The following is a 576,716-nucleotide window of genomic DNA, read 5'->3' as shown; positions in this document are numbered from 1 at the left end:
ATTGCCATTGGTGTGGCAGGTGCAATGCACCGTGGCCCATGGAGATAATGGGGTCCGCTGCATGGCAGCACTTTTTTAATCACTTTATTGCACTTTTTCACTTTATATTTCGCTGCTTTTCTAATAATATTTTTTTTAACAATAAAAGTTACATTTTAATTAATGTTGTGGTTTAATGTATAACTAATGCAACAATAACCCCAATAAATAAACTTTTTCCTGATTGCGGTTACTTGGCCTGTCAACTACAGTCCATATATGATTGTCATTCAGAGCTTTTAACTCTGTATCAATAGCCATTTTCCACTGTTCCCAGTCGTTGCTTGATTTTGCCTCTTCAATGTTTTGCGGTTCACAAAAGGCTAGATTAGTGTACTCCTCGCTATATCTCCTCGGGGGGAATACCTTTGTTACTCCTCGTCGAACTTCTGTTTTCCGGTTGAATATCCGTAATTACATTTTCTGTCTCAGACACGTTTTCTGGTGCCTGAACATCCAGTGTCACTAACTTTTCTTGTGGTTGCTGCTCCACTATTCCACTAGGTGGCGTGTTTTCGTGAAACACCAGATCTCTGGATGGGATAAGACGTTTGTAGTTAATGTCCCAAAGTCTGTATCCTTTACTCTGTTGGCAGTACCCAAGCATGATACACTCAACTGATTTGGTATCTGACTTACGTCGCATTTCTTTATGCCTTACAGCCAAATGCACGATATGGTTGACACTTGGCCTTTTACCGGACCACGCCTCCAGTGGCGTTTTATCTTTAACAGCTACTGTGGGCGCTCGGTTTTTAAGGTAGACTTTAAGGTACACTGATTCCGCCCAAAAACTTTTCTCCAGACCTGCGTCATTCAACATAGTCCGTGCTCGTTCAACAACTGTTCTGTTAGCTCGTTCACTCACACCGTTCTGTTCTGGTGTGTAGGCAATTGTTAATTGGTGCTGTATGCCATATTTTCTTAAGAATTCAGCTAAAGTCCTGTTGTCGTATTCTCCGCCATTGTCGGATCTCAAGGTTTTTAGTTTCAGACCCGTTTGAGTCTCTACAAGCTCTGTTGCGTCATCAATGAGTGTGAGAAAATATCTGTAGCCACTGACTGATTTCACCTCCATTGGACCACACACATCAGTGTGCACTTGAGCTAGGGGTGCGTCAGCTCCAGCTGTTGACTTGGGTAAGAGGAAACAAGTTTGCTTACCCTTTATGCAGCTCTCACATGTCGGTCTCTCCGAACTGTTCACAGTGATGTCACCATCCTATCAGAGAGCTTCTGGACGTTGTCATATCCCAGATGACCTAATCTCCTTGGCCACAGCTCTATGGATTTACTGTTATCTGAAGCCGCCATCGCATGACATTCTTCGGGGTCTAGAACATAAAGCTGGTTACACCTGGTTGCTGTTACAATTACAGCACCTTTCTGGTTTTGAACCACATATTTGCCCTCTGCAAATTTGATGTCGTAACCTTTTCTGTCAAAGATGCTTATAGTGGTAAGATCTGGTGCATACAGGACGTCTTGGATATTTGTGATGATGGTTTCACCTTTAATATTCAGGCGGATCGTGATAGTCCCAACTTTTGTTGCAGTAAGAACCTTTCCACCGATTCCTTTTACTATAACTGGATCACATGGTTTCAATGAACTGAACCAATCCTGATTGCAGTTCAAATGTCTTGTGGCCCCCGAGTCCATATGCCAGCAGTTTTTCTTATCATCATCATCATCAACATTTATTTATATAGCGCCAGCAAATTTCATAGCGCTTTACAATTGGGAACACACATTAATAAAACAATACTGGGTAATATATACAGACAGAGAGTTAAGAGAACCCTGCTCGCAAGCTTACAATCTATGGGACAATGGGAGTTAGAACACAAGGGCATGTGCTACATCATATTGCACAATGGACCAGCTAGAATGCAAAGGTAAAAGTATTGAGTGGGCTGTGTGTATAGCAATGTTGGTCAGAGGGTTGTTGTCTTGTGTTAGCTGTGTAGAGGGTGGTGATAGGGTAACCTAGGGAGATTAAGATGATGGTTAAGGACTATCATAAGCTTGTCTGAAGAGGTGGGTTTTCAGAGAACGCTTGAAGGTTTAAAGACTAAAAGAAAGTCTTACTGTGCGAGGGAGGGAATTCCACAAATTGGGTGCAGCCCGAAAAAGTCCTGTAACCTAGAATGGGAGGATGTGATGAGAGTGGAAAAGAGACGCAGATTTTGTGCAGAATGGAGGTGTCGAGTTGGGAGATATTTTGAGACATGCGAGGAGATGTATGTCGGTACAATTTTGTTGACGGCCTTGTTTGTTAGTAGAAGAAATTTAAATTGGATTCGTTGAAATACAGGCAACCAATGTAGAGACTGACAGAGTGGCTCAGCAGAGGAAGAACGGTTTGCAAGGAAAATCAATCTAGCCGCTGCATGCAAAATAGATTGTAGGGCTTCAAGTCTGACTTTGGGAAGACCAGTAAGGAGGGAATTGCAATAGTCGATGGGGGAGGTGATGAGTGCATGAATTAAGATTTTTGCGGTTTCTTGTTTGAGATATGTGCGTATTCTAGAAATGTTCTTTAGATGTATGTAACATGATTTAGATATAGAGTTGATGTGAGGAATAAATGATAGTTCTGAGTCAAGGATAACACCTAGGCAGCGAGGTTGCGGGGAAGGGGGGGATTTATGGCCATGTTTACAACAGAAATGTCAGACAGGAAGCTTCTGTTTTTGGGTGGGAATATTATTAATTCAGTTTTTGAAAGATTGAGTTTGAGTTGGCGAAAAGACATCCAAGATGAAATGGCAGAAAGACAGTCAGTAACGCGAGACAACACAGATGATGAAAGATCAGGAGAGGACAGATAGATTTGTGTATCATCCACATAGAGATGATACTGAAATCCAAAGGAGCTTATTAGTTTTCCAAGAGAAGTGGTGTAGATAGAGAATAGCAGAGGACCTAGGACTGAGCCTTGCGGTACTCCAACTGATAAAGGAAGCGGAGCAGGGGTGGATCCACAGAAATTAACACTGAAAGAGCAATTAGATAGGTAGGATGAGAAGCAGGATAAGACCTAGGGATTGTAGGGATTGTAGCGTTTGTATGAGGAGAGTGTGGTCAACAGTGTCAAATGCAGCAGAGAGATCCGGGAGAATTAGAAGAGATAATGTTTTTTTCTTTTTGCTGTGATCTAACCATTAACAACCTTGGTCAGCGCAATTTTTGTGTTGAGAGCGAAAGCCTGACTGAAGAGGATCCAATAGGTTGTTTGCTGTAAGACAGTGTGTGAGGCGAGTGTAGGCAATTCTCTCGAGAAGCTTGGAGGGGCATGGGAGCTGGGAGATGGGACGGTAATTTGCAAGAGAGTTTGGGTCAGAATTTTGTTTTTTTAAAATGGGAGTAATCACTGCATGCTTGTATAGTGATGGAAAAATACCAGTAGAAAGAGATAGATTACAGATTTTAGTTTCTTATGACTATCTCCTACATTCAATGCTGACTTTTTTTCATGCTTCTTCTGGTGCGTACCACTTGAAACTTCTAGTCTGCATTCAGATGCCTTGTGCCCCATCTTATGACATATGAAGCATTTGTACTTGGGCTTCTTGGACTTTGCACCTTCTGTGAGTAGAACGGTACTCTCAGCATTTACCTCGACAGGAATTCTCTGTTTGGACTGCAGCAGCTTAGCTCTCACGATTTCTGTTGTTAACTTGGTATCGTTGGACTTCAAATCTATTACAAAGAAATCATACTCTGGTGTGAGATTCTGCAGCATCGCCATTGCGACTTCTTCGTCGTCCACCTGTGCTCCCACAGATGCCAATTGCTGGGATTTCTACAGCATTTCCATGCTCTCACAAGTTCTCAATGTGTACGCATCAAGTTTATCCTTCTCATCAGACCTTTCTCCTCATCTGCATTTTCCAGAGCAGTCCATGTGTCACTTGCTGAATCTTTATAATTAATGATAGAATACACATACTTTTCGACAGTCATGGCTCTAGTCACTTCATCAGCATTTGGACGTCGCCTGGATCTACTGTGACATTCCACAACTTTTCCCCCATTAACCGCATTTGCATTGCAAATTTCCACGTTGCATAATTTTTAGAAACTTTTAATTTACCAAACTTCATACTGGTGCCCGTGCTGTGCATTTTTCTTTGTGTAGTAAATAAAGGACTATTCTTCAGAAATAAAAACTTCATTTTATTCTTTTGCACTTCTGTTATCGTTCTTTACGTTTAGGTGTTTACTTTAACACACATTGCCGGGCCCATGACCTGTTGGTTATACCTTCTGATGTTACTAAAGGTGTTCAGCGGTGTTAATGTGGATGTTAAGCTACAACTCTTTTGTAACTTAAACAGGATGCTGTTTATTTAAAGATGATCACAACATATGAATGTAGTTACTCACAGTTTCTTGTAGTACAGCAGTATTCAGCAGTAACTACAGTTGCAGCAATCAAGAAATACAGATTATATGAAGTACTTGCATTTGCTTGTACACTCTTGTAGATATACTGGTATGCAAATGCACTCATACATATGCAGATGCAGGTAGTTTACTTTCCTGCAGGGGCGCACGGAGGATTGTCAGGGGGGGGGGGGGGTTTCCCCCCGAGCCCCAAAAAAAAACAACCCGAGAGAGAGCTGCTGCGTTTCGTCAGGTCTGTCCTATACAGCAGCCACGGCGCTGTCTAAGAAGCGTCCGCGGCGGTGCTGTATACACTACAGCACCGCCGCGGATGCTTCTTTGACAGCGCCGCGGCTGCTGTATAGGACAGTGGCCACTTAGTTAGCGCAGGGGGGGTTTCTAGAGACTCAGAAACCCCCCCTGCGTGCGCCACTGCACAGCCCTGTTATTTATGTTGTGACAGACTCCTGTAAGTCTATTAGGGATAGCAGGGAGCCTCCGGTGACCATATAAGGGCTTTTGGGGGACTATTATTTGTGGCACGCAGCTCTCTAAGCTGCGACTGTCCCTTTTAGTGTCTGGAAAGTATGTGCGGCGTGAAAAGCCAAACTTTTGGGTTCGGAGGTCTGGGCATGCACAGTAGTGCAAATAGGACATTGGAATCCTGCCCCACTTCCTGTTTTTTCCTAGACTACCGGGGTAAGTAGCGTTGCTATGGAAACGCGCAGGAGATGGAGCTAAAGCATCCTATACACTAACAGTTCCCTCCTACTCAGCTCACTAGTTCCGCTTCTGCTTTCAGATCAAACAAGTGACGGCATATCATATTATAAGATTCCCATGTCACAGGTGTAACCGGCTGCCTTACACAACCAGATCCCGCTCAAATTTCTACAACTAAATCTGACTCTCCCTTCCTCAAAAAGAATATGAAAATCATCCTGGAATCTCTGCAGTAGCATTATTTAATTATTTAGTTAGGAGAGCATCTTGACAATACTCACTGGCTTCTCTCCCCTTTTCAAAACTATCCCCTGGTTTCTGACTTCCACCTGACACCTTAAACATTTGAAGCGTGGATTATTGGATCCGCCATAGCCAGAACATTCATGCAGAAATTTGCAAGATGTCTCCCACTTTCACTAGGTATCAGTGAACACTGTTACGAGCCGCGGTGGTGCCTCAAGCCGCGGCATTGCCTCGAGACACTGCGACTCACTGTGCCTGTCTGCCGCGTCCTGGTCGTTTCCATTACGACCGTGATGTCACTTACGGTATTCGCCCCGGCTGCTGCTAAGGCAACAGTCCGGATGCTTTCTTGTTTAGACGCCACGTCCCCGCATTAGGAGCAGCCGGGAGAGTGTGCAATCTATGAAAATGAATTAACTGCCTTCTGAGGCTGATTACACCTGCTGGTCCCCTGCTTTCTGATTGGCCATTCTGTGTATATTAGAAAGGGAGGGTTTAGTCTCCCTGCTGGTTATAGCATCCTGTGTATCCACATTTGCTGACCAGCTCTCTGTTCCTCTATACTTCTGTATCCTGATTGATCTCCCGTTATGAGCCTTTTGTTTGACTTCAGATCCTGCTTGAACTCCTGTGACCCGTGACCTTTGCTATTATTTGGACTATTCGCGTACGCAGCCTGTCCTGACTATTTGCCTGTCCTTTGGCTATTCTGCTTGCTTGTTACCCACAACCTCCGGGCCTGTACCTGACACCTGCCTCCAGTATTCCGGTTACCTTCTCCCTGCGCTGTAGCAATTTAGATAAGCTTTTACCACCTTTGAGATTAAGTCCTGGGGGCATCCAAGTACCTACGAACGATATCAGTTCTACGGGAGAGGTGGCAGCTAAAGGTGAAGACCTCGGTTAGCCTGGTTCTAAAAGCTCATGTATATCCGCAGTTCTAACAAACACGTAGCTTATCACCTATGCAGTGTTAACAGATGCAATGATTCAAAGCCATTTGCACATGAATAAAAGGAGGGTTGAGAAACCCCAAGAGCATTTGCAGCATGGTGTCCTTTTGACCAACAGGCTTCCAAAATAGCTTCCAAATTGCAGAAAATGCCAGAACAACATGCTAGCTTCTATTCCTCTAGAACAAACATTTAGGTAATTATTAAAGGTTGAATTTATAAGCAAATACGTTCATCTATCACCATCCTTCTCTTTCCCATGGCTCAGTAAGAAATCTCTATAATGATAAAAGGCAGGGGTGGAATTACTGTGGTAGCAGCGTGTACAGCTGCTACAAAGCCTGAAGGCAGTATAATCCTGACACAGCAGCAGTAGGGCTGCAGACAATTTCTCGACGCCTAAACAGTGGCGCACGCAGGGGGGGTTTCTGGGTCTCCAGAACCCCCCCCCCCCCCCCGCTAAAAAGTGCCCTACATGTCGGCACTGTAGTATACAGCAGCCGCGGTGCTGTTTAAGAAGCGTTCACGGTGGCGCTTCTTTGACAGTGCCGCAGCTGCTGTATGCTACAGTGCAGCCGAAACAGAGCTGCCGCGCAGGTCTCTAGGATTATTTTTTTTTCCGGGGGCGGAGGAAACCCCCCCTGACAAATCCTCCGTGCGCCCCTTCTAAAGGTGTGTTATTTATTTAGGTTGTAACTGATGTCATAGTAACTAGTAACCTGCTTCCTGTAGGTTTCTATAACAGTAGTCATGGACTGATCACTAGAGGAGCTTATGTAAGCTAGAGGAGGTGAGAAGCTGTCTGCTGCATGTACATGGGGGGCTCTTACAAAATGTTACTATGGGATCATATGTGGTATGTAGAAGGAGAAGAATGCCAATCGTTTCCCTTTTAAATACCTTTTCTTTGAATTCCTACTTAACATGGACACCCAAGAAGCCTTCAAAGCAAATATATCACAACTATCTGCAGATGTAAGAGCCACTGGGTGTAGTGTAAGAAAACCCCCAAAAGACTTACCTGCTTGTTTTGTCTCTAACCTGAGCTGTTGTGTAAGTTACAGTTAAAACAAACAGACTGTATAAAAATAAAACTATATTTGCAGTGGCATCCTTTCAGATCTTTTCTGACCTCATGGGAAATAGTAATACCAAGAGGTATTTTTGTGCTTTTGCTTGAAGATAAAGATAAGTAGAATCCAGTGAGATCATGTGACTGCTGCAGTGTTTTTAATCCCCCCGTGTAATTCCCACATAGAGCGCTGGCTGCTAACATGAAGGAGAAGCAGCTTCTTACAAGTGAAGCTGCTGCTTGTTCAAGTCAGTGTTATACTCAGAGTGTGTCACTTGGCTATAGTGTTACAGCCAAGCGCCACACTCCCAGGAGGGGAGAATGCAGCCCCCACTTCCCCATACTAAGGCAGTTATCAGGGGTGGAGGCGCAATGCTAGGGGTGGAATGCCACTTCCAAAGTCTGGCGAGGGCTGCTGATGTGTCCCCAGGGCTTGTGCCGGCCCTGATAGAGTCATGAAGAAGTATGTTATTCGTTATATTCATCCAATTTATTGTATATAAAGGACTAGAGGTGTCATGAATGGCGGGTTGTGGAGATCTGGATCTGGACCCTTAGCTTGCTTAGTAAACAAGAAGTAGCAGCTGGGAGCCTAGAGAAAGCTCCTGCTCATCTCGGCCGTACCTAGAAGAGTGGCACAGCTTCTGTGGGTACTGGTGGCCCGAGACACGAACTCAGAACTGGAGTCTGAAGCAGGGAACTCAGGGCTGGAATCTGCAGCAGCAAGCTCAGGGCTGGAACTGGTCATGGAACACTCTGGACTGAGACCTGAACACAGAGGCACACAGACCTATCAATGGGAGACTGAACTCACAGTGAAGTGTGTGAGATGGATGCAGGAGAAAGAAGCTGTGGAAGGACCAGGGGCACTTGGTAGGAGATACTGCAGTCAGGAACAAAGCACTTGGTAATAATGGTAAGAGATACTGCAGTAAGGACCAGAGCACTTCATGAAGCTGGTAAAAGATACTGCAGTCAGGAACAGTGCACTTGGTATTGCTGGTACAGGAGTTTGGGTCTCCCTGGCTTTTACACCAATCTGCAATCAGCAGTTTCTGGTTTAAGTAGAGCGCCCTGTGCACTGATAGGCTGGCTAAATCATGTGACTGGAGTTGCTGGAGACTTGATTGTCAGAATGGATCATGTGATGCAATCTAAGATGGCCACACCTATAAATCAGAAGAGCAGGAAGTGTTTGTTTACAGATAGTGACACAGGACTCAGGAGTATCATAGGTGGCCAGTAGGGGCCATGAGGTGACATCGCCAGGTAACTGGAGCTAACACCCCAATGTGTGACATGGGACTGATGCAGAGAGGAACGTACACCAGTTTGTGTAGCGTATTTTACATGAAATTGGTCTGCAAATGCCCAAATAGTGGGCACACATGTTGCATATCTCTGAGATATACTCACATAGGAGCTCATGCAGAGTTGGATGTAAGCAGGAAAAGAATTGCGCATGAAAAAGTGCAATTAAGAAAATATGTTCAGTCGGACAGATCTCAAGATGCATCCAGTTGTACATCTGTAGTACATGCACCATATTTACAAGTGCATATATTTTTGCACCACAATAGCATAGATATAGCATAGATATCTTAGAGATGTCAGTAGTAGTGTGAGAAGTAAAAGCAATAGTCGCATTACATTACACAATATAACAATGTATTGAAGTGTCATATACACAAGCGAGAATAGTGTATGGATAGTGCTATTACTAAATGCTAAAGTTACATTTACCATATAAAATATGAATAAATACAAACATTGGTAGTTTTCCCATTTAACAATCAAATGGGAATCTTCTTTCCTGCCACAGTCCAAATTGAAATATCAATTAAGTTATAAAAATAGATGGCTGCAACTTCATATATTATTGCAGCAACAATAATGAATTAATTACTATCAGTGGGAGGGGTCACTATGCAATACACAATTAGCCAATCAGAAGTGGCTAGCTAATGCTACTGAACATCATCATTGCATCTCATTGCACCAGCCTGCAAGAGATAAGCCTCTTGAAAGGTGTATAGGTGACAGATCTACCTCATTCACAATTAAATGAACAAAAAGATAGTTCAGATATAGTGGAGCCCAAGACTATTTTTACTAAGGTAAAAATATTGAAGGTTTTATCAGCCTCCTCTTTGTATGAGTCGCACCTTGAAACAATTATAGAACATTCATCCCTCACGTCCAGAGAAAACATGTGGTGACAGACAAACCATTACATGTTATTAGACCCCATTTGGCTGTTTTATTAAAGACAAAGCCCATCGGTAATCGGCGGTTCCGTAAAACCTCAGCATAGTAAACCTTACCCCTTAGACTAATTGTGATATATATATATATATATATATATATATATATATATATATATGCTACATTTACTAGATCTTCTTTCCATGACCAACGTTCCCCCAGATTATACCAGGGTTTCAAAATGTATATATACTTATTTTTATTTTATATAAAAAATTTATTTTACCTTTCGTTAATATTCACTATTCAACATTCTGATTTTATACTTGATACTTTTAGCCTTTGCAATCATTTTTTGCAACATTGCAAAAAAAAAAACAGCAAACAAATTGTTTCAATGTCCCTTTATTTAAAAACTGATGCAATGGGTTCATGGGAACTTCTCCCTCAACTCTCCTGATATTAAGAATACAACTTCTTGATTGGGTGGAATTTAAAATGTTTATTTTCACATTTTGACAAAATACAGAATACTAAAGGAGACTGGAAAATGTTTACATTTCACAATACATAAAAAACTATATACATATATAGATAGATAGCATGGCTCACAAGCGCCCCCTGCTGAATATTTAAAACATTAAAAGGATGAAAAAGATCAAGTGAAAAAATAAATACATTTTTAACCCTCAGTCCACCACCACCTAAAAGTGTAAAAAATAAACTTATTGCTTACAGAGATTGTGAATTTACATGATAAAAATAAGCATACTGTCTATTCTATTATAAGGATAAGTAAGAGACACATCAGCATTATTTGCCTTGTAAAAAGAAAATAAAAATAGTTCACCTATGTGACAGCAGCCTCTGACAATGTCCTTGTGACTTCACCAGAGGGCTGCGGTCACAAATATGCTATGTTTGAAGAACCCAAACGAAAGCTGGCCTACTTGTTTATATACAGGTTGGTAGATTGACACACACACACACACACACACACACACACACACACACACACACACACACACACACACACACACACACACACACACACACACACACACACACACACACACACACACACACACACACACACACACACACACACACACACACACACACACACACACACACACACACACACACACACACACACACACACACACACTTGGAATCATTAAGAAGTTTCTAAATTTCCAGATTGACCCAAATTGGGAAGAATCTAGTTATTTTAAGTGTTTTTTTATATTTCTTATTAATGTGAAGCCAGGATTTACAAGTATCATTGAATAGGATATTATGATAAAACTGTGTAGGTAACAAGGATCTTGGTAAATGTAGTAAAGTCACTGGGGAATATGGGTGGAATAATGCATTTTCCTGTGTTCCGTTTGTAACATGTTCATGTTGATGGAGCCAATCTAAAGTGTAACGAAACAAGGACATTTGTGTAAAGGAAAGTATGTCTGGCAATGCTAAACCTCCTCGGGCCTTTCCAAGTATCAGTTTATGTCTGGCTATACGATGTTTCTTGGATTGCCATATCAATTTCGAAAATAATGTGGTGCGTGTGTGTGTAAATCAGATCTAGTTAGGCCTAATGGGAGCATTTGACGTGGATACAGTGGCGGATCCAGGGGGGGCCGATCGCCCCCCCCCCCCTAGCAGGGGCTTGCTGCCGACAGCTACACACTGTGCAGGTCCATTCAGCAGTGACAGTGTGCTGCCCGGCTGCTCTGATTGTGTTTTAAACACAATCAGAGCAGCGGGACAGCACATTATCACTGCTGAACGGATCCGCACATACTGTGCAGCCGTCAGCAGCCTTAGCAGACGGAAAGGGGGCGGGGCCTAAATCCCCCCCCCTACATCGCCCGGGGTATAGTCATTTCCTAGATCCGCCCCTGCGTGGATAAGATAATTTAGTAAAGATTATGCTTTTAAATGTTAGCATTGCGGCCTAAGAGGGATAGTGGGAGATTATGCCAATTAAGCATAAGTGTTGATTTTTTTTGATAATAGGTGGTTAGTTAAAGGCATATAGATTATGTAATTTAGCAGGAATGTAAATTCCTAAATATTTGATTTTAGTGGGAGAGAATATGAACTGGTAGTCGAGCTCCACATTACACATATCATCGGGAATGTCTCAAAATTGATTTTGCAGCTCGCAAAAGAACTAAACCTGTGAATAGTATGGAAGATAGTGGGGATAGATCCATCAGGATCAGAGATCATGAGTAGCATATCAGCCGTCAAGAGTGGAAATTTAGTCTCACATCTCCGTAGATAAATGCAGCGGGTCTAGGTTCTAAGGCTAGTGCGCATAGTAGTGGGGATAACGGGCATCCCTGTCTTGTACCTCTCTCTACTACGAATGTAGAAGAAATTAAACAATAGTTTATTGGTTTTGTTAAGTGTTTATTTATTTTTTATCAAAGTAACATTAAATTAACCTGAAGTTATAGTCTCATCCAGCATACTTAACAGAAGGCATCAAGCACTCCAACAGCATCATTAATTTGCTCTACTTCTCACAAACGTTCTACTGTTCAAGCCAAACACCTCAAATTTAGACTAACCCATCCATAATACTCTTTTTCTGTCTTCCAATGTCTGTGTTCTTTTGCCCATTTCAACCTTTTCTTTTTTGCCAGTTTCAAATATGGCTTTTTATTTGCAACTCTGCCTAGAAGGCCAGCATCCCAGAGTCATATTTTTTACTGTTGCAGATGACACTTCTATTTTTGATGTACTAAATAATAAGGAAACCTCCAGCTCAGGCCCTGTAGGCATCTCAAATTGCAGAGTCTGCTGTACTTATCCTCTTGTGCATCTGGGCCTTCCGCTGTGTTTTCTATCCTGGTTAGATCCAAATTGCCATTTTCTTTCAAGACAGTAGTGGAACCTTTGTATGAAATCTTTAGTTTCTTGCCAATCTGACACATGGAATAGCATTGCTTTGCCATAGCAACATAGGCTGACGTGTTTCCTGAGAAACCCGTTTTGTTTCGGCCACATTTGAACCCAGAATAAAAAGTACTGTTAATGTGAAGTGCAAACGTTTAGGAGCAACAAAAGCTCAGCGGTAGGTCACAAAAACATAACGCAACCAACTCCACATTAATGCCCATGGTGTAGGAATGGGATGTTCAACAAGCACACATGGATGTGATGTTCAGGTGTCCACATACCTTTGGCCATGTAGTAGATCTATATATAGATATATCTACACACACACACTCAGTGGGATTTTCATGCACAAAAGTCTCTAAAACAGTGTTTCTGAACTCCAGTCCTCGCGCAGTCCTAACAGCTCATGTTTTGTGGATTTCTGTCTGTGGAACAGGTAGGATAATTACTGATCCAACCAAGTACAGTAAGTCACCTGTGCACGATTAAAGAAATCCTGAAAACATGAGCTGTTGGAGGGTTGGGGAGTGAGGACTAGGATTGAGAAACTCTGCTCTATAATTTGCAGAGAATGGTGCAGTGAGTTCTCTGGGCAACAATGCCTTGTAAATGAGAAAGGTCAGATAATGGTATGCAGAAGAGCATCTCTGAAAACACATCATTTTGATCCTTTAACTGGATGAGCTACAACAGTAGAAGACATGGCTGGGTTCCACTCCTGTCAGCTACGAACAAGAAATTGATGCTACAATGGAGTCATTCGAAAGAGGAAGACTTTAAAAACTTTGCCTGATCTGATGTATCTCAATTTCTGTTGCAACAAACAGATGGTAGGGTCAGAATTTAGCATAAACATCAATACATTCATCATGCCTTGTGTCAACTGGTGGTGGTGGTATAATGGTGTGGGGAATGTTTTCTTGGCACACATTAGGTCCTTTAATACCAAATGAGCATTCAGCCTATCCAAGTATTGTTGCTGAGCATGTATATCCCTTTACGGCCAGCATACCGTTCTATTAATGGCTACTTACAGCAAGATAAATTGTCTCCTCACAAAGCACACATCATATCAAGCTGGTTCCATGAACACAAGAAGTTCAGTGTGCTGATCTCACTCATATAGAGCGCCTTCCGGATGTGGTGGAACAGGAGATTTGCGGCATGAACGTCCAGCAGACAAATCTGCAGGACTGCATGATGCTATCACGTAAACATGGGCCAGAATGTCTAAGGAATGTTTCCAGAAACTTGTTGAATCCATGCTATGAAAAGTTCAGGTTGGTGTGTGTGTGTGTGTGTGTGTTTACACAAACAATGTAGTAGCAATAGGATTATATGATTTAGTTTAAAATGTACCCATCACTAGGTGGGCATCCTCCATGTCACAGTTCCTGCCTCTCCTGGGACAGAGCACAATGCAGTCTGAAGCTTGTATCAGAGGAGTCAAGCAACTAACATACAGATAGTGTGCACAATTACAGGTCCTGCAGGTGTTGTGAACTAGGGTACCTCTCTGGCCACATCTGGTCATTCCCCATAGTAACCTGTTACAGGGACAAAATCCACACACTCCTTAATAGCTTGAGGCCCCAGTAGCAAGGGAGCCATAGGTGTTTCTTCTAGGCCAGGGGTAGGCAACCTGCGGCTCTCCAGGTGTTGTGAAACTACAAGTCCCAACATGTTTTGCCAGTAGATAACCGGCAGATAGGTGGCAAGGTATGCTGGGATTTGTAGTTTCACAACACCTGGAGAGCCGCAGGTTGCCTAACCCCTGTTCTAGGCTATTCCCACAGGACCTTAATACATTTCCCAAGATGCTAATATTCCAGTTTTTAGCCAAGATATGCAAGAACTCACTCCCCCACACATTTCCTCACTCAAAAAACAAATCTGGCACATTGCAGCCATGGAAAAAAATCTATTATTTACAGGATATGGGCCACATATATACCAAAGTATGTCCCACCGGCCTCTTCTGCCCCTTTAATTTACTCTTCAATTCCTGCAAGGTGTGCAGGCCCTCCACACACACATCCATCCAACACACACACACACACACACACGGACTTACCCTCTCCTAGGTCCAGTAATATCAGGCAGCTGCCTAATTTTCCTAATATAAGATGGACAATACTATGGTTTTCTTACCCAACTAGCCTTGTACCCCCCTCCCAACCCCATATTCCACACCCTCTTATTCTTACAAATAATGGTTTTGATTTTACTGTTCTTGCTATTATGCTTGATATACTGTTCTGGACGCTTTGTCCTGATTTTATAAATTATTTTATTTCTAATCATACAAAATAAAAGAATTTTTTTTCGGGTGGGAAGTAAACACAAGACACTGTTTAGTAGGTGAAACACTAATTCCCCCCACCCCCGAACAAACACCAGCTGACAGGTTCAAATTCAAGCACTCCAGAGCCAACACCACTATAAAAAAATATGTTTATTACAAAATATTTATATCAATCTGCTACAATACACTTCAAACACTTGACATTTGCCGAGATAAAAAGAAAAGAATGACTAACAGCCATTCATAACAATTCATTAAACAGGCACCAAGCAACAAACAGAAAAGACAATGAAAATACCAGTTATGTCCTACAGATGGTAAATAACAAGAACATGCATTAAGTCAACATAACAACATGTATACAAACACATATATGCTTTCATGTTGGAAATGGATGTATATTAATATATCAAAGCTCAGCTTGGAACTTAGTGCAAGTTGATTGGCCATAACTTGCAAAGTGGCACATTTCAGAGTATCCACACACGCTGTATAGAGAAGGACGATACATAATTGTTTTGAAGCAATTAAGTCATGACGTGACGTGATAAGAAGAACACAGAATATTTTCCCTTGCTTGGGTTTTGTTTTTTTTACTGTATACCGCCACATGTAACAAGTTCATCAATAATTACTAAATCAGTAAAGACTTGTCTTCCTCATGATCCTAAGAAATTCTTGCTCATTAATTTCGCCATCTCCGTCGCGATCCGCTTCGTCAATCATTTCCTAATTAAAATAAATAAAATTATAACATGCATGGAAAGACCAATATTGCGTGCCAGCATGAATCTACACATTAACTCTAACAGTTAACACATACATTGAGAACAAAGGCTGCAAACGTATGTATCCTAGTTCATAAATAACACAGTGCATTGACGTCAATTGACAGGTCCTTGAACAGACCTGTCTATAGTTAATTCAACTCCAGAGGGGATTGCAACAGATTGTAAATCTACAGAGGTTTGCCGCAGATGCACTTCTAGAAAAAAATTTATTCCTCACTACTCACCAAGACAATTTAAAACATTATTTATTTTCCTGCTGACTTATGTTTTAAAATGTTTCTCCAAGATAATTCCTGTGTTAAATAAAAACTCTAATAATGCCAATATTTAAAAAAAAAAATCAATCCATACTATTTTTATTATTGTGACCTAGATGTACACATTCCAGTAGCAGTTTTCTAGCTTTGCATCTTTTCAAAATTGAGGTGGAAGAATGGAAGCCAGTAATGATGTGACAGTGTATTGCCACAATCTTTGCAGACAGTCTAACTTCCATTACCCAATGAATGCATCCAATAGTAGCACTAAACACTATGGAAGTGGGGGAACTTCATTCTCCACAACGAGCTGACAGACATCACTGCGATGTCCATGTGCACTCATTGCTGGAGAAACTCTGCTGCACACTGTGTGGAATTGAATTACCCCTTATATATCTTCCCTATGACAGCACAAAGCTGCTTGTTGCCTGGTAGTATCAGCTACAGATGTCTAACAGCTGATAACAAGGTACCACAAATTGGAGTTTGACGAGGGAGCAGGTCAGTTAAATAAACCCAAGGCTTCATACGAGAGTCCATTACCCAGAACAACCAAACTAAACAATATTACTCCACTTGAGGCCAGTCATTCCCGAACAGTCCAAACTAAAGCTCACAAGTACCATATTGTATAAGAAAATATGTATGCTTAGATCTAGTATATTTAATGTAAGATCCTTCTTTCATAGTAGACATATCATTTAATCTGGTGATGAGCAACTTTCAGGTGGTTAGAGAAGCCAGCGTCCGCATCATGTGACCTCCCCTGCACAATGCAGGAAGGTCACACAGCATATCTAATTAGAGCAGGAAGTGAAGTCTTCTCTTACATCAACAGGTAAACATTATTAGGCAGGGTGGCATTAATAAAAATAAGAATTTAATTGGCTTAACAACACTTGCTCAATGTCACATGTACCAGTAGCAGGTGCATACTGTCATCATTAGCAGTCCACATCTCCTAACTGTCCAGGAATCTGGAAAAAAGTTCTGATTTGAGAAGACTTTCCTGCCACCTAAGACTGTCCTGCCTAAATCAGGGCAGTTTGGAGTACATTCAAATAGTCTATATAGGTTAGACCGATTGCATAGAGATATCGCACAAGCTTCACTAAGTAGCCATCGTTGTACATGGCTTGCTGTCATAGTATAGCCTGAAGCTTCCTCAAAAATGTAACATGGAACCAAGGGCCACTTTTGAGGCACTTGCAAAAAAAATCATGTTGTCTATTACTGGGTTACAGCCACTGCTTGAAGTGTTTGCAGTGCTTATAATTTCAATATGCAATGTGTTGTGATAAATTACCTGTAGTTCTTCATCTGTAAGGTTCTCTCCCAATTCCTTGGCAACCCTCTTCAGGTTTTTAAAAGAAATTTTGCCTGTGCCATCATCATCAAATAAACGGAAAGCCTTCATGATTTCTTCTTTAGAGTCCTTCTCACTCTGATAAAGAAAATAGTAAAAATAAAATAAATAATAAGAGTTTTTATGGTATTTGAGAGGGAGCACAAATAAGTACTTACCATTTTATGAGTCATTAAAGACAAGAAATCTTCAAAGTCAATGGTGCCAGAACCATCTTTGTCAATGTCAGAAATCATCTTTTTCATTTCTTCCTTCTTTGGCTCAAAACCCAAGGCACGCATGGCAACCTGTAAGACAACAAAACTTAAATTATCCGAACAGATCAATATAAATCAAACATATTATTTGTTCAACATAGTTAGCATGTAACCCAACCATTTGAGCAAGTGGAGACCATCTTGATTATAAACACATTGAGGACATCCACAGTAACTATATTAAAGGGGATCTCCATCTAAAAGCACACATTGACTAGGTAAAATGTAACTATGGGCAGTACATAGTAAAATAGCCCATTCATTCCTTCTTCCCACAGTAATCAAGTCACTTCCTATGCAGAAGCAGGCCAACAAGCTACAATTTGAGATCCTGTCTCCCTATAAATGGCTTTAACTGTTCAATAGGCTGTGGGAGCTGTGCCTAAGACAGGTGATTGAACAAGATCCTTCCCAGTAGAACACATTAAAATCAATAAATAGCATAAATAAAACAGGAAGAAAATAAAAGTGGGTAGGGGATGGAGATAGGTGTATTCCGGTAGGTAGGAGTATCTACAATGTCCATCAGTGAAACCATGAGGTTCAGTTTAATTATATACTTTACTAATTGAACTATACTATTATTAATTAATAAACTTCATTTTAATTAACCCTTGTATTTTATTTTTACACTATAATTGTACATTACTAAAATATATAAAATAGCAAGTGTTTTTATTAATCCGTTTTCTTCTTAAAGCCCCCACCCCCCCCCCAAGTTTCTTGACCTGAAAGTTTAGGGGAGGTGAAATTATAGTGATCCAGGGACAGAAAACTAATCTACTAAATAGAAGGAGGTAGGAGTGTGTAAGTGTTTGTTTTCTCTTCAATTAGTCATATGTGTGCTACATGAAAAAACAGTCGGTATTTAACTTATGTGCAAAATAGAATACTAATTTGTACCCCTTGCATTGTAACATAGTTTTGTCCAGGAGACTGAAATAAGACGTTTCTCAAATTAAGATCCTTAATGAAACAGGCCCATAGTGTTCTTCTTATACACAAAGATTTACAGCTAAAACTTTGTTTCAATGCAGAGTTCTATTTTCTGCAGCTGCTTTTGGAAAACCACATGGCATCCATGTTGTTGAATACACAAGAACTGCAGAAAAAGATAACATCATCATGCAGATAAACTTCATGAAAAACGGGACAAAATATAATCCCACCTTCAGTTCCTTGACGTCAATAGTACCAGATCCATCAGTGTCAAACAAATCAAATGCTTCACGGATTTCCTGCTTTTGTTCTTCTGTTAATTCAGGTTTTGCACCAGTTTTCTTGCGTTGGACAGCACCAAGACCAGGTTTTCTTAATACAGATGCCTAATAAGTAAATAACATAAAAGGTGAATGTGATTTATATGAATATTACTGGACGTCTTTTTAAGTGATATTTTTTAAAAGAATAAACTGCACTGGAGTGGACTCGCCTCTCCCCAACACACTCAAACTGCCCTTCCCCCTTTCTGCCCTTTACTTAAGTTGGGTACACACTACAGAAATTTACACCAACTTTTTATGCCGATCGATTTTATATGCGATCGATGGTCCGATCGCTCGGTCCATGGACTGCATACACACTAGCCTTGTTTAGGACGATAAAGGGAAGAGCAGGCGTCCCTTTAGCGACTTTTTACAGCCATGTTGTCGTGAGCAATAACTGGAATTTCGTACTCACTGTTGTGGATCGGTCGGAAACTTATACACATTACACAATGGAAACGAGATTGGAACGAAAATATTTAATGGTACAACCAACCAAATGAGGCGACAATCGTCCACTTGGGCAGACTTTCGACCATCGTGTCACAACACACACTGACCCGACTTTTGAACGAGCGGCTGATTGAGACGATTATTGGACGAAAACTGTGTAGTGTGTACCTAGCTTTATTCCACTGAACTTCATTACATTGCTGCCTCCCCTTTTCTGATTTGTACTCATTTCCCTTCCTTGTTTATGATACACTGGCAGAAATTTGGATAGCCCATGTCAATTTATTTTATTCCAATAGGTCATCTTCTTTTGGTCAGCTTCATCATGCACTTGGTACAGTCGTACTGTGTATTAACTTTGTATCACAATGCATGCCCTGAATAAAAGTTCACAATATAGACAAAAAAAACTCAAAGGGGGCAATTCAATTCCCTCCAGAGTAACGCCGCGCTAAGTGCATTACCGTTAATACGGTAATTTTAACACAGATTAACAAACAGACGTTGAAATTGCTGTATTAGCGGTAATTATGCGCACTATTATCGCAATATCGGTAATAGTGCGCAGGCTGCATTACTTTTTATAGTAACGCAGCCCACAAGATCAACAGACATCTACTTAAATAATCTGTGCTGCTGCAAACATTCAAATGATCTAATAGACTAAAGTTTGTTCTATCTGCACCCACTTCAAAACATCAGACATCTGCATGAGCAGGATATGAAGATTGATAACAAATAGTAGAACATATGCAATTTGTGTCATATAGAGGTTCATTTGACACTACAATCTTCTTGCATTCACGTGACAGGATGCCTCATTACTACTCAGATTTAAAAATACAAGCAAGGTCTTCCAACAGCACAGTCTGTGGCTGTCTGCTGGTTTTCATTCCCATAAAAAAAAAAAAAAAAAAAGGGTTCAGATCAGCCAAATGCACCTTATAATGAGCAAAATAAATTCAAATACTGCCACAAACATGTTCTTTAAATCATAAACTCACAAAAATGTAAAAAACAAAAACAAAACATTAACTGGTCATAGTTTCCAAAACAGAGCTTTTTCACAAATTATTCGACTATGCTATATTAAAAGATATATTGAAGTATCTTTTTTCTATATTGAGGACATTTTGACCAATTTGGAAATATATATACTGATAAATCGATGGTGCATTCTTAGAAAACAACTTTAAAAGAGGATTCAATAAAAGAAAAAACAAGCAAAAGCTTTATACTAGTTTTTTAAAGTGACCAAAAAGATGTACATGCGTAAACTACTGACTGAAGAGGAGACATGCTTCTTAGATCTTTATAAATCCAAACAACACTATTACCGTCATGTCCGTACTCATTCTGAGACCAGGATACATTGGCCGTATAGGTGGTACAAACAAACGTGGAGGTTGCACTGGATGGGAAGTGCTAAGTGCTGATGATGAGGATCCCATACTGTCTTACTGTCATATACTGCTTGATGCAGGTGGTAAGCACTGTGCTTGTATCTCTTCCCTAGTGGTTTATTAAATCATGGAAACATAATGAGCTAACATCACTCACTGTGCTGGTGTCTACATTTAGCCATCAATATGTGGAACATTCAGCAGACATATAGGTTGAACAGTAATACTATATGAAAAAGATGGAGATTTGGGGACTTCTAATGTATCTATTGTGTTTTAAGCAAGTGGTATTTAGTAACTTTGAATTTGAATGCAAGAGCTTTTCCTAGACACAGAATTTATTCTAATTGTCTCAGCATTTTTCTTTTAATAATGTATGTACTAACTGTCATTTACCAGTTAGAGACTTTTATTGTAGCTTATATTTTATTATTTTTATACTATACAAAGAGGATGTACAAAGATATTCAAAATAGCTAACTTATCATGAACATAAGTAATATATTTATATATCTGATTTAAAGGAATGGAAAACCTGTAGCTTGCACATATAAGTGTTTGAAACGATACAGTAGCTAATTTGCTCAATGTAGCTATTAAGGAGTCACACAGACTCCATCCTACACACAACGTATACCCATCAGGATATGCAGATTGTACAATTGTAGCCCGCATTAAAACATACCATTTCCTGGAAAGCTGCTACCTTGACTGTATAAAGCTAGATAAACTGGTCTCCCAGATCTCAATCCTCCTTGCAGTGAGTGCAGGGACCGTCTGTTACTGGGTTACGGATCTCCAAACCACCAACACACGGTCACCCCTGGGAGCCGCCTCTAAGTGGAGCTCCCGCCCAGCGTTTGTGTCTATGAGCAGCCCGCCTACGGTTATGGAAGCCTCTGGATCCCACAACAATGGGCGCCAGCTCTACCCGCCATTCCAATAGAACGTTGGTAGAACAGACGCTAATTAGGACGTCTCCATGGCAATGCCCCGCCTCTCATTGCAGCATAAGCCCAGTGACACGAAGACTCCGCCCCTATCCTCGCAACCTAGCACATAACAACAGTAACGGGCAAACTCCGCCCCCAGCTGTCCACAGGGGTGGAGACAATTTAGGAGCTATGGAGGAAGATGGTCCCCAGCAAGGGTTAGCGAGTGGGTTGCGATCTGATAGACAGGTCAGTACCTCAGTGACAGGATTCAGTATGGAAAGCACTAAATCCATACTTACCTACTTTCTTCAGCTCTCTTCCGGGAGCCAGCCAGTGGAGGGGGGCGTGAGGGGGCGGGGCGGCCAAAATCGCGTCATTTCGGCCCCGCCCCCTGTGACGTCATGACGCAAATTGCGTCATTTGACAGCGGGGGGCGGGGCTAAACGCCGCGATTCATCGGGAATCGCGGCGTTTGGGATCTAATTCTGCCCACTTCACTAGGAAGTGGGCACTTCCTAGTGAAGTGGGCAGAATTCGGGAGATTGCCACACTCGCCCGGGAGTCCGGGAGACTCTCGCAAAATGCGGGAGTCTCCCGGACATTCCGGGAGAGTTGGCAAGTATGACTAAATCACAACACATAGAACGTTACAGGATTATCCCTATACAATGTATTTGTCACAACACTATTAATGTTATTATTAATGTCATTAAGCTAATTTTCGCTGTTAAGAGGAACCCAGTCTAAATAACGTCTTGATATGTTGTGATCTAGGATTTTTTTTTTTTACATCAGTTCAAAATAATAGTGCTTTATAAGGAAGTTAAGCTAAAAAACATATTTTTTTACTTCCTTACAGCAGATGTTGTAGACTGTGAGAAAGATTGCCTGCAAACAGGTGGTCTCTGCAAGGTGTTATAGTTGGTATTACTTTATTAAAGTAATTTGTGCTGTCTTGGGAACCTGGCTTCCTGTGCACTCCAAAAGGCATTCTACAACTGGGTACCTGAACAGACAAATAACAGAGCATCAATGGCAGAACTACAGCAGTCAAGGATACTGTAGCATGCAAACTAGCCCTGACCCCAACTCCACACACAATGAAAAACTCCTGCTATTTACAAAGCCCTGAAATATAAGCCTACACCTGACAAAGAGCTGGGCTGGGGAGCACAAACACAGGGAATACATTTTTTTTTTATTTAACAGAAATTTGATACAATATTCAATTACAAGAAGCTAGTACAGAATGATCATATATAATCTGAGGTTTTACAATTGTCTTAAAAGAACAACAAGACAACATGGGGAGGAAAATTTGAGACTAAGTCGGGGTGGGCGAGAGGAGGCAAGGAGGGCGAGGATAATGCCCAGTTATGTATGAGTCCTGGATGACATAGTGGTGGTGGTTTTCTCATGGGAAGGACTTAGGGGTATATTTACTAAACTGCAGGTTTGAAAAACTGGAGATGTTGCCTATAGCAACCAATCAGATTCTAGCTGTCATTTTGTAGAATGTATTACATAAATAACTAGATTCTGATTGGTTGCTATAGGCACCATCTCCACTTTTTCAATCCTGTAGTTTAGTAAATCTACCCCTTAGTAGATAAGGGATTGGCTTACATAGGTACGTGGAGTCGGGTAGGTTGATTTTGTTTGAATAACCATGGAGCCCAAACCTGAGTAAAGGTATTTTCTTTGTGGTGTAAATTTACATGATTTTTTTCCATGTGTGCCATGAGCCATAGATAGAACTTTAGAGTGGAAATGTGGGGGAAGTCTCACTGTTTCTTACTTCACTACAAGGCCTTTGGCTGCAGCCAGAATACAGGATTAGCCGAGTGCTTATCTGTGTTATTCCAGTTGGTGGCAGTCTGAGGGTTCAAGGGTCTTTAAGAATAGTTCACCAGCTCAGAATGTGCAGACCTTGTCCCAATAGGCTGGTATGTATTTTTGGGCAGGTCCACCAAATATGGCCACGTTCTGACCAACAGTATGGACTGGGGTAGAGTACCAATTAGTAGTACACTTTGTAGGCATTTTCTTTAATCAAAGTTGAGATTGAACTGGCCACTATCCTTTCCCTGATTGTTTCCCAGTAGGCTTCATTGGGGGGCAGATCCCTCTGCCACTTCCTCTTGTGCTTGCTTTGAGAACCCAGGACCGAATCCAGCAGTATTCCTTAAAGGGATGAGATCATACATCATCAGGTGGAAAGAGATAGATATAGGGTTTTTCAATCTCGGGTAGGTTTCTAAGGAGGTTGTCTAGGACCCCAAGAAGTGTCTAAATTGAATATAGTTGTGTGAGAGTTTGAGGTGATTGTTCTGTTGGGCACCAAAGGACAGCCAGTCAGAGAGGTCATAGGCAACATCAAAGGCTCAGGGGAAATTCAGAATTGTCCTACAATAGGAGTATCGGTAGGTATGTCAATTGTGGGTTTCTGCAGCTTCTACACATGTGCCTCTGGCTGCAAAGTGTAGGGTAGGAAAAATTTCTCAAGGTTGGACTTTGGAGAGTCCTCATATGATAGAAGTAGAGCTAAGTCTGAGGTAGTCTCTGTGTCCAGCCAAGACAAGCTGGTGGGTGGAGCAAATTACCTGGGAAGCCTCTGCCACCTTGATTTCTTGGTGTATATTCAACAAATATAGTCCCATGCAAGTCTGTTTTAATAAAGTGCCCCCCTCCCCACCAAAAGGGAGTCCCACTGTTAGACAGCCTAGTAATGTAGGGCCTGATTCATTAAGGATCCTAAATGAAGAGGATCCTTATTTCAGTCTCCTGGACAAAACCATGTTACAATGCAAGGGGTGCAAATGAGTGTTCTGTTTTGCACATAAGTTAAATACTGACTGTTTTTTCATGTAATACACACATATGAACTTAAATTTAAAGTTCATATGTGTGTATTACATGAAAAAACAGTCAGTATTTAACTTATGTGCAAAACATAACACTCATTTGCACCCCTTGCATTGTAACATGGTTTTGTCCAGGAGACTGAAATAAGGATCCTCTTCATTTAAGATCCTTAATGAATCAGGCCCGTAGTCTGGATAAGCAATGCTTCTATCTTAGCCCCTGGTGTCAGAGGAAGAGACCACTTGTTGTAAAGATGAGAGCCTCCAATTTTAAGTTTATTGATCAAGGTGAGTCCAGTTTTTTTAAAAAATGTGAGCGTCTCTTTTGGCATAGTAATCTAAAGAACTGCACTAAGAGAGCGTAATGGCAAATATAATAAAAGGTGTATTACTGCTAATGTACTTGAAAGGTGGACTCGTGATAATGTAGTAGGTGAAAACAAGGAGGCAGATAGGAATAATATAATATAATCAAGCAAATAAAAATGTGGTTACTACCATAGTAGTAAGGATCTTTTAATTCGAAGTATCTACGCTACTTCTGCATGAAAGAGCTATAATCATTATGCCCATGATGTGAGTTTGGGTTCACACGTTCTTTTACTTCTATCTGCCTCCTTATTGTTTTCACCTACTACATTATCACAAGTCCACCTTTCAAGCACATCAGCAGTAATACACCTTTTATTATACTTGTCATTGCACCCTCTTAGTGCAGTTTTTTCATATGTTATTTGATGAGGTGCAGCATATATACAGTAAGAGCGCCTGATTCCCCTGTTTTTTTTACAGTAATTTAAAGCCTAGCTATTACATAACTCTAACATTAGCCCAAACTTCAAATCTGAACCCCCCTCCCCCCCCCAAGCTTTAACCCTATATCTAACATAAGCTGCAGCCTAAAGCTGGGTACACACCTATGCAATCTTACTTCAGATGCAAATTCTGTAACAATTGCACCAAGTCCTGATGAGCATGCTGATTCATGCATACATACCTACACAATTTACCTTCAGATCTGTGACTGTACACTCTACAGATGTCTGCCTACACTGCTGGTCGTGAGTGCATACACACTTCCAATTTGCCCGACAGCGTTCAATCGTTGATCATGATTGTTAGGAAGTTTAGAAAACCAAATCAACAAATGCAATGTGTTTTGGTACAATAAAACATGATCCTGGGAGCGTACACACTCTTGCAGTATCTAGTGATCTGCATGATAATTGCATAGATGTGTACTCAGCTTAACCCAGGGGTTTCCAAACTTTTGCCGTTCGCGGCACCCTTAGAGTCTCCAAATTTTTTCAAGGCACCCCTCCAAAATAATTATTGAGCAGTCCTGTTTTAGAAGTAGTTGGGTCAAAAAAATTGAATAAGTATTTAGGTCAGGACAGAAATACTTATTTAGTTGTATGCAAACATGCCCCCTCGGCATCCAGACACTCTGCCCTCAGGCACTCTGCCCCCTCTGCATCCAGACACACTGTCCCCTCTGCATCCAGACACACTGTCCCCTCTGCATCCAGACACACTGCCCCCTCTGCATCCAGACACACTGCCCTCTCTCACACTGCCCCCTCTGCCCTCTGTCACGCTGTCCCCCCTCCTCTGTCACGCTGTCCCCCCTCCTCTGCCCTCTCTCACGATGTCCCCTCTCCTCTGCCCTCTCTCACGATGTCCCCCATCCTCTGCCCTCTCTCACGATGTCCCCCCCCCTCTTCACTGTCACGCTGTCCCCTCCTCTGCCCTATGTCACGCTGTGTCCCCTTCCACTGCCCCTCTCACGCTGTGTCCCTCTCCACTGCCCCTCTCACGCTGTGTCCCCCTCCACTGCCCCTCTCACGCTGTGTCCCCCTCCACTGCCCCTCTCACGCTGTCCTCCTCTGCCCATGTCACGCTGTGTCCCCCTCCACTGCCACTCTCACAATGTCCTCCTCCTCTGCCCCTGTCACGCTGTGTCCCCCTCCATTGCCCGTCACGATGTCCCCCCTCCACTACCCCTCTCACGATGCCCCCCTCCTCTGCCGCGCTGTCACACTCCTCTGCCCCTCTGTCTCACTCCTCTGCCACACTCTTCTGCCCCGCTGTCACACTCCTCTGCACCTCTGTCTGCCCCGCTGTCACACTCCTCTGCCCCTCTGTCTGCCCCGCTGTCACACTCCTCTGCCCCTCTGTCTGCCCCGCTGTCTGCCCTGCTGTCTGCCCCGCTGTCTCACTCCTCTGCCCTGCTGTCACACTCCTCTGCCCCACTGTCTGCCCGCTGTCTGCCCCACTGCCACACTCCTCTGCCCCTCTGCCCCGCTATCTGCCCTCGGTCTGCCCCGCTGTCACACTCCTCTGCCCCGCTGTCTGCCCCACTGTCACACTCCTCTGCCCCGCTGTCCAGTTCCAGCTTATAGTACTTACAACTGGTGTATCTTTAGCTCTTCCTCTGAAATTACTAGCTGCTGCAGACTGATAACTAAATGCCCACAAGCAGCCCAGAGCCAATCAGGGGCTACCATTGAATACGGCCAATCAGAGCTTGAATCAGTCACACTGGCTGCTCTTGGCAGCCAAACGTTTACCTAATGTTTCTAGTGTTACCATACTCCCTGATGGTGTTGCTAGAGTTTGCTAGATTTGTGCTAGTGTTTTGTTTGCATTGCAGTTTTCGGAACCCATTGTGTTCTATTAATTGCATTTAGGATAAAAACATTGGAGAAGTTTAGAGTGATCCTCTAAACAACGGTAAAAATGTTAGTATCAAATGCATGTTAAACACATTTGCATTTGTAATGTGTTTTTTTTACTAGCATTAAACACGTGTATGTGCGGGTATGTGGCAGATCTGTGGACCGTTTTGTCTTGCACATAAAGTAAGGAGGCATTTTACAGTCTACTGTTCAGCTAGGATTTCTTGTAAACACAGTAATGTCACTTTAAAATGATTGATGTTTGATTGTTTAGTTTCACCATGTAAACATATCGCAAAGAATGGCACAACACAGGAAGGACTATTTAGGTTATTCCTGGTCAGTGACCAATGTTTTGGTTCTACATTAGGATATTCTTAGAAATAGTTCATACATGGGACAAAATGTAAAATTGGCCAGAAATACGCAGACATAATTTTCACTATAAAAGGAGGCGCTCGTGCGTATATCTGTGTATATAACATTCCCTTCCTTATTGCCTTGTGTAATATCACTGCTCACAGTGACTAGGGGGTGGAGCCCACTGACGTTACTATCGATCAGCAACAATAATTTACTTTTTGTTTCTTTCTGGTATTCTGATACTTCCTGGATACAGTGGTCTTCCATACCTCTATATCAAATGTGTTTATTACAGATAGTGGTCCAAGTGAAAATTTAAAAGTGGCTTTATGTAAAATATAATGGGAATGTAGGTGAATGGAATTTGATAGTATTACAATGAAGGCAGTAGGAGAAGTGGCAGTATGGCGTACCACCATAGACACCCCCACTTCTATCTCTAGTTACAAATTATGTCAGTTATGCAGAAAAAGGTTATAACTATAAACTGTACTGGGGCCAAGCTAGCTTTCACCCCAGGAGAGTTGCCATAGTGATTACTGTTAGTGCAGAGCTACACGGATGTCATGGCAAATTATATCAAATTGTATTAAAACAAGATACATTTAAAACACATGCTAAATTATGCAATTTGTTTCTTTCCAAGAGATTCTTTTATCTGGCGCTATAGCAAAGACACCAAGTCACTGAAGATATGCCCAGCCTGATGTTTGTGCAGTCTGAAATAGTATGAAAATCTAAACACATGTTTAGAAATGTCCTCTATAAAGTGAGTCTGTCAGATAGCTAAAACACTTTATATTCACCACTTTGTGGCACATACGGAGCAATGAGTGGCTGATTTCCTCTCTTACCTCCAGATTTGCCTTTTTCACCGTTGTTGAATGGGGCATGTTCGGAGGAGCCATTGTGAGCTAGAATGGACAAAATGAATAATTACTATTCTGCACCCTCCTCTCTTCCATACGCCAGAGGTGGCAGAGCTGCATTATAAGAAACACCAGATATTATATTTGGTGCCAAGGATGGAGCACTGTAGCTCTATGTTAAGAGCCATATATTTACATCTAGCCTATTAATGTTCCTGGAAGATACACTAAGGAAGGGAAGAATTGAGCAGTTGGTTATCATGGCCAGGGAATAGACATTTAGCATTTCAGACATTGCAGGATGTAATCCATAAATTTCAATTGAGCTGACATTTATGGGGCACCCAGACCAATAAAATAAGTATAAAAAAACAAATATAAAAAGGGAATAAAATCCTAGTCCACATCTACTGTATATGAGTAGGGGACAGTAATCATAGTGTCTGGTCAGAGGAAGGGTAGATGTGTTTGTTTTAATGCAATTATATTTGTCTCTCTTTTCTTGAGAAGCATGGACATCAGATTCTTATACAGTAAGGGACATATACACAGAAGTCCTCAGGGGCTTTGGGTACAGCAAAGATCAGGGGCTGATCCCCCCGCCACCCCTCTGGTACACTGAAGCTGGAGGAGGCTCATTAAAGTCATAAATAAAAATACATTTAAAAAAATGCAATCTGAAGAAGGTATGGTAGCTGGGGGAGAGGTCTGCATAGTCAGATCCACGTGCAGACTACTGTTGAGGAGGCACAGAGCTGAAGAATCCAAGTTGCTGGCCTCCTGGGAGTGGGACAGCTGCTCAGATAGATTTGCCAGCATTGACACTCAAAGAGTTAATATTCACTTTTACACATTAGCCATTTCTAGCCTTTTCTTGATTTAAACCCAACCTAAAAATATTTGCAGGAGAAATTTGGGAACTGATATAGAAGGTACTTGTATAGACCCATCTCAATGCCCAAGTTACCGTCCGATTTCTTTACTTAATGTAGATATTAAACTTTACGCAAAACTTATCGCCAATGACCTAAAATCTCTACTCCCAGTCTTAATTCACTCTGATTAAGTTGGTTTTGTTTCTGGCCGTTAGGCTAGAGATAACACAACTAAAGTCATTAATTTGATTCAATAAGCATTGTCCTCAGATGCCCCAGCTTTGTTTTTATCCACAGACGCTAAAAAAGAATTTGATCGTATTGATTGGTCTTTCATACGGTATATGCTCTCTCATATTGGTCTAGGCCCATTAGCGCTCCACAGGATTTTGGCTGTTTACCACTCCCCCACAGCACATATTAAAATAAATGGGATGCTCTCGGAGCCGGTGTTGATTGGAAACGGTAGCAGATGGGGCTGCCCACTCTCCCCACTAATTTTTGTGCTCTGAATGGAAGCTTTAGCCCAGTCTATTAGAACAAATCCTGACATATCAGGATTACGGATAAGTGAGATAGAATATAAATTAGCTCCTAGCCATGGTTACTAACCCAATTATTTCAATCCCTAACTTGGTCAAGGAATTCCAACGTTTTGGTTCTCTATCTACCTCCAAGATTAATTACTCGAAATTGGTAATCCTTAATATCTCACTACCTTTCCATGTAGCCGAGGGTATCCAACATACCTTCTCCTGGATAGGTCGGATCAATGTAATTAAGATGAATATTCTTCCTCACGTCCTCTATCTTCTACAGACTCTTCCAATCCATATTCCTGATAAATGGTTCGTTGACTTACATAATCTGTTGAGAGACTTCGTATGGGGAGGGAAAAGACGCTGCTTCAAACATGATGTACTGTATCGCCGCAGACACCTAGGAGGTTTACAGCTCCCACTTTTTTTCCTACATACCACAATGCAGTCATGTTAAGAAGGATTGTGGAGTGGACAATCTTTAACAGTGAGAAACAGTGGATTGACATTGAGAGTGTAAATCTGCCCTCCCTGCCCTGGTTTACCCCGTGGCTTAGCAAATTACCTTCCATTATTGGCCCTACTATTTCAAGGTGTGCTAGACTCCGTTCACTCACTCACATATCCTCGCTTATCTCTCCTTTGCTTCCAATTTTTTACAATCCATTGTTTCCGCCGGGTGAGCAAGTCGGCCCATTCAAAACTTGGGCTCGTGTTGGGATCACGCGGGTCGGCCAGCTGATTAACTCCACGGGTATGTCTCTCTTTACAGTAATTCAAGCTAAATGGGAACTACCAATCTCTGAGATCTGGAGATTTTTCCAAATTAAACATTTTCTAACCACTGGACCTTCCCGCAAAGACATAACAAGAGATCTTACAGCCTTTGAATTGATCTGTCAGGCCTCCAGCTGCCCTCCTCATCTCCTCTCTATTTTATATACTTTTCTTATTGAAAATTTGTTTTAACTCCTTACCCAGATTTACCAGAGATTGGGAACAAGATCGGGGTACCCAGATTCAAGCTGCAGGTTGGCCAAACATTTTTGAATCTACCCATGCATGCTCTACTAGTGTATCAGTCATAGAAACTCATTACAAAGTCTTGTCAAGATGGTATAGATGTCCGGCCCAATTATCTAGAATCTACCAAGGAGTTTTGAATGTTTGTTGGAGATGCCAGGAGGCCCCAGACACACTTCTCCATATTTGATGGAAATGTACAGTGCTTCAGCCTTTCTGGACTCAGGTCATTGCAATCTCTACAGATATTTTGAAGGATGAGGTCCCTGATTTTCCTGCCTTTTGGTTGCTAAATAAAACTAACTCCGATTTCCATCTTTAAAAAAATCAATTTTGAAATATCTCATATCAGCCGCCAAGGCAGTTATACCGACCCATTGGAAGTCCTCCACCCCCCGTCCATCAAGGAGTGGTTCTACAAAATAGAATTTTCTAGATCAATGGATGAATTAACATTGTTTTCAGCAGATAAATTTGCAGAATATTATGCCACTTGGTGTCTCTGGCTTACATTCCTAGATGAAGGGAAACTAACATCCTTGACAAGTTAAAATCCCATTTCCACAACCTTTAATGTTTCATGTTTACCACATTCATGATCACTAACAAAATGAGGTTGCTCCTCTCCCTACCTGATCCTCCTCTCCTCTCTCTCTTTTTCTTCTCCTCGGACTTCGTCCGATTGTAGCTGTCTTGTTTCTTCTCTTTTTCTTTCCCTTTATTTCTCTTACTTTCTATTTTTCTTGGTTATTACTTCATTACTTTGTTACGTAATTATATACTTCAGATTTTCTAATGTTCTGTTCAATTTGTCTATGATGTTTCAATCCATTGTTAACTATTTTGTACACTTAATAAAGAAATAATGTAGAAGGTACTTGTATAGATAGCGTGTATTCAGAATATCTTAGGTCTCTTTATCAGATATGCAACTACTGTGTTTATGATTAAACTTCAAATTTAGAATTTCAAATAAAACATTTTCCTTTCAAACATTAATTTTCATGTTGTTAGACATAATAGTTATTGTTATATAACAGTCTCAACAAGATATGTGACCTTTAAAAATGTATTCTGTTTAAACATAGGTATTTTTTGCAAACAACACAGTGACTGCTAGAAAAATTCAAGTCCATGTGGGATTAACTGAATTATGTAACTTGTCATCTCCTGTAAAGACCTTTCTTGGACCTCTAAAGTGCAACAAGTTTATTTACGATCAAGATACCCATGAAAGTACTTTGACTTCTACTTCATTTCGACTTCTGGATAGTCTAGATCTGACCAGCCCAGTTGGACAACTTCTTAATGAAACAATTCAAGCTCATCATAAAGCATATAGAACTGGCACAACAACCCTGTTCTTCCTTATTGGAGCATGGAGCAATGCTGTACTCGAATGTCTTCACCAAGGACTCCCCTTTTCAATGATCGTTTCAGTAATGTTAGAAGGACTAAACTCTTGTATTGAAAATCTTGACTCTTTACACATACACCTCAATAATATAACCAATCAGAGTTCCATTAACAAGACCACTGTCAGGCATGTAAGCACTTCTGATAGCGATGACAGGTGTGCTTTTAAATGTTCGCATCCTCTCTCTAAAAGCAACAAGCACAGACAACTTACTGAAGCTAACGTTGAAGACTTAAACAGTGGGACAGATCACACAAGTAGACTCTCTCATAGCAGATACTTCTCCATCCAGAGCAGAAGTTACTGTCAGAATACCTCAACAATGCCAACCAGTAATCACTCTTTAGGAGCTCTGACTAAGTCTTTGAGTCATGGGAGTTCAGAAGCCATGAATCTTGTGGAAAAAGCTGTAAGTCATCTCTTTGATAATGCGCCAGATACATTCGTGACCAAAGACCTCTTTCAGGCTTCCCGACTTGATGTTTGTTTTTTAAGGGGTAAATCAGAAGTGCACTCAAATGCATCCTTTGGATATACAACTTTAGTCAGCTTAGAGAATGCTGCCATCGCCAAACAATTAGAGGGCAAACCTTTGCAAGTCCTTCTTTTGGATGGGGATCTGACTGAGAAGTATCGCCATTTGGGCTCTAATAAGGCAAACAATCTAAAATACATATCTGAGTTTAACAGTGAACAAAGGACCTCTGAAGATTCATGGATAAGTTCTGCATGTAGGAAAATTATTCAAGCTAATGCTGACTTAATTTTAGTCAGGGGAGATGTCTGTCCACTACTTATGATGCATTGCGTTCAGAGAAATATTCTTACTATTCCTCATGTAAAGCAAAATGTTCTTCAGGCATTTAGTGAGTGTGCAGGAGCAGATGCAGTGACCTACCTTACACAGATAAATCAGCACAGCGTAGGCCGCGGAGTCTATGTCAACATATGCACAAAGTGGAGCTCAGTGCTAGAATCCAGCCAAAGAATTGCTATTAACCTCAAAGCTTGCAGGATGAATCTGGTCACAGTTGTGCTAAGCTGCAGATTGATACCCAAAATGCAAGTACTTGAAGATCAATTTTGGGCCTGCTCATATAGATTACATCATGCTCTTCATGATCAAAAAGTGTTTCCTGGTGGAGGTGCGGTTGAACTTTTGTGTCTCAGTCATCTTAGAAAACTTGAAAGAAATGTACCCTTTAATTCAGACAGCAGAGGACAGTTTTCCTGTAAGTCATCATGGGTGTCTACTGATGCCGTACATTACAAGACTTCTGTTTTCAAGTGCCTTGCCAAAGGCTGGTATAAATATATTTATGTTCTTCTCTGTAACATGGGTAAATATTCTTCTGAGTTAGAAGCTATGACTTTCATAGACAATGAACTGCAGAACATTGATGATTCTTTTTCTCCCTCTTCATACATTTTAAATGAGTACTCAAAAAATAGTGGATTGGTTGATAATTTAGGCGTTGCCACAGAATGTAGAGAAGTAATGGTGTATGATAATGCTGTTCCAAAGGTGGAGGCGTGGCGCAGTGCCCTGCATCTAGTTCTCACAGTGCTTCAATCAGATGCAGAGATTATTACAGGATCTACTCCACAAAAGCAGATCATAAAGAGAGAATCTGTAAATGCAGAATATCTGTTCCTGTAGTTTTTCTTGTTAGAATTAAGTTTCATGTTTTGTAAGTACATCATGGTGATATGAACATCACAATATAGTACAATATACATTTTTATTTTTTGGCTTAAATAAAGTTATTTTCTATCGGTCAGTAGATGTGTGAAATATTTATTAACACGTTGGATGTAGAGACTTTGTTCATATAAAGATGTGTTTTACACTACAATCATTCTGCATCAAGAACCTCATATCACTACTCTGCTGATGGGTAACCTGCTCCTTCTATTATCTAACTGTAAGTTTGTGTCTTCCTGCTTGCCCCCATTCCCCTCCTCACATCATGAATACCTATCATCACTATCATAGTCACTGTCTCCCACATGATCAACCCATTCATCTCCTACTGATGTGAGAATTTAGATGATCTGATTGGATACAGGTTTGTCATGGTGCTGGCAGCTCCCAGGAAAGAACCAATTATCTGGGGTAGCTATCAGACACACAAAACGTTTGGCACAGGTACAAGCTGAAGTGAAAGGATTGTAGAACAGTGATAGTCAAAGGATTGTAAAACAGAGAATAGTGGAGGATGAAACCGAGGTTGAATGATTGGAGAAGGAAGAATTGTGATGTACAGTCAAACAAAACAAGCCTTCCAAGCACTAGCAGAGATATCCAAAACCAAATTTTGCTCCTGCAAAGGTTTGGTAGAACTGAGGGACTTTATAAAGGCTACAAACAGGCAAGATTACTGTTCTGATTGACTTGACCTTTTCACTGATTGCAGGGTAAAGAAAATTACAGTATTCTAGGTGAGGTGACTAGCTAGATGTTCTTAGCAGAGTGCTGACTACAGGAATTGAGAGAAGGTGTTTGTTGCTACAATTTTGAACAGTTTTCTGATGGCTGTCATCTGAAGCTAGTTTTGTGAATCCTCACATTAATTGTCTTCTGACAGCTGTCATCTGCAGCTAGTGTGAAGGTAATTCTATACCCGATCACTTCAAAACTAAGGACATCCCAGGCAAGCAGCAGACAATGACTCAATATATTAAGTTGCCCAGATCCTAGTCAAACACACATTAAACAGATACAGTATACTTACAGGTCTAAACAATAGCGTTTACCATTGTATATCAATAATCAGTAGCAGAGAAAGAATCTTACAATAAGCTAAACATAATACACAGCAAGGACCCAAGATCCAGCTCTACCCTTACAATCATAACAATCGGGACAATATTAGTTCAAATATAGACAACTGCACCATCAGGAAGGAATAGTCAAATCAGTGGTCTCCTCCGCTTGCACTACCAAGCAGGTGAAAGGTACACTCAATATAAATTTGGAATGTGTCATAAATGACAAGGACACTAGGGCAGCACAATGGCTAAGTGGTTAGCACTTCTGCCTTACAGCACTGGGGTCATGAGTTCAATTTCCAACCATGGCCTTATCTGTGAGGAGTTTGTATATTCTCCCCGTGTTTGCGTGGGTTTCCTCCGGGTGCTCTGGTTTCCTCCCACACTCCAAAAAAAAAACATGCTGGTAGGTTAATTGGCTGCTAACAAATTAACCCTAATCTGTGTGTGTGTGTGTGTGTGTGTGTGTGTGTTAGGGAATTTAGAATGTAAGCCCCAATAGGGCAGGGACTGATGTGTGTGAATTCTCTGTGCAGCGCTGCGGAATTAGTGGCGCTATATAAATAAATGATAATAATAACTTCTAGCTCAAGCTGTTTATGAAACAATGTAGTAACAAAATTGTACATACTTGTACACTACCAGTCAAAAGTTTTAGAGCACCTTCATTTTTTCAGTGTTTTCTTAATAACCTGAAATGGTCAAAGGTAAGCGGTAAACTGCTAGATTTTGAAAAAAAAGTTTAGGTTATCAAAAACTGAAAAAATAATGTAGATTTCAGAGCTTTAAAAAAGGACTTTTTCAGGAAACAAAGAGCTTAAAATATTACAGCTGTTCTGCAGCAATGGAAATACATTAAGCCTTGAAACTTAATACAAACAATTCCTATAGGTGTAACAACTTTGTTGATTACATGATTACAAACTGTCTGTATAAAAGCAGTGTTGGAACAGAATGTAATTACACCCTCTGAAGCATTATTTGGACAATATTGTATTGCAATAAGTAGTATATTGTTATCAAAATGGTGAGAAACAAGCAATTAACAAAGGAAGACATACAGATCATTATAACCCTTCAAAGTGTAGGTCTGTCCTTTAGAGAAATTTCAAAGAAAGCCAGGGTGTCAGTGAGTAGTTTCCTACACCATCTAAAGGCACTTGGAAACTGATAGGAAGAGGTCTGACAGACCCAAAGCCACAACAGAATCTTAAGACAAGTTTCTGAGAGTCAACAGCTTGCATGATAGGCATCTCACAGGACAACAGCTTCAAGCGCAGCTTAACGGTGATCTTAGTAAGCAGTTTTGAAAGGTCAAGTTGCAGTAAAAAAGCCATTACTAAGATGGCAAAATAAGAAAAAGATGCTTCCCTGGGCCATGAAGCACCAGTGGACTACTAAGGACTTGTAGAAGGTCTTATAGTCTAATGAATCAAAATTTTAAATCTTAAGGTTTTGTATGCCGTTGAGTAGGCAAAAGAAGGGTTCCTCAGTCTGTGACACCAATTGTAAAACATGGAAGAGGAAGTGTGATGATCTGAGGCTCATTTGTTGGATCCACAGTCGACATCTTGCACAGACTGACTGGCACCCTAAACCAAAAGGGCTACCACAGTATTTTGCAGCACCATTTAATACCCTGTGGTCTACGCCTAGTTGGTCAGGTGTTCATCCTACAAGGTAATGACCCAAAACAAACCTCCAGGCTATGTCAGAACTACCTTCAAGTAAAAGAAAAGGACAGTAGGCTTCAAAACATGGAATGGCACAGTCTCCAGACTTGAACTCCATCAAGTTGGTTTGGGATGAACTGGACAGAAGGGTGAAAATCAAAGTAACCTACAAGTGCAACACATTTGTGGAAATTTCTGCAGCAGTGCTGGCAAGAACTACCTAAGCAGTATTTGATGTCCATCGTATAAAGAATGCCACTAATGATTCGGTGGCTGCAAAAGGTAGATACTTTGAATAGTCAACAGTTTAGATAAAATTTTGTTAAAAAAAATGGTTCTATGATTTAATTTTTTTCTCCAATTGTTTATTTATACTATGCTTTAATTTCAGAGTGAGACATTAAACTGCGTAAATTTTAATAAAAACATTGGGGTGTTCTAAAACTTTTGATTGGTGGTGTAGATAGTGTCAAAATACCAGTGGCACTGGACCAAAAGTATGTATCAGAGGGTATAACAGCGGCATACAACATAATAACCAGTTCACTGAAAGTCTGCATAATTAATTGACAAGTAAAATATTAACTAAGTGCAAAGAGCATAAATTAATATGTTTATAGAATATGAGTGTAAAACATGCTTTTATGTTCTTTGCACTTAGTCAGTTAATGTTAACCTTGTCAATAAATTCTGCAAACTTTCAATGAACTGGTCTGTATGCCACCGCTTTACCTTCTGATACTTGTGTTCCAGAGCCTGATGAAATAGGACTGAGTGTGAGTCAAGGCAACAAAAGCCTGTCATGGTCTCCACCTTTAACAGCCCCTTTCCCATTAAGTCAGAAAGTGCTTACCACTTCTTGGTTGCCCTCAGGTCTTAGGCACTTAGGAGTAGTAGGAGGCTTATGGATCCAAAGAGTAGTCAGGGTCAAACGCAGAGGTCTGAATCGGGAAAAGATAAACTGAATGCAGATGTGTCACAGGAACAGCGTGACCACAACTATAATCGGCACAACAGAGCAGTGAGCTAATCAGGAGGCTTCTAGCTAGCCGGGCTCCCTAAACATTAATTTGCTGCACACTGCCCACATAGCTGCTTGGAGGCAACCGAGCAGCCAAGCAAGTACAATCATGGTGGCGCCTGTCTGCTCTCTGCACATTTCATTGGCCTTAGAAATATGTAACTCAAACTATTGCCTATCCAGGTTCACCTACACTCTCTGCTGGTGGGGAGCACCCTGCAAATCTTACACTGTTATTTTATGTATCATTTGCATGTAAGTGCAATTTTAATTGCTACTATGGTGTCTAATAATCTATTTAAACTGCATTTTCATTGTCATTTACAGCACATTCCAGATCTATTTCAGATAATGTATGTAATGGAGAGTATAACTGATTTAAACTAAATTAAATTAAACATCCCTAATTCACTTATTTATACATAACACACATATTTATTCATTATTATATTCATTTACAGTAACTTAACAGAAGTCTGTAATGATGAAAAAGTAATCCTATGGCATCTGTGTCACAAAACAGAAAAGATTGGGGAACACGGATCTATAGTATTGATCGTAACCCAGAAGACCAAACTAAATCCTTTTTGCTACATCCTTTTAAAATAAGGTGAAATTTATAACCTACACACTTCACTAAACATAATTTTAAAAATGGATATTTTAAAAGCAGTAAGACTATGTCATGTTGCACCACTAGATGGCAAACTCCTGATAGTTTACTTACATATACATCTTGTTTACTGTGTTTTTTTTAAGAGACCACTAAGTTTACGCTAAACATTGCACATAATTTGTTACTATAGTTTAACTTTTGCCATTTTTGTAAAATGTCATTAGATTCCTAATAGTATCTTGTTACAGATATATTCAGTAAGTAAACATGTACTCTTATTACTGCCAAATGAGAATGTGGTATTCTGAGGAGGATGTATAAAAGCACATGTTGATCTGACCATTTTTAAAACAGTGATGAACCACAAACCACTGTGTATGAAAACAACTTTGCACCTTCATTAAATATTATGGAGTTTAGCTGTATTTTATGTGCACTGGCAACAAACTCCACAAACCATACAAAAGCAACTTCTGCAATTTTTGGTATTACAAGTTCATAAAGTCACGTTAACAATTCTGGCATTGCCGCAAAGGAAAAACAGGCCATGTACTAAAGTCTAAAACATCTCTGTATCTAATTATAAAAATACAATGATGGTTGCTGCTTCTGCTTACAATGCCACACAGGCATAATTTTATTATTTATCAACATTTTTTTATGTAGCACCAGCATTCTATACAGCAATTTCAGTTTGGAATAAACATGGTAATAAAACACGCTTATCTAAATGCATACTACTGAGAAACATTATTTGTTGCAATAAAATACTGGATGTATTTACAAATCCTACCAAAATATACACAGGCGTCCTATTTACTCCTCTTAAAAATTGTAATGGAAGTTAACTCAGTAAAACTATAATATACAAATTATATTGATATATGCATTAATAACTGTAAACAGGGAGTTCTGATGTCATCACTTCAATGTTGAATAGGGAAATTTGTGTATTATAGGAAACAATGCACCCTCTATTGTAAAATCCAACTGATTTTACAAGTCAACTCAGTATTCTGTGATGTCTAAACGCATTCGTCTTACAGATTTGTGGTGTGGAGTGTATGGTGAGAGTGTAGGGCGAGAAGGGGAAGAGGTGAGTCAGGAAGATTCAGAGAAAGCAGGGGCAAATGAGGGGAGCCAGGTTGCTAAAAACAAGTCTGGCAGTAACATTAGATTCCCTTTGTCGAGAACATTACATCATGTTATGAGCAGAACCTGGGGAACCAGGACCCCCATTTTCAGAGAGTAGCAGTTATGTGCAGTAGTCTGTAATGCAGTGGGTCGCTTGTTGAAGACTGTGTCAAACTACAGGAGTTCTTTGACACTTAGGCGAACTACAGGGGTTCTTTGACACTTAGGCGGTTGTCACGGTTTACTGGGATACAGACCCCTGACCTGCCAAGACAAACACTCACCAGAGGCGCGAGTCTAACGTAGTGGCTGGCCTTCACTAAGAACCGCCGCAAGGTGGTATGGACTTTGCGGCGACCGCCACGCAGGTCGCGGTCCTCTGGTAGTGGGGCAGGTTCCACGGAGTTCGGAGAATCAGAGCTTGGTGGAAACAGAAATGACCGCTGAGATAGCGAAGCTGTATGGAGTACTGTGGATTGCAGGATGACCGCTGGGATAGCGGGAAGCTGTACAAGTTGCTGCGGTTTGCAGGATGACCGCTGGGATAGCGAGAAGCTGTACAAGTTGCTGCGGATTGCAGGATGATTGCAGGATGCTGTAAGGAATTGCTGGAGGAATTCACTAGGAACTGCCAAACTGAACCTAAGATCAGGCTCAGAAAAGAGGAAGAGACAGGTTTAAATACTGGAGGGAGATTCTTTAGCCAATAGGAGGCTCCGAAAGGCTTTAAAACAGTAATCCAAGATGGCGGCCGCCACCGGGAGTTTGTCGGAACGCCGGAGAGGTAAGCGAGCCGGGTCCCGGCTGGCGGGTACCCGGCGTGTGACAGTACCCACCCCCTCCTTTAAAAGGTGGACACCGGACACTTGGCCCAGGTTTGCCGGGAAACCTAGAATGGAATTTCTTCAGAAGGCCTGGAGCGTTGATATTGGCTGCACGGATCCAGGAGCGCTCTTCAGGTCCAAATCCTTTCCAATGGACTAGATACCAAATGCGACCTTTGGAAACTTTTGAGTCCAAGAAGTGGGTTATTTCGAAATCCTCATCCCGTTGGAGTTGGACAGTTGAAGGCGTAGAGGAGGACGTGGAGAAGCGGTTGATAATAAGAGGTTTCAACAGGGAGGCATGAAAGGAGTTTGAGACACGAAGATTCTGGGGTAACTGTAATTTAAAGCAGACTGGATTTAAGATTCGCAGGATCTTATAAGGACCTATATAATGGGGTGCAAACTTCATACACGGGATATTGAGGCGTATATTCTTCGTAGAAAGCCAGACTCGATCCCCGATCTTGAAAGCAGGAACGGCCCGCTTCCGCTTGTCAGCGAAGAATTTGTATCTGGAAGACGATCTCTTGAGAGCAGACCGGACTTGAGTCCAGATGGAAGAAAATTTTTGACGTACCGAATCCACTGCAGGCACCTGGGTGAGAGGGAGGGACGAAAGTTCAGGAAGAAGTGGATGAATTCCAAATACAGTGGAAAAAGGAGTAGAGGACGCGGACTCATGGTACGCATTGTTATGCGCGAATTCAGCCCAAGGTAGAAGGTCCACCCAGTCATCCTGGTTAGCAGAAGAAAATATCCTCAAAAAGGTCTCGAGTTCCTGATTGACCCTCTCGGTCTGTCCATTAGATTGTGGGTGGTAAGAAGATGACAGACATAAGCGGATACCCAAAACTTTACATAGAGCCCGCCAAAACTTGGAAACAAACTGTACTCCTCTGTCAGACACAATCTCGGAAGGACATCCATGAAGTCGGAAAATCTCCTTAATAAAATGGTTGGCAAGAACAGGAGAGGAAGGTAGACCCACCAGAGGAACGAAATGAGCCATCTTGGAGAACCTATCTACGATGACCCAGATAGTGTTGAATCTTTTGCTGGGAGGAAGATCCGTAATGAAGTCCATGCTAATGTGGGACCAAGGCCGAGAAGGAATAGGTAGTGGCTGGAGAGGACCTGCTGGGGCCTGATGGGAGGGTTTGGATTGGGCGCATGTACCGCAGGCAGCTACAAAGTCCTTTACATCGTTTTGAATAGTGGGCCACCAATAGTTTATGGATATGATCTCCAGGGTCTTCCGGGTTCCAAGATGTCCAGCGAAACGAGAAGCCTGGTAACAAGAGAGGATCCTCCTCCGGAGAGCGATAAACAAACGTCTTACCCACAGGTGGAGTACAAGGAGTAGAGGCAGACAATTGCACACATCTGGGGTCCAAGAGAGGGCGTTTAACGGGCTCCTCAGAGTCAGAGGTAGGATTGAGGGCCCGAGATAAGGCGTCGGCTTTCTTGTTTTTTGTGGCAGGTTTAAAGGTGATGATGAGCTCGAAGCGGGAGAAAAACAGTGACCAACGGGCCTGCCGAGAATTCATACATTGAGCAGAGTGTAGATACGACAAATTCTTATGGTCGGAGAAAATAGTAACCGGATACAGAGCTCCCTTCAGAAGGTATCGCCACTGCTCCAAAGCCACTTTAATAGCCAATAACTCCTTATCTCCGATGGTATAATTCCTCTCGGCTGGTAGGAGACTCCTAGAATAAAAGGCACAGGGATGGAATTTGTTTTGTTCGGATCTCTGGGACAGGATGGCCCCTATGCAGATATTGGAAGCATCGAGAAAGAATGGACGAGACGTCTCAGGCTGCTGGAGCAGAGGAGAAAGCGTTCTTTAGATATTGAAATGCCTGTAAGGCTTCGGGAGACCAGGATTTAGCCCTTTCTAAACCTTCAGTGTATGTTCCTTTAACTTAATTGGCAGATCAGGCAACACTCCCTATATTAAGCACCTGTGGTCAATACCACGTTGCCTGATCTTGGAGTCTCATTCCCCATGAGTCTCTGAAGGTGTTCCTGTGTTTCCTCGTTTATTCAGCCCTGCTGATTCCTGTGGTTTCCAAACCACTTCTACCTCTGTGGTTTCCAAACCACTTCTACTACTGTGGTTCCCATACCACAGTTTCCCTTCTGTGTATCATCGTGACTGTGAGCTGATTCCTATCCGCTGCCTCCGTGCACTACAGTCTTCTAACCACTTCAACTCTACCATGTATTATTGGGACTGTTAGCTGATGTCTATCCGCTGCCTCCGTGCACTACAGTCTTTCATTCACATCCACTCACCTGTTCATGATTGTGACTGCTAGCTGATTCCTATCCGCTGCCTCCGTGCACTACAGTCTTCAACCTGCAACTCGTCTGTGTTTCATCATCGTGACTGCTAGCTGATTCCTATCCGCTGCCTCCGTGCACTACAGTCTTCAACCTGCAACCCGTCTGTGTTTCATCGTGACTGTTTGGCTGATTCCTATCCGCTGCCTCTGTGCGCTTCAGTCTTCAGTCCTTGTCAACTCTCCCGTGTTTCCTTGAGTCTGCTGCTACTATTGCTACCCGCTACTCTCCGTGTTCAACAGTTCCAGTTCAACTCTGCTCTCCCGTGTCCCATCGTTACGGCACCTGCTGGTTGCTATTGGCTACCTCCGTGTTCCCGCAGAGACCCGCTGCTGCTACTCCTCAGCGCTACTCACCCATCTACTGCTGATCCGCTCTCCACGCTTTCCTGTGTTCCCTGCTGGTCTACCTACCTGTGCGCTGCACCTACTAGACCACCGCTTCACCCATCCAGGGACTTCGCATCCTGCCGGCCTCCTGCCGTTCAGGTATCTCTGCACTCCTGTCTGACTGCCTTCTCCTGAACCACGGTATGCATACTTCTCATTGACTGTGCTGTGTATTGCATACCTTGCTGGACTGTGTTGGTTCTCCTCTGGAGTGTGCTATCCGCTGAGTCTATTGCCATCATTGACTGTGTTATCTCGTGCTGGACTACTTCAAGAGACTTTCTATATTGGCAGTGTTGTTCAGTCATCTATACATTTATATTGTGCATATTACTGTGGATCAAAGTCAAGGTGCCCGTGTATATCTTGTGTTGCAGTCTCTCCCCGTGCACCTCCTCACATATATATTCAGTGGTACAACTTGCTGGTGGCAGACCACTGACCCCTGTTTCCAGTTTCACCTGTTCCAGTATCCTCTCACATAGCAGTGGTACAACTTGCTAACGCAGACCACTGACTCCACGGATACCTCCACTTGGATTCTATTCCTTCACTCAGACAGCGGTACAACTTGCTATCCGCAGACCGCTGACTCTCATCACCCCCTCGTTTCTGTTGGACATTCCTCCTCACTATAGCAGTGGTACAACTTGCTACCGCAGACCACTGACTACCTTCACGTGTCCTTTGTCCATACAGTTCCTCGTGTATTACTACCTCCATATTGCCAGTGCTGCTAGTCATAGACTTTCCTGAGCATCTCATCATCTGCTATTTCCTGTTCCGTGATCACCCTGCTACCAGAGTACCATATTACCACCTATACTGCTCTGGTAAGCCTATCACCTGGTGATCCCTGGGTAAAGACTCCTAGTGCCCGTGACACCCAGGATGAGCGGACTGGTAGCAACAGGTAGAACTAGGAAGGAGATTTGCTCTTGATGTAAAACTCCTACTTGAAGGCTGAGCAGAGAGGTGCGTTCAGTAATAGTTCCTCTAGGCATTCCTGAACCATCAATGGCCGTTACTACAATGGCCCTCTCCAGAGAAATAACGGGTAAGGCATGCCAGGGACTGAGAAATGAAGTTGCCTGCTGCCCCGGAATCCACTAATGCAGGAGTAGTGAACGGGTTCCCAGAGGCCAGGATGGACACGGGAAAGGAACAGGTTTTAGAGCCAGAACAAATAGGAGAGGATTCGGAAGACCCCAGCCTGACCTCCCCAGAGCAGGTTAGGGTTTGGCATTTCCCGGTCTCTTGGGGCAAGAATTCAGCAGATGACCCGTGTCAGCACAGTAGATGCAAAGCTTGTTCTTCAGTCTGCTCTCTCGTTCCTCCGGAGTTAGGCAAGAACGTCCCAATTCCATGGGCTCCACAGGAGATAATGGGTGTTGGAACCGATGTGCCATTCTGGAAGAAGAACGGAAGGAAGATTCCTTCTCTGAAGATCGCTCCCGAAACCTCAGATCAACTCTGTTGCAAAGAGAGATTAGGGCGTCCAAGGTGGACGGCAGCTCTTGGGAAGCCAGAACGTCCTTGACTTTGTCAGAAAGGCCTTGCCAGAAGGCGGCCACCAGGGCGTCATTATTCCACTGGAGTTATGAAGATAAGGTCCGGAATTGGATTACATACTGTGCTACGGAATGAGTCCCCTGTCGGAGGCGGAGGATACTGGAAGCCGCTGAGGAAACCCGACCGGGTTCATCGAATATTTTCCGAAAAGCCGCGATGAAGGCGGCACTATCGCTCAGAAGTGGGTCGTCTCTCTCCCACAGGGGGAGGCCCAAGCCAGAGCCTGTCCGGAGAGCAAGGATATAATATAGGCCACCTTGAAGCGATGAGTTGGGAAATTCTGAGGTTGAAGCTCGAAATGGATGGAACATTGATTAAGGAAACCTCGACAGGATTTCGGATCTCCCTCAAATTTAGTGGGAGTAGGCAAATGGAGAGTAGACGGAGCAGATGCAGAAAGGCGCTCAGAGGGTTGAGCGGCTACAGGAGGATCCACCCCGGCACGAGGAGCGGCGACTCGCAGGGAATCCACACGGGTGACTAGGGCTTGGAAGCACTGTAATAACTGTTGCTGCATTGCATCCTGTTGTTCTACTCGGGAAACCAAGTGCTGGAGCATGTCCCTTACTGAAGGTTCCGTGGAGGGATCCGTCATGGCCTGATCTTACTGTCACGGTTTACTGGGATACAGACCTCTGACCTGCCAAGACAAACACTCACCAGAGGTGCGGAGGCTAACGTAGCGGCTGGCCTTCACCAAGAACCGTCGCAAGGTGGTATGGACTTTGCGGCAACCGCCACGCAGGTTGCGGTCCTCTGGTAGTGGGGTTCCACGGAGTTCGGAGAATCAGAGCTTGGTGGAAACAGAAATGACCGCTGAGATAGCGAAGCTGTATGGAGTACTGTGGATTGCAGGATGACCGCTGGGATAGCGGAAGCTGTACAAGTTGCTGCGGATTGCAGGATGACCGCTGGGATAGCGGGAAGCTGTACAAGTTGCTGCGGATTGCAGGATGATTGCTGCGGATTGCAGGATGTTGTAAGGAATTGCTGGAGGAATTCACTAGGAACATCCAAACTGAACCTAAGATGAGGCTCAGAAAAGAGGAAGAGGCAGGTTTAAATACTGGAGGGAGATTCTTTAGCCAATAGGAGGCTGGGAAAGGCTTTAAAACAGTAATCGGGTCTGCGCATGCGCCGGAGAGGTAAGCGAGCCGGGTCCCGGCTAGCGGGTACCCGCCGTGTGACAGCAATCCACCCCTTATATAATACACCAGCTGTAAGAAAGATCTGAGACAAATGTTTACACCTGAGTTGATTGAGGGCATTAATGTACAAGACACTAACAGGGCTTCAGCACAGCAACATTCTGGTGAGTATAGATATACATTTTTGAACTTTATGATAAATGTGTCCAAATCAATGCAAAAGACTGACAAATTATTATTGGAAAATGCCACAACTAACATGTTTTTACTTCACAGCATAAACATATCTAATACTCACAAATTAATAGATTATTTCATAGTTCAATCAACAGGTTCTTCGCAAGGACAAGGGATGCCACGCTCACCAACAATACACCAACCCAGAGATGAGGAGGTAGCAGGTGAGTGAGCACCTTAAAATAAAATAAAACATTGTATAATCTGATTTGTTTAAATAAAAAATAAGTGCAAATCAGACATACTCACATATGTTGGGTTTAATTTTTACATACTTACACCTATATTATCATTTACAGGACCATCCCACTAACTTCCAAAGCCACTTTCTACAATAAGAACCTTCAGAAGCTATTGGCAATGCACCTGCAGAGGAAGAAGGCAACATGATCAATCTACATTTGGTGGACATTAAACCCACCCCACCTGCATCTCTTCAGAAAGCAAGCCACCTGGAGAAAGCATAGCCAGCCAAAGAGGAATCACCTCCCACACAATACGACAATCTAATTACATTTTGTAACACATAAACACAATTTATCCTTACCCAAACACAGCAGTTGAACCAAATCAATCAACTATTTAAAAGGGAAATTAAACACCTAACTATACATACCACTACTCACAATAGGTGCACAAATGTCATGGAGAGCATTGATGATAAGTTCACACTGATGACTAGCAATACTTTGTTTGACAGAATCAGAGAGCTCAACCTAACTGTAAAAAATGCCAATGCACAATTACACCAAGATTTCATGGCATGTTTGCCGATTGCCTCTACTTCACTTGAAACCATTATGGCCAGCACACCCTCTACTTCTCCCACGACTACTCCAGCAAGGCGCACTGTATGCACCAGGAAGAGGCGACAGGAGTGAAAGTGCAAAAGAGCCAACAAAATAGTAGTGGTGTATTATGTGATTGAACAATATTTTTAATACATTATTCCATTTATATTTTTGTGCATACAAATGTGCTTCCATGTAAAAAGTGCTTGGATCTTGCAAAAAGTTGTTCACTTATTGTGAAATGTAACAAGGAAGCAACCCGCACTTATGCTGATCAGTATTAGTCTTTTGTTGAAAGAGTGGGGCTGATGCAGTGCTTGCTGCAAAATAACAGTTATACCCCATTCATACTGCACCAAAATCCCGGGTCTAAAAACTCAAACGACCCGGGTCTTGGTGCAGTATGAATGGTACAAGTCAAAAATCCCGGGTCTAAAAACCCGGGTCTTCAAGCCGGGATTTATCGAGGGGTAATTCCCGTGTCGCACCCGGGTTGCCTGCACTATGAATTTTTTCAACCCGGGTTGCACAGAAAACAAGCTGATTGGCTGTTTGCCTGTCTCTGGAGGATGATGTCATCGGTGGGAGCCCGTGGAAGATTCGAGAAGGTGTTTAGGAGAAATGGTGGATGGTGGAGTGCAGATCAAGCTGAAGCAGAATCGGAGTTTGTTGGAGAAAATTGCTTTCATTTCACTAGTCACTATTAAACCAATCACCTTTCAATGACATCACCATTTTTCAGCCAATGAAAACTGCTCTGGTGATGACTCCCACAAGGGCACATCCTGTGAAACGCCTGGCGACGAATCCCCACCCAAGGTCCTGGCCACGCTAATCCGGAAGTCGCGGCCGCCATTACCCCCTTCACTTACGGAACTCAACAGGAAGAGGTGCCTGCTGGGAAGGAGGAGGAACTCAGAGAGGAGTGAGAAGCGACGGACGTACTCCCCCTTGTGGTGACCCGCTTGCCTGCTCCAACAGCCTGTCGTTTTTTTGTGCTACAAGCCCACTGGCCTCCTCTGTCCTAGGGGCCTGCTTGCCCTATGCTGTATCCGGGTGAGTGCCTGATGTTTCTGGCCCCCCCCGCTGTTTAGTCTCCCTACATGCTTTCCGAACTGCTGTAGTAGGAGTCCCCCAAACACTGGTGGTCTCAGCCGTACCCACCTCTTGTTGGGTTTCTAAGTCAGGTGTGGAACACTGCCTTATCCAATCACCCAATGCAGATCGAACGGGTTCATAGGGCCTTGAGACCACTCCCGAAAGATTCCAAACCTCCTCGTGATGTGATATTGAGACTACTATCCTTTAAGACCAAGGAACTTATTACCAAAGCGGTTCGAAATTCTTCTTATACTCTTTGCGAAGGGTCCCGTATCCAAGTTTTTCAAGATCTTGCCCCTTCAACGATAGCCAAGAGACGCGACCTCAGGGAGGTTACCAGCATCCTTAGAGAAAATGGATACAAATACCGCTGGGGTTTCCCTTTTCGTTTGATAATTGAAGTCGAGGGCCGTCAAGAGTCAATCCGAACACCGAACGAAGGAAAAGACTTACTCCGCAGGCTCCATCAGGATCGTGGGTGGAGATGCCCAGAGCTCCTCGCAACAACCTCCTTGATTTATAAATCTATGTCTCTGTTAGAGGAGACGTGAAGTAATATTGTGCCTTTACTTGCTCTGTTTGTATCTTCTTTTATTCTTCTAACAAATGTCAATATTTTCATGTTGCTCTCATAATTACCGTAGATATTGTTGTCTCTGGTTACAAGTTTAGCTTCAGTTTAACCTTATTATGTTATTTATGTACGGGCGGGGGACGTATCCTGTCCTCCTAGGCACGCACCCGCATACCTTGGGATTTTCTTAGCAGTTTATCTGGTAGTTTATATTTTACACGCACTCCCGAACTCTGTGCCTTGGTTCTGATAATTGAATAGGCAAACTTTGCCTTGTTTTTTAAGTTAATATAGCTTTTTAGGCACTGTCCTTGTAGGTCTCTCCTCTGCTATTGAGGCCTGTACCTACACCCTTGCCTTTCTTCTTTCATAACTCCTCCTTCCTTTACTCTTCTTTCCCTTCCCTTCCCACTCCCTGCTCCCCACCCCCCAACCCCTCCCCCCTGGTACTCCAGTTCGAGGGATAACATCTTTATTCTTTGTGTTTCTCCTAAGAATACCGATCATGACTCTTACAACACTCTCCCTTAATGTTAAAGGGTTAAACACACCTCAAAAGCGCTCTATGTTATTCCATACCTTACGAAAACTTAATGGTGATATAATTTTTTTACAGGAGACTCATTTCAAAGCGGGTGGCCATCCTTCCCTGTCCTCAAGAGGATATCCTGTTGCCTACTATTCCTCCCATTCTACAAAGAGGAATGGTGTTGCCATTCTTCTCCGCAGTTCAGTTCCGTTTGTCGTGTCAGCAGTTAAGGACGACCCTGAAGGCCGGTTTCTCTTCCTGACGGGAAAAATTGGTCATCTAGATATAACCTTTGCCAACGTTTATGCGCCAAATACAGGTCAGACAGCTTTTTTCACACACTTTTTCTCGGAACTACACTATTTCAGTAAGGGTTTGCTTTTACTCGGGGGTGACTTTAACACTGTTATGTCACCCCTCCTAGACAGATCCGCTTCCAGGCACACCTCCCCCCCATCTTCACATACAAAACATCTGCAAAAACAAGTGACTGAGGCCGGCCTATTTGATATATGGCGAGTGTTATATCCCTCTTCAAGGGACTACACATTTTACTCTTTTCCCCACCAAACCTACTCCCGGATTGACATGTTTATGGGCTGCTCAAACATCTTCCAACATATAACAAGGGCTGATATAGTTTCCAATACGTGGTCAGACCACTCTATATTATCGTTAACGGGTTGACCTTTTTCAGAACCCTCGGGGCAGAACCTCCTGGAAATTGAACGAGACTCTTCTTAAACTCCCCGGGTTTAAAGATCTCATATCTGATTCTATCACGAAATACTTTGAAATCAATTCAGACCCAGAGATTCAGATCTCCACTATATGGGAAGCCCACAAGGCAGTCATTCAGGGGGACATCATTCAGTTTGCCTCCTGCAGGAAAAAGGAACGTAACGTAACGCTTGATAAACTTACTCATCAACTTAAAAATTTAGAAACAACACATAAGGAGTCTAATTCCCATTCAGTTTTGAAAGAAATCCAAAAGACTAGGGGCGAAATTCAGTAAATTCTCGCAAAGAGAACAGAACGCCAGCTTAGATGGCTTAATCAAACATTTTTTGAAAAAGGCAGCAAGGCCGATTCTCTTTTGGCCAGGAGACTGAGAGCCAAACGGGGCTCCCAAATAATCAATTCAATCAGAAACAAAAAAGGGGACCTATCTTACGATCCTAGGACCATAAATGAAACATTCCACAAATATTATGAAAATCTGTATAACCTTCATAAGGACCAAACTTCATTTAAAGCCCCCCCTCAAGCCATCAATACCTACTTAGATAATTGTTCTCTTCCTTCCCTATCCTCCCGCCAGTCTTCTACTCTTAACGAGGCTATCTCCAACGAAGAAGTAATCCTGGCACTAAAGTCACAGAAGAACTCTAAAGCCCCCGGCCCTGATGGCTTTATGATGCTTTATTATAAAACATTCTCCAAAGAACTAATCCCTCATTTGATACATCTGTTTAACTCCATTATGACGGGGGGTAAATTCCATACGGAATCCACGCGCTCCACTATAGTGGTGATTCCTAAACCTAACAAGGACCCGACCTGTTGCCCCAGCTACCGTCCTATTTCACTAATCAACTCTGACGTTAAACTTTTTGCCAAAATTCTGGCAAATCGTTTAAATGCCTATTTACCAACACTGGTCTTCCCAGACCAAGTAGGTTTTGTCCCCACCAGGCAGGCTTTAGACAACACTAGGCATACTATAGACATCATCGCCCATATTAACCAGAATAAGATCCCGTCAGTGGTTTTGCATTAGACGCCGAAAAGGCCTTCGACAGACTCTCGTGGCCTTTCATGTTCAGCACGTTAAGTCATTTCGGTTTAAACGGGGCCTTTCTTTCGGCCATCCAGGCCCTATATCACCGCCCCACCTCATCGGTATTGACCAATGGGCTCCTATCCCAGGCTTTTTCACTAGGTAATGGCACTAGACAGGGGTGTCCCTTGTCCCCCCTCTTATACACTTTATGCATAGAACCTTTAGCTGCCGCCATTAGAAGAAACCTGGACATATCAGGGATTCAAATTGGTCCTCGTCATTTCAAAATCTCCCTATTCGCTGATGACGTACTACTAACACTCGCAAACCCCCTTATTTCACTCCCAAATCTTCTTAAAGAACTTAAAGAATATGGATCCTTATCAAACTATAAAATAAATAATTCTAAATCGGAAGCCCTTTCACTCCAAGTCCCTATCGTCACCAAAAATATTCTTGAATCTTCGTTCGATTTTCAATGGCGCTACGATATTTAGGGGTTCAGATCATGAAAGAATACAAACAGCTATTCCACGCCAACTACACCCCCTTATTTGACTCAATAAAAAGAGACCTGGCCAGATGGGACTCGCTTTTTGTCTCCTGGTTTGGTAGGATTAGTGTGATAAAAATGAACGTTCTGCCTAGAGTCTTATACCTGTTCCAGACCTTACCAATTCCAATCCCAGTTACCTTTCTAACGAATCTGCAATCTTCATGCGGTACATTTATCTGGAAAGGGAAAAAATCAAGACTCAAAAGGTCCTGCTTAGCTACCCAGTCAGGGGGATATGGATTTCCGCTCTTTGAGCGCTACTATCATGCAGTTAACCTTAGTCATATCATTTCCTGGCAGTCTGCCCCGGGGATCAAGAGATGGGTCGATCTAGAGAACGCACATACACCAGATCACAATCTGAATTCGCTCCCCTGGCTCCCTAGAGCTCAAAGGCCGGCCTCAGTGTACTCGCACCCCTCCATACAGTTCACACTCAACCTGTGGGACAAGCTCCATAGAAAGTGGGAGCTCACCTCATTTCCTTCTCCTCTTACTCCACTGTGGCATCACCCGGATTTTCCAGCAGGAAATATGCGGTCATTCTCGCGCCCCTGGCAAGAGGCTGGTATCACTCAGTTTACTCACATAATGGGAGATTTTGCTCCCCGCACTTTCCCGGATCTAAGAGAAAAAAAGGGCCTTCCTTCGTCCTTACATTTTGCTTACACTCAAATCCGAAGCTTTATTCAATCATTCTGTAGATCTTCCAAGCTACGTAGCCTCACTCCTTTTGAGAGGAGCTGTGTGTATAGGCCAGGAGATTCAGGTCTAATATCTCTGATATATCATAATTTTCTGAAACCAAAAACTGACACTGCGGAGTCATTTGAGATGGCATGGCTTCGGGATACTGGTAGAGCTCTGGATCAGAAGGGATGGTCCCGGCTACGGGTGAAAATCTCCAAAATCTCCATTAACACCTCAATACGAGAAAACACATTTAAAGTATATACAAGATGGTATCTAGTGCCTTCAAAGCTCCACATAATATATCCGGGCACTTCTGACTCATGCTGGAGAGGGTGTGGGGAGGTGGGCTCATTCTACCACATCTGGTGGACATGCCCTAGTGTTTCAAATTTGTGGTCCCAGGTGGCTGACCTAATGGCAAGAATCCTAGAGGTTGAGGTCTCACCTGACCCAATGGTTATGCTGTTATGCTACCGGGTCGAAGGCCTAACTAAACAGGCAGATAGACTTGTTCAACACATTTGTGCCGCTACTCGCCTACAGATAGCGAATGAATGCAGTCCCTTCATCCACCCAGCCTCCAAAGTGTAATCTCTCGCGTGTGGTACATGGCCTCTATGGAATACATCACCAGCCTTCTCCACGACAAAATTATAAATTTCAAAAAGGTATGGAAATTCTCGTATTCTTTTCATCAAGCAAATATGCCCGCTACTTAAAAGGCTGTTTCTTCAGAAGCTCTTACCAGGTCCTTCCCCCAACCCCTCCCCCCCTCCTCCTCTTTTTCTCCTCTACTTCTCTCTTTAAAAAATAAAAAATAAAAGCAGCATCGATTTAGAGTTCCAAGGCAGTTGAGTCTTCCAAAATCTTTGATTGGGTCAGCCTATTTCCTCTCCATGGGTTAACTTATTGCTTCTTTTTATGTTTAGGAATTTGTGTAACAATATGTCATTTGCCTGACTTTCTTCTCGTTTCTCAATTGACATGTTTTAGCCCTCATATTCAAATGTTTTTCTTCCCTGTTATTATCTGCTATATGGAACTTCTGTTTTTTTCTTTGCATGAATAAAGAGTTTAAAAAAAAATAAAATATAGCCTTAAGGTCACTTAGACCACTCAAGTATATCTGAAGGCAAATAATGATTCAACAGTTGGACTTATGCCAGTCCAATACAATAGCACAGAGTGAAGTTTCCTTATACAAAATTCATGTTTATCAGTAGAGAGATGGAGAAATGCAGATTATAGTAACATCAACTACATAGAATAGTATGGGGCCGATTCAATTCTGCCACGAATAACGCGGCATTAGCAGTATTACCGTTATTACGGTAAAACTGCGCATAATTACCCTTATTGCGGTAATTTCAACGCTGGATTTTTACTCACGGCTCCCTGAGACGCGAGATGAAATCCAGGTTAAAATGACCATATTAACGGTAATACTGTTAGCGCCACGTTATTCGTGGCACAATTGAATCTGTCCCTATGAGTGTTTAATTGTTGTTTAACATTCTTACTTTGTTTTTAGGGAATTCAGGGATTGGACTAATCTCCAGTTATCCTATTTGACCAATTTGATCAAAATTATCTTGAATCCGAAGTAATGTATTTTACTCAAGTCTTACCACTATGATTATTGAAACACAAAGACATCACTCTAATCAAATCCAACTTTCATAACTTAATTTGAAAGGGTCAGAACTTTTCAGGACACAAATGAATGCAGAGATAAGAAAAACAGATGCAAGGTCATGGACATATATAACACAGGTACAGGAACCAAGAAGCTAGCATGTCAAATGCAATCACTGGTAATGAGTGCATGACTTATAAAGTGGTGTATTGCAAACAGCTCACAGAGGAATACACAGCTGAAGTGCATAGCAGATCTAAGTAACCAGCAGGATGCAAGACAGATTTAACCATAACACCAATACAAATGAAACACCTATAAATCCATTTATCTAATATTTATTAAAGTTATTTTATCGTTTACCAATAATCATTGTCGATGCGATTTGTGTGGTTCCAACTCTCAAAGCGATTTATTAGCAAAAGCAAAAGAATAACAAATAAATAAGTACAGCCTATACATACGCTGCGCCCTGCTGGATCTAGCTTACAGTCATTCAATCCTTAAGTCTGTGGTCAAAGAGACTGCAAGCTGATTCCAAGGAGCAATATATATACATTTGGTGTTACAGTAAATACAATACAGATGACTTGGCTTGTTTTCATAGATTCAGGCTCCAGGACAGTCCAGTATAGTGTAGTTCATAGGTCAGTTCAAACGACACCCTCCAAGGGTGGGGGTCAGCTCTCAAATCAGATGCATACCAATCTTCCCGCCGATAGCTAGCTCAAACTGGTTTATTTACATTATACACACAATACCATTCTGATCACTAATTCCCTATATTCCATAACTAGCATACACGAAGTGCGATCTTATAGCTGATGGAACCGGATCACTAAGGATAAATGGATTAGAATGACACCAAACATGATATGTTTCCTGTAACCTGAACCTTAGATCTCACTAAAGTGCATATCACATTATAATATTTAACTATAAACTAAATAACATCTGTTCATAAATGACTGTGGGTTGAAACTATTATAAAATGAACTATGTACAAGTGAATGTGTAAGTGTATGCGTGCGTCAGGACCCTTTTTCATTATGTGACAAAGTAGGACTTAAATAAATGAGCAACCTAATTGATTGTATGCCTAGAAAGCCATTCACATATGCTCAAGCATTTAACACTTGCTAATAGTGTTCTCTGGTCGGGATTGGAACAACTCCATGAACACTCGGCTACTAATTACACTCCTAAACACAAGGTGCCTGATTCATTAAGGAAAGTAATGCTAAAAAAAAGGAGTAACTTTGCTCCTTGGCAAGACCATGTTACATTGTAAGGAGATGTAAATTTAAAATGTGGGGACAGATTATAGTTGAGGTAGGGCATGTCCTAGATCAATTTTAAATTTCACTGTTAAAATAAAGCTATCAAGTATTTGTGTGCAACATGACAAAACAGATAGTATTTAACTTATGTGAAAACTAATTAACTAATTTGCATCCCTTGTATTTTAACATGGTTTGTCCAGGAGAAAACCTACTCCTTCTTTTAATGACTTTCCTTAATGACTCAGGCGCAAGGTCTTCTCATTACACTATAATCACCTATGGGACTCTCTGGAACATGGAAAATCAAGTGTGGAATAGTAAAATGGTTAGACCACTTTCCTTTCCTCTCTCTCAATAGATATACTGTGCTTTTATGCTATCTGACAAACTTCTGTAGACTCATGCCAGCTAGCTCATATGGTGCAATCCTCACTTGTCATATTATAAGAGATTCCTAAGTGGCCTGTCAAACACATACAACTGCTCAGTGTCAATCTCCTCTGGCTGACTTTCACTGCTGCCTCTAGGATTGTAAAATATCCAAACTCTTCTAGCGCAAGTCAATAAGCTAAGCAACTAAACACACGGTAAATTATATGCCTTTGTCACACAAATGGGCAAGTATGGGAAACATCCTACCAAGATAACCAAGTGTGGTAAAAAATTATTGCTCGTCACGTGTGTTGGCTAGAAAAATGTGTCCTCCGAATGTGGATACACAATGCCAAATCTACTGTAACATTCATTAAACAGAAATTGTTTTACATTTTTAGAATGGATCTGTTAGAAGTTTCAAATCAGTCTCTCCATGCCATGCCAATTTACATTATGTGTAATGCTGTTATTTCTGCTTTTCTCCTAGTCCATGTATCCAGATGTAGCACAATAACTTTTCAGGAGGTCTTGCCGTATCTCTTTTGCTTAGTCTACTAATTACAAACTATTAGACTACACTTAATATTAGATGAGCCAACATATGATTACACTGTATACTCCTGGGCTCCATTTTCTTCTTTGTACAAACATGTAACATTTAAGGGCATATCTACTACAGGTACAGGGAGTGTAGCTGCTATGGGGCTCGCAGCTGAGGGGACCCGTCTGCCCTATCCAATATGCATATGTGACTTTTTCACAACTGGGTATTACAGGAGGGCTTTGTGATGAAACAGGGTTTCACTGGACTGAGGACTTTTTATTCATCACCTGTTTCTCACAGTTTATTGTACTTAATTCTTGGCCCAGTGTATTGATATTTCTTGCTATTAGGTACATTTTGACCTTGCTATTACCTGCAATATTTTATGTAGTAGAAATATAAAGACTGCTGCCATATTGTGTGAAAATAGCAGGACAGCAGAAGCCATTGTGCATGACAGGATGAAAAGTTGTGTTAACTAAGGAAGTTGAGTTAGCTAAGGTAATTACTATTTGTGTCCATTGTTATGAGGTGTGACATAGATCTAGACTGCTAGTATTCAGAACAATGTCTGAGTGACTCTTAATATAGCTAGTTGGCATCCCAAATTAGTTATCTAGGTCAACAGGTAATCTAAGAGGTAATTAGGTTAGAACTTCCAGATTATGTGCAATGTGTCTCCACAGTACTATACTGGCATTGGAAGAAGTATTAATATGTATCAATATAAATATTATTGTATCAAAATGTATCAAGGCTCAGATTGTGTAACTGTCACGGGCACTAGGAGTCTTTACCCAGGGATCACCAGGTGATAGGCTTACCAGAGCAGTATAGGTGGTAATATGGTACTCTGGTAGCAGGGTGATCACGGAACAGGAAATAGCAGATGATGAGATGCTCAGGAAAGTCTATGACTAGCAGCACTGGCAATATGGAGGTAGTAATACACGAGGAACTGTATGGACAAAGGACACGTGAAGGTAGTCAGTGGTCTGCGGTAGCAAGTTGTACCACTGCTATAGTGAGGAGGAATGTCCAACAGAAACGAGGAGGTGATGAGAGTCAGCGGTCTGCGGATAGCAAGTTGTACCGCTGTCTGAGTGAAGGAATGGAATCCAAGTGGAGGTATCCGGGGAGTCAGTGGTCTGCGTTAGCAAGTTGTACCACTGCTATGTGAGAGGATACTGGAACAGGTGAAACTGTAAACAGGAGTCAGTGGTCTGCCACTAGCAAGTTGTACCACTGAATATATATGTGAGGAGGTGCACGGGGAGAGACTGCAACACAATATATACACGGGCACCTTGACTTTGATCCACAGTAATATGCACAATATAAATGTATAAATGACTGAACAACACTGCCAATATAGAAAGTCTCTTGAAGTAATCCAGCATGAGATAACACAGTCAATGATGGCAGTAGAGTCAGCAGATAGTACACTCCAGAGGAGAACCAACACAGTCCAGCAAGGTATGCAATACACAGCACAGTCAATGGGAAGTATGCATACCGTGGTTCAGGAGAAGGCAGTCAGACAGGAGTGCAGAGATACCTGAAGGGCAGGAGGCCAGCAGGATACAAGTCCCTGGATGGGTGAAGCGGGGGTCTAGCAGGTGCAGCGCACAGGTAGGTAGACCAGCAGGGAGCACAGGAAGGCGTGGAGAGCGGATCAGCAGTAGATGGATGAGTAGCGCTGAGAAGTAACAGCAGCGGGTCTCTGCGGGAACACGGAGGTAACCAATAGCAACCAGCAGGTGCAGTAACGATGGGACCCCGGAGCAGAGTTGAACTGGAACAGATGATCACGGAGAGTAGCGGGTAGCAATAGTAGCAGCAGACTCAAGGAAACACGGTAGAGTTGACAAGGACTGAAGACTGAAGCGCACAGAGGCAGCGGATAGGAATCAGCTAGCAGTCACGATGATGAAACACAGACGAGTTGCAGGTTGAAGACTGTAGTGCACGGAGGCAGCGGATAGGAATCAGCCAAACAGTCACGATGATGAAACACAGACGAGTTGCAGGTTGAAGCCTGTAGTGCACGGAGGCAGCGGATAGGAATCAGCTGGCAGTCACAATCATGAACAGGTGAGTGGATGTGGTTGAAGCCTGTAGTGCACGGAGGCAGCGGATAGGCATCAGCTAACAGTCCCAATGATAAATGGTAGAGTTGAAGTGATTAGAAGACTGTAGTGCACGGAGGCAGCGGATGGAATCAGCTCACAGTCACGATGATACAGTAGATGGTAGAAGTGGTATGGGAACCACAGTAGTAGAAGTGGTTTGGAAACCACAGAGGTAGAAGTGGTTTGGAAACCACAGGAATCAGCAGGGCTGAATAAACAAGGAAACACAGGAACACCTTCAGAGGCTCATGGGGAATGAGACTCCAAGATCAGGCAACGTGGTGTTGACCACAGGTGCTTAATATAGGGAGGTTGCCTGATCTGCCAATTAAGTTAAAGGAACATACACTGAAGGTTTGGAAAGGGCTGCGCATGCGCAGTCCCTCAGGATAGAGGACGTCCACGGTTCCTAATAGTCCGGGAAGAAGCACTCACAGTCCGGTGAGTGACAGTACCCCCCCTTTTAAAGGTGGGCACAGAACGCCTGGAACCGGGCTTGTCCGGATTTTTGGAATAAAACTTCTTCAGAAGGGCAGGAGCATTAAGATCTTCAGCTTTGATCCATGAACGCTCTTCAGGACCAAAGCCCTTCCAATGAACGAGGAAACGGAGGACTCCTCGCGAAATTTTTGCATCCAATACCTCAGTAATCTCAAAATCCTCCTCCTGATGAACTTGAACTGGCTGCGGTGCTGAGGAAGGAGTCGAGAAACGGTTGATGATGAGAGGTTTGAGCAAGGACACATGGAAGGCATTGGAAATCCGAAGATTCTTAGGAAGAAGAAGTTTAACACATACTGGATTGATAACTTGAATGATCCTATATGGACCAATAAAACGAGGGGCGAATTTCATAGATGGAACCTTCAAACGAATATTTTTGGTAGATAACCAGACACGATCTCCAATTTTTAGTGGTGGAATAGCCCGCCTCTTCTTATCTGCGAAAGACTTATATTTGTTAGATGTCTTCTTTAAACAGGTTTTGACCTGAGACCAGATATTTTTGAAGGTCTGACAAGCAGTCTCCACAGCAGGAACTTGGGTGGGCGGGAGGGCAGGAAATTCCGGAAAAGACGGATGGTGACCGTAGACCACAAAGAATGGAGTTTTGGATGATGACTCATGGTACATGTTGTTATGGGCGAATTCAGCCCAAGGGAGCAATTCTACCCAGTTGTCTTGGTTGGCTGAAGAGAACATCCTAATAAAAGTCTCAAGATCTTGATTGACTCGTTCCGTTTGTCCGTTAGATTGCGGATGGTAAGACGATGAGAGTGCTAATCGTATGCCCAAGGTTTTACAAAGGGCCCGCCAGAATCTGGAAACGAATTGTACTCCTCTATCTGACACAATCTCAGACGGACATCCATGGATGCGGAAGATTTCTTTAATGAAATGTTCAGCCAGAGTAGACGAGGAAGGTAAACCGGACAGAGGGACGAAATGAGCCATCTTCGAAAATCTGTCTACCACTACCCAAATAGTATTGTGATTCTTACTTGGTGGCAAATCAGTAATGAAATCCATACTAATATGGGTCCAAGGCTTGGACGGAATGGGTAGTGGTCGCAGCAACCCTGCTGGAGTTCTGCGGGAGGATTTGAACTGAGAACATAAATCACAGGAAGCAATAAACTCTTTGACGTCTCTCCTCATTGAAGGCCACCAGTAACTACGAGAGAGAATCTCAAAGGTCTTATGTTCACCGGCGTGTCCAGAAAAACGAGAGGCATGGAACCACGAAAGGATTTTCCGCCTCAGAGTAGGAGGCACGAGGGTCTTCCCAAATGGTAGCATTTTGGTGGATGAAGCAGCCAGAGAAATACATTTGGGGTCTAGAATAGCATGGTTGGGAACCTCTTCTACATCAGAGGACGTCACAAAAGCTCGAGATAGAGCGTCAGCTTTCTTGTTCTTAGCAGCTGGTTTGAAGGTTATAATTAATTCAAAACGGGAAAAGAAAAGAGACCATCTTGCTTGACGAGGGTTCAAGCATTGAGCAGATTGCAAATATGACAAGTTCTTATGATCCGTGAAGATCGTCACCGGATGGCGAGCTCCTTCCAACAAGTATCTCCATTCCTCTAATGCAGCTTTGATGGCCAGCAACTCCTTGTCCCCGATAGTATAGTTTTTCTCTGCGGGCAGAAGACCCCGAGAGTAGAAGGCACAAGGATGTAATTTTTGTTGCTCCGAGCGTTGGGAGAGAATAGCTCCTAAGCCCACATTAGAGGCATCTACTTCTAGGAAGAAGGGGAGTGTCACATCAGGTTGTCGCAGAATGGGAGCAGACGAGAAGGACTCTTTGAGGATTTGAAAGGCTTGGAGAGCCTCAGATGACCATTGCTTAGTATTAGCCCCTTTCCGAGTTAAGGCCACAATGGGAGATGCAATGGATGAGAAGTCTTGAATGAAGCGTCTATAGTAATTGGCAAAACCTAAAAAACGCTGGATGGCACGAAGAGTAGTTGGCTGAGGCCAATGTAGTACAGCATTTACTTTGTCTGGATCCATCTTCAGGCCAACTCCGGAAACTATATACCCCAAGAATGGAATCTGGGGTAACTCGAATGAACATTTCTCCAATTTACAGAACAACGAGTTTTTCCGTAGTCTGGAGAGGACCTCTGCCACATGTTGGTGATGAGAAGGCAGGTCCTGTGAGAAGATCAATATGTCGTCCAGGTAGACAACGACACATACATATAATAAGTCCCGAAAGATCTCATTGATGAAACCCTGGAAAACCGCGGGGGCATTACACAGCCCGAAGGGCATTACTAAATATTCGTAATGCCCATCTCTGGTGTTAAACGCGGTCTTCCATTCGTCACCGGAACGGATTCTAATTAAATTGTAGGCACCACGAAGATCCAACTTAGTAAATATCCGAGCTCCCTTGATGCGATCAAATAGCTCAGTGATCAGCGGAATGGGATACCGATTCTTGATAGTAATGGCGTTGAGTCCACGAAAATCTATACAAGGGCGTAATGATCCATCCTTCTTTTTGACGAAGAAGAACCCAGCTCCAGCGGGAGAGGTGGAAGGTCGAATGAACCCACGCTGGAGATTCTCCTGTATGTACTCAGATGTGGCTTGAGTTTCAGGTAACGAGAGAGGATAGACCCGACCCCTGGGAGGAGTCTTGCCAGGTAGAAGGTCGATCGGACAATCCCAAGAACGATGAGGAGGAAGACGTTCAGACTGAGCTTTATCAAACACATCGGCAAATGAAGCATACTGAGGAGGGAGTCCCGGGGAGGAAGATGAGATGGAAGATTGCTGTACTTTAAGAGGAATAACTTGAGAGAGACAACGATGGTGACATTCAGACCCCCAAGACGTAACTTGAGGGGTGCGCCAGTCAATCTGGGGAGAGTGACATTGAAGCCATGGAAGGCCTAAGACAATCGGACTTGTCGTAACTGGAAGAATTAAAAACGAAATTTCTTCATGGTGTAGTACACCAATCTGAAGGGTTACTGGAGACGTACTCTGGGTGATGAGACCATTGATGAGACGTGATCCATCTATAGCCGTCACAGTAATGGGTGTTTTTAAAGTGATCACTGGTAGGGACCATTGATTCACTAGTGATTTAGAAATGAAATTTCCTGCTGCTCCGGAATCAATCAATGCCTGTGACTCAAAGGATTTGGTAGCAAAGGAAATCGTAACATCGAAAGCGCAGACTTTAGATTTCATAGACAATGGAGAGGACTCCAGGGACCCTAACTTCACCTCTCCAGAACTAGTTAGGGCCTGGCATTTCCCGATTTCTTAGGGCAAGAACTGAGCATATGTGTGGAATCAGCACAATAGATACAGAGTCTATTCTTTACTCTTCGTTTCCTCTCTTCTAAAGATAATTTGGAACGTCCTATCTCCATGGGAATCACAGAAGGTGAAACTGGACGAAATTGAGGGTTTAAACGAAGAGGTGCTTTAGCAGAAGTTGTTTTCTCAGATTCTCTTTCACGAAATCTCATGTCTACACGATGGCAAAGAGAGATCAAATCTTCTAGTGACGAAGGAAGCTCTTGGGTAGTCAGTGCATCTTTAATTTTATCGGAGAGCCCCTGCCAGAAGGCGGCAACTAATGCTTCAGTATTCCACTGAAGTTCAGAGGCTAAGATCCTAAATTGAATGACATACTGTCCTACTGTATGGGAGCCTTGTCGCAAACGAAGAATGCTGGAAGCAGCGGAGGTCACACGACCTGGTTCATCGAACACACTTCGGAACGTGGAAATGAATTTGGCACTATCTTGTAGAATTGGATCGTTTCTTTCCCACAGAGGGGAGGCCCAAGCCAGGGCTTGTCCAGAAAACAATGAGATAAGATAGGCCACTCTGGAACGATGGGTAGAAAAATTTTGAGGTTGGAGTTCAAAATGGACTGAACATTGGTTAAGGAAACCTCTACAAGTTTTGGGGTCCCCGTCATATTTTGACGGAGTAGGCAGGTGAAGCGTAGGAGCTGTAGACACCTGGGATGGCACTGGGGAAACGGAGGAAAGCACAGGAGCTTCAATACTAGCTGTAACAGTCTGTCCAGATGTTCCTTGGGAGGTTAACGATTGGTAACATTGAAGTAACAGCTGTTGGCGAGCATCCTGTTGCTCCACACGGCTGACCAGATGCTGCAGCATCTCTTTAGCGGTAGGTTCCGTATCTGGGTCTGTCATGGCCTGATCTTACTGTCACGGGCACTAGGAGTCTTTACCCAGGGATCACCAGGTGATAGGCTTACCAGAGCAGTATAGGTGGTAATATGGTACTCTGGTAGCAGGGTGATCACGGAACAGGAAATAGCAGATGATGAGATGCTCAGGAAAGTCTATGACTAGCAGCACTGGCAATATGGAGGTAGTAATACACGAGGAACTGTATGGACAAAGGACACGTGAAGGTAGTCAGTGGTCTGCGGTAGCAAGTTGTACCACTGCTATAGTGAGGAGGAATGTCCAACAGAAACGAGGAGGTGATGAGAGTCAGCGGTCTGCGGATAGCAAGTTGTACCGCTGTCTGAGTGAAGGAATGGAATCCAAGTGGAGGTATCCGGGGAGTCAGTGGTCTGCGTTAGCAAGTTGTACCACTGCTATGTGAGAGGATACTGGAACAGGTGAAACTGTAAACAGGAGTCAGTGGTCTGCCACTAGCAAGTTGTACCACTGAATATATATGTGAGGAGGTGCACGGGGAGAGACTGCAACACAATATATACACGGGCACCTTGACTTTGATCCACAGTAATATGCACAATATAAATGTATAAATGACTGAACAACACTGCCAATATAGAAAGTCTCTTGAAGTAATCCAGCATGAGATAACACAGTCAATGATGGCAGTAGAGTCAGCAGATAGTACACTCCAGAGGAGAACCAACACAGTCCAGCAAGGTATGCAATACACAGCACAGTCAATGGGAAGTATGCATACCGTGGTTCAGGAGAAGGCAGTCAGACAGGAGTGCAGAGATACCTGAAGGGCAGGAGGCCAGCAGGATACAAGTCCCTGGATGGGTGAAGCGGGGGTCTAGCAGGTGCAGCGCACAGGTAGGTAGACCAGCAGGGAGCACAGGAAGGCGTGGAGAGCGGATCAGCAGTAGATGGATGAGTAGCGCTGAGAAGTAACAGCAGCGGGTCTCTGCGGGAACACGGAGGTAACCAATAGCAACCAGCAGGTGCAGTAACGATGGGACCCCGGAGCAGAGTTGAACTGGAACAGATGATCACGGAGAGTAGCGGGTAGCAATAGTAGCAGCAGACTCAAGGAAACACGGTAGAGTTGACAAGGACTGAAGACTGAAGCGCACAGAGGCAGCGGATAGGAATCAGCTAGCAGTCACGATGATGAAACACAGACGAGTTGCAGGTTGAAGACTGTAGTGCACGGAGGCAGCGGATAGGAATCAGCCAAACAGTCACGATGATGAAACACAGACGAGTTGCAGGTTGAAGCCTGTAGTGCACGGAGGCAGCGGATAGGAATCAGCTGGCAGTCACAATCATGAACAGGTGAGTGGATGTGGTTGAAGCCTGTAGTGCACGGAGGCAGCGGATAGGCATCAGCTAACAGTCCCAATGATAAATGGTAGAGTTGAAGTGATTAGAAGACTGTAGTGCACGGAGGCAGCGGATGGAATCAGCTCACAGTCACGATGATACAGTAGATGGTAGAAGTGGTATGGGAACCACAGTAGTAGAAGTGGTTTGGAAACCACAGAGGTAGAAGTGGTTTGGAAACCACAGGAATCAGCAGGGCTGAATAAACAAGGAAACACAGGAACACCTTCAGAGGCTCATGGGGAATGAGACTCCAAGATCAGGCAACGTGGTGTTGACCACAGGTGCTTAATATAGGGAGGTTGCCTGATCTGCCAATTAAGTTAAAGGAACATACACTGAAGGTTTGGAAAGGGCTGCGCATGCGCAGTCCCTCAGGATAGAGGACGTCCACGGTTCCTAATAGTCCGGGAAGAAGCACTCACAGTCCGGTGAGTGACAGTAACACTACAGATACAATGTGTCAAATGTCTTAATGTCACGCAACCGTGAAGTGTCATTCCCTGATGTAATATTGTAACCCTTTGTAAAATGTGTCCAACCAAATAGCTAATTAAGTAAAGTAATTTCATTGTATAATCTAGGAAACAAAGACAGTATGTCTAATAGTTAAATAATTTAAGTGTCCATTGATAGACCCCTGCTGAAAGGGGGAGTATTGAGACATTTGACCCTACTCCCTTTGTAAACTATCTTGGAGGATCCTGGTGTACGTAATACCAGAACAAAGGACTCTGGGCCAGGCATTGCAATGCCACCAGAAGAAACCCTACCGGGACAGGGTCTGTGTGAGCCAGTATCACATGCTGGGCGACATAGAAACTGTCTAGCTAAATGGTAGCAGTAAGAATACGGGAGGATAAGACTCTGAAGGATACTGAGATTGTTATTTTGGAGTGCTGACTGCAAGAGGCTGCTGGAGCGTACACACTACCATTTACCCTGTACCTTGTACACGTCTTATGATGTTTTGCTGTCATAATAAAGCCTTATCTTGGATATATCCTGGTCTGCCCGGGTGAGTTGAATCCCACGGAGGGTAACCACCTTCCCAGCTAAGAGTGGTTTCCTCACACATGGGGGCCCTTACAAAATGGGGCACATAATGGTCTAGTTAGACCCCTGATAACATTGATTGTATATTTTCCCTGTCAACACTATACATATTGCTTCAATAAAAACTTAGTTTCAATAATAAGAAAATGCATTACAACCATGCAGAGTGAAACTAATTAGCATATCATTTAGTTTACCAAATACATTGTTTTAAAAACAGCATAACAGTTAGAATGCAAAAGTTATACAGCATGAATATGACATAATAATAATAATGAAAAAAGCCAATGCAGTCTATACGCCAAACCAACAAGCTACAATAAAAGCAAGCTGTAAACCCCAGAAGAGAGGAAATAGCTACAATAAATAGAGGAAAGCATTATAAGCAGGCAGAATGTTAAGTGATCACAGAACCTACACATATATAAAGTGCAGGCGCAAATGAATAAACTCAGTCCCGATTCAGACAAAGTTATATATATAGTACAGTGGCGTAGTGGTTAGCACTTCTGCTTTACAGCACTGGGGTCATGAGTTCAATTCCCGACCATGGCCTTATCTGTGTGGAGTTTGTATGTTCTCCCCTTGTTTGCGTGGGTTTCCTTCGGGTGCTCTGGTTTCCTCCCACACTCCAAAAACATACTGGTAGGTTAATTGGCTGCTAACAAATTGACCCTAGTGTGTGTGTGTGTGTGTGTGTGTTAGGGAATTTAGACTGTAAGCCCCAATGGGGCAGGGACTGATATGAGTGAGTTCTCTGTACAGCGCTGCGGAATTAGTGGCGCTATATAAATAAATGATGATGATGATATACTAACCAAGTCTAAAGGCCCTTATAATGTAAATAGTTTCCTATATTTTTCAAAATTCAATTCTAAGAACAATGGAGGAGGATAGAAATAATGGGCGAACCAAATTAAACATTATTTAATTAATAATTAAAACCTACTTGCCTATAGCATGCTCCAGTCCATGCATATCTCCTGTGTAGAATGTAGGTAACCTAAGAGTTGGATTATGGGTCTCTTTAACTATGGTTACCTTACCTTACTGCCAACAAAGAATAATTCAGCATGAGTGCTAATTAAATGGTCATCATGTCAAGAGTTAGCCAGTTGTGAGCCAAAATTAATCCCAGGAAGTTGCCTATGGACCACCAGTGACATATCTCTATAGCTGGATCATTGTAATACTGTACGTTCCATCAGAGATGCTACTGAACATTATAACTGTAATTGTAAGCAAGTAATTATATATCATGTAAATGTATCCAGAATACAAGTCTATACACAGCAGTATTTATTACCACCATGTTATTATAATATTGAGGATTAATGCTGTATATAATGTCAGGGGCTATTCAATAAAATGGATGTAATTCACAAAAATTTCATAAAATTGTCATAAGAGCAGAACATAATTATGTCAATTAGAAAAAAATTAATATAGACTCAACTGATATTACAACAGGGATTTTTTCATGTTTAAATAACATTTACTACTTTTAATTTATTTCAACAATTATTTTTATACACCACCTTTTAGAAAATTGGGAATTATTTAATGGCAATTTAATCCAAAACACATTTCTATGAAATGTAATGCTAGTTTTATACTTTGGTATTTAATGATATATTACTTTATTTTCAGCCTGCACCACCTATACCCCTATATGTGCACAGGGGTATGTGTACATATAGGTGTACAGAATTTCCAATTCTATACAGTTGTAACACAGGTTTCTTGTGTAAAGTGAAAGTTGCAAAAATTACATAACTTAATGTCAGCTAGGAATACCACATGTATAAATATTGTCTACAGTAGGGTCTCTGTATACTTTAATAATTTACCAATTTGTGTTTGCCTCAGAAAAAATATAGAAAACGTAGCTGCAAGTTGGGAAACAGTTCTATCAATTATAGCTACAAACTGGAACAGACAGAACTCTTTAAAGTGAATCATTCCAAATGACCATTAGTGATGTGATTCAAAGCACTTGCAGACCAAGATGGAAAATATAATGGTTCTTATTCAGGAACCACCATATTTAAGACCTATTGTAATATGTCAAACCAACAATTAAATTATAATTACAGCTTAAATGATAGTGCACAGCTGGTATTATGTACAAATAGACTTGAAATGTTTCCAAAAAGCTTGTATACATGAAAGCTAACAATCTGGAAAGAGTAAATATAATTTCCCAAACTTTAAGTCTATTTTTGGGAGTTCATGTTCATTTTGCCAGTCTGCTTTGTTCAAAGAAAAACAAAATAATACTCTACAAATGTCACCTTGACTTCTAGAGAGTAAACAGCTATATATACACCTATACAGAAAATGAGAGGTAAATAGAATTACCTCCCTAGCCAAATGTTGACATATCCCCCTATTTATTCTAAGAAACATTTTTCATATGAAAGTACTTTTTTATGTGCTTTTAAATTGCTCAATCAGGAGTCCAAGATTTGTTACATATAGATTCACTTTCTTTGTGTGTTCACAGACACACATACCTCAGCGTACTATTTTGTATAATTTATTGGTACAAACATACATGCCCCCCTAAATTATAGGAACACAGGTCTGCACTAGGAAAAATGATCCCCTTTATTCTGTAAATTGACCTTCCGGCAAAGCCTAAATATGACTTGCTTTTTTAGCCCTCCCCTCCACCCATCCTAGGAATGAGGAAACAAAAATCAAGCTCATGCGCCAATACGTCACTGCTGCCACCAGCTAGCTAGTGGCAAATTGGAGATCCCCCCTTTTTTTTGCTGCTGTTGTAAAAGAATTTGGTTTGTCTACTGCATGGAATATATGATTGTCATTATAAACAACTTGGCAAACTCATTCTCCAAGCCTACCACCGTCAGGAACCTGGGCGAACCACAACATCATCCACTTGCCTCTAATCACTCTCATCCCTTCTCCCTTGATTCAATCTTCTGTAATTGTTTCACCTAGAATAAAATATATTTACAACAAATATACACTGTATATATTTCCAAATTAAAGTTAAGAGTTATTAAATAGTATTTAATTAATTTATATGGTCTCAACAAAAAAGAAATAATTAAAAATGAGCAGAGGCACTTACATGAAACCAGTAACAATTATACTGTATAACACCCATGATGTGAGCGGCTGTGTGTAAACATTTCATTATCTGAAATCTATTAATAAAACTTTAATATACACTCTTTACAGTAATAGCTGCTTGCTATCAATATGATTCAGATCTACATTATCTAATATATGTTATTGCTTAATCGATGCTTCTGCATTACAGTAGCCACACACACATTTTCCCCACCAGTAGCTACAATTGTTATTACTGTTAGACAGTCGCGGCAGCCGCGGGCACCGCCGCGACTCGCTGTGCATCTTCCTGGCGTGCCGGCCGTCGCTATGATGACCGAGACGTCACTTCCAGTAATTCGGGTCGAGCGTTGTCAGGGCAACGGCCGGACGCCGAAACAGTCTGTAGGGCGCTCCGGCAGGCTGAATAGCCGGGCGCATGAGCAGTAGGTCTGCCTGTGGGCTAATTAATCTCTGTGACAGTAATTAGCATGGGGCTGACTCACTGCCGGTTATAGCTTTGCTGTCCCAGTCTTGCTGACCTGCTCCTGTTTCCTTGTTCCTGTCCTGTGGATACTTTGTTGGATCTCCCGTGTATGACCTCCTGCTTGGATTTGGACTCTGCCTGTTTTCTCGTGACCCTGACCTTTCTGGCCTGTACCTGGGAACCTGCAACCTTGCCTGTGACCCCGACCTCTGGCGTGTTAACTGACTACCCTGCTTGCCTGTGACCCTTGACCTTGGCTATCGTTTTGACTATCCGCTGCTTTCTACCAGTCTCCTGGCCTGCCGCTGTGGTCCTGCATTACCAACCCACACTACATCTGGAGCTAAGTCCTGGGGGCATCTGAGTACCGGTGAGCGCATCAAGCTCTAAGGGAAAGGCGGCTGCTAAAGGTGAAACCTCCGTCATCTAGTTCTGTGGGTTGGTGATCAGGCCAGCAGCCTATCATTTAGGTTATCTTATATCTAAAGTGCTCCTCACCCTTCTCAGATTGTAAGCTTATTTGGATAGTGCCATCTTTACCGTCTGTTTCATATCATTGTATGTAATTTGTTTGTGTAATGATCCCCTCAATGTACAGCCCTGCGTAATACATCTGCGCTTTAGAAACAAAGAGTAATATAAATAATATTAAATAAGGATTCGCAAAGAAATAAATTATTTTTTAATGCAGTATGTATAACAGAGACCGATAAATTCACAACTGAATGTTAAATGTCTCAGAAAAACAACATGAAATTAATTACTGTATTCATCATCATCACCATTTATTTATATAGCTTCTCTAATTTCGCAGCGCTGTACAGAGAACTCACTCACATCAGTCCCTGCCCCATTGGGGCTTACAGTCTAAATTCCCTAACACACACACAGACAAACAGACACACAGACTAGGGTCAATTTGTTAGCAGCCAATTAAACTACCAGTATGTTTTTGGAGTGTGGGAGGAAACTGGAGCACCGGGAGGAAACCCACTCAAACACGGGGAGAACACAGCTAAAGCCATGGTTGGAAATTGAACTCATGACCCAAGTGCTGTAAGGCTGAAGTGCTAACCACTTAGCCACCGTGCTGCCCCGTTCTTTAATGCAGTATGTATAACAGAGACCGATAAATTCATAACTGAATGTTAAATGTCTCAGAAAAACAACATCAAATTAATATACTGTATTAATTTTTTAATGTTATTGAAGTGATGCTGGGAACATAAATATTATAAGGTAAGCAAACTCAGAGGGCCTCATTTATTAAGGAACGTAAATGCTGTTACGTGCTGTGTTTTGCATTAAATAGCACTGCACATGCCCAGAAACAGACTATACGCCAGTGAACGCAAGTACATCCAATTAATCTTCCAGCACAAGCAACACTTTATACAGACTACGATTTCAGGGGTAGAATGGGGGATTGAGGGGGTGTATGCAAGTAGTCAATGTAAATAAGTGCACGCCACGGTCGAGCCCACACAGTGACGTCCGATTCAAGCTTTGGGCATCTCAAAGGTACATGTTTTCCTGTCATATCACTTGCACCAATTACAGGGCACGTATAAGTACCGTGTGATAGTGATGACGGTCACGTATGCATGTTAGAACATGTGTTTGCAATCAAGAGCAACTGTAAAAATGCATTTTATATACTGTGGACATTTAAAACATCCTGATAAATATTTTTCATGGGGAAAAAATGTATTTACATTTTTTTTCAGTTAATGACTATGGGCCTGATTCAATAGTGATCTTGGGCCTGATTCATTAAGGAACTTAAATTAAGACGTTTCTTATTTAAGTCTCCTGGACAAAACCATGTTACAATGCAAGGGGTGAAAATTAGTATTCTGTTTTGCACATAGGTTAAATACTGACTGTTTTTTCATGTAGCACACATATATCAACTTTAAATTTCAGTGTACAAATAAGCTATCAAGTATTTGTGTGCTACATGAAAAAACAGTCAGTATTTAACCTATGTGCAAAACAGAATACTAATTTGCACCCCTTGCATTGTAACATGGTTTTGTCCAGGAGACTTAAATAAGAAACTTCTTAATTTAAGTTCCTTAATGAATCAGGCCCCTTATCTTCTGCGGAAGTTGCGATGCGCATTTTAAGAACAAACGGGGAGATAAGAAAGTAATGATTCAACAACGGACGGAAGTTAAGAGATACGCCCATCTTAAGCCGTTTACGCAACGAAAAATAGTATGCAATGGATCTTAAGCAGTCAATTCATCTTAAGATTATCCACTTCTTAAGATCCACTTCTTATTTAAAGATAAGATGGTGTTACGTAGCGGCAAATTTGCGAAGGGTTTGTTTACAAATGTTTAAACACAATAGAGTGTATTTTGGAGAATTCTTGTAACCTAATTATTCGCATTAGAATTTATAGAATTATATTACCTGGGACAAATGATTTTAAAGTGGTATTGCTATAATATATTAATTGCAAACACACACCGTTCAGGGAAGGGCTAGAGCAGTGGTGGGATTCAAAAAAATTAACAACAGGTTCTATGTCCTAATGACCATTTTAACTATACCAAAAGATATACCGAAAGGTAGTCTAACAATTCACGCATTAAATACTGCAATAAGAACAGTAAAAGAGGTAAAGACAACTAGATTATGTGTAACGTAAGATTTTAAATATTAAATACCTCATAAACAGTTAGTGAAGATATTTCCATATTGCTGTTTGATTGGTGTCCTCACTTGCAATTTTCTTTGCTTTTATCCGAGCATCATCAGCTGTGTGATTTACCCTTAACCATCTTTGCACTGTAGGAGTAGGATTCCATTCCTTCAGCGGTAGGCCGATAAGACCGATAATCATAATGTTTGATATATTGGAAACAGTTAGCCGACTTTTCTTCTCAGAACATATAATGTTCATCTTTGAAAAACTTCTTTCTGCTTCTGCTGAACTTACAGCAATTGTTCTGACAATATTTCTAGCTCTTTGAACACTTTCAGGAATTGAATAGTTCTCGTTGCTTTTTAACACATTTTCCACAAAATCTCGATACTCATTAATCTCAATTTGGTAATTGAAAAATGTATTAAATACATGCAATTGCTCTTCAGCTGCTTTCCATGGAACTATTACTTCTTCAATATTCCAGTAATCTGGCTCCAAAAACTTGAGAAATTGTAATGTATTACTATCATCAAATTGGCTACAACTTGCTTTTAAATGGCCACAATCCATTAATCTTTTTTTTAAATTCGTTACAATGCCTTCTAAGAGTGTTTTCCGAGGAAGGCCAACAAACCGATGATTTTCTACAAAATCGATTTTTTTTTTGTAGCTTTCTGAAGTAATTAATTCATTAACCTTTTTTTCGTATGGACCCTTTTCTTTGTCAAGCATTTCAAATGCTTTAATAGATCGAATCACAAGTTTTTCAGCCTTTATTATGTCTGTATTTCTTGCTTGCAGTGCATTGGGAAGCAGAGAAATTTCGTTTAAAATATCAATCATTAATGCCAAATCAGTTAAAAAAAATATATTTTTAAGATGGGTAGCCATACCCAAGTACTTGGCATTTGAAGAAAAATAGTGATGTAGTGCAGGATAAGCGCACCACACAGCTAGGGTTGACCTTAAACTACAGGCAGCCCATCTTGGTCCCAAAATTCTACCAATCTTAATAATTTCAATTCCAAGTTGTTCGGATATTTTGGTAAATTCAATCTGGTTCTTATTGGTATTGATGAAAAATAGTATATATCTTATCAAGGAATATTTTGAAATGATTTACTTGCTTTATTTCCTTTATTGAGTCATCTAAAACAAGTTGGAGGCGATGGTTTAAACAGTGCCATATTATTATGTTTGGGAAATCTTTTGTGATCCTAGTGCTCACTCCAGATTTTCGCCCAAGCATAACACTTGCACCATCAGAGCAAAATCCGATTAAATTTTTTTGTAAGTAGTTCTTGGTAAGCCCAATTTTATGTAAGCTTTCCAGAACTGAAGAACATATTGTCTCTGCATCTTGTTTTTCCAATTCAACTAGCTCAACAAAAATTGTTGGAGATGAAACTGAGTCCTCAACTTTTTAACAGTATTATAACTGGTTTGCAAGATATAGTTGAAGCTTCATCAATAATCAAACATATTTTCTTATCTTTTGCAGTAATTTTAGTAAATATTTCTTTTTTAATTTCCTTGGCAATAAAATCTACTATTTTCACAGCAGTTTTACGTGAATGCAATCCTATTCCCATATCTAATCCATTTTTCATTTGCAGTTCGATCTCATCTTCTATGTCTGAAAATGGTTAACATCTTTTTGTCAGGCTGTAAATTGTATTAAATACTCTACAAGTAGTACTGAAATATTTTTTTATTCATTGTATCTACTACGTTTGTTATAGTATCCTGCTCACGTATTTTGAAGTTGTCTTTACAAATGTTATGAGCCTTTGATAAAAAATGTTCTTTCAATTTTTTCCTTAGAGAAGCTTGTTGTACCATTCTGTTTTTCCCTGATGCCTCAATCTGAAAACCTTTCCACTCTTTTGACACATGAACACTTTTCTCTTTTATGAAATCATATTTCGCACAATACTCACAACCTAACTTTTTGTTACAAATGCCCAGGCCTTCATATTTTTCTTTAAAATTTTTGTATTGTTGCACTGACCAGCATTCCGGAAGACTGTCTGCAATATTGGAGTTGTTGTGATTTTCTATTTCAATTGACGTGCTGCTTTCTTCACACTGGATTGGTTGTGCTAGTGACTGTGTTGAACCTTCCAAGGGCAATTCTGATACAACAGCAGAATCTGATTTTGTTTTCTTATTGAAAAAATCTCTCAAAGTATGTTGCCTTTTCATCCTTGTTTCAAGGGCTACATAAAAAACATAAAAAAAATTGTATATAATAACATTTATTTATGGACATGGAAGTAGAAGCATACATCTCAGCCTCACTCTAAGTACAGAAGTCATGGTCCCATGGCAGCATGATGAATCTTCATCATACTACTGCGCCATTTTGATTCCCCCCTCCACCACTACAGGCTAATTAAAATGGTTCCTCTCCTCTCTGGCCAGCCCTCAGCCAGCCCAGCAACCAGCCCAGCCATACTGGCTTCCCTCTCAGTCTCTCCCCAATTTGTGCAGCTACCTGGCAGCCCCTGAGCTAACCTTCTCCTCCTCAGCAAGCTAGCAGCAGCTAGCAGCAGCCTTCAGCCGCCCTTCCCCTCTCTTGCCACATTAAACACTGCAGTGAAAATAATGTGCCTCAAAGGTGTTAGTCTCGTTCCATATATATATAAAGAAAATAACAATCAGCTCTCATGTTGATAAAAGGAAAACAGTGCGATCCGTTACTTACATATAAGTTTAGTAGATTCCAATTCCGCCTGATGTCACCACAACGAAGACTACCGCACTGCGTGTCCAAACTTTACACCTTCCAAGTTTTTTCACAGTAGCAGTGTGCCCCAAGTTCTATTCAAATATGAAGGCGAGTGTACTCCTCACTGTTTAGCCCTCTTTCCGCCTCATAACCAAGCAGACGTATGTAGGTTGAAATATTCCAATTCTGTTCACTGTCACCTCGCGGGAACCATCAAAAACATATAGTGGTCAAATTAACCTCCAGAGATACCTGTAATAGCGCGGTATCCCAAATGCTGTTGCAGTGTAAAACAAGGGGTCTCCTCGTTAGTCACGCTCCTTCCTCTCACAGATCGAGCAGACAGATGGATCTTGAATAAAATAACTTTATTCTACATACAGATAATGACAGTTTACACGCTGTCATCAAAGTAAAACCCTGTTTAAAATGTCAAGTGCCAAAGTATCAAATGATAGCGGACCTCTGCGTTTCGTTCTATAAAGAACTTTTTCAAGAGCTATTAAACTGATTTGTCCAGGCCAGCAGGGCAAGCTGCAGTGCACAAGGTGTAAAGCCGCACAGCAGGCCAGCAAACGGTTCTGCCGAACCGCAAGTATTTTAGGAATCGGTTCTATAGAACTGGTGCGAACCGGCTGAATCCCACCACTGGGCTAGAGTGCTTTCATCACAGGGTAGGGAGGGGGGTGGAAAGGCCCACCACATCTTCCTGAGGAATGCGTGGAAAGACCACCTCATTAATTGCACTCATAAGAAGGGTAGATGTTAAAGTTTGGGGATACCTGCTACTCTCCTCATGAACTTCATTGTTACTAAAAATATATGGGAGTTAAGATCAGCAAGTTACCTTAGTGGTTAGCACTTCTGTCTCACAACACTGCTGTCATGAGTTCAAATACCAAACATGCCTCAGCATCTGTGTGCAGCTTGTGGGCTTGAATCACTAAGGAAAGGACCACGAAAGAAACTTTGGCCAAACCTAGCAGATGTTTTTAATTAGCAAGGGTGTCATGGAGTCTGAGTCTGGAATAGACCTCGAAGCCCCGCTCTAGACAGACTTACCCCCAGAGAGGTGCGGAGTATAACGGTAGAGAGGTATTCACCAGGGATCCCCGCAGGGGAATATGGACTTAGCTGATCTCTAGCCGCAGGTCGTAGTCCTCTTAGGGGGATTAGGGCAGGGTGAGATGGAACAGTGGAGGGGAGCAGGCCTGCTGGAAGATAAATGTAGAGGTTTAGGTGAACGGCAGTGAACCGAAGCGTTGAGGTCTTTAGAAAGCGAATTGGTGAGAACAGGACTGATTATGAGGCACAAGGTTCCTGCAACAATACCGCAGGTCTTGATCGTGGAACAGGTAACATAGGATACCAACTGAGAAGTGGAGAACTGCAGAGAACAGATGCACTGAGATCCCTGGGAAGCGAATAGTTTGAGGATGGGATCGATGATGAGGTACAAGGTTCTTGCAGTAATACCACAGGTCTTGATAGTGGAACAGGTAACACAGAATACCAATATGCAGTCTGGAGCCAGAGAAACCAGCATCCTAACAGGTAAGGGGACCTGAAGATCTGGCAACTTGGTAGAGAAGCAGGTACTTTAGATAGACAGAGCTGACAGGCAATTAGCCAATCAAGAGAATGCAAGAAGTTTTGAAAGACAAGGTGTGCGCATGCTCAGTTCAGACCAGCAAGTGAATGCAGTGAGTGAGAACCAAGGGAAACAGGTAAGAGCAGTGACCAGAATGTAGGTTAGCTGTTGCAATGTGTGACAAAGAGGTAGTATTAGGATAGTATTTAGCACATAAGGAAAGTAATGGTTTGTTTTCATGTAACACACAAACACTTGATAGCTTGATTTTTACTCTGACGTTCAAGCTTGATCTACTACATGCTCTACCACAATTATAAATCTTTCCTCATACTTTAGATGTATCTCACCCTTAAATGCAACTTTGTTAGGCCAAGGAGTATTTTTTATTTATGACAATGTTTATTGTGCAAAAATGAATCTGGCCCACAGGACACATTCATTCACATTATCTGCATGCTGCTCATCTATTACTATGAATGCCCTAACACTTGGAGGAGGGGGAGGTGATTTGGAAGGGACAGGTTCCTTTGAGATTAATGCAACTATTGTCTGCTAAACCTTTTCTTCATCTCCCGTTTTTATGTTATGTATGTCAGCTTTCCTAAAAATCTATGCAGCCAACACTTGAGCACCAGGGTGGCATAGTGGCTACCACTTCTGCCTTACAGCACTGGGGTCCCAACAATGACCTTATCTGTGTGGAGTTTGTATGTTCTCTTCCGTGTTTGTGTGGGTTTCCTCTAACATTGTAAGTTGATGTACAATATGCTGTACCCCAAATTTAAATCTGACCTCATATTTAACATTTACTTCCTCCTCCAATGCAACATAGTTTTGGTAAGGTGTTCATTTAGTATGGCATTTTTCCTATACCTTCCTTAATGATTCAGGCCCCCAGGGCACATTATGTGTATGCTATTACTAGGAATGGTCTACCTCTTAGAGGGTAGGGGGTTGTTATTTGAGGGCACAGGTTTCTTTTTGTGAAATGCAACTAGCGACTGCAAACCTTTTTTTCTTCATCTACTGCTTGTATTTTATGTACCCATTCTTTAAATAAAAATGTAATCTGGGCCAGAGTCCGAGTTGGGTTAGGGCTTCTCCTAGTTGAACTGAACTTTTTTTTTTGTGGTTTGGTTGGGCTACATGCAAAATTTAGAGTATTTTCCTTATGTTGGCAAAAATTTAATTTTTGCTCCCTCTGATTTGTGACATGGTTGTGCAAAGTTTCAAAGTGACACATTGGTAGTGCTTTCCTTCCCTTCAGGACTCAGGCCCTCTAGGTCACAGCATGGCCACGCAGTCATGGCATATTCATCACCTTGTAGTACTAGTGCTACTTAGGTACAACCTGCCCATCCTTGGACCTAGACTGAACCAGTGTGAAGTTTCATTATGATTACATTATCTGCCCACACACACATACACATACACACACACACACACACACACACACACACACACACTGCTTAGTGAAAGCAGATATTTTTTTCTGGCCTTGGGGGGGGGGGGGGGGTTCATATCTCCCTAGGGAATGTGTGCCCATGGGCTTGTTTGCCATTCTGGACGATGAACACTATGCTGTTTGAGGGCAAGTAAATAGCTGAATGACAGTGAAATAAGGGGAAACACTTTGCAAGTTACTTTGACTGTTTAAATTTTGACACGTGTTGAAGTTGCGTAGGGGATTTCAGTGGTAATATGTGGGCTTAATTATTAGTTCGTAACACACTTTCAGATGTTGCCTGAAGATATTATAACCCAGGTTCTGCAATCAGTGTAATGCTGTGATATTTAACTGGACTGAATATCAGGGCTTGTTTGCCATTCTAGACGATGAACACTATGCTGTTTGAGGGCAAGTAAATAGCTGAATGACAGTGAAATAAGGGGAAACACTTTGCAAGTTACTTTGACTGTTTAAATTTTGACACGTGTTGAAGCTGCGTAGGGGATTTCAGTGGTAATATGTGGGCTTAATTATTAGTTCGTAACACACTTTCAGATGCTGCCTGAAGATATTATAACCCAGGTTCTGCAATCAGTGTAATGCTGTGATATTTAACTGGACTGAATATCTATGTTTCATAGAAAGTCATTCCATTTCCCCTATTAGCAATAAGATCCTATCTAACAGCTGAGTTTATTTACATTCAGGTTGTCCTAATAAACTGGCTATGTGATCCTACAAAAACGTTTGCGCTGTAAAATTTGCCCAGTTCAATCCTTCCTCCTCTTAGCAGCAAAATAAACACAGACATACAAGGTACACCCAATACAAGTAGACCAGACAACAATGGCCATTAAGCACCTGGCTCATTATAGCTATTAATTAATTACTAAATGTAAGAGACCAAGTGCAGTTTGGGACTGTTGTGATGGTGTTTGAAGTGTTAATATTGTTATTAAGGCTAAGCTCACCTGTAACAAAAGGGTTTATTTCCCCACACCAGAGTAACATATGACTGATGGGTTCAAGTGATTCTCCCTCCACACCGAGCATGGGATTGTCCCATTGAGCTAATTCCAGGCAAAACTATTCCCAAAGCTAGAGTCTATCCTCTGGCTCTCCCTGAGACAAAGGCGATGTCTTTATATATCTCAGACAACCTTCAAAGAGGATTTATCAGAAAATCTACCTCGCCAGCAGGAGCTGGATTCTTTTTTCATAGACTACCGCCGCCTAATGATATTACCATCAAAAACCGCTATCCGCTCCCATTAATTACAGAACTGTTCGATAGGATCAGAGGAGCCAAAATCTTCTCTAAATTAGATCTCAGAGGGGCCTACAACTTGATCCGCATTCGAAAGGGCGATGAGTGGAAAACGGCATTTAACACCCGTGACGGGCACTATGAGTACTTAGTTATGCCGTTAGGACTTTGCAATGCCCCAGCAGTTTTTCAAGATTTTGTCAACGAGATCTTCAGGGATCTTCTGTATCAATTCGTGATTGTCTACCTGGATGATATTTTGATATTTTCATCTGACTTACATGTTCATCGTCTCCATGTCAAGACTGTTCTTTCTCGTCTACCGGAAACATTCCTTATATTGTAAACTGGAGAAATGCCTTTTTGAGCGTTCACAAGTTCCATTTCTAGGGTACATAGTTTCAGGCACCGGCCTGCTGATGGATCCGCAGAAAGTGGAGGCCATTGTCAACTGGCCATTACCTATTGGTCTCAAAGCTACCCAACGCTTTATCGGCTTTGCCAATTATTACCGGCAGTTCATTAAAGGCTTTTCATCCATTATTTGTCCTATTACAGCTTTAACTCAAAAAGGTGCCTGCAGCAAACCATGGCCTGTCGAAGCCATACTGGCTTTCAAGAATCTTAAGGAAGCATTTCTTTCGGCCCCTATACTGAAACAGCCAGACCAGGGGAGACCGTTTTTCATTGAAGTGGACGCTTCTTCGGTCGGAATTGGAGCAATACTTTCCCAGAAATCTTCTTCAGGAACATTAGAGACTTGGGAATTCCTGTTTAAGAAATTCTCTAGCACTGAATTAAATTATGGAATCGGTGACAAGGAATTATTAGCCATCAAGATTGCCCTTGAGGAGTGGCGCCACTTACTTGAGGGTGCCTTACATCCTGTCACGGTCATGACAGATCATAAAAATCTTACTTATCTCCAGGAGGCACAATGTCTTAACCCCCATCAAGCTCGCTGGTCTCTCTTCTTTGCCAGGTTCCAACTCATTCTTACCTTTCGTCCCGCATTCGAAAGGGCGATGAGTGGAAAACGGCATTTAACACCCGTGACGGGCACTATGAGTACTTAGTTATGCCGTTAGGACTTTGCAATGCCCCAGCAATTTTTCAAGATTTTGTCAACGAGATCTTCAGGGATCTTCTGTATCAATTCGTGATTGTCTACCTGGATGATATTTTGATATTTTCATCTGACTTACATGTTCATCGTCTCCATGTCAAGACTGTTCTTTCTCGTCTACCGGAAACATTCCTTATATTGTAAACTGGAGAAATGCCTTTTTGAGCGTTCACAAGTTCCATTTCTAGGGTACATAGTTTCAGGCACCGGCCTGCTGATGGATCCGCAGAAAGTGGAGGCCATTGTCAACTGGCCATTACCTATTGGTCTCAAAGCTACCCAACGCTTTATCGGCTTTGCCAATTATTACCGGCAGCTCATTAAAGGCTTTTCATCCATTATTTGTCCTATTACAGCTTTAACTCAAAAAGGTGCCTGCAGCAAACCATGGCCTGTCGAAGCCATACTGGCTTTCAAGACTCTTAAGGAAGCATTTCTTTCGGCCCCTATACTGAAACAGCCAGACCAGGGGAGACCGTTTTTCATTGAAGTGGACGCTTCTTCGGTCGGAATTGGAGCAATACTTTCCCAGAAATCTTCTTCAGGAACATTAGAGACTTGGGAATTCCTGTTTAAGAAATTCTCTAGCACTGAATTAAATTATGGAATCGGTGACAAGGAATTATTAGCCATCAAGATTGCCCTTGAGGAGTGGCGCCACTTACTTGAGGGTGCCTTACATCCTGTCACGGTCATGACAGATCATAAAAATCTTACTTATCTCCAGGAGGCACAATGTCTTAACCCCCGTCAAGCTCGCTGGTCTCTCTTCTTTGCCAGGTTCCAACTCATTCTTACCTTTCGTCCCGCATTCGAAAGGGCGATGAGTGGAAAACGGCATTTAACACCCGTGACGGGCACTATGAATACTTAGTTATGCCGTTAGGACTTTGCAATGCCCCAGCAGTTTTTCAAGATTTTGTCAACGAGATCTTCAGGGATCTTCTGTATCAATTCGTGATTGTCTACCTGGATGATATTTTGATATTTTCATCTGACTTACATGTTCATCGTCTCCATGTCAAGACTGTTCTTTCTCGTCTACCGGAAACATTCCTTATATTGTAAACTGGAGAAATGCCTTTTTGAGCGTTCACAAGTTCCATTTCTAGGGTACATAGTTTCAGGCACCGGCCTGCTGATGGATCCGCAGAAAGTGGAGGCCATTGTCAACTGGCCATTACCTATTGGTCTCAAAGCTACCCAACGCTTTATCGGCTTTGCCAATTATTACCGGCAGTTCATTAAAGGCTTTTCATCCATTATTTGTCCTATTACAGCTTTAACTCAATAAGGTGCCTGCAGCAAACCATGGCCTGTCGAAGCCATACTGGCTTTCAAGACTCTTAAGGAAGCATTTCTTTCGGCCCCTATACTCAAACAGCCAGACCAGGGGAGACCGTTTTTCATTGAAGTGGACGCTTCTTCGGTCGGAATTGGAGCAATACTTTCCCAGAAATCTTCTTCAGGAACATTAGAGACTTGGGAATTCCTGTTTAAGAAATTCTCTAGCACTGAATTAAATTATGGAATCGGTGACAAGGAATTATTAGCCATCAAGATTGCCCTTGAGGAGTGGCGCCACTTACTTGAGGGTGCCTTACATCCTGTCACGGTCATGACAGATCATAAAAATCTTACTTATCTCCAGGAGGCACAATGTCTTAACCCCCATCAAGCTCGCTGGTCTCTCTTCTTTGCCAGGTTCCAACTCATTCTTACCTTTCGTCCCGCATTCGAAAGGGCGATGAGTGGAAAACGGCATTTAACACCCGTGACGGGCACTATGAATACTTAGTTATGCCGTTAGGACTTTGCAATGCCCCAGCAGTTTTTCAAGATTTTGTCAACGAGATCTTCAGGGATCTTCTGTATCAATTCGTGATTGTCTACCTGGATGATATTTTGATATTTTCATCTGACTTACATGTTCATCGTCTCCATGTCAAGACTGTTCTTTCTCGTCTACCGGAAACATTCCTTATATTGTAAACTGGAGAAATGCCTTTTTGAGCGTTCACAAGTTCCATTTCTAGGGTACATAGTTTCAGGCACCGGCCTGCTGATGGATCCGCAGAAAGTGGAGGCCATTGTCAACTGGCCATTACCTATTGGTCTCAAAGCTACCCAACGCTTTATCGGCTTTGCCAATTATTACCGGCAGTTCAATAAAGGCTTTTCATCCATTATTTGTCCTATTACAGCTTTAACTCAATAAGGTGCCTGCAGCAAACCATGGCCTGTCGAAGCCATACTGGCTTTCAAGACTCTTAAGGAAGCATTTCTTTCGGCCCCTATACTCAAACAGCCAGACCAGGGGAGACCGTTTTTCATTGAAGTGGACGCTTCTTCGGTCGGAATTGGAGCAATACTTTCCCAGAAATCTTCTTCAGGAACATTAGAGACTTGGGAATTCCTGTTTAAGAAATTCTCTAGCACTGAATTAAATTATGGAATCGGTGACAAGGAATTATTAGCCATCAAGATTGCCCTTGAGGAGTGGCGCCACTTACTTGAGGGTGCCTTACATCCTGTCACGGTCATGACAGATCATAAAAATCTTACTTATCTCCAGGAGGCACAATGTCTTAACCCCCATCAAGCTCGCTGGTCTCTCTTCTTTGCCAGGTTCCAACTCATTCTTACCTTTCGTCCCGCATTCGAAAGGGCAATGAGTGGAAAACGGCATTTAACACCCGTGACGGGCACTATGAGTACTTAGTTATGCCGTTAGGACTTTGCAATGCCCCAGCAGTTTTTCAAGATTTTGTCAACGAGATCTTCAGGGATCTTCTGTATCAATTTGTGATTGTCTACCTGGATGATATTTTGATATTTTCATCTGACTTACATGTTCATCGTCTCCATGTCAAGACTGTTCTTTCTCGTCTACCGGAAACATTTCTTATATTGTAAACTGGAGAAATGCCTTTTTGAGCGTTCACAAGTTCCATTTCTAGGGTACATAGTTTCAGGCACCGGCCTGCTGATGGATCCGCAGAAAGTGGAGGCCATTGTCAACTGGCCATTACCTATTGGTCTCAAAGCTACCCAACGCTTTATCGGCTTTGCCAATTATTACCGGCAGTTCATTAAAGGCTTTTCATCCATTATTTGTCCTATTACAGCTTTAACTCAAAAAGGTGCCTGCAGCAAACCATGGCCTGTCGAAGCCATACTGGCTTTCAAGACTCTTAAGGAAGCATTTCTTTCGACCCCTATACTCAAACAGCCAGACCAGATCGTTTTTCATTGAAGTGGACGCTTCTTCGGTCGGAATTGGAGCAATACTTTCCCAGAAATCTTCTTCAGGAACATTAGAGACTTGGGAATTCCTGTTTAAGAAATTCTCTAGCACTGAATTAAATTATGGAATCGGTGACAAGGAATTATTAGCCATCAAGATTGCCCTTGAGGAGTGGCGCCACTTACTTGAGGGTGCCTTACATCCTGTCACGGTCATGACAGATCATAAAAATCTTACTTATCTCCAGGAGGCACAATGTCTTAACCCCCGTCAAGCTCGCTGGTCTCTCTTCTTTGCCAGGTTCCAACTCATTCTTACCTTTCGTCCCGGTTCCAAAAACTCTAAGGCCGATGCTCTCTCCAGGTCCTTTGATAATACTGGTATTCTCACTTGTTTAGACAACAAAATGATTCTAAATCCAATGCAAACAGTGGCCATTTCCAATTCTTCAGTGACCTCACCCCCTCCAGGGCGTTCATTTGTGGAACCTCATCTCCGCTCTAAACTACTATGTTGGGCTCACGAGTCCAAATTTGCCGGCCATGCCGGTTACAAGAGAACCAAAGAATTCCTCTCCAGATATTATTGGTGGCCTAAACTGGCTTCAGATGTTCAAAAATTCGTATCTGCATGTTCGGTTTGTGCACGCCATAAGGTGCCAAGACAAAGTCCTCCTGGTCTTCTCCTTCCTCTGCCTATTCCAGATTCTCCCTGGACCAGCATTACAATGGACTTCATCACCGATCTCCCTTTGAGCAATGGCTACAATACCATCTGAGTCGTGGTAGACCGCTTTTCAAAAATGTCACACTTCACTCCTTGTAAAGGTCTCCCTTCAGCCCCTAAACTCGCAGATTTGTTTCTAAAAAACATCTTCCGTCTTCATTGATGTCCTCGAGAGATCATCTCTGACAGAGGAGTACAATTTGTTGCTAAGTTCTGGAGAGCTTTTTGTAATAAGATTGGAGTCAGTCTCAAATTTTCTTCCGGATATCACCCTCAAACTAATGGACAAACAGAACGAGTGAATCAGGACTTGGAGTGTTTCCTACGGTGTTTTGCTTCTGATCATCAAACGACATGGAATGATCTTCTGTATTGGGCCGAATTCGCCCACAACAATCTTCTACATTCCTCCTCTGGGCGTTCTCCATTTTTCATTATCTACGGCAGACATCCCACTCCTTCTTTCTTATCCGAAGCTCCCTCTTCTCTAGTACCAGCGGCTGATACTCTCATCCATGATTTCTCTCAAATCTGGTCTCAAACCAAAGAAGCACTGTCTACTTCAGTACAGAGACAAAAGAAAGCGGCTGATCTTCATAGAAGAGTTACTTCAGTCCTGAGGGTAGGAGACCGTGTTTGGTTGTCTACGCGCAACCTTCGACTTCAAGTCCCATCCATGAAATTGGCTCCTAAGTTTATTGGTCCCTTTTCCATAGCACAAGTAATCAATCCAGTTTCCTTCAAGCTTTCATTACCTTCGTCTCTCAAGATTCATAACACATTTCATATTTCATTGCTGAAACCTCTAATTCTCAATGAATTTTTCAAGGAACCTGTTCCTCCTCCACCTGTCAAGACATCTTTAGGTGATGAATTCGAGATCGAGAGGATTCTGAAGAGACGTTTCTTCCAGCGCAAACCTCAATACCTGGTACACTGGAAGGGCTACGGTCCTGAGGAGAGATCTTGGGTCTCGGAGGCCGATCTCCAGGCTCCTCGCCTTCTTGCTAAATTTCTGAAGATAGTTAATCCTTCTCTGAGAGGGAGGAGGGGAGGGGGTACTGTCAGACGCCATCCCCGCTGATTCCCTGTCAGATGGGGAACGGACGTCTGACTGCTCTGTCGGCTGCCGCGGGACTCACTTCCGGGTACTTGGGCGCATGCGCCCTGTCCTCAGTTCCGTTGCTAGGCAACGGGACGCCGCTTCTCCTTCCTGTGACGCCTCCTCCTCTCCGCCAATCACTGCAGTCAGCCCTCTATTTAAACCTGTCTCTGGCGCCATTAGGGTGCCAGAGTAACAGGTTCACCGCCAGTGTTCCTGGCTTCCACACTCCCTTGTTTTTCCCTGAGTATCCTGCTTCCTGTTTACCATTGTGACCCGGCTTGGCGACCATCCTCTTTCTCTGTGTGACCCATTCTGTACCGTGACTTCGGCTTGGCGACTACTCTACTGGATTTCCCTTTTGTACCTGATATACCTGATTGCTGTGACCCGGAACCGTCTGACCTCTCTACGCTACACTGGTAACTGGCTAATAGGACCGCGACCTGCGTGCTCTCTGCTGCGAAGTCCAAACCTCCTTGCGGGGGTCCCTGGTGAACACCAGGGGGACGTTAGACTCCGAGCCTGTTTGACCAGTTGCGCTAATACCAGTTAGTGTCTATTTATCTTCAGCCTTCATAGACCTACAGCATGACACTCAGCAGGGGCAGAAGCAACACTTACAGCCCAATTAGAAAATAATTGCAGATTTCAAGGGTAAACACTTTTTTCAGTCAAAACTGTCGGGTGCTTGCATTTGTATATGTTTAGAAAAATGAAACATGCCTTTACTTTCATCACCAAATAACAATTGTATTTTTATCTTAGAGAATTTAAAAAGTGCGATATAAACCTTATTACAAAAAAGATTTTATCTTGCAAATCAGTCTGGAACCTAAAGTGGCCTGCCTCCATAGTTTCAGGAGGGCTGAGGATCTGATGGATAAACATGTAACATGGGAAAGTGCCAAAACACATAAGAATCTTCTTAATAGATATTAGATTGAAAAGCTTCACAACACTACCACCCACTAATAAAACAATTTTGGTTAAAATTTATAATACAAACAACATACACGTTATAATGCACATTACATATGAAAATAGAGATGCACTGTTATTGTGGAACATTAAATATCTTAAATACAAAGTTTTAAAGGCGCCACAATGGTGTGTAATGAAGCACAAAGTAATAATTCAAAACATTGTATATTTAACAACATGTATGAATCAGTGCACTGATATAAAATCAAATAACATTTTACATACATACATATAATTTAAGTCCTCAGGGACAGGCAATTGGGCATATTCCGTTTACAGAACTTTTGATGCAGTCCGTAGTATATGTGAGAGGTTCAAAGCAAGGCTGCTTGTGGTTATACCACGAGTATGCGTTGGTCAATTATCAAACAGGTGTCCCAATACATAAAGTCCCGTTTTACAAAATCACAAATATATGACACATATATCCATATGTATTCAATCCTGCGGTGAGCAGGTGGGTACGTTGATATGTAGGTACAGTCAATGGTTTTGCATGCATAACATCCAAGCCAGATAGTTTGCAGCTTGTTTATACAAACGATTGCTGATCCGTGCCACCCTGTGTGGTAAGGTGTCCCAAAGAATGCTGTTTTCTTTGCTGATATGACTAAGAGATTTCCTCTAATATATGGTCACTTAATTTTTCAGCACTAACCAGCATTTAAGGGTTTCTGCTATCAGTCTATCGTCACGGAGACACACTGGTTAATCGATGATATAACGAGGGATCGCTTACCCTGTAGTTGATTTTCCTAAAGTGCCGATCCTCAGTGTCTTTCCCTTCAGGTTCATGGGACTCTTCGGTCCGGGTAGATGGACGCGGCCGCGTCTTCTTCCTTGCTCATGCGCACTCCGCAACTTAGTGTTTCCGTTCCAGGAACGTCTCGCGAGCACAGCGGGATGGAAGCTCTGTTTGTCAGTGTAATAGTTAATGTCCGTTTTTACCTACGCGTTTCGCCGACAGGCGGCTTCGTCAGGGGTAGATGCATTCAAGTTGAAGAGTCATCCTATTTATATGGGTTCCTTTTTTCTAGATGATCCGTGATAGGTCATTTCCAATAAAAGGACAGATGTTAGGATGATCATTGAATGTAATTGTGTTCACATGTTTAGTAGTAGTACCATCAAGAGTAGTTAAAGAAGTACACATAAATAGACATTCGTATTCATGTTTCTTAAATATAGTACATAGCTTTACTTGATTTATACATAAAGATGTTTCAACGTGTATATTGGTTTTACATCTTACTTAGATGCAGGATATTTAAGATGTCTTGACCGTGGTTTTAGAGAAGGAATTATACGCCCATAGCCTATTATGGATTAGGGCCACTGATCTTAACCTAACCAGACTTCTCATTTCCTTCGGTCGAATACATTCCGCTTTTTTATACATATATATATATCCACAAATGTGTGGATATTTGGTAATGGTTGTATTTCGTGGATCAATCACAATGGGGTCATTTTTGTGTTACAATGTGATTAAAGGATTGCATAGATGGTGTCCTAAGATACCTCACAGGTAGAGTTTTGCAGTGTTTTAAAGAAATTTTGACAATTCAAAATCTATATTGAGACCATGTGGAACTAATGTTTTAACAGTATAGATCCATTTGGTTTCTTCTCTGGAGAGGCACTCAATGTAATCCCCACCTCTCCATGGTGGTTGTATCTTACATATTCCCATGAAGTTCAGAAGTGAGGGGTCTTTGTTATGATATTTGCGAAAGTGGTCCGAGACACTGTGGGCCTCGAACCCTTTTTTAATATTTCTGAGATGTTCCGAGATGCGTGTGTGTAAATTCCTGGTGGTCCTTCCAATGTATTGTTTCTTACATGGGCACTCTAGCAGGTAGATAACCCCCTTGCTGTCACAAGTGAGTTTGCTCATTACCCTATGTGTTTCTCCTGTGGATTCGGATATGAAGGTTTTGATGGATTTCGTATCCCTTTTTGAACTAGTTTTGCAGGCATGACATCTGTTACAGTGGAAAAAACCATTCTCGTTTTCTCCCAGTCAGGTATTTCCTTTAGTTTGTGTTTTCGGTTGTGTGCCGCTTTTCACTAGTCTCTGTTTTAGGTTATCCGCTTTTTTGTAGATAAAGTTTGGTTTGGCAGGGAGTATTTTTCTATGTTCTTCATCTCCTCGTAGTACATTCCAGTGTTTCCTAATGATTCCTTCCATTTTTCGTGAATCTTCACTGAACTTTGTTATAAATGGTATTTTGATGCCTGCTGATTGGGGATGTTTCTCTCTCTTTACCAGCAGGGTATCTCTGTTGATGTCCCTCACTTCCTGGCGTGCCTGCTCCACAAGGGTAGGGTCATATTGTCTCTCAAGGAATCTTTTCGCTAGAGTTGAAGCTTGTACATCATATTGCTCTAGTGTTGAGCAATTTCTCCTTATTCGTATAAACTGGCCCTTCGGAATGTTTCTTAGCCAGTTCTTGTGGTGGTTACTTGTAGATGGAATATAGGAGTTACAATCTACATCCTTTTGGAACGTTTTGGTTTGAATTCCTTCATTTTCTATATAGATGTGGAGATCTAGAAACTCTATATTCTCTGCACTGATGTTAGACGTAAATCTAATGTTAAGGTCATTGGTGTTGATATATTTAACAAAGGATTCTAGTTTTTCTCTAGTGCCCTTCCAGATGCATATGACGTCATCAATGAATCTGTGCCATATTAGTAGGTCCTCCAAAAAGGGGTTGTTATGCCATATGACCTTGTTCTCCCAGTGGGCCATAAACAGATTCGCGTAACTAGGCGCGAATTTCGTGCCCATCGCAGTCCCGCGAATCTGCCTATGGTATCCACCGGGGGCCCAGAAATAGTTGTGTTGCAAGATGAACATAATAGCGTCAATCACAAATACAATCTGTTCTGATGGTAGTTCGGATTCATTGGTCAGAATGGAATTTACATGTTCACATCCTGATTGATGTTCTATGATAGTGTATAGTGATGTTACATCACAAGTCATAAGTAAATAGCCCTTTTTCCATTCAATGCCATTCAGAATTTCTAACACATGACTTGTGTCTCTCAGGTAGCTTCTCTGTCGGGAGACCAATGGTTGTAGGAAGAAATCTATATAACTAGATAGATTGGTGGTTAATGAATTTATACCTGAGACGATTGGTCTCCCAGGGGGATTATCAAGAGATTTATGAATTTTTGGCAGTTGATACAGTACTGGGAGTCTTGGATTGTTAATTGATAAGAATTTTTGTTCAGTTTTATTAAGAATCCCATCCCTTGCTGCTTTGCCTAGTAGGATGTTTAGATCCTTCTGGTATTCATTTATAGGGTTGCATGAAAGACGCACATATGTGGATGTATCCCTTAGTTGTCTCTCTATTTCAGCATTATAGTCATCTGTGTTGAGGATGGTTATACCACCCCCTTTGTCAGCAGGTTTGATAGTAATATCCTGATTTTGTTCAAGATCCTTTATTGCCTTTCTTTCTGTTTTTGATAAATTGGAATTTTGGGATATTTTCTGAATTTTAAGATTTTCTATATCCTTCTCAACTAGTTTTTGGAACGTTGTAATGAATGGTCCTTTCAAGTGTTGAGGATAGAACACTGATTTTTCTTTAAAACTGGTATGTATATAGGGATCTGGAGGTTCCAATATTTCAGTGTGTATCTTTGGATTTCCAGTTTGGGTAATAGGGTCTCGCATGAAATATTTTTTGAGGGTGATCTTTCGTATAAATTTATGAAGGTCTATAAATGTCTCAAACATAACAAAGACCCCTCACTTCTGAACTTCATGGGAATATGTAAGATACAACCACCATGGAGAGGTGGGGATTACATTGAGTGCCTCTCCAGAGAAGAAACCAAATGGATCTATACTGTTAAAACATTAGTTCCACATGGTCTCAATATAGATTTTGAATTGTCAAAATTTCTTTAAAACACTGCAAAACTCTACCTGTGAGGTATCTTAGGACACCATCTATGCAATCCTTTAATCACATTGTAACACAAAAATGACCCCATTGTGATTGATCCACGAAATACAACCATTACCAAATATCCACACATTTGTGGATATATATATATGTATAAAAAAGCGGAATGTATTCGACCGAAGGAAATGAGAAGTCTGGTTAGGTTAAGATCAGTGGCCCTAATCCATAATAGGCTATGGGCGTATAATTCCTTCTCTAAAACCACGGTCAAGACATCTTAAATATCCTGCATCTAAGTAAGATGTAAAACCAATATACACGTTGAAACATCTTTATGTATAAATCAAGTAAAGCTATGTACTATATTTAAGAAACATGAATACGAATGTCTATTTATGTGTACTTCTTTAACTACTCTTGATGGTACTACTACTAAACATGTGAACACAATTACATTCAATGATCATCCTAACATCTGTCCTTTTATTGGAAATGACCTATCACGGATCATCTAGAAAAAAGGAACCCATATAAATAGGATGACTCTTCAACTTGAATGCATCTACCCCTGACGAAGCCGCCTGTCGGCGAAACGCGTAGGTAAAAACGGACATCAACTATTACACTGACAAACAGAGCTTCCATCCCGCTGTGCTCGCGAGACGTTCCTGGAACGGAAACACTAAGTCGCGGAGTGCGCATGAGCAAGGAAGAAGACGCGGCCGCGTCCATCTACCCGGACCGAAGAGTCCCATGAACCTGAAGGGAAAGACACTGAGGATCGGCACTTTAGGAAAATCAACTACAGGGTAAGCGATCCCTCGTTATATCATCGATTAACCAGTGTGTCTCCGTGACGATAGACTGATAGCAGAAACCCTTAAATGCTGGTTAGTGCTGAAAAATTAAGTGACCATATATTAGAGGAAATCTCTTAGTCATATCAGCAAAGAAAACAGCATTCTTTGGGACACCTTACCACACAGGGTGGCATGGATCAGCAATCGTTTGTATAAACAAGCTGCAAACTATCTGGCTTGGATGTTATGCATGCAAAACCATTGACTGTACCTACATATCAACGTACCCACCTGCTCACCGCAGGATTGAATACATATGGATATATGTGTCATATATTTGTGATTTTGTAAAACGGGACTTTATGTATTGGGACACCTGTTTGATAATTGACCAACGCATACTCGTGGTATAACCACAAGCAGCCTTGCTTTGAACCTCCCACATATACTACGGACTGCATCAAAAGTTCTGTAAACGGAATATGCCCAATTGCCTGTCCCTGAGGACTTAAATTATATGTATGTATGTAAAATGTTATTTGATTTTATATCAGTGCACTGATTCATACATGTTGTTAAATATACAATGTTTTGAATTATTACTTTGTGCTTCATTACACACCATTGTGGCGCCTTTGGATATCCCTGTTGTTTCAATCTTGTATCATGGAGGGATGAGGCCCAAACCCCCCCCCTTCTTCACAATCCTATAGGCAGCCTACCAATATCTTTACATAGGGAGCGCGGAACCCACCATCGTTGTTTTCTACAAAGTTTTAAAGTGTCTATTAAAGAGTAAGGAAATATAACTCTCAAGGCAAATAAAAGTCCACTATACAAATCCACACCAGTAAACTCCACTATAGACTCCTTACCAACTTCAAGTATGCATAAACCAGTCTTCTATAGTGGATTCTAATGAGACAAGTATATGCAGGTGTATGGCCCACTGTGGTATCAGATGACGAGATTTGATGCTGGGTCTATGCCACGCTGTTTACGGGTATCTGTCGTTTAATTAAATACTGACTAAAATATGTTTGCGTTTATTTCTGATTGCAATTTATTCTGAGATGCATTTGCATAGACATTCTTATTTTAAATTTTAAAAAAAGAAACATGATCCTTCGTGTCAGTTAGAAGAAGGTGTTTGCAATTGTTCGTTTAATTATGCTCATTAACACTAGGCTGCCACTAGTGACTGTATGTTTCTTTCCATCTGAACTATGCCTTAGTCATTAGACCAGCGGTTCCCAAAGTGTGCTCTGCGGCTCCCAGGGGTGCCGCGGCACTCTCACAGGGGTGCCGTGGCCAGGAAAAAAAACAAAACAAAAAACGTACCAATCCGGTGGCGCCCGGGACCCAGCGTCCTCCTCCCTCCTTGCTTCTCACTGAATGTCGGGTGTGATGCCATCATGTCCAACATATTCAGTGAGAAGAGGCAGGAGAGAGAGACGGATGCTGGGTCCCGGGTGCCGCCGGATTGGTAAGAAGACAGAAGAAAATACAGAAGGAATAGAAGAAAGAAGGCCAAGTATGGTAAGTAAAGAAACAGAAGAGAAATGGTGATAGGTAACAGCAATGGAGGGGCAAAAGAATGAAGGAGGGGGCAGAGTGAGGATGAAGGAGGGCCCAGAGTATATGGATGAAGGAGGGCACAGAGTGTGTGGATGAAGGAGGGTACAGAGTGTGTGGATGAAGGAGGGCACAGAGTGTGTGGATGAAGGGGGCACAGAGTGTGTGGATGAAGGGGGCACAGAGTGTGTGGATGAAGGGGTACAGTGTGTGTGGATGAAGGTGCACAGAGTGTGAAGATGAAGGGGCACACAATGTGTGGATGAAGGGGCACAGAGTGTGTGGATGAAGGGGCACAGAGTGTGAAGATGAAGGGGCACACAATGTGTGGATGAAGGGGCACAGAGTGTGTGGATGAAGGGGCACAGAGTGTGTGGATGAAGGGGCACAGAGTGTGAAGATAAAGGGGCACAGAGTGTGAAGATAAAGGGGCACACAGTGTGAGGATGAAGCGGCACAGAGTGTGAAGATAAAGGGGCACACAGTGTGAAGATGAAAGAGAATAGTGTGAGGTTGAAGGGACACAGAGTGTGTGCATGAAGGGGGCACAGAGTGTGTGGATGAAGGGGGCACAGAGTGTGTGGATGAAGGGGTACAGAGTGTGTGGATGAAGGGGCACAGAGTGTGTGGATAAAGGGGGCACAGAGTGTGAAGGTGAAGGGGCACACATTGTGAGGATGAAGGGGCACACAGTGTGAAGATGAAGGGGCACACAGTGTGAAGATGAAGGGGCACAGAGTGTGAAGATGAAGGGGCACAGAGTGTGAAGATTAAGGGGCACAGAGTGTGAAGATTAAGGGGCACACAGTGTGAAGATGAAGAGGCACAGTGTGATCGTGAAGGGGCACAGTGTGATGATTTATGTACATGTTGTTGTTTTATTTTGTTTGATCTTATTCCTCTGAATATTAGCTGTAAATTATTCTTTGACATAAATATAATTGAAAAAATATATAAAAATATTATTTTCCTTTTTATTTATGTGCATTATTTTTGTAAACAACTTACTAAGTATTTCTGTTCTGGCCTAAATACTTATTACGTTATTTTGACCCAACTACTTATAAAACGGGACTGCTTGGCAATTATTTTGGAGGGGTGCCTTGAAAAAATTATGGAGACTCTAAGGGTGCCGCAAACTGAAAAAGTTTGGAAACCACTGCAGAAGTATATCTACCACTGGGGTAGACAATCCCCTTTTCAACGGTGGGGTCATGAGTTTGATTCCTAACCCACTTTGTGGAATATGGCTAAATTGAATGTTTAAATTTGTATGGAGGTAAAACAGAGACAATCAGCTGTCCAAAATAAAGTGAATCCAAAGAAATAGAAAATATCCACAGATAAAAGCAAACAACAACTAAGTCACACAAAAAATGACAAACAAATTAGAGTACAACTATTATAATTATTATATTATACATCAATGAATTTACATTTCAGTTTCTTAAAACTGTGCATCTACCATGGATTTAGGGATAAAATAGTTGATTGTATAATTATTGACATTAATAAAAATAAACAAATAAAAATGTTTGTTATGAGAAATGTGTATAAAGGTGTATGTTGTGCATAGTTATTTGTAATTATGGTTATTTAAAGCAAAACTCAGTTTTACAACGGTTAAGTGTTGTGGCTTATTCGGCGCTGCTGGTGTGTGCAATTGTTAGTTTTTCTTAGTAACACTTTAGCTTGCCACTAGCACTTGACGTGCAGGCAATGGTGTATTGTTTAGGTTTTCGTTGTAGTCTATATCGGCGGTTCCCAAACTGTGCGTCGCGGCTCCCTGGGGTGCCGCAGCGCTGTCTCAGGGGTGCCGCAGGCCAGCCATAAAAAAAACAAACAAACACTTACCAATCCGCGCGGCTCCGGGACCCAGAATCCTCCTCACTCACGCAGCTGTCATATCAGTGACAGCTGCATGAAAGAGTAGGATGCTGGGTCCCGGCGCCGCACGGATTGGTAAGTGTTTCTGTTTGTTTTGTTTAGGGCTGGCGCGCGGCAGAGGGAGTAAAGTGAGAGAGGACAGAGGAGAGTGACAGAGTGACAGGAGAGGGACAGAGGAGAGTGACAGCATGACAGGAGAGGGACAGAGGAGAGTGACAGCATAACAGGAGGGGGACAGAGGAGAGTGACAGCGTGACAGGAGAGGGACAGAGGAGAGTGACAGCATAACAGGAGGGGGACAGAGGAGAGTGACAGCATGACAGGAGAGGGACAGAGGAGAGTGACAGCATGACAGAAGAGGGACAGAGGAGAGTGACAGCGTGACAGGAGGGGGACAGAGGATAGTGACAGCTTGACAGGAGAGGGACAGCGTGACAGGAGGGGGACAGAGGAGAGTGACAGCGTGACAGCAGGGGGACAGAGGAGAGGGACAGCGTGACAGGAGGGGGATAGCGTGGCAGAGGAGCTGGGACAGCGTGAGAGAGGGCAGAGGAGGGGGACAGAGGGCAGAGGAGCTGGGACAGCGTGAGAGAGGGCAGAGGAGCTGGGACAGCGTGACAGAGGGCAGAGGGGCAGAGGAGGGGGGCAGAGGAGCTGGGACAGTGTGACAGAGGGCAGAGGAGCTGGGACAGCATGACAGAGGGCAGAGGAGCTGGGACAGCGTGGCAGAGGAGCTGGGACAGTGTGACAGAGGGCAGAGGAGGGGGACAGGGCAGAGGAGCTGGGACAGCGTGACAGAGGGCAGAGGAGGGGGACAGCGTGACAGGGCAGAGGAGCTGGGACAGCGTGACAGAGGGCAGACGAGGGGGACAGCGTGAGAGGACAGAGGAGCTGGGATAGCGTGACAGTGGGCAGAGGAGGACAGCGTGAGAGGGGCAGTGGAGGGGGACAGCGTGTCAGGAGGGAGACAGCGTGAGAGAGGGCAGAGGGGGCAGCGTGAGAGAGGGCAGAGTGTCTAGATGCAGAGGGGGCATTTTTGCATACAACTAAATAAGCATTTCTGTCCTGACCTAAATACTTATTACAATTTTTTGACCCAACTACTTCTAAAACAGGACAGCTCAGTAATTATTTTGGAGGGGTGCCTTAAAAAAATTATGGAGACTCTAAGGGTGCCGCGAACTGCAAAAGTTTGGGAACCACTGGTCTATATAATGCACGTATTGTTCCATCTGCACGATGCCTTAGTGGTTAGACAATCCACCTTCCAACAGTGGAGTTATGAATTTGAATCCTGAGTCACTGCCTTATCTCTGTGGAGTTTAAATATCCTCCCAATGTTTGTGTGGGTTTCCTCCTATGTGTCCCTTATTGAAGAGTACGCTTGGTTTATGTATATAGTTTAACAAATTAAACTGTAATGCCTTTTATTTATACTAGCGTATTATTAGCCGTAAATAAAAAAAATATCAAACAAGGTATAGGCTAACTATTAGATATTACACATCAACTACTTCACATTGCAATTTATTACAACTGTGCATCCATCATGGTTTTTAAAAATGAAAAGTACATTCTTTAATGTGTGACATTAATATAAGAAAAATAAAAAAAATAAAAAATTACTCTGAGTGAAATGTATTGAGATGTATGTTGTGCATATTTAGTTGTGAGTACGGGTATTTAAAAAAAAACAATGCTTTTTCAACAGTTTAGTGTTGTTATTCAGCGCTGCTGCTATAGCTTATTTGGACTTAAACATGACCCTGATCTTCTTTAAGTGTTAAGCATGAATTTAAGAAAAACCCTAAGTACTTCTTTTTATCTATCCGATGAATCCGGAGGTAAACACCGACCCTCTTAAGTCACTACGATCTCCGCCTGATCTCCGCCCATTTCCTGATTTTTCCCAACCCTTTTTTCAGAAGTGGTTGGAGAACTTCTTAAGTGAAGTTAAGAAGGATTTTCATCTTAACCTAAGAAATTCTTAACTTACACAACGGATTTTCCTTCTTATCTCCCTTTTCTGGGCATGCTCAGAGTGGATTTTCGTATTATCTGCAAAAAATGGCAGATAAGATCACTAATGAATCAGGCCCTTATTATTAACAGGTGACAATAATGTAAACCTTAATTTATGTGTATTCTATTGGGGCTTTATATTGCATATAAGTCTTGTACATATCCTGCAATGTGTCGTATCTGTTTCAATACAGCAATAGCCTTATAAGCAGAACTTACCTACACCCATAAGAGACATTTCTTCAGATCTGCTTGTAATTTAATATGGATGTGCGTATAACCTCGCTTTCTGTTCATTGTGCGTGCCTTAATGAATCAGGCCCAGAATGTTTAAATTCACAAGTCTGACACCAATCCTGCAGACATGAAAATGCCGGTATTTCAATTTGGCCGACACTGATAAAATACTAAAATTGTGCTTGCCGACAGTCAAAATGCTAACAGTCACAATGCCGACATTAAATCAACAATGTGACCGGGTCCAGCAGCTATACATTGTAAATTAAAATTAAAAAGGAGCCAATAATAAACTTTCTAGTTTGACCAGAAATATAAAAACATTAAGGCCATACTGATCATGTTTATCTACATTCTATAAACAATTCTAATAATAAATAATGGTATGACAAACGTTCATGTGAATGGGATACACTAAAGTGAAACCTATTAAGCCCAAACCATGGGTAATGAATAGGTTCTTCGTCTACCTTTCTTGGACATAAATCTCTTTATGATGTAACCATTTTACCAAGCATGTAATAAATGAATGATCAGTAGAAGTGCAAATAGCATAGTCCCACTGATGAAATGCAAACCAGGAACAACAGTCATATGGTACAGCAGTCAATGGAGTCTCCATAGTAATAGAGTAACATGGCCACATGGTCACATAGCTCTACAGTAACATATAAACCATATATATGTTTAAAGCGATGGAGGACCTAAAGGGACCCAAACTTCAATTAACAAGTCAGCAGCTGCTAACACCATACCCTAATTAGAGTACAGGGAAGATGATTTCTATAACATCTCCTCTCACAAATATATCAGTCCAACACCTAAACAAGTGAAAGAATAAACACTTAAAAGAAGAAAAAACTATAGTCAGGAAATACAAACGTTCATATTATACCATTCAGATTAATAGCGACATTCAATCTTTTTGGTTGAAGTGAGTTGAATTGGTGGATCCAATAAACCTACTGCCCACATATTTTTTATATCTATCTATTCCATGATCATTTTTAGATGTTCATCCCCAGTAAGCTTATGGTGTGTGTGGCAAAATTCTTAGACACACTGTGTGTCATTAGTCGATTCTGCATCTGTGCTCATTGAATTGGTATTTGAGAGTTCTCATAGTTCTCCTAACATAATAAACATTACAGCTGAAGTAAATAAGCTATAAATTCCTTTAGCATGTAACCTGATCGCTCAGTCTGAGCCAGTCAGTCACCAATGTCGAAGTCGTATAATTGGATGAACGAAAGTATATTGGTTAATATTGTTTTGCCGTGCGATTGCGTTCCGTACGCCGCGTAACACAGATCCGTACGTCACGTAACGTGTGGCATGGTGCGATCGCACGGTAAAATACGCACGTACACACTCGCATTACATCATTTAGCTATTTATATAATTCATATTGGTTCCGTTACACTGTAATTTATGAGCAGATAGTATTTAGTTTATTATTAGTTTATATAATATGATTATATGTACACTTCAGTGTTATTTAAGGTTCAGGTTATAAGAAAGGTGTCATGTCTAGTATCATATTAAACCCCTTTTCACCAGCAGCTGTCCGGTGCATTCGGCGAAGAGATCGCACATTGCATACTCTAGTTATTGATGTTAGGGAATAAACATTTAATATGATACTGACCATAATATGCTAATAGACTAATTGTAACTGAAGAGTCAGGCGGGAAGAACAGAGCTCATCCCCTGGAGAGATGACACCCACCTTTGGATTCCTTAGATTGAACCAGCCTATGACCTGTTTACCCTGGACCCATCTGATGTCTGGACCTATAGAAGCAAGCCACGTCATCTCTATTGTTCACTCTGTAACACTGACTGTATATATAATCATAGCTGCACCCCCACTAGCCTCAGTCTACTCTGATCACAGTATTCAAGGGTGAACTACTGTCCACTGGTGCCCGTGGTTAGCGCAGCGTAGCGTTGCGGTATGTATGTATCTTTTGGTATTGGCTGTACTGTACTGTATCATAATATAATCATGTATTGAACTGTTAAACTTTGCATCTGATAAAATAAATCACTTTGTGCGCTAGAAACACAATACAATCGCTTGGGTAATGCTTATTTGAAAACAATAGAATTACTTTAATACCAAGCTCATTGTACATCACATAATGGCAGAGGAAATGGAAAGAAGTGAAGCAGGTTTTATGCCATCAACATTTCAAAACCTCTCTGCTCACCACATGCTGTGTTAGGTGGCTGTGTTTGCAATGGAAATTGCATAACACTTAGTGTGAAGGTCAAATAATTGGATGAAGGTGTTTCAAATGAATAAATATTAAATTAATTGGCTTTATGTGAAAATATATGAATAGTACACTACGGCGTGGAAGGGCATATTATGCAATATACACTAGCGAACACTTCTAAATATATTTACACTCACACTAACAAATACTAAATAGTTCACCTTGATAAAGTTCCAGCACATAGTCTTTTATATTCAAATGTAAAAGATTTAATAGCTCAATATAATAATGTTAAAACCACTTAATTGACATCTAAGGTTCAGGATAAAGGAAATCTATCATGTTTAGTGTCAATCCACTTTTTACCATCAAACATCCGTTACAATTGGATAAACGATCGCACCCTGCGTATGCAATTTATGGATGATAAAGGATTAATGCTCTAAATTATATTGTGTTTGGAATGCTTATTGGCTGGTTTGAACCAGTATTTCCACAGTCTCCTGACGGAAGACACGTAGACAACAGTAGGAGAGTTACCCCTACCCTTGGAGAGCATCGTTTGAAATGACCTATGACCTGCATTGCACTGAACTGTCTTAAATCTTGAATCAATGGAAATACACTATGACATCACCACTGTTTTTTATGTACCACAAACTGTATATAAACCAGACACAGTGACCATCATTCAGTCTGCTTTGACCACAGGCTTCAGGACTGAATGACTGTTTGCTGGATCCGGTGCGCTGTGCATGTATCAACTGTACTTTATATTATGCTATTGTCTTTTGTTACATCTCGCTATCGAATTTCTTTGTGCGTTGGAAACACATTGATCGCAGCAGACAATATTTATTGATAGCGACTAAACGAACACAACATTAGAAAACTGTAAATCATTACTATAAGCTTCAATCAAAATCATAAGGAAAAATGAACAACTCCATTTGTCTTTTTACAAGTTACCAGAGTGATTTACATTAAAGAAACACAACACATTTTAAAAGGGGTTGCATCTTTAAAGTGTAACCTTTGTATTTTGTATGTCATTTATAAGCTTGGGTTTTTTTTTCAGAACAATAGTTATCCTTTGCTTCAAAGAAAACTGTTTCAGTTTATGCTTTTGCTTGAAACACCCTACATATCACTTCTTCACATTTTATAAGTAAAAAATATTACTAACACCTACAACGTTATAATGGGTGCTACATGCTCTCAGCAAGCACAAGCACTCAGAAGCGGGTGGCTATGATTATAATGCCAACACAATTCTTGTGGTCTCTTCAACAAGTCCAGCCAAAGATTGGTTTCCTGTTGCTATTGGGTAATGGCTACTCCAGCAGTGTTTCTCTCTTAAGCCCCATACAACAGATTATGGGGCTCATATTGAGTTGAATGCGAATTGCGTTTTTGGCATATAATGCACTTTTTTACATCTTAACATGCACCAAATCCACTAGTTTCTGAACTAGTGCTTTGTGTTCATGCGCAGAAGTAATAAAGCTTATTATGCACCAAAATTGCAATTTATGTTTGATTCAACATGAGCCCCTACATATGTAAGTCGGCTAATTATGAATGTTGTTTCACCTACATTTTGATCAGTTTTATTATTCAAGATATCTATTTATAGCATTCAATTGTCTGGTATATTATACTTCAAATATCAGATAAAATACAGTATGTTTTCCAGTACAGATTAAGAAAGTACCGTATATACTCGTGTATAAGCCAAGTTTTTCAGCACATTTTTTGTGCTGAAAAAAGCCCCCCTCGGCTTATACTCGAGTCCCACTTACCTGGTCTCCGTTTTCCAGTCTCCCCCGCTCATCTGCAGGCATCTGCAGCCTCTGTGGATCACTGTCAGCCACCATTTTATTGTAGCCCGTTTTTGTGTGTTCATTGCACATGGAACAATAAAGTTAAATGAAAAGGAGCCTGTCAGTCAAAGCTAAAGACCGGGATATTTCCATCTAGCCCCGCTGGTCAGAGACACATGTGAGTACCCTGACTTGTCCACTGCAATTATTTGCAGCAGTTTTATAAAGTCCAATATTTTCATTTTTTGTCACCTATTAATAAGTGTCTGAAGATTCTTTTGCATAACTGTGACATCATTAAAAAGTCTAAAAACATCCCAAACTTCAAGTATAATAAGGGTTAAATCACACAAAGCAAATTGTATTGTTCTGTTAAAATGTTTCTTCCAGCAAACAAAATCAAACTTATCTTTATCTGAGCTATTATATCAAATTCTATTTAGTGTATGTGCAGCATCTTTTGCATTACTAAAGCCTAAATTACTGTACTGTTCTGAACACTTAGGAGTAACTGCTCATCACCTTCTAAAGGCGAATAAACTTAACTGGCACATGTATTTAGTATCCACAGACTGTCTCATTGATTTATATATTAATGATCTGAGTTGTCTTTAGTGAATGTTATTTATATCTGTGTTCACCTATTAGGCTTGATACCAAGTGCAGAGGATTTAGTTTAACCATTTGTGTACAATTTATTAGGATATGGGTATATATTATGTACTTATAAAATTTTATTGATGTTTAATAACAATAAATTTTGATATATTCATTTACAACCTCACGTTTGTATTATTGGGAGCCCAGTGTTAACGATATCCAGCACTGTTTTTATTTTTGAAACTTACCAGTAGCTGCTGCATTTCCCACCCTAGGCTTATACTCGAGTCAATAAGTTTTCCCAGTTTTTTGTGGTAAAATTAAGTGCCTCGGCTTATATTCGGGTCGACTTATACTCGAGTATATACGGTACTGGTATTTTGTGCTCTGCATGGAAATATATTCTACAATGCAGTGGAATACCAGCCAGAATTTATATCTTTGAAGACACACTGGCAGCTATTTCACCCGCAATGGCATGTCAGATAATTGTGTTACTATGATCCTCTTTACATATGGCAACCACACTACAACTTGGTAAAAAGTATAACTTTACCATAAATTAATAATAATGGGTTTACATTTCACATTGGCATCAACAACATAGAGAGACATTAGATATTCTAAAAATAATACAAAAACTGTAAATCTTATTCTGTTTAAAAACTTTTATCTGGAAAAGCTAAGCATTAATTCAAACATTTACCCAACCATTTGGACATTAGAAGCAATCTTGCATTGGAGTGTATATAAGATATAGCAGCTACAGTTTAGACATTGCTCTACTAGAGCCAACGGGACTTACATATCAACATCTGAAGAGATTAAAATTACTGCATTAATTAGTAATGAGGCTATTTATGATTTTAGGACCGCAGCAGATATCTCTGATATCTGCAGTCCCAGTCTCATTGTTCGCAAATCCAGTCCATATAGGTGTCTACTTATATCGTCATCTGAAGATGGCATTAGCCGTTGTAGACTATTGGGAGGGCTTCGCAGGGGAGGGATCTTTGGATCCCTATCACAGTCTAAAAAACTGTTCCGGGACAGCCTTTTATCGGAGCTGCTGTCCTGGCTGAACAATGTTAACAAATAGACATGTTTATAATGTTAACAAATAATTTCTTATCAATGCGATAAGAATTGATTAGTAACGTGAGAACATTATGATGGGTCATAAATAGACTCTTATAGCTGGTATAGTAGAGACAGTGTTAAATTGAAGTCAATAACAGGTAAATTAGAAGCTTTTCGTTTTATTAGAGTATTTTGCAGGAGGGACACTAGAGGCACTTTTCCAATAAATTTATATTAGGTATAATCACTTAAGACATTGTGACATTGAAGTCTATAAAACGTAAAGCTAATGTACTGTAGCATTTGGACCTACAAAAGGTACCGTAGAGGCACTAGAGGTACTGTTCAATTTTAGTCTATAGCAGGTACAGTAGAGGTAGTATGGGTTGTGTTTCATAACAGTGTATAGTAGGTACAGTAAAGGCACTGTTTGATTGTAGCATACAGCAGTACAGTAGAGGTAGAATGGATTGTGTTCCATAACAGTCTACAGTAGGTACAGTAAAGGCACTTTCCATTGTAGTATATAGCAGGTACAGTAGAGGTAGTAGGGGTTCTGTTACGGGTAGGGTACACAAGTGCAACAAAGTAAATGTCAGCACTTAACCTGTCGACATAAAAGTGTTGTCAGTCTAAATGCCAACACTTCTATTAAGCTGACAGGTTGACAATGTCTACAGTGTGATTGGTAACATGCACAGTTTCGTCAATGACAATGTCGACATTAAAAGAGTGATGCCGGTGTGTCCGCTGGCTATCCCCCGAACCCGCTGGTATTGGTCTTGTAATGTTGGTATAGTCATTGGCGACAATGTACATGTCGCGAATCACACCGTAGACATAATCAACCTCTCAGCTTAATAAAAGTGTCGGCCTTTATCCTGCCGACATTTTCATGTCGACAGGTTACTGTTGCAATTATAACCGCCACCGTCTGTTCCATAGCAGTCTATAGAAGGTACAGTAAAGGCACTGTTTTATTTAGTATATAGCAAGTACAGAGAGGTAGTAAGTGCACTGTTCTGCTGTATCCTGTAGCACGTAGTTCTAGTAGGGGTGCTTTTCCAAAATAATCTATAGTAGCTACAGTAGAGGCACTGTTCCACTGTAATCTATAGCAGGTACAAAAGGGGTAGTAAAGGTGCTGTTTAATTGGAATCCATTGCAGGTACAGAAAAGGCAACAGAGGGAAGGGGTAGGTATAGTAAAGTAGTGGTGTTCAGTGTCAGACTGGGACATGAAGAGCCCACCGGGGGAATGCTATGTTAGGGGCCCATGGAAAAGCGTGTGGTTGCCAATGCTTTGCGACGGCGCGCTGCTGAAGTAGCATGGCCAACCACCAGAGACTAGTTACTAGAGGGGGGTAATATAATCCTAAAAGAATAAAAACTAATTACATATTATTAATATATATATATATATATACACACACACACACACACACTTGCACTAACCTAGATCGAAGTGAATGTCATCTCTTCTTTATTTTCTCATCTGTCTTCTATCATTCCTTTTCGCAATTGCTATGAAAGCAGTGCAGGGTTTGCCTAGAGTCAGGTAGGGGAGAATGGTGGCAGGTGAGATACAGCAGCAGATGTCAGTCAGAAGTGAGGATAAATGTTTTGACGGGGCCAGCGGCAAGCACCGGGTGACTGACAGTGGTGAACAGTGCAAAAACAGGGAGGTGAAAGTGGCAGATGGGGAGCCCGGACACAGGGAAGGAAAGTGTGACAGATGGGGTGCCCAAACACAAGGAAGGAAAGTGTTGCAGATGGGGTGCCCAAACACAAGGAAGGAAAGTGTTGCAGATGGGGTGTCCAGACGCAGGGAAGGAAGGTGTGGCAAATGGGGAATCCGGATGCAGGGATGGAAAGTGTGGCAGATGGGGAGCCCGGATGTGTGTGTTACATGAAAAAACAGTCAGTATTTTACTTATGTGTAAAACAGAACAGTCATTTGCACCCCTTGCATTGTAACATGGTTTTGTCCAGGAGACTGAAATAAGGATCCTCTTCATTTAAGATCCTTAATGAATCAGGCCCGCAGTCTCCATTTGCCAACATTTGTGATACAAAATGGGTCGTTCTGAAGAGCTCAGAGACTTCAAGTGTGGTACCACGATAGGGTTCCACCTTTGCAATAAGTAGGGATGAGCGGGTTCGGATTCTGCTAATCCGAGCCCACCTGAACAGTGCGGATCCGAACGGGATCCGAGTACTGTTCGGATATTTCCGGCGGGCATAAAAATGAAAACGAGGCTCTGACGTCCACGTCTCGCGTCGGATCTCGCGAGACTCGGATTGCATAAATTCCCCGCTTGCGGCCGCCATCTTCATTCGGGCTGAGATCAGGGAAGAGGGAGGTTGTAGATAGTGTAGTGGTGCTCCTGTGTCCAGTGGTTAGTTAGTTAGTTAGTTAGTTTCTCCTGTGCTCTGTCCTGTTGAGTGGTGCATTTGTCCTGTGCTCTGTGCTGCTGAGTTCAGTGGTGCTTTGTCCTGTGCTCTGTCCTGCTGGGTCCAGTGGTGCTTTTGTCCTGTGCTCTGTCCTGATGGGTCCAGTGGTGCTTTTGTCCTGTGCTCTGTCCTGCTGGGTCCAGTGGTGCTTTTGTCCTGTGCTCTGTCCTGCTGAGTCCAGTGGTGCTTTTGTCCTGTGCTCTGCCCTGCTGAGTCCAGTGGTGCTTTGGCCATTGCTCTGTCCTGCTGAGTCCAGTGGTGCTTTTGTCCTGTGCTTTGTTCTGCTAAGTCCATAGTTATTTTAAAAATATTAAAATTACAAATTTACAAAAAATAAAAAAAAAATTATACAAAAATAATTACAAAAAAATCTAAAAAAATTATTTAAAAAGTATAAAAAAAATTCTAGAGCAATATATTGTTGCAGTCCAGAAATATTAGTACTGCAATACCTACGTTCACTGTTGTTGCAGTCCAGAAATATTAGTACTGCTCAATTAAAATACATTCACTCTTCTTGCAGTCCAGAAATATTATTACTGCTAAATTAAAATACGTTCACTGTTGTTGCAGTCCAGAAATATTAGTACTGCTCAATTTACCTTTGTTCACTGTTGTTGCAGTCCAGAAATATTAGTACTGCTACATTTACCTACGTTCACTGTTTTTGCAGTCCAGAAATATTAGTACTGGTCAATTAAAATACGTTCACTCTTCTTGCAGTCCAGAAATATTAGTATCAGGCATAAAACTACGTTCAATGTTACTGCCAAATAAAAAAAGAATGAAAATGCCCTGTCATCAACGAAAACAAGAGGTAGTGACGCGCTAGAACTCCACCCTCTATATGCTGCAGAGGATGAAGGAGCAGCAAAAGGCCATTCAAGCCTGCAGTGCACTGCAGTGCCACTACTAGATGGCCCACGTGTTTGTGCCGCCCACTTGTGTCGCTTAGCTTAGACATCCAGCTACCTCGGTGCAACCTTTTGGCCTAAAATCAATATTGTGAGGTGTGAGGTGTTCAGAATAGACTGGAAATTAGTGGAAATGATTGTTATTGAATGTTATTGAGGTTAATAATAGCGTAGGAGTGAAAAACAAACAAAAAAATTGGTTTTAGCACTTTTTATGCTTTTTTTACAAATAAATCAGAACCCAAAACCCTAAATCAGAACCAAAACCTTTCGTCAGGTGTTTTGGCAAAACATATCAGAACCCCAAAAATCAAGCTAATCAGAACCCAAAACACCAAAAGTGGCCGGTGCACATCCCTAGCAATAAGACAGTTTGTGAAATTTCATCCCTGCTGCACATTCCACGGTCAACTGTAAGTGATATTATTAAAAAGTGGAAGGGTATAGGAACAACAGCAACTCGGCCATGAAGCGGACGACCACGTAAAATCACAGAGCGGGGTCAACGACTGCTACGGTGCATTGTACATAAAAGTCGGTAACGCTCTGCTGATTCCATAGCTGAAGAGTTCCGAACTTCCAATGGCATTAATGTAAGCATAAAACCTGTGCGGCGGGAGCTTATTGGAATGGGTTTCTATGGCCGAGCAGCTGCATGCAAGCCTCACAACACCAAGACCAATGCCAAGCGTCGGATAGAGTGGTGTAAAGAACAATGGCACTGGACTGTAGAGCAGTAGAAATGTGTTCTCTAAAGTGACAAATCATGCTTCTCTTTTTGGCAGTCAGATGGGCGAGTCTGGGTATGGTGGACAGGGCCCTCTTAACAACATTATGGGCCCCCGGGTAAAGCAGTGCACCGGGGCCCTTATATATATATACACATTTTAAAAAAAAGTGATTATATATATATATGGGCCCTGCAGCCCAGGGGGCCCGACAGAGGCAGCGCAAAAACAAAAATCCTGAAAAAAAAAAAGAAGAAAAATACTTAGCTTGCGGTCAGCTGGCGATCTGGCTCGCAGTGCATGTCGGGCGTGACGTCATCACGCTCGCCCGACATCCATTGCGGAGCGCAGCACGGAGGAGGAGACCAGGGAGGGAGCCGGATCGCCAGCTGACCGCAAGGTAAGTATTTTCTTCTTTTTTTTTCAGGATTTTTTTTTGCGCTGCCTCTGATGGGCCCCCTGGGCTGCAGGGACCCCGGGCACCTGCCCATTGTGCCCAATGGGAGAGACGACCCTGATGGTGGATGCCGGGAGAAAGTAACCTGCCTGACTGCATTATGCCAACTGTGAAGTTTGGTGGAGAAGGGGTAATGGTATGAGGCTGTCTTTTAGGGTTTGGGCTAGGTCACTTATCTCCAGTGAAGGGCAATTTTAATGGTTCAGCATATCAAGTCATTTTGGACAATGCTTTGCTTCGATTTTGTGGCAACAGTTTGGGAAAGGCCCTTTTATATTCCCACATGACTGTGCCCCTGTGCACAAAGCAAGGACTACAAAGACATGGTTTCATGAGTTCGGTGTGGAAGAACTTGATTGGCCCGCACAGAGCCCTGACTTCAACCACATCGAACACTTTTGGGATGAACTGGAACGAAGATTGCGAGCCAAATACCTCTCTAAGCAAAAGGAAACTGACAACAGTGAAAACTGACATTCCCATACATCTGCCCTGACATATTGAGCCCATGAGAGAAAGGTTGAACCATTTTAAAAAAAATCCTCTTTTAGATGTAATTTGTTGCTGTGTAAGCATATGTTTATACACTTTGTGGCTCATACTGATTAATATATGTTTCTGTCCTTGCAAAAGTGTCACCAAGTTCAGCCATTATGTGCAACAAAATGCAGGTTTTGCAGGAGAATGAACCAATAGTATGCGGAATAAGTGAAACTGACTGTGACCCTCCTCATGCAGCCCTCCTCATTTGAGAGAGTACAGCCAACTGACAGCTGTTGTAACACATGTCTCCAGATCACAGGAAATATGTGTGTCAGATTAGCACTAGTAGTTATGTGTGTAACAACAATCACCTGTTGATCACAGCATTTGTCAGGAAACAGAGTATTAGTTCCATTGTATATATGCATTTCAGGATTATTTCAGATACCGTAAACAGAATTAAAAGGAAATGCCACCCATTTTAACACAATTATATGCCTCATAATAGTATGATGATTTGTACATTGCTTTTATTAACCCTCCTGCTATATTATAATGAAAAAATAATCACGTCACAAAACGTGTCCAAAAATGTAAAATTTAATATTGAGTGGAGTTCATTATTCTGGAAAAAACTCTGTATTATGGTGAATACTTCCCTTGTGTATACTTCCTTTTTTTTTTTTTTTTTTTTTACTAATATAAATTTTATTGAGAGAAAAATAAAGGCAGAATGATTAAACAATCATGTCATGAGAGAAGAAATAAGTAACAAAATACAATATAAAACTAGGGTACAATATTAAAAAGGGCAATGCTGTACGTGATCCAGAAACTTTAATAATAACATCACATAGAGAGGACCCCAAATAATAGAGAATAAGGCACGTTGTCTTTAAAATTTCTTTGAAAAATCTCCTTTAGATTGTAAGCTTGCGAGCAGGGCCTTATTAACTCTTTGTCTGTATTACCCAGTATTATATGTTATTGTAAACTAAATGAAAGAAAGAGAGAAGCGCAAGTATATCCTCTCTAAAGTAAAATACCACCAGAAAACTATATGGACATATGTTAAAATGTATTACACAATACAATATCATTAAAAACATAAAACTTATCAAATCAAATAAATTACATTCACATGTCAATAAATAGGACTAGTTAAATTATGATAAGTTGTATATTATTGTGTTTGCACCCATTTGTAAAGTGCTACGAAATGAGCTGGCGCTATATAAATAAATCTTGATGATGATGATGATAGAATAATTGAACCAATTTTAAAGTACTAAGGACATATAAAAAGATAACCTGGGGAGGAGGAAAAAGGGGGGGAGCAAGGAGTTGGAAAGAGCAAGGGGCTGGCTCAGGGGTCAGTAATAAATCCTATGATGGGGAGGGCTAGTCAGGTAAAACAGACTTTAAGGTGCCATGTAATAGAGAGTCATATGAGTTACATCCTTGCATATAGATTCGATTTGGATAAGGTGGCATAGGTCTCTGTCTCTTGAAAGTCAAGCCAACTGAACCAGATGGCACAATAATCCGTGAGCCCTGTCTGAGGATGAGAGAATTAAATCATCCATGTTCCTATAAAACTTGATTCTTGCGAACCATTATTTAGGTGTTGGAGGAGGATCTCCAATGGTTTGGAATTACTGCTTTTGCAGCACTGTTTAGATGTTTCAATAAAAAATGTATTTCTTAAATCAGGCGGTAGGTAAGGAGGTTAGGTTTAGGTTCTGCATAATTACTTTAAATATAGAGATTACCCCTTCCCAGAATGGTTGAAACCTTGGACATTCCCACCAGATATGTAGTGGCCTCCCAGTAACCAAGTTACTTCTCCAGTATGTGCTAAGAACTTCAGGGTACAATTTGGCAAGAAGGCTGGGCCACCTGTACATTGTGTATACTTTCTCTGTGTCATGAGCCGCGGCGGCCGCGGGCACCGGTGCGACTCTCTGCCTCCGATTTCCGGCGTCCCGGCCGTCGCTATGACGACCGGGACATCACATTCGGTGCCAGGGCAACGGCCGGACGCCAGAATTACCACTTTCGCGCCCCCGCCACTCAGTACAGCCGGGCGCGCGCACTATAGCCTGCGGGCTAATTAGGTCATTAATGTGTGTTGCAGGGGAAGTCCCTGATTGGCTGGCTCCAGTATATTAGGCAGCTTAGCCTCCCTGCCGGTTATAGCGTCCTGTTCACAGTTCTGCTGCCTGCTTGTTCTCTCTCTGCTTGGTGTTAAAACCTGTGACTGACTTCCCGTGTATGACCCTCGCTTGTTCCTGGACCTTGAACCTATGCTTCTGACCCTGACCATTTGCTTGAAAACCGGATTCTGCTCCTCTGCCAGTGCCCCTGACCTTTCGCTTGTCCCTGGATTCCGAACCTGTGCTTGTGACCTCTGACCTTGGTTTACTCTGCCTGAACCCCACGCTGCTGTCCGCCAATCACTCCACTCCTGGGTTCTCCTTAGCCGGTATACGATTCTCGACCCTCTGTCAGCCTGCGGCCAAGTCTGTCCCCACCACTAAGGGCTCCAGCGAAGACCAGGCTTTCGGAGTAGACTCCGAGTTTTATTGTGCTGGCTAGGGAGTTCACTCTGCTTGCCTGATGCAAACACTTATTGCTATTGTCTATGCATCTGTCCAGTGGTATTTGTTTAACTGGAACAGAATTTGTGGCACCATCCCAATTCCCTGTAGGGCACCAATCACCTGTGATGGCTCCTGAAGTTAATGTATTGGCAATGTAATGGCTTGCACTGAGATTCTTAACATAGTGAACTAACTCCACTCATAACAAAAATATAAAGTTTTGTTTGGTGTTGTTTTAAGGTTGTTTCTAACCTATATACTTTTAAGTTGCATATTTTAAATCATTCTATATTTACTACCTTAATTTAGCATCCTACTATAACACTCTAATACAATGTATAGCTTCATTTCTGCTGTTTGGCATTCTTCACAGCAGTAAATTTGGCTAATATAGACTTTAGTAAACTGCTCACTGTGAAATAGAAACATAAAATTTGATGTCAGATAAGAACCACTTGGCTCATCTATTCTGCCCATTTTTTTAAAATTATGGTAACCTCAAACCCTATTTGATCCTTAATTATTTGTAGGGATATCCTTATGTCTATCCCAAACATGTTTAAATTGCTCTACTGTATTAGCCTCTACCACCTCTGCTGGGAGGAGGTAGAGGCTAATAGTACTGAGCAATATAGTAAAATTAAATGGACACTTGAGTGTAGCATAAAAAACAATATCTCCATGTAATAAAACTCTACTGACAACAACATGCTATGGCCAGATTGCTGATGACAGCTGCACTCTTGCCTTGTAAGTTATTTATACAAATCTCAGCTTGGAATAAGTCACTTCCTTATTATAAAATCCCATATTTTTTCCATATAAATTCTGGTGGAAGTATTTATTTTTCATCTTCAAAATATAACCTGACTACTTGTATTTGTCATGATGTCTCTTTTTGAGGAAATGTTAACTATGTGTTCAACACATATTCCTAAAGGCAAATTGAGAGTCAAATCCAAAAAGTAGCCACTACCCAGTGTGTCATACAGTCTGAGCTCCACCCAGTAGTCATACTATTAATAATATTGTCTGGAGATAATGGTCTAATACTTCATTGCATATTCATTATCTAGTGTATGGTATTGAGAGTAGAGTGAACCTGAATCATTGACAAAAAGCGAGCCAATATTGATTTGCTAGCAGAAACTGGATCTGACTAAAAACTTTATTTCTCCTCCAAGTCCCATCCAGTATTGTTGCACATAATAAAGACACTATGTGATGTAATGTGATTACTCCCAATCCTCTTACTTCATTGTCAGTGACATTAGGAATACACAGATGGTGTGACTAAGTGAAAGTCCAAAGATGGGCTGTGTACAGACATTCCAGTGAGGTCAGAAAAATAACCTAATTCCTAAGAATTGAGTGGCCGTGTTGTGTGGGGTTTGGCAGCTAATCATATAGGATGTAGCTGAATTCTTAGGATATGCTCAAGTTAAACTTTTTTTTTTTTAAATCAGCAGGTAGAACTATTATTGCTGATGATTAATTTTATTATTGCAAGCAGGCTTATTTTTGCATTCAGGTTTCTGGCTTAAAATATATAAAATAGTATATATTGGTTAAATGTATTATTGAAGATAGGTTATTGAATGAATATAATATGTTTATTATGGTGTATGAATCAGAGTTAGGGTTTTGCACAAGAACTGTCCATGTAACATTTGACTTGTGACCTAAAAATATAAATCATGTATTTGGGTGCCACAATGATTAGCATTACTGCCTCATAGCCCTTATGCCATAGTTTGGATGTTTTCCCTGGGTTATGAGGACAATGCAGCAGGAGGCACTTCAGGAACTACTACACGCCAACACCAGGTATCCTTTTGCTGAAAAACGGTCTTGTACCTATCAAGCACTGACAGAACCTCCATTTACTACCTGGACCAGTTCTGGTGAGTCACACTATCCCTGTGAGGACCCATGCCTGGCACTCCATATACATCTAGGGGTATACCCCATACCCAGTCACAATTCTGGGGACATTACCAACTGTGACCAAAGTGTCCCCTTATATCAACTCAATTCTGCTTCTAACAGTATACCACGAAACCCGAAACCCCCCTTTATTGTACTCCTTCACAAAATTCATTGTGACAGAAGTACAATAAATTGCTGCCCCCTGGTTGCTATTTCAGATATGACATACTTGACTCCACTGAGCTGCCATAGTGGTCCCTATCCCTGTATGCCTAGAAATCTCACTAACATTATTGTCTGACTCCAGTTTCCAGGAACTTGTATCTCTCAGCTGATCTCCCCACAACAGGGCAATTTCAATCCATTGCTTCCACCCAGACGGGTGCTTCTACTTCACACTGTGCACTCTTGACCTTTGTCCCTCAACCATGGTCCCCAGACTGTGTGAATGTGACCTGTTACCTCCAGCCTGGGATCTGGTGGACCCTCATCATGAGCCCATAGACTGTTGTGCAGTGTTCCCCTCAGCCCTCTTCCTCACTTTCTTGTCCATCTCTTCATATTTCTACAGGAAAACTTGAACTTACCTCTGTGCTAATTATGTCTCAAAAATACAAGAAGCTGATTCACGGCTCCTCTGCTAACTTCTTTGGCATGAGAGGCAAACCTTCTGCCCCACAATTTGACCAATCTGAAGCTCTACATTCTACGTTGACCTTGGAAGTTGAACTTGATCCACAAATACAAGCAGTAATGACCAATATTCTTAAAGTAGTCAATACAGCATACAATCAAGAACTTTCTAAAGCTGTTAATGATTTAAATTCTGATATAGCCTCATTAAGTAACAGGACAGATGTATTTAAATCTAAAACAGATGAATTCTGTTGCTCACAGAATGTTTTAGATAAGGAACTGTCCCCCTTGTACGAGATGTTGGAGGTTCTGAAGGATAAACAAGAGAATTCTGAAAATCGTTACTGTAACAAAAATACCTGTGTACAGAATGTTGTGGAAGATATTTCCCTGTCAGAACTGAAACCTTTCCTCAAAGATTTGTTTATAGATATTCTACTGGAACTCTCTGACATGGACTGCCTCATGGACTGGGCCCATAAGGCTTTGAGAGCCAAACCCGCCTCTGACCAACCTCTGAGTGATATTATTGTTGGCCTGCACTACTTCCGCACCAGAGAATGGATTCTTATGGCTACTAAAACTACCTCCTCAATAGCCTTCAGAGACATGGATGTCCAATTATTGCAAGATCTAGGCCGTTCCACGATTTAGAAAGGCGTGATTTACAACCCATCACCAGAATTCTTCACCAACATAACGTTAGATATCGTTGGGGCTTCCCTTTTAAGTTACTAGTTTTTACAGCTAATTCTACACATTATATTAAAACCCTGGACCGAGGCCAAGACATATTAGCTAAATTGTTCTCCCTGACTCCTCTTGTCCTCCGAATGGCACATTGAAACCCAGATGTTCACTTCCTCCGATTCCTGAATGGTCTAGAGTCCCCTGATGTTCGAGCCGGGACATGTCTCTACCTTGAACCCACAACAGCGCCTCATCTCTTTTTCCATATACATGGGAACCTCCTGTTCCCGCATCTGGTGGAACACTGTCTTTACGCTGTTTCTTCTATGTTTGGGTTTCATTTTAACATTTTGAAGTGCCTTCTCTCTATTAATTGACATTTCCCTTGATTTATCTATATTGCTGTAGTTTATTCCCCTTCCTTGTCTTCACTCATTTTTTCTTCCATGCCTTCTTTACCAGACAAGTCTCCTGGTCCTCCTCCTACCCTTCTTCTCTCCTCCCTCACTCCCCCATTTTTTCCTGTTCTTCCCCAACCCTCTTTCCCTCTCTCCCCACCACACCTCTCTTTTGGAGGGCTTTTTTTTCTTGCCTCTTACTCTTCCCTCTTTCTCTCCTGTAGACATGCCCCAGCAGCTCTCCTTTCTTTTCTTCCTCCCCGTCGCCCCTGCCCCCCCCCCTCTCCCCCACTGTACAACTTACCCTGTTTTCTGGATAGTCATATGTTACGTACTATTCTTTAGACCTGCCTTTCCAGTCTTCTCTAGCTGTTCCTAATCCCGAAATGCTCGGGATCTTACTACATGCTTTCATCCCAAATTCGCATATTGTTCTGCAAAGTCTTTTTACAGTACTTTTGTACTCCCAAACCTTTCTTGCTTCAGAGGACTGTAAACAAAAAGGTGCATTGTGATTCTTATTCATAGTAAGGTCCCTTTTCTACATTCCACTACCTATACTTACCCAGGGGGAAGGGGTCGCTTTTTACTAGTGGTTGGCACTCTCTGTTCTTCTCTTGTCACATGAGTGTCTGTTTATACTATAAAGTAAAGACAAGATTCTTTCATCAGTAAATTGTTTAGACAGATTGAGACTGGCCCAGGGGCATGTTATATTAGGGGGTGACTTTATCATCAATCTGGACCCAGCCCTTGACAAGACCCCCCCCATCCCAAAAATTGGGTGTGGTACCATCCACAGTGTAACGGCCCAGGGACTGAATAGGAGTTCAGTAGCTAATAAGGAAAGATCAACACTAGCCGGGTTCGGTACACAAGCATTTAGTAAAGCGTTCAGGAAGAGACGTAGCCGAGGACAAGCAGAGGTCAGTACACGAGTAGTCGATAACTGAAGGCAAAATGCTAGATTACAGGCAGAAGCACAATAATCTGGCAAGGAAGACAGGAACAGGTCAGCCTTTTATAGGAAGTCAAGGGGATGAGCCATTACATGCTGGAACATCAGGAGATCAATGAAACTTCGCTAGAACACAGAGTAAATGCAAGGAGGTGTCCAGCATCCAGAATAGCTCAGTGTTACACTCACCTTTCCCCGTTCCTGCACCGCGATCACCGCATCTCTCTCTCTCTTCCGGGTTCGACTCAGCAGTCACATGATCGCGGTGGGGCAGGGAATTCAAACCTGCTGCTATGTAAACTCTGCTCTGACGGAAGCATCAGAGCAACTTCCTATGTTCCTGACTCAGTTGTGCTCCAGTGTTTCTACTCTTGTGTACCAGACCTGCTTGTGACTATCCCAGCTCTTACACCCCAGTGTACCAGACCCAGGCTCGCTGACCACGATTCTCTCTTCTGCCCTTGTGTACCGAACCCGGCCCTCCTGACCAAGTATATCTCTGCCTACTCCTGTGTACCGAACCTGGCTCTCCTGACTACGTATATCTCTGCCTACTCCTGTGTACCGAACCGGCTTGCTGACCACGATATTGTCTACATCCAGTTTCCGGCTCCTGTATTGCCTTTGGTTACCTCCCGCAACCTTACCTCTAGGGGCAGATTAGTGGACCGCGACCTGCGAGCCTCCTCAGCTAAGCCCATCCCGCCTTGCAGCGGTTCTTGGTGAACACCAGGGGGTTCGTTAGACTCTGCACCACCGGCCAGCCAGCGCTAACCTAGAGTTAGGCAAGTACTCTATATTTACATTATAGTTACGTTACAGATTACGTTACACTCAGTCAGCAGAGCAGCAGTCCACAGAAGCAGAAGCCTTGGGTTAGAATCCTGACAGTACTCCCCACCTTCCAGTACATCCTATGGATGTTTCAGGAGTTGGCTTCTTAGGATGTCTCAGGTGAAACAGTCGGGTTAATTTGGAAACATGGACTTTTTCTGCATACTCCCAAGAATTTTCTTCTGGACCATATCCCCTCCATTTCACCAAATATTGTAATATATTTCTGTGGATTCTGGATCCAGGATCTCTTCAACAATACATTTTTCGTCTCCCTCCACAATGACTGGTAGTGGTAGGGCCAAAATCTGACAAGGTAAGGGGTTGTCATGAAATGGTTTAAGCAAAGAAACATGGAATGCCAGATGTATTTTCATAGGGGCTGGAAGTTCTAAGCAGAAAACAACTTGATTAATTTGGGATAGAATCTTAAAAGGTCCAATAAAGTTTTGACTGAAGGTATCTGTTTGAGGTTTTTAGTGGATAGCCAGACTTTGTCCCCAACCTGAAAACTGGGTACCACTCTATGGTGTCTGTTGGCAGCTTGTTTGTATTTGTTCCTGAGCTTCCCTCAAATTTTCAATAAGCCTCTTTGGAGCTTCTTGTAAAGATGTGATTCTATCAGTCACGGTTGGAATTGGTGTGAAAACAGGGAGATTTGGATGGAATCTAAAGGTGGCAATGAAGGGCGTTTGGGAATTAGAAATGTGTTCAGAGTTATTGTAAGAAAATTCAGCAGTGGGCAGAAAATCCATCCAATCATCTTGAAGGTAACTAATAAAACATTGTAAATATTGTTCAAGCGTCTGATTAGCCCTTTCCGTTTTCCCATTAGAATGTGGGTGGAAAGCAGAGGACAGATTAACCTTTATCCTAAAAGCAGTGCAAAAACTCTTCCAAAGTTTAAGTGAACTGAACACCTCGATCAGTGATTATATCATTAGGGATGCTATGAAGCCTAAATATTTCCTGAATTAAAAGCTCTGGGGGTAAATGTATCATAGTGCGGGTTGTACAAGTCGCCGGAAATCGTCGAGATGACAGTTTAAATTTAAAGCGGCGCTGCCTTGTAAAGGGAAGTTTCTCTTTACAAGGCAGCGCCGCTTTAAATTTAAACTGTCATCTCGCTGATTTCCCGCGACGTGTACAACCCGCACTATGATACATTTACCCCGTGTAGTCTGTTCAGCAGTGGGTACTCCTTTAACAGGAATAAAATGAGCCATTTTAGTTAAACGGTCCAATACCACAAGGATTGTTGTTGTACCTTTCGAAGGAGGTAGATCAACTATAAAATCCATAGAGATAGACCTCCAGGGACGAGATGGGACAGGAAGAGGTTGTAGTAAACCCAATGGTGAGGTGCAAGGAGTCTTGTTTCTGGCACATGTCATGAAGAAACATATCTTTTAACATCTCTTTTAAAATGTGTCCACCAGAAGGAACGTGCTAACAATTCTTGAATCTTATGTGCTCCTCAATGTCCAGCAGGTTTGGAATCATGGACTAATTTCAATACTTCAACAGTTCTGCTTCGCTGACTTCCCAGGCTTCTCTCTCCAAGTGTACCAGACCCAGGCTTGCTGACCACGTATTATCTCCACTCCAAGTGTACTATACCCAGGCTTGCTGACCACGTATTATCTCCGCTCCACGTGTACCAGACCCCGGCTTGCTGACTACGTTTACATCTCCACTCCAGTGTACCAGACCCAGGCTTGTTGTACCATGCATTATCTGTATCCAGTATACCAGACCTCGGCTATCCTGGCCACGGAGTGGTTAATACTACCTTCCAGTTCCAGTGTAATCGTGAGCTACCTCCTACATCCTTACCTCTAGAGGCAGATCAGTGGACCGTGACCTGTGATCCTCCGCAGCAAAGCCCGCCCCGCCTTGCGGCGGTTCTTGGTGAACACCAGGGGGTTCGTTAGACTCCGCACCACCGGCCGGCCAGCACTGATCTAGAGTAAGGCAGGTACTCCATATTTTATACCTACAATACTGCATTGTTGTACACGTTACATAATTGTTACAATTATGAAATATTAAATTAACATCTAAAGAAGGATTCTTCATACGAGAGAGTAAAAGCCACTAGCCCCTAAGAATTTGTGCTCAGGTAGAATAGTCTTTCCTGAGTTTTCTTCTAGATGAGGCTCAGAAAACATTCTTGAGAGTGCATCTGCTTTGCCATTTCTGGATCCAGGTCTGTAGGTAATTATGAAGTTAAAGTGAGTGAAGAATAATGTCCATCTGGGACAATTGTTTAGCAGTGCGTAAAAATGCGTAAAAACCTTCAAGGTGTCGCTATTCTGAAAAATAATTCTTGATGGCCAGTAATTCCTTGTTTCCAATATCATAGTTTTTTTTCCGCTGTCATTTGGTAAGAAAAATAAGAACGAGGATGCAACAGCATCTTCTCACCGATACGTTGAGAAAGAACTGCTCCCACTGCGAATCAAAGGCATCCACTTCGATAATAAAGGGTAATTCAGGATTTGTATGTATCAAAATTTGCGCTGATGTGAAAAGAGTCTTAAGTTGGGTAAAAGCTTCTTGAGCTTCAGTTGACCATTCAAAAGGAAACATGGTAAGTTGGTAAATTGCTTAATAGGAAAAATTATTCCAGAAAAGTTTCTTATAAATTTCAGGTAAAAATTGAACCGTTGAACTTCCTTTTCATTCTTAGGCACAGGTCAGTTAACAGCTGCATCTATCTTATTGGGATCCATGCTCAGATCATCAGGAGAAATTACGTATCCTAAGAATTGAATTTTAACTTTTTCAAATTTACACTTTTCCAATTTGATGTAGAAATGGTTCTTCTGAAGTCTTTCGAGTACAATATGGACATTTTTGCAATGTTCCTCCAGATTATCGGAGAATAAAAGAATTCCATCCAGATAGGCAACAACAAATTGGTCTAATAGATCTCTTAAGAGATCATTGATGAAATGCTGGAAATTTGCAGGGGTATTACATAGACCGAAAGGCATGACCAAAGACTCAAAATGTCCATATCTTATCCTGAAGGTGGTTTCCCACTCATCCCTTGCTGAAGAAGATTGTATGCCCCACGTAAATCAAGCTTCTTTGCCTTCTGTAGCCTCTCAAACAATTCAGGAATTAAAGGAAGTGGATAACAAATCTTGAATCTTATTGAGTTCCCTATAGTCAATACAGGGGCGTAGAGTAGAATCTTTCTTTTTGACAAAGAATAAGGTGGCACCAGCAGGACAAGTAGAATGGCGAATGAAGCCTTTCTTTAAATAAAGGATTATGAGTAGACCACTAGTGTATTCCCAGAATTATGGGAAATTTAGGTGAAGCAATCAATGAAAGCTTATAGCCTCATGATGCCCTGGTTCAATGGACATTTGTAGCTTGATGGTTTCATGAGTTACTGGCCCAGATGACGAAGGGGATCCATCTACAGTTTCCAGATTTACGGGAGCTTGTTTACTTCTTGATTCAGTATAGCTTCAGCAGTGGCACATCGATTAGGATCATCAAAAACTTGCCCCATAGCAGCGACAAAAGTGTCCAGATCTTTCAGGATAACACTCTCTTGCTCAACATAAGGAGAAACCCAGGCTAGGGCTTCCCCTATTAGGAGATTAATTTTGAAGAAGATCTTCATCTTATCATTATTAAACGGTGTAGGTTTCATCTGAAAATAAATGCTGCACTGGTTTAGGAAGCCTCTGTATAAGTGACGATCACTACTGAATTTTGCAGGCAATGGTGGACGCAAAATTTGTGCAGCAGCAATGTCATTCTTTTTTAAATCTTCCTGCAATTTAGCTCTTTGTTCTTGCTGAGTTTTAACAACGGTTTGTAGTGCTCTGATCTTGCTCTGAGAAATGCAGGCAAACTCTTGCAACACATTTATTTGGTTCTTCAGAGTTTTTAGCACAGCTTCCATCGCAGGCTCCATTTTTGGGCCAGATTATTCTGTAATGGTCTGGAGACTGAATAGGAATCCAATAGCAGTAAGGAAGGCAGGCCACAAGAAGATACACGTAGTTGTCAGGCACCGTTCCAGCACTCACCATCAGTGCCAGGGACGAACGCCTTCCTCTGTCGGCAGCATGGTCTGTTGCTAGGCAGCTGGACGACGGCCTCTCTCCTCCGGATTGCCGTGCGCATGTGTGTCCGTCTCGAGTCACTGTTTCCTAGCAACGGGACTCTTCTTTCTACTTCCTGTTGGCAGTCAGCTGTTTGGACCGCCTCCTCCACTGCCACCAATCAGGGATAGGGTACCTCTATTTAAACCTGCGCTGCACTAGGTAGACGCCAGCATCTATGCTCCAACATTTCAACCTGTCTCCCTGCTCTCTGACTGATCTCCTGTGTACCGACTCGGCTGTCCCTGGTTCTGCTTCTGGATCTCCCTTCGGCCTGATTGCTCCCGCTGTATCTGACATTTGGCTTGCTGACTCCAAATTGCATTACCTCTTGATACCACATTTGCCAGTACGGAATGACCTCTGCCTGCATGACCACATCTGTTCACTATCCACTCCACTGATAGCTAACTTGGAGGGCCGCGACCTGCACGTCCCTTGCTGCAAACTCCAATCTCCTTTGCAGTGGTCCCTGGCGTAGACCGGGGGCGTGCTTAGACTCCGCTCCTCCTAGCTTAGTAGCACAAATATCAGCAAGTGGCCTTCAGTCCCTGTCACTCATCACAGAAGTAGAGGACAAGCAGAGTTTGGGTCACGAGTAGTCGATAACTGAAGGCAGAATGCAGGAACAGGAACTAGATTACAGGCAGTAGCACAATAATCTGGCAAGGAAGACAGGAACAGGCCAGCCTTTCATAGAAGGTCAAGGAGAGGAGCCATAACATGCTAGAACATCAGGAGATCAATAAAACTGAGCTAGAACACAGAGTGAAGCCAAGGAGCTGTCCAACATCCAGAATAGCTCAGTCAGCAGAGCAGCAGTCCCCAGAAGCCCTGGGTTCGAATCCTTCATCAACATTGGCTTTGTCAGTTCTGCTGAGGCAGCACAACCTATAGGACACCTTGCACCTTAAAAATTCCACATTGAGAGATTATACGCATTTTACAGCTCCTCGTCGCATATACTCTTGTATTGACATGATTCATGTCTCCCATTCACTAACAGCTCTGAACATTCAAGCGGGTAACACTCCATTGTCCTGGTCTGATCATGCAGGTGTGAACATTCTCTTAGATCTATTGCAGCAGTATCATTGCCCAAGCAGATGACATCTGAATGATTCACTGTTGTTAAATGAGACAACCTTCTCTGGCATAAAATGGCAATCTCTGATTATTTTCAGGAGAACACATGTCCAGAGATTGGGAAGCTCATGAAGCCACTATATGTGGTCAACTTATTAGTGTTGCCTCAGCAGCTGAGAAGCTTGCTGCCGAGCAACGTATAGCTACGCTCCTAGCCCAACATCAGCAAAACTCTGATCTCTGCCTGCTCTCACAAATTGAATCACTAAATGGATCAATTAAATATCAAGAAATACTGTGCAAAAACAGTTCAGTTGAAAATGAATAGGCAAAAATGTCATACATTAAAATAATTTAATTGACCATGTTTATAAATATTCTCAAAACAGCTTCTTGCAAGCACAAGTGCCTTATTAGATCCATTTTTTTTGTTGAATCCTCTTACCTTTTCTAAATGTTACACCATGATTCTACTAATAAGCTCTGCCCTGTGTTTTATGGGTCTGGCATAATTGTGAAAAAAGTCTTTTACAAACAATTTTCAGAAATACCCCCTATGTAATAACTGCATGTTTTCTATTCTTTCAAGAGTTAATTAGTTAAAATTGTAATATTTTAATATTGTCTATTAATACTGTAATGTAGTGTTTAAACCACTTGCTGGCAGCCTGATACCTTGATTGTAATGAACTATTTAAATATGTATATAAGTCCGGTGTCTGTTTAATATAACAATTACGAAACAGTCTGTCTTTAACATGTAACTGCCAGTGATGAGCAGGGAAGAAAGAGGTTAAAGTATTTGAAAATCAATGAACACAAGTTTTTAATTAAAAAGTTTCTTCTAACAAAGCCCCCAAGTCAGTGAAGACTATCAGTCTGGCCTTTGCCAGGGTTTTCCATTATTCCCAAGCCAATTTACCATTTACCATTTATTTCTTATTGCTGTCGCCATCTCAGGATGGCTATAGTCTGGGATCTGAGATTAAAAAACATTTTTATTATTTAAATACAGCATTTGTTTTTATTTATTTTTTGTTAATAAAGTTATTCTCATATTTTCTTTTTTTGCCAACTTGTTCATCCGCTGATTTACCCCATACTGGCCTGGTGCGTGGTAAGACTCCTGTCAATACTGCCAGCCAGTTTTGCCATTGCTCATCTGCCCTAGTGATCTTTTAATGGTAAATTGGGAGATAGAAGATTTTCTATTGCAGCCATAGAAAATCTTCAATGACTCCCAGTGATAATAAACATACTCTTTATTACATTCCTGAAGATAAGAAACTTAAATTAATAAAATAATAGTCAGTGAGACTTGTTGAGAGAGACAAGATTTTTAGCTTTTGGAAGAATATAGTTTAGTAAGTGAAGAAGACCAGTCAGGTAAAGAGAAGTGACAGGCAGAGTAGTATAGACAGAAATAATATCAGAGGGAGAATCAGTGATTGATGAGATAAAGGAGGGTAATAGTCAGTGAAGTATAGTTGAGATATGAAGGTAGTGTAGAGAACTCAATAGACAGCATCCACCATCAGGCCTGTAGGAAGAACTTCAGCTACAATCGGCTATGTGTCCATAAGGACAAGACTGCCAGCTACACCTCTTCAGAGCTACTGCCACTAGGACCAGAAGGATACCAACCAACAACTTCATTCTATTAATTCTGTATTCAACAATACAGGTACATGGAACTAACAAAATTACATCCAGAAAAATATTAATCACCACATGTAAGTCCTGGCCGGGCGAATCACTGCAGAGCATTGCTGTCTATAGATATTTATTCACCTGCAGTTAACTGGCTTCCAGTGAGCTGGCTTTTACACTCCTGAATCATCTTCTTAAGTTAACCTCCCTAAGCTTCTCTTCTGTTATCATCACCCTAAGATGGCAATAGCAGAAAGAGGATAAGGGTGACACATGTACCGCTGCAATCCTTTTTAAATAGGCCCCCCTGTTTGTCTTTATCACCCAGTTACTGTTTTATTACTGTGTTTGTTCCCAATAGTAAAGCGCTATGGAATATGCTGGTGCTATATAAATAAATGTTGATGATTAATAGGCTTCCCCCATTTCTTAACTTTTCTTTATTTGACAAATAGACCCCAAAGTCTTGTTTTATGACTTTTATTTGTAAGGCTGGCGCTATATAAAAAAAATAATTTTAATATTAACAATAATAATAAAGCCCGACAAAGCTCTGTTTCCCATTACAATCTGGCTGTACCAATATGCAATTTGTGGAATTAAACCTCATTAATCAAATTGCTTTTTTCCTATATATTGTGAGCTTACAAGCAGTTGTTTGTCTTGTTTTATTTTATTTCCAATTGCAAAGCGCTGTGGAGTATGCTAGCACTATATAAATAAATATTAACAATGTGCAGAACATTTGTTAATATTACACAATCTTATGTGACAAAAAATATTTTGCTCCTGCTCTAGACTGATAAACAGGAGGTGTGCTTTACTGACATGCATGACAAGCGACTGCCATATACATTACAGATAACAGTAGGCCTGAATAGCTCCATGCAGGAGATATGGTTGTGCTCTCTCTCTACTCTACTGCCTGCTGTTCCTTTGCAGAGTGTTTAAGAAAGTTAGCTGAATAATAAAAGATCTGGCAGGCTCCTGCAGTGCAAACCCCCATCGCCTCTCCTGTCTCTCCCTCCTCCCTTGATTGCCCAGCAAAGTAATTCGGTGCTGGGGGAGGGAGCTGAGTGCTGAGATGTGACTGGCAGAGCCTGTCTAAGAAAATACCCAGGAACACTATACTGCTTCTTACAGTCCATTCGGTTCCTGGCAACGTGCTTTCATTTAGCTTCCTACACTTGTGGGGCTGGAAAAAAATGTGCTGGTTTAGAGACTGCTCACAACATCACTGAGAGACTGTTGCTGTTAGTTGCCCTGAACTTAGCAGGAGGAGGAAGAAAAGGAGGAGGAGGGCTTCACCTATATAAATAAATAAGCCCATTCTGACATAATAAGTCCTGATGGTAGAGGGCTGGATCAGAATGAAGAGAAGCTTGCACAGAGCCCCCAGCTCCAGCCACCTCTGCTCACATTTATAAAATAGTTGCTGCACACACATCAATGTGGAGCATGGGTGACACACTTCCAGGCTAACAGGAGGCAGAAGTATTGTTGGAGCCACAAGACACTGCATCCTATGCTCAGATCTCATACTGACATCATGCGTCTACAGTAGAGTGGCTTCTGAGCTCAAGAAATTTGTGTGTGTATCACTGGATAGAAATAACTAAAACTGGGAAAAGTTGGCTCTACTTCCAGCTGCAAGTAATTGAATGAACAGTAAGGAGGCCCTGACGAGGGAGAGTCGGTGACTGGAGGACTTTCGTCTGAGCCACTGCTACCTGCTGGACTTTACTGGACCAGTGCCACTCACCAGGAAGAAGGGGGTGCTCACTTAACATTGGAGGTGGGGATGGCAGCAGGGAGCATCACCACCCTGCCAATAGGGCCAGAAGATGGGGACAGCAGCCCCTTTCCCCCTGGAAACTTCAAGGACCCCAAGAGACTCTACTGTAAGAATGGGGGCTTCTTTCTAAGAATCAACTCAGATGGGAAAGTGGATGGATCCCGGGAGAAGAGTGACTCGCATAGTAAGTGTTCTGTATTTAGAGAGACAGACTCCTGTAATGCTGTTAGAGATTATGTAAAGTTCTCTCACCATTACTAAAATGACATATTCTAATGTGATTAAATGTTACAGAAACTGATTGATAACATAAATGTATCATTTTAAGAAACAAATATTAATAGTAACGTGTACTTACCACAGTAATGTGGTTAACGTGCCTGCCCCCTGTTTAGTAAACATTGCTCTGGGTCACCACATCATTCAGTGGAATGACCTGTCTGGGACTCTGGTCTCCAAATTTTGGCAGATGCCTGAATGCAGTCGCACATGAAACAGATAGATAGATGATAAAAAAATTAGATACAGAGATCATCTATTGAAGTCATTGGTCAATTACAAATATGCAGAAGAGAAGCACATAATGTTTTGCACCAATAAGCAGATTTGTATGCCGTGTATATAGACAGGTGTGTGCCTCCCAGGGGAGGGCTGGCAAATTTTATCCGGGGGTCAAGACTTGACTCAGTAGCTTATAAGGAACATTTTAAAGGAAAAATACTGCAAGTGGCCCAGTGACCCAGCCCAGGGTAGCCCACTATGGGACCGGCCCAGTCTGCCCCTGGTGTCTCCATTCCGCTTTTTAAGTGCATCCATACAAACAAATTTGTAGATATAGGCCCTGATAATGATGCACATGTTGTGAAAAGTAAAGATGTCATGTCTACTGTAAATTGTAGACCACCTCCTAGAATACTACTCATTGCAGCTTCTCTTATGTTATAAATGAGGAATGAAAGTAAGGGGACATGAGGACTGTACTTACTTCATGTGTCGTACTTGTACATTTTAATGTTTGAATTGCATTAGTTTATGTGTGCATATAAATGTGCTTTCCTGTATAAAATGTACCTAGATGATGTAAAATGTGTGAAATGGAAAGTAATGGCTGGTGCCTGAACAGCGTCACTACAGAGGAAACACGAGACTGGTTTTGCTTGTCCAAAAAGTTCAGATCCTCTAAAAAGTCACCTGCTAAACCTTGAATTCCAACCTAAATGAGCACCCAGCGCGCCTTAAACTTCATTTCAATTTCTTGTCCCGCTAACCAAAGACTTGTTTTTACATTTTGCTGCAGAAACAGGTCTATTACTGAAGTTAGTCTATATTCATAGAACAACCCAATCCGCCCAGTTCATCTCATCAAAACTTGTACCACTAAAGTTGTTGCCACCTTGATGCGCTAACTGAGGTGCGTACCTGTACAAACATGTGCAAAATAAATACACAGAAATAGGCATATAACATCACACCTTCCCCTCTCCCTCTCCATCCTCCGTCTCTCCCTCCTCTTTCCCCTCTTCTTTACCAGACTCAGAGACCAAGCATCAAAATTGGTCCTTTTTAATTAATATCGTGCTTACTGTGTATTTCGTAATTGCTTATTATTTTCAAGTGTAATATATTGCACTTGTGTTTCTGATTTATTTGTTCTCGTTTTGATGCTACTAATACAAAAAGTTATATGTAACAAAATACCATTTTCCCAGCACTGCAGCATCTTTCTAATTTTTCTGTGAAGGCTGTTACAAAACCTTAATCTCTTATTATAAACATTACCTTGTTCATATTGAGGTATATTTTGTATTGTTGTCTTGCAGTCATTTGAGTGGCAATTATATGTATCAGATACTATTTAAAATATTGGCAGTGAAGAAGATAAGTAGAAACAGAGGGGCCCATTTATAATTATTATAATTATTATTATTATTATTATTATTATAGTTAGTATTGTTATTGTCATTTACTTGTATAGCGTCACATACCACCCAACTGTCCCAATTTAGGTGCGACAGTCCCGATTTGAGGAGTCTAACCTGCACCCCATAGATCAGGACTTTTTTCCATATTCTATGACAAAAGAACAGGCAGGAATATTTGATAAACATGCGCCCCATGTAAATGCCAACGCGGTTATAGCTGTATATAGCATTCAGGCCTACTGTAAGTAAAATCATATTTAATATTAATATTTATTTAAGCAAGTTACCCCCTATTCTCCATGTATAGAGATTAGGTTGTACCAGGTGTGTGACCTGTGTCACACACCTGCCCCTGATCAGTATATACCAAGTATATGCTTTAGTTTCTGTTCTCAATGCGGCTGCCCGACTCATCTTTCTCTCACGCCGCTCCTCCTCCACCTCCCCTCTCTGTCTTGCCTTACACTGGCTCCCCTTTCCCTACAGGATCCTTTTCAAACTCCTCACCACCATTTACAAGGCTCTCTCCCAGTCTACTGCCCCCTATATCTCTAACCTCCTCACCATTCACACCCCTGCCCGCTCCCTGTGCTCGGCCAATGACCGTCGCCTCTCCTCCACTCTGATCACCTCTTCCCACTCCAGAATCCAAGACTTCTCCCGAGCTGCCCCCCTGCACTGGAATGACCTCCCTCGCTCCATCCGTCTCTCACCCATTCTGTGCTCCTTCAAACGGGCACTTAAAACTCACCTGTTGCTCAAAGCCTACCAACCATCCACTTAACCCTTACCTTGTTGTCCTTCACTAACCTCCTTCTCTCGTTCTCCTCTCTCTCCCCCAGCCCCGCCTTTCTCTCCCTTACTTTAATGGCTCCCTCTTGTGCCTGTTTGTCCACCCTCCCTTAGGATGTGAGCTCATATGAGCAGGGCCCCTCTCCCCTCCTGTCTCCTTACCTGTTCTTCTGCTCCATCTTCGCCCATATGTCTGCCCGGAGTTCTGAAGTACTGGTACTTTGTGTTTATTGCTCTGTACTATGTCATCCTGTATAGTCTTCTGTTTGTATTATGTACAGCGCTGCGGAAACCTGGTGGCGCCTAACAAATAAATGATAATAATAATAAAAGTATGTAATATCAGTGTCACCTGTGTATAGACATCAGTGTGTAACAGGTATGTGATATTGTTGTGACCTGTATATAGTGAGCATTGTGTATGATATCTGTGTAACCTGTGTATAGTGATCAGATTGTATCAGGTGTGTCATATCGGTGTGACCTGAATATAGTGCTCAGTGTGTATCAGGTATGATATTGGTGTGACCTGAATATAGTGCTCAGTGTGTATAAGGTATGATATTGGTGTGACCTGAATATAGTGCTCAGTGTGTATAAGGTATGATATTGGTGTGACCTGAATATAGTGCTCAGTGTGTATAAGGTATAATATTGGTGTGACCTGTGTATAGTGCTCTGTGTGCACCAGATGAGTGATATTGATGTCATCTGTGTATAGATATCAGTGTGTACCAGGTATGTGATATCAGTCTAACCTGTGTATAATGAGAAGTGTATACTATTTATGGGATATTGGTGTGACCTGTGTATAATGAGAAGTGTGTACAAGGTGAGTGATATTGGTGTGAGCTGTGTATAATAAGAAGTGTGTACAAGGTGAGTGATATTGGTGTGACCTGTGTATAATAAGAAGTGTGTACAAGGTGAGTGATATTGGTGTGACCTGTGTACAATGAGAAGTGTGTACAAGGTGAGTGATATTGGTGTGAGCTGTGTATAATAAGAAGTGTGTACAAGGTGAGTGATATTGGTGTGACCTGTGTACAATGAGAAGTGTGTACAAGGTGAGTGATATTGGTGTGAGCTGCATACCTCCCAACTTTAGGTGGGACAGACAAAATCTGAGGGCTCAGTCCCACTGTCATGATCAAGACAGCTTTGTCCTGCCGGTCAGAAAGTTGGGAGGTTTGTCCTATTCACTGCCACTCTGGCGAGCAGCAGTGAATGAGCAGCTGCCACTGGAAGTTGGGAGGTATAGTGATCAGTGTGTATCAGCTGTGTGATAGTGACTGGTGCAAGGTTTCACAGCACTCTAGGCAAAATGTCAGCCTACCGCCCCTGCACTCCCCCAATACTGTCTCAGCCCCTCACAAACACTTAACTTTTGAAAATAAATAGTTACAAATTCTGCTTTTATTATTCATGAGCAAACACAGGATGTGTAGAGGGGGGCTTCCATGTCATGCCACCAGAGTGGGCATGACCATCATGTAAGGGGAGTTGCAATAATTCTATAGACACCGAGGCCTCTCTACAACCCATTCCTATCCCCATCAAATACACGGTAATGCTGTGTGCACTACTGTTAGGTGCATGCAGTTCACCCTTCACTAGCAGAGCAGTGTGAAGCATTACATACTTCCCAACTGTCCTTGCAGTGGGTACAAAGTCCTGACTGAGTCGTACAGTCACCCAAAATCTGGAATGTCCCACCAGAACCAGAACAGTTGTCAGACTCTCCTGCCCTTTCCTACCTGTTCATGAAGTTTTCCCTACCTGCGGCTGCTGGTGACTTAAGTTGCTGCTTTTCTGGATCCTGGGATATTGTTGTCCTGTTTGGAAAAAGGATAGGTACATGAAATATGGAATCTTTAACATTGAATGAACCCTCTGAGCCTCCTTCACCCAAATCAACAGCGTCCAAGTTTAATAATTAGGCCCCCATCCCCGACTTTAAATTAATATCATTACATTCAATAAATAGACCTATCTCCCCCAACCAGCTTTGATATTAAATTAATATTATTCCCATTTAATAAAAAATGAATTTCTCTCCAATGAGCCTCAACATTAAATTAAAAGTTTTCACATTTTATAAATTGATCTATTTCCATCCCAAACAGTCCTGACATTTAATAATTAGTATTCATATTTAATACATAGCCCTCCTTCTCCACAAACTCTGTCCCTCCATTCATTTAATAGCTCCCAAATCATCCCAGCACTATAAATGTATAGTGCCATCACCCCACATTAAATATCCACCAGCATAACTACATTATTATAATAAATACCCCACTCCCCACTATCAAATAAATAGCCCCCACTGATAAATTAACACTTCCCACCCAACAGTAAATGATTAACCCCTTGCAATCGGGAAAAACATAATACCTAATTTTTTATAGTTTCTATCATTAAATAGCAATGCACTGTATAATTGCATATAGTTTGAATAATACGTAAATGAAATAGCATTCTAACATGTAATTGTATAAATTGTTTTGTGTAGTGAAAAGTCACCTTAATATTAAATTAATAGACCAGGGCACCATCCCAAACATTAACCCCCCCCTCTCTCCTCCCCCACACTTACCTGCTTCCATATGGATGTCAGCAGGGGAGAACATGCATGCCCGTCTGGTCCTGCAGGCCACCATAGAGTTCATATTTGCCTTACCTGGGGGCAGGGCTTGTCTGCTTCCAGGGGCGGAGCTTGTCAGCACAGAGGAGCGCTGCTGCCTCTTATAGATGAACGTAAGCCTGACATGGTCAGGCTCAGGACAGCGAACCAACACAACCGTGCAGCGGTCGGTGGCTTAAGAAGTTACTTTAATTAAAAACTGTTGACGCCGCATGAAAATAAAGTCTTCTTTTCAGTGTCCGATGGCCACCTCAGTGGCGCACCCCCGCCACTCAAATCCCGACGCCCTAGGCAGCTGCCTAATGGTAACTCCGGGTCTGTGTGTGATATCTGTGTAGTCTGTGTATAGTGATCAGTATGTATCAGGTGTGTGATATCTGTGTTACCTGTGTATAAAGCTCAGTGTGTTCAGAGGAGACTTATATAAATTCTTAGCATCCCCTCTAGAATGAAACCCACCAAAAGGAGCACAAACAAAACACCATAATAATATTCACTTTGTAAGCTTAATAAGTGATGGGAATAAATAAGTAAAAATATAATGAATCAAAGCAGAGCATAACAATGTAAAACAATCATCGAACCATTAAAACAAAAACATTATATATCCCAAGTGCGTTCAGAAATAGGTATAGCATGAGTTGAATAATGAAATGGTTCATACATAAAATAAACATTAATCAATAAACACATTAGACCTGATGGGAATGATTTAGAACAGTGGAGATAACAGTTTATATTTTTGCTTTTCCTCAAATGTTTTAATATTTTTTTTAGCCAATGTAGGAAGTTCAGATGATTCACATTTTAGTATCTTGTCATCCATTTCTGTGCAAGCAGAGAATTGTTATCTCTTTGTTCAGCATATTTTTTCACCAGAAAAGCTATGCAACAATATTCCTGAGTATTGTTTTGGTAATGGCCCAAGGAATTGAACTCTTAAGACACTGTCGAGGGTATTCAATTGTTAGCGTGACGGGTGAAAATCCCACGCTCGAAAAATATTACCGTTAATACAGTAATTACTCGCTGAATTACAGCTCGCAGCTCCCTGAGCTGCGAGCTGAAATCCAGCGAGTAAATTACCGTATTAACGGTAATTACGCGCAAATTACCGTAATATTTTTTAGAGCAGGGGATTTTCACCTGTCTCGCTAACAATTGAATACCCCCCTGTATGACTTATTAGCACATGACTTTAAAGTACTGATATTCTTTGGAAATGTTAAATGTGGGAGCAGCACTGCTCAAAATAAAACAGCTTAAACTTGTGTGTACTGATGTAAAAAAAATATAAAACAGCAATATAATAGTCCCTCCCAGCTCTCCTTGTCTCCATATGCTACACTTGTCTAGATCATACTTGCCTACCTTTTGGCAAGTTGTATCCGGGAGAGGGGCGTGTCTAGAGGGCGGGAGGGGGCGGACCAAATGCAGCATTTTGGCCCCGCCCCCTGCGACAAATATGCCTTTTTGTCGCGGGGGCCTGGGCCAAAATGACGCGATTCCCCGTGAATCGCGTCATATTGGCCCCGCAATTGCGGGACGCGGGAGATTTGCCAGGTCTCCCGGGAGTCCGTGAGACTGACCTGAATTTCGGGACTCTCCCGGACATTCCGGGAGAGTTGGCAAGTATGGTCTAGATTAGTGTTGGGGAACTTTTTTTAATCAGAAGGCCCATTTTCAAAGGATCTCATAAGGCCGCATGTTGTATTACAGGTTGATAAGGGTATACATTCAGTATTTATGCACAAAAATTATACATATTCTGTATATATAGATAGTGACACCTATCTACTGCTCCAATATCTTTGAAATGGATGATTCACTTAGTTTTAGTTTGTTCGGTCCCTAAAAGCCATACAGGTTTTTTCAGGTGGCACATTCAACTTATTGTTAATCAAGATGCATCTGGAGTCTGAATTTTAGGAATATAAACATCATCATCATCATATATTTATTTACATAGCACCGCTAATTCCACAGCGCTGTACAGAGAACTCACTCACATCAGTCCCTGCACCATTGGAGCTTACAGTCTAAATTCTCTAACATACACACACAGACCAAGAGTGTTAATCTTACACAATTGGGCCTGGCTGTAAACCCCAGACCAGGTCTAGCTAATCCGTGGTTCTCCATGTGTTTTGAAACTACAAGTCCCAGCATACCTTGGCTGGCTATCTGCCGGCAAATTTTGCTGGGGCTTGTAGTTTCACAACACCCGGAGAGCCACAGGTTAGCCAGGCCTGCCCTAGACTGTCAAACAAGTAGGCTGATCTTCTGATAGAGACTCATAGGGGCATATTCAATTAGCTTTTTGATTCGCGGTAACGCGTGTTGCCGCGAAAAGTGCGCGTTCTTGCGGGTATTACGGTACCGCATTAACGCGGATTTTCGTTCGCAACCCTATGGGCTGCGAATGAAAATCCACGTTATAGCGGTACCGTGTATTACGTTTCGCGGCTGTTCCGGCGCGTTACCGCGAATCTAAAAGCTAATTGAATATGCCCCATAGTATTGATACATTAAACTTAACTAGCAATTACCCTATCATATAAAAACATCCTGAAACAAATAACAAGTATTTATTGTTTGCTGTTATGTAATATTGAATCAGAAAATGTTATGTATGGTAGGTGACATTAAACTTAAATAAATAAATATAGATCAACTAAAAAAAAACAGGAGATAAACAGAGACTGATGGCATTATTTCCACTAACAACATTTTAAGTAAAGAAAACCTACCGTATTAGCTAGGTACCATTACATGGTACATGGTTTGTTCGGTTACAGACCAAGAAAACAAAACAACACATCACCTGATATCATAAGCAACATCAATGGAGAAATCAATAATATTTTTAGTCCAGATACAGTATACATATACTATTAGGGTGAATTTATGAGAGGATGCTGTATTGAGTTAGTGTGCTTCCACTCTCTGTACTTCCCTAGGAGGTATATGCCACTATCGGGCACATTTACACACTGATAATACCTTCCTTTCTGCGCCTCGCTTCTGCATTGGTAAAAAAAAAGGTAAAACAGCCTACTTCCCCTATGTGGACTTTCCTCTCAGTGAATTAAATGATTGCTTTTTTTCCCAAATATACTGCTTATTTTACTGTCATTTAGCTAATATTGGACTAGGAAACATTGAAGTATTAGAAGTGCCTTATGTATGGATTTTTTCAATTGCAATACATTGATTTATTTGTGCCAATCTACAAGTTTATGTTGTGTACCTGGGATACCGATACAGCAGCCCACTGACAGCTGTAGTAACTGCCGGCTCCAAGGTTTGATGAAAGAACACAAAGTTAAAATTTTCTTATGTGTAGCGATCTCTAATTTTCACAATTTTGGTCATTGTCATGATTTTGATGCCAAAGCCAACACACAATTTTGACTAGTAGCCTCTAAAAAGCACCATCTGGCCATGCAAAGCAATGTACTGCGACATAACCCAGGTGTAGTAAGATAATGTCACAACAGAGGAACATGATTTTAGTTCTTAGTAGCTTTATACTGTCCTGCCATAAATTGACCCATTTTCTTGTTAATAATAATTAAGTGGACCAGTATACGTTGGTACGCCATACCGCCACCTCTCCAACTCAACTGCTGTGATTGTAAAACTATCCAATTACATTCACTTACATTTTCATACTGCCACCAGAGCCGGATTAACAAAATGGGCTTTCTGGGCTATAGCCCAGGGGCCTCGGGCAGTTGGGGGCCCTAACAAAGATTTTTAGTGGGCAGTGTTTTATAATTGTTGGGTTTTTTTTTTCATAACACAGGCCTGTGATCGGATGGGGACGCCCCACCCTTGGGCTGGGGTGTGGGGTGGGAGGAGAATTGTCTGCAGAGGGGGCAGGGGCCTCACAGTACACTTAGCCCAGGGGCCTACATTGCTTTAATCCGGCCCTGACCGCCACTCCTAAAGTTCCTCTTCGACCACTGTATATGTACAGTATATATACACATATAAAGAGAGCGACAGAGAGAAAGAAAGAGAGATAGATATATGCATTATCTATATAAATCCAAACTGTTAACCATTACAAAGTATATTATTGCACTGAATGATTTCTTGAGTAGAACTTATACATGACTGCTTTAACAATGAATCTATTGATGAAAAAGGTAATGGTAATACACCATCTGTAATAATATTAGATGACTGAAATTGTGTAATTATGGAAGATTACTGGTCATTTACACTTAAATAAGACCAAAATATTTCCTTAAACAGGTTTCTTCAGTTTGAAGCACATCTTGCAAAGTCAAGAACAAAATGTTCCCAAACAAAATCAGGATCAAAATTAGGTGAACGATTTAGAGAATGGGCCTGTTAAGACCAAATAAATGATTTTACCTGTTGCCGTGGTTAAGTACTCTGACAGGAAGCTATTATATAAAATTGGTCCTAGATTTGTGTTTTTCAAACAAGTCTTCCTTGCACATGTCCACATACATGATAATCCTAAAAGACCCTGTGTTCAAGTCTGTCAACAAACCATCACTATGGTTTTTGTGTTCAGGATAACCTTAAAGGAGAACATGTGTGTTAGCCTGTAGCATAAATAGACGTGTTGAGTCACTGATGAGAAGAGCTTTAATAAATTGACATCAGTGAGTGGGAGCATGCAGGATCAAATTATGAGAATCACTGTGGACCAGCTACCTTAAAGGAAGTTAAGATTATTTTAAAGGGTCATATAAACAAGATGTAATGAGTGTTACTTCCTGCTAAATACTCATAGTACCCCTTGTAATGTGCAGGCACTGACCCTACACTGTAACACTGTGCCTTAGTTAAAGTGTAAATAAAGAGTGCGTTGAACTTACTGTATATGAGTCATGATTATTGTTGGGCTGAATCTCTGACCCCTACATTACTCACATATGTCTGCAGTGTTTTAAATAGATTTGAGATTGATATATCTTCTAATCATACATGCCTGCCCCCATATTTCAGGGAATCCTCCCAGACTACTGGGAGAGTAAACCACCCACCCAAATCCCACATCTCCTTTGTGTAATGAGGGTTGGGCTTTGATTATTCAATGCATTGCCGGTTCTTATGATGTGATTTGCACCAACATGGCCCTGTCCCCCCATTGCGCTATGATGCGATTCCGTCCACAATGGGTTGGGAGCCATGATGACACAAGATGCATAGCCACACCCCTGGCAATTGCACATTGAACCTCCCATGCAGGATCTCCCATGGGGAGGTCTAGAAAGTAGGCAATTATGCTTCTACTACTCTACACTTAAACTAATTTTCCATTTTTTATTTCTGCTCTCAACTTTGTAATAGTTTGTGTTTTTGTATGAATAAAAAACTCAAACTGACTGCCAGAATAGACATTACATGAGATTTGGTTCAGAGACACTTCTACTGTCAGTAGTCAGTGACTAGTGACACTCGTAGCTCTTATGAGTCACTCCTCACTAAGTACAGATTATCACAGTGATAGAGGCCCCCCTAAGCCTTGTTCCCTGTCTCGGAGGACATATATATCGCATCACCCTCATTACAGTACTGCTCTGCTGAGCTTCAAAATATCCATGTATTGGAAAGGGTTAAAGTATCTACCCACAGGCTTTTAGTGTCATGGTGTTTACATTGTTCTAGATTTCACTGATGAACTGTTGTCTCCGGGAATTCATCAGTGGAAAATATTAGCATTCTCTCTCTATGGAAGAATGGTGGTGTCTGCACATATTATCTTTATTATCAGAGGCTCTCTAGAATCTATTAAATAGATATGGTTTTGTTTTTGATGGATTTCCGGACAAATACTGCATGGGAAGTGATGGTTTCAGCAGCTGGAAACTGGTAACTAGCTTGGAAATATAGTTAACATTTCTCTATGCTTGAAACAGAGTTTGGGTTTTTTGCTCATGCACTGGATGAAGGGGGTTAGTGGTTAAAGTGCTGGCCTTAAATACACAACTTTGTGGGTTTGTTTTCAGTCTTAGCCACTTAGTCTCCGTGTGATGTTGGGCAAATCACTTTCCTCCCCCTTACTTGGTTTACCCACCTGCACTTGAGAATTAAAAGATATTTACTTAACGCCCTCTGGGATGTACTGTGCAGTGTAACATGTGCCACTTGCTTCCTATGCAGCAGCTGTGCAAAGGTATTATGAATGAGAAGAGGTGATTAGGATTAATCTATATCACTATCAGTTATATTATATCTCTTATATTTACTGTTTTATTTGTTATTATTAGTATCAATTGTGAACGCATCACTATTTTCTGAATTATTTGTTCAATATTAAAATCCTACTTTACATGCATACAACCTACCCTGTAGTTTCAGATTAAACTGTGGGAATTCTTGAGTGTTTATTTCTTCACCCTCTGTTTTGAAGAAGAGCAGGTCAAAGTCACTTTAGGGAGGCCTGATGATATTCACATTTAGCATTCCATCATTTATTTACTCTGGAATATTTCCTAGTCAGAAGTAGGGTTCTTAGTTCTCATTAGTCTAAGCTGTTCCAGTTTATACAGACATCATATTAACAGTACAACACTCCTAATAGTATTTCAAACAATATATGCAAATAGGTTAAACAAGATCATATGTACAGTAACATTTACATATACATTTTCACTTTTGCTACATGTGAAAAACATTCCTCAGACACTAACAAGTATTTCCCATACTAATTTGCCCAATTAAAACATCATTTGTTAAGACTTTGGTGCTTTCCACCACAAGGGAACACGGCTAAGAATCACCTAATCACAAGATGAACGTATGAATGTTGCTTTACATATTGGTGGGTTTGACATGAACATCATCCTGTATCAGAAGACATCTGAGACAAGCAGGAAAAAAATACATTAAGGTGCCTTGACCTAGAAATGGCTTCTCTGGAAAACAATCATGGACACAACATACATTATTTTCATACAGCATTCATGTGTCCGCCTTGCGTGTGCAATAAAAACTAGTTTGTATTACATGCCCATTATTAGTAATGAATGATCCCTACTTATCGCCACATTTTAGCTGCGGCTTCATGTGGAGTCACATACAGTAAATGCATGGAATTAGCATAGTGAACAGAGGAAGTCAGAGAGATCATCAGTTCCCATACTGAAAGCAAACTGTCTTTGTCCCTCCATGTCTGCTGCATGGTGTTTTTTTCTGTAGTGAAACAAATACGGATCAAGTGCTTTTCTTGCATTTGCAATTACATCAATAATCTCTGCAGCCACCTCTGTTCTGATATACATTAACAGGTCTATTTATTAATGGTAGAAAAACAGGTGTTTTTGCTGGAGATAATGCTTCTCCCGATCTATCAAGGGCTACAGCCGTGCTATGGCATTGGAAGCCTATGCGGAAACTCTCTACCACCACTATTCTCTTATCACTATCGCCATCTCAGAATGGCAATAATAGAGGATATTGATAGAAAAAATGCTTTATTTATTTAGATGTTTTTTTCCCCCCAAATATGAATACAACCAAACTAAAAAATATATTTTGTATATTTATATGAGTTAAATCAGACTCTTTCTTATTATTTTGTCACACATATGTACTCCACCTGTATCTCTTTACCTTAGGTGCACTACTATACAAATGGGTAACTCTGTTTGCAGCTTTTCTTTCCAGATTGACAGCTAAATACCTAACTCCTTTTCTAGAAGCCTGTGGCAAACCCCTCTCTTTGTCACAATGCGTTTACTGTCTATGTGACATGCATTCATTGTAGGGAACACTTTTCTATTTCAAGGTGTGCTTGTAGTTGTACATCGGCCCTTCTTACTGCAATAGGAATAAAGAACGGGGGCAGACCATTTTGCACCAGATGAAATGTAGAGCTGTGTGTATACACATGTAAAGTTTGGTGTGTAAATGGTAGGACAGAATGACCAGAAATATGAGAGGTGAAGGGACAATTAAGTTCAGAGAATGCGACAGCTGTGAGCTGCAAGAAATACGATCATATTACTGGCCAAGCAGATGTCAGATGAATTAGTACGGAATTTACATCTTCCTCTACTTTACAGATAAAGCGAATAATGTAGTATATATTTAAATGGAGAATCTACATTTGGATCTCACATGCGCGTGTGTAAAGAACTAGTAAAAACTGTTGCTTGATGTAAAGAATCATCAAGCAACAGTGTATAGCAGTTCTAGGTGTAATACATTTATGGTGTAGTGGCTGTGTGTTCTGATGATGAGTGAAATATCTATATCATTTATATACTGTATATTGTTTGCCAACATAGTTGAAGGGTGTAAATCATCACTATAATCAAATAAACTAATCAGATATTTGTTTTCATTGCCTTAATTTACACTAAATAAATACATTCTATGGGGGCTGTTTATTAAAAAGTGGCAATAGGGATGTATTCCTATATAAAATCTGCTGTCGCCAGAATTTACTAATACAATATGGCTGTGTCAATACTGTCCGGGATCGGTAAGAGTAGTCTTACCACTTTGCCAGGCCAAGTGTCCAGGGAAATGCATATGTGTAGGAAGCCGAAGAATCCTATAGCCAATGGGGGTTAACCACTTGATAGGTAGGAGCTTTTCTCTGCCCTAAGTGCTGATTGGCTGCTATAATTAAAGTGTTCTTTTACACCTTTGAGCAATATTAATAAATATCCATAATTTTCTTCATTAAAATGGGACTTTATTTTTTTTATTTTTTTTCATCATCAGTATTTTTATTGAACAATTTTTAAAGATATATGGGGTACAGAAAAAAAAAAGGGGGAAAGAGAAGAATACAAACAAAGGGGAGCACATAGGGGAGTCACCGCACAGGGGGAAAGGATCACTCGAATAACATAAGGCACACTATATAAACAATGTACATTTAACATTCAGTGTTAAAAGTAAAAAAAAAATGATACAGCAAAACATATCAACCTTCATTATGACCTCCACGAGATGCTTCTACCATGGGAGGGGTATCGGGGGGTTGGAACTGCTCGACAGGCTGGGGGGATTCTATGAATGGGACTTTATTTTTAACCCTTACAGTCTGTATGGATGTCCTCTTCAGTTCCCAGCTAATACCTGTACAAATAGAGAATGCTAAGCACTTTATCAGGAGCTCTCTATAAATCTTCATCTGGGAAGATCATGCTATGTGCCGATGTAATCCACTCTCATAGTTGCAGAGAAAGAGGGACATCCCCTGGAGAGAGAGAAGAATCATCATCATCTTCAGGTAATTATATACCTGATGATGATGATGATGGTTCTTCTCTCTTTCGAGGTGAAGAAACAGATGTACTGCTGACAACTAGTAGCAGGGAGCAGTTGCAGTTATATAGACCTCCTTTCTAGCTGAACATTGATTAATTGAATAAATGGGTAATTTTGGATGTTACAGTTTAGCCTTTTTGAAGGGTATATATATTCCATCAACACCACTTGGTTCAATTTGTTTGTGTTATCACTTGTATTGGCTATTATTTTATGTACAGTGCTACATAATAAAATATACTATGTAAACCTTGTGTAGTGATCATTTATATTTGGGCAAGTTGAAAGATGTGTCTGATAATATTTGTCCTTTGTCTTGATAATATTACACCCAGATACGTCATGACTATAAGAGGTATTTGTAGATAGCAGTGTCTGGAAAGAAGAAAAGGGGTATTGCAGGACAAGTATCACATATTCTTGGCATTGCAGGGATTAAACATATTATTGTTACAAGTATTTGTTCAAAAACGTTGTTATGTCTTTGCTTGTTTATTTTATATTTTAACAATGTAAAATGTATCTGCTATATGTTTTTATTGTTATTACATTTGTCCTGAGAGAGCTTAGGCAGAAACGGGCTTTATATATGCTATAATAGTTTAACTAGTATTTGCCAACAAACATATTGAATATCATTACCATAAAGGGAGCTAACTGATATCAGTGCTGGTATTCAGTCCACAAATGGTAACTGAGTTAGGTAATGTCGCTATGAAATTGTGGGTTCAGATAATTACTTCTGAGGTCAGATGATTCAACACTTTTTTTTTCTGTTTGTAAAGTTTTTTATAGTTCACTTTTTCCACTTTTTCTCTGGTGCCTCTCTTTTACTTTCATGACCGGAAGAAAACTTTATAAGGCTCTTCACTATGATGCTGAAACACACACTAATTAGTGGTTTCCTTTGGCTGGTGACTGGAGGTGTGGGGGCAGGATCTGTATCACGCAAATACAAGTCTTGAAACCAAATGAATAACAATGCTACCGCAGCACGCTGTATCTGGGAGACTTACTCATCTGGGTTTTCTTTAACTCCTGTACTAATCAATCCATATTGTGCACTGCATTCTTTGCCATCTCAAATGGTGATTAAGAAGCATTTTAGCATGGTTTTATTTAGTTTAATAAAATAAAACTATATCTAAGTGAAGCAATGTTTTAAAAAAGAGACCTTAACAGACCTTTGTCATTTAATTTTTTTTATTACTAATTAAAAACATATTTCCCAAAAAATCAATTTATGAAGGTAGCTGTTCTGCCTTGTATTCCTATTAATGTCAGAACTGCTATGGTTAATAAGAAAAAAATGAATCTTGTCTTTGACATCCCAAGTAGTAGTACTGTGTTATGTATAGGGGAATTGATAAGTAGTAGTACTGTGTTATGTATAGGGAAATTGATAAGTAGTGGTACTGTGTTATGTATAGGGGAAGTAGGGGAAGAGATAAGTAGTAGTACTGTGTTATGTATAGGGGAAGTAGGGGAATTGATAAGTAGTAGTACTGTGTTATGTATAGGGGAAGTAGGGGAAGAGATAAGTAGTAGTACTGTGTTATGTATAGAGGAAGAGACAAGTAGTAGTACTGTGTTATGTATAGGGAAAGTGATAAGTAGTAGTACTGTGTTATGTATAGGGGAAGAGATATGTAGTAGTACTGTGTTATGTATAGGGGAAGTAGAAGAAGAGATAAGTAGTAGTACTGTGTTATGTATAGGGGAAGTAGGGTAAGAGATAAGTAGTAGTACTGTGTTATGTATAGGGGAAGTAGGGGAAGAGATAAGTAGTAGTACTGTGTTACATATAGAGGAAGTGATAAGTAGTAGTACTGTGTTATGTATAGGGGAAGAGATAAGTAGTAGTACTGTGTTATGTATAGGGGAAGTGATAAGTAGTAGTACTGTGTTATGTATAGGGGAAGTAGGGGAAGAGATAAGTAGTAGTACTGTGTTATGTATAGAGGAAGGGATAAGTAGTAGTACTGTGTTATATATAGGGGAAGTGATAAGTAGTAGTACTGTGTTATGTATAGGGGAAGTGATAAGTAGTAGTACTGTGTTATGTATAGGGGGAAGAGATAAGTAGTAGTACTGTTATGTATAGGGGAAGTGATAAGTAGTAGTACTGTGTTATGTATAGGGGAAGTGATAAGTAGTAGTACTGTGTTATGTATATGGGAAGTGATAAGTAGTAGTACTGTGTTATGTATAGGGGAAGTGATAAGTAGTAGTAGTACTGTGTTATGTATAGGGGAAGTGATAAGTAGTAGTACTGTGTTATGTATAGGGGAAGTAGGGGAAGAGATAAGTAGTAGTACTGTGTTATGTATAGGGGAAGTGATAAGTAGTAGTACTGTGTTATGTTTAGGGGCAGTGATAAGTAGTAGTACTGTGTTGTGTATAGCGAAAGTGATAAGTAGTAGTACTGTGTTGTGTATAGCGAAAGTGATAAGTAGTAGTACTGTGTTGTGTATAGGGAAAGTGATAAGTAGTAGTACTGTGTTGTGTATAGGGAAAGTGATAAGTAGTAGTACTAAGTTATGTATAGGGTAAGTGATAAGTAGTAGTACTGTGTTATGTATAGGGGCAGTGATAAGTAGTAGTACTGTGTTATGTATAGGGGCAGTGATAAGTAGTAGTACTGTGTTGTGTATAGGGAAAGTGATAAGTAGTAGTACTGTGTTGTGTATAGGGAAAGTGATAAGTAGTAGTACTGTGTTATGTATAGGGGAAGTGATAAGTAGTAGTACTGTGTTATGTATAGGGGAAGTGATAAGTAGTAGTGCTGTGTTATGTATAGGGGAAGTGATAAGTAGTAGTGCTGTGTTATGTATAGGGGAAGTGATAAGTAGTAGTACTGTGTTCTGTATATAGAAATGATATTTGAAACTTCAAGAGGCTACAATTGAATATAATTACATTTGCAGTTTATAATAACTAGTAAGTAATATGTTATTGTCTTTTAATCCTTTACACATACCCAGAAAACATTATTATTTTTTTCATTTATTTGCAGTTAAATTGCAGTTTCAAGCAGAAGAGAGAGGTATTGTATCAATCAAGGGGATGACTGCAAATCGCTATCTTGCCATGAAGGAAGACGGCAAGCTAACAGCACTGGTGAGTATTTACTTAAATATTGCTGTTTGAGCTGTAGTGGATTGGTGATACGTCTAATAACATGAATTCTAGAATGGTAGGTATGTGTAACACTAGGAAAAAGTGGAATTAGAGTCATAAGGCTCATTTACAACCCTGCAAAACTGCATTGTGCACCATCTAAGTACACTTGAGCATTGTAATAAAAACCGTTACCCCAACATTCACAGATTTGAAGGGACAGTCACAATTTTAGGAATCTATCTCTCTGTCCAAGACTGCCCACAAAACATTCCACTTATGTGGGACCAATCATCATCATCTATTTATTTATATAGCGCCACTAATTACGCAGTGCTGCACAGAGAACTCATTCACATCAGTCCCTGCCCCATTGGAGCTTACAATCTAAATCCCTAACATACACACACACACCGAGAAAGACTAAGGGCAATTTATAGCAGCCAATTAACCTACCAGTATGTTTTTGGATTGTGGGAGCACACCGGAGCACCTGGAGGAAACCTACGTAAACATGGGGAGAACATACAAACTTCACACAAATAAGGCCATGGTCGGGAATCAAACTCATGATCCCAGTGCTGTGAGGCAGAAGTGCTAACCACTAAGGGGCCTTATTTGGGGCCAGGTGAGCAAGAGACGGTGAGCCATGGATATAGCTGGAAAGCGCAGGGAAGTGACTATATGTTCTGATTTTAAAATCGGCACTGTTAGGAGGAATTACTTGTTTATAAGCATATTTAAGCATGGTCTAGTGAAAAATAACAGTATGGAGCTTAACAATATTTTAATGGCCAAACAGGTTTTGCTGCCATTTTAAAGACTGACATGCAGACAGACTACTGTCATCCTCTCATCTGCACACATAACATACTAGATTAACTCTCAATAACAAAAAATATGAATGTGAGACGATAGTAGAGAAGCAAAACTGCAATACACAAGTTCCCTTGGCATAAGATGATTTGTAATCAGCTGAAGAATTCGGCCCAACAACTACTAGTTAGCATCTTACTAGGTTAGACTGACAGGTAACACCCAACCTGGTCCAGTCACACACAGAAAAAAGTGTAAGAGGAAAGAAAATTGGTCTCAGATAGTAGCTTTTTAATGAATAGCCCAAATCCAATGATTTATTAACCACACTAAAAACATAAACAATGAAAAACAATTGTACATTTGAATGATGCATTTACTTAAACAGTGCAGAAGTGATTATATTGCAATTATAACTTGGCTTCATACTTCAACATTTTGGAATTGTTTTATTATTGTATACACTGACCAAGAGATACAAATAATGTAAATTGTAATACAGAATTCAGCATATTCTTTTTTTATCTTAATTTGGCTTCATTAGATTATATCAGTTTTAAAACAATAAATATATTTATATACATATATAAATGTATTAGATATATCATCATCATCAACATTTATTTATATAGCGCCAGCAAATTCCGTAGCGCTTTACAATTAGGAACAAACTTTAATAAGACAATACTGGGTAATACATACAGACAGGGAGGAAAGAGAACCCTGCTCGCAAGCTTACAATCTATATATATATATATATATATATATATATATATATATATATATATATATATATATATATGTATATATATATATATATATATATATATATATATAAATTGTGTTGTTAGCTTAGGAGACGGGAATAGTGGCGTACAAGACTTAATTCAAAGACGCCAGTGGAGCAAGTACTGTGATCAAATAGATGGCATGGAAATGTTCTCACAGCTAAATACAGAAGCTGACGTTTATAGTTCAGTGCCCAGCTGCACAATAGCCTTCTTGTTCCATGGTGAAGAAGACCTCTTTTTCAGCGGAGGCCCTGCCTAAATATAAATATTTATAATAATGCTGTTAATTAAAAGCAGCTCATGGATAAGTCTGGCATGCCATATATTGCAAAATATCTATTTTTTTACAAGAAAAAAATTGGAAATCCTTGCCATTTAAAGGTTTTAAATTACATTTCCTTTTCATTTATTTAAAAGTGATAATCAGGCTAAGAAAAAAATTAAATCTATCATTTTGCTATAAAGTAATAGTGAGCTGAGTTATGCTTATTTGCATTATTTTGTTTATGTGTATTGTTTATTTTAATGTATAAAAGCAGCTACATAATTTGGAAACAACTTTTAAACAAATGTCATGCTCAGATTGAGTTTTCTACACTGCACCATTGCAATAAGAGGTAAAAAATAATTAACCAGTTGTAATATATAACACACGTTTGTTCCAAGACATACATACTAAAAGCTGCTTATTTGTAGATCGAGGTTTGGGCTGTGTGGAGTACCAGCTATACTCAAACAGATAACAGAACTTAAAGCTTTACAATATACTATTAGTTTCTCTAATATAGAGATTTTCCTTAGCCCAGTGGATCTCAAACTTTCTCAGTTCGAGGCACCCTTAGGGTCTCCATACTTTTATCAAAGCACTCCTAAGCCAAAATGAACACCAAGTAGTCCCCCGCCTTGTTTACCATGTGGCACTCCTGTGAGATCGCAGTGAGGAACCGCTGTTAGCCCATTAATGTTACGACTCTGCCTATACTTTGTATGTGGCTGCAGTGCCTCAATTTCACCAGAGGCGCTGCTGTTTTGCGCCTGAACTTTACACCTTGCTTATATGAGTTAATCTCCTTACCTGATTAGTACCACCACTTGTTTCACAGCTTCATATACCTGCCTCAGGCTGTATTCATGCAGTTCATTGTTTGTACCTGGCTGCTGCTTGGTTCCTGTTTATGCATGTTCCAGTTTGTGTCACTGCTGTATGATCTCTTGTTATGACCCTCTACCTGATTACCAGACCCTGCTTGTTTGCCTGTTGCCCTGAATGTTTCATGGGTCCTGTTTGTAATACAATTATTACTTATATTAGACTTAAGTTGTTGCCGAAAGTCATTTAAACTTGTGTAAAAGTATCATGCCTAATGTTCTGATATAAGTTCTAATTGCTATGTGACCACCTTCCTGTGTAGTCAATGCAACTTTGATCTTGGTACTCTATACTACAGCCAACAATTTTCCGAAAATAGTTTCTTGTTAGGAAGATTCATTATTTTTTTTTTCTTTTGTTCTCAGAAGTAATAAAATCTATATTAACAAAGTGCTTATTAAAAAAAAAAAGTATATTATGATGGTAAAAGGTTGTGTATCGGAAATAATTCATGTATTCTGAATGTTGGCATTGTACAGAAAGAGAGAGGAATCGCAAGCATACATTGGCTGTAAGACATAAGTGAGCATACTTGAAGGCTTTCCCAGCATTTCCTGTAACTGTTAGTAATGCATCTGGGTATGAAAATGTTGCTGTGACCTGCAATGTGTGCCATCATTTTTCTTTTTTGTTTAAAAATATTTTTTTTGCTGCAAAGCCATATTTATTATTTCATATGACTAAAAGGGAAATGGTGACATAAATATATGTTATGGATAAATATAAATGAACCCATGTTCTAGCCCTAACAATCCCTCTCATTCAATTTCCAAATTCTATAAACTAATAATCAAGGACTTGTATACTCCTGTACCGTGGTATAATAAAGCCTGGGTAAGGGACCTTGGACACGAGATTGGGGAGGGCAGTCGGACAAAGATCTTCCAGATGACGTACGCTAGTTCCGCAAGTATTTGGATAGTGGAAACACAATATAAACTGCTCTCTGTTAGACTTACTGTATCCCCCTTCTTGCTCTCTTCTAGGTACCCAATGGAATAATGCTTAACTGGTTCATAAGTCTTATAGTCAACTCATTTAGGTGATCTGGATATTATTTTACACTTTCTCTTACACTGAATTATATTAGACTTAATTTTTCCCCTTCTCCAGCCTATCCTTTTGTTCTTTCCTCCTGATTTATCTCCCTGTCCCTGTTTATTTCTCTAACCAGTTGATAGAAGAGGTTTTTGCGATAGGGTCAATTACGTTTTGCTCTTATGTTGTCATAATAACTATTTTACACTGTCTTTTGAGTACCGTATACATCAGTCTTTATTGCATGCTGTATTTTGTTGTTAAAACCAATAAAGAAAGCTTGTACTAAATATAATTTAACCCCAAGCTATTTTATTTAAAAATAAATAATTAAATGTAATATTCTGTAATATAACCACTATGTTAGAAGGTCGCTCTCATTCAGGCAGATGTTGGTTATGATCGGTCTTTGAGCAAGTACCTGGGGCGGTACTACCAGCACAGGAAAACATTCAGTGTGTAAATGAGTCTTTCTAATGCAAAATTAGGAAGGGTAACGGGATGCCTTACTGTATACCAGTTGTGACAAATTGTTTCTATGAGCGATCCTCATATATATTCTAACTGTGCTTCACCTACTGTCACAACAAGCCATGCGATACAAAAAAGTGAGGACTGTATAAAAAGCTTGAGCTTCTGGAGGACTATATCTGTTCTACACACTGGTGTTTAGACCTATGGATGGATTTGGTAATTGGAGGGGGGGGGGCTTATTAAATTCAAGAAAACTCCATTAAAGGTGGCGATGTCCTTTAAAAATTGTTTGGAATCAAACAGCAAAACTTTCTTTTACTAATTTACTTTTCTAAACTCAAAAGCAAAGCCTATTTGTCACAATCTACAATACACTGTTAAAGTAGACTTCACACCCCAGCATAAAATAACATTTGTGTCTTTCTCCCATTCAGACTAATCTGTTATAAAGTCTATGTATATGCACAATTTTCATTGTGACATCAGGGGGTAAATGTATCAAGTTGAGATTTTCCGGCGGGTTTGAAAAACCAATCAGATTCTAGCTATCATTTCTTTAGTACCTTCTACAAAATGATAACTAGAATCTGATTGGTTGCTATAGACAACATCTCCACTTTCATCATCATCATCATCATCATTTATTTATATAGCGCCACTGATTCCGCAGCGCTGTACAGATAACTCATTCACATCAGTACCTGCCCTATTGGAGCTTACAGTCTAAATTCCCTAACACACACACACACAGACAGAGAGAGAGACTGGGGTCAATTTTTGATAGCAGCCAATTAACCTACCAGTATGTTTTTGGAGTGTGGGAGGAACCTGTAGCACCCAGAGGAAACCCACGCAAACACAGGGAGAACATACAAACTCCACACAGATAAGGCCATGGTCGGGAATTGAACTCATGACCCCAGTGCTGTGAGGCATAAGTCCTAACCACTTCGCCACCGTGCTTTTCAAACCCTCCGGAAAACTCTCAGCTTGATACATTTACCCCCCAGGAGTACTATGACTCTCTGTAAGGAAATAAAAGCTAAAGTCACAAACCATTGTTTGGTTATTGGAAATGTGCTTGTTTCATATATTCTTACCTAAATTAGCTAAATGTAATATATCCACTATGGTGAGGTGATGTGCCCTGGATCTGAGGCCAGTGAACTCTACTCTGAACATACAGTATACTGATTGCTTCCACTGCTAATATGCTTCTGAAGTTTAACATAGAGAGCAAATCCACATACAAATGGGATAGATCATGTTGTAAAGTATAAACCAAATTTCCAGATAATGAGCATATATTCGTATAGGTGAACTAAAACTACAAGACTTCTAAAATTATATCATTTATGTTTCGATTCTTTTCCACCCTTCAGATGTTTCAGTACCGTATGGGTGAATACAGTGCAGTAAACCAAAATAGAGCTAGATCAGTATTTCTTAACTCAAGTCCTCACGCACAGCTCATGTCTCCAGGATTTCTGTAATCATGAACAAGTGACTTAGTCTACTTGGCTGGGTGACTAATTATTCTGTTTCCACAGACAGAAATCTTCAAAACATGTTGGGGGTACATGAGGACTGGAGTTAAGAAATATTGTGGGGAATTCAATTGGCCGTGTTACTGTAAAAAGTAATGCGGCCTGTGCACTATTACAGATATTATGGTAATAATGCGCATACTTACCGTAATTTCAAAGTATTAACAGTAATTTCAACGCTCTGATAAAAGTACTGTGTTAACAGTAATAGGTTTACCGTGGCGGTATTCTAGGGGAATTGAATAGGGGTATTTAATAGGGGGGATTGAATTCCCACTATTGAGTTAGATCCACGTCCCTATACATATAAAGTGCTATATAAAGGAACAGCTTTGGTTAGAAAATTATAATATCAGTAATGTAAGAAAGTTTTGAGGAAATCAAGTAGATAGCAAAGAGCTACTTACATACAAGGGAAAAGAAGAGTTAAAAGATGACAGGATTTCTTTTATAACTCAACATAATAGTTCAGCAAATGACAGATTTAAGGTACAAACTGGGACTATTGCCATAACAGAAACCACACTTATATATTAATAGGGATGTGAAGCTAACTATATTTTGGTACACTATACTGTATTTACCCATGTGCACTGAAAAATAAACTATCCGAAGGATGGAAAAAGGACTGAAGCAAAAGAATGAATTATTTAAAATGTATTTTTATTTTGTTTTGATCATTTTATGTTTTGACCATAGTCTATTTATCCTGATTATTTTATTTTTACTAAAAATTCATTGTATTAATTTTTTAACTAAAACTGCATATAATGTAGCATTAGTTTCCTCTATACTAATAAATGCTTTTATCTGGAAATGTGGTTTATAATTTGTAGAGGTTCAGAGGTCCCCTAATCTATCCCATCGGGGTGTGTATTTATGTTTCCTTTTTTTATCTGGTATATAAACTGGTTTTAGGAACCTTTTTACATTGGCAAAGATCCTATGTCTTTTAAAGTAGTGTGACCTGTCGGACTGAGGCGCTGAGTATATTTAGTTTTTATTTTAGGACTTAAGAACAAGTCCTACGTAAGCCTCTTACAAACATGCAATAGGATGCCAAATTATTAGCCACCCATGCACACTTCTAAATATTTTCTGGTTTCCCATTACTCCCTATCTACACTCTCACAGCAAATTGTTTCACTTCTAATGGAAACTCAAGAAAATAATGAATGCAAAAATCTATGGGCCTATCTTAAACTTGACACAAAGGGCCTAAGTCATTAAGTAGACTAAAGCACAAAAAGAGAGCAACTTTGCACCTGGGCAAAACCATGTTGGATTGGAGGGGAGGCAAATTTAAAATGAGGGGACAGATTTATAATTGGTATAGTGCATGTCCTAGATCAACTTTAAATTTCAGTGCAAAAATAAAGTTATCAAGTATTTGTGTGCTACATTATAAAACAGCCAGTATTTAACTTATGTGCAAGATAATAAACTACTTTGCACCCCTTGCAACGTAACACGGTTTGCCCAGGAGCAATCTTACGCCTTTTTTTTGCTTTGCTCTCCTTAATGACTCAGACCCAATATGTGTATGTCCCTACCCTCCTGTTTTGTGTTTTACAGGATATTTTATTCTAGATCACATCATTTGGCATATATACATGTAGCCATTGTAATGGATAACATTTTTCTTTAATTCTTTTCCCTTCGCACATCCTTTTGTTTTTATCCTCCTTTACCAGATATTCTACACTTGTGTCCCAAATCCCTAACCAAATCAACTATATGTAACAAAAACTCTGGAGTATTATACTTTGGACATTTTTTATAAAATATGTGCTGAAGCCTTTCCTTCTAGCAATCACCCCTGCCCCAACAAAAATAACAAAGGACACACTTCACAGCTTTTAGAAATGTCAAAAAGCCATAGTATGCCCCCTTCAAACTTGCTGTGATGTCACTGGTTATGCCTCAGTGTTTGAATCCACTAATTTGAAGAGAACATTTTCTCTTCTTGGGAGACCATGCCAGCCAATCACGTTTATGAGGCACTTGGCTTTAGTGCACTGCCTATTGCTGCCTTTGATACATCTTAACCTTCAATAGTGAGTTTACTTTAAACCTCGTAAAACATATATTACAAATGTGAGCTTGGTTGTGTTAGTCAATTGATTTGGTGTGCGCTATTCTTCAGAATATAAATTGTTAGGCATCAATATCATCTCCGGTATGTTTACAGTATGTGTGAGTTATATACATTTATTATTATGTCATACACTGTACTTAGAACTGTACAAAATTGTGAAAATAAATACAAAAGGTATATAAAAGTGCAATAGGGGAAAAAAACCCATTAGGTCTGATTACGGGTATTGGGGACAGAAGGACAAGCTAAGCCATATAACTGAGGGTAGATTGCATAGAGGAAATATTAGTAGCAGGAAGACTAATTAGTAAGGTATAGCTATAGTCCAAGTGAGATACTGTGTATTCTGTGGCTTTGAAAAGAAAGTGGCAGATCTTAGCAATATTAATTTCTTCATTTCTTATATCCTGAATGTAGTGCCAAAACATACAGTATGTATGTTTAAGGCTGTATGGTAAGTGGAATAGTGTGTGATGTGTCAGTGATTTTCCTGGCACTAGCTGTGCAGCGATGCTTTCACATCTACACATTAAATGTTTTCCACGTGGCTTATGTTAATGTGCTGAATACAATAGCTCTTGATTGCCAAAGAATTCCCAGGTCTGTGATAGTTATGCCTGTAGACCCAGTGGGTATAAGAGCTATTTTTGCTGCTTCGCTTTAATGTGTTTTAAGCAGGCACTTGAATATTTTTTCTGGTTGTTACATTACCTTTTGCCAATATTTGTTCCATTAATCATTAAAAAATAGGCAAGCTGGGGAAAACTCTGATACAACATATGGTCATAACTGGAAAGTTGTTTATCAATGACTAAACGTTCATTGGCTGCTCACTCCTCTCTATTACTGATGACTTGTAAGACAGGATTACAAGACAAATTGAACTGGAAAATATTCTTGGCCGATTGTTCTGAAATAATGAAAAAAAACATCCACGTTGATGGAATCCAAATTCTTTAGACTAAGGGGCCAATTTATTATGCCAGCGCAATAGCGTAGATTTTCAATCTCTGGTTATTGCAGCAATAGACAATCTTGTTTCACCCCGATTTATCAATAAAAGGTCACCAGGGCAACTAAGTAATGTTCAACTCCCCGGTGATGCGAGCCGGCAGTGGTAAGAATACTCTTAAGTCTTACAAGATTTCTCCCGTGCTGCTCCCACTTATGGAATTCCCTACCACGCTCAATCAGACTTTCCCACAGCCTTCAAATCTTTAGACGCTCTTTGAAAACCCATCTCTTGTTTAGAGGTGACCTTATCCCTGATAACACTATTCACACTAATGCACCCTCACAACTGTCCCAATCTCCACTCTGAACCACACTTGCTCCTCTTGTTTCAGCTGTGCCCTCTTCCACTTATAATGTAAGCAGGGTCCTTCATACCCTTTGTTTTCATGTCTGCGTTTTGAGTTTATTTTGTCTACCTTGTATGTCCCTATTTTATGTATGTACTGTTTTCTCTACTGTACGGCACTGCGGAGCACTGTGGCGCCTTATAAATCAACAATAATAAAGGCAAGGCGAGTGCAGGGAGCCTCTGCACATGCGTGTGCCAGCATTGCCGATACACACATGCACAGTAGAACTGTAAATTTTACTCCAGCTCCACTTACATTAAAAAAAAATGTACATAAAAAAATAAGCTAAAAATAAAATATTTATTTTAATATAAAAAACAATATGAAAAAATAGAATGACTTCTGCATGGGGAAGCCTTTGCCACTGTTACGGCTAGCGGCTATAGATATGAACTTCCAGAACAGCAGACAGAGGTCTTCGCCTATAGCAGCCTCCATTCCCGTAGAGCTTTATATGCTCACAGGTACTTGGATGCCCTCAGGTCTTAAGCTCTTGCGTAGTGGAAGTTTATATACTATACCACAGCTGGTGAATAGGAGGTGGTAACCAAGATAGGAGCGGATAGTCAAGACAGGCCGGGATCAAGGGTCCGTAGCAGGCAGAGATGTTAGGTAAAGGCCAAAGGGTCAGTGCTGGCAGTGAGCAAGCCAGACCTGTATTCCAGCAGAGGTCAGGGCCACAAGCAAAATAGTGAAGTCCAATATTCAGGCAGAGGTGCGGGCTACAGGCAATCAGCCAAAGTCCAAAGTTCAGGCAAGGGTCAAAACAGGAGATCAATCAGAAGTCAGAAGACAAATAGCAGGTCAGCAAAACTCAGGTAATGAACACTATAACCGGCAGGGAGGCTAAGCCCTTCCTGCCTTAAATACCTAGAGCGCCCAATCAGAAATAGGAGGCTAATCAGCCACGAGAGACTGTTAAGTAGTTAACTCATATCTGCGCATGCATCCGGCTATGTCTAATACTGGAGCGCGCCGGTGTCAGGCAGAGCGTCCCGGCCGTTGCCACAGTCGGTACATGGATGCAGGATGTGAGGTCCTGGCTGTCTGTTGCCATGACAGCCGGGACGCGACTAGGGGAAACGAGCCGCGGCTTGTAACAGTCACAGAGACCCAGCAATAGGCACCGCTGGCGGTAGCCTTTAATAAATAAATAAATGTAGGGCTTTTCTCTATTTGATAAACAGACTTCATAGTTTTGTAACCTTTTCCAGCCTAATGACTATTCACAACTCTTTTTCCTCAGAAATCTCTTTTCATTGTGCCACGTTGTTCTCCAGTAAATAAGTCTCATAAAGAGCTGACCTAAGTTCTCAATCAAAATATGTGCTTTTATTCCTTATGCTAGGGAAGGCCCCCTGTCAGCACGCCGTTTGTCATGTGTAAAAATAATTAAATAAGACCGGTGTGGCCTGTCCTCAAAAATAATCCAAGCACCAGTGCTCATAGCCAAGGCAACTCCACGCTGATTGTTCCCCTGCAAAAGTCGCAACAGAACTAGTCTATAAAATAATATAATAAATATACATTTTCTTTCAAATTCCTTTCAAAAAGATCAGCCATTGTTGACACAAGACAAACCAATCCTTCTTCAAATGCCTGCGTAGGTTCTCTGGAATATTTACACTCCAAAAATGACATTATTAAGCAAATAAACAAAATCAATAGCTACATCAACAACACACGCATTACCAGAGATGCTTAAAATTGTGCAGTACTTGGCTCCGGAATAATCATTTCTATTGTTTATATATAGTTATGGTCAGGGGAGGGCTGGCAAATCTATTAGGAACTCAGCAACCTATTAGGAACATTTTAAAGGACAAAAACTGAGGGTGGTCCAGTGACCCAGCCCAAGGTAGCCCACTATGTAACTGACCTGGGGGGCAGATGCCCCCCTGTCCCTGGTTATGAAAAAGATAATGGATATTGCTGGCTCAGAAGCAGATGTATTTTAGTACTTTGCATCAATTATTTTGAATTTTGCACAGATCATTCAGAAGTCCCAGTTTAAAGGGCCACTAAACCGAAAGTTGGTAAAACATAAAATGGTATCTTGAAACATCCACAAATGATCATGTAAAACTCCCCATACTGTCACAGAAATTAAGACACTGTCCCTTCCCTATAGCAATCATCATCATCAACATTTATTTATATAGCGCCAGCAAATTCCGTAACGCTTTACAATTGGGAGCAAACACTGATAAGACAATACTGGGTAATACATACAGACAGAGAGGTAAGAGAACCCTGCTCGCAAGCTTACAATCTAAAGGACAATGGGAGTTAAAAACACAAGGGCATGTGCTACATCATATTGCACAATGGACCAGCTAGAACGCAAAGGTAAAGGTATTGAGTGTGCTGTGTGTGTTGCAATGTTGGTCAGAGGGTTGTTGTCTTGCGTTAGCAGTGTAAAGGATGGTAATAGGGTAATCTAGGGAAATTAAGATGGTGGTTGAGGAACATCATAACCTTGTCTGAAGAGGTGGGTTTTCAGTGAACGCTTGAAGGTTTGAAGACTAGAGGAAAGTCTTATTGTGCGTGGGAGGGAATTCCACAAATTGGGTGCAGCCGGAACAAATCCTGTAACCGAGAATGGGAGGATGTGATGAGAGTGGAGGAGAGACGTAGATCTTGTGCAGAACAGAGGTGTTGAGTAGGGAGATATTTTGAGACAAGTGAGGAGATGTATGTCGGTGCAATTTTGTTGATGGCCTTGTATGTTAGTAGAAGAATTTTATATTGGATTCGTTGATATACAGGCAGCCAATGTGGAGACTGACAGAGTGGCTCAGCAGAGGAATAACAGTTAGTAAGGAAAATCGATCTAGCCGCTGCATTCAAAATAGATTGTAGGGGTTCAAGTCTAACTTTGGGAAGACCAGTAAGGAGGGAATTGCAATAGTCGATGCGGGAGATGATGAGTGCATGAATTAATGTTTTTGCGGTGTCTTGTGTCAGATATGTGCGTATTCTGGAAATGTTCTTTAGGTGTATGTAACATGATTTAGATATAGAGTTGATGTGGGGAATAAATGACAGTTGTGAATCAAGGATTACACCTAGGCAACGAGCTTGCGGGGTGGGATTTATGGTCATGTTATCAACAGAAATAGAAATGTCAGGCAGGAAGCTTCTGTTTTTGGGTGGGAATATTATTAATTCAGTTTTTGAAAGAATGAGTTTGAGTTGGCGAGAAGACATCCAAGATGAAATGGCAGAAAGACAGTCAGTAATGCGAGACAACACAGATGGTGAAAGATCAGGAGAGGATAAATAAATTTGTGTATCATCCACATAGAAATCCAAAGGAGCTTATTAGTTTTCCAAGAGAAGTGGTGTAGATAGAGAATAGCAGAGGACCTAGGACTGAGCCTTGTGGTACTCCAACTGATAAAGGAAGCGGAGCAGAGGTGGATTCAGAGAAATTAACACTGAAAGAGCGATTAGATAGGTAGGATGAGAACCAGAATAGGACAGTGCCCTCAAGACCTAGGGATTGTAGCGTTTGTATGAGGAGAGAGTGGTCAACAGTGTCAAATGCAGCAGAGAGATCCAGGAGAATTAGAAGAGAGTAATGGTTGTTATTTTTTGCTGTGATCAAATCATTGACAACCTTGGTCAGCGCAGTCTCTTTGGAGTGTTGAGAGCGAAAGCCTGACTGAAGAGTATCCAATAGGTTGTTTGCTGTAAGAAAGTGTGTGAGGCGAGTGTAGGCAATTCTCTTGAGAAGCTTGGAGGGGCATGGGAGTTGGGAGATGGGGCGGTAATTTACGAGAGAGTTAGGGTCAGAATTCTGTTTTTTTAAAATGGGAGTAATCACTGCATGCTTGAATAGTGATGGAAAAATACCAGTAGAAAGAGATAGATTTTAGTTAGAGGGGGAATGAGCACAGGAGACAGGGACATACCAATTTGTGAGGGAATGGGATCAAGAGGACAGGAGGTAGAGTAGGAAGATGAGAAGAGAGTAGAAACTTCTTCTTCATTTGTGGGATCAAATGAAGAGAGAGTGTCAGAGGGTGCTACAAAGGAATTTAGCCGATTGCTTGTCAAGGGAGATGATACCATTTCAAGCCTGATCTTATCAATTTTGTCCTTGAAATAGGAAGCAAGATCCTGTGCACTGATGTTAGTTGGAGGATTTGGGGCAGGAGGATTCAGAAGAGAGTTAAATGTGTTAAAGAGGCGTTTGGGGTTAGAAGCCTGAGCATAGATGAGAGATTGGAAGTATGTTTGTTTTGCAGTGTCCAGAGCATTTCTATAGGAGTGGTAGATATCAGTATATGTGATGAAATCATTAGAGGCACAAGATTTACGGCAGTGATGTTCTGCTTTACGAAAACGTTTTTGTATTTCGTTACTGTTGTGTGCCACGGTTGGCAACGAATTCTATGCGAAGTATGTAGTGTCACTGGAGCCACTTGATCCAGGGCAGTTGCTAGGGTTTGATGAAAATGGGGTACTGCCCGATCAGGGGAGGAGAATGTAGAAATTGGGGAGAGAAGGTGTTGGAGAGAGGTGGAAAACTGTTGAAAATCAATAGAGTTGAAATTCCTGCGGTTGTGAGGAGGCTTGGAAGAGTTTGACACTAGGGAGAGTAAAGAACTGGGGGTGAACGAGTAGCTAATAAGGTGATGATCCGAGAGGGGGAAAGGAGTGTTTAGGAAATGAGAAACTGAGCATAGTCTAGAGAAAACAAGATCAAGACAGTGGCCATCCTGATGAGAAGCGGATTGAATCCACTGGGAGAGGTCAAGTGAGGAGGTTAGAGAAAGTAGTTTGGAAGCAATGGGAAATAATATACAAATTATACTATTTTCAAGATATGTGGACTAGTAAAACATTCTTATCGAGCTGAGCTATTGTACAGAAAGAAGTTAATTTCTGAAAGAGAAAAAATGTGGAGGCGCAGCAACTTGTACACACAACTGCCCCTATTTTCTTCTGTTTAATTAGTCAAGAAGTGTGTACTATTACTATTATTAATGTTGATTTATGAAGCGCTTCAGTGCTTTGCAGTGCTGAACAATGTAAAAAGCAGAGCATATATCAAACAGGGACACATGGACAAAATAAGTGAATATATGAAAATAAAGGGTAGGGAGGGCCCTGCGCGTGAGAGAGCTTACAATCTAGTGGGAAATGGGTAGAGCTGAGAGAAGGGGGTAAATGTATCAAGGCGCGATTTTGCAAATCCAGCGATTTTCTCAGTAGAGTTGAAACTCGCAGATGTATGAAGCTGAGATTTCATGTAAAATCGCCAGAGATGTGTTTCTGTCAAATGCGCTATTTCCAAAATCGCTAGAGATCAAAGCTATACAAGTCTCAAATGTATGAAGCTGCGATTAAGCAAACTCAGGAGAGTTTGCTTTAAAAATCGCTAGATACAACACACTGCATTCTAGCAGTGTGTTTAGTAAACACATCACTGTTACACTGTCAGACTATACAACCGGAGGTCCCGGCAGCTGTCAAAAATGTTAAAAATAGATAAAAGTTTTTTTTTTAAAAAAAAGCGTGGGGTCCCCCCGCAAGAGCACTATTAACCCTAGTGCTGCCAGCCTACTGCTGGTTGCGTGAAAATCAGAGATACATTTTGCGTGGGATCCCCCCGATTTTCACTTAACCAGCACTAGGCAAACCAGCCGGGTGGGTGGCACTATAGCAGGGGGACACGCGGCAGGGTCCCCAAGCCACTGTTGTGGTGAGCGTGCATACAGGCAATGGCAGTTGAGTGCATTACTTATTGTTTTCTTTGAAACAACTGTACCTGCTAATTCAAGGTCTTTCTGAAGCTCTACACAAGTGGTCCTTGGTTCTTGGACAACTCTAGTCTTCTGATAATTTTTTTCACTCCTCTGTCAGAAATCTTGTGAGGTGCACCTGGTCGTAGCTGGTTTATGGTGAAATGATGTTCTTTCCACTTCTGGATTATGGCCCCAACAGTTCTCACTGGAACATTCAGCAGTTTAGAGATCCTTCTGTAACCAATGCCATTAGTAGGTTTTGCAACAATAAGGTAGCGAAGGTCTTGAGAGAGTTTTTTGCTTTTACCCATCATAAGATGTTTCTTGTGTGACACCTTCGTAATGAGACACCTTTATATAGGCCATCAGTTGTGGCTGAACCAGCTGGCAGGATTACTTTCTAATTACTGATAGATTTCAGGTGGTGTCTTGGCTTTCTATGCCATTTTGCACCTCCCTTTCTTCATGTGTTCAATACTTTTTCCCTGTGTCATTTCACATTATTACACAAAAATTTATGGACCTCTATTGTTTGATTTCTTTGCATACGTGGATTGCAAGGGTTGTTGCTGACATTTGGTGTAAATTTCATTACAATAGCCACATTAAATATATATTTACTGAGAAAAATGTTGATGTGTGTATATATATATATACAGTGTATTTATATATGTATATATTATCCAAGTGCTTGGCACTCCTAAATAACATGTGTACACTATCCTGTGCTCTTCCTCGGCACCTCATCTGTATAGTGAGGTGGCACTCATGATGTCCCTGAGGATAGTAATGTACTGAAACGTTGGAATGGATTAAATACACCTTTTTGATACAACCACAGTGTCTTACATCCTTGAGTGCCGCCTCACCTGGAATATATATATGTGTGTATATATATATATATATATATATATATATATATATATATATATATACATATATACACACACACACACACACACTGGTTGAAGTCGGCCAGTATGTGCTGGTGTGACATACCGCCACTTCTCCCCACTTACCTTGAAGATGACAGATGTTGTACATACATTGGAATGCAGGAGAATGGGCGTTTTACACTTATTAGACCCTTAGGACTCTAGTAGCTAGGAAGTTCCTATGCATTCCATCGTCTCTGCTCCACTGCCTTGCGATACACTGATTGGTCTGAGCAGTTCCACATTGAAATCTCCTTATTTACTGGTACCCGCTTCTTTAGAACTTCCAGTGTTTCTGCTTGTGTTGGAATTCTTAGAGTAAAACTTTGCTTAATCCATTATTTAAGCAAATTTGTCCAGAATGCACTGACCGCATGTCGACTGCTTGTAAAATGCACAGTAAGAGTCATTGATTCCTATGGTCACTGTGCCTAACCCATGGTACAGGCCACTACTCAGAGATTATATGCATCCTGCCCTCCCTGCTTGCAAAATGGCTTTATAAAAAACAGTGTGAATTATCCCTTAGTGCTGCTGGGCAACACATTCTTAACCCTATTCCCACAAATAGCAAGTAGAAGAGAGGCAACTCTCAGCACTGGACAAGTCAGTCCATCCTATCATGCTCTATTCAAGCAGTTTGGATGGCTTGCAATGTCCTTAAACTACATTTAACATTTTCAATGTTGACTAGATTTCTTCCATTAATTAAAATGGCCTTTAAAATATAAATAGATATAAAAACCTAATATGTATATCTAATATGTGAACTATTTTGATTCCAGTGTTATCCAGTAAGTTGCCAGCTCAGAAAGATTGTAATTCTACAACAATTACAGAGACACAGGTAGATTAGCCCCTGCCATAATTTATTCATATTCTACATGTATGTACACTGTTAAAAGTTTACATACATTAAATATAGCAAACATATATGACCTGTTGAGGAAAAGACTAGAAAACACACTGCCTTCCAAATACGAAGCAGCGCAAGAAATGCTAAAAATGGCCATGCTACGCCATATTTTTATATTGAAAAGAGTATTTCTGGACTAGCCAGAAGAACTCTGACCCTTTCCTGCATTTACCTGATCCAGTCCAGACAATGCCAGGTTTTGCAAACAATAAATGGTAAAGTACCATCCTTTTTTTTTTAAACTCTTTATTTTCAAACCATTTCAAAAATACATTTCAACTTAAGTTGTAAAAAAGTAAAAGAAAACACTTTCCACATTGTATGTGGTTCGGATACGTAACAGGCATACATCTTATGGTGCATAGGATGGATAAGCAGTGGCTCACGGAGAGGGCTGCTATGTTAATGGTAAAGACCTCTAGCATCACAGGCGGGTGCCACATTCTACACAGGGAGAGGTGTGGGCGGCTGGAAAGCTAGCTGAGCAGGTGCAGGGTTTTTATGTTTCTTATGAGGGGAGGGGGAGTAGGATGGAGGGGGGCTAGGGGAAAAGGGGGTGATGAGTACAGTACACTTGCTGGTAGGGCAACACCAGGTACAGGTGAGTGGTGAAGGTTAAACCAGGGGGTCCAGGTTAAATGGTACTTGGGCAGGGTCTTGTTCAGGAGGGCTGTGATGTACTCTATGGAAGAGACATACCAAATGCAGTTGAGCAACTCCGTTTTCTAGGGGGTGGTGGGGGATGGGTTGATTAAAGAGAATTGTCAGAGGGTCTCTGGGGACTCTTACCCCAGTAGTCTGATAGATAATATATAAAGTGAGATTCCAAAAATCCTGTATTATTGGGCATTCCCACCATATGTGGAAAAAAGTGCCCTTAGCCCCACAGAGTCTCTAGCAGTGCTGTCACCCAAGGGTACATGTGACTGAGTTTATCTGGGACAAACTACCAACAAGAATAAGTCTTATAACAGTTTTCCTGAATGCCAGCATTAATGGAGACCTTGGCTGTCCGGGTTCCAATGTCTCACTACCCCTCGCTGTCCATAGACTTCTAAGTCTAGTTCTCAAGCCTCTTTGTGTGGTTCAAGCACCTCGGAAGGTGGGATCGTAATTAAACGGTATAGAATCAAGATATTGCCTCTACATCTGACAGAGTACATGCAGTTACGCCCAAACGGTGTAAGAGTGCAGAGTTTCTTGATCAGGTTTGGGATTGAATAAATCCCCGGATTTGAAGGGATTGGAATTGCATGGAAGCAGGGGAATGATATTTAGTACACATCTTGTCGTACAACCTAGGGAGTGACTCGCCTAAAACATGGACAAAGTGGTCAAAATTGTATGGTTTCCATTGTCGAGATACTGTCTCAGAGAGGCCTGGAGGGAACAATGGATGGTTCCATAGAGGAGTCAAGGTGGAAGAGTAAGGGGCTAGATGAAAATGGCCCAATCCCATGCCGCCAGGGTGAGGGAGACGAACGGACAGGTGTAGACCGAGGCAGGCCTCTGGTTCGCAGACAGCGAAGGGAGGTAATGAAGGGGCATGTCCGAAGCCAGGGCCTTTTCCACATCTACCCATTTTTTATGGCCTGGGTTAATATGCCAGGAGATAACATGACTGAGTTGAATGGCATAATAATAGTTGGAAATGAGACAGTCTGAGCCCTCCTGAGTCTTTGGATTTGGACAGTAATAGTTTGCTAAGTCTAAGTTTTTTAACCCCCCAGATAAATTTATTGCTGGAGGACTGAATGGTCATAATTAGCTGGGGCAGTATTTGGATCGGGAGTGTTTGAAAAAGATAAAGGAGGCGTGAGAGTACATTAATTTTGATGGCATTGATTCGCCCGATCCAAGAGATACAGGGGTTGCCACTAAGAAAGATCCTGGTGGATAAGAGCTAGTAAAGAAGAATAGTTTGATTGGTAAAGTACCATTCTTACTTCTGAGTCTATGGGGTATATTTACTAAACTGCGGGTTTGAAAAAGTGGAGACGTTGCCTATTGCAACCAATCAGATCCTAGCTGTCATTTATTTAGTGCGTTCTACAAAATGACAGCTAGAATCTGATTGGTTGCTATAGGCAACATCTTCACTTTTTCAAACTTCAGTTTAGTAAATATACGCCCATAAGTTTTGACTATTATCATGTTTATTACAGGGGAGGGATAAATTGACACTGGGGAACACAGGGCCTTGCATCAATTAATATGTTTTGCATCATACTATATTGTGAAAAAGCATCTAAAATTTGTTTCACTTATATCTATATATATATATATATATATATATATATATATATATATATATACACACGCACAAGAAAATATAATTGCTTGAAAAGTTGTTAGTTATATTAAAGTTAAAAGGATTTCAGTGATGTTTGCCTAGACAGTGACAAATCTAAAACTATGTGGGATGTGTAATGAGGTTTTCCATATCCAAGGTGAACTGAGAAAATGGAGCAAAGTGATCCATCCAGTCATGTGCAATCTGTAAAAATACTCATTAGTATTGGGAAACAAGTTCCTGTATGTCTCATAATTATTTTCACAGACACACAGGGAACGATTTATTAACATCTTCCAAAAGTGCAAATATTCAGTAACTCATAGCAAAAAGGTTTGATCAGTCTGGTACCTTTATAGTAACATAAGTAAATATCTGATTGGTTGCTAAAACCATATACCTTATCAGTAAATTACCCCCAATGGTTGTTCTGAAAATATAATAAATCAGAAAGTACAAAAATTAAACTGAGATACTTGAAGATTGTTTTAAATCCCATCGTCGGCTCAATACTTATTATTGCTTCTATAGCGCCAATTATATTATGCAGCGCTATACAGAGGATATGTAGCCATCACATCAGTCCCTGCTCCAATGGAGTTTACAACATAAATTCCTTACTACACACTTTAGTATCAATTTGGTCAGCAACCATTTAACCTACCAGTATGTATTTGAACTGTGGGAGCACCTGGAAAACCACGGGGAGAACATATAGGGGTATATTTACTAAACTGCGGGTTTGAAAAAGTGGAGTTGTTACCTCTATATCAACCAATCAGATTCTAGTTATTTTGTAGAATATGCTAAGTAAATAACTAGAATCTGATTGGTTGCTATAGGCAACAACTCCACTTTTCCAAACCCGCAGTTTAGTAAATATACCCCATAAACTCCACACAGACCTAGTAAAAGTTACTTTATTTCCTTTATTGTTTACTAGCAGGGTCACCCCGTTGTGCATGGGTCCATTTTGTAATGAGTAGCAGTTTTTATATATATATATATTAGCAAATTATTTGGTAAAGAGACCAAAAATGCTATTTAGAAAATAAGATTTTGTTGATGGGTCGTGTTGTTTTTATGTCGTGTTGTGGCAAGGTTTTCTTCAAGCAGTCAAACAGTTGTTTACAACCAAAAAATGATATTGTCAATATCTGTCGCTCTGTGGTCTAATAGGTTACTTCTTTTATCCTAAATAACTATGTAAGATTTGGCGGCTGAACCTTGAGAATTGTGGAAGATATTCGCCAAGAAACAAACAAACTTCTTAGTGTGTATGTGTATATATATTACATATATATATATACATAAAAATATATTTCCCTTTAAACTACACATTTAGAATAACATCTGAAATGTTGTGCTTGACTTCTGATGAATTGGATATTTTAAAAATGAAGAACCTTAATTTCAGGAATGGGAAAATTTTCTCTGTACAGTTTAAGCCCTGGTCTGGTCAATGCCACATTGAATACACATGGGAACTGAAGAGATCTGCAAAAACTGGTACCAGAATGGTATAGGACATAACACTTCAGTGGACGCAAGCTTTATAGCTATAGTTTTGTATACAATGTTTACTTCATTTTTGTACAACAGAGCAATCTTTTGTTATAAGGTTTTATTCCACTGTCCATCTTGTTTCGCTCAATGATTTCTGTAATATTTCTGTTTAGGATTTGTTTTGGTGTATCATTAAATGTGTATTTTGTTATGTTATATAATACACTTTTAAATAAAGATGTGAAACTTTTTTTTGTAATCATTATCTGGTTTGAGAAGAGCCTGGAGGTCCAATGTTTATCTGGCCCTGGGGGCAAATTCTATACAAATAACAAGGTCAGCCAAGCAATTTCTTTTTTTTTTTTTGCACATAGTTTATTATATTTCACAAATAAATGACAAAATATGCAATCGACAATGCATGAACCAAACATTAAGAAAAAAAATGAATAAAAGTTGTAATAAAAGGTTTAGAATGAGTTGAAAGAATAAAATAAAAATGGAGGAAGTGGTACTGTATGTGGCTGCAGAAAAACTTCCACTGTGGGTTACAAGTAAAAAATGGGGAAATTACAGGACTTGAGCAAAGAATATACATTTGCGATTCAATATATGTGTCAACTTCTTCAGTTGAGAGAGGAATGTTGATATTTTTTATCTTAAACTGAGGGAAACACTTATGAATGATGAGATGTTTCTATTGTACTTGCAGGTGTTTAATGTATATTGCTTTTCACAATTTTTTTGGAGTGGGGTGTCATCTGCTTTGAGGTAGTAACATAGGTTATAATAGTAATATCTTGGGGAAGTCACATGTGCATAGGTTTTTTAAGGACTGAAATATGAGCAGCGCTGCGGAATTAGTGGCGCCTTATAAATAAATGGTGATGATGATGATGAGTGTGGCTTTTGAGAATTCAGGAGTTGCATAGCTGGTAAAAAGACCAGGAACAACAATATAATATGGCAATGTAGACTTGTCTTTCTCAAATATGCAGCATTAATCTCAGGCAAATAAATAGTTAATTACAAGAGGGGTATGGTTTTGGTAACGGAAGGCAGGATTGTTTGAGATTGCCAGTGTGTTTTCCTGTAACTAGCAAAAGCAACATAAATCTATGACGTGGAACCAATTTAGAAAACCAAAAACTGATAATATAAACAGACGTGTGTGTATCACTGTCCAATGAATATCCACATGGCTGACCTCCAACTGTGTTTATAGCAGTTTAAACATATTTCAAAAGACTGTCATTTGAATTATCTTCTAAGATACTGAAAGCATTTATAGTCTCTGGAAATACTTAAATGTCATTGACTTTAGAAGTTAGAAAACATCCTGTGGTGAAGCAATCATCTCTTATGTCTATATGTCTTCCCTCATCCTAGATTTTCATCCCACATTGATCTCTCTATCACTGTGAACAACACCACCATCTCATCTGTTCCCCAACTCTGCTGTCCTAGCGTCACTCTCGACTCCTTCCTCTCTTTTGCCCCCCCCCCCACATTCAATCTCTTGCCCAATCCTGTTGCTTTCAACTACACAACATTACCCGCATCTGGCCTTTCCTATCTCAGGATACCGCCAAAAATTATATCCATGCACGCATCTTGTCTCTGCTTGATTATTGTAACCTTCTCCTCACTGGTCTCCCCTGCTCTCATCTAGCCCCCTTCATTCTATACTCAACGCGGCTGCAAGACTAATTTTCCTTTCACGCCGCTCTACTTCTGCCTCCCCTCTGTTTCGCCTTACACTGGCTCCCTTTCCTCTACAGAATCCTCTTCAAACTCGTCACCCTCACCTGGAAAGCCCTCTCCCACTTCACTGCCCCATACATCTCCAACCTCCTCTCCATTCACACTCCATCCTGTTCCCTGCAATCGGCCAATGACCGTCACCTCACATCCTCTCTTATCACTTCTTCCCACTCCAGAATTCAAGATTTTTTTCCCAGGCTGCCCCCCTCCACTGGAACGACCTTCCACCTTCTATCAGACTGTCCCCTAACCTGTGCACCTACAAACAGGTACTTAAAACTCATCTGTTCCTCAAAGCCTACCAGCCATCCACCTAATCATCTCCATGCTAGATCTCCTCACCTTTCTCTTCCCCTGTCCCTTTACTAGCTCAATTTGTACTTGATCCCCCTCCACTTACTGCCCATTGTGTCTGCTGTCTGTTTTCCCTCCCTTTAGAATGTAAGCTCTTTCGAGGAGGGCCCTCTTCCCTCCTGTCTTTATACATATTCTTCTGCTCCATCTTTTTTGCACTAGCTATGCTTGGAGCATTTAGAACCTTCGTATTACTGGTTTATTGTTCTGTACTGTTTCTCCTTGTATGGTCGACTGTTTGTACTTGTACGGCACTACAGAAATCTTCTGGCGCCTTAACAATAAAGGATAATAATAATTACATATAATAGGTTTTTTAGAGGAACTAAATAATTGAAATAACTATTCTCTTCATCAATATCCGTTTACATAGCACCACTAATTTTGTAGCTCTGTACAGGGGAGAGAGAGAGAGAGAGAGACAGACACTAGGGTCAATTTGATAGCAGCCAATTAACCTACAAGTATGTTTTTGGAGTGTGGGATTCTTTTATATTAAAGCTAACACATTGAATACTCAGATCAATATTTACCAAATCAATTCAGTGGAAATACTTCAGTGACATCACTAATTTCTAGTGATTCAACAGCCTTATGCCCCAGTGTTGTCATAACCTAAGTGAATTGATAGGCTGCCCACCATTGTCTGAAGGCAATGGGTATGCTTTAATTATTTTTTTTTAAAAGATCATTATTTAAAATTATTCCAATTTAAGGGGGATTAAAATACACAGTTACAACTTTCATTTATAAATATAAATATTAAACCATTTGTTATAACAATAGCAATAACACATTTATGTAAATAAGGCTGCGATATAACATTGAGGTAAAAAAATAAAAATAAACCTGCCCTGCATGTTCCTGAAATGTAACACTTTCTCTTTTCACTTTTATTGCAGAAAGGTATAACTGATGAATGCTTCTTCTATGAACGACTGGAGGCAAACAACTACAACACTTACCGGTCTCGTAAATATAGTGATTGGTACGTGGCACTGAAGAGAACTGGGCAGCAGAAAAACGGATCCCAAACTAGCCTGGGACAAAAGGCTGTCCTATTTCTTCCCATGTCAGCAAAGAGCTGATCTCACTGGACACTTGTTTTATTTCATGCAAATCAGGAGGTATATTTTTAAAGAAGTCTAGAATATAAATATATATTTCCAATCAGTATTAAATGTGATTGAAAGTCTGAATACATTCTCTCTTGTGCCAGTGTTTAAATAAAGTTTATATAATCATCTTTTAATATAATTTCAATTAAATATTGTAAATATGAAGCAATACATGTGTGCCTGTGTAAGACATTTAACACATAAGTGTTGGCCTGATGAGGTATTTTTCATTCCTGAGTAGTTGGATATAAATTGTCAATATTACTTTTCCTAGTTCTACGTTATTTCAATGTGAAGTCTGCTAAATGCCAGTCTTGGTTTCATAATGATCTGGTAATTCCTTGTGGTATAGAGAGTATAACAGGCCAGAGTAAACAGCTGGGAATGTCCTCATAGTTATGTCAATGTTATGAAACCCCTCCTTGTATCCATAAAGTAGCAGTTTAGCAATTCTGCTGGTGATAAGGGTAGCATTGCTAGTGTATGCTAGCTCATGTAGGTCCATCCATTCACACTTCATGCACTCGTGTGGACAGAAGTTTATTCTATAAGACAATGGCTTCAGGCGACATATAATGTACATATCTGACTTTCCGAAGGCCCCAGGGTGATTATGCTGCTGCCTTATGCTCAAGAGGGACTTAAACTCTGACTTAATGCCAGTCTCTTCAAGCACTTCCCGAACTGCTGTGTCTCCTGCAGTGGAAAGGAAAACAAGAGCACATGTCAGGAATAGCAGTAGTAGTATTCCAATGTGACTATAGCCCATGAATGAGGCCATTGAACAACTTCCGAAGAGTGATGAAATAGAACACACATTTTGTCTCACTGTACAAATTAAAAACAGCACAGAATATATATAATGCATTTCATGCTGTAGCTGTGTCTGATCAGCTCATGTGTGAATGTTTATCTTCCTTATTCATATAAAGCTATTATAAATTATCTATTTTAAATTATTGCATCGCGTCAATAGCGTTGATCACATTTCAAAAGGGAAAAACAAATCTGTGGTTGTTTACATAGTAAACAAGAGAGTACAATAAGCTCAAAATAATACCATTTACCAACAGGTTAGAAAAGACTGACAGAATCCTAGTATGTAGTCCTAAAAACATTTTGGGGCAGATTCAATTCTCTGCGTTGTTCTGAAGAGCAACTTGGCCGCAGGATTTCGCTGCTGATTTTTTCTCGCGGCTCATAGAGCTGTAAGTAAGAATCAGCGGAGAAATTACTGTAGTAACGGTAATAATGGATGTGCTCCTTTATTTCATATGCTGCTATAAATAGTAAGACAAAGGACTGTAGCAGGCAGCACCCAAAGTGCCCCCATTTTCCTAGTTTTATTGATAAAGACCCAGGCTGTGACCATATATTTTTTACATATATGTATTTCAAGAACACTAGCTAAAATGTTCAATGACTATTCAAAATAAATTTTTAGAAGGCAAAAGGAAAATGTACAAACCGATATCTTCACATGGATCAGACAATCCTCCTGGAAACTTCCATCCATTTACAATCTGAAATTTTAAAGGACATTTTTCACATTTATTTATATAGTATATCAATTATAACTACATTCAATATACATGTCTCTGATGTGGTGTTTAACAATATAAAAATATTTCTTAAATAATGCATTGTTAACAATAGCAACTAATAAGACAGGAATATTATTCTCGTTTGGCACAGTTTGAGGGGGAGATTCAATTGCCAATTATGTGGAGCGTCGCGAATATTGACGGCAATTATGGTAGGAATCTTGGCTCATATGGGGTGTGAAAAAAAGTGAGCGGAGATTCCAGCCATAACATCGCAGATACACAGTGCACCCTCTCCCTCTCTGGGTATGCTGCGTAACCTCACTACACTATGTAGAGGCGGTCACATGATTTGAAAGTTGGCTGTCCCTCATTCTAAAAAGATCTGTAGCTTCCTGCTGGGGCTGCCTGTTGCCCACCACTGCATATGGTCATTAAAAAGCTAATCACAGACTGACCAGATTGACTAGTCTGTTGAACAATCTCTAAGATTTTAATTAGGTAGAACAATAATTTACTAAACTGGCTGACTGATTCTCATCATGACTTGCCAAGTTTTCTATTACTAGAGTGATAAAACACATATCTAATTGGTTGCTGTTGGTTACAGATATAATCCTTTTTTTTTTTTTTTGTAGCATTATGATAAATGTATCAGATGAAAACTACAGTTTTAATATAACAGCGAATGATACAACATTGAATTACCTCTGTAAAACGTTATGCATATTGGATAATGAATCAGTATACAGTGTGGTGGGGCTACTGTGTTTTTACAGTTCCTCTTTCTCAGATTACTTTCTATTGTTAAACAAAACTGAAGGCCTATGGAACAGCTAACAGTCTTCAGTATACAAAACTGATCCCATTTATTCTACTTTGGAAATATATTTCTGAATACAAAATGCCATATAGGAATAATTTATATAGCAAGTGTACAATTACTGTACTTGTGCCGCATCCGTGCTCCTAGAAGATAATGTTGCAGAACTTACTTTTGTGTTCCTTTATGGCAGTGATAGGCAACATGAAGTAGCTGGAGGGCTGCATGAGCGGCCCTCCAGCCTTCAAAGGGGCAGCACAGAGGAAGGTGGGAGAGCACAGTGTACTCCGTCCTCCAGTGTGATCTCCCTGCTCTGTGCCGTGGTGCAGAAGTTAGCTGCCCCGTGGAAGTTGGCTTCTGATAAGAACAGGAGCAGCTGGTTGGGGGGCTGCAGATGAAGGCTCGGCAGGCCGCTGTTTCCCACCGCTGCTCTATGGTTATCAAAGCTGATGCCTGAAAATTTAGTTGCAAATGTGTAAATCAGCATACAAGATATGCAATAATTAAAAAAAACACAAACTGCATTAATGCAGACTAGTTGTAAAACTTGAATAGGCCAGCGGAGAACTATATAGCTATATTTATATACAACTCTAACACAAGCTTCACTGCTACAGAACACAAACTAACATATAAAAACTATTTATGTATAAGCAGACACTGTAATGTATGTTCCATGTGAATGTGCATTAAGAGCCTTTATGCTGAAAAGAAAGTTAAATTGCTGTAAATGAGAAAATTATTGAAATATCTTTTGTGTGGAAAATAATGTGTTTATCCGTCTCCAGACATGGGAAGTCATTTATGCAAAACATTTGATGTGCAGTGCAAAAATCAGCTTTGGTCCCAACATGCATCTTGAAGGGAAAAAGGGGTGAAGAGGGCACATTTTTAAGGATGTCCCTTGCTGTAAGGAGGGTACATGCTGCTTTTTGCCTCCTAAAATACCTTGAATTTGTCTTCTACTTTTAATGGATCGCATGTAGCACAATCTAGTATAAAAGTGTGTTCGTAGAAGCACACAAACTAATGTAATAAAAAGCTTCACACATAAAAGTGCTACATGTTATAAAAGTCCCGATGTCCCATCACTCTTATGATTAATCTAAGCCACAAATGAGTCTAAACCAACTTAGTAGACAAGTTGTATTATGTAAAGGGGGTGACCCTACAGTAGTAGGCAGTTGGACTTTAACATGGCGTTTACACTGTTGCACAATGCATCTGATTTTATGCAGTTTTTCCTGGCTTCTCTCCAAACCCAGGCGCCCTTCAGGGTTACAGAGGCCTTTCCTGAGAGCAGAGGGTAGTTGTGTATCTTGTAGTGGGCTGGGTGGATGTCAAGTGTGCCTCGTAAATGAAGCCTAATGGTGGGAATACTTTTGTGTTTCTGATTAGTGCAAAGACATAAATATCTAGAACATACTATTCATTTGATAGCCAGACATTCACTAAAAATGTGATTGATTCAAAGGCAGACTGGTAACCTGAGGTGATTTACGTAACAATGCTGCTAGTCATCTAATTAAAGGGAACTAATTAAAAGGGAAATATAGTAGTTGGTAAGTATGATTTTAGCTGCAGTGCTGTATGTAATTGTAGTCTATGAACATCTGGGTGTACATATACATTGCAATTTAGCAGTAACAACCTTTGAAAAAAAGCACATGAATGTTAAACTTTCTGTTAAATCATATGGAAAATTTGCAGAAGCTGCTATGTTAATGGATATTCTGTATGTGCCTTGTAACAGCTTTTTTTTAATGAAAGTTATTGTATACAAATGACTGTTTTCCATTACATTTCATCAACTGAACAAATGTTGATTTGTAGTATTGTTCTTAGTGCACTGATTGCAGTGGCTTATCTTTTTTTAAACCATTATTAAATTGTATCTATTTAATAAAATGAATACATTTGAATTGCTTTTTATTTATTTTAAAATATCTCTTTCATACAAAACAGTCCTTTTCTTATTATTCCATCTTATCCAATCCAATCTCACAGTTAGCACAACCTCAATATACGGGAAAAGAAAGCCACATTGTATCATGCTCCAATCTATGTAGACTGTTGATGACATATAAAACATTACAATGCAATAGCATATCGGGCAAGTATTCCAAATTTCATCGGCTAAGCGGCCTTATCCAAAATGGGTATGGTTTGGTCAGATGTGGGTGTAGAAAGGGCCTAATTTGTCCCAATCAGGAATGTTCACAGGTATGCAATGGTGTAAGATAACATGTTCTGTAACCCAAAGTAACCTTCTTTCGTTACCAGCGCTGATTGGTTGCTATGGATTACAGCACATTATGGTGCACCATTTGTTTCCATATATCTCTTCACTTATTAACCCCACTGTGAGCACTTCACAATCCTCATCATCACCATTTATTTATATAGCGCCACTAATTCCGCAGCGCTGTACAGAGAACTCATTCACATCAGTCCCTGCCCCATTGGAGCTTACAGTCTAAATTCCCTAACATACACACAGAGATAGCAGCCAATTAACCTACTAGTATGTTTTTGGAGTATAAAGGCCATTTATGACCTTCTAAGTATGCAGGGGCACAATACATTTCTACTTTCACAGACATCACCGTCACAGCACCCTGTACACAATGCTCTGTGCAACCATTTGCAGGTTCACTGGCTGGAAATGTATTTGGTACTGGTGTTTTTCTTTTCCATCCCATCAATGTAATTTAAATAATCTTGTCCCACAAAATCAAAATTAATTTTAGCATGCAGAATTGCATGTAGCATTATTGATTTGATTGCATTGAAATTATTGATTGAAATTTGATTTAGCATTAACAATGTGCATTTAAACGCCTAATGCACACTCAGCAAGAACCCAGTTTCTCCCATCAGATGTAGAATTTTTCACCACACTATCTTGGCCTGCAAATTCATACACTTCCCTGTAAAAACATATGGCAAGAGATACCGTCATTTATTTACAAGGATTGGTGATATTCTGTGACTTACAAAGCAATTCTTAGTTATAAAAATATGACTCCAACATCTTGTTGTAATTTATTTTGCATATGACTTCAGGAATAATTACATATACCCCCCCAAACACAAACATTACAAAAATGACCTTATGCCTACCTATGCTAGTGGTCCAGTTTATTTTTATTTTTTTTAAATGTCTTAATACACTGAAGTACACATGAAGTGTTAAATTCCACAAAAAAGTAGTTATTTAAAAAAAATAGAAAGAAAAAGAAGAGTCCTGCAATGTTTGGTAAGCACTTGTAATCATACTGAAAATGGTTACAATATACCTCATGCTAATTTGCAAGCATAAGAAAAACAAATACTTTATCAGCACTCATGAATTTCATATGACAACATACATAACGCTAATAAGAAATAAATGAATAAAAAAATACTTCCCTTTATTAAAAACCTGATCTTACATATAGTATTCATATATATATATATATATATATATATATATATATATATAAATGTGCGTGTGTGTATATGTGTGCATATCTATATATATATCTATATATAATCTATATATATCTATATCAATATAAATATATATCTCACATAAGAACTAATATAACGTCATCATTGATGACGGTGAGATGAAGTGGGGTATCGACAATACAGCTGCCAGCTTGAAACAGGGAGAACGTATACAGATGTGGACAGGAGACCAGCGCTGGACTGTGAACGCCTTGAGAACTCTGGTGGATCAGGAGTATGACACCCCAGGCAAGTAAAACTTTGGGGATTATTTTACCAAGTTGAGCTCCACCCAAATACATTTTAAACTTTAGGCAGATTTTTCTTTATTTCAACATTATCCAAAATGATTAAACTGTAGCTGATGCATTATTTCTTATAATATCCACGTTTCCTAGTGAACAGTGAAGTGATGACATCAGAACTTAATTGTTTATACCAATATTATTTACAGGAGTTTATACATATATTAGCACGACATGTATAATATAATTTGGTAATCATTGATGAGTTGTGATGTCAGAACTGACAAATTATAAAGTTATTCTGCTCATTAAAAATCTCAAAAACCCCATAACATTGCTTTACCAGTTACATAACAGACCTCATTCCATTACAGAACAATTCACAATCAGTCATTTGGCCAAGTAACCAAGGGTTATTAACTACAAATAGACATAATCAGGCAAGCACAGAAGCTGCTTTTGGTCTTTGGAAAAATACACCAAACACACCAAGTATATAAACAAATACTATTAGTATATGATAACCAATATTTGTCTTTCTGTACTGTATGTCTTTGAAACATAAATTTGATTATTATAAACATATTAGCCAACTCAAAGTTCCTGTAGACAAGCAGGGACATGGAACTCTTCACTAACTTTAAAATACTATTGTAATCTATAGTACACGATAACATATATAAGCAGTAACTAGCTAAAAAGTTCTCTAACAGACATATGTAGACACTAGACTGCAAAGTTAAAGTTACTACATTGTCCTATCCATTATTTAATACACACACAGTACATTTTGTTCACTGTGCCAAACGTAAGACACGAGGTATTTTTTTTTTTTTTTGCCAAAATTTAAATTTATCAGGTATCTCTCCAGATATTGGTAAACTTTCCTCCACGGAAGCCTTCACTCTCATAGGAATGGAGGTGGATGTGGGTTTGGGAACAACTACATTTGTGTAGCCAAATACTTACTGAATTGGGACAGTTTTCAGTTGCATAGTCTCTTGTTGCCAGAATATTGAACTCTGTTTACATATTGTTTCTAAATGACCTAATTGTGCATTTGACCTTTCCTATTTTCTCGAGTTCGTCCCTTTTTCCTATCCTCTAACCTGGATTGACTCGTTAGTGTCCCAGTTCCCTGACTAACAGCTTAATTGATACAAAGTGTCTACTTAGACCATTGGTGGGCAACAGGCAGCCCGCTGGCTTTCACCTGAGAGGTGCATTTGTGTGTGGGGAGATGTGCAGAGATCTGAATGGCGATGTGTGGGGAGATGTGCAGAGGTGTGAGGGGAGATGTGTAGAGGTGCAAAGGGAGATGCGCAGAGGTGCGTTTGTAGATGCAAGGGGAGATGTGCAGAGGAGCGTTGGTAGGTGCGAGGGCAGATGTGCAGAGGTGCGACGGGAGATGTGCAGAGGTGTGTTGGTAGATGCGAGGGGAGATGTGCAGAGGTGCGAGGGGAAATGTGCAGAAGTGTGTTGGTAGGTGCGAGGGGAGATGTGCAGAGGTGCATTGGTAGGTGCGAGGGGAGATGTGCAGAGGTGTGTGTTGGTAGGGGTGAGGGGAGATGAGCAGAGGTGCGAGGGGAGATGTACAGAGGTGCGAGGGTAGATGTGCAGAGGTGTGTTGGTAGGTGCGAGGGGAGGTGTGCAGAGGTGTGAGGGGAGGTGTGCAGAGGCGTGAGGGGAGGTGTGCAGAGGCGTGAGGGGAAGTGTGCAGAGGGGTGAGGGGAGGTGTGCAGAGGCGCGAGGAGAGGTGTGCAGAGGTGCGAGGGGAGGTGTGTAGAGGTGTGTTGGTAGGGGCGAGGGGAGATGTGCAGAGGTGCGAGGGGAGATATACAGAGGTGCGAGGGGAGGTGTGCAGAGGTGTGTTGGTAGGTGCAAGGGGAGATGTACAGAGGTGCGGGGGGAGGTGTGCAGAGGTGCGAGGGGAGGTGTGCAGAGGTGTGTTGGTAGGGGCGAGGGGAGATGTGCAGAGGTGCGAGGGGAGATGTACAGAGGTGCGAGGGGAGATGTACAGAGGTGCGAGGGGAGATGTGCAGAGGTGCGAGGGGAGATGTGCAGAGGTGCGAGGGGAGATGTGCAGAGGTGTGTTGGTAGGTGTGACGGGAGATGTACAGAGGCGCAAGGGGAGGTGTGCAGAGGCGCGAGGGGAGGTGTGCAGAGGCGCGAGGGGAGGTGTGCAGAGGCGCGAGGGGAGGTGCGAGGGGAGATGTGAAGAGGTGTGTTGGTAGGTGCGAGGGGAGATGTGCAGAGGTTCGAGGGGAGATGTGCAGAGGTGTGTTGGTAGGTGCGAGGGGCGGTGTGCAGAGGGGCGGTGTGCAGAGGTGCATTGGTAGGTTCAAGGGGAGATGTGCAGAGGTTCGAGGGGAGATGTGCAGAGGTGTGTTGGTAGGTGCGAGGGGAGATGTGCAGAGGTGCAAGGGGAGATGTGCAGAGGTGCAAGGGGAGATGTGCAGAGGTGCAAGGGGAGATGTGCAGAGGTGCAAGGGGAGATGTGCAGAGGTACGTTGGTAGGTGCAAGGGGAGATGTGCAGACGTACGTTGGTAGGTGCGAGGGGAGATGTGCAGAGGTGCGAGGGGAGATGTGCAGAGGTGCGAGGGGAGATGTGCAGAGGTGCGTTGGTAGGTGCGAGGGGAGATGTGCAGAGGTGCGTTGGTAGGTGCGAGGGGAGATGTGCAGACGTACGTTGGTAGGTGCGAGGGGAGATGTGCAGAGGTGCGAGGGAAGATGTGCAGAGGTGCGTTGGGAGGTGCGAGGGGAGATGTGCAGAGGTGCGAGGGGAGATGTGCAGAGGTTCGAGGGGAGATGTGCAGAGGTTCGAGGGGAGATGTGCAGAGGTTCGAGGGGAGATGTGCAGAGGTTCGAGGGGAGATGTGCAGAGGTGTGTTGGTAGGTGCGAGGGGAGATGTGCAGAGGTGTGTTGGAAGGTGCGAGGGGAGATGTGCAGAGGTGCTAGGGGAGATGTGCAGTGGTGCGAGGGGAGATGTGCAGAGGTGCGTTGGTAAGTGCGAGGGGAGATGTGCAGAGGTGCGTTGGTAAGTGCGAGGGGAGATGTGCAGAGGTGCGTTGGTAAGTGCGAGGGGAGATGTGCAGAGGTGCGTTGGTAAGTGCGAGGGGAGATGTGCAGAGGTGTGAGGGGAGACAAAGAGAGTTGGGAGGTATCCTGCAAATCAGGACTTTGGGGTAAGGAATTTTAAGGTGTATAGAATAAATATATTCACCATGGGGTAACCTTTATCACCTTAGTTATGACAAGTTTGTTAATATATTATGAACACATTGAACATTTTATGCAACTAGAGTGCTGGGAATTTGTGGACCATGCATTATCATATGTAATGTATGTTTTAGCACATGGCACATAGTATTGCCTCCTTTTCTGGGTGATTGTAGCCCGTTTCCAAATTTCCCATCTGTTGTCCAATTTCGATGGGCTGAAATAGTTAACTGATGTTTAACTTAGTTTAAGAAATTCATCCCAAGTTATTTCAGTTAAAAAAATTATTTTTGGGTGATAACAGTGATAAGAGTCAATTCTTCTGAATAATTTCAATGAATAATCAACTGCAATAGCTGTATGGACTGCTTCACAATCCCAAACAAAGCCTGAACCAGGGAATGGTAGAAATGCTAACGTATTACAACATTAAAAGTTATGTATTTTCTTCCAAAATGAAAAACAAGTCTACTATCTAATCTAGGGGATTTTACACTTGAGTGGACATAACCTTTACTGTAAGTCTAAGGTCTGTTTAGATGCATCATTGAAGGCAGAAGAAAATGCTGCAGCAAATCCTTTATAATAATATTGCTGTAATTTTACTAAGAAGCAGCCAACAATGTTGCTAAATCAGCATTATTACATTATATTGATATTTCACAAAATAAAGGTTTTGTTTGCATGTTAAAATAAAACCAGAGAAGGAAATTTATAAATATTTGAAACAAACAATAAAAAACTATGATGATAGTGTCAAGCCTATTTCGTACTGTTAGTCTAATTTATTCTACGAGACAAAAGTTCTTTTTAACTCCTGCCAAGTATATTTCTCATCAGGCGAAATGGCCAGAGTAAGGCTTGGGGCCCTGTAAAGGATTTATACTACGCAACTTACACAAACAAAATGATATTTTCTGCATGGGAGCTTGGCCCATTCCCGCAAACTTTATACTGTATTTGGATCTGGTCTTGTGTGTGAAAGTCTCATTTCTTGGTGTTTATTAGTTGCATCTTGCAATAATATTATATTTAGAAGGTTTTGCTGAGGGATGTTAGTGTTTAGCTAACAGAAAACAAAAACAAATGTTACCACAGCAAACTTATAATAAAACAGTAAACAAAGAGACAGTTCTTAATTGCTTTGAATGTTGTTGGACCTTTATTTGTTCATACATTTTCTAAAATGATTTAAAAAAAATGGAAATACAAAAAAGCACTCTGCAAAGTAGCCCAGGGACAAAACATTGTTCTGCAAGACATTATGCATGGAGGCCGATGAACAATTACAAACAGACCTTGAAAAGGGAAACTGTTTCCTACAATCAATGCATGTTACATAGATAGTAAAATAGTATATACGTTTGTTTTCTATTTCCATTCTACTACACAAGGGGAATTTATAAAGACTGTAGCTATGCGTAAAAGGTTTAAAATACAGCAGTTTAAAAAAGGAACAATAAAAATGATCCATATTTAGCTATAATTGTTTTTTTTATTATTATTAATGTATCTCACTGCTGCACCATACATACATCTGATTAAATTAATTTTCAGTCACCGCACTGATTTTGTCTAGTGCCAATTTAACGATTAATGATCCAGATTTTAGGCTTTGTTTGTACTTTTTTCATTATAGTCTCAAAAGGTACACCGCTCAGAGTCAGCTGAAAAGGGAGTATGTAAGCCCTAGGTTCCCTAAGTGTGCGCCGCGACTCCCAGGTGTGCCACGGTGCCATCACAGGGATGGCCAGGAACAAAAAAAACAAACAAACAAAAACCAAAAAACTTACCAATTCGGCGGCACCTCCTCCCTTCTCACTGAATGTCGGGCGTGACGTCATCCCGTCCAACATATTCGGTGAGAAGCGACAGGAGAGTGGGTCCCGGGCGCCACCAGATTGGTAAGAAGAAAGAAGAGAAGACAGAAGAAATAGAAGAAAGAAGGCCAAGTATGGTAAGTAAAGAAACGGAGGGGAAATGGTGATAGGAAACAGCGATGTAGGAGCAAAAGAATGAAGGAGGGGGCAGAGCGCGCGGGCGAAGGAGGGGGCAGAGCGCGCGGACGGAGGGGGCACAGAGCGCGCGGAGGGAGGGGGCACAGAGCGCGCGGAGGGAGGGGGCACAGAGCGCGCGGACGGAGGGGGCACAGAGCGCGCGGACGGAGGGGGCACAGAGCGCGCGGACGGAGGGGGCACAGAGCGCGCGGGTGAAGGGACAGAGAATATAAAGATGAAGGGGCACAGTGTGATGATTTTTGTACATGTTGTTGTTGTTTTATTTTGTTTGATCTTATTCCTCTTAATATTAGCTGTAAATTATTCTTTGACAGAAATATAATTGAAAAAAATATATAAAAATATTCTTATATTCTTTTCCCTTTGATTTATGTGTATTATTTTTGCAAACAACGTATTTCTGTCCTGACCTAAATACTTATTACGTTATTTTGACCCAACTACTTATAAAACGGGACTGCTCGCTAATTATTATGGAGGGGTGCCTTGAAAAAATTATGGAGACTCTAAGGGTGCCGCGAATTGACAAAGTTTGGGAACCACTGATGTAACTTAAACAATACAGACGGTTGGTAGAAATAAAGACGGTGTTATTTGTGAAGTCTTCTCTTTGAGCCATTTTAGATGTGACTAGCATAAACATAATATAACAGGAAATCTCCATTTGGAAGAGACTGTAGAAAATGCTTAACGTAACTGAGCTGTTACTCCTCAGTAAATTTAATCATAAATATAGCAGCAATCCCATGAAAAATTGAGGTGTATTTTTCACTGTGGGCGGCTATTAGAAGAAAATTGAAAAGTACCATTTTCCCCTGGTTTGTTTATTCAAGTTGTTATTAATTATTTAGAATTCTGCAGAGTTTTCAACGTGTCATGTGACTGCCATGGCATCCACAGTCACATGGCACATGATGTAATGAGCAGACAGCTTTTGGAACGGCCCTCCGAGCTCTGTGCACCCCCCTGTTTTCACATGATATGCTGAGAGTCTGTGCGTGTGTGACGTGCTGCCATACTTACCTATCCTCCATAGAGATTTCAAATATGAGATAATGGATTGTAAGGGGACAACTAAGAAAACTGAATGCGAAATGCATGCTTCCTATTTACAGAAAAAAGGACCTGCAAAATATAATCTAACTTTTACCGAAATTGTAATTTACTATGGTTTAACAGAGAAAGATAAGCATTCATGACATTAGATTTTTTGTTCTCATAATCTGAACAGGACACTGATGATTAGATGTGTTTCTTTCCATTTATGTTAGTTTCTGCTGATCAAGTTTTATATTGTCTCCCATACATGTAATCACACAGATAATGTATGTTCTTTGTTCATAACAAATCATATCCATGTGAAAGTGAATTTACAGAAAAACCATGGTATGTTTTTTTATCTTGATCATTAGTGACATATGTTCTTTATTCCATTATTCACTAAATATTTGCTTTCAGTTCACATACCTTATTTCTGTCCTGTACAACCAATACTTTGCCTGTATCCTCATCTAAAACAGCACCTGGAAAAGATTACCAGTTACATTGTGCTTGTATACTGAGTAAATGAAGCAAGAATTAGACACAAAAGTGTATTGTGTTGTATTCCTGTTGTACAGATTAGACATTTTTTGCTTTTAACAGTGAAAAAGCCCTACGAAAAGCATATGCTATTACAATGCCATTGTCCTCTTGCCCGTAGCCATTAAGTTATGTATTTACTTAATATTGTTTATTTATATAGCTTCACCATATTGCGCTGCTCTGTACAGAGAAAATTTGGAGATTACAGATTAGATTCCCCTAATACACAAGCACATAAATATACACACACTGTTTAGTCTGCAGACAATTATCCTACCATATGTTTTTGAAGTGTAGGAGGAACCAGAGCACCTGGAAGTAACCAAGACAAACATGGGGAGAGCATACAAACTCCACAAAGATGGGGCATACTATCTTAGAAAGTAAATGCATTTCATCTGTCAACTTGTGAAATGGTACTGTATTGAAATACTCTATGGAAACACTGTATATAAACAATTATATTTCCAGGGTTAATGGCATCAATCTGTAGTTAAAATGATTTAAAACACTGTAAACTTGGTTATAGGAGGCCGTTATGTGATTCATCTATAAGAACTGTGAATAAAAAAAACTGTAATCATATGACATGTCTCATTGGTTTATGCTCCTGAAAAATTGCTCAGAATAGGTGTGTGCAAATTAGCTTTTGACAGCATTATTATGTTTTTAAATATTTTTATTACAAGTGTGTTTTTTCACAAAACTTTGATTTAGCCAGTCCTTTGTATTTAAGTACATTCTGCCATATTATTATCAATCCATAAGCGCTGTTCATATATAGAGGATCCAGCTTAAATCTGCTTGGCATAAACAAACAAAAACACCTTTGTTATCTGAACTAGAAAGTAGCAAGTTTGTCACTCAGGCAAATGCAATGCTCAGGACTATGGCAAAAACATAAAGAGGGGGAATTCCATAGCCATCGATGTGGCGCTCAGACATTGCCAATTACAGTAAAAAGTCTCTGCTCATTTTTCCTCACACCCCAAAATGAGTGGAGGTTATACAGAAATTTCTGCCGCAAAGTGTCTCCAGAATGTCCATGAGACACTTTGCAGCTAATTGAATTCCTCCCAAAAAGTAATGAACTGCTATTGCACCCACTGAAAATAAGGAGTCTTATTCTTAATTGACTAAAACGCAAAGGGAAATTTACAGGGGAGAGGTATTGAAAACTGCTTGAACTGTTTGATATACTGGCTGTGCAGCAGAGTAGAGCGTGTGGGAGCATTAAAGGCATCGGAGACCCAAGCTGTCTGAACAACAGCACATACCTATTCCTATTTTTCTTTTAACTCAGTGAACTCCACCCATAATGGAAATCAATTACACTCAATCAATTAATGCCAGATTTGACCTGCGTTTTAAGCTGGTCTTATATATAGGGAATACTATTCATTCCTTAGCAGTCTAATCATCAGTGTCCTGTTCAGATTATGAGAACAAAAAATCTAATATTAAAAATGGGAAGAAACAAACAAACCACAGAACATGTAGTAACATGTCTATAATAGCTAATCATCATTTCTTAATTTGGTGCCCTCTGCTGGTCAACATCTCTAAGAACCATAACGCTACATAATGTTTTAATTGCTTAGAACAGTAGATCCAAAACTTTCTCAGTTTGAGACACCCTTAGGGTCTCCATATTTTTTTCAAGACACCCCTAAGCCCCGCGGTAGCCCTGTGAGATCGCCTCGGCACCCCAGGGAGCCTCAGCGCACATTTTGGGAACCACTGGCTTAGAGTACAAGAAATATAACGCCATATATATTATAAAACACAAACTGCTGTATTATTACACTGTAAATTTTTAAACCACTAGTAACTAAACACAACAACATTTTCTTCCCCTTTACCCATTTTATTTTATATTAAATATTGCTTACTAGCAAATGTCAGCTTATTCCTTTGAAGGCAAATCAAATATGCGAATAAGCCCCTTCTATTCATTCACTGTGCGCAGGTGTTATTTAAGTAAATGAAGCCTCCAATGTGTCCTGTTAATTATTTGATTATAGCATGGTATGAGAAGTGATCTTTACTAGTATATTTGTGAATGCTGCATGATATGATTCATAATTGTTATTTAAGAATAGGGTCATTTCCAGCACATAATGGTCAACTTTAGATTAAAAATTCAAATGACATTGTACTAATAAATTGTGCTTAAAATATGAAAAGGTAGAGTACAGTATGTGCTAACCTGCAACTCCCACTTGGTGTGTGGCATATCCAGGCAGTCTGTTTGGCTCATCCTTTAACCAAAGAGTCAATGTGGATGTGTTATGTACAGCATGATGAAATGTAAATCCTTCGGAGGCGGCATAGGCTATCAGTCCACTCAGCGTAATTGGAATGTGCAACCACACTGCAATCCTGCCTTCTTCCTTCCATCTCCTTATAGCATCTAAAACGAGAGATTCAACAACAATAATGTTACTTTACAGTATGGCTGCAACTTTCCAATTTCAGTATTACAGATTTCTGCTGTTAGCATATGAAAATTTCTAGTCTATTTGAGCAGTGGAGCTAAGAGACATTTACAGAGCTGTTATACGACATTCTCTGTTGTTATTATATTACCTGTTATTACAGAGGTATGCACCGTATTTACAGTCTCTCCTTCAACTATTATCTGACTGTCCTCTGATATCTCCACAGATTTGTACTCATGACATAATAAAACAGGGATTTCTTCTTTACACAACTGTGGTGTATTTGCAGACAAATGTCTCTGATTTTCAACACAACAAGCCATCATATCTTTACTATAGTGCAGGAGCAGGGAATCAGGCAGATTCACATTTTGAAACCTTTGTGAGATAATTTAGGGCTCTATTTGTGACATTTTATTGAAATATCTCATTCACGTGGTCAGATAAAGTATCAAAGTAATGTTTACAAGACATTTGAAACACAGTAAACCCGATGACATGGTCGCAAACTATTTGCACAGAATATATATAGTAATGAGTGACAGTTTGTGGACATGGCAGAAAACCTTTCCATATTAGATTAAAGCATGTGCACTAGAACACAACAACCAGCTCTGTAAATCTGCTTCTGTGCCGTTTGGTTCTTTTATTCCTTAATTCTGGGTGTTAAGTAACTCACAATGCCACATGACATTGTTGCTGTGATTATTTGACACAAGAATTGTGCAATCCTATAAAAAAAAGGAGCTGTCACTTGGACAATTGTAGCAGGGGGAAAAGCTGCATGCAATTGCATTAAAATATTTCTAGTAAGTAGCATGAAATAGATTTTTATTAATTCCATTGAAAAAATATATCAAATGTCATAATGTAGTTTTTTTGTTGTTGATTTTTTTCCTACTAAATTAAAATATCCTTATGAAGTGCCATCAAGCATAATTTAGAAATTATCTTTCAGACTACATAATTAATTTATAAAGCTGTCCTTTGTGACAAATACAGTACATAGTATGCAGATAATTTGTGAGATAATAAAATAGTATAAAATGTAAATTGTGGCCATTACTGTAAGCTTTAAAAAGATCTTCAATATATTTTCTGTAACAATACACCAATCATATGACAAAGACCAGTATTTTCTTCCCTTTTGTCCACAAATCTATTTATTGTAAATATGAATGTATAAAGAAGCCATGTGTGTAAATTAAAGAAGTATTTCTCCTTTTTGGCTTATAATTTTTAAACGGAAGCACATGAATACATCACATACGACGTTGGGACGATAATATGATTATATCTGACTTTATTATTGGTTGCATAAAGCAAGTTGAAGCCATAGGAATATCTACTAAAAATGGGCACCATGCTGCATTAAACTTAAGGAAGACAGACACTGTAAACGTTAAAATTCACTTTATATATTGACTTAGACATGGGAGAAAATGTGGTCACTTGTTTCTTACTGGATAGATTGTAAGCTTGCGAGCAGGGTTTTCTTACCTCTCTGTCTGTATGTATTACGCAGTATTGTTTTATTAATGTTTGTTCCCAATTGTAAAGTGCTACGGTATTTGCTGGCGCTATATAAATAAATGATGATGATGTTGATATATTGCATGCAATAACAGCTGAGTGAGGAGAGAAGCAAGCCTGACAGTACTGCCTAATAAACCCATATTAAAGTGAGAAAAGATAACATTATATAATAGCAGACCTCTGCTCAGAGCCTGGCACACAACACTTGCCCTGTAACCAGCTACTGAAGGCAGCCTCGTCCCGGTGGTGTGCCAGCTGAAGCCGTACACTCACTCCACCATACCGGTCTACCGTGCCCTGGGGCCAGAGGTCAGCCCGTGGCTCCGTGGTGACAGAACGACCCCACACCCGGGTGTAGCGGGTAACAGACCCCCACACCCAGCGTGCTCCAAGCCTCAACATCCCGGTATCCTAAGGAGAAAGTTGCATAACAACCTCTGCCACTCGGCACCCCAGCCGCCATGGCTGTTATGGGCATCATCTCTGTCCAGTAAGGAGCACCGCAAGCGACTGTGTTCTCGCAGAGCTGAACACATGCCATCATCGTTTAAGTGTACACACTGACACATGAGCTAATCAGGGCCATGTCTTACGTTATAGTCTAATCCTATTAATGTCCCATCAAGTTCTACAGAAGTTTAAACATGGCGGCAACGGCTTCCTGCACAATACATGAAACGGACCAATAAGACACCCAGGAGCTGAAAAATGACGTATTGATGTAATGCTTCTAATAGTGTCTCAGATGGATTTTCTGTTGAATCAAAAACTGTAAGATTGCCGCTCACTGCGCTTGTATTTCATAGATTACGACATGTGTGAGGAAGTTGTTGTTGAACACGTGTGTTCTCTTAACAGCAGCAGCAGCAGCAGCAGCATGTCTGCCAGCAAGAAGAAGAGCCGGGGGAAAGCCGGCTCACTGACCGCCTCTCCCAGTCCGGACACCGCCGCTGTCAGCAGCCAGCACTCCATGCTTAAAGTTACCGACTTCTTAGAGAAAGGTAGTAATGTCCGCTACTGTACCCGAGCATGCCCCATCTCACCCTCTCAATGTCACTGACATAAGAACACTCGCTGTACAAAAGAGGAGAGACAATGGGGGGGACGCGCGTTCAGCTGTTGTGGAACTACAAGGCTCAGCGTACCGGTTGGTAGGGCATGGTGGGACTTGTAGTTAGACAACCGGTGTATCCCAGTAAGTTCAGGCTGTGATGATCTATAGTTGTCCTAACAACAAGACAAATCCTAAATATAGGATACTTATTTGAAAGCAGCACTTCATGTCTAAATTAAAAGCTTAACATGTGCCTACAAGATAATCACAGGGCCAGATGCAAATACCCATAATTATGACTGCAGGGTAGATGGGTACCTACTATGCAATAACAAACTTTTTAACACTTTTTGTTTATTAAAGTAACCTACATTTTAGATGAATTTTTTTCAGTAAGTTTATGCGTAATGCACCAAATGTTTGAGATTTTACTTCGTGAGGAGTTTTTCTGTGAAAAGTGGTAAATTATCATTAAAATTATATCTTTTTGGATGCACGATTGGGATAAAATGAATTTGCAGCTCGAAATACAAAAGTTATTTTAATAAGCAAAGATGATAAAGCTTTTTAAACAACAAAATAATAACCCTTTTAGCTCTAACCTGCTTTTATACTTAAATCCCGTTAGAACATATTTTTTAATTGGCTAAAACATTGGAATGGTATCCATTGAAATGCAATGATATTTAGGGAAGATGTTAAACACCATACATTGCTCTGCATATGACTTTCCAGTGGAAATTATAGGCTGACATTTAATATTGAGAAATATCTCAGCATGAAGAATTGTCCCAGATTTAATGGAGGGCAATTATGTAATCTCTTACAAGCTGTAAGAAAATATACAGTAACCCATCGCAAACAATTAAATGTTTTTTTGAGTTGTTGCTATAACCAACACTAGAGTAACACATGGAACAAATTTTCTAAAGGTGCCACATACTGTCAAAAATAATTATTTTAAGTATAATTCAAATATTAAACATCCATCTTTTCACAAAAATAGCAGAGACATAGGGGGGTCATATTCTCTAACTAACCAAACATTGACATTGGTCAAAAAAGTATTGTCTTGCTTTTGGTATTTAGTATTGGACTGCAAAGATATAAAGCATAGCTGTTTGTGCAGTAATTGTTATTAACCTTTATAGTGAGCCACATGTTGTCTGTAACAATGTAGGAAAACAACAAGACCGTACATGGTAAAACAGTACAATACAGTAGCACAAATAACACTACAGCACTCAACACAGCTACTGATAGCCTGGATGGGTAATGGGGTGCAAGGAGTATATTCAGCGCAAGCTGAACCTTGTGGCTGTCAGTGTGGATGCAACTAATAGGTTTAGAGCCATTCAAAGAGGTGCAAAGACAATGGAGAAGTGGAGTCAAGGAGGAGGTGCACAGTGTAGCTGGTGAGTAAAAGTTATAGTGAGAACTGTATTGTAGAGGGCCTTGCTCACTAGAGGCAGACAAACGATTGACACATGGAGTGGGCTAATGTAAAGGGATCTGAAGGCGAGAAGCAAGAGTGGGAGAGAAAAAGGATGATGAGGGTGACGTATACTACATGGTGAAATGGTTAAGCGGAGGATTAGTAGGCTTTTAACGGATGGGCTTCAATGACCGTTTGAAGCTAAACAGGTAGAGGGGCAGCACGGGAGAAATCTTAGATACAGGTGTGTGATGTGGTTACTAGAGGGGAGGAAAGACGGCTGTGGAGATGGCGTAATATAACAAATAATCTATATCTAGTTTTGCACCACAAGAAAAAAAACAAACTGTTTCATTATAATTGTTATTAATCTTTACTGTTGAAATTTTTTATAATAAACTGCAAAGTGGATTAATCTATTGTGTGGCTCTCCTTTTTATCTCTTGCATTAGGCTTCAGCTAGTATATTTAGGATAATGCAATATCTTCTCTGATATTTATGTTAAAGGTCACAGAGTTCCTTGTCCATATCAAGGCATAAAGCCACAGGCTGCTGTTATTTCAACATGTATCAAAGAAGGTGTATGTAAGAGCTGTCTCATGCGATGAATCACTATTTTGACACTTTCATTTTTTGACTACTAATAAAGTCTGACAATAGCTAGTTTTCAATTCACATACCCCAAATGAAAATAGGATTAGCAAACATTGTTCTTACTTTTTCTGCAATGTTATAGTTTGGAAAAGCATTTAAGCAAATTAGCTTCTCTGCAGCCCTGAAAGATGAGGTCCAGCCAAGCGTTTGATATTACAGATGAACACCCTACCCAAACTAGCACAACAGAGGGGTCCTGTGTCTGGGACCCCCATAGTTTTGGAGACACTCACACCTGCATGTACTGGTAAGGCACTTCTCCACAGCTGATACTGGGAAAGTTAAATTGAATAAACTGCAGTGCAATGAGTCCACAAACTGATTGGACAGCTGTCGTAGCTAGTCTCTAATATACCTTATTGACTTATTACACTGAGCCAACATCTTTCCGGTACTTCAGTGACCCTTCAACATCTAACACCCGTGGATCTGCTAGTTGGGTTAGGGTGGTTTAGCTAGAAAATAAATATTTTGGTTGGATATCTCTTTTAAGGTAAACAGTTTGGTGAAAAACAATGCTACTGTGCGAAATAATAATACAAAATGAAGAGTAGTTTTGGTTGTCCAACAGGTTCTATTTTAGAAGGGGGATATAAAAGCTCAGATTGCTATCATCATCAGTTATTTATATAGCGCCACTAATTCCGCAGCGCTGTACAGAGAACTCATTCACATCAGTCCCTGCCCCATTAGAGCCTACAGTCTAAATTCCCTAACACACAGAGACACTAGGGTCAATTTAGATAGCAGCCAATTAACCTACCAGTATGTTTTTGGAGTGTGGGAGGAAACCGGAGCACCCTGAGGAAACCCACGCAAACACAGGGAGAACATACAAACTCCACACAGATACGGCCATGGTCGGGAATCAAACTCATGACCCCAGTGCTGTGAGGCAGAAGTGCTAACGACTAGGCCACTGTGCTGCCCAATATTGCTGTCTTTCCAAATTCACATGATGCATGTTTGCTGACATCTCTAGCTCACAGAGAGATAGCATAGTAACTTGTATGTGTGTTTTGTTATTATCTTATTCATTTTGCAATATGAATTATTTCTGGAACTACCCTTTAAATACAGCAAGATGCTTTGATAAGGTGATCCTCCTACCTGATTGAGCTTTATATATAGGATTTTTTTGGGTGTTCGTAACCTGTGACTGGTTGCATGTGACTTATTAGGTAAACAGGCACTCCTCCCCTTGTGGGTCTGATGGCATTTATTTACTTGAGCATCAGATGGTATTAAATTGTTCTGCTGATGGTCTGGTAGATTGCATGTCTTAGGATCACAGGGCACATCCGCTAGTATAGCTCAGTCTTTATATGTGTCATAATGGAACAGGTTCAGAATGAGTTACAAGATGCAATTCAGCAGAATCATGTATGAGTTCAAAAGATGCTATAAATATGTATGCATAATGTGTGTCACTTTTTTCTCATAGCTAAACATCTGCATTATAATATTTAATGACATCTGTTTGCTCAATATGACAGCATCCGCACAGGTAGAATACACCCACACTTCTACAAAATTCTATAAATTGTACAGTAAAATGTTCTACAACATTGCTTGGGTACTAAAAGGTCTACTGACTGACTTGATTATACACTGATGGACATACTCATAATGCACATTGCACTTAATCTGTTTTTCATTTCTCTAGATCAGTACTACATTGATATCAAATGATAATTCCACTTTTTAAATATGTGTATTTTCATTAAATATAATTTGCTCAAATATACATATATGTTAATGCAACACGTTAATCTGAACTTTATAAGAGAAACTTCACCTTATGTTATTTAATCTGCAGGTTTTATTTCTTTGCATGATTCAAGCTAGCTGATGCAGCCAGGCTAAAGACAGCTTGGTGATAATGTCACAGGGGATAGACTTTGTTCAGTGCTGCTACTGGATGCATGTTTGCAATGCAGTATGTGAGTTGTAGTTTACTGCCGCAATCATTGCACATAGGGTTGTGATATCAGGCTGTTCTTCATCCAATAAAAATTACATTTTAAAAAGATACAACAATAGAAAACTGCTACAGGGATTTCCAAGAGGTATAATAACAAAATAAAACTACATAAACATTTTTTTTGTCAAATAGCTTTAATACAGATATTTAAAGATGGAATTATGCTTTAAGTTTTTCAGACACTAAGAATAAGAAAGGAAAACACCATATGCTTCTAAACAGCTGTGAAAAAGCAAATGTCCGCTAATGGAACACTACAAAATACTGCATAATCTCTAAGTGAGATCCACTTTTGTAACAAGCATAAATTAGCATGGGATCACAGCCTGGTCAATATTTATGAGGTACTGGTTGGGGTCCTAGATCATTGACCAATTACTTTATCGGTATAAGTGACAGGTCTAATTTAGTACAGGTCATGCTCACTATAAATTAGCGAGAAAAGGTTTTCCTCTTTGCCTAGAAACAAATAGTTACTGGTGCTTTTTTTTTTTTTTGATAAATAACTTTTCTAGTGGAAGACAAGGTGCCGAAGGCTTACCGATGCTCCTTCATACAGCTCGGACTGAACAGTATGAAATCAGCTGAGTTGTGTATTGGACGTCCTGCTCTACTTACCAGCCAAGATGGGAGACAAGAGGTATAAATTAAATGAATTTGCTGTACAAATGCACTTTACAACTTTACAACGCTTCTCTGTGATTATACAGTGATCTGCACCGGTATGGTACAAGTATTTAAATGAAGAGGGTCAAATCTAAGTTATAGCTGGTTTAATGTTAAAAAATCTTGACATACATTTGAATCTGTGGAGGTCATCTGGGCCAGTTAGAAGCACAAAAATAAAGACTTTGGAGGACTAAGCTGTCAGTTAGCCTTGTTGTACACTAAAGGTTACATTCTCCTGGGGCCGCACACATCTCTGCATGCTGCATACTTTATTTGCCTAAATAAGATGATCATTAGAGGATACACCTTCACGAGCCTCTTGATAATGTCGAAGCATAAATGTTCCACTCATTCTTATTGACTGCAGGTATAGAAGCATGGACACACTACTTCCCTGCAGTCTTATTTAGGAAGTGCTATCCTCATCTTGTTTTCTGAATCTGTTTAATGCTTACCTGTGCTATAGTTATAGCTTGCAGTGTCCCTAAGTGCCAGGACACAATGATGGACGATGCAGCGGTTCTCCTCTGTACACTAATGTTTATGCAGCTGAGGAGCTTTTAGCGAGGCATCTATTGGCGACACATAGTGAGTAATGAGTTAGGCTTAGCTATACCCAGCAGACTATACCGGTCACATTATACCAATATATGCTAGACACATATTCTATCCAACAGTGATATTCAGATTTCCACTTTCTTGTAGTTAGTGACTAGTTATTGGTGCATAAAGGAAAACCAACAGCATAGAGCTTAAATCAGTTTTATTCAGCTGCAACAATAAAGTCAAACCATTGTTAAAAATAACAGTATGACAATAACTTACTTTGCCCCTCTCTATGGAGTGGGCAGATACACTACTTTCAGCAGGCCACTCTCTGGCGTACCTTTCTGGAGTCTTGTGCTTTATGCGCAAGAATCAAGAAAGGTATCTTTGTAGGTAGAACTCATCTGATCTACCTGGTAACATTAAGCAGTGTAGTGAGCTTAAAGGACATATGTCTCGCATGTCCTTTCCGAAACACTCTACTCGTCCCCCATACTGGTATAGTGGCGGTCTCTCAAAGTAAATGTAAGTGGAGCACCAAAAATATGTTTAAAAAAAAAAAAAAAAAGTCCCAGTTAAAATAACAACTGGTGCAGCGTTGTTTCTCATGCAATAAGTCAGATTATGTTATACGTCTGTATTTAGTTGTATCTGTCATAATCGCCTTCTGTGATCCCTCAAGGTATGCACTGCCTGGCCTGTCAGTGGTTTTCCTGCTGGGAAGGTCGGCATCAGTGTGAATGCTCAAAAGAACCTCAAGGTGAAGCCTGGTGATGTAGTTCATGTTCAACCTCTGACTGGATCTGTGTTACAAGCAGAAGAATTAGAAGTCACACTCAGGTATGAAATGTACGATAAGAACCATTTAATAACTTGGTTAGCAGAAGTGCCTGTACTTCACAGCTTGTACAGACAAGCACCTAAATCTGAATGCATTACTAAATATGGTTGTTTGTAATCATTTTACCTATGTTATTTTAAAAATCAGCTATTTGGCATCAGTAGAAAAATGATTTCATCTGTATGAATGAGTTCACATATGGAACTCATTTCCGTAAACATGTTGCCATCATGAAGATAACATGTTGGATGCATTTCAAGTGCTCCTTGTATGTTCTTATTGTGTGGGTAAACAGTACCTTCTACATCTACAAAAAGCAGCAACACTCTCATAAGGGCTTTATATCTATTCAATATGCATCTAACATGAATTAGTAAATGTATATCATAATAACATAAACACCAATATGTACTATCCAAATGTGTGTGTCTGATACCTTAAGAACTCTACTACACTACACTACTGTACAGAGCTACTCTGCCCCATTGGGTAACATCTGGTCTATGCCCCCATACAAAGCTCTGTGAAATCATACAGAAAAGTTTAGTTGTCTGTGTGTAGTTTACGTTATGAATTACTATCTCCCTAACAGCAGAAAACATAAATGTACTCTGTGTTTTGGCCTCAGGTTAAATAAAAAGTATGCACGTTGATTTAAATGGTATGTTTTGAAGTAGTTTCATGAACATCTGGAATGAGAGAATGTATAAAAGAAAGGAGCCTGTAGGAGTTTTGTATATCCTTTGAAACGGACCTTTAATGGCAGATAATAATATTTATAAGAGTGATGACTTCCTTTTTTTTATTTTTTTTTTATTAATAATGTTTCCATTTCAGTGCAATCTATGGAGACACAGATAGAAAGACAGGGAGTATTTAACACTTGACAGAATAAGGCTGATGAGTCGGGTGTTCGCAAACAAATACTAAAAAGTTTTTAGACTGATAAGTTTGAAGATTAAATTCAATGCAAAGTGCTTCTGGATTAGTCCGCACAGGCACACTAGGGCAATGTCCGTCAATGAATCCTCACTCATTTTTCCTTGCACCCGTAGAGGTGTGCTGAAAAACGCGATTCCTTACCGTAACAGGCGTCACTGTGCGCGGCTGGACATCGTGGAGATGTCCTGCGACACATGGCATAGAATTAAATCTCCCCCATATAGTCACGTTATTATATTTATTTATAATCTATACCTGCAGATTGGTTTTGGATTGCAAATATGACTACATTATGCAGTTATTGCGTATCACCTTTATCTCATTGAGTAAGAGAAATTAATTAAATATATATATTATTATGGAAACAGGAAAATTGGACACAATCCAAGCATATTTAATATACATTTAAGGATACATAACCTCACTATTTTAAATATTAAATTCAATGTCTTCTAAAATAAATATTTGTATAGTATTATAGCACCATCTAGTGGAACAATTGCACATTTTTTTATAGCAGTTACTTCTTTTACAAAATAAGGGCTAATGTTTATACTGTACATCCATTGACACTGTGCAATTTATTCTATAGTCTTTTCCATGTGATTAAAAATTGGTCTCTGTATGTGTGTGTGTATATGTAATATATATATATATATATATATATATATATATATATATATATATATATATATATATATATATATCTTGGCGTGCGATACTGGTGACTGAATACAAACAGGGAGACGAGCATATGTTTTACAATCCTTTTTGTTTAATATCACCTATATGCAGTAAAGGTAACCATTTAGTCGGCTGAACCAATGTTCATAAGAAAACAGCCTATAATATTGAGTGAAAATGGTTCTGTTATTTGAGTTACCAAGTTAACCTTTTAATGAAGCAGCTATATTTTAACTTTCTTCTCCACACATAAACCTTATCTCCTCAAATATGCGGTGATTTTGTAAACATTATTTTGTCTGTTCTGCTAATGGAAAGTAAAATATAATCCATAAGCAGCCCTAAAGCAGGGGAGATCAGTGACAAACTTATAATTAAACCGACATTATATTTGAAATAATAAAATACCTGCTTGGAAGGTATTCATAACACAAGGGATAATCACTCGTTGAGCAATAGAAGCCATTTAAAACATTTAGTTTTTTATATAATAGCCTCTGACACACACACAAAAAAGAATCCCTTGAATGTAAAAACATTTAATCTTGCACTTCACCGTGATATTTCTGTGGAGAGAAAGGAGCATTCAGCAGGCGATAATGTAGAGTAATACCTGCATGCATACACCTCTTAGTAGTATGTTTACCCGGCTCCAGATGCCAAGTGGGGGGATTGGTCTGGTCTGAATGAATTCCTTTATGCGGTATTATTTGTTCTGCTGAAACATGAGTTCCCTGTAAGAGGGCTGCTCAGTATTTGTTTCCCTCCTGGACAAGTGCATATAGCATACAAAATTGGGTTAAGCTTGTTACTACAAAGATTGATAAAGCTTAAGTTGTAACATCTGTGTGAGACACTGCCAGTACACATTACATGTGAGAGGCCTTTATTCACCATGCCGTATTATTTCCATTCATCATCACAGGGAGAGAGATGCTGACGCTGTCAATACTGAAGAACTGTCTTCTTTTCTGCTGAGGCTCATGGGTAAGAGGTCTTGGTTTTTTTTTGTTTTGTTTTGTTAACTCCCATGTTCCATGTGGAAATACAGTGGGAGATGGAGAACAAATGGTTGCTCCTTTCTGTATATTGGGAAGTTCATTGACTTGTCCCTCAAATGTTCAAGTGAACGTGAGTGAGGGCAGCATGGTGGCGTAGTGGTTAGCACTTCTGCCTCACAGCGCCTGGGGTCATGAGTTAAATTCCCGACCATGGCCTTATTTGTGTGGAGTTTGTATGTTCTCCCTGTGTTTGCATGGGTTTCCTCCAGGTGCTCCAGTTTCCTCCCACACTCCAAAAACATATTATCATCATCACCATTTATTTATATAGCGCCACTGATTCCGCAACGCTGTACAGAGAACTCATTCACATCAGTCCCTGCCCCATTGGAGGTTACAGTCTAACACACACACACACACACACACACACACACACACACACACACACACACACACACAGACTAGGGTCAATTTTGATAGCAGCCATTTAACCTAGTAACTAGTATGGTTTTTTTTTTTGGAGTGTGGGAGGAAACCGGAGCACTCGGAGGAAACCCACGCAAACACAGGGAGAACATACAAACTCCACACAGCTAAGGCCATGGTCGGGAATTTAACTCATGACCCCAGTGCTGTGAGGCAGAAGATCTAACAACTAAGCCACCATGTAGGTTAATTGGCTCCTATCAAAATTGACCTTAGTCTCTCTCTCTGTCTGTCTGTGTGTGTATATTAGGGAATTCAGACTGTAAGCTCCAATGGGGCAGGGACTGATGTGAATGAGTTCTCTGTACAGCGCTACGGAATCAGTGGCGCTATATAAATAGATGATGATGATGAGTGAACAAGATGGGTTTTACAGGATAATTATGGTATAGCTCCCAACTATACGTTTTTTGGCTCTGAATCACCCTGTCCTTTTTCATTCCATTGTCCTTTTTTGGGTTCTGATGCGTATCCACTTGTATGGATAAATTATTCCATAGTCCAAAAGTGTTGCATGTCTACGAAGGGCTGAAAGGTGTTTTTTTTTCTAAATAAAAGATATTAAATGTCCCTCTTTTGCCATTTGATATGTTGGGAGGCATCTATGATGATGAATGTCTACATGTTGAAAGTTTATATACAGATAGCAGAAAACATCTGACTCCGCCATTATATTATATTATATTATCGAAAGTGCACCTACATGAGGTTGAAGCAGTCATTTTATGGACTGGACTGGTATTCATGTGTCCACAGCCTATGTACGCACTCAGAACCTATGATGCCATGGTTCTATTTAGTTCATACCCTGTGTTCACATGAAAATTGGTTGTCTACAAAATTCCTGGGCGCGTTGTATGCAGACAAGTGGTCCTCTTTAATTCATATAATTATTCCAACATCATGTCTACACTCCAGCCAAATCAATTGTTATGTAGCCAGAAGGCTCTACTAGAAAGTTATTTGTGAATCTTTAGTTTTTGGACCGCAAATTATGAATTGCATATTTAATTAACATAAAAGCACATAATAATTGTCAACTGTTTCTAAATTGCCAGTCCCAGATTTTAAAGATTTGTCCCTAAATATTTTTGCCCATGAAAATGTCACTGTTTATCAATATTGACTAAGTTTTCAGTACAATTCCTCTTTTTTTGTTTATTGGATGGAATTCTCACACCAGTATCATTCCCTGGGCTTTGTGAGTTAATTATAACCATCTTCAGTAAACAGATTGTTATGGCTGTTGTAGTGCCCAATTTCCCAGCAGCAATGTGTCCCTGGGCCGTATTTACAAATGTTGACAACTCTGCAGAAAATGGTTCATGTGCGGCCCAGGGATGCTTGGTGCAATATAGATCTATGCTCTTGACATTTTATTATTAAAATTAATCTTATTCATCTTTACTGTACAAGAATATAATAGTATATATAAAGAGAAAAGTAAAATAGCTTTAAATATAATGGCTTGTTGTATATTTAATTGCTTAGTGACATCTGGCCATTAATGCTCAATAAGGCATATAGAGCAGAGAAGTGTAAAAACAAGAGATTTTCCAATCTCCGGTCTTCTTTAATTACGAATATGTGAAGCAAACAGACCGTAACGCATGTTAAGACCCGAGCACTGTAATGAAATGTATGCCTACATCTTGCAACCTCTGCAGTTTGCAAATGAAAAATATGATAAGAAGTTACTGTTTGAGAGAACAGGGTAATAACCTCTTTTAGTGAAGAACTTCATTGTCTGTGTTAAAACAAGTGAAGCAGTATGCCCTAAGTAGTGATGCATAAGACAGTTGTCCCAGTTAGTAGCCTACTGAATCACTCCATTAGACCATGGCCCTGTAATTGGAATGAAGAGGCTATGTAACCATGTCTCTTTATGTCCTACGTCTGTATATTTCCATTTATGTACGTGATTGTACTCTATTTATTATATAAGAACATGCAAGATAGCAGCATGCCCAGCAAATGTAAATGTAACATATATTTACTCATGTATTTCCTTTCTTTTAAAAAATCTGCTCATTCTTGGTTCTCTCAACTGAATTCTAGACGGGAAGATAGTTTTACCTGGAAACTTTTTACACTTAAGTTTCTATGGGCGGCCATGCAGCTTGCAAGTGACCAGCTTAAAAGGACCTGATGGAGTAGTGCAAGAACCATTGTTCAATAACATACACGAGGCAACTATGGACAAGTCCAGCAAGGATATCAGTTGTGTGGACTTGTCCTTACAGCTCAGCCTACTTGATATTGAGGACCAACAGGATGTAGCAGTCACAAGTACTCCATGCAAACCCGAGGACAGTAGAGCTTCACTTCCTTCTTCTGACATAGAAGCCGTTGTAGAAGAGCAGAGTGCAGGAGAGCCATGCTGTGAGACTTCCCAGAGTCCCGTATGTGTCTTAGCTGGTACCAGTGATGGCAATGGTGGAGTATTTCCACACAGGAAGATTGGAGTTAGATGTAACACAGATACATTTTATTACATTTCTCCTCACACTCATATCCGGTTCAGGAGTCCAAAATTGGTTTCTCAATTGGAAGATGATATCAGAAACAGAGTTACGTACGACATGATTGGTGGTTTAAACACCCAATTGAAGGAGATCAGGGAAACCATAGAGTTGCCCCTGAAGCAGCCTGAACTCTTTAAATCTTACGGTAAGTTCACATTAAATATTGTGGTTCTATTCAGTTTTTCTTACGGCACAAGTAAAGATTGCATGTATGAAGTCAATGAGGATCAGTTTTAAAAATGCAAAACTGTGGGTCTGCAGCAAAATACATTTTAGTGACATCTACAAGAGTCGTGTACGTAAGCTTGCTTTTATGTGAAAGGCCTGGAATTTACATGTAACAATGGCGACATCTGCAGGGGGTACATAACTTAGCAAGTTCTAATAGGAAGAGACGGCTTAATCGAGGTTTTCATTGCTTGTGGGCATCATATTACAGTCACCAGGTTTGTAAGGGGTACAAAACTCTTTAGATTATTTACAGCCACATGCAAAAATGAGATTTTGTTTTGTATGATGAGATATTTAAATGAGATTGAAGGGCAGGGGAAGGTTTATTTGGGCTTTTCTTAGTATTTGGGGGGGCACACAGCATTTTTCTTCCCACAAAATGATTTTTTTGTTTTAGACATCATTAGAGGTGATGCAGAACAGGCCTCTACCTATATTTTTAATGGGATGCATTTTGTGCCTTACAGGTTCATTTTATACTGGCAAATGTATTTCTACCAATATAATAAAAACAGTTAAAAGTAAGAAAATGACACAGGTAATAAATACAGTCCCCCCCTCATTCTCCTGTTTATTGTACATAAAAAATGATGCCAAACATAGTATTTTAATATAAAAACTGAAACGTTTAAATGAATGAGGGGATGGCCCTACAGTGGAAGTACATTGGACTTTAAAGTGACGTTTTCACTGCTTCCTCCATACAAGAGAGCTCACTGGTGATTGGTAGAGATTAATTTGATGTACAGATGTGGGCGAGATACTTTGTAAGTGCTGCATCAGAACAATACTGACAGCTCTGACGTTGCCCCACCTCAGTAAGCTGTCAGCATGCTAATTAGGTTTAATGCAGACCATGGGTGAAAGAGGAGTTAAACACATATTCCTGAAAAGTAGTGGAGATTAAATACACCCTAGATTCTATTGTGATGAAACTTTGCATTTAAATCCAATAATTTGGCCTATACATTACAATAAACTATTTCATCCTACATGATGCAACCCCCATTAAAGTATACCTAGGTATTTACTTTTTTACCAATTTTAATGCCCATGAGTGTGTATCTTGGTGTGTTTCATGTGCTGCGCTTTGTAAAAATAAAATTAATAGCTTACTTGTTTGTGTCCCCATGGTTTCCCAAAATAAAATCCACCATTTTTATAACAGCAAGAGATATCCACTAAGTCTGTAAGACACTTCCTTTGTCTATATATATATCCTGGCATCACATTGTGCAAGTTTCACAGTGTGATAAATTCTTCATCCCACTACCATCTTATTTACATTATGCCTGTGGCATAGAGGCACCAGTTAGAAGGAGTGGCACGGCTGCTGACTTCTCCAGAAAGCTGTGCGTGTGTTGAGAAATAGTACACTACAATGTATCTTTATTTAGGCTTTCAGACCTGCATGCATCTTTATTTATTGTGGGCAGCACTCTCCCCCAAAAATCCGTCAACTAGCCGCAGCGATAGACAGCCTGGGCAGGCTAAAATGGGGACGAGGTCACCTGCTATAGTAAAAAACCAGTAAAAAGTGGATAACCTGGGATGATTCCCACTAAATCAATGGGACAACAAGTGTAGCGTGTAAACCATCACCTGACTGCAAACCCACAGCTTGTTAGACCCCCATAGTGGAATGGGCCCATACTGATCAGTGAGGGACTAGAGCCTCTGTGGAGGTGAGTGGAGAACAGACAGCTCCTACTTCCCTTCCAATGACTACAAGTAGTAGCATTATTATGTTAAGAGGTCCATAATACCCTGTTCCACTATACTAAAATAAGAATGAATTGAAATAAAAAAAAAACACAGACGAAACTGTTAAATAAATACTGCCCAAATATAGCCTTTGTTCATTAAAAAGAAAAATATTCTTTTCATATTCCAAGAATAACTTCTTGTAATTCATATAAAGAGTATTTATGGAAAATCCAGTTGGAATTCTTAATTTTGAACCTACATAAACATATGTATACCTAGAGTATTCTGCTTGTAATCCATGGAAATTGTTCTTTATTTGTAATACGAGGGAATTCTTCTTGTAATCCAAAGGAAGTCTTGTTAAATTGTAATCCATGGGTGGGTGGGGGGGGGGGGGGATCATACTAGAAGACACAAACTGCTCCACTAGGACTGTGGAATAAATTGACTGGTACACCCGTTAGCCGCTCAACCAATAGCAATTCATCATCATCGTCATCTATTTATATGGCGTTACTAATTCCGCAGCGCTGTACAGAGAACTCACATCAGTCTCTGCCCCATTGGGGCTTACAGCCAATTAACCTACTGGTATGTTTTTGGAATGTGGGAGGAAACCCACGCAAACATGAGGAGAACATACAAACTCCACACAGATAAGGCCATGGTTGGGAATCGAACTCATGATCCCAGTGCTGTGAGGCAGAAGTGCTAACCACTAAGCCACCGTGCTGCAAATGGTTTCACATGCTCGCTGCAATTGAATTGGTTGGCAGTAAGTGGAGTCCTAGGGACTCTTTGCTTTGATAATGCATTACTAGAGATTCATTGAATCTCTGTTGTGGGGAAATACAAATGAACACTGCTGGGGAATGTGAATGGTCCCTTTATTTCAGTGGGCTGTTCATTTCAGTGGAGTGTCTACATGTAGTGAACAACTTTATTGAAATGAATTGGCCCTGGACATAAAATACAGTACATTCTGGTTAAACCGCTGGTATAAACTCCTAGTGGGTATATACACAATGCGATCCCATAGAGATAATCAAATTTTTTCATGTGCGCTGACATGTTTCAAATTAACTGAAATGTAGAAAACTTTGTAAAAAAAAAAGTACCGTAGATGGAACTATGAAAGCCAGTGAGTTTGGATACATAGATTGCAATGGACTTCATATTTACATGCGTTTTATTTGTGTTTTTAATGCAATTACAGAGCATGCAGTCAGCTTAGTATTTAAATGCTAGTGGTTAAAAGCTCTTAGAGTGCACTGTTGTATCTGTCTTTTGCTTTTAGGTGTTTTGTTTCCGTAATTTTAGTTGTTGTATAGATAGTAAAATGTGCTGCACATCTAAAAGCCAAGAAGATAGCATATAAGCCAGTATTAAAAATTTCTTTTTTTTTTTTATTGTCATTGCCATAATAGGCTAACTGGAAAGTGAAATCCTTTTACCTTGTAAATGCTGCGCATTGAGCTGTTAAAGGTCTTTTTCTGCTTCATTTGCAGGAATACCTCCTCCACGAGGAGTTCTACTTTATGGGCCTCCAGGGACAGGCAAGACACTGATAGCACGAGCAATCGCTAATGAAGTTGGAGCTTATGTTTCAGTTATCAATGGTCCGGAAATAATGAGCAAGTAAGATTAACTCTAATCATGAAACTCTGGGCTATGTGACATTTTTGATTTACAGAGATGTGCCACCGTTAGGCTGGGTATACACTGCAGTGTTTTCAGCCAATTATCGGGCCAACAGACGATAAACAACTGTTTGGCCCGATATCACATTAGTGTGTACCCTGCAACAATGGACAATTATCATTCCAAAGCACATTATATTGTTGAACGAGATTTTTTAACTGAACTAAATATATTTCGTTCAAAGAAGGAAGGATGTTGTTACAATTCTGCAGTGTGTATGCACTCATGACCGACAGTGTCCATAGTTCTCTATGGAGTGTGCAGAGTCACAATCTTTTCAACTGACGGTTATGACAGAGCACAGATTTCACTGTAAATTGTGTAAAACTTCAATAGTGTGTACACATGACTCGACAGGCTGATCGGGACTTTTTTTTTTTTTCATCCACTGGTAAAATTGATATAAATATTGCATCGTTAAAATTTTCCTGTAGTTTGTACCCAGCCCTAGACTAATCTACGGCTGAATGGGGCAACTATTATGTTCTCAACTTGTTCTTTTGAATGGATGACGCACCTTCGAGGGGAGCATATTGATTTTAGATAGAAACATCAGACATATAGATGTGTAAAAGACTATTATAGAGTGCTTCTATCTCTATCATTTAACTGTTCTAAAAGAATGGGTTACACATTATCATATGATTCTGTTGGTATTAAGTATCTACTGCACATAAATTCCCTTTTATTTATCATGACTGTGTCCCTGTATGCATAGCTACTACCCTGTTTGGTAAAGTAATAAATCATGATTTTACTAAATTATCTAAACAGACAGCAATAGTCTGACTATTGAAACAGCAGAGCTTGTCTGCAGAAGCGTTCATAGGTGGCCAGGAATGTTTGGAATTATTTGATACCCTGGACAACAGGAAATTAAAGCCAGTGTGTCCATTTCTTCAACGCTGATTTTTCAGGAGTGGGATAAAAGTGATGATAGTTATCATTAGAATAAAGTAAAGGGAGCTTGCAGCTAAAGTAATAGTTGCCATTATATAAAGTGATCATTTTGTTAATGCAAAGAAAAAGACAAAAATTAAATGTTTGTGTAATAGTCCTGATTCTTCCTTTTCTTCCTGACCTGGCTAGATGTAAATACATGCATTACCAAATAGCTACTCTCTTGTCCGGCACGCCGAAGAGAGTGTGCTGCTTCGTTATTCCCCTTGTCAAGGCAATCTGACATATATATTATTTTTAATTCTATGCAGTGCCTTTGAAGTGAATATTTAAGGTGAGGTCTAGGGTGAAAACATACATTGATGTTAGGTTTACAAGTAAATAGCAAAATTGACAGTATGTCATTTTAGATCAGGGCATGGCATTTAAACCTAGGTCAATTTAAGATCTAATGAATAAAGACAGGAAAGCTCATGGAGCATCCCCCTCATTGTACAAGACGACACTAAAATCCCTTACCAATTGTGGACAGTTATTATCACTGTGACCTGATGGTGGTTACAGGCACCACAGGATAGGAATGTGAATGTGGCTTTCATGTGCATATGTCATCTGTTAAATTGGTCACACGCATCATTTCAACTTTTTCCAAAAGAGTAATTGCTTTTCTGTGCAATCACTCCGTTGTACAATTCAAGCACACATGCCACAATCAGATCATGAGCCAAAAAATTAGTGATTACACGCATTGCAGAACAAAGCAGAAAGATCTTCTCGGCACATGTGCATTGTGAGGCAGTTGTACGGTAGTCAGACTTAAATCACTCAATTGCTCTAGACAATTTCAGTCAGCTTCAATGTGATCAAATTATCAATACATTTTGCTATTCACATTTCATTTTAGTGGATCTGTTGTCATTCACACAATTCACTAAGATATTATTAGATTGAGTGATTGGGTTGTAAAGTGTGAGGCCAGATTAATTTATTTGACTGCAGGCTGTAAAACAATAAAACTTGTTGTTATATATTTATCTGCAAGCTAGAAAACAGTGAATCTGTTTAATTATCACGCTCCCTTTTCAATACAGATATTATGGAGAGTCAGAGGCTAGACTGCGGCAGATATTTGCTGAAGCATCGCAACGGTAATGTTACAACTGTGAAATATTTTAGTGGTTCACTTCAGCTTGCCTTTATATTACAATGTATTGCATTATTGTTTTGTTTTAACTTGTTGGAGGAAAATAAGCATCTTATTTATTACTTTGGGGTACAATACTATTTTCAATCTATTTTCTTCAGAATTGCAGAATTCTAGTACATATGTCCCAATGTGCATTGTATCTAGAATTTCCTAATGCCTTAAAGTCTGTGATTTGTCTTTGTGTGTTGCATTTCTTTTTCTGCCGCCTGTTCTGCATATTAAGGTCCTTATTCAAAATACAAAAAATGCAGGCAAGATTGGCGAGGAGGTCTTGGCTCAGGATTTGTTCAGGTCTGATTCTGAATGTGGACATGGGCCATTTCATTGTCTAGCCATGTATATACAACAAATGTACTACTTATTCTTTAAATAGATCTGAGATTTAAAGGGAATGCTTCTTTTATTTTTATAGTCAACCTTCCATTATATTTATTGATGAGCTGGATGCACTTTGTCCAAAAAGAGAAGGGGCACAGAATGAAGTGGAGAAAAGGGTGGTGGCCTCCTTACTTACACTGATGGACGGGATTGGCTCGGTAAGATCCATATGCTTAAACCTGGGGTCGGGATAGACACTAAAACATAACACTGCACTCAGGGCATATCCTTATCTAGGGGCACTTCTGATATTGTGCCCTGCTCTACATCCCTGGATAAAAGACAAATGATGAAATTATGTTTTGTCAATATAGCAAGTTGCTATTTCTATTGGCTACAGCACCAACTATGAGCAATATTCCCCAAGTCTACATTATTAAGAATACAGAGCTTTTTATTCCTTTAGCATGTTTCCCCTTTGGGAATTAATTTCAGGAAAGCCAAGCATTGGCAAATTACATATTTTTTGGAAGTGTCCATCAGACCTTCAAGAATCCTATTTAACATATAATAATCTATGAAATGACCAGGTACATTTACTGTAGTAGACACCTCTCTTGCGCCCATAACTTTATGTCCAAATATGATTGTATTTTATCCCTCTGTTTCAAAGTGTTGCTGTGTTTTCTACCTTCATTGGTACCTTACATTTTACTCTCCCCATACACCATTCATAAGCCTCCATCACACATTCAACATCTTTTCTGTACTCTCGTGGATTACAGTGTTCACCTAGGCATGATTATCTCTGAGTGCTCCAATATATATTTGATTTTTTTTTTGTTTAATAATATGCGTATTTCTTAGGAAGGTCAGAGTCAGCTGTTGGTGCTTGGTGCAACAAACCGCCCTCATTCACTGGACACTGCATTACGTCGTCCTGGGCGATTTGACAAGGAAATAGAAATTGGTGTCCCTAATGCTCAGGGACGTCTGGACGTTCTCCAGCGGATACTTGTGAAAGTCCCACATCAGTTGACCGGGGAGGAACTGTTGCAGCTAGCAGACAGTGCCCATGGCTACGTGGGGGCAGATTTAGCAGCATTGTGTAAGGAGGCAGGTAAGTTCTTGTTATATCATAGAAATGGTGACAACATTATTGTACTGAAAATAAATCCTTACAACTATTTGGTTGTAATGTAACTGACATTCAATGCAGGAGGTGAATTGCTGGCTGATGGATGTCACATTTTGTAGTTTTGCAGAATCCTATGAATTTTGTAGATTTTGTTGCCTCTCAGATTGTAGAAGAGTAAAATGCCACTAAATACAATATGCAAAGTGTATACTCCCACATACATTCTGTACATAGACTGTTTTTGCGAACTTGAGATACTTCTTATTGGAAGATTTATTTTTCCATATGGTCATGCAGTGGTCCAAATGTTTGCCAAAATATTTTAAGACCTATTATAATAGAGACCATTGATTCGTGCATTTTAAACTTCAGTTGCAGTGTTCTCCCCAGAAACTTTTGCCAGCCAAGTGGTATCATGATGTTGTCGGGTCGGGGCAGTTGTAGTAATTGTCACGAAAACGCTCCCAGCTTCCGTGACTTTACGGTGTTTACTGTATGAGGTTACACACAATTCAGAGTCTCTCTCTACCTATCACACAGGTTATAGACCTCCTGAATCGCCCCCACACAGCGCTCTCACACCCCAACACACTTCAGGTTTGCCACCTCTTATTGAATACGGGCAATAGGACCCCAATATACTGTCCCACACTGGCACACAAGGCTTTTGGCTACCCACAGGTTAGCAGGGCCCACTCCAGCAATCAGACTCTTCACACCTCCAGACTGTTACACAAATGTAAATGCAAGCACACACTAGGCTTGTTAGTAAAATATATTAACAAATCACACACAGGCATTCAAAGGGTTAATTTGGTCGAGCTATATTCTTCTTAACAGGCTAACAAATTCCTTAGAGACGCCACTTACTGAATTTATAGATTTAATATACAAAGGTACAGGGCATACAGATATATATATATATATATATATATATATATATATATATATATATATATATATATATATATATACATACATATACACATTCAGAATATAACTTACACGAGTTGTATAACCTGTGCCATGAGAAATTGGCTTGGAAGATGGACAGCTTATCAATGTGGATTGATTTTCCCAAAAGACTGACAATTTGTTGTAACTGGTTTCAGCTTTTTAAAGACCCTTCCACACCTGTCCCTACCCCCAGGCTTGTGACACTTTTTTAATCACCATTTGCATGTCGTCTGATTTACCACCCAATTCTACTATGTGACCTAATTTTTCTGTTGGGTGTCCCACAGACCCATTTTTATTATTAATAGATTCCCTATGAATTTTCCCATCTATTGATAACAAACAAGCCTAGGTATAGGGTATCAGTTCAGCTTATACTCATTTCCTCAACTTCTCTATGTGGCAGAATTCTTAATTTGACATATGAGCTGCCCTTCATCATGCTATTGAGGAATATGTGGTTGATCACTACTTTTATTGATTTTAAGTGACATATTTTAAAACTGACTTATTTTTGTCTATATAAAATTATAGCCAAGCCAGCACATGGTCTCTTTGAGCCAGACACCATGCTGAGCAGTTCCTACAAGTCTATTCAGGTGTCAAAACTCCATCCCAGGCCAGGATATATCTCACCACAGGGGCCTTTTGAAGCTGCTACAAGTGACACTGCTATCTTCTAACACTGGGATGTGCATAGTCACCAAATACACACACAACAGACTTTCTTACTTCATATTTTACACTTTAGTAGCTCAATTTATCAATGGATTCATTTGATATACCATATTTATACTGCAATTAAGATTTAGGCCTTATTCCCCACAATTATGTGGCGGGTTAACCCTTATAAATAACTGTAAGTTCTCTATGTTCACGACAGTAATATTGAAAAATGTTGGAGGTTATTTCCCACACCTGCCAGGACTGGTCAGACTCGTGGTCATAACACACATTGTTGCCTGTTCTAATAGGAGAAACAATGGTTTATTCTATTATAATAGGAATCTGTTGGGCTATAAGTAAAAACAGACGGGTGGAGCACCCGGGAAATAGGTGCTGGGGAGAACATTGCAGGTCTCTGTGAGTGAAGACGACCCATGGAGGTAAACCATCATTGTGTATGTAGTCTTCTCTTGTGTTCTTTTATCTGGTGTCACTGACATAACATAATAAATTCTGATGTAATAATGTATGTAGGCTACATGTTTCTGAACCACTGTAGTTTTTCTAGCTCTCTATGGAAAAGCATGGCTGTTTGGTCTGGTAAAATGGGTATTATTATTATTAATATTTATTTATAAGGCGCCACAAGGCATCCGCAGCGCCGTACAGAGACAAACAAAATCACAATACAATGGGAGACAGCACAGTACAGTAAACACAGCAACTCAGTACGCTCAATGCACAGCTAGAGAGGGCGGGGAAGGGGGAGGGAGGATCCGCAAACGACGGGGCCCAAGAAGGAGGGCGCGGAAGACAGGGAGACCCCCAGGGGGGAGGAGGGAGCGAGAGTGGACGTGGGGTGGAGGACCCTCGAGGAGGAGGGCTAAGTAGCTGGAGAGCAGAGTTAGAAGTGGTGGAAACAGGAGGAGAGATGGCCCTGCTCAGAGGAGCGTACAATCTAAGGGATAAAAGATAATAATGAAGAGTTAAGTCATGTGTGTTTTTTTGTGGTTATATTTTCTTAAAGGATTCCTTGGGGTAATTGTATCAAGCTGCGATTTTTGCAGCGATTTGAATTTGATGCAAATCGCTAGAGATCACCAGCTATTTTAGCCACCGTCGCCATATGTATTAAATAGAGGTTTTTAGTCTGAAATCAGAAATCGCTGTTTATCTCGAGCGAGTTGCAGTGGTTTTAACATAGCATGCAGTCTCAAATCTCCCGTTTTTTGTTTTAAAAAAAAAACCAAAACCTGTGTCTTCTCCCCTCCACAAACCAATTAACCCTAGCGCTGCAAGCCTAGTGCTGGTAGTAACAAAATCAGGAGTGCTAAAAGCATGGGGTCCCCCTGATTTTACTACAGCCAGTACTAGGCTGGTGGCACTATAGCAGGGGGACTCATATTAATACCCTGCCTCAAAAACCTGGGTTATTGCTGGGGCAAGCCCCAATGACCCGGGTCGAGGCTGAGTGTGAACGGGTTCCCTGCTAATTCCTGGGTCTTTTGGAGGGTTATTCCCGGGTCTGAGCCAGATAGCCTCCAGTCTGAACGGTGAGACCGGGGTTTTTCAATCCGGGTCTCACCGAAAGCTATTGAAAACATATAAAAAAAGGAAAAACTTACATCACTAGAGGAGCCAATCAAAGCTCCTCTTGTGATGTTGCCATGCAGACCCGGGTTCAGTGTGAACCCGTGGGAGGCTGTGTCCCCCGGCAATATCCCGGGTTCATATACCTGAGATATTGCAGGGGCGGCAATGTGAAAGTGATATTACATAGCATCTGTCTTAATGGGGAATGAATTATTTCTCTGCCAAGCCCATTTCAGACAGCATGCCCACTCAGGGACTCAGAGCTGCCCCAGGAAAGTAAATGTGGGCTTAGTTAACATTTTTTAGGGGATCTACCTAAAAATGGGCATGGTGGAAAGATTGAAGGGTCCTGCCTACTAACACTTTAAAATAATCTCCTAAATTGCACAACACGCTGCCCACAAGGCCAATTTATGCAATCAGCGTGAAGCTTAACAAATACGGAATGCAGGGAGAAATAATAGTGCAATATTGCTGTCCCAGGTTCCCCTGTATCAGTTCTTCATTGTACTGGTTCTCACCATGAATGGGAAGGGGGCTTACCAAGTCCTCACTCCTGCAGCTGGAGCGAAACCTTCCATTCGTCCGTCAGGTCAGCCCGGCAGATAATTAGAATAAATGAGTGACACTCTGATTTTATGCCAGTCTGTCCTTGTACAACTGCAGAACTTAATCCTGTGTGTCGATACAGGAAAAGAGGAAATGTGTTAATGTGTTGCTGTGGGGAGGGGAGAATGTTCTGCTAAATGGTGGAGAAAGGAGAATGGGTTGCTACAGAGGTGATGGGGGGGATGTGTTACAAGGGGGTGGAGTATGCAGCGTGTGACTGGGACTCTGGGAAATTCCCCGGTGGGCCCCTGATGCCAGTGAGCCACAGCAACTTACAGTGAAGAGAGCAGTCATGATCGGTGTGGTGCGACATAAACCCCCTGTGCAAGGCAGATCGCACCCGCATGGACTCCCCTTCACTTGAAAACAATATGCAGGCTCTGGCTGTCTCTGGCTGTACAGAAGGGCAAAGTGCGAAGCTCTGCAATGCTAAATGTTATTAGGTTGGCCCCAACCCTTGATTTTCCCCAGTGAATTGTGGAAATGACCCAGTCCGACAAAGGTGAGGGGGAATGTGTTTTTTATAGAGGTGAGAGGGGGAAAAGTCCTACTGCAGAGATGAGGGGGGGGGGGGGGAGTGGGGCATGGCTCGCTCCTTGCACACTACTTGGGGTGGCTACACCCCCTCTGATGGCGGTGCACACATTTTGGTGGCAGGCAACATTTTTTACCAGAGAGGGATGCAATAATGCTGTGCAGAATACCTGCAGAGAGCTCCCTCTTTCCCTGCGACTGTAAAACTAATGTAAGTCAGTATGTATTTCCCAAGTATTACTTTTATTAAAGCTAACTTTCACATTGTTGACTTCATTTATGGGGTTTAGTTCTTTAACAAATGTGACATCCAATCTTTTACAATTCTGAATAAAATGAAAATTCAATTCGATAAGTCTATGTAATATTGTAATTAATGATCAGTTTATAGTATAGAGTGTTGTTCGGTGTCTGTTTTCTAGCCTGTGTGCAACAGGCTAGTAGCTATGTGACTTTGCAATCCTATATTATAAACAGCTTCTGTTAGAAGTTATTTCTCTCAAACTCTTTGTGACTTTAACCTTGTAAGGTGCAATGAGATGTATAGCCCAGATTTCTTGATATCCACACGTTGGTAAAACAAAATGAAACTAGTATTTTGGCTTTAAAGGGCTTTACCAGTGAGAATAATAAACCTTTCCTCCCACAACAGATTATAACCTCTTCATAGAGGTCATTATTATTTTTTTCTTTACCTACCCAATGATTGTTGATCAAGCTGTTTTGCACAGCACTTAGCTGACTGATTGAAACAATTTAATAGGTCTTGGTTACATACAGCTCTTCTTCCCCTTTAGTACACTCTACTATGCTGTATTGTGCTGCAAGGTTTCACTAGAATATGCTTTCAAATATAGCTTATTACAGTAATGGTCAAAAGTAATACACAAGTATTGGTTTTCACAAAGTTTTCTGCTTCAGTGTTTCTAGACCTTTTTGTCAGATGTTGCTATGGTATACTGAAGTAAAATTACAAGCATTTCTTAAGTGTCAAAGGTATTTAATTGACAATTACATTAAGTTTATGCAAAGATTCAATCTTTGCCGTGTTGACCCTTCTTTTTGAAGACCTCTACAATTCGCCCTGGCATGCTGTCAATCAAATTCTGGTCCACATACTGACTAATGGCCGCCCATTCTTGCCTAATTAATGCTTGGAGTTTGTCAGAATTTGTGGGTTTTTGTTTGTCCACCCGCCTCTTGAGGATTGACCACAAGTTCTCAATGGGATTAAGGTCTGGCGAGTTTTCTGACCATGGACCCAAAATTTTGATGTTTTGATCCCTAAGCCACTTAGTTATCACTTTTGCCTTATGACAAGGTACTCAATCATGCTGGAAAAAGCATTGATCGTCACCAAACTGTTCTTGTATGGTTGGGAGAAGTTACTCTTAGAGGATATTTTGGTTCCATTCTTTATTCATGGCAAAAATTGTGAGTGAGCCCACTCCCTTGGTTGTGAAGCCTCCCCACACATGAATGGTCTCAGGATGCTTTACTGTTGGCATGACACAGGACTGATGGTAGCGCTCATCTTTCCTTTTCTGCCCAAGCGTTTTTACAGATGCCCCAAACAATCTGAAAGGGGATTCATCAGAGAAAATTACTTCATCCCAGTTCTCAGCAGTTCAATCCTTGTACCTTTTGCAGAATATCAGTCTGTCCCTGATGTTTTCCCTGGAGAGAAGTGGCTTCTTTGCTGGCCTTCTTGACAGCAGGCCATCCTCCAAAAGTCTTTGCTTCACTGTGCGTGCAGATGCACTCATACCTGCCTGCTGCCATTCCTGAGGAGCTCTGCACTGGTGGGAGAGGGCTCACTCACAATTTTGCCTAAGAGCACTGCCATTAATAAAGAATGGTACTAAAACATCCTCCAAGAGCAACTTCTCCCAACCATGCAAGGACTGCTGAGGACTGGGATGAAGTCATTTTCTCTGATGAATCCCCTTTCAGATTGTTTGGGGCATCTGTAAAAACGCTTTGCCAGAAAAGGAAAGGTGAGCGCTACCCATTAGTCCTGTGTCATGCCAGCAAGTAAATCATCCTGAGACCATTCATGTGTGTGGATGCTTCTCAGCCAAGGGAGTGGGCTCACTCACAATTTTGCCTAAGAGCACAGCCATGAATAAAGAATGAAACCAAAATGTCCTTCAAGAGTAACTTCTCCCAACCATCCAAGAACAGTTTGGTGACAAACAATGCATTTTCCAGCATGATGGAGCACCTTGCCATAAGGCAAATGTGATAACTAAGTGGCTCGGGGATCAAAACATTGAAATTTTGGGTCCATAGCCAGGAAACTCCCCAGACCTTAATCCCATTGAGAACTTGTGGTCAATCCTCAAGAGGCAGGTGGACAAACAAAAACCCAGAAATTCTGACAAACTCCCATGAATGGGTGGCCATCGGTCAGTATGTGGCCCAGAAGTTGATTGACAGCATGCCAGGGCGTATTGCAGAGGTCTTCAAATAGAAGGATCAACACTACAAATATTGACTCTTTGTATAAAATTAATGTAATTGTCAATAAAAGCCTTTGCCACTTATGAAATTATTTTAATTTTACTTCAGTATACCATAGCAACATCTGACAAAAAGGTCTAAAAACACTGAAGCAACAAACTTTGAGAAAACCAATATTTGTGTCATTCTCAAAACTTTTGACCATGACTGTACAGTGCTAGAGAAGTAAGAGCTGCATGGAAACATGACAATGCTGGCTGGGAGCATACAGCTGAGAGGTGTGCAGTGTCCTCTCTTCACTCTGTTAGCTGTGGAATCTCTAGTTGGCGAGAGAGGTACTTATTTTTTTTGATTAGAGAACCCACTAAGTAAACCACATTTTAAGTAAATTAATGTGTGTTCCATGATCGGTAAAGCTACCAGGTGCACACTTGCATATATATGAGAAACAAATAACACTGAATTAATTTCACATCATGGAGTTTGATGCCCACTGAGCAGGCACAGCTTGGTTTCAGTGTAGAGGGGGGTGGAGACATGGTAGAGCAGGATCCTGAGTTTGGTAATCGCTGTCAGAAGAGGAGGTGAAGGAAAGGTTTGTCCTGATCTCGAACTGGCAGACTGGCTTGTATTTGGGATGTAAGTTCACGACTAACATTGCTGCAGTTGGATACTTCCGCTACAAAAAAAAGGGAATAATTGCTCCAGTAAAGATTGGAACAGGAGTGTAGTCAATGCCAGACAGGTGCTGGTGGTATGGGATTTAGTTATTAGTAGAACAAATAGAGTAATCTGTTATCTAAACTGTGTGGATAGATTGTTCGAGGGGTACTGCGGAGGACCCAGAGATTATCGTACATGAAAGTAGTAATGACAAAGTTAGAAAGAATGTGGGAGCTGTAAAATGGAGGGATTTGAGTTTTGGAGACTTTATTTTCTTTTCTGGCTACAGGTAGGGTAGCCAACACCTCAATGGGTTTCAGTGTAGCTGTACGGGGAATGATTGATGCCTCCTATTTTATGATGTCATGTGGACGTTAGGTACTTAAACTACAAGCTAAACTGCAAATTCAACATCTTTTTAAATGCAAGGGAAATGCCACAAGAGACTTGACACTGATAGATTACTCACTAATATACAGGAACGCAATATACAAACAGTAATATTGGCATTCTGTGGTACTTATATATTGTGATCCTGTATATTTGTGAGTAATCTACTAGTTTTGAATCTCTTGTGGCCTTGTTCACCTTCTTGTAGAATATCCGTTTCAGTCATTTGAGTCTATGTCCCACTTGTTATGATGCTACTTAGCTTCTGTAGCTCGTAACCTAGGAGTGTATATGCTGAGTCTCTGGGTCTTGAAACTTCCTGGTTAATTCAGTTGTTCTAACCAGCTTCACCTTTATAGCCTGGAGGCCATTTATATCATACGTGAGCCTCCAACTGGGTTCCATGGGTAAGGTTAGGGGTGTCGTTATTATCAAATAAAGCTGTGGAGAGTTCATTAATTTTTAGTGTGGTCTCTAGGTTGTGGAGGACTGCCTTGTTTACTAACTCCATGATGAGAAAAGGGTATGAGAGGCCAAATCCAAAAGATCTACTGTGATGGGGTCATGGACCAACCAGGTGATTGGATGAACTAAAGTGAGGACTTTAAATGTCAGATCATGGCTAAGTAGGATCATATCAGTTCTGGAATATGGGGAGTGGACATGGGAATGAAATGTATATTCAGGGTTTGCTTGGCCCCCCTGGAATCATAAAGCTGGTGCAGTTTTAGAAGATCAGCAAGAGTTCTGGTTATCGGATTTGTCTGGAAGCGTGCCAAAGGCGAAGCCCTACCTAAAGTCGGGATCAGGGTAGAATTAGATCTCCTATTTTAATTGATGATAGCTTGACTAATAGATTAGAAAAAAAATCTTTCTTGGTCCTGGTTAGGAGTGTAGATTTTCACAAAGGAGGTGTTCACAAAGAAGGTTTTTGCGAGAAATGAGTGTCCTGTAGGAAAACCAGACCTCCTTTAGTGGACTCTAGTAGGGCGAACGGTTTAGCTCTTTTTGGGGACCATTTAGTCCCTTGACGTTATGGGAAAATATGCATAGAGGCATTATAGATTTTAGAAGGAGTTGGTGCCGCATGTCCTGAAAGTGCAGAGAGGGGTAAAATAGTCCCTCCAGTTTGGCTGTCTTAGTGTAAGAAAATTATTAAAGAACATTACTATAAACACTTTCACAACAGTTCGCTCTTATATTAAATGTGAGTGCATGACAATAAATACACACTTTTTTTTAATAAACATTTTTTATTAAATTTTTCAAATGTGGTAACAGCATAACTTGGTACAATATGGTCAGTTGTGCCAAACAGACATGAAGTTCCACTTTAAAGTGCATAAGTTAGAGATCATGCATGCACATTAGGCTTCAAAAGATACGCATGGAGTTATGCTTAATCAATAATATAATTGGAAGAAGTGAAAGGGGAAGGAAGGAGGATAGGAAGGAGAAGTCACTGTTCACTATAGTGTATTGGTTGGAGTGAGTGGTACAAGCGCTGTACCGGTTATGTGGGGAGGCAGAAGTTCAGAACGCCAAAGGTGGGGGAGAGCCGTGATATACGGTCCAGGGAGTCCAGACCTGAGTGAAGGGGACAGGGGTATGACGTAGGATGCTCATGATGTGTTCCATATGGTAAACTTGCCAGATGCGATTGATAATAGAAGGGAGAGGAGACGGTTCAGGGTTTTTCCAAAATAGAGCAAGCTGACATTTTACCGCACTGAGTATATGTGTGATAAACTTTTAGGTGTGTTTAGGAACATCGGGCAGGTGGTGAGGTAGTAGAGAGTAAGACAGAGAGGTAGGAAGCGAAACTTGAGTGACAGTAAAGATGAAGCAATGGATAGAAGCCCAGAAGGGGATTCGTGTCAGGCAGAGCCAGCAAACGTGGGACAGAGTATCCACCTGACCACATCGGCACCAACACAGTGGGGAGGCGCTCTGGTAAATAATGTGGGTCCTGTGAAGGACTAGATACCAGTGATAATAGTTTTCTCAAGCATATTCGCAAATTTTGATACAAATCGAGGTTTTAACTATATTCAGGCGAATTTTGTCCCAGTTCTCCAGGGCGAGCTTTCACCCCCATGTCCTCCTCCCATTTGAGTTCATGTGGCTACTTGGGGGGGGGGGGGGGGGGGTTTATTTTGTGAAATATAAGGTGGAAAATGAGGCCTCTAGAGAAAGTGCGGAGAGAGTAGAAGGACACTAGAGGGAAAGTCCCGTGAATATCGGTCACTGTACCCCTAATGGAGTCATAAAAATGGCGTAGCTGTAAATATTGAAAAAAGCGAGAGTAGAGGAGGGGATATTGGGTTTGCAGGTCGGCAAATGTGGAGAACAGTTGAAAGGGGGGTCATGTCTGTGAGAAATTTAATGACCTGTTGTATCCAAGATGGAAATTGAGTCGGATGAGTGCCTGGAGGGAAGGAAGGGTTATTTTATAAGGGAGTCATTCACCAGGCGTTAGGAGCCAAATCATATGATGTCACAGTGTGAGACCAGGTGGTGAGCGAGAATACCAGGGAGGGGAGGGGGGTTGCTAGGAGGGGAGTGGCAGACACCTGTTATATCGGGGTTAAGCCAAATTTTGCTAGCAAGGGGTTCGATCATAAGGGCAAATATAAGAGGGGAGAGAGGACACCCCTGGCAAGTGCCGTTGTAGATCACGAAGGAGGAGGATTGAAAGTCGTTGGCCAGAACAGATGCAGTGAGATTGAAATATAGATATGCAACAGCATGCAGAAAGGGAATTTCCATGGCCATAGCCATCAGCCGCATATATGGCCACCCCACCCTGTCAAACGCCTTTTCTGCGTCCAAAGATATAAGCAGGGTGGGATTGCCACGTAGGTTGGAAACAAAATTCAGGTCAATCGCACGGAGTGTGTTGTCTGATGCATGGCACACAGGGATAAACCCTATTTGGTCTGGGTGAATCAGTGAGGTGTTTACAGAGTTTAGGTGGTTGGGAACGATTTAAGGTCTATCTACGTTTAAAAGTGATATAGGTCTATAATTGCTACAAAAGTGGGGGTCCCGGCTGGGTTTAGATTTTACCATGATGTCTGCTTGTGTAATGGCTGAGTCGAATTTGGACCCTAAGAGTATGGAATTAAAGAGTTCAAGGAGCATGGGCATGAGAGATGCTACAAAGGTTTTATAGTAAATTGCCTTATCCGTCGGGACCAGAGGCTGAGGCATTTTTCAGTTGTTTAATAGTTTAAGCAATTTTTTCCTTGGTGATGGGTTCATTGAAAGAGTTGGACTCGGCCTAGTAGTTTAGGTAAGTGGAAAGAAGAGAGGAAATCGGATATCCTATAATGGAGGGTTTCAGAGTTGGTAATACGGGGGGAAATATTATAAAGTTCCGAGTAGAATTCCTTGAAGCTGTCTGTAATGACTTTAGGATCATATGTGAGATCGCCTGAGGGGGGGTCTTAATGGAGGATATGTGGTTGCGCGTACGTTTATCCCTCAGTTTCTGGGCCAATATTCTGTCCGCAGGAACTCCCTATTCATAGTATTTTTGTGTAGCCATTGAAAGGTTTTAGTGGCTTTTTTAGAGAGGAGTTGGTGTAGTTGACTGCGTAGGGAAATTAGTTTAAGGCGGGTTTTGCGTTTAGCAAACCATTGGTGTAGTATCGTTAGTGAAGAAATTTGTGACTCCAGTTCGTTAATGCAAACCAGTTCGGCCTTGCGTCTAGCAGCTGATAGGTCAATGAGTGTGCTGCGGATGGTGGCCTTATAGGCTTCCCAGAGGACAGCAGGGGAGACATCTAGGGAGGAGTCTATGGAGATAAAACTACTTAATGGAGTTAGAAATATAGGACACTTGGTTGGGTTTCAAGAGGAAGGTGTTGTCTAGACACCATTTCGGAGGAGAGGAGCGAGGGAAGGGTAATCTCCAAAGACACCTCAGCGTGGTCTGACCAGGTTATTGGGGAGATGTCAGTCAATAAGAGATTGTGTCGTGAGTTGGTCAATGAGGATAAGGTCAATACGAGTATGTAAATTGTGGGGACTGAAAAGTGGGTGTATTGTCTACCAGTGGGGTGAGAAAGTCGCCATGAGTCCTAAAGGTCATGAGATTTAAGGAGTGAGGCTAGATGTCTGGATTCTAGGTGTGAGGAGGAAGGGGAGGAGGACGCGAAGGAGCGGTCTACATTGGGGTCCAATGTGGTATTAAAGTCGCCACCTACTATAACGTGGCCCTGGGCGAGAGAGGCTAATTGGTCAAAGAAACCAGTGAGAAAGGCACCCTGTCCGAATACACACATTTATCTAATAGGAAACTTATCCTTGAAAAGTTTTGTTAACAGATAACCATTGGTAAGAAGGATTTGTCTGGTATTGAGTGTGTTACTTTGTAATTGTCTTTCCTGCAGTGCTGTGGGTAGTGTTGATCCTTCAGTGTCGCTCACATAGATCATGAGATCATGTGATTACATTTTGAAAGGATAGTAGAAGTGGAAAAACTGTTTAAAACCCCTTGAAACTAGCGAGGCCTAAGGTGCTTTTAGCACCAGTGTGCACACAGAGTTGGAATACAGCTCAGTGAGTGTGTCAGAGAAGAAAATCACCAATAACCCCTATGCTAATAAAGTACATTGCATAGTATGACGTAACAGAATCCTGTTACGTTCTGCTTTAGAGTAATGCAGCCCTTTTAAATATATATGTAATATATATATATACGTTTGCTTTAGCTGCATACTGTCTTTCTGTGTGTGGAATGCCTTAGAGGAACCTGGACCAGCATGTGCCACAGGGAGCAGTGAAGATTTGCTGTCATACAAGGTTGTCCCTATTGTCATTGCAACATAGGAATCCCAAGGCCCAGTGGAAATGAGATACCCTAATGCTCCAAACAATGACTGATACTGCAATGCCACGCGCCCAAGCTCTGAGGGCAGGATCCATTTCCAAGTTGACCATTCAGCTTGTAGCCCAAATTGCGCAGATATGGCCATTTGGATCTCAGTCCAAGCATCAAGATCAAGGGCTAGATTTACTAAGCTGCGGGTTTGAAATAGTGGAGATGTTGCCTATAGCAACCAATCAGATTCTAGCTTTCATTTATTTAGTACTTTCTACAAAATGACAGCTAGAATCTGATTGGTTGCTATAGCAACATCCCCACTTTTTCAAACCCGCAGCTTAGTAAATCTAGCCCCAAGAGCGCTTATAAGCACGGTTGGCAGATGACAGCAGATTGTGGTTATCTACAGGCCTGATTCAAGGGCATGCAGAAATATGATTGTTTTTTTTTTGGGCATGTTGATAAGTCAAATATGCAGCTATACCAGGCAAATTAGCAAATATCAACTTCAATATTACTGCATGTCTAGTTTTTCTACTTTGTCTAATTGAACATTGATTAACTTAGGCAGTAAGATGATGAAAATGAAATTACTACCAGATACTGGTGGGAATTACCTTTAGCCATGGGGCTAAGGTTTGGAAGAGTGGGAACAATATCTTGATTAATGGCTCACAAATGTGTATCGCTGGCATGGTGGGTTATCATGGCTTCTATCTCTAGGCTGCATTTAAAAATATATATACTTATTTTTTATTTATAAAATGACAACTTGTACAAACAGTGTAAATAAGTAATACAAACTGTTCAGTAATTCAACTGTGGTATAACAAACAATAAAGGAAAATAGTGAAATAGAAAAAAACATTATCAGTGTGCTATTTATAGATTTTGAAAATGAGTAAAATGGGCATGGTTAGAAGGGGAGGAGGGATGAACGCCTTACTCAGGATTCGCTAAGAGAAAGTAACATATAAAGCCTACTAAATTGTCAGAAAAAAATATTTTTAATGACATAGAACCTCCAAAAGTTAATTATGCCTTAAAAAATTTCAATGGGATCAAACTAACATATTTGGTATTAGAAGATTGAAAACCTATTGTTAGTGTTCTCAGCATTAAACACTTTATAAATTACTTCCTGTCCTAGGTACACTATATTGTGCAGCCATACAGCAGCAATAAGCATATGCAAGTAACATCTGTTTTTTCACAGTGAAGTATTAATTTACAAAACTGACTTTTCGGCCCTCCGCTCCTAAGCAGGATATTAATCTCTTAAAGCGTGCATGAATTTCTAATGTCATGAGAAAGATAAGCCTTGCTTTTTTTTTTTTTGAAAACCACTAGGAAATGTTAATAATTGAGCAGGGAACAAGCTGTGGAGATCACTGGTTGGCAATCTAGCTCTCCTAATATAGGGATTTATTGCGTTCGTGGCCTTGTAAGGCAGCCTGCGCAGCTGCATCAGGGTGAATGTAAATAGAGCCTGATTTCTTCAAGAAGGGGATTCATGTGATTTGTTTAGAGTGGAAGGAAGTATTTAGTTTGTAATGCTTAAAATTAATCTTCAATATCCGCACGATCTGCACACCCTTTTGGCGTGCTGTTATGAAACACTGGGCCTCTGATGTGATAGCATCATGGGGGCCAGTGAGGTTTGAAGGCATAGTTTAAAGAGTAAGACTAGACAGTGAAAGTCTAATTGAATCCAGACAGGCCTGTATTATTTGAAAGTTTATTATCATTTAGAGTAAGGAGGGGGAGGGTGCAACAGGGAAATGAATTACTAAAGTTTCTCTCCCTATATTTCCTTCAGATTACAGCTTTTGTCTTCTTAAAGAAATACAAGCGCTGAAACATTTCAAGATGTTTCTTGAGCATAGCATCCCTTTGGTCTGTGACATGAAAGTTATGCAGACAAGCAAAGCCATTGAAATCCGTGTTAATATATAGTCTTGTTTGTACAGAGATACTTCACCTTTTTTATATTCTCTGGAGGTGTCTTCTCCAGTTAAAATGGAGCAACAACGTAGTGAACGTTTGTATACTAGCCAGTGAATCTTTGTTTTCATAAGTAACTGTTCTGTCTTACTTTCTGTATACTCCAACTAGAGTGACTGTAGTTGCCTCATGTAAAATTGAAAGCGTTAAAACTAAGACTCGAGACCAATAGCTAGGATTCGTGACTGCCAGTGTGCTTGTGTGTAAGCGCGTTTCCCTATTGTTTGTGTGTGGGTGCAAATGTTTGTCAATGTAGACGTGTGTCCATTTATTTTAGACTGTATGAGTTTTATTCTTACATTATTGCATACTTGCCTACTTTTAGTAGGCGACGTCCGGGAGAGGGCCGTGACTAATAAGCATCGAATCGCGTCATTTTGGCCCCGCCCCCTCAAGTAAAACAATGTTTTGTCACAGGGTGCGGGGCCAAAATGACGCGATTCTCTGTGAATTGCATCATTTTAACAAAGGAATTCCGGGATGCGGGAGAAATGGCAGCTCTCGTGTGAGCCCGGGAGACTGACCCTAATTTCGGGAGTCTCGCGGATTTTCCGGGAGAGTTATTATATACTTCTGTAAGTCTGTCTTTTTGTCAGTTCATGTTATTTCTGTAAACTGTAAGTTTAAAAAGATTTTAATTAGCAAATATGTCATGTTTGTGTATTTATAGTTGTGTCTTTGTTTAAATATGCAGGTGTCATGATGTCATATGTGTTCTGTATTTGTAGAGATATGGTGTTGTATTGGGTCTTGGTGCAAATTAAATAGTTATTTTGTGATATGTTCATGATCCAATTTATTTTTTAAGGCCTTTTACACAGATGTTGATTTGAAACATTGTGGGCCTGATTCATTAAAGCACGGTAAAATGTAAACTATATTTCTTTTGTTAAAGCACATAAATTGAGCATATGTTTGTCAGTATTCAACAAGGAGTGGTTGTAAATATACATCTGTTGATGAATACAGGTCTAGGTCCGCTTTGCTCTAGTAGACCGTACACTGCAGGATACGTCCAACACATGTGGAATATAAAGTACCAAAAGAACGCACAGAGAAAAAAAAATTCAATTAATGTCACCTGTTAATACTATAGTCATTAATGACGAAACAGAAAAAAAGTTGTTTTTTTTTACCCCCCCCCCCCCCGCCCATAAAATACTTTTGTCAGGATGTTATTTATGACATGCCCCTTACAGTACATTCACAACTGCATATGCCCAGTCCCCTCCCTGTTTTGCCCCTGAAATCATAGCGGTAAGGATCTTTTGTGCTCAAAGATGAATCTGATGTTGCTACGTTCATTGGCATATCATCAGACTCTGGCATGCCGAGAGCGATTCTATGCAAAATACGGCACGTATCGGCATTTACGTTCCTTAATGAAACCGTTGTAATTTGGGATTGTCCCGCCAGAACCAGGACAGATGACAAACTGACTCCTACCTGGTTTTGCAGCTTTCTCTATCTGCTGCTGGTATCTTAAGCTCAGTTGCGGCTTGTCCGGATCCTGGAATGTTAGGGTTCTGTTTGTGAAAAAATGATATGTATATGTCATATTGAAAGCCTAGCAGTGAGTGAAACTCTAAGCCTCCCTCGCCCTAACAAGCCCCAACATTAAATAAAAAAAAACACATTTAACTACTAGGCCTCCCTCAGAGCAACCATTGACATTAATTTAACCAATGGTTAAATTAACACCATTCACATTTAATTAATATACCTATTTTCCTCCGACATTAAATTAATAGTATCCATATTTAATAAATAATTATATTTTTTGTTCCAAACAGCCCAGAATTTAAATAATTATTAATATTTAGTAAATGGTCCTCCCTCCCAAACTCAGCCCCATGTTCAATGAATAGCTACCAAACCTCCACAGTATTGAATTAATAGTCCCATCGCCCCACTTTAAATTAATAGGCCCCACCATCACCCCAGTATTAAATTAAATAATTCCACCATCAAATAAATGGCCCCACCAATAAATTAATAGTTTACACCCACCATTAAATGATTTTCCCCACCCTCAACCTACAATTTAATGGCTCGCGCCCCCCAACATTAAGAGCCCCTTGCCAGCCTTCCGCCACACATACATATAAAGCACCTCCCCCAAATGCTTACGGAAGAAGGTAAGCATTTGTCTGTGCTAAATATTGTCGGTACTGAATATTGCTTTCTGTCACAAAAATATTTTTTTTTAGCATAAAAGAAAAGAACAGTATAATCATTTATAGAAATATAGAAGACACCATTGGTCTTCCTGGGGATGTGTCTATAATCCTGTAAAACTTCACTAGGTACAGTTGTTTGTCAGTGGAGAGTGGCTTTCTGGAAAGCAAAAAAAATAATTAAGTGGAGTTTTTTTGTTTTAGTATTAGATGTTCTAAAAGAAGTCTCTGTAGCAGTGTATTAGTCTAACCAAACATCATATATAACTATACGCCTGTTGAACACATTATCATTTTTTTTATCCTTGTATGCTATAGCTAATGTATATACTATTCCTTCCTCTCCTACTGTACAACAATACTTCTCTTTATCTCCCTTTTTTGCTTATTTTATTGCATAGAAGTGTGTATACCTTCTTGCTGTTTGAACGTATATCCCTAGTCTTTTCATCAGTTTGCATCACATTGATTTACATTACAGCAAAATTATATGATTTTATTTATCTTTTCAAACAATGTTCCAGTCTTTTGTGATTGTGTTGTCTACTTATGAGGAGGACATTTATGTGCTGGGGGCTGTTGGCAAAACTGCGTTCTCACTGTACAAACAGTAGAGCTTCCTGCCCCATAAAAATTGTGAAAGCACTGCACATCCACCCACATAGCCGTTCTCTAGCCAAAAATATGTCCCAGTTCCTAAGGACTTCACGATGTTGTCAAGGGCTGCATTCATATTCAATACAAGGATAATTACATTTTAGGAAACCGTAATTGTTAGGAAAAGAATTATGCAGACATCCAAATAAATCTGAGGCTACCAGGAAAGAAAATGAACAAACCACAAAACCACATCCTTATTCAGTATGGTAACCTAGGGCAAATGGACAACTATTAAAGGAAAGAGCAGATTTTAGAGTGATTGCAGCAAGCAAATATTAAATCCAGACTTTAAAAAAATCAGTGTGGGGAAGTTATTCGACTTCATATTTTTCTTGTCAGCTAATAGTGCTCTAGCACTTTAATAAAAGCTCTGGGTTAAGATTAATAAAATGTATCTACAGTTTGATGGTTATGAATTTTCATGCTTTGTAACAGAACACATTTTGTAGTCTGTTCTTTCTAATCCTTCAGCAGTGTTGTAGTGTTGGTTCTTAGGTATACTAACTACTGGAGACCTTGGATAACCCCAGTGTGCGCATTTTTTAGCAGCCCATGACAGGAAGGTGCATTAGTATAAGTGTAAATGATGGACTTGATGATTTTGGCCATGTTGTTTTGGTTGGTCTTTGTTCCATTAGATATGGAGAAAATCTTGCTCAGAAATATAAATAAAACAATATTTTATAACACATTTATTCCATATAGTGAACGTGTACTTATGGAATTATTTTTACAATAACAATTTAAGGGGGAGGTTCATTTGGACCACTGCACTTGGTGCCACTTGGACATCACTGCGATGTCCGGCAGCCATTACTGCAGGAATCTCCGCTGATTTTTCTGCGCAGCTCTATGGGGTGCGAGAAAAATCGAGCTGAGATTCCTGCCATAACATCGGCGTGATCTGCCTCCGTGGACGTTCCAGAGACACAATGTCCTGAGTTGAATCTCCCCCTAGTCTAATTAGTGTTTGGAAGGAAAACAAAAATCATATACCTTGCTAATGAAATGTGCAGACTCCTCAATACATGATCTGTTCTTCAGGTACAGTCTTTATATATTTAGTGATGGAAGGGTGACATTAGATTAATTCAGCTGTTTATCCCTCCAGTGACCAATGTCTTCCACCTTACCTCTACAAAAGGTATTATAACAAGAATGTGTAGAAGTGAAGAAATATTCCATGCCAAAAACCTATAAGAAGCACCGCATGCAGACACATGATGCATAAAAACATAGGGACTTTTTGCACCTAAAGGTGGTATATCAAGCTCACTAATACCACTGGGTTATTGTAGAATCATTGATGAAGTACTGCTTGGTGCAAAATGTCTCTGTATGTTTTAATGAACCTTGTTATTGATATTTGAACAATGGCAATTTTGTATTCTTTTTACGACTTGGTTTCATATACAAGCATCAATTTTCTTTTCTCTCCTTTGTGTGGGGCTGATTCTGTCGTCATATAGGAACTTCAGATATACCTGTGCCTGGTACAGGATTCCTTTAACGTTGGGTCAACTGGTGGTTGATGGCTAGCAGCCTTTTAGTGTTAAAAGGGAAGTCATGTGGTTTTAGTCATGTGCTTAAGTAATCTCTGGAACTGTGCAGTCTCTTTTAAAAATATGGCCTTTGAACAACCAAGTCTGTACAAAATGTTTAGGTTATACATGGTCTTGCATGTGTAATCTAGTAGGATTATGGATCTTACAGTTGACATGTGATTTTGCTTGCAGTGGCTTTCTGAAAAGAAAAACACAATTGCACGCACATCTGAGCTTTGCTGTGGGTTTGTTGTGGTATGTCATACAGCCCGATGTGTCTTAAGTTTTGTGTGGTCAGGTTTCAGCACTGGAGTAATGTGGGAGGAGAGAGCGATTATGAAAACAGTATGAGGAAACAGGAAAATACATGCTCTTATTCCCTGTCTGCTTTTTATTATCGCTCAATGTAAAAAATATTTCCAGCTAAATGATGACCCCAGAAGTGGCTTGTGCACGCACATTTTACTCGAATGACTTCAGGCTTTGTTTAGAAAGCTTTGATCACTCATTCCCCGATTTGGAAAGGGGAAACTGGATTTTAAAAACATAAATAGATCGGTTTATGGTTTTCGGTGGGCTTAATAATGCAAGCAAAAGGAAACATACCTCTGTGATTTTTTAATTCATGCCTGTTTATGTACAACCGTACAATTATTGTCACTAAGTTATGTTCTTTGTTCTACACTGTCACATTAAAAGTAGATTGAAGTTAAAGTGTGCCTGTCTTGCAGTTTGAAAAATCTCCAAAAATTTAATCTAAAATGTATTAATACACATACCATTACTGAAAAAAAACAACTTTTCCCCTAGCCATAGCCTTCGTGATCCTCCGTTGAAAACTTGTAGGGCGCACCAATCAAAAGCAACTTGTGATTGGTTCTCCCGCTCACACACCCCCTCCATGACCCTTTAAAGATGCTAATTTTTATGTATTTGCTGGCTCTGTATTACAGAACTGACCGAGCCCTGAACAAAACCGCCATTAGCAGCCTCCTGAGTTCTGGCTGGAGGGATCAGTCTATGCGTTAGGAAAAATCTTTCCTTGGTGATGATGCAGCTTTAAACAATTAGTTGTAATCCTGAAATTGGATATCTTATTTTTATTTGTCTGAAAGAAACATTTTACGTGGACAATAAAGTTTGTGCTGTATATGGTATTGTTTGTACATTGCAGTTTTTTTTATTGCTTTTAACATCGAATTGTAACTTTTGTTCATGTTATAAACACTTTTTTTGTATTATTTGTGTTCTTTAGGCATTTTATCTCTTAGCATGCACTAGTAGCTTCCTATTATTATTCTGTAATTAGTTGGATAAAAAGTGTTTACGGATGTGTTACTGATATATCCAGGTCAGGAGAAGTTCTTTTTACACACTTCCTTGTCTAATCCGCTGCTAATAATGTCTGCTAGCGACCTGTCACATCTTTCCGGCTGTCACTGATGCCTAATGATAGTAGCCATGCTGAAATTGGTAGTATATTCTTAATTTTTGCAAAATAAAAGTGAATTTTTAGATTATATACATATACTTGACCTGAGTAACACAACCTCCTGATGTCTGGTTGTCACTGAGCAGATAATATTGTCACTATCTACATAAAGGTATAGAAGAAATTGCACCCACCAGGCAACAAGTTGCACATTTTTAATTTCCCTAACATGCCTGCATGATGCTGTACTGAAGAAGTATGCTGTACTGTTTCATTTAGGGGGACTGAAGAGGGAAAAGAAATATGATCTAAATACTTAAAGTAGTCTATACATATTTAACATCTCATGTACATCCAGGCAAGCGTAACAACTTCATTAACCTGTTCACTGCAGAATAATCAGTTGTAGCTTTTTAGGTTCAACTGGGAGACTGCGCATTTTTTGCTCAACATTTCACTTTCAGGCCCATTGATTGGGGATTATGTGATTGCAGATTGATGATAGTGAAGCACCCGTTTAAGAAATATGTCACAGCTTTTCACACCAAGTCTGTCTCACTGTCAGCAGTGAAAGGTGATGGCCAAGTTAGTTTCTGTACAATTAAATACTAATAAGGAAATTTGAGGAAAACTACTCAGAAAGGGTTGTAGATAAGTGGATACCCTCCCATCAGAGGTGGTTGAGGCTAATACAGTAGAGCAATTAAACATGCTTGGGATAGCCATAAGGATATCCTTACAAAGATAAAAAACAGGGTTTGATGTTACGATAGGTTATAAATTGGGCAGACTTAATGGGCCAAGTGGTTCTTATCTGTCGTCCAATTCTATGTTTCTAAGCCAGTTGTCAGTGCCTTCCTTTCTCCAACATATCTTTTTCATTTTAATTCCACATAAAACTATTTAATTTTTCAACCAATTATCGTACCAATCACACGATAAACAACTGTTAGGTTGATATTGCATTAGTGTGTACGCTCCCACAATCATGCTTTATCGTACCAAAACACATCGTATCGTTTGATTTGGTTTTATAAATGTCCTAAAATTCCCAGTCAACGATAGAATGATGTCGGGGCAAATGTGAACGTGTGTACGCACTCTTGACTAGCATGTAGGCAGATCTCTATAGAGTGTGTAGAGTCACAATCTTTTCAGCCTATGGTTATGACAGATGAAGAACACAGATATCAATGTAAATCATGAAGGTGTGTACACATGAATCTGAATGCTCTTCGGGACTTTCAGTCATTGGTAAAAATCGTTACAGAAATCACATCTGCAGTTGTTTTCTGTAGTGTGTACCCAGCTTTACACATACATAAGAAAATTACTTGGCTGAAAATATATAACACTACATATAACTTCAATATAATACATGTAATTTTATTGTAACTATTCTGTGACCATAAATGACTATTTTATTTATATTTATATATATATATATAATATATATTGTCACGGTTCTTACGAGGAAACTCGGCAGATGTAGCAAACCCAAGAGATTTGCACAGTTTGGCACTACTCCAACAGGGCGCGGAGTCTAACGAGGAGACGGTGTTCACCAGGAACCGCTGCAAAGCGGTATGGGCTTAGCCGCGTCTACCTCGCAGGTCGCGGTCCCTACTAGAGCACTGTACGGAAGTCCCTGGGAAGGCTACAGGCAGTAGTACCGTAGGAAGGGCAGTCAATACAATAAGTGATGGTAATGAAGATGATGCAGATCGGTGTAACTCTGCAGACCACTATGTGGTGTAAAGTTCAGGAGAATGAGCGTCAGCTCTGAAGACAAATGTAGAGGAGATGTCCGGAGATGAGCGTCAGCTCTGCAGACCACTATGTGGCGGAGAGTTCAGTAGAGTGAGTGTCAGCTCTGCAGACCACTATGTGGCGGAGAGTTCAGTAGAGTGAGCGTCAGCTCTGCACACCACTATGTGGTGTAAAGTTCAGGAGAATGAGCGTCAGCTCTGCAGTCCAGAAGGGATGTAAATAGCTGGGAGGTAACAGGAAGCCACTTCTATCACCAGGAGGTGACTCAAAGAACAGGCACTGAAGATAGGGAGGAGGTGCCTTTTAAAGTTGCCGCCAAGGAGAAGGACCAATCAGCTGCAGGCAGGGAGATTAGTGTCACCGCCGGGTCTGCGCATGCGCGGACACGGATCCAAGATGGCGGCGCCCAGCGGGAAGCAGAGCGCCGGAGCTAGGTGAGTCTGTCGGGTGCGCTGCCTGCAACCGGCGCGTGATATATATATATTAAAAGCACACAATAGATATAAAAACAGCGCTAATAACCACAACGTAACCACCAATGTAAATCACTGGTAAAATGAAGTACCAAATAAACACAATCAGTCCCGGAAAAAACACATAGCTCATTTAAGAGCGGCAGCCTTGAATAACTTGGATCCAGATGGTTAGTCCGGAAGGGTGTAGTAACTGCGAATAGATAAACAAGTATGGCGCCCCAATGTGTAGTATTGTGAGTAATTTGGGAAGATGTAATAAAATGCGTACAATAAAGATGAAGTCGAAGAACATATGGTAGAATAGGAGTTCCTCTTCTGAGGTGATGCCTCCCCCTCTCCAACAGTAGCGACAATGTGGATCAAAAAATAGAAAAAACACATATAGTGTAATATAATTATGTAATATATCACAAATATGTGATAAAACCTCCACCAGGATCAATTGTTAGCCCGGCACCAGATGGGTTAATATTATGAATACACCTCCAAAACACAAGCAATTTATACTGCGTACCAGATAGTGTGAAGTGTACTCTAAAACGGCAATTCCTCAGTCAGAAGTCATCCAGGGCGGTAATGAATGAGATAGACAAAAGGATGCAGTATAAACGTATGAAAATAACAATTTATTAAAAAAGAGTAATAGTAACTCACATATAGTAAGAATAACGATGCCAATAGCGACCACAGCTCAACGTGTTTCGTCCCAGCACAGTGGGACTTTCTCAGGAGCAAATAACATATTGAACATTCAAAAATACCGGCCTTATAACCGGACAGTCGCGCCATTTTGATGCATGTGCAGAACCGCCATACACTGCGCATGCGCAAGAGAAAACTTTATCGATAAGTACAATTTGGTATTGAGGACAATTATAGTCACTCCGTGAGATACCAAAGTTATATGGTTACAAATACAGTAATGCGTATAAGCTAATATGCGGGCAATACATCCTCACCTTTATAATTAAATAAATAGATAGGATATTGAATATATAATGATGAGAATAATATTAAAATACCCATCATATAAGATAGGGTAACTCAACAATATAGAAACTAAATAAAGTGCTTGCGGTTACCAATCTAATTACACGCTATAACATACATCTAATATACATCAAATATACATCAGACCGATCTTGATTCAAAAACCTTGCAAGACCGAGTTTACCATAATAGAACAATAAATACCATATAATATAACATATACATGATAAATAATAAAAATCTGGCTTGAAATTAACATTTGAATGTTCAATATGTTATTTGCTCCTGAGAAAGTCCCACTGTGCTGGGACGAAACGCGTTGAGCTGTGGTCGCTATTGGCATCGTTATTCTTACTATATGTGAGTTACTACTACTCCTTTTTAATAAATTGTTATTTTTATACGTTTATACTGCATCCTTTTGTCTATCTCATTCATTACCGCCCTGGATGACTTCTGACTGAGGAATTGCCGTTTTAGAGTACACTTCACACTATCTGGTACGCAGTATAAATTGCTTGTGTTTTGGAGGTGTATTCATAATATTAACCCATCTGGTGCCGGGCTAACAATTGATCCTGGTTTAGGTTTTATCACATATTGGTGATATATTACATAACTGTATTACACTATATGTGTTTTTTCTATTTTTTGATCCACATTGTCGTTACTGTTGGAGAGGGGGAGGCATCACCTCAGAAGAGGAACTCCTATTCTACTATATGTTCTTCGACTTTATCTTTATGGTACGCATTTTATTACATCTTCCCAAATTACTCACAATACTACACATTGGGGCGCCATACTTGTTTATCTATTCGCATATATATATATATATATATATATATATGTATAAATATATATGTATGTATAAATTTAAATATACAATGTATATTTATTTTCTAGGACAGATAGATTCCGACAGATTTTCTCTCTTAGCATAGTTGGAGTAACTGTATATGGGATAATGCTGCCCTTACTATAAAATTTAAGGGTATGAGTAGCCACAGATGTGTTCAGTGACCATATAAAAGCACAAGGTTGCTGGCCTCTCATATCCTCATATTTTACAGTAGCAGGTGCATTATTGGATGTAATACACAGTTACACACACGGAGACGTATGCATTTAGATACACGGATGCTCTCTCACACAGTTGTCACTACATTTTCTGTGGTGTAAAATTTCTCCTCTTACATTTTTAAGGGTTATGTCTACCCAAAGACATAGTTGCCTACTCTCCTGGAATGTCTGGGGGGCTCACAAATTTTTGGGAGTTCTCCCGGACTTGCGGAAATGCAGGGCAACCACCCGATTCCTGCCTGCTTGTTGGTGACGTGTGTGGGGGTGGGGCTCATTTCTTCATCCTGGCCCCGCCCCTGCTATAATAGGTCAAAATTGGTATTGTATAGCGGGGGCAGGGCCTAATGAGGCGATTAACGCGGCCACGCCCCAAGACACAGCCAATTTTGTAGATCTTCCAGAGGGGTGAGTATGCTCAAAGAGGAGTATGGGCCATCACAGTGTGATACATCATGATGATAAATACTAATTACGTGCGCTTCTCCCATCCATTTCAATAGGCTAATGACTAATGTGAAGGAATACATATCCTCTGTACATTGCTGCCTAATATGATTGGTGCAATATATATATAAAAACAATAATAATAACAATAATCAAGCCAGGACTTCCATACAATAACAGGCCAGAGGATGCAAGACGGCCAGTAAGAGACAGCTCACTTAAAATGACTGTGGCGTCCTCAACATCTCTCTACCTACTCATGTAGCTGAGGGTATCCAACAAGCGTTTCCTTTTCAATGGCCCCCCCATCATATTAAGTATTTTGGTGTGTTGATCTCTAGCGACCTGTCCTGTCTATTTGATATCAATTTTGGCCTGCTAATAGCACAGCTCCGAGTGGTTCTGAGAGAGTGGAGGGAAAAGGCCATCTCCTGGATAGGTTGGGTCAACATAATTAAGATGACTGTCCTTCCACGCTTCCTTTATCTTCTAATGGTTCTTCAACCTACAGAGACTGTTGAGAGATTTTGTGTGGGGGGCAGGGGGGACCCCGTTTCAAACATGACGTCCTATACCGCCGCAGACACCTGGGGGGATTACAACTGCCACATTTTCCCTCATCACAATGCAGTCATACTGGCGAGGACTGTGGAACGGGCAGTCTCTAATGGTGAAAAGCAGTGGATTGACATTGAGGGTGCAAATCTGCTCTTTTGCCCCAGTTTACCACGTGGCTGAGCAAATTACCTACCATTAAACATCCCACTATTGGCCTCATCATCTCAAGGTGGTCTAGACTCCGACTACTCACTCGCATATCCTCACCTATATCCCCTTTGTTCCCCATCTTTGACAATCCACTTTTTCCACCAGGCCGCGAGTCGGCCCATTCAAGACCTGGGCTGGAGCTCAAGTCACACGGGTCGGCCAGCTGACTAGCTTCACGGGTGTGTCTCTCTTCTCAGTAATTCAGGCCAATTAGGAACTGCCGAACTTGGAAATCTGGAGATTTCTTCAAATTAAACATTTTCTGACTTCTGGACTTTCCAGCAAAGACACAACAAGAGATCCTTCGGTCAAAACAAAGCCAAAGCAGTGATACTGACCCATTGGAGGTCTCCCATTCCCTTGTCCATCAGGGAATGGCTCCAGAGAATAGAATTCTATAGCTCAATGGATGAGTTAATATTCTCCTCCTTTGCAGATTATTGTGCCACATGGTGTCTCTGGTTTAAATTCAGGACGCAGGAAAATTAGCGCCGTTGACAGGTTCAACTCCTACCTCCTCAGCTGATAATGCTCCATGTTAACCACATTCACAATTGGGTAGCTCCTCCCATTCTCCCGTCCCCCTGATCCCCATCCCCCTCTCTCTCTCTTATTTCTTCTTTGCCTTTATTAGCATCACATGAGTGATTTCGCCCTGCATCCTTTCCCTTTATTCCTTCTCTCTTCTCCATCTTTTTTTTGGAAAACAACTATGTATCTGATATTCTTTGTAGAAAAAAAGTACCCACTCTAGTGGTTTGTTCTACTTGACTAGGATTATGCACCCCATACTGTACAATTTAATAAATAAATATTACACTAAAATGACTGTGGCGCTTCTTTTAAGGGACAGGGTTGCCGGTCCCACTAACCTTAGCAAAACAGTGGCTCCTGCTCCTGGCAGCAGACATGCGGCAGTCTTTTACAGCAGTTGATCAGTTTTATAAATTAACAACGCATGAAACTGTCCTGGAGGTGTGCCAGGCCTTTTCAAGGTGTCAGGGACACCTGCATTTTCCATTAATTTGATATTTCTTATATACATACATACTTGCATATAGCATGGTATACTTATTTTGTTTGTCCCTTTTATAGAATGAATCTATGCATTTACTCAAATTCTGGTTGTTGCACCTAGTGAAATATTTTATATAGAAATAAAGGAAGCCAGTGGCAATTTCTCTGTGCCCTCCTTCATCTCCACACACACACACACACACACACACACACACACTCTGTGCCCTCCTTCATCTCCACACACACACTCTGTGCCTCCTTCATCTCCCCCTCTGCACCCACACACTCTGCCCCCTCCTTCATTCTATTGACCTTCCATTGCTGTGCCCTCCTTCATCTCCACGCACTCTGTGCCCTCCTTCATCTCCACGCACTCTGTGCCCTCCTTCATCTCCACGCACTCTGTGCCCTCCTTCATCTCCACGCACTCTGTGCCCTCCTTCATCTCCACACACACTCTGTGCCCTCCTTCATCTCCACACACACACTCTGTGCCCTCCTTCATCTCCACACACACACTCTGTGCCCTCCTTCATCTCCACACACACACACACTCTGTGCCCTCCTTCATCTCCACACACACACACACTCTGTGCCCTCCTTCATCTCCACACACGCACACACTCTGTGCCCTCCTTCATCTCCACACACGCACACACTCTGTGCCCTCCTTCATCTCCACACACACACTCTGTGCCCTCCTTCATCTCCACACACACACTCTGTGCCCTCCTTCATCTCAACACACACACTCTGTGCCCTCCTTCATCTCCACACACACACACACACACACACACACACACACACACTCTGTGCCCTCCTTCATCTCCACACACACACTCTGTGCCCTCCTTCATCTCCACACACACACTCTGTGCCCTCCTTCATCTCCACACACACACACACACACACACTCTGTGCCCTCCTTCATCTCCCCCTCTGCATCCACACACTGCATCCATTCACTCTGCCCCCTCTGCATCCACTCACTCTACCCTCTCCTTCACTCCATTGACCCTCCATTGCTGTGCCCTCCTTCATCTCCACGTACTCTGTGCCCTCCTTCATCTCCACGCACTCTGTGCCCTCCTTCATCTCCACGTACTCTGTGCCCTCCTTCATCTCCACGTACTCTGTGCCCTCCTTCATCTCCACGCACTCTGTGCCCTCCTTCATCTCCACGCACTCTGTGCCCTCCTTCATCTCCACGCACTCTGTGCCCTCCTTCATCTCCACGCACTCTGTGCCCTCCTTCATCTCCACGCACTCTGTGCCCTCCTTCATCTCCACGCACTCTGTGCCCTCCTTCATCTCCACGCATTCTGTGCCCTCCTTCATCTCCACACACACTCTGTGCCCTCCTTCATCTCCCCCTCTGCATCCACACACTCTACCCTCTCCTTCACTCTATTGACCCTCCATTGCTGTGCCCTCCTTCATCTCCACGTACTCTGTGCCCTCCTTCATCTCCACACACTCTGTGCCCTCCTTCATCTCCACGCACTCTGTGCCCTCCTTCATCTCCACACACACTCTGTGACCTCCTTCATCTCCACGCACACTCTGTGCCCTCCTTCATCTCCACGCACACTCTGTGCCCTCCTTCATCTACACGCACACTCTGCATCCACTCACTCTGCCCTCTCCTTCATTCTTTTGCCCCTCCATTGCTGTTTCCTATCACCATTCCCCTCCGTTTCTTTACTTGCCATATTTGACCTTCTTTCTTCTAATTCTTCGGTCTTTTCTTCTGTTTTACCAATTCGGCGGTGCCCGGGACCCAGCATCCTCTCTCCTGTCGCTTGTCACTGAATGTCGCCCGACATTCAGTGAGAAGTGAGGAGTATGCTGGGTCCCGGGCGCCGCCGGATTGGTAAGTTTTTTTGTTTGTTTTTCTCCTCCTGCCACGGCACCCCTGTGACAGCGCCGCGGCACCCTTTGGAGCCGTGGCGCACACCTTGGGAACCGCCGTATTACATCATCATGTTCACCTAGTACAACCTCTGGAGGCAGAGCTCTGGTAAATGCACCATAAATGGATGCATAGGAGCTGTGAGATTTATTTGTGGCACATTCAACATTTACCAACGATACCTCTCTCAGTAGATTATACACCTATTTTTGATTGGGGTATTATATATATGTTTTTTGTGCACGTTATAGAGAAAAGCAGGCACAAGTAAAAAAAAAAAAAAAAAAAAAAGTTTTTCCTTTATTCTTCCTATTGTTGTGCTTCCAATGAAATATCCTCTAGGTTATTCTATTAACATACTACACTGCATTACAAAGCAACAGATTTACAGCAAACGGCGCTGATCATTGCATCATACACATAACTAAACCTCTCATTTCAGATCTTTTCTAAACTGAGTAAAAAAATGGAAGTCATTTGTAATTCAATGTTTGGGTTTTTTGTTAAAACAAAGGTTCCAGGTAAAAGGGTATTTCTAGAGAAAAACACTATGAAATTAGTTAACACAAATAATACTATATTACACTACAATTGACATTGTTTGATTAATTTTGTTGCCTCGGACTCGATAATAATTTGCGTTCAGCTGGTTATTGCGATGACCTTTGTACTGTTACAACTCGTCTGCCATTGCCATTGGGCTTCTTAAGGTAATTAGCTTAAAAATATGATCTGCAGTCACAATAGGGAAGATATTCGTAGCATTTCCTTTGCCTGTAGCTCTCTCCTTCTTCTCCAGCTGGCCTCCTGGAATGTTTTTTATTGATATTGTACCGTATCCTGTTCATTATGAATGTGCCACATTACAGGAAGTCTGTATTGCAAATATTTGTGATTCTGTTACAGAGCCTGGGGAGTAGAGGCAGGTGTTCATGCCCTTTTATAGTTCTTGTGTCTTTCTGTGTAGGCACCAGATGCTACGTGGTACAGTTTTATTTGCGTTTAAAGTATATCGGGTCCATTAACAAGATTTAGCAAACGATGTCTGTTATGCATTGACATAATTATTATTTTTTTTATACTTCAGCTTAGTTTTTACTTTATTATTTCTTCAAAGACACAACTGGACGCATTGTTGCTGTACAATGCCAATAATCTTATACGTTATTTATTCTTTTAACCCTACAGTCTTACTTCAATAACTTGCTAATAAATAGGAGGACATTTCAACGGTAGTTATCAGAGTGAATGATGACAGACGATGTGGCATTGGTTAACTGTGAATAAGAGTAACTTAGAGTTATTGGTAATTATAAGCTTTAAAATGAAATATGTCATATATATAAGTAGGGTTTATTGTAATTTAGTTTTTGTTTACATTAAACCAGATCACCACATTTGTTTGCATTTACAAAGGGTTTGCCAACTATTGGACAATTTGCCCTTAGGTATTTTGTTTCCCAGTAGAGAACATTGCATGCTGCCCTCCTCTACTACTTTATGACCATACTTACTTTAACTGAGCCTCCAATGCATCAAGTTTAACAGCTTAGAGATGAGCGGGGCTGTTAGGGAGGTACCACATGCACTCACACTCCTGTCCAAGCCTACAGACTGACAGCTCTTTACTCTGCTGTCAGATAGAGCATTGCACCAAGTGATGGCAATGGGTAGATGATTCTAGGACAGGGTGGGAACCCACTGAAGAGCGACATTGGATGGGGGTTAACCAAACAGTGAGGATAACCCCATATAACACGAATGGTTGCTCCCATGCTGCTTGACGAATCCTTATTAAATGAAATATCACCCTTTAGTAAAATTATCTTGGTTGATTACTCGCTTGGACATACATCTTCCAACAATGCTCATCTATTAATCTAATTATCACTTTAATATGTCACCTTTAGATGTAACGTGAAGTACAGCGCTACCCCTATACATACCACCAGGTATTTTCTCAGAAAAAATTATTCATATGTATTACTGTACTTTCATTTTGTCATCTTCTTTATATCACCACCCTCATATATCATTAATTATTATAAAGAGGTAACAATGGAACTGCTTATTAAATAATTGGTGTAGGCCAATTCCATGCAGGGATGTATTTTCCACCAAGGTCTATGGAGGCTTTTTACTTACCTATGCTTTTTCCCCCCTCTGTTGGGTGAATACTAGCTGCCATTTGTGCAGTCAAAATCATGGACAGACTGCTATTAACTAAGGGCATATTCTTTCACATAGCAACATGAGCCATAACTAAATGCAGTCCTGGTATTATGAGCATGTTAAGAGAGGAAGTTACTTACGGATCACTCAACTTTCCTATTTATGATTCAGTTTGCTTATGTTTGTTTCTATTAGTGGTGATAGCAGAACTCATGTGTGAAAGGCTTCCTTTACAGGCTTGAACGCTCTGAGGAGAAAACTGGGAGAGCTGAGCAGCCCATCAGACAGGGAAGTGGCCGGCTCTGTGGTAATCACTCTGAACGATTTCCTGCAGGCGATGAATGATGTCAGGCCCAGTGCCATGAGGGAGGTTGCTGTGGATGTGCCCAATGTAAGTGTTGTCTCTGAAAGCCATGCTCAACCCATGCTGTCCAGTGGTGCCGCAAGCCAATGTAGAGTAGCAAGAATGATGAGTTTGGTTCGTTTGAACTGAATATTTTGTTAATTGAGACTCTCATATCAGTGTAATGCTTCATTCAAAATGTGTTCCTTGGCAAAAGAACACAAACCCATGATAATCAGGATGCACTGTTCCATTTTTGTTAAGATATATATATATATATATATATATATATATATATATGTACACACTAGTGTGTACAAACTCACTAAGAACACAAAACATTAGCACTCTCCAAGTTTCAAGTACAGAGGTGTCGAGAGTTAGAGTGCTGTTTTCTGGATGAGAAGTTTTTATTACATTATTTATATATATATATATATATATATATATATATATATATATATATATATATATATATATATATGTGTATATATAAAAAAATATATATATATACATTACACGTGTGTGTATCTTCCGATATGATGTGATGAATGCAGTCGACTAGCACATTTAGTTCAGCACCATGGGGCGGCTTTTTTGCAAGCAGCATCCATAGAGTAGAAAATGATATAACTGTAATAAGCACTCTACCACTATCAGACTGAATGTATTAGGAAAGGGAAAGTAATTTCCTTCACTGTAATAATTCTGTTTTCCTGTATAGTTTCAAATTCCAGTAATAGGACGCCGCAAAGTTGAACTTTTTGGCTCTCCATTCTTCACATCTGGAGATGCTGTTGCGTGTCTAGTCATTTCTGAGCAATTAATCCAGGCAGACTTTTCTCCCGTAAACTCCTGTTCAGGAAAGACTCTTAAAGCTAGTTAAATAAGCAGGTGATCCCAAAGTGTTGCCTTTTGGTAAAAGTGGGATTAAGTTTCCTTTGTGGAAGTGTGCAAGCTATTCTGTTTGACACATGAAACCCCAGTCTAAAAATACCACCCGAGAATCCATATGGCTGGAGATTTGACATCACCAGAGCTCTGCACTCATTACTGGTCCACAATTTGGTCTTGCACTGGTTTTCAGATACATTCAATCAAGTGAACATGATATATATTATTTTTGTTTAATTGATACGTGTAGAAAATCAGCAAGTGGACAATGATTGGACATCCAGGTAGAGGGAGCAATGAAAGGGATCGGTGTATTTATTTAGCTTGGTCCATCTTCTTTGGTACATTGGTCCTTTGAAACCAAACTGGCAAAAACAAAGCAAATTTAGAAAGCTAGTTGTCCAGCTAAAAGATAAATTTGTGTTTGTGATGTGCTGGAATTTACATACTCTTTGTCTTTATTTATTTGTAGTTTTTATACTGAGCACACAATTTTACATCGCTCTGTGCACAGAATTCTTTAGGAAAGGTGTGTTTTTTCAACTGAGGGCTTGGGACAAAGGGACTTCTCAGAGGTCACAAGGAGCCAACACTATTATACAAACTGGTCTTTCCAGCAAGTCCCTTAGTGTCATTGTTATATGGTCAGTGCCCTTAGCCAGTGAGATACTACTTTTCCCAGCGGTGAGATGACTCTAATGCATGAAGTTAAGTCAGAATGAGGCAGCAGGCAATTAATAGTATCTCATTGCATTCTGCTATTTATGTTTTCAACAGAATTTTGATCTAATACAAATGCCTGTTCAAGGCCACCTTACTACTTGTAACTGTGATGGACAACCAGATACAATTTAAGGGTCACTCATGAGGCCTTTTTTAAGCTTTAAAAGAGCCCCACATAACCATTAAACTCAGTAATAAGTTGAACTCACCTTTAATCAGAGAAACAGACACCAATCTGTGAAAACAGATCAACAGACACTTTAATGTAAGATAAATAAGTTTTATAAGTTACACTGATGATTTATAGTGACTTCTGACTGACCAGATATTTTTACCAGTTTTTGAAAGTTAAGCGTAAGGCTGGAATAGGCACAACGCAATTTTGCAGGGAGTTTCGCTTGTAGTTTGTAATGTGCCTTATGGTAAGAATGTCTGTTCACATGTGTAAGTTGGACACAAATAGACAACAAATGTAACACCCTACTTTAAAGAATCACCCAGCGGAGGAAGGATAGACAACATCTGATGCAGACTGCAGGTCCCTCCTCCTCCTCCTCTGATGTCCTGCTGGCCCTGTTGGACCTCTCTGAGTTGTGCAGAGGAGGTCACGACATGTGGAGAAAGTCATCTAATTTGTGCAAATAATAATATCAATTTCTGTTCTATGTTTTATGACCGGTCAAGGGCTGATGTTGACGGGGTATAAAGTGGAGAAATGGACTGATAGGACATAAAGTAAAAAGGAAGGCTTGACGGGCCGCCTGTTGCCCATCACTGACTTGTAGCATTTTTATTTTGTTAATTTTACAAATATAACATTATTTTTCTTTTCAATAATAATTTCACTCAGGATCTTGGGTGACAGTTCATATACATAGCTTTTATGGTGTTATTTTCTTTTCAGGTATCATGGTCTGACATTGGAGGGATGGAAAATGTTAAGTTAAAGCTAAAGCAGGCAGTAGAGTGGCCCCTGAAGCACCCTGACTCCTTTATACGCATGGGGATACAGCCACCAAAGGGTGTACTGCTCTATGGGCCTCCGGGCTGCTCCAAAACCATGATTGCAAAGGCTTTAGCAAATGAAAGTGGCTTGAATTTCTTGACAGTGAAGGTAAGTCACACTTTGTATTTGAAACGAGTCACAGTATCATGGAGGCCATTGCATAACTACTTGTGTCCCCTTTCCTTGTTGTCCCTCCTGGCATCTGCTCCTATCATAACATTGTACAGTGCAATCGGATAAGCTAGTGTGTGTGTGTACATGTATGTAAATAAATATATATATATATATATATATATATATATATATATATATATATATATATATATATATATATATATATATATATAAATAAATATCTTTATGATTTTTAGTGAGAACTACCCTATACTCTGCACAACACATGTTACATACATACTGGGCCAACTTGCACACATGCGGCCGCATGAAGATATGATGAGAGCGTCTAGATGCAGCCAGAGTACAGAAACACTGTATATACGCTGTGCACTGCTACATGTCCCCCCCCCCCCCCCGCCCCCATAAACCCAAATAAATAATCAGACCCGGTTCTATAGCCTGGGCTGGTTACCGCTAGAGCATGGGACAAGGGGTGGGGGGTTCAGTTAATTGCAGAGTACAACATAAGCCTGAAGCTGAATAGCACTGGGGGCGTTCCTTGTGGTGCTATGCCCTAGCAGTCAGCAGCATTTCATTCCACAATTTTACATTATAGGAAATAACCCCAAACACCAATTCAAAATGTACACATTTAAACTGTCCTAAAAGTGAACAATTAATTTACTATAAATAATGTAACTTGTTCTGTTATTTTTGGTCTGTCTACCTTGTGGACAAAATTACCTGTTCTGCATTGTTATCTAGTGATAGTATTAGATCCACTCAGCTGTAAATAACTCACAGGAGTGAGGACACTCTTCAAGGATTTAGTTTCCTCTGACACTTATGTTTTAGCGCACAAAACGTTGGATTAATATATTTTCTACTGAAATAAGGTGTGCAATTTTGCCACCAAGTGTATGTTTAACTTGATCAATAACTGGTAAGTTTGGTCAGGGTCTGCCATTGCATGTGTGCTCCAAAACATATATGATCAAAATCTGATCTGAATGATAAAGTATGGGGAAAGTAGATGAAAAGGGATGGTCCTCATCACCTTATGCGGGGTGGGATGATCATTTGGCCCGGTTGTGCAGGTGGCAAAGTATTGCAGTATGGTTGTTTGGTACCCAAGTGCAACGTGGTCATCCTCATGAGCGTTCCAATATCCTGCGAAATAATATCTGAATGCTAGAGATTTTGGCCCTAAACATGTCTGTATTAACTCAGTATCTGTTTTATTGAAAGTCAAAAGACCTCAAGCTTTTTTTATCTTGATGTTTAGTTGTGTATTTCCTGTTGTGTATTACATAGAAGATAAAAGCTGAGATGGCTTTAGATCAAAGGCTCTGCTCAGTATCAGTGTCCACAGCTGGTCCTGCGGTTTTCTCTCTGCAGGTATCTTCCTATACAGACTAGACCCATAATTATAATAGCTTTATCATTGTCTCTCACCTGGAAATCTAAACACACTGCTCTGTTACCTCTAATGATAACCTTACATAATATACTTTTTGAAGTCCTTGGAATTGGTAGAGATGGGTGAGCAATATAAGAAAGACAATGCAGACTTGTATATTTAAAAGATCACTAAAACTAGCATGCATGTTGCTAGTACCATTCACAAACATTGTACATTAACTTATGTACAAGTTTCAGGATCTTCTCAGAACAAATGGTATTCAAGATGAAGTTTTGAAGGCACAGGACTTTTTGCTTGTTCACCTCAGGCTGCGTCTCTGTAACCATGTAGAAATACACTGCAGAGACCCTACATGTCTGGTTAACTTAGGACAATAGTTTGCACCCCAGCTAATTAGAAACATAGTTACCAGTTGCCAGCAAGACCAGATACATTTCATTCCTCGCAAAACACACCCTAATCCCTCCAAGGATGGTCAAGAGTCAGAATACTTGTTGTATATATACAGTATGTACTTTATGGACAAAAGTATTTGGACGCTTGACCATTACACCAACAGGGACTGTAATGACATTGTATTCAAGTACATATACTTTAATATGGAGTTGGTCCCCCGTTTGCAGCGATAACAGCTTCCACTCTTCTTGGAAAGCTTTCCACAAGATGTTGGAGTGTTTCTGTGGGAATTTGTGCCCATACAATCTCTAGAGCATTTATGAGGTCAGGATGAGAAGGCCTGGCTCGCAATATAGGTTCCAGTTCATCCCAAATGTGTTTCATGGGGCAGAGGTCAGGGCTCTGTGCGGGCCAGTCAAGTTCTTCTACACCGAACTCATCAAACCATGTCTTTGTAGTCCTTGCTTTGTGCACTGGGGCACAGTCATGTTGGAATAGAAAAGGGCCTGCCCCAAACTGTTGTCACAAAGTTTGAAGAATAGCATTGTCCAAAATGTCTTGGTATGCTGAAGCATTAAAATTGTCCTTCACTGGAGATAAGGGGCCTAGCCCAAACCCTGTAAAACAGCCCCATAACATTATCCCTCCTCCACCAATCTTCACAGTTGGCATAATGCAGTCAGGCAGGTAACGTTCTCCCAGCATCCACCAAACCCAGACTCGCCCATCTGACTGCCAAACACAAAAGCGTGATTCGTCCCTCCACAGAACATGTTTCCACTGCTTCACAGTCTAGTGTTGGTGTGCTTTACACGACTCCATATGACGCTTTTCATTGGTCTTGGTGATGTGAGGCTTGCATGCAGCTGCTCGCCTATGGAAACCCATTCCATTAGGCTTCAGCCGCAGAGTTTTTGTGTTTACAGTAATGCCAATGGAAGTTCGGAACTCTTCAGCTATGCAATTAGCAGAGCGTTGGTAACTTTTTACGCACCATGCGCCTTAGCAATTGTTGACCTTGCTCAGTGTTTTTCTGTGGTCTTCTGCTTCGTGGCTGAGTTGCTGTTGTTCCTAAATGCTTCCACTATCTAGTAATATTACTTACAGTTGTCTGTGGAATATCCTGCAGGGATGAAATTTCACGAGCCATCTTATTGCAAAGATGGAATCCTATCAAAGTACCACGCTTGAAGTAACTGAGCTCTTCAGAATGACCAATTTTGTACCACAAATGTTTGCAAATGGAGACTGCTTGGCTAAGTGCTTAATTTTATACACCTCTGGCAACAGGTCTGATTGAAACACCTCAATTCAATAAATGACAGGTGTGGTCAAATACTCTTGTCCATATAGTGTGTGTGTATATATGTGTGTATCTACTATATAAATGCCTAGTGGCGTGTGTGGAAAAAAACAAAACAAGCTGCAGCGCCACCTGCTGGGCAGAGTTGTACACTGACCTATATATTTCTTGAAGGAAAAGTGACAGTTGGGAGTGGTTGGTGGTTGCCGGGGGTGACAGTGGGGAGTTTTTAACACCTTAAGTAGCTTGATGAAGGATGTGGCGATGAAGATGAAGGATGAGGTGATGGAGAAAAATGATGAGGTGGTGACATGTGGACAAAACCATGTTAAAAAAGGGCTCTTGCGTCGGGAACTAACGCTCTTCCCCTGAGGAGGCCTGGGCTAGGTCCAAATGCATGACAAGAACCTTTTTAACACCTTAAGTGGCTTGATTTGACTAGAATGCATGAGTATCATGCACGGGTTAACTTGTGTGTGTGTGTGTGTGTATATATATATATATATATATATATATATATATATATATATATATATATATATATATATATATATATATATATATATATATATATATAGTGCACACACATACACTATATGGACAAGAGTATTTGACCACACCTGTCATTTTTTGAATCTCCTTTGCAGAAAAATGCGCACTCTTAAAAATATATTTTGTTTTGTTTAATGTTGCAGGTTTTTATGCCCAAGATTTTCATTTGCCGGAGTTAAATTATACCATATATTTCCTACATAATGTCATTTTTGTTTCTTGACTGTTACTAGGTACACTAGAGTTCAAGCTGTAAACACTTACAAATTAATATGCAATACTTAACTTCCAATATGCATCAAATCTACAACACATGTAAATACAATAAAAAAGCCACGGTGATCGCTTAGGTTCTCATAGTATTCACTGTCTTCGTACAAGAAGATACAAGAGAAGTGTTGGACAGCCTGTCTTGTATGACCTTGTGACATGTGTCCAAAGAACTTCTACATTTCCTTTTCAGGCTTTATGACTTATTCTGAACAAGATGTGTACTATGGTAGATAGTCATCAAAGCCATTCTAAACTAATGCAGATTTTACATTTTGAACTCGTAGTTGATAAAGATAATAAATAATAACACCACACAGCGGAAAAGATAAGAAGCAGACTCCGGCCTCATGCCAGATATACAGAACAGCTGCATAAATATTTTCTGACCATGAAACTTTGTTTTGACATTTTTATAAACTCTGAATATGTGAGACATTGATAAAAAGAAAAAAACTATATGCAGCTCCTAAACGAACACGGACAACATTTTTTGCTTTTTACATTGGAGTTTTAATTTCTGGCACCAAACTTTTTAATTGAAACAAATTGCAAAAATGGCCTTAACCTGTTATCACAAGATGTTATTGCCTGCGATAGACAGTATCCTGACTGACACAAAGATATAGTATGTATTGTACAAATAGTCAGTGTCTCGCATCTGTTCATCATGTATTGCACACATTGATCTGACATTCATTGGTGTTATTGAAACCATTTGTTTACACATACATGCTCATCAATTCCGTACTTGGAGGTGTCTTTCTACCTTTATCTTCTCCTCACACAACTGCTTAAATTCCTTGATATTTTTTATCTGCATTACATGTATTTCCCATTCCAGCAGAATTAAACCATTCTGATGTAGATGTACTTATTATTATTGCCATTTATTTATATAGTATCACCATATTACATAGTGCTTTATAAAGAATATTTCATAAACAGTCTCTGCCCCATTGGAGCTTTCAGTCTAAATGCTCTACCATACGCACTCTAGGGTCTATTTTAGTCATTTAACCTACCAGTATGTTTTTGGACTTTGGGAGGAAACCAGAGCACCAGGAAGAAACTCTGTGATGCAACAATGCTAACTGATTGGAAATTATTATTCTGTGTTATCAGACTTTTAAGAGGCTTATGGCATTGTCTTTCAGTCCTCTGTGTGTAGGATTGTATCTCTCTTCATAATTTGAACCTTATCTCAAATCTCTTCAGTGCTGAGAAGCTCCTAAAACATATGCATCATTTGTGAATGTTATTAGTAGCCCTTTTATTTCATCTTGTATGTCAGGTTTAGTGTCCCTTTAAGCTTCAGCTAGCAGACAGGTAACCCTGATATCCTGTACTGCGTGTACAACTGGCGGGTTTTACTTTCATCCAAGTCACAAAGACCTTTACAGTGACACCACTGCGAACTCATTACTGTATGACTGGATCATATAGCGCACTAAGCACTTTTACCTTTGCAATCTGGCTGGAACAATATGCAATATGTAGCACTTAACCTCATGTATCAACTCCCATCGTCCTAGAGATTGTAAGCTTGCAAGCAGGGCCCTCTTACCTCACTGTCTGTCTGTATTATCCATTTGTTTTATAACTGTGTTTATTCCTAATTGTAAAGTACTACGGAATACTCATTTTTTTTCTGAAAGGAATAGAGGAATATTCATTTATGTCATTGATACAAAATCTAAGCAGTATTTAATATAGATGCCCTGAACCCTGGGAGTGCCCCCCTTGCAGATACTATAGCAGCCTTTCTGAAACAAGGGAATCTCCCCACCCTCACCTGTAACTTAGCACAACAACTAAATGAGAAGATTGCGTTGGAGGAAATATTGGCGGTTATCAAAGCACAAAAGACCTCCAAGGCCCCGGGTCCAGATGGCTTCACCGCGGCCTGTTACAAAAGATTTTCCAAGACCTTAGTCCTGCACCTCCGCACCCTGTTCAATGCTGTCTTGCATGGAGACCGCATGGAGAGCCCTTCCCTAAATCGATGTTGGAAGCGCGTATTATACTCATTCATTCAATCCAAAAACATACTAATAGGTTAATTGGCTGCTATCAAATTGACCCTAGTCTTTCTGTCTGTCTGTGTATGTTAGGGAATTTAAACTGTAAGCTCCAATGGGGGCAGGGACTGATGTGAGTGCGTTCTCTGTACGTTCTCATGATTCATGAGGAGGGGAAGGACCCCAGCGACTGTGCAAGCTACCGTCCCATCTCCCTCCTTAATGTTGATATTAAAATATATGCAAATATCCTGGACACCCGTTTTAATAGAGTCCTTCCGGGTCTGATCCACTGCGATCAGGTGTGGTTCATCCTGGGTCCCCAGGCTAGGGATAATACTCATTGCGTGATAGAGCTAGTCCAAATAATCAATCAGAGACATCTCATAGCAATGTTGCTCTCTCTGGATGCCAAGAAGGCTTTCGACCAAATTTCATGGGACTTTATATTTAATGTTCTGAAGGCTTACAGCTTCTCGGCTGAATTTCGGACAGGGTATCAGCCCTTTACAATTCCCCCACAGCTAGGGTTCTGGTTAACGGCTCTTTATCCAACCCTCTCTCACTTTCCAATGGAACGAGGCAGGGCTGCCCCCTATTGCCCTTAATCTTCACTCTAGTTATAGAACACTTGGCAGCAATGATTAGACAGACATACTCATAGATGAGTATGGCCTTCTCTCAAGTTATAAAATTAATTTTGATAAATCAGAGGCCATGCTTCACTTTTCCCTCCTTCCCTCAGAACCAGCTTACAGGCTAACTTTGCCTTTGCTTTGGCAGGCGAATAAGATCAATTTTCTTGGAATCTACATCACTTTTACCTATGATATCGGGAAAGTTTCTTACCCCTCCTGACTAAAATCAAACGACCTAGAGATATGGAAGAGCTTTATCATATCGTGACTGGGGAGGATCATCGTTGTCAAGATGTACCTGATCTCTAACCTTCTATACCTTTTCCAGACTCTTCCGGTGAAGGTACCTGACTCTGTGTTTTGGGATTTGCACTCCGCTTTCTTTAAATTTGTATGGCGTAAGTAGCCCCCTAGATTCTCTTTACCAGTGCTCAAGAAGCCCAGGGCCCAGGGAGGTAGAGGCTTTCCAGACATCAAACTTTATAATTTTAATCCCATTTGACCCAGGTAGCAGTTACTTATGTCCCCTACCAGTCCATAGCATGGGTGGACTTGGAGATGCACTTCATGGGGGCCCTTTCCCTGGCATCACTTTGGGGCCTCTCTAATGCAGACAAACCACCAGCTGCCTCCTCTCTCCAATCTCTAAAATTGTGTCTCTCCCCATGGGACTCATGCTGGGTCAAATACAAATTGTCCTCCCTTATTTCACCTCTGTCTCCCCTCTCGAGCAATCCACACTTTCCTCCTGGTAACTTGTCACAGCAATTTAAACACTGGATAGGTGAAGGAATATGGGTGGTCTCGGACCTGGTGGTCAAGGGAATTTGGGCTTCCCTGTTGGATCTTTATCGCAGGTTTGAACCTTATCACCCGCTTTTATTTCAATATTTCCAGGTCCGACACTTCGCTATGTCCTTGCCCTCCCCTGAAGCTCTCCGGACCCTTACCTTCTTTGAGCATATGTGTCTACAAGCCCCACTCACCAAACGGATGATCTCCGAGATTTATAATTGGCTTATAGAGTCCACCTTCAACATGCCAGGCCAGCATGAGCAGGAATGGGAAAATGACCTGGGAACCCTCCCAGATGACTCTTGCTGGGAGGAGGTCAGGGAGGGGATTGCCAAGAGCTCGATCTCTACATTAATTAAGTAAACGGCCTACAAATTGTACTATAGATGGTACTATTCCCCTGACAAGCTGTCTAGGATTTTTCCCACAGCCACTCTGAGCTCCTGGCGGGAATGTGGTCAGAGGGGTACGATGCTACACATAGGTTGGACCTACCCTCGTATCATTCCTTTCTGGAACATGGTCCTTGCGCTTATAAATTCTGTGTCAGAACAACAGATAAATAAGGACCCTTGATCGTTCCTTCTCTCTCACCCTATACCTGACGAACACCCCTTCTAACTAGCTTATCTCTCATATATTGGCAGCTGTTAAATCTTTAATAGCCAAGCATGGAAAGACCCTAATCCTTCCTCCGTGCAGGATCTACAGACTTAAATTTGGTATGTCGCAAGCATGGAGAGTATAACGTATTACCTTCACGATAAATCACATAATTTCGACAAGGTGTGGGCCCCATGGTACTTACTAGAAAGCCATAGTTGCCTATCCATTTTGACGCTCCCCCCAGCTGTTGGAACATAGTTCTTGGGCCACCTCTGGATCTCCCGGGTTAGGTGTGGTGCACTGATGGTAAGTGATGTCTGTCTGTTTTTTAACTGCATGGCTTAATTGTTCCTAGTCATGCTCCATGTATACTCGTTAGCAGTATCTTTGGTTGTATTTGTGCCTTTCTTACCCCCCTCCACCCCCCTCCACCCCGCCCCCCCCTTCTCCCTCTTTCCCTATTGATACGAAGGTGAAAGTAGTCTGCAATTTAATTTAGGCATTGTTTAGGGCAGTACAGCCTGTATGCACCTTTGCACATGCCACCAATGGGAGGTTGACAGATATAGCAATTTGGCAGCATTCCTACTGTTACCATCCAGTCAGATGCTTCACTACACACCTCCCATCACACTCTGTATTTTTTCCCCCATTTACAATTGAGGGGAAAAATACAAATGTTCTCCCAATTCTGCAGTGTGTATGCAAAAACTCTCAAGAAGAGGTCCTTCCCATGTCCACCGGCCTGACTGATGCATGAAGTAGCACTGCTGAGGGCAGTGGGAGAGATTACGATGAAAGTCTGTAGGGGGATGGAGGGTGTGCACGAAGGTGGACCAAAAGGGCCTGATTAAGGGTTCAAGCTCCCCTGGGCTAATATGCTAGTAGCGCCCCTCGCCTTCCACGCCATGCTAATATGCGGCTGGTAAATACAAACTTGTCCTTAATTTAAAATCTGTCTCTCTTAACGACACTCCCGCCCCCACCAATGTTATGTTCATGTGTTTTTCGAATCACGGCTCCATTTTGCTTTTTAAAAGTGTCACAGAAATGTTCGTTTCCATTAAAATCAGAACTGTAGTGGCACGAAGACATCAACAAATGCTACTGAGGGTGAAGGGGGAGGGGCAATCCTCCTTGTGCCTATTGCCATTCTTGTGTCCCCTTCTCGCTTCTTTGCAAGTGCCCACCCAATAAATACTCATTTTCAGCCTTTAACTTGGAAATACATCAATATTAAAACCTTATCTTTTTCTTTTGTGTTTTCTTTTAACTTTGGAGATCAACTATTCTCTTCTATTTCAAAAGGAATTCCAATTTATACCTCTCACTGTCACAATTTAGATCTCCAAAAAAATGTTGCGGCCCCCAAAAAGCCTTCCCCCCTTTGCTGCAGTCTAGTCAGCCTGTTGGATAATCAGGCCCTGCGCACCAACTTTTAAATGTAATTTGGAGAATTGAATTTGTTGAAGTGAGCAGCCAAACATTATATATTATTAGAGAGGTCACTGTTCCATAATTAAAAGCATTTAGTGGACTCTATGAAATATAACCTAACAGTTATTGTGCAATTTTTCTTTTGTCCTTTTGTGAAACGATTGTATCCTGTTAAGCCTCAGCCACAAAAATAACGTGGAAGTTTTGTTTGGCTTGGATAGCTGCTCATGACTCACTTTTTTAATGACATCCAAAATTAGTATTTGTGTTTCTCATGCCAAGCTTAGGCCATTTGTATGTGCTTGACATATACAGCTTTTGAAGTATTAACTGTTTCTAACTGCTTCTTTAGTATAATGTAAACCTGTAGTTTGTGTGCTTTAAAGGCCCAATACAAATTGCTGTTTAGCCAGTAAAAGGATATATTCAGTACAGAAGGAGGGATTTATAGGAACTTATGCCAAAACCCTGCATTTTGTGCTGACTCTGGTAACTGTGATTTACTTTTGTTAAATGAAAACATCCTTTGACATTACATGTTTTGAGTTTTGTTCAGATCATACATTTGTATGATTCATTTATATCGAAATATGAAAATATGATTTGGTGTAGAGGACGTTATTTGAATATTAGTACATTTATGATTATTCTGAAATTTACTGACAACTTTCCCACATCAATATCACTGACTTTGATCAATAAATTAACTTCCCCCTTACCGGTAATGTATGCTACAGCAGACTTTTTCTTACTTCCTTCAGATATTTACAAGTCACAAAACAGAGACAATCAGAGGAGAGCATTTCCATATTTATCAATTGTCTTAGTTTCCAGTAGATTCAGAATGGGAACTGCTGCTGATGTCTCAATCGGGCTCAGATTAAAAAAAAATCATACTTTCCAACTCTCCCGGAATGTCTGGGAGACTCCCGCATTTTGGGTGAGTCTCCCGGACTCCCGGGAGAGTATGGCAAAATCCCGCATCTGGAGAATTAGTGCCAAAATACTGCGATTCTCCGGGAATCCAAAATACCGCGATTTTGGAGTCCCGCCCCCCGCATGTCCACCTCCCCCACGGCAGCTCCAGGAAACAAGTAGCAGAAAGTTGGTAAGTATGAAAAAAATTTCCACCTGAGGAACACTTTCTCACCTACCATGTGTCAAGTAATGAATCATTGGACATGTGACATGTAGCAGTTTGGAAAAGTAGAGAGAGAGCACAAGCTGATAAATGGTTAATTACAGAATCCGTTTAAGGAATAAATTAAAGTCAGGGCAAATGTGGCAATACGCAGAGAAGGTACAGTTTTAACAAAAAATAAATTGAAAAAGTCTTTATGGAGCGGGAGAGAGAAAAGCATTGGCAGATTGCAGTGGACTGTCCCCAGTTAATATGAAACATTTAGGCTGGGTACACACTACAGGCTTATCAGACAATTATCATGCCAATCACACAATAAAAGACTGCTCAGCCTGATATTGCATTAGTGTGTACACTGAAATGATAAATGATTATCGTTTCAAAGCTCATCGTATTATTTCATTTGACTTTTAAACTGGACTAAAGATCTCGTTCAGCGATGGAACAATGTCCTTCCAATTCTGTAGTCTGTATGTATTCACGATCAGGATCTCCATAGAGTTTACAGAGTCATTATCTTTTTAGCAGATGGTTATGATAGATAGTGAGCTCAGATTTGAGGGTAAATCTTTTAAGACGTGTATAGTGTATACACATGAATTGGCAGCACGGTGGCTTAGTGGTTAGCATTTCTGCCTCGCATCACTGGGATCATGATCATGGCTGTGGTCGATTCTCGACCATGGCCATATCTGTGTGGAGTTTGTATGTTCTCCCTGTGTTTGCGTGGGTTTCCTCTGGGTGCTCCGGTTTCCTCCCACACTCCAAAAACATACCAGTAGGTTATTGGCTGCTATTAAATTGATCTTAGTCTCTCTAGGTCTGTGTATGTTAAGTAATTTAGACTGTATTCTCTAATGGGGCAGGAACTGATGGGAGTGAGTTCTTTTTACAGAGGTGCGGAATAAGTGGCGCTTTATAAATAGCTGCTGATGATGATAATGTTGATCGGGACTTTTGTTTTCCTTCTGTCGATGGTAAAATAGTTACTGACATGGCATTGGGAGAAATTTTCTGAGGTGTGTACCCAGCCTAATATTTTAAAGGGCACTCCTTTCAGAACAAAACAGTTTTGTGTGGATTGATATGTTTATTTCTGTTGCCCTTAGATACAACAGTAGATCTACTTTGCAGATACTATTGTATGCATTGGATGAAAATATGCTCCATCTGTTGTCATATCCCAAGGGCAACGATAGTAAACAAAGCAGCCAGGACAAATAAATCTTGAAAATGGAGATCCTCGTTCATATTATTATTTCATATAATCACTTACTTTACGTCTATTCATTTTTAGGGCCCAGAGCTTATGAATAAATACGTTGGTGAATCAGAAAGGGCTGTTCGGGAGGTAAGTGTAAATATTGTTATAAAGGATCTGTAAAATGTACACATGTGTAGATGCATGCTAAATATTTATTTTTTAATTTTACCATTGTATTTGCCTAATTTAAATCTAAACAGAATTACTATAAGATTAATTGTATTCATGTTTCTGAGCTGTTCTGGACTTATGAAAAGGTGTTACTCCTGCACTTGCTTTTTTTGCCATAATTCCTAAAGTATTTCTTTTAGTCTTAATTATGTTTGACAATCTCACAATATAAAATCCTTGGTGGAATAACCTAGTAGAGTAGGGGCAAACTAGTGAAATAACGTGTAGCCTGTACAGAAATATAATACAAAACAATGTCTAGAGTTGCACTTGCATTTTCCCCTGTTTTACAAACTTTGGTTGGTGACTACAAACCTCAGCTTCCTACATCTTGTCTTCTCGAAATCTGTATACTTATCTGGCCATGGACATCTGCCTATTATCCTCCCTTATTGTCAGCTCCCATTCCTACTTCCAAGATGTATTCTGCGTTGCACATATTCTTGGAAATGCCCATCTCTATCTATCTAATCTGTCTATAGTCCACTTTACATATTATTCAATCCCTCATATTTCCGTTAGCTGGTAAACTGTTTTCTTAATTATTTAATTGTAGGTTCAAGATCCCTGCCATGTTTCTGTTCAGTCTGTAGAATATATAAATAGTTGTATTAACTACAGGCTAAATAATTGGTGATAATGATACAACATCTCTCTCATTTTGACCTTTTCAAATATTTGTTGTTTTGATCTCCTGCTTGTTAAAAAAAGAAAGAAAAGATAAAAAAAAAAATAATTTCTTGTGCTTTTTTGTGCAAAATAAAAATACTGCCAGGCTGTTGTGACCGAAAGGAATCCAAAAATAATTAAATTCAGGCTTGTTTGTGGTGGTATTATAATCTAGCAACATTGCGTTCATTTGACTTCAATTTTCGTAGACATTGAAATATATTTATTATAAAAAATGATTCATGTTTAATTTAAAAAGTCAGCAAATTTTTCGAAGGCGTAAATGAAGCTTACATGATGACTCTTAGTTAAAAGACTATTAGAGTGAAAATCCAACATGTTGTGAGATGTTGTAAATTAGAAGTAAATGGTGCTGAAATAAGACCTCTGGGCAAAGAACAAAGCATATCCAAAGGTACTGCTATTTAGGTAATATACTTTTACCTATCTAAATGTAAATTTCATGTAATATTAATTCATGCAATTAATCTCATAGATCGTAATAGCTGCTTCAGCCACACTCTTCATATTTTGTTAAATGGAAAGCTACCTCTCGTGGTAAAGTAGGTCATGCTCCTCCCTGAAATAGTCTTTCTTGTGCATTAAGGGTTGCTAGCATTTATCTTGTCTGAGAAATAAAAGAAATTGAATGCATCTTTAGATATTTTGCTAATGTATTGCATTGTATTTGTTTTCTAGATATTCAGAAAAGCAAGAGCCGTTTCACCAGCAATTCTTTTCTTTGATGAAATAGATGCTTTGGCTGTTGAGAGAGGAAGGTATGATACTGACATTTATCCTACATACTTAAATCTTGTAATCTTTCCAAATAAGTAATTTGCAATGTAATTTTGCAGCATAGCAAGGAGTCCATGTATTAATTTGAAAATATGTCTAGTACCGTTCACCTGACACAATCAGACGCCTGCTACTTGGTGCGTTGATCGCGCTGCTTCCCTCTAATTGCGCCATGCTGTCTTTGTTATTCAGAGGGGCAGGCAAGGTAAATAGTAGAGCATGGAATGTGGTGTAATAGGGCACAGACGCTACAGTTAGCAGGGTGCTCAATTGTGCCACATGTCCAAATCCAATTTGCTCCATCTGTAAAAAGTATGCACACAACTACAGGACTTTAAACGGTTAAAATTGATGTGTTCTTGTAATGTAGAAGAGATGAGGGAATATATTTAACTTGGTGCAGAACTTGTGAAATTCTGACAAAGAACAGCCTGGTTGCAGCAAGTTACAATCTTTCATTAGCCTGCAAAGGCAAGATCAACGAGTTACAGAAGGTAGTGGAACAATGTTTCTCTTCCACCATAACACAGTGAGTGAGTTTGCATTATCATCTGTTTTATACTATTACTTGTAACACAAGATGGTGAACAGCGTACATATTAACAATTCCTACTTAGTCCATCATCCAGCCCATCAAAGGTTCACACATCGACCAGCTATTTCCAGCCTCCCATTTGTGACAATATTGAAATTGAACCTAAGAATCATTAAAGCCTTAATGTTGGTGGGTCCCCAAATGTAATGATCTCACTGCCCTGATACTTCAAGATGTTGATCAGAGTAATACCCAAAGGCATGTTTTACATGTGTCTTTTTCTAGAGCCTACTATATTTATTTGTGTTTTAACTTGTGTACCTTTACTGTAGCGGGTTACGGGGATCTTTCTTACTCCTGCTTCCAAAACATATTTGCGATAAAGAAAATGAACAAAATACAGGGGTAGATAGGATTATCCTTCCATCCTTCCCACCCACGCTGTACAGAAAAGTCAGAGTTATTTTAAGGTGCTGAACGGAAACAAAAAGGAATAGTAAAGCTGGACTTTCTTTTGCTCATATCCTTCTAAAACTACTATTTAACATTTTTGAAACTATAGAAGGAATAGTTAACCAGAGGGTGCATTGGTGGTTTGATTAATAAATAGTTATTTTTTGTTTCTGACAAAAACAAAACCTGTCGTGTTTTAAGGGGCCACATCTGTTTTTAGCTCAAAAAGTACACAGGTTTGGAAGTACAAATATTTCATTGTCAAATAGGAACCAGATGGGAGGTAAAATATGTAGCATAGTTCTCATTAAAGTCATCTGAAATGAAACGGTATAGGAACCCAGACAAGGCACTTGTTAGGAATGACCTGTTTTTACAAGCTGATTTTGCACAGTAGGAATTTGAAAATGCATTAGAGATGCTAACAATTTGCTGCCTCTGGAGATCAATTTCCTGTACTATTAGCGCTAACCATGCTGAGGTTTTTAGGGAAACACCTGTCTACTTTGTCTCCGCCATTCATTCTCTTGTACCTCCTTGTTCTCTGTGCTATAAATTACTTTTTCAGGCCTTAAACAAGTCTACTGCAATTTGTAGGGAATTATCTGAAATTGTAGAAGTCTATTCAACAGAAATTCTATCGGCTGGAAAGGATTTTCAGATGAACACTATGTTTTGTGCAATATATCAGTAACTGAAGGGCTGTCTTGTCTGAGAACAGGACCACCATGCATATGAACAGCACCCTGTCCAGATAAGGTGAAACAAGTCCCCCCCTCCTGTCTTCTGAAATGACCACACTTGTTTCTACAAGTTAACATGCATATGTCATTCCTAAAGGAAAAAAAATGTTGAAGCCTTTAAAACAGTAAATAACGACTTGTTGAGTTTGCTGTGCATTTAGAAAATAAATAGATTTTTCCTGCTACTCCTCTCTCCAACATGGTCATCAAGAAAGTAGAATGCCTGGTGAATCTTCTTCTTGTACCACATTTGATTACACCTCAGGCAAATTAGAAGAGGAGATAAAAGGAGACTAGGGGGTATATTTACTAAACTGCGGGTTTGAAAAAGTGGAGATGTTGCCTATAGCAGCCAATAAAATTCTAGCTTTCATTTATTTATTTATTGCTTTCTACAAAGTGATAACTAGAATCTGATTGGTTGCTATAGGCAACATCTCCACTTTTTCAAACCCACAGTTTAGTAGGTATACCCCTAGATGTGTAATCAGGATTATTTACTAATGGTGCTCAATTCACCCTTTTTTTTCTATAGTACATATATGTTTCAGAGAATATTTAATCATTGAAATCAGTCTCTACTGCAGTTTAGCTTATAGTCTAAATTCACTACCGCACATATAAACACACCAAGGTCCATTTTGAAACACAGGCCAATTAACTTACCCGTATATTTTGGATTGTGGGTGGAAACCAGAGCACCCAGAAGAAACCCATGTGCACACAGGTAGAACATACAAACTCTTCACAGATAGTGCCATGGTCAGACTCAAACCCCAGTGCTGCGAAGCTGAAATCACTATATCACAGTGTTGCCCTAAAACTGTTCAAAACTGTAAATGTGCACTAAACCACACCTAACAACCGGACATTTGCTTTAATTTCTTAACTTGCACTAGACCAGGCCGGGCCAACCTGTGGCTCTCCAGTTGTTGGGAAACTGCTAACTCCAGCATGCTCTGCCAGTTGATGGCCAGCCGATAACTGGCAAGGTATGTTGGGACCTGCAGAGCCACAGGTTGGCCAGACCGGCACTAGAAAGTTAAAAGCTAATTGCTTATTGGTTAGTAAGTAACACTTTCTTGTAAGCGATGGATAGCTTGTTAGATGTGTTTTTTTTAAATGCTATACAATTTTGAAGATTTTATTCCCAGACACCCTGAAAGCATAGCACCGTTTGCATTTTGATGCAGTCATATATGGAGGTTTGTAGAAATATTGACAAGTTTGAATGGAGGCAGATATTTTGAAAGTGCATAATAAGTTTATATTTTAATATGCCAAAGACTGAAAATTTTTAAAAATAGCTCTGATCCTTGATGCTGGTGCTAGACACTTAGTCTAGACTAATGTACCAGCATGCAGCTTGGGAAATTGTTCACAATATTATAATTTCCTTATTCTAAGAGTTCAGATTAAAGGAAAAAACACAATCTTTATAAGTGGTTTATTTTCCCTTTGGAGGGCATTAAAACATATGGGTATAGTTTATTAAGTGCAGGAAAAATGCATATTATTATACATACTTACACATTTATAAATGTCTTCCGGGGGAGGCCATATTTGAAGAGATTTGCTTCATTGGCGGCAAAGATTAAAAGTGACAGCATGTTAGAAAATGAGGACTATACATTTTAAAAAAAAACAACTTCTGCAGTTCTGCCAAAGACAGTTCTACAAAGATGTATGTTGATGTTTTTTTAAGTCCTAATACACTAACACAAATAGCCATTAATGTCCCCCTCTGCCCACATGCTTTACACACAGTTGTCCCCCTCTGCCCACATGCTTTACACACAGTTGTCCCCCTCTGCCCACATGCTTTACACACACACATGTCCCCCTCTGCCCACATGCTTTACACACACACACACACACACACACACACACACGTCCCCCTCTGCCCACATGCTTTACACACACACGTCCCCCTCTGCCCACATGCTTTACACACACATGCCCCCCTCTGACCACATGCTTTACACACACATGTCCCTCTGACCACATGCTTTACACACACATGTCCCTCTGACCACATGCTTTACACACACATGTCCCCCTCTGCCCACATCCTTTACACACACATGTCCCCCTCTGCCCACATGCTTTACACACACATGTTCCCCTCAGCCCACATGCTTTACACACACATGTCCCCCTCTGCCCACATGCTTTACACGCACACATGCCCCCTCCCCATCACATTACCCCTTCTTATTCTTTTCTCTACCAGTGACAGCACAGGAACAGGGAAATTTCCAGCAGCTCCTGCACTGTGTACCATGTGACTGCTGCAGCCACATGACCTGTGATGTCACAGGCACTCTAACCGGCATCCTATGCGGTCTGTGCAGGGGCTGTCACATTGCCTAGTACTCACTGCAGCCGTGTCATTCATTCATAGACTATTGTACCACAAGCTGTCCCCCTCATTACTACAAGCTGTGATACAATATTTTATGAATAAATGATGCGGCCGCAGTGAGTACTATGCGATGTTACAGTCTATGCACGGACCGCATAGGCTGCCTACATCACATTCCCACTGGACCACCAGACGTAAAAAAAAAAAAAGTGAAGTATCAAATAAAAATTGGTGGTCTGCAGTGCAGGCGCAGGTCCCCTGGTGAGCTCAGGCCCCATACGCTAGTATCTCCCGTACCCCCTTGATACTGCCCCTGGTGCTGGACTTGTGGCACGTATTGAACTGTACAGTCATGTGATTGTGCTGGTGAGGACAGTAGTTCACGTGAAGGGAATGATGTGAGTAGGAGTGGAAGCAAGGAGATCTGACAAGTAGTGGTGTATGCAAGGCCCAATGCAGCATGTATTAGTGATATAAGGCTCTTGTCAAAGTGATATTTAATATATACAGCGCCACCAATTCTGCAGGGCTGTACATAGAATATTTGTCATTCAAATCAGTCCCTGTCCAATTGGAGCTTACAGTCTAAATTCCCTAGCCAATTAACCTACCAGTATGGTTTTGGAGTTTGGCATGAAACCCATGGAAACACGGATAGAACATACAAACTCCACACCGATAAGGCCCTGTTTGGGAACCAAACTCATTACCCCAGTGCTGTGAGGCAGAAGTTCTGTCCCAAACAGTTATCGCTTCATATGATTTAACTGCTAGTGACAGCACATGTTAAACGCATATGTTAAAGAGCACTTGTGGTCAGGTTGGTTTAATGGAGGATTGAGCAAGCAGTTTAAAAACCTGTGTCACAGTTCAAACGCTAGTGGGTGTAGGGTCATTGGAACCAATGCATTGTATACCAATTTATGCTTTTACTAGTATTAAATGTTTGCTACAGTGTCAGAAAAATGCTTCATGGTAATTGCATTGTACTTAAACTGTACATTAAATGTTTGTTTTTTGAAGCAACTCGGTAAGATGCCTTATAAAACTGCTGTCTGAACTGCACCTTCAGTTGATTAGTTTAGAACGGCTCTAATTCTACCTGTGATTTGTATGTGAAATAGATAATAGATTAACAAACCACAAGCAGAGGAATACTGCCTTATGTTTAATATATATATTCATTCTCAGCGTATATATCTCCGTCAGTAAAGTCTGGTATTTAATGAATTCAGGGGTTGAGAATGCACAGGGAAGAGCCCAGGATCTCAGACAGTATGTAATTTGTGTAAAAAAAAAATCTATTTATCCTTCCAATACTGGGGACTAAGACAGGGTCGCTTATAACTGTAAATTTACTTTGTAACAATCAGTAGGCAGGAACCCCCCAGAAAAAGGATATGTTTGTGCCTGTTTAACGTGTTAAGGGAACACAAGGGGAAAAGTTGGCATCCCTGTGATTTTACTCAGAGCCTCATCTGGGCATCTACATGGCTTAGCTACCATATTTACATAACCGTGCTGTCTTTTGGCCAGACCCTGAAGTAATCTGAGGGTACAAAGAAGAACATTGAATTGTACTCAAAGCTTTCTTTTGCTGCTTTGTTCATTTTGCAGGTTATTCAAATAATCCAGGGTGGTATACCCACTTCCACACCACAAGGGAAAATATAATTTCTTGACAGTATACCTTAGATAGAATACTCTACACTTTGTTCCTCTTCGTATCTAATAGTTCAAAGACTCATGTTTGTTGTTTCGGCTTTCCAGGTGGAAATGCACATAAAGAGAGACAAAAAAAAATTAACTTCAAAGTTTTTCTACTGTTCTTTCATTAATTTCAACTTTAACATTTTTCTCTTAAAATACTGCTCAGTCCAGCATCATCCTTCATGCAACATCAACCATCATTCAGGTGAACCAATCACTTCATGAGCATTGTAATGGGAAGAGCTACAGGCATTTTATATGTAATATCAGAGTTTACTATAGCTTTTAATAGCCAATAAGTAATACTGATTGCTGTTAATATTGATGCCTGTGCATCTTCTCTCATTAGCAAAACCAATAATTCATCAATTATGTATGAGTTAATATACCGAAGCCCCCAGGGACACATGATGTATAGAAAGCAAATCAGGGCTAATAATGATTAGTGTAGTCTTTTCTGTATTTGGGTAGTGTTGTGTGATATTTAATTCCCACACAGCAAACTTGCTTCCGTGCACTCAATGAAGCAACTCCTTTACTGTTTGTCTACAGTCTCAGAAGGTATTATCTATTTTAATTCAGTCAGGTGAAGTAGAGTTATTTATTACTCAGAGATAGATAACCATCTCTGGTAAACGATTGAAGCTGCACCCTCACTGTTTGTAGTCCTGTGCAAAGTAAGGGCGCATTCACACATGCATAAAATACACGGATGTAGCCTAAATCCGTGTTTTATAAGTTCATATGACGTATGTGTGAATGGGTTGACGTACATATTTTAAGCTATAAGCGTATGTTTTAGTGGTAAGTACCCATATCTTACTTTTTCATGGATGCGTTTTGAAGCACCCACATTGTAATAATGTTTAATTACAGATCAGCATAAGAATAACATAGAAATGCTTCCCTGTCATAACATTGCTGAGTGGCACAAAGTGATGTCACTACTTTATAAGGAATTGATAGGTTCCCCTTCGATTTATCAGCTGACTGCTCCATCCTGTATCCTTAGTGTTATAGCTCCCCACTACTTGCACTTTGATATAAATAAAAGATAATAATAATATGTTGTATAGGAGGAGGGACTGTAGTGTCCTTTCTGAATGTCAGATCTGCTCTAGTTATTCAGAATATTGTGACACATGTTTTCTGAATGTTTTTCTCTAAAGTCATGCTGCCAACTTCGATCAGTGACAGCAGCAATTTATGTTAAAATCGTTATTTTACTCCATTTTTTTGGTTGTGATCTGTTTTTATTAAAGGAATTAGACAACATTGCAGTCCATCAACCAATAATAAATAACACAAACTGTAAAGACAAACAATAGACAACAGACAAGAGAGAAAGATAGGAGGAAGGTTACAGAGGGTGATTGGAAGAAAGCAAGAAGAAGGGTGGAGGGAAGGGGAAAGGGGACTCCTTAAGATGTTACAGCTGCTTTGTGAGGGAATGAACGCCAGATGGAAATACATACAGTATGCCTATCCTCCAGCGTGCCCACCCAGCCGGTTCTCAGGCGAATATCCACAGTCCATGTGTGAGCGGTCAGACGGAGACTTTTAAATTCCAGCCAGCGGAGCCACATTACCGTTTATTCAGTAACTTTCCTTTGGCTGGAGAGGGCGATGTCATCCATGAGCCTATAAAGATCTATCCTTATTAGAGATCCCAGGATTTCCTTTGTAACCTTTCTCACCTGTCGCTATTACAGGGCACGACCACCAAATGTGGAATGGGGAACCCATCCCTGAATCACATCTCCAGCACGACCCTGAGACACCCAGTTGCATCTCAATAGAGAGGTACACCTGTACCAGCGCAAAAGAACCTTGTACTGCGTCTCACCACAGAAAGGCTAGTGGAGCTCATCAGGGTGTACTGGAATGCTTGGGCCCAATATTGGTTGAAAGTAGACCTCTTAAGTTCTTTAACCCATGCACTGGCATAGCCAGGTAGGGTGGGTTAGAGATTAAGAATGAGCAATTAGTATATGGTTAAGATGTCTTTCGGTTCTGTGCAGACACAGCACAGCTCCTCAAATCCAGACAGGCTCCTGCTCGATCCCTCCAGCCTTCATCTGTAGATAATGTCTGGCCTGCAAGTACAGTCCAAACTCCAATGGGGGTAATCACAATTTTTGCTATAAGAGAGACAGGGCGCATACATGTCCATTGGTCATCAGCTGACCAATCCAGATCACCTGAGCTGTAGATCATGTCTTGAAAGTCCCTAGTCTCAATCCAGGGGGGGAAGTCTGGGTTAGTGATCATGGTGGTGAGGGGAGACAGCGGTAATGAAATAAATTTCAAGGTTCGCAACCTAGCGCAGCATTGAAGTGTAGGGCCAATAGTGAGGTGGGAGGAGTGTGGAACCAGGGGAGTACGGTGGTGGGAATACCCATTGCCTGACCCTCAATATGAACCCACTGCCTGACCCTCAATATGAACCCACTGCTTGGAAGTCGCTTCTCTAGTCCACTCCATGACCCTATTTAGCAGTACAGCTTGATAGTATTTAGCGAAGACGGGAAGCTGAAGACTGAATGCCCTCTGCATCTTCCGCCTATATAAAATGTCATGGCGAAACCTGGGAGGCCTACCAGCCATTGTAGATGGAGAACATGTCGGACAAAGTGTAATTCATTTTGATGTGGGCTGTAGGGTACCTGTAAAGGGAAAGGATTATTTGTAAACAGACCAGACTCAGTCCCATGTGCTCCAGCACCACCTCTAAGAATCGCCAATCTACCCTGTCAAAAGCTTGTTCCGCATTGGTTGACAACAACAAGGCAGTGGTGCGCCTACCTTTTATGAAATGCATCAGGCCAATAATATTGGTGGTGTTGTACCAAGCCTGGCAGGAGAATCTTCAGGTGGTTCACTGTATTTTTCGTGAAAAGTTTTAGGTCAACTTTTAACAGGAAGATCGGATGATAGCTGGAGCACAGGAGGGGTCCTTACTGTCTTTAGGAAGAATTGTGATGTGTGCTTTGAGTGACTGCCAGGAGAAGCTGGATGTGTCTGATATCTCATTTAAGGCCCCTAGGAGTAGAGGAGTCATCACTTGGCCAAAAATCTTATAATAGCCAATTGTGAACCCATCGGGCCCAGGTGTTTTGCCAGTTGGCATGGCGGAGATAGTCTCCAATTCTTCCAGGGTGAAAGGTTGGTCCAACATCTCCCTTACAGACTCCGAAAGCTTGGTGAAATTGTATCTCTGGAGATACTCCCTAATCTGTTCCCGCTTAGAATCAGGGGTCATCGGATTGGGGGGGGGGGGTGCCTGCAATGTTATAGAACTGGGAGTAGTAGGCAGGGAACGCTGAGGCTATCTCCCCCCCCTCCGTCAAATGGCTCTCCTTCCCACTAGCATCTTCACCAAATGAAGGAAAGAAGCAGCTCATTTGTTTCGTAATGCCCGAGCCCACAGCTTCCCCGACTTGTTCTCCCATTAAAAGTATTTGTATTTGCAACGATCAAAGGTCAATTTTGTTCTATTGCCTAGCAATTTATTATGAGCAACCCTGGCTTTTCACAATAAGGAAGAAGAGGAAAGAAAATGTGTGTACACGGGGCACTCCATGGCTTACAAATTTTCCACATTTAAAACATGCATTTCTGCTTTATTGGTATACATCAAAAACGAAATTTAAAAGGTTGCTATTCTTATATCTGCAATCCTTCGAAATATTAAAAAAGAAAATTAGAGATTAAAGTCCAAAAGATATTTTTATCAACTGTTAAAATAGCAGCTGAAAGCTGCCAAACCACATCAATACTCCATATAAGTTATACAATTAGCTGATAATCCTCATTTGCTGTTTATCACACTTATGTTGAGTGTCTATCATATATCATAACATTATCCTTGACTATTCAATAAAGGTGTTTTAAATTATGTGTGCATTGTATCTGATGTTTAGATCCACCAATAATTTCTTGTGGATAATTTTTCTTGTAGGGTTAAATCCACCCAATTGAATTATTCATTCATTTCGATTGTATTAATAGTTTTATAGCCCCTATGCTGCTGACTATACAGACAAAACATCGTTGTTATACAGCATTTGCGGTCACCTTTTCAGTGCAGACTAACTACAATAGTCAGCTGTTTGAGTAACTATGTCCTGATACACATTAGTCTCATTAGGTTTCACTCCCGTTGGTATTTGTTCACAAGGGACCAATGAGCTAATTAAAGATTCACAGGATAGAGGTGATTCGTACACATTCTAGGTTAAACACTCACTCATTCATTCATTGTTGATATGGGCAATATTGTTCTGGCCATAGGTTATGACCAGACAGCAAGATTGTCAGGTTATTGGTATTTGTGCGGCTTTTGTCAGTTCATGCAGCGGTCCCCCAACCAGGGAGGATTTGTGTTTGGTTTCCAGAATCCTAATTTTAAGCAGGATATCTCCTTTGAAAACATTCTTTTCTTGGTTAATAAACGTTCCTAATTGAATAAGCTTGCCTCGTAGGACATATTTGTGGGCCTGTCAAATGGTCTCCTTTGACATTGCAGCAGAGTCATTGTGAGCAGTGTAATCAACTATAGCAGCACAAATTTCGTCCTTGCAGTAGGTGTCATAGAAGAGGGACTCGTCAAGTCTTCACATCCAGTGCTTAGGGATGTTAAGAGTGGTGTGTATGGTAAGGAAGATGGGGGCATGACCTGACCATGTTAATTGGCCAGTGTCCGTCTGTCTAAACAAATGCAGATGTCTATGGCTCATCATTAAGTACAGTTATGGCCAAAAGTTTTGAAAATGGCACAAATATTATTTTTCACAAATACTGCTGGCTCAGTTTTTATGATGGCAATTTGCATATACTCCAGAATATCATGAAGAGTGTGATCAGATGAATTGCAATTCTTTTCAAAGTCCCTCTTTGCCATGACAATGAGATTTATCCCCAAAACAACATTGCATTTCAGCCCTGCCGCAAAAAGACCAGCTGACATCAGGTCAGTAATTCTGTAGTTAACACACGTGAGAGTGTTGACAAGGTCAAGGCTGGAGATCATGCTGATTGAGTTAGAATAACAGACTGGAAGGTTTAAAAGGAGGGTGGTGCTTGTAATCATTGTTCTTCCTCTGTTAACCATGGTTACCTGCATGGAAACACGTGCAGTCATCATTGCTTTGCACAAAAAGGGCTTCACAGCCAAGGATATTGCTAGTAAGATTGCACCTAAATCAACCATTTATTAGATCATCAAGAACTTCAAGGAGAGAGATTCAGTAGTTATGAAGAAGGCTTCAGGGCACCCAAGAACGTCCAGCAAGCGCCAAGACCGTCTCCTAAAGTTGATTCAGCTGCGGGATCGAGGCAACACCAGTGCAGAGATTTATTTATGGCAGTGCTCTTAGGCAAAATTGTTAGTGAGCCCAATCCCACCAGTGCAGAGCTTGCTCAGCAATGGCAGCAGGTATGTGTGAGTGCATCTGCACGCACAGTAAAGCAAAGACTTTTGGAGGATGGCCTGCTGTCAAGAAGGCCAGCAAAGAAGCCACTTCTCTCAAGTAAAAACTTAAGGGACAGACTGATATTCTGCAAAAGGTACAGGGATTGCACTGCTGAGGACTGGGGTAAAGTCATTTTCTCTAATGAATCCCCTTTCAGATTGTTTGGGGCACCTGGAAAAACGCTTGTCCGGAGAAGGAAAGGTGAGCGCTACCATCAGTCCTGTGTCATGCCAACAGTAAAGCATCCTGAGACCATTCATGTGTGGGGTTGCTTCTCAGCCAAGGGAGTGGACTCACTCACAATTTTGCCTAAGAACACAGTTATGAATAAAGAATGCTACCAAAACATCCTCCAAGAGCAACCTCTCCCAACCATCCAAGAACAGTTTGGTGACGAACAATGCCTTTTCCAGCATGATGGAGCATCTTGCCATAAGACAAATGTGATAACTACGTAGCTCGGGGATCAAAACATCAAAATTTTGGGTCCATGGCCAGGAAACTCCCCAGACCTTAATCCCATTGTGAACTTGTGGTCAGTCCTGAAGAGGCAGGTGGACAAACACAAACCCACAAATTCTGACAAACTCCAACAATTGATTAGGCAATAGTGGGTGGGCATCAGTAGTCAGTATGTGGCCCTGAATTTGATTGACAGCATCGCTATATAAATAAATGATGATGATGCCAAGGCGAATTGCAGAGGTCTTCAAAATGAAGGGTCAACACTGCAAATATTGACTTTTTGTATAAACTTAATGTAATTGTCATTAAAATCCTTTGACACTTATGAAATGCTTGTAATTTTACTTCAGTATACCATACCAACATCTGACAAAAAGGTCTAAAAACACTGAAGCAACAAACTTTGTGAAAACCAATACTTGTGTCTTTCTCAAAACTTTTGGCCATGACTATAGTCTAGTCTGAAGTACACAATGTGAGGGTGTGAATAAAAGGTATAGTCTCGGTGTAAGACAGTTGGGGGTGTAGACAACAGGAAAGAGCCCAGAGGGACGAAAATGGTGGCTGGTATGAAAAATCAAGCGGTCTAAAGTATGAGGGCTACCGTCTCCTTCCACATACAGAGATAATGAGCATAGTGTATAAATTGAAACTAAATAATATATGATCTACAAAAGAAATGACTGATGGAAGGTAACCTAAACCAGAATCAAAAAGCAATAATAGAGATTACGTATAAACAGACACTACCCTAAGTGGCAGTGACATAACTATGCAAAAAAAAAAGCAAAATAGCAAATATATTAACAGTAGCAAGGCTAGCATGTGTCTTCATCGCAAACAATGCAAAGATGTGTGAGGCTGAGCAGTTTGTATATGCTAAGCAAGGTTATGGGAAACTGGAACAATTAGAATCCGCCAAAGTGACCATAAGGGAGCAGGCTATAACTCAAGGGGTGTTTTTCGGGGTTCCTGGCAGGAGTGTGCCTGGGACTTCTGCTCTTTCGGCAGACTTTTTGCCAATACTTCCACTGTGAAAGAGGTGGCGGATGGAGTCTGGCAGTACCTTACTGCCAATTTTGCAATGACACCTGTGGTAATTCCAGAGTTGAGCAGAAGTTATCAAGTTATCAAGCACTACTCTCAGTAGTGCTTGCTTCCCATTATGTGCAGGCTGATGGGGAATCCCCATCGATACCTTACTTTCCGTTTGCGGAGTTCTTCGGTCAAAGGTTTTAGTGAGTGCCTCTGCTGTAAAGTATGCCTGGAGAGGTCCTCAAATGCCTGGACTCTATGGCCATTAAAGTCAATACCATCAAGTTCCTGGATTTTCTTCAGTATTTCTTCCCTCTGGGAATGGTAGTGCAGTCTGCACATAATGTTTCTGGGTCTCTCTGTGGCAAGGGCTTTAGAGCGCAGAGGTCTGTGGGCCCGATTAAAGATACTTTGGGTAGGTAGGTAGGTTAAGCCCCAACACCTCATTGAAGATCTTCAGAGGATATACACAATTCCCTGAGGGGGGATATTCTCCGGGATGCCCCGTACCATAGGTTGTAGTTTTGTCCGCGGTTATCGATGTTGTCCACTCTTGCCTGAAGGTCCCTGAGTTAGGAAACTTGGCAGGGGACTGCCTCCTCTAATTTAGCAACATAATCATTAGAGGATTCTCTGTCATCCTCCAAGGAGCTAAGCCTAGCGGCCGGGTGCGTGATGTCAGCATGGATGCTTGAGACTGCGGTGGAAACTGTCACTTGCATTATGTGTTCCTAGTCCAAGATATCCTGTTTGGTTGCTAAGGAATTCATAAGTTGGAGAATCTAATGCAGATCTGCAGCTTCCCTTGGAGGAGAGGATGCCACCATGGAAGCCAGGTTTGTGCCCGCACCGGTTGTGCGCTTTGGTGTTGTATTACCAGGAGGGAGATCCGGGGCAGGAGTGTTGGTAGATACCTTGAGATACTGTCGTAGATCCAGACCCGGGGATGTATCCCTGCCATTTTGAAGAGCTCTGCAATTCACCTTGGCATCATCAAGCCTCCTTTTTAGCCATGGCCTTCTTGTCTTTGCCCATGGATGTAGGGGTAGGTCTGTTAGTTTAGGTTACTTCAATTGTAGCAGCGTCAGTGAGCAGAAATACATGTGGAGAGGAGTGGCTAGTCACATACCCACAATGGTTCAGTACATGGTGGGGGTTTGTGGCTACAGGACGATGAAATACAAATGGACGTGCATTAAGCTCCCGAAAACAGTCCTCTCAGAAAACAGTCTTGTGTGTCCAGCAATGTAATTCACCAGAGGAAAATTGTGGAGATTGAAGATACTATGTTACTTATGGCCGCCAAGTGGCGCCAGAGAATCAGAGATACACATAAAAAAAAACACTCTCACAATGATTCAGGGTGCTCAGCTTGCTTATATGGGTTAAGATGAAAAGTGCCACAGAGAAATCAGTGGCGCTATATAAATAAATGGTGATTATGATGATATATTGAGTCTATTGGTGAAATAGGGGCACAAGAGCAGTTGGGGGGTGGTCCCAAATAATCTGTAGTATATAGCCGGGTGCCAGCCCCCAGATTCTGGTGAAGGTTCAAGGTAGGACGGGGACAACCAAGACGCCCAAAGCAATTGCTGACAACGGAGGGGGGTGCAGGCTCATGCAACACAGAGAGGAAGCTAAAGTCACATCCACCAGTCGCCTGCTCCATCATAAGTAATGTGGAGGAATCTCTACAGTTTGTTCAGTGCCCATGAGGTGTTGAGAATGGAAAGGGCCTGGCAGCAGCTACCAGCAGATGTAATAGCAGACAGAAGCGGATAGCAGACTGCCAGCCAAGGGCCCATAATTAACATGCTGTCTGATATAAGGTACCTGAGCAGTGATTGAGTCCTGGAGTCTGTCAAGTGGTGCAAGATCTTTATCCTCCGACTACTGCAGTCAGGGCGACACTGGTCAATTATAGGGGTCTCCAGAACCCCGAGAGGGCACATGGAGTTACCACTCCCAAGAGAGCGGCAATGCAAAAAAGAGACCCCCATCTTGCTCTGCCAGCCTCTGACAAGCAGGGGAGTTCCAGGTGAGGTAATTACTGCACCAGTGGTCCAGTGCACTGCACGGCCCGTCCTGCAGTTAGTATGATTCGGGCTACAGGATCCAACGGTGGGTGGGGGGCCCCTCCGATGCCACCGGGTAGTAGATGAAGTTTCGGGGCAGTTTCCTCCCAGGGAGTCTCCTGTGCGGGTGGCTGGGGCCAATTTAAGCTCGTGGCTTCTGAGGCCTAGCTCTCCGTCGGCCACGCAGCCGGCCACTGGGTCCCTGTTTTGAAGCAGTCTTGGCAAGGAGAAGGTGGGATAAAGTGCTCAGGTGGCGGTGTTAGGGGAGATTGGACCCCTGTAGTGAGTGATTATAGGGGAAAATGCATCTTAGCACAAAGGAGCTGCGTCTTCACAGTATGGCATCTTAACCACGCCCCTTTCACTCCCTATTTATGTGTTTGTAATGTTGCAGTTCTCTGAGAACAGTTCTGTAGAAAATCAGAAAACTGTGCTAAATACTTTAAACAACTTATGGTTTCCATTCACGTTGTAATTTTTATGGACATTTAGGCTGTTTTAGTCATAATTTGCCTCAAATCTCAGTGTATATAGGCCCAAACAAGACCGCCAATCCTAATGAACACATAATCAGGACAAAGTATAAGTTCTTTTAAACAATGACTTCATCTGACCATGTATGTGGTCACTGTCCGGCTTTTTTTAAATTAAATCTTACAGATCCAACCAGATCATCCGGTGTTTGGTCACCTTTACCTAGGAAATAATGCTGCCAAATACTACAGTATCCTCTTACATTAGACCAGCGATTCCCAATCAAGATGTCAAGTCACAGGCTGAATATGTCATAAAATTGTAAGTCTTTGGGGCTGATGCTGAATTGGACACAAAAATGCAAATAAATATTTGCACATAAAAACAGTATATTTATGCCCATATGCTGAGTCTGAGGTATCTCATATATCCCACTCTGCACTGGTAGCGTATGTGCCAGGTTTATGTCAGGCATACATCATATACACTTACACCCAACGAGGTCAAAAATACAAAAACATTTTTTTTTTTAACATCTGGTTTGATAGTGAATACAAGCATTTGCTATAATGTTTGATTTAAATTAAATAAAAAACACATTTATATAAAGCTGGTATAATCTTCCTTCTTGTGTAAAATGAACGTAGCAAAAGTAATTGTTAAATACACACACAAAATCTAGGTGCGATCAATGAAGAAAGCGATGTCTGCTTTAGAGGTGAATCCTCAGTCAACCAATCAGAAGCAGCTAGCTAGTGCTGGCAACCTTTATCATCAGTGTGTATTTGCACCATCCCTCAGCCACCCACAAGCAATATGGCTACTGACAGGTGTATCTGCCTCACTCGCGGTTATAAAAACACACACCCTTACTGTACTCGGACAGCCCCTTCCTTCCCTTGCCCACACTTCTCCAAGCGTAAATAGGTGCAAGGCTTAAGCTTATTTTAGGTGGCATGCACAGTACAAACTGGCTTGTTTTACGCTAAAAAAAATGAGCGTATGCACAACTCAACATGAGAGTCTTTGTTTTTTCATATAAAATCTATATTGGATATAGTCAATTTACATTAACTGTAGATGACACATATTTGCAGCAAATTCCCTTTTGTTTTCAAGGTGTGTCTGTTTTGACAGATGTGTTTCAAATCACCATCATAGACTTTGCTTTACTTTTATTATATACAGAATAATTTTACTCTTAGTCTGAGACAGCATCATGTCAACTCCAAGTCAACAAAAGCTAATATGGTAGAAAAGATGTAAATTAGTATAAAGTACACTTTAATCGGTTTCACATGTATTAATTGATATCTCCGACATATTTCTTTTTCCCTTTTCCTCCATCCTTACTCACTCTATTCAAATAATCAAAAACAAGTTCTAGAGGTTTTGCCCTTAAATACTATTTACCCACAAGCATGTAATCACTAAAACCATGCAAACAGTCATGTGCTTCCCTCAGGCCAGTACTACAGTGTCAGAATGCAATAGTGTGCATCAATGTGCTCTATGTTCAGAGCACAAATGTCTTCATGGTAATGTGATTGGTTAGTGTTACTAAAATAATGTTTGCTGTAGGGACAGAGTGAGCCAACCAGTAAGTGATGTAATATTTTGAGATACTTAATTGGTCATCAAATAATCATATTCCATAGACAGAGATATTGTATGTTCCTTTGAGGAAGTGTTAGACATTGTGGATTGACTGAGTGGTATTTTGTGCTATTTTTGCAATCATTTCGTTCGGTAATTCCTAGACACCTCAAGATTCTCTAGGGTAAACAGTTGTAGTGCCTTTCTTTACATTGTCAAGTCTCTTTAACATTTTCACATTTCTTTATTTATTTTTTCTGTTCCAAGTGGCAAGCGTCTAGAGTCACACATGAAGTATGTGCTTGAGAAACCTCCTCTTCAACCTGTAATGTAGACCAAACTCAGATTAAATTGCTAGCATTTTTATATCTGGGCATGATAGCTTGTTTAAAAGTGACATTTTATTCCACTAAGGACTGTACTTACCAAGTAATGGACTGTAGAGGGTCCTAGAGCTTATCACTACTTGGTAACTGTAATTATTGTATTTTGCCCATACGAGAAAATATCAGTGAATGTTAACATTATGTGTTCTTATCTTGCAATGTGCCCCAAACGTTTACTATTCCGCATCCCATTGAAAACAGATCAGTATTTGCTTTGTGTTCTTAATCTGAGCATTTTCTGCTTGGGTTGGAACCACACTGTCTGCTTTATTTATTTATTTATTTTTTGCAAAACTGTTGTGCACCGCTAGCAATTGAACTCATTAGAAATCATATTGTAATAGTATGTCATACAGCTACCTCAATTCCTAATGGTAATATTCAGTGTTCAAACTGGGCCAGTATATGATGATATGCCATAACACTACTTCTCCTACTGCCTTCATTGTAAAAATCAAATGCTATTCACTTACATTTTCCATACCGCCACTTATAAGTTTCCACTTCGACCACTGGTGATAGGTTAATAAATAGAACATATAACACATAATGAAAAAGAAATGCATCATTAGATACACACTGAACAGTGGGCTCAGAAGCTGACTCATGTTTTTTTTTTTTTTAGGTCCTAGTTGAAAAAGGCTAATTCGTGCTTTAGATATGGTCAGTCCACTAGCAGATTTTAGCTTGCCTGACCCCCTGGCTTCATAATGCATAAGTTATAGTGCAACTATGGTAAATTGAAACAAACATGTAAAACCAACTAAAGGTTATTCCATTACATTGGAATACTTCCTAACATTCAAAAGCAAAACATTGTGGCAAATAAGCCCCTCCCTGTTATACCGCAGCCACACCTCAAAACTATTCCTTTCATCGATGTCCCTTTTATATATTTTCTGTTGAAATTGTGTACCTCTTATCTCTGTGCCCCTGCTCCGCGTTTCTCTCATGTTCTCCCACATGCTCTTCAGTTTTCGGAAGGTATATTCTTGACATTTTTGTTCTGTTTTTTTTATTGTTAACTTCACTTGATCTGAACAGATGCCTAATTCTTATGTTATATGCTGAATCCTTAACAACTACTGTATGTCCACTTGTTAGTAAATAGGCTTAGGTCGTTAGTCTGGTCAGGTTTTGTGTATAATTTGTCAAAGGGCAAAGTTTACAAAACATTAGTGACCTGGCAAAAAATAATTATTCAGAACCACTTAAGTTTTCCAAGCCAAGAGGAAGTCATATAAAAAGGCCTTAAGGTTATCTGGTTACTAAACTAATCATCACAAGGTGTCCATAATTTACAACTTCTGCTTTCCATTAAATAATGATCAAAATGTTCTGTCCAAATATAGATTACAAACAGGAACAAGTTATAGGTAATTACCTTAAAAAAAAAAAAAAAGCAGATAGTAGTTGTATAGCTTTATTTCCCTTGAGCAAACGTTGGAATTTGTGTTAGTATAGCATTATTTTCTTTTATTACAGATCAGATTATTTTCTGAAGGAAAAATCATATATACAGTTTTGTAGTCTAATCAAAAAAATTCCATGATAACATTATGTCAGGTATACTTTGTCATTAGATAACATTCAATGATTCCACATGTTATCAGCTCCAAAATCTTCATTCAGCTTTATATACAAAGCTAAAAGGACATTACAAAGCAGGTGTGGAGGAGTGACCTGTGAATGATTTTAAATGGAGATTAGTATAAACCAGCGCCTTTTGTATTATTTTTGATAGCCACGCATAGCTCGGCGACCTTTTGTCGCAAACCTCAATCACTAGATAAGATGTCATTGTCCATACAAGAGACTGAAGGTGGCTATTTCTGATTTTGTGGGCTGTCCAAGGGCATTTTCGCCACCCAAAATAATAACAACCTTGTAAGTGAAGTGATCAGTTGCTTTAGAGTACGTTCTACTTGTAAGGTGCAATGTATTGAATATTACAGACAATACAATGATGACGTGAAATAAAGAATGCCCTGATATCAGGAGCTATTTTAGACCTAAATGAGGGTTAATTGTGTAATAGTTTTGGTATCAATCTGCAAGTAATTGGAAGATCCAATATGCAAGTAGACAAATGTTATCATTTTTGTAACACAGAAAAGTAGCAGACTACATTATGTATTGTATGAGCCAAACCATATAAGCAAATGTGCAATAAGGGCTTTACCTAAGAGCTGCACTCTAGCAGTAGCAATAACTGAGATGGCACGGCTCTGTCTGAGTGTATATAACCCTGGCAAGGTTTATCTATACAGATATATACTTCTCAGGAACAGATGCGATGAAGAAGAGGTATGACTATCTGGGTCTACAAGAGGGACAGTCCCTCAAAAAGAATAGTTTGCAGAATTGCCCTATGGCACTTTTTACTATTGTAACTGCACTGTCACTCTGAGTGTTTAAACAGCTGCTAATACAGGTTGTTCAATCAGGTACCTAGTTGTATTAATGATTTCCTAGATAAGATATGCAGTTAGGACAAAACGAATGTCTTCGGGTTTCTTTAAATACATCTCGGAAAAAGAAGTTGGACAAATTAAATGAGATTCAAGTCCATCAAAATTAGTCAACTACATGCAGAGTGGAGACAGCCATATTGGGGCTGAACCAATATTCCTGAGATTGTAGCCTATTCATTCAATATGAATCACAGGCAATACCTCTGTGATGTGGCTTGGTGCTAGAAAATTGATAGGCTTATTGTTTCAGCCCACAAAATGCATACCTTCATAGGTGACAGTTCATTTTAAAGATCAAGCTAACCCACAACCTGCATTAACACCAAGCCCTTTTTACAGCCCATCCAACAGAATGATGTGTTTGTATTATGTGACAGTCTTCTGCAGCATTGCTGCCTGTGCAACTGTGCTAAAGGGTTTGCTGTTGTCTGAAAACTGAGCTATTGTATTAATTTATTAATGCTATTCCACCCACATGAAAATAGTTATCCCTTGTGCCCCTCACCATGTAAATAGCTGGATAGCACATTCATATAGTAAAGTACTTTCAGCAAGTCTGCATTATGCAGTATTTTCCATGCATGCCAAAAAATCTACATTTACATCTCTTGTATTGCAACATAGTTTATCTAGGTGCAAATATGCACCCCATAGCTGGATTGGCTCCTAGCTTTATATGAGGCACCTTGTGCTTACATAAGACATCTCTACTCACTTGTCAGCATCACTAACTTTGAAAAGAATAACTAATAGGAAAAACTTAAATGTCATTATTACATAATGTAACCAACCCTTTTAGTATATATATTTTGTATTTTCCCCTATTGTATTTTCTCTCTTACTTCTAGATATTTGTTTATACCATTTCCTCCCCCTAGGGCTCAGTACTTCTCTGAGTTGTTTCTATTGTGTACCTTAGCCCTGCATCACTGCAACCTTATCTGCTGATGCCGAGACAGAGGCATAGAAGAGTGAGACTCATAGGACATGCTCTCTTGGGGACATGCTCTCTTGGTCGTGTTTAAAACAAGTGATTTGCGATTCTTTAAAAGCTTCAAATATTTCATAGTGTATCTGGGCCCCTTTAAATTACTTCCACATCACATCATTCTGTTTAAAAAGATAAATTAGCCAATTTTATCCTTTAATTATAGATTCATTTTACAAGCTTCCCTAGGTTTCCCCCACAGATGTTGTAATTATGTGATACTTATGCTATAAATAACCAGAAGTGTTTAGTCTCGGCACTTCATGATTAAACTCTTCTAGTGCATGAAACATGTAGGAGTTGTTTCTTTAATCACTGTTTCCGTTGTATGGTTCTGCATACTTACGGTGAATTTTTGTAAATTTTCTCTAGCCAGTCTTTTGGGGGTTTTCTTGTTTTTTTTTTAAGTTAAGACCAACTATCATTTTATCACATTTTATTGTTTAATTTCTTTTTTCGGAATGTAGATTTGAACAGATTGTGAGGATCCATCTGTAATTTCCAGCTCCGCCAGAGTGGCCGCTTAGGGGAATAGTCTCAAACCTGTTTTAAACTTAATTAAGAATATTTAGCAGAGCTTTGGATTATTTGAGATCACCTGTGGCTCTAATCTAGGCCAGGTCATTGAAGTAGCTTGCTAGCTATACGCCGGAGTCTTGTCTGGTTTCCTATACCCTTGCAGGTGAAAAGGTGGAGATGTTACCTATAGCAACTAATCAGAATCTAGCTGTCATTTTGTAAAATGCACTAAATAAATAACTAGAATTTGATTAGTTGCGATAGGTAACATCTCCACTTTTTCAAACCCACAGTTTAGTAAATATGCCCCTTGGTCTTCATGTATTCCTGGTAACTCCTGTGATCTGTAACTTCTTACAAACGCTCCCACGGACTGCTGCCTTAATATACTATTGGGTGCCACTCCACCCTACAATACAAATAACCAAAAATATATAGTATATTTCAAGCACTCACCGTATGCATATTAGTCATGACTGAATGCAAACATATATCCATTATTTCCACCTGATGAAGTCTAATCTTTAAAATGGATGAAACTCGTTGAGGACGATTATATACTTCTGGATTATCAGAGATGCTTTGTCTGGGACGATTGTTCACTAAGTTGTGGGTTGACTGGCATGCTTTACCCGGGATTCATCTTTGCCAGGACCCAACATACAGTGAAATATTTCAGATAAGCTTATCTCTTTTTTATTAAATGTGAGTGGACTAACTATATGTTTTTATGTGCATTAAATTTATGTACTAAAAATACTACACTATGTTGGCTTTTATCTGATATCTTGTGTCCAAGAGAAACAGTGAATACGTGAAAACTTCAGGATAACATGTAGATAAGCCTATATTTCTGGTACGCACATACACCTCTGGACGGGTTTTGTGTACATGGTATAATCACAAAGGTTTATGCGCTCTTTCTTGCCCTATATGCTTCTGATCACCCTGTCTCTGAGTATGAAATTTGGAATATTCTGGAAAAAGTATTTGATATGCGTGTAATATTCCATCTTTTGGTACGCACAATTTAGTTATTACAAGTATTACAGTCATTTTAACAGTACTACACTATTTTGGCGCCCTATCCCTTCTCTTTTGTTTTTAGATATATCCATTCCTGCCTTTAAAATAGGACATTCCTGAAAAAAGTATTTTTAAAAATCTTTTGTATATAGTTCATAAAATGTTCAAAGTAGAAAAATCCAAGAATAACTTGACAGAATGGCTCCAGATGATGATATGGAAGAAAAAAAGAAAAGAAAAAATGCAGTATCAGATATACTAGGTTGAAAATAATAATTCCAAACAGGGTTAAACCCCCAAACACCTCTATAATATGGGTGGAGTGATAGGTGTAATCCTGGTAGACGACGTGAATAAAAACAGAATAGATGCCCCTTCAAATGTACTTACTCTATAAGCATAGAGTTATGAAGATAGTCAAACGTAGTACACAACGTGAATTCTGTGTACTGTTGCTGACTCCTGCTGAATGTTGTGTGAGCACATGTGCACATTAAAAGTATTATATTGAAATTGAAGGTCCAATCCTTGGAAAGATAAAAAAAACAAACAAAACAACTTCAAATACTCCATGACATTGAAAACATGTAAAACACAGCTTTCCATTAGCAGGAGTATCTCACTAGGCCCCTACTGGTCCACCCTTCATCCTCTCCATTGTCATATCTGCATAAAATAGAGTAGAGCTTTTCATTAGTGGAGCAGTCTGGTAACTGGACATACATATGATGAGGACATTTGTAGCACTTGTGAGAATTAACAAGCATGGAAAGTTAACTTAACTTAGTTAAGTTGCTTTAAGATGATCTAGGTATATTATTATTATTATTATTATTATTAATATTTATTTATAAGGCGCCACAAGGCATCCGCAGCGCCGTACAGAGACAAACAAAATTACAATACAATGGGAGACAGCACAGTACAGTAAACACAGCAACTCAGTAAGCTCAATGCACAGCTAGAGAGGGCGGGGAAGGGGGAGAGAGGATCCGCAAACGACGGGGCCCAAGAAGGAGGGCGCGGAAGACAGGGAGACCCCCAGGGGGGAGGAGAGAGCGAGAGTGGACGTGGGGTGGAGGACCCTCGAGGAGGAGGGCTAAGTAGCTGGAGAGCAGAGTTAGAAGTGGTGGAAACAGGAGGAGAGATGGCCCTGCTCAGAGGAGCGTACAATCTAAGGGGAGGGTGGACAGACAGAGAGACGCAGGGGAGAGAGGGAGAGTAGGGGGACAGAGGCAGAAGATAAGTTAGGAAGTTAAGTGGGAGACAGAAAGGCTTTAAGAAAAAGGTGGGTTTTTAGGGCCCGTTTGAAACTGGACAGATTAGGGGAAGTTCTGATGGAGGGAGGGAGCTTGTTCCAGTGGAGGGGGGCAGCGCGGGCGAAGTCTTGGATACGCGCGTGGGAGGAGGTTATAAGGGGGAAAGAGAGGCGACGGTCAGAGGCAGAACGGAGAGGGCGGGATGGAGCATGAATAGAGAGGAGGGTGGAGATGTAGGGCGCAGTGGAGTTGACGAGGGCCTTGTAGGTCAGTGTGAGGAGCTTAAAGAGGATTCTGAAGGGGAATGGGAGCCAGTGAAGGGCTAGGTAGAGGGGGGAGACAAAAGAGGAGCGGCGAGAGAGGAAAATAAGCCTAGCTGCAGCGTTAAGGACAGATCGAAGGGGATCGAGATGAGAGTGGGGGAGGCCAGTGAGGAGGAGGTTGCAGTAGTCCAGGCGAGAGATGATCAGAGAGTGGATAAGGCATTTGGTGGCATCTTGGGAGAGGAAGGGCCGGATGCGAGCGATGTTGCGGAGCTGGAAGCGGCAGGATTTAGCAAGAGAGAGGATGTGGGGGCCAAAGGAGAGAGAGGAGTCGAGGATGACACCAAGGCAGCGAAGTTGGGGGACAGGGGAGATAGAGGTGTTGTCGACAGTGATGGAGAGGTCAGAAGGGGATGGGGTATGAGAGGGAGGAAAAACTATGAGCTCAGTTTTGGCAAGGTTAAGTTTGAGGAATCGAGAGGACATCCAGGAGGAGATGGCAGAGAGGCAGGCGGACACCGTAGAGAGGAGGGAGGGAGAGAGATCAGGAGAGGAGAGGTATAGTTGAGTGTCGTCAGCGTAAAGGTGGTAGCTGAAGCCGAAGGAGCTGATGAGTTCACCGAGGGAGGAGGTGTATAGAGAGAAGAGTAAGGGTCCCAGAACAGAGCCCTGAGGGACCCCGACTGGAAGGGTGGATGGGGGGGAGAGAGACCCAGAGGTGGTGACAGAGAAGGAACGGTGAGTAAGGTAAGAGGTGAACCAGGACAGGACTGGGCCGGAGAGGCCCAAAGACTGGAGGGTGTGAAGGAGGAGGGGGTGGTCAACGGTGTCAAAGGCTGCAGAGAGGTCAAGGAGGATGAGAAGGGAGAAGTGGCCCCTGGCTTTTGCAGAGAGGAGGTCATTGGTGACTTTAGCCAGGGCAGTTTCAGTGGAGTGGAGGGGGCGGAAACCAGACTGGAGAGGATCAAGGAGGGAGTATTCAGAAAGGTAGGAGGTGAGACGGCTACAGACGAGCCTCTCAAAAATTTTGGAGGCAAAAGGGAGAAGAGATATGGGGCGATAGTTCGAGAGAGAAGTGGGGTCGAGATTAGGTTTCTTAAGAATGGGGGATACGAGAGCATGTTTGAAGGAGGAGGGGAAGATGCCAGTGGAGAGGGAGAGATTAAAGAGGTGAGCGAGGTAGGAGCAGGTGGTGGGGGAAAGGGAGCGAAGAAGGTGGGAGGGGATGGGATCCAGGGGACAGGTAGTGGGGGGGGGGGAGGATGAAATGAGAGAGTGGACTTCCTCGCCGGTGGTGGGACGGAAGGAGTGGAGGGAAGGTGGTTGGGGGGGGGAGGACAGAAGAGTGGGAGGGGTGGAGGAGGAGATTTCAAGTCGGATGGCCTCGATTTTAGAGGAGAAGAAGGAGGCGAAATCAGAGGCAGGGAGGAGGGACGGGGGGAGGGGAGGGGGATAGTGATCTGATTTTGAATTAAAGATAATCCACTTTGATATAAATCAAATAACTATTATAACCATGACAAAAATATTGATCTGAAATGTTTAGTGTACTTTGTTTATCCATTGGTTATGTGCATAGCATATGGATCCATACCATGCGTATACTGTAAGAAACTGATCCTCTAAAGAACCCATATACTGAGTACTGGAAAGTTGGAAAAATATTTGTCTGATGGATTCCCCTTATCTGCTTTTTTCACATTACTGTGAGGAGCAGGATATAGCGAACACCAAATATGCCCATGGATTGATTCTGCCAGGTAACATGCAAATGCCACAGGATTCCTGACCAGCACTACTGGGCAGGTGCATTCCAAATGGCAGCCGTATGACCCACTGCAAATGAGCTTGTTAAGCATGTTAACGCTACACAAGGCTAAGGAAGTCTTGTGATAGTTCCATTAATAAATTCAGCTTAATTCAGTGTCCTCCCTAGTCACCAGATCTGTATCCAGCTGTGCATTTGTGGGGTGGGGTAGAGCAAAGTCAACATAAGCCAGCATCCCTTTCCTATACTCTCCTTGTTCAGCCCATGGTCTGACAAATTCAAGGTATTTTGAGGGCAAATGGGTGGACACCATTTGGCGCACCTCGTACAGTTGCCACAGTAATAAATAGTGTTATTAATAGATACAGAAGGAAACACGAACACAACATTGACTTGGTGTACTGAATAACCATAACAATTTTCAGATTGCAGTTTTTCCAAGAGGTTGTTTCATGGGATGTTGACCTTTTAATCTGAGAGTATAGAGACTGTTTCCTATATAACTTGGTCCTATCTGAAACTGCAGGTTGACTTCTTTGAATGTGCAGTTGTCTTTGCCAACATATTGTTACCTCTTTGGCATAGTGATCCACTCTCTAGCCTACTAAACTTAGCAATACCCTACCACTCTGTACAAACCAATAAATCTTTTTTGTGTGTTACTATAAACACTAAAAGTGTTACTTACACAAGTTGTATGTATGAACTTCATTTGATAAGGAGATGTGTTTAAGACCACAGTTTTAATGTACCAGTTTGATAAGAGCTAACATCACTACTCTGTGCATGTGGTGTAACTACTGGGGCAGCATCTGCTTGGGGGCCCAGCTGAGGGGGCCCATATCAGCAGGTAAGCTTATTGAGCTCCCTGCTGAGTGACCATTGAAGCGCCTAGATAACTGTGCACATGACCTGGCATTCTATGGCTTCAAAACGAGATATTTACAATGGATTTAACTTGTACCGCCACTGTTGTCCTGTCACTATCTCCATCTCAGGATGGAGATAGCAGGGGAAAGGATACTTATAGAAAGACTTTATTTTTAAAAAAAATCAATCCCTTGTTTGAATTGGAATGTTCCTATTAAATTGATATTTTAATATATTTTAAAATATTATTTTTTTCGTAACTAATCTGGGACTGGAAGCCTAATTCCAGACTTCAGGTTCTAGTGCACATGTAGGGGACGGCAAGCTGGCTTTTGCATACAAAAGTGGACCAAACACTGGCTAGCAAAGAGGTAATAGTACTCTTACTGCTGCCATCCAGTTCACTAGCTCAGCTGCCCAAGCATAATTTTATTGTTAAATTGGGAGAAAGATTTCTGTTATAAATATGAACCACATATTTAACAGATTTAACTGAGGCTTCCATCATAAATCACTATTTTAGCAAGTTAATAACTAATTTTGAATAGTATAGCCCAAGGGGTGGGCAAACTCAGTCCTTAAGGCTACCAACAGTTCATGTTTTTAGGATTTCTTTAATCATGCACAGCTGAGTTAATCTATTTGGCTGTGTCAGTAATTATCCCAGCTGTTTCTACAGACAGAAATCCTAAAAACATGAACTGTTGGTAGCCCTTGAGGACTGAGTTTGCCCACCACTGGTATAGCCCATCTGCTTCAAAATCGGATGCAGAGAGATGTTGAAATGGTGACATTTTTGGAATCTGTTGAGCCAAGAGATTTAAGAGAGAAATCGGTAAAAGAAATTAGACAGAAGTTTAGAACATCTTCTGATTGTGACTCTAAAAGTGAAAAAAATTATCCATGAAATTTGTGGCACGAATGAAGCTTTTGTATGGATTGCTTTTATTTAAATGAACATTCTACCTTATATTGCAGCTAGAACTGGGGAATCAAATACATGCTGGAGCTTGTAGCTCCACAACAAGTTGCTTAAGCATAGTACATAAATACATAAAAATAATAATAAATAAAGTTAAAAAACTATATCTAAAAAATACATCATTCCCAGTTAATTGAAGCTCTCATCGTCTATTTTCAGGAGAAAAGATCCAAAGGAAAAAAAAAGACAAACTGTAGCATAATTTTTTTTTTATTGTTAGCACTTCACTGTAGTTCAAGGATAAAATAATCTTTTTATTTATTTTTTAATGAAGGAAGGTGAGGTGTATAGTTTTAGTTTGTGTGGTTAGCTGTGTATTGGCAGCTCAATACACAGGGACCTAGAGAGGTGAGAGAGGTGACATTGTTGCCATGCTGTAGATTCCCTGTGTGTGGCTGGTCAGAGCAGCCCATACACCCAGGTGGACAGGGCATAAAGAGTTGAGTGACTAATTTATTCATACTTTACCTCATACAAACATTGTTTTATCTTCTATTCTACTTCTATGAATTCATCTGATAAAGACATTCTACAATTATATGCAGTAATATATAATCAATCTCTTGGGCAGCATGGGTAGTATTGCTGCCTCACAGCATTCGGGTCATGGGTTCTATTCCAAGCAATGCCCTATCAGTGTTTGTCTTATATGTTTTTCTCATGTTTTTGTGGGTTTCCTCCTTGTGCTCTAGTTTCCTCCCACAGTTCAAAACCACACTTGTAGGTTATTTGGCCTCTGACAAAATGGACCCTAGTGTGTGCATGTGGTAGGGAATGTAGAATGTAATCGCTGTACAGCGAATCGGAATATGATTGGCGCTGTATGAATAAACGATAATAACCATAATAATAATCTTTCTTTCCCTGTGTGTATATCAGCAAAACAGTATTTTGGAAGTGATGATTTTGTAAATGAATGGTATGAGAGACCTAATACAATCTCTGTGCAATGTTTTGCTGCAATTCTACTGTTTTCAGAAGCAAAAGGGTTACATGTAGCATCTGTTATTCTTTTAAATATTATTGATATGAAAAGAGAAAAAAAAGCTTGGCTGGCCTTTGTAAAGAATGTGCAAAGGAAATAATGTCCATTGCTGCATGCCAGATTCCCTTCAGTATGAAATATGGAAATCTTAGGTCCTGGCAGAAATGGCCTCATACACCCGGGGCTTCGAAATGATTACATCAGGAAGCGAGGGGAAAAAATGTGTTTTTCAGCACGTTTGGCACCAGTTTACCAAGCCACATTGTCCAAGAAATGTTTAAATTAAACGAATGCCTGAAAGCTACAGCATGTACTCCGAATGAAAATAGCTTTGGAAAAGAAGTACTGTCGTAGCAAAGCCATGAGTTTATTAGTGAGTGCTTGACTTCTATTTGTGTTTAATGCTTGATTGATAAATTGCAATTACAATGGCTTGCCTGTAGTCTTGTTATAACTATCAGGTCAAAGATGTCTTATATGGAAATGTTGTACCTTTATTTTGTAGCCAATGACAGCCTGTTTGCTTGATTCACAATGTTGATGTTTATGTTGAAATAGACTGTAAATGTGTTGTTTGTTTTTTTTTAAACTTTCCCTCAATTGGCACCCTTACCATCCGCTTCTCATTAGACATTGCCATGCAGACACTGAGCAGCCTTGCAATCAGCTGTTGTTTGACTTGAAACCTGAATTAACTGACACTTTTATTTGTGTGTAGACTTATTTAATTGTGTTTGGGCTTATATAATAAACACATGCTACCCGGGGCGTAGACTTGTAGTACAGGATAGCTGTTACGTACTAACAAATGACATACAGTTGTGGCCAAAATTATTGGCACCCTTGCAGTTTTGGTGTCTACATATGCGCTGTTTAATACATTTACCCCCTGGTGTCCTCAAAAAAGGACCTGATGTGCAGAGCTAACCGCAGTCATCTATAGGTTCACACTCCTCTATAGTACACTCTGCTGTGACAAGTACTGCACAGCTCTTCTTTTATAGATTTCTCAATTTTCAAGGAATTATCCAGGCCAGTGGAAGGGGTATGAGGTAATGGACTCCATCTATGTAGGTAGAAGTTAGAAAATACATTTTTGCACTGACTTATCTGAAAGTGGAAATGTTCTTTAATCTACTGTAATAGAAGTGTTAAAAAGTTCAATTTCTTAGAATATTACCCAATGCTGAGTAGGCTTATGCTTCCACTTGGGGCTGTCTTTTAGCCCATTGAGGGGACATATGGTAATGCCAACAGCTCTTAGCATCATGTCAGTGAGCAACAGAGAAGGGTAATAAAATAACCCAAAAAAGTTATTTTAATATTGTATTTACCTTTGTGTTGGAATATTCACAAGTATCCAGATTGTGAATAAGGTATATAAACTTTGTCTTCCCTTGTGACTTTCTCACTAAGATAATAGTGTCTATAATGTAGTGGGGGGTGGGGGGGGGGGGGGGGTTGGTTGTCTACTGTACCATATTGTAAGCTAGCTTTAAATTTTTGGTATAGAAACAGCCTTAGATTATTTAAGTACTAGCACAAAGAAGAAGTGTTGCAGAGGTCTGTAAAAAAAAAAAAATATATTATCTGATTCCTTGCACCCCTTTCAAAATATCTTCCCAAGTTAAATGTTAACCATCATCCTCACCAACTAGTAGGACAGAGCAGCTTATCTAACAACCTTGAGTAGTGTTGTCTTTATTCCAACTTCCCCATGCTGTAATGCCTGTGTATAGGCTTTTTCGGTATGGACAGGGATAAAGTTTGGTACATACTACAGGTTTTTCACCTGATTATCGTGCCAATCATACGATAAATGACTGTTGAGTCCAATATCGCATTAGTGTGTACGCTCCCATGATCATTGTTTATCATACCAAAGAACATCATATTGTTTCATTTGATTTTATAAACTGACTTAAAATCTCTATACACAATGGAGTGTTGTCGGGCAAATTCTGAAGTATGTATGCACTCACAACCAGCAGTGTAGGCAGATCTCCATAGAGTGTATAGAATCATGATCTTTTCAGTAGATGGTTATCACAGGTGAAGAGCACAAATCTGAAGGTAAATCGTGTAAGTGTAGAGACATGAATTCGGCATGTTGATCGGAGCTTTCAGGCAAAATCGTTAAAGATATTGCATCAATAGACATTTTCTGTAGTCTGTTCCTAGCTTTAGTGTATATTCCTAGTTGCAAATATATGGTATCCCTACCATTTGACTAGCTGGAGGGAGTATAAAAATTACCTGTTGCTGGGATTTCCCTTCCAAATACATATCATTCTCATGTGCCCTTATTTAATAAATAGACCATAGTTACTGTATTGTGTTTACACAACAGCTATAACCCATGAGAAGATCATTATAATACTTAGTAGTAGTATAAACAGCAACAGAATGTGTAAGAAAATGCACCTCTCATACATCCTTCTTGTTTCATAGTTGTTTTTTCATTACAATTTTATTGACTGTTGCAGGAAAGGTGGGTCATAAGGCTAATTTGCCTTCAACCTGTCATTGCAGCTTCCCTGGGTAGTATGCATGGCATTCTGTTACTCTCATTGAAAGCATGTGGACTGCATTACTTCCTGGCCTTTCACTCTGTGTGAGGGGCCACTGATGTTAGTTATTTTCTAATTCTGGTTTCTACTTTTATTGAAATTATCCACTGTACATGAGGGACTGTGGGGAAGCTTTATTATATTGAAGTGTTATTCCTTTTCTATGTAAACTAGTCCTCACTGGCACGTAGAGGCAGTTATTTAAAACCCAAGTTTATATCCACCTTCATCAGCAGGTTAACAGATTGTACGGGAAAATACAGGGCTTGGTCACCTTATATATTGATAATCTCACTACTATGTATGAAGCTATTAAAACTTTACCACACAACAAATTACTAAAATACATTGCGTCATCTACAGTAATTATGTACAGATGTGCATAATATAGTGCATATATAGACCGACACAATTTGTCAACTGCAGTGCAGTGAGATTGCTGGAGAAAACAAGTAGAAAACAAATTAAAAGACCACTTTTAATTTTGTCTTTACTCAGTCAGACATACTTACCTACTCATCCATTTCTGGATCTATGTCAAAATTATTATAGTAATCAGTGTTAACTGACACACTGGAAGAACCATGTTTCAGCTAATCCTGGCTTTCTGACTTTTCTAGTCTTTTTCAGAGTGAAAAGATAATCACTACACTGTTGCTACCTTCGAGGCCTCCCTCCTCCCTGACTGCTATTTGTATATGTCATTTTGTAATACAAAATAAAACACCATTCAAGATCAGTATCCCAGACCTCAGGCCTTTTCACCTATTCATTAGTGCTCATATGTATATATGTAGTTTCTCCATACATCGGAGATGGCTGAAGGAGAGAGCAGGGGATGTAGTGTCAGAGGAGGTGAGCCAAGTTTCTGTAATGACAAGCAGGTTGAGGAATTTAGAAATTAATAGATCATGAATGGATGAAAGTTTGTTACAAACAGATCTGGCGTTCCATAGTACACAGGAGAAGGGAAGAGAGGGTAGTGGAGATATGTGGATAAGGTCGGTGATATTGCATATACGGGGTGGACAGAAAGGTTTGGGATAGAACGAGGAGCGTGGGTAGAGAGTGGGGATTGTATGGGGTCCAGGGTTAGGTGAAATATCACCAGCAACCACGAGAAGCAGCAGGGTGGGGAAGAGGATATGCGTGAGGGATTTGTGGGTGTGAGGTTTATTTCTATTTATGTAGGCTGGTGAGTGTGGTGGGTGCAGGAGCCATAACAGTTCATGTGTACAGACTAGCGAGGAGGAAAGTGGTGAAGGGGAAATTATAACAGGGGAGGAACAAATAGGATGATGGAGAAAGAAGAGGAGTTTGAAGAGAAGTGTGGTGATAGTAAAAAGGGGAGAGTGTAGATTGAGTAGGTGCATGATGATGTGAATGAATGTGTATTAGCTGGGATAGGTAATGATTGAAAAGGAACAATTGATCCAAATGGTGCAGGACAATGGAAGAGGTGATAGATACTTTACCATCCCTTGGCAGGGGTTAATAGAGTAGACAGTTTCTGTAGCATTGACATGATGAAGTCCAGGAGGATACTGACATTTGGGTGCCGATTGTCCAGCAGCCAAACAGAGATGGTAACAGCAATGACAGTTGAAATCAGTGGGCAGCTGAACAGATGTTGAAAGAGCAATGACTGTTGATCTCTGTGGGTCCCACAGCTGGACAGAGATGGTTGAAGATCCTAGAACAGCCTTATTTTCTGTATAAAGTCGATCCTCAGCACTGATGTGACGTTTGCCAACAGTATTCAAAAATATCCAATGCTTTATATTAGTGAGAATAAGGAAGAGTGTTCGCTTGGGAAAAGAGCTGAGCTAATGTACAGTTTACTCCAAAATTCCACATCCAAACCCCAACCATGGCACACCAAACATACCTGCTGCCTGCAAGATTGCTCCTGTACTGCAGAGCGCCATTGGAGGAAATCTCGTTTCTATCCTGATTTTCTCCACCATAAATTCATGCTTTCATCTTACAGCACTGGCCTTTCAATTGGCAAACAAATATTCTTGAAATATCTAATACCCACCCAGTCTTCTAATCCACATCACTTCTTTGCCACCTTCAACTCACTTCTCTGCCCACCTGCACCTCCTCCCTCTTCCTCCCTCACAGCCCATGATTTTGCCACCTACTTGAAAGAAAAAATAGATGCCATTCGACAAGATTTTTCTTCATGCAAAATTCCACACACTCCACCAACGCTACCCACCTTCACCTACACTGCCCAATCTACCCTCAATTCATGCTCTCCAGTAACTGACTAAACTCATCTCACCCTATAACCTCTCCACTAAACCCTATTCCCTCAAAACTTTTTTGCTGCTTTTCCACTGCATTCCCACCTCTAACTCATCTCTTAAACCTGCCTCTCTACACTGGCACATTTCCATCTTCATTTAAACATGTTCTCATCTCACCAATTCTTAAGAAACCGTCTCTCGATCCAGCCTCTCTCTCCAACTTACCGCCCCATTTCTCTCCTCCCCTTTGCCTCCAAACTACTTGAGTGATTAGTGTACAAATGCCTGTCTCACTTTCTCCTCTCACTCTATTCTCGACTCTGCAGTCAGGCTTCTGCCCCCAATATTCCACTGAAACTGCTCTCACAAAAGTGATTAATCTACTTACTGCAAAGTCTAAGGGTTATTTCTCCATACTCATTCTCCAGACCTCTCTTCTGCTTTTGACACCTTTTGATCACCTCATTCTCCTACACACCCTTCACTCCATTGATCTTCATGGCACAGTTCTTTCCTGGTTCACTTCCTACCTATCGAACCGCCCCTTTAGTGTTTCTACCTCTGGCACATCCTCTCCTCCACTATCTGTTGGGGTCCCACAAGGCTCTGTTCTTGGCCCGTTTACTCTTCTCTTTGGGCACTAATTCACTGATTTGGCCTCCAGTACCACCACTACACTGATGACACCCAAATCTATATCTCTTCCCCCTGACCTCTCCCTTTTTGTATTGTCTTGTGTAACCAACTTTCTTTCATCTATCTCCACGTGGATGTCCCAGTGCTACCTACAGCTCAACATATCCAAAACAGAGCTTATTATCGTCCCTCCTGCTAGAATCACCACCTCCCCTCAAATCTCCCACACTGTTAATAACACCACAATTTCCTCAGTCTCCCAAGCCCGCTGCCTTGGTATCACACTTTACTCCGCCCTCATCATCATCATCATCATCATCACCATTTATTTATATAGCGCCACTAATTCCGCAGCACTATGCAGAGAAGTCACTCACATCTGTCCCTGCCCCATTGACACACAGACAGACAGACACAGACTAGGGTCAATTTTGTTAGCAGCCAATTAACCTACTAGTATGTTTTTCGAGTGTGGGTGGAAACAGAAGCACCCGGAGGAAACCCACGCAAACACGGGGAGAACATACAAAATCCTCACAGATAAGGCCATGGTCAGGATTTGAACTCATGACCCCAATGCAGTAAGGCATAAGTGCTAACCACTTTGCCATCGTGCTGCCCTCTGCTTTATTCCTCACATCCAGACAGTACTGATGATTCTACCTTAAAAACATTGGCATGATACGCCCCTGCCTTACTCAACATGCTACCAAAGCTCTTATCCATTCTCTCATCATTTCTCATCTTGAATACTCCTGCTATTTGGCATTCTTGATACCCATATATCCACACTTCAATCCATCCTAAATGCTACTGTAAGACTGACCTTGCTCTTTCACTGTTCTAAATCTGCTGCACCACTTTGCAAATCCCTACACTGACTCCCTTTATATTCCAGAATCCAATTCAAATTACTCACTCTTGCCTACAAAGCCCTCAATGACACCACATCTTGATACATCTCAAATCTCGTATCAAAATACTCCCCCTCCCTCCTAGATCTACCTCTGACCTGCGTCTTGTCTCGTCTCTGGCAACCACCTCTCACTCTCGCCTACAAGACTTCTCCCGTGCTGCTCCCCACTTATGGAATTCCCTATCACGCCCAATCAGGCTTTCTCACAGCCTTCAAATCTTTAGACAATCTCTCTAAACTTTTTTTTTTTTTTTTTTTTTTTAAACCTTACATTATCCCTGATGATACTATTCACACTAATACACATCCAGTCTCCACTCTAAGCCACACTTGCTTCTCCTGTTTCAGCTATTTCCTCTTCCACTTAGAATGTAAGCTCTCTAATGAGCAGGGTCCTATATACCCTTTGTTTTCTTGCCTGCATGTATTTTGTCTGCCTTTTATGTCCTGTTTTCCCTACTGTATGGCGCTGTGGAGCACTGTGGCACCTTACAAATCTACGATAATAATAATATTTGGTTGTGTTTCTAGCATGTTTTATGGCCTTTGTATCCGGGAAGAAAACAAATGTAAAAAATGTTACTATATTAAACAAGTCTGTCATCTTCCTGTTCCATAGTAATTGAATTTCCCTTTATTCCCATGTTATACTGATGTCATGTTGTGAAGAAGAGCTGCTTGTATTAGATCCAGTTTGCATGGATTTATTGGTGCTAGCACACAGGAGAGACTTTCCCAAAACTGCCATCTGCAGGGGAAAGTCTTTATGCACAAGATTTCCTGACACCCTCTCTGGTGTTAACAACTGACAGTAGAGGTGTCCACTCTTTCAGTAGAGTCCATGCTTCATTTTCTGCCTACAGTTTGAAAAGGACATTAAAGATTTAAGCAAACACTGTTGCACCATGTAATTTGCCACGGAATCAGGTTAAAAAATGTTCTCCACAAGAGCAAGGAGAACAATCAAACATTAAAAAAGGGTAGTGTAGAAATGTCTTTTCCATGTCAAAGCCACATTTCAAAATGGTTGATTGTCAAGTCTATAAGAATAGTGTCTTGACAAATCAAGAACAGGCAATAGCAAATATGACAATAGCAATATGGATGAAGGTCTATACTGTATATATTGTTACAGTTATGTTTGTGGGTGCTTTACAGGGCGCTTATAAGTCTAAACATGCATATGACTCATCCTACCTGCTAAACACTGTTGACCTAGTCTAGATATATTTGTTGTGCTCAGATCAAGTGTCCCAGATCATAACACCTTTAACATTATTAATGATGATGAGGTAGATGATAGCCAACTCAAGCTTGTACCAGCGACAGAACTTGTGATGTCCATGGTTTGGAAGCAGGGACACAACTGATCTGTACTTACATTACTAATTTTGTGTGTAATCGTGTTTCTGTGAGATATATCTATATATATATATATATATATATATATATATATATATATATATATATATATATATATCTATATATATCTATATATAAAATCCTTGTTCTCTATTTTTTTCATTTTATTTAGTTACAGTTTAAAAAACAAACATTTGTATATGTTTCTGTCTGTCAATTTGTGTCTTCCTGCCTCTTGTCACACTTCCGCTTTCTATTTTTCACGCTTTCCTACACTTACTGTCCAATTTTTTGCCTTATCTTTTTTTTTTTTTTTTTGTTCCATGGGTGGACTGGTATATACACAGACTAACGTCCATTTTGCCAGCATTAAATTAACCTATGATTTCTCTTAAACTTAAGGCTGTTCTATATAGTAAGTAGCTTAGGTGGTGAAACACAACTGCACATATGCGCATTAATGTAAAGGAACAAAAAGTAGTTATGGTTAAACATGTCTATATGCCTTTTATACCGTCACTAGTGGAAGTTGCGTGGTTTCCACAGAAAATGTGGGTTCTGGACAACTTTTATTTACTTTTATTTATTTCCTTTTGAATTTCTTCTCACCACTTCAAATGAAATCTTTCAAAAACTGGGCTAATATTCGTTCCATCAGAGATAGAAGCTATTAATCTGATAGCTGTATTTCTGTTGACTATAAACCAGCTCGCTGCCTAGGTATTATCCTTATCTCAGAACTGTCCTTTGTTCCCCACACCCAAGACCCACAAAGATCTCCAGAATACATAACATATGTAACACTTCAAAAAACTTCAATTCGTGTACTCATAATCAATGACAATTGCAATTCTCTACTTACTGGTCATCGTCTACCAAGATTTTCACCCCTACAATATATTTTGAATTCAGCAACTAAACTAATTTTCCTTGCAAAATGTCCGTCTACTGCTGTTTTGCTCTGTCAGTCGCTACATTGGTTGCCTGTACTTTACAGAATTCAAATGCTTTTGCAAATATATAAATCCATTAACAAAACAGACATTTATCTCCTTGTCTCAAAATATCTCCCAGCTTGAACTCTCCACTGTGCCTAAGATCTGTGCCTCTCATCCACTCTCACTACTTGCTCCACTCCATCATGTAACCCCCTCTAAGAAATTTTCCTATAACAATCTGGATACACCAATGTGCAATATGTGGCTGCTAATCTCATGTATGAAACACTTATTTTCCTATAGATTGTGTGCTTGCGTGCATGACCCTCTTACCTCTCTGCCTATCTGTTTGTACCCAGTCTTCCCAGGTGTAAAGTGCTGCTGAGAATGTTGGCACTTTATAAGCAAATATTAATAATAATAATAATAATAAGCAATGATCAATGGAGACTTGTCTAAATCTGACTATTTTGTAGCAATTTCCCTTCATAATACCAATTACTGTGGTTTTGGCGATATTCTTTAATTTTTTGTGGCACACTCAGTCTAGCACTGTGACATATCACTGTTTCCTGACATATGGTGGAAATCAATGCTATAAATTATTTTTTCACTTACATACTCTTCTTTTTTTTTGTTTAATTTTTACATTTTAGTTTTATTACTTTATGGCTTGCTGATACAGAATGCATATTACAAAAGAGGCATTGAATCAAAATGCCAATAAAAGAGTCATATGGTATTTGTAGAAAAAGATAGTTATGTGAGCAAATAATTGATCAAATGTATTCTATGGCATAAATTTCCTAATTCCTGCTGTGAACAGAATGGGACAGTATTCTCACTAGGAAAGAAAGGATCCAAAAAGTGATCGCCCTACAAGGTTTATCCTTTTCAGGTGGATGTGGCTTGTTGTGATACCAAGAAGACAGAGTGGAAAAGCTTGTGAATCAGCTGGATATAAACATTGTCACATTTAAGTTTACACATTGTAGACGATTCATAAGAAGCAGTTAAATGAATCTCAGAATATCTGCCTGCATTGTTGTAAAGCATCACAGTAAGACCCAAAGCTCTGTTTTCCATAAACTCACGTCCAGAACTGCTTGCTTTGAGTTTCTGGCACAGCAAAGACTCATCTAAACAACGGATGTAAGACTGTTAATGCGTCACAAATTCCTAGCATTTTACTTGCTTGCGTTCATGTCATTTTTTTCTGTTTGTGAAATGATTGGGAATAAGCAGAGTGATATAATTTGTATATCCACAGAACAGCTGTATGTTCATTTATTGTGACACTGGACACTTTGCTAAACTTGCTTTGACCCTATAGTTCATGCCCTTTTGTATGCATTTCACTTTCTATCTACTATCTGACTTTTGCTATGTATTTTAATAAGCTAGTTTGCACTGTGTTAGGCACTACAGATTTTTCACCCTATTATCGGGCCAACACATGATAAACGACCGTTCGGCCCAATATTGCATTAGTGTGTATGCTGAGCGATTTAGCATTCCAAAGCACATCGTATTGTTTGATTTTTTTTTTAAACGGACTAAAAATCTGGGTCAACGATGAAGCGTTGTCATTCCAATACTGCAGTGTGTATGCACTTGCAACCAGATCTCCATAGAGTTTACAGAGTCACAATCTTTTCTCTCAATGGTTATGACTGATGAAGAGCACAGATCTGAAGGTAAGTCTTGTAAAACTTATATAGTGTGTATGCAGGAATTGGCATGCTGATCGTGACTTTCAGTCTTTGGCAAAATTGTTAATGATATCACATTGGGAGAAATTTTCTGTAGCGTGTAACTACCTAAGCCTGCGTGCAACAGATTAACATTGACTGTTGTAGAAGCCTTCCCTCCAAGATGCACCACATAAACTAGGGAGTTTATAAAGCTACAAGCCCATGCTCTTCTCTTAAAATATACTTAACCTTTTTTTTGTTCTTTCACCCCCCAAAGGCAGATCCAAATTAATGCTAAGGCAACAAAAGCCTGGGTCTAGGGTAACAGACAAGGATGTTTTGCACATCCTAGTGAAGCAAAATTCACAATCTTTTTGGTCTCTCCAGTACTCCATCTCATGGAGAATATGTAACACCAGTTATGTGATTTGCAAGACTACAATTCCCTATAGTGCAGTCCAACTGCTCAATGTGGGCCTCAATCTGTATGCCAAATAGCTCACCTCTAGAAGAAACCCTCTGCTTCTTTCCTTTTTTTATCACAGATATTTGCATTTGGAGATTTGAGCAAAAGTTTCATTAGGTATTGGGGACTGAAGTTAGGATTTTGAAAAAGTGGTTAAGGATAGTTACGCATTAGGCACAAAGGTTGGTGATTGGGGACTATGGTTAGTTATTGAAGTTAAGTTTAAGGGATCATGTGTGGGGTATATGCGCCCCAATCTTCCTGCATCAGTATAATAGGAATCTCACATCACTGCTCCTTTCACCATCTAACTGTGGCTTCCTGCTTGAGACAATTCTTCTCCTCACATCATGATACCTGACCCTGTCATCTGCAGGCCTGTCTCATGTCACTTCTTCTCTGAAGATTAGCACACTTTCTGAAATACTCTGTGCTTATGTGAAGATTTAGATGATCTGACTTGCTGCAAACTGCGAAATTCAAGACAAGCAGGAGATGACTTTGAATATATTAAGCTCCCTAAGACTGCCCTCACCAAGGGGACTAATGATCTACTCATGGTTAAGTCAAAGGGGCTCTTCTCCTTGCTCATGCTCCTTGATCTCTCTGCTGCTTTTGACACAGTTGACCATCCTCTCCTCCCTGATACCCTTCAATCCCTTAGCCTTCACGGCACTGTCATTTCCTAGTTTACCTCCAACCTATCTGATTGTTCCTTCAGTGTCTTTTCCTTTGGTGCCTGCTACCCTTCTTTCCACTATCTGTTGGTGTTCGCCATTACTTTTATCTCTTTACAACTCTCTTGGTCAACTCATCCACTCCTCTGGCCTCCAGTATCATTTCTATGCTGATGACACTCTAATCTTCCTCTGCTGAGCTCTATCCCTCTCTACTCTTCCGTGTGTCTGACTGCCTGTCTGCCCTCTCCACCTGGATGGCTGGATGCTACCTCAAGCTCAACATATCCAAAACTGAGCTTATCATCTTTCCACCGTCTTATTCCCATCCCCTCCTATCTACTTTAAAGTTGATGGTGTCACCCTCTTTCCTGTTCCCCAAGTGCGCTGCCTGGTGGTAATCATTGAATTTTTCCCCACTTTCACTCCCCAATGGGTACTTTGGGATTTTTGAAGCTATCCTACCACTTTTCAGATTTACCATTACAGGAGCTACATTTGCCATTAATCCAGTGTCCTGTCCATCTTTGGTCCATAGGGTACCCGATATTTCCAGCAACATTCCCTTTACCTGAGATGGACTTTGTTCTATAACGGTAGAGTGTAACATTAACCGTTGCGGCGTGTTCAATATGTCCTGTACCTCATGTGCAACCTTCTCTGGTATGTCTAGGAATACACCTTCAGGGGTACAGTATATGACAACATCACATTTTGCACAACAAGTCCCTTCCTAATAAGTTAGTAGGAGCTGTTGCAGCCAAGAGAAATGAATGCTTGGTTTGCAGAGGCCCGATAGTAACTTCTGCAGGTTTAGTCAAAGGGTAATATAACACTTTCCCCGTTACCCCCAAAGCTGGAACAGTTTTGCTAGTTACTTGTAGATTTAAAGGAGAGGTTATCACTGATCTGGCCGCTCCTGTATCTACAAGAAAAGTTTGTTTCCTACCAGCTATGTCAACTATCATTGTAGGTTCTTCCCTCAGACTCTCAGTTAACCTAACTGGCTGTAGACTACAGGTATGACCTGATCCCAATCTATTAATTGTTTATTATTTTTTTTATTTATTTTTTTTAAAATAAATTTTATTCACTTTTTTTCAAAGTAAAACGGTACAACATATGCTATAATAATATAACTCATAACAGGATGGACGTCGTGCGCAATAAAATATAAGCGAGAGTGAATTAAAAGTATAATTGTTATGAGATATCAGAAGTGCCATTAAGAGAAGAGACAGAGGGAGAGGAAAGGTCAGAAGATGAAAACAGAGAGGAGAGGGATGGGGGGGGGGGGGGGGAAGGAGGGTATGTTAGTAGACGGAAAAACAGAAGAAGGGAGTGAGAACAGATCAAAGTGAGACTCAGATCAAGAGATAACTAAAATCTCTATATTTTCATTTATTAAGAAATGGAGTGTGAAGCGGGGAAGTAATCCAGCCAACTGTGCCATGTGGAGAAAAATTTGTTAGGGTGATCATTAACTACACTAGTCTTGTGCCCTAGGTTATATATATGCCAAACACTCTGAATTAGTTAAGAAATAGAGGGGCTCTCTGGTTGGTTCTATTTCCTGGCTATTAAGCATCTGGCTGCGGTCAGAATGTGGCTAGGGAGTTTCCAAATTATTTTGTGAGTTTCAGTCGGAAGATGAAAGTGCGATAAGTGGAATGGGGACTTAAGATTAGTTATTTTATAAATGATGTCAGCAACCTCTTTCCAGAAAGGAATGATTTTTGGACAACTCCACCAAATGTGGGACAGGGATCCTCGATGGCCACAGTTGCGCCTGCAGAGGTTGTCGGATAGATTGTTTTCAGTTTGGATGGGACTAAATACCAACGGAATAAGAGATTGTAAGAATTTTCTTTTATCTGTGTACAGATTGAGGATTTGGCAACTGCCTCGCGAATCTCCGTCCATTCCTCAGGATCCAAAGTCTCAGCCATCTCCTCCCATCGAAGCTCATGCGGCTCTTTGTCAGGCAAATTATGATTCATTAATAGAGAATCGAAAGTGGATATTAAGCTTTTAGATGACTCTATTTTCACAAAAGGTTTCTAGGGGGGAGGGATTGTGAGGAACACGGGGGTCTATTAGGGAGGTGAAAAGGTGTTGAATTTGTAAGTATTGATAAAACACGGAAGCCGTGAGGTGAAAGAGCTCACGGAGTTCAGCAAAGGTTGTGAAAAATCCCATTGGAACTATATCGGATAGAAACAAAATATTCTGTTTTGTCCATTTTGGATTAATGCCCGGAGGGAAAGAGGAGTTATGCCAAAGTGGAAACATTCGCTTAGGATTAGCCAAAAGTTTGAAAGTGCGGGTGCAATATTTCCATATTTCTATGGAGAAGCAAACTGTTGGGGGGAGAGTGTGAAGCGGGGGAAGGTCTTTAGGGTCTAGTCAAAATAAGATACTGGGGGATAGCATCTGAATGAGATCCGCTTCCGTGTCAACCCAAAGCCTGGTCTGGGGGAGAGAGTGAGAAAGAACCGCTTGGGTGAGGTGAGACGCCAAGTAGTATTTATGGAGGCAAGGGAGACCCAGACCCCCGTTGCGAGCATGATGGAAGAGAACTTTAAGGCAAACTCTTGGACGGGGATATACTTTGGGGACCAGGATTGTAGGTCTCGCTTTAGGGCGGCTATTAGTGAGAGAAATTTGGCAGTAAAGAGATGATCATAGGTTCTGGTAAGATTAACTCCTTAGTATTTAATGTGATGTGGCTGCAAGTGAAATTTGAAGGTGTCTTGTAGATGCATTTGAATATTAGATGGGAGATTGAGAGCAAGGGCTTCAGTTTTATCGGAGTTGGTTTTAAGGTTCGAGAGCAGACCATATTCATTACTTTCGGCCAAAACAGATGGAACAGAGACATGAGGGTTTGTAAGGTGAGAAGCACGTTGTCTGCTTAAAGGGCTAGTTTAGACGATCTTGAACCTGTGGATATACCGGAAATATTAGGGTTGAGGCGGATTCTGGAGGCAAGAGGTTCCATCATAAGGGCAAAGAGAAAGGGAGAGAGGGGGCATCCCTGTCTGGTGTCATTTAGAATTGGAAAAGCCGCTGAAGCCATTAGCCAGGACCATTGCTGAGGGGTTGAAATATAGGGAGGCAATTCCATTAAGAAAGGGGCCTTGAATGTTCGCTACTTTGAGGACTTCGCGCATGAAGGGCCATGACAACTGGTCAAAAGCTTTTTCAGCGTCGAGCGCGAGCACCAGGGCCGGGGCCTTAAACTTATTGGAAGCATGGATCAGGTTGATGATTTTTCTAGTATTATCGGCTGCTTGGCGGTTGGGAATGAACCCAACCTGGTCAGGGTGGACCAAGGAGGGGATCACACTGGCCAAACGATTTGCTAAAATTTTGGCAAAAAGTTTTAAATCTATATTTAATAATGAAATTGGACGATAGCTTGTACAAATAGGATCCTTTCTTTCCTTCGGGATGACCACTATATTAGATCTAGTGGTGGCGCTGTCAAACTTTCGGCCCAGAAGAATCAAATTAAAGAGGTACAGAAGCATGGGTGAGAGGACAGGGAGCAGTTTTTTGTAATATATGGCTGTGAGACCGTCTGGACCCGGGGCGGACGCGTTTCTCAGGGATTTAATTGTACATTTCAATTCGTCAGTGGATATATCTTGCCTAAGTGAAGATGATTGACTTGCTAAGCGCGGGGAGAGGGCATGTATTCAAAAATGTTTTGATTCGAAGTCTAAAGTCTTTGGGGGGGGGGGTATCAGAATGTAAATCATACAATTTGGAGTAGAATTCCTGGAAACGGTTAGCTATCTTCTGTGGGTCAAATAGCTTACTGGCAGAGGCATCTTGTATGTGAATAATTCTGTTGCGGGTCCTGTTTGGCACGTAAACTAAGGGTCAAGAGAGCGTCAGCTTTGTTTCATTTCTCGTACAATCTTTGACGAAGCCATTTCAGCATGTTGGCCGCTTTATTGGACAAGAGTTGCTGTAACTGAGCTTTTACAGCCAAAATTTTGAGATAAGTTTTGGGTAACGTTGATGTTTCTTAGTGAGAGAAATAAGCTCGGATTTGAGATCCTGGATACGTTCTATTTGGATTTTTTCTGGGTTGAGGACATGCTAATTAAGAGGCCACGGATAGTGGCTTTATGCGCCTCCCATAGGACAGAATGCGAGATATCTGGAGAGGAGTTGAGGATCTTAATCTCCTCAATTACCTGTGACATTTTTTGTAAGTTTTCCGGTTTGGAGAGAAGGGAGTTGTGCATGCGCCAGGACCGATAGGGGTGGACTGAGGGGAGGATATCAACATTAAGAGAAACCGCCGTGTGATCAGACCAGGTGACTGGAATTATATCCGCAGAACGCAGGGAAGGAGTGGTGGATTTTTCCGTGAAGATCATGTCTATGCGGGTATGGACGTTATGAGGGACGGAAAAGTGTGTATATGCACGAGCAGTAGAGTTCAGGACTCGCCAAGAATCATAAAGAGCATGTAGCCTAATTAGGGAGCAAAGATGGCGAGAGTCTCTAGAGGGTCGCAGAGAGGAAGGAGACGGCGGCGAGCGATCTAGCTTGTATTAATTATTTTTTTTTTTATATCTGTATGCCCTGTACTTTTGTATATTAAATCTATTATTTAATATGTTGCGTTTTTGATACTCTAACAAATCCATTAGCCTGTTAAGAAGAAATAGCTCGACCAAGTTAACGCTTTGAATGCCAGTGTGTGATTTGTTGATACATTTGATTAACAAGCTTAGTGTGCGCTTGCATTTACATTTGTGTCACAGTCTGGAGGTGTGAAGAGTTAACCCTTTGTTCGCTGGTGTGGGTCTTGCTAGTCTGTGAGCAGCTAAAAGCCTTGTGTGCCATTGTGGGACAGTAATTTGTTCTCCTATTACCCGTATTCAATAGGTGGTGGTAACCTGAAGGGTGTGAGTGCTGTTTGGGGCTGATTCAGTAGGTCTATAACCTGTGTCATAGGTAGAGAGAGACTGCGGAATCGTGTGACCTCATATAGCAAACACCCCCAAAGTGACGGCAACTGAGAGCGTGTTCGTAACACCTAACAATAGCATAGAGATGTGGCTTGACAATGTTAGTAGTAAATGCAAAATGTAAATGTGATTAAATACAAACACATCAACGTTAGTTGTTTTTTTTACTCCTTTAAAAATGAAATATGAATCTTCTTTTCTAGAAGTCCAAATAGAAATGACATATAACTAATTAGAATAGACAGACAAAATAGCTGCATCGGTATTGAATTTAAGTATCAACTGGAGGAATCAATACACTAGTTGCCAAGCAGAAAGAAGCATATAGATATTGCTGCTGATGGGCGGCAATATCATTGTGTATCTTTGCACCTGGTTTAAGTCACAATGAGTAATTTCTAAGTAAATGTCATAATATCCATGACAATAATAATTATTTTATTCATATAGTGCCTTTCTCCCTATAGGACACAGAACACTTTACATTGTTGCAGACGGTGGGGCGGCCATCTTGGGAGCACTCAGCTGCTATTCTATTGAATTATTCACATCAGTCTGTTCCATTGGAGGTTACAGTCAAAGTAACCTTACACACACAAGTCCCCTTTTTTTTTATTGGAAGCCAGCTAACTTACAAGTATGTTTTTGAACTGTGTGAGGAGACTGGAGTTCCCCGAGAAAACTTGCGCAAACATGGGGATAACATACAGAATCCACCCAGATAGCGCCATGGTAGGAATCATTTATTTATATAGCGCCTGCAGATTCCGTAGCGCTTTACAATTGGGATTCTAATTATTTTAAATAACATGAATGTTTGTAAATAATATATCTATTAACATTGCTTTCTGATGTCATTAGTTCAGAATTCTGTAGCACTTGTTTAAGTTTGATGTCTGTTAGAAATCACTTTCTATACACATTCTGTGTGAAAGGCTTTATGTTTTTAAACGGTCACAGAACTGTTCAGTGGCTTCTCACATAATTTTAATTTATTTAAAGCAAAATGTGTATATTTCTTGTACAATAAAGAAAAAAAAAAAACAATGAATTGGTATGCTACCACATTTCATTTACATGGATCCCTGGACAAGAAGTATGCAAGGGTGCTGAGTTTATCTTCAATGTCAAAGTTCATGTTGTCATGCTTCAGGTATTCCTAACCAGAAAAGTTAATCAGCAATCTGATTTGTGCCTGTCTAGTAAGAGATGCCCCCTGCTCCAATTTATTACATATTGTCATTCTGAGGTTGCTAAGAGCTGCTCAGTTTTCCATGCTTCAGTGGAAAGAGACAGGATTACAAACCCAAGCTTCCTGCCCTTCTATCTACACTGGATCACCATGTCAAAAACATCCTGCTTAAACTGTGATTCTCTAGCTTTATGGCTGATGAAAACCTCTTGGATATCAACCAGCAAACTTTCCAGACCTCCTGTCAAAAATGAAAATTACAAAAGGGAACACTGGAACAAACTCAAAGGATTTACAGTTCTCTATGTTCCTGTTACACTTATGTACGTTAAACAATAGCCACACAAATAATACCCTTTTCTGTGTAGGTTTCATATATGTTGCTTTTCCCTGAAGCCCTATATTTTACTATGCCTTGTCAGGCCTTGAAATTGTACATTTAACAGGCTCTTCCTTGTATGTAAAATGCTTCTACAAATGAACTCCTATCATTTTTTTTCGGTCATTGTGGCAAATGCTAGACTTGCTCATAAGCTCTGCATGTCTTTTATTTTATTATTTAGGAATTGTTTCCAAAAAGAGTGTTGATGTTATGGCAGTCACTATTCAGACAGATTGGAAGTGCCATGTGCTGATATAGTGGCCAAGGGGCAAATTTAAAATGGTACATTGTGTTTGGTCTTAGTGGCAGCCTTCTAGCATGGGTCTGGGTCACAGCCCAGAGACCTGCAGGCAACTCCCAGGATCCATCCACCACTTCTCTCAAGTACAGCTGCATCTGTGCAGACCATGGCAGCTAGCAAAAGAAGAAATAAAATTTCAGGTTTGGTGGAGCAATTTTTTCAACCCCACACCTACGACCTCCTGGAATCTAAAGGGGCTCCAGAACTGGAAACAGAACTAATAATAAATAGGTAACATAAATTGCCAAAACCTAAATTGGCTTCAAAGGAAGCCCCCAGGGTCATCATCTTGAAACTAAGGAGCGGAACTTTAAAATGAGCCAGAACGGTTCTGCTGACACATGGTCTGCTGAGAGGCCTATAACTGTTTTTCTGAGACACTGAAAATGTAACCAAATATCAAGAATTCTCTGGCAACAGCAGATCCCTTGCCAGTGGGGTTATCCAACCAATCTGCTATTTATGAGACATCTCTCCTGACCAAGGCTGTCCGCTACGTCAAACGTGGAACCAGGGCCGAACTGGGACTAAAAATCAGCCCTGGCATTTAAAGCACACAGGCCCACATTTTGTCGGCTACATTCACTATATTGCACACTGATGCTGGCGCAGTGTGCGTTGCTGGTGCAGTACAACATGATGTAGTGTGTGTGTGTGTGTAGGGGGGGTATTTATTTCTCCTAATAATCCTCAACATTACATTGTTAGCACCCCAATTACATCAATAAATACCATGTCTATAAATTATTAGTACCCAAATTACAGCAATAATTAACCCCCCACACACACTCATACTACATCAATACCCACCCGGCATCCTCCCGCACATTACAGCAACCGGCATCACCCCCACATTACAGCAATACCCTCTCCAACTTATTAGCAATACTAAGTCTCAAACACACTACAACATTGCCACCACCACACCACCCCATACAGACGCCACTGTAGGAAATCAATGTTTTGCTTTTTTCAAATCTCCCACAAGATAGCAACAACAGAATACTTACACACATATAGGTAACAGGTACCATTTTCCCTCAATTAAATAGTAATGGTGGAATTTTCATGAATCATTCCACATGAAATAAAACTCTAACAAATATATCAGAAAATACATAACTATTGAATGATCATTTGAACCCACATGGCCGCATTAAAAGTATTTCCATCTACAGCAAAATGTCAGAGAAAAATATTTTTTTTACTACAGTAACTGGATATGCGTCTTTTCTATTCATTTTAAATAACACAGTATATAAATGAAGGGGGATAGAGGAGGTGGGTGAGAGATAATTGGATGTGATCCATCAGTTTGATTAGATTGGAAACATTTAGATTATTTACCTGGAGACATCTACCCCCTTGACTCACAGGTAGGGCCGACAAGAGGAATTTTGGGCCCCGTTACAGCAACTTCTTTGGGCTCCCATCATATTCAACAATGAGAGACTTGCCTTTGGCAGAAGTTCATAATATGCCACACCGTAGTGCGCCCAGTTCATATTATGCCACATCGTAGTGCCCAAAGGTCATATTATGCCACATAGTATTACCCTCAATTCATATTTGGCCATGCAGTAGTGCCCACAAATCACATTATGCCATAGTAGTGCCCCCAAATCATTAGTAGTGCCCAGACAAAAACTCATTCAGAAATAAAAATTGGTACAGCATATCAGATACTGAGAGTGTGAGTCCCAGGAACAGCTTAATACACCATTTACAATGCAAACAAAAATAGATATATTGACACAATCACAGATAAAATTTATAACAAGCAGTGTTTTTTCCTCTTAATTAAAAATCGCTGTACAGATTACAGCAAGAAACATTACAGCGCAATAATGAGCAATACATAGTGTTTTAAACGTCATTGGATACACAGTAGTGCCCCCAGTTCAAGAAAAGATGGTTAAAAACACATTGCAGACGAGAAAATATATGAACTTACCCGATTATGGCATTCTGTGTTCTGTTCTCCTACTGGGCACACTGGGCGATGAGGGATCTGCAGCTGTCAGCTCACACAGCCAGTCGGGAGTAGGAACAGAGGGCAGTGGTCGAAGTAGAAATTTAGAAGTGGGGGTATGGAAAATATAAATGAATGGAGTATGAAGGCTTGATTTTGTAATTTTTTTTTAACACTTGTCCCCTCTGTGCATTCCCATTCTTCAATACTATTTGTGTTTTATGATGTCTTCCCCTTTTCACTTTCCTTTACCTATGCCCCTGCACCATCTTCTCCTTTGTCCCTCTCACTTAACCCCCTGCACCACTTTCTCCCCTGGCTCTCACCCCTCTCCCAGCACCCCCTTCCCCCCTGGCTCTCACCCTTCACCCAGCACCCCCTTCCCCCTGGCTCTCTCACCCCTCTCCCAGCACCCCCTCCCCCCTGGCTCTCTCACCCATCTCCCAGCACCCCCTTCCCCCCTGGCTCTCTCACCCCTCTCCCTGCACACCCTACCTCCTGGCTCTCTCACACTCTTGACCCCCCCTCTCGTGGCACCCCCCTGCCCCCGCACCAGAATCACGGCACTTTAGTAAAATTCTCACCACATTGAAGTTTTCTTTTAACGGACGGTATCAGTTACACTATACAGTAGTAGGTATTAGCGTAACAGCAAGCCTACAAGTGTCAATTATCCCATAGACTGAACATAAGTGATTTTACCTATGTGAGATACATTAAAATTGGCACAAGAGGAAAGAACAGAGCTGTTTAAAGTGGCCCAATGTATTAATCAGTTAGATTGACATACTTAGCAAGCCTATCCTCTTGGATAGCTATTGGACTACTTATGTTTCATTGTTTCAGTGTGGCACATACACTGGACCACCACTCACACCTAATTACACAAACTTCTACTTGCAAGTCACACAGGCCCTGCCCCCCCCTTCCCATGAAAATCGCGGCACCCCCGCGACCCCCCCCCCCCCCCGCGCGAAAATCACGGCACCCCCGCCACCTCTCCCCCTGTGATCCCCTCCTCCATTAAGGAAAAATACATTTGGAAGCTGCATAAGAGGGGAGGGAGCAGAGCAGCGCGCAACAGAGGTGGCTGGTTCCTGAGGAGGAACCAGCTCCCAGGAAGCCAAGAACAGTCGGGACGGCCCATCCAGCCATCGGCCCTTCTGGCATTTGCCAGAAGTGCCAGATGGCCAGTCTGGCCCTGCGTGGAACCTTCCTAATGCTACAGATGCCTCTGGCACAATTATACTAGATCCACAGATCTCTCAAGATTGGCAGAATGCCAGTATTTAGCCCCATAACTGTTTTCCCTCAGGTATATCTCATTTAAACATACCACTTTTGGGTGCTGGGAACTATAACCAACCTTAGAGGGTTTCCGCCTCTTGTGTGGGGTTTCATCCCACATCTCTGTTATCATATTGCATTATTTGCATTTAATTCCATTCTAGTGTAAATGGCCTAATTATTATATGTTGATATTGTAATGTAAAACAGTGGTTGTAACATGATACCCCCTTATATTACAACTTTCCCTGGCAATGAATCTCCAGAACCTGAATTTAGGTTCTGTCTTTATCTGTTTCCTGTTCTATTCCTATTTAATTCTGTCCCACATGCTCTCCTTCCTCGTCCCTTTTTTATGAGGCACACTCCTTTGAATACTTTTATTATCAGAGCAAGTACTCTTTTATTCATGCACAGGATTCAATATCTCACCAAATTCTTGATTTAGAACTATAACCTCTACAAATATTTATAATTTATTCTAGAGGCCTCATTTCTACAAGTACCTGAAGGCTAGCACTTAAAACCTGTTGGGACCAAACAATAAATATTGTAAGGTTCTGGGAGACTTTTCCCCAGTGGCAGAATGGCCATAGGCCCTACCAGGAGTACTGTGTGGCATATATGTGAATTGTGGGCACTACTATGTGGCATCATTTAAATTGGGGGCACAGTTGTGTTGCATAATATGAACTGAGAGCACTACTTTGTGGCATAATATCAACTGGGGACACTCTTGTGTTGCATAATATGAACTAATGGGACTACTACCTTCCTCCTAATATATTTTATGGTGCTTTATGTGTCCGATATAATAGCAGTTTTGGAATCTACATTGTATGTTGGTTTGCCTTTGTGAAACAATGAAAAGAGACTCTTTGTGCAATACTTTATCACCACAATGTGTAACTGGGGATTACGGCATTTACACATGGCTGAGATATTTATTTTTAAAGTTTTAACATGTCAAAGTTTCTCTATCACTAATAACTGTACGTTATTTATTTTTATTTATTTGTTGTTGACATCAGCAATTTGATATTTTTTCATATCTGTTTCCTTATGATCTACACACCATCTATTAAAAATGCTGCTTTTAGGGCAGTGTCCCGAAAGTCAGGACTTATTGACTGTGGGGAGAGATATGTCACACTCCGGCAAGCGGGCGCTGCAGATTTCTGCCAAACAGGGGTGAGCTGGCATTGAGCTGTTCACTTTTAATGTTGTGTACAGCCATCAGGTCAGGAAATTACATTTGAAAGCTCCTGACCACATCAGGGCATACTTGCCTATTTTATGGGACCTCCCCTCTAGGAGATCTCAGAGGGGAGGTCCAAGAGACTAGTTCAGGGTATGTGATGATGTGATATGCTCTATGCCATCACCATTCCCACAGCCCAACGTCGCCATTCGCAACATTGATGCCACGCCCACTTCAGAAGAATCTGAGGCGTGATCTGGGGGTCTGGCCTACTCAACAGGGGTCCGGGGGAAAATTCGGGAGAATAGGCAAGTATTTACCAGGGCATTTACTGTCTGATTTCTGCTGTGGGGGTGCTTACAGTAGTGTTCATCCAACTTATTGATGTAGCATTTATAAAGTATTTTCATATATTGTTACAAAGTGAGCAAACTGTGTTAGTTCAAATGAATTCTACTTAATGACAATATACAATGTCTTGTTAATGGTTTCAGGTGCCTTACCAATTCTCTATTTTTACTGAATAGCAACTCCTACACTGATATTTTGTTCTGCAACATTTTTATGTGGGTGATAACTCATTTTATTACCACCGTGATAAGTGGCAATTCAGAATTATATTTATTGCTGCAATGAGGGAAATATTCATAAACAGGGCCCAGTTATATGAACTATATTTACATTCTTTTATCATTGGTAGAGAGCCACAGATGATGAGTACTTCATACCCCTGCTTTTCAGATTTTGTAGCCTGCCTGTAGGATTTGTATATTATTTTTTAAAATGTTTGTCAAGAGATCGATGACTAGAAACTGAGACTACAAGGTACTAAATGGGGATAACTAGGATGTCTATGATTGTGGCTCTGTTTATCATGTGTATGCCAGTGGTGTAAGGAGTTTATCTGTTTTCTCTTTTTCTCATCTGCAAGGAAGGGATGTTACGTCATTGCAATGGGAACAACCACTTTCAGTGTGTTTAAATATTAACATTGCTAACAGTTATGTATTAACAGTTATTTATTCTGCAGTGCTTTATGGAGAATATTTAGTAATTTACATCCGTCCTTGGCCAAGTGGAGTTTGCAGTCTATTTTCCCTACCACACGGACACATACACTAGTGTTAACTTTGCCAGAGGACAGTAAACCTACCAGTATGTCTTTAGAATGGAGGAGGAAACCGGAGCACCCGGAGGAAACCCACAGTGAGAGAATACAGTACAAGCTCCACACAGATAGGCTCTTAGTCGGAATTGAACCCATGACCCCAGCGTTGTGCGGTAGCAATGCTAACCACTGCATCTTAAAAATAAAGGATTTCCCCACAAAAGTTGATCCTTCATCTGAACTAATACACAGTAAGGGAGGGGCTTAGTTTGTAAAAATAGTGATTCATTTCTCGGTTATCCTAAAATTCATTGCTGTATGGTGTTACTGACTGCCTATATTTATTAGAACCATTGGGCTGCGTAGTAACCATTGTTGTCCTATTGACATGTATGCATGTTAGCCAGCCACGTTCTGCTAGCAAAGTACCTTTTTGACAAATGGCATCTACAAAGTTTGCTATACAGGCAATACTAAGATTCTAATGAATGCAGTGCCAAACTTTGTGGGGCCAGGTTGTGGAATCCTGTTCTTATCAAAGTCACTTCCATATTAGTTTAGCAGAAAATTTGACTAAGTTGGGGAATCCCCTTAACTTTGTTAAATCCTATGTAATCATATGACTACTTTAAAACTAATGTTGTAACACATTGTTCTTGTGTACTAGACGTTTATGTATTATTTACTTATGCTTCTTACACAGTTCTGGAGCTGGGAATGTCGCTGATCGTGTTCTAGCTCAACTGTTGACAGAAATGGATGGAATAGAACAGCTAAAAGATGTGTTGATTTTGGCAGCTACAAATCGTCCTGATTTGATAGACAAGGTAGGCATATAATATACTTATGATTTATCCAGTGGAAAGTTGCTAAACTTCCTGTATCTTCTAATGGATACTAAAAAATATGTCACTGAAAGACTACATTATGAAACCTTGTTGTGATAGCACTTTGTGTTGTTTTCAAAATGAAGAGCTACTGAAAGTTATCTAATGTTTGACTTCATATATCATTCATGGCTTATAACAATCTCTGATCTTTTTACATGGTAAAAAAGAAATATTGTGTCCGTCCCTGGTATACAGTAAGGCTTTGTATATAATCTGGGCTATGCCATGTAAGTGATAATAGCCATGAAAGAGATCACTTTTTCTGGAATCATGATTTGCTACAAAGGGCAGTCATTAAACAGTGGAGTTGTCCTTGTTTGGGTTACCATCTATTATATTTATATTTAAATCAATTCTTTTATTTTTAGCTTATTTATACTTATCTATATGTATATCTATGTTTGTATTGTGATTCTCAGTGATCAGTAGTTACCACTACTAATCACTGTCCCTCCTTGGCATTGCCCACACTCCCTCTACAATTTGAAAAGGTCCAAATCCCCCCTTACTAAAGCACTGGATGAGCTTTTCCTGGTATAAGAGCAATGCATCTAAATCATCTGTGCTAAATGCATTGGTGTTCCAGTCTGTTTGGGGAAGCCCTTGGGCTTTTCCTTTGATTCCCACTGACAACTGATACTTCCACAATCTGCTGAGAGTATGAAAACAGGAAGAAGATCTGGTGTGTGGTGAGACAGGGCTCATTGGGACCTTATTACAGTGGGGGGAAGGGGGACTGGTAGCAGTGATAGCTGGAAAAAAATATATATAGTCGTCATATATAAATCATACTTGCCAACTCTTCCGGAATGTTCGGGAGACTCCCGAAATCCGGGTAGGACTCCCGGGAGAGCAGACAAGTATCCCGCATACTGCAATTTACTCGCTGAAATGACGTGATTTGGGGTGAATCATTTAATTTTGACCCCACCCCCACAACAAAATTATGTTTTTGTCGCGGGGGTGGGGCAACTATTCAAAGGTTGGCAAGTATGATATAAATATATGTTGCATGGCAGAGTGGGGGATAAAATAATAACTGTCAGTTTCACCTGCATCACAGTAAATCTGCAGCAGATGGCATATGCCCAGCTGGTATTGTGTAAAGATGTACTGTCTGTTCTAAGACACAAAGCGGTTCCTTTACAGCACCCCTTGTGTTAGAGCATGTGTGTGGATGACTATGATATTATCGTAAACATATATATTGCTGGCGAGACCAACTCAGTGTTCAATAGTGAAAATTTTCCTGGTCTCAATTCAATCCTTTGGCTGCAAGGGTTAAAAATAATAATAATACAAATTAAAAATATGAAAAAACACACACAATGTTATCATGTTATATCTAAACATCATAGCCCATACATCACATGTGCATATCAGGTACCTCTATGAATGTTAACAGTTAAAAATAAAATTACATTATAATCAGTGGATTGAATTTATTGCCAGTTAGTCATCAAGATAGAATAATTTTTTTCTGCTTCATCCTTTATAAAACTTAGAAATTAAAAAAGAGGTAGTGTTTCAGATTTGTTGTTTAAAAAAAAAAAAAGCTCTACTTGTCCTCAAAAATAAACATTATCAGAGTAAAAGATAAAAATGTTACTCCTGGTGAAGCCAATGATGTATTAAAATGGGGAAAATGGTGCAGCCACCTGAAGTGTGAAATCGGCACGCTTCTTTGGCAGTTGATAGGTTAAAGAATTTAGTATTTGGCGAAATCCTAAAATGTGGTCTGATGCCTCCCTACTTAAAGGTACAGTATAATCAGCAGAAAAGAATACAAGGTATGAGAATTGAATAGCCACTTTGGCATTAATGAAACAGTAAAATAAATCATGAGAACTACCTCCTTCACATTGAGCAATACAATGCATAAACATATTGCATTTTAGTTTATTAAGTTTATAGTGCATTGGTCATTTAGTGTTGCATTCATACTGAATGGCCCACTAAGAAGTATAGGCCCAAATGTAACTGCTGATTCCAAATAATCTATTAAATGTAGCAAATAACCTTTGTAACCCAGAGATATTTGATTTGGATAGTTACGTTTTGTTAATGTTATATCTTAGACATTGTACCCTGGTGACAAGTTTAAATATATTTGAAGTACCTGTCACCAAAATAATCTATCCAAGCCATTATAAAAAAATATTTTTAAATGACAACATGCATAAACACAAAATGTTAAATAATAAACAGTTCAAACTTTAGCAGTAGAAGAAAATGTAAAACAGAAAACATTGTCCATGTGTTATTTTCATAAACATTTTATACATAAAAAAGGTAAGCAAAGAGGGAAGAAGACAAATGAATGGGGGTAGGGAAAGAAGGGAAGGAATACCTCCTTACGCCTCCAACCTCATCTCCATTCATTCTCCTTCCCGTCCTCTACGGTCAGCCAATAACCACTGCCTTAACCTCCCTTCTGGATACCACGTCTCACTCCTGCATTCAGGATTTTTATTGTGCTGCCCCCCTTCTCTGGAACGATCTCCCTCTTTCTATCAGGCTGTCCTCCAGTCTGGAAATCTTCAAGAGATCCCTTAAAACCCACCTGTTCATGAAAGCCTACCCTTCATCTGTCTAACCTATCCCCTGTCCTCCTCGTCCCCTCTTCATGATCCTTCTTCACTACCACAGTATTCCTCGCCCTCATTCTTCCTCCACTCCTCTTACTATCCGCTCTTGTTCATCTCTCCATTTAGATTTCTAGTCCCCACGCCCTGACTCCCTTCTTTGTGTATCCTGTCCGTCTACTCCTTCCCTTTAGATTGTATGATCCCACGAGCAGTGCCGTCTTATCCTCTTACCCTGCTCCTCCTGGTACTTCTGCCTTTGGCTCCCCAGCCTCACTTTTCCACCTCCACACTTGGTCCCTGCCTTTGGTTCGCCTCCCTTGCCTCACATCTCCATCACTGCTCTGATCCTGTTAGTCCATCCACACTGCTGGGCACAGATTCATCTTGGTTTAGTTTACTCCCCACCTCTCCTCCTTCCCTCTCCTAGCTTCTAAGTGTTCTACAATTCACTTATAACTTTTTGGCCTAATCACTTGCTCTCATTCGTGTTGGTTTTAATTGCTCTTTGTTTTTGTCCTGACCTGTGTGCCTTCTCTGTTTTATAAAATTCTGCAGACCCTTTGCAGCACCATATAAATCAAAGAGATAATAATAATATTAAATACCATACTCAAGTATCTGCAAAGAATAAATTGCACATGATACCAAGCCGATTGTAGTATAGAGTTCAGAATGGACTTGCTTATTTCCACGTGTCAGATATACATACTAGAATAAGATCAGTTATTAAGAGAGAACATAATATTTATGGTTAGGTAAGGGTGGGTGAAGCAGACGTAAACCATGGCTCCCAAATAGAATCAAATGTATCTCATTTTTCTTATAATTTGTAAAGTGATTTCTTTCATAGAAGCAATAAACCTAATTTAATTTTTTACATGCCTGGGGTAGGGGGGCATGAGGGGGCAGACATGGAGACTAATATCCTGCTGTTTCTGCCTAACTAGTCTAATTTTTCTGTGATTGTCCTATTGACTGCTTTGAGGTTTGCCCCAATTATGTCACTGTTGCTTGATGTGCTCTATCCGCTTTAGATTGTAAGCTCACTTGTGCTCTGTGCCTTCTGCAGCAATGTGTTATTAAGTCTAATAAGCCTGGAACAGGATTACTCGCTTGCAAACTGGACTGGTGTTTCTTGAATGCAATATATTAATAATACACAATTTATACATTTGTTATATTGTATTTTATTTAGGCACTGCTGTAAGACGAATCTCTATTGAAGTATCTCCTTGCTTTTCTATGCCGTTATTACCTGAGAGGAACACATGAAACTGTTGGGTACATGGCACTTAGCCACATATTTCAGGGAGTAATTTCCAATGCTCAAACACAATGAAGATAAGGAAAGTGTCATATCCACAGGGAACACACTGGCTGCCTCAATGTGGGTCATAGAGGGAGCTGAGAAATAGAATTACTTTGTCTCCCATTGAGCTGGATGTTAATGTCAGACACATTAGCCGGGATGCAGAGCACAGAATAAAGGCAGGGTCTGCTGTCTGTAATGGCACCCTGGGGCCCCTGACAGCCTTTCTCCACCTTATCATAGAGTGCAGAAAAGATGCATCCTCAAATGTCCAATTTACATAAGAATGACAGGATGTGATTGGACAAATGAAGATGAATGAAAGGCAGTGATGTCAGCCAGGGCCATTGTCTGAAGATGGATGGGGGTCCTGAGTTCCATCAAGCTTCAGGGGCTTCCTCACAGTACAGAATAGCAACAGAAAGAACACCACCACACAAAGGGGCTCATTGAAGGCTAGACAGATGGGAGTTTATATTTTCTTAGTAGCTGTCACTCGCTATGATCTCGTAGAGCTGGAGTGTCTTCATTAAAATAAACATTTCTGTGACAGGATCGTGAAAGATTTCCTGGGTACAAGAATACATGGGAGAGAGGGAAAAAAACAACAACATTTCTTGTCCTCTTGCAGTCACTTTTCGATAGTATCATCTCACTTTTTAATCTGGTGAATGTACTGTCAGAACCTTGCTACTCACAAAGGAAGAGGTGTTTTAGATGATTTAATGCAGTCAATCAAACACTACCATGGATAAATCTGTCTGCACAAGAAGCTGTTTAAAGTATTTGATATGTCAAAGTATTGCCATTATAGTAAAATTTCATAGTTTCAATCAAGTGAAGTATGTTTTGATTTTTTACTGGCATAATCAGTAGAAATCATGCAAACATTTAAAATCACTTGAAGAGTATTTTTTTATTTTGTTTTGTCAAAATAAGTTTTTTGCCATTGTTATACTTCACAATATTTATATTATCCTGTCAGGTGTATATTAAATTAGTGTTCTTTTATGCATACTGAAGGATTAATAGATTCCAGGAAACAAAAGACAATGTAGTTGCCTAAAGTCGTATTTGTTTAATATTTGTTGCTGTCATGTACTCTACAAGTCTTCTATTATGTGAATCCTCATTAAGACAAATAATGACAGCCGTGGTAAATACTCTGAGTTACTACTTAGTTGCTGACAGTAGGTGGCATTGCTGGAAGCCGGCCAACGTTTTTGTGCTTGCATAAGTCAGTGTACAGTTCACATCCCTGAACACCTGTACGTTAGAAGCACAACGTCCTTATGGCAGTCAGATAATAGATTTTGTACCACCGCTTCTACAAAATTGTGCCCCCTCAATAATCTCTCCTCAGAGTTACTTAATTATACCAGTTCCTTTTAATATGTACTTTTGTGTAATCTTGTCGATGCTAAAAAATACTGTTAAGTGATATAAAATAAATTTAAGTGTCTTAGGAAGTAGAGAGAAATGTCAAACATAAGCTATTGTGCAGTATTAAAAAAAAAAAAGGAGGGGACTCTGCACCAGAATTATCTTATCTACAAGTAATATGTCCCAAAAAGAGAAATCTATTGGGGTGTTCTCCCATAAATGCGTAAGAAAGAAGAGAAAAATATTCTGATAATGGTGGGCACATTCAGTCTATATAATACTTGTATAGAGATGCCAAAATGTTCATTAAAGTATTGATGGAGTCCTATGCTTATGAAATCTATTGGCCAACAGGAGTGCTTTTGGTCACAAAAGAAAAGACCAGTAGTGCATAATAATACATTAAAAAGCTGTTAGGTATACATTAAGGCAGTGGTTCCCAAACTTTTGCAGTTCGCGGAACCCTTAGAGTCTCCATAATTTTTTTAAGGCACCTCTCCAAAATAATTACCGAGCAGTCCTGTTTTAGAAGTAGTTGGGTCAAAAAATTGTAATAAGTATTTAGGTCAGGACAGAAATGCTTATTTAGTTGTATGCAAAAATGCCCCCTCTGCATCCAGACACTCTTCCCCCTCTGCCCTCTCTCACGCTGTCCCCCCTCCTCTGCCCTCTGTCCCCCCTCCTCTGCTCTCTGTCCCCCATCCTCTGCCCTCTGTCACGCTGTCTCCCTCCGGTCATGATGTCCTCTCACGCTGTCCTCCTCCTCTGCCCACTGTCCCCCTTCTCTGCCCTCTGTCCCCCTCCACTGCCCCTCTCATGCTGTCCTCCTCCTCTGCCCACTGTCCCCCTTCTCTGCCCTCTGTCACGCTGTCCCAGCTCCTCTGCCCTCTGTCCCCCTCCTCTGCCCTCTGTCACGCTGTCCCAGCTCCTCTGCCCTCTGTCCCTCTCCTCTCACGCTGTCCCCCTCCTCTGCCCTCTGTCACGCTGTCCCAGCTCCTCTGCCCTCTGATGCTGTCCCCCTCCTCTGCCCTCTGTCAAGCTGTCCCAGCTCCTCTGCCCTCCTCCTCTGCCCTCTCATGCTGTCCCCCTCCTCTGCTACGCTGTCCCAGCTCCTCTGCCCTCTGTCAAGCTGTCCCAGCTCCTCTGCCCTCTGTCAAGCTGTCCCAGCTCCTCTGCCCTCTGTCCCAGCTCCTCTGCCCTGTCACAGCTCCTCTGCCACGCTGTCCCCCTCCTGTCATGCGATCACTTTCCTCTGTCCCCCTCCTGTCACGCTGTCACTCTTCTCTGTCCCCCTCCTGTCACGCTGTCACTCTCCTCTGTCCCCCTCCTGTCACGCTGTCACTCTCCTCTGTTCCCCTCCTGTCATGCTGTCACTCTCCTCTGTCCCCCTCCTGTCACGCTGTCCCTCTCCTCTGTCCCCCTCCTGTCACGCTGTCACTCTCCTCTGTCCTTCTCTGTCCCTCTCTCACTTTGCCCCCTCTGCCGTGTGCCAGCTATAAAAAAACAAAACAGAAACACTTACCAATCCGCGTGGCGCCAGGACCCAGCATCCTCCTCTCTCACGCAACAGCTGACAGCTGCGTGAGAGAGGAGGATGCTGGGTCCCGGTGCCGCGCGGATTGGTAAAGTGTTTCTGTTTGTTTTTTTATGGCTGGCCCGTGGCACCCCTGAGACAGCGCCGCGGCACCCCTGGGAGCCGCGGCGCACAGTTTGGGAACCGCCGCATTAAGGCATTATTAGTGTATGGTGGTTAAACATTCCAATAAATATAAACTTGAGCTATTAAAAATGAGAATACCTGTGAATAATTAATATATAAACAATCTATAGGCAAAAAGAGAAAAACTTTTTTGTGACTTCATGTGTGAAACCAGTAAGATATATGGAGAATATCTCCTAACTAATTCAACATAGTCACACAGTATCCAACATAATTAAATCACCATTTATAGGACCCATGAGGATCAAGTTAAATATCAAGCAGTATGAACACTAGAAATGATCACAATAATTGTGGAGAAATAATGAACCAATATAGAGGAACATCAGAGGAATTATGGGGGGATACTCTACTCCTTTTTGTTTTTAATCTAACTGACATGGTATTTCTATCTTATATTTCACTTGGGAATACTTAGGACTACATTACTTTATTGGTTCATTTTAATTTGTAAAATAAAAACTAATTTTAATACTAACTAATTCATTTATTTTGGCATCTCTCTATAAGTATTATATAGATTGAATGTGCCTCCATTATCACAATCTTTTTCTCTTCTATCTTATGCAGAATGGAGCATATTTGGATTTATATGAATTTGTTTAATTTCAACCCTTTCCCACTTTTCACATGATTAATGCCCACTGATCCAGGGAAATTCATGAAAGTGGAAATGTTGGACAGTGTGACATGACCTTTATACATACAGTGTAATTGAGTCATGTGACCTGGATATTTAGTTCAATATATTATTCTAAATGTTTGCGTTTATTTAGATTTAAGATAGGAGTACATGGTAGTGTCATCTTCTGGTTTATCCTACTTGTGGTTCACTATTGGGTGTCTTTCCCTTCGATTCTCACACCCTTCCTCTTTCTCCCGGATGTTCCCCAAGGCGCTGTTCTTGGCCCTCTGCTGTTTTCTATCTACACTATCTCTCTCAGCAAATCACTCCATCCTCTCCATCAACCTACAGTACAACCTCTATGCCGATCTACTTTTCCATCATCATCACCATTTATTTATATAGCGCCACCAATTCCGCTGTACAGAGAACTCACTCACATCAGTCCCTGCCCCATTGGGATTCACAGTCTAAATTCCCTAACATACACACACAGACTAGGATCAATTTGATAGCAGCCAATTAACCTACCAGTATGTTTTTGGAGTGTGGGAGGAAACTGGTGCACCCGGAGGAAACCCACGCAAACACGGGGAGAACATATAAACTCACAGATAAGGCCATGGTCGGGAATTGAACTCATGACCCCAGTGCTGTAAGGCAGACATACTAACCACTGAGCCTCCCTGACTTCTCACCCTCTCTGCTATCTCGCATGTCCAACTGTCTCTCCACCATCTTAACCTGGATGGCACAACGCTTCCTCAAACTTAAGATGTACAAATTGAAGCTTATTATCTTTCCTCCTGCTGATGTCACCTCTGCTCCCCCCATCTCCCTCACAGTCAACATCATCGTTCTATATCCTGTTCCCCATGTTTGCTGCCTTGGTGTCATCCTTTACTTTGCCCTTAACTTTACCCTGCAAATCCAGTCCCTCTCACGGTCCTGCCGCCTCTACCTCTGCAACCTTGTCAAAATATGCCTCTTCCTCACTCAAGAAGTAGCTAAAACCCTGATACAGTCGCTCATTATTTCCCATCTTGAGTACAGTAACCTCCTCCTTTCCCCCTTCAAACTCACCTTTCACTTTTTCAATCCATCCTGAATGCTGCAGCTAGACTTATCTTCCTCTTCCAACTCTCCTTATCTGCAACCCCTTTCTGTAAATCCTTTCACTGGCTCCCAATTACCTCAAGATTTAAGTTCAAACTTCTCTCCCTCACCTACAAGGTCCCTCCATATATCTCTGACCTTGTCACCAGATACACCCTAGCACATCCACTCCGCTATGCCTCTAACCTTCAACTCTCTTGCCCACTAATTACCTTCTCCCACTCCCATCTCCAAAACTGCTCCTGTGCTTCTCCCCAAATATGTAACTCCTTGTATTGTCCTACCAGACTCTCCCTCAACCTCCAATCCTTCAAATGATCCCTTAAAATTCTAATCTTCATGCTAGCCTTAGACCCTCATCTGTTCACCATATTCACTCTTGCCCCATTTGCACCTAATTTCCCCATTTGTTCCTTTTTAATACCCCCTCCCTTTAGAATATAAGCTTTCTTGGGCAGTATCCTAACCTATTGTCTGTCTCTCTCATATGACCTTGTTGTCATGTCTTAAGCTGAATTCTCTGCTACCACATGCTAATAGTTCATGGTTATTATGCTTAAATGTATTCATGTCACTGTTGTTATCTGTATCTGTCATTATCTTTATTGTACTTTATTGTATGTTTGTTGTATGTAAGATGACTTTCCTGCGCTAGGGAGTCTGTTTCACCTTATCAATAAACAATCATAATGAAGATGACAGACAGAACAATGGATAAAACATACTAAATATAGCCTTGACTGCAAGGGGTTTTTAAACTTGTACCTTATATTTCTACATTGTCATTACCTTATAAAAAGGGCAATAGTGCATCAGGTATGTTTACTAGTGATGTTATTCTTCACCCTAGTGCCAGAATAATTTTTTGCTTCCTCTGATAGTATGGGTGGTGACACCTTTGGCTGCATATTGGACAGGCTATGTCACCTGGCCTAGCTTTTTGCTATCTTTTCTTGAAACTAGTGGCGGTAGCTTGAATTAAAGTTGCTTGGTTATGTGCTATTCATGAATGATATGCATATACAATTGTAGAGTGGAACAAATAGCACAGCTGCTCATACATGCCATTTTTTTATATCATCGCCTCAAAGCCGCCAGCCTTGAGTGTTCTCCCCAGCACCTATTTCCTGGGTGCTCCACCCAGCTGTTTTTACTTGCCACCCGGCTCTTGGAGTCCAACAGAGTCCTATTATAGTAGAATAAACCATTGTTTCCCCATTATAACTATAATGTGCTCACTATGTGAGCACTACAGCTGGCAGTCTGTGTTAGACCACTGACCACCAGTCTGACCAGTCCTTGCAGGTGTGGGCAATAATCTCAAACACTTTTCAATATTATTGCAAAGTATTACAACTGCCCTCACCTGAGTGCTTCTTAATACCACCCAGCTGACAAAATTTTCCTTGGAGAATACTGCATGATTTCTTGTTTTACCGAGCAGAGGCAATGTCTTTTCAAAGGTGCAAAATAATAAGACAGGACATTGAAGGTCTATGTTATACAGTAATATCTGTCAGAACAATCCATGTTTTGAAACAGCATGTAGCCAATAAATGCACCCCAGCCCATCTGTCTATGCAATATATCTATCTTATCTATATCTCTTATCTATTCTAACTATCCTATCTATTCTATCTAATCTAAAAATTAAAAAGTCCAACTCTAGGATTATAAATGTTAAACTAGAATGAGACTGTATAACCCAGACAGAAGCTGGGAAATATAAGTGTAGTGAATGTAAGATAAGAGACCATAACACTAATTTAGGGCAGGATTCCAGTACCTGGAATCTCCCAAGCATGACATGTTGTCCAAGTGATGTTAAAAACCTCAAAAAAAACCCAAGCCACGATCAGCATTCCGATTCATGTGTACACACTATACAAGATTTACCTTCAGATTTGTGCTCTTCATCTGTCCTAACCATCGGCTAAGAAGATTGTGACTCTGAATACTCCATAGAGATCTATGGATACTGCCGGTCATGAGTGCATATACACTGTAGAATTGAACGACATTGTTCCATTGTTGAACAATATTTTTAGTTTGGATTAAAGGCAAATGAAGCTATAAAATGTGCTTTTGTGATAATTGTTCATCTTTGGAGTGTACACATTAATGCAATATCAGGCCGAGCAGTCATCTATCGTGTGATTGGCCCAATAATCGTCTGAAAAACCTGTAGTGTGTACCCAGCCTAAGTTGCCGTTGTTACTCCATATATAATTCTAAAAGAAATACTTGATGAAAGAAACCATTATTGTGCCGTTTAATACATGTATAGTACACCTTTCTGCCTTTGTAACTCAGTTTTTACCTATATAGTGGTTATGAAGCTGGCCACACGTTGTTTTCTGTAGTGATATCAGGCAGTTGGAGATATCACAGTGTATCTTGCCAAAAAGATAATCAGAACAAAGCTAATTGGTGTGTTTGGGGTCTGCATGCATGGTCAGCTTTTACCAGCCGCCAGCCCACATGTCCAGTGGCCAGATCTCATCCAATTTGGCCAGATTGTACAGGGATCCTGTTGCTTAGATCTCATAGCTCTCAGGCCGAGGGAGAGCATAACACTTCTAATCCCAATGGATTGATTCAAACAGGCAGAAGTACTGCTCTTCTTCCCAGGTCATGTTTCAGGTGAGCAGGACTAGTATATGAAAGACTAGTACGCTATGTTGTAGGCTCCAGGTAAACTGCAGACCAAGATAATGGTGCCTCGGAGGTGACTAAGATACATTTATTTCACAGAATACTAAATGTGATGTATTTGGTGCAGCTATTTACTGGTATGCAGCTGTATTTAAAAAAAAGGTGCAAAAATATACATTTTCACTATAGCCTCAACATTTATTTTTTGTCAAGTGTAGTATCTGAAATAATTTTGGTTATAATAGCATTATTATACCAGTTACTTTAGACTCCTTACACACTTGCCTCTGAAAATCATGCTTTTATTATCATTTTTTAAGATGGTAAATGCATATAAATGTTTTTGGGGATGGAAATTATTCGTTCCAATGACCCCATGTCCACTTGTGCCAGCATTTGGGAGTATTTGTGTTGTAGTGGTGACTTTTGGACGTGACTTGCTCTGTTTACTTGCCTTCGCTGCAAGTCAACACATTGAGGTCAATGGAGTGTCTTCCAATGCTACCTCCCTCCTCCCCCACATATCATCATGTTTGTGGTGTCACTAGTGTTTTCCTGATACCAGTGGGTAAGTTGGCTTACTGGAATCACCAGGAATCTAGTAAATCAAGCTAAGCCATTCTGCAGGACACGTGCTTGTATTGTTGAGTGTACTTAATCTTTATTGTACTTGGATAAAAAATACTATTCCCTACTTGTTTATTGCTGTAATACATTGCAATACAGCGTCTCCAAATACTAGATATTTTGATGAATGTTTTACATTTCCAAAACTCTTTCTTATGAGTTGTCTATATGAATGCATTTAGCAAGTGAAATGAAGCTTTAATCAAGTATTGCTGGTGTGTTATAGACAGGGTGACAGAATATATTTAAATTGTTGAAACTTTAAAAGCACTAACATATAATACACAATACACAATATTCACAAGGTAATTAATAAAGTGTGGTGTGTGTATATGTGTGTGTGTGTGTGTGTGTGTGTGTGTGTGTATATATATATATATATATATATATATATATATATATATATATATATATATATATATATATATATATAATGTGTGTTCAGGAACAAGCAAGACCTGTTTTCTCCATAGATTTTGCCTGACATAATGCTAAACACTGTTTTAGCGTAACACTACCTAATGGTTACTATTGATACTAATAATAACGGTAATACTAGATAATAATTTTCTCTCTTCTAAAGTCTTTTATAAAATACAACTGGTACAATCAGCCATTTTGCTTTTCTACAGGCAAGAAGTGAAGAATGTAGCTTGCTATAGTAAGGTGTTGTGTAAACATACTGGTAGCTCACTTGATGACGGATCCATGTAGTGAATAAAGATAAATGCTTCCCATTGCTTTTAATATGTAGCTTAAAGTTTGTTGCTGCTTTTCCCATACATTCTTATTTGAGAAATCTACTTCATAGCAGTGGTCCAAGTGGGCTGGATAACTTGGGTACGCCACATAGCCACTTCTTTTACTGCCTTCATTGTAAAACTAACAGATTCCATTTACTTACATTCCCATTACACTTTCCATACTGCTACTTCTAAATGTCCATATTGGCAATTCCAAATTTCTACTTCAACCACTGTTTACTTGCATATACAAATTCTAAATATATAAATAAATATACAATTGTAAACAACAGCCATTTTCCTTGACTTCAGGCCTGTGGTGGAGTAACTTGTTCATTGTAGCGTGTTATTTAAACACGAAGATATAAACTTATACTGATTGAATACATTTTGAAAGTTATATATTAATTGTGTCAATATGTTTAGAGTGACGTCACCAGTCACAGATCAGCATAATGGCAGCCATTTTATTGTGACTGGAATAAGGTAAAATGCATTTCTCTGTCAGCACTGTGATGGTACATAGATGGGTTTGTTTATTTCAGTTTCCCAGTCATCTCTGTAGTAGGGTCTTTACATGCACAGAGCTTATTACAGTGCTGTAGAAAACAGAGGGCTTTTCCTGTAGTACAGGTAATAAATATTCCCAGGTGTTCAACAGCGATTTTTTTTTTTTTTTAAACTGCTTGATTGTCAGAGCTTTAAAGAAGAGCAGTAAATCAGTGGCCCGAGCCTTCAGGCCCAGGTATAATAAAACAGGGTGGTGACAGCTGCCACTTCTTGGGGGAAGATTTATTACAAAGAGAAGAGAGCTTGCCTTTTAAACTCCTCTGACTCTCCGTCATTAGAGGGAAATATCAAGCAAAATTATAAGCTGCTTTTATATGAAAGAACATTTTGTAATATTCAAAATTAATACATTCTATTAAATAGTTGATATAAACCAGAAAAGGAAAATACAAACACATACACTAAAACGTTTAAGTACAGTAAAGAGAGATGATGGTCATCTCAGTATAGTGGTGTTCTGTTTATTTGTCAGTGTTTTCTACTTGTCAACATAAAAATGTTCTTAAATATATATTTAATGGAATGTCAATACAATTTCATTCAGTATTCTATTATAAAATAAAATGGAGGAAATACACATTTACCAAAAAGACACACAACATCCCCGACACGCCACCTATACAGTCCGAACGCAGAAAATGCCGGAAGTTGCAAATGATGGCAATTAAAATGGCGAGAGTGAGATTTCTGGTTTTAAAGCGGCAATGCCAGGACCTGCCGCTTCTATAATCTAATGTAAGCGTTAGGGTTAGGATTAGGGTAAGGGTTACAATTACAAATAGGATAAAGGGTTGTAGATTATAGAGGCGGCGGGTCTTATTCTAATCGGCATTCTTTTGTCGCGATTGGCATTGTCGCAGTTGTCACCTTCGCACAAACGTGTACCACCCATGTAAAGGGTGAATATTTTACATTTTAGCATGCCAACACATAGGATTGTGCTAATGGGGACTCTATGTGATCTGCTCATTGTCCTGACTGCTGCAAGGGAAGATATGTTCAATCCGGCCACCTATGTAGTGATTAAATTTTACAGAGATCTGGTTGGTCAGCCTGGATGTTAATGTGTGTGGCCAGCTTTACATTGTTATAATTCAGAGTCTATCTATCTATCTCTCTCTATCTATCTATCTATCTATCTCTCCATCTCTCTCTATCTATCTCTCTATCTATCTCTGTCATAAAGCAGATGCTACTGACCGTATAAGCTTATACCGGCGGTTCCCAAACTGTGCGCCGCGGCTCCCAGGGGTGCCGCTGCGCTGTCACTGGGGTGCGGCGGGCCAGCCCTAGAAAAAAGCAAGAAAACAGAAACCTACCAATCCGCCGGGCGCTGGGACCCAGCAGACTCCTCTCTCGCGGGAGAGAGGAGGCTGCTGGGTCCTGGCGCCCGGCGGATTGGTAAGTTTCTGTTTTCATGCTTTTTTCTAGGGCTGGCGCGGGGCAGAGGAAGGGGGGGGACCCAAGAGCAGAGGAAGAAGGGGGACCCAAGAGCAGAGGAAGAAGGGGGGACCCGAGAGCAGAGGAAGGGGGGACCGAGAGCAGTGTGCCTGGTTGCAGAGGGGAGCAGTGTGCCTGGTTGCAGAGGGGGCAGTGTGCCTGGTTGCAGAGGGGGGCAGTGTGCCTGGTTGCAGAGGGGGGCAGTGTGCCTGGTTGCAGAGGGGGGCAGTGTGCCTGGATGCAGAGGGGGGCAGTGTGCCTTTATGCAGAGGGGGGCAGTGTGCCTGGATGCAGAGGGGGGCAGTGTGCCTGGTTGCAGAGGGGGGCAGTGTGCCTGGTTGCAGAGGGGGGCAGTGTGCCTGGTTGCAGAGGGGGGCAGTGTGCCTGGTTGCAGAGGGGGGCAGTGTGCCTGGATGCAGAGGGGGGCAGTGTGCCTTTATGCAGAGGGGGGCAGTGTGCCTGGATGCAGAGGGGGGCAGTGTGCCTGGTTGCAGAGGGGGGCAGTGTGCCTGGTTGCAGAGGGGGGCATACAACTAAATAAGTATTTCTGTCATGACCTAAATACTTATTACAATTTTTTGACCCAACTACTTCTAAAACAGGACTGCTCAGTAATTATTTTGGAGGGGTGCCTTGAAAAAATTTGGAGACTCTTAAGGGGCGGATTGAAAAAGTTTGGGAACCACTGGCTTATACCAAGCCTATCAGTGGCATGTTATCTTGTGTGCCTTATTTGTATTGCATAGATTTTGACCACCCAGGGCACTTCTCAATTTTAGCAAGGTAACTGAGTTATCAGACTGGTTCTCTTTCTAAGTGGACATGGTAAAATATTTAGTGACTCTAGACACTAAATGTTCTGTATATTATGTATGTATACTATTCAGTTTCACAATACACAGCCCTTGATATGCATTAATGCATTCCTCCCAATTGTCCAGATTTAGATATCTATGTGGCCTTTCCACCATCTTTATCCTGACTGCCGAGAATGCTTATTGTGCTGCACACGGCAATTTAAAAGTCTTTTTAGATAAGATAGTTTGGAGCCATCCTTGTGCTCCAGAAAGGGGCAAGAGATAATTTACAAATTACAAATTTTTGCCCATTGAGCTTTTTCTTTATTTTTAGTGTCAGGTGAGTACAAAGGACTGAGAAAATCAAGGGGTGAATATTCACTAACTAGAATGTTGTTTATATTGTAGTTAAGATACTATCAGGCTTTTATTGAAGTAGACCAGGTGGGCTGGCTAACGTCCAGAAATCTGTCATTAATCATACCACCCTCTCACACAACGCTGCCATCTTCCTCCAGCTTTTTGTGTGGTGTATGCACATGTCGAGAGCGATTTCCCAGGCAGTCTTATAGGGCAAATGATTTATCTGAAGCAGCTGATTAGCAGATAATTCTTTCTATTCTCTTCCAGATTTTGCGTTAAGCTTGGGTGTGACAACTACTCGCTTTGCTGTAATACACCTCATTCAGGCATTTGTAAAGCACAACGGCGCGGTGTGAATGTAATCTTTATTCAGTGTATAAATGCGCACTAAATAAAAACTAGCCAGAAAGAAATATTGTTTTGTATGTACCAAGAACTATATACACATTTCAGCATCTTGCCATAACAGAATATAATTGAGACCTTCCCCCCAAGGTGGAAGCAGTTAATTATATATGGAGGCATTTTGAATCCTTTACAGCTGGTTACATAAGACAGTGCGATTAGCTAATTAGAAAAAGTACATACAATTTGAAATATCTTATGTACTGCCTCAGTTTGGGACTTTTTTGTAGATATTTTTATTGTTAATAATAATAATCCGACCTTTTTTATTAGAACATTATGTATATCATGCACAGCTGTTTAATTGTTTTCTAAAGGTTTATTTACTTAAAATAAATTTGTTCCTTAATGGACTCAGCTTTTTTTTTTCATTTCATATTATGAAAAAAAATGTTTTTATGGAAAATTGTGAAATCATATAAATACATTTTTTTCTGATTATTTCTATTCCCATTACACTTTTATTTCCTTCCATTGTGAGTTGTTCTCTTGTTAAATGGAATACAGGAACTATTAATACTTTCATTACCATTTGTTTGTGTGGTGCCAGCATCGTGTGGAAACAGTTATTAAACCTATAAAGTGATATAAATCTACCCTAAAGAGCTATAGCAAGTGAAAAAGAAATGCATTGCTGTTTAAGTGTCAAAATATATAGCTGCACGTGGAAATGGTAAGTTTAATGTTAAAAGTATATATTATTTTGTGTTGTTAAAAGAAGAATGATTTTCTGGACATAAACCTTAGCAGACAGGTTTTGCTTGGATGGACGATTGCGGTGATGAAGGACACCCCTTTATCCCTCAGTTCTTTCCCAGCAGTGCCCTGGAGACAGTGAGTCAACACAGAGTGGACTAAACAAACACTAGCAGTGGACACAGATAATGACATTTCTAATTGAGAGTAAACTTCCGCCTTTCCAATTTCATGTCAGTGTTGACAGAATCCATCCTTGCCGTTTGATACCTGGCCTTGTGTAAAGTCATAGGCAGTGTATGTCTGACCTATCAAACTTTCATCCATACTAGCTTCATTATACCAGGGTGAATCTCCCTAGTGTGAAGTGCCTTGTTGCCTATATGTGTAGTCTTGTGTTACCTAACTACTTTCTGAGTCAATAAAACAAGCAATGGTGGTTTTTATTGTGAATTTGTTTATTTTCAACTTCCCTTGGAATAGAGAGAGATTTTTTAGCCTGTGTCCAAAAGTCAGTGTAGTATAAGATGATGGTATGTATGTAAGTGTATACCATAAGAAGGCGACTTCAGTGGTGCTATTATTATTATTATTATCATTTATAATAACCACCGAGTAGGGCAAAATGGTGGTTCAGTGCTTAGCACTTCTGCCTCACAGCGCTGTGTGAAGTTTGTATGTTCTCCCCGTGTTTGTGTGGGTTTCCTCTGGGTGCTCCGAATTCCTCCCACACTCCAAAAGCATACTAGTAGGTTAATTGGCTGCTGACAAAATAAACACTAGTCTGTACGTGTATGTTAGGGAATAGACTGTAAGCTCCAATGGAGCAGGGACTGGGTAAAGGGTTTGGTAACATGCAAGTTGTGGACAGAAATGGAACATAACTGAGTGAATAATTCACTCCAAGTCTGGCTGGTGTCTCATGTGGATTTTAGAACTGTGTATTTTTCACTAATGGCCACAGCATTCCTCAAACTGTCCGAGGTTCCCTCCATTTTGTTCCAACTTAGCTTATGCCTGTTTTTCTTTATTCTTGTAGTTTGTCATTAAAAGGGGGTGTGGCAGTATTGCCAAGATGAAGAAACCTGATTATCCAGGTGTTCTAGCTATCCAATCAGGTGCCACCTTCCCACAGCCAGGACTGACCACAGGCATTGATGCACTATGCATATTTATCCTATTTGTTTATGCATGGGACCTTGTATATGTGCCAAATGTTTTATTGTCCTCATCATCATTTGTTTATATAGTGCAAGCAAATTCCATAGCACTTTACAGTTGGGAACAAGCACAATAGTAAAACAATACTGGATAAGACAGACAGAGAGGCAAGAGGCACCGTGGGGGCAGCACGGTGGCGTAGTGGTTAGCTCTTCTGCCTTACAGCACTGGGGTTATGAGTTTAATTCCCGACCATGGCCTTATCTGTGAGGCGTTTGTATGTTCTATCCGCGTGGGTTTCCTCTGGGTGCTCCGGGTTTCCTCCCACACTCCAAAAACATACTAGTAGGTTAATTGGCTGCTAACAAATTGACCCGTGTCTGTCTATCTGTCTCTGTGTGTGTGTGTCGGTGTGTTAGGGAATTTAGACTGTAAGCTCCAATGGGGCAGGGATTGATATGAGTGAGTTCTCTGTACAGCGCTGCGGAATTAGTGGCGCTGTATAAATATATGGTGATGATGAAGGACAATCTATGGGATTTATTATATTTCATGTGTACAATTTACCCATGACAGCATTTAATGTCTGAACTGTAGTATATCGGTTAATATTTTCTCAATGAATTAAAAATGTTCATTTCTAAATGTATTTATTTATAAATATATAAAGTACATATGCTGTTAGTCGTTAAAACATATGTATACACACTTTGTTTTCAACTGCAGAATTGACCATGCTTTTGTTCTACTGGCTCATATTCTTCTGCTTTCTACCTGAGTCAATAAATTAACAAATTCTTCCTGCTGGTGATTTTTTGTATCATTCTTTCTACTTGCCCTTTTCTCTATGCAAACAGAAAACATTCACTTAATTCCTTCCTTCCTTCCTTTGGCTATTATAATTTGTTCACAGTGGTGTTCTAGAATGTCTAAGCCATTTATCTGTGCGACCTCCAGCCGTGATCTTGTAATGATGAATTCCTGCTGTCACTTTTTCCTGCTTGTCTTTAGTTAATCTGATTCCTGCTTTTAGTTTCATTATTTGCACTTTTTTTGTCCTGTATTCCTTTTTATTTATTTTACTTTTTTTTTTTTCACGTTTTAAAACTAAGGCACTCTAGGAAGATTAAAGTAAAAAAGTAATTTTTTGATACTCTCCCCTGACCTAACTAGCTAAATTGTGAGTGCCTGACATCTAGGGCCCCATCCTTGCCAAGGCACATCTCCTTCATTTCCAAATTATCCAGATCAGTTGTTGAATGAGTTATTGATTCCTTATTGACAGGTTTACAGCAACGACCTACTGACTTACAGTTAATTATAGATTTTCCAGATGCTGTGGCCAGGATAATTCAGAAATAAGGTAACAGTAACTCAGGTAGGGAAAGCATCCCAAGGTTCAGACATATAATATGTTTATGTGATAGTCCTTGTTAACTTTCTTTTTGGTGCAGTTAAAATGCATTTTTAATTTGTGTTTTAACATGCTGTAAAACAATGTAAATACCAGTGTGTAAGTAACCATATAACTATTTTTCTCAGTGTTGGCTACACACAAGTGAGATTTGCAAATACTTCTTTTATTCCGCCCTGATTGTTGTAGTTATCTTTTATTCATATGATGCCACAAGGCTTCCACAGCGCTGTACATAGGAGGAATACAACAAAATGACATAAGTACATACAGACAAGGACTATTGGTGCAGATAAGCAGAATAATAAATTCATGGTTACAGATCTCATGACATTCAAAAACAATACAGCAGAAGTCAAAACAGGGACAGACAAAGAGTGGATTGATATAAGACATAAAGTACAGATATGAGACATAGTGTAGAGGACCCTGCCAATGAGAGCTTACATTCTAGAGGGAGGGAGGGGATAATGAGAGAGAGAGTAAATGTGAACAATATGCATAGTGGGAGACCTAGAAGGGACCATGGTGGTGGGGCAAGGGCCTAGGTGGTATTCTGAGTGAGTTCTGGAGAGTCCAGATGGTGGAGAAGACTATATGGGCAACATCCAGCATGGTGCAGGAGCCTAGAAGTTGTAGGTGCCATGATGGACCAAAAACAATGTCCAGTATTACAGTCATAATCAATAAGAAAGTAATTTACTTGTGTGTGCTTAATTGGGGTATCTAAAAGACACTGAGGACCAAACTTGAGAACCACAACATTAGAACATCCATAGACACTATGATATAAACTTATTTTAAACACAAATATTATTTTATTTGTATTCTTTATTCTTTATGTATCCAGTCAACAGTTATGTATGTATAATATATGATGTCATGGCTGGCTGTGTATTTTGATACCCACTTCTGTAATCCTTTGAACATCCGTGTAACAGAGTCATATTTACATTTTGCTATGGGTAAGTTAAACTGTGTCTCTGCGTTTTTTCATCATCACTCACTGTACCTATGTGAATTATACAGATATGATCTATTTTATCTGGAAACCTTTTACAGAAAGACTCTTTTCCTGGAAGCTCCAGGTGCTCTGAATAATATATTTCACACCTGTGTACTTTTCTTATTTTTGTAGTACATTGAAATAATTATTCACTTGTTACATGCATTATAAAGAAAAATAAACTAGAAACAATAGCATTTTTCATCTTCTACCCTTGGAAAGTTTATGTATCTATGTACCAAAATACACTCAACTATTTCTGTTTATGAAAACATAATGTATGTGCTTTATTAATCCCTTTAGTGCTAGGGATGAGTGGAACCTTGATGGGGTTCAAACAAGGTTCAAACATCTAAGAGTAATACTTTACCTGCCCTACATTGGTAGTTCTTGCCAGTGCTAGCCGGGAGAAGAGTATAATAATAATGATGACGTCATTGTGCCCTACACTACAGAGATAAGGGCTTGATATCACCCATCCTGGCACCCAGAGACTCGGGAATCCCCTTTTTCAAACGATGTGGCTCTTTAGACTTCATTGTCTGGTGGTCACTGCTATGTGAATGGATTTAAACATACAATCCACTATTTTGGCCCAATCGGGACAAAGCTGTCTAAATCAGGATGGCAGGACAGACCTAAATCGGGACAGTTAGGAGGTATGTAAGCGTGGCACAACTAAAAAGACAGTGAGGCAGGGACAATGCTTCAGTACTAATAAAACAGTCATGCTGTGGTGATTTGAGAGCCAGGCTGTTCCTACTTGTGTTAATTAGACCCTCCACAGACAAGTATCTGTCCTCTACCTCAGCCTGATTATGTTGATAATCAAGGGGTAGTCAGTGATGTCTCTAGTAGGGTGTGTGTAAAAAAATTACGACTTTAATCTAAAAACTAGGTGTTTTAATTTTTCAAAGGCGACATAGTCTCATTCTAGTAAGGATTGGTCTTCTAAATAGAAAATGTTTTATTGTCTTGCGTTAACTTTAAAACCACATTCTGCAAATAAATTATAATGTAGAGATGTAATTCATGGCTCATTTGAACTGCTCCTCATATGACTAATACATCTGTGGATTATTACCCAAAAAATGTTTTACCATTTCTTATGATGCTTATTAAAACTATTATTGACCAGCTCAGTTCAAGAACCAAATGTGTATTGACAATGACATAGAGGATTATGAGAACTTAATGTGCCTGCAAATGACTGTGTCCAAAAGGAGAGTCTTGTTACAGTAAAATACAATGTCATCTCACCGTAACTTTGCAGAGAGTTCTTTAGCCAGTGTCAGGTTTCATAGTTTAGCTGCTTGGCTGGCACTTGGTGGCACTGCATGCCCTCACAAGTCCTGCACTCCACTGTTTAAAGTCTGCAGGAGATTCTTTCTTTTTTTTTTCTTTCTGAAAGTTGCGTGCATAGAAATAACCCACTGTGTCTTTTCAAACAACGGCTACAATCATAATAATCACCCATTTCCGAAAAGCTGTGGAGAATGTTACGAATGTACCCAGCTTGGAAAAGAAAGTCAGAAGAGGAGGAGGAGTGCGGGGGGGTGAGAATAGGGAGGAAGCAGGAACACATAATACAAAGCTTTATCTGATTGTTAAGTGCCCCTATATACTCAATTCACTTCCATATTGAAGATTTAAAGTATTGGTTTATTTTTGCTAGGTGGAAATATTTGTATCTTGATAAACTATGTAGACTGTAAATAGTTTCTGCCGCACACATCCTTCTCAGAACTGAAATACTGCAGTAAGATTTTCCTCCATGTTTCCTGACCTTAGAAATATGGTGTGATTTTTATGTTTTATGTGCATGTTTCTGTATTTTACTTAAAATGTTCAGGACATAAGTTATTCTAATGTGTGTTTTTAACCGTGCTATTTAAAAAATGAGAATTGGGACAGGTCCCAGGACTAACAGAAGTATAACAGGATCTGCTTTGCAAGGTTCAACATTTTGAAATAATGGCATTTTTTATGTCAGTAATCTTAACATAGAAATGCAGTACCCCAATTATTATCATCATTTATATATCGCCACAGATTCTGTAGCGCCTGACATAATCATGCCAATAAGACATACACGAGAACATTAAGCATAACAATGGGAACAGATAGGCAGAATAATCAGAACAAAACACATGGCATACAGAAACCATTCAGAATATAAGGCTGGGTGCACACTACTGGAAAATTCGAATGGTGCGATAGTTTTAGCGATTCTACCAACAGCAGGGGAAAAAAAAGTCCCGATCAGCATGCCGATTCATGTGTACACACTATACCCGTTGTACACGATTACCTTCAGATCTGCACTCTTCATCTGCCATATCCATTCTCTGCAACTCAGGGGATTCAAAGTGACAGCTGTCCTGGGTTCTTGTGTCAATGGGTAGCCGGAGGTCAAGGATGATGGGAACAATTCTATTGGCTCTTGGTATCACATGTAAACCCAACATTGTTCACTTGACACTAAGTGGGAGGGTTTTACAAAACAGGAAATTCCCAAAATGATTACCTTCCCAGCCACTCTCCAGCGTATTTCTGTAACCAGAAGAGGGAAAACAGCTTTCAGCATGGGGCGACCTCCGCCCAATCTGCCTGCACCAGCCAACACTACTGCTAGGGCTCCGGACTCAGTCTTCCATTCTATCTCCCCAGAATCATCCTCAAGCTGGACTACTCCCTGACAAGCATCCGTGTCAGACCACAGTCCCTGGGTCACCTCTGTCCTGAGCTGAATATTCTTGGACAATAAGCCCCCAGAATCCTCCTCCCAGGATCCATTTGTGTACACCTGGATGAAGAAAGTGCACATTTCCACTGGAAAGTGCACAAGTTCACTCAGCGCCTTTGGACTCCAACTGTCACTCCAATTCTGTATAGTGCATACACACTTTTAGTTCAGTTTGAAAATCTCGTTCAGCGATATTCTGTGCTTTGGAACAATAATTGTTTCTCTTTGCAGGGTGCACACTACTGTCATATCAGGCCAACCTGTTGGTTATCATCTGATTGGCCGGCTTATTGGCTGAAAACACAGTAGTTTATACCCAGCCTAAGACACATCAGGGACAAGTGAGCCATAATTACAAAGTGGGGACAAATTTCTAATTCTAAAATCTGGCATACTCTTGTGTATTCTGGGTTACAGTAGATCTAGTCAGGTTATAGCTTTCCGTTAGAGTTCTGAAATACCCTTTATTACACATGGATGTCCCCTGTCAGTCAAATTTGTTTCCAAACCCTGTTCTTCCTAGGCAGTTTTTTGTTTTGTTTAGCATGCTTCCTTCCCAACATCCCTACATCTAAATGAGTAATACATTATGTATGCATATAGATTTTACTTGTAAATTGTGAAATATGTACACAGCACTTTTCAAAAGATACATAAGAACTCCGGGAGTCATGATACAATACAGGGATAAGTGCATCCAAGCATAAAGGCAAATACTGAGGAGAAGGAAGCTTTCTGTCTGAGTGGTATATTGGAAGGCGCACAGAGAAACTTGGAGTGTGTATAAGTGCCCTGGTTTGTAGTGTTTGATCAGACTTGTGAGAATATTATGGAGGGGTTTGTTGAGTCTTGATATGAAGTAATTGAAATGCTTCGTTGACAAGGTGTGTTTTCTGTAGGTGAGACAATGTCCATTACATGTCCTGTAATAAGGCATTGTGGCTGACACAAATTGTATGGTGAATGTAATTTAGCTAGAAAGCAGTGACTGGGTGTCCATCATAATTGCCTATGAGTTAAGATGAATGGTCAGTAGCTGCAAACTATGAAGCCTATATTTTAGTGTCACTGTGAACATGTCAAATAAAGAGATATTGCAATTACTATATTCAGTGTGATATATTATCGTAGTCAATAATGCCGTACAGTTGGGTGGAGTAATACTTTATCAATGTAAAGCTGCAAACATGTGAATACCACACACATGAAGACTCTTAAGGAGCATGTGTCCGTTATGTATATATAAAGTACACACGATAGAAGCATGCAGCTATAGTATATTATATCATCCAACATAACACCAATGAAAGTGATCATCTCAATGACAACGTGCATTAATACACTTCTTAGAGGAAAATTCAAGCCACAATGGCATGCTTCGAACTCCATTCAGTAGTAATGCTAAGGACATCATTTTAATTAGTATATTTAGCTTTGGACGTAATCATCCTTTAAAAATATTGGGTTTTTTTTATGGCTTTATTTTCATTATTTCTGATATAATAAAAAGTTACGTCTGAAATGCACAGATCGCTACATTGATAAAGTTTTGTATGTAATAAACGTTGTAGAGGTGTGCCTTGGTGGCCATAGAGGGAAGACGTGCTCACTTCTGTTCTATGTTTTTGGGGGAAATCAGACCCCTGTGGTCAGCTCCTGGCATATAACCGACAAACATAATTTATATAAATTCTCTTAATTTATAGCCCCATTTGGATTATTTGTTTATCATTTTACTGCTAACAAATCTAGACAAAAAGTTCTTAATTCTATCTGCTCTGTTAAATAAAAGTAAGGCTCAATGGTTTATGACCTCTGCAAGGTTATGGTAGAATTTCAAGACATCTATACTTCTTTATATAGTTTACCCAAGCACACCTTAAAAATATGTTAAATAAAATAAATGGCTAATTAGAAACCACCAGACTGCCACAACTAACACGTCAAAGTTTCAGAATGCTGAATGAGGAAATCACCATAGAAGAAACGTTCAATGTAATTAAATCATTACTAATCTGCAGATGCACCTTTTTGATGTTGTCGCTACAATAGCTAATATAATTGTCATTCTCTAACCAGGTAGAGACCCCAACTGTTGTATTGATTCTAGACTGATATCTTTATTATATGTTGGTTAAAAATATTTGCCACATTCCTAGTGAGTCACCTGAACTCTATCCTACCTTCTCTGTTAAATCCATCTTTGGGAGCATGATAAATTTAATTCAGCTCTCTCATAAAATAATCGCCCCCTCTCTAGTTATGTCACTTTATGCTGAAATAGCTTTTGATCAAATAAGTTGGCCCCTTGTTTAGAACTCTAACCCATATGGGTTTCTCTGGAAATGTTCTTAATGTTATTTCTGCCCTATACGATAAACCTTCAGCAACTGTCTCAGCTAATGGATATACATCCTCTCCTTTAAAGATCACAAATGGTATTCGTCAAGCCTGCTCATTATCTCCTTTGATTTTTGCCTTAATTATAGAGCCCTTAGCAGACAAAATTAGGCTGACATATCAGCAATCTCTTTGGGTCCTCTGAACATAAAATTGCGTTATATGCAGATGGCATCCTTTTAACCTTATCTAAATCTCTCACTTCTCTGCCAAATCTCTTAAGAAAACTAACACAATACAATTAACACTAGCAAGACCCAAGTCCTTGATTTGAGCTTTTCCCCCCTCTATAAAGAAACTTCTTGAGCTAAATGCTAGCTTTAAATTGCAGCCACACAAAATTAAATATCTCAGGATAAACATTTTACCACCTACTAAATGTCTTCCTCTTCCTAACCTGGAATAAACTTCTTATAGAATGCATCAGTCTTTTAATTTCTTTTAAGATGAATATATTACCAAGATCTGTTCCAGACACTTGCTATTATTATTATCGTAGGTTTGTAAGGCGCCACAGTGCTCCGCAGCACTTTTAAACTCTTCTTTAAACTCCTACACCATTATACTTCTTGTTTCAGATGGGCTCAGAAACGTCTCAGAATTAGATTGAATATATTGCAAAGATCATCTCATGTAGGTGGTCTCGGCATACCTGACTATAGAAAGTCATATCTAGGTTTGCACCTTGCGCATTGTGCTAAATGACTTAAATCTGCTGATTACGAAGTTTGGCTTTTAGTTGTACCTAATATTGCATTGTTGCAGTCTTTAGCATTTCTTTTCTGGCTCCCTAAACATCAACAGCCACCCCCGTTAAAATATCGTCATTCTACTGTTTTCATTATCCATATGGGGCAACTCTAATAAACTATATGCTATAGCCCCAAAATCATTCCCACTAATCCCGATCTGGGGGAATGGGGCCCTTTCCTTTCAGGTATGGATAACTAGTGGGATTCAGTGTGGGACCCTGTAAGCACTGATTTGAGCTACATCAGATCAAGAAAGAAGAAAACTTTAAGATTGTATTTTCCAATTTGGCTTCAAATGTCCAAGGAAGATTGTATCTTATATTTATATATTTTTGTGGGAAGCACGGTGGCTCAGTGGTTAGCACTTCTGCCTCACAGCGCTGTGGTCATGAGTTCCATTCCCAACAATGGACTTATCTGTGTGGCGTTTGTATGTTCTCCCCGTGTTTGCGTGGGTTTCCTCCGGGTGCGCATTTAGATGCAGCCATTTGTATTTAAGGAATTTTTTCAACGATTATTCTTTTCTGGTTTGGACTACGATGAATCAAGAAAAGATTACTATTTTATACTTAATAAGGTGCTGGAAAAGTGTTTTGGGAGTCCTTTATTCAAATAAAGATTTTTTTTTTTATAAAATGTGTGTTAGGAACCTCTGTCTATTTACTGGGACTACTTTGGTGGCAAAGCTTCTACTCAAGGGATCCTCAATCCCAGTACCAACAGTCAAGATAGCCCTAGTGCTGTTCAGAGTGGAGTTAAACATTGATGCTGTGTGTGGATTTGTGGAGTTGGCATGCTGCATGTTTTTAAACTTAATTATTTAATAAAACTAACAAATACGTTGAATAAACCCCCCAAACCCTTGCTTGACACCACTTTATAAGTATAAGACAAGATGATCTTCCTTCTTGATCCTGTGTAGTTCACGTACATGCAGATGTAAATATGAATAACATGAGCTGTGTGGAGTGATGTTTGTCATACAGAAAGCACTCAAGTCCTGTGCAGTTTTACATAATTGCCACCTTCCATCAGTGCTGAATGCCTTATGGAAGGTGGCAATATTAGCTTAAATCAACATGTTTTTTTTTTTTTTACTGCATTCATTCTATAAAGGTTTATCAGGCCAAAAGGGTAATTAAAGATAGACACCTCTGTAGGAATAAAGCAAGAAATGTGATTCCTGTACACCTAGCTTGTAATTTCGAGTGTTATTTTTCCAAATTCCATGGTGGTCAATAACACTTTGGAAAGTACCGTGACCAAGAGGACTGTACATACAGTGTCGCATAAATTGAAAATCAGACATGCACATGATGTACACAGTCCATAAATGGCACATATCTTGTTAAGGTATATCATAAGCGCTCTTTATGTCAACCCTTGATAGAGGAATGCTTGCTTTATAAAAAGAAACATCATTTTATGAGCAAATATTAAGTCAGACTTTACAGTTCTATGGATGAGACTTGGACACTCATTATGTAATATACAGCTTCTTCATCCAGGTTACATTTGTATGTAGTGTGTTGGTGCTGATGGTTGCCTAACACCTTTTTCTACCCACTAGAACAGGCTCCAGTAACCTGTGTCTCTCCAGGTGTTATAGAACTACCAGCCAGCCTATGTCATTACAAACTGGCAATTGTAATTCCTCAACAGCTGGAGAAACAAAAGCTTCATACCTTTGTCCTAGAGGATAATATAGTAAGGGAGTGAAGAAAGATGGGTAACATGAAAAGTCTTGCCCATCAGGGGCCTATAGATATGATCCTTTAACACCCTATTCCCCAGACACAGTGGGAGAATTAATCGGTGACAATGTGGCGCACGGACGGGGCATCGCTGGCAGTTAAGGTAGAAATCTTCACTCATTTTCCTGTGCGAGGAAAAATAAGTACAGATTTCGGTCAAATATAGGTGTCTCACGGATGTTCCTGGAGACACCTCGCGGCTAATTGAATTCCCCCCATAGAGTGTGTTTTGAGAACTTCACTGTTGATTGGATTACAACTAGACGTGGCTAATATAGTGAGGGTGTGTGTACTACTGGAGGTTGGGTTGTATAGAATAGCTACAGAAATATTTGTCTGTGAGACTAAAATTTCACATAAATTGCATGTTTTAGTGTTTGCAATGATCATGTACTCCCTGGGACATTAATTCAGCTTAAAATCTCCTTCTTAAAACTAAAGCAATGGTCTGCAGAGCACAAGTGTTCAGCTTACTAGTTTTAGACCCCTTCCTTGGATAAAAGTATTTTGTAACTGGAGCAAATATCATATAATATGGCTGTCTTTTTTTTTTTTTTACTTTTGTCCCCCAAACTTATGGAAGCCCTTGAATTTAAGAGTTTTGTAACACATGTAAGGCGAGAGTACAAGGCTTTGTGGCAACTATTTGGACTACATGAACAGAGTTATGATATTTACAGTTGACTATACTGCTCTAGTTTATGCTACATTTGACTGAATCTAGATTTACATATACAGATGAAACCGCTCCTTGTGCTTAAAAGAGAAAAATAGGTTTCATGGTCTTGTAAAGGGTTAGACGTCCACTTTATTTCACAAGCAAAAATAATCACACATGTAAGGACGCGTGGTGCACAGTGGACAATTATGATGTTACCCATAGCAACAACTTAGATTGTAGCTGTCATTATTGCACTGCTCTTTAGAAGATAAAGAACAAACATTTTATTTGTTACCACAATCTTCCTGTGCACTAGTTTTCTTAAATATTCCCCAACGTTTCGGTGATATTTACAATCCCATTGTTATGGATAGTATTTATGTTGTATGCACGGTAGAACAGCGAAACATGGCTTTAAAGAGAGCTCTCTTTATGTCCGCCCTATGAGTGACAATGTCTCCTTTATACTTTTTGAGTAACTCTCAAAGAACTCTTTACTGCATGTCCTACTTATGCCATACTACAATTTTCACTGCATCAGCAATGGAGTTGCACTGAACTAATGATAAAAAGATTATTCTCTGTAAATTCTATTTTGGCACTATATCAATAAAGGTGAATAATAAAAAAACAATGAGTACAAAAACAATATTCTGCTGCCACTCCCTGGAATTTATTTCCCAGTCCATTTTTAAAACAGATGCACCAAGACAAATCAGTGTAATTTTAATAGGAGAAAGGAAGTAAGAGAGAATAAAAAAGAAAGCACTGTGTAAATAATTTAGTGACAGTCTTGTGCCTGTGAAGCTTATTCCCTTGGGGATAGTGCAGCTGAACTGCTTGTGAGCTTGGCAGCTTTTCCGTTTGCTTTCCCTCTTCCTTCCTCTTCAGAGTCCATCAGTAATAGGTCCCTTGTTCCTGAAGAACAAAAACCAAACTTAACAGCCACTCAGGGAGGGATTTATTAAAACCAGGAACAGGGTAATTGTACACAGACAGGCTTTCTACTGCACCTAAGGGCACAGCATGCATATGTTCTATATTCTGTGGGACAACTTTGTTGAGGAAAGGAAACAGCTAGATTATCCACAACAGTCCCGGATAGGTACACTCTTGTCTCCTCTGCCTGTGTGTTGCAATCCCTCTGTACAACAGGAGAGAACATTCCTAAGAATGTAAATGTAATTTTGTTGTTTTAAACCAGCTTGAATTTTAAAGGCCAGCTATGCAGCCCAGTGGGAAATAAGCATACTGCAAGGTATATTCTGACAGATGTATTGTTGTCTCGCTCATTTGAAGTAGATGTACTCAAAGAATTTTCATTTGAGTGCCTGAACAAATTAATTAAATTAATAAACTTGTTAAAGCCATAACACTAGGCCAGTGTCAGGAAGGTTGAGGCAATTTTAAATTAGGTTCTTTGAACAATATCATTTCAGAATGATCTGTAAAATCAAAAGTGATATCTACCTTGAACAAATACATTATCATAGTTCCAGGCACTGTTCTCAGACTTTATTGACTTGTACCTGGAAATGTTCCTGTTTTTAATAATCATGTATTTTACGGGAAAAAATCCCCTTTATTCCAATACTCTCTTAATTGATTGTATAGCACTAAAATTTGCTTAAACTGTACTTTGCCTGATTTGCTAACATACAACAGTGTGACTGGAAAATGTTTTCAAATGTTGACAATGATCCATTCTTTAAAGCAGTACAATAAAGTTTGCAGTTCATTTTGGAATCTTCCTATGTTTTGTAATCCATTATCATCATTTACTTATTTATATATATATATATATATATATAGTGCCACTAACTCCGCAGCGCTGTGCAGAAAACGCACTCATATCAGTCCCTGCCCCATTGGAGCTTAGTCTAAATTCCCTAAAACACACACACACACACACACACACACACACACCAATTTGATAGGAACCCAGTATTTTTTGGGAGTGTGGGAGAAAACCGGAGCACTCGGAGGAAACCCACGCAAACACATGGAGAACATACAAACGCCACACAGCTAAGGCCATGGTTGGGAATCAAACTCATGACCCCAGTGCTGTGAGGCAGAAGTGCTAACCGCTAAGCCACCGTGCTGCCCAATTTTATTCCTTTGCATCTGCTACTTTCTATCATTCTGCATTTATTCAGTTGAGCCTGCTCATTTAAATGCATGGACCCCTGGTTGTCAAAATAAGAGATTGGTTCCAAGTAAAGCTGGGTACACACTGCAGGTTGGCACGATAATCGGGTGAAAAATCACATGCGGTTAGGTCCGATATTGCACATCATATTGTTTGATTTGATTTTATAACCAGACTGAAAATATCTATAAACTATGGAATGATGTCAGGTAAATTCTGAAGTATGTATGCAGTCATGACCAGCAGTGTAGGCAGATCTCCATAGAGTTTACTGAGCATGTGAAAAATCACATGCGGTTAGGTCCGATATTGCACATCATATTGTTTGATTTGATTTTATAACCAGACTGAAAATATCTATAAACTATGGAATGATGTCAGGTAAATTCTGAAGTATGTATGCAGTCATGACCAGCAGTGTAGGCAGATCTCCATAGAGTTTACTGAGTCATGATCTTCTCAGTAGATGATTATGACAAATGAAGATCACAGATGTGAAGGTACATCGTGTAAAATCATGTAAGTGTGTACGCATGAATTGAGATGCTGATCGGGACTCTCGGTAGTTGGTAAAACTGATAAAGATATCGCATTAGGATAAATTTTCTGTAGTGTCTACCTATTATTATTATTATTAATTTTTTTTTATAGGGCGCCACAAAGTATCAGTAGTGCCATACAAGGACAAACAATGGCACAGTACAAGGTGAAACAGCACAGTACAAGTAACAGTAAGCACTATAACTCTAGGGCTCAGGCTCAGCTAACGAGAGGGAGGGGAAAAGTCAGTACAGGCAGGTAACTATGGCCCAAGAGGGTGGGCACGGATGACAGGTTGAGAGTCACTGAGGGGAGCGGAGAGAAGCGAGAGGAGACAGAGGGCAGAGGGACCGAGGGGAGGTGAGCTGAGTAGCTGGAGAGCGCAGTTAAAAGTGATGGAAACAGGAGGTGGGAGAGCCCTGCTCAAAGGAGCGAACAATTTAAAGGGAGGGGAAGACAGACAGACACCAGTGGGATTTTAGGCATTAGACTGGAAGGCTTTAAGGAAAAGGTGGGTTTTTAATGTTCGTTTGAAAGAGGACAGATTTGGGGAAGTTCTGATGGAGCGGGGGAGCTTGTTCCAATGGAGGGGAGCAGCGCGGGAGAAATCTTGGATACGTGCGTGAGAGGAGGTAATCAGAGGGGAAAAGAGGCGACGATCGTTGGACGATCGCAGTTGGCGGGAGGGATTGTGAATAGAGATAAGGTTAGAGATGTAGGGAGCAGTGGAGTTGGCGAGGGGCTTGTAAGTCAGAGTGAGGAGCTTGAAAAGGATTCTGTAGGGGAAGGGGAGCCAGAGAAGGGCTTGGTAGAGTGGGGAAACAGAGGAGGAACGGCGAGAGAGGAAAATAAGCCTAGCAGCGGCGTTAAGTACAGATCTAAGGGGAGCGAGATGAGAGAGGGGGAGGCCGATAAGGAGAAGGTTGCAGTAGTCCAGGCGGGAGATAATCAGAGAGTGGACGAGAGATTTGGTGGCATCCTGGGTGAGGAAGGGCCGAATGTGGGCAATGTTGCGAAGCTGGAAACGGCAGGATTTGGCGAGAGAGTGAATGTGAGGGGCAAAGGAGAGAGAGGAGTCGAGGATGACACCTAGGCAGCGGAGTTGGGGAACAGGGGAGATAGAGGAGTTGTCAACAGTGATAGAGAGGTCAGAGGGAAAGGAGATACGAGAGGGAGGAAAGACTACCTAGTTTAGGTAAAATGTTGCCTTCTAATCAATTTCTGGCTACTACAGTTGCCTTCATATCTGATTTATTTCAGCATAATTTCTAGTGTTCTAATTTTCTTCATGAGAATGTTGGCATGACTATTAGAAATACACTGGTCTAGCAGATAACCAGAGATCTTTTTTTTTTTTTTTTTTTTTAAATTCAGCAGTACAGGCAAACACTGCCTGACTACACAACTACACACTTATACACAAGCCAACTTCTCCTAGCTCCCACCAGAACCAGATTAAGACCTTATGGGGCCTATACGCATACATATATACTATAACACTAATATCTATAACACCAATATAAAAACTCTCTCACTATGTATGTGTGTATATATATATATATATATATATATATATATATACTATTTATTGACAATGGCACCTGTCAAGTGGTGGGATATATTAGGCAGCAACTTAACAGATCTTGAGGTTGATGTGTTGGAAGCAGGAAAAATGGGCAAGCGTAAGGATGTGAGCGACTTTAAATAGACCAAACTGTAATGTCTACAAGACTGGGTCATAACATCCCCAAAAAGACAGGTTTTATGAGGTATTCCCTGTATGCAGTGATTAATACCTACCAAACATGGTCAAAGGAAGGACAACTGGTGAGTCGGTGACCGGGTCATGGGCTATCATAGATAGGTGTCAGCAGGGCCGTCTCTTCCATTGGGCACGATGGGCAGGTGCCCGGGGGCCCTGCAGGCAAGGGGGGCCCGTCCGAATGCTAAAAAAAAAAAGTTTTTTTTTTTTTTAAAATACTTACCTTGCGGTCACATCAGCGGTGATCCGGCACCCTCCCTGGTCCCCTCTTCCATGCTGTGCTCGCAATGAATGCTGGGTGTGATGTCACGCCCAGCATTCACTGCAACCGCAGCACGGAAGAGGGCAGAAGAGACTCAGCGGCGCGGAAAAAAGAAGAGGATCGGACTTAAGGTAAGTTAAGGGGGCCCCTATATATATATATATATATATATATATATATATATATATATATATATATATATATATATATATGTAAAAAAAAAGTGATTATATATATAATCACGTTTTTTTTTACATACATATATATTTTTTTTACACACACACACTATTCATATATATATATATATATATATATATATATATATTTTTTTTTTTTTAGGGGCCCGGTACACTGCATTGCCCGGGGGCCCATAAAGTTGTTAAGGTGGCCCTGGGTGTATATACAGTGCATCTCAGCTTGCTGCGTAGCCGCAGACTGGCCAGAGTGCCCATGCTGTGTGTTCGCCGTCGAAAGTGCCTACAATGGGCACATGAGCATCAGAACTGGACTATGAAGCAATGGAAGAAGATGGCCTGTTCTGTTGAATCACATTTTCTTTTACATCATGTGGATGCCCGGTGCATGTACATCATTTACCTGGGGAAGCGATGGCACCAGTATGCACTATTGAAAGAAGGCAAGCTGGCAAAGGCAGTGGGATGCTCTTGGCAATGTTCTGCTGATAAACTGTTGGTTTCTGGAATTCATGTGGATGCTACTTTGACACGTACCACCTACCTAAACATTGTTGCAGGCCAAGTACACCCCTTCATGGCAACGCTATTCCCTGATGGCAGTCCAAATATTGTTCAGGAATAGTTTGAGGTATATGACAGAGTTCAAGCTGTTGACTTGGCCTCCAAATTCACCAGTTTGCAATTTGATCGAGCATTAGTGAGATGATGGAAAAACAAGCTGAGCCATGGAGGCCCCACCTCGCATCCTGCAGGACTTAAAGGATCTGCTGCTAACATCTTGGTTACAGATACCACAGGACACCTGCAGAGGTCTTGTGGAGACCATACCTCAATGGGTCAGAGCAGCATGAGGGGGACCTATACAATATTAGGCAATTATGCAATCTCACAAAATAGTAGGTTTCAATGTTGTGACTAAACCCTCAACATGACTCCTTCCACGCAGTACAAAATGATCTTCCCGAACTTCTCATTTATTTTCCTGTTGCAGTTAAATTAATACATTTATTTTTAAAAGCGCTTTTCTTTTTTTAATCAGTTAATTAAATCAGTGGTAAGTTCAGGAGCACTTCATACAATCTTGGAGGTTCTGAACTACAAATACCCGCTCCTTTAATTTTAGTACCACTTTTGCTAAATACTGGTATTAGTCTTGATAAAAGGAAGTATGGTACTAACATGAGCATCCTTGCTTTATAAACTGTTCTAGCATTGTTACCTAAAAACAATAAAGCATAAACAACATTGCATATCAACTAATTCTAAGGCCCCATTATCTCAGAGGTAATTGCGTGCACATGGGTAGATTAGAATTTGTTAGACACAAGGAAGTCTCCCATCATCAGCAGCTTCCAGGGGACCTCATACCTTTTAAGAAATCAAAACAAAATAGCATTTGTACTTATACAAATATTTTAGTCCTAAACTCAATGTAATAATTTCTAATTGTATAAATGCCGACTGTTTAAATTAGGAAATAGCTGCTTTTGTGGTTAAAAAAGAATAATGAAGGATTATTATAATGCCAGAGGCATGATTACACATATGTTCCCTGCAAGCTTTCTGAGATTCAGCAGCATTTTCATACTGACACAAGAAAGTTGTATATTTGTGTGCGTAGAAAGTACGTAACTTCTTATCTATAAAGTTCCTGCATTCCTTCTCAGGATTCCAGCTATAGTTTTATCTATTTATTTTTTTTATATTGACCTTTTTCCTTGTTGACTCATCTATACTGGGATTCCTCACTGTCATATCTTATTGCAGAGTAGCTGGTAAAAATATGCAGGTCAATATCAACTGAACTCCGGTAAAGTGAACATGCTTTGTATCACTGACTAAATCATAACCTGGATAATCTTATCAGTTTGCTTCCTCCCACCCCCCTGATTAGTTGACAATTAATAGATATACCATGTAGTCTCTTTAATTTTCCACACTGCATCAGACACTACTATAAGAATATTTATCCCTAGTGTTCCAATAGAGATGTATAGTTTCATTTTTTACGGATCCAAATAGAGTGACTTTCACGCACAACTGACATTGGTCCTTGGTGCACTTCGCAGAGAAAAAGATTAGAATCGGAATCATTATTTATTGCCAATTACCAGACATGTATGTTTTTACATTAATCTCCCCTCATTTATTATTGCCAACAAACAAACCAATTTACAGTTTTTTTTCAGGAGCATACAGAATGAAATCTGTATTTTTAGTTTTGTGGTCAAGGTAGCAATTCATTATTAGCCATAAATAAATAAATATATATATATATATATATATATATATATATATATATATACATATATATATACATATATATATACACTGAGAGATCTATATATATATATATATATATATATATATATATATATATATATATGTTAACCCGTGCATGATACTCATGCATTCTAGTCAAATCAAGCTGCTTAAGGTCTTAAAAAGGTTCTTGTCATGCATTTGGACCTAGCCCAGGCCTCCTCAGGGGAAGAGCGTTAGTTCCCGACGCAAGCGCCCTTTTTAATGTGTTTTCATGAGGTAAAATTACCTCACGAAAATGAGTTTGACCCCTCAACTCGTAAATTTAGCCTTTACTACCCCTCCCACGGGGGGAAGGGGGGATGATGGAAGTTAACTGACTTGACTATTCTAATTTTTTTGTCAAATAATGTCAGTATACCAAATTTCAGGTCAATTGGATGAGCCCTTTCTGAGAAAATCGTTTTTTCCACACACACACACACACACACACACACTAACGCACGCCTCTACACATGTGTGTTCATGAGGTAAAATTACCTCACGAAAATGAGTTTGAGCCCTACCAAATTTCAGCCCTTTTTGAATATTTTTTCCCACACACACTAAGAATTTAGTAGGTCAGTGTATAACTCTGCCCAGCAGGTGGCGCCGCAACTTGGTTTTTTTTCCCACACACAGACAGACAGACGCCACTAAGCATTTATATATTAGATATATATATATGTATATCTATAGAGATATATATATATATATATATATATATATATATATATATATATATATATATATTCGGCTTCCTTTCTGATACTTGGAGACATGACCTTCTCATAAAATTACAGCCAGAGTAATTACACTTCATGAATTTAATTGTACCATGGATGTGAATATAGATTCTATTTCCTGTGGAAAGCCACTGTAAATGCCTGTCATCAGACTGTTCCTGTTGTAGGCTTTATGGCTTCTTAATTAGCCATGATTGGAGTTATGTGATGGCAAGCCTCAGGCAACTACGTGGAACAGAAAACAAGGTTAATTTAGGCCTACAGGAGGCTACTGGGAACTGCGGCAATTAGAGCCGACCAAGTGTTCCCAGTTGATTGTCAAAGGAAATAATTGTTTTTATTTCATCTATCGTGGTACATACAAGATTTTTTATTTATGTTTATGAGTGTTTGCTAAGTGATCCAATACTTTTAAGTATATGGTATAGTGATTTAGCTCTGTAGATTGCATTTGATGTAGCAATCTGTTTTTTTTAAAAAGTGATGTATACATTACTTTAAAACAAAAGGTTTCCCCTTAAGTGTTATTTAAGTTGGGTATTTTCCTGTAACAACATAAAGTACTGTAACTTGTAACAGGCTGGTCAATTTAGTGCTCCTTGTCATCAACTGAGGGCTTGTATAATGAGAGTGCTGGGACTTCTGTCTTAGTGAGTCCAGTAATACCCTAGTAATCTTGCTAATTAGATGATGCTACATTCATTTTATTGAGTTAGGCTTGTGGTGTCGCAACTCTTAATAGCACAACACCATAAGTGGGGTATTTAACAGCATTGTGGTGTAGAACTGAGAAGCTACTGGGAGACCATGTGCTCTGATAGTCCATATTTTATGTTAGAGGTTTGTATGTTCTCAAACTCAGTTTTGACGCTTTAGTCTTCTGTGGGAGCAACATCTTTGAGCCAGTAATGCGCAATTACACGTCTGCAAGACATAATGTATATTTTCTGCCATATGAAAATATATTTCCAGGCTGACCACTTACAATTAAATATCAGATACTCTGTCAAAACATTCAGAAATGTATGAAAATGTGAATGTGATAGTGGTCTTTTTATTCATTTATAAGCAGTGTTTGTGGTGACAAGGCCTGGGGGTAAATGTATCAAGCTGAAACCAATCAGGTTCTAGCTATCATTTATTTAGTACATTCTACAAAATGATAACTAGATTCTGATTGGTTGCTATAGGCAACATCTCCACTTTTCAAACCCATCAGCAAATTCTCAGCTTGATACATTTACCCCCTGGTCTCATTAGGAGTGTGAGATTTGTAGCCTTCAAGGTTACATTTGACAAGAATGTTTACTAACTGTTTTAATATGACTAAATAAAACTGATACTTAAACAATGTTGGACTGGGGCATTATGGCCCACCAGGGGAATGCAATGATAGGGGCCCATGAAATTTGCAGTGGTGAATGGCTGAAGGGACACGGCTAGCAGTAGAACGCAGTATATACTGAAGACAGAGTAAAAAGAAATAGCTGCATGAAGAATCTGTCACACTAGGTTAGCACCTGTTCAGTTCTCACCCAGATAGTCAAGATTAGGAATGTTTTGTCAAACATTTATAGCATACTGTTCAAGTTTCAGTGATCTAGAAAACCAGACAGCTTAGAGACTCGGCTCAGCAGGCTATTAGGAACATTTTAAAGGAAAAAAAATGCAGATAGCACAGTGACCCAGCCCAAGGTAGCCCACTATGGGACTGGCCCAGGCCTCCAGCCCCTGCTACATATGATGGTGACTAGCCAATAAAGTGTGGCTTTATGCATATGGCACCCACCTTACAATTCTGCTGTCAAGTACACAGATCAGGGTTTACACCCAGATAAAGGATAAAGCCTTTACAACTTGTTATAAAAAGCTGTTACTATTCATGCATTCGTCAACAGAACACAACATGCACCTCAGTAGGTATAAATATGTGGTTTGTATCTAAATGATTTCCAGTGGGCTATACTAGTCTGTGAGTTTAAATTACTATTTTATTTCTAAAAATGGTAGTATCAACGTTATAGGGACATTTCTAAATATCTTTACACACAGACAGAGCCACGTACCCATTCTCCTTTTGTAAGCATTTGTCATGAGGGAAGCCCTCTACAGTAGTTTTGCTCACTTGTTGTAAGAACATATTTAAAAACAAATGTGCTGCCCAGCCGAGTCATCCAGCCTGGGTATTATGACTGAGCAAAGTGAAAAGTAAGCCAAGCAGTGTACTGTAACAAACACTTGTGTGTCAAGTAATTAGCTGCATAAATAGTGGTTGGTCTGCATACATTCCTAGGGCATTACAGCTGCCACACTAATGTATATGTATGCATTGCAGCTTTTATGTGAGTGTTAAGTTTTACGTCTGCAGACCGTAGCAAATATATGTTTTTATCCGTGCAATTTAGTCAGCACAGCTGGCAGTCCCATGGCCCAGAACACCTGCTTGCTTTGGTGCTACTGATGAGGACCATTACACACATAACCAAACTTGCCGCGTGTTTCAGTAAACGGAGACGTTTGTGACTCACTTGTGTGTGTGCGCACAGTGTATGTATGGGAAGTTTTTACTTTACAGGTCAGGGTAATATCATCATCATCAACATGAACACCAACACTTATTTATATAGTGGCAGCAAATTCGGTAGCGCTGTACAATTGGGGCAAACACAGTAATAAACAATACTGGGTAACACAGACAAAGAGGTGAGAGGGCCCTGCTCGCAATCTTATAATCTATAGGTAATGTGCTTGAAACGTTATAAATGCAAATCCTATTTTATTATCATCTTATCTAAGAGGTGACACATTGCTCATCAATTGCCAAAGACATACTGCATCACACACATCCCCTTGTGTCCAGCTCCATAAAGATACACATGCTAAGATTGGTTAAGGACATTCTGATTTCTGCTTGTGTTCCTTTTAGCCCAATTCCATTCATAGTTTGATAAGGAGATAACATAAATTATTATAGGGTTGTTATATCCTTATTTAGAAAGATCCGAATAGAATATTGCAATATGTCTTCCTGATCCATCATCAATTTACTGTCCCCCATCTAGTATTCTGTCAACTGATCTCTGTGACATAGATGTTACATATACTATGGGTTTACTGTCATCACAGAACACTTTCAAATGAGTCTTATGACACAGGTTGGCGGAGCTTAATTTTAAAACCTCTTCCCCCCAAAAATGAAGTTTCATAAGCTAGAGGGTGTTTTTATTTAGATATACAAATAAGGTGTAGTTGAAATTGGTATATTTGTAGGCCATTCATTTTGAGTTGTAAAACTCCTGTTACTTAAATTCAGAAGACACTTCATCAAAGGTTGATTTAAGGAAACTGCTTGCTCTAGCTGGGAAGGAAAATACAAATTTTCTAAATAAAGGTCTGCCATAATTATAAACACACACTTTCTTTTGAAGTGGTAAGTGCTGAATAGGTTTGCTACACTCTTTCTTTGTTCCTTCATTAGGAAAGTTAAAAGTGTTGTTTTATAAACAGAGTGCAGCAATGGGTGCCAGCTCTTAAGAGGCACCAGGGATAAAGTTACATTTGCAAAGGAAAAGCATCACATTAAGTGAGAAGAAATAATGTGTGAACCTGGGGATGTGTATCTACTGTAAACCACAATGTGATGATAAAGCAGAGTAATTACGCAGAGTAGAGTGTTCTCCCCTTTGAAGACTTCTCAGAGGTAGTGTTTATTTTGAAGTAGACTAAAAATAATCCACAGCCGGAAATTTCAGAACAAAAGAGGAAACTTTTTTTTATATTAGGCGTTCATAAAGTCTTAAATGCGATTTAAAGGGACTTAGTGCAAGGTGCAATTTCTTTTCAAAGACAACATGCTTTGCCTTCCATATTTTTTTTACATATGCCATCAAAATGAAGTAAAATCAGCCACAGTCATGTCAGTATGCTCAAGTGAAAGTTTTGTGCAAAGCAAAATACAAAACTTCTAAGGACATTGATTTGGAATTTTATACCCGTCAATCTATATGTGTACTAAAGGTGTTCTACACATAACATACTGCCTGTTAGGGACAGGGGCGGATCTAGAAAAGTATCCTACCCCGGGCGATTTAGGAGGGGGGGGGATTTAGGCCCCGCCCCCTTTTTGACTTCAAGGCTGCCGGCGGCTGCACAATATCAGAGCAGCCGGGCAGCACACTGTCACTGTCGAACGGACCTGCATATAGTGTGCAGCCGCCGGCAGCAAGCCCCCGCTAGGGGGGGGTGATCGCCCCCCTGGATCCGCCACTGGTTGGGGAAGGTTTTTAGGGCTGTAAAGTATGGTGGCATCTGATTGGATGTGAGTTGCTTTTCCTGTAACCCTCCCCCCATACATTTAATGCTGGGATTATTTCAAATATTTTTTTTTGTAAACCATTTTTGTAGTAAATCATGGTCTAAGGGGGTGATTTAGTTTTGCGCAAGTTGCTTTGCACTACATTTATTCATAAAATATAGAACTATTAATTGTATCTGCTATATATCATCATCAACATTTATTTATATAGCGCCAGCAAATTCCGTAGCGCTTTACAATTGGGAGCAAACAGTAATAAAACAATACTGGGTAATACATACAGACAGAGAGGTAAGAGAACCCTGCTCGCAAGCTTACAATATCACAGTGAGTTGTAATATCAAACTGCGCAACAATCCAGTCACTTTTGCTAGTGTAGTATTTGTATGTTAACTGCAATTTCGCTTTACTGCACATTAGAAATTTTTTGATGGCAGGTGTACAGTATTAGTAGACAGTGTCGGCCTGGGGCATGAAGGGCCCACCAGAGGGGTTGTGGCCGGTCACTAGAGAGACATAAGCAAACCGGGGTGTGGTCAGCCCATGAAGGATAGCTAGCACCATAGTGTAGTATATAAAGAATACACCTGCCCCTTAAATTGGGCAGAACAGTCACCAAAATCGGGATTGTCCCACTAGAATCAGAACATATGACAGACTATCCTGCTCTCTCCTACCTGTTCTTGTCATTTTTGCCACTTGTGGCTGCTGGTTTCTTTAGTTGCGGCTTGTCTGGATCCTGGAATGTTGGGGGCCCTATTTGGATAAAAAATGTTTACATTTACAAAATTCCAACCAGCCCCGGTGTTAAATCAATAGGACCCACGATTAATTCTTAGGCCTTCCTTCAGCCCCAACATTAAAATAATAGTATTCCCATTTAATAAATAAACCTATTTCCCTCCCTCCAAACAGCCCAAGCAATAAATTAATAGCTTTAACGTATAATAAATATACCTATTTCCCGCAACCGTCGCTATCATTAAATAATTCATATTCACATTTAATAAATAGACCTCATGCTCCTCAAATTCAGCCCCACATTCAATTAATAACCCCCAAACCACCCCATCTTAAATTAATAGTCCCCACAATGAAATTAAATTGATCCACCATCACCCCACAAACAAAATATCACCCATTAATTAGCCACCACCTACCTGACACACTACATTGCCACAAGCCCCATGTGCCATCACACACACATTACTATGCCCCTTCATCACCATGCTGTGCCCTCTTATGATCACACTGCGCCCCCCATGCTGCTTTTGCTTCCCCCCCTTCACCTGCCCCCCTTCATCACCCTGTGCCATGCTGCTTTTGCTCCCCCCTTCTCCTGGCCCCCTTCATCACCCTGTGCCATGCTGCTTTTGCTCCCCCTTCATCACCCTGTGCTAATCTGTTTTTGCGCCCCCCTTCTCCTGGCCCCTTTAATCATCCTGTGCCATGCTGCTTTTGCTACCCCCCTTCATCACCCTGTGCCATCCTGCCTCCCTTCATTACACTGTGCCATCCTGCTCCCACCTTCACTCTGTGCCATGCTGCTCCATCCCCTTTCATCACTCTGGGCCATGCTGCTCCCCCCCCCCTCATCACTCTGTCATGCTGCCCCCCCTTCATCACTCCATGTCATGCTGCTCTCCCCCTCTCCCTTCATCACTATGTGCCATCCTGCTCCCCCCTCCCTTCACTGTGCACCATTCTGCTTTCCTCCCCATGCCTCCATTCCTTTTCTTACCTTCTTATTGGCTTCTTTCTTCTCTTCTTGTCTTCTTTCTTGCTTGCTCCTCTCTGCACCGCTCCTCACTGAATGTCAGGCATGACCTGATGATGTCACGCCCAACATTCAGTGCGAACGGAGCAGGGAGGAGGGGCGCCGCGATCACGAGTATTATTTTATTTTATTTTTTTATTTTCTATTTTTTTTAAGTACCCGCTCCCCCCACCAACGAAGAGGGGAGCCATCAGGCGTCGGGGCCCACCAGGGAATACCCCGGCTCCCTGGCAGGCCAGTCAGTCCGACCCTGTTAGTAGATATGTAAGTTGTATTAGATCATGTAAATGAGAAATTAGTTAAAGAAGTATAAAATAATTAATCAGCAATTAAATTTGCTTACAGCTGATCAATGTATTTCTATTGTATTGTTATGGCTTTGACTTTGTGACTTTATGCCTTCCTTTTACAATTAGCTATTGAGTGTGACCTTTCTGCTTCCTAATAGTTGACTGTAAAGGAGAACACAGATAGAATAGTCCTTTCAAGGGCTGTGACTCAGGTGACTGGACTTCACATGCTTTTGTCTTGCAATTTGTTTATCAGGACATCCTTCATCTCTTCCTGCCTTCCTTCCTCTGAAACAAGATCCATAGGCTAACAAAGGAACAGAATGCTCATTTGGGTAGGGTTTATCTCTGAGGAGTGAATGAGTTCTGCAGGCAGATTTATCAAGGCTCTGTCCTATGTTTACATAGTGGTTACAGTTATGGATAGCATACAAGCAATATAAACAGACTGGAATAGTGGAAACTGGGAACCCAGCCATAAAACAGGAGAGAAACGGAACGCTGGAGTATGTGGGAAGAAAAAATTATAATAATAATAATTAAAAAAAAACAAAACTTGAACCATTCACATATCAGAGAATGATGTTTTTACTTCGGCAAACATGCTAATCAAATTATAGATGTGCAGTATTTTAACTCGCTCAAAACTAGGATTGCCATGTTCTCCGAATTATATCTGTTTTGACACAAGTTTAGCAATGAAAGCGTAATTTGTTGCTGTTTACCAGTCTGGGCACATTATAGGAACAGGAAGAGTTTAACAAAATCTGTTAACCAGAGTTATATTTCTTAAAGAACCACCTATTGGGTAAATATGAAACAAACATCTAAAAAATAGTAAAACAAAAAAGCACAAAGGGTATGTGCACATGGTAGATTTTTCATCTGCTTGATGTGCGTTCTGTTGCTGTAATTGTCGCTGGAGGCTGGCAGCAGGTAACGTTCAATTATTTCCTATTAAGTAACAGACATATCCTTTTTTTTGTATTCTGGTATATGCAATATACACCAATATATATAACATTTTAATTTAAGCATCAACTCTTAATAATACCGTGTAGTTATCTCAGAAACAGCACATCCAAAAGAATCTAAGTACCTGGTGTTACTAGCCGCGGCGCTGCCCAGCTGCCGCGACTCTCTCACCTGCGTCCCGGCCGTCGCTATGACGAACGGGACGTCACTTCCGGGGCTGAAGGAGATAGCGCTGCGTCCCGGCAACGGAGAACAGCCGGGCGCGTGCGCAACTAATGAACTAGCCTGTTGGCTGATTAATAATGAAATTGTTAATTAGGCATAGGCTGAGGGTGATTTCAGAGCTAGGCTCTGATTGGTTACATTTAGTATTTAAGGCAGGGAGGGCTTAGCCTCCCTGCCAGTTATAGCTTTCAGTTTTCTGCCTGCTACCTGCTCCCTCTACTGTTGGTATATACCTTTTTTAGATTGCCTTTGCCGTGTATGGCACTGCCTGTACCTTGGATTTGCCTCTTTGCCTGTGACCCTGATTCATTTTTCCTGTGCCTTGGACCCTGCTATATTGCTCATGACCCTGACCTTTGGCGTGTTTCCCGATTATTCCTGCTTGCAAGGGCCCCCTGACCTTAGCCTTTGTTTGACCATTCGCTGCCATCTACGCTGCCTCCTGGCCTGCCGCTACGGTTTAGTATCACAAACTCACACTACATCTGGAGATAAGTCCTGGGGACATCTTAGTACCGGTGAGCGTATAAAGCTCTATGGGAAAGGCGGCTGCTAAAGGTGAAGACCTCCGCCAACTAGTTCCGTGAGTTTGTGTACTGACTGTCAGCGTGACACCTGGTGCTAGCCTAGAATAGGTTATTCACCCAAAAAACTCCAAAAGTAAAAAAATTGTCCAAAGGCTGTACACAGGAGTTATATAGTGCGGAAGCCCATGAGGGGTATGTTTATTGATACAAGCATATTGAATAAATGAAGAAGGGTTACAAGAGATTTAGTGCTTGAGAGATGGCACTGAAGCAACATTGACACTCATTCTCTGTGACACTGACATATTTTGCATGAGTGTCACACAAAATGCATGTTGTCCTAAACCTAAAAAAGGTCACATACAACATTTATGTCTACAAAGAAATGATTTGCATTCACAGTTTCAAAGCATTTGTGCTGTGAAGACTTTGTACAAAGTACAGGACATTTTCGTTCACCACTTTAAAATGATTGCGAACGGGGGATGTGAGTAGAAGGGCCAATCAGTAGCCTCAGTGTCAGTGATTGTCGCTTCTGATTGGTACTCCATTGACATACTCCCCTTCCTACACAGCATCAAACTGTACCAGCTTTTGTTCCCAGAGCCCATAGGAAAAATGGTTGCATATAGCAGTCACATAGACTCTGGGGAGCGGGGTGCTAATTCGCTCCAGTTGGTAATGCAGATTTCAGTGGTTAATGAAATGAAATGAAAACAAAATATAATGAAGTCTTTCGGAAACAGACCATTCTATTTTGTAAGTCCTTATGCAAGTGACACTCTGTGTGTTTAGAATACCATATGTATTCAACATTATGGAAATAAGAATGGTGATAAACCTTGTGAATACTGGCGCTATAGTCAGGTTATTGATATCTTGAGCCTTTAACACTCACCAATCCAGTCTGAGTTCTAAAATGAAAGAGTGGAAATTGCAATGTGTTTACCTTAGCAAGACCTGGGTGATTAGCAGCTAGTGATGAGCTGATGTGGAGTGATAATGTAGAGAGTGGCTTTGGTAATTGTCCTGTTGTCTGTGTCTCAGGAAGAGGTGTGTCTGTCTCTTGCCTGCAGTAAAACTGATGACACAGACTGATAGACAAGTGCTACACAAAGACAGAGGAATTTATGGGCACCTGAAGGCAATACAAGTCAATGATGAAAGGCGTTCTCAATGTTAGACACTAATTCATAGTGAAATGAAATCCTCACAAGCGCTTTGTGTCTGCTGTGCAGCCTGCCAGGATGAAAGCCATCCCCAAACTCTTAAATACCAGGAGGTCATAACTCAAGTGTGGTTCGGTGCCACTGTGAAGTTTATAGTGGACACTCAAGTAGTAATTAGAACAGAGCAGCCCAACTTTATACTGATGTTTTACCATCTCTTAAATACAAAAGAGGTTTACAAAGGAAAAAAAAATACCAATGTTATTTACTCCATATATAACACCAGCATATTCCACAGTGCTGTACAGTAGGCGCATAAACCAAAAATACATTAACAACAATTTAGAATCATATATATATAGCTTTAAGAATACATTCTCTCTGCCTCCACTGCCCTGGTTAAATGGTACCAATGGTACACTTATACTGAGTACCTAGCCTCGCCAAGATCTAATACATAACCACATTGTCAAGCTTTGTTCAAAACTGACATAAACTCTCTTCTTGTATATCTACTTCCTCTGTTTACCTCTTTTCCACTGATGTTGTCTTACCTCTCTTCCTTGTACCATGGTTACACCCTTTTGGTTTATCTCTTCTTGACTATATATATATATATATGTAAAAATAAATTATTTTTCTTTCTTTCTTTCTTTATTGTTATTTCTTGATGTTGTATTATAAAAATCAATCAAAGGAATGATACATACAATACAAAGTTGAGCTTTAATAGAAGGTCATATAAAAACCAAACCAGCTATAGCAATCATTGAATATGTAATCTTCTCATTTTCAATAGCAGTCAAAACATTTTATAATTGACTAAACTACAAATTGTTTTAGTAAAAAAACAAAAACAAATTATATTTTAAATGTATTGCAGGGCACTTGGATATCTACAGATACCTGTTCACATTTGAGTTATGCTCTATTCACCAGACAGTGAGCTGTGCAGAAATGTAGCTTAAAATAGGGATCACTGTACCCTTTTTAGAGCATGGACTATACAAGGAACGCAGGAATTTCCCTGGAAGATTGAACAATAGTGCAAGGAATGTTCATACTGTGTCTGTTTTAAAGCCCATATGCTCTGCAAACAGTCAGTAGTCCCTATATTCCTCAGTTCAATATCTGACGAAGAGACCAGAGCCGACGCTGGCGTTTCCAGCATCCTCCCTGTCGGACTTTGTGGATGTATTATTCCCCCCGTACCTGGGGGCCCATTCAGATCCCTGCTGTGTTCAAAAGGGGACTTTGAGGTTAAGGATGAAGGACCGGCCCCCAAAAAATGATATACTTTCAGCTCTGGCGGGTTGCGGTTCCTTCCTGCTGTGTTTACCAGGCTTACCGTGTTCCGCCATTCCTGAACATAAGCTTGGAATGGATGCCACTGTGTAATAGCATTTTTCATCAAAAGAAAAACGCACCCTTTATGGCGCTCCAGTTTTCACCAGATTTAGGGGTTCTCCCTATTTATCAAAGCCCCTGGGCTGGTAAGGACTACACAGTGAAGCCTCCCCATGCAAAGCAGTATCCAGTATGGCCCAAATGTGCCTGTGTGCCATAATCAAATTTCAACACATCTATACATAAGAAGTAATTTTGAAACATGTGACAAATCCAATAGGCAATATGAAAAAGAGACACACAGTATATTTTCATAAATAAAAGCTTTTGAGATAAAATTGTGATCCTAGAGAATTATTTTTTGTCCTATAGCTAATAGACTTACTTTCTATAAGTCAATTAATGGACAACACAGGGAGTGGACCTCAGCCAGTCTGAAGACCCTGAGAAGAGAGAATAATAGCACTCTGCTGCATAGCATAGCTCTTGAAATGTATATTTGCAAGTTTTTAGCAGTTTTTTTTATAAGGTAACTTGTATTTTCTGTTTAGTGGCTTTATAAATGTAGAGAAACTCAATGTGGGGGGAAATTTTTTTAAAAAAAACTATAAATGCTTAAAGGAAGAACAAATGCAGGTTAAAAAAAATGACATACGCTATTTCATAGCTTGTTTTTCCAAGGTATATTTCTCACTGCTGTCTGTGTAGAATCATACCAGCTAAGGTATTAATGATCGTTATGCCTATAAGAGTCTACAACCCCTATTTCTGCAGGTTTTTTTTCCCAGAGACGGAACACGGTGCAAGTGAGTTATAAGGATCAATCACGAACACAGCCTAATATTCAATATACATCTCTCTAGCCCATACTCTATAATGCCAGTATAGGTAACCTTTGACATTATATTTCCGAAATTCTTTCAAATGATAAATCGTTCCTTATTTGGTTATCTTGGCAGAGGTAGTTACAGATGGAGTAGATGGAAATATGTGATAAGGCTCTTTCTAACTGAGGCTAAAGCTAGGTACACACTACACAGTTTTCATCCAATAATCGGCTAAATCAGCCGACATACGACCCCTCGTTCAAAAGTCGGGTCAGTGTGTGCAGTGAAACGATGGTCGAAAGTCTGCCCAAATGGACGATTGTCGCCTCATTTGGTTGGTCGTACAGTTTAATATTTTAGTTCCAATCTCGTTTCCGTTGTGTAGTGTGTATAAACTTCCAACCGATCCACAACAGTGAGTGCGAAATTACAGTCATTGCTCACGACAACATGGCTGTAAAAAGTCGCTAAAGGGACGTCCGCTCTTCCCTTTATCGTCCTAAGCAAGGCTAGTGTGTATGCAGTCCATGGACCGAGCGATCGGAACATCGATCGCATGTAAAATCGATCGGCATAAAAAGTTGGTGGAAAATTCTGTAGTATGTACCTAGCTTAAGTCATGAGCCAGGTGATTATATTGCCTCAATACCGACTGTTCCTTCTGTAACTGATATATGCCCATTTGTGCTATAATGGCACCCTGCTAGAAAATGTAATGTCATTTTCTTTTCAAGGACCAAAAGCCATTTGTTTTCCTTTGAATATATCTGGCATATTAAGTTATTGGCACCAACTTTGACCTATAATTCTGTTAAGCAATTTGTAACAATTTATGTGCTAGTACTAAAGATAGGCTTTTAAATCTGTATACCAGAAGTTCATTTTTGGATCAAAGAGTCATTTTATCTTTGTAAAGTTCTCACTGCAAATGTGTCTCTGTCCTGCAGCAGTGTCTGCCTGTCCAAAGCTCTGAGCCCCCCTTAGCTTTTATGTGCCTGTAAACAGATACTGTTTTGTGTTGATAATTGTTTTGCTCCTGAACAGATGTTACTGCTTGCACTTAATAGATATGGCAAGTTCATTCTGTATAGAGGATAACAGTATCCATTCACTCTATGTTCCCTACTCAGCTTTTACTGCCATTAGCGTCAACTAGTCAAGTCCATGTCAAATTTTTCCTTACTGACAATGCACATGACTTTAGATATCTGAAAATGATAATAGCTTCTTCAGTTTGGTAAATTCAAACATTAGTAGGTAAAAAATAATGGGACTGTGAAGGATGTCTGTCAATTGCCTTTAAATATATGTATTTCACATGAAGCCATGTCTGCAGAATAGTAAGCAATGATGAACAGGATGCCATAAAAAAATAAAAGATCAATGCAAATTCTGGTGTTCATACATGTATTGAGCTCTGGACTTATCATTGCTTATTATAAAGCTACATAATTACATTACTTACTAGCACCCATTTGCTCATGAGGCCCCACTAGGCCATGCCTGCTTCCTCGTTAGGCCACACCCACTTCCTCATGAGGCCACACCCACTTGCTCATGAGGCTCCACTAGGCCATGCCTGCTTCCTCGTGAGGCTACACCCACTTCCTCATAAGGCCACACTAGGCCATGCCTGCTTCCTCATGAGACCACACCCACTCCCTCATGAGGCCCCATTAGGCCATGCCTGCTTCCTCGTGAGGCCACACCCACTTCCTCATAAGGCCCCACTAGGCCATGCCTGCTTCCTCGTGAGGCCACACCCACTTCCTCATAAGGCCCCACTAGGCCATGCCTGCTTCCTCATGAGACCACACCTACTCCCTCGTGAGGCCCCATTAGGCCATACGCACCTCATGAGACCACTCACCCTTCCAGGTAGGAACCACCCCTTTTGACCTCACAGTTAAGAGACATGCATTTCAATACCTTTAGAGATAGCTTTACTAAAACAATGAGAAGAGCTAGAGAGAACTTTTTACGCTACCAATAATCAAAATATGTTCCGTTCTTATTCAGTACAACAGACTTCTGGAACAAGTGATATTACAATATATGATAAGATATGTAGGGAGGTACTTATTGAAAATATTTTCAGTGCTGCACAACTGAAAAGCTATCTTAGTGGATTTACATTTTTAGTTTCATTTAAAGGGGACATAGTAATCTACTTTTACAGACCAAACACAAACTTGCAAACAAGGAAATTCCTATATATTTATGACTTGCGTGCCTTCAAAAGGAATACTTTAGAGTGATTGGAAAACAATTATATATCACCTTCATGACAGAGAAACATTGTATTTGGTTAAGTTTGGATTCCATGGATGTTTGTTGAATCCCAAACTTAAAACTATACATCATCTGCTCAGTCTCACTTCAGACTTCTAAAAACCTCCAGACTCCTAGATCCTCTTATGCTCACAATATGTGTATCAATATTATTATTTTTAATAGTGGTTCCCATCTATACTCCCTCATGTCTCATGGTAGTTCCTGTATGTTTCTGTTGTCCATATTAATAAAGATGTATTTGTTTATTTTTATAGGTATAGTTTTTGGGGTACATTTTTAGGAGTTCCAGGCCTTATTCATCATCATCATCATTATTCACACATGCGCTGGCAAAATGGGTAAAAATGCATGAAAACTAATGCGCACCTTGGATGTGTGTTTAATATATTTTTTATTGGTTTCTATGCTATTTTCATGCATTGCACTTATACCAATACAATCAGTTTTACTCGTAGGTCATGTCCACGCATGAGAAATAGGTTTCCACATTTTAAAATGGTAAATGTCGTTTTACAATTTTAGGAGTCAAGTGGGAACCACCCTGTAAGAAACCATTCATCCTATCTTTAATATGTTTTCAAGTGTTAGGAGCTGAAAAGCACATTAATAGTGGGTTTGTGTGAGCAAACTCTCTGCGAATAAAATAGTTCAACTTCCTGATGCTTTACTAGTAACAGCAGCAGAGATAGAGGGTCAGTGAGGAACTCTGAAAAAAAAGAAAGGTTTCTACCAGTAGAGGGCAACAGTGGACAGACGCACATCTCCTAAGGCTATAATTTTCATGTGTTAAATAATTTCTAAACTTAAAATTAAAGTTACTTGATAGATAATAAAATATACATTTATATGGTTGTGATCTTGTCAGAGCAGCAGATGTTTGAAATAAGGTTTTCATAATGGGGAGACATTATTCCTATGCACACTAAACAGACTAAATTGTAATGAACTACCTACCGTATGTAAGGATTCAAACTCGGGATGCAACAGGCCACATTTTTAGTCCATCCAGTGTTTGTAGTCAGTACCGACAGCACTGATAGTGTGGGCTACATACTAAGATATTGAATCCTTTTCTGAGCCTTCCAAAGATACACTACAGGGCAACACACTACAAATGCCTATACCCTAACTGACCCTAAGGTTACAAGTACACTGGCATTGAGGCTCCCCTTCCCCTTTTACTGAGTGTGTTCGCTGCACGGGATCGGCAGCTTGGACACATATAATCATTAACTATTATTGATCTATTGCAAATGCAGTTTCAATACAGACTGGCTCATTTGCAAGTGTTAATATCCCCTTCTTCCAGTTTTGTTGCCTCCAGCATCTGTATTGTATTTCCTGTAGAGATCACTGAATCTTAATGGTTAAATCTGTCCAAGCTCCAGTGAGATGCACTTGGGTGGTATATCTTTCTGATATTTCTTTCATTGAACAGTTTGGATGAAACTTTGCAATGTTCATAAACATCTGGATTAATCTACATTTACAAGGTATTTGTCGGAGCTCTCTGACCATTGCAACGGTGATCTACATATCTGCATTATTATACAGTTTCATAGAAAAAAACTCACAGGAAATGTGTGGAGAACAGAATGCATTTCAGTATAAGAAGCCAAAATATCATCATTTTAGTAAAACCACTATACCTAAATTATAAGTTCACCCAATAAGATAAAGGCATCCAGTAGCATTCACTGAAATTACAATGACAGTGAACATCTATATATTGCACTCCTTTATCAGTTATTTTCAGATTCCTCCACCTTTACCTTCCTCACTTACCACCAAGTATTTTCACCACAGGAAAATCTAATAAAATGTATTTATACCATTATATGTCACTCTGTTTATAACACTACCCTTGCTACAACAGAGTTATGGCCTGTGATATAAAGAGGGATCACTATAACATTTTAATTGGGTGGATACTCCCGGTAAGACACCCTTTAGGAATGTAACTGCCGATGCGTGCTGTAGTTTGCGTAAATATTGTTCTAGGCCGGCTCAGAAAAGGACTATATGCCAGTGATCACAAGTGCATGCTAGTCATCTTTGAACATTTCCAACAGCCTACGATTTCAAGGGCGGAACGGGGGAGGGAACTGGTGTATGTACGTAGGCAGTGTACAGTAAGGGCGTGCCAAGGTGGCGTGCACGCACATCTGGTACGTGACTTTCACCTATATCACTTGCACCTGGACTAGGGCACCTTGCACTAGGGCAGATATAAGTGCCAATTGATAGTGATGACGGACGCCTTTGCATAACAGGACATGTATTTGCAATTGAGTGCAACTGTAAAAATGTTTTTTATGTACAGTAGGCATTAAAAACATCCTGATACATGTATTTCATGTAAATAAATAAAACTTTTTTTTAATTCAGTTTTATTAACTATTATATTATTAACAGGCGGTAATGTATTTAATTCTTTTTTTTTTTTTTTTTTGTATCTGTTTGTTCTGATTTGAGTTTAAATTTACATATACATAATGCTTATATTGTTGTGTGTTGTGTCCTTCTGCATACAGCAATTGCTGTATAGGCAGAGTGTACTTAGGCCCGTATTTAACTAGAAACTTTTCTTGAGATCCTCTTACTGTTGAATATGGACAATTTCCCTACAATTTATTAAAAAAAAAAGAAAAAAACGCAAATTGTTGAATCAGCCCCACTATATTTTGGGAGGTTTGCTATTATAATGATTTATTAGGAGAAGGACTAGTCCAGTGGATAAATGTAAAAAAACAATGCTTACATAAAGATCAATAAACATGTAACAAAAACGTAATTCTGAATGTTGTGTGATATATCAATACACAATAAAATATACACTTTATAGGTTTTGTAAATATTTGGTGATAGTATTATGTTTGAAAAATCTGTTCACTTGTGCAGTTTTAGTCTGACTGGCAGTTTGATTCCGCTGTGTTTTCCTGGCCATGTGCCATGTCTTTTGAGTGCATTTGATTTAAAAGTTGGACTAATTAGTGAATAAACAGTTTACAACTGAACAGCTCCAATTAGTGCCACTTGGTTTAACTTAGCATTTAAAAACTACTGTGATGAGAACTAGGATGCTGCTCCAGTATCACTAAAAAGGGAAAATATGTATAAGAACAAATAAGGGTATTGCCTATATAAAAACCAATATACAGGAATAGTATTGCCGTTATGTCCTATTGGCAAGATTTTTTCTTTGCACAGTTGTAACTCATATTAATTTGATTGAACACTTTTAAGACTTTTTTTTAAAGAGGCTTAGTTACATCTACTGTAGAAGTTAGTGGAGCCAACATGATTGACGTAGTCTTGCTCCAATAAGCGCTGTTTTTTAAAGAAAACCTGAGGTGTGTGGGGAAAACTGCAGAACAGAGAGAGAGTACATGAGCAACCTGCCCCTAAAGGACAAAGGTTCCCTTCGAGACTGAAACCAGAGCCAGAATGCTTTGCCATGGGCAAGGGTCATGCAGGAAACTGGACCTTTATCTGTTTCAATAGGCAGTACCAGAGAAGTATGATCTTCAGTGTCACACTACCCCTGCACGAATCCCATGAAGGAGAACCTATAATAAATGAGAATTTAAAAAAGTCAACCAATGTTGAGGTCAGGGGGAGGATTAATTTAGTGCCTTGATTTACTGCCTCAAACCTCTGTAATTATTTTTATTTTTGTTGCCCAGCCAGAGAGCCAGTGCAAAAAAATCAAATACAAAACATTTTCTCCCCCAAATCATCAATGTTTTTGCTGTTATGGATTAGCTGGGTTAATGCTAGTACAAAGTGCGTGATATAGGGCAATACTGACTTTGTTCCATATTCCTAACAAAATGCCCCTGAAATCTGGAAATCAGTTTTAACTCTTGCTACAGGATAAGTATATAATTTAGAAATTTGGGTCCAAACCCCTATTTCTGTCTAATTGATAACAGGAAATCCCACTCCACAGAATAGAATGCCTTGGTATCGACTAAGGACATTATGGGGGTAATTCAATTGACTGTGTTACTTGTGAAAGTAGCGCGGCCCGTTCACTATTACCGTTACTACGGTAATATTGCGCATTATTACCATTAGTAGGGTAATTTCACCTCTGATTTTTGCTTGCAGCTCTGAGAGCCGCGAGTCGAATCTGCATTAAAATTACCATACTAATAGTGCATGGGCCACATTACTTTCACGTGTAATACGGCCAATTGAATTCTCCCCTATGAGTCTAGACCCAGCATTGAAGTGTTTAAGTTGAAGGTTGGTGTATAGCCTACAACTATGAATGTTCGTAGATGTTCCTGGCATAAACCCCAGACTGTCTTTTATATATCACTGCTGTAATGCGTATGACCAGAAAAAAAATCAATTTGTCACACATTTGTTGAAAAAAACTACAGAGACTAATAACAGTACTGACAATTTCAGTCGCACAGAAAGCTGCTCCTTAAGGGATTCCGGCTTTTGAATTTATTATTAAAACTGTGAAGACACTATTCTTTCTTGTATATATTAGTTCATTACATTATATTGTGTATGAATAGGGTAATGTGACTTTCATATTTCCTGCTAACACTGTCAAGCTGCATCTCTACACTACTGCAAGGCATAAGTGTATGTCTGAGAGCAAAAAAGACTGCTGTTTTTGATTTGCACATTTTTAGATACATACATTTGAGTCAACATACACACATAAGTATGTTTGTTTTGCAACAGAATTGTTACGCACATGTTTGTAGCGGAAAATGTGTCCAACTCTAAATGAAGCCCATTGAGGATAACAAAGAACCATGAGGTTAATAGACCATTTATTTTGAATATCAAGTTGTTCATTAGCGAAATATAGAATAATTAGAATAAGTTTTTAAGAAATAAGGATTTCTCCTGCTTGTCTGATCTGCCATCTGTGGATTTACTGCTGCTACCATGTGTAGGATCATTCCTGAAGTTCACTGATTCAGCTGGTTGCTAGGTAAATAGTTACAAGCTTTCTTCAGCTCTCAGTCTGGCAGCTTCAGTTGTGTAATCACTTACCACGCCCATGCAGGTAATCATCTGATTACCTGCATTACTTCTGATTGGTGCTGCTGCCTTTATAAATCTCTTTCTGACTTCATACCAATGCTGGTGATAATTCCTTGCTTGACCTAGTGTGCCTTGTATCCTGACCTGTTATGTTATCAATGTTTGACCCGAATTGTTTAAAGGATTCTGCTGTCTTTTCCACTCCTGGCCCTTGGCTTGTTAAATGGATCTGCATATATATCTCTACCTGCCCTGACCCCTGTTTATAGGGAATGCTGTCTTCTCTATTCCTGACCGTGGCCTGATTGTAATACTACAATTTGTGTTATGTTTTGTGTGAAGCATAACACCATGGAGGTATTACATATCACTGTAGAGCATATAACATGGTTTGAGTGGCACATAATTGTACTAAACTATAATCAAGGGGCACTATAACCACTTTTCCATACTTTTTCAATCCCCTATGAAGATAACACAATTTGAATTTGGATGGTGAGTGGTTGACAGAATATTTCCATTTACCAGGTCTATGCTGGGAGTTTCTAGTTTCAGCCTCTAGTTTTCATGACAAAGCACAGTAAAAGGGTGCATTCTGTTACCTGGCAGTTCAGTTCATGTGCCAATCCCAGGTGACAAACATTATGGTTCAGATGCATAATCTTGTCTAGAGCAAGTTGGACTTCTTTCTTCTGATGCCAGAATTTATTGATATGTCCGCAGTCCAAGACTTGATGTATAAAGATGCTCTTCTCCACGTGTCACCTGCGACAATTTGGTGATGCTCCACTTATAACTATAGATAAAATGTAACTGCAAAAATGTTTATTTATATTAATAGAAATTAAGTTAGGTACTTCCAAGATCTCTTTCCAATTCTAATTTTCCCATTTTGCCTTGACTTCTGGAAAGGTTGTTTTATGCAGAGGTTAACCATTTATATGCTAAAGATGTTGGCTTCATCATGTGTCCTGCTCTAAACCAACTCTCAAACTGTAAAAGTTGTAACATGAAAGGGGGAGATCCTCTAATAAAAAAAGAGCACGGTTTTTCTGCATATAGGTAAAATGTGCAATCTTTGGTCAACCATAGACTCCTGACAGTTGGTCAAATGATTAGCTTATGCTCTCCATATAGACATCTCCAAGGGGAATTAGCTGGTGCATTTTCCATATTTGCTCATCAAGGACATAAGTTAGTTCCTGTAAATCAGGGTTGTCCCAAAGAAAAATACATAAATGTGATTTCCATACCCTACATGCCATTTTCGAAAACATTGTTTTTATATTTACTTTTAGAGAAATATAAACCCACTTTCACGGACAGTGTCAGTTGAGGATCGGAGGCCTAGAGTTGCTTATTTAACTTATAAGGTGCTATATAAGAAGTTTGATCAAAGGCAATTGCTAGATTGACCGTTGGTCTAAGAAAAATAAAACAGAAGAAGTTAATACTATGTGTATTTTGATGAGTAGTGATGTCATATAGGTGCCCTGGTGCATACCTGCGGCTATAAAATCCAGTGGTCTAGCACATCAATAGCACGATCCAGAATGTTAGTGTAAAGGAAGTACAAAAGTAGATAGGAAATATAACTATTACAAATCCTCAAAACAAACTTCAGAGAATATAAAGTAAGTCACTTCTAATGGGAATAGCAAAATTCCAAATCACAGGATCCTTTTCAAATCTCCTTCTGCTGACATTTGATGGTAAACATGTATGCAAATAAGGAGAAAATAATAATATAGTATAGTAATTCCAGATTATTATAAAATCACCTAGTCAACCACCAATAGAATACTATGATATAGTGAAGGTGCCGTAGTTCTATATATTTACCAAAATGTGTTCCACTCAATTGCAGTTGGAGCCCCGCCCCCAAGACTGCACTTACATCAGCATGGACATGGTAATCCATAGTAATACTCAGGAGCTTGCGCATCGCTGTATAAATCTTTTCTATTAGTTTTTTTTCTTGAGAGTGTATAAATGGAGAGGAAAGAAAATGAGGATGGCCTGTTACCCTTTGGTTTTTTTTGTTTTGTTTTTTAAGAATTTTTAGATAGAAATTTTGGGAAGTTGATTTATGATAATATCATAGGATCCAGATCTAAGTGATTTATGAGATTTATTGTTCAGGTAAGCAGAGATTTTATCCATAATCATGATGTAGCAAATATTGTTGTGCACCTGTAGTAGGTAGGTAGTGAGGATCTGTGTTCTTCCAATGATTAGGTACTTGGCATGTAGTCGCATTGCAGATCTGAAACTGAGAGTTTGTCAGAAAATGTTTGTAGGCTCTCCAGCGGTAAGCCTTAGATGAAAGGATCAAGGGTCTTTGGAGATGGGCACTAGGGTGATATTGGTGAAAAGAGCAACTATGTTATGCCAGTTCATGCCAATTTGGGGGCAGGTATACCAGTTATGCTAAAAAGAACCTAACTCTCTATGTACTCTTCAACGCTGTCGGAAGCTGTGCCAAAAGTCCTTTATAGTCTGCTTGGTACTAAATACCACTTATAATAGAGTTTTTAAGGATTTTCTTTGATGTGAGTCGAGATGAAGAATTTTGACACCCGTTCACCTATTGTTGACCACGTGTCCTCATCTAGAGACATGTCCAAATCTGTTGCTCGGAGCGCCAACCTGTGTTGTAACAACTCCAGTGAGGCGCAGTTACTGATTTCCAAAATGTCAGTTACTATTCTGATGCCTTTGGTAGAGTAATATAAATAACATGTTGAGGATTTACCCAGAGTAAGTTCAAAGTTGTTCCAATCTGGGTGAGAGAAGAGGGAAAAGATGTGGGGGATAAATGTATGAAGCTGAGAGTTTTCCGGTGGGTTTGAAAAGTGGAGATGTTGCCTATAGCAACCAATCAGATTCTATATTTCATTTTAAAGAATGTACTAAATAAATGATAGCTAGAATCTGATTCGTTTTTCAAACCCGCCGGAAAACTCTCAGCTTGATACATTTATCCCGTGGTGTCTACAGTGGTCCAATATTTAATATGTAAAAGTGCAGAGCAGTTCTACCCCTGGCCGGGATATCTGAAATTCTTTTTAATCCATTAATAATGTAAATGTTACCATATATTATGCTTAGTTTCTCATTGGAGAAAATTTTTAAATAAACTGTTGCCCAAACGAGCAATAGTGTGAGCAGTGTTAAAATATACATACTTTTTAATGAATGAGCATGAAATGGGAAAAATATGCATTTATGGAATTTCCAAAATATTGCAGCTGGTGTACTTATTTATTCATAGAGTTTATTTACCAGAGTGCGCTATTGAAATGTATTCGAAAGTGTTCATGGATTGGAAATTGAAAATATGTCTGTTATTAAGTGAATATAAACGTAATGTCCATAAATATAAATAAGCTAGAGAAATGGCTTATAAAAATTAAATAAAAGGCATATAAAAATTAAATTTCCGTTATTAACATTTTAAAAAAAATATTGGTGTAGCATGAATGAATAACGTAGTGTATACTGAAAATTAATAAAAATATTTAATTGAATAATAATATTTTATTGAATGCATATTGTGTTTTGTATGTTCCTCAGTATATGATTCATTAGTGCAGTGTTTTACCTAGCTCTCATGTAATTCTAATTAAGCTAATAATGATTGTATTAATTTCTGTTTATGATCATATATTTTCATAAGACACACTAAAAGTGTAGCTGTCACTTGCACACGGTGAAGGCAGCAATTTTGTGCGTTGACCTAATTTCAGTGGGATTGTTGTTCACTAGGATTATCATTGTGACTTCTGGCACAAGGTGACAAAATAGTTTCTAGTTTAGTGATAGGCTCCATTCAAATATTGATCCAGGCCACAAAATGGTGTATAAGCAACAAGTCAATGTAGATAGTAAATGCTACACTTAGTAATATATATATATATATATATATATATATATATATATATATATATATATATATATATATATATATATATATATATATATAGAGAGAGAGATTAACTAATTTTTTTAATATATTTTCTTCCCATAAAACTTAAGGAAAATAAAGGTGATAAGTAATGCATTGATTCGATTTGTATTATTAAGTTGTTGAAATTGTATAATAAGTGAGGCTGATTCCCTGAATGAAACATTGGCATGCAAATTAATTGAGTTGTGCTTCATTAGCTTGGCACTGGTTGATAAATTAGGTCTTGCATATTTTTTTTCCACTGGCCCGTCAGTAAGTTCTTTTGTAGACATTTCTTTACAGCAATTGTTAAAAATTCGTCCTGTTGCATTACCATATCCAAAGTGCATATTTGAGCGCTTGAATTGATTTGATAAATTGGGTAAACATTGCAGTCATTGGGGGGGAGATCAGGATTCATTGTTTATACTAAGTTATATCAAACCAGATCCATGACATTTACCATATAGTAAATACTATGATGCAGCATGTTTTTTTATAAATAAGATATAAATGTAAATGCGTACACAAAGTCACCCATCTACCTTTGGACATAAAGAGGGCGAGACTCTCAATCTTAGGGTGTATTAAATTATATACAGTCTAAGCGGTAGATTTACTAAAGATTCTAAAAGGAAAGGTAGAGGTGTTGCCCGTAGGAAAGAACCAGATGATAGCTATCATTTATATCATATATTCTAGATATATTCTAGAAAATGATAGTTAGAATCTGATTGGTTGCTATGAGCAACAACTCCACCTTTTCTTCCTGGAAGCTTTAGTAAATCTATCCCTAAGTGTCATAAACATGATAGAACCAGTAAAGAAGGTGAAATACAAGTCAATAAGTGTAACGTGGTGTTCAGAAGAAGGACAATGCATGTCTTTTGAAATAGATACATGACACTTTTCAGATGAGCTGAACATTTATTTATGAGGTTCCATGCTTGAAACTAAACTTGTTCCTAGCGAAGAGCGAGTGTATATAAAGAAGAGGAAAGGTCAGACTGTAGCTATACAGACAATTTTTAATCCACCCCGTCAAAACAGGAATTAAGGTTTATATCGTCACACAGGGTGCTTACAAACTTGTTTTATATTTTGTTTTTCTTTTCCCATTTCTTTTCTCCTCCTCTTCTTGCCTTCCGTGTTCTTTTACTTGCCAAATGACTTTATCTGCTTTATCTTCTCTGTTTTTTTCATACTTACTTGGATTCCAGTTTCCGCATAGCATGTAATCTTTGTGCAAAAGCAACTGCTAAGAGGTCCAGTGCAAGGAATATTTGTATTTAGGTAAACTACAGTGTCATAATGGGGGGTGGCATGCAGGTGCCCAGTTTTGGATGAGGCGCTGAGCACCCTGTAAAATAGTGCAGTAGAAATGCTTATGTGTGATGGTAACAATCAGGGTTTATATGCCACTGTAACTAGCTTGGAGGTGTCACACTTAGGTTACAGATGGTTATTTAGACACATCATCACAAATATGAAATAGCTGCATTTGGCTTTAAATTACATTTTAACATGTTTAATAGTTTGTTAAGAAGCCTTAATGAAGCTGATTTGCTGAAGTTGTTTTCATAGAAAAAAGCACTTAAATGCATATAGTGAATGTTAAGCAATTAATGTTGATGGCAAACAATTCAGTAAGCACGGTTGCTGTTCTTTTGAGCCTATTCTATGCCCGCATGATGTTCAGTCATTTAATTTTGTGACCACCAGGCAATCAGTGTGAACAGTAAAGAGAGAGACTACACAAGCCTGCCCTTGACTCAAGAGATTAATGACTAGCTGAAGGGAGGAAACCCTTAATTTATTCCTGTTCAGACCTTCAGTTGGCTTGTAGAACCTATGACTGCAATGGCCCGTATTTTACAGCTGTGTCCTGTGTCATTTACTCTTACAAAATATGGCATAACAGGGTTTAAAAAGTTATGCTGGTATATGACTTGTTTGGTGTCCTTATTTGACAGCTGTTGTTTTCTTTTTCTAATCTTTCCTAAAAATGTAGGCCTTACCCCTATGGAGAGAGCTTGTGTTATGATAGCGTGTCTCAACTCGTTGAAAAAAAAAACATGCCTGCCAGTGTGAAATGAGACCATTAATATTTCGTGCAGGATCATGAATTTGACTTTTAAATGACTCTGGGGCTTTGAAAGGACAAAAACACCCAGAATGTCCCGGAGGAATATACTATTTTTGTGAATGTGTTATGCTAACTAAAGCCATAGCTTAAATTATAAGGAGGTAACATACTCAGTTATCACTGAACCACAGTTTCCTGAGTTTTCAGTTTACTTTGTTTTTTCCTGTTGTACACATTAAGGATCAATTACGAATGTTCAAAAGTGCAGTCCCATAATGCATATAGTTTCTTGTGACGTAATGTGTCTACTTTTGTGCAAATGCATCTGTTTTGGCAGCACTTGTGTCTACTTGAGTGCAAAAATTGGGTGGACCTGGTGTGTTCCTTAGTAAGTATGGATTAGGCAGAGTTGGATTAAGACTTTGGGGGCCTCGGGGTGCTTAAGACAGGGGGGGGGAGCTATAGTCTAAAATTAAGGTCAGAGTGACAAAAAAGAGAGAGAAACTGTCTTATTGTTACCCTTCTATCTCTCCCATTGCCTCCTCCATACAATTCCCATTGCCCCCTCCGTAGCTCTCCCATTACAGCCCCTCCATATAGCTCTCATCACAGCTTCCATATAGCTTTCACTACAGCCCACCTATAGCTCTCACTACAGCCCCCCTATAGCTCTCACTACAGCCCCCCTATAGCTCTCATACAGCCCCCCTATAGCTCTCACTACAGCCCCCCTATAGCTCTCACTACAGCCCCCTATAGCTCTCACTACAGCCCCCCTATAGCTCTCACTACAGCCCCCCTATAGCTCTCACTATAGCCCCCCTATAGCTCTCACTATAGCCCCCCTATAGCTCTCACTATAGCCCCCCCTATAGCTCTCACTACAGCCCCACTATAGCTCTTACTACAGCCCCACTATAGCTCTTGCTACAGCCCACTCCCTATAGCTTTCATAACAGAACCCTCCCTATAGCTTTCATTACAGAACTCTCACTACAGATTTCATTGCAGCCCCCTCCCAATAGCTTTCATTGCAGCCCCCTCCCTATAGCTTTTATTGCAGCCCCCTCCCTATAGCTTTCATTGAAGCCCCCTCCCTACAGCTTTCATTGAAGCCCCCTCCCTATAGCTTTCATTGCAGCCCCCTCCCTATAGCTTTCATTGCAGTGCCCTACCTATAGCTTTCATTGCAGTGCCCTCCCTATAGCTTTCATTGCAGCCACCTCCCTATACCTTTCATTACAGCCCCCTCCCTATACCTTTCATTACAGCCCCTCCCTATAGCTTTGATTGCAGCTCCCCTTTAGCTTCCATAACAACTCTCCCTATATTTCATTACAGCCCCCTCCCTATAGCTTTCATTACAACCCCCTCCCTTTAGCTTTCGTTACAGCCCCCTCCCTATAGCTTTCGTTACAGCCCCTGCCCGCTGTGCTCCTCCCCTCCCCCTCCTCCTTAATCCGGCTCTGAGATTCATTCATTTTGAGACTCACCTAAGCAGTACTGTAGCAGAAAAATATGAAAAGTTTAAATTAATAACGGAGATCTAAAATGGTAAAAGACTTTTTTTTTTTTTTTACTTTTTTCACCCTTTGACTCATTTTCCAGAATATCAACTGAAACTGACCCTTAAATGTAAGTGCAGATTGAATGTTCCAAAATGTTTCCAAAGACTGGGAAGTAGTTGTGTACTTTTTCACATTTAAAGATAAAGTGGATTTCATTAACTTAAAACATCATCCAATCGTAGCGCTCTAGTACATAAATAAATGTTAATAATAATATTCATCATCATCATTTATATAGCGCCATATTCCGTAGTGCTTTACAATTGGGGACAAACATAGTAAACTAATAAACAAACTGGTTAAAACAGACAAAGAGATGAGAAGGCCCTGCCTGCAATCTTACAATCTATGGGACAATGGGAGTTTGACACATGAGGTTAAGTCTACATTTTGCATTTCGGCCCAGCCACCCAGTGGGCCTTCTTTTTTCTCATGATGCTCTGCTTTCAACATACTTTACATGGGGCAATGTCTTTGCTCATTAGGTGGTATTCAGGGCCTGATTAAGGGTTCAGTCCACACTAAGTTAATTTGCTCGTAATACCCCCTTGTCTTCCTTGTCATGCTAGTACGTGGTAAAGGCAAACTTGTGCTTAATTTAAAATCTGGCTTCGTTCAACCCACCCTCCAATGTTTCTATTCCTGTGTTTTTGAAACTCAGTTCCACTTAGCTTTTTAAAAGGATCACGGACATCTTTGTCACTCATGTAATTTTCATTAAAATCAGAACTGTATAGCAGAACGGAGGCTTGAATAAGTGCTGCTAAGGGTGAAGGTGGAGGGGGGTGGATCTGTCGCACCTGTGCAGGATGCAATCCACGTCACTCCTACTTGCTTATCCTTAAGAATGACTCATCCGCTCCAGCCTTTACCATTGGAATACGTCAAGATTAAAACCTTACCATATTTGTAATGTTTTATCTTTATTTTGGAGAACAACTATTCTCTAATATTTTACCTCTCACTACCACAATTTTACGCCCTCAAAAAGTTTGCGACCCCCATAAGCTCTGTGCCCTAGGCTGCAGCCTAGTTTGTCATTGTCAATAAGAGCACTTTTAGCACTGTTGCTCCCGGCTGTGTGCTATGCGCACATTTATGGTCCAACCTGCAGTGGAATTGTCTGTCTACTGAGATTCTTTTGCACACTCATTGCATCTTATTTCTGTGCTTCCCTTACACATGCAATGCAAAGGTCAAGACATAGTCTACTTCACCATCTGTGCTTCCTTATTGAATTGAACGTTTCCTGTATAATATTGATTGTTTGAGCCTTGTTTAGTTGTTATTGGATTGGGTAGAGTAAAGGGACATTGGGACTGCCTTTAGTTCAGGCAGCAATGTTTCCCCTACAAACTTAAATAGTTAAATAGCCACATAGATACTGATTTATGCCCCTCTCCACTTATATTACCATATGTTATACATGTCCCCAATACGTTGTCAGAATAAAGCAAACAAATGCATAAGGCACTGCATACGAAAAGATACCTTAAATCAGATATGTTGCAGATTTGAGATGTCTCACAGAGTGATATATGATGTATGAATACAGTTATAAAGATAATACATTCACATGTCATTACAACACAGCTTTAGAACTGTGAAAAACATCTTGAGCTCCTACTCGCCTACTCACCTGGAATGTCCAGGAGACTCTCCTATTTCAGGGGGTTCTCCTGGACTCTCCACAGTGTAGGCCACCTTTGCAGATCATGCTTCACTTTCTTCTGAAGTGGGTTGCAGCTTAATGACCAGATTTGATTCCACAGGGGTGTGATGGTACACATCGTGTTGTCATGCTCCCTGCACTTGTCCTTTGGAGGTCCATAAAGTAGGCAAGTATGCTTTAGATGTTATTAAGACTGTGCTGTCCTATCAAAAATGACACCAACTATAGGGTTTAAGTCATACTTGCCAACTCTCCCGGAATGTCCGGGAGACTCCCGGATTCCAGGTAGGTCTTCTGGATTCCCCGGAGTGTATGGCAGCCTTCCGCATCTGCCCATTTCACTAGGAAGTGGGCAGCATTTGGCCCCGTCCCCCACTGTAAAATTACGCATTCGCTTCATTACATCATGAGGGTGGGGCCAAATGGCATTTCCATAGCCCCAACCCCGAAACGCCCACCTTCCCCAGGCAGCTCCGGGATGCTGACTTGAGAAAGTCAGCAAGCGTGGTTTAAGTATAATACCAAATCCAAATATGGATAGCCTAGAACTGAACATTTGTCTCATCAGTCTGTGTAGAGATATTTGACTTAGTGAGCACCCTTGCAAGAAATAATACATGCAGTTCCATATAGTACATAGTAATTATAATTATGTACATATCTAGTTTTGATGTCCCCACCTTCATACATTTTGCCCAATAGTATCATGTTCATTGACTCTTTTAATGCTCGATAAAAAAAAATAAAGTCCATTAAAACGATAGCTGTTTATATTCAGGAAGGAATTCCACATGACATATACAGGCCTTAAAAATGTCAATGTTTCTCAGAAAGGAAACCAAGTCTGGAGGGGGAGTACATGCCTATGTGTAGTGATTTACTTTGCTTGTAAGGTTCAGCTCCACAGAATACTGGATACTAAGTTCATTGTATGAATGTGAAAGGATTCATTTTAATGCATATCATCTATCTCTATCAGTAGGAATTGACCGCTACTGTAAAAAGCCAATGGTTTTGTTTGTACAGTGTTGAGGCACGTATAGGTAGAGTTACATTAAGTGTCAATTTATGGTTAGAGGAAACCATAAATGCAAACATTTTTCACAAGAAAAGTCCATCTTGGGACCAAAGCATTGATGATGTTGATTTAAAAAATAATGACATTCTACTTTTGTCTACCTGTGAGCTCTTATATCTTGTTACGCTCATATCATAAACCTGCAAACAAAGGCAGGGGTTTTAGTTTATTGCAGGCTCCAGTATGCCTCAGCAAATTGGACTCTTGGTATTGGTGCCTGACTGTCTGTCTCTACCTGGACACTAGACACTGCGGAGCTGAACATTTCCTCTCAATATTTCTGCTCAATGTGGCATGTAAGCTTAAGTGGTCAGAGGTGTAACCCAAGGAAGGTTTACTCTCAGTATGAACTAAGCCTCAGCTTTCAGAATTCTTTGAAAACAGACATGGAATTTGTTTTAAGATAAAAAGAATTTATGTTTAAGTACTTTTGCCATGGTATGCAATTCTATAGAAGAATACATACAGCCAGAAGACAGGAGCTCACATCGTAGTACTGAACATAAGAGGAGATGAAATGACTTGCTCATAGTCACCAGAGTGAGTAGCTGGATTAGCAACTCCATGTAAGTGATAATACCTCCCAAGCATCAAAAGTAAGGAAAGGTTCAGATCGTTTATAGTGCTCTGACGACACTGTATCGGTTCATGATCAACAGCCAATGGAATTTTTGTGTACTATTGGGTCCATCATAGAGGCATTATTCTTTCATGCTAGCAAAACGACATGAACAATAAATTCTTGGGCTTTGAATGACTGCATTCTAAAGTTGTTTGAGGAGAGCAGGTTTTAAAAAACTGTAAAACTCAGTTTAATTATCAGGTTACAATATGTGGCATGTGAGCTTCAAGAGGAATTAAACTAGTAAAAGAAAATATATTGATAAGTAGATACTAAGATAAGTAGGATAAACTGTTGTCTTGCCTTTGCTGACATGTCAGTACAATCAAAAGTTGCTCACTACATTTTGCCATATTTCTGTTCAAGACAAATAAACATGATTAAGGAAAAAAAGCCCAGGAGTGTGGCTTTTGCAGAACCTTAATCATATATAGGTGGACACACCAACACTTCTCCATGAACTGCGCACCATCACATTAATAACAAACCTGCAACATGTGCTGCAAATTATTGTATTTATAAACATTACTGTAGATTAGTAGTAATGCTAATGCAATAGGTTACCAATCTCTAGGTAGGAGCACTTGATAATGTTACACAGTTCTTAAAATGTATATCTAGCATTAGGCCAATAAGTACTAATATAGCTCTTATCGTTATGAGATCACAGTCTCAATTTGCTGTAACATGACAAAAATCACTCACTTGCTAGGTAACTAATAAGAGTTGCATAAAAAGATAAGACATTTAAAACATGTTCCCTATTGAAATAAATAGAAACATGCAATTAGTGTTTGTAAATTAAAAAAAATGAATTTTGAGCATTAACTTTTCAGTTACGTATGATGATTATTATTGTCAGTTGGCTGCTGGGAGAGAAAAAACTTTGAGAGTGGTTGATCAATAATATATATTCTAATAAAACAATGCATCAGTGTTGTGAAGGTGTTGTGGTACTAAACACCAAACTATCCACTATGGCATCATGATGTGTCAGACCTATTTTATTATCCTATATATTTTGACTAATCTATCTATTTTTATTTATTGTTATTAATAATTATAATAATAATAATAGCCTTGGTTTGTCACAAGCGAGGAAACTAACTTTAAGGTGTGGGATAACGTCAGAAGAACCCTGGTAGCTACTGTTGTGTGTAGGTAGGTCTACAGCTTGGTTTCTATGTATTATGAGATGTGTCAGTCATCACCAGGAGAATATTGGTGATTAGCACTTTATGAATCACGCCTTCCTCTGAATGGAAACTTGAAGCTTTTGGTAATTCTCCTGGAGACAGCTTGGTGGGATTATAGCTCTTGTCCTGTTTTGGCTTAAGAGCAGTGTTTGCTTTAAATAGCCCCACTAATGTGATAGCTTTTCCAACTCCTAAGAAAGCAGTTTTCAAGAAAATGTCAACAGTTTTGCTGAAAGTCAGTTGAACTGTGTGAATACTCCACTTGTTGACTGCTTACAGAAAGTGACCGTCTTCAGCAAACGGACTATAAATGTTTCTGGAAGCATTGATATGGAAATTCTCTGGGATAATTGACATTCTGTTTAATGTGAAGTTGTGCCTCTCTGTGAAATGAAAGGATATTGCACCCATTGCTTTTAGCAGACCAGATTCATTATTATTATGTAAATTAAATGGTTTGTTTTTTTGTGTTATTATCTTTGTGAAACGTTTTGGAAATATACACAATAGACAAACCTAAAATCATAATTGTCAACTTTTACCTATTTCCAGAGACATATTCGTGTTTTAAAGACATGTCCTTTAATGTCCCTATTTTTTTTACACTGATTATGTACAATTCCTCTTAATCTGTATATTTTGATGTGATTCTTAGGGGGGTATTCAATTATTATGAAATCCCGCCGCGTAAAAAGTACTACCGTAATAGTTAGCTAGATTTCAGCTTGCGGCTCAGGGAGCTACGAGCTGAAATCCAGCGAGAAAATTACTGTAGTAACGTTTTTTCTGCTCACTATTACCGTAATAAAGGTAATAGTGCGCGGACCGCGGGATTGTCTGCGTTTCCGCCGACAATTGAATACCCCCCTTACTATCTATTCATTCTCTCCTGACTTTCTAAGCTATATTTTGTACTGAAGAGGGCATTTAAAATGCAAAAAAACTGTATTACAATCAAACTCATCAAATATATAACAACGATGCATGTGACGTGATTATTATATGCATTATGGGTATTATAGTGCAGGAGTATCCATGTAATCAGTCTGCACGTAACATGCTATATATAGTATGGGTATTGTATTGCAGGAATGTCCATGTAATCAGTCTGCATGTGACATGCTTATTATATCATACTTGCCAACTTTTTGGAGTTGGCGTCCGGGAGCTTCCCTGGGGGAGATGAGCGTGACAGAATGATGCAAACGCGTCATTTTACAGTGGGGGGTGGGGCCAAAGGTCGCGATTCCCGGAGAATCGCAGCATTTTGGCCCTAATTCTGGCCACTTCACTAGGAAGTGGGCATATGCGGGAGATTGCCACACCCTCCCAGGAGTCCATGAGACCCATCCGAAATGCGGGAGTCTCCCGGACATTCCGGGAGAGTTGGCAAGTATGTATTATATGCATTATGGGAATTATAGTTCAGGAATGTCCATGTAATCAGTCTAGATGTAACATACTTATATACAGTATGGGTGTTATAGTGCAGGAATGTTCATGTAAACAGTCCTACATGTGATATGTTTAGTTACACATCAAATCTGGTTCTTAATACTTTGCAGTTAGAGTATTCTCTCATTAATGTGTGAGCACAATTAATCCTTTACTCAGGGCTTGGTCTGCTTAAATGTATCTTCCTGTCCCTAAAATGATAGAACAAAATATTTCTTATTGTTTTGTTTTATGCTGTGCTGATACCTGTACTGTGTTAAAGTTAAAAAAGAAAAAAGGTAGAAGGAAAAAATAATAATAATAAAAAACACACAAAAAATACTTTAGTTGAATATAAACCATTTTTTCATGTTGGCACCCCTGGCTAACACCATCCTGACATTGACTTGTACAGCTACAGTCCTTGGTAAATAGGCAAAGCATGGGAGAAGCATTAAAGGAGGCTCTCTGTGGTGGCTATCCGTCAGTGGTAGCCTTTACCGCCCAGAGGATTTGACAAATAGAGAACTCCAGTTTTTGCAGGATTTAGGATGTTCCTCCATTTAATAAATGAACCTCATCTGTCTTCTTTCCCACTTCCTAGATCAGATGTACACCCATGTCTTTTCCCAGTAACCTCACCAAAGAGCAGAAGCCTGCTATTGTTATAGTCCAATCACAGACTAAACCTAGGGATACACATGCTTGGTATCCCTGTATATGGTAGCAATGGGTATATTTTTATGGGTTGAAATGATGTATTCAAAGTAGCTTAGGGGAACCATAAAGTAAAAAAGAAATCCCTACCTGTCATGTAAACACAATATAAGCTTGCATAATTAAAGTAAAATAAGTGTTATTTCTGGTGAAGCAGTGCAAAGAAGCAATACATCCTAACCACCTGAATTGTGAATGTGGCAGGGAACCTAGGCAGCGGAATGGGTCATTACTGGCATTTAAAGTTAATATCATACTTAGATATGCTAATTGTTGTTTTGCTCAGGCTAGCATACGTTGAATTTGACACTAGCAATACTCCCAACATTCCAGTTTATGGAATTGTAAAAGGTTGGGGCATGGTTATGGTGTGCCTGTGCATCTTAATCTCTAGGGTGCTCCCAAAAATCTTCCTTTCCCCTGAAAACGCCCTTGTATGCAGCACACACCTTACCTCCAAACATTCCCGGCAGTGTGAACGAACAGTCCAACAGAATCAGGACAGTTGGGAGGTATGGATTAGTACATTTAATACCCATGTAAATCAAAATCTAAAAAAGAATTTCAGTTCAAAATGTTACCTTATCAACCCTGCTGGAGTTATGTAATGCCAAAAAAGGTGCATTTTTAATATGCATTGGGCTCAGTGAAACAAAGAGAACAATTAGAACAATGAGTAGCAATAGAGAAACCCTCAGGCAATACTACCTGGGAAATATATTTAAAAAAAGCTTCTGTAAAAAGAGAAGGGACTTCTCGAAAACAAAGAGTCTTATTTGGATATATGCAGTTGAATAATCATTTGCCGTTATGAAAAAATGTTCCCACTAACGAGCTTAGCAGTGCAATCAAATAATAGAAAAGCATTGCTGAAAAAGGTGACCTTTTGATGTTCCAATGAAAGAGTCTTGCATTCATTAGAGATGTAATGTTAGGTGCTGGCTGCAGACCTAAAAGTATCAATCTGATTTTGAAGGGCATCAGGACAAATGACAGGCTTTGTACTCAACTAGTTCCTGTTAGAAATAGACAGAGCAGATGTGGTCCTTGGCTATCAGGACAGTTGGCTTTCACAGGAAATGCTAAGGGTGCAGTAATGATATGAAATCCTTATGTTTCCACCAGCTTCAGGGCCAAACAACAATTTGGGGGAAATCTGTGTTAAACTAATACATGCATGCTGATGGAAAGTCTGTTCTCTGCTTACACTTCTGACAGCCTCGGTAATAAACCACTTGATTTATTTTGCAGAGAGCCCTTATTCCCTGATGACGGAAACATCTAATCAAATAGGTATTTCTTACTGTATGCATACATTGCCCAGTAATTGATCTATTTAGCTGTACATTATATTAGTTACTCACTGTATGCTTTCAATTGTTCAAAATTTTTCCCCCCTTGGGTTCTGAAAAACACTGTAAAACCATTTGAGATCTATTAATGGTAAAAGCATTATAACCACAGCAGTGGTTACTTGTAAGTGTCCGTTACCATCAAAGCAGCTAGTAAATGTGTAAGAAAGATAAATGATTGTGTGTCCTCTGCTGTGCTTAGGTTAATTCAGTGGATCCCAAACCTTTTCTGTTCAAGGCTCCCTTAAGGTTTCCATAATTTTTTCAAGGCACCCCTAAGCCAAAATAATTGCCAGTAGTCCCCCGCCTTGCTTACCACTGGCCCTGGCAGAGGCACCCCTGTGAGATCGCCGAGGTACCCCAGGGAGCCTAGGCACACAGTTTGGGAATCACTGGGTTCATTGAATGACTCAGGGCAGGGACTTTAACTGGATGTTAATTTGGAGAATGTTCGGCAAACAAAGTTTAGGTAAGAATTAGAAGCACAGTGGGAAGCACAGTGGCCTAGTGGTTAGCACTTCTGCCTCACAGCACTTGGGTCATGAGTTTAATTCCCGACCATGGCCTTATCTGTGTGGAGTTTGTATGTTCTCCCTGTGTTTGCGTGGGTTTCCTCCGGGGGCTCCGGTTTCCTCCCACACTCTAAAAACATACTGGTAGGTTAATTGGCTGCTATCAAAATTGACCCTAGTCTCTCCCTCTCTGTCTGTCTCCCTCTCTGTCTGTGTGTGAGTTTGTGTCTTTATTAGGGAATTTAGACTGTAAGCTCCAATGGGGCAGGGACTGATGTGAGTGAGTTCTCTGTACAGCGCTGCAGAATTAGTGGCGCTATATAAATAAATGATGATGATGATGATCAGTATCTAATGAAAAGGGAATTTTATTCAATATGTAGTTTTAAACCCAGAAACCCTCTCCCAAATTAGTAGAACTAGATCCTTGTTCCCTGACAATCTCTCACTGAGCTGTTTGTATTTAGACCGTATCTGTTGCAAGCAGAAGCAGGTGTGAATGTCTCCCAAACCATTGAGGGCCACGGACACCTCCACTGTTTCATGAGCTGAGTGAGGGATTTTCAAGTTTAAGAATGGTACGTTGCCTACAATTCCTATTGACACAAATAAGTAGAAGAGCTATTGAGGGGGTATTTCGGAAAAAATATTTGCATGTAACTGTGTAGAAAGTCTGCTGTAATCCAATTGGACATTCACTTTCTCCATCTAAATAGTACAACAATTACATCATTTCATTGGTTATTATGTGTCACATGACCTTTTTGCTCAGTTACCTATACACCAGATTTGATAAAGGCCATTAACTTCAGTCAAAAGTTGTACCTCTGAAATACCAATGACATATACTATTCCTACGCCTGGTAGTTATTGGGTTGCAGCTAAACATTAAAGTGCTTTTAGATGCAGGTATTGTAGAAAGCCACAGGATCTGTTAATAGTAGTTGTTCCATATCTGTTTTATTTACCAAAGTTTAAGCTTTTATAATTTGTATGTAAACATGTTAAGGCACATTAATGACTAAGCTAAGAATAAATAATAATGAACCATACTTGTCTAGATGTTTTGTAACAGAGTAAAGTAAAAAAAAACGGAGGAGGGAAATGCATAGAGTCTGCAGGTAGAAGGAATATAAGGAAAGAAATGAGTACATGACATCATGCCGTCATTGCGTACAACATCCTCCGACGGACAGCAGACAATGGGATGCGCTTCTCCCCGGAGCTGTCTGCAGTCAGTGACATCACAGACCACCCCATTCAAGCCTCTATATAATTCTGACCCTGGCAGCCTGTTGCTGCCAGGGTATTGGGTCTCATGTCCAGCTCCAGCGATTCTTCTGTATCTTGTTTGATTCCTGGTTTGACCTCTGCTGTTGCCCCTGACACCTCTTCTCTGATTCTGGCTCTCCTGATTATCTGGCTTACCTTGGCTATTCCTGACTACCCATTGGATTCTCATTCTGCTCCTGTTCGCTCTCATGTTACTGACCCGACTTGTCTTTATTATTTTACTACTACAGTCTTAAGACCTGGTGGCAACCGAGTACCTGTGAGCATTTTCCGCTCTATGGAAAAGGGGGTTGTTAGAGGCGAAGATCATGGTTAGCCAGTTCTAGGGGATTCGTTTAAAAACATTCATGTCTGCCCTCGCAATCAGTTTACAGCATATTGTACCCTTTTCTATCACTTCATCTGTGCGGGCCTAATGAGCTACTGCTAGTTAGGAGTTGCCAGCTCCTGAGGATTATGTTACCACAGTTTTAGGCCTACATAAGTAAATTGCTAGTTTATTGAGATTGTCTCTGTGAACCATCACTCTGCAAAATGTATCTTCCTGTGTTTAACCCCCGGCTCCCAGACAACTACCCCCTCTAGATCTGAACCCCTGGCTATTCTGTGGATTTGCTATAACTTGAATCCCTAGACTCACCCTATGTACTTATAGGTACGTACACCTGCCTATCTTTTTATCAATACATACAATATTTTCAATACATTTTGTCAATTCCTTACATTGTAGCAACATACTTCACTAAGATTATGCCCAGCGCGGGTGTAATTACTAACAAGTAATACAGAACGTCTGTCCCGCGCTCTGACCAATCTCTATATTCATAAGTGCCGACAGGCTCTGGCCTGCCCTTTATATTGCAGCTCCACAAGAAGCAAGTCTGCATCATGGATACGTTTTTCCCCAAAAAGGATTAAAATCAGGAAGAAAGCAGATGATCCCCCTGAATTTAGTCGATGAGTTTGTAAAAGAGGGTGGGGGAGTATTTATTTTAGTACAAGTTTTTTTTGATAGTGTCTTTATTTTTATTATTTATTTAACAGTATTTTTGTTGTTTCATTACCGGTCCCAGCAGACACTGGATGCCATGGCATGCTGGAGCATGTAGTTCTACAAGCACCTGCATATCTAATCAGTTTAGAGATGCCAGGGCTTGCTGGGATCAGTAATGCACCAGGAAAAATGCTGAAATCTATCTTTGAAATATTTATTATCCCACTGGGCAGGGATGTTGGGAAGAGCTCTAGGGCTAGATTTACTAAGCTGCGGGTTTGAAAAAGTGGGGATGTTGCCTATAGCAACCAATCAGATTCTAGCTTATTTATTTATTTAGTACATTCTACAAAATGACAGCTAGAATCTGATTAGTTGCTATAGGCAACATCCCCACTTTTTCAAACCCGCAGCTTAGTAAATCTAGCCCCTAGTGTTTTAGCTGGGGGGTTTTTTTCTAGGGGAAGGGGCAATTTTTTTTGCTGGTCATATTCTCTCAGGGGATTTAATGGGCTAGGGATGGTTGACATTATGACAGGGGGACCCCATGCTGTAGGATTCCCTGTTACGGCATCACTAGCAAAGCCTGTTATAGTCTAGTACAGTGCTCCACAACCTTTTCTCACCTTCGGCACACCTTAGCCCTTCACAGAATTCCGCGGCACACCAAAAGCAAAAGTATAAAAAAAAAAACCAGGAACTACAAAGTGCATACACAGAAATTACATTTAATTGTTACTTTTTAATTTTTAAGTCATAAATGTAACAGCTAATATGTCTTTTTCTTATAACTAATATTAACTATGTTAGCTTATAGCTATAATTAGTATTACCTTTTAATTACAACTAATGTGATACCTGTCTGACAGGTAAGACATGAATGTCACATGCCCCAGTGGTTGCCATGCCTTCAGACATAAGTTCCTTGCTTGTGGTGCCATTAATTACACAAATGCATGAAAGATTTAATGATATTCTACAGCTAGCACAATACAGTACATTCTAATTATCTGGACACCAGATTATTTGTGCAGTATAAAGTAAAAGACATGGTTACCAAAAACAGTAATATTCTATGTTGATTATTTTAAAAGTGGCTAAATGTTGATGATGAACTTTGCGGGTTATTTCATTCTGAGCCCTGTTTGTGTGACCTCTGATAAGTGCACTAGTTTCATTGCACGATATGAAATTTTCTATACAAAGTGATTGCAGACATCCCTGTTCCGAAGAGCTAGCACTTTAAGCCCGGGGACAAAGAGAGACGCTGCTTTCCTGCCGATGTTGTTGTGCTGTCGGTTTACAGTTTTTGTGGGAGAGAAAGGAAGAGACTGCTGGAGGGAAGAGACGGCAGTGATCAGTGGTTAAAAGAGAGAAAGTTATATGAACATAAACTCACCAAAACGGGATAACAACAGCAAGTAACAGGAAAGGGGCAGTACTAGCTCCACACCCAGGGAATGGATAAGTAGGGAGGAGGGCAGGACTTCTGGGTACAATGGGAGGGGAAGTTAGGAAAGGAACATATGTGGGAGAGAGGAGGGGCAGAAATTTAGGAGTGTCTCAGACTCTCATGTAGTACATAAAGCAAGGACGGGAGATAACTTAGCTTGACACATGTGCAACCTGTGTAACCCGCCCAATAACAGGCAACCCACGACCTGCAACTTGGCAAAAAAACAAGCCCAATCCTGCTTGTTATATGTGTAATTGGCAACTGTGGCAGCGACAGCAGCGGGGAGATAAGGAACGCGCTTGCGGGAACATCACACATATGCGATACATTCATAAGTGTCACCCCCATTACATAATAATAATAAAAATGAACACTTTATTTCACTAAAATATTTTGCAAAGAAAACATATTGAACAAATGGTGAAATTATTTCCTTAAGGCAAGGTCTTCCAGTTAACCATAGTATGACGCATGTACCGCCATAAATCTTGTGCTTTTTCTCCTGTTGGAGGCATTGCACCGAGACACACTTAGCAATATCTGTGTGCCATGGCACACTGGTCTAGTGCTGGTAGTGACTTTAGCGGGGGAGACTCCACGCTGTTCATACCCCTAATTTGCCGCTACCAGCCTAGGCTATGTGCACTGGAGCACACCATTTTTTAAAAATTATTAATTTCATTTTTTTTAACATTAAAACACCATTCATCTTGAATGAAGATACTTAAAATGTATCTTAATCCGCTTTAAACTATTCTCATGCAGATGCATACACATGTTTATTTTGAATTGCCCATATGATAAGATATGTGGAACTCAAAATGAACAGGTAAATGTGTTTTTTATGGCACACATTTTTCTTTACATGAACTCTCACTCTTTAGAAGTGGTGGTATGGAACATGTAAGTGAATGGAATGTGATAGCTTTACAATGAAATCAGTAGTAGAAGTGGTGGTATGGCATCCACTCTACACTGGCCACTATGTGTACTATGCCTCTTGGTTTTCTTCGGGGGTTAGCAGATCAACTATACCACAGCATCCATAATGTTAAGGCATGTGTTTACCTATTCTAGCATATACTTAGATGATAATGTTAACACATGTTCTAGGAGTAATAAAAAAAGGTAAAAAATGAGACATGAGTTGCTTAAAATTAGCTAAGGGGAAATAATTGGGAAGATTCCAGAGACGACGGTACCTGCAAATTAGGGTTAGTTGAAAACTATCTATGTTGCAAAAAATTAAATGTGCTTCATTAGATTAGAAAACATTGCAAGCTTTCAGTGGAGTATCCTAAAAACAGCCCTGTCAATAAAAGTTACTTGATTTGGACCTGGCATTAAATGGGTGGACAACACACTTTTTGCCTGACAATAATACAGATGAACAGTTGTGAGCAGAGTGCGGCACACACTTTTTCCAGACAGGCGGTTGTCCACTGACAGTGCATTGCCAGTCGGAGCACGCTGTGGCGGATCCATTGGGCAGCAGGTGTGGTGCATCGGGGCCCGTGGAGATAATGAGGCCCACTGCACGGGGAACTAGCGAGCTGTGGTCCCCGGTTCCCTCCTCCCCGCTTCCCTGCATCGTGGCCCACAGCTCGCTAGTTCCACTTCTGGGAGCACGCACATACTGGTTAGCCTGAACTCTGACCCCAGCTAAGTAAACCTTCAGAGATCACGTTGTATTTAGGAAATTATGAGTTAATTGCAACTTTTACATTTTTCTTCTAAAATACAGCTCATTGGAGCTTCATTTACATATTAACTCATTAAGTATAAGTTGTGAGAGTAGGGGGACATTGCCTCCCAAAATGCAAGGTTACTGATCAAATTCACATTTCCTCTTTATTAGTAAATGACCCTTCATAGATGCTGTTATATCTTTCCTATACAGACCAATAAATATGGCATATTCCATTCATGCTAACCAATGGTTTATTTACCAGGTATTAAAAAATATAGTGAAAGACAATCATGCATATTAATAAATATGGGGTTTTTATTTTAATATATTCATTTTGCTTGAATTTTTTAATGTTCTCTTATAGTTTTAACACGGTTGTCTCGGCTGCTTGATTGTAACATCTTATATTTGTAAGTACTGTACACAGAGATGCTATTACAGTGTCATAGCTTGTTCTATAATGTCTCTCCATGTACTGTCCAGGAAGAGGAAGCTGAAGAGCGATTTCTTAGCTGTCTGTCACATCTGCACCTGGATTCTCAGCCCCATGTGACAATGCACTGCAGATGGAGCTGCTTTTGTTTGCTGATTTCATTGAGGCTGATGCACCTTGATCTCTGTGGGTAGTTTCCTGTTTTATTTGCCATTTGAAGCTAACAGTAAAGCCAGGCAGCTTACCAGGGCTTCTTCTCTATCCGCTAGTACAGTCAAATGACACTGGGGAAGTGAAAGGACTCTGCAAACACTGGATTTACCCATGAGACCACCTGTTGAGGAGATTTCATTATTTAGAAAGCTGTGTTTACATCTTTTTTTAAAACACCACCTAACAAAGGTATTGTAGACGTACAAACCAGGACACAATCCAACAGGTTTTAAATCTCTTTTTTAGGGTACAACTTGGATCTGAACAACTTAGACTGGCTATGCCTTAAACCCTGGTGACACCACATATCAAATGTGACTGTAATGCACCTGTGGTCTGGGGGGTACTCCATTGATCCCCATGCATCCAAGTAAGGAAATGGAACATGCAGCATTCAAAACTGTGCTGCAAATGCTAGTGGGTATGGGGTGATTGGGACCAATGGATGAATTCATTCCCATACCATCATCATCATCACCATTTAAATAGCACCACTAACTCTGCAGCGCTGTACAGAGAACTCACATCAGTCCCTGTCCCATTGGGGCTTACAGTCTAAGTTGTCTAACATACACACAGACAGACACAAAGACTAGTGTCAATTTGTTTGCAGCAAATTAACCTACTAGTATGTTTTTGGAGTGTGGAAGGAAACCGGAGCACCTGGAGGAAACCCAAGTAGACACAGGGAGAACATGCAAATTCCTCACAGATAAGGCCATGGTTGGGAATTGAACTCATGACCCCAGTGCTGTAAGGCTGAAGCACTAACCACTTAGCCACTGTGCTGCCCACATATCTTAATTAGCATTAAAATATCAGTGCAAGCATATATTTTGATGCCTGTGGGAAATGGCCCTTATTGATGTACTCATTTTTTAATTGAGCTGGAAAAATGCAAGCAGGAGCCAATCAGATCACATGAAGATATGAGTGTGCTGACCTTGTGGGACAGCATTACCTTGTCCACTCAATTATGGAACTGAGGACAGAGCTGCATATAACAGGGTCATGTTGTAATTTTGGAGGTAAATTGGAGAAAGCAGAAAACACATAGTGATGTAAGGAAAACTGCGGTGTCAAATGCACCTTTAAATGAAATAAAGTTCACATATCCAACTTTTAATATATATATATATATATATATATATATATATATATATATATATATATACATAGCATTTTCTTTAGAGATGTAGAATGGGGTTCTTAATTAACAAGTCACATAGAACTATAGACGGCCCAAAATGAAAGAAAATTCAAGAATAAAATCATGATTATCATCATCACATTATATTTCCTCTATACAGCATAATACTGCCCATTTTGACATACAGTATCATGACAGCTAACAGATACAAACAGTTACCTATAAAACAGATAATAGTTGATTATATGAGTATTTATTTTATTTTAATATTTGGTAGAAGAACTTTTAGCTGTAATTACAACTATAAGTCTATTTGGATAATTCTACAAGCTTCATCTCGACATGGCAATCTTCATCCATTTTTCTTTGCAACATTGCGCAAGCTCATGACGTTAGTCAGAAAGACCTGGGCTTTAACTGTTCTACTTCAGAACATTGATTTTGTATGTTTAAGCTACTCCAATGTTGCTTTTGCCATTTGCTTTGGGTCATTGTGCTGCTAAAACACAAATCTTCCCCCAAATGCTAGGTCTCTTGCCCTCTATTTTTGAAATTTTCCAGTTCTTGAAGCAAAGAGGCATCCTCATAGGTGGGGAATTCAATTGGCCGCGTTATTAACGTGGCCTGCGCATTATTACCGTTACTACAGTAATAGTGCGCATAATTACCGTTAGTATGGTAATCTTTAACGCAGGGAGCCGTGAGCAGAAATCTGGGTTTAATTTGCCGTATTAATGGTAATAGGTTTAACGCATCGTTATTCCAGGGGGACTTGAATTCCCACCACCATGCGTAATGGTAGGCATAGTGTGCGCAGTGTTACGCTTGCTCCAAACATAAAGCGTAAGGTCAAGAAGTTCACCCTTGGTCGCATTATACCACGTGGTATGTAAGTCTCCCATATATTTTTGGCAAACTCTAGGCAAAGCTCTAAACAATGGTTTTTATTTTGCCACCCATTAATAAAGTGCAGGTTTGTTCTCCAATGGAGAGTTTCTCCCATCAGTATTTCTTTCAAAGGCACTTTGTGCTTCTCACACAAATGTTTGATTTTGTAGTACGGCCTCTTCTACACAAATTCACGACGTGCCTTATCCTCTCCATTTATTAATGCAGGGGCACCAGAAGGGAGTGAGGATGTCAGGGGGGAGCTGGGGCCTTGGATGTTGGGACGACCCTGCATATCCAGGCCCCATAGCCGCACCCCCTGTACCCACGATAGTTAGCGCCTCTGGTCTTGATAATATCTAAATGTCTGTCCCATGCACTCTCAAATTGTTTTACTATTTCATGTATCTATAGTTCTTTCTGTAAAAAAAAAAAAAAAAGGTATTGCTTATGTTACATTTCAGTATTCTTCCCTCCAATTTCACTGTGTGTTCCCTTGTTCTAAAAATCCTCGTTATTATTTATTTTTATTAAACTGCCTTCCTGAACTCTGTTAATACTGTACTTGAGATTTATTGGAATGTTTCTATCTTGTCACCTCTGATCCTTCTCTCCTCTGAGCTGCACATGTTCAGCTCTTGAAGTATTTCCTGATAGCTTTTGTTATGCAGCTCATGCACTATTTTAGTATCCCTTCTCTGAATTATTTCTATGCTATAAATGTCTTTTTGGTGACTGGGCTCCCTGGACTGTACATCAAGGTGTGGTCTTACCAATGACCTCCCTCTTCCTGCTATTAATATCTACTGGCATTTCCCACTGCTTGACTACACTATGTGCTTACCTTCATATCACCTGAAACTAGATAACCGAAAACAAAAAAAACAAAAAACAATAGGCCCTCACCAAAATTATATTTAACTGTCTACAAGAGGTCAAAAAGTCACTGAGGCAAAAAGTGGCTCGTTCCTGGTGATGTCTCTAGTTCATAGTGAATGGATTTGCTATATTCTCATATACATTGGTTCTGCCCACAAAATGGCTACGTCCATTGGGTGTGGTCCACACTTGCCTACGTTCCTGGGATGCCAGAACTGAATTTCGAGGAATGGCAGAGTAGATTACCCTCCTGGATCCTGCTTCCTTTAATGTAAAGTGGGCAGGGCCTTGATGTCACCATTATATGAGAATCTTGTCATCATGACCCCACATCCTGCTATGTAATGAAGCAAAATATGTTGATGCACGGCAAAGGGTGGGCCTTGGATGGTGCAAATTGCATCATCACTCTCCCTCTCCAACCCCGCACTTGTCAGGTGCACTCTCCATTCTCAGCAAAACCAGTGAGTGAAAGTTGTGATTTTTTATAATCCTAAAACACATATGTATTATTTTGTAAACTGGAAATCAGTGCATGCCAACAGTTAAACCCCACTACCCCTTCTTTGGTAAAACATTGCTAGCTTTCTGGGAGCTGGAGGTTATGGAATGTTTAATAGGAAGTGCCGTGAAAGTGATTAGAATGCCTTAAGCTGTGTATTCATTTTGTGACCTGGTAACTAGTTTTTGCAGATGCTGGAATCAATGTAAGCCAAAATAATACACATAGTTTTCATGCTGTTCTATAGTATTGCTTTGGCATTTTACATTTCCTGTCATTTCCACCTAGGATAGGATATGACTCTCTGAAAACGACTTGTTGCCTCAGGGGCAGAACAGACTGTCAGGTGCATGTTATTTATGTTTCTGCATTTTCCAGTATTGATTTGAAGCCGGGACTTGTGAAGGGAACTGGATAACATTAACCATCTCTACTGCTGTTGCTGAGTGGTAGAAATAAAGCGAGAACTATCTACAGTAAGAGCATGTGTGTAGAACGCTTCCCTTTCACTCTGCTCAGTTTAGTGGAAACATGTGTATACTACCGTATTACTTCCATTCTAAGACGCCATCGATTGTAAGATGCACACTAAGTGGCATTGTCAATTGGGTGCGAGCATCGCGGCTACACGTCAGAATGGTCCGCGAAGGTACTTTGCATCACCGCATAAGGCTGATTTTCCTTCGCACCCCATAGGGTTTTGAATGAAAATCTGTGTTTTTGCAGTACCGTATTACCCTCGGTAATACAACAAACCGGCACCTAATTGAATATGCCCCTAAGAATGAGTCCTATGAATAAAATAAAACACTAAAGACGCACCCGCAATTCTAAGACGTACCCCGGTTTTAGAGATGTTTATATGTGGATAAAGGTGCATCTTAGAATTAAATCAATACGTTATATTCATAGTTATGGTTATGTTTTACCATGGGTTTGAGGAGGTTAGTTGTTTTCTGTTTCCTATAGATTCCTATAAGTTAAATTAAATATTTTTTATTGTATTGTTGTCTGAATTAATTTAGCAAATGATGGATTTGTTGATGTTAACTCTGTAGCCCCCTGGGCTTCAGTGGGTTCTCTCTTTGCTCTTTATTGCTAAACATTGGGTTTTCACTTGTGGTAGAAGCAGATATTATTGGGTACGACTGACTGTGCAATGCTGGAGACACAGTGAATACATAATTATTCCAAATCTGTAACGAATATAGCAAAACATTAACTTGACATTTTAGTTTGTAACATTGACACAACACAAATCATTTTTTTCTTCACCGGGCCCTTGTATTACTCTTTGGTAAGTGAATACTATCTGTACTGTGTTGGCAGTTTGTACTGCTGAAGCTTTTGATACGCTCTTGACGTGCTGTATGTTTATTCATAAAGTTGGTAGGAAGCATAGAAGTGTTTTATTTAGCAATTTGATGAAATAAGAATGCAAGAAGCCTGTTCATGCCACTGACTTCCTAGCTTATCCTTTATAACATGTTAGACACTTGTTTAAAATAAATATATATAAATCTTTTTATGAGAACACACACCGCAATTTAAGTCGCTGCAAGAATGAACGCAGCATATGAGCAAACACGTGCCTAGTCAGTCTGCTACGAAACATGTGTGCTATCTTACTTGGCATGTTCAATCTCCGTCCTCACTCCCTATTCAAGCTTATATTTTTATATATTTTTTAATTTTCAATAACAGTTTATTAGCAACATCTGAGTGTATAAACTCAGTATTAACAATGATTTGATATATTTTGTAACTGATATACATCATTAAATAAAGTGTTGTATTGTAAAACTTACCAAAAATAGAAAACTACTCATACTTCAAAAAAAACATACTAGAAGGCTAATTATACCACTTTCATACTGCCGCCCCTGCAATATCCCGGGTTTTTGAAGCTGGGTTTTTGCAGGGTCTCGGAGCGTCCCAGCTCAGAAACACCATTCATACTGCACCTCGGACCCGGGAATTTCCCGGGTTGACCCCATTCATTCTGCACAAGTCTGTGCCCTGGCAATTTGTGGGAGTCATCACCAGAGCAGTTTTCATTGGCTGAAAAATGTTGATGTCATTGAAAGGTGACTGGTTAATGCTGGAACACAGCATTTATATGTCTCATAATCTGGGGATGTGATGATTCACGCAATCAATATAATAATGTGTATAGTATTTGGGATCTAAGTACCTTTCTTCATCACTCAGCGACTGAACTTATCATTCGGATTCCTGCACAATATTTACAAAAAGGTATGGTAAGAAGGTGTGTACCAAGATATTGTGATTTAAAGGTGCAGGGATAATAACTATTGGTGCTTAGAATTTAATTTTACTCTATGGTAATAAAACGAGGCAGCAACTTGACATGTACATTGAGCTTTCTTCTTTGTGACCCCTCTGTGGCTGAAGAATGAGCATTATACAGCTGCAGGGACTGGCTAAATGACCTTTAATTGTTGATGACCTTTATATACTACTTATATTCCAAATTTAGTGTACTTGTAGCTCTATTCTGGTTGATGTTCTTAATTTTCTCACAATCCAAACCCAATTACTACATTTTACTCTTTCCCCTTTTAATAAAGAATAAAGAAAACTGAGAGGTCACCTTCAGTTCCAAAAAATGTATGTACACAGCACAGTAGAATCACTGTGAGATATGCTGCACACAGATCTGTACTATAAAACATACCCCTCACCATTGCCCCACAGTTCTTCATGATTCACTGACAGGCAGACAGCCAATCATCTTGTTTTCTGTGCAACCCGGGTTGAAAAAGCCGTGTTTTTCCATTCATAGTGCAGGCAACCCGGGTCCGACCCGGGAATTACCCCTCAATAAATCCCAGGTTGAAGACCCGGGTTTTTAGACCCGGGATTTTTGACTTGTACCATTCATACTGCACCAAGACCCGGGTCGTTTGAGCTCGACCCGGGAAAAACCCAGGATTTTGGTGCAGTATGAATGGGGTATTAGCTGCTATCAAAATTGACCCTAGTCTCTCTCTCTCTCTCTCTCTCTGTCTCTGTGTATGTTAGGGAATTTAGACTGTAAGCTCCAATGGGGCAGGGACTGATGTGAGTGAGTTCTCTGTACAGCGCTACGGAATAAGTGGCGCTATATATAAATAAATGATGATGATGATATATTCTCAGTTTACAGCAAAAGACAAGAGGGGGTTTAGGTGCTGGAATTTTTTGTTTTAAACAACAAGGTGAGGACATAGAGAAACAGAAAAAGGAAAAGGATGATCGAGCAGTGAGGTGGGATCTAGGGGTGGGAAGCCCAGAATGGGTATCCGTATGGAGTGGGGGTGGTATTAAAGCAGTGAGGAGGAAATATTATTGAGTTGAATGCAAACATACTTTTATAAAAGGCAGCAGGTGTGCTCCTACAATCACATAAAGCTGTTATCCTGTGAGTTTATGTTTAAACTGCATACACAGGCCAATTCTGCCACTCAAGAGGATTATGGCTACACAGATATGACTTAGTAGCCAGATCACCCCCAGCTCCATTGCTGTATGCTGGTAAAATGACCGAACACACAAATTGATAAGGACTATCAGCAGGCATTTTCTGACCACATTTTCCCACCATTCACAATAATGATCCTTTATATTTGCCCCCTATCATTCCTGTATAATCCAGCAACTGCCTGCACAGATCTTTTGAAAGAGCCACAAAAAAAAAATTTTATTTTCTAACCATGTGTCAGAATTATCTATATTATGCACAATGCCTCTGTCCAAACTCATATACAGACATCACCATGACAGCAATATTCTTGATCTGTATCAAAGCAATAAATTTACAGTTCAGCCTACAGAATTCTGTAAAAGGTTATCAAAGACTTTCCATTCATAAAATTGCTAATAGTTAAAAAAAACATCCCCATATAAAGTTGAGGCCTACAGATGACTGATGGTGACACCTGACTAACTGTTGTTGATTACCATTTCCTGATACATCAAAGTGTGGACTCGTCAACACTCTGCTACCTTGAAGAATTGTTTTGAATTCCTGTGGCCAACAAGCATTGCTTTTGAGGATTGAAATTAGAAGAAGAGTTAAAGGGTATCCGACATGTTGGAGATCTCTGCCTTGTTTTTACAGGTGCCTCTTTTATAATTTTTACTTTGTAGAAGAATAGAGGCAACAAATCCCACCATTAACCAAACAGATAAGTTAGAAGAAACAAATTAAGGCAGCCATCCCTATTTCAAAGTCTTTTATTACCCCCTTCATTTTGTCATTACAGAGCAGGTTTAAGAAAATGACTGTAGATTTTAGAGCAGGCAAGGAAATGTGTCTTCATTGTGTAGTGTAAAATGTTACCCTGTCTCTGCTTGTTTATTAAACAGCAATGCAAATGTTGACTTCTCTTTGTTCTGCCTAAAAAGTGTATTTTTGTTTTTCCTTTGTGGGTTTTTATCCTGTCCGATTGTGAAACTAAGTAGCTGTTGTACTGTGCAAAGATGACGTATAGCTGACAGGTAGCCAATATATTTGGAATAATGTGGTGATGAAGAAAGTGTCAGGTTTGGCTGAGGCCTGACGGTTTCCCTAATCCTGGAAACAACACTATGGTTTGAACTTCCATATTTCTGCTTTTCACCACTAAGAACCCTGCACTATAAATAATGCAGTAAGTGAGTCTTATAAAGAAGGTAGCCACATAGCTAGTATATAACAACCAGTATTATGCCAGAAGAAACCTCAGCCTGGTTACAGATATGCATTTTGCTCCTCATTTTGACCTACTTTGTGTTCAGAGCTGCTGAATTCTGTTCTGTTATTAAAAGGCTCTTACCAATGGCTTCACTATATGTGTGTCAGACGCCGTCTCCGCACTGACACTTGGTGCAGGAGACGGACGCCTGCACCTTCCAAGAAACCACGTCCTGTTGCCTAGCAGCAGGACGCTATCTCTGCTCACCTGTCTGCAGCCAGCTTGTCTTACCGCCAAAATCTCCCTAACCCTATCAGGAGGCACCTTCGGGTATATAAGGCAGCCTCTGACACATGTCTAGTGCCAGAGTATTTGGTCTTCAGCCTTGCTCCAGCGTTTGTTCCTGTGTTGCTGTTTTGGACTCTGACCCCGGCTTGTTCCTGACTTCTCCTTTGGTTCCTGATTCTGGCTTAGAGTTATATTTGGTATTGACCCAGCTTCCTGACCATTCTCCTGCTTCTGATTTGGCTATATCCGTTCCTCTGGTTTCGACCCAGCTTGCTGACTACTCTTCTCTGAGCTAGGTGTGGCGTGCAGTGCCTTGGCAGTCACGCAGATCCAGCTCTCATGACTGAAGGGGCATTCATTAGACAAACTGATAAACATATAGAGGGGAAAGAGACAGTGGAAAAAAAATGTAGGCACAAATGGGAAAAAAAGGTAGAGACAAGGCAGGCACAAACTGCTGAATCATAGCCAGCACAATGGGGGAAAGGGGGGGCAGCACGGTGGCTCAGTGCTTAGCACTTCAGCCTCACAGCACTGCGGTCATGAGTTCGATTCCCAACCATGGCCTTATCTGTGGGGAGTTTGTATGTTCTCCCTGTGTTTGCGTGGGTTTCCTCCGGGTGCTCCGGTTTCCTCCCACAGTCTAAAAACATACTAATTGGCTGCTATTAAAATTGCCCTAAGTCTCTCTCTGTGTCTGTGTGTATGTTACGGGATTTAGATTGTAAGCTCCAATGGGGCAGGGACTGATGGGAATGAGTTTTCTGTACAGTGCTGCGGAATTAGTGGGCTATATAAATAAATAGATGATGATGGTGAATAGGTAAAAACAAACAGGCACAATTGGGAAAAGGAAAAATTCACAGTCAATATGACAGATTCACAAAAAGGGAGCAAAATATTTATAAAGCTGGAAGTGAAATAGGCATTCTCAATATTATGAATGCTTCACATCAAATATCTGCCTCTCGCTACGCATCTGCAAAATAAATCGGCCCCTTATACTGAAAAAGTTGGACAGCACTGTTATAAAGGAATGATTCATTCATACAGGATGTGTTATCTTTCAATTTTCCTGTAAATTGCTGGCACAGCAGGTTATGATTAGTTAATAATAGCTCTACTTGGATAAGGAAGCAACGCGCAATGTCAGTTCATGTTGCTAAGTGCATGATCCTCTCTGTCCTTGAGTTTATGGCCACATTCTCATTTGCTATATGCTGAAGGGTGTACACAGAGCCCTGAATGTCATATTGCAGCTTACAGATCACTGCTGTACAGAATGTAACTGAGAAGCATTGCCCCTGCACTGTAACACATAGGAAAGCATAGATTTTTCCTTTAGTTAATGCTCCTTACAGCACAAGTGCAGTTAACAGGAAGAGTTGCATGTTTTGATCCACAATAGACTGTTGGATTAATTTCACGGTAAGGAATTGATTATCTCAAGTTGCACGTTGTACATTGTGGTATTATCTTACCATTTTTTCAAGTACACCTCTCATATCAAAATAAACATGTGTGTTTACAGTTAAGAGGCAAATTAAGGACAGAGTCAGACCAACATTTCTGGGAAGCAGATTTAAAGCCACTTATTCACTATCTCTTCCCATATTACTGGAATGTTTTAAACCAACATAGCATTGTTGTTTTTTTTTTTTTGGGGGGGGGGGGTTCAGATTACTAGATTTGGAACTCAGGTATTGAGCAATAGAAGTGTTACCAGTCTTCACGTTTTGTTTGACCAGTATATATCAGTGGCGCACGCAGGGGGGGTTTCTGAGTCTCTAGAAACCTCCCCCTGCGCTAACTAAGTGGCCACTGTCCTATACAGCAGCCGCGGCGCTGTCAAAGAAGCGTCCGCTGCGGTGCTGTATTGTATACAGCACCGCCGCAGACGCTTCTTAGACAGCGCCGCGGCTGGTGTATAGGACAGCGCTGGTGAAACGGAGCTGCTGCGCATGCGCAGCAGCTCTCTCTCGTTTTTTTTCGATCGGCAGGGAGAAACCCCCCCCCCCTCCCCGACAATCCTCCGTGCGCCCCTGTATATGTACTTATTTTGTAGCACTCTTACTGGGTTGTTCATAATTAGAGCCTTGCAAGCCAGTGACAAATTTTCTACTTGCATCGCAATAGCACCAACAGTCTACACAAAATACTAGAGAAAAGGGCGTCATAACAGCATGATAGCAAAATTGTTATGTGCTTAGTTGTCAGGCTCTTACCATGTATATCTATGCCCGAATCCAACATTGCAGCATGGTAGAATTTTGTATTTGTTTATAAACTAAAATTTCCTGATTTTCTTAAAATCATTGGCAAAAATAGTTCTATGTTTTAACCATAAAACCATATAGATTTGTATTTTCACTCAGTGAGAAATCATGCATTCATTAGCATTGAGCTATTTACCTTCCTTATATACTAAAGCTTTTTACTTTAAGATAGGGTTTCCCAAACCCAGTCCTCAGGGCTCCCTAACAGTGCAGGTTTTCCATATCTCCTTGCTGGAGCACAGGTGTATTCATTACTGACTGACACATTGTAACAGATCCACAGGTGGTCCTAATTATGTCACATGTGATCCGGAAAACCTGCACTGTTAGGGAGCCCTGAGGACTGGGTTTGGGAAACCCTGCTTAAAGACTTTGGTACAAAACTAACTAAAAATGTTCTACTTTACTTTACTCTATTAAATTAAGCATTTCAGTTTTTCTGCTCTTTTATGGCGTAAATTAGAAGAATGATGGGCATCAGGACTGTTTGTATTACATGTGCCGTTTTGTGTGTTTGAAGCTTCTTTTTTTAAAAATTTAAAATTGGTCAAAGAGCACGTAGAAATGCACTTCAATGCCAAAGCACAACTGGAAGGTGCAAATCCATTCAAAGTAAAGCATAAGACCTAATCAGCTCAGCTGTTTTTGTGGATTAAACACCAAAGCAAGGAGTGCCCCTAAAAATGCTGCCTCCTCCTACGTTATTTCAGCAGTTTCACCTGGCAATATTATATGTGGTCATTGGTCCGCCAAGCTCAGATTTTTTTTTTTTGCATCAATATTTTTATTGAACATTTTCAAAGATATATGGGGTACAGAAAAAAAAAGAGGGGAAGAGAAAATACAAACAAAGGAAAACACATAGGGAATCCCCGCGCAAGGGGAAAGGAATCACTTGATTGCAATAAGGCACACTATATAAACAATGTACATTTAACATTTACTGATAAAAGAAAAAAATGATACAGCAAGACATATCAACCTTCATTTTGACCAACTGAAGATGTTTCTACCATAGAAGGGGTATCGGGGGTTGGAGCTGATCAATAGGCTGAGGGGATTCTATGAGGACCGCTGGAGAATGAACTGCTGGGAAGTCGGGAGTATCTCGAGGAGCCCCAGGGCCATCTGTGATGTATTCATGCCACCTAAACCATCTCATGATGGGAGCTGATGCAGATGAGGAATAGGGCGTATCTGTTGTTTCCATCTCAAAGCTATATTGTATCTTAGAGATAATTCAGGTGGTGTTGGGGGGGGTTGGCCTGAGACTTCCACTTTTGTGCTATTGCTGCTCTCGCAGCTATCACGCCAAGCTCAGATTTTGTGCTGAGCCACAGTTGATTTGCGCTTTGCAAGTGACCTCCACAGTGTGCTGAGTGCATGCCTTGTGACGTTGCCAGCGTGCATACATCATGGAGGGACGTTTGACTTGGCAGCTCCGATATATCTAAGAAAACTGCATCTAATATAAGCTAGCTTATTATTTACTATGAAAATCCAGTTTACACTGAATCTGTTAGTGCTAGTAATTGGAGAGATCCAGTAGGGTATATCGTTAAAAGAAATAAAAGCAAAGGAAAAACAAAATACAGCAAAAGAGGATTGAAGGGTACAAGGGAGGGCCAATCCCAACATTTAACTAAGTGCCATGAACAATTCGTTATGATACAACACACATAAGAATGCTATATTATATTTGATCCTAAGTTGGTGAATCTAAGCAAGAAACATGCAAATACTGGCTTGTCAGCCCATGGATCTTGATTATAACACATTTTATGAATTTCAGTATAACATGCTTAGTTGTATTTTAAATGCTCCTCGTTGACAAATATCCATTTATACAGCTCAGAGAATAAGAATAGATAGCAAGAATTGCATTTAGCATGCAGAAGAACAAGGACTTTATTGCACAGCGGTTCACTGTTAAAAATAGAGAAATTTCCAGCAACAACAAATTTCAGGGACAGATCTTTAATACTTGGGACTGTCCCTGAAAATTATGGTTAGTTGGCAACTATGCCATGTTTATTTTTAGCACCAGTCATCAGAGGGTAGTATGTGTCAAAGGATTAGCTTGTTATTCGTGGTTACACAGAACTGCTAGTTCCGTTCCTGTCTGTGCCATCAGTACTGTGATCTTGAGCAAGTCACTTGACTAGTTACTCATTATAACGCCTGACAAAATAGTCTGATAAATTATTTCCGTTTTGTTCCCTGTGAGCAAACGTTGTAAGCATACAAGCTAAAGTAAGTCTCTGTTTACCTTTCTTTCATCAAAATATTGGCAAGATGAGAGGATTGCTAAATATCGGTAACTGTTCATTTCCTTTACCATGAGTACAGGACTGAATTTACCAATCTGCAATTTAGCTGAGTTATGAATGTCCCACAAACTATGTATCCCATGGCAGTCAAAATCAAGTATATTTTTATGCTTTTTTTCAGAATTGAATACATAACATAATAATTTAATAAATATTTAAGAAAAAAAATGACTTTAATGTCATCATGAGCTCTTGATATTAATATCACTATGGGCCTATTTTAACTAGATTTAAGCTTTTGTAATACTTTTATGTTTGCATTTTCTCTGTACTCCCACTTTTCAGAAATCCCTTATTTCTTTTTATATGTGTTTCAAGGATAATGCCAGTTCTTTGTTTATTGATCTATGTAGCAAACTGGCTGATTTTAATTATTAAAATCCTCAAGCTCTGGAAGGATTTCGGCACACCAGGACTGAGTTAGGCAGTCCTCTTTTGGTGCATTTATAGCCTGGCCAAATCAGCTGTCTGTAAACACAGCCCTTCATGCAACATAGCAATGCAAACAGATGTCTCACTTAAAATAGTCATTTTGAGGGACATAAAGAACAGCACACTACATTTTTTTTTATGAAATCTATTTTATGATGGTAACTTATTTGCAAGAAGAACTGCAAGATTTAATGACTCCATTTAAATGTACAACATTGTGTGTGACCAGGCAGCTTAAGTGGATGTTAGGAAAATTATCTGGAGTGATTTTCCTGATCTTCCAGGGGATATTTGGGGGGACTGCTGCAAAGATTGGAGGGGTTATTGTTAAATGTTAATTGCATATAACAAACCTGTCTGTGCTATTCATCAGCCAGTATATATTGATTTTTATTTTCTTGAAGCTGAATTAACTTTTTTTTTTTATTTGTCCAAGTGCAAACAAGGGTTAAGTTGCAGAATGCTTTTGATAGTGTTATATTGTACAGTTTGCCATGCCTGATGGGGTTAACGTACAAGACCACAACACACTGCAGTTTGTACCTTACAGGGCTGTGTGCTTCAGCTGCTTAGCTGCATGTTGTTTTCATGAGTTAAAAGGTATATTAGTTTGATTACCCACTAGCCTTTTTTGCTTTTGTGTGTCTCACTCATCATTGTGTATGGAATCATCATGCTCACTCTCCCTGTCAGCATCAGTGGCGGCAGCCAGTCTGACCTGGAAAGAAGCCGACACACTGGAGGTCTCCTTTAAACCCGGAAGTGTCAGTAATCCAGTGCTTTCCTACAAGCTGGCTCTGTTTATAGTGGATATCAAGTGGCTCCCTCACCTGATTCCACTGTCACCAAGTAGCCTGGGGCTCCAGCAGCTTGGTGCCTATAGCTGATTGCAGTCTGGCCATTAACGCAGATTTTCCTTTTTCAGGCTCTGTCCATTTGTCTGTTTTATGCACATTTATCTGCAGACGTTTTCTTTATTGCCATGCAGTTGTTATATAAATAGTCTAACCAAAGTTCTATTGCTTCTTATTGACAATATGATCCCTATAAATAGACTATAAGTTAAGTACATTTGTACAGAATGCACATGGCGGCTGCTATTTCATTACTATAGATTTGTCAGGGACACTTTTTACAACCTTAGAGGGTAGATTCACTAAAACTTCTAAAAAGGAAAAGTGGAGATGTTGCCTATAGCAACCAATCAGACTCTAGCTATCATTTTCTAGAGTGTACTGCATAAAGGCTAGCTAGAATATGATTGGTTGCTCAGGACAACACCTCCACTTTTCCTTTATAGAAGTTTTAGTAAATCCCCTAGGTCATTTATTTACGTCACCATGGCCCGGCCCCTACTGTATAATAGACAATATTCACAGCATTGCCTAGCGGGAGGCAGGGCCTGATGACACAAGCATGTAGTAGAATAGGCAAGCATGTAATAGGGGCAGGGATGTGTAGAGATACACTATAGGTGAGGGCCCCCATAAACTCATTGGTTGACCGCAAAGCGAGGATAGGTGACTGTGTGGACCAATAGCAGAAAGTTTGATGCCTCCTATTGGTCTATGTGGTCACACTCCACACTCTACCCAGACTGCGGCACAACAGTGACTTTTGCCAGTGCTTAATACAGTAGTACAGAAATCCAAGGAAAAATGGTCTCACAGTGCAGTTCCCTGGGAGGCCCCTGAGCTGGAAGATGCGAAACCAGAGGATGAGGGAGTTGTAGGCTGGGGCCCAAGAAGTTGTTGGACTGAGACCCAACTACCACTCATTGGTATTGGCACTTGTAGTAGTCTGCAGGAAAAATTTTGTCCAGTAAATTTAAGCTACTGAAAGTAAACACAAGCTTAGGATCTCTTTCTTTATACTAATTCTATGAGGGGCTCTGCTAAACTGTTAATGAGGAGGGGAATTTCAGGGACAGTGGGGGGAATTCAATTGGCCGCATTACTAAAAAAGTAACGTGGCCTGCGCGCTATTACCTTAATAACGGTAAAACGTTTTACGTGGCAGTACTTCGGGGGAAATTAAATTGCCCTTGTGAGTCAAAATATGGGTATTTTCCATGATGTATTTTAGTAGATTTTAGGCAGGGTGCTTCAGATTAAAGGGGTAAAAAAAAACTAGTCCCAAGTGTCCCTGATAAGCAATCCCATACCTGTTTCTATTCGCTATGGGCTAATGCGTATTTTCAATAGTAGGGATTTGAACCAGTCATTGCCATTGTGAATTTTTTTTAAATTTCAATAATAATATGCAAAAAAACCCAACAATTAAATACTAAGCCACTAGCAACTAATTATTCTCCAGATTTTGACCTTACCCATTAAATATCATTATATTTACAAAATATTAATACTCAGGGGTCTATTTATTAAAAAGTATCTCTAGGGCTGGTTTTCTGTCAATGCTGATCGCAACAAGATGCCCAACGATAGTGGTTGGCAGTGGGGAGAGTAGTATTACCACTTTGCCAGGGCATTCTTGGTGGATCTGCCCATGCATGGCTGGCGTTACTGTTCCACATATGCAGCGGAACAGGAAGCCCTGACTTCAGTACCTCTTGTAAAAGTAAATAAATAAATACAAATGTGTAACAAATATATGGAAAAAATCATTATTATTTTGCTAGTATTCAGATTGCATTTTTTTTTAAAAAAAAAATGATCCACTATATCAGGGGTGGCCAACCGGTCGGAGCCTAAGAGCCAAAAAATATCCATAGACGTGGCAAAGAGCCAACTTTACCTTTCATATATGTGTGTGTGTATATATATATATATATATATATATATATATATATATATATGTGTGTGTGTGTGTGTGTGTGTGTGTATATATATATATATATATATATATATATATATATATAGCATAAAAATGTGCATACCTACTTTGAAAATGTAATATAATTTACAATATCTTGCTAAGTGAAGAAGAAGATATCCCACATTGCCAAAATATTCAGATTAATAATCAACTCAGCTGTTACCTCGCCGCGGTGTCCAGCGGAGGATAGTTCAAAGGCTACTTACAGTCTCTCCACAGTAGCTCACGATGCTTCTGTATCCACAATCGCTGTGGAGGGAACTGTTGAAGTGGGGATAAAAAAAAGTCATAAATAGCCAACATGCCCCTCAAACCTCTTCACATTCTCACCAGACCTCACCACGTGTCCCTTACATACACATCAGCCTTTCCGCATGTCATGAGATCTACCCACATTCTCCCCATACATGCCATCAGCCTCCTCTCATGCCCCATACATGCCAGTCAGCCTCTCAAAATGCCCCATACATGCCAGTTAGCCTCTTCTCATGCCCCATACATGCCATCAGCCTCCTCTCATGCCCCATACATGCCATCAGCCTCCTCTCATGCCCCATACATGCTAATCAGCCTCTCAGCATGCCCCATACATGCCAGTCAGCCTCCTCTCATGCCCCATACATGCTAATCAGCCTCCTCTCATGCCCTATACATGCTAATTAGCCTCCTCACATGCCCCATACATGCTAATCAGCTTCCTCACATGCCCCGTACATGGCAATCAGCCTCCTCACATGCCCCATACATGGCAATCAGCCTCCTCACATGCCCCTTATATACCATACCACCAGATGCCCATCACTCCACCCCACATATGCCATCATATTTTCCCACATGTCCATAGTCTCAACCAAATTGTATTAAGTTTAACAATATGCCCCTTACTTACTTTTCACACAGCCGCTAAACCTGTGAAAAAGGAAGGAGGGAGAGCACCCTGCACTGTCTCCTTCCTTGCCGGCGCCTGGAACATCGGAGCTGCTCTGACAAGGGAGTGATCTGCTCTGACAGCATCAGAGCCGCTTTTTAAAGTCAAAAGAGCTGCATGTCACTCAGGAGCTGTGGGTTGGCATCCCTTGCACTATATTATAGATGACAGCGTTGATGATAAATAAAATTTTATAATTAATGAAGAAGTTGATGTGTTTTCAACAGTATATTGTAGTGTGTAATATATATGTGTGTATGTATGTATAATATATATATATATATATATATATATATATATATATATATATATATATATATATATATACATACACATACACACACACACACATATATACACACACACACACACACACACTATGTGAACAAAAGTATTTGGCACACCTGTTAATTATTGAATTGAGGCATTTCAATCAAACCTATTGCCAGAGGTGAATAAAATCAATCGCCTAGCCATACAGTCTCCATTTGCAAACATTTGTGATGCAAAATGGGTCGTTCTGAAGAGCTCAGTTACTTCAAGCGTGGTACTGTGATAGGATGCCACCTTTGCAATAAGACAGTTTGTGAAATTTCATCTCTGCTGGATATTCCTCGGTCAACTGTAAGTGATATTATTAGAAAGTGGAAGCGTTTAAGAACACCAGCAACTCAGCCACAAAGCGGAAGACAGAAGCGGGGAAGACCACGTAAAATTACAGAGCAGGGTGCGTCTAAGGCGCATGGTGGGTAAAAGTCACCAACGCTCAGCTGATTCCATAGTTGAAGAGTTCCGAACTTCCACTGGCATTAATATAAACACAAAAACTGTGTGCCGGGAGCTTAATGGAATGGGTTTCCATGGCCGAGCAGCTGCATGCAAGCCTCACATCACAACACCAATGCTAAGTGTCGGATGGAGTGGTGTAAAGCACACTGAGACTGGACTGTGTATCAGTGGAAACGTGTTCTGTGGAGTGACGAATCACGTTTCTCTGATTGGCAGTCAGATGGGCGAGTCTGGGTTTGGTGGATGCCTGCAGAATGTTACCTGCCTGAATGCATTATGCCAACTGTGAAGTTTGGTGGAGGATGTATAATGGTATGGGGCTGTTTTTCAGGTTTTTTGGGCTAGGCCCCTTCGCTCCAGTGAAGGGCAATCTTAATGATTCAGCATACTATGTCATTTTGTACAATGCTATGCTTCCGACTTATTGGCAACAGTTTGGGAAGGCCGTTTCTATTCCAACATGACTGTGCCCCAGTGCACAAAGCAAGGAGTACAAAGACATGGATTGTTGAGTTCAGTGTAGAAGAACTTGACTGGCCCGCACAGAGCCCTGACCTCAACCCCATTTAACAACTTTGGGATGAACTGGATAGGAGATTACGAGCCAGGTCTTCCAGTCCAGCATCAATGCCTGACCTCATAAATGCTCTACAGAATGAATGGGCATAAATTCCCACAGAAACACTACATCATTTTGCCGGTTGGTGTAATGGTCAAGCGCCTGAATACTTTTGTCCATATAGTGTGTGTGTGTGTGTGTGTGTGTGTGTATATGTATGTATATATATATATATATATATATATATATATATATATATATATATATATATATATATATACCGCACCGCAGGATGTACATATTTTGCTTTATGCTTTGATAGATATGCGTAGATAACTATACTATTAATGTATATTTAATACCACTTAAACTTGAATGATTAAATATTCTCTGTAAAGTGATGCGTTTATGTAGGAGATTTATATGTGTGTGTAAATAAATATATATATATATATATATATATAAATTAATATATATATATATATATATATATATATATATTTATACAGTTAATAAGTTGTAAATAGCTATTAATATATAAATTATGACATTGTCATTTGTTTTCACCATGGATCATTTGGAGCTCGGGAGAGAAAGGACAGGGTGAGCTTCACCCTTTTCTTTGGTTGAAATACAATTTATCATGTATTTGGTACACAAGCACAGTTATAACATACATAAGTCCCTGTTCATGTAAATGAATTGACAGCAGTATTGTCACTCATCGGACCGTGAGGGCCTCTGCGCGGGTGCGTGGCTCCCTAGCCTTCCTGCCGGCACCTATCCTGAACCGCGGCCGTCTGATGGTCTGCGCATGCACAGCTCCCAAGAACTCTTGTGTCTGTTGCTTTTAATCTCAATTGGTTGATCAGGCAACTCCCTATTTAAGGCACCTGTGTGCATTACCTCATTGCCTGATCTTGGAGTCTCATTCCCTGTGAGTCTCTGAAGGTGTTCCCTGTGTTCTACTAGTGTCTTCAGTTTCTGCTGATTCCTGATCTACTCATCGCTGGTTTCCATACCCGCTACTATCTCCTGTGTACTACTAGTGTCTTCAGTTCCTGTGGATTCCCTGTGATTCTCATCGCTGGTTTCCATACCTGCTACAGTCTCCTGTTTCCTGCCTGTGTCCTCAGCTGGACTCTGATTACCGGATCTACTCAACTGTGGTTTCTACACTGGTCTCTGCCGTCCAGCGTCTCTGCAGTTCCTGCCTCTCCCTGTGGACAGACTGTTCTACTGAATATCGGTATGCCTATCTGTTATTGACTTTCTATGTTTACTCTGCATATCCGCTAGGACAAGTTTCCACTCTCAGCAGCGGTATCCATACCCGCTATAGACTGTTATTGTTACGCTGCATACCTGTTTGGAATTAACCGTACTACTCAGTCGTTATATGCATAACTGTGATTGACTATCCATTTTTGGCTTGCATATCTGTGCTGAGCAAGTCTCTACCAAGCAGCGCCACACATACCGTTATATAGACTTTGTTGGATACGCTGCATACCTATTGGGATCAAGTTCCTCTGTGCTCTCAGTGTCTGCATCCTATTATCTTTGTATGCTTCCACTCATCAACACTTGTACACATCCTCACCTATTAAGCAGTGGTACAACTTGCTATACGCAGACCACTGACTTCCCCGCTACCTACCTGCACCTGGACAAGTCTTCTCACCATAAGCAGTGGTACAACTTGCTATACGCAGACCACTGACTTCCCCGCTACCTACCTGCACCTGGACAAGTCTTCTCACCATAAGCAGTGGTACAACTTGATATACGCAGACCACTGACTTCCCCGCTACCTACCTGCACCTGGACAAGTCTTCTCACCATAAGCAGTGGTACAACTTGCTATACGCAGACCACTGACTTCCCCGCTACCTACCTGCACCTGGACAAGTCTTCTCACCATAAGCAGTGGTACAACTTGCTGTACGCAGACCACTGACTTCCCTGCTACCTCCCTGCATCTACTCACGTCCATCCTGATCTCCGTGTTCAAATCTGCCTTTCCATTATATCAGCTAGTGGCTGATTCATTGACCAAAGATTGCTGCAAGTCACTGACTTTCCTATTATTTATTGGCATTCTCTCTCCATCTGCTGTGATATTTGTTCCGCTAGTCACCCCACTACCAGAGGACCGTTGTGTGAGCTTCACTACTCTGGTAAGCCCAGTCATCTGGTGAATTCCTGGGCAAGACTCCTAGTGCCTGTGACAAGTATGTTAAACACTTGTGATTGTAGTTGGTAAAGATAGTGTTTTCCTCTTTACAGATAATAAGCACATTATATTATACCCCCTCTCTGTTATCATTCAGAGGTCTATTTAACAAGACTCCTCCGTTATGAAGATTTTCTATTGCTTCTTATTTCTTCATAAAGACTGTGTGTTACATAGCGACTTTTCATGTGTCTCCATCTCTTATAAAATCACCAGCAAAATCGTTGCTCTTTGCTGGACTCACCTCATCATCATCCTGTTCCTGGACTGTCATCACTCCAAAGGACTTCAGCTTGCAAACTCTCAATTATATACTTTCCAGCAATCTCTAACCTACACCGGAGATGAAAGACAGGCGTGGGCACACTGTTGCTCATCCACACAGGCCTTACTGTCTGGCTTTCATAATGTGACATGTCACATGATATGTAACCTTCCCTCAATTATACTCTTAAATGTTCTCTCCGGCCATATATCTGGCATCAAAATAATTGTACCCATCCTGTGCCCTGGAGGTTTCCTGAGATTCATCCTGCATCACAATGTGAGCAGAACTTGCTTCCTTACAAGATCTATTTGTCCTTTCACTGCAATATGAATAGGTTTGTTATTATTTATGGACTCTGGACATGTGTGATTTCAGTCTATAGATCTATTCAACCACATAATTTGAAATGAAAAGAATGTAGAAGTCATAGTATACTTCGAGCTTTGTGCTATTTAAATATAGATTATTTTTTTTATCGCCTACCTTCCAAATAATATTACTTTGGTTGGGGTCCCTACACATGGGACCCCCACCTTTTGCTGTGGTTAGTAAGGACACATCACTTGCCGAGGGCCATTACTGATAACCTTCTGCCCTGCTCGGCTATCTCCCATAGAAGGAGATATCAGAAACAACAACTTTAATTGAAAATCAAAATATAATGTGCCAGTGATAATGCCAAGAAGGATCTAATAAGCTAGCAATAGTGCCCAGCAACTTGAGCAAGCTATAATATACCACTGATAGGGCTGGCAATATGCCCAGCAATACCCACACTCATGGTCAGCAATATTCCAGTGACAGTTCCCAGCACAATGTATTTTGCTGCTGACTATGCCCGACAGAGGTAACTAGGCATTTTTGTATCCTGATTACAATATTGTGTGTACCTCACCCATCCTAAACGTTATGCCATACTTACGCTTTTTACCATTTAGCACCACCTTTTAACTACACCATGTACTTCTCTGACCACTGTGTCACCCAAAGCTATGACGAGTATGGTACAATATAAGATTGCAAACAGTAATTGTCCTTATATACAGAAATAAACAGGTATGGAGAATTACACTAGCATTGCACACATTACCAGCTCCATTATCCAGGAGAGAGCCCATTAGTTGCAGTATTGCCCACCAGGATGCCCCATAGCTGTAGCAATGCTCGCCAATATGCTCCTTAGTTGTAGTAATGCCTACCAGTATTTTCTCTTTTAAGTTTTAGAAATGCTACTAATACCTAGTTTTGGTAACGGTTCTGTACTCACCACCATGCTACTCGGTTTTGTAAGACTACCTCCTGTTGAGGACCAGCTGATTGAGTCATTCTTGCGTGGAGTGGAGGAGGGAGTCACTTTTTGTGTATATTCTTTTTTTGATTTGTTTTATGAATGTACATTATATATCTTATTTTAAGTTGCTTTTATTTATGTACTTTTTTTGCATTTTTTCCTCTGTATTTTGTCTTAATATGCCAGAAGATATGAGAATTGCCTTACAAAATATATTACGTATCCTCTTCTCTGTGTTCTCCTTTTCCCATATCCTCTCTGGATCCTGGTTAGTAGGTCTTTTCTTGTCTGGTCTTTCTCCCACCCTTCTTTGTCTTTGCTGTTTGAGCTGAGGACACTAAAAGATCCCACACATTTTTAATCCTCTATCCATTCATACTTCAGTGAGGAGTCCTTCCCCTGGTATCCCTGCCATTAACTAGATTCAGCAGGATCCTGGTGCTTATAATTAATGGGAACATCTGTTGAGTAGCATCGCCAGATTTGGTCTGGAATGTTACTCCCCGTTCAGGGCTCATCCTCACCTATCCACTGTTAATACATTTTTCAGCTGCTAACTAATGTCTGAAAAACACATAAAAATTAGGATGTATAGCTTCTTATGGGAAACCATGCATCATATGGCTATTCCTGCCGAATAGCCATAGGTCATTCCCACCACAGGTTTCTAAAATTGTATTTAGAATTTTGGAACCCTGCACGACATACTGTACATGTGAATGAACACTCAATTTGTTTTTATTGTTGCCGTGTGATGGAATGCCGTGTATCGTAGTCATATGTGTAGAGTCTGCACAACATGTGTCATAGCTCATTCATGCTGATTGTAAACAGTCTTTAGTTACATTTTTTTGTCATGTTTAAATGTACTTGGAGTGTTTATAGAACATATGGATTATTTACACAGCACAATCCTAAGGTAATTACAAAGTATACTCTGTGTTTACTTAGTTGCTTCTTTCTAGTTGGGAAATTCAGCAAATTACAGTTGTTAGTTCAGAGAAAAATAAATTGTTTACACTTTGTATGTAGTGGTACCACCATGTGACATGCTGAAGATTTTGCAATATCAAAGTAGGAGACCGCACATTTGGCATTGTTCTTTCTTAAATAAATAGTGCTAAACCTAAGCAAGTCCCCTTCTGTTGTGCAGTAGTACAGAGATGCACCCTTCCGGGTCCCTGTGTACCGAGATAGTTACACTGCTCTACCTCAAATCCAGTCATACTTGTTTGACATGCAGGTCTATAGCACATGACTGGGGTTCCTTTTGATTCCTGAAGTGACCAATCTGTTCTTTTTACAACATACTTTTTGTGACAAGCATAGGTGCCAAAATACAAGAATGAAAAATGTGTAGAATCTCACAATCTAGGCCTGTTGTACACAAACATAACTTAAGCTGGGTACTCACTACGGGTTTTCACCTAACTATTGTGCCAATCACACGATAAACGACTGTTAGGTCCATTATCACATTAGTGTGTACGCTCCCACAATCATGTTTTATCGTACATTATATAGTTTGATTTGATTTTATAAATGGACTAAAGATCTGGGTGAACAATGTCTGGCAAATTCTGAAGTGTGTGTGCACTCATGATCTCTATGGAGTTTACAGAGTCACGATCTTTTCAGCAGAAGGTTATGACAGATGAAGAGCACAGATCTGAAGTTAAATTGTGTAGGTGTGTACACATGAATCAGTATGCTCTTTGAGACTTCCAATCGTTGGTAAAATCGTTACAGCTATCTAATCGGGAAAATTTTTATTAGCGTTTACCTAGATTTAGAGTTGGGAGAATGTTGTTTATTAAAGTATACAAGTAGATAGAAGAGAGGAGAGCGCACCACGGGGTAAGATAGGTAAGCAGCGGAATAACAGGAAATCCAACCTGATATCGTACATACACATAAAATATTCTGCGCTTAAACCTAAATAATGAAGGGATCTAGTGGCTAAAGACAAAAGATAAATCTTTATTAATGGCAATAGTACATAAAATGTCAACATAAGTATAGACACAAATCATGAATTTTGGTATAGCATATACCATGATACACAATCAATATCAAAAGTCAAAATCAATAATCATAAATATGGAATGGTGCACTGATGCACTAGACACAGTCTGGGATGGATTGATCAAAAGGAGTATCAATCAGAGGATAATCCTAGGAATTAAAAAGTCCAACATAGCGTAGCTATGTGTCCATATATAACAGAGTCAGGTATCTGACTCTGTTATATATGGGCACATAGCTACGCTATGTTGGACTTTTTTTTTTTTTTTTTTTTCAATAATGGTTTTATTAAAGTTTTACCATTTGGTTACAGGAAACACACAAAAAAAAACAACAAAAAAACGAAAAGACATACATTGTAATAAACAAGGGATAAATGGGAGTGGACGAGGGGGAGGGGGGAGGGGGGAGGCAGTACATATCAATACATATCAGTAGAATGAAACAGAACCAACCGCAGCATTTTACAGAATTTACATATCATTTGAGATACAACATAGAACATAAGATATTACTGAGGGGGGTTACTCGGGGATCTCCCGGGGGCGGGCAAGGCCACAGATTTGGAGACATAACGATTCCATTCAAACCACTTGATGTCGGGAGAGGAGGCAGAGGAGGAGTAAGGGACTCCCAACATTTCCATGTCACAACTTAACTGAACTTTAGTTATTATCTTGGCTATGGAGGGCAGCGTGGCTGATTTCCAGGCTTGGGCAATCACCGCACGGGTAGCTATAAAGATGTGACCTATCACATACCGATCACCTAATAACACTTGTGGAGGAAAGAAATGTAAGAGAGGAACTTCTGGAGTGTTAGGAATCGGAGTTCGAATAACTTTGGATATTAAGGCGTACACCTCTGCCCAAAGCACTCTGACCACTGGGCAACTCCAGAAAACATGGAAAATATCCCTTATCTCTCCACATCCACGCCAACAGGTCCTGACCTGGTCTGGCCATAACTTGTGCAGCCTATCGGGGGTCATATAAAGTCTGTAAAGCAACTTGTAAAGCATACCTGAGTGGTTCAAACACCTCGACATTCGATGGGCATTTTGGTAGATTTTATCCCACTGATCCGGCTCAAATTCCCGGCCAATATCCCTCTCCCAGGCAAGTTGGGAAGAGGTTTTCATTGGGCGATGGTCTGTGTTGAGGTGTGTGTACCAGAAGGAGATAGCCGCTTTGTTACTTCCAGTTGAGAGTCTGGTAAAAAAGGGGGCTGGTGGGGGTTGTAGGGAGGAGCCCTGTGGGTGCAAGAAATATAACCAATGTCTGACCTGGAGGTACTTGTAAAAATCTTGGTTAGGAATATGGAATTTATCCCTCAATTCAGAGAAGAGTAATAGCCCTGAGTCAGAGTAGGGCAGTTTGAGGTTAGTGATGCCCCTTGAATGCCACAGGGAGAGGTTTAGATTCTGGATAAGTTTCGATAGTGCAAGAAGGGAGAGATTAGAGGTAGGGAGGTTGACAAGGTTAGAGGTCTTTAGAAATTTGTCCCATGTTGCAAGAGCATCACGAGTGAGACGTGGTAGGGTAGCCTGAGGGGGTCTCCAGGGCTTGGGAATCCAGAGAAGATCAGCCAGTGGGAATGCCATGTTGAGGCCTCTCTCCAGGTCAACCCAGGATTTACAGGAACCTGCAAGAGACCAGTCTCGGAGCTGAGCTAAAATGGCCGCTTCCTGGTATTTGACCAAGTTAGGTAAAGCCAAACCCCCTATCTTTTTTGGGCGTGCCATAATTGTATGAGCTAGTTTAGGGGGTTTCCCCTTCCATATACAAGAGGTGAGTAGGTTGCGTAATTTGTCCATATTGAGTTTGGGCAACTTGGGAGATCTCATGGTGTTGCCACGCTTTTGCAAAAGTATTTAATTGTATCAATAGAGGGCCATAGTTGGCCTCCAAGATGGAGTCTAGGTGGGAGGTAATCATGATTCCTAGATAGGGCATGTATAGGGGCCTCCAAGAATATGGAAAGGCCGCCTTGAGATGACCCAGAAGGGGTTCTGCCAGGTTAATAGGGAGTGTTAGTTGTGTTTAATTTGTAATAAGAAGCCCTTCCAAATTCCTGTAGCAAATCATGTAGTACTGGAAGTGAGGTCTCCGTGCTAGTCACATACAGCAAAATGTCATCTGCAAAAAGACATAAGTTGTGCGTGGTGTCGGCTAAAGTGATGCCTGGGAGTTGAGGATGTTGCCTGATTTGCTCAGCCAAGGGTTCGATAGCCAAGAGGAAAATGAGGGGCGAAAGGGGACAGCCTTGTCTGGTGCCATTAGAGAGTCTAAATTTGGCTGATGAAAAGCCGTTGCTATAGACCGCTGCAGAGGGGCCCTTGTACAAAGCTAATATAGATTGAAGTATTCCCCCGCTAAAACCAAACCGAGCAAGGACTCCCGCCAAATAGCCCCAATGAAGCCTATCCAAGGCTTTTTCCGCATCTAATGACATAATTAACAGTTCATGTCGGTGTTTGTTGGCTTGCTCTAGGATATTAATTGTTCTGCGTGTGTTGTCGGATGCTTGTCGACCAAGTACAAAGCCTACTTGATCCGGGTGGATCAAGGACAGGATAAGGGGATTAAGCCTATTAGCAATCAATTTTGCGTAGATTTTTATATCTGTATTGAGAAGGGAAATTGGCCTATAGTTCTGACATTTGGATGGGTCCTTGCCCGGCTTGGGTATCGTGACAATACGGGACTCCAGCATCTCTGAAGGGAAATTCCCCTGATGAGTGCCTGCATTAAATAACTGTTCTAGGAGCGGGGTGAGTTCGGTCTGAAATGTAGCATAATACTTATTAATGAATCCACCAGGACCCGGAGCCTTGTCTTTAGGTAAGGCTTTAATAACGTGTACAATTTCAGACTGTGTGACCATGGGGCGTTCAAGGAAATTAAAGAGTCAGAGTCTAGAGATGGTAATTTTAGTTGACTCAAGAGATTTTCAATCAAGGTTGGGGACGGTTGAGGAGAGACATCACAGTCACCTAAATTATATAGTTTAGAATAGTAAGCCGCGAACTTATTAGCTATATCTCGTGGGTTACACGTTCTGGCACCAGATTCATCTACTAGGAATTTAATACGATTTTGGGCCCTCTGTCCTCTTAGCTTTCTAGCAAGCAGCCTCCCTGCTCTGTTTCCTGAAACGTAGTATTTCTGGCGAAGTCTACTCAAAGCTTGTTGAGTACGAAGAAGTAATAATTTTTGTAATTGATCTTTCACTTGAGATAGACGGGCCTTAAGAACTTCTGAGGGATGGGTTTCATTCAAATACTCAAGGGAGGACAACTTTGCCTCCAGTTTCATCTGGTTGCTAAGGTATGCGCGCTTAATTCTGGCTCGCAGTACAGCTTTGAGCGTGCACCAAAAATTAAAGATGGAGGTGTCCCCCGGAGAGTTAGTATCAATGAAGATATCAAGCGTTTCTTTAAGGGCAATCTTTGCCTCGAGAGAGGTCAAAAGATATGGGACCATTTGGCAAGAACCAGGGGTAATTACTTGTTGCGGGCATCGCCAAGTCCAGACCACGGGGGCATGATCAGACCACGATATCGGGAGGATCTTAGTGGACCTGGTATTCTGTAAAGACCATTTGTCCGACAGAGGTCAATTCTAGAATAGGAATTATGCACCGCAGAGTAAAATGTATAATCACGCTCTAATGGGGCGTGCATCCTCCAGACATCGTAGAGTCCATACTCCGCCATCAGTCTAGCAAAAGCAGCTGAGGGGCCAGTTGTATTATCAACTGTGCGGGAAGATGGCTGTGATGATCTGTCTAATTTAGGGTCAGATACAGTGTTGAAGTCTCCCATAAGAATGAGAGTGTCCTGCTTATGTTTCTCTATTTCTCGTAATGTGGTTCTGAGGAAAGGGATTTGTCTTGAATTGGGCGCATATAGCGAAACGATTGTGACCAATTTACCATCTAGCAATCCCACCACAATAAGATATCTCCCATTTTTATCCTCTAACTTAGAGTTAAGAGTAAAATTGGATTTGGCGCTGAACAGGAGGGCTACCCCACTATGTTTGAAGGGAGCGTTTGCAGTATAGCAAAGCGGAAATCTATTGTCTTTAAAGGCAGTGGGGGCTCTAGCCAGAAAATGCGTTTCTTGTACTGCTACAATAACGACTTTTTGCTTATAGAAAAAAGAGAGCGCTAAATGTCTTTTAGCAGGAGAGATCAATCCCCTTAAATTTAAAGACAAAAACTTGCCCACCTTGACTTACTATGGATCTTTGGGGACCTCGTGAAGACATAAAGCTTGGTAAGTTGAAAAAAGTACTTGCCTGTGGGGGAAGGGGGACCAGGTGGGAGAGGACAGATAAAGGCAGGATGGAAAGATAACAAGACACAAAAACAAGCATAAATAACCCCAATGCTGGGGTTAAAGTAGTTGCCAGCGGGATACATCATCTAGCAAAATCAGTAACTATGGGGACATGGCCCTTGAAACAGTGTACCCACCCAAGATAGTAATACAATTGAATGGCAAAGAACAACAAAAAACGAAAAATCACATAAAACAAGCCCCAAAAATTTTTTTTGCACCTGTAAAGTTAACATTACTAGTAAGATAGAAAATCCTGCTATATATTAAAGGAGTATATAGATATCCTGAACAAACCTATCAAGTAAGGAAATAATCTAATTATTAAGAAAGAAAAAATATATAATGGCAGGATATCCCATTTATAAACATTCAAAGAGTCCCGATCAGCTCTGAGACTGAAACTGCTCACCGACCGAAGGTATACGTTGCATCCTCCTGCTGGAGCTTCACCTCAATATTTAAGATGAGATCGGAAACTGTGGTGATAGAGGCCGTACAGAGTCCAGAGGGCATGATGTAAAACTGAATCCTCCGAGCAGTAGGAAGACCTAGTAAAGTAAAAGTAGTAGCAGAAAATAATAGCTTATCTACGGTTCTCGATCTAGACTCGACTAGACCTTCCAAGATCAAGACGTAGAGGCTGAGGCTGTGGTTGAGGTTTGAATGTCCCAGGATTTCAGGAGTTGTATACCTTCTTCAACAACGGCAATCACATGGGTAGAGTTGTTGCACTGAATGATAAGTTTAACTGGAAAACCCCAGCGGTACTGAATTTGGTTCTCACAAAGCGCTTTAGTAATAGGCTGGAACGAGTGGCGTTTCGCAACAGTGACTGGGGAAAAGTCCGGGAACAATTGCATATTTTGCAATATCTCTTCTGCTGCCTGTGTTCTGGCTGCCCGTAGAATCCTCTCCTTGATATGGAAGAAATGTACCCGCATTAGCGTGTCACAAGGTGCCGACCCCAGTCCGCCCCTCGGTTTCGGCAGTCTATGAATGCGGTCTAGAAGTAGGTCTTGATCAGAGGCTTCAGGGAGGAGTTTCTTGAATAAACTTTTAGCAAAGTCCGGAAGCTCTGAGATAGAGATGGACTCCGGAATACCACGTAGCTTCAGGTTATTTCTCCGGGAACGGTCCTCCACATCAGCCAGCTTGTCAGCCATCCCAAAGACATAATTTTCCAATTTCTCATGGGACGTTATAAGAGCATTATGAGACGCCGCAAACTCCTCCATCTTACCTTCGATATGGGAAGTTCTCCCACCCACTTCCGCCACCTGCGCCTTGACCTCCCGAATCGAGGAACGCATTTCAGATAGAGCATCGGTTTTGAAAGAGTCAAACATTAATTGCATAGATTTAATGGTGACTGGGGCGTTCTGGTCCATTTGTGATAGGACCGAGGCAGATGTAGACTGAATTGGCGCTGGCGAAGTTGCCCTGGATCCCGGGTCCTCTGGACCTATGTGTTTAGGGACCGCTCCTGCGGAAGGTGAGGATTGAGGTTTGAAGAACTGTACGGCAGTTGGTGTCTTCGAGGCCTTATGCCTTTTAGGAGCCATAGCGAGGCCTAGATCTAAATAACGTATAGATGGGCTAGGTACTTTAGATAGATTAAAAGGCGGAGCCGAGAGCCTCGTTTGTTAACGTAGTAAGAGACTGATCACGGAGTAACATATTTTACAAACAATACAGGTGGTAGCAGGCTTAGGGTATCTTGGGCATTTTACGGTTACATTTGTCACATCTCCATGTGTAGCTTACATGTAGGCTTGCAAGTAGTATGGAAGCCTTGGTTATTCGTGCAGACCGAACATCTGACCGGGCAGGTTCGAATCCTTATGCTCTCCACAGAGGTGGGAACCAGCCCGCACCAAATGGGTAAACACTGATGGGTCTGCTTCTGGCTGCTCCCCTCAGGAGCCACAACGAGATGCCTCTCTGCTTATTTGAGAGTGTGGCAGAGGTGATCAGGGGCAGGACGATATTCTTATTTATTTTTCTCTTTCTTTTTCTTTTTTCCTTTTTTTTGCATTTTATGATGAGCTCTCCGCTACCCACTGTATCTCCTAGGCCTCAGCTGTGGGTTTAGCCTGAGAGGTGAAGTATTTCTGGTCCCCTGGGTACACTAATGGAGAGTTCCGTTGGGGGTGTTCAGTGTCCGCGTACCTGAGGCAGGTGAGTCACTCAGCCGAGACCTGGAGACACCTCGCAAACCGGAAGTGCGGCCTCAACGACGGACCGGGAATTTCCGGTTTTTCGTGCCGCGGATGGGATGCTGACACGGAGGCTGGAGGGGATAGACAGCCGAACCCCCGACAGGACCGCTCGTCGGGAGTGGTAAGTGCGGGTCTCAGGCGGGCGCTAGAGTAGACAGCGTGGCGGCACAGCGGGGCAGATCCGTCTTCCAGTTGCTAGCAATGACAGGTTTAAGTGGCACCTCCGATGGATGCTGCTTGAGAGGGGTGATGTGGACCATAGAAAACGGGAGGGCAGCAGGCAAATCAGGCTCCGATGTTAAGGGTTCCAACGGGGACGTACTTGATGCCGGGGATCCCCACTCCGATAGGCCCAAAGATCTATCAAACGGACCAGAGCCCTTAAAATGCAGTTTTGCCCCCATAAGATCTAATAAGGGGAGATCAGCTCCTCATAGGTGAGGATTAGGGGCCGTTTTAGAGGCCAGCAAAGGGCGAATATTGTCAGTTTTCCGTGTTTTAGGGAGGAGCTGCAAGACACCACGTCCACACAGTATGGCAGATAGGCCACTCCCCCTATGTTGGACTTTTTAATTCCTAGGATTATCCTGTGATTGATACTCCTTTTGATCAATCCATCCCAGACTGTGTCTAGTGCATCAGGAACTCCCCAGACTGTGTCTAGTGCATCAGTGCACCATTCCACATTCATGATTATTGATTTTGACTTTTTATATTGATTGTGTATCATGGTATATGCTATACCAAAATTCATGATTTGTGTTTATACTCATGTTGACATTTTATGTACTATTGCCATTGATAAAGATTTATCTTTTGTCTTTATCCACTAGATCCCTTCATTATTTAGGTTTAAGCGCAGAATATTTTATGTGTATTGAAGTATACAAGACTATCTTGGGTAAAATATAAAATTAAAGTGTGGTTTCTTTTTCTTTTAAATGCTCCCTCCATATAATTCCAGCTTACTGTAGATTACAGGCCACAACTAGAATTATAGCAGTGATGATTTCAGCAGGAAATTAAAGTGATAACCTTTGTTGGTTTACTGAATAGGTTTCAGTTGCAAGATCTGAGACTATGTAGGTCTTCTATTTGTGGATATGCTCCGTTTTGCACTGTTGTCAGTGGCTAATATGGTTGAACACATTAAAAAGGGTGACATTATAAATTGTGTTATAGAATTAAATTAATCTTTGTTTTTCTGTTTTTATAATCATAATAACCTAATTTTAACACATGGAAATGCAATCTATTGTAAGTAGGACTAAGCTTTTAGCAAAGGAATTTTTACCCAGAAGCGAGGCTAAATCTTTGTTAAAGATTGGTAAATATTGCCTTAAAGGAACACTAAAGAAAAAGATGGAACAACATAAGAAGGGAAGCGACAGCCCTTTGTTAGGACAGTTGGGCGAACATTACCTGTTTAATTTTTTACACTGTACATAAGGACTATATAATTATGGATGGCTTTGTAGGTTTTTAATTTATTTATTTTTATGTTAAGTGGTGCTGATGTCATGAAGGGTAATTTGCTTTTTTCATTTTCAAATCTAAGTAAAATTAGTGGAGGTTAGTGTCTTTTGAGCTGGATTTTCTCAAAATGGCAGCATATAGAATTTCCTGGACTTCATCATACACCTTTACTGGTAGCCAGTTGTACCAGCTGTTACTGTCTTACCTGCTGCTGTTCCGCCCACTGACTGAGAACTTGACTTGATAATAATAAAGAGCATATTCGTATTACTCAGTAGTGGTAGTTTACTGTAGGACCTGAAGGTTCAGAAGAGAAGGAGAATGTGGGTCACAGAATCTCTGCCTTCGCTCAGTGTAGACCTCTATGCAGAATGCAGGTTTAGTTCTTGAACCAGTGATCTACTGTAACGAAATAATATGTTTTGAAGGGTTTAATTAGCAAATATGTTGCTTGTTACTTTTTTAAAGTTTAACTCTGTGAATTATCTAGTATGGAATATTTTTAAGTCTTTCAAAATGAATACTGAATTATGTGTTCTAGGTTATGATACAAATGCTGTCTTTGACTAAAGAGTACTAATCCACATATGTCAGACCCTCTCTTTGGATGTGGGCTATTCTTGAGTATTAAGCATACTTGCCAACTCTCCCGCATTGTCCGGGAGACTCCCGCATTTTGCGAGAGTCTCCCGGACGAGTGTGGCAATCTCCCTGATAGGAAGGGGGAAAAATTTAGTTTAAACGCCGCGATTCACCCGGAATCGCGGCGTTTAGCCCCGCCCCCACTGTAAAATGACGCGATTTGCGTCATTCCGTCACGGGGGCGGGGCCAAAATGACGCGATTTCGCAGCCCCGCCCCCTGCACGCCCACGTCCCAGCCGGCATCTCCCGGAAGAAAAAATAAAAATGTTGGCAAGTATGGTATTAAGGCATTTTATAATAGATACTTTACTAGGATAAGCTTTGTCCAAATAAAACATGCCAAGTAATTTATTAAAAAGTATTTTTTTTTATTTATTTTTTTTTGAATTCTGATCAAAGCTAAACATACAGCGCTCTGAAATTGGTGCCACTATGTAATTAAGCAATAATAATACTAAAATGAATATTAAAGACGGAGTGTAAACTTTTTTGACAAGTTCTACACCCTGAATATGGTTTTTTTTTGGACTAAGGTTAAAGTACAAAAATACTGCATTCAGAATGTGTGTTGTGAAATGTTGGTTAAAAGATGGTAAACATTTTGATAAACTGTGCTATGTTGTAAAAAGCCACATGCAGTCAGTTGTATGCTTTACAGGCTAGCTACCTTTTATAATGAATATATATTTTAAAACCCTTAGATCTTTAGGGTCATTTATTGAAAGTAATCACCTACTTGGCTTTTTTCATTGATTATATACATACTTTATTAGAGAGGTTCCTAGGGCTGCAGACTATCTAAAGCTGGGTACACACTACAGAATTTTCCACCAACTTTTTATGCCAATCGATTTTACATGAGATCGATGGTCCGATCGCTCGGTCCTTGGACTGCATATACACTAGCCTTGTTTAGGACGATAAAGGGAAGAGCAGCTGTCCCGTTAGCGACTTTTTACAACCATGTTGTCGTGAGCAATGATTGTAATTTCGTACTCACTGTTGTGGATCGGTCGGAAGTTTATACACAGTACACAACGGAAACGAGATTGGAACGAAAATATTTAACGGTACGAACAAACAAATGAGGCGACAATTGTCCATTTGGGCAGACTTTTGACCATTGTGTCACTACACACACTGACCCGACTTTTGAACTAGCGGTCGTATGTCGGCTGATTGAGCCGATTATTGGACGAAACCCGTGTAGTGTGTACCTAGCTTAATCTAGCTGAAGCGATAGTTACAGAATACATAGCAAGAAAAAATTCTTCAGTTGATTGTATTCCTAGCAGTTCTAATGGTGTCCTATGGAAACTACTCTAAACAGTGAAGAGAGAGATACATTCTAACACATAAGGTTGATTTGGTAAAACAAAAACAAACAACTGACCAATTATATCAGCATGTACATGATCGGTTTAAAATGTCTATGTGATTTGACAATAAGTATTATCCAATTCAAGAGAGCATTGCATAGCATTACACTTATATTTTTGGTAAAAGACTGTAAAAACTTTGGATGAAGATGCTCACCCATAGTTAAATATTTGTGAGACTTTTCCTATACCCTCCAATTATTCAGCACTGCTGTATGATATTGCCTAGTTATACAACTGACTCACCTGCAATGATTACAATGTAAGCCATAATATGGAGGGAGATTATTGAATTAGAGGGATGGTCTCCTCCTATAATATTATTTGGACGCATCATGGACCTTCCAGATGCACTTCAGCAGACAGGTACATTTCTAGGCGCTCTTTGTATAATATACAAAACAGCGTCAAACACAGAAACGTGCCACTTGTAATAAGGACATCTCCAGTGTCCCCATACTGTCATGATTACTTTGACATAAATGCAGCTAGAATCAAACAATAGTTTAGCAAATAAGCGGAAACATTTTATCACTTAATACAGTCAATATACAATTTTGTCTGTCTCCTTAAGTCTTGTAGTTATCATAATAGTTTCCCTGGCCAAGTCACTTTTGCAGGTTGCACCAAGTGCATTCACCCTCCTGTAACAGTGAGCTTGATTATACAACAGTTTACACTTATATCATGAGGATATCCATTAATTTCACATAAAGCAATTATCTGACTCATTGTTATGCTTTATTTAGGCATGTTGTGCTTTGGGCTGGATGTCAGTACAGCCCATGCCAATAATTGTTGTATTTAGTTGAGAAGTTGGCTGATTTATATTAGTGTCTACCAATGTATACACTTTACAATTTTGTATATAGCTTCCTTATTTGTCTTTTATTTTGTAGCCCCATTCAGGCTCCTGGCATGTGCCCCTTTGTCAACAAGACATCTTTCATCACTCAATCAACATCCACAAGCTTTTAATTGGTCTTTAGCCCTGTTTTTCCCACCATTCGGCTTGTAAAAACTTTCAAAATAATGTTGCCAAAAGGCCTTTTCCTGAGTGAAACAGGATTATCATAAATACTGGTACTGAAAAGAGGGGGATTACTCCAGCCCACTTCATTTCACAGCTCTGAGTAAAAAAATATATGCCTTCTAATTATCTTCCCTCCTCTGAATAGCCTGCCTGACAGGAAATTCTACTTCATAAAGGTGTCTTAAGCCAGCATGCCCCAAGCACAAGTTCCCTGGAACTAAAGGACTCTGGAGTAATGAGCATGTTAATTAATAGGTTGTGGAAAGAGACTTATTGTTAGAGAGGAAAGTGTGAACCGTTTTCATTTGAAAAGAAAGAAGCTAATGTTTCAGTTCTGCTCTTAGGCTCAATGTGGTCACAATAACAACAGGTACACATAGTGGAGGCTTCCACAGCTTGTGAAGACCAGTAACAGTGTGTGTTGATTTTTTGACTTCTAAGACTTGGCTAAATTTGGTTGAATCCACTACAGCAAACTGTTTAGTAAACGGTGTGGTATGCAGACATATAGTATAAGAGTCATTTAGAATATTGCAAGGTTACTTATGGGAGTACAACATATAAACTCAATTACATTATTTAACTGTCCACCTCTTTACTTGACAGTATCAGTGATAGTGTGCCCTAGTGTCACACTGGGGTATAAATCGCCCCCCCGGGGAAAGCAGGGGCCCACAGAATAGCGTGTCATTTGAGGGAGCATGGTCAGCCAGTTGAGGAGGCATGATTAGTGCTTAATCAGTCTGTTCTCCAACCACTTCCACCACCCCCTCCATTATACCCGCATGCAGCAATATTCGGTTAGGATCATCTGCCTAGATACAAAGTAGAGGAGGAAAAGGACAGCAGGAGTTGTGACATTAGGGTAGGGGAAGGGACCTCAAGCAGTGGGGCCTAGCATCTTTCTGTGGAATGACTACTTCATCCATGGACATCACAATATGGTGCTGGTTTGCTGTGATATACATTGCAATACATCTAGGGGTTTCCTATCCCCTTGACGCTCATTTACATAAAACCTTTGTGATGCCCTGTCCCACACTTAGGTGGCCAATGGCACCTGGCTCACATGTGAATAACAAATTTGGGTCCTATTCCATTCAAAGCAATGTGCTGACGGACGTCATCGTGATGTCCAGCTGCACATGTTTCCGGGCACTACAGTACTCCAACATCACAGATTTTCCTGTGCACCTCTATGGGGTGCGAGAGAAACATTTGCGATGTTGCATCACTGCAAAGTGCCTTCACCACCGTTCTGGTATTGCATGTTAACACTTGCTATAACAGAACAAAAATAAACACATTTAATGTGGAATGTATATAGATTCCTCTACCTGAGGCCATTGTACATGTAAATTAGTGAGGGCACTCGCCAAATCTCAGCCAAGTGTATATTGAGCTTGTCCTGATTATTGGTGTTTTAGTTAAATATCTATATATCAGTGGTCAAAGTGGGAATTTATAAGTGGCGGTATGAAAAATGTAATGGGAGTGTAAGAGAATGGAATTTGATAGCTTTACAATAAAGGCAGTAGGAAAATTGGCAGTATGGCATAGCACCGTATACACCCCACTTCCAGCACTGTATATATATTAATGTACTTCTGTAAATGATGTGTCTGGCACAGCATGGCTGTAATTTCATATTTCTTCCACTACTGCCCATTCGAATGTACCTCAAGGGCTGTTCATCCCTTTGCAATGGTCTCCAACTCTTCCCAAGACTGAACATAATCATATCTCTGACTTGTTTGGAATGTTCTTTCATCTTCATTTGAGGTTTTTTTTCTTTTTTGGAGTGGAGGGAGCCTCTAATATGTTATAGCGCCTCACAGAGAGAGGGGTATTCTATGAATAAATGATGTGAATTTTTAAGGAAACATATTACACATGTAAATTTGAACTTGCAATTAAAAGGGATATGTATACTTTTGAAATTAACCATTTACTTTTTTCATTATTACTACTTAGTGGAAAGGTTTTAGAATATTTTTATTTTTATTTTACATGGTGCAGAATATTTAAAGTGGTGCTAAAAAATCCTACTTCAGCTTTGGGTTCTATACATGTTTTCAGTATAAAATTTTCTCTTCCTTTTTGAAACAGAAGAAGCACCAAAAAAATGTATTTCTTAAATTTCTTTTATTTTTTTATTCAAATGCACATAAATTAAAAACATATAATCCACTATAGTACTTAATATAAACATATAGGTTTTAATCAAGCAATATAACATTTGCATGCACAGAGATAACAAAAAAAGTATTCCTGACCCAATGGGAAAAATTGTGGGAAATATGTTATTATGTTCCTCATCCAAGCCAGTAGATTTTGTTTTTAAACAAAAGTATTTCGGAATTTCTTAGTCTTACTCTGGTTCCGAATTTCTTAGTTAACTACTTATATAGCAATATTACAAGCAAATCCTTTTTTGTTGTTATTATTTTGTATTTGTTAATTTTTCAGTTACCCCTGGTTAATTTTATTAAATATAAGGGTGATATGTTCCTTTCATCTGCGACATCTGCTTTGCTTAATTATTTAATTGCCCTGTGACCAGTGCTGGTGATAGCCTTGGGACACCAAGATGACACCCCCCTCGCCCCAGCCTCCCTTCTAACCTTAGCAGACAGGAGATGGGGGAGGAATCCTCTGCTCCTTAGTGGGAGGGTGGCACTAGGCTGTGACACTAGGCTGTGACATCATAGCCATGTACCACAATTTCCATGACAGACATGGAGGAGGAGCAGCTGGCAGCCTCCTAGTTTAAAGGTTGGGAACACCACCATAGTAATTTAATGGGAAAGTCAGGGTAATTATAAAATAAATGTCTGTGAGTTTACAGGCAACACTTTTTTTTCCAAAAAAAGAACTAGTATGTTTTCAAGGATGGAGAAAGATGTTTACCATTAAAAGTGAAATTTGAAGAGATTAAAAATCAGTAAAGGCATCATTTAGAAATTGCTTTTCAGTAGCTGGTGTGGAGATGACAATGTCATCGCAGTGTCTATAATACGTCCTGTTGAAAATTCACTTTGATAGTCAGGACTTCAGTCAAGGTAAACATAAATTTCTAGTATGGGGTTTTATTTTCGTCTGTGTTCCTTGGAATAATATAATGAGGAGGTAGTCATGTGAATGAATAGTACTAAAAAAAGAAAATAGTCTTCAGAAAGAAGTCAATTATTGAGAGGATTGTGCACCCTGATCCAAAAGGAAAGCAAATTACTCAGGGACCAGAGTATACAATGTCAAAATGTAAGTCTTAATGATTGTGGAGAATGGTGGTATGAGGAAGAAAGATTTCAGTGTTGCTCATCCAGATTTGAGTAGTGACCCATCAGCTACATGGATCAGAAGGGTCTTCCATCTAGGGATGAAATTAGTGAATTGATAGTGTATAAATCATGCACTAGATCCACAGTCAATGATTGCAGATAATGTAATCATGTTTCCCTGGTGCCAGATAGGAAGCGTGAGAAAAGAAAATCTTCTGTGATGACAATTGTTGAATGGACTCACTCAGTAGTCTTATCAGAGGAGATGTGAAGGAGGGAAGGATAATCTTAGCTCCTCTGCAGTATGGACATAACTCTATTGTCCTTCTTAAATTGTATTATGGGCAGATCTGAACAATCTGAATGGGCCCAGATATATCAGGAGTTGATGTCACTACAGTCTATACCAGCATACTAAGTGAGCATACCGGGATGTAATTTATTTAGGAAGGACAGAGTGGGAAGTATCGGAGGATGCGTAGCAATGTATGTGAAAAAAAAGCATAAATACTACAAAGTATTGAAGAAAACACTGAGGCCCTTTGGGTGACATTAGAAACAGAACAAGGCTATCCTTCGTACTGGGATGGTCTATGCCACCAGGTCAGGAAGAGGAACTGGACAGAAACCTATTAAAGGACATCAGTAAAATGGCATTAAAAGGAGAGGTAATAATCATTGGAGACTTTAATCTACCTGATGTGAACTGCGAGGGCTCTTTTGCAAGTTCCACTAGAAGTAGGGACATTCTGAACTCCTTGCAGGGAGCATCCCTCAAGTAAATGGTGAGAGAGTCAACTCGCAAAGATGCAATATTAGACTTAATTGTTACAAATGGCTACAATATATCTAATGTAAATGTGGGTGAGAACCTAGGATCCAGTGACAATCAAGCATTATGGTTTAGTATAAAAATAGAGACCAACAAAGGTGTTAGTGACTCTTTGGCAGAGAGGAGGAACTTGAAAGGAGTGCAGGAGAGGTAAGGCAATTTAAAAAGTATAATACTAAAAGCAACTGACCTTTGTATCAAAAGGATTGGGAAAAGCACAAGGAAAAGAAATGTATCTTGTTAGACAGAAGAAAACTAAAAAGGTAATCAGATGTGCGAAGGCATAAGCTGAAGAGAAAATGGTCCAGTCAATAGATAAAGGGGGCAAAATATTTTTTAGGCATGTAAGTAAAAGGAGGAATAATAAGACTAAAGACAGAGAGTAAGAGTCTTATTGAGGGAAACAATGTAATAGTAGATTATCTTAATAATTATTTTTGCTCAGTGTTCACTACAGAAAGAACGGAGAAACAGGCCACAGTTAAGATGCAATTTTATGCATAAAAATGAGGTAGATGCAAGTACATATAGAGAGGAGAAGGTCCTAACAGAGCTCTCAAAACTGAAAGTAGATAAATCAGTGGGGCCAGATGGGATACATCCAAGGATACTAAAAGGGCTGCTGGTAACACCATTATCAGAAGTATTCAAACAGTCACTAGCTACAGGAGTAACTCCAAGAAGTAATTCCAGAGGACTGAAAAAGAGCGAATGTAGTCCCACTGCAAAAAAGTGGAAACAATGAAGAGGCAAGAAACTACAGACCAGTGAGGATTACATCAGTAGTTAGGAAATTGATGGAAACACTCCTAAAAGAAAGAGTTGTAGAATATCTCAAGTCCAGTAACTTACCGGATCCAAAGCAGCATGGATCTACTGGGGGTAGATCATGTCAAACAAATCTTATTGACTTTTTTAACTGGGTGACTAAAGTTATAGATTGGGGAAGGGGCGTAAATGTAGCTTATCTAGATTTTAGGAAGACTTTTGACACTGTCCCACATCGCAGACTGTTGTATAAACTCGAAAGCTTGAGATTGGATTCTAAGATGATTGAATGGATAAGATCTTGGTTGCAGGATAGAAAACAGAGAGTAATAGTAAATGAAGTGCATTCACAGGAGGAAAAGGTTACCAGTGGAGTACCTCATGTATCTGTACTTGGACCAGTGCTTTTTAATATCTATAATGGTGACATTGCAAATTGTATTGAAGGGAAGGTATGCCTTTTTGCAAATGACACAAAGATATGCGACAGGGTAGACACACCAGGAGGGGTAAAACAAATAATGGATGATCTAGGTAGACTAGAGGCAAAGTCAAGAGAGTGGCAACTACAGTGTGATGTAAAAACAATGCAAAATCATGCACTTGGATCTCAAGAACCCAATGGCTAAATATGGCATTAATGGCATTATAATGGAAACTACTGAGGAGGAAAGGGATCTAGGGGTCACTATGTCAGGTGACTTAAAGGCAGATAAGCAATGTAACAAAGCAATGAGAAAGGCATGTTAGATGATTGGTTGCATAGTGAGATGAATCAGTAGCACAAAGAAAGAAGTAATAATGCCACTGTATAGATCATTTGTACAGCCACATTGAGAATACTAAAAGATCTTAATATGTGTAGTTTGGAGCAGAGAAGGGAACGGGGGACATGATAGAAACTTTCAAATATATCAAGGGTTATAACAAGGTACAGGAGGGAGACATTCTCCAGAGGAAGCAAAATATTAGAACACCTGGACATGCACTGAAATTGGAGGGAAGAAGGTTCAGAGGAAATTTGAAGAAAAACTACTTCACAAGAAGGGTAGTGGATAAGTGATATAGCCTCCCATCAGAGGTGGTAGAGGCTAATACAGTAGAGCAATTTAAACATGTTTGGGAAAGGCATTTAGGATATCCTTACAAAGAATAAAGGATCAAATAGGGTTTGAGATTAGCATAGGTTAAAAATTGGGCAGACTAGATAGGCCAAGAGGTTCTTATCTGCTGTCTTCAAATTCTATGTTTCTATACAGGAGGAGTAGATTTGGGAAGTACATGTGAAGGATTTAAAGATTAGGTTCCAGATCTTTCTAAATGTCTTTGCTTTTGGAGACTGTTAATTTGAATAAACATGTGATAAGATCTTCAAAGAGGCCATGAATACACACTCAACCCAGCACATCATTAAGGTTTTTGAAAGGTGCAATGTATAATGCTGGGTACACACTATGCAAAATTTCTCCTGATGGGATATCCTTAACGATTTTTATGCCGATTCATCTGTACACACTAAACATGTTTTACACGATTTACCTTCAGATCTGTGCTCTTCATCTGTCATAACCATCAGCTGAAAAGATTGTGACTCTGCAAACTCCATAGAGATCTATGGACTGAATTGGAACGTCATTGTTCCATTGTTAAACAACATTTTTAGTCTGGTTTAAAAATCAAATTAAACACTACATATGTAACAGAATGGGAAGCCGACCTGGACGAGATCACGAGCGAAGAACAGTGGGACGTCATTCACACTCGAATTTCTAAACGCCTTAGCAGTGTGGCCATTAAAGAAAATTCCTATAAGGTTCTCACTAGGTGGTACCTGGTTTCCACACACCTTCACACTCTATTCCCTACACCTCGGCCAAATGATGAAGGCAATGCGGACACTGAGGTGACTTCATGCATATATGGTGGGCATGCCCCAAGCTGTCCTCATTCTGGGCCATGGTTGGATCAGTTATAGCGGAAGTCACCAGACTTACTCTCAACTTAACCCCTGCCACCCTCCTGTTATGTGCTCCTATCCCCCATCGTGACAAACCCACAAACAGGCTGATTTTACACATTTAATGCGCAGCAAAGTTCCAAATAGCTCGCAATTGGAAGAAAAGCAGCCCTCCCATATGACAGGAGGTGATGAATAGTATATGGTTTGTAGACCGGATGGAATACATTACCAATCTTCAAAACAACAAGGTGGCCTCCTTTCCTAAAAGATGGGCTGCTTGGTATTCACATCACAAAACACCTCTACCCGGTACACTGTAAAGCTTCTCTTTCCCTGTGCATAATCCTCCCCTCCCCCCCCCCTCTGGCAAACCCCCCACCCCCTTTTCCCAATGCCCCCACCCCACCATACATTAGCTTTATGGCTGCGGAAGTACCCAATGTTTTGGGTACAGCAAACTTATTCCCCTGCAGCTTTACCAAGTACCAGGCAGCTAGATATCCTTGTAATGCTTTCTTTTGTTGGCTATCTATTCTGCTGTTCTATCCTATGTTAATTGTGTTACTTATAACCCATTGGAAATATTTTTTACATAGCCATGCCTGTTTGTTGTCTGATTCTCCTGTTATTTTCAAAAATTTACAACTAAAGAAATGAAAAAAAAATAATAATGAAATGGAACAATATGATGTGCTTTGGAGCGATCATTCATCGTTGCAGTGTACACACTAATGCGATATCGGTCCGAATGGTCGTTTAACGGTTGATTGCCCAGATAATCAGCTGCAAAGACAGTAGTGTGTACTCAGTCTAACTGATGCTTACATATTGCATCATTCCACTTGGCAGCTGACCCCCAAATCTAAATTCAAGAGCATAATATTCCACAGTACAGTGACCTTGGTGTAGAGTTCTAAAGCCAGACTAAACTAGTAGTATGTCAGAGATCATTTTAAGCTATTACAATGATGAAAGGTGTTTACATCAAATAGGACATGAACATTTTGGTTATAGAAATGCATGTTACCAGCACTGAATTATTTTGAAGTAAGGAGATGAAAAAGCCTAATTTACATTATGTTCATGAGGAGGCTGTTCATGAAGGCTTCCACCACAGCCAAAGATGACAGAACTGACTGTGCTAAGGCATGTAGCTGTGATCTGCATAAAATGTTAGCCAAATCTGTGCTCTTGCAAGCTTGGGTAAGTGTAGATTTCTCTTGAGTCCCAGTCCCAGAAGGAGACCCCTCACCAATGTTTACAGGCTTGGCAGGGGGAAAGGAGTAGCACACAATCTAACTAACATGCTAATTGCACTGCTGTCTCTGTCTGTCTGTGTATGTTAGGGAATTTAGACTGTAAGCTCCAATGGGACAGGGACTGATGTGAATGAGTTCTCTGTACAGCGCTGCGGAATCAGTGGCGCTATATAAATAAATGGTGATGATGATGGGTAAAGCTCTTCCATCGCACCCCTATGCCACACTGGCATGTTAGATTTCAGCCCAACCAAACAAAAATATTTGCAGGTTTTTATCAAAAGTTCATTTTCCAAATAGTATATTTTAACCTACTGTAAAATATAAAAGGATATTAAAGGTCTCCTTGGAGTTTCATGATGTGTAATAATAGAATTCTGCCCAATTTGGTTTCTTAGGGCACACTGTGTAAAGAAAACTGTGTGGCCATTGTACCATTGTAGATATAAGATTTTACTGGTGCAGATGAAAATGCCGGTTCAACATACACAGAACCTCATGCACCAAAAGAGACCGCTTACTCCTCGTAACAATATAATTGTAGTATAGAGTAGGTAAGTTCTGTATGTCGGATTCTGCTGACAGTCTCTGTAGACTCAAATGTATGACATAATCTTTTAATAGTGTTCGGATGAAATAAAACTTAAAGAATACTATGTTCCATGTTTATTCTTGTTTCTTTGTATATTTTTGGTCTAAAATATTGTTCAGTTAAACGATGAAGCCTTTAAGTGCAAATTCAGTTATAATATAATTATAGAACATTGCTGTATTTGTGCAGCTGCCTGTAGTCTCAGGAAGAATGTAAACTTATGGAGCATAAACTGTTTTATTTTTTTGTTGCTTGTTTTGTGAATCAGTAACAGCAGGAGCATTTCCTGCAACAGAACTCAAACAAGCAATCTTTTGTTTGCATTAAACATAATCAAGAAAGTCGGCCTGACAGCAAATTAATACTTTCTTTCCTTTAAGGCTCATACACGCTGATATTAATTGTAGGCATTTAATGTCCATTGTTAAAACTTGTTAAATGCGTTTTGACATTGATAGTAAAAAATATGATGTAAGTGAATGGAGCTGTACACAGTATCTTTTTTCTTTATTTTTGAATGGTCATAAGAAAGTACAGTAATAGTTCAGTCAGATACAGAAAGCTTCAGTTGACATATACAGAATATCAGAAGGTGTCCAGGTCACAGTAAAAACAGGGTAGTGAGTAATCAGAACCAAGTCCCATGGGAGGAAAATGCATGGCCAGCTTTTAAGGTTTACAGGTAGTAGTAATAGTACAATAAGCAGGGATTGGGCTGGGAAAAGGGAGGGTGTATAGGACCAGAAGACACACACAGTGTCTAACAAACGCTCATTTCTCTTTTATTTGTGTCAGTTTTGCCATTTCCTGCAGCGTTCAGAAATATTTATGCTCTGTAAGATACAATAGAGTTCTACTAGTACCTAGTACACTATTATAAAGTGATGCTTTAAGAGCCATTAATAATCACACTTATAATACTTAATGAGAGGAAAAGTACACTTTTAACTATTAATGTTTTTTTCAACAAACGTTGTGCACAAGCCTTTAATGTAACTTTTTTGTCGAATGGTTTTGTTATAGCAGGCTCAAAGCTAGTTTAAAACAACATTTTTCTTTACAATATTCATGTTATTTTTTTCTTAAAAAAAAAAGAATTATGCAAATGTTTTTACTTTTTACCTCCAATTTGTTGTACCAAAATTCCAGATGGTTGTAGGAGAGGCCAGGAGGTAAATTTTTATCAAGCAGCAAGTTTGAAAAGTGGAGATGTTGCCTATTGCAACCAATCAGATTCTAGCTGTCATTTTGTAGAATGTATTTAATAAAAGATAACCAGAATCTGATTGGTTGCTATAGGCAACATCTCCACTTTTCAAACCCGCTGAAAACTCGCAGCTTGATCGATTTACCCACAAATCTAGGTCTAGACTATATCTCAGCATTGTTGTATCATTTGTAATAATGATCTAATACTAACCAGTGTGCAGCTAAAAGATCACTCTTATATCACTATTACATTTCATGCTATTATGAGATTTTGAATCTGTGCCACAACCACTGACATGGAACATAATAATACCATTTTGTTGTAAGTTTACTGTATCATATTTTTTTTACAAAACAACAGAAAATCAGGATAAAGCTAGTTATGCAGCGGTCAGCAAGTGAGCCGACTGCTGAGAGTTAGACTGATGGTAGCAAATCTATGCTGTAGATATACTAGGGATATATATATATATATATATATATATATATATATATATATATATATATATATATATATATATATATATATATATTTATATTTATGTATTTTTTTTAAAAAGATGGCATGTATAATACCATATAAATGAGTAATATAAAATGTTAAATAAGTGCATTTAATCAGAAATTGCTAAAAAGTAAGTAATTACACATTATGCCTATTAAGTGGTCATACTGAGAACAAATGAATTTTAGCATTGTATTGTGAAAGTCCATAAGTACAGCCAGGTCAACCAACAGAGATATCATTGTAATAGTTATGGGGTAATAGGGGCGGATGAAGTAAATGTAAACCTGGGTTCCCAAATAGAATCAAATATATCTGCTTTTCCATGTGGTTGTAAAGTAGTATTTTTCATAGTAGCGATAATCCAAATGTTCTTGTTAACATGCTGGAGGGGAGGCAGACACGGATCCTTCCAATATTTAGCTATGCAGGATTGTCTGTGTTTAAGATATAAGAGGCAAGTTTACCAGAATGTGCTACTAAGGCTGGGTACACACTACAGAATTTTCCAACCAATGTGTTATTTACAACGATTGTACTAACAACTGGAAAAAAAAAGTCATGAGCAGTATGGCGATTTATCTGTACACACTATACATGTTTTAAAAGATTTACCCTCAGATCTGTGCTCTTCAACTGTCATAAGCATTGGCTGAAAAGATTGTGAATCTGTAAATTCTATGGAGATCCTGATCAATGAGTGCATACACACTGCAGGATTGAAAGGACGTTGTTCCATAGCTGATTGAGATTTATAGTTCTGCTGAACAATCAAATCAAACGATGGTCGGTGCTCTGGAACCATCATCGGTCATCACTGGAGCGTACGCACGTATGCATTATTGGGCCAAAACGGTTGTTTATAGTTTCATTTACTCAATACTCGGCTGAGAACACTGTAGTGTGTACCCAGCCTTAGGCAGGAATAGGAAGGATAACAGAGCAGACCAGGGAGGGAACCTGAATTTAGTGCCCAATATCTATCTGTTCAAGCATTGCATGAATTTTCTTTAAAAATGTGAGATCTTGGGCCACCAAATATGAATAAAATTCCCTCCGTCTCTTTACCTGTTCCAGCATGGGGGAGAGGTAATTAAAAACATTTTATGTAATCTAGTAGGGACAAATAACCATCCAATATACATCTTCTACAGATTTGCCCTACTTAAAGTAAAGATTGAAGTTGTGGAAACACTAGTCCTAATTTTGTTCCACATGTCTTCGTCTATGGGAGGTCCTGGAATCCATCTCCATCTTGAACTCATGTCCTAACAAAGGTTCAGCAGTAGCTGTTGTAAAATATAAAGGAGAGAACTCACGCATCTTCTGCTAGGATTATAGTAGCATATGTGCTCGAATTGGGGTGAGGTTCCTAAACATTTGTACTCTAGGCAAAGTCTGTAGAAAAGAAGGTATTTGCTTATATTCATAAATATTAAATTGGGGAATACCAAATCTCTCTGAATGGGAATCTAAGGATGTACAATGTGCTCCATCAATAAAACTATAGATTAATTTAGGTCCTCTGTTAATTTTTCTCCAGGGATGATTACATGTAGAAGGAGAGCCAAATGGAAAATCAAGGTTAACTCAAATCAAATGTATTGGTGAAGTATTGTAGTTAATTAAAATTTCTTAACAGGGTATATCCATAGGGATCTAGAGAAGTAAATATTAAAATCACCAAATGCAATAACTGAACTGGAAAGTTTGTGAGTATTTAAGATTGAAGCTAAGAGGGTTAATCCAGTGTTAGACGTTTCAGTCTAAAGCCACCTGAAGCCAAATTGCCTGTAAAATTAATGAAAGGAGAGGTTTCTATTTCCAGCACAATGGACTTTAGCATGCTTTCAATGGGAAGTAGAAAGTATTTTTTTATAGTCATTATATAGTCAACATATGTTCCATGTGAGTGATCTATTGTTGTTCTCCTTTAAAGCTGCAATTATACCTTTTTAACGTGATTTTAGTTTATTTTTCCAGAAGGTCCTACTGTAACTTAGTGTTACCTTTTGGAATATTGGTCTGTGTGGCAGTTTTATATGACTGCCACCTACAAAAAAAAAATGTGTTTTTCTTCTGAGACAGTCGGTGGTCACATGATGTCCGAGGAAGGAGGAGGCAGGGTTTTATGCTATTATGTTCCAACGCCTCTCTACTTACTACATCATATGTTAATTGACTGTTGTTGCCATGGTAATCGCATGCCACTTATCAAAGGAAATCATTAACAGGAGCTTGAGTCAAGGACAAGTGAACATATTCATGTATCTTCTTACAGGTAACAAGAGTGAGTTATGTAAAAAAAAAAAAGACAAATTATTTATTTTTTATAGAGGAATGCATCTTTAACGTATTTTGCATGTGGCGAATGCACATATTGGAAGGCAGCCAACAACTTTAAACACTTTTAACAGGCTGATTAGATATAGAACATTAGGATGTACCTATTGACTTAACATGCATCATGTACAATAGTTAATAAGCCCATGCACCACTACTGGGACAGAATAGACACCATGAACCTTCTGTGTTACACTTCACTGTAGTCCTCACTCTTAAAAAATAGTAATGTTACATTGTATGTTTTTCAGTTAATTTTTATTTGATACATATAGATAAACAAATATTGTTGGTATTATTTGGGGACACTTGCTCATATGTGTCTTTTTCCAAATTACTTTGTGACTAATATGTTATAATTGTTTTGTGAATTACATCATGTACCTTTTATCACTTAACTTTAAAGTCAAGTGTACCCACTGGCTCTCTGGTAACACAAGTGCTCTACAGACAAGGTAATATTAGGGCAGGTTTCACCATTTTTGTGACATTCATTTTGGGGATATAGTTTCCTATTCTTTTTTTTATTAATAATGTGTCCAAAGTATACTGCAGTCTCTCATCAGCGTTAGAATGTAAGCGAGTGTGACAAAGTGCTGTCCAAAATCCAAATGAAAAATGTAATCGTGTTTTATAAGTATCGTCTGATTTTTAGCTTGCAAAGGAGAATCATTGTTCATTTTTGCTTGCCATCAATACTGGATGTTTGTGGGGAAAGTTTTCACAAGCGGTATTCATTCCATCCCTGTGGGTGAAGAAAGACATACTAATCAGGAGGCCTGCCCTCTATGGCATCTTTTAACACAACATGCTTTAACAGGACATTTAGAGGAAATATATAGAATCCCGTATCTCTGAAGGTGTCCTGTGGTATCTGGCACTGGGGCCTCCATGGCACGGACTTGTTTTTCCAGCATATCCCACAGATGCACTATTGGATTGGGATTCGGGAAAATTGGAGGCCAAGTCAACACATTGAACTCTTTGTCATGCTCTTCAAAACATCCATGATCAATTTTACAGTGTGACAGGGCATATTATCTTGATGAAAGAGGCCACTGCTATCAGGGAATACCGTTGCCATAAAGGTGTGTACTTGGTCTGCATCAATGTTTAATTTGCTGGTATGTGTTAAAGTAACATCCACATGAATGCCAGGACCCAAGGTTTCTCAGCAGAACATTGCCCAGAGCATCACAATGTTGTCACAGTACACGCACCCGGCCGTCCACATGATATAAAAAAAAATGTAATTCATCAGACCAGGTCACCTTCTTCCATTGTTCCATGGTGGAGTTCTGGTGCTCACGTGCCCATTGTAGGCTACGCAGTCCCATACGCAGCAATGCACTGTGTCTTCTACAAATTTCTATCATAAAACAAAATTAAATCCACACAAGCTCAGGATTATCCTCATTCCTATAATATTATTTGTATTGTTAATATAGGTGGGGGGGTGCTCTTCCAACTTCTAAATATTGAAAGTAAGGAGACTAGAATTGGAAATATAAGAAGGCACTCCAATCTGAAAGAAATGAGAATAATTCCTATTTCCATTATCTTTAAAAATGTGTTTAATTTCTACCTTTATTAATTATTGAAATAAAATATAATTGTCCCAAAATGTAAATACAACTATCCAAAATAATTTAGCATCAACCCTGGTCCATAGCGGTGAAATATTAAAAATATAGATAAAGAGTGTGTCCATAGAAAGAAAATATGTTAATTAAAATACTCACCAGTGTCTCTTGAATCCGCACGTAGTTGCCCTTCCTTAGGGTTGGTGATCTCCCTCCTGATTAGGGGCTGTTTGGTATCTGGATTTGAGTTCTTAGTTTTGTCAGTGGGGAATTTGTAATTATTCTGGTGACATTCAATGTTCCACTGGATACGGATCCCGTTTTTATGCTCTGTGGGTAGAGTCTATCTGGGTCCTCTCCTACGTGGTGTAAACGAATGGTTTACAGAGAAAATAAGTGATTCCCAGTTGCCTTTATATAATATATCTGCCCTTTGCAGGAACAGTTCATGAAATCCACCAGACTTTTATTAATTGTGTCTGGAGAGTCTGTCTATCCGCTCTGTCAGTGGAGTGTGTCTGTTCGTGATTCTTTGTAGGCTTGTTCAGCGGAAGTGTTAGCAAAGCCATCACAGCTGCGGTATTGTAGGTGGAAAGGTTCCTTCCTTCACAGACTTTCCCTCTGTGACTTTGGGGAGTAGCTTTATAGTCGTAGCGTGATGGTTAAAGCTCCAGCGCATTTAATTGACTATAAGAACCCACATTTAAAATTAACACCCACATGTTCGAGGACAAGGTAGCTGAAAAATAAATAATGTTTTCACATCATCTCCACAATTGGGGGACATCACCATCATAATAGTTAATCTATAAGGAGGAACTAATTTGTTAATTCAGCCTCTAGTACAGCGCTGCGGAATTAGTAGCGCTATATAAATAAATGGTGGTGATGGTGATGATAGTACCTCCTCTATGCTGAGGACACCCAAATCTCCTCCTCTGACCTTTCCCCTTCTATACTATTATGTGTAGCCAGCTGTCTCACTGCTATCTCCACATATATTCCAACGCTACCTAAAACTCAACATGTTGTGTGGAGAGCAATGACCAAACTGTCCTCTGGATGAATGATAAAGCATTATTTGTCTGAAGCTTGGAATTTCTAAATCCTATGGAGTCAACCATTAGAGATTAGAAGGAGAGGGGGTATTTACTGTAAAGCAGTAGTCTGATTCTTGGTACCCTAATATTTGGGGGCAATAGGGTTTACTATTAAAATATCTGTTTGGGTGGATATCCAAGTCCACAGTTTTAAAATGTTGGAGGGACAAGCAGCTTTCCATATTTGTCGCAGAAGAATGTTTTTTTCTCAGGCTGAAGAAAAAGAAAACTTGGCATATTCACCTTCCAGTGCATCAATGGATGTGGGTTGTTAGAAAGTGAAAGTGAACTCAATAGACTCCTGACTTTTATTTTCACCTCAATAACTATGTATAAATGTTGTAGCTTATTTACATTCTCATTTAATTAGTCACAAAACTGTCATGATGGAATTTATGAGTCAATTAACTAGAAATATCTGTTCTTCATAATGGGTAATTGTACTGAATAGCAATAGTCTGTACTTTTTGTCTAGACAGAATATATTTGGGTCAATAGATGACATTATGACAGTATGGAAATGTCTTGATGAATTTCCCCTATTGTTTGGTTCAAAAACTTTTTCAACAAAGTGTTTCATACTTTGTGTAGTGGAATGTAATGTAATGGTCAGGAATGTAATAAAGTTATTTAATATGATTTTTAATGACAATGAAACACTTCATAGATTAAAAAAAAACATAAGATAGGCATACCCCCCCCCCCCCCTCCTGAATTGTATAATATATAAAAATAAAGAAGACATTAATCATGTAACTCAGAGAGAAGCTGTTTTTTTTATTATATAGTAGTATTGCTCACAATAGAGTACAATATGATGAGCTATATGTGTTAGATTGAGGCACGCTAGAACCGGTCTTTATTTTATTATCGTCATTGGATTTTTTTAAAATGTTTCATGTTATAGAGGGACGAGGGTACAAAAGGCAAAAAAGGGTATGAGGGGAGTGGTACATAGTGGGGATCAGACGAAATAGAGTATACTTATACCGAGTATACAGTGGGCATGTGGTGTCCCATACATCACATAGGATGCCCACTTATTGTTATGGGTATTGTGGACTGAAGATACCTGCTGGTATTGGCGCTGCTACCCAGGGAGGCGCGGAGTCTAACACGCCACTGGTCTTCACCAGGGACCCCTGCCAGGGAGTCTGGGCTCACCGCAAGCGACGTGCAGGTCGCGGCCCTCCCAGGAAGCTACCAGCGAGGTTGGTGGTGAACTATCGTGGTCGTACAGGCAGACGTCAAAACCGTGCGGGCAAGCACCCTACCGGTGCCAGAGTCTCTCATAAATACAGGTAAGTGCTCACTCATTGGTGGACAGTGGGGCGGCGGTCAGCCGCGCTGACCGCCGACAGAAAGCCGGGGAGCGCGTCCCGTTGCCGAGGCATGGTAGTAGGGGACGGGTGTTCCAAAGTTTAACCTGACAATACAGTGCTGAAAGGTTTACTAGAAGAAAGTACACACGACACTAGTTGTTGCTCCTCTACAAAAGCCAATATCTTTGAAGAGTCACTGGTTAAAGAAAATAGCTTTGTGGGTATGTTAATATAGGATTATAATAGAAAAATAGGCGCTAGCCCAATGTCAGCATAAAATGCAAAATAGGATGAAAAGTCATATATTTTATAGATTCTAATAGTCCTTATTCAATATTACATACAATGCTTTAATATTCGATCTAGAAAGTCACCACAAATGTTCAAAACAATAGTTTATGGATACTTCTCCATCCAGTAGGGACAATTCTCCTATTCTATAGAACGCAGATCAACAGTTCTCCAACTGCGACTTTATTGTTATAACGTTTCCTCCTCCCTTGTAAGCACATATGGAATGTTTGTTGACCGAAACTTTATTCATACACCCATCCGCTACAAGTGCAGGAGTATCACTCCATTATGCACATGGGACAAAGGAGAAAAAGAAAAACATAGTGCGTGTCCGTGGGTTTCCAATAAAAACACACATTTATTAAACAAACACAATCCAAACACAGGTATAATGAGATTGGTACCAGATGTAAAATGGTATACAGCGTCCAATGTATAATCAGATCCTCTCCGGAAAAGGGACTGCCACAGTCTGGACATATAGAACCCTCAGAATTCCTGTGAGGAAAATCACATCCGCCCCTTCCACATACCGACGCGTTTCAACTCACTATGAGACTTTCTCAAGGTCCGTGAGAGAATTTTCCCTACTGGATGGAAAAGTATCCATAAACTATTGTTTTGAACACTTTATATCCATGGTGACTTTCTAGATCGAATATTACAGCATTGTATGTAATATTGAATAAGGACTATTAGATTCTGTCCAATATATGACTTTTCATCCTGTATTGCACTTTATGCTGACATTGGGCTAGCACCTATTTTCCTATTATATTCCTGTATATGTTATAGTTGTGGGAGGTGATACCACGTGTATTAGAAAAAGGCTGCTTTCCATATTCGCGCCTATTTATTGCTATTCTTTTTTAATTTTACTTTGTGGATATGTGTTTGTTTACTAAGAAATGACTAATGATCACCTTGGAATGTTTCTGGTCTATCACTTTCATGTTTTTTGTCCTGGGGATAACAATGGAACAGATCAGATGTTTTCAGTCACTTGATAATGGTTGACTGCTAAACGTGATCTAATATTTACCATGTTTCTTGGTTTTCAGCGGTACCCCTAACTGAGTTCTTTGCTGAGGATTTAAGCTTTTTCCAAGCAGCATACTTGCTTTCTTACTCTGTCTGCGATAGCTGGACCAGATAAGAAAACAAATACAGCCTTATTGTCTCCCCAGCCCAACATCTGCATTTTAAACAGCCTCTTGCGCATTGCTTCTTCCATCCAGCTTGTTTTCCCCGGATGATTTTGTTTAATTATCCTTCTTGAAGAATTCTTCTTGTTCTCCAGAGAAGACAGATTTTTTTTTTCAGGCATGAAAACCACTAACACATGTTTGTGTGCATACACAATGTTTAAAAAATAATTTTTTTTTCTTCCTATATTTAAAAAGTTCCAGCCTTTTCACTGGAGACAGGATGAAGCTGGATAAGATGTTTCCTATTAGTAATGAGGTTAAATCTTGGATAAGAATCATTCAGTATTATTTGAAAGGCTACGAATGCAGACCAAGGAGTCCCATGCATACAAATTACCTACTAATTCAAATGCTGTATGATTTGCATGCAAATGTTCTCAGGCTTGTTACCTATAATTATATACTAATATTGCATTTCATCAGTTCAATTGTGTGAAGACTGATTATAACATATATACCATATGTCTGTTTGGCATTTATTGCAGTAACTCTGCTTTTCTTCACCAAATTTTTAAATAATAGTGTATGGCTGAAGTTATCTGAATCATGATTTGAGGCTCCTGTCAAACTGATACAGGACGATTGTGGTGTCAAATGCACCTCTGTAAGTGATGACCTTCCTGCATCTAACTTGTTAAATTTATATCTTACATCAGTGGATCCCAAACTTTTTCAGTTCCCTTAGGGTTTCCATATTTTTTTCAAGGCACCCCTAAGCCAAAACAATTACCAAGTAGTCCCCCGCCTTGCTTACCACTGGCCCTGGCATAGGCAGCCCTGTGAGATCGACGAGGCACCCCAAGGAGCCTAGGCGCACAGTTTTGGAACCACTGTCTTACAATTTAGATTTACCAGTAGTAAAGTTAAACAAAAGTTGTCCCTTCGCACCCTGGTTGTCCTGCGGGCTCTTACCTTTTTGAGCGTTTGTGTCTCCACTCCCCGCTCACTAGGGAGATGATCTCTGTGATTTATAACTGGCTGATAGAGTTCATCTTCGACTAGCAGGGGCGCAACGAGCGGGAATTGGAAAAGCACCAGGGACTTCCCCTAGGTGAGTCCTGCAGGGAAGAGGTCAGGGAAGGGATCGCCAAGAGCTCAATCTCCCCACAAATCAAGGAAGCGGCCTATAAACTGTACTACAGGTGGTACTATACGCCTGACAAGCCTTCCAAAATGTTTCCTACATCCACTTCAAACTGCTGGTGGAAGTGTGGTCAGACAAGGTACTATGCTCCAAATATGGTGGACTTGCCTGCGCCTAGTCGTAGCTGTATATCCATCCCAGCTCCACCTCCCACCCTGAGAATGGCAGACCACCAGGCGATTAGATCTTGAGCCGCCTCCGGACCAGCCAGGCTAGGTGCGGAGCACCCTATATAAGCATTGTGTGTTCATGTTGGCGTCTGTCTCAAATAGCAGTTGATGACCCCTGCCCCCTCTTTACATGAGTCCATCGCTTGACCCCCATTGAAGCCTGTACCCTCACTGTATGTCCTACCCCTCCCCTCACATCCTTTCCCTCCCCGCCTTTACCCCCTCTCTTTCACTCTCTACAAAATTCACAATGTTTATTTTGTTTGGATGTTCTTTCCATGCTGTTTCCTCTATAAATAAAGAGTTTTAAAAAACATAGTTAATAAAAGTTTAAATTGTCCACAATTTAATCTCTGATAGTTTTTTTGGACTTTCCAAAAAACGATGTACGTAGGAAAAAATATATATTTATATATTTTTTTTATGGTTTTATTTTATTCAAGGTTAAACATTCAAAAATACAGTTACAGGACAGAATATGAATAAAATATTTCTTAATATGGTATTATAGTGACTAAAATAGTGTGATTTTCATGGTATTTGATTAAAGCAAATCATTTATCAAGTTCTTTAACTACATAACGATTAATCAGTCCCATTCACTTTTCTGTTGTTCCTGGAATTTGAGAAAAAAATTGACTTCTCTTGTTTAAATGTTAATGAACTTGGAGGTTTCCAAATAATGGATATTTTCATTACATACAACATCTGTTATTTTGGGACAAGGTTCAAGTTGTGAGGAATTCATCATGGTGGGGTTACATATCCCAATTATTAGAAAACAATGTGCATAAGCTGTTGCAGCCTCTCTGGGCTGGGCGGACATTGGCTGACATGTACTACGGTTCTATAAAATCCTTTTGTTTTCCGTTGCTATGGCAAGTGTTAATGTTGTATTATTATTTAACACATATATTTCCATATATACTAAGTATTACTCATTTGTAATGACCTGAGGACATGTTGCTCATATTTGAATTACCAAAGCAATAGCTACAACTAAAGGCTTTTTAGCCATTTCCCTGTGTTACTGATGACTAGCCCAATGCTTATCCATTAATCTACATTTAAAGAAACATAAAAATTAATAACTCATCTTTGGATGTAGCCTGAATGCGAATTGCGTTTAAAAAACACACAAACGTGTGCGCACGTACGCCCTTTGTCCAATCCAAGCCGATTTCAAGATATGTTTCCATTTATGTCTGGGTGTAGATGCGCTCTGTCTAGTAGACAGAACATGCATATGTGCAACATATGGTGCCATCAGAACGCATGCAAAAAAAAATTTTTTATAAAACAAATGCACAACTCTTAATTCTGTAGTCATTAATAAAAATATTTGTTTCATTTTTATTTTTTTAAAGTAAATATATAAATCAGGATGTTCTTACTGTACATACAATGCATTTTTATAGTCTATCTTCCTTACATACACATGTTCTGTGCTATCTAGTCGGCACTTACAGCAGCACGTAGTTAAGATAAACCCAGAACTTGAATCAGCCGCATCTATGTTAGCACGCCCTCAGTATACCCTTACTGTACATTGCCTGAGTCAGATCGCCCCTTCCCACTCCCGTTCTGTTCTTAAAGTCATAGGCAGTCATAAGTGTCATTTGCGTTTGGACATGACGCAATTGCGTTCATAGGCTTAAGTACTGTTCTGCGCTATTTCTGAGTACTGAGCTGAGCTATTTAACGCAAGTCGCTGCACACAAATGGACTTATGTCTGAAGATGATTCAGGCCCAATATATCCACTTATTTAACAACTGCATTACCATTTATTATGGTATATATTTTGACGTCGGACAAAAATTATGATTTCTAGTTTGACAGTTGAACATAAAATATGTCCCTTTAGGCCAGACAAGGAATTCTAAAGCTTTTTTTGTAGACCCTAGACTCTTGCATGCCTTTTTTTTATAGTATTCAGTGTATATACAATTCTGACACATAATTGCCTACTCTCCTGGAATGTTCGGGAGATTCCCAAATGTCTGGGAGCCCTCCTAGACTCCCAGGAGAGCAGGGCAACCTCACAGTTCCTGGGCCTTCATTGGTTAAGTGGCGGGGGGAAGGACTTAGGATGCAATTTTCAAGTCATCGTGGGACTGCTCCGTGCTGTCATAGGCCAGAAAACTTGGTGTAAGTTTAGGCGGTGGGAGCCAAATTACATGATTTACCACCCCTCTCAGTCTCCCGGAGAACAATATCCCAAAGTAGGCTAGTATGTTCTAACATTTGTGTGGCCCTCTTCATGGAAATCTGTGATTCAAATTTGTCCAAACCTAAAATATTAATAAAAATTTTGATTTTGCCAGGCATAAGTCTTTTCTGCTCTCAGCAGTCTGATTAGTAAAGTTTAGTGTTTTTTGTTGTAAGTCAAATTTCCATTAATGAATTATTTGAGTACATAAATGTAAGTGAAATTAGAAGTAATAAAAGAATTTTATGAAATAAAAGTCATGGAACTGATGGTTGATGTCAAATATCCTCATTATCTACAGTGTAATGTATGCTACAGGATTGGGAGCAGTAAAACTATTCTCATATATTTTCATAATTTTTCTCTTGTTTGTCGTGCCGTGATTTGCTCCGCCTTAATGATCATATGACTATAAATGGATTACAGCACCTTGACTTTTCTGTTTTCAATGCTGACTATCAGTTCACTAGGAGCAATGACATCACTGCCTTGTTGTGGAATAGAGGCAGACACTTTGAGCGTCAGTGATGTCACTGGTTTTAGTGAATTGCATTTTCACGAATATTAATTCATCCCATAGAATATGAGAGATGTCTCTTTTAAAAAATGTTCTCAGTTGCTAACTACATGTTCTCTTATCACTAATTGGAAGCTTGCATACACAAACACATGTTATAAAATGATGCATGTTTGTCTCCTGGTTTTGTTTTCATAAACACTAGTTGAGATTGAATGCACAATGTATAAACATCTTTCTCTAGTTCTATTATTCTGATCACATAAAACTGGGCTGTCCAGCTGACAGAGCGGATGCGACCTTCCAAGGCTTTCCTAGAGTGTATTTTGTTAACATTATTCTTCAAAAATATGTGTGACCATGAGCCCTATATGTGGAGGTTGTAGACACGCAGTTCTGTGTCAGTGGGTTTTGCATTATGAAGTATTTTCATTTTGTGGTTTTAAATGAATTTAGAGATGAGTGAAATTTTTAAATCTGTCCCGCATAATATTCACCGGCGTTTGGCTGCAACAATGTATGACGTTTGTCATATAAGTGTTCCCAGTGCTCTAAATGCATAAAATCCCTCACTTTCTCCTTTTTATTTGTCTACATATGCTACCAAAATGCAAGTGAGAAAACAGGTAAATAACTACAAAAGTAAACATACACAACAAATTGAAAAGCATTGCATACAGATAATTTATATATAATATTTCCTTGCTGATCAGTATATTAAAATGTCCAAGCAGAACAATGGACTAGTGTTATTCTCTTTCCCCATTGTGCACTTTTTATACCTTTTTCTTCTTTAGAAACTGGTACAGCAGTTCTGAAGAACACACAAGGGAAGTTACTATTGTCCTGGTATACTGATTGCATGTTGTGGGGGATTATGTTGAACTGGAAGTAGCAGAATAAATTACAGGAATACTAATGGAAAACCTACACTATGATCTAAGAAGCCGGCTGTATTTCCCTCACACAATATATTATACAATTAGGATGATTTACAAGGCTTTCCTGGTGCATTGCATGTATGTGCACTTGTCACTACCTTATCAAGTCAGTGTCTGTGTATATGTGGAGTGAAATTTAATGAAAAGTAGTGATTTCCTTCACCTCCAAGGTTGTGCAAGTTTCAGGTTGTTTTGAGCAGCCAAAAAGCCCTGTGGGCCACATAAAATCAGGAACATCTTTATTCAGTATTTCCACATTTTCCAAAACATTTATATTTCTTCTTCTGCAGATCAAATTCTTTCACTCACATCATTGTGTCAATCCCAAAACAAACTGTCCAGGCAGGTGTGCGCTTAGAGGGGCCTCACCCTGCCAAGATCCTCCCTTTGCCCTTTCATAATTTTAAGAATCAAAGTCATTGGACAGTCAAAAAGGCCACCACTGCCTCCGCCGCAGTGACCAATTTAGCCCCAAATTCCAGCATCTGAAAGCCTTAAAGAGCAATCTCCCCCTCACACATAACTGGACTTTCACTGTGAACAGGTAGGAGTTGGTGCAGAGAGTGGACAAAGATTTCCTCTCCACCCACACGGCCACCTACACACTGTGGAGACTGAGGACTTCATGATACTGTTAATGGGTAAAGGTCTCTAGGGGCTACTGGATCACTGTATATGTAGGTTACATGTACAGGGTCGCACTGGCCTGCCAGGGAGCCGGGGTATCCCCTGGTAGGCCCCAACCCTATCGCTCCCCTCTTCATTGGTGGGGGGAGTGGATACTTTTGAAAAATAAAAATATACTCATGTGATCGCAGCACCGGTGCCCCTCCTCTCTGCTCCGTTCGCACTGAATGTTGGGCGTGACGTCATCACGCCCAATGTTCAGTGAGGAGCGGCGCAGAGAGGAGTCGGCAAGAAGACAGAAGAAGAGAAAGAAGCCGATAGAAAAGGTAAGTGAAGGAACGGAAGCAAGGGGGAGAAATGGCAGCATGGCACAGTGTGAGGAGGGGCAAAGACTGCATGGCACAGTGTAAAGAGGGGTAAAGTCAGCATGGCACAGTGTGAAGAGGGGTAGAGGCAGCATGGCACAGTGTAAAGAGGGGCAGAGGCAGCATGGCACAGTGTAAAGAGGGCCAAAGGCAGTATGGCACAGTGTAAAGAGGGGTAAAGTCAGCATATCACAGTGTGAAGAGGGACAAAGGCAGCATGGCAGAGTGTGAAGGGGGGGGACAAAGCAGCATGGCAGAGTGTGAAGGAGGGGCCAAAGCAGCATGGCAGAGTGTGAAGGAGGGGCCAAAGCAGCATGGCAGAGTGTGAAGGGGGGCCAAAGCAGCATGGCAGAGTGTGAAGGGGGGGGGCCAAAGCAGCATGGCAGAGTGTGAAGGGGGGCCAGAGCCGCATGGCAGAGTGTGAAGGAGGGACAAAGAATGGCACAGGGTGATGAAGGGGTGAGCACAAGCAGCATGGAGGTCCCAGTGTGATCATAAAGAGGCACAGCATGGTGATGAAGAGGCACAGTAATGTGTGTGTGATGGCACAGCAGGCTTGTGGCACATGTAATGTGTGTGTGTGTGTGTGTGTGGTAGGTGGTAGCTAATGAGTGCTATTTTGTTTATGGGGTGATGGTGGGGCAATTTAATTTTATAGTGGGGATTATTAGTTGGGGTGGTTTGGGGGCTATTAATTGAATGTGGGGCTGAGTTTGAGGAGCATGAGGTCTATTTAATAAATGTAAATATGAATTATTTAATGACAGTGACGGTTGCGGGAAACAAGTATATTTATTATACGTAAATGCTATTAATTTATTGCTGGGGCTGTTTGGAGGGAGGGAAATAGGTTTATTTATTAAATGGGAATACTATTATTTTAATGTTGAGGCTGGAGGAAGGCCTAAGTATTAATCGTGGGTCCTATTGATTTAATGCCGGGGCTGGTTGTAATTTTCTAAATGTACCCATTTTTTTCCCAAATAGAGCCCCCAACAATCCAGGATCCGGAAAAGCTGCAACTAAAGAAACCAGCAACCACAGGTGGTGAAAGTGACAAGAACAGGTTGGACAGTCTATCAAATGTTCTGAGTCTAGTGGGACAATCCCGATTTTTGGTGACTGTTCTGCCCAATCTAAGGGGCAGGTCAAGACTGTGTACTCTCTATATACGCACTGCATTCTTTATATGCTACACTATGTATGGTGCTAGCTGTCCTTCGTGCTCTTATTCCACACCCCCCACTTAATTTTGTAAGAGATTTGGACTTTTGCTCAGTTTTCTGCTCCCTGATATATAAGGTATTGAATATTATGTGAACATTGGAATCAATAAATACCTGTACTACAATGCTGGTTGTGCCTGTGGTTTCTCATAACTTCTTTCTGTGACATACTAACACCCATGTCTAAAAATTGTAAGCATTAGTGAAAGAGTTGCTTTTAGTTTAATCTGTAATTTAGTTTATAAAGGACTTATTTGCATTTAATTGATATGATGGAAGCTGTTGTATTTAAAGTGCACATTTCTTCTCCATTGTTGTTAATGTAGTTTAAGGGCTAGATTTATTAAGCTGCGGGTTTGTGAAGTGGGGATGTTGCCTATAGCAACCAATCAGATTCTAGCTGTCATTTTGTAGAAGGTACTAAATAAATGAAAGCTAGAATCTGATTGGTTGCTATAGGCAAGATCCCCACTTTTTCAAACCCGCAGCTTAGTAAATCTAGCCCTAAGTCTTACTCTATGCCTTTCTCCTCTATACATCCTTTTTTCGTAAGTGTGAGCCTGTTTTGCTATTTCTTTGGCACTGCTACCTGGATTTCGCAATCAAGGGGCTTCCTTGGTAACTGCATCTGGCTGTTTGTACAATTTTTTTTCCAGAACTGAAAGGAAGGAGGTGATGAAAAGGATCTCCTCAACTCGATGGTCTGGTTCCAGCAACTTGCTAGAGCTTGCCTTCCTCCTATACAGTGCCTGGCTCTTGGCAGCCTTGTTTGAGGCATTACATAAGCATGTTTATTCTTATTCCCCACAGCTCTTCCTTCATTTTTAACATGAAAGTGAGAATTTCCTTAAAGGTATAGGAAACCCCCAAGCTACATCACAACATTTGGTGCAATGAGCCAGGGGACTGGACAGCAGGGGGACACACCTGGCCGAAGGTGTTGTCCCGGGAATAAAAGTGTCTGATCTGATGCATTCCATCCTGGGACAACCTCTACTTTTCTATCCCTTTAATTGTATCATTCATACAAACTATACATTTCATTTTATATCCACCTAGTATTTGTTTATGTTCTTTTACCCTAAAGGACTGGAGTAATAAACAGGAGCAGCAACAATATCTAATACATACATAAAGATAGAAGTACACAGTGGTCGAAATGGGGGTGTATACGGTGCTATACTACACCACCTCCTCTCCTTTTGCTTAAATTATCAAATTCCATGCACTTACACTCCCATACCGCCACTCCTAAATTTCCATTTTGACCATTATATATATATATATGTATATATATATACACACACACACACATATGTTTGTATATATACAGGTAGGGTAGGCAAGTTTGCAAAGGTGAGTCTTGAGTGAACATTTGAAGGTTGAGGGCGAGTTGAGTGAGGCAGAGTAGGGCGTTGCAAAGTTTGGGGGCAGCACGGCAGAAGTCTTGGAGGTGAGGAGGGGAGTTGAGAAGGTCTGAGGCAGAGTGGAGCGGCCATTTGAGTATGTACCTCGAGACAAGGGCAGAGATGTTAGGGACAGAAGTGTCAGTAAAGGCTTTGTAAGTGAGGGTAAGGAGCTTGAACTGAATTGTGAAATGGATAGGGAGCCAATGAAGGGATTTACACAGAGGAATAGCGGAAGATGAGCAATGGGAGAGAACGATGAGCCTAACTGCGTGGTTACTCAAGACTGGGTCATTATAGGTAATAAATGCATCAGGTCTACTCATGCAGTTGTATGTATCTCTAGGCAGATCCAGATGTTGGCTTGTAGTGATTTCTGCAAAATTGCCAGAGACAAGTCAAAAGTGGCATCACATTCTCAGTACCTCCTTGGTGGGTTCAAGCTGTGTCTTTCTGTAGTTGCAGCACAGGTTCCGGATCCTGGTTGCTTTCCCCTTTTTGTCATCTTCAACTTCAAGTTCGTGAATTTTATATTATTTTTGGGGTTTTTTACTAGATTTTATTGATAGTAACAAAATCTCATATCATTTTTGCCTACTTGGTATGTACCAAAAATAAGATTTGGCAGCGCTTCACATATTTTCATAGACAAATGTAAGCTAGGCAAAATTCAATCAATGGTTAAAACTAAATAGTTCCGATCAGGCTTGTCTAGGATGCAGCGTTTTTGCTAAAACATCGCCTGTTGTCCTCTGACAACTTTCTAATTTTCCTGTGAGTGAAGAAGGCTACCACAGTATTTTAGTTCAGCCATGTGGAGTATCAACCTCGGCAAACAGGAAAACTGTGACTTTGGATTGGTAAATCAGCCAGGAATCCACAGTGCCAGGACCTCATCACAGTTTTAAACGATAGACTTTACTGTTTACAGAAATAAATGCATGACATGTGCAGCTGATTGTGTCATGCCAGCACCATGTTCCGCATGCATAGCTAACTGACCTCTACAGATTTCTTTCTACATATCTCCTTTCAGCAGTCATTTTTATGTGGTGGTTATTTGTAGATTGAAATATGCATTTGAAGGTTTAGGGCAAAGAGGTAATGAATTTTAAACAATTTTGTACATGAGATATTTTTAGCTACGTAGTGGCTAATTATTTTTAGGGTCATCATGTGGCTTTTGAATATTGTGCTTGGATGTGACTTGAATTTTTATCAATCATATGGATGAGTTTTGGCAAGTGCTATTTTTGATGAGCTATGGGACATAGGCTTAGTGGTTTTGAACACTGAGACATTATGTAAGCAACCAGTAATGATGTGGCCAATACGTTTTGGATTGTGATGCAGTCAGTAATTTTTCACTAATGTTATAATCAATGAGTTGCAATCTTTTCAGAGGGTTTATTTTAAATAATTGCTGATAGTATGTGTGTTATTTTATTTCAGTGTAGGTCAGGGTTTCCCAAACCCAGTCCTGAGGGCTCCCTAACAGTGCAGGTTTTCCATATCTCCTTGCTGGAGCACAGGTGTATTCATTACTGACTGACACATTGTAACAGATCCACAGGTGGTCCTAATTATGTCACATGTGATCCGGAAAACCTGCACTGTTAGGGAGCCCTGAGGACTGGGTTTGGGAAACCCTGGTGTAGGTAATGGTGAAATTAATTATTTGATTGCGGTGAATGAGGTTATATTCATACAGTACACCTGTGTCTAAAGAACTGCACCTTTCTGTCCATATTAGTGGATGATAACCCATCAATATTAAATGCATACTTGTTATCATTTTTATTCTCTAGTCTGGCAATAGCTTCATTAAGCCCCCAGCTGCTTAGTCCTGTGATTTGTGGCATAATACTGAGAGGGCTGGGCCAGGATGCCACAATTCGTGACATTAAGCCCCGCTCACACACACACTTTACCAGGGAGTTTGCATTGGTCTCCTGCGAGTCCGTGAAAACACCTAGAAATTTTGGAGTCTCCTGGACATTTTGAGAAATTTGACAACTATACTTAAAGGATGGACAATCTTGGTCTGCAGTGACTTTTTTGTTTTGTATGTATGTAAATATGAAGGTTTTTTTTTAGAGTCTTCAATGTACTGTTATTTTGCAGTTATATTGTACGCACTACTGAACATGGGCTACATACCTCAACCTATGTTCTGGTATTATAACTATTATATATGTGACTTATGCCTGCATTATATAACACTTAACACAGAAAATATAGTAGTATTTATAATAGTTATTTTGTTTTTAAACTTCACAACAAGTTTTTTAAGCCTATTCATCACTATACGGCGATAACAATTCTTTTATTCCACTGCTTATTGCAGCACTAGAAAAAGTGTGTTCATTTTTGAATAAAATTTTGCAGAGGAGATATTGGGAAGGATTGACAGCTGAACACTTTTCACGGGATGTGTGCACACGAAACCCGGCTAGCTGGTTCACGCATGCACAGAGAAACTGAAAGCCCAGACTCAGTGACAAAGTAAAATGTTTAAAAATAGATTTTAAAAAATATAACAAAATTAAACATTTTAAAAGAATTGGCAATTGAAAAATAATGTTTGAATAATACATCATTTTTTCATTGATTATCTTATGCTATTGCCATCCTTGTTATGGAGATAGTAGAAGGAGGATTGCGTCAGTGCATGTACTGACGCAATCTGGCAGGAAATCCACATCTGTGGGACCTGTGTCTGCATTCATTATAGGTTAACATGAAGTTAATCAATATTTTTTCCAAAATTAAGTTGCTTTGAGCAAGCATTTAAAATTCTGGCATGGCTGTTAATTTTAAAATAATGCTTAAACAGACAAGCAACTAATGTTAATAAAACACAACAAAAATAAATATATTTTTCAAGATGTAATAAAAGGAACCAAATTATCATTAATGTTGCTATCACATTGCAGGGAGTATGTCCACAGTGGGTGTATTTGTTTGAGTGACAAGCAGCTCTGATCCTTTAAAATCTATCAATATGCTCTGATTGTGTTTACATGGAGCACAACAGAACTATTTGTCATACAGTGCTCATCTGCCTTATCATTTGAACTTGTACACCGGAATTCTTAATAAAACAGTGGTGATTTAATCACCCTTGGTAGTGCTAAACCAAAGGCACAAGTTGTGCATGGAAAATACATCAGTGTGACGCAACGGAAAGCAGCCTGCAATGACTTTTTAAAAAGAAATGGACATTTTTGGATAAGTCCCAACTTTTTATTTCCCTGTAATGTCATTTTGAGGTTATCCAGTAAAATCTGTCCTAAATACTGTAAACTTGGTCATCCATCTGTTGCAATAGTGGAATTATCATTGAAGTCTCTAGGTCCACACATTTCTCCACTTTTTGGTCCCTCCTGCAAACATCTGCCCTATCTCTAATGCTTTAAACATTTTATGGCACAAAAAATCAGGTGGAATGAAGTGGTTAGAAAAGCATCTATCAACACATGTGTTGCTTGCCAAGTCAAGTATTTGGGTTGGAAGCCATGCCTTCCCAACAGCTTGAAAACAGGAAGTATCTCTGTTAAGTGATGGATAGCCTTACTTTAAAAAAAAAAAACCTCTTACAAATGTGCTGCAAACACACAGTTCCACACGTGTACCAAAAAGGAACACTTATGCAAACAAAATCTATATTTAAAGTTGCACTACCAACTAATAATAGGTGGTAGTGCACAGTCTTGTACCCCCAGACTGAGACCCTGGGGCTGCTCCGTGCAGGCGTTTTACGCAGGGCTTCTCGGTTCCCGTTACAGCTGTAGCCGAACACCGGTGTATTGAGTCTGAGATTGCCTATCCCACTCACACACCGCCACCGCCTCCATTTTAAAGTGGCAAGCAGAATTAATTTGCTGGTTCTGTATTCAGAATTGATCATAACACCAGAGAAGAGCTTGCACTTTTATACTAACAAGGGCATTGCCGATGAAAATACAGCCAAGTTTCTGTGTGTAAAAGTTACTGCATTATTCTGTATATGCGTTAGTTTTTTTCCCTCAAAGGTTTGAAGCAAAGCTTAACCTGAGACTGACTAAATTATATTTTTAAGTCAGTAGTTTACCTATATACATATTATAAAATGTAAGTAAAAAAGGCATATAGGTAAAGAGTTGACATGAGTGAAATTTTGAAAACCGCTCCGTTAAATATTAACCTCGTTCTGTATTTGGCTATGGAATTTGGCATATGTCGATGGTGGAATTTAACTTTACGTGTTGTCAGTCTTGCCCCAAACAACACCACACAACAGAATAAATTAAATGTCATCATCCCAGCTCTAGTTATAAACTATAAGCTAAGTGAAATGTGAATTTATACATACAGTGTAGAAATGCAGAGTTTTGTGGTGACCAGGTGAAATGTCCTGGTCACCACAATACTCAATTCCCGCAAAATGTTGCCGCAGCTTACCTCTTCCTTAGTAAAGAAGGCATAGAAAGCAAGTTAATTCTGGCAAGAGTATGCAGCCGGATGGAGTTTTTAGAGATGAGCTCATTTTCGATAACCACTTGTAATGCAAATGTAGGTGCTGAAATCAGTTCCAGACCTGAAATAACCTTAGCAACAAGTTCTTGCAAAAATCAAGATGCCTCATAAGAGGAAGCATTCCAAGATCATGTTTTACTTTCAGAAACACTGACGATCCTTACAGGCCTCTGCAGGGACACCGGACTCTATTTATTATAGAACGAACAGCCCCACCTTCAGTGAAAGGGGTGTTTTCACAAAAGATAGGGCTTAGCCCTGTATTCAACATTAAGATCCACCAGGTCTTGACGTGGAAAGCTTCCCCGCACAACACTTCTTCTTGTAATGGCACCTCAGGATGCTGATACCAAGAGAATTAATGAAAAAGTGATTTATTTTTTAGAATAAAACATTTTTTCAACGATCAGTATTTTTAAAATATATTTTTATTTTTCCTTTTCATTTTAATCTGTTTTTCACAATTTAATATTAGTGTAAGTGAAAATGATGTCACACATGCGTATATCCCCTAAGACTGGCCCGGGGAAGTGGTGAGTTAACTCTTAATAGGCCAGCATTGCTGAGGCAGCTGAGCGATGCTCATGTGACCCGGTCATATTGACCTGGTAGGGTGCCTCATCATGGTAGGTGATTATTAGAGCGACCTACAGGTGTCTGTATCTGTTGAACACTTGCTAGGTGCTTCCATTTAACTTTATTTTAGCTTCAGGAATTAAACAATGACGCATCCCAATTGTAAAGCGCTACGGAATTTGCTGGCGCTATATAAATAAATGATGATGATGATATTTTTATTAAGATGAAAATGTCCATTTTTATTGGCATATTTCGTTCTGTTATTCTGGCAACACATGTGATATCTGCAGCCTGTGTAGTCCCAAAATGATCCTTCCATACGTGTAACAATCCTCCCATACCTGTACCAATCCTATCCAAATCAACCATGTTGAGAAATGCGGTTGGAAGATGACCACAGATGACCTCTATTGGCCTTTGTGTGCAGTCACCCATTTACACTGACATGACCGAGTGATGCCTAAAGAGAACTGAGTGTCAGGATTACACCCTGTGTTACCAGTATTAGTAAACAGTGGGCAACACACTAGGATTGTCACTGTTATCAAAGCAGTGACATCAGAGCGCACTGATAATGATGTTTCAATGACGGCACTCTTAATTTCATGGCACTCTAGAGTGCTGCTTATTCCTTTCTTGTACGTTAATAATGTAGCAGCGAAAAGCCTAGAAATAGCCTGAAGAATGGCAGCATACACAACTGCACTCAGTGGCTACTGGAAGCCTGGAGCAGTGAATTCTTTTTTATTTATAAACTATTCTTGGTTATAATATACTTCCATTGATGCTATTAGAAATCCGTATGCATTGACTGTATTGTCTGTATTTGGAGCTACCTGTTTTGCTGACAGATCTTGATAAGGGAATTTTAAGAAAAATGCTGAGAGAACATTTTTTAATGCAGACTACATTAGTGCAAAATAATAGTGTGTGCATTAGTAAGACACTCAATATTTCAATGCTGGATCCTAAATGGGGCCAGTGTTGTGTTTTTTTAGGATCATTAAGTCTCTGGAGTATGTGAGGATAGACTTAAATCAGATGCAATCATGTTCCAAGAGCAATTTTAGTAATTTATCTCAGTTACCTGCAAAAGCCGAGAACATGTTTTATGAAGACAATATGCAGACAGTCTTTATTTTGCCTAGAAGAGAGGCCCAGGAAAGGATAGATAGTTTAAATTACAATCATGTTTTCAAGGGGATTAGAATGATTGGGTCTGCATGTTTTGTGCTCTGCAGTAGGGAAAATAACTAGCTTTACCTTACAAGCTACAGTTAGATAAACTAGAAGGGGCCATTCTTTAGAGATATTTCTGTCCGTATACTTTTATATTTTATACCTCCTTTAGTTCTGTTACACGACTCAATGCTTTCAATCGTCTGTGGTTATCCATAATATTATTGGTATTACCAATATGTGCAGTATATATCTGCTGATTACCTTATACATGGCTTCTAATACAAAAGATAATTTCCACGTGAAATAGAAATGTGTAGATGTTGATGCTTTGCACCATTTTACAGTGTACATAGTCCCACCACCCTGCACCCACAGTTTTATACTGATTGCAGAATTTTTCTTTTTTTCATGCCCACAAGGAGCCGTTTCATTATGTCCAGCGCATCAGCGATGCTTTGTGGCCCCAGCCTCCCATACTGTACCAACCAGGGTCAACCTCAGAAAGATGATGGTCATTCTGCAGGGAGTCCTGTCTCCTCTCTTCCTGGCTGCCCATCTGGCAGATTTGTCTCTACTGACAGACGACACATCACAGCACAGTAGATTCATTCACCGGCACTAACCTGTCAATGCAGGAGCCAGGAGTGGAGGAGGTTCCTAACCTTGCACACAGGCCCACTTATTTCTTATAACGCCCCTGGCATGCGATAACTGCTATGTAGACTAATAAAAACAACCCGTGATCGGCTGTTATTAAGAGCTATGGTACAAAACTGAGGTTTTCACACGGTAAATGAAAGACACTGTTGTGATATTTTCAACTGCTTTGTAGGTAAAGACAATGCTGTTGCACATGTTCAGTCTACCCCTTAATGTTCAGTCTCCCCCTTAATATTCAGTCTCCCCCTTAATGTTCAGTCTCCCCCTTAATATTCAGTCTCCCCCTTAATATTCAGTCTCCCCCTTAATGTTCAGTGTCCCCCTTAATGTTCAGTCTCCCCCTTAATGTTCAGTCTCCCCCTTAATGTTCAGTGTCCCCCTTAATGTTCAGTCTCCCCCTTAATGTTCAGTCTCCCCCTTAATGTTCAGTCTCCCCCTTAATGTTCAGTCTCCCCCTTAATGTTCAGTCTACCCCTTAATGTTCAGTCTACCCCTTAATGTTCAGTCTACCCCTTAATAATCAGTCGGTGCGATGGAGCTACCTTCATACAAATGCATTCTGGTACAAGCTAATGGTGAGCAAGACCTTAGTAATATGGTGGGTTATCTGTATCTCCTCTTGAGATTGATGTATAAAATTACATTGATGTGTGACAGCTTCCAAGTAAGAAACACAATTTCAACATTCACTGTACTATTCATTAGCAAGAAAATGAATCACTTTAACCAGTAGCAAAAGACTAGGGGGCCAAACAGATTTCCATATTACACTGACCCTGGTTCTAATAAAATAATTGTTGGGGTGCATCCTAGTGCTCTTAGTACATACTTCAAACCTTAATATCGGCAATAAAGGAGATTTGCAAGAGGTTGGAGTTATGTAGTTTGCACTCTTGTGTCTAACTCAGAATAAACTGGCAGACTGTGGCTGCCTGTCCCTTTATGATCCATGCAGTCAGGGGCCTATGTAGCAGTAAGGGAACACGAAGATAGAGTAATAAATAGGTATAGATTGTGAGGTTACTGCCTTTATACTTCCAATGGTTCCCAGGTATCATTATCACTTGAGACCACCACTTTTCCACTACACACTCTTCTTATAGTAAAATGATGCGACCTGTTTAAAACCTGGACTTAACCAGTGTAATTCTTGCTCAACTCTACAACTAAAAACAGTCAGTCCAATGTCAATCAACCAATCAGTCATTCTGTTCAGCAGAGGATTCTGACATAATTATGTTTCTCTTGCACCCAGTGAAATTTAATATCCTACTTTTTTTTTAAAAAAAAACCCACTAATAGAAATGAAGGTTTAACTAAATATGTTCATAGGCATCAAGTGACAGAGCATATCAATCATACAGTGTGTTTCTTTTTGTTTTATAACCTAAAATTGACCAGGGTACTTTAATGTAAGTACTACAATTATTTACGTATAACACAAAAAAATCACAATGAGGTAAGGTCATTTTAAATAATAATAAAACAATAGCAAGTACAATAAGAAATACCCGTTTATTCAGGAGAATATTAAATACATGTTACTTTCTAAATAACTAACATAGCCACTCTATTCTCTTGACTGGTTGTGCACTGAGGATAGTGTAGTTTAGAAACACAGGTCCAGATTTGTGGAGAGGCCATACCAGCACGGACCTAGGGGGTTGCAATAATGCCAAGGCAGCTCGCTTTGTTTTTCATCTGCTTTGTATATTAGTAATGTATTATTTACATATTACAGACATTTAGGGAAGAATGATTAGCTTTTATTATTTTTTGTAGATAACATGTAGTGGAGTTTTGGGATCTTAATGGAGTTTGGGGTAGGTGTGCGGTTAAGAAGCAGCACAGAATGTAAATCCCAGACTTGGAGCAGCTTGTGTGCTGAACATTGCTCGTTTCTCCTCCATGTTATGTTTAAATGGCTGACAGTGGGAAAGGATGCAGACACACTTATTTAAATTACATTTCTTCCCAGGATATTCTATATTAACATTTACAGTAAATAGTAGCATTTGTGATAGTATAGACCAGTGGTTCCCAAACTGGGTGCCGTGGCTCCCTGGGGTGTCGTGGCGACCTCCCTGGGGTGCCGTGGACAGGGCTGGTGGTAAGTAAGGTGGGTGACTACTTGGTAATTATTTTGGCTTAGGGGTGCCTTGAAAAAATTATGGAGACCCTAGAGGTGCCTCGACCTAAGAATGTTTGGGATCCACTGGTATAGACACTATTTGTGGGATGTTAGAATTCATAGAACACTCCATGCGGATTATTATAGCTATGTGCAAGAGAGTAGGGTTATTGTAATTGTCTGATGTACGAGAGCCCAGTAGATAGCTGAGGGATTTCCCCCGTTACCTAACACAATCTTCTTTTTTCCATTTGGCCAATAGAGGCTTGTTAGTACTGAACCACTTGGCAAGGACTTGGTTCCCATTGTGGCTAAGCATCAGTCTAATAAACTAACAAATGGCAGATGCTTTTGACTAGCAAAGCCCCAGGGTTCACTCTAGTTGTGGAATTAGTTTCTATCACTGTAACATAAGCCACAAGTAGTTCTGTATAATTTTATTGGCATAAATATAAGTGTTGTGGTTACTTTTCTACATAGAGTGAAAATATGTTATATGTTTTAAGGGAGATTAAGAAGGTTTGTGATTAGGAACAATTTAATCATGAGATTTTTGGATTTCACTCATTTATGTTTAAGATTACATTGTGAAGTAAACAACTTGATTTGGATTGTTAACATTGTAGTTTCTCTACAGAACACATGAAACTAGGAAGTCTTGATTAGTGTGTTTTGATGGGTCTCATGGTGCATTTGATAGCAAGTGACTGAAAGTGCACTCGTCATCTAGGCACAGGGGTGAAAGCCATTTTATGGCCTGTCCCAATGTTCATATGCCTCAGGCCTAATGATGTCACCAATATGAATGTGCTACTTCATGTCTCAGCAATGTCACTTATTTCAACTGAATTAATAGGTGAATATTGATTGGCTCAGACCCAAGAAGGATTCCAACATATTGTGTAAGCCACAGGTACAATTAATGGAAATTTTGTTATTCGTAATAAAAAATAAAAACATGGGATCAGGTTATGTAATTTCCGCTTTAAATTACTATATATTATTTGTTGTATATGCAACAACTTTTAGTGCGTGCTGACGTTTTGTAATTTCTTTGATATTTCTTAATAAGCAATATTTAGTGCTGAAAACAATGGTTAGAGGAAAGATCACTGCTGAAAATCTCTGATGGAAAGGGCTTTGCATGTACTCCCGCACTAATAATACATGTCCTGCATTAATACGCTTACTACATTCTTGTTCAATTACATAATTAGTTTGACCAGGGCTGTATTTAAAATAAGCACTGCTCATAACCACTGTGACATAATGTTCTCTAGATCAGTAATTATATACAATGCATAGTTAACACACACTGCGGAACACAATCTGCTCCATAATTTAAATGAACCTAAAGCCTATTTATTATCCTCGGCACAGTAGTGATATCTGTCATCTTGTACACCTGGCTGCTTGCTAATGGCAGGATCTCACCCATTGATATACTTCAAGCCTTTTGTAATGTCCAATTGTGCAAATAAACAACAGTATAGTGCGAAAAATTTTATTTTGTGTAAAAATCACCTTTTTATCTCCCATATTATTATTTAGCATGTCAAAGGCTAACAGAGAATTGATGAATTTAGGATGTAAACTGATGGCATTTATTGTTTAGTGGTTAGTTATACTATGCAGAATTCTTGCTCTTGCAGGCAGTTTGAGGTAAATATATGAGGAAAATAAAGGTCTTAGGAATATATTTACTAAACTGCGGGTTTGAAAAAGTGGAGATGTTGCCTATAGCAACCAATCAGATTCTAACTCATTTTGTAGAGCGTACTAAATAAATAACTAGAATCTGATTGGTTGGTATAAGCAACATCTCCACTTTTTCAAACCCGCAGTTTAGTAAATATACCCCTTAGTCTGTTTTTTGTTTTTAATTCCTTGCATTATAAAGAAGGCGGAAATGCTGCTGGGTGAACATAAGAATGAAATATTTTCCCATTTCCCCAACGGTTCTACATTAACTATCTTAGGCTATGCCTATTAGCATGTCTGAGATTTTTCGCTCTTCCAGTCATCATCTTGAGATGTGTAAATAGATTCTCTTATACAGTTTAATGGAACATCGTTAACAACATTATTATATAGTATTTCAAAATGCAATTGTAAGCAACGTGTTTCTACGTTTAATTGGAGGTGTACATTTGTGTCAGGTTCAATTATTGTATCAAGCATGTTACCCATCCATCTTACCATGTAATGCTTAAAATATAAAATAGTTAGAAAAGAGAATAATGAATGATGCATATGAATGTCCCGTGGTCTTGTAAAACTTGATATTAATAAGAATTAAATCATTTTAGCTTTGGCTGAAATGTCTGAATGAATGGAGGTTTGTGTTATAAATGTCTGACGATGTCACATAGCAGCATTCTTGTCCGTAATACGGCAAAAAGTAAACAAAACACTTTTGCAGGTTGGCATGTGTGAATTGTTCCCCTGCAGGGTAGATGCCAGCCTTTACTGAGAGTACACCGAGTACAGAGTAAGTAAGGGATGAGGTCACTTCTGCTGGACTAAGTACACAAGAATGACTTTTACCTGTTTGAATCCCATCTTTTAGTCTAAGGCGCCTTTGTTCCTTATGTGTAACGATATTACACAGGTGATGTCAGAAAAGTAGTGAAAGGGATATAGTTTTGCATGCCAGTAACCCCCAAGGGCATCTTTATTCACCTCGGAGAAGGAAATCTGGTAGATGAGCCTGACAAAGGAATGCAGAAAAGTTTAACTATGTTTTACGATGTAGAAAATAAGTTCAAAGACATAAAGTTGACTTCAGCCAGCATGCAAAGGGATCTCTGTGAAAGCAGTGTAAAGTGTTTGCATTAATACAAGCAGAGCGAATCTTACTGAAACCCGAGACATCTGCCTCTTAGACCTGTCAGAACATATTCAGAATTTTAGCATACCAAAAATATGTAGGTGTCCCTTGGTCTGAGTGCACTCTGAGGATGCTCTGATTTCAGTCTCGGCCAATGGGAACAGTCAAGGGCATGGACATTCACCTTCAGTTGTCTGGTGCTTTCATGTTGTTTATTACATAGTTATAAAAAGTCATATTGAATAGTTTCCAGCACAACAGCCTTTATAAAGAATGATCAGGAAGGGTGTTAGCTGTATTGGTGTGTTACAGGAAGGAAGCCTCTTTCCTTCCATTTTTCTGCATGACTTTCACTGACATGATGAAGCTGGGAAAGTTCTTGCTGGCCAGCAGCCCAAGGCAGCCATGCAATATATGTAATCAATGGGAACCTAAATGATACAGCCCAAGGGACAACTGGAACAAAAAAGCGTTACAAGACATGTCTCTATACCTTTCCTTTTTTTTTTGAACGATTAAACCAAAGTGGTATTCATCAAAGAAAATTAAATGTTTTCACATGATCTGTCTTATTGGTATAATGAACATGTTTGCAATTTAATCAGTCACATTGTTGAACTACATGGAGACAGAAAGTTGATAAATTCATGAAGCTATTTTGCAGCAGGGCTTAACACTTTCCACCTAACTTTTTTGAGTTTATCTTTGTAAATGTTAAAGGGAGTTCCTGTTGTTCTGCTCTTTAATAGGTCAAGCTGGCTTCTAGTTAAGTCCAGCTGGCTCCTAATTTGTATGTAAGAATGTCAATAGGTTTATGCACTCACAATGAATTGGCCATATTGTGTTTGGGTGAGTTTCCTCCGGGTGCTCCGGTTTCCTCCCACACTCCAAAAACATACTGGTAGGTTAATTGGCTGCTAACAAATTGACCCTAGTCTGTTTGTCTGTCTGGGTGTTAGGGAATTTAGACTGTAAGCCCCAACGGGGCAGGGACTGATGTGAGCGGGTTCTCTGTACAGCGCTGTGGAATTAATGGCGCTATATAAATAAATGGTGATGATATTGTGTGACTAGTTGAAGTGTAAATAACTTCTAGCAGTAGATGTTGATGAACAGTAATAAATAACAAATAAACAATTACAGATGGATTATACAAACATTATACAAGACTGACTAGCGAGGACTCTTACTGTTACCATCCAGCATCGCCAAGGAGCTGAGCAAGAGAAGATGTTATATCATTGCGATAAGCAGTGGTGGAAAATCTTCCATATCGCCGGGTTTTGCTATATAGACACCTATATATATGTGAAAAGATTGAATGTTTGAAGAAGAGACACAGAGCAAAATGATGCAAATAAATTCTGGTCCACAGTGAACTGCCCAGGAGGATATGGAACAGATAGGATCAGCAGCCAAATACCATTAACGTGTGCCCCCCCTTCTTCCATCTGTTGGTAATGTCTGTATACTACAAGGCTGCATTCTTATAAAGGATATTTGTGGTTTGATATCATACGTGACAGTGGATTTCATCTACTTTCAGTCATTGAGTCTGAGGCTCGTGAATTTATTATTTATTTGTTTAAGCACAGCATTTTGTATATATGAGTAGTGTAACAATGCTGTAATGAAGCGCTTGTCTGACACTACAAAATGCAAAAATATGTATAAGATCAGGTGGGTTTTTTGCAGTTGGGAAGCAAACAGAAACGTCTAGTATCTTGCATTCATAGTAGCAACTTCTGCAGCCAGTGTTATGTTCTTACTTGTTTACATTAATTACTTTGGTGTTAAAACCTCTGCATTTTGCTGCCTCAAGTTAAAACATGAAGATAATATGGACCTGTGCATTGTTGATATTACACACATATGTAGTTTGATTCTACTAAGCAGCACTTTCCACATCTTCATTTAATTTGTGAAGCATTCTATGTATGGTTATCTTGCACTGATCAACAGTATCCACCGTTTCACTGCTATAGTGCAATCTCCCTCACAGAAGCCACAGTTGGTTTAAATTGTTGAGCATGATCTCGAATAACATGGCCTAGATATACTTATAGCAGAGATGAATGATCTATTACACATCCCAATGTACTGGCACTCTGCTCAGGCAACATTGCTGGACTTAATTATGTAAAGTGGTAGGAGAAAATTTATGAACCGTTTGAAATTGTCTTTATTACTTCATTAATTTGGCCTAAAATGTAAACTGTACTAAATCCAATTCTACTACTGTGTCAGATAATTCTTATTGTCTTTATCCAATCCAACATTCGCTGGGGTTGGTGCAGAGTATGTGTTATGCCAGTTTGCGCAGTGTATCTTGCATGAAATCGCTCTGCGAATCTCAAGAAAGTGGGCGTATGCGAATTTCCATGATTCAGCCACTTACGTCAGCCTGCGACTGGAGATTCAAGACAGGATCTTCTAATGTAGGCCAAGTACAGTAAGGGATGGTCCATGGTATTGTGAACGAGAAAACGCCTGAGAAAGCCATATTATTTGCAGGTGGTCAGGGGAAGGTGCAAACAGCAGATACTGATGACGGTCTCCAGCACTTGTGATTGACTGTTTTTGATTGCACTGCTGATGTTGATTGGTGCTTTCTTCATTGAGTGGGTATATATTATGTGTGTGTGTGTGTGTGTTTAAAAAAAATGTTTTTTCTACACAAGACGGAGCTATTTCTGCTGTCTTAGTAAGATTTTTTTAACTTTTATTGCCAGGTGTTTGTTGCATATAAAACAAATGGGTGAAGACATGGGAGTAAGTTGTATGTAAGTGTCTGTGATGTGTGCCTGGTGTGAACTACTGCTATCAGCCTGCATGGATCTTCAGATGCGTACAGCTCAGCCTATCGGGGTGAATATGCTAATTTTACTTCCGGCTTTTTGTGTGTGTCAATTATGGCCATTTTGCTGCCAACTCTGCATCAGGCCCACTGTGTTTATTTTGAAAAGTATAAGCATTTAGAAATATTGTAACTGGTGGCACATCTTATAGCAACAATGGCATTTCTTGTATCAGCCCATCGATACCACATATCAGAGATATTTGGTGCCCTTTCTCTCTAAAAAAAAATTTAAAAAAATTGCTTTCATTGATATTTTTAGGCTATAGCATTTCAGCTGGATTAAGATCATGACCTCATGACGATATTTTGAAGACGCCACATACCCTCTTCACCTTCTCATGCAACACCTCTCTGTGAGTAGGCTAACGTCATACAAGTGCTTTGTGCAGCCACATTTATTAACATAATTTACCAGCACAAAGATAACTTAAGCTCTAAGGTGCAGACACAGGAACTTTGATTAGTTATGTGAAGGCTGTCAGCAGCGTAAAGAGCAAAGCACTGCTTACGTATCAGGAATTTTGCACTTATGCCTATTATGTGCAGGAAAATACAGTGTAAAAGCAAAGAGTTCCCTAAAGGCTAATATACATGGGCGCACCAAATACCAATATGCTATTACTCTTTTATTATTATTATCTTTTATTTATGAGGCATCACATAGGTACCATACATAGAGCAAAGGACAAAAGAGAACACAGCATACAGGGCAGTGCAAAAACAAAGTGCAATAAATACAAACTCAGCTGAGAACAGGTGCACAGGGCAAAAAGGTAAAAGTGAATAGCAGAACAAATAGAAAATGGGAAAAGGATGGAGGGAGGTGGAACTATAGGAGGCAGACCCTGTGCCCAGCAGTGTGCGTGCCACTAACAGGATGAGGGCAGTGATGGAGTAGCAAAGGCAAGGGAGAAGAGGAGAGACAGGGGCAGGAGTGAAGTGTCAAGGTGTAGAAAACAGGCTGGGGAGCCAAAGGCAAATGTAAACAGAATGAAGAGGTCAAGAGAATAAGAGGACCCTACGTAAGGGAGTTTACAATCTAGAGTGGAGGGGGAGACTTGGCAGGAGACACAGAGTGGGGAGATAGGGTGAGGGGAGAGATGAACAAGAGTAAGTTGTAGCAGAGGAAGAATGAGGATTCTGTAACAAAGGGGGAGCCAGTGTAGACATGACAGAGAGGGGAGGCAGATGAAGACCAGCGAGAGAGGAAGATTTGTCTGGCTGCAGTATTGTGTATGGACTGAAGAGGAGCGAGATGGATGTGGTGGAGGCAAGTAAGGAGGAGATTGCAGTAATCAAGGCGGGAAATGATCAGAGAGTGAATGAAAGTTTTAGTGGCATCAATTGAGAGGAAGGGTCTGGTCCGGGGCTATATTGTGAAGATCTGAAGCACAGAATTGGGCTAGGGATTGTATCTGGGGGTGAAGGAGAGGGAGGAGTCGAGGGTGGCACCCAGGCATCGAAGTTGGGGAGAAGTGGCAGCACAGTGGCCTAGTGGTTAGCACTTCTGCCTTGCAGCATTGGGGTCATGAGTTCGATTCCCGACCATGGAGTGGAGTTTGTATGTTCTCCCTGTGTTTGCGTGGGTTTCCTCCGGGTGCTCCGGTTTCCTCCCACACTCGAAAAACATACTGGTAGGTTAGTTGGCTGCTATCAAAATTGACCCTAGTCTCTCCCTCTCTGTCTGTCTATGTCTGTGTGTGTGTGTGTGTCTATATTAGGGAATTTAGACTGCAAGCTCCAATGGTGCAGGGACTTATGTGAATAAGTTCTCTGTACGGCGCTGCGGAATTAGTGGCGCTATATAAATAAATGATGATGATGATGAAGAGAAGTTGTTGTTAGTGCCAATAGTGATGGAGAGAATGGGAGGGGAGGAGTATCTTGAGGGAATGAAGACTATAAGTTCGGATTTGGCCATATTGAGTTTGAGGAAATGTTGGGACATCCAGGAGGAAATGGCAGAGAGGCAGCAGGACACCTTAGTGAGGAGGAAAGGGGAGAGGACTGGAGTAGAGAGGTAGATTTGGTTGTCATCAGCATAGTGGTACTGGAGGCATTGAGTCTTTGCAGTGATATATTTTCTGTTTATATTAGGGTTTTGATTTAGCCAAAAAGTTCCAGTTTTCTTCTGATCTGTTCACAGGACATCCCAGGGAGCAACTGGTGATTGGTGACAATTAGGGCCGTATTTATAGTTGATGCTGTGTTTGGCATTCTGGGTCAATTCACCATTTATAATTGTTTACCCTAAGTGATCATTTTTGTAGTGGGATAGAAATTACAGTGACAAGTCTGACGCCTGCTTTCAGATAAAAGTCAGGTTTTTTAAGTCGCGTTCAAACGGATGGGGGGGGGACAAAGACATGGGGACACAACGCAGCATACGATTGGTTATCCAGTAAGTGCCAGTCATACACACAAGCTGTTGAGCTTAACTGCTTGTCTGCTTGTACAACTCCTGCCACTTTAATTAGTGGCTTCTGTTGTTATAATGTTTTTGAAATCATAGAAAATACACATGTGTTTAGCATGGCCTACAGTCTCTGCTGCCAGGTGATCATTTTCTTTTTGGTGAACGGTGATTCTCTCCTTGTTCATTATTTTCTCATGGTGCACTCATTAACATTAACCTTAACGAAAGCAAGACTTGCCTACAAATCTTAAGTCATTGCACTGGGAATTGTTCTGCCTTCCCCATGTATTGTACATCCTTTCTTGCAGTGATTTTGTTTGTGCTGAAACTCCTGGGAACAATAACAATTTGTAGTGTTTTTGTTTAAGCACTTTCTGTTGGTTCATATTAGGACATAAGAAAATTAAATTTTACATCAAATTAATTCATAGATACACATAATGATGCACAGTTCACAACCTTATTTCAACATATAAAGATTTGTGCATGAAGAAAGTCTATACATATGTATAATAAGATGTATAGCAGTTGTCAGACATCTTCATTTCCAGTAAGCTACAAATAGCACATTGACTGCTCTTTATGACCTTGTGTTATAGTATCATCATCATCATTTATTTATATAGCGCCAGCAAATTCCGTTGCGCTTTACAATTGGGAACAGACATTAATAAGACAATACTGGGTAATACATACAGACAGAGAGGTAAGAGAACCCTGCTCACAAGCTTACATTCTATAGTCGTTTGGTTATATCAATACTTGCAACCTAAAACTGTGCTGTATAACAATCAGGGGCGGACCCAGATATTTGCCCTACCCGGGGCGATTTTAGGGGGGGGGGGGGGCGATTTAGGCCCCCCCCCTTTCTGTGTTCTAAGGCTGCCGGGGGCTGCACAGTGTGTGCAGGTCCGCTCGGCAGGGACAGTGTGCTGCCCGGCCGCTCTGATTGTGTTTAAAACACAATCAGAGCAGCCGGGCAGCATACTGTCACTGCTGAACGGACCTGCACAGTGTGCAGCTGTCGGCAGCAAACCCCTGGTAGGGGGGGCGATCGCCCCGATCGCCCCCCCCCCCCTGGATCCGCCACTAATAACAATCAATATAAGTAATCAATTGGTCAAACAGTACTTTATTACCCTGTGGACATTTCAGTCATCTTGCCATGTATTTATTTAGTTTGTAGTAAATATACTAGTGCTAAATAACAAAGAGAAAATCAAACTACAGATATACAATATATCAGCCAAAGTTTTCATATTGTATTACTCGATTGTTGCTTACATTAATATGCAAGTCCATACCGCTGATGCCGTATTTGTCATAACATAGATGCAGGCATGTCTGAGGAATGTTAGGAAGTCAAATATTTGTCAAAACAGAGCATACAAAGAAGATCAATTGAAAGAATCAACGCACTTGACAAGTGTTACTGGTAAATGTGGCTCAAAAATCACAGTTGCTGTTATTTTAACTCTAGCTCTAGCTAAAGGCACACTGACTATAATTTGTATGTTGAGAATCTAACATAAAAGGGCAACGTTTGAAAGCTCAAGGTCATCAAATCCTGGACGCTCATTAGATCTGCTGGAACTTGTGGGTCTCTTCATGTTGTGTAGTATTTAATCGGTTGCTGTTACATAAGATTCTGAGAATTTTGTTTTTAACAGACTCACCACTCATGTTGTGGTTTTGTAGGCATTTTGGTTGCCCATGCATAGATGCATTCAATTACCTATTAGGACATGATATTGTATTTATATGTCTTTGTAGTGTTTAGAGAACACTGTTGTGTATGTTAGAGAGTTGAGGCATTTTAGCTTGTGATTTTTTTATCAAATTCATTTTGTCATTTTTCCATTTCAGGCCTTGATGCGTCCAGGACGTATCGACAGAATCATTTTTGTGCCTTTGCCAGATGCTGCCACTCGCAGGGAAATCTTTAGGCTCCAGTTCCAGTGTATGCCTATTAACAATGAGGTCAGCCTAGAGTATCTTGTGCAACGCACAGAAAAGTATTCAGGTGCTGAGGTAAGCATGGACAATTTGCATTGTTTCAGGCTAGGTGCACACTGGAGAATTTTCCGAGGTTATCTACAACGATTTTACTAACGACTGAAAGTCTGATCGGTTGGGCGATTCATGCGTACACACTGACATGATTTACCTTCAGATCTGTGCTCTTCATCTGGTCCTCTAGTCGTTCACAATTTAAAATAGCTTTTTTATAGCTACCCACATGACCCTGAAACAAAATTTTCAGTCTCAGAACGAATGAAAAAAATACTCCATCTACAGCACTCTCTACATTTAAGTCACCGGGACATGGTCATTGCCGGCATCGGCTGAAAAGACCATGGGGTAAATGTATTAAGCTCTGGGTTCTTCAACACCCGCGAGTTCGGCGTCTTCGGTGTTTAAATTTAAAGCGGCGCTGCCTTGTAAAGGGAAACTTCCCTCTACAAGGCAGCGCCGCTTTAAATTTAAACGCCGAAGACGCCGAACTCGCGTGTGTTGAAGAACCCAGAGCTTAATACATTTACCCCCATGACTCTGTAAACTCTATGGAGATCGTGATAGTGAGTGTATACACACTACATGATCAGAAGGTGATTGTAATGAGATTATTAAACAGTATGACCAACCTAATAAAACGACAATTGGCACTTTAAAACGATTGTCGTTCATCGTGTGATTATACACACTAATGGGATATGTGGCTGAACTGCCATTTATCGGGTGATTGGCCCGATAATCGTCTGAAAAACCTTCAGTGTGTACCTAGCCTTAGTCACAGTTGTTGCTTATTGAACAATGTTGTTTCTTATTTATTGTGTGGCTAAGCAAATAAACATTCATTTTACTAAATCAGATTCAAGACTTCAACAAAGTTAATGTACAATATAATAATTGTTTTTTTTATTTATATTTGTTGTCATGTTGATTTTTTTTTCTAGTGTTTTAATGTTTTCTTTTTCTTTAATGTGTTTTCCTCTGTATAATCCGTAATCATTATCCACATTTTTAAATATCCAATGTATTTTAGTATTAAGTACAAGAGATTCTAAAAATTGTATTTATATTTTAGGTTGTATTTTCCAGGGTCCAAAAGCACAATCTAGGACATTTAATGCTTGAGATAGGAAGTTGTTATTTAAGGGGAATGTCCGACTTTGGGCATCCTAAAAACTCCTTGAAGCAGTAAGATTCTGCTGCTCCCACTGTAACCAATCCCCTATCTTATTATCTATGTCGCTGAACACTGCATTGTTGTAGACCACAAGTCTGGAGGACGAAGGATGCAGGTTAAAATTTAAGCTGTATTGGATTGAGGTGGGTATTGAAGGTAGCACTGGATTGGACAGATGCTGTGGCCATGCAAGCAAGTGCCGCCTTCACTACACAACTTAGTCTTAACACTGAATTTTTACCATCCAGCATTGTGGAGGGTTCATTATTGAAACTGTCAGTGGCATTGATGCACCAGGTGTAGACATATACTCTTGGCACAAGAATCTTCAAATCGCCGGTCTGTGAGTTTAGCATCCATAATGAGAAGGCTACACACTAAGGTTACTGTGTTTGTGATGGCATTCAACGATATTTGAAGTAGGATACAACATGGCTTTAGAAGGAGTAGAATTTTTTTTTTTTTTTAATCATTATAGAAAATTAAGTGACTTTTAACTGTGTATCTTGTCCAGCAGAGATACGTCTACACAAATCTCCCCACAACAGCAGTATGAATATGATCTTCTGAAGGATATATATATATATATATATATATATATATATATATATATATAGACACACAAACAAACACACTTTCTTAGACCTTAACACACATCTTGTGATAAAAAGCAATATTCCACTGTGCCCTGAAACTCTCCGTATTGCTACATGCTGTACATACTGTTAGGTATCTGCTTAATAATATCAATATAGTAACACTTTAAATGAATCTATAACTGTTTTATCGTCAGAAAGCCAAAGCAATTTGTGTAACTTGTATTTCATTTTCTTATCAACACCACCCTTAAGCAGAAATCTGCTGTAAAAATGATACCAATTTCCCTCCATTTTTAGCGTGTGGAAAAACTTGCTACAGGTGTCTCTATGTAAATTTGTTCAGACAGGTTTGGTTTCAAATCTTACATAATTGGCAGACAGCTTATCCTTTACTACAGTTAGCTAAAGACAAATGATATATGTTTATAGCAATAACTCCAGCATCTCGCAGAACACTGTGTGCCGCCTTCCCTCAATCTCTGTCGGCATGCCAGACATTGCTACCTGCTGGGGACCCATACCACCCCTTAACACCACGGATCTGGGCCCTATTCCATCATTGTGTGAACTGTTGCTTTGGACAAAGATGGTGTCTTTTTGTCAGACAGTCCTCTGTTTGCACTTTGTAGAAGTGTATATGTATTGGATGTTGGCCATTCAAAGTCAGTGAAAGCATTGTTTCTGTTGTGTGTGTTCCAAATCCATTAATCTCAGCAGCTGACACAATCAGCAGTTCTAGCATCTGATTGAAGCCACTCTGAGTATAGTGTTTGTGTATAGTGCTGAATGTCCAGCCTTCCATGTTTTTGTTATGAGTGTTTTGTTTGTGTGGGAGATCCATCAACTGCTAGTCAAACAATTCATATATATATATGTATATATATATATATATATATAAAATTTGTATCAGGTAATTGGTCTTGTGGTACCCATGTTCCTCCCTTAGGATTGGTAACAATTCTTTAGACTTGAGAAAACGGCCATATAGAGTAGTAATCTATTTTTAATATGTATTACAAGTTACACATACATAAGAAAAATGAGAAAAACTTATCTGGATAATTCATAAATCCCAAGGTGCCGAGCCCATGGTTGCTTCAATTCCTGGTAACTTGAAATAACTGACTTGAGGCAGTAGCCAAACAGCATCAAAGAGAGTGATCAGCTGGAGCATCCTGATAAATGGGCCCTATATCTTTCAGCTATATTGGATCTCATCGGGGGAACAAGTCAACCAAATCAAATTGGTTCAAGTCCTGGCCAGAGCCGGGTGTTGTGAATCTGTCTGCAACGCAGGAGACGCCTGTTGGTAGTGCGGTTAACTTCCCTAGAACTGAGGCTAACTAGGTTGACACAATCTATTAGGTTTGTCGTCTGTCTCTGGATTATTACAGTTTCCCCTTTGTTCTGCTAAAGAGAGAGAGATCTGGTATCTAGGCTGAATCACAAAAAGTTATTGGTAGAGTGGGATTTTGAATAGATTTTTTGTGCGTTAATCCTGAAACCTTATTATTAGGAGGAGGAAGCAATATTCTTTCTCCTGAACTCTGAGTTTTTCATCCCTATTTATGATAAATAATAATAAATTGTGTCTGTATTTTGAACAGGTTATAATGTGAAGTTGAAATTATGATACTATGGCTTATTTAATTCTGGAAAAGTTGTAAGGATCTAAGGGCAGGGGCCAAACACCATGACCATCCATTGGTATATATGGTTTCTACAGTAAAATCTCAGAAGTCACTTGTGTGATAGGTACTGAATGAAGTACATATTTTAAATCTATTTTGTTGCAGTAAAAAATCTGTCTTGGAATAATAATAGGGGGGATGCCTTCCATGCGAAGGTCTTTAGTTATATGAACCGGCTTATCCTCTCACCATTAAGCACTGATCTGTAAGAACGCTCTGTTTTTCTGACCAGGAATAAATGACTGAGCTAGTGCCAAATCAAGTGTAGCATATAAATGACTACTGGATTTTTTTTATAATTGAGCCCTGAAAGGGAGTTCTGATTAGAGGAAGGGAGACCAATTTTTTTAACCACTCTTAGGGAGAGATTCAGTTTTTTGCGTTGTGCTGCGCAGACATAACCGCGATGTCCGGGTGAGCATAATGCCGACCATTATGGTTGGAATCTATACTTACTTTTCTGCGCACCTCTGTGGGGTGTGAGGAAATAACGACCCGAGATTCCTGCCATAACATCAGCGTGCTGTGTCTTCGTGGACTTGTCTGTGGGTGGTTATGATTATGATTACTCCAAAAACATACTGGTAGGTTAATTAGCTGCTGACAAAAAAAAAATAGTGTGTGTGTGTTAAGGAATTTAGACTATAAGGTCAAATGGGGCAGGGACTGATGTGAGTGACAAATATTCTCTGTACAGCGCTGGTGGCACTATATTAATAGATGACAATGATATTATGTGCTCCTTTACTGTGTTGGAATCCAAACCACTGACCATATGTATTGGCTGTTCAAGTTTGAGCTTGTCCAGAGGCTCTTCCTTTCAAATGATGGAAGGTTTACTGAAAATATGTCCTGCGTTCCATCTTTGAGCCCTGCCACCTAGATATGTGCTACTTCATTAGCTGACATATGTTTACACCTTTCTGATACGTTTATCAGCTATTATTACTGTATTTTCTCCTATGTTGGACAGTGATTGCAAATAGAGAAACATATTATGAATTTTTCCATATAGTTTTCAGTATAGATGCCTACTCGCCCAGAATGTCCAAGAGACTCCCAAATTAGGGAAGTCCAGAGTGTCCGTTTTTGACACACGTTTTTACTCACAGTTTATTAGTGTAAAAAACACTAACTGACACTAGTGGCTGCATGGTCTTACTCCCAGGCTTGTTGTACAAGGTGTGAGGCATTTTGTTGTACAGCACAAGGGGGCTGGATTTAAACCGTTCGATTGGAACTCTGTGGGGACTAGATTAATTGATTCATTTAAAGTGGCTTAATTCTTTTAATGTAATGGACTTCAATCTTATCAGATCCTCTCATCCTCTCACAGTAGAATGAAAACTCTAGGTAACCAGTCTCTATTCATACACCTGAGTATTTTATCCTGACTTATATAAGGTCTACAAGGTCAGCTTTTCCTGCGACGACCCCTCGCAAGTGGGCAATTGTAATGTATGAGGTATAGAGCAAAGAATCATTATATGGTAAACCATAAGGTCTGCTTTTATTAAGGCTCTTTTACGAACATAACGAAAAGACAGTTTTTGTCAGCACTTATCCTTAACACTGTATATCTGTGTGTATCTATCAAAATTAAAACATGAGGTATTAGTTCATATTCTGTTCAAAACATGAACTAATACCTCTTGTTTTCATAGTGCTAGATACACACAGATATGCAGTGTTAAGTATAAGCGCTGCCAACAATTGTCTTTTTGTTTTGTATACATATAGGGATTTTATATTGCCATGCAACAGGTACCCTGCATAATATGGTATTATCCGAGCATAAGCTTATTTCTTCTCTGTTCCTGTTTAAAAATACTGCTTAATGTTGTCTTGGCTGCTGTCTATCAGGCCTTAATAATGCCTTTTTGGTTATGTCTTACAAACCAACCCTTGTTACATGTAAGACCCTTTACCTGGCATTTTAATGGTGTTTAAAGCATATAGGTCAGTGTAGGACCTGGTATACAATGAGGTACCCTTGACGCATGCCTCCCATAATTTGGGTAGGCGGATTGGGACGAGGGTGTGACCATGTCATGATTGGGGTGTAACCATATCTTGATGAGGGTGTGGCTCTACCAACCCGGGTTGTGGTAGGCTGCCCTGTTCTCTGTTCTCTCCTTCCCTCCTGATAGCTTTGATAGCCGTGCATATAAATGCACACTGCACCCATTCACCAATGTTCTGCCATGCTGAGCAGCATTGAGCAGGAAATACTCTCCAACTTTCCCACCAATCGGGATGGCAGGCCCTGTCCAGCTGTCACGGGCACTAGGAGTCTTGCCCAGGAATTCACCAGATGACAGAGCTTACCAGAGTAGTGAAGTTAACACAACGGTCCTCTGGTAGCAGGGTGACTAGCGGAACATATATCACAGCAGATGGAGAGAGAATGCCAATAAAGAATAGGAAAGTCAGTGACTTGCAGCAATCTTGGTCAATGAGTCAGCGACTAGCTGATATTGTGGAAAGGCAGATTTGAACACGGAGATCAGGATGGACATGAGCAGATGCGGGGAGGTAGTAGGGAAGTCAGTGGTCTGCGTACAGCAAGTTGTACCACTGCTTATGGTGAGAAGACTTGTCCAGGTGCAGGTAGGTAGCGGGGGAAGTCAGTGGTCTGCGTACAGCAAGTTGTACCACTGCTTATGGTGAGAAGACTTGTCCAGGTGCAGGTAGGTAGCGGGGAAGTCAGTGGTCTGCGTACAGCAAGTTGTACCACTGCTTAATAGGTGAGGATGTGTTCAGGTATCGATGAGTGGAGGCATACAAAGGATAATAGGATGCAGACACTGAGAGCACAGAGGAACTTGATCCCAATAGATATGCAGCGTATCCAGCAAAGTCTATAACGGTATGTGGCGCTGCTTGGTAGAGACTTGCTCAGCACAGATATGCAGGCCAATAAAGGATAGTCAATCACAATTATGCATATAACGACTGAGTAGTACGGTTAATTCCAAACAGATATGCAGCGAAACAATAACAGTCTATAGCGGGTATGGATACAGCTGCTGAGAGTGGAAACTTGTCCTAGCGGATATGCAGAGTAAACGTAGATAGTCAATAACAGATAGGCATACCGCTATTCAGTAGAACAGTCTGTCCACAGGAAGATTCAGGGACTGCAGAGACGCTGAACGGCAGAGACGAGTGTAGGAACCACAGGTGAGTAGATCCGGTAATCAGAGTCCAGCTGAGGACACAGGCAGGAAACAGGAGACTGTAGCAGGTATGGAAACCAGCGCTGAGTAGCACAGGGAATCCACAGGAACTGAAGACACTAGTAGTACACAGGAGACAGTAGCGGGTATGGAGACCAGCGATGAGTAGAACAGGAATCAGCAGGAAACTGAAGACACTAGTAGAACACAGGAGACACCTTCAGAGACTCACAGGGAATGAGACTCAAGATCAGGCCATGAGGTAATGAGCACAGGTGCCTTAAATAGGGAGAGTTGCCTGATCAACCAATTAGATTAAAAGCAACAGTCACAAGAGTTCTTGGGTGCTGCGCATGCGCAGTCCATCAGGATGGCGGACGGCCGCGGTTCAAGATAGGTGCCGGCAGGAAGGCTAGGGAGCCACGCACCACCGTAGAGGCACTCACGGTCTGGTGAGTGACACCAGCCTTAATCAGCATGGTTGGGAGGCTTAGATGTTTTTATCAAAATATGCTGCAGTGGTAAGGACAAGCACTGACAATAACTCTCTTTTCGTCTTGTGTACATATAGGGCATGCAGCAGGTACCCTGTATAATATGGGATTATCCCAGCGTAGACTTACTTTTTCTCTCTTTTACTGACTTGGCAGTTAGGTGCGATATTTGCTTCATCTGATTCACAGCTACCAATAAGCAATTATTTTTTATCTGTTTTCTGCTAGTAAAACAAAGCAAGCATTTGAATAGTTGTTACGATCAATGCTCAAATTTTGCACAGAAATGCAAAGTTAGAAAATTACCTCAGATAATATATAAACAGAGCTGTTCTGACATTCAAGAAGGAATAAGATATTAAAGTTCTCCATCCTCTCATGTCAAAATAGTTTATATGTTCCTGTATTTTCTATGTATTATTGCTTTTTTTTTTTGTGCATATTGTGCAGTGAGGTTTGTTTGCAATTATCCATCTATTTTCTGCTGCATGTCAGTGTGGTAACTGCACAGTTTCAAGACACAGGTGAACTTCGTTGTGCTCTGTACTCAGTAGATGCTCTTGGCGGGCTCCTTGGCTGATTGACTTGAGCAAACCATGCAATTGGATTACAGACAGTAGAGAAATCACTCAGAAGTTGCGTGACAAGAGTAATGAAATGATTAACAGATGCATATTTGTTCCTTTGCCTGGGGGGCTTCATATTTCCTATGTGATCCTATCTTTGTATTGTTAGAAGAAGTTGTCTAATCCTTCCATGTTCCGTCTCCTCTGTCTCGCTCTGCCCTCTATGACTTTCTCACCTCCTTTCCTCTCAGGCTGAAACACTTTGCAGATTCTTCCATCTGTTTCATACAGCATATACATGCAGTGTGTATACTCAGTGAAAATACAGTGTTAGATGCCTTGAGAGAAGAAGAATACAGGAAGGTACTTGTGGAGGAGCAGGAGATTGTATTGGCTTATGGGAGGAGTTATGTGGAAAGAAGTCGGGGAGTAGGCGCATCGGTGCACCAAGTTTTGCAAAGCTGTGCAAAAATTAAATTTCAATTTATGGAGAAAGATTATTTAAATGGGATAAAAGAGTGGAGAGGTTTTGTTTTTAGGGGTGTTACTTGCCAAGCACAGCCATTTTCAGTCCTTGGCAGCCAACCACAAACTTTCCTCCACACTGGCTATTTGTGGTTGGCTGACGGTAAAGGAAAGTCTTTAGGATTTCTGGCTTTGATCATGTTGTGGCAGTCAGCGCTAATGAAGAGTAAGGCACCTAAAGCCAAATGTTCTTAAACTCATATGTTTGTTCACGAGTCAGGCACTCGCCTATTAAGGGTTAAGCTGCTAATTTCTCCAGCCAATAGTGTACCTGGGGGAGGTGCTGACTCTGGCCCATGTATTCTCCCCTCAGAGGCTGGTAAATCTCTTTTGCTGCACAAATCCTCTCCCTCCCACCCTACATTTCGGTATTCTTTGGTACTCTTGGTATTCTATGTTAGCCATTTCTTTATTCTCGGTTCCAGAAGAGGCACAGTTTGGCAGAAGAGCTTTTGCAGTCAGCAACTAATTCATACGGTGCTATCGCTGATTGGCCGCATGTCACTGTAAAAAATAAAATAAAATTCACAATCATTGGCAGTCACATGAGATGAGTTTGCTGATTTTGTGGAAGACAGTGGCTTGTCTACTTGTCTACTCATGTAATCATGTACAGAAAGTATGAAAGAGTATAGGACTGCCTGTAATAGGGGCAGGGTCATAGTGGAAGGAAAAGAATGGATGGAAGTGGGAATTCAAGAGAGTTAAATAGTGGAAAGAGTTGGGTCCCAAAAATCACAGAGCAGTGATGCTAGATCCCTTTCGCATTGATGTAGGAAAATGATGGTATCAAACGCACCTCTATATGAAATATCCAACTTGTTTCCACTAGAATAAGGGAGTCATTGCATTTGTCTCGTCCCAGTAACTATGTACATTCAAAATCAAACAGTTACCACCGGTACTGAGCTTGATAACACAAGGGTCAGGGGCTTACAAGGTGGATTACAAGGTTATTGAGTTGAAGAAGCCTTTCATAGTAAGAAATTGCAGGTATGATTTTATAATACCTGCTAACAGTGCAAAAACATAGTGTACCTGCTAAAAGGGAGTTTTGGCGTAGATATTTTTGGGCCCCATAGCAAACGTTTAGAGGACCCTCATGTACATGATGTGGCACCACAGGGGACATGGCCATCACACCGAAGGGGCATTGCAGGCGCCTACAAAATACTCTACACAAGTGATTCAATGACCCAACAACCACGACCTGCCCATCCCACCACCAAAATCACCTGAGGGCTGGGGCTCTGGATGGCACATGGGTGACTGAGTAGCAGTTCTCACACACATACTGCTTCCTCTTCTTCCTTTGTCTCCTCTTACTAGTTGGGTGGAGTCATAGGCTGCTCCCCCATACTCAACCAAACATGTGCACTTGGGACTTTGACAAGGACAGCTGCAGGAACTGCACCCTGTGCTACTATGGTAGTTGCGTCTTTGGATTTGGTGAGTCACCATTTTCCCACTCAGCTTCTCTGTTCCTCTTAGGCACTCACCTCCTGTATTTCCTTTTACCTGTTCACACAACATGTCACGCATGAAGATCTGTGTTACCAGGCAAAAACTGCTACCTCACAGACAAGTAAAGTGATGCATGAACTTTCAGTCACCTGCAGTTACACTATGGATTCCAGCCACCGCTGTTGTTGTAAGTGAAGGGCTCGGAGACACGTAGAGCAGAATACTGCACAGTACAAGTTATTTTCTTTGTTTATTTGTGTTCTTGGAGCTGAAGAGTATACTACATACCGATAGTCAAGTCACATTTGTTTCTGTACCTTTATGTGTGAGAGATAAATGGGAATATATCAGGTACAAAAGGAAAGCTAAACAATGCAGCAGTGATAATTGATATCTACAATTTATTTTAACTCTGACATGTTTGTTTTATCATTTATGGCAAACCAACATATAAATATTTATTTTGAGGTTTTATTATACCTTTAAATAAAGATTTTTAACTTAACCATACATACTATAGAAGAACTACAGACCCCAAAAGTATTGAATGGGAGCAATCAAGAGTAAGGTGATCTAAAACAAGTATGTGACCCGCTCAAGGGCTAAACGCCAATGGGCTGATTCCACCACACTGTCCTAAACCCTAAATACCTTAAAATAATGAATCACACAATGAACCTGAAATATACAACACGGACACAGTAATAAATTTGGCCAACTAAAGTCACAGTTTATTAATTAGTTAAAAATTGTAGAAAATGGTGGCAAAGAAAGCGTATGCAGGCAGGCTACCAGTCGAAACAAACTTTATCAGAATACTTTTAAAGGGGATGGCCAGCCGGCCCAAATATCCTGGCGCAAACCTTACGACGTCAGAAAAACCTAACCCCTTCTGGCCTCATTGGTGCGTTTACTAAAACGATACCCAGTGCATCTGCAAAGATGACCCCCTAAAGAGACGGGATCGAAGGGAGCATAACTCCTGCGACCAACCAAATTAACTGTGCCCTGTATTACCCGCTGCCTGTACCGCTTTCCAGCCAACGCAACCTACTTCCAGCAAACAGACAGCCTGCCATCATATGACCCTAGTAACCCCGCCAAGCATGTGTAAATTTGCTCGATGAACAAGCTTAGGCTCATATCTGGTAAGTGGACCCCATCCGGCATATAAAGTTATCACAAAACTTAATTGCAGGGTGAGGGATTGCCCAACCACCTGGCCCTTTCAAATATTTTGAAACGGCTCTATTTACTTGACGTCTCATATCATGCATAATGACACCCCTACGTGCACTTCTCCAGTTTCGACAGAAAATGATGTGTGACCAACCAATTTTCATCGCGGGTCATGCATTACCAATAAATTTAAGATTAATGATGCTAAAATCAGACCAATGGTTTTCCCTTTACCAAGGTCATTACCACAGATTTGTATAATCAAGATGTCCAGGGCATGGCTTACTGCTATTTTATCAAAGATGATCCTTCTAAAATTGAGCCAACACATTACCCTCTTACTAATCCATTGCACATTTACCGGGACGAATCTTGTAATGCTGGATGCTTGGCAGACTAGTAAACAAATGAATGGCCAAAGACCCAAACTTTCACTGGTGTCGTACCGGGATCTGTAATAAAACAATATCCCCAGGTTCATAAGGCTTTCAGCACACAACATAAAACTCACCCACACTTGAACAGATCTGACACACAGTGACAAACTAAAATGTACTAATCCTGATGCATCTTGTTAGCAAGCAACATATCACGGATAATACCCGTGAAGAAACACAATCAGAGGAGTCGTGAAGGGGTCAGCAATTAACCCATATGAAGGTAAAAACCTTACAAAACCTTGAATGTGTTCATTCTATGAGGTCCTTCTTTTTAAGGAAAGTAAGGAAATTTCTTCATGACCCCACTTTCAAAAGTGACGAGCAGACAAACCCTGGATAGCCATAGTGGGATGGAAGATTAGAATTTATTGGGTCTGATATATTTTTTATATACAGCTGACTTCCACCTGCCAAGCCGCTTGATGCACTCCATGGAGGACCCTTCTACTGCCACGGAGGTGGCTGCACCAATTCTAAATGAATGTGTACTGTAGCTAGATGGATCCAAGCCAACCTCAGCAACACATTTCTTAAATATGGAGTTTAATTGGTATTTCGTAAAGGGGCAAGCAATCTAAGTGGATTAACCACGCCTTAGAGCTAGAAGGTCTGGCCTTCAAAAAGGCTTTTGCCAACACAACCGGACATACCATGGCATCCGACTGTGCTGACAAGTTAATCCAACGCCCACCTACCCAATTGGTCTGTTTTAGAATTATGAAGCTTGCACAAGATAGATGCATGTGAAACACAAACATTCTTAATGAGCATTCCTACATCCAAGGAAGATTTAACTCTAAAGGCACCAAAATATGCCTTGGAAAAGGCTAAACTGAAAAGAAAACCTTCATAATCGGAAACTGTAACTACTTGCGCTTTACTTATCAATTCTTTTAACATCTTAATAACAATGGGACGCTTTGTATCCTCTGCTGCTGGTCTAATCCTAGCCCACCCTTTAAGCGCCTTCCTAATGAGGAAACCTTTAGTATAATCTTTGTGACCTTGCAGTTGCGCAATTAAAGATATTCCTGCTAACATGGATGAGATTAACGCTTTGGAGGCCCCAAGATTGTATTGACGCCATGCTGCTTTGTATGCCTTCAAAGTGGAGGGAGCCAATGATTCCTCTGCAAACCCCTTCATGCCGGCTCGACAATCTGCCAAACAGACAAGGACAGTGTTAAAGGACCTGTGGTAGCGCCTCACATGCGCACGCTATCCTTTAATTCTATTCTTAGATACACTCGCTATAAAACTCGCACTTTTATGCACTTTTCCTTACACAGTGTTGCCTTACTCAGTCTTTTGACCACACTAAATAACACAAGTTTTACAGAACTATTTATCCAATATTCACTGTATCTCAGCAGTACTTCACAGTATATATTCGTTATAAATAATCAATACTCACAACATATGTATGTATTTAAATCAAAGTATTTTACTGTTAACACAGAAAAGCTTGTATTCACAGTTCACACATATATCATAACGTTGTTCAACATAACATAGTATATAAATATAACATTAACCCTAGGTTCACCACCGTTATTCCTTACACTATCCTAGCTTTGCATATGTATCCTTAATAAGAATCAGTATTTATAATATTGATTTAACTATCACAGATATCAGACAATAGCTACTCAATTATATGTATATAAATAGTTAAATCCACATTACAAATACACATATAGCTCTATGGATATATATATATATTAATGATACTTATCAAGTCCTTGTATCCTCGGTCCGATTCTTATCTGCAGTGTAGGGAACGTTCCTGTAGTATAGAATCCTTTCTTGTAACTTAGTGTAATATATATATATATATATATATATATATATATATATATATATATATATATATAGTATAGTAGATCCTATAGATCTTTTCTGCAGTGTAGTGTATCCCTATTTGTATAATGTTCCTAGTATATTTTCTGCAGTGTAGTGTGTCCCTAGTGATAGAATCCTTTCTTGTAGCTTAGTGTAATATATATATATAGTAGTGTGTTGTAATCATAGTGTATCCCTAGTGTAGTGTATCCCTAGTGTAATGTATCCCTAGTGTATTTCCTGCAGTGTAGTGTAGAGCTCTTTGTCAAGGGGCAGCAGGCATCCAGAGAGAAAGGGGAGTCCCGGGTCTGGACTTTTATAGTCCAGACCTGGTAACTCCCAGCAGCAGCGTGTGTGGTGGTTCACCACAAACATGTGCAGCCTCTTGTGTCCAGGGTTGATGATGTCATCACCCCTGTCTGTTCTCCCCACTGTGTATGTGTCCACCAGTAAAAAGCCAGTGACCCTCCCCGTGTCCCAACACCCTCCTTTGTCTATAGTCAGTTTCAGATTACAGCTTTGAAACCTGAGTTGTGTGGGGTTTTACAAATACATGCAAAATAGCTAATTTTGCCATGTGGCTGGGAGGATGGGAGATACATTGAACAATGCATGAAATGGCTTGAGAATTATATCATAGGAGAAGATTCTTCAACAGACAGGGAGTACCATTAACCTCCGCATCAGGTGCCAACTCTCTAAATTTAAGCCAGTTAAAATGGAAAACTGAATCAGCTAGCCCATTATCAACACCTGCAACATGTCTGGCTCTAAATACAATATTGTGTTCTAAGCAGCGCAAAATAAGTTGTCTAATGAGTCTAATCATGGGGGCCGACGTTGCTCTCTGCCTATTAATAGCCTGAACTGCTCCCAAGTCATCACACCAAAAAATTCTCGCAGACGGTAAGCCCAAAGTTCCATTGCGACAATAATAGGGAAAAGTTCAAGGACAAGTAAATTAGCAGTCAAACCAGATGAAAACCATTTAGCAGGCCAGGGGGAGGCACACCAGGACCCTTCTATAAAAGCCCCCAAACCAACTGAACCCACAGCGTCTGTAAAGATCTGAAGCTCTCTATTGGTCGCCGCCGATTTCATTCAAATGTGCACTCCATTGAAATGCACCAAAAACGTGTTCCAAATAACTAAAGCGGTTTTAATTTCAAGAGAAATCCTAATTTTTGATGAACCCTGGTTATTCCGCAGATAGCCCTCTGCAATTTTCAACAAAAGACTTTTCCCATAGGGATAACATGGCAGGCAGAGTTCAATGATCCCAACAATGATTGAACTTGTTTGATTGAAACCTTAGAGACCATTTTAACAACATCAATGTAATCTCTTAATTTTCTAATGTTATCCAAAGGAAGGCAGCAAAAACCAGCTATCGTGTTAATCTCAAACACGTCGTAGGACCCTCTGTTTTCTTTTGTGCAATAGGAACTCCAAAAAAATGAAATAAGGCTTTGACATCAAACAAAACTCTGAAGCAAATATTAGCATTAGGAGGTGCTACTATGAGAAAATCATCCAGGTAATGAGATACGCCTAAGTGACCGCTACCTGTTGTCAAGCACCAATGGAAAAACAAACTCAAACGTTCAAAATAAGCTCATGAAACGGCGCAACCCATTGGAAGGCACCTGTCCACGAAAAAAACGTCTGTGGTATGAAAGCCCATAAAACAAAAAGCCGAACGCTGTAGAGGCAAGTCACCGATTCAATGACGGTTTTTGCCATTACAGCCCCCGGTCCAAATTGCCTTACCAAATCAAGCGAATACTCAAAATCCAGATAAATCACCCTAGTGTGGTGGGAATCAATGGCGTCACTTATGGAATGGTCTTCCGGGAAGGATAAGTGCTGGATAAAACAAAACTTGCACAGGGATTTTTTGGGGATAATGTCAACTGGCGAAACAACTAGGTCGGCCCAAGGGGGAGAAGGAAAAGGACCGCAAATAAGGCCTAATTGGATTTCTTTATTAATTTTTTCTTCGAAAATTTTGGGGAACTGATAAGCCAATTTCAAATTTTGTTAGCCACATTTCACGTGTCGTGAAATAGCCAGTCTAAAACCATCTCTAAAAACATGCATTAAGAAACTAGCCGCTTCCCTATCTGCGAAAAGAGAAAGCCAACTGGACATAGCATCTAAAGATACCAGGGGTATATGCTCTACTTAGAAGGAGCCGATTCGGGTGGTCTCAATCTAAAGATACCAGTGGTATATGCTCTACATAGAAGGAGCTGATTGGGGTGGTCTCCTAGAAGGCTGAACTCCTGTTCCAGGAACACAATGCTTTGCGGAGTGGCGTCCGCCGCAACGCAAAAATGCGTGCTTACATCGACACTGTGGTCATTTTCGTGCACTGCATGTTATTATATGCAAAACATTTGTTTCCGCCCTGAAAGGCCTGACCTGACCAGCCTGGAAAGGGCTGTTTCTTGAACCGTCCCGCTGACTGGCTAGCCATAACAGATTGTTGAACTGATACCCAAATTTCTATGTCCTTAAGCGCAAAAGGTATATTCGCTTCACCAGAGAAATTCCTTGTCATACAACCTCCAAATCCTGTTACCACTTGACGAATACATCTCATGAGTTATGTGTACGTATTTTAGCACTGAATGATGCTCCCCGGTCCTGGTTTCCAAATATGCCGATGCAAAAACAATAAAACCAGCTAACCAGTTATGGTACGACCTGAAACTCTCCTCGCCATTCCCATCTTTCAACTTAGCCTGTGTTCATTTTTTCTTTCCCGACTCAGTTACGGTAAAAATGTCTACGAGAACACTGTGCTGAATCTTCTGCTTAACACTAGCCCTAAGGTCCCTCAATATGGGTATATTAGACACGCGTACCATTTCTTGGCTGCGCTGCTTGCAACACACTCCTTGCTCGCTTACTAGATTTGTGTTTGCTGCTTGATCTGACATGGGACTTGAGCAAGCGCATAAATTTACGGCCTCTGTGCACTGAATCTGAAGAATTATTATCTGAACTACTGGAATCAGAATTATTGGAAGCATCGTCTTCATTGACTTGACGTGCATACTCACCAGCCGATCTGACAGCCGAAACTCCTACAACTATACCTGCTCCATCTTGTTCAAGTGTGTCCTGAATAACTTCTGACCTTTGACTATAACCATCTCCAGTGCTTGCAGAGGCTCCCACAATTTGCGATCCTGAAACACAGTCAATGTTAGCAACAATGCAGCCTTGACACATTCCTTGCGTATTGTTTCTGCTACTCGCTTCAGTGCTACCCCTATTATCATGCTCACGTTCTTGTATTGCTGAAATATGTGTGACCTGGGAAGGCAAAGAAACTTGGCTACTTGCTGGCCCCTTAGGTGCTATATGAATGGAGTATGATATAGGATAAGGGTCGCCACCATTCATAGCTGCTGGCAGACTTTGGCCTTGAAAAGAATTCAATTTGGGGGCAACCTGCTGTTGCCAACAATTGAGATGCTTTAGGCCTGGGTATGCTATGGAATTATTAAACGAGGAGCATGCATTTCACTTGATGAAGACAAAACTAAATGGAAAATGCCCCAAGAACAAGCAGGAACTGAAGACATTTGCAGTAGAGCCCTGGCAGAGCATCACCAGGGATGAAACCCAGCGTCTGGTGATGTCTATGCGTTCCAGACTTCAGGCTGTAATTGACTGCAAAGGATTTGCAACAAAGTATTAAAAAGTGAAAGTTTGATGTAGGATTGTTTAGTTTGTCCCATTACTTTAGGTTCCTTAAAAAGTGGGAGGCACATATAGAAACCGTTGTAATTCCTACACTGTTCACCTGATTTGGATGTAAATTCCCTCGAATTAAAGCTGAACATCTGCAGTTAAAGCACATCTTGTTTCATTTCAAATCCATTGCGGTGGTATATAGAGCCAAAAATATGAGAATTGTGTCGATGTCCCAATATTTATGGACTTAACTGTATATAGATGATGGGAGCCAGTCAGATAAATCTCGATGCCAGCTTGTGATTTTACTCCTGAGGTGCCACAGATTAACAAAAAAGATCCCCCTTACAATTGGTCACCCCCATGTGTCAACATTTTGTCTGCCCTCTTCCCTTTAGATTGTAATCTCTAGTGGGCAGGGCCCTCTTCCCTCCTGTTCTCATTACCTATAACTTTTTCTTTTCAGGCGATCAGTAGCTGTGTTTTGAGTTGTAGTGTTATTTGTTTGCTTTATTGTACTGTTATGTTGTGTACTGTCTTGTTGTTTGCCCTCTATACAGCGCTACGGACCTCTTAAATAAAGATTAATAATAATAATAATCTAGATTGCTGCTTTCAACTCTTCCATGTCACTAGTGCACTGCCTTGAGACAGGGGTTATAATATTTGCACATTGCTCATTTTATCTGTTTTTTGTCTTTAGCGGTTGAGGTTTTGTTTTTGTTTCTTGGCACATTAGGTTTAGTCTGCAGTGTTATAGAAAGGATCAGTCTGCTGTTGATTAATCAGTGTGTAGACGTGCTTTGGCTGCTAGTTCGACTTTCCTTTTTATGCACAATAAATAGAGCATGCTTGTCGTACTAAGGTTGACAAGACCTGCATATTTGTGCTTTTCCTGTCTTTATTAAATACTGTTATTACCCTCTTAGGTTTATTAGATGTACTGCAGTATTTCATTGGGCTGTCTGCGTATGACTGCATCTTCACTGGGCGTCTTGATGCTCTGGGATGGATGCTCCTGGTATGCGCTGTGTACCACACACAATTATAGACATAAATTGGCACACACATTCAATACTCTAATGTGTAATGCCCAAATAAACATGAAATTCTGGCAGAGATATTCCTTCTAGGAGAATCCGGTGGTAATTCATATAATGTAACTATAAAGTGCTTTATGTTTTACTTACTAAGAAATGTATCCGTTTACTAAGTGTAATTAGTATGAGGTAAACTATGATTCTGATTATAATGGGTGTAAGTGTATATCAATAGGAAATCATAGAATACATGATTAAAGGGAAACCGAATAAGACTGACCTTTTTATGTAAACCTTATTGTATTGGAAATCATTGCTTTTGCTTGCCCTGAACTTTGTTTTTAATAACTGCCTGTGCCTTCTCCTAATTATCTGGTTTCTAGTGCAGACACTTTTCTGGAGGGTCCCTGGCATCTAATATATTCATATCCCACTGATACACACTAAGCAATGGACAAGGTGTGCAATGCATTTCTCTTTTTGCAAATGCGCTAAATTGTCTGCATTGGACATAACATGCCATCAGTCTGGATATTGCAAGTGCCCCCTTAAAAATGCTGGAAATGCACATGGTGAAAGGAATAAAAATATCACGTCACTGTCCATCCTACAACCGCTGTCTTCCATTTCCAGTATCAGTAAGAGGAATTCAGTTGGCCATTGCCGGACAGATATCTCCACTCATTTTCCTTTGCATCTCTATGGGACACGAGGGAAAATGAGCAGAGATTTTCGTAAAAAACTCTGATGCCATGTGTCTCCGCGGACTGTTCTGGAGACATATTACAGCACTTCGCGGACAGTTGAATTGAACATGAAACAAGGGGAGACATCGAGACTTGTGTCAGATAGAAATGCACTATCCCATGTAAAGTCCCTTTAACAGTCAATTTGTGGGGAGAAAATGCTGTGTCCCACCCACCTTTTAAAAGGAACATTACCATAAATGCACCGTCTACTTCACGGCCATTTATATAAACACGTCTTGCAAAACATTTGGGTTGTGTGTGCACATGTGCCTGGCTTGCACTCAGCAAGGGACCCCAGTTATCCATCAAAAGACATAACGTTTAGCACTCCTACAGACACCACCATTTTGACCCACAAATCTTACACTTCCTGCATTTTTGATGTGGGAATATAGTTTTCCACTTGCATAATAACATATATTGTATCAAGTTGGTTCTGTTATGGAGGAGTATAGTGCACATTCAAACAGTGTTAATCCTGCCACAAATGCATACTTAACTCCATAGTACAAGCCCATACAGTCCTTTGTGGGCCTGGAAGTCTTTTTGTTTAATTTGTATTTTTTTTTATTTGTATATTGTCAAAAATGTATACACCTTATATGTCTAGAGCGCAACCATTTGTGTTCACAGAGACAAAAGAAGATGTTTTGAAAAGTTCCAGTAACAGTGCACTTGTTGTTTTTATGTATGCGAAACACCAAGTGATTAGGTGAAAACTTGTCTAAATTGGGTCAGTGGAAAGGTATTATTTACACAGTCACAAAGAAACACAAATAACACCTTTGAAGAGAATACTCTTCTTCTTTCAGCTTTAAGTATAGTATGTACAAATACACAAAACACCTTTTAAAATTAAACAATCTCTATAATATAGAAAAATAGAGGTTTTGTTGTTGTTTGGTTTTATTGTTGTGTGTACGTTTTTACCAGAATATTTTTAAACATCAACTAATTTATTCAGTATTATTGTGATCACAGGGTATTTTTTCAAATCTTAATATGCCTATATGGTTATTTAAATGTAATATTAATGTTAGCTAATATGATGTGTAATTCTGTGGGGGTTCCGCATGTTTTATTTCCATAACAGTTATAGCGCAGCTTGTGTACGGGTGTTGTTTATGGTCCAAAGATGGGTAAATGTTTGGCATAAGTTTAGATCATGGACGAATTTATCAGTAGACATGGAGGGCCGGTGCCTATTGGTACCAGACCACAAAGGAACTAATAAGGTCACAGTATCTTCTCTGTGAAGTGATTCCCAAGAAGTACCCACCACCTGCACTGGAAATACACCGCCACACCATACGCTTATGGTAAAGATAGACCACACTAACAGTTATTAGGACTGATTAGATCACTCTTACCAACCCAATGGTTGCCATGTATAGCCCCATGAATATACGTATGCTTTAAAAATTATTTTACACATGTTTGTATACATGTAAATCAAGAATTAGCTTAAGAATTTTTTACATGTTCAGGAAGTTTAAACAATATCATTGTTTGTTTGTCAATGACAAATGACAGAATGGTCTATGCTGTTGGTTTGTTTTTGTACCTGGTGATTTATCTTTCTCAGAGTACATTCTTGACCTATTACAAAAGGGGTGTGGTTAATTGATAACCAGGATGAGGAAACCTCAGTGCCTTTAAGTTCAATAGGGCTAACTCCAACCTAGATTTACATATTCTGTGGTGTCTACAGTAAACATTTACACACTATAGGCAGTATTGGTGTATACTCACACACATTAGAGATAATTGGTAAACTTTATCAGATATTAGGAGATACTTGGCAAATATATACACGTATTTGGGCATACTTTGTTTTTCCTTACAGACAATAGATGGCAGATGATAATGGGGTATATAGTAAGTATTTATTAACAATTTGTAAGAATTTATAAACATTTTGGTGTACCTGGTAAATATTTACAGAGACAAAAACAAAGTACCTAAAAATCTTTTGCAGACATGAGGGGTGTAAAGAAACCCATTGAGAACCATAATCTATGTCAGTACGGTCCAACTGGTGGGATTGGTGCAGAAGACTATATGAAGACAGTCTTGAAGTATTAAGCCAGTGAATCTCGCCATAAACTCTTCCGGACACAAATGAATGTGCCTTCCAGACCTCAATTTTTTCAGCAAGTTTGTGAGAAACTTGGGTAAAAGCCGGGATTTCTTATAGTATACTCAACTTCATGGTCACATTAGAAGGCTACATGCGGTTATATGTGGTTGCAATCAGTTAAAATTGTTGTTGTGTTGGTGGAAATCACTCTATTGGCCCTGAATGCTAGCAGGGGCATGGGATGTCATTGAACTCAGAGAGAAAGAAGTGACTTTAAGGACATTGTCAGTGTCTGCAAACATAAAGAGGCCACTAGCCACGCCTGATTAATACTCCTAGCCGTAAACAGGGCTAGGAGTATTAATAATGAAACAGGTGAGCGGCATAAACAAGATGGAGTCTCTTAATGGGGTGAGGTCTTTTGATTATCAAAGTTGTGAAGGGTAGTAATAATGAAAGGGGAGATGTACATAAACAGGGTGATGATGAAGAATAATAACAAGGGGAAATGAGTAATAATAATAATAAAAAAAAAGACTGAACCTTCACCAATGTTCACTGACCCCCCTAAATGGTCATTGCCTTATAGATCATGCAGAGTAGGAACAAATAAAGTTGTGGTCCATGTCTTCACACCGACATTCCAGCACCATGTTTTAGGATATTACTATTTCTCTGGTGTACCTGAGTGGAATGTGATGAAGCCAGTGTGGGCCACATACGTGCGGAAACTGGAACTTGACCAGAGAGACGAAAGGGAGAATCTGCTCCAAATTTGACTACTCTCGTTGGACACATTTGACCATTCAATGCTTATTATGCCATGCAACCATATCACATGGAATTAGTGTGGGTGGCAAATGACTGCACACGCAGGTAAATAGCAATCCTTTGGCAACAGAATTAACGTGCATGCCCCAAAATTATCCAATTGCTTTCATCTGGATTTTAAAGGGGTATTGTTTTTGTTTTGAGCAACATGTAGAGATATTGGGACTATTTTGATGATATTGTAAGCAATGTGTGTGGCTTGTTTTAGAAAAGCATAAATCAGGGTGACTCAATTTAAAAAATTATTTTTATCAGCTATGTAAATGACAATTCAAATACATGGTTTTGTCATTCCATCAATTAAAACAACCTCCAGGGGGTCATATTTTGTTGTTCTTTTTCTGAAATGGATTACAAAGGAAGACTGAACAAAGCAAAGTTAAAACAGACCAACGGGTTTATGAAACAGGCTAAAATTAAATACTTGTTTCAAAACAAGATGAAAATCTGAAAATACTATTTTCTCTCCATAAGTCTCCTGCAATGCACATTCCAAAATTCCACATCCCACTCAGTTTTCTCAGAAATACTCAATTCCAAAGATATATCTAACAGACCAGTTAGTTACTACCTTAAAAAGAAATTTCCATTGTAGACAAGTCACAAAATATGTCTTTACTTAACTTCCTGTCTTTTTGGAGAAAATTAAAAAGCAGCAACAATCACAAAAGCACAATGATATCATGATACATGTGATATATATGCTCAAAGTGATTACGCGCCATTTTCAGCAGTGGCTTCATCTGTAAATAAAACCTTTTCATAGTAAGTGATACGATTGTATATTTACACTTATGGATCGAGGTGCAAAGTAGCTGGCATTTCACATAGTAGTTTGTAGGCAGTTTATTCAGGGGTCTATTTATTAAGACATGGTGATAGGGCAAATAGGAAACCACATAACGCCATAATTTATCAATAATATGTCACTGAGGCATCGGAGAGACACTGTCTGGGAGCAGTAATGCTCTACTTATGGGTTCACTGGGCAAGTCTCGGGGGGAATATGTGCGTGCATGAGCCGGCTAGTTTACAAATATTAAAATATATATACACGATATACCCAAAAGTATGTGGACACCCCTTCTAATTAGTGTGTTGGGTAATTTCAGCCACACCCAGTGCTAACAGGTGCATAAGATCAAGCATGCATCCTTGTAATCTCCATAGTCAGACACTAGCAGTAGAATGGGTTGTATTGAAGAGCTCAGTGACTTTCAATGTCACAGGATGCCACATATCCAACAAGAGAGTTTATTAAATTTCAATCCTACTAGAGCTGCCCCAGTCAGCTGTAAGTGCTATTGTTGTGAAGTGGAAATGTCTATGAGCAATAGGCCACACAAGCTTACAGAAAGACACAGTCAAGTGCTGAAGTACGTGAAATTTATTTGTCCATGTCCTTGGTTGCACCACTCATTACTGAGTTCCAGATCACCATGCACAATGCCAAAGGTCAACTGGAGTGGTGTAAAGCCCATCACCCTTGGGTTCTGCAGCAGTGGAAATGTCTTCTCTAGAGTGACGAATCACACTTCAACCTCCTAGCAGTCTGACTGACAAATCTGGGTTTGGCAGATGCCAGGAGAAGCTTACTATCAAAATGCTAGCTGCCAAGTTTGGTGGAGGAGGAATAATGGGCTGTTTTTCATGGTTTCACCTGGGCCTCTTCGTTCCAGTGAGTGGTACTCTTAATATTACAGCATACATTGACATTCTAGAGAATTGTGTGCTTCCAACTTTATGTTAACAATTTGGGGAAGATGCCAATACCCATGTGTATAAAACAAGGGCCATCAAAAATGGTTTTCCAAGCTTTGTGTGGAGGAATTTGACTGACCTCCACACAGCTCAGACCTCAACCCCATCAAACACATTTGGGACAAATTGGAATGCCGGCTGCGAGCCAGGTCTTATCACAGAACTCAGTGCCTGACCTCTCTAATGCTTTTGTGGCTGAAGTGATTCAAATCCTTGCAGCTATATTTCAAAATCTAGTGGGAAGCCTTCCCAAAAGAGTTATAGCAGCAAAATGGGGGCCAATTCCATATTAATGTCCATGGTTTTGAAATGAGATGCTCAATAAACACATATGGATCTGATGTTAAGGTGTTTTGGATATATAGGGTATTTTCCTTGCTCTGCACAGTCACAAGTGTCTAACTGTGCATTAAGCTGATAACAAGCATTGCCACTTAACCATAGTACCTCTTTAGATATCTACAATCCAACCAATGTTCCCTAGATCACAATGTCACTTATGGATGTGATGTTCAACTGTCCACACACATTTGCCCATTTAGTCTTTATATGTGTTAACGTGTGTGTATATTGTAGAACGTCTGGCACCCCGCTGACATTGTTCACATCACATCACAATAAATAGCAAAATTTCCATCAGGATGACACCAGTAAATATTCTCAAGTTACATACACCTTCTTGTGACCCTAATGCTAACTAACACAGTGTAGCTCTCTAGCCACTGGCCAACTTGTTCAGCATCAGTAACATCTTAAAACTGAAAAAGACAGACATACATACACAAAGCTCCTCCATTTGGTCTAATTACCCTATTATCCACATATGTGTAAATGTGTAATTAACCTAGTGCTATTGGTCTGTAAGAGCTTAACCCTTTTTGCACCCTGTATCTGCAGGCTTCCCGGGACCTCACTCATCCCTATGCAGAAGAGGTGTGGCAAATAGGCCTTTTTTCCACTATATATTATGCAAACGTTTTAGGCAGGTATGGAAAACATTCTGCAAAGTAAGAATGCTTTAAAAAATAAAGGTGTTAATAGTTTATTTTTATCAATTAACAAAATGCAAAGTGAATGAACAGAAGAGAAATCTAAATCAAATCAATATTTGGCATGACCACCCTCTGCCTTCAAAACAGCATCAATTCTTCTAGGTACACTTGCACACAGTTTTTGAAGGAACTCGGAAGGGAGGTTGTTCCAAACATCTTAAGAGAACTAACCACAGATCGTCTGTGGATGTAGGCTTGCTCAAATCCTTCTGTCTCTTCATGTAATCCCAGAAAGACTCAATGACGGTGAGATGAGGAATCCGTGAGGGCCATGTCATCACTTCCAAGATGCCTTGTTCTTCTTTACAGGTCACACTGTTTTTTTCCAGTTCTGAGCTGAAGGCATTGCTGGACATCTTCTGATTTCAAATGGAAGTAAGCAGGATGTGTCTTTCATCTGATGCACTAAGATTCCTTGGCTGTTTTGAAGGCAAAGGGTGGTCACACCAAATATTGATTTGATTTAGATTTCTCATCTGTTCATTCACTTTGCAGTTTGTTAATTGATAAAATAAACTATTCTTTTTTCCACACCTGCTAAAACTTTTGCACAGTATTGTTTATAGCTGCTGTTGCTTCTAGTGAGATACTCATACATGCTCTTTATTGTATTTAGACATATACTTGTTGTACATAGTAATAGAACAATAACATATTTGAAAAACATTTCTGTGGAATTTGTTCATCTCTTATGGAGCCACTGTATCATCACTATGGCAGCACCCACATATATCATATGTAGGTAAATTTCCACTTCCTTAACCAGTTTTCTGGGGACTGCAATGTAACCCAATTTAACAAGCGGTGAAACAAGCTACCTTTTTAATGAACTCCATCGCTGCTGTAGAAGCTTCTTCTCATGATATCGCTATACTCACATGCGTGACCTTAGCCATACATGCGCAGTAGCCACTTGGGTCAAACTCTCCATTCGCTAGCAGCATTAGGCTGCCGGTGAAGGAGGTTTTAGTTAGTTGATTTGGGGGGGGGGGGGGTTGCCAAGTTCCATGAATGCAAGGACTACAAAGACATGGTTTGATGTGGAAAAACTTGACTGACCCACACAGAGCCCTGACCTCAATCCAATCGAACACCTTTGGGATGAACTGGAACGGATATGGTGAGCCAGGCCTTCTCATCAGTGCCTGACCTCATAAATGCTCTACAGAATGAATGGACACAAATTCGCACAGACACACTCTAACATCTTGTGGAAAGACTTCCAAGAAGAGTGGAAGCTGTTATTGCTGCAACAGTGGGACCAACTTCATATTAAAGTATATGTACTTGAATACAATGTCATTACAGTCCCTGTTGGTGTAATGGACAAGCGTATTAATTTTTTGTCCATATAGTGTATATCTGTAGATGAAAAAGGTCAAAACCACTGTATTACTACTATCATTTCATATTGGGTGGGTGTCAGAGTCCTGTGTTTGCAGTTTTCAGTACGCAATATGTACAGATGCACCTGCCCAGCAGCCAAGTGTCTTCAAATGCTGATAGATACAGGTAAATGCATCTCCTAACCACATACTCATTTGAGGAAAATGTATAATGTTTACCATAACTTTGCATAGGATGTCAAATTATTAGTCCTAGCTATATTGGTGCTTGTGTACAGTGCAAACATTATGACAGGAAACAATTTAGATTAATTGTGCCTGCAAACATCAACATTAAATGCATATTATTGTGTTGAATTATTTCTTTCTATAGTTTTGTATTCAGACATACGTATCATGTCATCCCATGTCACTATGGACAGAATGAACATGAAGGATAGACTTGTATGTTTTCCTGCTCACAGTTAGTATGTGGTCCTTTTTCCAACCTGTGTTCAGCTCCCCCGATTATCTCAAATGACTTTCACATGGAGCTGAGGTTAGCTGTTATTTCTCTTGGCTCGTCCCCACTGCAACAGACACTTCCTCTCCGCCTTAAAAGGACCAAGTGATGTTCAGCTGACTGGGCTCGAGCCCAGCACTTGATTTATACATTATTTAATTTCCTTCAGAAAATTGAAAACAGTGCTTTTAGGAATGGAAGTTGATATTTTTCATTTGCTTCAGAACTCTTCTAGGGCTAATATAATCAGTGGTTGCGCATATCAGCTTGTTTATGGAGGCTCTCAGTAATGGAACATGGAGCTAAAGGGCGTTTTATCCAAGTTCAGTAAACACAGGAACAGAGCAACTCAGACACAGAACAGAGTCTATAACGTTATGACAGGGGAGACTGTTCAGCACTGTACATAGAGACAGCTGAGACTCGGGGATATTATCAAGGCAGTGCTTCCCAGACTGCATAGATCATCACATCAATCTGCAAGAAGCAAAAGCGTTTAATCAGAAATGATTGTATAATTATGGCTTTATTACACACTATATGTTATTGTGTGGTTCCAGAATACTGTTACAAAGATAGCCCTATATTTTTGTATCAGTCTGTATTTGTAAGTCTCACCCCATGCAAACCATAACTGTACAACACTATATAATGTGTTGGTGCTATATAAAGACACTAAAGGGTGATATTGCCATCTTGAGGATTCTCTCTATACCTGGCAAGTTGGTCACTGTGCAAATGAATATAATTTAGCACTTAAGAGGAAGCGATTTTTCAATATATGATATAACTTGACATTTGAACCATGTTTGCTACTAATCTGAACACAGTCATACTGTAACTCAGGAGAACAGCATTATGTATAAAAATGGGCCAGTATTAATACACAAAACAAGAAGAAAATCTGATATATGCTCACTTTCCATCTTTTTGCTGTTATACTAAAAAATATGTTGCGGCAATAAGCTAAAATGCAATTAAATATATTTAGGTTTTCTTCATACGGACCATACATGAGCATGTCGTTTTACTGGATGGGACATTTATATTTCTTTCTATAACTGCTAAAAGCATTTCACTTTATAGCAACCACTGCATCCTGATTAGTCAATTACTATTGTTTTTTTCTCCATAGTAGAATAACATTATATTTTCTGGGGGACAGAAACATTACTTTAAATGGTTTTTGGTTAAAAAAAGATTACAAAATGTTTTGATTGTATATCACATTGCATTCTGTATAGTATGAGATGCAAGAAAGACGCTCTGAAAATGCTTCAGGCCTAGGGTTCTTTATTATGTACTTTATTTCCTTTATATAAAGTGTACTTTTATAAAGATGTTATTGTGGCAAGTTTTTTTTGTTTTTTGCATTGTTGAATCAAGGATTTGGAATCATACTGGATGTATGTATCTGTAATGATTGGAAGGGACATACTGGCACGGTTGCTAAGTGGTTAGCACTTCTGCCTTACAGCACTGGGGTCATGAGTTCAATTCCCGACCATGGCCTTATCTGTGCAGAGTTTGTATGTTCTCCCTGTGTTTGTATGGGTTTCCTCCGGGTGCTACAGTTTCCTCCCACACTCCAAAAACATACTAGTAGGTTAATTGGCTCCTAAAAAAATTGAAGTCTGTGTGTGTATGTGTATATATATGTTAGGGAATTTAGACTGTAAGCCCCAATGGGGCAGGGACTGATGTGAGTGGGTTCTCTGTACAGCACTGCAGAATTAGTGGCGCTATATAAATAAATGGTGATGATGATGATCTGTAGTGATTGGAAGGAACATACTGAATGAATGTATCTATAGTGATTGGAAGGAACATACTGCATGTATGTATCTGTAGTGATTGGAATGAACATACTGGATGTATGTATAGTGATTGGAAGGAACATACTGGATGTATGTATCTGTAGTGATTGGAAGGAACATACATGTCATAAATAAAAGTATGTCTATACTTACATACAAGAATAAAACCAAGAAGTGTATGCACCCTTTATTTTCCCCAGTGTTGTCATGCCCAGTGCACAGACCTAGCGTCTTGGGATTCGAAGTGGGATAAATATAAATGAGTTTGGAAACACCTGTTTAATATTTGCTTTCTTCAGCAGTAAGAGATCTTTACATTCACTGCTCAGTGTACTGTAGTACTGGAGTCTCATTTTACAGGGATTGTTGAGCTGGTCTGGTAGTTCCCTTTTGGGCTGACTTTGCATTCACTCCTGCAGTGAGGTCCACATATGTTGGGAAAAAGAGCCAAGATTGTTTGAGCATTGCAACGAGGTCAGGAAATTAAAAATTAACTCTGGAGCAGAGTTTGGCACTGCACTTTGAATAATGTGTCCATTAGGAACTGGATTCCTTCTCTGCACCCTTTCAGGAAACAAGAAAACTTGTTCAAGAGAATATCAGAGAGGTCTGCAACTAACACAAGTGTCTTATTGGATAAATTGTTTTTTTTACATTAAATTCAAAGCCAGTTTTGTAATAGGCCTCTCTCTCTCTATTACTAATACAGTCCACACCACAGTGGCCACTCCAGATCCTGTGTACTGAACATGCATATGATTTATATTGGATTCGATTAAAAAAATCACCTCCCAATTTACCCCTGCGATGGGGACAATTAACATGATTTATTATGACTTAATATATCCTCATTGTATTTATTTTTAAATAATCTGTTGTACATATTTTAAAGTAAAAAATACAAACTATTTTTCTGAAGAAACATGTTTTAAAGAAGAACTTCACCAATGTCAAAATGAACCCCCATATAATAAAACAGTTGGAGCCCAATGTTCAGGTACCCCACGTATTGGGAGATACCTCTTGGTGCCGGATCAGCAGTTAGTTAGAATTTTACATTTACACTTACTGTGAAGAGCTCGGATTGGACATCTATTAAGTCAACCAATCAGCGCTCCTGATATAAGAATTTACTGAGGTGCATGAGTGGTTGAAATTCAGACCTCTTCGGCATGAAAATGTGCACTTAATTCACAAATACTTGTATGATAAATGTATCTGCCAGTGATACTATTCAGGTTTGTCCAGCACCAATCCATTGCATTCAAAGGAAAAGGAATTATGGTAGATATAGTTAATCCAGTCCTAGGTTACTTAGTTTGCTGCCTCACTAATTAAACTAGCACATGCACAGTGAAAAGGTATTAGTATTTATAAAAGAGGAATATTCTGTTGTTCTAGCTATAGCAAAGTCATGGAACCATTTATGTATATAAAATAAGTTGCTGTAAATCAGTTAAAATCAAAATAAGATTAAAAACATAGTTGCCTACTCTCCCTGAGAGACTCTTGAATTACCTTGGTCTTGGTGTCAAGAGTGGTGTGGACTCTTGACACCACAACCTCTCTATTGTCATCAACAACACCACCATCTCCTCTGTCACCCAACTCCGCTGCCTGGGGGTCACCCTTGACTCCTCTCTGTCTTTCGCCCCCCACATTCATTCACTTGCCCAAGCCTGTCACTTCCAACTACGCAACATTGCCCGCATCCGTCCCTTTCTCTCTCAGGATGCCACCAAGACCATCATACACGCACTCATCATCTCCCGCCTGGATTACTGCAACCTCCTCCTCACCGGCCTCCCCCTCTCCCATCTCTCCCCCCTCCGCTCTGTACTCAACACGGCCGCTAGACTCATCTTCCTCTCACGCCGCTCCTCATCTGCCTCCCCTCTCTGTCTCGCCTTACACTGGCTCCCCTTCCCCTACAGAATCCTTTTCAAACTCCTCACCACCACTTACAAGGCTCTCTCCCACTTTACTGCCCCATATATCTCTAACCTCCTCTCCATTCACACTCCTGCTCGCTCCCTGCGCTCAGCCAATGATCGCCGACTCTCCTCCACTCTTATCACCTCTTCCCACTCCAGAATCCAAGACTTTTCCTGTGCAGCCTCCCTTCACTGGAATGACCTCCCTCGTTCCATCCGCCTCTCTCCTACTCTGTGCTCCTTCAAGCGTGCACTGAAAACCCACCTCTTCCTTAAAGCCTACCAACCATCCACATAACCCCTTCACCTCCTCTCGCTCTCCCTTTGCCTCTTCTGGCTCCCCTTGTGTCTTTCTGTTTTCCCTCCCTTAGGATGTAAGCTCAAATGAGCAGGGCCCTCTTCCCTCCTGTCTCCTCACCTGTTCTTCTGCTCCATGTTTATTGCTTTAACTTGCCTGGAGTTTCTGAAGTACTGGTACTTTTGTTTATTGTTTTGTGCTGTTCCACCCTGTATAGTGTACTGTTTGTATGATGTACAGCGCCGCGGAAACCTTGTGGCGCCCAACAAATAAAGGATAATAATAATAATAATAATAATTTGGAGGAAAGCTTCTGAACCCTCAAGAGATCAGGCAATTCTTCCACAAGGGCACTTGCCTTAGTGCAAAAAGGAACAGGGACGTGCCGCATTGAAACAAATCACATCATTAATCCTTGCACACCTCTGTGAACAGTGAATGGGCAGGGGTGTGATGACACATTTAGCTTTATTAAGCCATGTCCACCTCTTTTCTTATCTCCCCCATCATCTTCCAGACGTGAGGTATAAAAAGTACACAACTATTATTAAAAATTACATAGGGCAGAAACCACCTCAACCCACTCCCCTATAATGTCTCTTCCACCTTTACCATAGGGCAATGTCATTTTAAATTTAAGATATGGCAGAAGAAGGGTATAAGGATGGTGAGAGATATTTTAACTGCAGACCAATGTATCTCATTACCGTTGCTACAAGAGAAATTTGACTTCCCTACTATTAGCCTGTTTGCTTACCTTCAAGTGAGACACTATGTCAACTCCCTTCCTAGATCTGATATAGCGAGACCCCTCACTCCCCTGGAGTCTTTATCTGTCCAATTATCTTTTCAACAGGGAATGATTTCCACTTTATATAATCTTCTCACCTCCTCCAAATAACCCCACACCCTTTTCCACGATCTCAGGGGGAGGCTGACCTGGGTAGACCGCCAGATGAGAACACATGGTAGACAATTAGAGAGAGGGTGTCTGAGACTTCCATCTCATCCCTTGTTAAGAAAAAAGCCTACAAAATCTATTACCGCTGGTACCTGGTTCCTACCCGCCTGAAGAAAATCTACAGGTCCACTTCCGACTTATGTTGGAGGAGCTGTGGGGAACAGGGGTCCTTCATCCACATCTGGCGGTCTTGCCCGGGAATATCCTCTTCTGGCATTATTTGGCGGCTCTGTTTAGCGTCATTACTACCGTCCAAGTCTCAAAGTGCCCATGGTCCTTTTTACTTGGCTCCCCTATCGATGCCCTAGACAAATACTTAGAGAAACTGTCTGTTCAGATCCTCAACACGGCCTGATGTCTGGTGGCGACACACTGGAAAATTCCAAATCCTCCAGACAGCACTTCACAATTAAATCTGGTATTTAGCATCCATGGAGAAAATTTCAGCATACTTTAATAAGAAAACACATAAATTCTCCCAAATTTGGGATGATTAGGTCACCTACAATGGTCCCTCAAGTCCCAATTCGCCACCTGATCAAAGTCAAAATATTTCAGCCCTATTCCTGTGAACAGTCCTGTCTAGGCTGATTGCTGCATAATGCTCTATTTGATATGCCCTCTGGCCGCCGGGGGCCCTAGACCTGGGGGTAAATGTATGAATCTCCGGATTCTTCATCTCCGGATTCTTCATCTCCGGCGTGTTCAGCCTCTTCAGCGCTTAAATTTAAAGCGGCGCTGCATTGTAAAGGGAAACTTCCCTTTACAATGCAGCGCCGCTTTAAATTTAAGCGCTGAAGAGGCTGAACACGCCGGAGATGAAGAATCTGGAGATTCATTCATTTACCCCCTGGTCTCAAACTCCCCCCTCCTTCATCACCTTCCCCATCCACCTCTCCTCTTTCCCATCTTACCCCTGTCTTCACTATTGTATACAACATCACACTTCTCAGCATCTCTTTATGGTTCTTTATTGAGTTATTGTTAAAAAATTCTTCTACCTGTTTGTTTTGTAACTGCCCCAAGTGGACTTGTTCTTTATACAGTAGATTCTATTTCACAATGTAACTTGGTTCTGCCTTCTTGGGATACTGCTGTATATGTGTTTATTGTGTGACAAAATTTATAAATAAAAGCTTTAAAAAATTGTTTTACATAGGGCACTGTGCTTGAGATTTTGGTCATAGGTGGCTGATGATAAGGCCAGCAATGCCAGATCCAGATTCAATTCGTCAGAGTCTTTTCGTGATCTACAGCCTTTCCATAAACTTTCGGCTTCAAGTATATTTATTAGATGTTTGTTATAGGACCTGTTGCTTCAAAATCATACTTGGCCACTTTTGGAGACTCCCGAATTCCAGGTAGGTCTCCAGGACTCTTAGGAGAGCAGACCATTCTCCCACATCCTGCCCACTTTCTAGTGAAGTGGGCGGAATGGGGGCCTCCATGACACGATTGCCAGAGGGGAGGGGGGAAAAAATTTGGAAAGTATATTCAACATGTGTCTATAATATACATCTGGCTTTCTCAATAAAAAAACAAGCAATAGCAATAAATGTGAAAGCTAATGAATAAATTACATTTAAATTAGGTAAACTGAATTGACTGATATTTTATTTGCTTATAATAATACCAATGAATTAAATAGCTCTGGGGCATAAAAAGGACATGTGTATACTGACAGAAAAATATTTTTTTAAGCATTGCATAATTCCTTTATTCTATTTATATACAGGTAAAATTATCATTTAAAGGCAGGACAGGACTGTATCATATAAGCCTGAGGAGTGATAGCTTTATGTTATTGTTTTGTTAGTTGGTTTCTGTGAACTGTTCATTTATCCATTGAAAACTATGGAGCAGGAAATTCTAATTATCAAATTATAAGCATGTTCAGCAAACATGTACAAACTGGTGTGGGCCATGGCTCCATAGGAAAACCCTTAAAGAGTTTTTCCACATTGTGGCCAAGGACAGCACTTCCGCGTTCGACCTTCCTTTGGGATTCAAACCCTTACCTGAGAATGGGAGCTGAAGTGCTCTGACTTAGAGGCTGGATGGAAAGACACTTCAACACTAGAGAAGGCCAGAGCCGTAACTTAGAATTCTAGCGCCCTGGGCGAGAAAGACAAATGCCGCCCCCCCTAGCACTCAATTTTAACCAAATTAACCTAAAATATTCCTAAATTGCGCCCCCCTTCAGCGTTGCGCCCTGGGCAGTCGCCCCTGTCGCACAGCCCTAGTTACGGCACTGGAGAAGGCTAATGGTCAGGAGGTTCAAAATTTGGATGTAAAGCGTGAGAGTGAATGTGCTGCAGTCTCCGCCCATGCCCAGAATTCACATTCACATTCTTATCCATGTTATACTTAGTCTCCCAGATCATACACAGTCCTTCAAATGTCTCTCTTTTTCTTCTGTCTGGCCAATAGCACTGTCCACCTACTGGACAGCACTATTTGCCAGTTACCTGAGAGACATTTGAAGGACAGCTCTCAGGTAACTGTGTTGGTTTAAGTGATTGAATCCTCACCAAACTGCTAAATAGACTGGCACTATGTAAAGAGGTGAATTGGTCCCAAGTTGAACATCTCCTTAAAAATGGAAATCCTGTATCACCATTTTTCCCACACAATCATTCATACCCCTCTCTGTCCAACTTAATTTCTTTCTCACCCACTTGACTTGACTGGATAGAACATAGGCAAGGCACGACTAGCTGCTGGTAGTGACATTTATTTTTTTGTGCTGAACCTCCAACTTATTGTTTTTTCATAGCTCTGATTTGTAGGACATCACATGACATGTACTCTACTTACCTCATTTACACTTGAGGGACATGGGCATCATAATAAGCCTTTATTGAGGGCAGCACGGTGGCTTAGTGGTTAGCACTTCTTTCTCACAGTACTGATGTCATGAGTTCAATTCCCAACCATGGCATTATGTGTGTATGTTCTCCCCGTGTTTGCGTGGGTTTCCTCCGGGTGCTTCGGTTTCCTCCCACACTCCAAAATCATGCTGGTAGGTCAATTGGTTATTATAAAATTGACCTTAGTCTCTTTCAGTGTGTGTCTGTGTGTATATTAGGGAATTTAGACTGTAAGCTCCACTGTGGGAGGGACCAATGTGACTGAGTTCTCTGTACAGCACTGCGGAATTAGTGGTGCTATATAAATAGATAATGATATTATCTGTTACAGAAATACAGCAGATTAGATTTAACCTTTGAGGGGGTGAATATGTTTTTCCTTTACAGATACAGCCTCGTTCTTTAAACGTACAACATGCTGCTTTCAGTCTGAACCCAAAAAAAAGGGGGAAAAAACACCATCACTTGCTGTTAATGTGATGCCCACTACAGCCAGCTCTCACAGCATTAAACCATTTGCCAGCTGGAGCACTTTAGAGCCTCTCAGAAAAAGGAAACACTGCACTAGCACTTTGTACAATCTAAAGCATAATCTATTGGATTATGTTTGGTACAGCTATGTTAATAGTGATCTTGTATACATGGACAGTTTTTAGTCATTAATTGTTCTGCGTCAGCTTCATTCACTCACGTAATCCGTTTATTATGCTGCTCTAACCAAAGCGTATTGGATGTTTATGCAAAGTTTGCAGCTCCATTTCCTCTCTGGCTTGTTTCTGTATAGGCTGACATTTGTTTGCTGCCTTTTTACATGCAGATGTTACTTCCTTTCACAATACCATGGTGTATTCCCCTAAATGGCAATCTTCCCCTTCAGCTTTGCATCTAAAAATAGGATTGATTTTCATTTCATGTGCTGCTGCAACCAGAGGCCTGAAAAACTCAATTGATTTATGTTCTGTCCTGTCACTAAAATCAAGGTTGTTTACATAGGTAAAGCACCTAGAGCTCCCGGTCTGCTCGTCTGTAAGATGTATGAAGAAATACCGGGAAAGAGCTTTAAGATTGTGCTAACTATCTATACTAAGTAAAGTACCAAGAAACAACGGCTTTCTCTCTCTCTCTCTCATTCACTCTCTTTCTCTCTCACTTTCTTTTTCTCTCCCTCTCTCTGTCTTTTCTTTCTACCCTATCTCTCACTCTATCTCTCTCTCACTATCTTTCTCTCACTCTCTTTTTCTCTCTCTCTTTCTTTTATTGTTAGTAGCTATTAGAAACATGCACTATAAAATAAAAGAACAATTTATTCTTCATTCTAAGGGCTTGTGCACAACTATTATTTAAATCAGTCTTTCTCCAGTTACATTTTGTACAGGTAGCGGGGAGAGATACTGGTATAGAAAATGTTTATCTCTAAGGAGAGATACTGGTGCAGTGCACACAGTCATCTAAACAAAGCAGACAATGGCGCAGGCATGGGGGAAAGTAGAAAGTTTTCCCATGCTCCACTGTCCACTTTCATAGGAATAGTCATACTCTTAGTCACTGTTTATGGTGTTACACATACTTACCTACCCTCCCGCAATTTCCGGGAGGTTCCTGAATGTAGAGTAGTCCTCCTAGACTAGAGTAGGCATCCTCCAAGGTCTTGGTGGAGGCGGGGCTTATTGGCGCAATTTGAGTCATCAAGCCGGATCTCCCGGAGGGGAGGTTTTAAAAGTCGGCAAGTATGGTGTTATAGCATTAGTTGTGTTCATACTAATTAGTAGGGCACACTCATCCAGGACTCCAGGTCAGTGCTGAATCTGTCCAACTAGGCATAATTTGGAAGACACTTAACTGACATGAGCTTTCATATGTCCTGGTTTCTCAAGGCTTGTCATTTTATGACCGTAGAAATCTTTAGCTGAAATTGCTTACTTTCCCCGAATTTTGGAATATGATTCACCTAACACTGTAACATAATGGAGTTCATACAAAAGTAGACTCATTTGCTCTCCAAATGCCACTAGTCCCCCGTGTCCTCACTTTACTCTCAAAAGAGCAGAACCAGGACCTCCGAGCATGCATGGGCCCTGCAGATGTGCAATGGAACCGCACATGCTCAGAAGAGGTCTTGGTGGGGAGGGGGGGTGACGACCCTTGGCTTTAACTCCGGGCCTCATAGAGTCCATCCCATTTTGCATCCATGTGTTCAGTTGGATGCATCTCATGTGGTGTACAGCTTAAAAACAGTAGCATTTGCATCAGATATCTAACGAAGAGATGTGACAGATTAGTTGTATTACCCTATTTGTCTTCACAGTTAATAATAAATGCTAAAGTAGCAATTTAAATATAAAATATAATGAAATGCATATTAAATTAAGTACAAACATCTGTATAGCCAAACCGCTAGTGATGTAAGTAATATCAGCTGGGGTCGATAGGTAAATAGCCATTCTGAAGCTGCTAGTTAGCGCAGCTGATCATCATCATCATTGCGTATAGTTGCACCAGCTCTCCAGTATCTACAAGAGATGCGCCTCCTAAAAGGACAATCTGGGGATGCTTCCATATCTGATTATGTTGCATCTAAGTGAACACACCCTTACTGTACTCTAGCAGAACTTGCCCCATTCTGTCCACTGCCGTTCTGCCTCTCCAGGTGTAGGGAGACGCAATTCAGTCCTAAAATATATATATACGGACGTATGCATAGGGACTGTGTGCATGCACAATATTGATGCGCATATCTTATGCAAGAAAGAGTGGCACGCATCATCTACATGAGCCCCATTTGTAGGAATACGATACTGCAACTATGCACTTACTTATATTAGAATTGTTAAGTTTTTAGTTTTGCACATATTTATCATAAATACCTATCCTAATTCTGTAACATTGATCAGTAATAACAGTACAATATATTTCTACTGTAAGCCAAACTCATTTTGCTAAATCATTGCAGAAATTGTATATTTCTTAAAGGTAAATATGACTTGGTCTATCAGGATACATGCCTGCTTTCTGCCAACGACTGCCAAGGTTCAGACGTGCCTTATTTCTCCCATGCTGCCATTCCTCTTTAAGCACTCAGGTTGTGTGGCTTCCCTTGTGCTCTGATGCTTTCAATCATGTTTTTTCCCCTTACATACCTTTCTAAGAAAGACATAAAAATTTGTTATAATTTGTACATTTTTGGAAAATGGTTTATGTTATATGAGGAAACAAATCTTCCGGGCAAGTTGGAACCAGCGGGAGGAACCTCTGGCCTGAATCCTCCCCACCTGTTGAATGTGAACTTAAAACATTGCTCTGTGCGAGATTCCACAGTTTAACTCATTGTGACTCGTGTGTTCTCTATGGGTGGAATATATAGACATCCGTTATAGTAATTACATTAATGTGTCAGTTCTCTGCTGGCAATTACAATAGTTGCAGTATTGCAGTGGTGAGACTCCTCATAACATTATACAGTATTTTAATATTTCAAGCCAGGAGTGCCTCTCGTGATTACTGTTTACTAAGTGTATCAATAAGATTACTGGAGGACAGAAAGTGTGTTTACAATTGGTTCACAAAACATCCTCTTGAATTTCATTCATATTCTTCACCACAAAGGAATTTCAGAGTCCTCACCTCATTTTCATCCTTGTTGTATCACAGGCATCCTGATCTCTACAAATAACAAGCTACAACATGGAAAGCTGGAGCAAGTTAAAAATATGCAGTGACAATAGAATGTTGGAGGCACGCTACCTCTCTGTCTACCCAGGCAGTCACTACCTTGGGTGTGTTGCTAGATTTCCACAAAACAGAGCCGTCAACAACAAGTAGTGGAGATAGCCTGAACCAATATTTACCATCTTGCAGGGTATGAATCCACCAGGGACCAGTAACATAACAAAGGCACAAAGGGACTCTGTCAACATAAATTAACATTTTCTGGTTTAATAGTACATGTATGTGATCTCTTAGTTTGAAACCCATTAGCCAGAGAGTTCAGAAAACCAGAAACAAAACAAAAAGTAGATATTTGGTGCTGCTAAGTGAAACTGTAATACATACAGACACAATCGAGTGCCTTTTCTTACAGTCACTGTGAGGAGCACTGCTAAAATATTAAATGAAAAGGTAATGACAGAGGCAGCATAGGGAGAGGCCAGGATAATATTCAAATATGATTTATCATAATGTTCCAAAATATGGAGTATCCCCTTATCTGGAAAAAACTAAGTAATAATGCCTAATAAAACCTCATAATAGATACTTGTATATAAATATTGTCTTTATGTCATTCTCAACATTTGTCAAAGAAGTTCTTCCTTTTTTAAGGGTCCCTTTTTTAATATATTCCGTTTTCTTAAAGCTTACTCTGCTTCTTTGACATTTTATCTGTTCTCCTTATGTAACTGAGGAAAGAACAGGTCACATAGGCACATCCATATTTGATATTTGAAGACAACTGTGTAGATTGATTTGGGTATGACAGGTTCACTTTAAAACTTGCATTGACTTAAAATCCTGAATGACACTTTTCTTGATTTACATATGATACTCTGCAATAGGCCACTTATCATTATTCTATGAGTCTTTTGGTAAAGCTCTATAGTAACTTTTCGAAGAATGCATAATTCAAAGTGCAGCATATTTGCAATGTTCTGCAAAAAACAGGGGGGGTTCCTGTAACATAAATTAGACTGGTTAACTGTAAGAAATCACATTGTTATTAATTTTTCCTTAGTATTTGTATTTAAGCTGTTATTAATGATTTATAGTTTGTTCAGTATCATTCTATAACCATGACACCCACAGTTGCTTGATATATGTTATAGAAAGTAGAGAGATTTTAGAGTGCCCTTCTCCTTTGCATTCCCCATCCTTCCACTGCCCACACATGACCCCCTAGGAGCTCCATGACTGATTGGCTCAGACCCTGAGATCAGCTTACACTCTTGAGAAGCGGCAGAAACAAATGTTTTACAGGGTTTTAATTTATTGTTTGCAGTGGCAGCCATATTACATTCTCCCTCACATAACTATTTTTGAACGTAACACTGAGTCATAGACTGATATCCAGGAAAAAATTGCTTCTAGCATCATGTTAAAATTGTACAAAATTTGCTGTTTAAGAAAATAAATTATATGTGGGATTGCTGCTTTAACACAATGAAAACAATTCTACTAAATCTGCCAATGATTTCACCAAGTCCCTCAATTCTCTTTAATTTCATAATTTACATTTTGATATGTAGATAATGTGCTGACTAATAGTCCCTGCTGTAAATTATATGACTGTTAGAAGTCATGGAGGAGTTTTGTGACCATGTAAAAACCTAATGACGTATGCCAAGTCCTTTCATACAAGTCACAGAAATCCAATATCACGTCTAATATCCATAATATCCCTAGACTGTAAGCTCTCATGAACAAGGGCCTTTGTTCGTCTGTACTTGTTCCGTTTTTATGGGCAATTTTAATTTTGTATGATTTTGGCAGGTGGGGAGTTTGATTGGGACGGTACCTCTGTCTAACCATAACACAGGTGTCCTAAGGTGAGCTCAGGGAGGACAGGTGTCCTAAGGTGAGCTCAGGGAGGACAGAAACCTCCCTTGGAGGCTTCTGTTTTGTGGTGCCTTACAAATAAATGAGGATGATCATATGTTACCATAGGGCATGCATTACTCCTTATAATGTGCATGTTTATCTAATGAACAATGAAATGATGACATCAGAATTCACCGATTTATAAGCAATGACATAAGAACTCATTGTTTCTACAGATATTATTTACAGAAATTTATACATATATTAAAATAGTTTGTGTATTATCAGAAGTATTCTGCCTCCCAAAATGTTATGTTTGTCTCCAACATGAAAATAATAGCTTTTACATCCTGTCTGTTCGCCAACATTTAAATATAATTTCCACAGTGACTTTGCTGTTGGGCAGGTATCGAAACATCTAATGTGCTATGAAATCTCAACAGACCTTAGAGAGCTATACCCCTCATTATGACATGCTTGTTATTAACTTACACAGCTTATAGAACAGAAATACATAGAAATAATAGCCTTTAATATATAAGATAAAAGAAATAATATTGTGCACTTACATAATTAAAAAAAATAGTATTTTATATTTCACTAAGTAGGTGTTTCACTTTCATTAAAATAATAAAATAACAGTTTATGAAAGCTGCTATTATGTTAACAAACATAAATAATTAGCAGTAAGTATCATATGCTTTATTGACCAAATGTCTATAGCTATCATATGATTTGCTCAATTTGAAATAAATGTATATAATTCAGTTTTCTAACTTTCCAAATCATCATTTTGATAGAAAAGGAATTGACTGGCTAGTTCTTGAGCTAGACTTTTTCTATGGGGAAGTAGAGACTGGAATGTTTATCATATCTTTCAGGGCCATAAAACATTGAATGAAAGAGCAAAGAATGGGGAGGAATAGATTTGTGAATGGTATAGAATTTCCCTTGCGACGGAATTCAGTATAGATTTTGAGCTTCATTGACCCTGCAAAAACCAGTCGCATGGGACTAAGTGTAATATTGTTGCATGACAAAGCCACCTAAAGCCATGCATGTTTTTGTGAAGGCTTCCTAAACATGCTGCTAAATCCTCTAAAATGTGACTTAACTGCTTTAGCTTCTATCAGCATGGCATAAGCAGGGCAACAGCAAATGAACAAACAGAGAAAATATGCTGAATGGACAAACAAATAAGGTTCAGCTGGTCCTTTGGTTCACATAGATGGGTGCACTGTGAATACCAATCACTGTATTCTGTGCTGTACAGAAAACCCACAATATCTCTTTTCATCCTGCAAGCAATGTGTCTTTATGTCTTTAGAATGACACCAGCCTCAGTCTGCTTCCGCTGTCTAAAGGCCTGGGAGCTGGAAAAGCAAAGCATTCAAACCATCGAAAAAACCTTTTACCCACATTATTTCCAATTGTTGGATCATGGTTTTGTTTTTAACTAACTTTATTTAAATGGAAGCATAGGATGTGGTGGCAGAATAGTGGCAATGACAGGTTGTTGTTACTTTTTCTAGTAATCTGCAAAATTAAGTTTGTATAATAACTGAAAAAAGAAAAGCATAGTAAAGCAATGACCATAACATTCTATCGCTATGCATTAGCATAAGGTATATTTAAAATATAGTCATAACCCAATGTTATGTTTTCCGGGGAACCAAGAACAAATAGAAACAAACACACCAGGCATATAGATTTAGTTATAAACCCATCACACTGACACCACACACAGAAAACACATAATTTATTGCACACCACATACAGTATAGTACACTGGATAATAAAAGTAACAAAAGTGTTTTGTTTTTTTTAAAAAAAAAAAAAGCCCCACAAAACCGCTACAAGCAACAGGGCAAAAAAGAAGCAAATGGTTAGATGTTAACGCTCAATTCCACTTGTTATAAGTTACATTGGCATTGACTTGCTTTCCTTCAGTGCGGTGTTTAGCGTCTGCTGTAATTTTTTGGGGGAAACATTGGCACTACAATAGCTGCTTTTTTTTGTCGAAAACATTATTGCCCTGTAACAAGTTCAATGTTTCTTAGTTTTAATATGATGCTACTGCTGCTTGACTGCTTGAAACCATGGTGGTTTCATTGGCTGAAACCACATGTGATTTCTATTGAACACAGGAACCATGATTTCATTGGATGAAATTGCAGGTCTTCTTTCCATACTCGGAAAACATTCTCTTTTCTGCTAACATGAACACTAATCACCAAACAGAATAATTAAGTTAGGGATTTTTGTTGGGGGGAGGGATGGTTGGAAGGGTGTGAACCATTATGTGCAGGGCAGTGTATGGTTGGGTACAACTTTGGTTGGCAGAATGCAGCACTATAGAGGGAACTGCATAGTTGGCACATTTATGATGGACATGAGGTTAATATGGTGAGCACAGGATAATACAGAGGCTGTTATGCATTTTGTATTCTGCAAAACTTTGGGCATAAGGTTGTTTTGGTAGACATAGGAATGAATACGGTGCGCACAGGACTGCAGTGAGCATGGGGCTGTTATACTAGACACGGCTGTACATGGGACTGTAGTGGGCATGAGGCGCTTATGCTGGGCAATGTGTGTATATATGGTGGGAATGAGTCTGTTATGCTGGACACAGACCTGTCATGGTTGACATGGGGCTATAACGTATATGGGCAGGAGGGTATGGTGTAGATAGTTGACATGGAACTGCAGAGGACATGAGGGTACTATACTGAGCGCACAGCTGTACATGAAGCCTATGCTCTGTATGTGGTCGGTTAAAGGTTATCTTGATGCACTTGGGGATATATGTTGTGGAACTGTGGGTGGGCATGGGACTGAATATTGCTGCTGTTATGCTGGAATGAGTGGACACAGTGCTGTTTTGCTGGGTGCCAGGATGTATGTGGGTTGGGATGTTATGATGAATATGGTTCTGTAACAGAAATATTATATTTACTATTTCACAATACTATATCCATTTCCAGGTATTGTTTGCTGTGTACGTTCATGAAGATTTTTTTTTCACCATGCATGAGATTTATTCCATTGCTGTTCTGTGCTTAGCACAACATGCTAGGTTCATTCATTTTCATCATACTGCACACACTTTTCAGGTTTTCACCCTAACTTGCTATTCTATGGTGACCTCCACCATCTACAGTAGACACTGCACAGAGCACTGTTGTGTGATAAAAGATGGCTCTAAATCACTTTTTTTTCTCACATAGGAAGACATTAACCCTTTATCTCCAAACAAACATAAATTATACCTTTAGGTGCTGTTTTACCCTCAGTGTAAATTTAATGGTTAAAATACAGACAAGAATATGACTGGTCCTTGTAAAATAGCAGAAGCCTCTCTCGCAAATTGTCACTGTCTCCTATACACACTGCAGGCTATTCTGTGGACTCAACCAATATTTATGAGACTGCCGTCTGTCAAGTCACTGGCAGCCAAAGGGCCTTAATAAAAATCACTGGTTTCTAGTTAATTGACAGGGTGCATTCCCATGAGTATCCGTTCAGCCCATACATTGGCTGCCTTCATTATGTGTAGGATGCAAGTACACATTAAAAGGACGCAATGGATGTTGGAACCAATAAACCAGGCGCTCACATGTTTTTCTTTTTATGATTTGTGATATGGACAAGGTGATAAGGATGTATTTTCTTTCTAAATAAAATTCTTTAAAACCAAATGTTGTTGTGCTGTCATTAAACACTTTTCTTCTTTGTTCTTTTGCAGATCACCGCTGTTTGCCGAGAGGCTGCGCTGCTGGCCTTGCAGGAGGACATTGATGCCCAGTGCATTATGGGGAGGCATTTTGGTCAAGCTTTGGACATCGTGACCCCAAGAATCCCAGACTCCCTTATCCAGTTTTATGAGACTTACCAGCAAAAAAGTAGACTGCATAATTTATAAGTTGTATTGTTAGTGGGAGAAAGCACTCTCATGATTAAATACAACTATAAAAAGGATCTTGGTGTGTCAATTGTTTCTCAATAAATGGCTAGTAATATCTTTTCTACAGGCTTGCTTTATGAAACTAAATTGGACAGAGACAGACCTGTCACATAGCAAAATGCATATAACAGATGAAATGGGTGATTTTCCATGCATACACATCTGCTGAGTAGCTGCTGAAATGCTACCTTAAAGAGCTGAATTTTAAGATGGGTGATGAGAGTAGATGCTTGACAGACATTGAAAGACAGTGCATTCCTAAATCGAAGGGCAAATAATGAAAAGGGTCTAGTAATGGGGGTGGAGGAAACAGTATATCTAAGCTGTCTGTTACAGGCAAAGTGGAGAGATACAATTCTAGAGAACAGCCATCTGCAAGTCAAATAAGCCGGAATATTAATTTTAGGCATACAGAGGGGGCAAGTGACAGCAGCAGATGTGACTGGGAGATTTTCAATAAGTGACAAAGTTGCCCAGCAGTTAGTTTGCTTAGGTGACAGAGGTGGTGAAAAATACCTTTGTCTATCTATCTCTTGAGCCTAGCACTCTCAAGTCTGTCTTATGATGCTGTGGTGGCTTCCTGCTCTGTGTGCTTAGCTGGCCACACACAGGCCAATCCTGCCACCGAGCCCAAACTCTGAGCAACAGGATCACTGTCCAGTTTGACAACCTTTATGTGAACAAGATCCAGACATTTGTTTCGGACCTGGTAGCACACTAATCTACTGACTCAATTTATATTCATGCCAAATAGCTATCTGAAGAATTACAATCAGTTCCTTAGATGGCATAGTGCCTTGTTTTGGAAACAAACCCCAATATCAGGACAATTCCAGCAGTAGTGCGGTGGTTTGAATTTTTATTTTTTTTTAAATATAATCCAGAAAAACAAGAGATTTATTTTCAATCATGACCTAATCAAAGTACCAACTGTGCTTTTCCTTCCTAATGATTCTCTCATCTTCAGTCTTAATCCAACATATTCCATCGAGTGATTAAATAAAAACCTTGAAAATTCACTGTGCAAAATAGGGAGGAGTCAATTACACACGTTTATGATTGGTTGACTGGTGCAAAAAATTCATTCATTTAGCTCTGGCCTGTACTGAAGCTAATTGTATTAGTGAAGCTGGACTCCCTACGTGAATGGTTGTACCAGCCAACCAATCAGAAGACTGAATCCTGTTAAACCAGAACCAGGGAGTTATTTCTGTTTGTTTGTTGCATATTTTGTGTTAAAATATTATTTTATTTACTATTGCGTACTAATTGTGGTTACTGTCTCTTGGTAGCAAGTACATTGAGCTTGATTTACCTCTACCAGTTATATGTTTGGGAAATAAAAATAAACATGGAAAACAAAACAAGAATTTATATGTATAATATTGATAATACATCACTAGGTAAATTATTAACTTTTTATTTATTTTCTCTGAGCTGTTCCAGCAACCAGTTCCCCATGCTCACCCATATATAACTATTTATTAATTTGTATATATACACAAGTGCCATTTTACCCACAAAATGTTTTTTTCTTAGTTTTTTCTTTTTTTGCTACGTATTATGCAAACAGGTAAATACGTAATAATGAAAACCAGACGTCCTCACCAACAATTGAAAGCAGGGCTTTCAGGCAGGTCCAATTCACATGTACTTGATCTCTATTTGGGGAATTAGTTTAAACAGTCCACATAATGTGTAACTGGTAAAACTTCCAATCTTCTTTATGTGCCATAACAAATTGCAAGAAAAGGTAGTGGCCATTATCAAGTAGAAAAATTGCATATATACCGGTAGTTTCAAAAGATGTTTGTAATATTACTCTATGAGAATTTGCATACATATATATTTTGGACACAAATCCAAAGGAAAAGCTGTGTTAGAAAGATAAAGGAAACATTGCAGAAAGATCAATTAGGAAAGCAGTGAGAAAAAGGAGAAATAAAATTGTAGCCATTGCACATTTTTAGGACTGACTATACAAACTCTCTGAGTGGAGACCAAATAGCATGTGACAGATAAACAGCTTATAATTTAGAACTTACTGGCTGGCACCAAGTAACAGCAGATAAAACAGCCAGAGTAATTGAAGTAAAGGTGATGCCTCTATTAGCAAACATTGCAGACTACTTTAGTTAATTCCTGTAGCCATAGCCAAAGGATGTAAGTGGAACAGGAAAGAATAACATTTTGTTTTCTACCTTTACCATTATATATATATTATGACAAAGCGAGTGGTTTTCCACAGGTTTCTAAGAGAGGAGTTAGGTATTCAGCCGACAGTCTGCAAGCTACAGACAGAATATATATTTGCATAACAGTGCACCTAGTTTAAAGATAAACAGGTGAAGGAAATATGTGTGACAAAATAATAGCATAGAGTATGATTTAACACAGTGCATCTGCCTAGCCACAGACCAGTCAATTTGCCCATGCTGACCCCGTCCACCACCGAAAGTGTCTAAAATGGACACGTGAGATCCAGAACTGGAACATGGAGCAGTGGAAGAAGGTGGCCTGGTCTGATAATTCACATTTTCTTTTGCATCACGTGGACAGCAAGTACGTGTGTTTTGGTTATCTGAGAAGAGATGGCACCAGGATGCACTATAGGAAGAAGGAAAGCCGACGGAGGAAGTTTGAGGCTCCAGGCAATGTTCTGCTGGAAATTCTTGTTTCCTAGCATTTATATGGATGTTGCTTTGACACGTACCACCTTCCTAAACAGAACCAGTACACCCCTTCCTGGCAATGGTATTCCCTGATGGGAGTGGCCACTTTCAACAGTATTTGCGCCCTGGCACACTGTAAAAATTCTTCAGAAATGGTTTGAGAAACATGACAAAGAGTTCAAAGTATTGACTTTGCCTTCAAATTCCCCAGTTCTCAATTTGATCGAGCATTTGTGGGATGTTTTGGAAAAAAAAGCTAATCAGACTGGAGTTACTGTATTCAGTGGCAGTGCCAAGGATATCACACCAGTCAATTGTTTTGGTTTGACTAGCCACAGCTAGTTTGATTTTACAGTTATAAAAATAAATAGAAACAAAATTCTTGTCTGTCCAGCTCTAGCTAAACATACAGGAACACCCTCTCAAGTGAGGGACCTTGTGTCCCACACACATACAAAATACAAGACTTACTGGTCACCGTTTGCAATGTCTGGAGGTATCCAACCTCCTCCCCAGACTGAGAGACAGAGGAAACTGCCTAGCAACCTTTTTGTCAACACCTTGACAATGAACTCCTGACTAGCCTGCTGTGAAACTGGGAGATTAGAAGACCCGGACTGGACCTTATGTATGGAGCCCATCCTACCTTCTCCATACATAACCCCAGGGACCATTACCAGCTTTTCTTGAAGCTGCATACACTCGTTGTGAAACTCCTTCCCATACAAAACAATTTCCCTGGGTTTTTAAAACCTGGGACATATACCCTCTGCCATTCAGCACTTGCCTGATGCTCCTATCAAAATATATATAATTATACACCAACACACAAAGATATATATTTTGTTGTACATAGATATCCAAAGGGGCAGAGTGCAGCAATACAGTGTACCTTTCTGCACACATCTAAAATCACTGTATATTTTCTTCTAAATAGATACAAATGTAATACAGTTTCTAAAGTTTTTGTATGAATATTGTAATATACATAAAATTTACTTAACTCATCTTAATGTACTTAAGGATGCAAACAAAGGATAGCCTTTCACAATTTTGTATGTTGTGTCAGTGCACACATGATTGTGCAGCACTCGGGGTTAAGGATGGATTTTGACTTTTAGTTTCTTGAAAGACAGCACTAACAGGGGAGAAATATTTGTTTTGTTATGCACTAAATCCATCTGTGCCTAAACCCTGTAATCCTATTTGTTTCCTCCCTATCCTGTAATTCCCCTATAGTCTTACACAAAAAACATCTTTACACAGAACAAGATTTCTCAGAATCCTTGTGAATTGTTCTGACCCTGACTGATTGAAATACCATGTATGACCAAAGAAGCCTCTTATATTGTCAGTATATAACTCTCTAAACTAACTTTTCTGTATATACCAAAGAAAAACATACACAGCTGTATATAACTTTAGTTACAAAATTAGTCATTTGTATTATTCTTATGATTAGCTATGTCATAATATAAGATATGATTTTATGCAGTTTGTTTTTATTTTGTTGTTCACTAATAAAAAGAATATGCTTGTTTACTGTGATCCACAATAAGGTGCATTTGTTTGTGTTATAAAATGCTCTATTTACACCGCAGTGAACAGGTTTAACTGACCTAACTATAGGTATCCCTGCATTACAAGAACACATCTTTCTCAGCGGTCATTACCTCTGAAAAACTGTAGCGACACAGCACATTTTTCTGTATGCAATTGAATTTATGGATCTGCTGTGCACACATACCTCTCAAGATCTACCATGGCTAAATCAGGTCAAAATATGCACAAGCTACCCCCCTATTAACAATCCCAGTCACGCCCCCCACTTTCCGACTAATCATACCCACTTCTGTGTTAGACTGCTACTGGTTTAATGTATATATTCTATCATATCAACTTACGCGTTTCATTGAGTGGATGCAACTTCATTAGAGAGAAGCAGCATCAACACAATGAAACATGTAAAATATGATAGATTGCTACGTCTTGATACACAAGCCTCAAGATATATACATAGCCATCAATAATATGGAGATTCAAAACTTTTTTGCTTGTAAATACGGATCCCACAGTGGTTACCAGCCTTCATGTAGATGACGCTATAATAGTGAGTACTATCCAAAGTATATTATTCCTAATTCTGGGACTATTGTACATGGGAGGACATTACAGCAAAAATTGTTTTTGCAAGTATCCTCTTGCTAAGCAGTGATCTGTTTACTCCTGATAAAGAGGTGAGACTGAACTCCTTGGCAATACATAAATCCTTACCAGCATATTCACAACTTGAGCCAGGTAAAGAGTCATTGATTGCCTGTCACATATCTCTGCCCTGCACCAAGTGTGCGCTAACATCAAAGAATTTCTCACCGTCACCTAAAGTCTGACATTCCATAACAGAGTCTTACCCATTCAGAATATCTAAAACCTGATTGTGGTATCAGTGTCTGCTCAATTACATCCATTACAAAGCTCATTTTCTCATAGAAGCATAATGCGATCTCTTGGACTTGCTGCACTTCTTTTACACAGTACTGTTTTCGTGAATAGTTTCGTTAGACACAATATGGCTCGATACACGCTTTGATTTTGTTTGGTTTTAAAACCATTATCAGCTGTAACGGACAGCTCACATAGTACCATTTCAAGTGAGCAGTCTTTTTCTATCACAACTAATCTTGATGACCAAGCTGTATATTGCTTGATTTTAAATATTCATAAATGTATGTGAGCTCGCAATTATGTTATGTTCTTTTTAGATTTGTATGAATCATTATAGAATTATGTATTTTTATTAATAACTCCTGTGTGCTGTTGTATCTGTTTTTTATTTGTCACTTCTGTGTTAGGCCCACTCCTTTCTTGGTCCGCAAATCAGGACATTTGGGAGGTATGTATACTACTAGCCTTTTGACTTTTGTACCACAGTTAAATTGCACATAATTCTGCAGGTGATTAAAATTAATCATTATCACTTGTGGGCAAAATGTCCCTTTTCTTTCCTAAAATGCTGCTTGTTGGAGCCCCATATTTATGTTTCAAATAATTCATGACAGTAAGTGTACAAGGGGGAGCTACTACGTATGTTGCAAGTGTCACAACTTTACATTTTTTTATGTACAGTGAATTATGTGTGCATATTATTTCATTTTCTTATGAGATGCATCTAGATAGTAGAGATGTTCACTGACCCCCGTGGTTTGGTATTGGATCTGGATTAAGTTTGTGTTTTGTTTTTGGCAAAATCACATAATTGTGCTCTTTTTTTGTTCTTACATTATTATTAACCTCAATAACACTAATTTCCAGTCAATTTTGCACACCTCACAGGTCACAATATTATTTTCATCCACTTTCGGACAAAGACTGCAGCGAGCTGGCTGGATGCTAAGCGAAACAGCAACAACACAAACACACAGCAGTTCATAGCACATCTAGAAAACATTGTCACACAGCAGTGTCAGAAAAGAAAAGTACAAAAAGGTACAAGATGGAATTGTCCTTGGGCCCTCCCACCCATCTCTATGTAAGATATTGAAGAGGACATGTACAGTTTAACAAAGCAAGTGCTCCAGAGACAAGGAGTGCAACTTTTATGGCTGAAGTGCATGGTTTGTTAGGGCCCCCACAAAACAAGCTAACAATGGGCTTAAGGCACCTAAGCTAACTGTGCTGTTAATGTGGCAAGTCAAGCACCAGTGAAAGCAGTTCTTGCCAGTGATAAAAAGAAGGCCATTGTCATACCTGGGCATAAGACTAATAATCCACCTCTTATGTGTGGAATTATTTTTACCCAAATCCTGACAACAGTAGTCTAGCCATTTGTAGCATTGTAAAGCCACAGTCAGTAGAGGTAGGGACCTTAACCATCTAGGATCCTCATCCATGTTTAGCCATTTGAAGCGAGTTCATGGAAAGCTCTTGGGAAAATCAGAAAATTATGCTAACAAAATAACAAGCAGTCCAGCATCAGCTACCTCACTTTTCTCAGATAGATCCCAGCACCTTCAATCTACACCCCCAACACCTTCATCATCAATATCTTCTCAAGTGATCGGAGTTAGTCCTGCATCCAAGTTGCTAAGGCGAGATGACTCCTCAGAAGAATCCTTGAGCGTTAAGCCCACTGCTGCTGCTTCTGCTGCTGGGGGGTGGATCAACCCAGAAGCAGACCAAGAACTACTACTAGTATACAACAATTGACTGTTAAACAATCCTTTGCAAAAGGAAGCAAGTATGACAGCTGTCACCCAGTCGCACAGAGGATCACAGGCGCCATGGCGACTATACTAGTATTAGATCTGCGTCCAATATCCACCATTAATACAGCAGGAATAAGACAGTTAATTGAGGTCCTGTGTCTCCGTTACCAAATTCCATCTCAACACCATTTTACTAGACAAGTAATTCCTCACCTGTACCTGGAGGTTACAAAAAAAAAAAAATAATAATTCGGATGCAAAATGTCATTCTACCCACTGTACACTTAACCACAGATATGGGGACAAGCGGAACTGGGAAAACTAAACATTATATGACTGTGACAGCCCACTGGGTTGGTAAATCGCCTTCAGCAGCAGGAACAGCTGCAGCATCTAACAAACAATGCCATATCTTTCAGAGGCAGGCTACTCTGTGTATCATCTGCTTCACTAAGAGGCATATCACTGACAACCTGTTTGAAAAACTAAGGGATGTCATTGCAACATGGCTTATCCTGCTTGGACTCTCCTGAGAATATGTGATTTCTGATAATGTCACCAATATTGTTAGAGCATTACAGTAGGGGGAATTCCATCACATTCCCTGTTTTGCTCACACAATCAACTTGGTGGTACAGAACTTTTTAAAAAATGACAGTGACATGCAGGAGATGCTGTCTGTGTCCTGAAATATTTCGGGTCATTTTTGGCATTCTGCAACAGCATAAAGGAGAATGCAGCAACTGCAAGAAGAATAGAATTTGAGGGGGAATGTACTTTAGTCCAGTGCAGTGGAGAATACTTTCCATGTTGAGCAAGGTGCTGAAACCTCTCGACGTAGTCACCTGTGAAGAGAGTGCAGACACTGTTAGCTGAGTCAAGTGATTCCCCTAACTAGACTTTTTGAAAAGCAGCTATAGTAATTGAAGGAGGAAATGAAACAAAGCAATTCCGCTAACTATGTTGGACTTGTAGATTAAGTACTTTATTCGCTTTGCCAGGATCCAAGAGTTATCAACATCTTGAAATCGGATCTCTACATTTTGGCAACTGTGCTTGCTCCTAGGTTTAAGAGCTATGTCTTCTCTTTTTTTCCAACTGACACAATGACGTCTCCTCCCTCAGTTTCTCTGGCAAAAGCTTCTAGGATAAAACTTAACTTTCCCAAGACACCCAGTGGTGATACAGATGAGTCAGCACAACATTTTGATATTTGGTCTGGTCTAAAAGAATTGCCCAAAAATCGTGACAGCTGAACTACAAATTCCTTGAGGAAGGCCATTACCGGCAATTACATCAAAGTACACAGACTTCTGTGGTGGTGGATTCCAGGGATGAATTAGTATTGTTTGATGATGATGTACACACTGATGAGGGTGAATATAATGACAGTGTAGTTTGCAGTTGCTGAGATCTAACTGAGAGAAGGGAGCTAGCTGATGCTGGTATGCTTGGTAATATTTTGGATAGAATGGCATGTTGGCAATTTTATTCTTTTCTACAGTAAACTTTCACCTTTATTAGAGAGGTGGTTTTTTTTGTTCTTTGAAAAGTACAAGCTTTTTATTTATATTTTTGTTTCCCTTACTTAAAACCACAATGCACTTGAATATAGACTTTAGCACATGAGGTAGAGGGATTAGTATCATCATGACTGAGATTGGAGAGTGACAAGGACACTGCCACCCCTCCTGTTTCTGTATGAGCTATGGCACAGTAGAATGTCACTGAATACTTTTAAGAACACTGCCAGCCCTATTATTACAATTTCTTTTTCAGCACTAAACACTGCCACTTCTCCTATTTCTGAGTGAGCTATCATCATCATCATTTATTTATATAGTGCCACTAATTCCGCAGCGCTGTACAGAGAACTCACCCACGTCCCTGCCCCATTGGAGCTTACAGTCTAAATTGCCTAATATACACACACAGAGAGAGAGAGAGACTAGGGTCAATATTTGATAGCGGCCAATTAACTTACTAGTATGTTTCTGGAGTGTGGGAGGAAACGGGAGCACTCAGAGGAAACCCACACAAACATGGGGAGAACATACAAACTCCACACACAGTACAATGTGACTGCAGATTTTGAAGAATACTGCCAGCCCTATTATTTCTATTTCAGCAATGACAATTAGCAATGGACCTCTCCTGTTTCTGTGTGAGCTATAACTCAGTAGAATGTCACTGAATACTTTGAAAAACACTGCTACCCCTCCTCTTTCTTTTCTAGCTGTGATGCAGCCCAACTGCACTAGAGACTGACATGAAGAGTGCTACCCCTTCTGTGTCTCCCTGTGAAATGGCGCTGGATCGCCGTGGAGGGCTGTACTTAAAGAATCCAAAACGCGCGAGATCCAACGACATAATGACGTTTTGTCTCATTTTCAATTCTGAGGGCACGCAAACGTACCAAGCCGAATCGGCACAGTACTTGGATCTGCTCTGTTCTGGTGGGCTCGGTTCTCAGAGAACCGAGCCTGAGCATCTATACTAAATAGAAAGATGTCCCATTGAAAGCAGTGGTCCAGGCCTGATTGTACAGGGATGGAGAGTATGTAATGTACCAATGTTTCCTGATTAGTGGCAGACAATGGAGCCTTTTTCTCCCTGGTAAAGTACATGACTTTTTACAGGTGCACAGAAGATTGGCATTCATTAGTCGTTTATACTTTCAGGGCTCGTTCACACCTCTCTGCTGATAATGCACTTTTATTTTAACTAACTGAAAATTGCATTAAAAATAAGACGAATGGTTTCTTAAGAGCTTGTTCTCACCACTGCATTCTAAAATGTTAACACAACGTTAAAATTTGAAAACACAGCACAATCTATTTCTTCATGTGCAAGTTCAGTGCATCGAAAAGAATTACTAAAACTTGCCTAGAGCACACATTGGTTTCATGCATTCACACCTATGCACTGCACTTTTGCAAATGTTTGTAGTCTAGTTAGTGAAATGTAACACATGTTGATGGGAACTTTTAGAACAAATTATTACCAAGTTGAAAATGCGTTTTCAGTGTGTTACGTACCTTGCCAGTTGTAAAGATGAATTGCATAGGATGGCTTTCCAAATCTCTGTATTTGTTCACGGACTCCCTCTCCACAATCTCTGGACAACTTGGTGGACACAGGGCTCCAGTGGTCTGTGCAGTAAGGAAAGTGGAATCCAGTTGCTGCCTGGATCAGCCTTTTACATTGTTTAGATAAGCTTTTATATTCCATGTGATGGAGAATCTGTTTCTATTTGTGAAGCGCTAGACTGCCACGTTCTCTCCTCCGCTCCGAACACCTTTCATAGCCGAGCATATCAGTGCAGCTAGATCACAATTATCATAAATCCCAGATGGAATCAAAGGGGGGAATTCAATTCAGCGTGAGGTCCCGTAGGAGGCCTGTGTGATGGTCAACTGTGCACAATTCCGGGTACTACAATATCTGGCTTTTGCTTGCACCTCATAAATTGTCAGAAATAAGTGTTTGTAAGGATATGTCCTACAAAACGGAAGACATATATTACACATAGTACACTGTTGCACAGTCTAAAATTGAACAAAATTACGGGTATATTTACAAAGGTGCAGATGTCTCTCTAAAATGGCCATCTCATTATTTACAAAGTGTTCAGCGCAAGAGAAATCGAAGATTTCTCCTGCCATAACCAATTATTTATCCTTTCTTAATGCATATTCTTAACCCCATATTATTGTTATTAATAAGAGTACTGCAAACTTATCCAATTTACAAGACTGACCAGAACCTTTCATATAATTGAACTGCGCATAACTGGATATTTTACCGGAGCATACGTAGTGGGTCATTAAGAGGGAAGAACCTTCCCTTCGGCAGTAGCAGAAGGAGCAATGTGAATACTCCTCCGTTGGAATGGTTGGAAATCTATGTTATTCTGAGAGTGTTGGGATTCTGCTTCTGTTTCCCTGTGTGTGCGCTGTTTGCTTTCAGTTAGTTTGAGCTGCAATGCAGGTGTGCTACCTGCATGTGTTCGGATTCTCTTGTTAGATGTCAGGTTCAGCTGTATTTTCGATCTCTGCTTTCAGTTATGCTGAGCTGCGTTGCAGATGTGATATCTGTGTTATCCTGATTTGGTTGGCTGCAATATTTAAGGCTTGTCCTGACACTCCATCTTTTCCAGTAATAGCATTTTGCTTCTAGCGGTAATGTCTTGGTTTCTGTGCTGTATTTTTCTGTGTCTGCTTTCTGGTTCTGATGCCTAGCTACGTCTGACCACAATTCTGGTTCTTATTCCTGGCTATGTCTGACCATGGGCATTCCTGTTACCTGTCTGGCTGTCAAATACTCAGTACTCCATTCCTGGCTGAGGTTGTGTTGTCCTGAGAAAGCTGTGACAGTGGTACCATTACCATTTATATAACCCATTCTGTTTGCTGACGTCTGGTTGTACATATCTCTGGTGTTCAGCTTCTCTATATCCATTCCGACCTGCACCCTGATCATCAGTTGTGCAGCTCTACTCAATCCAATTGGAGTGAGAAGAATCTGCATTGGCATTTGTACTGCTTGAAGTGCTATTGTGGCCGACTGTTCTGAGGGACTCTGGGTCTGTCTCAGAATACTTTGGATCTCTAGACTTTATTATACACTGCTGATAAGTACCCTGTGACATTCTGCTGTGCCACATCTTCTGATTTGGGTGGATCTCCTGCTCTGATATTGGGACTCTTTGTATCCTGAACTTCTGCCTGTTGATAGCAGATCCATCTGCATATGATTCTGAACCTGATAAATCTGCATATGATTCTGAACCTGCATCTGATACTTTGCATATACTGTTTGTTGCTGATTAATTGTGTTCTAAAATAAAGACTGTCATTTTAAGTCACACACCTCATAATTTCTGTTGCTAACCAAACAGAGAGCACCCCATAACAATAATTGACTGTTTAATAATAAATAAATAATAAGGGTATATCCACTAGTATATATGTAATTATACTGTCCTATGCAGATAATACTTTCTCTTATAAAAGGCAATATCTTGCTCGTATTGTTGTCTTTATACGCTGTATGAGTGGTCATACGGCTCTGGATGTTTTCTGACTAAGTCAATAATGATTTCTGTGTCAATCGCACATTTACCTATAGCGGGGGCCCCCTCTCCTCTGCCATCTCAGTTATGCGACATCAACAAGTGTTTCCTGTGACATACAGGAACCACCTCCCAATCTCTGAAATCACGAATGCGTAAAAACCACATGTAGAGCATGACTAATATATACACAGAAAGTTTTTAGGCAGGGGCTATGCTTTCCATAAAGAACTACATGTGACACATTGAAAAACGGTCCTCCCGCATTTTAAAAATCCAATGCTATGTTAAAAATTTTAAAACACGTATGTGGGAACAAGCCCATAAGAAACCATTCACCCTGTTTTATTGCAGTTTTCAGGAGTTAGATGGTGACAGAAAAGTGTAGTAATGGTGAAAGGTGTGAACGAGACCTCAGGGGTTTGCTTTTTGCAGCAATCAGATGCACTTTGTATGGAAAATAGCATTTTTATGAGCCCTAATACCAAAGTAACGAAAACATTCAAATATACAAATGTAACACATGAAATATAGTCCTGATGTTTCTTTACTCTCATTATTTATTTATAACATAAATGAGGCTCAGACATGTAATATTTAAGTAGAACATTGTTGAAGTGAATGCAGAGGGTGGTCCTATAGTGGTAGTAGGCGGGTCTTAGATGTGACATTCTTACTCTTTCCATCAGGCTCACCCCCATATGGACCAATGAAAGGCTCACAGGGCATAGTTACAGGGAAGAGCACACGTGTATGGTAAGAAGACAAATAGTTACATTTCCTCATAGTGAAATGCGTTGCACGTCTACATATTCCTTACTTTTAATGCCTATGAAGTGATGACATAAAATTGTGATCGATGAACTTGATGCTATATGGATAGCTTGTACTAACAGGTTATTATGAAAACACTGGATGGAGCAAATATCAGAACACTTCTGTCATCATCTGTCCATTACCCACTTAGTACATAATAACAGGACTAGCACATGTTTATCTCTCTGTATTCCACGATTTATATCTTCTCAGTAACCTAGTTTGTTGTAGATCCTGTTCTGTGCAACAGCCAGAGAGAGGCAATCTGTGGTTCTTTAGTTTTTGGCTCATCTACAACTATCAACCTGATGGGAATTGTGGTTCTTCAACAGCTGGATAGGTACGGGTTGCCTAAGCCTTGTATAAGGAAAGTTAAGTGCACAGTGCAGTATTCAGAAAAGGCCAGACAGAGGCTGCCTTCTGTGTTTTGCAAGAACACCTCGAGCACCCACTTCCCTTCTACCTGCCTCATTACTTTTTGTGTGTGTACGGAAACTGCAGGTTCACTTCCGTCACTCATTCATTTTTAACCTTTCAGTACAAGGCACTGAAAGAACCTTCTATACTTCTAAAGCGTTATGTGCATGGTCTGCTTTCATTGGAAGGGCTAGGGAAAAAACAGCTAATTTTTCTCTTAACCTTTCCCCCCCTCCTATGTTTCATGACTAACGATGTAATTTAGGTTTAACAAAACTGCTCTGTAATAGCGTAACATTAACTTTCCTGAGTTTTAACTATTTTCACAATAATCATGATAGGTTTTGTTATTTTTACTACACTTTAAGATAGAAGCAATTTGAAGTAGAATGAAAATAATGTATATTAAGGTACAGGATTCGTATTCTAGGATTCAAGCAAATACTGAAACCATTTAAATATATTCTTTTGAAGAATGAACGGGATTAAGATAAAAAATTGCATATTAATAAGAAGTAACCAAAATCTTATGTAGTATATGGAACGGGCACCTCTTTGTTATGCACATTACTGCAATAAAATCAGGACTCAAAAGTTGACAGAACCCAAGTCATACTAAAGCTGGTGTTGGGCTATCTCTAATATATACTCTTCTAGGCACTCAGCTATTGGCACACAATACTTTATACATTAATGACTACAGTACAAGATCAGAAGTGGAAGTTGAACGGTTTGCGCAAAGTTCACATGATCCACACATGTTACAGGGCGCTATTTATAACATAGCGCCCTTAAAATCACTCTGCCCTGGCTACAATACACAGAGTAATTCTTCATTCAGCACATTGCCTGTGAGCTTAACATGTGTCTCTCTCCTGGTGCATCTTACTTTTAGGAAACAGATGCTAGGAGATGTTTCTCTAACTGTCTCCTCAGTCTGATTTTTTTTTTTCAGACATGACACCGAGGATTAAATTAATGTATACATTGTTCAGGCATTGGTGTTAGATAGACAAAGATGTAACAAGTGCATTTATAGTGTTGGGCATTGTTTTGTGATGGAACAGATCTTGGTCACAATGACTTTAGTTATGGAGCAGAGCTGAACAGGATATGGAGCATATGAAATATTTTCCTATGCAGCAAAGTAATCTCTAGTGAAACCTCTGGATACAATCCAAGTTTATTATCCTCAGAAGGACATGTTTGCAACCTGCCAGGTTCTCAGAATTGGTAGCAGCTTTGGATTCTGCCTTCGTAATCACATAACAGCAACTCCAAATTTCTTCCTCGGTACCTAACGCGCACACTCCTAGAAAAACACAAAACAATGAAAACAGCAATAGGCTGCTGAAATAGAATATAGAAATCCTCCTTAAAGTAGTAACTTTGAACATCATTATTAGAAACAGCAGATTATTAAAAATGACTTCTAAAGTATTGTCATTTTACTCAATTTATATTAAGTCTTATTTGAAACAGGCTAAATCATGTGGGTAATAAAGTACTGAGAGATATTTTCAATTAAGAATTTCATGACCATATTAGACCTACAGAGATAGCTCGGTGTAGTGCCAGATGGCAGTCGCTGAATGAAAGAGTTAATCTGATTTACGATTGGTCTCCTGCAGCTTCTCATGATGTGCTTCCCAGAAAGCTTAATGGAACAGAAAAAGTGGTTACTAATTAGATGTTGTTTTATCATTTCTTTATTTATGACATAGGAATAATCCAGAAAAGATCAGACATATAAGAAGAAAAAAACATTGGGTAACGGAGTAAGGAATATAGCTTTTCCACCAAAATTCTAAAATGATAAAGTATATGAGTGATCTCACAATACAATGAGATATTATACTAAGCAGAGTCTAGGATAGGATATCAGACTTTATCCTTTTGTGTCCAGGGAAACCAAACTAATCTGATTGGTGAGATTTATTCTGAGCTTGTGCTATCTGTTTTAGGTGCTTTAAAAGAAAACAATATAGACAACAATATAGTCTGTAACCAACTAATTGTCAAAATTGTGTCTTGTACCACCACAATATTAAGTTCAGCGCTGTTTTTAATAGAAATGCAAAGAGAAAACTTCTTATATCTCCAAACCTTCGTCCATGTCATGACCTTTCGCAGGAGTCTTAAGTTAGTCGTCCAGGCGAGGTGGCCCCCATCATGGGATTCTGAGCCCACAGTCACAAAGAGAGAATATCCTTCCCAGTAAAAGGGTCCACCTGCTTGAAAGTATTTTGAAAGAGAGTACATACTTTAGCATTATTATTTATTAACTGTTATTTATATAACACCTACATTTTATTTACAGCTTTAGAGAGACTATTTAATCATTCACATTATTTCCTGCAAAACAGACACACACATACACACACTACCGATAACTTGATCAGAAGCCAATTAAAATCCTGAACCCGTCAACATATCCCACAAACAAAAACAGTTTCCTCCAATCCAACAAGTGTAATTTGACCTGGCACTGTCTGAAGGAAATTGTTGGTAGTCCAAAAATGCTAACAACATGCATGTGTAACACAACCTTATAGGAGACCGTAATGAAAATGTTATTGAGTCAATCCCTGTTTCGGCCACAGCAAATTACTGAGGAAATTAGGGTTAGCTGAGAGCAACTCGTATTAGAGCCAATACAAGCTCGTATTTGGAAGATTACATATTGACAGAAATGCCACTGGTGTAGCTTGATAATATTTGCACATGTCTGGAACCACTTATACGGTATGCCTCTATGTAGTCTTTACTAAACTGAAACTGCCCTCTCTAAAGTAACAAATGACTTACTCTCAGCTACATCCATAGGTCACTTCTCTCTTATTATACTCCCCAACCTCTCTGCAGCTTCTGACACCATTGATCATTCTTCTCCTCGCCACCCTTCACTCCCTAGGTCTTCATGAAACAGCTCTCTCCTGGTTTGCCTCCTGTCTAACTGGCCGATCTTTTAGAGTCTCTCCTTCAGATTCTCCTCCCTCCTCTTCCTCTTTCTATTAGATTCCCCCAAGGCTCTGTCCTTCGCCCTCTGCTCTTCTCTCTCTACACCACCTTTCTCTGTGAATTTATTCAATCATTTGGCATCCAATACCCCCTCTATGCTAATGACACACAAATATATCTTTCCTCCCCTGACCTCTCTCCTGCCTCCTTAACCCAAGTATCTAGCTATCTCTCAGCTGTAGCTACTTGGATGTCACAGCACATCCTCAAACTCAATATCGCCAAATCTGAGCTCATCATCGCCTCCCGCCAATGTCGCTGTCCCTAACAATATCTCCCTTTTGGTTGACAACATAACTCTCTCTCCTGTCACCCAAGCCTGCTGCCTTGGAGTCACCCTTGTCCCTGCCCTCAGCTTTACCCCTCATATCCAGTCCAAGACCAAACCCGGCAACTTCCTCCTACGTAACATCATGAAAATCCGCCCCTTCCTTTCTCAGGAAGTAACCAAAATCCTCGTCTTGACTATTAAAACCTCCTTCTCACTGCCTTTTGTGCCTCTCACTTTTCGACCTTCTATCCATACTGATTATTTATGACATAGGAACAATATAAACGACAATATAGGCTGTAACCAACTAATTGCAAATGTCAAAATTGTGTCTTGTACCACCAAAATATTATGTTCAGAGCTGTTTTTTCTAGAAATGCAAAGAGAAAACTTCTTATATCTCCAAACCTTCGTCCATGTCATGAACTCTCGCAGGAGTCTCAAGTTAGTCTTCCAGGCGAGGTGGCACCTATCATGGGATTCTGAGCCCACAGTCACAAAGAGAGAACATCCTTCCCAGTAAAAGGGTCCACTTGCTTGGAAGTATTTTGAAAGAGAGTACATACTTTAGCATTATTATTTATTAACTGAATCAAATCATTTAGTCAGGAAACTGGTAAAAATGTTATATTCATATTTATATTAGAAATGGGTCTGAAGCAATGCATTTGTTTATGGAATACAGAAAGAGAGGTTACTACTATGTCTGGGTAATTGTTGGATACATAAGTATAAAGTGATGCCAAATCAGAGCCGGAAAAAAGCATTTATAGTAGATCACCAAAGAGCCCCTCGGGTCCTAGTTTTTCAGATCTAAAAGTCTTAAGAGCCAACAATAATTCTTCAGCTGGTCTGTCAGCATTTAAACTCTGTAATTCATCCGGAGATATTTGTGGTACATTACAGTAAGTCAAACAAATAGTATCAGTAAAGAAATGCATCAGTTTCTTAAATTATGAAATAGTATTAGACACTTTAAACACTGGAGCTAAATACACATTGGAGATTTTATATGAAAGTTCATGTTCAAATTGTTGTTCCCCATTACTCATTCTCAGAGCCGGATTAACATATTGGTCTTTCTGGGCTATAGCCCAGGGGCTTCGGGCAGCAGGGGGGCCCTAACAAAGATTTTAACTTAATGATGGCAATCGGGTCCCATTGATTCAAGTTAGGCAGGCGCAGCTAACAGCAACTCTGATGCTGTTAGCTGCCTTGCTGTCAGTGTGGGCGCTGTGCGTAGCGTGCTGCTTAGCGAAGGGGTCTCGTGAGACTATCTCATTGTCTCACAAGACTTCCTCACTTACCAGCATGCTGTGCAACCTCACCCTCACTAACAGCAGGGCAAGAAGAAAGAAGAGGTCAGTGGCGGATCCAGGGGGGGCGATCGGGGCAATCGCCCCCCCCCCCCTAGCGGGTGCTTGCTGCCGGCGGCTGCACACTATGTGCAGGTCCGTTCGGCAGTGACAGTGTGCTGCCCGGCTGCTCTGATTGTGTTTAAAACACAATCAGAGCAGCCGGGCAGCACATTGCCACTGCCGAGCGGACTTGCACATATTGTGCAGCCGCTGGCAGCCTTGAAGTCAAAAAGGGGGCAGGGCCTAAATCACCCCCCCTAAATCACCCGGGGTAGGATACTTTTCTAGATCCGCCCCTGGAAGAGGTGCCACCTGGAGCCTGCAGCAAAAAGTAACCGATAAGCTTATCTGTATGGGGGGAGCGGAGGTGATACACTGGGGCTGAGGGGGGCCTTTACAAATTACTGGGGACCTCTTAGCCCAGGGGCCCACATTGGCTTAATCTGGCACTGCTTATTCTGGATGCAAATAAGGCCAAGATCTTCTAGTGTAGGAATCACCCCTCAGTTTGTAAATCTATCCTTTATATGGTCTACAAGACCTTTCCAGAAAGCAGGACAGTTGTACAAGGCTTTTTTTTTCTAAACTTGGTGATATACTAGATAACTGTAGAGATTGCTGTTTCTAAGTGTGAAAAAAAATGATCAACAGTAGCTGAATCTTGCTTTACATCAATTATGTTCAAGGGATGAAAAACATAGGGTAATGCTTCATCCGCTAGTGCAGTTACATATATAGGGCATGATTCATTAAGGAATGTAAATGCCAATATGTGCCGTATTTTGAGAAAAATCGCTCTGCGCATGCCCAGAACTGGACCATATGTCAGTGAATGCAGCAACGTCCGATTCAAGCTTCTCAAATGCACGTGTTTGTTGTACTTGTACCAGCTACAGGTTGGGTGTAAGTGCCTAATGATGACGGTCGGGGGGGCATGCTAGAACATGTGTTTGCATTCATGACCAACTGTAAAAATGTATTTTATGTACAGTAGACATTCATAACATTCTCATAAATGTATTTTATGGTGAAAATACATTTTTTTTCTTTTTAATGATTTTATCATTAATGCCTATATTATTAACAGGTGACATTATTCGTTTTGGGGATTTTTCTGTGTGTTGTTTTGTGAATTTATATTCCACATATGTATTGGACGTATCCTGCAGTGTATTGTCTGTTAGAGTAGAGAGCACCTACTCCCATATTCAACAAGAGACATATCTTTACATTCACTCCTTGTTGAATACAGACATACATATGCCCGATTTATGTGCGTGTTTTTTTTAAATAATAAGTTTGTTTTGCGTGCCTTAATGAATCAATCTCATAGTCCAAATTGTACTTGCCAAAGCCGTATGTCTACCAGCCAGATGGCTGACCGATTCTGAAGTAAAGTGAGCTACCTTCTGCAGTCCAGGGTTGTCTTATCAGTAAAAGTCAAGTTTAGGAGTCCTAGGTCCACGTAGAGGCTCATTCAAAGCTGTTGTAGCAGGTGTCTGGAGAATGGGAATATCTGCAAGGAGACAGGCAAGAAAAGTTGCAAAGTGACACAGAGATATTTCTCAAAATTGAGCCTGAAATGGGGTTGTAAATCCATGCAAAAAATAAATGAATGCTTTCCTACACCTAAATATAGAACTAACTTGGTTACAAACAATCATCATCACTATTTATTTATATAGCGCCACTAATTCCGCAGCGCTGTACAGAGAACTCACCTCAGTCCCTGCCCCATTGGGCAGGACTTCAGAGAGTGCTTAGTGGGCTATATAGTATTGGGCTATATGATCCAGTCACGCAGCAATGTTGGTCAGGGGGTCAGAGAGTTGTTGTTTTGTGTGAGTTGTGTAAAGGGTGGTAATAGGGTAACCTAGGGAGGTTAAGAGGGTGGAGGGTGGTTGAGGAATATAAAATGATGGAACGCTTCACAAATTTGCGTGTCATCCTTGCGCAGGGGCCATGCTACTCTTCTTTGTATCGTTCCAATTTTAGTATATGTGCTGCTTTTGTTCTTTCTTGGGGCTTAGTTCCTTGCTGCAACAAGTTATTTGAATATAATTTGAAGTGATCCGCTGCAGGCTAGGCGGTGCTCTCCTTGTATTAGTGCTCTCTTCCTTTGTACTCTTCTGTGTTTGTTAGAAGTTGGAATTTGATATGCCTGCCTTGTGCAGCCACTTCCTGATCGTCATGCTCCTCTTATTGAATGCTAAGCACCTATTGTTAGCAAACAAAGAACACAATTTTAGAATAATTCCAGAGTGCATTCATAGGATATTACTCAAAAGCAAAGTAGTCAGATGGTAGAATATATCATTACATATCTAAATGTCTCTGTATTAAAGGAATATGAACTTCTTAATAAAGTTCTAACGGATCTAAACTGTAAAGTAGCTCATTTATGTTTCACATTATCCAGAGCGTTGTTATAACTATGTATAAACTATAGTTTCAGAACTAATTAGACCCTTAGGATGTGCTAATCGTGTGTAAGATATATACATTATTTTGTTAATCCTTACCCTTGACCATTTTTCCTGAAATATTAAAATAAGATGTAGTTAAATGTGTTTATTTATTCAGTGCAAAAAATATGTTAAAATATATTGTAATATTAACATGCTTTAAGGTAGTGCAACGAAAGATTCAATGAAAAAAAACATTTGGCTCACATATCTGAAAAACTGGATTAACAGGTAGGCAAGCACGAGTCCGGTATTATGTTACCAAGAAAATAGAAGTACTGACTGCATAGACAGAGTCTACAATCCAGAGATCATTGCACCTTCTCACATGGTACCTATGTAAGGTGACATTACTGCAGGCATGTACCACTAGATAACATGCGGTTAGCTAATCTCCCAATGGCAGCTGTCGCACTGACCCTGACATGCCATCTACAATACCACCCAGATTCCATTTCCTTGTAATTTTTATCTAGGGCACACTGGTTGGGTTTTAGGTATGTAATTTGCTATACAATGGCTGGTGAGCTGATCACAGTGTTTTGGGTGCTAGTGTTAATGCTTGTATCAACCTAATGCACAGTATGTCATGTTACTGGAAATGATTTATATCTGTATTACTGCTCAGATGAGTTGCAAATACATCACTATTTAAAGTGTTGTCCAAATTAACCCAGATATAAATTATACATTTGCAACACGGTGGCTAAGTGGTTAGCACTTCTGCCTCACAGCCCTGGGGTCATGAGTTCAATTCCCGACCATAACCTTATCTGTAAGGAGTCTGTATGTTCTTCCCGTATTTGCGTGGGTTTCCTCTGGGTGCTCTGGTTTCTTCCCACACTCCAAAAACATACTGGTAGGTTAATTGGCTGCTATCAAAATTAACCATAGTCTATCTCTGTCTGTCTGTCTGTCTGTGTGTGTGTGTGTGTGTGTGTGTGTGTGTGTGTGTGTGTGTGTGTGTGTGTGTGTGTGTGTGTGTGTGTGTGTGTGTGTTAGGGAATTTAGACTGTAAGACCCAATGGGGCAGGGACTGATGTGAGTGAGTTCTCTGTGCAGCGCTGCGGAATTAGTGGCGCTATATAAATAAATGATGATGATGATGATGATGATACATGGCTCTTCAACAGCGTATTATAAAAGTACTGCAATCAGTCAGATCCATGTACTCCTGGTTACTAAATACAGATCAAAGCACTAAATCCATAGAAACCGATTGTCAATTAGCCATTATCTGTCTAGTGCAATTTAGACATTGAAATAAAATGTCTCATTGGTTCTTTATTGTTTCTGTGCAGATTTCTTTAGCTACTCTCACAAAATTCATTCAACCCACAAAATACACTCCATGATCATTGGGCCGGATGTAGGATGTATGCCTATTTGCGTAGTATAAAATCCGCCAACTTGTACATCACATGCCTACAAAACAGGCAGCAGGCATATGCAGATTTGCTCCTACTTGTGAATGGGACAGGGGAGGGTAGGGGCAGTCTAATGTAGGCTGAGTAAAGTATCAATTTCTGGTGTCTGAGGGCAGGTGCAAGTACACACTGATGATGATGATGACAGTCGCAGCACTAGCTAGCTGCTTCTTATTGGCTGATTGCAGACACCCCTCTGGTGCTGATAGGTGCTTCCTTCATTGATTGTGCAAATATTACATGATTTTGTGAGTGGTTTTTTTTAGCAATTTTATATATATATATATATATATATATATATATATATATATATGTGTGTGTGTGCATACAATATTGTCCCCAGTACTATAATTAATATTTTCATATTTGATATTTATCAATGTGCAAATATGTGCCGTTGATTGAATGTAAAATGATGTTTCTATGATTTATAGACGAAAAGATGTTGCATTTTTAAGAATTCGCCTCTTTATTGTGCATGTAGTAAAAGTCATAAAAGGTTGATAAAAGCCAATTAGTCTCTACACAGCCCTCTTCTGGTGAACTCACAGGAGAGGAGGCCTGGGGGCTGAAGCAGCATATGATTTATACTCCAGAGCAGACCTGGATTAAGGCTATGGGGGAGCAGGGCACTTAAGACCAGTCTAAAAGTAAGAGCATACACCCATTAATCAGGGATAGTTACTTACCCAATTTTTAGCCACAATCTTCTGAATATAAGACACTATTAGGCCCCTTGATCATCTAAATGAATAATTGGGTCCCCTTGATTATCTTAATTAGTAATAGTGTTCCCTTGATAATGTACATTGATTAAAAATAAGTCTTGATGATTACAATTAATAAGCATGGCCCCTTGATGATTGTATTTAATAATAGTGCTTCTTTGATGATTATAATTAATAAGCGTGCCTTTGATGTTTGTAATTAATAAAAGTGTCCCTTTGATAATTGTAATTAATAATAGTGCCCCCTTAATGATTACAATTAATAGTAGTGTCCCTTGATTGGAATTAATAATAGTATCCCTTTGATAATTGTAATTAATAATAGTGCCCCCATAATGATTACAATTAATAATAGTGCCCCTTGATGATCTTTATTAATATTAGTGGCCCCTTGATTACTGTAATTAATAATAGTGCCCCCTTGATAAGTGTAATTAAATCCAGTGCTACCCTTGATGATATACTTACTTACTTTAGGCCTGTTAATTCTGCAGCCCACGCTGTATGCAGATACAGAGAGACACTCCTGACTCCCCTCAGAAAAGCAGTGGTGACGTAATAATGCTGCAATGTTTAAGCGAGCCAGGAGTGACTGCATAGGGTAACCCCCCCACGCTTAATCCAGCTCTTGAGATCAACGTGCTGTTGAGGAATTTGTCAAATATTTCTGCTTGCTCCAGTACAGAAGTCAAAAAATAAGCATGAGTTTTTGTTTTTCTACTATACTCCTTTTATTTTAGGATTAAGTTTTGCACAATTTTACATTACTGTTTTACTTATTTTTGATTACTCACGCATTTGACTATCTTGTTATATTAAATTCCATTTAATAATGTTTAATAATGTTCTGTCTTTGCGTTCTTAATCCATTCACATGCTAGTTGAGCTAGATCAATTTATAATGCTAGGTATTGTCTGGTGGACTATAAGTTTGATGATAGTGGGATATAAGTTTTGGGAGAACCTAAAAGTTTGCAAAGTGCTGGCTTTGAAAATAACTCTTGGTAGTGACAATTTTTTTTAGACAGAGATATGCAGGCTCAGGTGAGTGCTCTTTGTGACAGACTTCTTGTCAGAAGCTGTGGAGGGGCAGGATCTGGAGGATGACCAGATCTAAAATAATGTTTCAAACATGTCTCAGGTCCTGATTCCATTTATGTTTATGTGTTGAATATCTTATGGTCCCGTCTGTTGGATATTTTATCCAAAAGCGTGCGTGCTTCTTGTGTGAATCAAGTTAGATTCTGCTATGTCAGCTCCATTTCTATAGCTGCAATGTGCTACTTCCACATAGTTTTATCTAATATATTTGTCTTTTGTTGGTTTGTAAATAAGACAGGCACTGAACTTCTCAGTCAGTTTGCTACTATCTTTAAAGGTTAATTGAACTTTCTTTTTACTTTTGCTAGAGATTCTTGAACTCAGTCATCTGAGGAATTGATTGAAGTATTGAGAAAGTGATTTTATTTGGAACGGTGTTATGATCTGACCCTTTGGACTCTGACTTACATATATTACTGTGTTATATGTAATTTAAAAAAAAAACCTGCCATTAGTCTGCTTTGCAGACGTCATATAGACTCTTATAGACACTTATTAATCAACAACATACATATTTGGAGGCACCAACTGTTTTGCAGCTTGGGTTTATTTTCATTTACTACAATTCATTACTTGCCCATTCTTTGTCCCAAACAGGCAGTTTTGAGGTGTCACATACATAGTACACTTCAAGATAACACAGATAATGCTCTAATAAGTTTAATTTATTGGCTTTTGCTAAATGAATATTTCTTGGTTCATTATGTGTTTTCCATAAAATTTTTTATGACATATATCTCAATGTCATCTGTATAATACACAACAAGGTGCATCCATAATCTCTTTGCATTCATTTTCCAGTGTAATTCACCAAATACATATATATTTCTGATTTATATTATGAACACCTTTGTGTGCCATCCTGTATTTCAAGGTGTGGGGTTTTATTTATTTATTTGTATTGTATTATTAATTTACATAGGGAATCCATAGTGAACATTATTTGTTTATATTTCCAAAAAATATAATACTTTACAGTGCTATAAATAACAATACTTTATAAATGTACAATAGATTATTATTATCATTTATTAATAGGGCTCCAAAACCTTCTGCACCGCGGTACATGGCGGTAGTACAAACAAGGTAGACACTGGTTACATAAGCAAACAAAAGATCACATAGCACAAGTAGAACTGAAAAACGTGGGTAACAAATATAAGCAGTAATACAGGTACAGTAACACTTTATTATGTTGTGCTTCCTCTTTGGTGAGGGAAATAATGGTTTTATGTAGTAATCCTTATATGACAGAGAATTGAAACTGCCTGTGAATAACTATGTTTATCATAGTCCACTATCACATAATGGCCAACTGCTATCAAGCATTAGATTTGGGCTAAAATTGTAGTAAATAATTCATACTTGTCAACTTTTAGGATCTCCCATCCTGGAGACCCAGATGGGAGATCCTGGTGTCAAGCGCTGAGGTGTGGCCGTGCAGAACGCATTATTAGGCCCTGCTGCTCAAATGCTGTGATTCACGGGTATGCTCTTTGACCTTTGAACTGTGGCTCCTGGTCAGGAGCTAAAATGAAGTATAGCGTTCCAGGTGCCAGCAAAGGCAGATTGAAAAACATTCAGCTGCTCGACTGAGGGAGAGCAGCCACATCTTGTGACCTCCTCTGGGCAGTCACAGTGTCAAAGACAATTCAATCAGGGAAGGAGGAGAAGAGAGTGTAGTGTCCTCTCCCTCCGGGCAGGCTCCAGCAGATAAGAGTGGGAGAGGTAAGTAAGGGGCATGTGAGATCTAATGGCATGTGAAGAGGCTAATGGGCATGTAAGGAGGTGTCATGGCATTTGAGAAGAAAGAATGGGTGGATGTATGTTAGCATGTGGGGAGGTTCGATTGGCATGTATGCAGTTTTTGGGAGGTCTGATGGCATGTAAGGGGCATGTGTGGAGGTCTGATGGCATGTATGAGGAATTTGCGTAGATCTGATGGCATGTGTGGAGGTCTGATGGGCATGTGGGGAGCTCTGAGGAGCATCTGGAGAGACCTGTTGGAATGCAGAATGCATTTGTGGAGAGATCTGATGGTAGGTCCAAAGGTCTGATGGGCATTCGGAGAGGTCTGATGGGCATTTGAAGAGGCCTGATGTACATGTGGTAATATGTGACAGGCTTTTCTAGGGGAGTGATCCGATGATATGTGGAGAGGCTGATGGGCATGTAAAGAGGTAAGAAGTATTGTAGACACAGAAGCAGCGGGAGCTATTGTGAAGAGACTGTAAGTTCCCTTTGAACTATCCTCCGCTGGACACCGCAGCGAGGTAAGAGCTGTGCTGATTTGACGATTATTATGAACTTTTGGCAATGTTAGATATTTTCACTTTAGCCTAGCAAGATATTGTAAATTATGTTATATTATCAATGTGTATGTACAGTATGTATGTGCATGTTTACCTTTTATATATGTGTGCATATACACAGCATAAAGTTGGCTCTTCGCAGTACCTATAGATATTTTCCGACTCCTGGTCTCTGACTAGTTGACCACCCCTGTTATACAACCATTAGCCCAGGTGTCCCAATAATAAAGACTCTGGCAACAGATGAAATTAAATTCAATAAAAATGCATCTCCAAGTTATTTAAATAAAACCATTTAGGTAAATAAAACAAATGTTATGAATAAAGCAATAAATACACAAGTCATAATATTTCCCTACAAAAAAAAAATAAAAAATAGAAAACATTTATAGATTTTCCTAGGTGTTCATAAAGAAATGCAACTGTCCTAAGGATGTCATTCTTCATATTCCTTAAACAGCACGGCCTCATAAGAAGAAACATCATTAAGCCATTTTTATCCATCCTCATGCACAGAAAACCGCTACTTCGAGGTTACGTAACATAGCACAGAAAATGATCTATGCTGCATGTACAACAAAAGCCACACAAGCTTTTATTTATTTATATAATATGAGATACTAGTAATAAAGAAAATGGTTGATAACTACTGTCTTGCAAGGAGGTCTGGAAGCTTCAGCCTGGTAACAGGAAAAACAAACACCACTAACAAAAAACTTAAAAATGTACTTAAACTGTGGGATTGTGCTAAAAAAAATTAGATATATTGCAAATTTACATCACATGCATGCAAATATTCAGTAAACTAGGGAAAAGAAGATGAGCACAAAAATGCACTATGTCGGTATATCTGAAGGGGCTGGTTAGGGTGTATTATACATACAAGATGGTTTTATGGGCGGAACAGTGCATCATTGGGCCCCTTTGCAGAATTTGGGTAGGACCCCCCAGGAATTGTAACTTCTATGTTCTCCCCATGTTTGTGTGAGATTCCTCCAAGTGCTCTACATATACACATAGTTATTATAGGTCTGATGTACCATGACTACAGAGAATATATTGGTAAGGAAAAAGTCTATATGTGAAAGCTGACTAGTATTATTCTTTTTGTGAAGTTGGACACGTACTCGGGTCCAGTATAAAGGATGATAATCTATCTGTGTAACAACCTACACCAGGGTCTCCCAAACCCAGTCCTCAGGGCTCTCCAACAGTGCAGGTTTTCCGGATCACATGTGACATAATTAGGACCACCTGTGGATCTGTTACAATGTGTCAGTCAGTAATGAATACACCTGTGCTCCAGCAAGGAGATATGGAAAACCTGCACTGTTAGGGGTCCCTGAGGACTGGGTTTGGGAAACCCTGACCTAGCCTATCGTGTTAAAATAATCTATGTATGGTTTAAAGCAACATTGAAACTATGTGTATAAACATAGTAATGACTTTAAGTCATATAAGTATTCAAAACACTACATAAAGAATTGGGAGTGTTTAACAGCATTGACTAGGCTGTGAAATGGAAAAGAAAATGCTGTGAGACGGTTTCTATGGTGATGGATATAAAACCATGGCACTGTTCTCAGAAACTAATGCTGGACATTTGGAGATCAGTCTTTGGAACCTAGGACAAGTATTGATATTTGAATACAACTTAGCAAATTATGTTGAATCCTGCGTTTGGCGAGTTCTCCCCTACAGGTACTGTTCCGTTGTTTCACAGTATCTTGATTAAAAAAAATTCTGACAAACGTATTGGCACATAGGTTTACCTCAACATGAGTCATGGACTATTAAAAAAAATTATGAAGTGAAATAAATTAATTTATTAATAGGGTGCATTAGCAATATACAATGATTTTCATTATCCCATGCACATATACCAGAGTCATCAAGATATTAGAAAATATTAAATATATAAAATATATACCACTTTTTGAAAAATATCTAAAAACAATAAAAATAGGTGCTACATAAAGCATTGGTTCGCCATCCAAACCAATCCATGTTTTTCAGTGCTTCTCTGTATAGCACCATTCTTAAGCAGGATTGATAAAGATGGAGCACTGTATGTAACTTGTGACCTTTAATGAGTCTTTATTTGGTGTACTGTGGAACTGTGCAAATCAACTGTTTGCATTAGTTTGCCTATATTTTCTGTTATTGAACATATTTTCTTACCGAGTTATTTGGATGGACATAGGACAAAGTAGGATAAAATGATTTTCTGTGAAAAGCACCATACTATGCACTAGTGAAGTGGCTTATTTGTCGAAAACCTATGGGAAGGAGTCATTGAGGCATTTAGTTAATGATCAGTTACTGTACAAAGCCATACAATGAATTGGCAATGTAATGGAGTACAGAGGTAATACTTTACTTTTTAACAAAGCTGCTGTAGAATGTACATTGCCTTCATTGATAATATCTAAAAACAATAGTGGTATTACCTTAAATATGTCCAATGTTCTTCTTAGAAACATTATGCCTTACTATCCTTTATCAATTTGGGGCACAGAAGCCTAAATTTGTGTTATTGCCATAGAATCTCCTATGTAATAAAAATGTTCTATACAGACTACAGATTGAATGATTCAAACATATGAGCACATCCAATGACGTCACAGCGAGCCTATCTGGCATGCTAAGCTTTATCATTTAAACATTTTGTCCTATTGTGGGATGGCCATAAGATTGGTGATAGAAGGGGGAAGGGAGGGGTAGAAGTGAACCAATACATAAAATAAATTAAAATTTTTGGACTTAGCTTTCCTTTAAAACAAGGATTTTCATTTTGGGAGTTTCGTTCCACTTCAGTGGGTTTCAATTTGTGAAAATAAAACTAAAACTTCTGGACGCATTAGTGTGGATTTGGCACCATTCCTAAAATCTGTCTGAGAATTGCATGCAACTTGTCAAATCACGTCGTACATGTTGTTACTACCTGACAATGATGAATTACACCACCTAGTGGACGTGCGAGTATTGTTTTTTAGATCTTAAGCCACAGTTGCTTAGAGTGTTCTATACATGCAAAGGATTTTAACAGAATGCTGTTTGAGTGCTAGGAAAATATTACAGAGCTAGTATGCCTATATACAAAGAGAAACTCTGGCTAGATAGGTTGTTAAAGGCCATCCGTACACACAATACTATATACATAATATTGCGAAAAGGTTCTATTTTACAACCAAGAACGTTGGACAATCCCCCGTCCTCCTTTCTTTTCTCTTTACTTTTGTGATTTTTATATGAAGAAGCGAATAAATAAACTTTAAGTACTTTTTTTCTATTTTATTCTGCTGCTGTGCTGGTTCACATCAATATACATTGAATTTTTGATCATGCACTCTTCTGTCCAGCAGTTCACCCTTTCTTTGCTGGTGCTGTTCCTCTGTGGATTGTTTGTTTTTGATAAAATATGAAAAATAATGTAATTGTATATTATTGTAATTCATGTGTATATTAAATATGTAATAGCTGTGTATTTTTATTAAACATGTCTTAGCTTTATATATAAATAGGAAAATAGTTGTTTTTTTGTTAGCAGCAAATTTGATTCAATATGGTTGCTTGAGTTAGCTGTGCATTTAGATATGGGTCCATAACTGCTCAATTAAGGTATATGGATGTATATTAACTGTGTAATGGTGAGTTGCATGTATTCTTTGAGAGATGGATGTAGATCTGTGTGGCTCACGTTGCACAGACATAAGAAGGAAGTAGATAACCATACAGTGAGTGGACAGTGGTTGATAAAATAGTAATCAATACATCAGTATGAAATTCACAGCTCTTTTAACAAAAGCTTAATAGGTAACGGATACAACAGCTGCATTATTGTGCTATCTGTTTTATTTTTACAACGGCCGTATTACAACACCAGTTATTAAAGTCATATATTGATCAATATTTTAACAAGTGCATAGGTTGCATTCCCTTTCTCATGAACACAGAGCTAAATATCACATCACATGCAGATTGTAAACCAGCTGCCAGTATGTACACTATAGTTCAGTGTTGGCTAACCTGTGACACTCCAGGTGTTGTGAAACTACAAGTCCCAGCATGCTTTGCTAATATATAGCTGCTTATTGCTGGAAGGGTATGCTGGGACTTGTAGTTTCACAACACCTGGAGTGTCACTGGTTAGCCAACACTGCTATAGTTGACTGCTAGAATTACTTTTGCCTCTGTTTCGGAGTGTGTTTTGCAGCATTTTAATTTATGAATAAATGCATTGTAAAATGTATTAATAAAAAGTATTTTCTGGTGTTGAGGTATGATGTTTCAACTTGTTTTTGATGTTTCTTTTTACCTTTAAGAACAAAAATCTGAGATATGAGTTATATATATTGTACAATGCTCAGGAATATGTTGCACCTTCATAAATAATCTTGTATTTATAAAGAGTTGTTAATTTTTTTGGCATCACATACAAATTAAAATTGATATTAAATTATATGTATATAGGAACAATTTTACTATAAGATGCAGATACAACTTAAAGCACAATCCCACATAAGACTTTTTTCTTCTTCTTTAAATAGCAAGTCACATACCTTTTTAAGAATGCATCTTTAAACCATATATGACTGTAGTGTTTGAGGGATATAAATTTTTGCGTGTCTCTCTTTGCCATAATGAAGAATACCTCTCCCTAAATAACTCTCTTTAGTTTTGTAGCATTGTATACCATTTGTATATGTGCTGAGTCCTCATCATCTTTATTATAGTCTTGTTCATCAAACTGATTTTTCAGATATACATTAACAACGTCTGACTTAAGAACCTTTAGCAGCAGTTAGTTTTTGCACACCATGACACAGCAATTGAAAAATAAATTGGGGGAACAAAACCATACCACTCTGTACTAGGTGAAAATGGTCTTCTTGGAAATGGGTGTTACTTAAAGGCAAACATTTCACATGCTCTATGTGATCGCAGAGAGGGGAGGAGGATGTCACAGTGCAGACAGAGCTCAGAGTGGCATTCCAAAGCCTCTCTGCTCGCTACATCATGTGACTGTAGTTGCCATGGTAGTCCAGAATCAAAATCATTAATTGTAGCCTGAAGAATAAAAAAGAAGAGATATTGATAAATACCAACATTCTTAATCACACCTGATTTTGTCAGGGGATTGCTGCTTTAAGAAGGAAACTGCTACGTGTGATTGACTAGATCGCCTAATAGTTTTACTACCTGACTATGATCTATATACCAAAAAACAACTTCAAAAGCAAATGTAATGAATTGTTTTGGTTAATGGTGCATTCATGTAACATAAGGTTACTACAGGGTAACAAGCAGGAGACTATTACATAATCATCCTATGTTTATTAAGCAATAAATACCAACATGATGACCTGAGAGAGTACAAACAGATTGTAAGGTCTCAGATGATATGCACAGGTGTCAGTGACATTGTAGTTAAACTGCCTCTACATCCTGCTTATTGTGGTTCATTCTGCAGTGAATCCTATAGATAATATAGGAAGCACGCACTCTTGGATCTGTCTTTGGGAAGTGAAACAGGAACTCTTGTGCAGTGATTAACCCCACTTGTGGTTTCCTCTACCTAAGAATAGGATTTCACATTGAAACGTACCCGGATGTACCGCTTCCTCTTTCACAATAACAGCAGACAGCTGGGTCTGGCTCAGCCATCTGTCCAGCTATATCCTCCTGGGGACAGTAATCAGACAACGGATAATTATTGATGTGTACATTCTAAGTGCTAGGGAGCCTATAAGCAGCGGAACTTGATCAAGCTAAATGATATGTGTGGGAGGGGGTGGTTTACTGGGGTAAAGATGTTTATCTGCTGAAGTTAGGGTTATGATCCACACTAAAGAATGTGGAAGTGTAGCTCATGTTCAAATATTTACAGGGTAAACACATAAGTGTTAACTGTTTCCCTCTCACAGCCACCGATTGCATGAGCCTGTGATGGTGACATGCTATATGTGTATATCAGGGCAATGTCTAGTGTTATAATTAACTTGTGCTGTAGTCTGATTACAGAACACGTGGAAGGTACTCGGCTGGTTTCCTGTTTACAGCAGCCAGAAGGGCCAGTCGTTCACCCTATACGGTAAAAGGGGCTTTGAATAATGCTCTCGGGACCCCCTGCTCAGCTTAGACTTTCCAGCTGTCATTTCCCCCGTCCTCATAGACCTTCCTAGGAGCACACTGCACAATGACTTACACTGACCACCAGTCCTATTATTTGTACTATTAAACCTTATTTTAGCCAATGTCTGGGTTCATGAGCAATCAGTCGATGGTGTTTTTTTGAATGATTCTCTGTCCTGAAATGGAGTAAGTAACATAATGGTAAATAATTGTATTTGGTAACATTTAATACAATAATTGCATGTACTATATTTAGTTCACATTGTCTGGACAAACATTATAAATCAGGCCAAATCCATAACAATGAATAATAAAATCAGTCAGTGGTGCGAACATCAACATCATCCAGCAGACAAACATGATTCGACTCTCCATTGTGTATTAAATTACTGCCTGACTGCGTCTATATACAGACATTAATGCTTTGTATTATGTACAGACGCTAGTGATTAACTCTATTTATTCGCTTTCTTAATAGGGAGGTTGGAGGCAAGCGGTGGCTCTTAATGGGGTTAATTAGCATGTGGCACTTTGATCCAAGGAAATGAGAAGGGCAAGGTAACATGGGCTCTCCTTCCGCACAGCCCCAGGCAATGTGTGGACATTAGGGACACACCTCTGTCTCTCACCAGGGGGGCTATTATTGCTGACAGGCACGGGATCCAGCACATAGACAGGCAGATATGTTTTGCAATGCCCGTTGTTCTCCAGATGGACAGACACACTTAACACTCTACTGCCTGGAACACGGATTAAATGCAAATACAGGGGATTAATCCCCACTCAGTCCAGACTGGAAGGTAAATGCGATAAGGATAAATGTTCCTTATCTACAGGAAACGTCACGCACACTTCCCCCTTCCCCTCCCTGCGGGGACAGATCGCGACATGGCGAGCGCAGGATCTCCCATCCAACAAGTGCAGACACATCAACACAAACACAGCTAGAAGGCTCTGTTACACGCAGGCTGAGTCTCTCTATTACGTCCTAGTAATGCTTGGAGAGAACTCGGGGAATAACAGTGATATAGCAGCCTAACCGCGGCCATAGGTCGGGAAGCGCACTGGACCCTCAGCCCATGTGGGCTCCCCGAGCGCAGCGCACTAAATACACCTTGCAGTCCCCTCTCCGCTTCCAGGCTCCAGGACGCGCCACTGCAGCGAGCGCGCCCTCTACCCTCAGCCAATCAGAGGCGGCGGGGCAGCTCCACATTCTGTTTTTTTCCCTTCACTCTCCGCAGCCAGCCAATGAGAGCGCCCTCCTTGAACAAACCCAGTGTTCCAGGAATCCATTCATTCAGAGGCAGAAGAGCGCGAGGCGTGGAAGGTTGTGTGTGTGGGGGGAGCTGTGAGTGATTGCTGCAGGCTGACACCCTCATTCATCACCATTATTCTCTGCCAGTGCCTCTTATCTGCAGTCTCTTTCCACACTGGAGTATCTGAGAGGCGTTCACACGCCAACCTGGGGATTATTGTTTTCTAAGGGAACTGCATTGTGATGTTTAGTTATGTGCAGTAGTAGATTGGTGTTTTGCTAAAAGAAAAGCAATCGTTGGATTTTACTTGGCGAGGGAAAAAAGGGAGTTAAAGAAGTGTCGCAGCCCTGAGTCCTCCCTCTGCAGCCTCCTCCCATCGCATGCAGCAACACGGAACCCTGTGCAACGCTGACAAGGACTTGCAGCAGTGCCTGTTGGATCGTCTCTACCGATGCACGTTGACAGACATTGATGTGCACTGTGAATTTCCGATCCTGCTTAAAGTTTAAGGCTCACAAATGCCTTGTGGCTACTGATTGTCATCTAAGAAACGGGAATCCGTGGATCTATTTACCGTTCTGTCATTGATCTTTGTCATCTGCTTGTGTACAGTGATACCTGGAAATTATTTAGATTGTAGTAGTATGACACGCCTCATGTCCCATGCTTAATAATCATAGCGCCGCTTGGATCTGGTGCAGTGCTGCTTTACATGGGATTGTGTTTGGATCCTGCTTGCAACTAGGTAAGTTTCTGCTCTTTTGTGGTTGTACTAAAGCGCTTGTATCGTGGTAGCAGCATCTGAAAACATCTGTGCAAATGCACGTGTTATAATCTTGATCACACCAAGCAGGTGCGATTATTTGTGCAAGGCCACACGGGCTGTTCTGTGCAGATCAACAGGTGTTCATAAGAGAACTATCCCATGGGGTCTCAGGAAGGTGACAAGAGCCGTCTCTCAATGCAGAACTCGTAAAACGCATGCAGAAGGGATGCATTTAAAATAAAGCAACCCCGTTGCGTGCATTGGTAGTACTCGTGTTGCCTTTAAGGGTCTATCATGATGATCACCTTCTGTTTTACCTTTCCACTTATAGAAGGATTTGCATTAGTTGTGCATGTAGTCTGTGTGCAGAGAGTGTGTTTATCATGAGGTTGTAACACCTTGCACATGATGCCCGTGCAGTAAGTAGGGGTGTGTTCTGCATTAGGGCACAAGGAGTGGATAAGACAAGACAGGGCACTGCATCTGGATGAGTGGAAAGTCCGCCCCCCTGCGGTCATGTTCACCTTTCCCCCCTCCTCTTCACAGCAAGGGTTTGTTTTCATTCATAACTTTTTCCTTCCTCTCCGTCTCCCCCATCCCTCCTCTATTGGCACTTCTCCCCCCACCGTTCTTATCCTACTTTCCTCCCCGATTGTACGATTGCCCTGGTCTGAATCACAATCATTACAGGGGGAAAAAAAACCAAAAGTTCACATATCCCTTTTAGCCATCTGTAAGCTATTGGGATGCAGAGCTTTCAACTGGTATCAGATCTTCTTGATTTCTCTCTGGATCTGGCTGTTTTAGCACACGGGGTATATACTTTGTAGAACTGTACAGCGTAAGCGTAGAAGATAAAATATATAACATCTCTTATGGTTGATAGAAGTTTAAGTATATAAAGTAAAGGAACCTCGAATGTTTTCAAGCTATTAAATGTTTTCCTTATCTTTAAGAACAATTGAATGCAGTTTCCGTATTCTGCTTTTGTACGTTTATTACACTTTTCATTTTGGTGCCTGGAGCATTATTTGCAAATCCCTGATACGTTTTTAAAATTACTTTTAAGAGTAATTTATTTAAATCTTAAATAATTTATAATGCTTTTGGCTATATTTTTTTAAATAAAATTTAAGGGAACGTGTTTAAATAGTTCTACTTGTACTAATATGTAATTATGAGCAAATACACAGGCTATTTCCCAGATATTTTAAATACTGATGTTAATTTGTTATATGCTGCTAAGTACTACTTATACAATACATTGTTTCAAACCCTATAAATCTCTTTATCTGACACTTATTTGACATCTGCAAGCTTTACTTTATTATGGGCTAGTTGGATCTTGCAGTGCTGGAGATCCTTTCTACTGGGAAAAAAAAATAAACTTTTCATTTAGAGCCACTAAACAAAAGTGTATCCATTTGATACATGTATATTGTGTTTAGTGATTTATTTATTTTTTATGGTATTTAACCATTTTCTGCTCGCTTTTACTGTTTTACATTTTTGTTTAAGAATTGATTTTCATCTTTTTCTTTTTTTTTTAGGTTTTCAGATGCATGCCAAGTTCACATTGAATGCCAGAAGTCGAGATCACTACAGATGGAGCTACAAAGTCAACATGGCACAAGCGGTTCATTAGTTGTCATCCAGCAGCCTTCTTTAGACAGCAGGCAACGGTTGGAATATGAGCGGGAGGTTCAACCAGCAACTATCTTGTCTTTGGACCAGATTAAAGCTCTCCGGAGCAGGAACGAGTACACAGAGGGTCCATCCATGGTGAGGAAACATGGGCCAAAAACTGCACCCAGGCACAGTAAACAGGAGAGGACTCATGAAATCATACCAGTTAATGTGAATAATAACAATGAGCACAGACCCCCTCACTTGGCTCACACAGGACATGTGTACATTGCAAGGGCTCCTGTGCTCAGTAGGTCCACCAGCACAGGCAGTGCTGCAAGTTCTGGAAGCGCAAATAGTGCCTCTTCTGAACAAGAACTTTTGGGACAATCGCCACCACCCAGGAATAGCTCCGGGCACAGGACGGACAGGGTAGTTCGAATGCAACCCAAGGCGTCTGCGTTGGTAGTAGATGACCTAAAGAGCTCTTTAAAATTGGACTCAACACAGCACAGGTTTATTTGTGAACAGTGTGGAAAGTGCAAGTGCACAGACTGCACGGCACCAAGGACCCTACCGTCATGTCTGGCTTGCAATCGTCAGTGTCTCTGCTCTGCCGAAAGCATGGTGGAATACAGCACTTGCATGTGCCTGGTAAAAGCGGCTTTCTACCACTGTTCAAATGACGATGAGGGAGACTCCTATGCGGATAACCCTTGCTCTTGCTCACAGTCTCACTGCTGCTCTAGATACTTATGCATGGGAGCTATGTCTGTGTTTTTACCCTGCTTGCTCTGCTACCCTCCTGCCAAGGGGTGCCTGAAACTGTGTCGTGGTTGTTATGACAGAGTAAACCGCCCAGGTTGCAGATGTAAGAACTCAAATACTGTGTATTGCAAACTGGATGGGGTTCCTCGCGGCCAGGGCAAGCCCTCCTGATTCTAATAGAGGGATTTTCCTTTCCAACATATGGATCCATTCGTTGCATAGGTTATACATATATACATATGTTTTCATAAGTACCTCTATTACCCCTTTTAATGTCCTTTATTCATCCTTTGCCAGAATTCTACCGTAACTGGTTTAGATGCATTGTTGGCTTAGGCATGTGCACATTATTACCATGTTTTGTGTTGAGGAATGATGCCGAAACCTACACCAGTTTCTTCTATAGTGGATCAGTTTATCAGAATTAACACAAGGTTAAGTTTAGTTATATCTTAACTTTTGGTGGCCAAAAAGTGCATTTTTTTTTTTCTTCCAAAATTAACACCCTTTGCCCATCTGTGAAAATACTGAATTGCTATTTTAAGGGTTGCAAGAACTGCATTCCTATAAAGTCCTGCAAATTGCAGAAAGTTACTATTCATGGTTTTGGGGTCCGTTCAGTATGCCAGCCTCTAATGAGTTAATATACGTTGACTCCCACCCCCTCTTTTTTGTTTGTATATTGGCTTCAGACACACTAGTCTATGTTGAAGGACATCTATTTAAATCCAACCCAGCCTCCAATTTGCCTTATCTTGTTTCTGTTACTAATGTGTTATTTTCAGGTGCCAGAAAATTCAGTAGCCTTAACGAAATAAGCTCTTTCCCCCGGGGAACCAATATTTTGTGTTTCCTAGTGGTGACCTGTTTTCCTCTGTGTTTCTTATAAAAAAAATTTTTTTTTTTTTTTTTTTTTTAAAAGTGTTCTGTGTTTTTAATTGCCTTAGCCACAGTCTGGCTTTTTGTATATTTTATGTATAAATCACAAAATTGAATATTGCCTATTTTTAAGACAAAAGTCTGTTAAAACTTTTTTATTGTAAAGAATATTTATTATGTGAATCTATTATTTTATGATATTTATTTCAAAGACTGTTGAAAATTTACGTCTGAATTATAACAAAGTATCAATACTTAAAGAAAAATAAGGGTGACACAAAATAAAATACATATGTTAACTATAATGCAGAAAATATAATTATTAATTAATATGTGTCTGTTATTTCTTTATTTTGTCAGAATTCAATATCCACACCATTATGGTCTGTTCCACTTTGTAGCATATATTTCAGAATAATTTTTTTTTTTTATTTAATTAAAATTGTATTTTAACTTTTTTACATGTTTTTTGCTTTTTTTCATGTATTCTAATTCCCTTGTTGACAAACACTGCTTTGGTTGTGGCAACTTCTCAGTAACCAGACCCTAAAAAATCCCTTCTATTGCAAGCAATCAGCCATTAGCGATGGATCTGAACGGAGTTCTATAAAGAAAGCAACTTTGATTGGATAAGAGCTTTTTAGACTTTGTTTTAGTAATTAACCAATAAGTGTTGCATTTGATGATCTAGTTAGACCTACTTTAGCAAGGTGCCCCATAGCCTTCTGAGGCACACATTGATATATTGTTGCAGCTGTGCCCAGGGTACATAGACATGGTTTTTAAACTCCTGTTTGTGTAATGCTAAGAATGCGTGCTATCCACACTGAGAGGAAGAAAAATGCCATTCTTCACTCTAGAAGTGGGAAGTTGTACTTATGTAAAGATGACATTCTGACCTTGGAGTGTTTTTCAGGTAATTTAATATTTGGTATGTATGAAACATTCTTTCAGGGCTTTTCTGATTCTAGATTATGATGGCAATTGTAGTTTTGCATTGAAAGTGAGATTTGTTTTCATTTATTATTGCGTTGGTGGATGTAAACAGTTACATTTGATTGGCTAGTGGTTGCATTATTTATTTTTAAAGGTGCTCTCAAAACACTTTAAACAATCAAAGTAAATTCTTGCATTCGATCTGGGTAACGTTTTGTTATTGTAAACTCCTATAGTTTCATAACCACAAATATTTTTTGTGAAAAGATTGGTAATGATAAAAGGGGGTTTTAGTGCCAGATATCTGCCAGACTATGTGCCTTTTAAATAAATGTACATGCCAGGAGAGGATATCCAGACAATTACCGTGAAAATGCTTCCTGATGTATGTGTGGAAGGAGGGAACATGGGTTTAAAATATAGGTCGCTGCCAGTAATTCTACCAAATGTTATAATTTCAATGGGTTCATTTGCCTTGCCATTGAATTTCCAGGAAGAAAGAACTGACTACACAAGTTCAGATAGCTGCTTGTAGTGGACTGTTTTTGTTTATGGTAGAATGTTATGGTAATTCTGATGTCTACAATGTAGTCTGACCTAGTTCTCACTCTTATAATGTATAAGGAAGATTTAGCTTTGGGAAAATGGCACCTTTACATAATAGAAAATAAAGGTGGAAGCCTCAATGACATTGAAGCTTAATAAAGCATAAAGTAATATCAATATCCAAAAGCGCAACAAAATAATGTCCAATATGTTTTTGCCTCTGCTTAGTAGTCCTTTCTCTTGCTGCTAAACAATTTCTGGATTTGTTGATTCTGTGAGTTGGGTGGAGCTGGTTTGTATCAGATTTCACAAGCTTGAACTTTTCTTTAGGAGTGGAGAGGAGATCAAACTTCTGCACAAACTTCTGACATGTCTTTCCAGACGACACACTTATTTTTAGCCCAGTTTTCAGATCAAGTCGTAAGTCTGCAACTTTTTCACAGGGGAAACAAAAACAAAACAAATAAAAAAAACAAAAACAAAACAGGAACTATGTTTCACAAATACATAACAATTCCTGGCTCTGGATCTACTCTGGGAAGATTTGTGAGAGGACGTATTGCAGGAATCTGTTCGTGCGAGACCCAACTTGCTCAGGAGAGCTGGATTTGTATGAAACCTGCATTTCTAAATCATCTCTTTTATGTTAGAAGCAGACAACTGCACTGGGCGAGTGTAGTTTCTATTTTGGTGTAAAATGTATTTAGTATAAGTTATATAAAATACAATACTACTATATTATAATAAAGACTACCTTTGTGTAAAGGAATTTCTATAGATTGCTAATAGCAATAGCTAGTGTCACAAAATTGTAATGAATTGTATGTCATAGGTTGTATTTAAGACATTACTCATTGTATTTAACACTGACATATGAATGCTGTGATTTTACTTTTCTAATCCCTATTGCAGCCTATTTCCAAACAATTCTGTGTTTTCTAGAAGTCTTTAACTTTAAACTTTAGTAGAATTTAAACACTTGAGCCACATAGATTAAAGCACAACCAAAATGGTTGGGTAGTTATTGTTTGTAGCCTGCGGCTGCTAGTTGTTCTCTGATTAAAGGTTCTGTAGGGCAACAAAATACTTCAGGAACAGCATTTTGCAATTATTCAAATCTGCATATTTTATAACAAAAATGTTTTGCAGCTGTATTATAATAGGAGACAGGGGCACCATGCAGGAGACAGCTAAGGAATAGACTTATTTTTCTCTTGATTTTTTTTTTTTTTTTTTTTTTTTTTTGGGCTGGTTGGTCTGTATCAGGTGCCTATCAATTGATAATTTAAACTGAACTAGGTTGTTTGGTACATAAAATGCTGAGTAGTCTCTCATAGGCCTCTCACTGGCAGCCAAAATAAACTATTGGATGGTATTTATGGGCTTAGCAAACATCCCATTAAAAGTGTCCTGGTTTTATGGAAAAACAAACAGCAAAACTCCAAACATACTTAATCATCTTTATATACACCAACACACTCATAGGAAGCTATTTGTAATTAATTACATGCTGGCTTAAAAGGAAGTATTTATAACACATCTGTAGAGTCTGGGCAAAACAAGTTGAATAAATTAACCTTGGTAGGTGTGTTCCCACGCATTTTGTTGCAGTTTCTATGATATATGATCAAGATATCTTGTGAAGCCAGAGTACATTCTATAGATGCCATCCTTGCTTCTTCCTGTTGCTCTTTCAAAAATCCAGCAGTTGTCTGTTCATTGAAGCTGATTCTAGTCCCACCCTCCTGAATCTAGTTTACACATGCAGGAGAGGCAAAAAAAAAAAAAAAGAATTGCCACTCACACCCTACTGAAACTTGCTTGTGAAGGTTCTTGTTTTCTTGAAAGGCTACAAATCGTTTACAACATAATTTTTCTGAAGTTGCAGTATGACATCGGTGCTAGTTTACACTGGTGATTTCTAACTGCAATCTACCAAAATCTTGTACAACCTGTCTGCTAAAATGAAATCACTGGAAGGACTTATTGACCCTGCAGTTGTATTCTCAGCCAGAAGAAAAATACATGTACTACACACAAAAATCAGCAGTGTAGCCCTAGTTAAACAACTTTAATTAACAATGTTTGCAGTTCAATGAGGAAGGATCTGAGCTCACTGGTCTTTATACACAGTGGTGTTTACAAGTTAACGCAAATAAACAACACTGCATTTATGTATGCGCTTAGATATGAGTTCCAGCTGCGGGTTTTGGAAGTATCTGGATGTATCTCCCCACTTCAATAGAAGGATGTATTGAACATTTGCTGATTGGTACAGCTTGATTTATGTAAGAGCAACACATCTTTGATCAATATTTTTTTTCCCAATATCACTAAGTATTCTATGGCAGATTAGTTTATTGTCCATGTTTCAAAACTGTAACTGTCACCAAACATCAATAAAGTGACCTTAGCTAGGACATTTGTAGCTAACCCCCCCCCCCGGGGCAAATGCAGGATTTGTAGAGGGGGGTTTTCACGGCACCAGTGGGCGTGACTAGCATGCATGGGGGTGTAGCTATAATATTAGACAGTGCTTGGCTGCTCTCCAACTCTTCCTATCCCTATAATATACATAGGCAATGCTGCGTGCACTACTGTTAGGGGCACGCAGCTTTCCCTTTTCAAGCAGAGCCGTGTGAAGCGGGGGCAGGGTCCATCCACCTCAATTATACAGTGCCCCAGGCTTGGATAGGGGTTTTCAGGCACTAGGAAACCCCACCCTCGGTTTGCCTATGCCCCCCCCCCCCCCCCACTGCTATTCCGATATAGCAGGAGTTGGTACAAGGTTGCTTCCACAGCGGTGACCCACATTATTTTCCACACTCCTACATGTGGCTGTTCCACTAAAAGTAAGTGAGAAATCATTTAAACACCGCAAAGCTGTTTTATTTTATTTCTTTTAAACACTATATACTTCCTATGGAGCTACTAAACCAAGTATTATTTTATGAGCATGAAAAAAAAATCCCCAATAACATTTACTGAAAAAAATGAACAATAGGTGAACGGTTTAATGTAAATATTTTCTATTTTTGCAAATCTTTCTCCGCCACACCCAAATAACAATATATATTTATTCCAATACCACAATAAAGTGCAATTTACTTGGGTAAGTTACACAATGAAGAGTTATTCTCTGCAAATGTGAGAGAAAATGTGAAATTGTTCTGGTCATGTGGGAACGATACACAGGGTAATATTCACACAGTCCATACATAGAAATTATTTTTACACCTTGGCTAGATGTGTTTGTTTTTCCACAATACACCAATTAGTGTATTGCTGGATGCATATTTATAATCCTGTTTCTTGTTTAGATTATTATTTTAACCATTCTTTACTCAACCATACTCCTTTAACCAAGGCAGCCATTGAAGTATTTGAAATGAAATCACTAGGCTGGCTTTTTTTGTTAAGAGTGGAAGGCACTGAAACGAGTGTGAGACTCTCTGTTTACATTTGCATGCACCTGAAGAACCTGCATCTCGGTTTCAAAATACAGCTGGACTGGACGTCCCCAGAAGAAATGTGGAAAAAGTGATTTAATTACTGAGTTACACAACTTGCCAGTAGCACAGATTGCTTCTCAATGTAAAGTACAGACCTAAAAATAAAATCCAATAAAAGTTTACTAAGTGTTTATAGAATTCACTTCATTTTTTTCCTTTCTGGCTTTGCAAACGGGTACATTTTTCCTAGGTTATTTATATTAGGGACAATGTCAGAAGTGGGTTTACTACAACTTTATCTAGATAATCTTAGATTAGCTAGATATTTCTGGATAATGATAAATGTAATATATTTCAAAAGGTATTTAGTCCTTTCTACTCAATCAAGGAATTGGTCATTATGTTGGTTACAATTTTAACCCTTCTTTTCATCTCCATACTGAATGCAGCTCTTGTTCAACCTTTACCAAGCCTCATAGATGTTTTGCCCCGGTTAGGATTGCATGCATCAGTTTTCCAGAAAGCATCAGCCACAAAGCTATTGTTAGCAATTCCTGTTTGTCACTTTCTGGATACCCTATTGGAAAGTGCATATGCGTCCTCCAATTAAGAGTGTGCACAATTGTCATATATCAACGTAAAAAATGGCAGGGTGGCATAGTCCTAGAAAAATGAATGCAAAAATATTATTAGGCAACACGGTGGCTTAGTGGTTAGCACTTCTGCCTCACTGATGTGAATGAGTTCTCTGTACAGCGCTGCGGAATTAGTGGCGCTATATAAATAAATGATGATAGGTTTGTGCGGTCTGTCATGAAGTTCTGGTTTACCTGAACCTAGATTATAGGGGGATAATTTAAGGAGGCAAAGCCTGTACAAGGTTCATTACTAAACCATCAACCTTGTACAGACGTTGCCTCCTTAAATTATTACCTGAAGAACTCGGATCACATTCAGTCTCTTCAATGTGACGTCATAAACCACTGGAGGCTTCTTCAGGTGCCACAATTGAGGAAGGTGTCAGTGTTTTCAGTGCGTGGAGGGTGAGCTGTTCGGTTTCATCCTGCCGGGTAAGTAGTGTCGGATTTTACACGTTGGTTATATAGTACCCAACCCCCCTCCTCCTTCACTCCTAGCATGGTCACACTGTCTATGTACATGTTTCTGGAGGCTGAGAAGCAGGCAGAGATAATACACAATCAGAGCGGCCAGGCAGGATTCTGTGGCTGCTTCTCCTCCACCAAGCACATGTAGGTGGTGTTTGGCCATAGGCTTCTTAACTCTGGGGGGTAATTGCCCCAACCACCTCCATTTGATCCACCACTGCGCTGAAATCTAATATCTATTTGCTATGGGTAATCATCCCTCCAGTAAATATATACATTTATTTAAAAAATTTGCAACAAAATAACATTGTTTACATGTATATCTGTATTTCAGTCTATGTTTCTCATTTTATTGACTGCTATCAGCTCAATGAAGCTAAAGGATATAGTACACAGACAACATAATGCTAACTCTTTTTATGGAAACCATAATAAATAAACATTTAATTCTAGTAGAATGTAGGTTTCTGTGGGATACTGACAGGGCCGGATTAACCATAGGGCTAACTGGGCTACAGCCCAGGGGCCTATGGCATCCAGGGGGCCCTTGAAAGTGCTCAGCAGCAGTATTGATCGGTCGGGGGCGGAGGCGCCCCCGGCGCGATCAGCTGAACACTTTCCCTGCAGTCCGTCCCCGGCGCGCTGTAGTCTCATTACTGAGGAGATCTCGTGAGTCTCACTCTCACGAGATCTCCTCAGTAAAGAGTGTACAGCGCGCCGGGGAAGGAAGGAAGTGCCGGGGGGCGGGCAGCTCGGATCACGTTGGGGGTGGGGGGCGGGCAGCTCGGATCACGGGGGGGGGGGGGGGGGGGGATCCCTTAGCTCCCTTAGCTCCCTTAGCTCCCTTAGCTCCCTTAGCCCAAGGGCCTCCATTCCCTTAATCCGGCACTGGATACTGTAAATCACTACGTGAGCATTCCTTCTACCTGAACATTTCTTTTTCCTTACAATCTTTCCCTCAATATCTGTATCTAAAGGGTTTTTGCCTTTGTGTGACTATAGTTTATTAGCTTTTACATGTCCTCCTGCAACCTTTACTAAATGCATTACTTTTTATTTCAATGATCTGCGTTTTGCAGGGATGTATTTTTATAATTAGGCAGAGAATTTATTCCCATTGCCTGTGGATATGACAAAAAGCTTCCTTAATGATACAGTTATATTTAATGCAGAGAGCAAAGCTCAGTCCAGGATAGGCTTCATAAAATGGAAAGCCCCTTTAATGAAAAGGATAGGTAGGGCCAGAAAGAACAGAGGACATTTGTGTTGCATATAAAACAGGATAAATATTCATCTTAAAATAGTAATCCCATATACAAGGTTGTTGTCTATAAATAGCAAGTTAAGTACCTTTTAAGCATGCATTTTATTTTACATTATATGCATTTTTAAATAAACAAATCAATCAATCTGTATTAAATCTATACTAAAGCAATCTATATGAAAGAACATTAGGTAGTTATACTAAAACAATCTATAATTTTAAACAAGTTTCACAAGTTCAGTCGGATACCATGACTTTTGTGCAGAAGTTCATAGGGTGGGGGGCAAAACACAGTCTTTGCCCACCCAGCAGAAATCATGAGGGGGCAATTGCTCACTCTGCCCCCCTCCGGTTCTTACACCCCTGTTTGTGTGTGTGTGTGTGTGTGTGTGTGTGTGTGTGTGTGTGTGTGTATGTATATATATATATATATATATATATATATATATAAAACTATAATCAAATGTGGTTTTCTGTTAGTCTGCAAATATCTGACACTGGCACCTACATTCTGTGACGGTTAAATATTACTTCAATGTTCATCAAAACTGCGGTTCTTGTTTTTCCAAAGTGATCTTAGCAGGACAGCACTGCTGGATGGCATCGCCAAAGTGCAAACAACTGAAAAGAAAGAAATATGTCTAATAAATTAATGTGTGGCTTAGAGCTAGAAATGTTCACTGGTTCTTCATGTCCATTTCACTGAAACAGAAACACATGCATTTCATGTATGCAGGGCCAGGGCTACCAGTAGCCTAGGGTGCTAATGGTTAGGGGGAGCCCACATCACTCGAACCCACCCCTCTCTCTCCAGCAACTGCCACATTTATCCTTCTCTCTTATTGCATGTGTCCAACTGCCTCTCTGCTATCTCCACCTGGATGTCCCAACTCTGCAAAAAAAATCCTCAAGATGTTCAAAATGTAGCTCCTTATCTTCCTCCCTCCTAGTTCTCCCCTCTTCCTGTCTCCCTCGTGGTTGACAATATCACCAACTTCCCTGTTCTCATACTTGGCTCCACCCTCAGCTTCACTCCACACATCCCGTCCCTTGCACTGTCTTATTGTAATGTATGCCCCCAACTTCCCAGCTAACCAAATAGAACTGCGTTCATTCTTCACCTATAGCAGCCCCTATTTCCCATACAGTGATGAGTGCTGACCGGTATTCCGGTACCCCAGTTCTTGTGTGCAGTAGTATAAGTTTATATTCAGGGTTGGCACAAACAACTGGAATAAAGACTGGATCCCTATACATGGACAAGAAAATTATCAGGTAAAAAAACAAGGAACCAGTAACAGAAAAAACAAGAAAGAATAATAAAAACTAGGCAGGCTGCTAACTGAATCATCAGTCACAATACCAGGGTCAGGGCAGGCAGCAACCAAAGAATAGTCAAAGGAACCAGGGTCAAACAACGAGCAGCCTTCAAACTGATACAGAGCATTATGCTCTAACAGACCATGAGTTAATGGTGCAGACAGCCTTATAAACCAGCAGAGACTGATCCTAGCAGTAGCTCTCAGCACTGGTGTAATTCTAAGCACCTGAGAACCAATGAAGTCAGAGGGACGTTATGACAACCAATATCAACAGTTAAATCAGCCTGAGATACATACCTGAGTCTGCCAACGTTTCTTTTCCAGTCTCTGTTCCCAATCATAACACATGTCACCTGCTCCTCTAGTATTTTCAGGGCACTTTTCTTGTGTCATGCGACGTCTGAAAGTACTCATCTGAGTAGTGAAAAGAAAAACGTGGGCAATATTTAAGTACATTACTGGTTTCAATAACATTGAGAACTTACTTGGATGTTAAGAACTTAATTAAAAGATTAGTTGCTTGGAACAGATTTGCAGCAGATGTAGTAGAGGAAAATGAAAGTAGGGATAAACTAAAAAAAATATATAATTTTTTAAAAAGACAGCATTTTAGGTTATGTATTTTCTACATATGCATGGGAAGCCATAATCTACTCAAAATATTTTTGATGTTTACATGTTTGATTTTAAATGGAATCCAAAAAAACACAAATGACACACATACTGATAGCACAATTGAACAAGTTGAAATAGTTCATTCTGTGCTAATTTGGGCCTTTTTTGGGCAAGTCAATTTTAGCAAGAAGTCAACAATTTGGGGAGAGGGTGGCAATAGACAGGAAAAGGTCAAGTGCGCAGAAAAAGGTCTATTTTATGTTGAGAGGCTGCCTCTCTCTGTCAGTGAGTTTATCTGAGGCTTATGTGACACGAAACAGCAGCTGCAAAGCTAAAGGAACATGAGCCCTAGAACAGTCTTGTTTAGATGTGCAGATAATAGGAATGGTGAATTGTAGGGCTGTGCGCACACATTCTACAAGGGAACACATGCTGTCTGGACTGCTGAATAGTAACTACTGATAAAAATATTAATATTATAGTATTAGATGTCAGCACATATTTGGGTTGGGTATTTAGAATGCTGCGCCTTCTTAGCAAAGTACACTTATCTTTCAACAGAAAAATATAAAACCATCTTTTTAAAAACATGGTGGTGTGACATATTCGCTAAAGAGCAGATAAGTTTAGTTCCTTTTTGCTGTTCTAATCAATCAATCAAGGTCTGCATTTAAATTTTGTTGGTATTAAGCCCATTATTTTTCCCCCACGTACTCGAGAGTGTGCGCAATTGCTAGTTTCAATTTGTTTAAAGGAATCATGGTGGCTAATGTAAAAAAGCAAACCCCACTATAGGTGGCTAGTGTAAAATGCAATCTCAGACCAAATGGCTAGTGTAAAAAGCAGACTCTAGTCCGGTTGGATAGTGTAAAAAGCCAACAGTCTTCCAGATGGATAGTGGAAATACAGTCCCCAGATCAGGTGTCTAGTATAAATGCAGGCCCCAGACCAGGTGGCTAGTATAAATACAGTCCCCAGACCAGGTGGCTAGTATAAATGCAGTCCCCAGACCACGTGGCTAGTGTAATAAGTAGACCCCATTATCTAACTAAAACTGTCTGCATCAGCTCTTATTCCTTGCCTGCTCACTGCCTAGCAGGAACTGACAATATCATTAATCATAGAGTTACTGTTGCTCCTCCTTCAGTGACTTACTACTGGCTGCCAGGCTTCAATGCAGTAGGACTAATTAAGCACTATCACCAATGATAGTACCTGTTATCCCTGGGCAGCACGGTGGCTAAGTGGTTAGCACTTCTGCCTAATAGCGCTGGGGTCATTAGTTCAATTCCCAACCATGGCCTTATCTGTGTGGAGTTTGTATGTTCTCCCTGTGTTTGCGTGGGTTTCCTCCGGGTGCTCCGGTTTCCTCCCACACTCCAAAAACATACTAGTAGGTTAACTGGCTGCTATAAAATTGACCTTAGTCTGTGTGTGTGTGTGTTATGTGTTAGGGAATTTAGACTGTAAGCTCCAATGGGGCAGGGACTGATGTGAATGAGTTCTCTGTACAGCGCTGCGGAATTAGTGGCGCTATATAATTAAATGGTGATGATGATGATGATATCTATAACTCTTATGTCATATTGACTACCAACTTACCACATTTCTAAATTGTCACCCAAACTCTGGTTTTGACTTTCAGTAGATGCTTGCATTTAAAAAATACTTGCTTTTTTTCCACTTCTCTTGTTTCTGCATTGTCTTTTTAAATTACCAGTCTTCAATTTGACTTTGAAATCATATTGCTGCCAAATATGTATTAATGGTTCAATAGCTGCAAGTTAAACAACTGTCTAGCAAAATACAACACCTATGGACAGACATATGGACTTTAACAAATGAAGACCTAAATATATATGAGACATGCCTTTTCTTCTCTTATCATATACCCTTATTACTTTTAACTGATTCAAGGGTGATTATATCAGTCACTGTTTTATTTATTTTTTTATCTTTGTAAATATTAAGATTTGAATATATAATTATATGCTTGTTGCAATTCCTTAGCTTCTCCATTATGTTACTAACTCAAAATCTACAAAAACAGAGTCATTATTTTTTTTAATTTGTTGTCACAAAATTTCTTTAGCTCCTCCCAGTACCCTATTACAACTTTATGTTGGTCATATATGCAGAAATATCATCATCATCATCATCACCATTTATTTAAATAGCGCCACTAACTACGCAGCGCTGTACAGAGAACTCACTCACATCAGTCCCTGCCCCATTGGGGCTTACAGTCTAATTTCCCTAACACACACAGACAGACAGACATAGACTAGGGTCAATTTGTTAGCAGCCAAAGGAAACCGGAGCACCTGGAGGAAACCCACGCAAACACGGGGAGAACATACAAACTCCTTACAAATAAGGCCATGGTCGGGAATTGAACTCATGTCCCCAGTGCTGTAAGGCAGAAGTGCTAACCAATAAGCCACCACTAAGCCACCGTGCTGCCCAATATGTCAGGTGATAAAGCCGAATGGCCGGAAATGTCCAACTTGACACCAAAGTGTACGGCAAATATGAACTGATACCCGACATTTCATGGCCAGTGATTTCTTATTCAGGTGATGGATATATTTTATTGCAAGTAACAGTGCTGTACCTTCTAGCAGCCTTTGAGCTGCAATCTGCATTGGGCTTTATTATTACCATGAAGGATCTGTGAGTGCATTCCTTTTGATTCAGTATTAACATGAACTTATGTTGCAAATTGCATGAGATCCAAATACTGATAAAAAATGTAAATGAATGAAATTCATAATGATGGCAGGAGGAAAAGTGGCTGTATGGCATACCACTATATACCAGCCCACCTCGAACAATATATATATATATATATATATATATATATATATATATATATATATATATATATTGATATATATTGATATATATTCCTTTCAAACAAGACTGGAGACCAGCACTCTATATAAAAATATGTTTTATTATTACTTTTAAAGTCCAGAATGAAGCTGTTCATTATATCATCCATGGCAGCAAATCAGATCAAAACAATTCAGCAGCTTGACAAAAAAAAAGACAGATAAACAGCATAATTGCTTCACAATATGCTCATCTTGTGCTGGTGTACATGGAACAGAGCTTATGATAGTTTATGTTATAAAATACCCAACAGCCGTTTCAGTGCTCATATGGCACCTTTATCAAGGGCTGCTATATGTATAATGAACACAAGCCAGTAAGACCCACTAATGCTCAATTATCTAGAACCCCCCCCCCCATTAAAAACACCTGTGTATGAAACATACATGTTAGCTAACATATACAAATTAATCAGAAAATAATAAAGATTAATAAACAAAAACACATAACTATATATGTATATAGTCACATAGTATACACAATGGTTAACTGCATATCATCCTGTGTGTACTACAATGGAATATCGCAATTATATATGATAAATACCAGTATACTGACTATTTTAATCTAATCCTATTATAGCAGATCATATAACAGAGAATAAAAAATCCTGTCAAACCTGAAAAGCCTGTGAAACAATGTGGTTCTCATATCAGAGTTTAGCCAGTCATATATGTTTACAAACATCTCCTATAGGTGATGGTAATGACCTTTATTTTTGGAGGCAAGAACATTCAAGGTCAATTAAAAAGTACAGCCTCTGGAAGCTGTTTTTAATATAGGCTAGTAAATTGTGCTATATGTATTTGTAGTGTAGTGCTATATGTATTTGTATTGTAGTGCTATATGTATTTGTAGTGTAGTGCTATATGTAGTTGTATTGTAGTGCTATATGTATTTGTAGTGTAGTGCTATATGTATTTGTAGTGTAGTGCTATATGTATTTGTATTGTAGTGCTATATGTATTTGTAGTGTAGTGCTATATGTATTTGTATTGTAGTGCTATATGTATTTGTAGTGTAGTGCTATATGTATTTGTAGTGTAGTGGTATATGCATTTGTAGTGTAGTGCTATATGTATTTGTAGTGTAGTGCTATATGTATTTGTAGTGTAGTGGTATATGCATTTGTAGTGTAGTGCTATATGTATTTGTAGTGTAGTGCTATATGTATTTGTAGTGTAGTGCTATATGTATTTGTAGTGTAGTGGTATATGCATTTGTAGTGTAGTGCTATATGTATTTGTACTGTAATGCTATATGTATTTGTAGTGTAGTGCTATATGTATTTGTAGTGTAGTGCTATATGTATTTGTATTGTAGTGCTATATGTATTTGTAGTGTAGTGGTATATGCATTTGTAGTGTTGCCACATTTGTTTTTTTTAGATAAACTTTACAGAACAAATCAATAGAAATCTATTCAAAATGAAACTGTATTGATCATTCCTGAATCATGTAACCTTATTTTATAAGAGCAGTCAAAAAAATAAAAAATAAAAAAATAAAATATATATATCCATCTATATATATATATATATATATATATATATATATATATATATCTATATCTATATCTATATCTATATCTATCTATCTATCTATCTATCTATCTATCTATCTATCTATACACAAACATAAATATGACCATCTAAGACCCTCACTTCCTCTTTCAAGTAACTTCTAGTGGTATTTATAATTCATATGCAAGTCACAGTCCAAAGACGGAAAGAATGATTTCCCCCGGACCCTCTAATTAAAGGCCTTCTCTTCTTGTGGATTTATTCTATCCTACTTGCTAAGACAGATCTGCCTAGTATTTCCAGTGGTGAATTTTTTAGCAGGAATGTAGCCTTTGTTACTATGAATAGTTCACTGCAGATTAGCAGTATGCCAATTTCCTGTTGCCTTTCAGAGCTGCTATTTGAGCCCCCATTTGCTTCTGGCTCTTGCACAATTGAAAACAATGGCTAACTTCATTCAGATTTCACTTCAGAGCTCTTTAGAAATAGTGGAAGTGACTAGAGCCCTACTTTACAGCTAATTAACAATAGATAATGTTTGCTCTGCATTTTTTTCCAGATCTGATAAAAGGTAGAAGTACATATACTGCTTCTGCTGCAGATACTGTGACTTTATGGATACAGTAACTGCATTAGTATTTGCAAGTGGCATTGAATATCTAGGACAAATGTACAACTGTGAGGAATAAGCTGAAAAAGTTACAAATGGATACTTAACCTTGTAGCTGCCCCTGGGGACTGCAGAGAATTGTTAATGCTGTCTATGCTTAACAACATAGATCAGATTGGTAGGAAAAAAAAGTGTGTATAAAACATTCACAACTGTTACAAGTAATTTTATTTTAGTATAGCATATTTAAAATACGGATTTTCTTTTGTTTCCCTTTTTTCTTCACTTCCTAAAAACTTTATATTTCTGGCTAGACAGACTCAGCTGGAAGTCTGAAGGTGACCAACTGTAATGGACTCAGCATGATAATTAGGTTTGTATCCCATGCATGTCATAAAACAAAACATTCTTAGGGCTGGATTTACTAAACTGCGGATTTGAAACAGTGGAGGTGTTGCCTATAGCAACCAATCAGATTCTAGGGCCTGATTCATTAAGGATCTTAAATGAAGAAGTATCTTATTTCAGTCTTCTGGACAAAACCATGTTACAGTGCAAGGGGTACAAATTAGTTTTTTGTTTTGCACATAAGTTAAATACTGACTTTTTTCATGTAGCACACAAATATCAACTTTACATTTCAGTGTACAAATAAGCTATCAAGTATTTGTGTGCTACATGAAAAATCAGTCAGTATTTAGCTTATGTGCAAAACAGAAAACTAGTTTGCACCCCTTGCATTGTAACATGGTTTTGTCCAGGAGATTGAAATAAGATACCTCTTCATTTAAGATCCTTAATGAATCAGGCCCCTAGTTATCATTTATCTTTTGCTTTCTACAAAATGACAGCTAGTATCTGATTGGTTGCTATAGGCAACATCTCCACTTTTCAAACCCGCATTTTAGTAAATATACCCCTTAGTCAGTCTTTACAATAAAAAATTATACCTTTCCTAGAGTCTGATTGAGTGATTAACAGCTATTTTAATCGCAATTATATCTCTGTACGAGATACGATTCTTGTACTTTTGGATTGAAATTTTCTCATGGTCACACAGAAGTAGGTTAAAGCTGACCAAGCAGGTTAAAATATGATCTAATAATTTTCAAATTGTAAGGAAGCCAAAAGATGTATGTGTATGACAATCAACTGTAGATGTGTGAACTGGTCGATAATACGCTTGGGAATAGTGGAAAATTTTACTCTGAATTGGTCGAATAGTGGTACTTTGAAAAGAGTGTATACTAATCCGGCAACACGAATCTAACATTGTTATAATGTGGAAAGTGATCTTTTTAATCTGAAGGTTTTTTTGTTTTTTTTTAAAATCTGTCAATTTTTCAAAAAATGTGATTGTAATGTTCGTGCCGTAATGTATCTCATCGCATATACAGCTAAATGTTCGTTCTAAACCGTGAAAACTTGTCACGTCTATGACCAGCCTCAGATGACCTAGAGAAGACTTAGAAGGAAGTGGAAGGGACCAAAGCTATTTAGTGAGAGAGATGTCAGGAATGATTGTTTGGATGTCACCCTTGATGACCTTAGTTTCTAAAGGTAGATGGAAGAACGAGTGCAGTTGGACAGGGGCAGTCCAGTTAATTGTGCTGAACTGTGTATGTGTAAAGAAAGTAGGCAGAGAGATGAGTGACAGGAATGGAAGGAAGACAAACAAAAATAACATAGCAGAACTTGTAAAGGCCAGTTCAGGAAGAAATGTACAGAAATACAATGAAGAATCTTTATTTAAGTCAAGTGTGATTTATTACTAACTTGCCATATCCATATAGAGAGACTGAGTAACGTATATATTATTCTTAGTGTAGAGGTAAGTCCAAATGTTTTCAAGACTGATTCCCTGTCCTAAACAGCTAGCAATCTACTTCTTGTGGAGTGATGAGCTAATGGTTCAGTCAGTGCAAACCTAACATAGCTCAATGCAAGTGGGCACATATATGTTTAAATGTAGCCATACTAGTTAAGGCCAGTATGAGAGACAGCCAGAAGAGGTCACAAGCACGGAACACTATATTTATATATATATATATATATATATATATATATATATATATATATGTGTAGATATATTTATGTATATATATATATATATATATATATATATATATCCATGTGTGTGTATGTGTATGTATATGTATATATATATATATATTTTTATATATATATATATATATATATATATATATATATATATATATATATATATATATATTAGGGATGTGCACCGGCGACTTTTGGTGTCTCGTGTTTTGGATTCGGATTTTTGTGATGTTTTGGGTTCGGATTTGTTTCGCAAAACACCTGCCGAAAGGTTTTGGTTCGGATTCAAGGTTTTGTATTCCGATTTTTTTTGAAAAAAGCATAAAAAGTTCAAAAATCAAGTTTTTGGGCTTATTTTCACTCCTACGCTATTATTAACCTCAATAACATTCAATAACAAGCATTTCCACTAATTTACAGTGTATTCTGAACACCTCACAATATAGTTATTAGTCCAAAACGTTGCAACGAGGTATCTTTCTGGACTGCGTAGTGGAGTGGTCCCCACATTATAATAAGAAAACCATCAACTGGTCTTAATCGCACCAAAAAATGTACCTGGACTGCGTAGAGGAGTGGTCACCACAATATAATTTAAAAACCCTGAACTTGTATGATTCGCACCAATAAATGTATCTGGACTGCGTAGAGGAGTGGTCACCACAATATAATAAGAAAACCATCAACTGGTCTCAATCGCACCAAAAAATGTACCTGGACTGCGTAGAGGAGTGGGTCACCACAATATAATTTAAAAACCCTGAACTTGTATGATTCGCACAAATAAATGTATCTGGACTGCGTAGAGGAGTGGTCACCACAATATAATAAGAAAACCATCAACTGGTATGAATCGCACCGAATAATGTACCTGGACTGCGTAGAGGAGTTGTCACCACAATAGAATTAATAAAAAACCCTCCACGGCTCTGAATTCCCAAATTGGGGTGGCCCCAGTACTAAATTTGATACCGGGGCCACAATATAATAAATAGTTACACCCTCAACTGGTCAGAATTCCAACAAACAAGTATCTGGACTGCGTAGTGGGGTGGCCCCGGTACTAAATTTGATACCGGGGCCACAATACCTCCTCCAAGTTCCAAGTGTAGTGTTTATAACATATTAACACTACACTAATTCTAGCACGTCAATACCTCTTGTTTTAAATAATGACAGGGCATTTAACTTTTGATTACATTTTTTGAATTTGTTGACATTTTCTTTTAATTTTTGAACATGGCAAACGACTGTTGGATGGTCACATAATGCCCAAAAAATAGTTGCAAGATGGAATTGTCCTTGGGCCCTCCCACCCACCCTTATGTTGTTGAAATAGGACATGCACACTTTAACAAACCAATCATTTCAGCGACAGGGCCTACCAAACAACTGTGGCTGAAATGATTGGTTTGTTTGGGCCCCCACACCAAAAAAACAATTCATCTCTCCCTGTACAAACTAAACAGGTTCTACTGAGGAAAGATGTCGTCCTCATCCTCAACCTCTGATTCCTCTCCCCCTACAGTGTGTACTTCCTCCTCCTCACACATTATCAATTCGTCCCCGCTGGACTCCACAACCACAGGTCCCTCTGTACTATCTGGAGGGCAGTGCTGTACTTCATTGAGGAATTGATTATTCATTTTTATAAACATCATTTTTTCAACGTTGTGAGGAAGCAACCTCCTTCTCCGCTCACTGACCAGGTTCCCCGCTGCACTAAAAACTCTTTCTGAGTACACACTGGAGGGGGGACAACTCAGGTAAAATAGAGCCAGTTTGTACAGGGGCTTCCAAACTGCCTTTTTTTCCTGCCAGTAACAATATGGACTGTCTGACATGTCTATTTGGATGGTGTCAGCAAAATAATCCTCCACCATTTTTTCTATTGTGACAGCATCCAATGCAGCAACAGTAGACATGTCTGCAATGATTGGCAGGTCCTTCAGTCCGGACCAGATGTTATCGGGTCTTTTAGGAAAACTGAGCTTTTTCCTCGCAGCTTTATCCTCCAAATTTTTGTTTTCCATTATATGTAGCACAAAAGAGCGTACCCCTAAGCCACACACTCGGCAAAGCCTTTAAAAAATATATGCGGCACAGGAGAGTACCACTGGACTTATACTGCAGAATCAGTGAACTTTGTAATATTGCAGTACCACTGGTGGACTTATACTGCAGAATCAGTGAAGTTTGTAATATTGCAGTACCAATGGACTTATACTGCAGGATTGTTTTTGGATATTTTTTTTTAATTTCTTTTTTTTATAATTTTTTTTTTTTTTTATAACTTTTTTTTACATTTTTTATAACTTGGGAATAATGGGGAAATAACAATGCCCTTAGAAGGACAGAGCACAGGACACAGCACCACTGGACTGAACAGGACACAGCACAGGACCCAGCAGCACCACTGAAGTCAGAAGGACAGAGCACAGGACACAGCACCACTGGACTGAACAGGACACAGCACAGGACCCAGCAGCACCACTGAACTCAGAAGGACAAAGCACAGGACACAGCACCACTGGACTGAGCACAGCACAGCACAGCACAGGATATAGCAGGGCAGAGGACCACCTAACACAACCTCCCTCTACCCTGATCAATGCCTGAATGAAGATGGCGGCGGCCAGTGGGGAATTTATAGAATCCGAGTATCGCGAGATCCGACAACGGGATTATGACTCGGAGCCTCGCTTTCAGTTTTGCAATTGGCGGGAATACCCGGATCTGTCTCGGATCCGGCTCGGATCGGCAAGGTTCGGGTGGGCTCGGATTTCAGATATCCGAGCCCGCTCATCCCTAATATATATATATATATATATATATATATATATATATATATAAAGACAGGGATACTCTGCACTCTCCAAACACATAATTAATGCTGTACTGAATACTGTTCTATAATAAAAACAAGGAATGTTAGTTCCACATTTTGCAATATATGTTAAGCTGACCAACTCACGCCAAAGTCCTCCCAATCTGGTCAGTCTTAACATATATTGCAATATGTGGAACTAACATTCCCTGTTTTTATTATAGAACAGTATTTAGTACAGCATTAATTATGTGTTTGGAGAGTGCAGAGTATCCCTGTTTTTCTGTCTATACAATGTGGGCAACCCCCTCTTGCACCCCAGTCTGTACATGGTGAGTGCAGAGGATCTATGTCTGTTTTTGTTTTTATATATATATATATATATATATATAGAGAGAGAGAGATATAAATATATATATATATATATATATATATATATATATATATAATTTATATATATATATATATATATATATATATATATAGACTTTATCTTCAAGGTAACATGTGTCATGGTCTGGATGTGGCTGGCTTGGCTTGTGTAGATTGGGAGTGCGCCAATTGTATTCCAATGTTGTAATCAGGAATATAGGCAGGTATGCATAACTATTAAAGAGTAAGTCAAGTATCAAAGCATATTTTTCAAAAATTCAGAAGGACACATAAGTTGTGTGGCACATTGTTTCATGCGTCAATTTAAAGCGTACAAAATTACACATATACACAGATCAGCCACAGCATTAAAACCACCTGGCTAATATTGTGTAGGTCCCCCTCGTGTCACCAAAACAGCTCTTATCTGTCAAGGCATGGACTCCACAAGACCTCTGAAAGTGTCCTGTGGTATATGCCACCAAGATCCTTTAAGTCCTGTAACCTGTAAGTTACGAGGTGGGGCCTCCATGGCTCTGACTAGTTTTTCCCAACATCCCACAGATGCTCGATCGGATTTAAATCATGTTGAATTTAAAGGCCAAGTCAACTCCATCAACTCTTAGTCATGTTCCTCAAACTATCCCTGAACAATTATCGCAGTGTTGAATGGCGCAGTATCCTGCTGAAAGAGGTCACTGCCATCAGGGTATACCATTACCATGAAGGGGTGTACTTGGTCTGCAACAATGTTTAGGCAGGTGGTACGTGTCAAAGTAACATCCACATGAATGCCAGAACCCAAGGTTTCTCAACAGAACATTGCCCAGAGTATCACACTGCCTCCCCCGGCTTGCTTTCTTCCCATAGTGCATCCAGGTGCTGTATCCTCCTCAGAAAAACAATGCATACACACCCGGCTGCCCACATTATGTAAAAGAAAATGTGATTTATCAGACCAGGCTCCCTTCTTCCATTGCTCCATTATCTAGTTTTGGGGCTCACATGCCTACTGTAGGTGATTTTGGTGGTGGACAGGGGTTAACATGCACACTCTGACAAGAAAGCTACAGTGCACTGCGTCTTCTGACACCTTTCTATCATAGCGAGCATTAACTTTTTCATCAATTTGTGCTACAATAGCTCTTCTGAGGGGTTGGAACAGACGAGCTAGCCTTCACACCCCACGCGCATCAATGAACCTTGGGCGCCCATGACACTGTCGCCGGTTCACTGGTTGTTCATCCTTGGACCAATTTTGGTATGTACTAACCACTGCATACCAGGAACACGCCGTAAGAGCTACCATCATCACAATTTGGCTCTTGTCAAAGTTAAAAAAAAAAGGAAGACAAAAGAAAAGCACTGGTTGAAGTGAAATAAAATAAATTATAAAATTAACAGATTATATCTATAAATTTATTCATTACAAACCATTTAAAACCATTGAAATTATCATACATAATGAATTGATAACAATATTGACAAGTAAAAATAGCAAAAGCGATTATAAAAGGCACAATTGCTCTTGATCCAAGATGATAGTTAGCTTCCGTTATTAGATCTTTCAAATAAGTGCAACTATTTGAGCCCACATGTTACCAGAGTCCTTCCAGTGTTTATACAATAACTTGATATTGCATATCCAAACTCAAGATATAGTTGATATATTTAAACATATAACGTTATCCAGGAGTAGTTCAATGTTGGGATTAAGTCCAATTGATATTAGGGACTAATTGCGCAATTCTCTTAATTAAGTGGTTAAACTTCAATCCTTAATGGTATCTTTGGTACTGATGAAATAGCACTATAAGGAGCACTTTTCATTATAAATGTAGGGGGCAAAAAAGGGGAGTCCATCCATCCATATTAGGGAATATACCCATTGATATGTAAAGATAACAAAAACAGTCCATTAGGCAACAATCAAGAAGCCAAAAGAATTTGCTGTCCACAATATATAGTTTTTGTGCCTTGTAACCAGTTGATAGTGCGGCTCTGTGAAGCTGAAAGGAGTCCAAGTATGAAAAAAACCACAGTGCACGCTGGTAATAGTAAGCTGATTAGATTGATACACTTGCCAACTAGAAGAAACCTGACGCGTTTCTTCACCTCTTTAGGGGTGGTTTCATCCAAGGTAAGTGTGTATGTCATAAGAGCACCCTTAAATACTATTAGATGTATGTCAGGAGCCAATCGCTATCGCTCCCTAATTGAATAGCCAAATGAACATTCTCTATAAATTGATCTTAAAGCACATATTTCCAAACATTATAAACATAAAACTGATGAATATACCTTAACACATCCTGCATAGCTCTATCCGTTTTGGCCATATTAAGATCTTATGTCCAATGTAAACAAACACCACGTGATTGGAAAGATCAATCAAATTACATTTTTAAACCGCCAATAGCAGCTGATTTGAGGTTGATCTAAACAACTATGGTTCCGTTCATGTGATTCTAACTAGCCAATCCATAGTTAGCAGCCAGAATTTAACAAAAAATATTCACGTTGTATCAATATTTACTATATCCATATTGAATCGTTATCATTAACCAATAGAGCCGCAGGATAGATGAATTCAATAATAAAAAATTAAAATAATACATACAACTTATTAATTCATTTATTATATCAAATGATTTCTTACATTAAACATATAATAAAATTTGTAACGGAATCGGCAAATAAGTATTTTCCTATTTAATGAGTAATTGTAACAACCCACAAAGGGTCTTAACCATAACATTAAGGAATAAAAGATATATAAAGTAATAATGAAAAAGGAACAAATAAAAAATAATGAAAAAAAAAATAAAACTGAACTATAAACTTAATTCAAAAAAAGATGCAAAATTATTACCAAAAATTAATAAACCGATCCAATAATAATTCTATAGAATATCATCAAATATTATTGAGCTCTATTGTCTCATTTAAACCTTGGGGCAATAATGATTATAATCTAAAAATCCAATAGGCTTCCCGTTTGCAGAGAAGATTGAAACGATCCCCTCCCCTATTAGTCTCATGTCAAAGTTATTCAGATCCTTATACTTGACCATTTTAAGTGCTTCAAGAACTGACTGTTCACTTGCTGCCTAATATATATCACCCACCTTGGCAGGTGCCATTAATGAGATAATCAATGTTATTCACTGCACTTGTCAGTGGTTTTAATGTTGTGGCTTCTCTTAAATCATAAAAAGTATGTGCGCATTTAAAAAGAAAGCAAAAACCTTTCACTTTCAACTAAAATATAGTTCATAGATCACCCCATGGTTTATAGTCATTTCACATAAAATCCTATAATTCTTGTGACACATAATAGTGCGTGTACATGTACGGTGGATTTTTATTATTATTATTATTATTATTATTATTATTATTATTATTATTATTATCCTTGTATTTATATTATAACATGGCAACACATTCTGCAGCTTTGTACAATCAGATTTGTCCAGGCTCATTAGTCCTGCTCCACTATTAGGGTACACACCCACTGATGTTGCATTTAAAGGCATTCTTAACTCATGTAAAAACCATGTTATTGAAGGTGAAACTAAAAATCATTGTTCTAAGGGAGTCCACACCCATTTGTGTTTTTACTTGTGTCGCATTGTGGGTTTTCAAATGCTACTGGGTATATTTCTGTGCATTTGTGTTTCAATACATTTTAAATCTGACTCAGTAAAGACAGTATGTGTTTTTGCTGGCATTAAAAACACATCTCTGCAGACCGTATAACAAAAAAACTAATTTTTGGGGGTTAGGTGTGGGGAGTGAATATCTCTTTTTGCAGATGATATACTCCTTGCTCTTTCAATCCCCCGCAGATAAACCATCAAGTTAAAATTTTCCAACATTTTCAGGTCAACTGGTGATGATGGCAGGGGACTCATGGACATCACTACATATTATTGTGCTTCTCATTTAAATCAATTGGAAGATTGGTTTTCTCATCATCCACTACCAGTTGGCGTCAAGTTGAAATATCTAGCACTGGAGTAATTTATCTAGCGTCAATCGTATGCACTCCCAAGCTCTCTAGGTCTCTTGTTGCACTGGGAGTCCCTATTATTAACTTATCCAAATTTTTTTGGTTATATTCTTAGGAAATTCAAATGAACAACAATCCTTTCACCATACTCCTGATTTTCCACTTGGTTCTTCTTTATTAATTAGTCATCCCCAGAGGAAGATTAACAGAGGATCTAAATTTTATATGTTGTACAGGATTTTCCTTGGATTCTCTTTAGGAACAGCACCATCTGACCTAATTTGTTTAAATTTATGCAAATTTGTTATGTTTTATAGTTTCTGCTTAGGGATCAACAGATCAGACCCCTTAACCCATTTGATCATATGTGCTATTACAATCCCTTTAAAAAGGGATAATTTATATCCTTTATAACCTGCTTTACACATGAAACTATGAGACAGTTTTGAGACATTAGCTCTATTGGGAGAAGGACTTAGGCTTCCTCCTTAGATGAAAACAGGTGGGATACAAAGTAAAGTAGTCAAATTTGACTTAGGTAATTATACCGAATTGTATAGATCTTTAATATTATGATATGTAAATCTAATTTATGCTACTACTTAGTTTGTATTCTTAAATACCCCTATTCATCTACCTCCATTTTCCTTTTACCTCTATATCACCCCCTTAAAAACCTTACCAATTTATGTAAGTTTTAAATATTTGTGAATATTTCTCAATGGCAATGTTTTCTTCTGTTTTCTTTATTGTTAACCATAGATTTATATTTATTGAACATTGTTCGTCCATTTACATATGTTGTCATTTCGAAATTAAAAAAGCAAAATGAAATACACATCTGTAATACCAGTGGTTATGTAGACTTATACCTGTCACCGAAAACCTAGGTACTAATACTAATTCACGCTAGGGTGTGTTATTCCTTACAATATGCAACAGTGATGACATCAGAATGTGCCAATTATATAGGTATTAGATGAGTTTATACATTTATATTAGCATAATTTGTGTATTAGTATCTCATCTATCAATAATCCTACAGGTTTAGAAGATCAACCACCCTAATTACACCTCATTGAATGACTTGTTCCCTACTATGTGACCTCATCCTATATAGATTTCAAGGTTCATTTGTAGAGCCATCAGATGTAACACAGTTCAAATGGTCAAACAAGCGGCTTAAATGTGGAGAGAAGATCAATGTGAGAAGATCTCTTAGGGGTGACTTTTGTCAGTTCTATATCACCACCTGTCAGGATATTTTTCAGCCTAGCACCTCACTCCAGCAGGACTACCCTGGTCAAAACCATCTAAATGTTCACAATAACCGTGATGACTTCCAGTAACATGTCACCATACTAAAATGTAAATATACTAAGATACAAAATATTTATCTTTACACTTTACAGTGCTGCATAATATGATTGGGGCTATATAAATAAATTATAATAAATAGATCTATGTTCATATCTCTAAAGAGCCACCTCTATCTCTGTGTTGTAAGATCACACCACATAGGTCTGATTATCCCCATTGCTCACGTCAGTCAGGCATATTTCCAACATTTTTATTATTAATATGTACATGGAGGTGATATCAAAGCACATTAATTATGTACAATAACATGAATCTGAAGGTAAAACTGGATTTGCCTAAGCAATCTAAGACGTGTGTAAATCACTTAATGCATAAGGTGGGAATAACAATTGTACCTACTGAAAGTGTAAGTAGCTACTGCAAAGCTGAGTTAGTTTATGGATGACAGTATACTTTTGCTCTTGGCTTGTAGGGGAGGTAATGTTAGTGTATGAACAGTGGTTATGGAGAAGACAAAGATGGATAGATTACGTTGATGAAAAGTGTCCTCAGGGACAGAATTTTGAAGGTTGAGGAGATATTAATAGGATGAAATTGGGCTGTGCTGGAGACATTTCGCAGCGATGCATGGAATGAGGTTATAAGACGGCAAGACATTAAAAAGCCATTGGAGGAGTGAAGAGAGTGACTGGAAGAGTATATACAGGAGAGGTTGGAAATATTGGTGGGAAAGGAGTTATGATGGGACTTGTGGGTAAGGCTCAGTACTTTGAATTTTATTCTGAGTTAGAAGCCTATGAATTAACTGGCAGAGAGGTGCAGCATATCATGAAGTGAGGGAAGTGCAGACAAGTGTTTCAGAAGCATTCATAATTGAATGCAGTGGGCAGTTATCATTGGCAGTTAAATAAAATAGAGGTTGCAAAAGTCATGGCTGGAAATTTTAAGAGCATGGATCAGGAGTTTGGTGACAATTTGTGTGAGTTAAGGATGCATTTTGCAGATGGTGTGGAAGTGGAAGAGCCGCAGCTGTCATTGATCCTTTGATCCTAGAGTCAGGCAGTCTTCCATTATGTGCGCACCTGCCGTGAGCCGGGTAGAGGTGTTAGAAAAAAGCGAGGAGGTGAGTATCAGGAGGTGGGCGTGGGATGGAGCAGCCCTGGGCTGATCTGCACGGCACATGTAGTAAGGTGGCTAGTTCCTAGGGAGGCCGGCCCCATTAGCTTGGCTTGGGCCACATAGACTGCGTGCTGGGTACCTAATGTGAATATATATACTGCTCCCAGGCAACTGCAGTAAGACAGCCCTGGGTAACCTCCACAAAAAGTGCTGCAGCAGTGGGTAATGGTGACAGCCAGACTTCAGTGAGGTCCAGGCAGTTGAGAGATCTGGAGATGAATTGGAGATGAACAAGTTGTGAATGGATGTTAACTTCTTTCAAACAGATTGGGAATTCCAGATGAAAATCATACATAAGTAGATGTTTAAAAATGTTTCTTATTTCCAATTGCCCATTATTTTGTCATCCATGGCTAGAGAAAGAGACCTTATTGACTGTAAGAAAATAGCTATTGTTGGGGCATGTTTGGGAGTAGCTATAGTAAAACATCCTGCTCAACTTGATGACTAATGTTTTATGAGGAACAATGGCAAAGGTGAGATTAGCATGGAGGTTTATGATACCAAAATCACCAACTAATGGCAACAGGCAACATGACATGAAACCATATAGTTCTCAGCTGGGATGTCTGGATGTTGGTTTGACATCAAAGGAAAAATAGGCGATCAACTCTAGATAAGTACACTGCAAATACCAATCTAGAGCATGAGCAGGCATTGATAAATGCATAGAGGGATAACATTGTCAGTTAGAAGTGCATAAACCCATTATTACCTAAAAATGCATTTTAGCGAGTAAAGTAAAATAATTAATATTCTTATTGGTAAAATGATTGGAAGGTGACCTCAGATCACAGGCTTCCTCCACAACTTCAACCATAGGGAGATGGTGGCCAATAAGGGTACAACCCTCTACACCCAAGAAAATAATGCACAAACAAGTGATGAAACATGAAAAGAGTGCTAAAATAGCACCTCAGGCATACAAATCAAGAACTTTATACAGGGCAAAGAAAAATGGAGTTGCTAAAAAGGTTTAAGTGCATTTACAGTGCTTGGGGTTAACCACACCACTGTGTATATTAAGGAACTCCCCAGCATGGACAGCAGAGGATCAAGCTAACTACAGGGGGTGCCTTTAAATACATTACAACATACAGAGACATCTACACTCGATCTTAGCCAAAAGGCAAAAAACTTCACAAGAAATAGATTAGCACAGGCGTGGTGCATGCAAAAATAATATTACAGGCTTCCACAGTGAAGGGTTCTGGCTGTTCTGTTATGGTGTAGAGTACATTTACCTGTTATGGTTGAGGTCCACTCAATCCCTGGAAGGGAAGGTGAATACTATAAAGGCTATTGCTATTAATGACCTTTGACCTTTCATGAAGCATATCTATTCTAATGGGAGTACAATGTTTAGGATGGCGCTACTACACACACAACACCCGGGTAGTCACTGAGTGATATAATTAGCAAGATATTCCATAACCATCGCAGTCACCAGATGCCAACCCAACTGAACAATCATAGGATATTCTGGGAGTGCCTGATACAAGGTTTCACATATGGTGTCACATATTTCAAATAGAGTTATAAATCAAGGTACACTGGCGATATGTATGTGGCTTGCGGTGGTTCAGAACCCTTAATTATGGTTCTTATTTAAAGCAAAGAGAACTGATATGGTGTAATCCATAGTATCCAATCACAAGTCATCTTTCATTACTATAACTACACCAGTCTGCTAAAATCTGATATCTAATTAGTTGCTATCCGTTTCAGCAGATCAGTGTTGTTTGCATCATATTATTAAAAGGACTACAACATGATATTAAATTGCTTCTGCCATCATGATAATGGTAAGAGATAAGGATGGCCATAGATCCTTCAGTGCTGAAGTTACATTCCCTAATGATGATTTGCAGAGCACATTCTTAGAGCCCTTCAGAAATCTAAGGCTAACATCTTGAAATATGTTTGCATTTATAACATTTCTAACCGATTTATTTTGGCTGCTTGAGTCTATGTTAACTTACCTTTCACATTACTACATACTAATAAACAGAGGGGCTCGTGCTGAGTTAGGTGCCATATGCATATATAAAAGCTGTACGTAATAATATTTATGGCCATTTGCTGAGTTGCACACATCTCATGATGCATCCAGCTCTGCAGCACTAACATATGCGCCAGGTTTATGTCAGACATACTTACACCCCGATGCACTTACACCCAACCAGGTCATAAGCACAAGAAAAGAGTTTTAACATAATTTTTTGGAAAGTGAAAAATGCATTCGCTATTAAAAACCCTCTATAGTACAGCAGATACTATAATCATTCTTGTGTACAAATGAAAGCAGAAAAAAATTATTCTAATATACACCCACAAAATCATATAAAATAGGCATAATCCCTATATATAGCACTATCAGCTTCATGCTACAGGTGTAGGGCTGGATGCATGTTTAGAAGCCTTCAGCTCAGCATATGGGCATGAATACACTATTCTTTATAATGCTTTGATTGGATTGTTTTCTTAATGTGTCCATCTCGGCATCAGTGTCTTTATGTTTAAAGGCTGGAAGATATCATATAAAAACGTTAGATTACTTTGTCTTAAACACTTTCAAAATGGTGTTGTCACTGAATATGCATGTTTTCTTAGAATGCTTACCTTAATAAAATGCCAGTGAGACTGCATTTTAAATGTCACCCTGTTGGTCATCCAGGGCCTGATTCATTAAGGAATGTAAATGCCAATATGTGCCGTATTTTGCGTAAAACCGCTCTGTCATGCCTAGAAACAAACCGTACACCATTGAAAGTAGCAATGTCCAACTCATCTCCAAGCGTAAAGGACGATTTCATGGGTGGAATGGGGAGGGGACTGGTCGAATGCACGTAGTCAATGTACAGTAAGGGGGTGCCACACTCAAGAGCACGTAACAGCATCTGATTCTAGCTTTGGATTATCCCAAAGGTACTTATTTCTCTGTTGTATATTTTACTCCAGCTACAGGTCTGATGTAAGCCTGTTACCAATGATGACAGTCGCATATGCGTGCTAGAATATGTGTTTGCAATCGGGGCGGACCTAGACTTTATTTTTAGGGGGGGCCGCGATTTCATATAGTCACGCCCCCTTCATTCTGATTGGCTGGTCCCATTTGGCTCCACCCTGGTCCCGATTGGCCCTGCCCCATCTGATTGGCATCTTGATAATTTAAAAGGTAGGCTTGTGCTGCCCTGGGGTGGGGTGGGGGGTGGTTTGGTTGAATGCCTCGATCGCCGTTCCCTTGATCCACAACTGTTTGCAATTAGGAGCAACTGTAAATATGCATTTTAAGTACAGTAGACATTAATAACATCCTAACAAATGTACATTATGGAGAAAAAAAAAGACGCACAATGATTCAGGCCCCCAGTGTGTAAACAGCACTTACACCTGCAGTTGGGGTGGAAGACACACCATTGAACCACATAGAATTCCCTTGCAGTGAGTGCAAATGAGTATAGCAGACAGTGTCCAAAAGACATTGCTGCACAGATCTCAACTGCAGACGCAAATGAAAGTGGATATGAGGTCTTTGGAACCAATAGATTCCATCCCCATTCCTGTTTACATGTCTTTAATGGCATTAAAAAATGCTAGTGAAAGCATGCATGTTAATGCTTATGCACACGATTAACTTATTGTCTAAACCCTGGAGAAGCTGCTCCATGTATATGTATTTATAGTTTGTTGACATTTATACAATACAGTTAAATATTTTCCTAGACTGTGTTTATTGAACACCAGAAACCACCTGTTCATTCAAAACTTATCTTAAGTGATCAACTTTTATTCATGCCATAAAATGTTAACCATTAGACATAGTTTGGCATTTCTAGTAAGAATGAATACCACATGGCAATTGCACAGGTAGTATTCAATCATGTCATATCAGCTCTTGGGTTCTTCAGTGGGGTGAGGGTTAACGGACTGTGTGAGTTGTCTGAATGCATGAAAACAAGGATTGATAAGGCTGTAAATCCATTTAGTTCCTTGGCTGACATATTTTAATTTATAAGAACAGATGTCTGCTACATAATAACTGATATAAATAGTTTCCAGTGTTGAGTCACAGCGTGGAAATTGTATTTCTGAGAGACGTTTTAGTTCATGTAGACAAATGTGGCTTATTTTCTGGGGAAGTATTCATTTACAGGAGCATATGACATGTAATGGGACTAATGACTGTTAAAGGGTAAATTGTTATTTTGTTCTTGTACAGACATGTAGGACATATTACTCAACTGCATGTGGGAAGTTGCCCTTATCGGTGGTACAAACACATCATTCTGAAGCAAATAAAGAGCTGCCTATTTTAATGTTTGTAAGTTCATAGCCTGCTGGAAACTATTTTAAAATGTTGGTATCTATATTTAAATCATACCCAAAATTTATATCTCAGGCCTATTATTAGAACTATTGGTGGTTGAGATATATATGTCATGATGATGATGTAAGGCACCACAATACTCCTCAGCCATTGACAGTACTATCCTTTATATCATAATAGTAATTATACAACAATACAAAGTACATAAGACTAGTGTATCAATGACTCATCAGCAAATCCAGTTGACAGGTCTGCTTTAGAATTGACAATTAGATTTTTTATCATCATCATCAGCTATTTATATAGCGCCACTATTTCCGCAGCGCTGTACAGAGAACTCACTCACATCAGTCCCTGCCCCATTGAGTTTACAGTCTACTATTACATATCCATTTTATAGGATAATCATTTTTGGCTAATGGTTTTGGCATTTGACTCGAGGAAAACCTATTTTCTCATGTTTCCATGAAACAAACATTAACTTGGAACAGAATGGTGCCTAAACTGGTATTTTTACAGACAGTCTACCTTCAAACTGACTACAGTAACAGAGAGCAGGAGCCAATAGGTCATTGTTTAAGATATTATTTGGTTAATGAATGAAAGACACTGTCTTCATATTTCAAACATCAGAAATATTGCTTTTTAATGAGGGACTTGGTACACTTATAACTCTTCATTATCCATCTTAAAGCCTCTGAATTCCTACAGATATTCGAGATCCCACCTGAATATCCTACTCACCAATGTACTGGTGAGAGCCCCACCAAGAAGAAGACGAAACCGAACAATGATACTCACTGGGTAATTGCTGTCTCCTCCTGGCGGTTGTCTCTTACTCCCAGGAATGGTGCCTAGGAAAAAGCAGAGACACAAAACTGCTCTTTGCCATTCCCCTGCTGTTTCTTCTAGAAGGAGTCTTCAGCATTCTTCTGGTTTTATCCCACAGCTCTCCGGCCCTGCACTGTCTGTCGCCATCTTCTGTCTTCTTGTGACGTCTTCATTCTTGTTCTCGCCACTCTTTTCTTCTCCACTATCTTCTTTCTTGATGTCGCTGGCTCCTGTCTTGACCTTGGTGCTGACTCTTCTCTGGAACTCGATGCAGGTCTCTCTCCGCCGCCAGAGGACGGCTATATAATGATACGGCAAGGACGGATTGGCTCACCGCAACACCAAAAATTCAAGTGGCCGGAGGTGAGCCCTGAATGACTCACTGTCCGGGCACTGATTTCGAATCGCTGTCACCAGCTCTGGGGGACCCTAGAAAAAGGAAGAACTTACCAATGCTGGGTCACTGGTTGGGCGAGTGTTTTCTTCTTTTCCTCACCCTCTTCACAGGCTCCTGGGGACACCAGCTCACACTATCATTAGAAGAATCAAAGTATATCTAACCAATATAAACACAGGAAAGCATATGTATTTGTACAATTGACCCATTGGCGTAGATATCTCAAACCTAAAATTGAGCTGTTGCCCACTACCAATCAAATTCTAGCTATCATTTACTAGCAGTTACTAGATAAATAATAGCTAAAATCTGATTGGTTGTTATGGCCAACACCTCCACTTTTCCTTTTAGAAAGTTTCACACATCTAACCATTGGGTCTATTAATACTAGATTAAGCAAACAAAAAAGTACATGATGTGGATTTTCCCTTTATGTGATTATGATTTTGGTTTAGAACAAATGTGTTAGCCTCAATGTTTAAATGTACACTGTTTGGATATTAGCGCTCACTGTGGTATCAGAAGTTGACTGTGATGAATAGAGGCATGTGCTGCACTAGACTTGACTGTAAAACTTGGCTGAGCTTTAAAAAGCTTCCCATACAACATAAGTCTATACCATGTGGGAATTCAGCTGTAAGTGACACTGCTACCCTGCAGGCTTATTTGTTCCAGTGCTGGCCGAGTTAAATTGCAACTCAGCTCTGCCAAACATAAAGGTAATTTAAACAACCCAAATACACTTATTATACATAGAATGATGTCACATTAAAGTAGCTCTAAAATAAAATAATAAAAAAACAACCAAAAATAAATTAATAGAAAATTGTGAAGTTTGATGCAAATCATCCTGAAAATGCAATATTGTGAATGTATCTAGACAAACACTTAACAGAAACAATTTAGGGTGTATTTACGAAACTGCGGGTTTGAAAAAGTGGAGATGTTGCCTATAGCAACCATTCAGATTCTAGCTGTCATTTTGTAGAATGCACTAAATAAATGAAAGCTAGAATCTGATTGGTTGCTATAAGCAACATCTCCACTTTTCCAAACCTGCAGTTTAGTAAATCTAGCCCTTAGTCTCTTTACAAAAACTTACACTAAACAATGTTCTACTACTTTTCAAAGTGTATGTTTTAGTGCATATTTGAAACCTCAACTTCGTTGCCTAATTGTACAAGTTTTGGCTTTTCTTACTCCATACTCTGTATTTCCATTGCATTTGCTTTCAATATTTTTAAAAATTGCTCAAGGAACTTATTATGATATCAGACACGTTCTAGCACTTTCCATGCTGACACATTGATACATATATTTGAAACATTGTTCATACAACTGGTGAGAGCAATGATTATTGTTGTTTTATTATTTGTAATTCATAATTTATTAGGTATGAAGCAACCTGTTTGTCTCTATGATAAATGTACTTCATTCAGTAAACACAGATTGTACTGTATCCTGCTCTTAACTGACTATGGAGGCCATGTTTACCATAACGATCAATGACCAGTGTCTGGGCGGTAGATGCAGCTAACAGTAGCGTAAATGGGGTGATTCTTTTATCCACTATGTACGCAGCCTTATACAACTACATTTGGATTACGCCCTTACTGCAATAATACATCACTGTAACAAAGCTTTACATAAACAAAACGGTCATTTCCTTGCACTGACAAATGATAAAACAACAACCAGAAGATATTATAACAGGTAAAGTAATTTATGCATGTAAA

General features: G+C 40.0%; 6 protein-coding genes and 1 non-coding gene across 13 annotated transcripts; 4 read left to right on the top strand and 3 right to left on the bottom strand.

Moving 5' to 3' along the window:
- Nucleotides 1-14,980: 14,980 nt before the first annotated feature.
- LOC142141560 (uncharacterized) lies at nucleotides 14,981-103,255 on the bottom strand. Of its 4 annotated transcripts, none has more exons than XM_075200192.1 (5): nucleotides 103,165-103,255; nucleotides 18,692-18,847; nucleotides 17,424-17,552; nucleotides 17,206-17,343; nucleotides 14,981-15,577 (listed from the first exon to the last, which is right to left on the bottom strand). In XM_075200192.1, the coding sequence occupies exons 3-5, from the start codon at nucleotides 17,544-17,546 to the stop codon at nucleotides 15,488-15,490; spliced, it is 351 nt and encodes a 116-aa protein (XP_075056293.1). In that variant the 5' UTR covers nucleotides 17,547-17,552; nucleotides 18,692-18,847; nucleotides 103,165-103,255; the 3' UTR covers nucleotides 14,981-15,487. The 4 variants fall into 4 exon arrangements, with proteins under 4 accessions (XP_075056293.1, XP_075056275.1, XP_075056284.1 ...); XM_075200174.1 differs by lacking the exon at nucleotides 103,165-103,255 and adding an exon at nucleotides 100,010-100,068; XM_075200183.1 differs by lacking the exon at nucleotides 103,165-103,255 and adding an exon at nucleotides 21,329-21,632.
- BBS12 (Bardet-Biedl syndrome 12) lies at nucleotides 21,681-33,978 on the top strand. Its single transcript, XM_075200121.1, has 2 exons — nucleotides 21,681-21,824; nucleotides 31,878-33,978. The coding sequence occupies exons 1-2, from the start codon at nucleotides 21,768-21,770 to the stop codon at nucleotides 33,864-33,866; spliced, it is 2,046 nt and encodes a 681-aa protein (XP_075056222.1). The 5' UTR covers nucleotides 21,681-21,767; the 3' UTR covers nucleotides 33,867-33,978.
- Nucleotides 103,256-122,720: 19,465 nt separating the features above from the next.
- On the top strand, nucleotides 122,721-169,414 carry FGF2 (fibroblast growth factor 2). Its single transcript, XM_075200203.1, has 3 exons — nucleotides 122,721-123,638; nucleotides 141,102-141,205; nucleotides 164,910-169,414. The coding sequence occupies exons 1-3, from the start codon at nucleotides 123,461-123,463 to the stop codon at nucleotides 165,093-165,095; spliced, it is 468 nt and encodes a 155-aa protein (XP_075056304.1). The 5' UTR covers nucleotides 122,721-123,460; the 3' UTR covers nucleotides 165,096-169,414.
- Nucleotides 162,266-182,691, bottom strand: NUDT6 (nudix hydrolase 6). 3 transcript variants are annotated; one of them, XM_075200145.1, is made up of 5 exons: nucleotides 181,994-182,200; nucleotides 180,262-180,465; nucleotides 177,936-177,991; nucleotides 166,594-166,648; nucleotides 162,266-165,821 (listed from the first exon to the last, which is right to left on the bottom strand). In XM_075200145.1, exons 1-5 carry the CDS (start codon nucleotides 182,109-182,111, stop codon nucleotides 165,427-165,429), a joined length of 828 nt encoding a protein of 275 aa, XP_075056246.1. In that variant the 5' UTR covers nucleotides 182,112-182,200; the 3' UTR covers nucleotides 162,266-165,426. The 3 variants fall into 3 exon arrangements, with proteins under 3 accessions (XP_075056246.1, XP_075056237.1, XP_075056254.1); XM_075200136.1 differs by lacking the exon at nucleotides 181,994-182,200 and adding an exon at nucleotides 182,239-182,610 and having other exon boundaries at nucleotides 162,267-165,821; XM_075200153.1 differs by lacking the exons at nucleotides 177,936-177,991; nucleotides 181,994-182,200 and adding an exon at nucleotides 182,623-182,691 and having other exon boundaries at nucleotides 162,267-165,821.
- Nucleotides 182,692-182,868: 177 nt separating this feature from the next.
- AFG2A (AAA ATPase AFG2A) lies at nucleotides 182,869-506,100 on the top strand. Its single transcript, XM_075200108.1, has 16 exons — nucleotides 182,869-183,030; nucleotides 187,673-187,797; nucleotides 189,055-189,212; nucleotides 191,765-191,826; nucleotides 194,385-194,996; nucleotides 198,298-198,427; nucleotides 200,482-200,538; nucleotides 201,010-201,133; nucleotides 201,783-202,035; nucleotides 233,445-233,599; nucleotides 236,073-236,282; nucleotides 248,171-248,224; nucleotides 249,677-249,756; nucleotides 302,875-302,998; nucleotides 462,339-462,503; nucleotides 505,868-506,100. The coding sequence occupies exons 1-16, from the start codon at nucleotides 182,907-182,909 to the stop codon at nucleotides 506,042-506,044; spliced, it is 2,610 nt and encodes an 869-aa protein (XP_075056209.1). The 5' UTR covers nucleotides 182,869-182,906; the 3' UTR covers nucleotides 506,045-506,100.
- A 19,732-nt stretch (nucleotides 506,101-525,832) lies between these two features.
- LOC142137202 (U6 spliceosomal RNA) lies at nucleotides 525,833-525,935 on the bottom strand. The gene has a single exon (XR_012687848.1). It is a non-coding gene; the product is annotated as a U6 spliceosomal RNA (small nuclear RNA).
- Nucleotides 525,936-539,376: 13,441 nt separating this feature from the next.
- On the top strand, nucleotides 539,377-543,790 carry SPRY1 (sprouty RTK signaling antagonist 1). 2 transcript variants are annotated; one of them, XM_075200085.1, is made up of 2 exons: nucleotides 539,377-540,089; nucleotides 541,661-543,790. In XM_075200085.1, exon 2 carries the CDS (start codon nucleotides 541,716-541,718, stop codon nucleotides 542,673-542,675), a length of 960 nt encoding a protein of 319 aa, XP_075056186.1. In that variant the 5' UTR covers nucleotides 539,377-540,089; nucleotides 541,661-541,715; the 3' UTR covers nucleotides 542,676-543,790. The 2 variants fall into 2 exon arrangements, with proteins under 2 accessions (XP_075056186.1, XP_075056195.1); XM_075200094.1 differs by lacking the exon at nucleotides 539,377-540,089 and adding an exon at nucleotides 540,145-540,925.
- The last annotated feature ends 32,926 nt before the right edge of the window (nucleotides 543,791-576,716 follow it).

Source organism: Mixophyes fleayi, chromosome 1, assembly GCF_038048845.1.
Source record: "Mixophyes fleayi isolate aMixFle1 chromosome 1, aMixFle1.hap1, whole genome shotgun sequence".
NCBI classification, from domain to species: Eukaryota; Metazoa; Chordata; class Amphibia; order Anura; family Limnodynastidae; genus Mixophyes; species Mixophyes fleayi.
This window is presented reverse-complemented; position numbering and strand designations above follow the sequence as displayed.

Coding starts and splice junctions, on each gene's coding strand:
- AFG2A (XM_075200108.1), top strand. CDS start 182,907: ATGTCTGCCAGCAAGAAGAAGAGCCGGGGGAAAGCCGGCTCACTGACC. Junction 187,798..189,054: donor GCCAAGATGGGAGACAAGAG/GTATAAATTAAA, acceptor TGATCCCTCAAG/GTATGCACTGCCTGGCCTGT. Junction 200,539..201,009: donor TTTGCTGAAGCATCGCAACG/GTAATGTTACAA, acceptor TTATTTTTATAG/TCAACCTTCCATTATATTTA.
- NUDT6 (XM_075200136.1), bottom strand. CDS start 182,431: ATGTTGAGGCTTGGAGCACGCTGGGTGTGGGGGTCTGTTACCCGCTAC. Junction 180,466..182,238: donor CTTCAGTAGCTGGTTACAGG/GCAAGTGTTGTG, acceptor CTCTCGTTTTAG/ATGCTATAAGGAGATGGAAG. Junction 177,992..180,261: donor ACACCAAGTGGGAGTTGCAG/GTTAGCACATAC, acceptor AATCTTTTCCAG/GTGCTGTTTTAGATGAGGAT.
- SPRY1 (XM_075200085.1), top strand. CDS start 541,716: ATGGAGCTACAAAGTCAACATGGCACAAGCGGTTCATTAGTTGTCATC.
- LOC142141560 (XM_075200174.1), bottom strand. CDS start 100,051: ATGCCTGCAGATGAGCGGGGGAGACTGGAAAACGGAGACCAG. Junction 18,848..100,009: donor GACTGGAAAACGGAGACCAG/GTAAGTGGGACT, acceptor TTTACTTATTAG/GCATCTGTATTAAGAAAACC. Junction 15,578..17,205: donor TTACAGATGAAGAACTACAG/GTAATTTATCAC, acceptor TATTTTAATTAG/GAAATGATTGACGAAGCGGA.
- BBS12 (XM_075200121.1), top strand. CDS start 21,768: ATGGAGGAAGATGGTCCCCAGCAAGGGTTAGCGAGTGGGTTGCGATCT. Junction 21,825..31,877: donor GGTTGCGATCTGATAGACAG/GTCAGTACCTCA, acceptor GTTTAAACATAG/GTATTTTTTGCAAACAACAC.
- FGF2 (XM_075200203.1), top strand. CDS start 123,461: ATGGCAGCAGGGAGCATCACCACCCTGCCAATAGGGCCAGAAGATGGG. Junction 123,639..141,101: donor GGAGAAGAGTGACTCGCATA/GTAAGTGTTCTG, acceptor ATTTATTTGCAG/TTAAATTGCAGTTTCAAGCA. Junction 141,206..164,909: donor ACGGCAAGCTAACAGCACTG/GTGAGTATTTAC, acceptor CTTTTATTGCAG/AAAGGTATAACTGATGAATG.